The sequence below is a fragment of the Hippoglossus stenolepis genome, chromosome 3, assembly GCF_022539355.2.
Source record: "Hippoglossus stenolepis isolate QCI-W04-F060 chromosome 3, HSTE1.2, whole genome shotgun sequence".
Lineage (NCBI taxonomy): Eukaryota > Metazoa > Chordata > Actinopteri > Pleuronectiformes > Pleuronectidae > Hippoglossus > Hippoglossus stenolepis.
Window position 1 is genome coordinate 28,397,894 of NC_061485.1, and position 430,585 is coordinate 28,828,478.

At 40.7% G+C, this 430,585-nt stretch overlaps 10 protein-coding genes and 1 pseudogene across 15 annotated transcripts; 3 read left to right on the forward strand and 8 right to left on the reverse strand.

Moving 5' to 3' along the window:
* Window positions 1–36,141: 36,141 nt before the first annotated feature.
* Window positions 36,142–42,460, reverse strand: pdrg1 (p53 and DNA-damage regulated 1). Its single transcript, XM_035150965.2, has 5 exons — window positions 42,303–42,460; window positions 41,341–41,416; window positions 40,868–40,942; window positions 39,977–40,057; window positions 36,142–37,522 (listed from the first exon to the last, which is right to left on the reverse strand). The coding sequence occupies exons 1-5, from the start codon at window positions 42,372–42,374 to the stop codon at window positions 37,440–37,442; spliced, it is 387 nt and encodes a 128-aa protein (XP_035006856.1). The 5' UTR covers window positions 42,375–42,460; the 3' UTR covers window positions 36,142–37,439.
* A 1,834-nt stretch (window positions 42,461–44,294) lies between these two features.
* On the reverse strand, window positions 44,295–47,882 carry LOC118103839. 3 transcript variants are annotated; one of them, XM_035150945.2, is made up of 4 exons: window positions 47,680–47,882; window positions 47,324–47,411; window positions 46,172–46,239; window positions 44,295–46,092 (listed from the first exon to the last, which is right to left on the reverse strand). In XM_035150945.2, the coding sequence occupies exons 1-4, from the start codon at window positions 47,802–47,804 to the stop codon at window positions 44,760–44,762; spliced, it is 1,614 nt and encodes a 537-aa protein (XP_035006836.1). In that variant the 5' UTR covers window positions 47,805–47,882; the 3' UTR covers window positions 44,295–44,759. The 3 variants fall into 3 exon arrangements, with proteins under 3 accessions (XP_035006836.1, XP_035006837.1, XP_035006834.1); XM_035150946.2 differs by having other exon boundaries at window positions 46,172–46,267; window positions 47,680–47,701; XM_035150943.2 differs by lacking the exon at window positions 47,680–47,882 and adding an exon at window positions 47,524–47,668.
* A 1,179-nt stretch (window positions 47,883–49,061) lies between these two features.
* Window positions 49,062–77,155, reverse strand: aldh1l1 (aldehyde dehydrogenase 1 family, member L1). The gene is made up of 23 exons (XM_035150937.2): window positions 77,054–77,155; window positions 75,049–75,187; window positions 74,365–74,599; window positions 74,117–74,282; window positions 72,377–72,478; window positions 71,229–71,318; window positions 70,117–70,254; window positions 59,358–59,483; window positions 59,165–59,256; window positions 58,143–58,290; window positions 57,923–58,042; window positions 56,475–56,602; window positions 55,421–55,571; window positions 55,193–55,263; window positions 54,693–54,798; window positions 54,493–54,580; window positions 54,195–54,288; window positions 54,013–54,112; window positions 53,327–53,425; window positions 51,808–51,973; window positions 51,611–51,716; window positions 51,304–51,503; window positions 49,062–50,515 (listed from the first exon to the last, which is right to left on the reverse strand). The coding sequence occupies exons 2-23, from the start codon at window positions 75,173–75,175 to the stop codon at window positions 50,460–50,462; spliced, it is 2,709 nt and encodes a 902-aa protein (XP_035006828.1). The 5' UTR covers window positions 75,176–75,187; window positions 77,054–77,155; the 3' UTR covers window positions 49,062–50,459.
* LOC118103869 (zinc finger protein 675) lies at window positions 62,939–74,459 on the forward strand. 2 transcript variants are annotated; one of them, XM_035150955.2, is made up of 3 exons: window positions 62,939–63,249; window positions 68,016–68,681; window positions 74,204–74,459. In XM_035150955.2, exons 1-3 carry the CDS (start codon window positions 63,051–63,053, stop codon window positions 74,248–74,250), a joined length of 912 nt encoding a protein of 303 aa, XP_035006846.1. In that variant the 5' UTR covers window positions 62,939–63,050; the 3' UTR covers window positions 74,251–74,459. The 2 variants fall into 2 exon arrangements, with proteins under 2 accessions (XP_035006846.1, XP_035006844.1); XM_035150953.2 differs by lacking the exons at window positions 68,016–68,681; window positions 74,204–74,459 and adding an exon at window positions 66,082–67,507 and having other exon boundaries at window positions 62,952–63,249.
* Window positions 77,156–141,605: 64,450 nt separating the features above from the next.
* LOC118104869 (Krueppel-like factor 15) lies at window positions 141,606–152,592 on the reverse strand. The gene is made up of 3 exons (XM_035152137.2): window positions 152,358–152,592; window positions 148,695–150,159; window positions 141,606–143,383 (listed from the first exon to the last, which is right to left on the reverse strand). Exons 2-3 carry the CDS (start codon window positions 149,930–149,932, stop codon window positions 143,215–143,217), a joined length of 1,407 nt encoding a protein of 468 aa, XP_035008028.1. The 5' UTR covers window positions 149,933–150,159; window positions 152,358–152,592; the 3' UTR covers window positions 141,606–143,214.
* Window positions 152,593–163,007: 10,415 nt separating this feature from the next.
* si:dkey-156n14.3 (zinc finger protein ZXDC) lies at window positions 163,008–172,876 on the reverse strand. Of its 2 annotated transcripts, none has more exons than XM_035151824.2 (10): window positions 170,852–172,876; window positions 170,490–170,642; window positions 169,812–169,890; window positions 168,358–168,488; window positions 167,171–167,341; window positions 165,334–166,166; window positions 164,965–165,052; window positions 164,696–164,868; window positions 164,279–164,380; window positions 163,008–163,762 (listed from the first exon to the last, which is right to left on the reverse strand). In XM_035151824.2, exons 1-10 carry the CDS (start codon window positions 172,821–172,823, stop codon window positions 163,676–163,678), a joined length of 3,789 nt encoding a protein of 1,262 aa, XP_035007715.2. In that variant the 5' UTR covers window positions 172,824–172,876; the 3' UTR covers window positions 163,008–163,675. The 2 variants fall into 2 exon arrangements, with proteins under 2 accessions (XP_035007715.2, XP_035007716.2); XM_035151825.2 differs by having other exon boundaries at window positions 165,334–166,118; window positions 170,852–172,875.
* A 1,499-nt stretch (window positions 172,877–174,375) lies between these two features.
* LOC118104734 (copine-9-like) lies at window positions 174,376–350,732 on the reverse strand. The gene is made up of 20 exons (XM_035151826.2): window positions 350,460–350,732; window positions 330,788–330,828; window positions 312,263–312,309; window positions 273,379–273,482; window positions 260,087–260,126; window positions 255,864–255,943; window positions 219,877–219,940; window positions 214,988–215,091; window positions 214,284–214,388; window positions 212,112–212,153; window positions 205,089–205,164; window positions 204,794–204,847; window positions 204,503–204,564; window positions 203,414–203,460; window positions 200,681–200,862; window positions 194,478–194,605; window positions 188,053–188,155; window positions 187,016–187,073; window positions 179,897–179,970; window positions 174,376–177,379 (listed from the first exon to the last, which is right to left on the reverse strand). The coding sequence occupies exons 1-20, from the start codon at window positions 350,534–350,536 to the stop codon at window positions 177,161–177,163; spliced, it is 1,707 nt and encodes a 568-aa protein (XP_035007717.2). The 5' UTR covers window positions 350,537–350,732; the 3' UTR covers window positions 174,376–177,160.
* A 1,940-nt stretch (window positions 350,733–352,672) lies between these two features.
* On the forward strand, window positions 352,673–356,309 carry LOC118105020 (E3 ubiquitin-protein ligase TRIM39-like). Its single transcript, XM_035152389.1, has 2 exons — window positions 352,673–352,898; window positions 354,889–356,309. The coding sequence occupies exons 1-2, from the start codon at window positions 352,673–352,675 to the stop codon at window positions 356,049–356,051; spliced, it is 1,389 nt and encodes a 462-aa protein (XP_035008280.1). The 3' UTR covers window positions 356,052–356,309.
* A 7,422-nt stretch (window positions 356,310–363,731) lies between these two features.
* On the reverse strand, window positions 363,732–388,311 carry mtmr14 (myotubularin related protein 14). 2 transcript variants are annotated; one of them, XM_035150119.2, is made up of 19 exons: window positions 387,483–388,311; window positions 386,064–386,212; window positions 384,390–384,498; window positions 383,420–383,495; window positions 381,963–382,023; window positions 381,554–381,676; window positions 379,634–379,707; window positions 378,830–378,900; window positions 378,103–378,177; window positions 377,574–377,640; window positions 377,073–377,158; window positions 375,990–376,066; window positions 374,749–374,785; window positions 373,681–373,751; window positions 373,414–373,472; window positions 372,157–372,283; window positions 369,975–370,151; window positions 369,116–369,322; window positions 363,732–367,649 (listed from the first exon to the last, which is right to left on the reverse strand). In XM_035150119.2, exons 1-19 carry the CDS (start codon window positions 387,615–387,617, stop codon window positions 367,469–367,471), a joined length of 1,962 nt encoding a protein of 653 aa, XP_035006010.1. In that variant the 5' UTR covers window positions 387,618–388,311; the 3' UTR covers window positions 363,732–367,468. The 2 variants fall into 2 exon arrangements, with proteins under 2 accessions (XP_035006010.1, XP_047194826.1); XM_047338870.1 differs by lacking the exons at window positions 383,420–383,495; window positions 384,390–384,498; window positions 386,064–386,212; window positions 387,483–388,311 and adding an exon at window positions 382,427–382,946.
* Window positions 388,312–394,306: 5,995 nt separating this feature from the next.
* LOC118104683 lies at window positions 394,307–401,897 on the reverse strand (annotated as a pseudogene).
* A 7,228-nt stretch (window positions 401,898–409,125) lies between these two features.
* Window positions 409,126–426,001, forward strand: lhfpl4a (LHFPL tetraspan subfamily member 4a). The gene is made up of 4 exons (XM_035152194.2): window positions 409,126–410,371; window positions 421,337–421,573; window positions 422,442–422,458; window positions 423,417–426,001. Exons 1-4 carry the CDS (start codon window positions 409,966–409,968, stop codon window positions 423,468–423,470), a joined length of 714 nt encoding a protein of 237 aa, XP_035008085.1. The 5' UTR covers window positions 409,126–409,965; the 3' UTR covers window positions 423,471–426,001.
* The last annotated feature ends 4,584 nt before the right edge of the window (window positions 426,002–430,585 follow it).

Genomic DNA, 430,585 nt, shown 5'->3' on the forward strand with positions numbered 1-430,585 from the left:
CTGTACATGATGTTCAAGCAACACCAGCAGTCTCAGGAGCAGTGCTTATAAAACCTATATGAGTCTCAGTCTTTTGAACGGCCTTTAGGAATGATTTCATTGAAAACCTTTTTTTTTTTTTTTTGCATTGTAAGATTCCCTGTGCAATAACACATGAGATTGGCTGTTTTTAACATTACCTGCACTGATCAGTGATTTTTATGTGCTTCATTTAGGGTTTTCCAAAATTAATTCCAAAATTTGTAGCTGTAAATCAACCTTATGATAATATTGTAATGACAATTCATGATTTTCTGTAAAATGATTTGTTCTCCTATAATTTAAATACTTACTGAGATGAACGTACGTGTTTGTATTTTAAAGTGGATTTGTATGTTTTTTCCAGCAGAAGAATTTGTTTCGGCTCACAGGACAGAAGAAAACATGTATGGAAACTGTATGGCATGTTCTGAAGTGAAGATTATTTGTGAAGGATGTGACAGACAGAGATAATGATATACTTGTTAAGTGGAAGTCACTTGTCATATATTTGCATGGAGATCGGACTGATTTATGACTCAGATAAGTGGAACATTTTTGGCTCTTCTGTTTTTCCTGTGGAATGTCCTTGTCTGGGACACCAGGGGGTTTCTCCATGGTTAAAATGCCTTGCGACTTACAGATGAGTTATGATGAGTGCAGTGAACACTTAATTCTCCAGTTTCTTCTGTTATGTTAAAGAGTTTTAGATATGACAGGATGGGTCTGGCAATTCAATCTATGAGCCAAATAATCTTCTTCCTCATCTGATATTTGGTTTAGTATCTGTATGGCGTATTCCTTATCTTCATATATGCTTGTTTTACCATTGTGCTAGTTCCTCAATTGACAAGGCATTACATGACATCAAACACGAGAGAGCAAGAAGAATCTATGGAGAACATCCGCATGTGGCCCACTAATTTATAATTGTGCGCAACTGCATCTGTAGCAAGCAACACTACATTTCAGGGAAGGTGTGCATCAGTGTTGGTAATTGGAGGAAATGGTGAGCCGAAAGCGTTCTCAAGTGTGGTCGCACTTTCCAGAAGGTGACGGAGACTACACTGTCTGCAGTATTTGGAATGTGAAATGAAAACCTGGCCGTGGCAAAACTTGATGAGACCCCCGGTAAAATATAAAATAGAGCTGAAACCTAAACACTGTAGTTTATTTGGAAGCCTGAAAGCCAAGTCCCCCGCAGCAGCTGCAGCTAACATTAGCGGCACACCTGCAGTCAACGTCTCTCGGTTTACTGGCAGATCGCAAACAACTTTAAGGTGCATAGCGCCACCTACTGTACCTGTTTTATCAAATCGCGCTCAACTGCGGGAGGTGAAATTACATTTTCTGATATTAGCGAGAGCACAAGTACTGGAAAAAGTCCAGTTGGGTACCTATACTAAATTCCTGGTCAATTTAATCAAATAATAAATGCTACTCAACCCTTAACATCAACATATTATCTCTCTTTGATGGACTGGGCTGCTCAATTTCTTTTGGTAGAACAGGATATGTATCTAATCTTCCCAATACACACACAACCTATAATATGACATATGCTTCACATGGACCCTTTGACATGGTAAAAGAACTGAACCCTTTTGATCATAAGGTTTTTATTTTTGGATTTTGCTGCAGTCTTTGGTTTTGGATGTAATCATATACTTTTTTCGTTTTTTGCTGCCACTCTTGAGCTTATTTTTTATAATTTTTAAATGATAGTATATAAAAGTTACATCCTTTCTCATCAAACTTTTTTACTAACTTGAGTTATAAAAAACACAATGTCTTTTTGCATTCCGGGCCAACAAAACCCTAACAGGGCCGAACAGGCCGTCAAACCTGTTCTAGTCTATACTAATCTATTTCACCCCAGTTTTGTTCTACTCAGGAAGCACAGTTTGTACAATTTAAGTACATGTTTCTGGTTTGGGTTTCCACTTGCAATCTCTCCCATTCATGTCACAGTTGCATAGCTTTTAAACTCCATGAACTCCATGTTGATGACCATCCTCCCTGCTCTGTTTGCAGACTTTTTCAGGGGGGAAATAATGTAATTGGGTAATGGAAGAGTCCTGCAGTAACTCCTGCTGTTTTACTTTTATATAATACAGGAGTTCAGACTCACAGGTGTGCAAGACAGGAAGCTGTGCTCATACAGGACACACTGTGACAGGGTTGTTGTGATCAGGCAGGGAATTCTGTGACTTTAGGGGCACGAAGGCCACTTGACCTTCGAGTAAGAAACTATCATCAAATATATCCTACACCTAACTTGTGTCTAACATGTTGTTTTCCTTAAAGCCAATGAGATTCTGAATTATTAAATATTAAACTGGTTGTAGTTAGATAATAGTGAAAAAGCTCAAACATTCAACTGTATGTTCCTGAAAAAAAATAGACACATTTTAAGTGGAGGGGGATTGAGATGAGGGAGATGAGTGGAGGATGGCTGTCTGAGTGTGTCTTAGCCGCATGATAAGCAATAACCAGACAAGTGTAACCACACTGTAAATTGCTGTCAAGTCTCAGCATACGTTACGTTAAGTGGTTCTAAAAACAGGAGGGTTTGATTCAACTAAGCTCTGAATAAATCAGCTCTCAATTGACAACAAGCTGCCATTGCTTGCTTACCTGCATATAAGTAGTTCAGTTGTTGGTTCTTTTTCTCAGTTAGCCTCTTTTTTTTTAATTCAGCCTGATGTGTGCTGCTAGGATGCTCCTAATCACAACCAACCCAAGCTGCAGGACTGCTGGCGTTCGACTTATGCTTTTAAAGCGACCTTGAGATTTCAACACATATGAAGACATAAAGGCCATGGAGGCATACAATGATTTTGTGGACGTTACAGCCAGAGGAAGAGGCCATGAAAGTCCTGCCCTTCTTAATATCACTATATACTATTACCGACGTGGTTAACAGCCCACTTCTGTGTTTTTTTAGCCCCGCCAAGGAGGTTATGTTTTGAACCCTGTCCGTTTGTTTCTTGGTTTGTTTGTAAGCAAGATCACGCAAAACAATGAAACTTTTTCTCATGAAAACTTGTTGGAAAGGTGCGGTATTGGTCAGGAAAGAACTCATTACATTTTTGTGCGGATCTGGATCAGAGCAAGATGTCTTTAGTGTCTTGGAGGCTGTCCTTCTCTAGCTGACCAAAAGTTCGACTACAGGAGTAAATCATACAGGCATTTGACATGATGTGAGAAATCTTGCATATAACTACTGTATTAGCTTAGAAAGTTGACGCAGGTGTTTAACGTTGGTAGGGGAGTTTGCTTTTTGCGCCCATACTACAGATATTTCTTTACCCTCAATTGTGTAGCCTTCAGCTGAGAATCCTTTTCAAACATTCCACAGCCCTGCTGATATTTGTGCTTGACCCAAAGCCTCAGCATGCTGTGTGCATGTTCTGCTGTGGACTGAAACATGGGCTATGTGTCGAATGCACGTGTTGTGCATTACACATTCTAGGATGTCTTCTAGGAAAGGTGAGGGTGTTTTTGGGAGAACAAATGAATGTCTGTCCACATTGACTCCTAAAGGCTGCAAACCTTTTGCTTGGTCCACTGTGTTGAGTCATGTGCTTCCACCAAAACCATGAAGTATCTCCTGAATGTGTGGGATTCCTGGACCAAATGCATCTCGCGTGATGCCACTCGGCCAATCACATCTGTGAATTCCAATGAGCCTTTGAATTAAACCATAATGCTAGAAATTATGATGCTCTGGACATTTGCTTAGACCTTTCGGAATTTTAACTGAAAACTGCAGCAAACATTTATCAGCTTTGACTCCCTCTTCCTTTAAAAAGTTCTCCTTAGGTTCAAAAATACATTTTTGTTCTTGCACCTGATATGGCAAAAAATCATTCACATTCTTCTGTCTCTTTTGTACTTACATTACATTATTACATTTCATTTAGCTGACACTTTTATACAAAGCGACTTACAATAAGTGCATTCAACCATGAGGGTACAAACCCAGAACAACAAGAATCGAGAAAGTACAGTTTCTTCAAAAAAGCAAAACTACAAAGTGCTATAAGTAAGTGCCATTTAAGTGCTACTAAATTGTTAGTTTAAAATTTTTTATTCAAGGTATAGTCGGAAGAGGTGTGTTTTTAGTTTGCGGTGGAAGATGTGTAGATTTTCTGATGTCCTGATGTCCATGGGGAGCTCATTCCACCATTTAGGAGCCAGGACAGCAAACAGTCGTGATTTTGATGAGTGTTTAGCTCGCAGTGAGGGAGTACGCAAGTACTAATGTTTTGAAACGGATGCGGGCAGCCACTGGTAACCAGTGAAGGGAGCGGAGGAGCTGAGTCGTGTGAGTGAATTTAGGTTAAAGACCAGTCGAGCTGCTGCATTCTGGATGAGCTGCAGAGGTCGGATGGCACTAGCAGGTAGACCTGCCAGGAGGGAGTTGCAGTAGTCTAAGCGTGAGATGACCAGGGCCTGGACCAGAGCCTGCACCGCCTTCTGAGTGAGAAGGGGACATATTCTCCTGATGTTGTGCAGCATGTATCTACAGGAACGTGTTGTTGCAGTAATGTTGGCAGTAAGGGAGAGTTGACTGTCGAGTGTCACACCCAGGTTCCTAGCAGTCTGGGTGGGGACTAACACAGAGTTGTCAAAGTTAATAGTCAGGTCGTGGGTGGGAGAGCCTTTCCCTGGAAGGAAAAGTAGTTCAGTCTTGTCAAGGTTAATTTCCAGGTGGTGTGCAGACATCCACTGAGAGATGTCAGTCAGACAGGCAGAGATTCGTGCTGCTACCTGTGTTTCAGATTGGGGAAAAGAGAGAATTAGTTGGGTGTCATCAGCATAGCTATGGTAGGAAAAGCCATGTGAGTGAAAGACAGAGCCGAGAGAGTTGGTGTACAGAGAGAAGAGGAGGGGACCCAGGACGGAACCTTGAGGGACCCCAGTAGTGAGAGGACAAGGTTCAGACACAGATCCTCTCCAAGTTACCCGATAAGTGCAGCTGTTGAGGTAGGATGAGAGCAGGGAGAGAGCAGAGCCTGAGACACCCAGGTCCTGAAGGGAGGAAATAAGGATCTGGTGGTTCACTGTGTCAAATGCAGAAGAGAGGTCTAGAAGGATAAGGACAGAGGAGAGAGACTGCTCAAGCAGTGTGAAGTTGCTCAGTGACAGCAAGGAGGGCAGTCTCAGTTGAGTGGCCTGCCTTGAAACCAGACTGGTGAGGGTCAAGAAGGTTATTGTGGTTAAGATAGGAGGAGAGTTGATTAAAGATAGCGCGCTCAAGATTTTTGGAAACAAAGGGAAGAAGAGAGACAGGTCTGTAGTTATTTACATCAGACGGGTCGAGGGTGGGTTTCTTCAGGAGAGGATTTACTCTTGCCTCCTTCAGAGAGTTAGGGAAACAGCCAGTTGACAGGGAAGTGTTGATAAGATGGGTGAGAAAAGGAAGAAGGTCAGGAGCGATAGACTGGAGAATGTGAGATGGGATGGGGTCAAGGGGGCAGGTGGTCGGGCGGGCGGAGGTTACCAAGGTAAGAACTTGATTGGGAGACAGGGGGGTGAAAGAGGAAAGCGAAGGGGATGAAGATGAAGTTGATGGAAATGTAGTTATAGAAGGAGGATTAGAAAATGAGGAGTGTATGTCATCTATCTTTTTTGTAAAGTAGTTGACAAAGTGGCTTGGTAGAAGGGAGGAAGGAGGAGGGGGACTGGGGGGGTCAAGGAGGTTGGAAAAGATGGAGAAGAGTTTTTTGGGGTTAGAAAACGAGGATTGAATTGTAGTTTGGTAAAAAGTGCTTTTGGCTGTGGAAATAGAGGCAGAGAAAGAGGAGAGAAGAGACTGATATGTGAGCAGGTCGTCCGGGTGTTTAGATTTCCGCCATTTTCTTTCTGATGCTCGCATAGTGGCTCTGTCGGCACGCACCGAGTCAGACAACCATGGAGCTGGGGAGGACTTGCGGACCTGTCGTGACGTAAGAGGACAGAGAGAGTCAAGAGAGGAGGACAAAGTAGAAAGGAGAATGTCTGTGGCAGAGTTAGGATGCATGAGTGAGAAAGAGTCAGTGGAAGGGAGGGCTGATAAAACAGAGGAGGCTAGAGAGGCGGGAGAGAGGGAACGAATGTTGCGCCGGACAGGTACAGAGTCTGTTGATGTGGTAGGGTTGTCAGTTTAGCCTTAGTGAGTTTCTGAACAAAGATACATTTTCAGTGGGCTGATGATGGTCCTCATTATCCGTCATTATCTCCCCAGTGGCATTAGATCCAATTATGGGTTGTAGTTGTTGGTCCCTACCCATGATATATCTTATATCTAATCAGATCCTGTGGTTTCAGCTCTTGAATCCTACAGACAGATTATCCTCAAACAAGTTTGGAAGGGGATTTCTGAGACATTGACAGCTCTCAAGTGCAGTAGTTAATCCTCACTCAATATGTTCAACCTTCTTATGCAACCTTCTTGCATTTTGGTTGTAGGTTGTTTAAGATAGTTGGTATTTATCCTCCACATTTGTTTTGATTGTTGACAGTGATGTAATGTTGATGTAAAGAGCCCTCAAAGAACACATCAGACTTACTTGAACAGCTGAAAATGTGTGTGTTTGTTTAGTTGGCTGTACTGTACCTGTATTTATTTGACATTGAACAACACAGTTTCCAAAATATTCAGTATTTTTTAGTAGTGTGAATTTCAACACTGCATTTGGGAAAAAGAAGAAATCATGTTCATATTTTACACTTTTCAATTATTGCAGTTACATAATAGTCCTTAACTGGCCCTCAACCTAACATACCATAGTGTTACATTTATCTCCACAACAAATCTGTCATGTCAGAAGTTTTGACCTGTAACAAATGGCCTGGTATCTAGTATCGCGTATATATTCTCCTATCACATATGTTTTCGGTTGAGTTTTAAAGACAGTCATCTCCTGAGTATCTATAGTGGTGGACCACCAGATGAAATGTTGAGTTAGTCTCTGGTGAACCACAGTTATGTTTTCATGTACCACATCATGAACTAAAAACGTGACCTAGAAAAGAGCAGGGGCGATGTTTTAAAAGATGAGTCTGCCTGGCTGACCTGAGAAATAAACTGCTATATATTGTGTACATTTCATGTTGATATTGGATGTCCGTTGAGAAAGTAGCTCATAAACTGTTGGAATTTGCTTATTTTACGTCGCCCTCTTGTGATTTTTCTCTGAGCAGATCCCATGGCATTTCCTTTCTGACATTTGAGTGTTTATAGGGTACCCGGGATACAGAATGAAATTTGATTTAACCATCTTAGTTATTGTGAAAGGAGGATGACTTGTTGTTTAGGCTGCATATTGATGCTTCAAGATAGTGTCAATATAAATCCTTCAGTCTAATTTGTCCTCAGTGACCTGAAACCTATTTGACTTAAAAGAGATGCTTGTTGGAGACATTTTAAAAAGGGAGCATGGGAGCTTTTCCTCCACTCATATGTTTTTATATGTGTGTACATTGAGAACATTGAGTCTGAAGAAGATTTTTAAGTAGATAATAAACCAAAGACCAAAAACAGGCAAGAGAAATCTCTGTTCCCACAAATATAATGTGTATTATTTCTAGTCATGCCTGGCCGATTGAGTCTGTGGGTTTAACTGTGTTATAAATGTGATATTTATTTTGTGGGTGGCTGACCACATAGCTATGAGATCAAGTGTCCAGAGCGGACTCATCCAAATAACACCACAACTGTGCATGATAAAATCTCCCCACTTTTTCCAATGTGGTAAAGCTGACTCAAGCAACCTTTAAAAAATGCAGTGTTGTGACCTTTTGCCTCGAGGCAGGAAGTGACTGTCAATCCAGTCGACTTCCAAGGGAGATGGACAAATTCCAGCTGAACTTGTCACCCATGTTGAAAAGCAGTTAGCATCCATTGGCTGACACAAGTGTTGAGTTATTATCATGTGTTTTTCCACCAGGTTAGCAGATTGACTCTAAGTACTGCCTTACATAAAGGCCTTATGCGAAGAATAAGCTGGTCAGACGCATTCATCAGAGTTGATTGTTGTTATGCCCAGCTCGTTGGAGACCACAACAAAGAAGGGACGTCATCACATCATCCATTAAATAAACAATGATTTATTGTAATAAACTCAAACTTAAGCAAAGTGAATGTGACCACGGGCCCAGTCAAGGCCTGTATTTCATTAAAGTTTTATCGTGTACTGACCCTCTAATACTGACTCAAACCAACTAAAGGCCCTCAGATCATCTATAATGACACATGCCAGTAAAAGATGGACTGAGACAAGGAATTCCCCCAAGATTACAACCATTTATTCAGCAACTGACAATTTACACATGATATTTAAAGCAGAAAATTGAATCCATACAAGAAACTTAAAATTGTAAAAAATCCATATATATACAGTATATACACCTAAATGTATATATAGAATACTTAACAGGGTACACCAACAATAGGAATGGAGAGTGCTAAAGGGTGATTTGGCTGTGGCCGCTGACAGTGGGAGGACACACACACACACACGCACACACACACACACACACACACACACGCACACGCACGCGCACGCAGCACGCACACACACACACACACACACACACACACTCCAATTATATCCACTCCAGCATATCCAGGTTTCTGAAGGCAGCATTTAGTGCACATACAAACAGTGCAGTAAATTCAATCACTGTCAATGCAGAAAATGGAACTTGAAGCATGAAATCCTGGATGCCCACATTTCATATTCCATCTCTTAACTAATTTTATTGAAACTTGGAGAAAAGATGGGACAGGGGGCAATGGCAAATCAGTTACTTTTTGAATTAGATAGGCAAATTCAGGGTATTTTTTCAAAAAATAACATTTTCACCGATTTAACATGGAATTATTCATAGATCTTGATCAAATCAGGCATATTTAGGGGGCTGGTATCTATGAGTGTGTGAAATTTGTTGCAGCTTAAGGGGACTGTTGGGCTTTGGCAGAGGTATGCGCCCTATTGAGTAGCATTCTAATTTAAGGAATGCATTATGTCAGTAACAGGTCCATACAAAGACAGATTGACAAGAAAGTGTGTATGGTCTACAGAGGGTTCCTTGGACTTTGTCATGTTTTGTGTTGTTATACTGGAGATCAGTAGTTGGTGTTGTAACGATGCAGATGCTGTTCTGTATGAGCTGAGGTTGCACAAGTAAACATTGTTTAATTCAAAAAAGTGTGATAAAGGAGAACTGTTCAACAGCAGAAAAACCTGACAAACAAGAGACTTTTATCTTTTATGCAGATGCAAGGGAATGCAATCTACTGATGTTCACGTTACTGATCTGAAGTTAGTTTGGAGCCTTAACTGAAAGACAGTGATAACAGACAGAGTTGCATATGGTATAGCAAATAATCAAATACTAAGCAGACTGATAAAAAAGTCATGGTACAATAGGTAGTGACCATTTGCTGTGCTAGCAACGAGAGATTCCAAAAGCTACATGAAGAAACCGAAGTGCCAGTTCAGAAACTATACAATCAAAAACCGAATAGAAAGAAAGCCCGGCCTTTAAGCAAACTCACTGAAAGTAAAACCAAAGTCATACAGTGGAAGATGTGGATCTGAACATAGACAGAGAAAGAGTCCTGCACATGGCATGAGAATTCAGCAGAATACCTCGGATCTATAAATTTCTATTAGAAAAACTGTGCATAAATGTTCACAAGTCACGTACATGTGAAAGTGATCAAACATTATATGGTTAGTTTGACAAAATACAAAACTTTCCAAAACAAGGTCTCTTAATCTTGTGCTGTCCTCCACAGCTGGACTGAACACATCAAAGGAATAGAAGACCATATGGTTGATGCTGACTGTTATATCCAAGAAAAAGACACAGTGAATTCAAATCAAAGAACACTTGAAAAATCATGTTTTAAGTTAGTGCAGACGAATTGAATTTTATCAAACCTGGTCCTGGAGCCCACCATATTTAAATAAACTGGAAGTTTCGCCAGTGATTCATCAAGACTCTTAAGTAGGAACTAAAATAGATGTAAAGCATCCCAGCCCTGGAAAGGGTTGTTACAGAGATGCCCTAAGTGCTTTCAGTTGTCGATGTGAGCCAAGGCAACTATCAAATCGAGCTCCAGACTGTGTCTCTTTAACAAGTAAGGGAAATGGTCAGAGACTTTCCTTTAGGATTTCATCAGCGCTGGAGGTGTTTTGGAGGTGCCTGCTCCAGCAACTGGAAGGTCTGGTCAAAGTCGTTAATATGCTAGATGACCTTCTGATGAGTGTGGAGTGTGTGGAGAGGACAGGAGGATGAGTACAGGGACCTGATTGACCACCTTGTGACTTGGTGTGGGGAGAATCACCTGCAACTCTCCAACGTGGAGAAGACAAAAGAGACTATGGTGGATTTCAGGAGAAATAAGCCCCTACCTTCTCCAGTCTGCATTAGTACTGCATCTATCTATTTATCTGTCTGTCTGTCTGTCTGTCTGTCTGTCTGTCTGTCTGTCTGTCTGTCTGTCTGTCTGTCTGCCTGTCTGTCTGTCTGTCTGTCTGTCTGTCTGTCTGTCTGTCTGTCTACACAGAAAGAGAGTCAGGTTGCAAAATGATGCAAAGTCAAACTCAATGCAATCAGCTAATCTGAGTTGGATGTTGAATAGTGTTATTCAAAATCTCACAAAAACTTTTCAAAAGTGGGACAAGTGATGCTTGAGAAAATTCTCATGACACATATATGGGACATGTGTTGAATGTTAGTGCCGCAGCAGACACACTGATGGTGTGGACACACAGGCAAGGGGGCTACACCAGTTCAAAGACAGTGTGTTCCAGATGGTAAAGAAACCATATTTCTAGATTAATAGTTTAAGACCAACTGATTACTACATTGCTTTGTCCCATTTCCATTAAAGTTTTTTATAGTAACCTGGGGCCGAGTAACAGAAGCTTCCTAACTTGCAGATCTTAACTGGTTGATAACCATGGTAATTAGATTTGGTTTCGGAAAAAAGCCACTTTAGATGAATAGTTCTGAGGTCAACCTAACTTAAGTGTATTAGACACGCTTCCTTACTTCCCACAATCTTAAATAAACTCTCCTAAGTTTAGAATAACACTTAAACTATCCTAACCTCAACATTTCCACAATTTAGCCGAGTCATTTAAGCCATATGGCTGCTCCTTTATTGCTTGAAACAACCAATGAAACATCAACAGGCAGGACCTATTGAGAGGCTAATGCAAATCCCAAATGTGTTGCAGGCCCATGTTCATAATATCATAGAGTTCAGTGGGGTAGTTCAGTCCCTCCTTTTTAGACATGGGTGTCAGCAAATTTCCTTTTGTCTCTGTTCTTTGAGTCTAAGAAAATCACTGTTGTATCCATTAACTCGTGCAAAAATACTTAATAAGTTTGCCTTACGGAAAAAAGGAATCAGCAGCTCTTTCCTACCCAGCCTGCACCTCAGAGAGTGAAGTGGTGCGTGATAGGTGAATTCAGCAGAACTCTGGCCTTTATGTGTATTACTTTACAATTTGTTCTGGTTATTATCTGGTTGTTTCGATTACATTTTCCAGAGAACTCTCCAACCAAGGAGGTGTTGCCGTGTGTTCATTAGCACTGTTTGACGGACACTGGTGGTTACATTCCATGACCCTTTGCTTGTTTTACACTCTCACTGAACCACCATGCAATTCCTATTCTGCCAGGAGATACACAACCAATTTATTATGCATTCCATCCGAGGGGTGGGCATTTCTGCGTTGAGTTTAGGTGGCAGAATTTACTGCAGCTGGCGTGAGTTGAAGCAGTTTTTATAATACAAGAAATATTGAGAGCTAAGTCTGTGACACATTCTCCCTCTTTTTGCGCAATTGTTCAGCAGCCTGTGAGGTGAGGACCTCCCTTCAGTCTGCACACAGCTTTCCAATTACTATAAGTTTGACTCGGAAATTTGACCCAGCTGGGGTCTTTACACACAAGCCTCGGACTGGCGGAGAGGTGCACACACTGGAGGGTAGAGAAAGGAAGTCAGAGGCGGCTGACAGATGCCTTAACACTAACTTGATGCATGACACAGCCATTTTGACGTCTTCATTCGGACATTCAGACTCTAAGAATGCCTTAGTTTAAGAAGATTTACAATTGTGTACACTTTGAGATGACATGGACCACCTACCATTACGTACCATCAATCACCTCAGCAGCTGAGCTGACTTGAGCGGCAATGTTGGGAATGTTTCCCTGTCAATCAAAAAGACTTATATGCATCTGGCTTCTCTTGCTCGTGTAGCATTCTTCAGATATCTCTTTATAATCTTAAGCTTGTACAAAATACTGTTGTTAGCATTCCGAATGTGGGTTTTATTCTCCGAAAGTTCAAATTTGTTGAACTTTGACCTGAGGTGAGCCATATCACTGTCAACCCCTGTTTGAACGGAGAGATGGATGAAAATTACACACTAAATTTCCAGAACTATACGATGGCAAATTGGTTTGAAAGTACACGCAGCTGCCACGGTTGTTACGGGAAAACAGCTTGAGGCTCTGGAGCATAATGTTCGCCTGCTGGAAACATTAGCATATTTAGCTAAGGTGGCACATTTAGCACAGCACTGAGGTAAGTCTCAAAGGGGTAAATACTGCACCAAGAAATATGGATTCTTAAGCACATGACCACAGATTTCAGCCAGTTGCCTAAATTTAAACAGGCCACTTCCAGTCACCTTGGACCACTCTCGTTCTCCCTATACATGTTACTCCTGGTACAAGTCATCAACAGGCGTAATGTTAAGTTCCATCCCTACGCAGATGACACTGAATTGTACCTTTCTCTTAAACCCAATGAATTCTGACAACTAAACACTCTCAACAACTGCCTCCATGATCTCAAATGCTGGATGGCCCAGAGCTCTCTGCAACTAAATATGGACAAGACTGAGGTTATGATTATTGGCCCTGACTCGATTAACACTTGTACAGCTAAACATCTGGCCTCTGTGTTCCAAAATATAAATCAAAACTGCAAAAACCTTGAATTGTTTAGCACACAAACATGTTAATGCAGTTGTCCAGTCATGTTTCTGCAACTCAGGCAACTCTCCCAGATCAGCTCCATTTTATCCAGGAGTAATCTTAAATAGTTGTTATTGCAGGATATTGACCCGATTGCATTGATTATAATGCTGCAAGAGCTTGGTTCCTCAAAGTTATTTGATAAGTCTTCAGAAAGGGACAGTCAAGGCAACTAAATTTGTTTTCCATGACATTAAAGTATAGTTCAGGCAGCCAACTTGAGCTGTGCTGCTCTAATCATGTGACGTGCCTCACTCTCTATAATACACACACCTTCCAAATTTGTTGGTCTATTTGAGCTGCAGAGCTTTCCCATCTCCCCCTTTGCTCCTCAATAACTCTGCTGCCCTGTGTCAGTACTGCTGCCTGTTGATTCAGCCTCTTCACCACCCCAGCATCCACCTATAGCTCCGACAGGGTAAAAGATGTTTCCTCATCACTCCCTAGTAATGAAGTTTGACGACAAACTCTAACTATGTTCTGCTGCTGCAATAAACATTTCAAAGAGAGAGTTGTCTGATTGAAATATGAGTAAAAGAATCTAAACAGATGATTGACCATTGTTATATATACACTGTGTGTACATAGTCCAGCAGTAGGTTGATTTGCCCTCTATCCACACAGTTAATCAGGAGTTTTGGGATGTATAACTTCTACTCCGGAGCAGCTGAAATGATAATAGAGCTGGTGGGAGAAACAAGATTTAAATTCTGTCTGGAGTTTCAGACATGTTTTTTGCAGTTTGGAACAGTTCTGCGGCTGCCGTGAATGGTATCATTACACCTCTCATATATGTGTATGTGCCCTCCCAGGTTGTTTAAATGGACACATCCCGTGTTTTATTTGTAATTCAAATGTTTTAATATGTGAAGATGTGTGTCGACCTATTCCTTGCTGTCTTGCATACTCAAAGTCTGGACAAGCCAGTTGTATATTTTTGGAGAACAAACCTTTTTTAAAGAAATTAATACATGTATATTCAATTCGTAGATGGAAGCATTAGGGAGGGGGACTACTACTGTCTTCCCTCATTTATCGGTAAGATAAAATTGGAATTAACAGTGCAACCAAAGCTAATGTTTAGTGTCAAACCTTACTCTGCTTCATGTATACTACTTGATGTGTTGCAAAATACAAGTATTGATAATAATTGGAACAAATAAGGAATGTAGTATTGATATAATGTATATAATAAACATTTTATTAATATTAATATTCTTGTCTAATTAATCCAGTGTCTCCTCAATAATTTCCTTTATTTCCGTCTTGAAGTAACTGTCTGTGCTGAGCGAAACTCCTCTGGCTTTATGAGAGAGAGTGGAGTATTTCATAGAAACAGCTGTTTGTCTCGTGCTCTCTCTTGTTGACTGTACATTCCTTTGAAATTAGGACTGAAGGTTTCTGGGCATCTGCACCCAAACGTGGAGTAAGTGTGCAAACACATGTGTTGTCGTGTTGGTTGTTTACAGAACAAATTTTATTTAATATAAATTTGATATTACTAGTACGCATAATAAAACATTTTAACCATTAATGGGAAAACAAGGAAATATTTGCTATTTATGATTACTCTGACCATCTTCATTCATCAAGATCATCATCTATCTGCACAACTCTTATAGGAATTAGTGTTTTGTGGTAGTGGAGGTCATCACAAAGTCCAAAAACATCATGCCTGGAAGTGTTTTATCCAGACTCAAGTCAGACATGCCTTTTATTTGACACTGGGACTGTACAAGCAGTCAAAGGACAAACCAGCACACGGATATAAGATGGGATTTATTTGTGCCTAGCTGTGACAGATATAATCCATCCCCTACACCAAGAAAGTTTATAAAATACATTTAGGTTGTCTTGCACATCGTTTTGGCTTTTTTTCCAGCCAGCACCGATAATGTACCAATGTTACAAATTAAAAATTGCAGCATTACAATAATATTAGTTTTTCTGGACATATTAGATGTGGTCCATCCATTAGCCATACCGATCATCTTTTGAGGGTCACGGGCGGGCCGGAGTCAATCCCAGCTTTATTAAACCTGATTGAATCAAGTCCAATACCTCAACCTGGGTTTCCATCTGATTTGTTTTTCCAAGAGATAGCACAAAAAAGCTTTCATGAAAATAGATGTACCGACTATTTTGGAATTTGTTTCCACAGCCAAATCATAATATTTACTGAATACAGAGCATGAGTTGCACCTGAACTGGACCTCATAAACAAATCAATTTGTGGATGTGAAAAAGGGTTTTTAACAGCACCAGTCTGTCTGTATGTTTTTTCATCATGCTTACATTCACATGCTTACACCTAACCATAAGAAGAACTTTATGTGAGTTTACATGATCAACATTCAAAAGCATATTATGTTAATTGGCTAAATGACCTGCAGAGGTAAGCATGAGGGTTGTTTGTCTCTATATATCAGCTCTGATGGATGAACCATGAGAATTATGGATGGATCTTAGTTTCTGCTCATCTAGAGTGGTAAGACTGAGACACATCTTTCTACCTGTGTGGAGACACTCCTTCTGAAACCTCTGCTTACCTGAATTTTGTTGTTGCCTTGCTTGTCCACTGGATTTAAACAGTTTTTTGACTTTGCCTGCTCCTAGGATCATTTACCCACCTAAAGAATAACCAGTCAGCTCTCAAAAATGCATTACAACCACTCTAGGATTGTCAATCAATTCACTATACTGTCACTGTACATACATCTGAATCCAATCATTACCAAAGAAAAGCTTGAAATCTGCTCCATAATTCAACTTGACAATCCAGATACCTAGTGTTTCTGAGACTAAATGTTCTTGTGCACCTACACTTTGATTGCATTCAAACCCCAATTTACCAAACTACTGAGAGTAAGTTAATACCACCCAGGTGCCATTTGTTATGCCATTTGATACAAGGGACTGTAGCACAAAATGATTGTATTTGGAAGATGTGCAATGGCTCTACCTAAGGTAAGGATTTGATTTTGGGCAAGTTGTTTGGCTTAAACCAGCTGTGAGTAGCATCACTACAATTGTACATCAGATGCCATCTCATAAGACAATTGTTCAATTTAGTATGGCATGCGATGGATTTTTATAAAAATGGAAATGTCCCTCGACTGGAAGAAGATTCCTCATCCCTGCCATAGACTGTACAGATCAAATGTAGCTGTTATGTTTCAGGTTTACCATCACCACAGGGGGAAGTTGACAGGTGTGTTTACCGCTGTATGTGGTGTACAGGGTGTATTTAGAAAGTAGGTGAAAAGTAACAAGTCCACCTGGGTGTCATCAATACAGACTGGAGGCAGCTCCAATAACTAAACAACTCAATCCTGCAGATCAATCTGACCTGGAAGTGAAGCCAGTTGTACCATAAACCAGATGTTACTGGGTTTTCACTGGAGATTTCAGTTAAAGAAGATGTTTTTTCCTTGATGTGGGGAATTCTCAAAAGGTCAGTTTCACCTGAAGGCTTTGCTATGTTCATAAAAGTGGGGAGGAACAACCTTTTTACAGGGAGGTACTCACATGCACTAACATGCACAGGCACAGTGTATTCTCATGGATTCACTACTGGATTAGCTACCAAATCAAAGAATAGAGATTACAACACACAGAAAGAGACCTAATTTTCTGCTCAGGATGCCATTACTCCACTTCAACACCTTACATAGAAAATACTTTTTGCTGCTCTATTCATGTTTAAACTGACTAAGTTGCAGTTAGAGGAAATTATTTTCAGCTACAGTTGCCAACTCAACTAGCTTCATGTATCCAAGGGTCTTGCGAACATCAGGAGAAATTGCTTGGGAGAATTCCAACCTGCACCATCAGGGGTATAGGGCAGGTGGTGCCACGGTTCTCTGCAAACAAAACAGAACAGTATAAACAGTTCACATAAGGTTTGGTGTTCAGTATGATGTTTGATCCTCCTGGTCTTGTTTTCAGTTTCAGTTCTGCAAAGCATCTTGAATATATTGAGAATTGCCTTTGGTCTGCAGCCTCTTGAATAACCCTTTTCAGTCTTTAGAGTGTTTAAGGAGCAAAACTGCAACAGAATTATCAGACTCTTCTTTGTCATGCTTTTTGGAGTGACAAACAATTTTAGGTTGAGGTTTCTTGGAAACGGTACAGTCATTTTTGTGGGTTTGGCACAATCTCAACTGTACCACATGTAATATCTTGCCAGTGTGTGACAAAAAAACTAAACAAGAAAACAATTTACACTCCCACATGTGAAGGGACATGAGTGACAGCACCACTTTACTCACTATTAATGAAAGACGGACACAACTTTAAGAAAAAATTTACCACAGCAAAGATTCATTTTCATTCAACAATAAATAAGCTCCAATAAGTTTTTCGGGCAGAATTTTTTTCTTCTAGTAATCAACAAAAAATCGAAGGAGTAATGAACCTGTGGAGGGCTTTGTGGGTGAGGAGAAGGACTTTGTATTTTCAATGCGTTGTGGGACAGGGAGCCAGTGGAGATTCTGGAGAACAGGGGTGATGTGGTCACGGGAGCGGGAGTGGGTGAGCAGGCGAGCAGCAGAGTTCTGGATGTGCTGTAGTTTATTAAGTATTTTGGATGATGTGCCATAGAGAATGCTATTGCAAGCGTCAATTCTGGAGGTGATGAAGGCATGGATCAGAGTTTCAGCAGCAGAGGAGGAGAGTGAAGGGCGGAGACAGGCTATGTTTTAAGGTGGAAAAAGGCAGTTCTGGTCATTTGGTTAACGTGATGTTCAAAAGAGAGGTTGCCGTCAAACAAGACTTTGAGGTTGTGTGGAGAGGCCAAACGTTGCCATTTATTCATTCATTTATATTTATCATATTAAAAGTGAAAACCTTTTCACTAAATTAATTCTTCGAAAGGTAAGCCATGCATTTCATTCACTTTATGATGCCAGCCTTAGCTTTCATGATTCTTACGCATAATGTTGAATGATTTTTTGGTCTGTATGAATTTATTCGGCAAGTGTGGAGTATGTAGTCTACATCTGAACCATGTTCTAATGACGCGCACAGTGCATTATCTGTGTGTGTGTGTGTGTGTGTGTGTGAGAGAGAGATAGAGAGGAAGATGTTGCTTGCGGTTACCCTAATGCCCCTCAATTAGATTTGTTCTGACACCATCTCTGCGTATACCTCTGAGATATGCCAAAAACTTTTCTTTGGACTGGAAGCTTCCAAGCTGTCAAACAAAGTCCAGTCATTCAAGAGCAAACTTCTGGCTCGAACTAAGACTGTGGTGTCATTTTTCTAAGTAGGCTCACATTGTCACTGCTGTGAAATGTTCAGCTACTGCAGAACTGCACATTTGAATGTGCAAGGTTGTAAGTAGGAAGCGATTTAGACTCTACTATAACATGGATTTTGGTTTATTCATTTTCTCCAATCACAGGGAAAGTGTGATGATTCTGTGGTTGTTTTGGTTTTGTTGTATGTTTTCCGTGTTCTCTCTCCCCCTCCTCTTTCTGTTCTTTCCCTTGCTGGTCGTGTGTGTGGCAGGGGGTGTGGCTGGCTTCTCCTTCTCTGCAGCAGACAAGGCTCACCTGCTCTCACTCAAAATCATCAACCTCTCCATAAAAGCCTGGTCTTGACTCCACCGCTCTGCCAGATAATTCCGTCTAGTTCGGTAGTTGCTCTGCGTGTTTCTTGTTAATCTTCGATGCTCTTGTTTTTTGGATGTTCCTCACCAGTGTTTTTCTTCTCTGTTTTTACCCAGGTATCCTGTGTGCCTTGCTATTCATCTACGTTAAGTCTTCTGTGCAGTGAGCTCTTTCCATGTGCTCAGCACTCCTGCTGCCTTTTAGGATTCCAGCAGCCAGCCTGCTCTCTGCCTCCACTGCCTGCTCTTTGTTGCTTTCTTTTTTGAGCTATAAACTCCTTTATTTATCCTCACCTGTATTTCAGTCTCTGCTTTGGGGTCCAAGGTAAAACAAGACTTAACAGAAAGACTACTTTCTTCTTTAAAAAAGCTAATGAATACAATAGACAACTTGACAGCATGCCGACGACAGACACATACACCAGTCTATAAACCAATCATTGTCAAGTGTATGTAGATACATTAGACTACAAAGAGCATAAACACATTTCAAAGCTGATAGTTTTTCTCCAAAGTTGATAATGTGTTCACCAGGATACAATCGAGTATTCAAAGCCACAAGTAGTTATTACAGACGATAAACAACAGTAGCTGTATATGCCCATTCATTTAGGTCATTTCCCTGTTTGCATCCATCCTTTGCTGCCTTAATAATGCAGCTCCCCCACTGGTGCAGAATGACGATAAATGAACACCGCAAAGCTGCAGAGGGTGAATAAATGTTTATGTAGCTGGAACCACTTAAATTTCTTTGTACTCTGACCTTCACCTCTTCCCCAACTTATAACATAAGCATCATGAGTATTTGTGCATGCTGAGCACGTCTGTATTACAGTGTGTATTGTAGTGTGTGGGTTAAGGTTGGGTTTGTGTGTGTGTGTGTGCATATACATGAACACACTTCTTTCCCCAGAATGTTTCAGAATTATCATGGCTGATCCCTCTGGCCTCCTACATATGCACGGGATCTGCCGCTCCTGAAGAGCTTTACACTTCACATCCTGACTGTGCTCTGTGATTAACTGTTATCCTCTCCAGATCTTTGCTCTCTCTTCTCTCAAGTTTGACTTGTTTGTCACTCCCACCCCATATTTCACCTTTTACCCTCACCCTCCAAAGTCACATCAGCTTTTCAGCACAATAACTTAACAATTATATACATCATCATAAATGTCCCCCAGAGGATGAAGACACATTTATCATATGGAGACACCAAACAGAGGTTTCAGACCCATAGACAAATCTGAAAGAGACTCAAAGTCAGATCCAATTCAAAAGACCTGCACAGACTCAACAGGGAGTAGAAACGACTTAAGAGTCACTGTCCACACAATATCTGAAGCCGTCTGATGTTTCCTTATGTTAGGGAAACTGTTTACCAATAAATCAGTGGGAATAGTAAGCTACCCAAATGTGGATGCTAACATTGGTCACTTGTCTCATGTGACAGTCCCCTCCCTTTCCACATCTGCCTGTTAGCACTGTCAAAATATCCTACACGGGAAACAACAACAACCTCTGAGTTAGCTGCCTCCACATCAAAGATGACAAGTTTTAAAGAGGCTTTGGATTGTGCAATCACACAGTAAATTAATTTCTTGAGGCTAAAGTTAGTTATCCTGGAAAAGCTAACAAGAAGCAGGATAAACTTGGATAGGCAACCTATACATCTAAGCCCGTCCCTTTCGGCCCTCTCGTCAAAGCTACGCATCCAAAACGCATGACACGACTGCTAGAAGCTGACTGGTCTCTGCTTCAGTGTTTTATTTCTTTGTAGCTTGTGAAGACTCATGACGATCATGCACAGTGAAAGCAGTGGACAGTGGACAGTGGACCAAACTGAGCTGCACGATATTAGGAAAAACATGCGATATCCAATAACGTTTAAAAAGTCTGTTGTTTTTACCCAGACTGAGTTAACACGTGTGTGTGTGTGTGTGTGTGTGTGTGTGTGTGTGTGTGTGTGTGTGTGTGTGTGTGTGTGTGTGTGTGTGTGTGTGTGTGTGTGTGTGTGAGAGAGAGAGGAAAAGAGCGAGCGAGCTGGGCGGCTGATGAACTGATCTGAAGAAAGATTTGACTCATTGAAGAAAAGTATGCGATGATCATTGTTGATAAACTAATGAACTTTTAAACAGTAGCGAGTCAGAGACGTCAGCTGAGAGAGAGACACAGACAGAGAGAGAGCAGCGCAGTCTGTGTGTGTCTGTTGGCTGTTACTTCACTTAGGTTCTGGGATCATCATCTATACAATTCTTTTTTTATAATAAACATAGTGATTAATTTAATTCGGGACAAACACAGTAGAGTTTAGTTGGAAGAGGCGGAGCGAGATTTGACGGAGCAACCTCGCTCAAGTCTCTGTTTCCGAAAATGATTAGTTGACGGAAAAACCTGTCACTGATCTGAATGTCTTTAATTTATCATCTAGGGCAGCAGGGCTCCATCTGATTGGCCAAATATATTGACATGCAGAGCGTGAATGCATGGCGCATGGAACACCATTAATCAGTTTTTGCCATCTTTTGCAATACGTCTATCGCGCACGTTGATATCGCGATGACGATAGATTTTTGATATATCGTGCAGGCCTAGACCAAACCACTGTGGGTCAAATGATAGGGGGGGTACATTTTTTCCCCTGTAGGCCCAGGGAAATCCACTTCTGAATGATTACTACGCTCAACAAGCTGCTTTCAGACATGTACTGCGGAGGATATGTCACTGTTACCAACCTGTCTGAGCAGAGAATCTGCTGCTACATTGTAAAACATGTGAAAGGCAAACTGCAGAGAAACTCCGGACTCAATTCTCCGCAGATCCTCCACAAAGTCATGTAGGAAAACGGCTCAAGAAATGGATTACAAAAAATGCTGGTCAGGCTGAATGAAGCTTGTGAAAAGAAAAGGAAAATTGCATTAGCGGCCTTCAGGCTTTGACAAAAGCACAATGTGTTACCCATTAATAAGCAGCAGTGGTCAAAGAGTTACCACACATGTCACACGTCAGACTTTTACTCTCCATCTGCCTCAAAAGAAAAAACAGAAAAGAGCTAATCAGAGATACTGTAAAATATATTTTGTGTGGGTTTACATGCACTAAAACATGCACAGTTCTCATTTGGAATGCATCCAACCATGTGTGCTTCTTAAATCCTGCAGCAGCCACAGCAGCACAGGTGCTTGACCTTTTGTGGACGGAAAATCTGAGATTCAACGACTTACGTAAACACATGAAAGTACATCTTGAACTGCTCAGGAATATTTTCTTAAAATGAATGTACCTTAAAAAACACATCTTTCGAACATGTCAAAGATAGTGAGACTGTATTTTCTGAAACAGAAGAGTAGATGAAATGTATATCTGACCACATAGGAAAACAAACATTTTGTGTAGTGTAGTAGGAATAGTAGCAGGTTTGTGAAGCAGCAAAAGTTTGGACAGAATCTAATTAACATTCACAATATTAATAAAACTCAACATTAGTAAATTTAGTAGTATTGGGGCGGCAGTGGTACGATCCCAGTCTTCCCCATTCCGCATGCTGAAATGTCCTTGGGCAAGATACTGAACCCAAAATTGCCCCTTCTCATAGAGAAAGTGCTGCACATAGATGCACTTTCTGAATGTGTGTGACAATGGGTGCTATGAAGCGTTTTGAGTGGTTATCAAGACAGAAGTACTATATAAATGCAGACCATTGAAAATACAAATGTAGTGCTAGTTGTAAACCTGTCTGTTTGGAATGGGCTGTTTGCTTGGCCTGTAGTGATGCTGGTGGCAGCTGTCTTTCTGAAACTGTAAAAGTGACCTGCAGTTATGTGCTGTGGAAAATAAAGACCACCTGCTGTCCACAGAACCCTGAGGCTGCACAACTGCTGCTGTACACCTGGTTATACAGAGGTCGGAGAAGCTCAAGTCAGAACACAGAATCCCAAACTGGAGAACAAGTTGTCGTCTATTAATATTGAATTGTGTGTCCAAATCCGAAGATCAAATTTAGGACTCTGGACTATTTGTGGGTCTACACAATAGGGTGGTACATCTGGAGTTTGATAGCAATTAATAGCACCCAGCCAGGTGCTTGAGGAGCCATTCATCATCATGAACAACCTTGCAGAGTTATCGCACCACCTTCTAGTTAGTCTACATGAAGATCCTGTCTGTTTAATCTCTCTGATGATATGGATGGATGTAGTCAATGATTCATTTTCTCCCAGTGTGAAATCGTGCTGAATGAAGTGATGGAAGGCTGTCGGGATCAGAGTCTGAGCTCTGATAACATGGGCTGTGAGGTTCATTCAGTACAGCCACCATTGCTGAACCTGCCATCCTCCATATGCATATGAATTGGCAGGCTAATAGTAAGCAAAACGTCAACGCTCGGTTAACATTAGACATCTGCAGTAATATCTGAATCATGCGATCACAATGTTAAAATCCTGCATCATTGATTGTCCTCAGGCATGCCTCTGTTTCTGGAACCTAATAAAGGCACTAACAGAATGATTTGCATTTTTCCTGTTTGCAGTAAATACTAATTGAACAGGACACAAGTTAATTGTATTACTTTTAAATTACAAGACAAACAAGTCCAAAGTTATAGATTCTTAGAGTGTACCTGCCCTTTGATTGGCAGGTAATTAACATTTTCTCTCTGAAAAATCATGGACAGTTGAGCTAGATGTGGTGACACATCATCGTGCAGATAGACTGCTTTGACAAGGTGGTAGGTAGAACAGCAAAAACCATACAATGTATGCCCTTCATTGTCCGTACATCTGAAAATACACATAAATTACTTCAGTCATTAGCTGTTACCCTCTCAATTGGGTAATACTAGATATGCAGATCAAGCTGCTTTCATCCACCTCTAGCCTGATAGCCACAGAGGTCTGAATGTCTCAGAGGATTAGTTCCTCAACCATTGTGGCCAAAATCTGATGTGTCTTTGTGATGGATAGATTAATTTGGATTTTAGAAAGTCATATCAAGCAGTAGAACATTTTGTGGGCTTGTATTCTGTATTATTCACATTCTGATATTTGAGTATTTTCATGCATTACATGTTACTGTTAAAGGGTTCAGAGTCATTTCTAGCTGATGTAGTATTTTCGTATTGTGTTTTATGTGCAAAAGGTTATCTTAATGGTGCGCTCAAACCGAGCGTGACGCCCTAAATGCACGAATAACACAACCACATGTTGGTTACAATGCACATGGGCAGAGGACGATTGTATCTGGACAACGACTCCCCTTTTCAGGGCTTTTAAATCTTATATTGTGAAAATGTTATCATTTAAATGTTAAGTGTGTGTGTGTGTGTGTGTGTGTGTGTGTGTGTGTGTGTGTGTGTGTGTGTGTGTGTCAGTGATTGATAGTGAAAGGAAGAGAGAAAGGACCACCCAGGCCTTACAGAATCCCATCCTGCGTCAGGGGGGGGCGGGGGGTTGTTGAAGTTTCTAACATGTGACAGATGCAAAGATGAAACAAACAGAAAGAACACAAATATAAAAAAGCAGTGCAATACACGTAGAACACACAGGGTTTGTGGTGATGAGACCTGAAGCCAGTGTCAATGTGCTGTCTCCACAGCAGAATGAATACGTTACACTCTGCCTCCTGCACCACCCCTCACCTGAATCCTGCTGATAATTTGTTGCTGTTGTGAACGCGTCTAAGCGGAGAATCTCCCGCTGCGTTGTGCACAAGTGAAAGGAAAACTCAGGAAAAAGTCCTGACCCAATTCTTTGTGCTTCTTGCCGAGGTCATGTCTGAAAACGGCTTATGTTTCTTTGATTCTTCACTACACTTATGTATCTGTATTTTCCAAACAAAAGCGTCTTGCTGTGATCCAGTCTTCATATGTTGGGATGTAGCCAGCAAGAGTCATCAGCCATAAAGTCTGGGTGTGGCATCAATCTGTCAAGACAGCCATACTAATTACAACTCTAGGACAAGACTGAAGACACCTGCAACATCCTCCCACCAGTCAGATGGGCACACGTGCACACACTCAGGGTTGGGCTACCTTTGACTACCCTTAAAACAACCTTAACTACTGGTGATTAAATATGTGTACTTTGTTTTATGCTAAACGGTTAGTTTTTATGGCTATTATTATTACTATAACTAATAATACAAATCATTATTATCATCCATCCTTTCTCCTTGCCCCATGCAAACAAAAGTCAGGGACTTTGTGTGTGTTAAAGAAATAAGAGCCCCATGGTCCAACCACCCATTCTCACAATAACCCATGAGATTCTGTCCCTTCTCTTTTAACCTGTACCCGTACAGGTTAGGGTTAGCTATACATAATGTTGGATGTACATGTACATGCAAGAGAGGAGATTTTCAGTTTTTCCTTTGTTCTTTGTCTGAAAAAGGACCTGTGCCAGAAACCCTACCTCTCTAAAAAGTAGAATAAATAAGCATTAACGTATGTGATGTGCAGACTTTGTTGTTTTCTAACCAGTGTTTATCAAGTTTTGATGTGTGTGCTTTTGTTTACTCTAGAATATTCTTTTGCATCACCATTATATACAAAGTTTTGGGCCATGGTGATGCCAGATCACTGTAAAAGTCCAACTGACAATAGACTATTGATGTGGAGTCCACATCTGCCCGAGACCAATGTATCTTGTGTTGGGACCTAGTATTTGTGAACTACAGTTCGGCCTACATGTTTAGTCAAATCCTGACCACATGTTTCTTTGTTCTGGAGACAAAGGAGAGCCTCCAGAACTCAGTCTCCCAGGGTGCTTCAACTTCACACCTAGGTGTTAAAACTGCCCCTGGACACAACTTTTAACCACTGTTGGTCACTCTGGGCCCCATGACCCATGAGGTCACCAGGCCAATATAAGCCCAGTTCCCTCTCCCTTCCTTCTCTTTCGACTCAACTCTTTCTACTCGCTTCTCCTGGAGGAGGGGTGTAGATCTCCAGCTCACACAGCCAGGGAAACTTCCTCCCTACCCAAGCTCTACCAACCTTCAAGCAGGCCTGCCTGGAGCAGACTGCTAAAACCTTCCAAAAGGCAGCGACGCGGGAGCCTGCCTAAGAACTTCAGCACAAGAGCTGCATCGCACAGCAGAACCACAAAAACAGGAGCCACAAACCAGCAAGACGACTTCACTGGACAAACAGCACATCAACCTTTTTCCCCTTTCCATGGACGGGTAACACAACTGGGCTTAATACTTATACTAGGCTAAGCAAAGACTGTTTATTCTATTCCGTGTGATGTTTATAAGTTTGATTTGTGTTGCTGTGATATTTTGGTTATAAGTTATTTGAAAGTTAATGTTAGTTATGTTATGCTCTTCAGTGTTTCTTTGCATGCAACTAACTACTTTCTCTAACATGGAACCAACACACACACACACAGACACACACATCTCCCCAAACTTAACACATACATGTGATCTCAGCCACATGGTGTAAACACTCCAGGGGGTCCGTTGTCTTCACAGTGGCCAGCCGCCATTTTGAAAGCACACTCACTCACACATACACACACACACACACATGCATACTCACATACACATCTTTATATATTGAGTACACCTTTAGTAGTTAGTGTTTTTATACTTTTATTATCTTCATAATAAATGTTTTTCTTCAACAAATGTTGTCTTCATTCAAGCTTGCATAAGTGTGCATTTTGCCATCCTCTACACTATCAAGAAGTCTTTATCCTTCAACTTTGCTATCTACCTATATGGTAATTTTGGTTATGACCACTGTGATTGTTGTGATGTGCCTTTTTCTCTTTTAATTTAAATAAGTGCTCTATCCAATCAAAAAGTACTTACAGTATTATCTGATTAATAGCTTCTTTTTTTTTTAAATCATCTAATCATCATAATCTAATTTCCCACTAACTACACTGTTATATTATATTATATATTATTGATACCTGATCAGAAAATAGTGGTCAATTCAAACAGATTGCTGTGACACAGAGAGGAGGATTCATTGCAGGGCTGCTGTGTTATATATACAATACAATATATATATTACACACACAAACATAACTACTGCATAAGGGTGGCTGCGGTTCAGGAGGTAGAGCAGATCGTCCACTAACAAGGTTGGCGGTTCGATCTCAGTCTTCCCCATTCTGCTTGCCTAAGTATCCTTGGACAAGATACTGAACCTGTAGGTGTGAACTGAATTGTCGTGACTGTAGAGTGTGAGAGCTGTGTGATAGAAAGTGTTGCACAATGATGCACTGTATGAATTGTAAAAAAAAAAAGTGTTGTAAAATGTACACTGTAAAATGCTTTGAGTGGTCATCAAGAGTAGTGCTATATAAGTGCAATTAAATTAATTAAGTTGTTTCATCTTGGAGAACCTAAAAAAAAGGCGAGTGAGTGTGGGTGGATTAAATGAGTGTGTTGTAGTAGCCTTTTCCCTGACCGGCAGAATCCGTATATTTCCACTGAAGAACTTGAAGTAACTGTTAAAATGAACATGAACTTATTTCATCACAGGAGTAAAATGTATTTATGAAAACCACTGGGAAATGTATTTTTGCATAGGCACGAAAAATATTAGTAAGGATATTAGTAACTGTAACAACAGACTGAAATGTTATTTTAATATTTCTTCTCCCTCACACATGGCTGTAATTTAAACAGAACATATACAATGGCCGAATAACCATGTTAGATGAGGCAAGGAATAACACCATGTTACAGTAGCAGTGCAGAAATCCATGTCATGCTTGAATGAAGATGAAAAGTAAAGTAAACATTTCTGTCTTCCAGTTCTGCTTCGTAATCTCAGCACTCCAGGAAGCTTTGGCTTCAAGTGACCGGGCAGAGCTGTTGTACTGCTGTAATACGTCTAATTAACACATCAAATTTGAAGATTGGTTGATGATCCTGTGCAAGGATTTGTCCAAGCAGCTTGTTTTCTGAAGAGTCTGTGCTTCTGCCAGGTGCATCACCGTTGTTGAGAATCCAAGAAGAGACAGACAAATAAGAAAAACAGAACTGTTCAATTAGTCACACACGCACACAAACATATCAGAAGAAATGAAAAATAAAGTTTCCTTGCACTTATATCGCACTAACATGTTGTACTTACTCGATTCTTGCTGTTCTGGGTTTGTACCCTCATGGTTGAATGCACTTATTGTAGGTCACTTTGGATAAATGCGTCAGCTAAATGATATATAATGTTAAAATGTCCCTTTGCAAAGTCAGTATATATAGAAAAACAGAACTGTATAGTGACTCACACAAAACAGAAGAAAAGTTACAAAACAGACGGTATATATTGCATTACAGACATTTTCAGCAGTTGTGGAATGTTCTACAGTACAGACGCACACGTTCTCATTTCATTCTAAGGCAGAGACCCAGGGAACCATGCACAGCTCTTAAGGCCCGGTGAGGAGACGCCGCAAGCAGTGTGAGAGAAAGTAGAAATGTAGAACCCCCCCGCCTAACTACCATTCTGGCACCACCACCCCACCATGCCTTCGCCCAAACCTACGTCACCACCCAACCCACCCCCTGCCTCCAAACAACAAGAACTGTTACTGAATCTACCTGAACTTCTTTTCAATGTGCACTTGTCAAATTAAAAGAAAATATAGATGTATAGTGAATTTTATTGTCTTACACTTTACATTCTAATAATCTGCTGCTTCTGAAGCTCTACTTATGGCTGCAGGCACCGGTGATGCCAAGGAGCTTGTATGCTTTGCTTAATGATCTTCCTGCAAAGCCCCTGGCCCCCACTTTAATAAGAATACACCCTGGACACCACCCCTGTCTGCGGCATTCCTCCAGCAGCTCTGCATACTTCTCCCTCTTCCGCTCTCGTTGGCCTCCTCCATCATTTCCTCCCAGGGCACCATGAGCTCCGGCATGGCCATGTATAGCTTGGATGTTTCTGATACCAGCAGAATGTCTGGCCTGACCAGGTGCCGCCTCTCCTTGCCCTTGATTCTGTTGTAGTGGATTGATGGGATGCTGCCTAGACCCGCTTGGCCAACTGCCATTACTCCCACCGGGCGTTATGACGCAGCCTAGATTCTGTCCACTGCCTCCTGGGACGTCCACTTCCTGCCTATTGCAGCACCTCCCTGGTTTGGGTAACCCTGAACACCTCACTGAGGCTCTTTAAGTTTAAGCCTGATACTGTTGCCATATAGGGCAATGCTGCTCAGGCTTCTTGGTAGTCCCAACCACCTGCGAAGGCAACCACTTATCCTCCTTTCTAATCCCTCGACCGTGGTCATTGGAAATTCGTATACCAGCAATGGCCATAAAATCCTTGGCAGGAGGCCATGCTGGTATATCCAGGCTTTAAATTTACCTGGCAGCCCAGATATGTCAACTGCCGTCAGCCATCCTTCCAGGTCTTGGTTTGTCACTCTGATGGAAGCAGCATCCCTTAGGGTGTGGTCAAAGGTTTTGGCAAGGCTCTTTATAGGATTTGAGTACCTCAGAGAGAGAAGTGGAACCGATTTACTACTTTCCCTCTCTTTGAACCAGGGACATGGCCTTTATGGCTTGAAGCACATCTGAGCCCAAGTGAAGAGTCTCTCCGATCCCTGAAGGATCCATCTCTTGTACACTAGGTAGGGTACTCCGCTAGGTCTGGTCCACTGATGCCACTCTCTTCATGGTAGTCATCAAGTCTTTTCCTGGAAGTCACTGGTATAGTGAACATGGCTGTAAAATACATCTTGTGATGCACTTGGACACATCTTCAGTGATAGATCTTATAATTCTTTATAAACCTTGTTATACTGTAAGTTGGCATATTTGGTTCTAAACATTAAAAAGCTTTAAAATTCTACTGATGTCCTGTGAATTTGCTTATTATACATTAAAACGAATAAACAAATGACTTTCATATATTGTTATTCTACACACCAAATAATATATTTTATATAGACATTGTACCTGCCATTTAACATTTACTTGCTTTTAATATTATTAACTAACTATTTTGCCTTGTCTGGAAATGATGTCTATTTGCAGTAATACTTTACTATTGCACAATATACACATTGCCACAAAGAAAACCAAGTTCGTCCAGGTCATGTCAGAGAATCCACTCCTCAAAAGATAAGTGTACTTGAACCCTGGCAACTAGATCAAAAAGCCTGATATTCCAAACTCAGGAATATGTCAGAGAAACAGTTACCAAATACAGACGGGCCACACACCTCATCTATAAAACGTGGAACATGTGTTTATCTAAGAGAAGCGCTCCGTAAGGACATTGTAAACTACCCAAAATGTTGTTTTCACAAGTGTAAAGTGGTTGCAGATGTCCCACCATGTCTGCTGATGAAGGCCAGAGGTGAGAAGCAGAACCAGGGCCGGCTTCTCTCTCCAACATGACTGAAAGCTGAAGGAGCAGCTCTCCCTGTGAAACGCACAGGAGAGGTAGCGGGCCAAGAAGAGATTTTCATAGTGTCTGCAAAATAAATCATTTGTATTTGTTCTGGAGAGGCACTAGAGTAATTTGGCATTGTTTGTGAGCAAAATCCAACTGCAGTTGAATACCTTCATTTCTATGGTGTTCTGACACAATGACGATATGAATTTGTTTCCATCACCTTGTCATCATACCGTAGGTGGTCGATTTTATCACAGTATCACAAAGATATTTACTTTTCTATTGAGTGTTTGGCCAGGCTTGATTTTTTTAGGTTGCTTTTTCTAACACACCATTGGGAGAAGGTAAAACCATACAAATCAATATCATACCACGCAGGGTGTAATATCTGCCTCTCACATTATTTTTTACAAGTTTCATTTTCAGGTTTATTGAAAAATTGGATACCCAAAATTTAAAGAATAAAAACAAGAGCACCTTTTCACAGCCTAGTCTCTTCACATCACCTCCAGTGCTATTTATTATAGTTGGGCAGGTGCACTATATAGATCCCCACACATTACTCACACCAGTTTTGCATTGCACTCCTATAACACTGTCAGACTCACGTCTTCAGACAGTTTACAAATGACAGTCCATGACAGTTTTCAAAATTGATGCGGCAGAACCAGAGATGTCATATTTATTTATTCCATCCATTTTCTTCCCTGTCTAAACCTGGCGCCCCAAGCCTCTAACCTGAAGCAGAGACGAGGGGCGAGCTCCAGATTTCTGCTAAACTCACTTTTCAAATAAGCTCCAGATTAGTTGAAGCTAACTCAAGTTGCAATGTATCTGACTTGGACCCTCAAAAGCCACAGGAGGCTTTAAACAACTTAAATGCAGTACTGCTCCCTAAGACGTGTAAAGAGACTTTGATGTGAAAAATTTGTCGAGTTCCCCTTTATCTGCTGCCATAAATAATTCTACTCCTTTGAAGGCTTTCCACTTATCTTTTGGAACCTCGTCCATCAGACACCCAGATTTAGACAGACAACACGTTTCGACCAGAATCCAGTAGTGATGTGTTGTACTGACAATACTGACAATATGGGTTATCTTGGGTATCTGTGCCACTCCTTGGCATGTATTAAAGATTTGAATTTTCCTAAACACCTGAGACCTGAGTTTGTACATTTATAAAGATAACTTGCAACAGAATTTGATTTCCCTGATCCTAAACATACAAAGTACTCAGTTCCTTTACTTAAGTAACAGGTGTCATCAGGAGATGACATTTCCCCCTGGCACCAAAAAACTTGACAGAGCAGATCACTTGGTGCGATCGTAGTTTTACTGGGGTCAGACGATATTATATCATTCCAAGTATAGCCTGAGCCCGAAGACGTGAAGCTCCAGGTGAATTTGGAAACAATAAAATGGGCATCAGGTGTGATAATCCTTTTATTTAGAGTAGAGTGTCATAAAGGGCGACAACCGACGCAACTTCTGGGGCACCTTGCAATATCCTAACAGAAAGAAGGGCATGTTTGTTTTTTATAACCCTCCATGACGGCTTTTGTTGACCAATAGGAGCACAGCTGACAGTCTGCTTGAAGAGATGAAATGTAAACATGGTGAAACAAAGTGGAATTGTGACACGGAGCAAAGGTTTTTAGGCTTTTCAGAGCACAAGGCCAATATCACAATATCATTCACACTGATTGTTCAAATTCTTGTCCCCGGAAATCAATCATGAGCGCTTACTTTCCACTAATGTCAAGCATTTCGCAAAGGAGGGCAGATGGTGTTCGGTCAGGAAGGAACATACAATAAATGGTAAACGGCCTGTATTTATATAGTGCTCTTTTCTTTTCTTGATGACCACCCAAAGTGTTTTGCATTACAGTTTTGCCATTCACCCATTGACACACACATTCATACGATGCATCTATGTGCAGCACTTTCTCCATCACACATCCATCACACACAGAGGCAATTTTGAGTTGAGTGTCTTGCCGAGGACATTTTGGCAAGAGATTATGATTCTATAATCATCTTATATGACACAGTGACCATCTTGAAAGACAAGATTACTTTGTAGTCTCACCCCAGCAGTACCTGAAGTTCTCAAACCCAAAATATCAAAAGGTACCACTTCAATACCCAAGAAAAATAGTGAAAGTTGATGAACAAATTTTATTACAAGAATAAAAGTATATATTTTTTAAGTACAACTCCTACATTTTAAATTCTAAAAACAAAACAATTGTCCCAATTTACATTTTGAAGCATCAATATCCATTCGAGTCCAGTTGTTCCATTTGTAGGCGTCAGGGTCACTATAAAAATATGAAGGTCACATACTTGATTTTCTATAGCCATAAGCTGCTACCATTCATTTCAAATGGGCGCCAACATGTGGTACGTTTGTGCAGTGTCAGTTTTTGTGTTGATGTTGTAAGATGTCCAACCAGCCTAATACAATGGAGACAATCACAACAATTTAAAAGAATAACAAATCTCAATAGTTAAATGTATAGTAATAGTAATAGTATTACATATTATTGTTATTCTATACCTCCTCTCACCTTAATATGGTTTCATCTCATAGGACATTTCAAGGCTCATTCCTGAAGGGAGGAAATTAAAACAGGGAAGGGGGACTTTAGCTGAATCTCCTTCAGCATAAGACCTGTATTACTGCATCCCAGGAGAAATAATATACTTTCTTTACATGGACTTCAAACATTAACTGTGAGTATTAACTGCCCCTAAATCAGACATTCCTGTAGAGCTGTGGAGCTGAGGGCTCATACCAAACTCAGCTGGGAGGAGAAAAGAATAACAGCATCCGATTACTGTGGGTGTGAATATCTAGTCAACGTTATATATTATAAGAAGATAAGATAAATAAATTATTGATCCCAGTCGGACTGTTTAGTTGTTGAAGTAGCAAAAAAAGATAAGAAAACAAAATAAGAGAAACTTAAAATCTAACATGCAAAACTGCCTCTAAACATTTATCTTAATGTCATTTTTGTGCCATTTGACTGACATCCATTTCCTGGAGGGTTATTTTCTATTAAGCACGGTGTCTTTCATCATCCTTTTTTACCTCGGTATGTGTGGATGTGTTAGCGAGGTCAGAAGGTTAGTCAGAAGTCAAAGGCTTCATGAAAAGGAGCTACGGTAAAAGGGACTTCAAAAAGTAATAAACAGAAGGAGGGAGTGCCTGTTTTTTGATTTACATGCTGTACACCAGCAGTGTTGTTATATCACAGCTGTCAAAAGCCGGTTGAGTTGCCAGAGAATGTGAAGTATCTGTACCACAGACACCGACTAGGCCTTCAGACATGAAGCTCATCAGACATAGGAGGTTTAAATGTTCAGCTTCATAGGTTCTAATGTAGATATCAAACAACAGTGCATCAGGTAACACTGGTCTACAAGACATGCATTATTGTCCACTTGGACAGAAAATAGTTTGTATTAATAGTTGATTGAATTGATAATCAATCCCAGGTAGCATACAGATGTGGGCCACTTCCGGCAATGATGCTACACATCTGGCCTTCTTGTGACCCGCACAAAATGGATGTGAGCCGAAATTGGTCCTCTTGTAAAGTAGAAACCGTGGCCCACATATCCTAAAACAAATGGCAAACATGTGGTGCTCCAGACAAGGTGTAATCTGGATGTGAGCCTTAAGTGGCCCATGTGGTAAATGGGGAACATGGCCAAAATAGCACAAAACAAGTTTGGTCCTCCTTCGGTTGACATTATTGCTATGGCTTAATTGTGGTCCATTTCTGGCAAACAGGAGCAGACCACCCACATGCCATGTGGTTCAGATGTGGGATGAGCCAAATCTGTGCCCAAACTATTTTGCTATACGGGATGGTAGCCATTGATGTCAAGGTCATTTTTATCTGTAGTGACAAGGTGGCTAAAGCAGGCCTATGCCATTTGGTACCAGAGATAATACGATACCATAACAGAAAAAGCCATTAAGCTTAAGTCACATTTTTTCTTTGCACACTCTGGGGCAATACAAAGAAACACACTACATGAGCTCTGTAACCATTCATTTAAAATCCATTATACACTCCTCTTTTAGCTCTGTTTTGGTCTAGTCAGGGAAAAATAATATATCTGGCTTTTTAGCTACTAAATGAAAGTTTATCAGAGTCTCTGCGCAAAAGTGAAAGCTGACGACTTCTGCTGGGAACACAGGATGAGGAGTGGTGAGACTTACGCCTAAAAACAACACAGTGAACTGAGAGAAGCCACATGGCATTTTAAGTCACTGAAACAGATTTTTTTACAAACACCTTCCAAAGTGCAGATTTCCAAAGATTTGTATCCGTGTGAACATGTAAAACAGAGCGTTTAGGAAACAATGACATCACAGCATGACAACTGTTGCTTTGTGTTATGAGCATGCACTAGAAACAACAACAATGGCGGCTACAGACCAGTTTCTCTATGTTAGTTTAGCACTGGGTCTAATTACAAGTGAGCAGCTAAATTTAGCATCACTGCATCACAATGCCGACATTCACCAGCGTCTGCCTCACCCAATATTACGTGGATCACTGCGATCTCTGGTATTTTGTCGGATTGTTGATGTAGAATTTATCGCCACCTTCTGGCCCAGCATACTACTGTTCGCGTAGAAAAGGACAGAGGGAAAACAAATATTATGTAGTGCAGCTGGGAGACGTGTATGAATCGGATCAAGCAGAGATAACACTGTATTTTTGGGGTTATTTGGGTGTAGTGACATTACTGGGTTGGATTGACATTACTGGGAAAAGCAAGCAATGTAAATCAGCACTTACTATGGAGCTAAACTTTGCACTCTCTGACTGACTAATTAGGGAACAACCCTCTGCCAAGTCTGTCAAAATCAGACACTCTACTTATTTCCTCACCATTTGGCTTCACCTACACCTCAGCAACAGAACATACTCTGAGGTTTCTGTGCTCATAAACAGCCAATAACTTTCAGTAAATCACTGCTGCAGCTTTGCAGATTAAAATAACATGGGAATGACAGCTAAATGACATCTTTTTCTAGAAGCCATTAAATAAGTCAGTTTCACATGGAACCATAGCCACACACACACACACACACACACACACACACACACACACACACACACACACACACACACACACACACACACACACACACACACACACACACACACACACACACACACACACACACACACACACACACACACACACACACAGCTAACATGCCAAGCAATACTCAGAGCTTCTCCTCATGTGTAGCATAGAGATTGAAATTCAAGATCTCTTCCAAAGGGTGACAGCCGTTGGATGTGTTGATTATACGGCTTGTTAATCCAACTGTTGCAGCAATATGGCTTTCTGGCACACATCTGACCTTCAAACTGCAATTTGATACGTCAATATAGCTGAGACACAATTCGAGCCGTACATCTGGCCTTTGATACCTTTCCACTTAACACTGTCAAACGCACTATAATTACACATAGTTTATGGATTTACGTTGACTCTTCATGGATGTGATTAATTTTGCTCTTGTAGTCGAGTGGAGGTAAACAATATCACTGTTTGATCAATCATCGCTTCATAATGTCTTGATTTATAGTTTCCCAGGTGGAAGTCAAAGTGCGGAGCGTCAGTATGCAACCCTCTTAGCACCGTAGCGTGTCCCAGTGTTTGTTATAATTATCTAACATTTGAGACGATCAGCAGGTTCCCATCCTTTGAGTCATAAGTCATCACTCAGAGCTGGTTCCAGGTCTGACAGCGCTGGCACGCACCCGCAGTCTGAGAGTGAGCCAGAGCTACTTCTGTATCACCAACGCCTCCGCACACAAAAACAACCTACACATACCTCCTCTGTGACTGTCCCTCCCTTTCTCTCACTGCCTCAAGCTATTCATGTCTTCTCATGCTCGGTGGCATGTCAGACTGGCAAATTATAAAGCAATAACAACTATTTTGCAGTGAGCACAGTTGTTGTTTATCACACAGATTGTGACTGTGATGTCTCCTTTGAAAAAAAGAAAAAAAAAAACGGTCACAAAAAAATGCAAATTAGCCCGAATGGTAAAAATACATTTATTCAAAGACTGGATGGTGAATAAAAAGAGGACAAAACATAAAAGGCAATATAATTCCTAACTTTCAAACAGGATGCAAACAATGACGTTTTACACAATAAAGAATTTTTTCACACACAACCAAATCAAATCTTCATTTCTAAATTCCAGTCAATACCTAGCCACAGGAGTGGTGTGTATTACATAATGTGTCAGGCAGTGCAGTGATACTCCCAGAGAACAAAGACTGGTTGTGAGGCTGTGGAGGCAGAAGGTGATATCAAGGCGCCATGTTTGTGCTGCACACCTTCACTGCACTGCCATCTTGTGACTATGAACCAACTACATGGCCTGTATTGATTTTTCACAGGACCACAAACTGTATATATATTATTCTGCTCAGTCCTGTTGTTGGTTTTAACATTGTACTCACAAAGGTAACCAAACACCATCAGTTTACATACTGATTGGGATCTTTTGTTGTGCACACTGTGAAATGAAGGGTTATTAATGACTGCTAAGGGTGAGCTCACTTTCAGTTTGCAGTGTGGAGCAATTTATCTATGTTGACGTATGTTTGGTTATGTATCCTGTTAGTGTCATTGTTGGCTACAATGACACTAACAGTTGATGGAAGGCTTTTGACAACGCAGTGTTTCCACTGAGTTGGTGCCTCAGCATCAACCAGGCCACATTCCAAAGAAGCATCACCACTGCAGGTTTTTCACACTCCTCAGTTTTTACAGATGCAGGAAATCATTTTCTGCAGTCAGCTAATTTAGCTGGTTGAAAAGTGTTGATGATAATGTATGTAAAGTATGATGACAATAATTCAATATTTATGGATGTGTTACATTATTGTAGCAGTATTATAATTCAGGGATCCAGGCAGTATAAGGCCAACATGAGTTTTTATTTCTTAGCAAAAATGTTGGTTATTTTATCAATTTATAATTTCCCGATTTAACTGCATATCAATATTATATAAAATCACATATCTGGTGATATGGAATTTCATTCACATTGCCCATCCACATTTTGCGTAGAACCTCAAAAAAGAGATAAGAGAGAACATCTAAATGTACTTTCAGTCTTAAAAGATCTTTGTGAAGTTTTATAATGAGAATACGACGTTTGACAGAACCTGAAAAAAGGATGAAAAAAGGATATACCGATGTCAGGATGTTGTGGCTCCATCGGGATTCTGATTTACTGTATCATCACATCATCCACAGGATAAAACATTACAGTTCAGAGGTAGCAGGTGAAGGAAGCTCATTGACTTCATGTCCTCAGAAAATCTTCATATCTTGAAGATGCTGTTCATAGCTTTGATTTCATCAGTGGACAGAGGAGAGAGATTGTAGCCTCTCAGCTCAGGGTTACCTGCAGACAAACACAAAGACAGATATCTCACAGTACTGCTGGGATGATCAGGCATTTTTCCCAAAATAACATGAAGGACCTGAACTTTATCAACTGTTTTACCAGAGGAATAATTATTGAATTGAAACCCCTCCCTGTTTATTCCTCCAAGTCTGCAGCTATCTGACTGAACACAGACCAGACTCAGTTCCCCGCTCACTCTTCCAACAAGTGGACCACTGGGAGACATTTATAGTTTAACGACACATCTGCATCAAACAAACATCTGGAGACTGGACATTCCTCCTATGGAGATTGCAGAAATATTTCAAATGTGATGACAGCATTTCCCTGTTTGCTTTTCCTATCAACTTTGATGGGTCACAAAATTTCAAAGGACAAAAGGTTAAAAGATGAACAGCCCTGTTTACAGAAAATAGATCAGATTGATCCTTTAGTTAGTCTATACAAGCTGAGGTCACAAACACATAACCACACATCATCCCTCTAGAGCTTATCTAAACATCCTCTCTGTGGAGACACTGATTTGAGCTCAGTCAGCTTATGTGCAGAGATCCAATTAGCATGATGCTAATGGTACTTGCATTGAGATAACAGGTCTAAACTGCACCACAGGTATTAAAAGAAGTCTAATCTCTTGTCACACTAATTGAATAACCATGTTAAGGCAGGATAACGTAGCAGCACACCACCGTCTACAGCCTTAAAAAGGACCTTGAAATCACTACATTAGACCTCGGATTTAAATCAAACCAAACAATCTCAAAAGTGAACTGAGCATTGTTGAATTCTGGAAATGAACTTACAACAACATATGCTACCAACACCATTATCAACATCAGGTGGTAAAAGCACCAGTGTCTGTGTCTCTATCTGTTCTCATTCTTGTTTCCATACATTGCATTTGTTTTGGTTGGTAAGCATTGAGAAAGAAACTAAAAATACTGCACATCGTCGAACAATTGTATTCACTTTAGCTGCTTTGGTCCTCAGACTTTTATAAGATCACATTTGTGTATTCCATTTTAGAAAGCAGGGTTTTTTCAGAGTTCATGATCTGAGTCATCTGTCAGACCTTCTGGAGTGAAACAAGTTTCCCTCTAGGAGTTATTCGTTAAAAAGCAGAGTGAGTGTTGACACATAACTCTATTTTAACCAGACTGAATATAAAAAGGAGGAAGACATGAAAGTGCCCCCTTAATGAAGACATGTTGATTGCCTCCTGGTGGCTGGCTGCAGTATAGGCCATAAACACTGCTCCCTCTATGCCTGCAGATGGGATGTTTGCCAGGTGCATGGCTCATGAGGGCTGTACTGAGTCTCTAAATTAATCCTGAGTGTGTTTCAGTCATAACAGGCAATAAACAAATTAGAGTGCCATCTCCCATTCACTGTAAAATAATTGCTATTATTTTCCAGGTAGTAAGGGTGTGTAGTGTACACACGTGCCCGCCTATGTACGTGTATGTTACCTACCGCTTGATGATTTACCTTTAAAATAATGAAATACTGCACCACTCGCATTAGAACGTTTCTGTTTATCAATTGCTCTCCACTGCCTCAAGATATCAATGCACCAACAATGCACCTGACCACACCTCATCTTAGGAGCAACACGCCCATGGGTGCTGAGTAAAGTTAACTTGCTATTTGAACAATGCGATTGCTGGTAAAAAATTGCTGGCCTGAAACTATGCCTTTGCGTCATGCCTGGTGCCGGATGTAAGATGGAGTCCAAAATAGAGATGGACTGTGGCACACTCCATCGCTCTATGGTTCCTAGGAACTTCTAGCATCCCCACCCATCACAACTTTCACCATCACTCCTCTAAACAGTGGCAGAATGTTTCACAGAGGTGTATAGTCAAACCAGTGTGTTGACATATCTGGCTGTAGGGTTGCACTACATTGTGCAGATGTTCACTGTGTGTGTGTCTAAGTTAAAAGAATGTTAAGCTGGCCTAATTGCCCACATAAACTTTTTTTGTTTGTTTTCCTACAGAGTTTATATATTCTCACAGCACCTCAGTGCTGCACCTGAGTTCTCACCACAACCTTCAGCTGATTTCAGACATGCACTGAACTCTCCTGATAATCTCCTGACATTCAGGCTGTACGAGACGGCATATGCTCGAGTGAGAGGGTCCGGAGTTCCTCCTGCCAGTGAGTTGCCTAGTGAAAACTCTGGATAATGTCTGAATGAGCCCATGTGAGAACACAGCAGCACATCCTCCATAGTTCAAGTCTAAAAACGGCTATAAAGGGGAAATTTGGCCGGTCAACAGGAGAGAAATTGAGAAGAATGAGTGAGCTTTAAATTAAATTCCTGTCTTTATACTAAGCTTACTGCCTCCTGTCTTTTTATTCTCAGTCATGAGTGTATTTCTCAAAAAATTATATCTTTTCCTTTATCACTTTGTGTTTCCAGCTGAACAGTGAAGATGCTCTCCATACCTTGCATCTCATTGAGATGGTTGACTTTTGATTTCAGTTCTTTACGAAGGTCGTTGATCTCCTTCTCCAGCTGCTCCTGGTCTATGATGAACAAAGACCAGAACAGGTTTTGGGTGATCACGTTTTGCAATGATACAGCTGCATGTTAAGTTTGGGATGATTTCATATTTAGCTGATATTGAAGTGAAAATAAATAAATACAACCCCTGCAGCAAGTCCGCCTTTCTTCAAATGTTACTTTATATTTGATCAACTACAATAATTAACTAAATAAACAACAAATAAACTAATATTTATTGTGACATGTGTAATGTTTGGGCACACATCCACCGAACCACTAAGAACTTCACTAATAATAAGTTGAACTGATAGGACTTGCCAGTTGATAGTTCAAGAGCCATTTAATTCTGACACTTCACAATTGTAACAACAATCAATGACCACATGCTTCTGTAAGCTAATTACTGCCCACAAAGAAATAGATTAAAAGATACACAGATCCTTTTAAATTTATTTTTTAATGTATTTTAGAAATGCCAAGTTAGGAGAACTCAGATGTCAAGACAAGACATGCTGTGCATGTAAGACAGCAGTAAATACTTTCTTATCTCATGAATAGAAAGACTAAAATAAGCATGTGCAGGACACATCAGAACAGGTAGGGTACTAAGCACTGACTGAGAAGGGTCCGCAAACTTTTACTCATTCCACAATTGTACTTTCTTTTTTTAAGTCTATGAAATAACAAGTAGCAAGGGCTACTTCTGTGTGAAGAAAGGCTCATTGTACCATCTATTGTAGGTTGTTCTACTTCTTTCACTTCAAAAAAGTGTCCAAACTCAACTCATAATATGCTTTGTAGTGGAAATGATATAAACTGGTGGTTTTTACCTTTCTCAATCATCTCTCTTGTCTTTGACTTGGGGAATTTGATGAACATGTTTCCAAAGCAAACCTTCACTTTCTCTGCAAAAGACAACAGTGGTTAATTTAATTGTGCATCTACAACCAATATTACAACTATAACAATATTACAACTAAAGTGTTGTTTCCACGTAGGGCTGTTGCAATATCCCAATAGAAACAATTATCATAATAAAAAAAATGACCAAATTAATTATTGCTGTAATATTGTGTAAATCAATGTAGCGCTGCTTAAATAATTAATGTTTCTTTCTATCATGATGCAATAACTATGTGGTCACATTCCAACATGGCACATATTAGTGATTATTTCTACCCTATGTGCAGAGTAAAACTCATCTCTTTCTGTGAGAGCAGTGGAGACACAGAAACAGCTGATTGAGGCGAAGCTGCAACCTCAACATTACCAAACCTTCTGTTGATGATGAGGCGTCACTCACTTGAATCGGACATTTCAGTTTTCAGTGCGTTCAGTGCCTCTCTGTTCTTGTTTCTCTTTGAGTCCAGGTCCACAATCTGAAACATAGCAGAGCATGGTATTTGTCCACATTACACAGAAGCAAATGCTGAAATGTCTTTGTGCCTTTTCGTTAGGAAATCAAGTTTATGGATTGATGAGTAGAACATAAATTAACAGTCATGTAAGTTGGTAATGCTGTATGAAAGATAAATATGCAACATTGTCAACATCAAACATTATCTCTATAAAACAATGTTTCAGGTCTGACACAGCAGCATGTCTGTGGAATACATGTTTTATCATTTGACGTTTGTGATATTTGTGCTCCTTCATATTGAGGTGGGAAAATTATTAGACACAATTTCAACATAATAAAGTGAAACAAAGTTTAATAAAGTCCAGGTTAGCTAATGAATCCAATTCTGTGGCAATCACGAGGTTGTGCATATGACAGCCCAGCAATTTTTCTTTTTGCTAAGTGGTTTTAATGTACGGAAAATGTATTTTACAAATGTCTACAAATCACTCAGGTGGATCTCTGAACTTCATCAGGAGCGAGATACAATCACAGGCAGGGAGAAGTAATGTGTTCTGTCTGAGGGTTAGGAAAGAAAGACCTTAAGCCTCAAATCAACAAGGAACAGGTGGTGGGATTAAAGTTAGCATTAGTCACCAAGTATTTGGGTCATACTGTGTTGTATTTGTTATGCCATTTCATTTTCATTCATGAATTCTCTTCTCTCAGTTATTTTTCCCCAGCAGACATTTGGACTCGTTACAGTAGTAAAGACTCAGGGGTCTCATAGTTTACACCAGTACTGCAAACCAAGCTAGTTAGCTTAGCTGCTAACACTGTGAGTTGCGGCGCTTCTGGTAGCTGGTGTTTCCTTCCCCCCCCCCGGACACCGTGCTCTGTATACGCAGCTGTACGTGTTGGGCTACCTGTTGTTTCGTGGTGAGGACATCCTCCGCTGCTTCCTCCACTTCTGTCAAGTACTCTTCAACAGCGTCCATGTTGGCTGTGTCGCTACAAAAATACGTCCGGTGTGAAACAACGACGCTTTACTTCGCTCACGCTGTGTAAGTAGACCCGCCCTGCCCTGTCTCTGACTGGCTTAGGTTTGGACATCAAGAGTGATGATTGGTTAGGATTATTGAAGGATATCAGGGTTAGCCAATCATAGACCAGCTGCCAGAGAGCTGCACAGTAATAATTCCCCACACATTAAAACACACAACTCTCTTACGCATGAATCGATGGTTGTAAATGTATCATGGTTGTTAAATAATGTCTAAAGAAGTAACCACTATTCTAAATTAAAGCACACAACAATTTATTTACCAAGATATGTTTGTTTTCTGTGTTGTCAGAGATGGAAGAACCTGCTGTAAGGACAACCATCTCAAGAGCACTCAAGCAATCAGACCATGACGGTGTCTACTGGGCAAGCATCTGACTGACACCACAGACCAGACCGACACCACAGAACCTCTGTGGAGAGACCTGAGGAAGAGTTCTGAAGACACTTTCCATTTCAATCTGACTGAGCCTTAGAGGAACTGACACAAAGAATGGCATAAACTGCCCAGATTCAGGCGAACAATACTTGTAGAAACGTTACCTATACGGTTAATCAAAGCTGTAACTTCTGCCAAAGGGCCTTCTACAAACTAGTGAGTTAGAGGTGTGTGTACTTTTGTAAAATAGGTTTCAGATTTTGATTTTCTACGAACTAGTGTAGTGCCTGTTCTAAACCTTCCTGTTTGGTATAGGCTGTTCTCTCAGTCTGTTCAGAATGATTCCTAGTCATTAGTGAGTCCTCCTTCTACAAAATACTGACACTTTATATTGTTTGTGTGCAGAGCTTTTTAAAAAGCCTATGATGCAGAGTGAAGTTAGAAAACTTTGTGTTTATCCTACCTGGTTTATCTGCAGTGAAGATTTTAGAGTCAATGTTTTTAATAAAATGAGACTGAATTTGTTTCATTACTTTTCACTTGTGTGGCTTATATATACATTTGAATGGTTTAATTCAATTTTAATTGATGCTGTTATTTTTTCATATATTGCATGTCAAAATACAAGCTCTGTAATTCAGCTCAATATAAAGCATTGTAGCAAGAAACAAACATTGTGCTTTAACTTTAAAGACAAATTGCCAAAAAGGAAAGGATTGTGTGAATGCTGTTGCCATGATGGAAATCTGCACCCGTCACAGTTACGTCCGTCACTGTCTCAGTCCGATATGGTGAAATAAAAATAATCAAATCATCAAAATAGTCTGTTGGGACAGATATTATAGGTCACAGGCTGCCATTTGACGACTGCTGCTCTAGTTTATCCAAGTATGTAGAGGAAGACACGTTCATCTCAATCCACAGACTGATGGCCCTGCTCTGCCCCCACTGACTGCAACAGAGCACTGCCATATTACTTCCTGGGCAATTAACAATAGACATGCCAAGTGTTAAGTCGATTAGTCGAACAATTCACAAGAGATATGCATTCCACATGCAGACAGAAAGACCTTTGTGGAATTAGGAGGTACATTTTCAAAAAAGTCACACGTTTTAACTTTTTCATAGAGGATTATTAAGTGTAGAATTATCTAAATATCCGTTAAAACTAAAACTACAACTTCAGTTGTCAACAACTGAAGGGGACTGGGATGAAAATAGAATTTAATTAACTCTTCCCTCCTCTGCACGACAGCGACCGAAGAGATGTTAGTGAGAACATCCAGCAGACACAATCAAAGAGAAGGTGACAGAAATAGAGCGGTACATGTCCTTCCCATCCCTCGACTGATCCACAAATGTCAGAGATAAATCATTTCATAAACCAATCAGAAAGCCTGAGGAAAGGGAAGAACGAGGCCTACATCATTAATTTCCCACATTTTTGTCACTTTAAGAAATTGCACCAGTCAATCATAATTTGTCAGTAACCTTTAATAATGTTTGTGATGCTTTTCTGTTTGTTGAGTGGCAGCTTCTTCATTCACATCACAAGTAAAACTGTAAAAACGTTCATACAAACATACTTAATGTATTGTGCTCAAGAGGGCTTACTGGGTTAAATTAAGAAGAAACTAGAAAAGTATTGATATTAATACCCACATGCACATAAGAGGTATGTAACAACAAATAGTGCCGCACAGCTTTGGATTAAACATAATTATGTATTTATAATAACCTGAGAACAGAGAAATATGGCAAAACATCACATTCTCGAACTAAATCTTCAACGTCATCAGCTTGCTACTCTTTCCATCAATACATTCAAATAATGAAAATTGTAAACATTTGTAGAGTGAAAATACAGACTTACAATCAAATCCTAAAAGTGAGGACTGTAGCTGTAGCATTCTGTTTCAAACTACAGAACTCAGGTTGTTGTTAAGTAACAAATCCAACCTGTTTTGGTCTGTTTGGCCTCGGAACAGGAGGGAATTTGGACCCAGGTAAATTGTCCATTATTGCAGTGACAGCATCTGGTTTTATTTCTTGTTCCTTCAACTCAGCTTCTCCCCTTCGCTCGGTTCCTCCTCTTCTACACTCAGAACCACTCCGTCTTTTCTCCAATCCGTTTTGTCGTCTCTCTACTCCTCCGCCTCTCCTCTGCTCCGAGTCACTCCTTTTCCTAGACCCCCCTGTCCTGTAATCCAACACATCCCCCCGTGCTCCAACACTCGCGTCCCTGTCGTCGGAATGAGGCTTAGTGTTAGCACCTTGAGCCGGGTTGCGGATGTTGCCAGAGGCTTGCATTCTCCTCAGGTGGCTGTTGGCCCTCACAGGGCTGCTTAACCTCTGAGCTTGGGAGACCATGTTCCTGTCTGAGGAGTGCACCCGGCTCTCACTGTAGCTCCTTTTTGGGAGCGATGCAGCCCCTCTGTGCTCCAGCGTGGGGCTCAGTCTAGAGGGACGGGTGCGGCAGCGGGTGGAGCGGCAGCACGACGTGTTACAGGTGGAGAGGCGGATGCGGCACAGAGAGCAGCCACAGCCAGAGAGCAGGGTAGAGTGACCGGCCAGGGTAGAGAGAAAGGTGAGGGGGAAGGCACGCTGACACTGTAGGATACACTTTGGAGAGCTGAGGCGTGACGAGGCAGCAGCGGGTGACCTGTGGCAGCTGGACGTTACATCTGACACAGCAGACCTGCCGCTCTCCTCCTGGACAGTCTGGATCTGACGCCACTCCAGCTGCAGCAGCCTCTCCAGGTACCTTTCCAAACATCCCACTGGCCTGGGCCGAGACGCCCCCAGGCCCTCCATGTTGTAGAAGAGAGCCAGCTGACTGAGGTTCCATGAGTTAAAAGGTGGAGGAAGGAAGTCTGGGAAGTCAAACCCTCTGCTGCCTTGTTGTGTGGGCCTGTGGCTGCGAGCAGAGCAGTCCTCAGCCTCAGGGACATCTGGCCTCAGATCGAGCTGTGGAGGAACCCGACCAGAGAGCAACACAGGAACTCTCTCTGACTCAGACAGGTCGGTGTCACTGTCACTGTCTCCGTGGCTGCTCAGACCCATCTCTGGCTTTGGTGATTGTCTGTCCAGCAGATCGGGGCTGGATTCAGACAGGTGGTGGCAGGGAAAGGCTGGTGTGTGTCTGCCCCCTCTGATTCCTGTGTGCTTCTTCTCCCTGTGGCCGGAGCGCTGAGCAGCTGGCTGCACCTTGGGCTCCATCCCGTCTTCTGCAGAGGTAGGTGGATGGGACTTTGAGTCCAAGGTTCCCTGAGCACTATAAAATAAACATTGTTTTAACCCAACTCTCAGGAAACAAAGAATGACATCATATTTAAAATACACAAACATCTCACCTGTGTTGACAGGTGTTGCATTTAGTCTGCGGGGGGTGGGGCTTGTGCTTTCTTCTTTGCTGCATTCTCTGTGATTACAGAGAGACACTGTTACACCTGCACACATTTGAACAGTTCATTCAACACAAGTTCAAACTAAGGCTGCATGGTAAAATGTTAGATTATTATGTTTCCTCTGCATTTGTTTGTTAGACGCATTACTCAAAAACTACTCAACCTATTTCCATGAAGGTTTGTGGAAGGATTCAGTATGGGTTTGAAAAGAACATTCAATTTGAGTTCAGATCCAGATCAGGGGGCTTTAACATTCAAAATCAACATTTGTGTTGATTTCTCAGATAAATATTCATAGTTCTTGAAGAAAACATAGTTTCATAGTTTCACTCTATGACCTTAGTGGAGGTATGCACCCGGGTGTCATTCTAGTTTTCTTTGTAGATGGATCACATGATTCATTTCTCAGTTAATCTCTTAAGGTGCTTTCAGACATCTCTGGATATTCTCCAGAAGGGCTGTATCTGAGAACTCAATTGTCCCAGTGAGAGCCTCCAGACTTTCTCTGGAGCTTCTCTTCCCAGTAACTGCCAGAATGTCTCAATGAGCCCATCAGAGAAAACAGCAGGAGATCCTCCAGAGGACTCACTGCCAGCGAGTGGGTGTGTCGATTCTAACACATGACAGATGTAAAAAGAAAAATCACAAAAAGAATACAAATTCTCAAGATGAAAAAGAGGTGCCATACATTTGAAGACACCGACAAAGAAAGAGAGCTTTTGGTGATAAGGGCAGACACCGATGTTGATGTGCTGTAAAGAAAAACACATGATCTCTGCAGCAGAATTTAAATATATCACATCCTGCCACTGCCTGCTGCACCTGAACACTCCAGAGATTTCTGTGAGAATCTCCTGCTGCGTTGTTCAAGAGTGAAAAGCAAACTTCGGACAATGTCCGGACCCAATTCTGTTGACATTCTCCAGGGGTCTGAAAATGGCTTATCTATATATCACATTGGAAAAGCTGATATGAGAGAATCTTTTTTCTGCCTTATGATGAATTATCCAGCTACAACCTCTGCTGATTCATTTTTAGTAATTCACTAATGAATAATGAACAATGGAGCCATATGTTTTAGCTCCACTTCACACTCACCTTGTCGTTGTTATTCTCCTGACTTGGGAAAATGTACTGTGGCTGCACTGACTTCCTTTGTGGCTGGTGCCGTCTTCCCATTTTGTTGCTGTGGAAACAAACCCCCCCATGTATTAAATATTAAACACAACCGCTGTTTAATAAAAAAAAAAAAAAAAAAAGGAACGATAGCAATGAAATCCACAAACATGAATGTTTACCAGAGCCGCCGACATGGCGGTGATGTTCTGTAACAACCATAGACTGTATATACATAATAACACTCCGGATGAGGAACAACGAGCGGCTCGACAGGAGCTCCCCGGTCTGTCTCCACCATGGACGATAACAACATGTAGGATGATGTGAGACTCTACCTGGGATCATGAGGCCTGTTGTTGCTCTTCGTCCTCCGGCAGCTCTCCTGCGTCTCCCCGATCCGCACCCTGCTCTCCACCAAGAGCTGGGGCTGCGGGACCCGCTCCTGCAGCACTGAGCCCATCAGCACCAATGACAAGAGCCGCACAACACGTCTGTGCTGATGATGCCAGTGTGTGTGTGTGTGTGTGTGTGTGTGTGTGTGTGTGTGTGTGTGTGTGTGTGTGTGTGTGCGTGCGTGCGTGTGTGTGTGGTGGGGGCTGTGACGAAATTCTGTTTTAATTATTTAATTATTATAAAATTCAGCTGCCGTCCAGCAGAGAGCGCCCTCATCCAAGAGAGAGGTGCAGGGGCGGACATCTCAGCTAATTGTTGGGGGGCAATACACAGAGATATTTCTCAAGTTCCTGAGGTTGGCAGTGTTCCATAAGATGGTAGTTCACATATGCACAATAGCAACATCCATTAAGTGAAATAATGGTAATACTATTAATTAGTTTTAGTTTTATCGAAGCCGCAGATCTCCAGTCTAGAGCATTATGAAGCTTACCAGACACTGAACATGTATAACAGCATTTGCTGTTTGTGTGTAATTTATACATTAATAATTCGCTATGGCAGCCATTTACATGCAGTAAGAAAAAAAATACTTTGGGTCAATCAGTCAAATATAAAAGAAAAATCCTTACTTGATCTGTAAAAGATCAAGTATATTGAAACCTGCAGTTTAAGTGTAACCAAGCAATCTGTATGTGTACTTGTGACAGCAGATTGCCTATAGGACGGGTTAAATAGTATTTAAGGTAATACATAACATATTAAAATGATAAATAAATAGATGAATAAATACATTTAAAAACATTTATTCTTAGACCTAGCTTTCAGTCATCTAGCCTATTGTTACTTTCAGTGATCTATGACTTAGGGGTGTGCGATAAAATATTATCAATTAAAGGGGACATAGCATGCCCATTTTACCACAAGTTGATATGGTTCCTCGGGGTCTTAATGAAATGTCTGTAACATACTTTGGTCAAAATACCACAAGGATCATTTAAAACAGCACCCTTTTTACCCTGTATAAAACAGCCCTCCACAGAGTGACCTGTTTTGAGTGCCTGTTCCTTTAAATGCTAATGAGTCAGCTCCCCCCTCTCCCCCCATGATTTTAAACGATATAAATTACATATTTTATATGATATAAATGATCAAATATGCATCCCATATTGGGGGGGGGTTGAGGTGGGGGGTGGGCCAAGGCCATGTAGGGAGACTTCCAGTGTATTGTGACGACACAATACACAGGAAGCTCATTCCAGTCACTCAAGCATGACGTTTCTGACTTAGAGGAACTATAACAAAACGCGCGAGTGTTTTTTTCCCCAGAGTGTTTGGGTTGGTAGACATGCCAGATACCCACATTAACCTGTAGAGGCACTAACAAAGTGGAATTTGCATGCTATGTCCCCTTTAAATATCGCACTATACTTTTCAACATTAGCCATACAACAAAAGTACAATATACATCGATGTAATGCTTATGCATTACTCAAGCACAGTGTTAACACACAATCAATCTATCTCTATAATCACTGTTTGTGATTCTCAGCTCATATAAAAGATCTTCACTCAGGAGCTAAAATCTGTCTTTAAACTTAAAATAATAATGTGATAATTAACGTCATAATTATTTATATTGCCTGGTAGGAACATTTTCATTTTGATATCAATCAATCAAATTTTATTGTAACCCTTACCCATATTCACAAATCAATCAATTTGCCTCATTGGGCTTAACACAGTACAACATCCTCTGCCCTTAACCCTCAACAAGAGGAAGGAAAAACTGCCCCAAATATAATTTTGTCCATATCGCTGCAGTCGTAGGATGACTATTCAGATCTTGTTCAAAGTATGAACACAATAGTACAGAAATACTCTGTTACAAGTAGAAGTCCTGCATACTAAGAAGGATTAGGATTAAAGAAGGATAAGTACAAGAGCATTAACATCGATCAGTATATATATTATTTTAAGGCAATAGACACTGAGGCAAGGCCGGCTTGATTTGTTGACAACCATGTTGCATTCATCAAAACAAGATGATGAATGGGGAAAATGGGAAATAGTGGCACAAGAATATGAAATCAGATCTTGTACTTGCAGTGGACAACTTACTTACTCATACACATAATGTTACTGTACAACAAGCCTTACACTAACCTCATATGTATATATATATATATATGTGTGTGTGTGTGTATATATAAACCTTTCCTAACTGCACCTTCATATTTCTTAGGAAGAAGTACTACTTTTGAATGCATCATGAGTAAGATGGAACAACAGTAATGAGGAGGTCCACAGCAGCAGTTTGCTCAGCAGTTTTCATTGATAAGCAAACATGATTAGAAATGTTACATTTCTTGAAACTCTTCCGACCTAATGTAAGCCATATTAGAAATGCATACAACCTGTTTTAAATGCCACCTCGTTTCTCAGACACACTGATGATGAAACAGTCTCAGGAGTTACATGATCTAGCTAGAGACATGCTTCATTTGCATATTACACATGGCTCAGTTTAATTAAAAGGTGTTAATGTGAACAGTTAGCATGTTAAGACTTTAACTCAGTCAATAGTCACTAGTGAGGGAACAAGTCTGGAGACATGACTACAGGTCAGTGCTGGTGACAGATCTTCCTTCACATGTCTCTTCTGTCAGTGACCACACACACATCCGTGCACACAGGAAGCTGGTGTCCTCTATAATGTGGTTTAATACTCGATGGTCACTGCCTTTGTCTTCAGGTATTCGTTGAGAGCATCTTGTCCTGTTGGAGAAACAGAGACTGACAGTGAGTATGGATATGAATCAAGAAAGGCCGGTGTTCGCTGTCCTAACGCAACACCCCACAACAGCTTTCAACAAATCAACAATAAGATGCAAAGAAATAAGGGGTTTATTTGTTGGATACTACAAAACCTTAAGGTTCCATGTAAATTCTTGTAAACTGTACACAAAGTTATACATTCCAGAGGCTGAGAAAAGCTGGATCAACACACTTAGCCCCTTCTCCACTATTCTGTTGCAATGTTATGACCCACTTCAACTTTCAGTGTTGGCTCTCAAATCGCTATGAACGTTTTTGCACTTGTTGTTTTTTACATCTTGAGAACAACATGCAACAGTGATTTCTTTCTTTGCATCGTGCAAGATGCAACACTGGCAAGACAGCAAGGTGAGAGAGCTTTTCAGATTCCTGTGTGTTTGTGACATGGAAAAACACAAAGGCAACTCCTCCACTGTCAATGGGAAAGAAGACGATTTTACCCACTTTTAAATAAACCAGTTTACAGTTAGTATAAAAGGGGAATTAGCATTTATCACTTCGGATTTTAACATTGAAAAAAAGATAGAGTGGAAGTTAAAATGAGGCTTCAGGAGTGGATTTAAACAAATTAAGTTAGCATCTTCCAAACCTTTTCAAATTACAATTTCCTCTTTTCCTGGACTATGTTCCCTTGTTGTGGTGCATTGGAGGGAGTGTAAATTCTATACAAATGCTGTACATAAATGAAAGAACTACAGCTACAGAGAAACAGCAGCAGTTTTTCTTACCCAGGTCTTTGCCAAATCCAGACTGTTTAAAGCCTCCGAAAGGCGAGGCCACATCAGTCTTGTTGTAGGTGTTGACAAATACTGTGCCGGCATTGAGCTTGTCACTGACGTACAGAGCTTTGCTGATGTCTCGTGTGAAAACACCTGACGCCAGGCCGTACTCTGTGGCGTTGGCCCTTCTCAGGACATCGTCCACATCACTGAGACAAGGGGACAGAGAGGAGACGTCACAGTGGAAGAATTAGAGCAGAGAAGAAAACACTCAGGTCTAGTCTTAATCATTCGAAGTAACTTGAGTTATCCTTACTCGCCCTTGAACTTGGAAATGATCATGACAGGGCCAAATGACTCCTCTATTGCGATGTACATGTGGTCTTGAACGTCAGTGAACACCGTGGGTTCAAAGAAGAAACCTTTAGGAAGGAAACATATAATAATGACAACCCATCATTCTGACACATGGAGACTGCATCTCACTACACTATCAATCTTCTGTTGTCTCACCTGGTCGCTGTATCTGCTTGCTGCCGCAGATCAGGGTGGCTCCCTCCTTCACACCGGTCTGACAGTACTCCACCAGTTTGTCCAGGTGGGCTTTGTGGTTCTGAGGGCCGTGGTCGGTGGATCGGTCCAGTGGATCACCAATCTTCATCTTATTCACCTCCTCAACCTGAAAGAAAGAACATCCAAACTCTAAAGTCCAACTGACATTAGCTTTAGTCCTCCCTTTTACTTTCAATCATCAGAAAGTAGGTCTCTGGTGGAATGGCTCCTTTTCCTGCAGCTGGTGTGTCAGTGCTTGATTCACAGTAGCAGGGGAATGACAGTGTGTTGTGTGCCACTGGTACTCAGGTCTGTGTGTAAATACATCCAACACCAGAGTACGAATGCAATATGACCCAAGTGTAAGTGGTTCAGGCTCTCTGATCTTGTGGAACATTATCACTGTTGTTGTGAGGCAAGAGGGAGAAAGACAACTGAGGATGTCATCACTTCACAGGTGAACGTCAGAGCTCGTGTCATTATATTCAGACAGTCTTTGCTCAGATTTGTCCTTTGAAGAAGAAAATAAACCAAATGAGAAAAGGAAATCATGTGTCCTGCAGATCTCTTCTGGCAAGGAAACTGAAGCTGAGCTTGTTTTAGGAAAATCTGCAATCTGTAATATTTATGGTGTTAAATGACAGTTTGGGAATTTCATTCAGGAAGTAATGCACTTTTGTCAATCTGTCAGCCCCTTGGCTGCAGAATGGTTTATTGTATTGGTGCAGCCAGGTGGAAATTATTTACAGAGGCTTCAGAAAGTATTCAGGGAGACTTCAGAACTGAGTGCAGCCAAATATTTGGTTCTTGAAGAAAACCAGAGTGCAGACGACTTGGGACACAGCACATACAGCCAAGACAACAGTGGAGTCTCTGACTGTCCTTGTGTGACCCAGTCAAAGCCCACAGGTGAACCCCATAGAACATCTGTGAAGACACCTGAAAAAATCATAGTTCAGCTCGCTGACACTTCCCATAATGTGTTGGAGTTGGAGATAATCACAAAGGAAGAAAGAGATAAAAACTCCAAATCCGGGAGTACAAAGCATTTAGATTTAATCAGGAAGAAACTGGACATTTTAAATGCTGCGAAAGGTATTTCTACAAAATAATATATTAAAAGGTCTCAACACATTTGTAAATGAGAGATTTCAGTTTTTGAATTTAAATAAATATGCTAAAATCTAATGTTTTAACTGTACTATTAATTATCTGGTGAAGCTTGATGGACAAATATTTAAATTTAATTTTAATTTAATTTAATTTATTTATAAAAATCATGTTTCTTACCTCATTGTGTTGTCTCCACACACAAACCCTCAGTTTGCTCTGGTAAACCATGTGTATGTTTGAAGCTTAGTGTGATGTGTGTGTGAGAAATTAATAAGAGACATTGAAGCAGTCGTATGCTTTTCAGACATGAGGGGTTGAAATCTGAAATGAAAAACATCAGCAGTGTGAGATAGATAAAGACACGTACCACTCTTTTTACAAACTGGTCATGAATGGTGTCTTCTACAAACAGTCTGCCGGCTGCGATGCAGTTCTCCCCCTTGTTGAAGAATACGGAACTCATGCCCTGAAACACACATGCACACGCACACACATTAGGATGAGACTTATCACATCTCATCCTCTCTTCCTCTCTTCACCAAGCCCTTCACCTACTTTGTCTCCATAGAGAGGAGAAGTGTGTTCACATTGTGGAGAGGATTGAGGCTCACTCACAATTGTGGAATATATATATATATATATATATGGATATACTGTATATCTACACTGCTCCCTGTCTGCTTAATGAGTCTGGTCCCTGAAAGCACATCTCCATATTACGTTAACAAAATATAAAAATATTAGATAATAGATAAATACTGTGGTTTTAAAAATGAAAAATGAAAAATACAGGTTAAAAAACAATATAATCTTTTTTGTTTGTTTTTACTTCTCGTTCTGAACAAATTTTGTATCTAACAATACTGCTTTATGGAATGTTTTAAACTCCCTTAATGGGACTATAAATCCTACAAGTCAGCAACTGGAGCACATGGACCTACACTGTCTCATCTGTTAAATCTGAATGTGTGTCATTAAGTGACGTGACATGTTGAGCTGCTTGTTACTGTCAACTCTGCCACAAGGGGCGTCACACATTCTGTAAGAACTTACCATGCGCACAGCCTTGTCCATGTCACAGTCACTGAAGATGATGAGTGGGGATTTTCCTCCGAGCTCCAGAGAGACTTTCTTCACGTTACTGACTGCACAACTTTGAATGGATAACAGCACAGGTGAGCAGCAATGATACATTCACTTTGGATCAGGCTTTGCTAATACACTTGACCTCTCACCTCTTCATGATGTGTTTGCCGATCTCAGTGGAACCCGTGAAGCCCAGTTTGCGGACGTCAGGATGGTCAGACAGACGCTGACCCACCAGGGCGCCTTGAAGAAACGCACAAGTTTAATAACAGCTCCCGCAGCCTCAGCAGTCAGCCTGCAGCTCATAGTGATGCTTGGTAGGGAAACAAGTGGCTTTCATGCTTTGCTGAGCTGCTCGTATTTGAGGTTAATTTGAGAAAGACCTTTAGACAGAAAAATCATTAAACACATTTTCTGTTCAGTCAGGCTGAGTGTGTGGGCTCCCACCTGAACCAGGCAGAATGTTAACGACACCCTTGGGCAGTCCTGCCCTTGCTGCCAACTCAGCAAACTTCAGAGCTGTGAGCGGAGTCACCTGCAAACACACATAAATGTTTGCAAATGTGTTTTTTAATCCACTCAACAGTATTTAGTACAGGCTGCGCAGACATTTGCATTTAGGCTTGTACAGACGGAGCCTGACTGACCTGAGCAGGTTTGAGGACGATTGTGTTTCCAGCTGCCAGGCAGGCGGCCGTCTTCCAGGCCAACATCATCAGAGGGTAGTTCCAGGGAATCACGATGGCACACACTCTGACAGGAGACACAGGGAGGACTTCACTGTCTGTCTCTCTTAATTTATTTACATACTAAGGGGAAAAGATGCTGGTATGATTCAAGTTTAGGGTGTTCTATAATATGTCTTGCTTCTGATCAGCATTGATTTAGTCATAGTTATTTATGTACTCACATAAATACTGGTGGAGTGACACAAATTATACTAATCTTTAGTGATCCAGATGGAAGAATGCATCCTGTGCTTAGGAACACCGGAGAGCCACACAACAGCACCCACTCCCAGCATATGGTTAGAATCTACCAGTTTACAGTCAACTAAAAGTTGTGTCTATTTGTGAAATATAAAAAAATGTAAGCTGTAATCTTGAGTAACATATTTAATGTCTAATATTTTGTATGTCATTCTCACCCTATTGGCTCCTTCTTGGTAAAGGTGAGGTTACGATTGGGTCTGGCCTGGTTGATGGGGATGGTGCTGCCCTGTGGAAAGAGGACACAATTTATTTCCATGTATGTCCAACATGCTTTCTGCTGCTTATGGGCTATATAGTACTATTATTCAGTGGCAGCATTTATCAAATGTCCACCTCATATTATGAGTGACACCACTATCAGGCTTTAAAAGCTGATGTCATACTTGGATCTTGTCACACCAGCCAGCAAAGTAGCGGAAGGTCTGGATGGACATGCCCACGTGAGTCTTTAGGGCCAGCGTGTAAACAGCTCCTGAGTCGATGGCTTCAATGGTGGCCAGTTCCTCCTGGTGCTGCTCCATGAGGTCAGCCAGCCTGCAGACAGGGAGGAAGAGTCACTCACACCATGAAACGAATAAAACTGCAATTTCCTTTTCTTCTCAGTGGCACAGAATGACAAAATATGGAGCCGATCACGTTGACAGGGGCAGTGTGTTATAAACACAAAGTGAATACAGTAGATTGAAAAAAACAGCTGTCAGTGACCCCTTTATGATTACCTTCAGTTAATCCAATATGGCCACAGAAAGTAGCGACATGTTTTCCTTATTAGATTGTATAACCTGACACCTTAAAGTATGGACTTGAAGACAATTCATCCACTGATTCTCACACTGTTCATTTCCTCCTTTTTTTCTAACAAACATATCAACTTTATTTTCTTCTGCATATCTCATTCCTTCTACTATTTATTCATCTATTAACCATCCATCCATTATCTATACCACTTATCCTCTTGAGAGTCGCAGGGGCCAATCCCCGCGGACACTGGGTGAAAGGTATGCCCTGGACAACTCACCAGCTCATCGCAACATACAGACCCAATTTACCTAACCACAGTCTGCATGTTTTTGGACTGTGGGCCTGGAGAAAACCCCCCCACACACAGGGAGACCATTCAAAATCCACACAGAAAAACCCAAACCAAACCAGGATTCGAACCCCAAACCTTCTTGCTGCGAGAGTGGTAACCACTGCACCACAGTGACGCCTGTGCCCATGCTCCAACTGTCATCAGCTTCTGGTTCGAATGTCAACAAATCTGATTGCCATGTTTATTTACATGACATTACCATTTCCCTAAACTGAGCCCTGTACAATTCAAACCAATGAGAGGAGCTCAGTGAAATAAAGAACTGTATAAATTATCTATATGAAATAACTAAAAGTGTATCTCTGGCAGAAAACCTTTGTGTTCATGTGGTCCGAGTTACTGACTTGTAGATGAGTCTGCCTCTGTCTCTTGGGTTCATTTTGCCCCACTCTCCCTCCTCAAACGCCTCTTTAGCAGCAGCCACGGACTTGTCCACATCACTTATCTGGGCCAGAGACACTTCACAGATGACCTGTTGGACAGAAACAGGTTGAAGATACATGAGTGATCACTTGCACTCCAAACCTCACCTCCCTGTGGAATCAGTTTGGTAGGATTGAAATACAATACAATATTCTGTGTAATCATTTTCTTTTTTTTTATTTGTATCCTGGTGATGAAGTCTGTCCTACCTGCATTACATCAAAGTTAGACCCTGTGCAGACCTTGTATTAACATGCATCTCGGGTGATCAGATCATAATTGGACAAGTTCAGGTGTGAATGCACCCGAGACAAACATGAGGACACATTTGAAATCCGATCACTCTGACCACATTAGTGGTCCAGGACACATGTGGCAACATTCTCTTAGATGTGTGATCACGCACCATAATGAAGGACTCAGCTGACGTCCTCTGACTTGCATTATGAACCAAGAGTATATTACATGTGGCCACTGCTGCCACAATATTAACACTGATCCCCACATATTGATTGATTTGATCATTTCTGAAGAGAAGAAGAGTAAAATAATGAATCCTTTCACAGTAGAGCTGTGCACAGTGCATTGATTGAGTCAGCTACACCTGATCCTGCTGTCTCTCTGTCATTGATGCACCACAAGGCTGCGTGCTAAGCCCTCTGCTCTACTTTTTTACACATATGTCTGCACTGGCACACACCACTCAGACACAATTCTCTAACTTGCAGAAAACGCAACAGAGGTAGGTCTGATCTTGATGGAGGTGAGAGCCTACAGAGACTGCAAACTGGCAGTGTTGTGTATGTAGATGTACATATGTTTGTATATTTTACCTTTTTTACTGGGCAAAATACTATATATATATATATATATATATATATATATATATATATATACACACACACACAAATGTAAGTAAAAATATATATATATATCCCAATTGCTACATATTATCAGTAGTACTTACATACTTACAGTACTCAATTTGAAACATTTGTTACAAATAGAGCACAGTTGTGGTGGAGGTATTCAGCACTTCTACTACTACCACAGTGTAAAATATATTTTATCCTCTCTATCACATACACACACAACAAGTACATATCTGTACAGTCAAAATGGCTTAAAAAAAACCTCATTTGGTCTTTGTGAACTTTTTCTGGTCTTTGTGAAGATGTAGCTCTATGTGTATTTGCATACAGAGCGGGGAAGAGTGATCCCAGTGGTCAGTGAGAGAGTGAAGACACCTTCTAATGCCTGGTGTGAACTGACAGTTGTCCACTTGTGACTGTATCACAGAGAGACATGTTAATACCAGGTCTGAACAGGAACACCTTTTACATAATGTGACGGTTTGTCTGTCTCTTACTGTGCCGTCAGTCGGGTTGATGGTCTTGTAGGTCTTTCCTCCCTCAGCATCAACAAACTCTCCATTGATGAACAGCTGATGAGGCATTTTTATGGTCATATGGTTTATGTCCTTCTCTACCTGAGGAAGTAAACATTGTACATGATCAACATGTTGTCTTACCTTGGCCAATCAGTGATAAGTATCAGTGCAGTTCTAGGTGATTTTTAATTGCTCTTACATAATCAACGACCAGCTCCTCTTCACCGTCCTCCCCTCTGAGCTTCCTGACGCACATCTGGATGAAATCGTGGTACGTGGTGTTCATGTAGATGTCCTCATTCTGCAGCTGGCAGCTGCTGGTCCGGAGCTTCACCTCTTCTACGAGCCTGAAGAAAACCACAGAAACAAGAGAGAGGAGAAGAGAGGAGAGAGTTGTTATGGTTTGATCTGATTTTAGCCACAGCCTTTTGGAGTCAGCCTCTGGTGGCCTTCAGCAGTATTGCACTTAAAGGAACAACTGCATTTGCTTCACTTTTCAGACCTGGAGTCTATGTCGATTTTGATGTACAGTTTATGGGGTTGATAGTTATTTACTACTGGGAAAACTCAACCACATAGAAACACATAAAAATAATGTGTACGGCTGCAGTTCTTTGTTCACAAAGAAACCATCTTGTTAAAGTATTTTCAGAGACACTGTCTCCTCTCCTAGAGACGTAGTGCAGAGGTCTGTCTTGTTTGGGGAATTCCGTGCAGGAGCCTTGGCCAAGGTCAAAGGACAGGGCTGCTTCACTCCCTACACACCACAGATATGAAACTGTGTAGTCACGTAATACTGTCAGAACTAGAAAATCATTTACTTGTTTAGGAACTAGCAAGCCAATAGACTAAATGACCTGTGGGGCTTTAAAGTGTGACCACAGGAGACTGAGACTATGAGAGGACATCCTGCACATCCTGAACACTTTCTTCACTGATAAGTTGACCATTGATCGGTAGATTTTCCACAACAAACCTCTCCAACTAGCTTTGTTTTTGTCTTGCAGATGTTATTTGTAAAGTTATGTACATAGAACAACCCATAACTTTTTATTTGTAGTTGTTAGCACTAACAATCTAACCTCTGCACCCATTACTTTTGGATGTTTGAATTCTGGTAATCTGGGAATTTGTGTTCATATAACTGCAGTTCAGTTTAACAGATAAATAAACTAAAATAAGAAGGTAACGAGAGCAACACACTATCTGACGTGTCATTACCTGACCACATCCATTGAAGTAGCACCAGACTTGAAGAAATCAGTGGACTCTTCAATATGACTCACATTGCTCAGAATGCTCTGCCACACTGCCTGTGAGGAAACATGGCCAAAAGTCAGTTTAAGTTTTGTTTTTTCTTGTTTTAAAGGACAAATCAACATTTTGTGGCCGTTACTGAGCAAACATGACCCACCCTCATCTGCTCAGCAAAGGTCTTCTCCTCCTCTGTGAGCTCCACAGCAGCGCTGCTCCCTGAGCTGAAGTACTGTGCTGCAGCGATCATCTTCCCATCCTCAAACTGCAGATTCTTCACCAACAGCTGCAGAGACACAGAGAAGGAGGGGATTATTAGATTAACAACTGGATATATGTGACACCAGTTTCCCCCCAAAGCATTGTTAAAAACCATTAGACCAGAAGGGTTATACTGACAGTCTGTGTATTTAGTGTGTCAGCAGGAGAAATCATCTAAAGTCATGTGACACAGTTTTTCACAGTTAAGATATGAGAAGATAAAATAAGATAATCCTTTGTTAGTCCTAAAATGGGGACAGTTGCCATGTTACAGCAGCAATGGGGATAGTGAAAGTAGAATAATCTGTAAAAAAGTTAGAAATGACTCATATTTGTAAAATAAATATATGCAGTTAACAAAATTGGACATATAAGATATAAAAAATGCACAGACAAAAATGAGTATTGCAGTTATGAAGTTACAGTGGATTTGTTCCTCAGTATCAGAATCTGGTACATTTTGCCTACTGAGAGCATAAGAAGTTGTACAGTCTAACAGACACCGAGGGGGGGAATCAGTCTCACTGCATGAAAAGAAGAATTTGTGTCAGTTAGTGTCGCTGCAAATTTCGGTGGAATTTCAGGTTAACGGCTGTTCACAGAAAACTGCCAGGAACTGCCGGGAATTGACACTGGGGGTTCCAGTTTCTGGCAGTTTTACAAGCCTGAGAATGTTGGCAGGTGACCCCCCTGCTCCTAGGCCTAGGGGAGGCTTTCACATGTAAATGATAATGCTGTGAGCTTTACAAATGCAAATCAGGATAGTTTCACTCAGTGGTGCAGAGGTAACACCTTTTTCTAAAAGGTACTAACTAAGATACCAACTAAAATATCTGGCGTAAGTACACCAGGCTTAAAATAAATATAAAATCTGAAATTGTAGCTTATATAGATTTCCCTTATGTAAGTAAGTCTGCTATAATGAATAGAAAAAATATATATAAACAGTGCAATTTATTTCAACATTTTATTATAATCCAAAACAATGAGGCTCAGTAAGTCTGTTTCCCTGGACAGGACTGACAACCCACCTCTTCAATCTTGCCCATGAACACTATCCTAAATCTCAACCACTGTGCAGAGTGGCATGATTACAGTTACCTTTTCACTTGTGTTGGTTAAATGCACAGTAGATGTGTTAACCACACATCTACCAGCAATCCGCTCAACAGGAAGAAATGATGCTGGGTACGATGTGTCTGTGCCCTGCAAGCTCCAAACTTCGACTGGCTTTCCATAAAAAGATCTGTCCGGATGGGGATGAAGCCAGGAAACTTGGGCAATGACATGTTTAAATGCAGTACCTTTTCTCATGACATTAATTTATAATGGCTGGTCGCTGTTCTGTTAAAGGGTCAAGGATGGGCTCCTCAAAACTGTTAGTGTTTGCACACCACTTAGAGTAAACATATGCTGATCTTTCCGATCTAGTTCCATCTATGGAGTATGTTACATTCAGATGTGTTACCCTTTTGCATGTCATGGCAAAACAGTTAACCTCAGTGACACAATTTTCAGGATACATCTGATGATACATTGTTAACATTGCATGCCTGTCAAGCTCATCCAAGATAATATGTTGGAATGGAGAGAGTGGCACCACTGTACAGTTTTCTAAGAGAAGTCTTTCTGCTGACACCAAAACACTGTGCTTCACATAAAGCATATCAGTTGTGTCATCGCGTGTCACCATTTGTCCTCCCAAAATACTGGCAAAGTCAGCACCATGTTCACATGTCCATGGCATACTAAGTTGTTGACTCTGCTGAAATTGCCTCATAATTTGAACTTCAATTGTCCTATTGTTATTAAACTTTCTCAGTATTCCATTAAAACACTCAACACTTTTATCCAAGGTGACTTACAATAAGTGCATTCAACTATGAGTGTACAAACACAGAACAGCAAGAATCATGTAAGTACATTAACTTAACACCAGAAAGAATAAACTGGTCCTCAGTCACCTACTCATCCCATATAAATGTAAAGTACAATTTAAAAACTGTTATAACCGCTGCTTCAAAAGTGAAAAGGTCATTTGTGAAGTTTTACTCTGAAAACGTCACACTCAGCTCGTGAATACGTCCATTCCTGAAGATGCCATGTCAGTCGTTAACGTCAACACGGTAGAGGGCTCGTCCAATCACAGCCTCGTGAATAAAATACATTGTATACGTTTACTTTATCTGATCTATTTCATCATTGTGTTTTCACAGCCTGAGCCCCCCCCGGATTTGCAGTGTGGAAAATGACGCCATGTATGTGTTTAATAATTGTGTTTTATTTTACTGTGGATCTTCCAACGGTGATGTAACGAGGCTACTTCCGTTTATTAATAATATACTCATGTTACTCATGTTGTTTTCCAGCTGCCTGTACTATGACGTACTAAGACGTACTATGAGCCAGCATGAAGGAACTTCCTGTACATCCAACCGGACCTTGCAGCTCTTGCAGCAGCATTGAGAAGTTCAGGAGTCGACAGAGAAGAAAGAGGGTAAGATTAGATTCATTAGATAATTTTTCGGTTACATGTATAGGTGTATGTTGTCATTGAACTGTGCTAATTGTACTGATTGTGTTTACAGCTGATTGAAGCGGGACAGATGACATGGATCCATCCTTCCACAGGAGCTCACCGATCTGTGTGCCACACTTCAAATAAGACTAGAAGCTACACTGAATCTCACAGCTACACACCACAGACGTCTACACACACCCACAAAGAACTTATGACCCAGAGGCGGCAAAGAGACATTTCAAGCTTCACCTGATTAGTTTTTCACTGGTTAGGCCAGTTGTGTTTTTACAATATTTGTGCTATATGTAAATAAAGCTTTGACTCAACATATACCTTGTTAATGTTTTTTTCCCTCTACAATATGTTCAACATATAACATCAAGCATCACATGACTAAATGTATAGTCTTCAGTAACTGCAGTGCTTTTGGTAAAGGCTTACTAATAATTAATATATAAATTATTAGTAATAACTATATATTAATTATTATTATTAATAATATGTGGGAGGGATTTACCTACGTGTGTATTATAATGACCCAGGGTGACCAATAGCAACAGATCTACCAGCCAATCACAAGCGACTTTTCGTTTCAAAGGTCTGTGGTTTCATCCAATGGTGAAGTGAGATAAGTTTTCACAAGCGACTTCGCTTCGATTCATATGCTAATTGGATCACACCTTCGCTCCGCGACTCCCCGGCGGCACTCCCCTCCCCAGCCCCCCCACCCCGCCCCACTGCTCTACCAGGGGTATGTTTCTGCCCGTTTACAGAGAAGAAGGCTGATGCCCCCTGCATGAGCAGATAGAGTCTGCTCTGGGATCATTATTACTCAACTCCTCTCAGTCTGCTTTCATGTCCATCTAATCACCTGCTTTACTGATGAGTGGACAGAAACGTAGAGTCTCCTATAGTTAATTCGGCAGACTGGATTTATTGGTGCTACACACTCCGGGGCAGAAGGTGGCGGTGTAGCACATAAACGTTGTTTGCCAACTGCCAACAGAGAAAGAAGAAGCGGAAGAAGGCATCCTTCAGCTCTCTACCAAGCAGTGGATCGTTAGCAGCAGAATGGCAAACGTGACGCTTCAGTCTTTCAACGTGTTTCTGACGGAGAGGTTATCCTCTGCTGCGCTGGACATCTACGGGTTCGTGGAGAAGACTCTCACGGACTACCAGGAGGAAGTGAACCGGACCAAACAGGAGAACCAGAGGCTGCAGCGGCTGCTGGACCTGATCTACAAGCCGGAGATAAGACTGCACAGGGCGGGTATGTGTCCGACTGTGCACGGCACCTTCAGCAAAGCAGCACTTTGCATGTCACATTACACGTTACAGTACAAGTTACAGTACACAAGTTAAAATGCAGGGTGTTCTAGCTGGTGGCAGTGGGCGTGTCCAGAAGGGCAACGAGCCTGTTCTATTTCCGGTCAATTTTCAAAATAATTTCAAAGCTTTTAAACTCCATTTGAAATGGAAGGGAAGTCATACAGTTCCGCACCAACATTTAATAAATGGTTTATTTCTAAATTCAGCAAATTCTTTATATACCTTCCAAGTATAGTTATGTTAATTAGTAACGTTAGCCACTCATTTACAGCAGAACTACACTTCCGGTCAAATTTCAAAATAGAACGTTGTTTTTAAGAATTTCATGTTTTATTCGGAAAATGTAAGCAAACTAAAAACAAATCAACGTTTTCCTTGCCATCCACCCATTCACACGCACATTCAAACAGTGCATCTACGTGCAGCACTTTGTCTACCACACATTACACATTGTCTTGCCCAAGGCGACCTTGTGGTTAGTGGACGACCCGCTCTACCACCTGAGCCACAGCCGCCTCCTAGTAGTAGAGTACAAGATGTCACTGAGAGGTTAGGTGAGTATGACAATGATGTGAATCATAAGCTGTGGTCCTCATAGTCACCGGGTCTCTACCCCTTTGAACACCTCAGGGGGATTTTGGACCAATGTGTCAGACACGTTTTCAATCAATGTGAGACTGTTGTTCCTTGCTGTGTTTGCCCTGAATGTAAAGGAGTGGTTTCTGAAGCTTTGGTCTTGGTTAAGGAGAAATGTCTAAAACACAAACTCTACTATGACATGATATAAACAAGGTCAATGAAAGAAAAATGTGGCCCACTACAAGCTCCCCTTAATGAAATCAATTCCAAAAATATCTGACAGGTAACCTTTCTTTAAAAAGGAAAATCATGACAGACTGCTGTTTTACATTCAGCCTACTATGTTATTACATCAATTAAAAAAATGTCTAAAAAAGTTTTGTTTAATAGGTTTAGATTCACTATGCATGTACATATTAAGACCAGTAGCTTTTGCTTTAAAAGAATGGAAGCATGATGATGGAGAAACGTGCGTGTGTGTTGTCTCCTGCAGACTAGAGAGCAGGTGTCGTCTTCAGTGTCTGACAAATGTTAGAATTGGAATTTTATTGATTGCAAAGACAGGCGCAACTTCAAGTGGCAGAAACTTGAAAACTACAGTGTAAGCATTAAAATGTCCAATCCAGAATAAATTGTCTATCGCCATTGTAAAACAGGCCTCTATCTGTAAGGAAAATGTTGCACTGCCTCAGCTTCACACCTACAACAATTTTTAGTTTTTTGCCATTTTACTCATTCTACAAACTTGACCTGCATGCAGGTAACTTTAAACTCTGTGGAAGTACTGGCCAGTGTGGCTCAGCTGCCACCGAGGGAGCCATGCACAGCTCCACCAAGTCCACTTACAGTGTTCATTTTGGGTCATTTCATTAGTGTTTGGACCGTAAAAAAGTTATTTTTTAAAAGTTTTTACCGGCTCTATCAGTAAATTACTGCTCCTCTCTGTCTTTCATTTGTGCTGCGCACTGCCAACCTAATCAAGCCAAATCGAGTGCACCGCCATCTCCTCTGGCTCTGCATACATTGTATAAGTTTACAAATTCTGTTGTTTTTACCCATTCTCAGGTTACACATGTGTCCGATTTAGGGCTCTGCGATATGGCCTAAAACAAATATCGCAATATTTTTATAAATTTGGGCTTAAACACGGTGTAAATGACCTAGATTCGCCTTCTGAGAGGCCTGCGTGTGCGTGTCTGTGCTCGGAGCGGGTTGGAGTTTACACACACAAGCCTCCTCTCTCGCTGGACTGAACGCTGTTCACCTTCATCATTTGTAAACTGATTCGCTCGGTTCAGCGTTCACAAAGAATATGAACAAACTGACAATAACCATCTCTGAACTCTCGTCAACAGGATTCTTCACTTTCTTTCTCTCCGTGCTCTCTGAGTCTCTCCCCTCCTGATACAAAAATGCGCAGGAGTTTTCTGGATGGGCGGGGGAGTGAGAAGTCTGCTGTGAGAGGGGCAGGAGAAGAGAGAAGCAAAACTTTCATGCTGACGGCTTAAAACATTCACGTGACAATTTATACTCAATGGTTGCGATATAGTCATTTTATACATCGCAGGTGGAACTTCGAGTATATTCGATATATCGCCCACCCCTAGTCTGATGACACTGTTTGTGTGTGTGTGTAAGTGTGTTTGGATATCTGCGTGTCGTAGAGAGAGAGGAAGAGAGCAAACGGGACGAGCTGATGAATGCACACGCAGCTATTAAGGCAGATTCATCTCATTTAAGAAAAATATTGATCATTATGTGATGATCAGTGTCGGTATTGTGGCGTCATTTCAGACAAATCAACCTTTAAACTAGTCAGCTGAGAGGGGGGGGGGCAGCGGAGTAAGTGTGTGTGCGCACCATTACCTTTCCCTCAAGTTCTGAGACTATCGTACGGAGGCTACGTAAACTGCCATGCTGCGGTAATATGTTGCTTTATTACCACTGTGAGAAAAAATACATAACATCACAGCCCTATGTCTGTTGTGTTTTCTAATGTCTGTTATATGAAAGTCTTTTCTCACTGTTTGTCAAACCACAACTTGTATTTGATTACTCTGCTGCTGTTAGGATGACAGTTCGCAGCTGGGGTTCATTCAAGTATCCCAACACCTAGTTCATGTGTAATCAGAGAAATGCTTTACCCCCAAAAAACAACGCAAAGAAAAAAACGTTTTCCTATCCACTGTTACAGATTCAAGGCAGATCGATTTGTCCACACTGGAGGTTTGTGTTCAGGACAAGCAGATACAGACGGAATGTATTCCCAAGGAGGAGCCGGATGACACAGGCGCTCTGACTCCAGTAGTCACAGTTGGAGAGAATGAGGAAAATCAGATGCCAGAGAGGCTAACTCAGGTTGAGACAGGTGGAGAGCCCGGTGAATATGAAGCGCCACACAACCCGACTCAAGTCATCACAGATGGAGAGCACACAGAACACGAGGAACGGTCACAACACGAGCAGCCACCATCTTCAGGATATACCAAGAAGAAGAAAAAGTTTTATTGTAATATCTGCTTTAAGTCTTTTATGAAAAGGGCAAAAGTAAATTTGCACCTTGCAGTTCATGCAGCAAACGGATTACTGAAGTCCACCAGTGCAGGGCTCGTCTGCACTGATTGTGGCAGGAAATTTAAAAGCAAAAGTCAAATGATCTGTCACATGAGATCACACACCGGCGAGAGATTGTTTGGCTGTTCCATTTGTGGCAAAAGATATAAATACAAAAGTAACATGAAGGTGCACATGCAGACTCACACCGAGGAAAGGCCGTTCAGCTGCGACATCTGTGGGAAATGCTTCAACCGATCTTTCACCCTGAATAGTCATGTGAAGCGCAATCACAGGGAGTACAAGGCATGTGCAAGTGCAAACAGTGCAGCCAATGCTTCGCTCTGGTCGTCGAGTTGAGACAACACATGAGGGAAACCCACAGCATCACCTCTGCGTGGAGCACTGCTAGATTGGCAGCGCTGAGGCCAAAGCGTTAAAACCATCCTTTCTTTTATTGTGGTATAAAAATTTTTTTTTAGGCATTTTGCCTTCATTAATAAGACTAAGCGTAAAATGTAGAGAGAGAGCAGGGAAGACAAGCTGAAGGAGGGCTCAAGCCTCTGTATGGTGCAGAATTGATTGTTTTTAGGATTGTTTAAATATTTGAAGTTGACATGCTTCCACAAGTTAGCTTAAGTTCATAGTTAACACCTGTTAAAAAGTGTGTAAAGCTGCAAATGCAAATAAAAAGCATTCCAAGGGCTTTACCTGTTTACCTGGGCTTTTTACAGTTTTTCAAGACTTTTACTGAGTTGACTTGTCCTTCCTTAAATTCTGACAGTTATCAATGTGCCACTCTGTTCTTATTGGCTAGAAAACGGCAACACCAATAATAAGTAATTACTGGTGTTTTTGTATTTTGTAAAATTTGTATTTTTATATTTTATAAAAATTTGTGTATTTCTGTGTTGCAAGATTTCAAAAAAGAGTTATGTGATATATTCAGATTTGCCAATAATATGCCAATGTGCCAGTTGTGCTTTAAAGTGACCTACAGGGCTAAGTGTACTGATTTGAGCTTGAACTGCACTAACGTGTTTACAAATAAAGTTTGATATATTGAACATGTGTACGTCAATAAATGCAGACATGCTCAGACATGATTTGAAAAGAGGTTGAGGTTGTGCATCCCATCAGCTAACATGAGTTTAATCTGTACATAAAATAAAATAATAAATAAACACTACAAAACCATTCCCGTAGACAAATTTGCTGAAATACAATTTGGTGAAAATCTGCATTCAAGCATATTGCCTCTGAGACGTCTGAACGTCTGATTCATGTTTCTGTACATGATAGGTCATCACAAGAAAACACATTTACATATCCAGTAACAGATAAACCTATCCTTTAAATTCACTCCTTAACACCAGCACATTTTTGTTTCACACAGTCACACAAATGTCATTTGACTGGTTTGTCCCTTATGAAGATGGTGTGACACAGAGGCGCTGATCAAAACAATCTCAAAGGTAAAACTCCTGATGGGTGTGGATTAATGTAGCACTATTTAGCGCTGATGTCTTTGTTGCGTGCCACACGGGTAATGCATTTCTGCTTCCATCCTTGCAGATGCCAAACAGCCAACTACGCCTCCATCCACGGAGGAGATCCACCCTATAGAGAGTCCGAGTGGGCACCAGGACGAGCCAGGACCCTCCCATGTTAAAGAGGAGCATAGGGAGGAATTGTGGATTAATGGGTGCGAGGAGCAGCCTTCAGCTGAGGACAGCGATGATGAGGACGCCTTAACAAAAGAACTCATCAAAACAGTGCAGCAGTTAGAGGACTGCAGAGCTGCAGAGGAGAGCCAAGAGCCAGTGCAAAGGACTGAGGAGGATCCAGAGCCCTCTGAGGAGAAGACCAGCACTACCTTATACCGCTGCCACATATGCAACTACATATTCACCAAAAAGACAGTGCTCACATGGCACCTCAAGACACACGAAAGCAAGTCACATGACGGCAAGGGAAACTTTGACTGTCACATATGCGGCAAGCACATCCCCTGTCAGAGCAATCTGCAGAACCACATGAGGGTACACACAGGGGAGAGACCCTACAGCTGCCACTTCTGTGGCAAGTGTTTCAAACTTAAAGGACACATGACAGAACACATAAGGACTCACACGGGAGAGAAGCCTTTCAGCTGCCACATCTGTGGCAAATCCTTCAACAGAGGCTCCACTCTGAGAAAACACGTTTTAGCCAAACACAAAGAGGAGAGGCCGTACAAATGTGAGTATTGTGATGAGTTATTCACTGAAAGACTGCTGATGAAGACGCACATGCGAAACGTTCATGGTGTCAAATTGTCCGCAAGTCTAAGTACGGCCTAAGACCATCAGACATAATTTATGATGCATACGGTCTAAACTCTGAGTCAAGAATAGGGCTTAGTGCTAGCATCAGTGAGTTTCTGTAACAATAACATTATAGTAAAAATCTTTTATTTCATATGAAGCTAAACTTCTCAAAGAACATAGATTCAGTAAAGTGGTGTTGTAAATACTGTGTATTTATTTGTGAGTTAGACATCCGTGTTTTTGCATTTTGTATGAAACAGGAGGTGATTAGCATAAAGGTTGCAAATAGGGATAACGATTCAGTGTGTATCCCACACACTGAATCGAGTGGTGAGGTTGCAGATTACAATCAGATGAATACCTTTCTTTTCAAGTATGTAGAGGAACCTACAGTGGCCTTCAGGTAGCATACAAATGTTAAAGGTCCTCTCAAGATCCAGTTTGGTTCGTCCATTCAAGGCTACAGTAGGAAGATGGAGGACTTGTGGCCTATGGAGATTTGCAGGGCTCATTCTGAGGTAACAATGATTCTTAGTTTCAGGTGATTATATTGAAGATATTACTATGTATATTCAATTTTTTGCTGATATAAATCCTCCTAAATCCTACACACTGGAGCTTTAAAAGAAAGAGGAAAAAAGAGAAGAATCCACTTATCAACATTTCTAAAAGGTCGATAATAAACTGTTTCCTCGCTCATTTAATTTGTACACTAATAACAAGAAAACCTTCCTGGGGTAACATTAGCGACTGTGACTTCTTGGAGTCTTGTTGTAGAATAATAGCTGTTTGTCAATGTATATAGAATAGAATATATATATATATATATATATATATGACTTAAGGCCACTTGGAAAGAGATTTGGAGAATAAAGATGTAACGTTGGTAGAAAAAAGTTGTAGATTTACGAGAATTAAATTGTAATATGAGAGAAAAGGTGTAAATTTACAAGAATAAAGTTGTAATATTACAATAATAAAATTGTAATTCAACAGTATAAAAGTCATAATATTATGAGAATAAAGGGAAAAAAAAACACCTTGAAAAAACAAAACAAAGCAGCAATGATAACTCGGTCTCAACGTAATTTCAATCCTTCTGGATCCAAAATCTTGAATCAAACCATGTTTCTCAAGAAACTATGAAATCCCTTCTAATAGAACAGATTAATGGATGTAACCAATGAGTCTGTGGTTCTTTCTTCAGAATAGACACTGTTTCTTTCAGTCTTACAAGTCCATACACTGTTGTCAGACTTCGTGCCTGAGCCCTCCAGAGATTCAGGGGACAAACCTAGATTTGGAACAGACTGCTGTTTCACAGAGCTCTCATACATGTGCGAACAAAGTTTAGGAAGGTGACTTACTGCCTTGCCATCGTTGCCAAACAGCACCAGGCCTGCTTTGGTTACGACGCCAGGTCGGCTGGCTCCGGCAATCTCCAGGGACTGACCGTTCATTTTGGTGCCTGTATCCACCAAAGAGGAGCCGTAGAAGGTCACTTTCTGCAACAACAGAGACACAGAACAGAGTTTAGAGGAAACAATCTTTAACAGAACTCAGCAGAGGCTGTTTTCTAAAATGCCACTAAATCCATTTTCAGACATGAACTCCGGAGGATGTCCGCAGAATTGGGCATGTTTGCCTTACACATGAGCAAAGCAGCAGGAGATTCTCCACTCAAACATGTTCACAACAACACAGAAATCTCCACCGTGTTCAGGTGAAGGGTGGTGCAGCAGGCAGAGGAAGGATGTATTGTATAAGTTCTGCTGCAGAGATCACATGTTTTTGTTTACAGCAACGCCGGTGTCGGCCCTTATCAACAATAGATGTTGTCTAGGTGTCTTAACCCCGCTTTTTCTTTCTAAAATATTTGTTATCTTTTTGTTATTTTCAGTTTTGCATCTGTAGCATCACCAACATTATCAATGCCCACTGTGTATCCTGCAGAGAAACTCCTGCTGTTTTCTGATACAAGTTAATTCGGACATGCTCAGGAGTTTTCACTAGGAGGCTGGCAGGAAAAACTCTGGAGCCTCTCTCTTGGACATTTACGATCTCACATACAGCCCCTCCGGAGATTGTCTGGAGATTATCTGGATGCGCATGTGTGAAAGCTCATGTAAATAACAAAAGTGTTTCAGGCAGATTGTTTTCCTCCGGTTGGAAACTAAAGGTGTATTTTTCAAAGTGAAACGGCGTATGGATATGCAGTAGCAGCATGTCACAGATGTTCACTGCACAGTGTCACTGTTGCACTGGCCACTTCACTCCTTGCTTAACTGGCAGCAACACTCACAGTAGTGTGTTAATTGTCATTGTAACATGACAAGCCAATACTCTCATACCTCTAGACTATACTTCAAAATTATATGAACCATATTTTTCATGTCTAAACATTAGTTAATGGTCCAGGATAAGAGAAGAGAAAATATAGTATTACTTGTAGAGTCAGTGTGAGACAGTGTCGTGTTACCTGTCCATCCACCTCTGCCCAGGCACCAGGCACTTTGTCGTTTCCTCTGATCCAGTTGTGGAGAGCCTCAGCCGTCTGGTCCCAGTCAATCTGTCAACATACAGAGACGACTCTTATGATTTCCTCTCGTCAGACGTAAAACACAAACATTTGACTGACCACAGAGATTACTCCTCATGTGTCAATGATACAAAATTCATGCAATCATCGATCACATTTTATTTGTATAGCCCATATTCACAAATCACAATTTGTCTCATAGGGCTTTCCAGAACAGAAAGAGACTCATTCAACATAACCACAACTAACATCACTCTGTCATAAGTAGACTGTTATGACTATTTCAGGTCATTAGGATGCTATGAATGTATCATAAGATGCTTTGTGTCAGAATAAATGTATACCTACCCCTTCCTACCTACCTCTATCATTATTATCAATATTACAAAATGTTCTTGAAAAAAATAGAATTGTATCACCTTACTTGGTACTCATAAATATGAAATTACATATAAAGACCCTCGGCCAATTTACAGTTCTTCAGAAGGACTGTATGGTCAAATGTTACCTTTACAGCTTAATGCTTATAATCAGGTGAGAGTGCATCACTTTCACTTTAAATATCTCTATTCATGGGGCGACCCAATGGTTAGGGCATGTGTGCTTTAAGCAACAGATCCCCTGTTCTACCATTTATGGAGTCTGCCTCCATCTCTCTCATCTCATCTCATGGGCCGCTGTGGCTCAGTAGGTAGAGCGGTTTGTCTACTATCCAGAAGGTCAGCGGTTTGATCCCAGTCTGCCACATTCTGCGTTCTTGGGCAATATACTGAACCCTGGTGACTGCATGAGTGATAATACTGCACATAGAGTAGATGGACTGTATGAATGTGTGTGAATGGGTGAATGGCAAAACTGTACTCTAAAGCGCTATGAGTGGTCATAGAAATAGAGAAAATAGCTATATAAATACACCATCCTCTTAAAATAAAGGCAAAAATGCCCAAAAAGTTTAAATTCATCAGATCTTTTTTGTCCTAAAATCAATGATTGTCTGCTCAAACATCAGCACAGAGGCTTCCACAGCCATTGGTGAATTACACAGACTCTCTGCAAACGGGACTGAGTGACCTGTCCTTGATTATCACCTTAGCATTGTCTTTCTTCTGGATGCACTCGTACGTGGCTCCCTCCTGTGGCTGCGTGATCCTCGGGGCCTGCCCTTCTGCAATCAGCCTCACTGCGTCCACCTAGAACCAGAGCAGGGTGGCAGACACATTAACGCAATCACTGTGGACCTTGTCATCACAGTGTTCGTCATGTTGGGAAACCGTCTGCAGGCATCTGGATATAGATGAGCAGGAGGATCCATCACATGATGTGCATTTAGTTAGCTTTACCTGTAAGTTATCAAACTTTAACCAAAACTTTAAGAATAACAATTAACAAAATGATGAAATGATTGCAGACTTGAGTTCTACCATAATAAATTGCACATTGAAAGTCCATGACTGTTTGAAACAGTGGGATAATAAAATGACAGCAGCATGGGAGGGTGAGGGACTCTGAGAATATACTAGACAGACAAAGTCCACATTTGGGGGGGCTGGTGTGGATGGATGGGTCAACAAAACACAGGACGTTGACACAGACTGAGATTGTGTTTGATTCCTCTTTGATAACAACAGTCAACATTGTTTATTTTATCAATGACTTGCTTCAACCTGAACTACAGTCTTTTCCTAAAGCTGACCAGACAGTGATGGTTGCACAAACTTACCATGTGTTAATTATCGTTACCATGATGAAAAGGGTCTGAATAGCCTGCCGCTCCTACTGTACTCACAGGTAGGAACAAGTGACCTATGTGGTGGTTTATTTTGAAGGACTTGTTTGATAATTTGAAACTGCACTCAATATTTCAATGTCAACAATGAATCAAATGAGCTGTTTTTAGAGATGTCAGATGAAAAATAACATGACTCAGCAGTTCTCCTCAGCTCAGTGTTTTAGTGTCTTTCAGCTCAGTGTTTTTTTTTTTCAAATATCTATTCGGATTGAGTTGAACTGCTTTCACCAATATCATCTCTGACAGCAGGCAGCTGCTCTCAGTGAAAAATCCTCTGACAAAGCCACTCTGCACTTCGCTAAAGAACATAGTGGAGCACATGGCTTCTGAAAAGCAACTTAATCTGATTGGAGACAAAGAAAAAAAGGTGGATTGATATCAGAACTACTTTTGCTGGTTGGCCAGAAACATAATTCAAGATACATGCTAATGTTGCTGCATGCCGGCTGTGTAAATAGGCAACAGTTGGTTAATATGTCAGCTATATCACATCCATATTCATGAGACATCACAATAAGTCACACGTGTGGGATTTTCATGTTGCTGTGCAAAATAGATTAATAAAACTTTTAAAGTACATTAAATAAGTAACAATAAGTAAAGATGTCAATGCTCAGTGACCCAATGCAGACTTAACTGTTAATGACGGCTACGTTTGGACAGAAAATCTCTGGACTACTGACCGACTTTAACCTCGCAAGGTTCAAAAGCTTGTTAAAATGTAACTGTGGCAGGTGAGAGCATGGACACAGGTTTGTGAAAAAAGACTCTTGAAACCTTTGCTGTGTGTTCACATTTGAATTGTGATTTAGTTTGGACTTGGTTTCAATTCTTGTGAATGTGTAATTTCTGATCTAATCAAAAATATTCATGTTGTACATGTATAATGAGTATGTTTCCTATGCACACCCCTGTGTCTCATGTCACTGCTGCCATCTTCTACTTTATTAAAGCAGCTAGCTCGACCTCCACAACCTCAGCACTTAACTTAGCTTGTGCGCTTTTTCCCCACAATGCTTTTCCCCCTCACCACACTTACTGTGCCCTTGATTCCCTCTGGAAAGAGGAACCTCTTGTAGATTGTGTTGACAGTGTCATTGGGTTCAACATCACACTCCCTCTGCAGCAGGATTGGCCCGGTATCCAGTCCGTCATCAGCCCAGAAAACTGTGAACCCGCCCTTTTTGTCCCCGTGGATCAGGGTCCTGTGTGGCCCGAGATGACAGGTAAACAACACGTCAAACCATGACCCCGAGCCCCAACCTGATGGACATGAGCATCACTCACCAGTTGATAGCAGAGGCCCCCCTGTGGAGAGGCAGCAGGGAGGGGTGGTAGATGATGGAGCCGTGTTTGGGGTGGTCGATGACCTCCATGGGGATGAACTGGGAGCAGAAGGGCAGGACGTTTAGCTCAGCACCCGTTGCCTTGTACTGAGCCACCACCTCGGGGATGGCCTGGCCCTTCACGCGCCAGCGGGGGAACTTGAAAACAGCTACACCATCCTTCTCCGCCTCAGTGCCTATGAAGAAATAGTGTGATCAAACTCTTTAACTGGGCCACAAAGAAACACCATGACCTCTAGATTTAAATGTGATATTGTTTTTATAATTTATTTGATCAATTTGTTGGCCAATCACAGTTTTTGCAGTCCCCATGAACCATCTCTGTAGTTGCTGCAGCCCCTACATGCAGTTACATTTATGAGTCATGCAACAGCTGCAGTGTGCGTGGAAATGTCATAACCCCTACAGCAGTTTAAATTAAGCTTTGCAGAATAACAGTTTGATGGATTGGTCTAGCTCTTCTCTATTCTTTGAAAATGTTGAAAATTCAAATAAAGAGTTTTGTTATATAATATACTGCTTATTTTGTACTCAATGTGAGTAAATACTCAGATAAATCTTATCGTCTATGCCATGTTTTTGAGGCAAAGCCAGTTTTGCAGGTCCCAGTCAGTGACGTTCTCACCCAGTGGGTCAGCCTTGCCGTCCTTGTCAGGGATGGTGAACACTCCTACGATGGTGTGGCCCTCCTTCCTCAGCTCCTTGTACACCTCCTGGCCGAACAGGCTCTGACCAATCACTGCAATCTTCATCTTCACTCCTCACTGTGGAGCATTAACACACAACACGGTCACCAGACAATATCTCTTTAATTGTTATAAGAAAACAAAGTATACAGATTAGGTTCACATATGAGAGAAACATTTTAAATGAAAAATGTGAGGGTTTCCATGGATTAACGTTTTCTTATATTTTTAAATGTAGGCATGGTTGTACATCTAAGTGTATAGTTGTATCTGTAAATGTGTATGTATGTGTATAGATACATGTATACTAATATATATTAAATATATTTTATATTTTCATGATGTACAGACATATTTCTATTTGAATGAAAATAAATTCAACTTATATTCAGTTGCTACTATTAACAAACTCAAGCTCATTTGCACATCATTTTTTATCACGAGCTTCATTCAGTTGACAGACTGACTGACTATGGATGGAGACATGTATCCACATGCATCTCGTGCTCCTGTCAGGTTGGTATGTGTGCACACGTGTTTCCCCATAAAGCCCCACGAGTCTGGTTTGTGTGGACAGAAATTCCAAGCAGTTACATGATGACCCTCACTCACACTTTATGCAACCATGTCGAAGTCTTCACTGTGTGGCCAGGTCCAAAGAGCAGCCTGAGCAGCTCTGTGTTGTTTTCACCTCATGGAAGTGTGTGAAGTAAACCTGTCACTTTATTAGGTACACCTGGCTAAAACTAATGCAGTCTAATACAACAGGCCTGTAATGAACCCTCTCTTCATAATGATTATAATCTTCAGTTTCATACTGAGAGTTGTTGATTCAGCTACAACATCCTTTCAGAGGACGGGGTTTGTATTTCAATTAATGAATTACGTTAAAAAATGTTGATACCATTTCTCTTATTTTAGGTATTGTTCACTTAAGTTTACTATTCTGATTATACGTGAAAGTAATAATGACAACGACTTAAGGAATGATCTTTGAATGACGATATCAAAAAAGGAGGATGCAGTTTTTAGTGATGATAAACTATATCACATTATACAGCGCGTTTCTGTCCCATTGATAGAAATGTGGTGTACAAAATAATATAACTGTACAACATGAAATAGTTCAACTGCACAACAAAACTACATTGAATCAACACCTCTCTGAAATGACACAAAAATGGAGTCTACAAACAGTTTTATCCAGGTGTACCTAGTTGTGCATGTTAAGTACTGCAGATCTATTTTCTTAGAGGAGGCTGAAATTTATTTTATTCATTTGTAGCTGATGCAGATGTCCAACAGTCTGAAAGCATTTTAATTAAACATGTTTTAAAACTTTTAGCCTGTGTACGGACATATATGACTTGTTACTGTCATTTCTTCTCTTCTGTAATATGAATACAAACTCACACAATTATACTGATATGCTGACAATCATTCAACCATCATGCAGCGTATAGTTGATCAATCAGAGTGAAGTTAAAGTGCTCAGTAACCATGACTGACAGATTATTGACCCTGGCCAGGCAGGGGGCGGGGCGGCCCTGCTGCCAACCTGCTCTAACCAGTCACATCTCTCGGGGCTGCTCATGCCGCTGGTGTTGACCAATCAGACGCACAGACACGTAGGAAACGCTGGAGAGCCCATTGACAGATCTTAAACTCCTGCTCTGAAGTTAAAGTTAACTCCTGCTCATATTCATTCTTACTCATTATACATGTTAAACAGTCATGGTAATATCACTGCAGCTGTAAACCTGCAATGTGTGTCTGTGTGTGTGCGCGTGTGTGAGGAGCAATGTGCAGACTGCAACCACACGAACAAGCTCCATGCACCTTGCAAACAAACAAATATAATACAGATAATAAAACTACTTATAACAACAACAACAACTATAATGACAGCAACAACAATACTAATACAGTATCATGTGTCCTTACCCTGCTGCTCCTGTGCTCGCTTGAAAAGAGCGAGTGGACGCGCACCGGTGTTTTTTCATTTTCACCCTCAGCTACCCATTCACGCGGCCCAATCACGTAACCTGCAAACACAGGAGACTGATTGGTCAGGGCGGGCCGCGAGGCAGCAGGGGCCGGCCAATCAGCTGCGGCCTCTGTCTCCGAACGAGAGCAATCACTCAGGAAAATGTCAACGATGATAAATCAGTACATCATTACTGTACTGAAAGACACTTGTTCTACCACTTAAAGACTTGATTACTCCACGCTCTTAACTTTGCAATATTAGTTTCTGCCTGTGCAATTCAATGGCTTATGTGCAATCCATTTCACACTATATATATATTTTTTGCACTGTAAATATTAGTTTGAATTCCATTTATATTTCTTCATAATTTTTAGATTTGTATATTTCCATTTATTTATAAGAATTGTATGTAACTTATAATTACTTTACTGATGTCAATTTTGTCTTGGCTGCTGTCACATGACATAACATTTCCCCATTGTGGGGCTTATAAAGGACAATAACTTTTACGACACATAATCCTTAAAGAATAAAGTAGTGTGTGTAGTGAGTGAACTGAGAATAAGAGTGAGATAATTTGACTTACAGTAAACCTGAGTAACTTTATGACTTTATGAATCTGACTCAGTTCAACCTCTGCACACAATTAAATCAAACACAATACAAACAGTGCAGCAGACACACAAACAGGTTGTCGTACCACACACGTTGTCACGCCATACCTGTGTGTGTAGTTAATCTACTGACAGTCATACAGTCACAGGCATCATCATCTCCCCCACCCATACAAACATACAAACTTTTCACACATTAGTTCATTTATGTGTTAAAACATTACTTTTTTTTTTCCAAACTTCCTGGTCCATGACAACTGTTGCACAACCTGTTCTTAGATAAGTTGAAACATCCCAGCAACACACACACACACACAGACCATTTCCTTGTGATATCAGATCTTCAGATTATTTTCAGCACTGTCATGGCACTGATTAGATAAACTGAAGCATTCATCCTTAATGTTGTCTAAGTGCTAGTTGGTAGTTTCATTGTCTTTCAACTTTAATCAGGTCTGCTTGCTTTTGACCAACTGCAATTTGTTTCCATTTCAAATGAATTCAATGGATATCCCAGTCAATATTATGTACAGGATTTATTTATTTGTCTTTATTTAATCGTTCAAATCAGTTTCTCAAAGCAGACCTGGCCAAGAGGGAAGACAATTTTGTCACAACAGCAAATACACACAAATACAACTGTCACCCACCACATGAACATACAGCGGAAAGATGATAAGACTATTCAAATATTTAGTAATGGGGAAATAAATGAGGAAAGACAACACAAATTTCAGATGCAGAAACTGGCACAATTCTAAAAAAACGATCTGAATATCTGATATCATGAGGAGAAGGTCCTGCAACCTCTGACATCTTCTAAGTCAACTACAGGTAGTATGAATAATACATTTAAAAGCTTCAACATTAAACAAGATGACTGTTTCCACATAACAATAGACTGAAATTCACCATCAGCTCTGACATTTTCATATCCTTCTCTCCATTGTTGCGTGAGAAATATTTAAAGGCTTTCAAAAACACAGGTCACAATGCACATTTCGTTACATACACATGTTAGGAGGAAGGAGACTGAGGATAATTTGATTATCATATTCACAAATACACAATGGAAGTACAAATATGGTAAACTTCATACTGTTCCATCAAAATCTTAAATACCAATGAAAAAAAACATATATATGGTTTATTAGTTTTCTTCGCAGTCTCTTAGGTTTTATAAAACAAGACTTCTTTGTTTAAGAAAATGGTTTATTGCCACATTTTGACACTGCACTGTGTTTGTTCCTTAGGAGGGCACGCTTGTAAAATGATCACGCAATGGGGGAATGTCTGCAAACATATAGTGAAGAGGACCAAGCAGTAAAGTACAGCGGTGCACAGGATAACCACGTCCAGTTATGACACATACAGAGTCCAGCATCTCTAAATACAGTGATACTGAATAGATCACAATAATCCAGAGTAAAAAAGGGTAAAAATATTAAAAAAGATACAACATTACTCAAATTAAAGGAAGAGACATTATTGCTCAGTGTGTGATTTAAATAATGACCCGTTTTTAGCAATGATGAGACTTGAGAGATTAAACCTCTTCAGCCTCACGTCCTTGGACAGTTAGAACTTGGCAGACACCTAAACAGGCTGTCACACCAGACAGACAGAGGTTAACACAGCAATACACAGAACCTAAAATGAAGTGGAAACATGTGATTTATAAATTGGAAAAAAAGAGACACTTTTCTAACAATACACCATTCAAACTTTCAACATATTATCTTTTCTCTTTTCAAAATCCATTTTTCATGTTGACAATCGCTTGTAAGGCACTTTGAACTGCAATGAATTTGTTTGAAAGGTGCTGTATAAATAATGTTTGATTGATCGATCACGGTGCACATTCAGTAGGTCGTTAGTGATATACTCTCTGCTCTGTTCTGTCATGGGTTGTGACCAAGTATCAAACATCATCTACTTAGACAAGAAGAGAATATTCAGCTGCTATGTCTTTATCGGCTGTTTCCTTGTGTTTGTTTGTCCTCAGTAATCACACAAGTCAATGATCCACTCACTGACCTCAGTGTCAGACCAGCAATGCTGATAAGGTGATTGGATGTTCTCAGAGTGTGTGTGTGCATGTGTGTGTGTGTGTGTGTGTGTGTGTGTGTGTGATGCATGTAAGCAACATTGACTTCCCTGTGCACGATATAACCAAATCAAAAACCCTAAATCCAGCAAAAAAATTAAATAAAATAATCGTGATTTTTGTTTTAAATGTGTTGAGTATGAGAATAGTTGTTTTTTATTTCACATCACCTACAAACTGACTGTTACGCCAGTATCATGTGGATGGATTCTGTCATATACTGTAGTTGTGCTATTGTAATTCTTGTTTTCATACACAAGAGGTCGCACTTTACCATAAAACAGGCTCCAGACCACGTATCAATGAGATCAGAAGTACATACATTCAGATGTCACAAAATTAAAACTAATGCACAACTTTATAATGTTCTGTTTTTTTAAGTGTTCCTATCGTCATTGATATAAGGGTGAACTAAATAATGGAAACACCTGTCCATATAACACAATACAACAGCATCACACAGTGCAGCCTTTAGATCAGATCAACTGCTGAAACACAGATTCAGCTCCAACTGATGAGTATTCATTAAAGGACTGCTGTGCTTGTGCTAGACTGCACGTAACGTGTTCCTAATAAACTGTTTTACACTGTGTGTTAATGTCCCTGAACTTGATTTATGGATGTGATTTAGGGATATAACTATGCCTAACATTATTAACCAATTAATCAATTATTGACCTCAAGATTGTTTTGTAGTACAGTATCCTCTGAAGAGTCAGCTCTGATGTTCTGATCAGAGTTTACGAGTTTTAGACTGAGAAACAAATTCATAACGGAACGCCTGAGCTTGAAGGGTTTGACTGTCTTAGCCTGGAAGTGTGTAATTAAGGATGCTTTTGCTGCATTGTGGGAAGTATAGACCTGAAGCCCCCTGCTGCTTTGCTTTCTTTTAAAGGGGACATAGCATGCAAATTCCACTTTGTTAGTGCTTCTACAGGTTAATGTGGGTATCTGGCATGTCTACCAACCCAAAAACTCGGGGAAAAAAACACTCGCGCGTTTTGTTATGGTTCCTCTAAGTCAGAAACGTCATGCTTGAGCGACTCGATGGAGCTTTCTGGGTTTTGTGTCGTAACAAGGAACTGGAAGTCTCCCTACATGGCCTTGGCCCCCTGTCCCCCCACACTCATTACGCCGGGTTTACACCGGAGGCAGCGAGGCTGCGAGGCAGCGCAGCGCCGTTCCCAAGCGCGCAGCCGGGCTGTTCACACGGGACGAGCATTTCTCCACTGGTCAGCCCGCGATTCACTCACATGTGGCATTTGTCTGGATCGTTGGGACTGGGAGGCTGCAGCAGCTTCTCGGGCGCGACCGCTCGCTCTCCCGTGCGTGAGCTGGAATTTGTGTCAGCGCCACACAGCCAGCAGTGTGGAAGACTTCCGCAGTGTTCAGCACTACTGTACGCCGGGTTACAGTAGCTACGCCGGGTTACAGTAGTTACGCCGGTTAACACCGGACGCGGAAGTGCCGCTGCGAGGCAGCGCAGCGCCGTTCTCCAGCACGCAGCCGCCTGGCTGTTCACACGGGACGAGCATTTCTCCGCTGGTCAGCCCCATAGACTGTATATATAAGGTCAGCCCGCGATTCTGCTTTCTCCGCTTGTTGTTGTACCCGTTGAATGTCGGGGTTCGGGGTAAATGATGGTCTTCATAGCCCCGCCCCCTCTCTCTTTCTCCTCTGTCTGTCTGCTTGTGTGCTTGTAGTGGATGGGCAGAGGGGGACATTTAATTATGTGATTGGGAAAATTAAAACTCCAGGACAACAAGGGGAATACAAAGTATGGGATGCATATTTGATAATTTATATCATATAAAATATGTAATTTATATCGTTTAAAATCATGGGGGGAGAGGGGGGAGGGGGGAGCTGGCTCATTAGCATTTAAAGGAACAGGCACTCAAAACAGGTCACTCTGTGGAGGGCTGTTTTATACAGGGTAAAAAGGGTGCTGTTTTATATGATCCTTGTGGTATTTTGACCAAAGTATGTTACAGACATTTCATTAAGACCCCAAGGAACCATATCAACTTGTGGTAAAATGGGCATGCTATGTCCCCTTTAAACAAAATCTATCACGTCAAGTCCCCCAAACTTAAGGAATGTGCAGTATTGAAATACGGTAGGTCACCTTTAAGATGGAAACCACAACAGAAATGTCAGGCTGCCAAGCCACTTTACAAGTTTGAAATTAAAAAGTCAACTTATTTGACTAAATACAAAGTGGCCTACTAATCTTCTAAGGATATAGGTGGAAATGTCATTAGGTTTTTACAACTTGAACAAATTTAAAATTGTAAAATCATCTTTTGGGCTGCCAACAATCAGACTATTGCTCACTGTTGGCTTTGTACACCACATGATGGCAATGAAGAAAATGCTTTGTACACTGTAGTGCGGCCAGCAGCTCCACAGATCCATCATACAAATGATAATTATAACTGTGAGCGTGTGTGTGAATGTGTGTGTGTGGGTCCTGATTGGCTCTCTGGTGGAGTCTCTGTTGTGTATCCTGCAGACTGAGTGTATTTTCACACTGAACTCAGGCACCACATTGAGATTCACTGGCTATAAATACACACTGTGAAGAGTGTGTCCTCCTTCAGCTTTCCTGGAATAAAACTTAAAACACCTGCCCCCTCTACACACACACACACACACACACACACACACACACACACACACACACACACACACACACACACACACACACACACACACACACACACACACACACACACACACACTCATTTCAACACCTCTCTCACAGCTAAACTGCAAAATTAGGTAACAGTGGGGACATCATACCGCAGTGAGTTACCGTCCATGAGTAAAAAAAGGCACTATTTTGGTATTTTTCACAATGTGTGTGCACTATACAATGCAGTATGTGTGTTTATGTTGGCATCACATGACCCTCTGTCTAAGGCCTGGTCCAGGCCGGCCATTTTCACCTTGGCTGCTGGACTGGCACGGCTGGCAGTCACTGAAAGCACCACGAGGTATAAAAATAATATACAGCCTAGTTAATAAAAAATCCCAGGACGGTGCCAGGGGTTCAGACCAATCACTTACGTAAGCCCATCCAGTCACAGAGCCAAGGGGAACAGAGGCAGCGTTGCATGCTGAAGGTACAAGGCCTGAAAACTTTTACTGAAATGAGATGAGAAAGTGGGAACTGCTGATTCAATCTGTCTGTGAGTGGCAGCTTAAAGGTGCACGCCATCAATTTTACACATCAAGGTCAGTTTATCAGTCCTACTGAGCCTGAGGGGAAAACAGTTGTATGATGTCTTGTGTGGCTCTCGTGAAACGTTGACCTAGCTGAGAAAATACTGCTGGTGATGTCATTACGGTTTGAGTGGAGTTATTGGAGTATGTAGTGGAAGAAGCTTTTCAGTTGCATTATGGGAAATGCAGTGTGCAGTGTTTTGGGGGCTTGACCAATGTTAGGGACTCAAAGACGACACTTGTTTTTATTCCACACTAAATATCATCCAAATCAGCTGAGGAAGAAAAACTATGCTTAGTTATCAGTAATAGTAGTTTCTAAGAATTTGCAGGTCAAGATATCATGCAAACATTTAGCTTTAACCTCTTCTAAATCTGGTTTAGTTGTATATAAAATAAAATAGGCAATAAATTAGAAAAAATATGTTATTAAAAACAAATAGATGAAAATAAATAAAAATAATAGATTAATAGAATACATAATAATAACAATAAATTTAAATAAAATAGATAGAGGGAATATGTACATATTATATATTGATATTGTCAATTAAAATTAGCTTGACAAAAAGACTAATAAGCATATTGTAACTTTTTAATTACATTTTCATATAATTCATATAATTTACATCATATGTATCTCTTATGAGTAAAAGTATTTAAATATATTAATACACTTTAATACATTTTGCTGCTTCAACTTTATGTGGTCTGACCAGAGCTTAACCTATGTTAGCAGATGTGATAAACAGATATGGCTGTGAAACTGACATCCACTCACATTCTGACTTTGTGACTCTTCTCCACAATTTACTGTCACCATTTATATTATGGTAATTGTCACTTGTGGTTTCAGTTTTTTTCTTTCAGCTATGTTGCAGAGTCTCAGTGTAAGAGTGGAATTCACGTGGCTGACGGCTCTGTCTCGACAATGGAGTCTTCAAGGTTGGAGTTTTCTGTTCCCTTTGATTTTCTTTGGTTTGACTGTAAAACATCACACAAACAAACAACTGAGTGCAGAATACTGATGTGACAACACAGACACTGAGGGTGCGGACCTTGAGTTAAAGTGTGTGCTTTTAAAAAGTCCCTGCTCAGTGTCGGTGACCACTGTCTGCCATTGAAATTTCTCTTGCTGAGCTTCTGCCCTCTTGTGGTGGCTGAGAGAGCTTTGAGCACAGGGGAAAGCAGCGGAGCCAGGAGTGTGCTGATAGAGCTCTGAAAATGTCTCAGTGTGTTGACATTAACGATGTAGATTTGTCCTCAGACTGGTCCCACCCTGTCTGGGTGTTATTCACAGCCGCTGTGTCGACCTACTGTGAATCCCAGTCTGTAAACCCATACAGTGGTGTACTGATGGTGAGGATGGGTTGAGGATTTTTAATTCCATCACAACCACCATCTGCAAACAGCCTGGTCTCTTTGAAGCCCGATTCTGTCTTTAACAAACCACATATGGAATACACGAGTCTGTATGTGAATGCACTCATGTTATATGTGCTGAACCATTTTAATCATATTTTCACAATTATTAAGCTACTTAAAGGGATAGTTCACCCAAAAATGAAAATTCACTCATTATCTACTCACCACTATGCCGATGGAGGGGTGGGTGAAGTGTTTGAGTCCACAAAACACTTTCGAAGTTTCAGGGGTAAACAGTGTTGCAGCCAAATCCAATACAATTGAAGTTACTGGTGATACATTTTTCAAACGTAAAAAAAACACAGAAAAAAAGCACAAAGTTCCTCCATACTGCTCATGTGGTGTCATCCCAGTGTCCGTAAACCCCGACATTCAAATTCGACTCGAAACGAGTCCCCCTCCATCTGCATAGTGGTGAGTAGATTATGAGTGAATTTTCATTTTTGGGTGAACTATCCCTTTAGATTAACCCTTGATTATCAGCATATGCAAGTTAGTTCGATATGGTGAAATAAAAATAATCAAATTATCAAAAATGAGCTAGCAGGCCAGATATTATTGGTGGTGGGACAGTGTAGGCGGGGTTCCACATTTAGACAGACAGACGGTTGTGGATTTAGAAGATAGGCTAGATGAAATAATAACAGTGATGTCAAAACACCAAACTACAGTACTTTTTTTCACGTATTCCCTGCTCACACTGTTTTGTCTTTCACACACACATTACCACATGTAGCTTAAACTTCTTACCGAGGGCGTGGGGCTCAGACACATCAAACGTGTGTCAGCCACCTTTATGGCAGCATGGATTTACACGGCTAATCCACAGTCTCCCCTCCATTACAGAGCAGGTGTTTCCTCTACAGCGCTCCCACTGTGTCCCAGTGAAAGGCCGTCCCAGCTGTTTGCTCCGTGGTCGGTTTCTGTCCGTCTCCTCCACACTCTAAATCTCCTCCGTCATACCATGCAGATGGTTACGACTAAAGAAATGAGTTGTACACGTGTTGTGTTCAGGCGCTCTGATGACCACATATTACCCACACACTTACCCAGTGAAAAGCAGCTGTTACATAATGCGAAGCTATAAGTTTGTTGAAAGGCAGTCAGAGAAAGCAAGGTTACCCAAAGTCTATGAGACATTGTACTTATTTTAGAGTGCAGCATAAATCAGATACATATTGTGTCGGTTGCTCTGACTCTTTTTTTTTTTTGAGGGAAAGGTTAGTCATGCCAGAGACAATTCACTTATTGCTTGAAGACTGAGCCAAGAAAAACCATTAGAGAATGTGATGTGGAAAAATGTATGTGATGAACATCTCCTGAATGCAAATTATCTCTAAGATGTTGAGGGTGGAGCCATTACACCACAGACAGCAGGGGAATGGACTCCCTGTCCAAGTCTTGTGCACATGTTGTTGGTGAGACGGAGGTCTGGAAAGCGTGAACTTTACTATCCATTGTAATATTAAACATTAAACACAAATTGTATGATGTCTGCACAATTGGGTCCGGACTTACCAGGGGTTTTCCTTTCACAACACAGAAATCTCTGGAGCGTTCAGGTGAGGGGTGCTGCAGCAGACAGATCTTTGTCAGCGTCTTCTACATGTATGGCAAAGTTTTTTCATCTTTTATATATTTGTATTCTTTCCTATTTTTCAGTTTTGCGTCTGTCGCCTGTTGGAAACGTCTTCAACGTGCTCACTGTGAGTCCTGCGGAGGACCTCCTGCTGTGTTCTCACATCCGGACATTCTCCAGAGTATTTACTAGGGGGCTGGCCGGAGAAACTCTTGTGTAAGTCTGGAGCACAACATCTTATAAGTAAGGAGGTGGATGTAGGAGTGATTCAATTCAATTTAATTCAATTTTATTTATATAGTGCCGAATCATAACAGAAATAATGAATATTGACCTTAAAAATTATACAGAAACACAACAGTTCCCACAATGAACAAGTACTTTGGCGACTGTGGAGAGAAAAAACTGAAGGAAACCTCTAGAACCAGACTCAAAGTGCGCGGCCATCTGCCTCGACCGAGTGATGTGATGGGGACCATAGCATCAAATACTGGGACTGTTAACACAAGGCAGGTTGGCTCCATGGATTCATGCTGTTGACTCCAGATTGGGATTCTATCATCTGCAGCCTCAGCAGAAATCCACATTAATCAGACCAGGCAACATTTTTCACAGTTGAACTATCCAGTGTTGGTGAGTCTGTGTCACTGCAGCTTCACATTTCTGTTCTTGGCTGACAGGAGTGGAACCTGACGTGGTCTCTGCTGTTGTAGACCATCCACCTCAAGGTTGGATGTGTTGTATAGAGTTATCTGAGTTACTGTAGCCTCAATCTGTCAGCTCCAGCTACTCCGACCATTCTCCCTGCCCGTATAACACCAACATTACGCCTCAGTCAAAGTCACTGATTTTGATTATCTGAAAATTATCAGAAGCTTGTGACCTGCATCTGCACGGTTTTAAAAATTGCACTGATGATGCATGATTGTATGAATAAGCTGGTGCATATGGTTAATGGCGAGCAAATATGCCCTTTTGACACATCCAGCAGTTACAGATAAACGTGTTTACATGTTTGCATCGTTCTAAGGAAGTCCAATATTCCCTCTGTTTCAGTTGTTTTTGGTCTCTACCAACTTCTCAAGGAAATATCTGTCTCTTAAGCTACTAATCGCTCTTCGGTGTTTAAAAGCTGGTCTCTAACTGAGTCTGCCTGCTGTTTTGTGCTGAGCAGATAGTAAACCGTGTGATTTTAGAGCTCAAAATACTTGTTTGATACTGTAAAAGTATAGTGAAGTTGTGAGTGTGACAACCTAACAATGAACTGAAACCGAGGGGAGCTCTAGAATCACTTAATAACTTTAATAGCATAATTATAACAAGTGATTGTGTTTTTATTTTGAAATTTGATGTATTGTTTAAGATTAAAAGGTTAAGATTTCAGGGGCTTTAAAAAATGTGGAACCAACTGAACACGCATTGCTACTCTACTGTAGCTGCCATGAATCCAAACGGACCTCCACATAGGAGCGATCTACAACCTTTTGAGAGCTGCCTTTCCAGAGGGGAATGATTTCGCTGCCTGCTGAGACTGAAAAGGGGACATTGAGCCATTCGTGGTTCACCGGAGGCCTGTTGAAGAAACAGCAGCCAGACATTCCTGGCTTGCATGATAACTCCTGATGAAACACTCGGCCTTTGCGCTGCTTAAGGAGCGTGGTGAAAATGCCGTCCCATCATTTCTCCCTCAAATTCTACTTAGCTACAGACTGAAACTGGAGCCATCACTGAAATGAGCTAGTTCCATCACAGTGGTCCATCAGAGAGCAAGGTTCAAACAGCTAGGTCAGTTCATGGGGCTAAATTTACTGTACAAATAATTTGTTTCTATTTACAACATGAAAAAAGCCACTGTGTGAGTGGGCAAATGCACACGTTCACCAGCATGGGCCATCAAAGCTATAAAAGCTGTAATGGAGGTTTGAAAAAGAGTCAAAAGTATTTTCTTTCTTTTTTATAAAGTATACAAATATGAACCATTCTGCAGCAATTGTGCATATTTTGAATAAACAAGTTTCTAACAATGTAACAATATCCAATCAAAACGTTGTTATACGGTCCATGTCTTCCTGGCTAGATGTGAGTCCATATACATAGTACCTCTGTCTTTATCAATTTTTTCCACCATGTTTCTGTCTCGTTAGTATTTGAACTTGGTTTCTTTGGTGGCCTAAACAAACATTCCAAAGAGGACTAATGGGCCTATTTATACACACACAAGCACACACACACACACACACACACACACACACACACACACACACACACACACACACACACACACACACACACACACACATAGGATTTATGTGCTCGAAGTGTGAGCACATAAATTGTTAGCTTTGGCTTTACACTGCAGATGATTTACTCATCCAGTATGATTTGGAATTTAACAACATTTCTAAAATTGTATATTCCCACCTAAAGATATTTGGATGATTTCTATATTGTCTTATCTTATCAACTGATTTCATTTCATCTTATTCCATCTTCCTTCATCTAATCATAGCGTAGCTTAACTTAGCCAAGCTTAGTTTTTATCTTTATATGTGAAACTCCATGTATGCCCGTCTCTGTATCCCTTTAAATAGGGGCCCTGTATATTCTGACTGGGCTGGTGTGTTTTTTTTATGCGATTTAAATGCTGTGTCATCCATCATGCATCACAAATATCTATCCTGTGTTGGTGTTGACACACAGTGAGAAAACAGCTTAATAAATGATGTAACACATTCCTGGTTGGAAGCTGTGAGTTTACAAAGCCTTAAATAACACCGTTGGACTGCGGTCAGCTGCTGGATGATTTCAGTGCACATATCTGTGGACAGAGGCTTTGCTTAGAGCAGTTTTTGGACTGGAAACTGGTCTTAAAAAAAGCTCTGATTCTAGCCTCGCTGTGATGTGCTCTTTCTGCTTATTTTCTTGGCAGAGCCCATGAAACCAACCTCGATTTCCACGCTCCAGATTTGACCAGATATTTTTTCAACTCACCTGGGGCTTGTTTTCTAAACCAGTACTCCACCACACTCTTAGCACTGTTTATTATTGAGATGGAACATATCACAAGTCCTGTCTGTTTGTGGATCCAAGATGGCTCTCAGATGATGAAGATATGATTTGAAGTGAGAAAGAGCACAGTACCTTGTGCAAGCCGTGGACTACTTGTGTGATTGTTTGAGGAAAGTATGCAGGGCTATGCTGTAAATCAACACCAGAACATTAGTTGCTGGGCAGGGATTCAAACCCTCAACCACCTGCAGAGTCCGGAGTTCATTAACATCTCTGCACATAATATGAGCCCCAGGAACACTTTTGCAGGCTTCCTCTGGAAGCACTTTGTCAGAACCTTGAGGAGGCAGAGGAGAAGAGGGACAACATTTGTTGTCAATTTAGCTCTGGCTCACATGAAAGCAGCCCGGTGGATTTATGGCACCTCAGTACGCGCAGCCATGTGCTGGAGGTATGCTGCATCATGTGGATGTGAATACTGAGCAGGCGTTCACTGCCTTGGCTTCCTATTTTACACAGCTGAGCTGCGCAGGGAGTGACCTGTCCGTCACACAGACTGACCCACCTGCCTCACCCACTCTAATGTGTCATTTGGGAGACTCATTCAATGCCTGCGTCCGTTTCAGTTCAAAGTCTGTGAATCCATTAAAATATGACACCACAGCTGCAAACTATGCAGGTTACATTTATGATTTATTGTATACATTTTTTAAAGAAAATTGTAGGGAGACTCTGATACAGATCTAAGATTTAATCTCCTGTTTTTATAGAGATCAACTTCACTTTTACCAGTAACCTTGAAACAGCATCTGAAGTAAATTCAGTCTGAGCTAAAACGAAATCAGACAAAGTAGTGAAGATAATTTATCCACACAACATACATGCACGTGTCATATATTATTATTCACAGTGTAACCAATATAGTTTGCTTGTTTTCCATTAAAATTTAGTTATCAAAGATGAATGCCAATTATGACTTTAAGACGTCATCGTCAATTAAATTTTATGAAGAAAAGGCTGAACGTATTTTTTGGTATCTGGTATTTTCACACTCTCAAGCAATGCTACGTTTGATTTAGTAGTAAGCCCAGTGCTGAAACTACACTGGCTATATGACGTAGCCGGTTGTCTACCCAAGAGGTGGTGTCACGAATGTAAAAGTAGACCTACCTAACACATGTGTTACCGGAGAATACCTCTAGAGGGCACACAAGAAAGCTCAGACCTTATTGAACTACTGAATTTACATGATGTAAACAGAAAACATTGCAACACACACCTATTGTATTATTTTGAGAAAAAATCTGTCTCATTGGACCAATGATTGAGAAATGACTGATGACTGTTGGACCCAACATGATGTTGACACGTGTCACGTAACCGTTTATTCTTGCTTCCATTTATTTTTGCATGTTTCCACGTCGACTTCTAAAAACATCTGTCAGCAGTTATTTTGACAAGCATGTTTATCAGGTTGTCAGCTGCAATGACACATCATTCAGATGCAGGTATTTAAAGATCCAGTTTTTCTTCTAAACTTTTCAACATACTGCCCCTAGTGTTCATGTCTAAGTTACACCTTTCACACATGTACTTTATTAGGGTGTGTATAACCATCACTCCAAGTGGACACAGGATATACAATACGGCATCATGTACAAGTTTGTCTGCGGCTCAATAAGAGCTGACCATCATTATTATATCTGTAACTTAAAATACTAGCTGCTGCTTATATTATGGTGTCTGTCACACGCTCTCCCCCTGTCTCTCTCTTATATTGAAATGCAGTCCTGAGCCAGTCATCAACATGAAAAGCTTGCTGGCTTATGTTGGGGTAGAGCAAAAGTTAACAAGGTTTTTTGCCCTCATACAGTGAAAATATGTTGCACGTAAATAAAGTTAAGATGCTTAAAATGGTATGAGCGCAGAAGGGAACTGAGAAGTGGAAAGTGACAAACTTGTGATTGGATCACCTGATGGATGTTAAAGCAGGTATGAACAGGTCCTAACTCTAATGCTACATATCCACTGATACGTTTTAGTTTTAAAACAGATTTAAAACCAAAATGATCTCCGTCAAAACAAGCTCTTTAGTTAAACATCAGTGATAATCCCTGTACATACAAACACACCTGAAAACATTTATCACGTGACCATTCACGTACAACAGACGTGTGTGCCAGTGTAAAGAGGAAAGCAGATAGTCTACTCTGCAGTTGGTTGCTTAGTTACATTAAGTACTACAAAGGTGAAATAACGATGGTAAAAATTGAGCAAGGTTTTCTTTTTTTGGACTCCTCTCAACTGGGGTCCTGCAGGGCCCAGTTCTGGGGGCCCTGTTATTCTCACTGTATCTGCTTCCCTTGAGTGAGATCATAAAAAAAAAGGTATATCACTTTTTCACAGATGACATCCAACTATAATTATCATGCAGGCCTAGTGAGACATTTAGGTTATCTAAGCTTCTTGACTGCTACACAGCGGTTGGAACCGTGGCAAACTCTTTAAAACTTGATACGCTGATAGGCAAATGGTCCCCATTGTTGCTACAGATTCAGTCATCCCTCTTGCCTGGCATTCAGGTAATTAATGTGTGCCAGGTATGTTTCTTTATGCACTTTTCGCCCTGTAAAGCACAAGACAAATGTTTCTGTCAAAAGTGCTATATAAATAAACATTTTCAAGTCATGACTTGAATAAATCCAGAAGCGAATGCAGGCATCTCCATTTCTGCTACACAGCAGCTCCAGAGTTTTTTTAACTAAAACCAAGACAACAGCATTTCCAAACTTCTTAATTTTAGGTGCTAAAAAAAATCTATTGTAGCTACAGCAATTAGATTTTAAACTAAAATGTGTTCTACATTTTGTGGAAACACAAGAGGAAGCCAGTGGAGGAGAGAGGTACTGGCTGAAGTAACTACAACTGCTTGGTGTATTTGTTGTTGAAAAGCCGGAGAAGCCAGCGCCGTTGTGTGTGGGTCAACAAGCCCATCCGGAAGCGCACACAGCTTGAGGACTTTCACTGGCTCCTCCCAGAGCTGTGTCTGGATGACTATCATTTACAGGCCGACCAATGACCGCTTTCACCCTCTAGCTCTGAGTCCTGTGGTTTCAGTCTCAGCGTTGATTGGCTTTCGCGACACAAGTTTTAAGTATTTCAACTCCAGCATTAGATCAGAAATTTGCATCTCTTCATATTTTTGCATTGACTTAGTATGTAATCTTGACATACCATAAAACTCTAAAAAAAAAACAAAGCAGTTAATCCAATTATCCATGGTCGGTTTCACTCCCAAAGCATTTTTGTCATTTAAGTGCAAATTGAAGATGAAGAACTGGCTGTGGCACGAACAAGACACTTAAAACTAATATTTGATAATCATAAAACAAAATGTTATGCTTCTATCTCCCTTCACAAACTTTGGTGCTCTCTGAATAAGCATAAATAGAACTTTGGAAAACTCATAGAATTGTGTAATCTGATTATGCAGTGCTGTGTGCAGGCATGCTTATGTGTGGATTTTAGTACCACAGATCTGCTATATCTGTTGACCATCTCCTATGTTAAATGTGTCAGCTGCGTTTAGGTAGTGACTCATGCATTTTCAGTACAGTGGGAGCTTTATGCGAATGTTTAAACCAGCCAGCACTCAGATGTCAGCGGTCCTCGAGCTGAGCTGGAGCAAGCGGCCAATGTTCATTTCAATCAGGCCTGTAATCACTCACAAGCAGCAGCGCAGAACAATGAAATCCAAAGTAACAATCTGGGCTGTGAGTAGTTCACCAAGATACAGAACTATCACTGACGCTGTGTCCTTCCACTTCCCTATTGTACATATGGAGAATATAGGCTCATTCAAGATACACACACACACACACACACACACACACACACACACACACACACACACACACACACACACACACACACACACACACAAACACCTGTGGTGCACTAACATGCATCACATATGTTTGTACCTAAAGCCCCTGTGCTTTCCCTCCTCCTGCCTCTGCCAACTCATGACCATTGTGTCTGCTTCCAGCATTTGTGGAAGTAGAGATACTTCCACCAAGGCCAAATGACCCAACACGTCTGTCTAAAAGAATTTTAAAGAAGGATTACTTCACTGTGAATATGTAAAAAAAAATTCACATCGAGATCCAAACATGAGAAATATCCAAAAATGCTTTTCATCATAATTTTGACAAAAGCGAAACAAAACATTCTTGAATCAGCCACATTAACAAGATTTTCAACAAGAATGTATAAGTTCTTCCCGAGACAATTTCCTTTATGTGCAAATCGGTTTAGTGCTTTTTGTGTTATCCTGCTGACAAACAAACAAACAAACAAACAAAGTAAACATATGGGGGGGGGGGATTATCTTATCTTGTTAGCTTAGCTTTATTTTCTGTTTTTCAAAAAGGCATGAAAGTTTCAACCAGTGGTGGCAGAAGAACAAAGAAAATTGGATATATCTTAAAACAAAAAAAATAACATAGTTCGAATAATTTATGGAGTGATGAAGAAATATTTTGTTCAGGAGTCTATGTTTAGCAGGGATCAATATGTTTTGCGTTTATTTAGCAAAATCTCCTGTTTTGTTTTTGGGAATTTCAAATGTATAGCACATTTACATCATTTTTCTTATTTGTTATGGTTTGCACTGGTGGACCATCTATGACAAAGGGTTAAAGGCATCCAATCAGCCAAATACAAGGTGACTCTTATTGTGAAAAAGTCTCAGAAAATGTGACATAGGCTATTGAATATATCACTAAAGTTGGTGCAGAAAGAGTAAAATGACTAAGTCACTAAAACTACTTATATGAAGCAATGAAGCATCAGAGCTGCCAAAATATCACAAGGCTTTGACAGTACAAAATGGATCAAACGTTAACTCAACTGTACAAGCTCACAGGCTCCTCTCAATTTACACCATCAATAATTACAAGAGAGTTCAAAAAGAAAGAGAAACATTGTGAGTGTAAATGCTCAAAAGCTTTTCAATTACAAGAGTAGATTTACTCTCTTAAGTTGTTATGAACTGGCTGGTCTAGTGAGGGCACCTGGTAAAAAACAAAACAGATAAAGCATTGGATTACTTGTTGATAAGTTATATTTCATAAAAGAGTGAAAGCAAATAGTTTCTGCTGAAGAGTGGAAACCACAATACAACAACAAAGAATGGAAATAGAGGAGTGGAAAGAAATGGCAAGTGAGCAACCCTGGAACTTACTAAACTCAAATAAAAGCTGTTACCCTTAACATTTTGTAAAGTGGAAACTAACACTATGTTCTCACAGTGGGACCAGGTGCCCAGAATCAGATTTTCCCCCCAATGTGACCCAGATCTGATTGTTTAATGACAGTGTGAACAGCACAAATCAAATGGAATCTGTCACTTTCATATGTGGTTCTAAATCAGATTTTTTGAAAAGCGAACATCCATGTGGCCTGTATACTAAATCAATGCAACTATTACGTAAATCTAGATGAACATTTATTATAATTTTGTACAGTCGCCTGGCGAAAACAAACATGGAAGACAGCTGTGATGGAGGAAGTCAGTGGAGGGGCAGTGAGGGGGGGGTGAAACATCTGTACAAGGAGGGGTCGTCACGTAACCGGTCTGTGTTTGAAAGCATATCAAGAGAAAAATTAAACTGAAAACGGTCACATCTGGCCTCCATGTTTATTACCGGCTTCTTCTCCTTGTTTACGTCCGTACACAGCGTGCTGCGTGTTACTACTTGTTGTTCTTCTGCGCATGTGAAACACATCAGGGCCATGACCAGTTCACATTAGAGTCTGATACTGTCCACATTTGAAAAGTAATAATAAAATGAACTCCTACATCACAAAATCAGATCTAGAAAAAAATCTGAATTGAATACTAAGGCTTGCAGTGTGAACGTAGCTCAATCCAAGTCACAAAGGTCTGGTGCCACAACATGACATCACAAGGTTTCCATGGTGAAACACACAAGGTGACGCACTATTCCGTACACGCAGCAGACCATACACACACTGTTTTCTACCAAACAGACTGGTCTGCCCAGTCTCCAGTGCAACGTCACCACAGACCAACATAAACCCAGTTTAGTCGCAGCTTTTAAAGCAGCGATTCATCGTGGCCACGGGTCATGTTGGGTAAGCGGTCCCCAGTTGCAGGTCTGTGAATAAAGGGAAACAGCAGAGGGGTTCTCTGAAGGGAACAGAGAGCCCAGTCAAGTGGAAGACAAACCGCAGGGTTTGATATCAGTGGTAGCGCGGACGAGCCCACCGCTCAGGCTCGGACAAACATCAGGCTGATCTTGGAGTTGCGTAACAAACCTCCATCTGTTTCCTGAAAAGGCATCTGTACATTTAAAACAAATAAGTCAGTGTATAATATGTCTTTGGAAAGACCACAGGTCTGTCTATATGTTTACAGTAGGTATATATATATATGCTGATAACCATTACTGGGAGGACAAATTTGACCTTGCCAACAATGTAAAGAGTAAAACGCAGATTTTCTCTGAAACCCCTCTTCATGTGATTAAGTGAAATGTTTCATCTCTCATCCAGGGGGCATTTTTAGTTCAGTTCGCTGTCACTGTGTTTGCCACTTGGCACAGGCGCAGTCAGGAAAAAAGGCACAGAATTTTAAGGAATCGACTCAGGACTCTGCTTCAACTGTGCGAGAGGATGAAGTTGGCTGACCAAACTTTCTGACATGTTTTAATCGAAACGTCTGACGGCCAGTCGGGACTAATCGCTGCTTCCCCTGTACACTGCACAGCAAACTACACACATCAAAGCTGAAAAACGTAGGAAAAAAGAAATCAGGTGAAAAAACTGGCCTAACTCGTACAATGTATGTTGGCTTGAAGTAAAATTATACTGGGGATTTCATCGGTAAAGCTGTAAAGGACAAAAAACATTCCTCCACTAATTTAGTGGGAACATGAATATGTCACCTTTTTAATTCCATGCATTCTTCTTCCTTGGGTTGTCACCTACATTACCAGCAATGCAACTCTATCAGCAACACTTCTTTTCAGAGGTTTAGGTGTGTTATGCTTGAAATGGTTAATTCAGCCTTGAGCCCCTGTGCTATGAGGAGCAGGCTGCAGAGGTCTGGTACACTCACTTCTTTTTAACTCCACTCCAAGGCATCTGTTTGCTGTTGCCAGGTGACCGCAAAGACCACTGTGGTCACAAAGCTAGCTTAACTAATGACATTAGCTAATGCCACTATCTAATTAAAAGCAGAGAAAACAAAGCAGCAACTTTAAACTTTCCCTGACTTTACAGAGCTGAAGAAGGGCCTGGCTGTTTTCATGTGATGGAGAAAAACCTGCTCAGTATTGTCTATCTTTCAGCTTCGGGCTCTCACTTGGCTTTCCATGAAACACTACACACATCAAGTGAGTAAAAAGCGTGGTGCGCAGGGCATTTAGGCACTTTAAGAAACAGTTAGAAAAAAAACCACTGTATTGTTACGTATTTAAGGATTTCAGGACCCAAAATCTAGACATGCTTCCATGGCAGGTAAGTGCAGTGAAGAAAATGTGATTTAAAAGGCTTAAAGATGCTCAGGTTGGCAGGCAGCAAGACATGAACGCAAATAGAAGATCCAAACGGAAACATAAGAAAAACAGAGCAGAGACAACAAGCAAACTGCAGGGAACAGAACAGCAGAAGACTGGGAGCACAGAGGACCTGTTCCGACCTGCTCTGTCTCTGGTGATCTGATCACAAGTGGACAGCTCTAAGTACAGGTGTGAACTGATACAAATATCTACCTATTCCACAAAGGTCTGTCTGTGTGATGCATATTTCATGAACCGTTCATCTTTTCACAGGAAATAATTCTGAAGTAGCTCTGGATTAGTAAACATACAACAGGAAATAAGAGGTACACATGAAATTCACTGTAGTTTTCTCCTAAAGCTGGTTGCAGAGTAAATGTAATGTATCAAATTAAAGTGTGTAAATGTCATGGGATTCTGATTCTGATGCAGTGTATATAATAGTGTGCACATTGTGTGTATAGTTCCATGTAAAAGGCCTTTTGAGGCATCCTGCTCACAAGGGTTTGATATCAAAATAACAAATCCCCTGTAAAGAGATGTCCCCCTGGTCCATCTCGTCACTTTATGATAGCGAGACACTGTTGTGTCTTGTAGCCCAAAGCCTGAATATATAAGACTGTTAAACACAGACTATTGATGATTCACAGATTATATAGAAGATTTACATGGTTTCCTCACAACGTGCTATAGTTATAATGACAGAACTTCCTGTTTTAGGTAAAATCTCGACTCACTTGTGTATCCTCATGTCACAACCCGGTTCCAGGCTGGACAAAGTAGGGAAGTTTGCTCCCATCAGGCTCCTGCAGGAAGAGGCCCACTTTCACAGGGTCATCACCCTCATCATTAGCAAAACAGTAATAAATAGTAAAAAATCAGCTGAATGATTTTGCTCTTTATCAAGCTGAAACTTAAGATGTGCTTGTGGTTTTTTTCTATATAAAAACACAGGAAAGAAAAACAAGATTTGTGGTTCAATAGCTAATGATGTGCAGCCAAGGCAGCACTGTAATTATCAATGAGGCATAAAATGACTAAGTAGACCAAACCTAAATCAAAGCTCTGGCTTCTCTTGGCTCTCTTGGTTGGCTTCGGTCTATAATCTGTAGTCGACTGAATAACTGGACTGAGGCTGATGTTTTACCTCACACCTAAAGAATGTTTCATCTGTTGTTTTCAGATTAGCCTACATCAACTTATCTTTGAGTACAAGTGAAGAGTTCTGCCAAGTTGGATTAAATACATTGAAGGAAAAATACAACATTTCAAACAAACTGGGTCTTATTTTTGTTGTTTTGTACATTATTCCATATCATTTTAACCTGGAGGCTCAGATTTTTGGAGTAAAGGCTTGAAGGAGACTCAAAACTTATTCCTATATCTCATAATAAATATATTGTTCTCAGTAAATTCATGACAGAAATCCATAAAAGTAGACATTCATATTTACATTGCTTAGGAGTAATTGGAATATAAATTGAAAAAAAGGCTGAAACTGCATTTCCTGCACACTGTACAGGAAATGCGCGCGCACACACACACACACACACACACACACACACACACACACACACACACACACACACACACACACACACACACACACACACACACACACACATACACAAACACTCTGGGGAAATGTACTGGGCCCAACTGCTCATAGAACTTTGCCATTTATATTACTATAATACGTCTGAAAGTCCTTTTGTTGTAGTCTAATGATATTTGTGATGTGTGTGTGTGTGTTTATGTGTGCATGTGTGTGTGTGTTTATGTGTGCAAAGATCATATTTAGACACCAGTGTTCATCCCACTGCTTCTGGATATTCCTGACATTCCATTCCATTACAAAGCTTTCATTTCCAGTTAAGTTGCTAAGATAGAGAGGGAGAACTTTGCATAAAACATGTGGGATATTTGCCTTAGTTCCTCTCCCTCCCTCTACTTTATAGCCTTGAAACCACAGCATGTCTGTATAATGTCTACTCTGGGAGATTCAAAAGGTCTCTGGTCCAGTTTTAATTCCCTGCTACAAATAACGAGCTGAGCAAAAACCTCCCTGTCAGGAAAAAGAGTTCTTCTCTCAGGTTTCTCACTGGCCCCGGGACGTGGAGGAACGCAGCAGAATCGAATGGCTTGCAGCGCTCTCCTCCGTCTGAATTCATTTAAACAGATAACATGTGGTTTGTTAGCTTTAATATCTGGACCAGATTCTGCTCCAATTTTTTCCAGATCCTTTTGTGGCTACATACAAACACAGAGTGGCCATAGTGTAAGAGCAGAAGGTACCCACACAAAGTAATCACTCTCATAAATCAGAGTCACACTCCCAAAACAAGACTTACAAGGCACTGAACCAATGCATTTCAGTTGTATGTGGCATTCCCTTCTTATTTCATCCATCCGTGCACTTTGTCTCAAAGCTGAGTTTGATCCGGAGATTGTCCTTGCACTCGCTTTCACTGGTGCATTTCTCTCTCGCATGACCTGTGGCTTTCTCCAGGGAGTCAGTCTGGGGCCCAGAGAGGAAAACACAAACATCATTACCAATGTGGTCCAAGTCCTGATGTGAACCTTGAGGAAAAAGAGCTCCTTTCTTCTCAGTGACTGATTAATCTGCAGGGACATTTAAAGATGTAGCACCTGGAAACCAGGGGAACACAGACTGTTCACCACAGATCATCCTGAGGGCCTGCTGGGCTGCGTGACTGCTGTAATATGGACTAAATGACGGCTGTGAAAGATGATTGGTTGAATTTCCATTCCCACACATTGTTGTGTTTTTAATGATTAGCAATGTTGCTTAATATGACTGCGAATTAAGGACATTGTACCCTGTGAATGTTGGCTATACAAATTAATTTTTTCAAGATAATCAGATTTTTGGAATAGCCATGATGTAATGTCTAAAAACAACAGCAGTTAAGCAAATAATTCAAACTTATATAAACCACACATGTGAACAGTTATAGAGCTAATTTGGTTTTATGAAAAACAATGACTATAAATCTTCACTGCAGAAAAACCAGGTAGGATGAACAGTTTTCTAACTTCACACTGCACCACAGACTGTTTGTAAAAAGCTGTTCACACAGTGTCCAGCACCCAAACAATAAAAGGTGGCAGTATAGTGTAGAACTGCAAAGAGAACATCCCATTACAAACAGGCAGGTTTAGAACGGGCATTGCTCTAGTACGTATAAACTGTCATTTGTCTTGACTCCAAAATGCAATTGGAACCAAACTTACAATATGAGATGCATGCACATGTTAACTTACAGTGATCAGATGTGACAGTATTTGACCTATAGGTGGAACTACAGCGACTTGGTTGTGTGTCTTTTTTCTTCATTGCTGTAAAAAGCTCAAATACCCAGACGGGAGTGAGGTATTCTCAGAAATCATGATCCAGCCTGAGTGACTGCCAGTCATCATATGTGTTTTGGTGCAGATCCAGATGTAGATGAAATTACTTTATATTTTCTATGAGACGATTGTGTTGCTTTGAATGTGGTGAGCTCTCTCTGACTGCTGTCTAGGTTGATTTAGTAGGTGGGAAGAAAATTAGGATGAATTAACATATTTGGGTTTTGAAGCAGCTTCACAGAATCATGAATCCTAAACTTTACTGTAAATAATGATGTGTTTCTGAAGTGTCTTTAATATATTTTATGAGTCAAAGGTCAATCCTTGTCACCTTTCACATTTCAACAATCAAGAAGCAGGTATCACACACACACACACACACACACACACACACACACACACACACACACACACACACACACACTGTCGCTCACAGATTACTGTGCACACTTACAGGAACTGGGTCTTATGGCACAGGTTTTACATGTCTGTCTATAATTATCAGTTTGTTAATACGTAAAATATTTATACACACACAACCGTTGAGAACAATCTACAATATGTATATAAAGTATTACTGTGATTAAAAAACATTTTCTTTATTTAATAGATTTGATGTGTTGTTAAATATGAAGCCTTCTAAATAAAGTAGGCCAACACTATTTAAAAGCCTTGGAAACCTTTCACAAGGAAAAAAAAAATGTACCCAGATGCTGTGAGAACAAGGATCAAGAAGTACTTCCCTGGTCAGAGTTTTTTAAGATCTTAATTTTGATGTAGTTCTACAAGAATTTAAAACGTTTTGTAACCATTAAAGTATGCTCACTGAAATACATGGCTTTTTTTCTAAATTTCAGTTTGGGCATCATCTGCATCATCAGGGTGACCCTCCTTGAGTAAAGTGGTCATGATCAACACAGCATCTTTTCACATGCATTTTCTAGTGATTTAACCCAGTGATGCTGTTTTAACAGCAGTTCCATCTTTCTAACAGATGGTTGTTATTATACATGTCCAGAATATCCAAAATGTTTTTATCAAGAAAGGGACAAAAACAATTTAACTATTGAAAAAACAATTACTTTTAGGAATATGGTGAGACATTTCTGAAATGATTTGCGTTACTTTGAGTTAGTTGAGCGTGTCCAAATCAAATGTGGATTAAAGGTCCCATACTTTATACAGACAGACTTTATTCTGTATTTGTAGTCTAGACCAAAAACCCTGTCATTCTGGAGTTCTAGCTAGAACAAGGCATTTTTTGTCTCTGGGCCCCTCTTCTGATTGACTGTTTGATGAGTGACACACAGCAAGGCCAAGCACAGGTAATGGGTTGTAGCTGAATACTGTAGCTTTTTAAAAGTGACTGGTACATGGAAATGGTGATGGGCACTGCTGAGGAGCAGTCAACACTGAGCCAAACTATCAGACTAAAATGCTCCAGTATTTCAGAATAAATGAATTGTGGCCATTGAGCTCAAAGCTCTACTTTTACAACTTAGACATATGGCCTAACATTGCTGCACCAGACACACGGTTCAAAAGTCTCTTAATTAATCATGGGTGTTGTGCATCTTCCTATGTAGGGTCATATAACTGTCTTGAATGTGTGCTTCAAACTACAGTAAAATACCGTTCCACTGATTTCAGATCAGATTTTGATTGGTCAAAAGAACGCCTCATTTTCAGACCAACAGACCAACAGACCATGTGGGCACAAGAACATTTGTTATCTACACAATGCGGGTGCTGACAACAGTGTTGGTCTGAAACGAGCAAAGATGCTCTGTTTGGCCTTAGAATACCACTGCATGTCTGAGTTACTTTTTTCCCTTTTAAAAACATTACTGCACTTTATTTAACAGTGTGCTAATAAGACACAACAAGCCGTACTTGATATGAAATTACACCACACTAGAAATAATATGTCCTTAATAAGACAAGAAAAAAAACATTTGTACTCAAATAGATTTATTTGTCCCTTCAGAAATTCATCATGTGCCACACAGCAATCATCAGACCTATACACACCAACAGTGTGAATTCCATACAGTCTGATCAATCAGTGACACACATCTATAGTTTTTCTGATCGCCAAGTCAGAGGCACTTACTCGTCTGGTATTTAATCTTAGTGCAGCGCCTGGTCTAAACCTGCCTGTTTGGATTGGACTGTTCTCTTAGCCTGTTCAGAATGGTTCCTTGACATTAGTCAGTCCTCCTCAAACAGTTCGACAATATACTGTCACTGTTTATTGTTTGTGTGCTGGTCGTTGTGTGGAGAGCTTTTTATAAACAGTCTATGGTGCAGAGTGAAGTTAGAAAACTCTGTTGTCATCCTACCTGCATTTTATAGTCATTAATGTTGCTTGCATGACCCAGATCAGCACCTGTGAATGTCTGTGTCGGTCCAATATGGTGAAATAAAAATAATGAAATCATCCAAATGATCTGGAAGAGGTTTGAACCAGTTGCCATCCTCTAATGTATTTTATCAGAGGATGTAAAAGAAGACATGGTCAACTTTGTCCGTGGACTGAAGACACAGCTCTTGCCCCCACTGACTGGGACAGAGTGCTGGTCGCCTGTTTAATCAATTTCTATCAATAGTGAAAGTATCACGTGTCCAAATCGCACTTTATACAGGCCCCAAAAGTACAATCACAACTGAAGTGTGTATATACATATATAGCTGATAGCAGGTTGTCAATCTGTTTGTGCACTGCATGTTAAAGACAAATATGTGGATAAAAAAGACACTGTGACTGAGGGCTGACAGTTATGTAAAGAATGTTTCCAAATTGCTTTTGAGAACACACATGTACAATTATCCTTAATCATGAATCACTTCAAGTCAGTTGTGTACACTAAAAGTGAATCCAGGCTGAGCCTCAGCAGCCGGTTTCTTGTGTTCATCGGAAACTGAACTTAACCTCCATCTTAACTGGATCTGCACCCAGTGAACTTTTACAGTCTCATGTCTCAAACCACAGTTTGTGTTCAGTGTATGTGGGTGTGTGCTTTCCGCAGCATTTTGACAGATCCAGCCTGACTGTGGATGTATTACCAGCCTCCAGACAGAGAGAGGAGACACATGTTATGGAGCTTCCCTGGAAGCTGACACACTGGAATCATCACAAAGGAAAGGAGAACATTCAGAGGACTTGCTCCATAAGCCTTTGCTTTGCTAATGGGGCTGATATACCCGAATGTTTTTAAGCGTTTCAAAAGATGTTTCCATTGGTTGTAAAAGAAACAGTCTGATCATAAAGGGGTGTGCTCTGTTTGCTATGTGTATTTTTTTCTGAATGAAGGGAAATAGGTTTCCAAAAATAAAGGTAATAAAGGCAGAATAATAAGAAAAAAATGTAACCACTTAATATTCTCAAACCTTTTTCATTAAAATTAAGTTGGTTCACCATAAATAAACTTTCTAAGGAAAAATCTAATCATATTTGTTGCACTGAAGTAATTTTGTTAGTCTAACTATAAAACTATTGTGAGATTTACTCAATAATGGCTTAGTTGGAACTGCTTAAAAAAGATCCAGGCAAAATGTTGTTGTTTTTTTAAGTTGAGCCAGTGTATCTTTTCTTTAGAGTCTACCATTTAAAATCTGGGAATGTGTGTATTAATTACTTCAGTAACTTTACAAATGCTAAATGGTCTTCACCATGGGGGATATTTATAAAATCCAGTCCCCATCTTTATGTGTCATCTTGCATGTTGTTCATGTTTAAGACTAAAAGGTGTTGTGCTGATAAAATTGAAGAAAGGTGAATCAATTTAACAGAATAAGTTGTTTATATTATATGTTTCCAGCTCCTCAAAGCTGCTTCACTACACACAATCAGGCAACAGCAAAGGGGAATATTTGGACCTTTATCACACTGAAAGAGCCACACAGATTGGGTGCATTCACATCTATTTCTACTTTAACACTGATGATGTTACTTTTTAAGGGTCACTAAAAGCCTTTGTACTAATGTTCGTGTTTTACAAAAAAGAAAAATCTACAGTAAAGAAATACATTTTAAAAGCTGTAGTCTAAGCTCTCAGATGGTTTTCATTCTAGTTTCTTTCTGCTTCAGTCTTTGAGAAATAAAGGTTTTATAGAACATAATGTTTTTTCGAAAACTCTCAGGTTTTAGGAGGTTGTTTTTACACAGTGCTTAGGTTTGGAGGATGCCTTTGGTCTTTATGGGTTATTACCAGGTATAAACAGAGCCACCGTTTCCTCTGCAGATGTGAGCAGAAGAGTGAGCACTCAAGGACATAGCACAAGTGTTAGCAATGGAGTGAACTGAGGTTTTTGCATACAGGACCTATGAATATGACAAAAGTCACATTGTAGGTAAGAATTAACATATACAACATAGTTACAGCTCACTGATTTCAGTTTGTAGTACAAAAAACAGGAGCATTTATCCATATAACACAAATTTTTGTACATGGGCTATACAAATAAAATTTGATTGATTGATCTGTTTCCCCCATTCATGTTGTCTCAATTACTATCATCATCTTTTGAGTTAGCCTCTCATTATCTGTGGGCTGTGGTGATCACTGACCGTGTTTTAGTTGCATAAGGTTCTACGTTGACCTTGGAAATGGTTTGATAACTATTCACTCTACTTTACTTTACTTAAATACCTATACATAACTTACTACTACACTTAGTAGTTGTGATGAGACAGTACACTGTCTGACCACAGCTGGTTAGTATTAGGACGGTGGGGGCTCACCTATTCTCTATTCACACACACACACACACACACAATCTTCGTGGCTGAACAAAGCAGTGCTCTAACTTCCACTGACAGATGTTCAGAGTACACCACCCATCATGGAGTCAGCCATAGCATCTGGTTGGCAGGTATACAGTGGCCTTCATCATTGTAGAAAAACACTTAAATCATTATTGTGTATGTGGTAGGTTTTTTTTTTCTATTTAACCATGTGCTACAATAGAAAAACTGCAGGAAGTGTGAGCTGAGTGAACTTTGAACCCAAGCTAAGATAGAGAATGAGAGAGAGAGAGAGAGAGAGAGAGAGAGAGAGAGAGAGAGAGAGAGAGAGAGAGAGATGTCTTCAACAGAACAATCACAATGTGTATTTGTGTGAGTCGACAATGCATGTCCTCTTCCTCTTTCACTTTCCAGAAAGTTAGAATACCCTGGATACAAATGCCGCCACCCTTGTAGCCAAAGTGCAGAGTAGTGATTGGGGGATGAGGCCGGGGTAGTGACACCCCGTCAATACGATGAGCCAGTCTCAGCTGTCAATCATGACATATCCCCCTGTTTTTATAGCATTATATAACTAATTATAATCAAACTTACTGGAAATATTAACACAAACTACCTAAAATGACAGAAACCATATTTGGGAAAATGCACTTAATATGTACTTTGACTTCTTAGTTTGCTCCATCTCCCATCAATTAACATGGAGGAGGCAGGGCTTATGACCATTACTGTCGCCAGCTTTGAGTCAGTCAGTCTTGGACAAATTAAAAAGTACAATGAGCTGTTATTCTGAATGGTTCACCGTAAAGAATAGAGCCTTAAGATCTGGCTGCAAAGACCTATAATTCTCATCTCTTTCTCTAACCTCAACTCCCCAGAGCACTTGAGCTATATGTGATGCAAGAGCTGGATATCGGCAGAAAAGCCCTTTGAGACAGTAAATCTTCACAAGACAATGGAAAACATATGACAGCAGCCTAAGTAATATCATTGTGTCTCTTTAATTACATATGTAGGATATCAGGACATTAGCTTCACAAGTTTGTACTCTAGACAAACTGCTGTTACGGATTATTTTTTATTACATTATTCTACTCTTCACTTTACGCACAAAGTTTGTGTAGACTCTAAACACGAATTCCCTCCCAGTTTATATTTGAAGAGTAGAATATGCAAAAATGAAAAAAATACATATTTAGTAATTACAAATAAACGCTTGTTGTCCTTATTTTGTCCCTCTCAATTTAAAATGTTACAGTCTTAAGATAATGTTTTTGTAATAGCATTTCAAAAACAACTGCAGGAATAAGACACATCACTGAAATTCAATTCAAATATCACAGATACAATTGTAAATGTTTTTCTGCTTTGCTGAAAACAGATTTTCCTTTGAGAAATTGTTTACACCACTGTATTGGTTTTAATGGCACAATGGGATGAACATATCATTTTAAGGCAACAATAATAACTTGACATTTACATTGGAAAGACGTTAGCAGCCATTTAATTTATTTCAGTTAGGTTTCATTTTTCAAATAAGCTGAACTTGGCTCTAATACATCTGATGAAACATTGTATAATTGAGTTGATATGCATCAGATGTGCATAGTGATTGTGTAGGTGCGTAGAAATGGAGAAATCTAGAATAGTAAAGAGGCGCCAAGCCATTTAGGGATTTGTACAAAAGGAGAGCTTAAAAATGAATGTGGTATTTAACTGGTTTCCAGTGCAGCTGTTGAAGGCTATGAACCATGCGTGGCAGAGGACTCATCTTAATTCTGTACATAAAGTCTGTTCAATTCCTGTGAGTACACCAAGGAGAAGAGCTTTGTATATTTGAAGATGTGACATTATAAAGGCGTGAATGAGAGTCTCTGCAACAGCATGGGAGAGAAATGTTCTTTGGATGGAAGAAGGCTGTTTAGTTGATATTTTGATATTTGTCTAGAACAACACTTACATTTTTCACCTCAGCAACGGAAGATGTAATTAACAAAGGGATGGAGAGTGTTTTTTGAAGCATGCTGTGGGAGAAATGAAGTCAGCTTCAGTTTGATTAAAGTTAACTTTGTGGTAATTGCAAGTTATCCATGCATAGATAGCATTAATAGCTACTTTGGCAGAGTATCTGAGGGTGTGAATAGCGGTGAGTGGTGTGAATGTAAAGTTGTGTGTTGTCAGCATAGTAGTGAATATTGAGGCCAAGTCGACAAATTATGTCCAAGAGGTAGAATGTAAATAGTGAACAGTAGCTTAATGGTCCAAGAACTGAGCCCTGGGGGACACCAAGGGTAAAGGGGGGGCATGGGATTAAGTCAGTATGCAATAAGTTTAAAGAAGTATTAAGCTGTGAGGTGTTTTATTGTCTCATTGACCCATTATTCAAACTGGACTTCCTGGACCATGTTCTCACAAATACCTGAAACAACATACCCCCATGGGTTTTATGTATGCAGCACCTAGCCCCCCTGACTGCTCCCAAAGGTTTATGGTACAGCTGGTCACTGCTACATATGTGCTCAGTGCTGCTCGTGTTAAGCATGGTTAAGTAAGGCGTGTGTGTGTGTCTGTGTGTGCAAAATACAGTTGGACAATAAAGGTTTCTTTTTTGGGGGGTGTCAACAAACTGCATGTAGGCTGTTTAGAAATAAATGATGGACGACACTAACAAATAACAGATAACAAACAAATGAATTCCAGCTGATGCTTGTTCAGACCTTATTTAATTAAAAAGGTAGTTTTTGTAAAAATTGTGTTTACATTCACAGTGTCTAAAATGCCTTGTGTTTACCCTTGAGCCCTCACAAACATGTGAACATGTTTCTTCATAAAACATTTGCAAAGCTTGTTTTAAAAACAATTCGAGACCTACATTTTTAACATACATCACAGCAGATATTACAATGCATTTTAGGTGATCAGACTGCAATCGGATAAAGCTTGACCACATCAAATTACAGATGTAAATGCACCTGAGACACATTGAGGACCAGTTTATGTTTTGTTTGGCCGAACCACCTCTGGAGGTGGTCAGGGACACATTGTGTGGATGCATAAATAAAAGAAATAATTAAAGAAAGAACTTATCAAGTGATACTCTGTTTCCTCCCTCTGCAGGGATTTCTATTAATGACTGCAGATTCAGTCGGGGTAGACTTTTGTTGTGCAGTGAAATGAAAAATGTAAATGTAATTAAAAGCCTAGTGTGAAAGATTGACAACATATCAGGGAGTATTTAACAGCTTATTGGGCTGGACTCAAATCTAATGTCTATGGACTTATGGGCATTCCTTCATGCATTGTGGTGAATAAACCCCTGCTTGTTCCCCCTGAGCCCCCATCCAGCCCCCAACACCCCACCACACACACAGACACACACACTGCTTTCCTTTCTGTTACATAACCAGTGCCCCATTATCACACACTTGGTTTTAAAGCCAGGGGGTCCCCTTTCCCAGCAGCACCCTAACTCACATACCTAAGCATGCACCGAACATGTACCATGGAGAAAGAGAGGAGAATGTGTGTATGTGCATGTGTGTGTGTGAAAACTGCTTGTCTTCCTAGAGAGAAGACACTCGATTTTTTTTTTCTTAAACACTCATGAGGTCACACACAGCAAAAACACTACATATTTGTAAAGTAGCATATAGTAAATGTGCTGTACAAGATTCCCCCTGTCTTTTCCTCCTCCCCCGTTCTCTCCTGCTCTCCCCCACTCTTTCCTTCTGTCGTATTTCAATGACCTGGATTTCCTAATGTCACATGTTGAGGTTGTTTTGCACTCTCAATGCCCTTGTGAGCATGAAGTGTAGGGAACGACAACAATGGCGAGTGACTCACACACTCACACACTCACACACACCCACACACACACAAAGCATGACAACGGCTATTTTGGTCATTTATATGAGCTGCAAACATATTTTGAGGCCCAAGAATTTGAAAGTCATGCATCATATGTGGTCACCGAGTGTGTGTGTCACGAACACATGCAAGTAACACAACACCTTATATCTAGAACCTACAAAAGTCAATTCATACCTGTTAAAAAAGAATTACAGTCCTCATACTTAAATAACAATTTACATCTTATCTCATTATTCTCAAAAATGACCCTAAAACTTAAACAGTTCATATGAACATTTTAAATCTGCCAACTTGTTCAAGTCTGACTCAAATTACAGAACACTCTATTTAAAGTCAATAATCATTGTTAAATTATTATTTTCTACAGGTCAAGGCAGATGGCCGTCCACATTGAGTCTGATTTTGCCAGAGGTTTCTTCCATTTAAAAGGGAGTTTATTCTCCCCACCAAGTGTTTGGAACTGATGGGTTTCTATATGATATTGTCTTAACCTTAAAATGCCTTGAAATAATGTATGTTGTGATTTGGCGCTATACAAATACAATTTAATTGGATTCAATTTCTTGTGAAGGTTTACAGTGAATTCAAAGACAGAATGAAAGCACTCATATAGGTATATATAAGGTATATCACATCTACTTATTTAGTGGATGGCCATATGTGCTTGATTAACAACTCAACCTATAGTGTGCAATAATTTAATCACTGTTGCTAACTGTAGCTTACAGGCTACGACAAGATATAGTTAAGATAGACACTGAAAAAGGCTTGGCATATTAAATGACTCATCTTGACATTTGCAGATACATTTATGAGCTGTTCAGTCCAACAGTTGACTAACTAATTGGCTATCTAGCCTGCCAATTAGTTCAAACCCGATTTAAAAGCTGTTTGTCCTGTCAGTCCGTGTGTTACGGCCCCGAATAATATTTTCATACTCAAAGTTTCAAATGAACTGGTTGATTGGCCATAAGCAGAATTACATATGTTGTCATATATGCACAAGACATCAAGAAAATTACATAATGTACAGATTTTCAGTACAGATTGAGTTTGACTGGGATGGTGACAAAGCTAACAAGCTAGCTAACAATGTGGCCAAGGTGCCAAGTAGCTAACAAAGCAATGGTATGGGCGAGACAAGCTGGTGAAGTCATGGCCTTCAGAGTGAGTAGACTGAGTCCTATAAGGCCTAAACTAAGTGTTTAATATGTGATCTGCACTTTGATGGGAATAGCGTCAATAGAAAAGTATCACAATACCCCATATTATAAGTACAATATTTGTGTCAATGTGCAACAGTCGTGTGTGTGTGTGTGTTCAGCACTCTCTGAAATCCCTCAACTCTGCTTCCATTCCCCTTGACAACGACAAAATAAGAGGCATTCCTAGGAATACAAGTGTTCTTGCTTGAGCTCTATCTTTTAAGTTAATTTACTAATCTGGCGTACATCTCTTTATACAAATATTGACTTTTCCACAACTTGAAAACTGTTAAAAAAGTTGATTCTATGTGTGACAGGTGAGCCAGCCATCAGTCATTACACCCCGAGAGAGGAATCTCACCTTGGCCATATTCAGACATCTCACACTTAGTGGCAGCTAAGTCAAATAACACACACACACCAGACACACACACACATATGGGTGTACATATTTTAAATACTCACATACTGGTACATACAGAACATAGCAAACACAAGCACTTAACAAACACATGCTGTGTCTCTCTCTGTGTTCTATTGCTCACTCTCTCGTTCCCCACCCAGAGGAATCCAGAGCTCTGACATACACAACGTGCCACCCCAGCTATCAGGCCTTGGTGTGGACTGACATGGAAAATGTGATGAAGAGGTGACCTCCCCAAACTGCCTCTGTGTTATAGTCGTGACACCTTGTACCTTCACAGGAAGCTGCCATCACATGGGAAGGTGGGGTCCCACATCCCACTGCTCCTCCTGCTTCAGTTGTAAAGAACACAGTGCGGCTCGGGGGGATTTCTTTGTCCAAACCTGTCAGAGATTAAACTAACCCAACTGGCATTCTCTCTTCTTTCTCTGAGCATGATGCAGTAAATAAAGCCTGCTCTGAGTTTGTGTTACTCTGTCTCCTCACAAGCATGGTTATTGCTTAGAGGCTATAGATATTGTAAAAAATCAGGGGGCACCTCACCACTACCTGTAACTTCATTACCTTCACTCTGATTGGCTGGAGTTGGCTAAAGGTGTCACTGACTCCGATTAGATTTCCAGCACATTGGAACTCTGATTGGAGTTGGCGAGCCTCTCTGATTAGGTCGTTGAAAAATTCCCACATAGCAATGGGTGACTGGGGGCTTTTTGGGGCTTTAGTCTATAACTTGCAGAACTCACCAGCTACTAGCAAATCAGGCTGAAAATCTTGAAGTGTGAACTAGGTTTAAGGTCTCATTTATTTAGCTAAATGGCAACACCAGCATGCTATCAATCTGGTAATGGCATCAGCATCGAAAACAATCAGGTAAATGTATCCAATAAACACAGAGACTAGAAGCAGGTGAAAAAACAAAGCGTGTGTAGTAACACACAAATAATCACACCAGGAGTTGCGGGTATAGGTTTACAGGGAACTGATGAGATGAACTGGGGATGAGGGAAGGAAAAGCCTTCAATACACAACTGAACAGACCCAAGTGAAACTAATGTGGGTGGAGCAAACAATCAGTGGGGAGTGGTTAGTAAGACAAAGACTGGAAGTAAAACAATCTAATACATGAGACATGGTTAACAAAATAAAATAGGAAGTAACTGAAAATGTGCAAAACTAACAACAATCAACTGCTTCACTTTACTCAGGTCAGTAGCTGGTCATTAGCATGGCTACAAAAGATCAGTGAAAAAAATGTATAAGAAATTTGCAAACACATATATATATATATATTTATGCTGTATATATATGTTTCTCTCTCTCTCTCAGAGAAAAAATTTGATAAGAAATTTGCAAACATCTATATATTATATATATATATATATATTATATAGTATTTTACACACTATTGCTGATTATTGCCAGATGTAAAGGATTTACAGGAACATCACTTGGCTAACACAAGCAGTCAGGGGGAGGTCACATTTTTAAAGACATTTGAGTAAGTTTTAGACTTATAATAGAGTCTAAAATTCTTAAGTTCAAAGGTTCCCTGTAGAGTTGTTGACCTCTGCATATGTGCACAAAGCCACAGGCTTTGCATTGCCATTTTTTTCACATTATTCTGGGGATAAAAAATTGGGACAGTAGGCAATTCACCAATGTGGTAAGAAAGAAGACTTTCATACAGAAAATACTGATGAGCAGGATTTACTATATTGAAAAAGTTGCTTTGCAGATGTGTTGAGTTATGAGGAAGGAACTGGCTTCAACATGAGCTCATGGACACTGCACTTTAGTGAGGAACACTGCGTCTACACATAACTTTTCTTGGCACCTTCTAATCTTGGAAAAGACCTGCAGTCCAGTCTGTTTCTTCAGAGGAGCTTCCAAAGAAAACAGGTGAAAACAGTGAAGTCTGTAAATCAACCACAGTAACTGGGCTGTGACGGTACATGGTCTCATACAATATATATATATATATAGTGATGAAAAAGTTCCAACTTCTTTCTGTTGTGTCCCAAAGTCAGTATGAGGTGCTATAAAACCAGCACTGCACAAGGCCAGAGATCTGACAGAGCTGCAAACTTACTGACTAGATGCACTCAACAGTGGGAAGTCAGTCACAGAAACAAGACATTAATTCAATTTACAAACCCTCCAGTTACACAGGCAGAGACATTATGCACTGTCAAAATAATCAAATGTGTGTGATGCAGAGGGAGGTTCAGTAAAAGCCAAGCAGAACGAATAACTGATTTCCACTGTCAATCTATTTGCATTTACTGATAATTGTAATTTGTTCATTAGTATTTGACAGTGTAAAGTGCCCAATTCCACACTGACCTGCTTGTATTTTGAAATATGAATGTATTCATTTTTCACACAAGGAGATGTCATGCCCCATTTACCTTCCTGCTCTCTCCTTTTTGTGTAGTTTTTGTCGATGTGTTTGTGTGTGTGTGCACAGTGCAAGAATGCGTACATAAGCATACATAAAATCAGCTTTAGTCAAGGCCTGTGTGTGTGTTTGTGTGTGTGCCTGCGAACGACGATGTGGCACTGTGTTTGAAGATACACTGGTGCACCCATTCAACCCCATGCATATAAATAAAGATCCATACATTAGTGTGTTTGTGTGTGTCTGAGTGTGTGAGTGTGTGTGTGTGTGTGTGTGTATGTGCAGGCATGTGTGTGTTTCCTCCATATTGGAGAGCAACCTGCTGTAGGTACATCAACATTCATGAGGAGAGTCTTTGCTATGCTCCATCAGACATGTGGCAACCATTGTAAACATGTCCTGGATTTCAATGAGTGTGTATGTGTGTCAGTGTCTGGTCTAAATTTGTGGCTCTGTTTTGACCAAACCAAGCATGACTGGGTGTGGATGGTGTGGGTCTGTCAGAGCAGCAGAGGTCAAAGGAGCATTGCAGCCCCATGTAAAACCGTGCTGCCAACAAGGGGCCAACTACTGCTTCGTCATTTGTTTCACTGTGTATTTTTAAGATGTTTTTTTACCACTGCACCATTATCCTGTGGCATTGTGTTCATGTTGACCTTTATAGACATTCTGAGCAAATGCATGAATGTTGACAGCTATGATGTATTATCCAGCATATATATAGTAAGCATTAGGGAGGCAGGTTTACAAAAAATACAGCCAGTACTGAAAATACACAACACCAAGGAAAAGACTTGGTTGAAGATTTATACAAAATAGAGTCTCCTCCAATGAGTCCTGTTTTCATCTCTTTCATTACATGGAAACTTAGCAAATAAATAAGGTAAAGTTATAAGGGAATCTTGATACGATAGAATCTTCTGTTAGACCCACATACTCTATATTCCTCTAAAGGTCAGCACTGACAAAACAGCATTTATTTCTCAAAATAGTACATTTCACTGAAAAAGACTTTATGCTTTAACAATAATAAGAATAATCATGAAAATGTTATATGACTATATCAAATAAAGATTGATCAATGTTGCCAATTTCCATGTCAGAGGTTCTTAAAACAGTCAACACAGAATATTTGCACGGGTTGATGTAGTGGGTATTTCTTTGGAATTCAGTTTTGTTGTGAAATGTTGCCATTTTTAATTTTGAGAAAAACAGGCTTTAAACGAAAAGAGTCATCTACAAAAGGCCAAAGCGTCGCAGAGCAGCATAAATTGGTGAAAATGTTTTTATGGGTCCATCATTACAGAAGTAACGAATCACTTTGCTGATTTTACTTGATTTAGTTCTGTTTTGTCAATGATTTTTTGTTTCTAAGCTCAGCGCTAACATTGCTCATAATGAAGTCATATTCAGTCGTGAGAATGACTGTCTTCAGTTCAAAGTTAAGTCTCCTGTTGGTAGAATATGTTATGTGTGGTTTTAGTAGCCTAAATCAAATTAAACATAATTTAAAAAGTAAGTAGATAAGTAACCTCCTATTTGCTGATTTCAAGTCATTACTGTTTCAGTGACTTTCAATACATTTTTAACCAGGAAGTACAATCACAGCTGATCTGTTTTCATTGAGGGGAGCTTCAGTGCTAAAAGCTAAATTGAAGGTAAAGACTCCTACATATACTGCACAACTCTACATAATTGTGTGATCATAATATTGTGTCCACATTGAGGTCTGACTGAGATCTGATCTCTGTCCAGCTCACATTACATCCTCCAGCTGATACATAACACAAACAGATGAAAAATATAACAAGATATGGTTTGAATCTATTGAGTATTTCCACCCACAAATTGTTGAATGTAGATTGACCATGAGTCTCAATGTGTCACTGACCCGACTTCAGGAGGTGGCTTGCAAACTGATCACCCAAACACAGGTAATGCCCGGTGGAAATGGGGTGGAATTTACATAAATGCAGAGAAATAGTTTGGTTGAGAACTTATGTAGAAGAAAACTGGGCCATGACCTTTGTGTGTCTTTATCAATTTAAGGAAACAAGGTTTTTATTTGCCTGACATTTTAGAATGCAGGAAGCCAGACAGCTGACAGTTCACACAAACAAACAACTTTGATGATCAACATTTCTCTCACTGATGTTGCAATTTGAGCTTTTCATTCTTCACCTTTGTCGTATCATCTGTCCCATCTCCGAAGACCTGAGGACAGGGAAGTACAAGAAAGTAAAACTGAGGATTCAATCATCAGGATTGTGAAAGTTCGTCACAACACCTGAAAGCTGGCCCTCACACAACGTATTCTTTTTTTCTTGTGGGATTCTTGAAGCCAGTCAGATTCCTGTCATATTTCCTCTTTTTCTTTGCTCCTCTGTGAACTCTTTCTCTCCTGCTCCTGCTCCCTTCCTCCCACCAAGCAAAACCACAGTGTGTTTTTATGACCGTAAAATACTGACCTAGGGAAAAGGGGCCCAGCTGTACGACAGCACTGTTTTCTCAGGAGACCTGCAAGACAGAACTGGTCCAAAGGATAATAGCATCAGCACAATATGCCGGCCTATTTGTAAGTACAACTGTCAGGCTCCTTTTCAAAGTAAAAAATGGGGTCACACATGATTACATCCTTACTGACTATGAGGTTTCTGTTATCACACTTCACCTTATATCTTCACTGCTCTGATTGAAGATAATAGTGAGGTATAAAGCCCAATTCATCATTTTGCGTCGAAGCTACTACAGAGCCTATGCAGAGCCATACACCCCCCAAAAATGTATCTATCTATCTAACTTGAGGCGACGCAGACTGCAAGGGCTGGGATTGGTTTGCTTTGTAGCATTGCATTTCGGGCAGACTCTGCCATTTTTGAATTGAGTTGAAGGAACGTACACGGGCGACATCTTTCTTTTCTCCGTTGCAGTTCTTTTAGAAAAGTGTTTGCTCTTCAACATCTATCAGCCCTAACTCCAGCACAATCCGCTTGGTAACAATCGCCATTGTTCTGAAGTTAACAAAGACACCAGAGAATTTGTAAATAAGCGGACCAGAAACCGGAAGACACTCAACAGTAGCATAGAAACTCTACCACCACTATCCTTTTGACGGTGTACTGGCAGCGTGACTCACACACAACTATGTACAACTTTGAATGCTCGGCCCCGCTACACGTGCTCCCACGACGTAGCTTTGACACAGAAACATGAGTTGGGCTTAAGGGAGTTTTAAGAGACATAACACTCCCCTTTGGCCATAAGAATTGTACCAAAATGGGATAATGAGCCACACAAACAGAGGAAATCAAAGCTGATCTTATATTTGCATTTATTTTTAGTAGCTTAAGCTAACATTATAAATTGAGTTATTTGATGCATATCTGAAGGCAAAGGCGTCTTTCAATGAGAGGGATGCAAGCTTTCTGAAAAACAACATGGTGTGATTGTTTGCTCGTCAACCGATCACAATCATGGCCAAAGCAGTCTGCAGAAATGTTAAAAAGATTTAGGAGTATCGATACCAGAAATGTGAGAGTAAAACAATTCAAAGACCTCAGAAATCTACCTTTCTATTGAGTCAAGACTTTGTATCACAAAATCTTCCTAATATAAATGTTTACAATGAGTCCTGCTAGTTGTGATATGTAGCTTATCATGGCTGATGTTAGCAAATATTGTCTTATGAAAACGGCTTTACTTAATCAACTGCTGAATGTGGCACTTATACCTCTTTTACACCAAAGTTAGCAGGTACACGTGTACGCTTTTCAAAATGCCAGTAAACCTGCCAAAAAAGGCAGTTGACTCATTTCCCACTGTCAGTAGAGGAGTTTCCATTTTTGTTTGTTTTCCGTGATGCGTCATGTTCAACGTCACAAATGCACTGACAGCCGAGGCGCTCCTTCAGTTCATGCAGGTTTCACGTTTCCATTGCTGCCAATCGGAGGTGGAACCAATTAAAACCCTTGTCTACTAGAGTCATTTGACCCGGGAGTGAATGCTGATTCAATCCAGTCCCGTTGCAGACAAACGTCTGGTATTAGAAAAGCTGCTGTTATTTTAAAAAACATACATAGATGAGTGTTGACACAAGCATGACACAAACGTTAGTATCTTAGAAACTCAATAAGGCATCTGTGAAAGAGACTGACACTTAGTAGATATTTTTTGATGATCCACTTGCCCACCAAAGTGAAGGCTCTCAAGGATTTGTCTCAGTGTGTCCAACCACTAGATGCATGATCCAACTATGAACACTGAGTATATGCTAAATCCTTGAACTCCCTTCACTCCTTCTATTTGATCTGCAAATGGATGACATGAATGCACACACATGCTAACAGACAGTAAAAGTGCTTCCATCCTTACAAACCCATTTACAGAAATTTCAAACTGGGAAATATATCTTGACTGCCCATTCAGTTTTCTCGAGATCGTATAGCATATCTCTGCAGCCTGACATGCTATCACATTAATACAAAAACATTGCACCTCCCATGAGACCTCATTAAGGCCCTCTCTGCCATACTAACAAGACAGAATGGGGTTCTTGCTTTGTACGCTGAACTACACCACTACCTCAGGCAGACAGAGAAAAAAACTGCCCCAAGAATAAAGGGCCATTGTCCGATTCCTGCTTTGCTCCCACTCACTGTGTCACTCTTCATCCTGCCACAAGCCAAATGCCAAATGTTCCTGGTCCACTGGGCCTGGGAATCTGGCAGCCAGATTACACACTCAAAACTCCACTCCATTTTTCACAGATATAGCAGTGCAATAACTGGCATATAATGGGCCCTCATGAGAGCAGATGTGAAGCATCTGATCCACCAATACAAACATTTCTGATGGATTAAATACAACTTTGTGCCAGTTAAATCTGAAACCAATGCACAGTAGCAGTCCTCTGTGAAAAGTTCAGGAAGGTTACAGTTGACTATTGGGCAGTGAATCATACTTCTAATGCCAAACTATGTTTTCTCAAATTTGAAAGAATTGTTGGACTACTACTACTCAACAAATTATCTTGAACAGTTTGTATGCATTTGTGTCAGTGTGTTACAATACTAGCCCATCCCATGTTAAAATGTAAACCATAGTGTGGCTTTTAATTGCAGGTATTAAACTATGTGGGGGTTCAGATATAGATGAAGGCTGCACAAGTGATTCCTGGTGGGGAAGTTGGGATGTAGGGAAGATGCCATGAGCTTCAGAGCACAATACCTCCATCTGGGGAAGTTCTCCATTGTCTATCCAGTTAACCTCTGGGCAGCCAACACTGATGATTTTCTCAATACTGGCAGTTTGTTTAATGTTGCATTTTGGTCACTCAGGGTGGATGATTTTTTTTTTTCCCCGATGGAACAAATGCTAATGGTACAAATATCAATCCTGCACACCAGTTCCCAAGAGGCCTGCCAGAAAGAACTGGAATGTGGGACAATAGCATCAGCACAATATGCTGGTCTGTTTATAAGTTCAGCTGGCAGGCTCCTCCCAAAGTATAAAATAGGGTCACACATGATTACGTCTGTCCCGACTGTGAGCGCGCTCTGTAACTGCTTCATCATGGAAAACATGCTGTGCCTTACACCTTGACTGCTCTGTAGAAAATAGCTGAGGCCTAGAGGTTTTTCGAGTGAAACAACACATCCTCTGCTGACCATCATAATGGCTGATTTTGAAAAGTCATCTTCATAACTGACATCATTGATCAACATTCAGATTTAGGAGTTATTATTTATATAAATTAAGATACAACAACTTTACATCAATTCCATCCAATCTACAATCTATCAGATCACTCTAACATATAAATGATATAATGTTCCCATTTTTAGTCCCATTTATAGAACCATCTTTTTCCAGCCAGAGAAAAAATACTGATGCTGAGTTTGGGAGCCAAGCTACATGCAATACTCTTTCATAAACATATAGTGTATAAATAAATCCATACCATCAGTGTGGGAGTAACTGGGTTTCCAGCATTGGTTCAGGTTTTGAATTAAATCAAAGCCCTGGTTCCATGACAAGATGCACTGGGTGGATCAGAAATGAAAAGACTTAACATACTCAATAACTGCAGCAGGTCCCTGTGTGCTATGCTATACGACTTTCTCAGCTTGATGATGAACTCGTCTCGTAGAGAGATGCGATTGTTCCCAAAGCAGTCGATGATTTTTCCATTTGTCTCTATTTCCGTGTAGGCACAGTGAATATGATAGCCAGTGTACCTATTCAGTGTCAGAATGTGCTGCAGTGTAACTGTATAGCGCAGTCAACAGCAAGTAAGCGTAGCATGATATGCTGGTACTCAGACACAAGCAGTAATCAGATACAACACCACGCACACTTTAATGCTTTTAACTTCCTCATCGCTGATCAGCCTGGATAAAAAGTCACTGCGCTCATAGCTATACTCAACAGAACTCATTATGCAAATTAAGTACTAATAAAGTATGTCATTAGTATCATGATTTATAAAATGTGTACTCCACATTTCTGTGTTATTATTCACATTAGTATTGTTACCTTTATTATTAGTTGTAGCAGTAGTGGTATTGGTTATGATATATATGTTTATTATGCTGTACTCGACCAGTCCTTAAACTGATCTGCAGTGGTTTGGCATATGTCTTAATGATTTGTGCTGTAACACACACCCCTAGGTATGCAAGGAAAAGACAGGGGGATCATTTCCTGTCTTGTGTGTGTGTGTGTGTGTGTGTGTGTGTGTGTGTGTGTGTGTGTGTGTGTGTGTGTGTGTGTGTGTGTGTGTGTGTGTGTGTGTGTGTAAAGGGAAGAGAGAGAGAGAGAGCGTGTGTGTAAGAGCAGACAAGCTGGTGACTTGGCTCCAAGCTGCGTGAGCTTTAAACAAACCTGGTTCTAGGAATACGCCTGAGGGACTGAAGAGAGCTAGAAGGGAAAATGTATACATGCACACACAAATGCACACACTCTGCCTGAACAGTAAGAGTACACAGTAGTCCTCTCAAAGAGAAGCTACACTTCTTATTGAAGTCCAGCATCCTCCCATGTGGATAAGTAATTTATTTTCAGTGTCTTATTGCTTTATTACATGTGGTAGAAAGTAGAGATTTTTCCAAGGTTTAATTATTGTGTAAATTTTAAGGTGCATAATAGATACAAAATGGGATAATTAGCCACACAAACAGAGGAAATCAAAGCTTATTTTTAGTGGCTTAATCTAACATATATATATATATATTTATTATAGAGTTATTTGATGCATATCTAAAGGCAAAGGCATCTTTCAATGAGAGGGATGAGAGCTTTCTGAAAAACAACATGTTGTGATTGTTTGCTTGTCAACCGATCACAATCATGGCCAAAGCAGTCTGCAGAAATGTTAAAAAGATTTAGGAATAACAATACCAGACATGTGAGGGTAAAACAATTCAAAGACCTCAGAAATCTACCTTCCTTTTGAGTCGAGACTTCCTTATACAAAGTTTTACAAAACTCAAGTCAATATGGTCAAGAATTGTACAGATTAGTTGCGATCAGCATGCATCGATCCGGATAAATAGTTTGAAGAAAACATCCAAAGATGTTGCTATGGTTGTGACAAAACAAGGGGATACTCTGGTTTATCAACAAAATAACAATTGTTTGCTTGGCGACAACTCACAATTGATCAATTGCTTTGGCGAGCTAACTGGCTAGCTGGCCTGGCAGGGCTAGTTTTAGTCAAAGCTGCTCCAGAGATACTTTAAGCGGCTGATAGTTACTTAGTATTGCAAATAGTTGCTCACCTACTTATAGTACATAGACTTGGTATTCCGCAGATGTATGGATTGTTGAGTATGACTACATTTAAACAATTATTAGTTAATTTATCCATTTATCTTACAAAGTATTGACAATTGAAATACATGTTGCGTATTATTTTTGTTTAGCTCTCAAGCATTTAATTTGGAATTGCACTTGTATTTTTCGTCATACTTTTTGCAGATGAACCACAGACAGGTATGATAGTTTTATATTTGAAACACAGATGAGTAAACTCACTCATCAGACTTACCCATCTCCATGAATAATGCGCAACATATTTATTTTCTAATCATGATTGATCGGCAGTTACTGTGCTTCCATAAACCCTGCTGGGCCTAATGTACTGAGATTAATTGACAAACACCTTCTGCACCAGAAAATACGTCTGCTGTGTTGGGACATAAGGCAGACGGCCTTCTGCCGCACTGCTGTCAATGCTTAGTTTATGACCTGTTGACTCATGACTGCTTTTCAAGCTTGTAATGGAAGAGTATTTACACTGAATTGAGACTGTGTTGGTGAAATGTTATGTAGCATGCTTACTAAAATGCTCATTCAGAGTGACTGAAATATACATGTCTCCTGATATTTGTAACATCAACATGTGTGCTATATGGTTTCCCTAGATAGAGCTGGCTCTGTTGTGGATGACAGATGTACATACCCAAGAAGGCGTAGAGTTTCACAGTGAGCGCCACAGTGCTCTAAAGCTCCGGGGTCTTAAAAGCTGGCGATTGTGGGACATCCCCAATTTGAACTTGAATGTGCATTGCAGCAGTAATATAATGCAAAACAAATTCAATTTCATGCCATCTCATTTCAGCAAAGCAGGACAGGCTTTTGCTTCAGTCATTTTGTAATGTGTTCAAACTAGCTGAGAACAGGCCTACCACGAACTCTAATCCAGATTATAGGTTAGGTTTTTATCTTCGGCCTTCCAAACATGAGGTGCTGCTGCTATCAGGTGTCAACATATAAACGTTTGTCTTTTGGGGCTGATTTGTGTATTTGGTTTGGATTAGATTTTCATTCCAAACAAACCCGACACTTGTTCTGAAGGAGAAAAAATGATGTTGAGTTATCGCTCTCATTCGGCCAAATAAACCAAACTGCAAGAGCAAAAAAGAACTTGGATAAACTGCTCTGATCTCGCTGGGTGTGAACATGGCTGTACTACAGAGGTTTCCCACATTTTATTCAGATATTTTCAAAACCTTCACATCAGGTTTTTGAGGGAAAAGCCTCCCAGATTATGATGTCTAACATGAGCCTGACAACTGTTGACCAATCAAATCCAATTTTAGAACGATTTTGTAGAGACACGTATTTGACTTTACCTCCTGTGATTTTGAGTTAAGTATTACATAGACTGTAACTTAAAGTCCCCTTTAGAATGAATTAAGATGAAAAAAGTGATCATCTAGATCAGTGGTCACCAGCCTTTTCGAGCCCAAGATCACTTTTTAATTCCAAATTTAAGCCGAGATCTACCATTACATTACATTTCATTTAGGTGACACTTTTATCCAAAGCAACTTACAATAAGTGCATTCAACCATGAGGGTACAAACCCAGAACAACAAGAATCAAGAAAGTACTATTTCCTCAAGAAAGCCAAACTACAAAGTGCTATAAGTAAGTGCCATTTAAGTGCTACTAAATTGTTAGTTTAAACATTTATTCCAGGTATAGTCGGAAAAGATGTGTCTTTAGTCTGCGGCGGAAGATGTGTAGACTTTCTGCTGTCCTGATGTCATTGGAGAGCTCATTCAACCATTTAGGAGCCAGGACAGCAAACAGTCGTGATTTTGTTGATATCTTCCAAAAAACCCACTTAGGAGGGTCATACGTATTATTTTTTGCAATTTCTGTTAAAGGCTGAATGTACAAGAAATATATATACACAAAGAAGGGCAGTTGTGCAACTTTTTCTATTCAATGCACAATATTCAAATTAATATCAATTCATATTTACAATGCAAAATATGTAGCTTCTCAGTTCCACAACATGTTCTGCAGAGGAGCTGCTACTGCAGCACAATGTTTTTACATATAGGCTTTGATTTGAATATGGCCACAAATATGATTATTGCCTTGTATGAAAGAAGTCCCTTGTACTCCAATAAATACCAGTACTACACAGTTTGAAGCCGTGCATCTTCCGCTCTTGCAAATATTTCACAATAAAAAACCCTTTCTAAACAAGGGAATGGATTCCATCAACAGAAACGCTGGAGTGCTTTTATTTTGAAAAGGCATACAGAAAGTGTTGCAACCATTTGTTTGTGACATAAATTCATCAGATAAACATTAAAAATCAGGTAAGATCATTTTCTCTGTTTATTCTGCTGTGAACCACAATGTTTATCTGTTTATGACACAAACGTATTTACATCACTTCCCGAACATTTTTCAAAGTAAAAGCACTCCAGCGTTTCACCTTCTGAATCCACTCATTTGTTGATTGTTATCGACAGATCGAAAGATGCGCATCTTCATACCGTAGAGTCCTGACATTTAGTTTAGCACATAAACCAACTTGTTTGAAGGAAATGCAGGAGATAAACCTGCAACTCCGCCGCCAGTAGCGGACACACAGCACGTGTGAAGAACAGACAACCGACACACAGCTGATCTGCGGCGCGACTACAGACAGTGAGTCCAGAGAGTTGGGGGATCGACCGGTAGATCGCGATCGACGGGTTGGCGACCACTGATCTAGATGAACCAGCATACGACAGTAGAGTCACTGTTTGTTAGAATTAGGTTTTTGTTCCTTGCAGACTTTGTAAAGACTCACTGCTGCATTTTAGATGTTCGACAGCTTTTAGTACATGTTAAGGTTTTACATTTTTCTTCCATAAAACCAGGTCTCACTCTCCATTGTTTTCATTGTACACTGCATGGTGGTAAGGACATTCAGCTTCTCTGCAACACAAAAGACTACACTTTCTTATAACGTCATAACTCAAACCTGTTTTATTGTAAGATAGCATAGTCATCATCTGTTGCAACAAGTTCATTTTTACTGCAAAGCACACAGTTTTAAAAAGGAAAATTAAGACTTTATCATTCATTTTTACATGTTAGACCTAGCCAGAGATGCACGGGCCGACTCAGATGACGAGCTAGGAAAAACAGTACTTCTCAGGTAGGGAGAAAGCTAGAAAGTCAGCAGATGACAAAGTAAAGTGGCAAACAAACCAAATAGGGTCTTGCCACGGGGCAAAGCAAGTGATTGCTTGGGGCCCCTCAAGGAGGACGGATTATGTTAGTCCACAGCAACACCAATTTTGTTAGAACCTCCATCCATTCTTTGAGTGACTCTCTCTTTTAGAGAATGGAATGACACCATGTTCAGAAAACTCCTAACAAGGTCCCATGCAACTAGCTTTCTGCCAGTAGCTTCAATATTTTAGAGATTTGGCTTAAGAGTAGAACATTAAAATGTGTGTGTATGATGACCCAGGGGTGGTGTTGATGGTTGCACGTAATATTTAGTGTAATTTATATGTATGCACAGTATGCAATTATGTAATATGTTTACAATTTTGATACTAAAAGAATAATTTGAAGATTAGAAGGATGTGGTTTGGTATCATATGTTTCCTTTGAGAGAAGCTAGGGGAGGTAGGGTGTTTGGTTTTATTTGATGCAGGGTGCAGGGCCCCTGAGGTCCCTTTTGACTGGGGCCCCCAAAGTCCCTTAGGAATGTGCAAATGCTAAATTATTGCATATTAATGGGGCGACTGTGGCTCAGGGGTTAGAGCAGCCGTCCTCTAACCAGAAGGTTGGCGGCCCCAGTCCTCATGCTGAAGTGTCCCCCCCACATAGAGAAAGTGCTGCACATAGATGCACTGTATGAATGTGTGTGTGAATAGGTGAATATAAAACTGTACTGTAAAGTGCTTTGAGTGGTCATCAAGACTACAAGAGCACTATATAAATACAATCCATTTACCATAGACCATTTATGTTGGATACTTTGTAGGTTTTAATTGTGAATTTATTTAATGTATTCATCTGGTCTTTAATCTATTCTGCTTGTAAAGTATGTATGTACCACATATACCCACTTAAACATTGGGATGTACTGTTACTACTGAGTAGAAATATTTGCTTAGAGAGCAAATTGTAAATATAAGGCTTCCACCTTGTGCTCATTTCTTGTCCTATTGGTCTCATACCCACCTGCTGCTTCTCTCTCTGTCTCTCTCTCGTGACACACACACACACACACACACACTCACACACACACACACACACACACACACACACACACACACACACACGTAATTGTACTATTCTCCATTCCTCAGAACCCGTCGGCTGTAGTCTGATGACAAATCAGCCTCTGAGAGCAATGGCCAATAATTTGGGTGTTTTGTTTGATATCTAGTCCAAGATTCCATCTTTTGTTTGTTGTACACTGTTAACTCGTTTCTTCTATCACGAGTCAAACATCTTACAAAACACAGTGATCCTTTTTGTATGTGATTTAGGTCCAAACGCCATTTTGGCTAATCTCTTTTAACAATTATGTGCATATGAATGAAGATAAATGAAAAAAGCCAACAGCCAATGCATTTCAGCCTCTTTTGCTCCAGCCACGGACTGTTGAGTCTGCTCAAACATGATTAGATGGAGGCATTTTATGTTTCTTTCTGTAGTTTTTTTTACGTTTTATGAAGTGGTCGCCAGTTACTTTAATTGTATTGGATTTGGCTGCAACGCTGTTTACCCCTGAGACTAAAGTGTTTTGTGGACTAATGCACTTCACCCACCCGGCATAGTGGTGAGGATAGTAGCATAATACTTTAATATGGAACACAAAGAAAAATGGAAGGTTTTTGCCAGGAAGACAGTTGTAAGAGGAGGCATGAATAGAAACTGGTTTGACATTAAAGTAGTTAAAGGAACAATGATAGTTGGGGTTGTATGTACTTCTGGTGTGATGTTCGGTTCCTAACTGATCACATGAGGTGTTCTATCTCATGTAATCTTAACTAAAGTAAAGAAAAAGGTTTATTTACTGTCTAATATGTCTGAGAAAAAAGCACACTATAGCATTTAAGAAACTGATGAAAGTAATGATTTTACTTGGTGCTGTTGTAATCGTTCAGAGTTGGGGTTTCTACTTGTCCATAGCGATTAAACATGTAAATCTAATCTAAATTGAACACCGACAATTTGATGAAATGTTGCATGTTCCACAGAGCAGAGGCCACGTTTTGAAGGATGACTGATTGACAGGCTGGTATAATCGCTGCTGTCGTCATCAGCCGCTCACTTGTGTTTGTTTTGCCTTTGCTTATCAATAAAGAGCAGGTCCTGGGGTCCTGAGGGGACCCTCTGGAACACCATCTGCCTGCACAAATATTGACCAGAGCCACTTTCGTCATCAGCTCAGATCCGATCACTGTCACAGGGTGAATGATGTGTTGCAACGTGTGCATTAACTCACTGATAAGCAGTGGTTAAAAGTAACTGAATACTTTTACTTTTGTACTTCACTGATGTACTTGAACTTGTATTTTAATTTTGTTCTGCTTTATACAGTTCTTCTACTCCACTACTATTCAGAGTCAATCCATTTTATTTATATAAGCCATCACAGGGCGTTCTGTGTCCAATGAAAATGCTTTCTGGAACAACAGCATAAAGTCTCTTTCAGTGTGTCTTGATTTATTAAACTGATTTTATTTTCCATGTGCACATGAAAATGAAGATGGAAATAACAAATAATAAAAAATTTGAACTGCAGCAGTTGTTATATTAATCTGATGTCTGGTCTTGTGTTCCGAGTGTTACATAAGTGTTGCCATTGTGGCTTTTGTATAAGAGTGCTTGTGGCGTTCATTTAGTCATGAAACCAACTTGTTAAATTACAGGCGTGTATATAGGGGTGCAAATTAGTCAGCACTGCTGCTCACCAGAGGTTAATCGGGAACATTTTTGCCATTCCGGCAATCACACGTGTTCCCAATAAGAGGCCAATTGGTGCCGATTTAAATAATCCTTTATTGTAAAGGGTTTACAAAATAATCTTCATTCCCCCGATTTGGTCAGAGCCCCCTTGAATCATAAATATCAAAAATATTTGATATTTACAATACTCGGCTCCTGTAGAAACATGCAATAGCCAATGAGAGGTCACTAACCAGATGTTGCGTACTTGTACAGCTGTGACTAAAAACAACAATAAATTTCCAACTCACCTCTAGCTTGTGCTGCAAAATGCAGTTTTCCACACTCCAGTAAAGACAGGGGTCAGCAACCTTTACTATCAAAAGAGCTATTTAGCCCCCTCTTCCACCAAATATAAAGGGTCTGGAACCACAAAACATATTTGATAACACAGCTTATAAAGTTTTATATATAGTTATACTCAGTGTTGTGCCAGTTCACACTTAAAATGAACTAGTTCAAAGTTCAGTTCATGCAGAAGAAAATTAACTAGTTCACGTTCATAGTTCATTTTTTGAAATTTGGAGCCCCAGGGGCCTGTGTGTGTGCGCGCTGTCTGGGAGCACACACACACATTTTCTCTCGCTCCTGGTATTTCACATGAATGAACGTAAACGTTTATCATATAAAAACTGATTCATTCAGTTCATCGTTCACGAAAAATATGAACGCGCCAATGAACGTTCATATTATTTGTTCATGCACAACACTGTACAGGGAGCCACTGCAGAGGGGCTGAAGCCATGGGTGGCAGACCCCCTGAGTTAAGAGGATGGCGGTAATGCTCCTAAATGTTGTTTGCCAACCACCATAAAAAAAAACATAAGAAGAAGAATCTGTAAGATCCCAAGTCCCTGGAATCGCCACTATGAAATTGTTTTCCTACAAATGGCCTAACTACAGAATTAATGAATGTTGCTATTCTTAATTGCAAATGATGGACAAAATGTAGAACTCTGAATCGAACTCAGTCAGAACAAGCGGTTTAGTTCCTTAAATAGATTTACATGAAGTACTATTTTGTTAATTCAGAACTGCATTACTGCAGAACACTGAAGTCGTGTTTAAATTAGCTGACTGGTGTCTGCTACTTCATTCACGCTTCACCATCAGTCGCTCAACCATCAGCTGCGTAGCTACTTGTTCTGTCCAATCAATTTCTCCAGAGGCGGTGGGGTTACATTGCAGGCGGACAGAGGGCTGGGTGGAGATTGATGAGGTGATGGTTTTACTGGCTGACCATCATGGAGCAGCAGATGGTTGATATGCACTGAATCAAGAGAAGCCAGTTTCATTACAGCTCCAGATATGCAACAGCATGTCCTCTTACCCTAGGGTCTGTATTATATCTTGGAACCTGTCAAATCAGTCCTTTGCAACCGTTGGGTTGAACCCTGCTGCTCTTGATGCTTGATGCTTTCTGCTCTTCTAATCCCCAGATGTAAGTTCCTCCACATGAACCCGTGGAACCTGCCAAAGACATGTCCCTCCCTGTATTGAAGCCCTTTAACACCGTTTTTTGCGCAAACTGAAACACCAGTCTTTGGATGTCTTGCACATGTCAAGGAAATCTTTATCCCCGAAGGACTATTATTATATCTGCAAGCTTTGCATGGTCACTTGAAGAAATTATTGGGTTTGTCCCAGCCGTGTGCTTGTGATGGCCTTTTCCTTTTACCCAGCACTGAAGTGTTGACTCAGGGACTGTCCAGGCCCAGGGTATTCGCCTCAGCTTGGGAACCCCACCAGCCTTCAGCTATTACCCTTCATCCTGTCTTACCTTCCTGTGTCCTTTCTCCTTCCTCTCTCTCTGTTGCTGATCTTCACTCTGCTTTTGTAATAATAGTAATGTTGTAATACACTGAATCAGTTAATAGATGGATATATTTGTTCAATGAACATAATTATCTGATATGTAAATAAATATACTGTGTTATATTTGATGTTAATATGACTAAAGGCTATTTGTTCGATATAGCTACCCTACCGAACCAGTGGGCAATGCATACCCTGCTTGCGCTGGATAAACCCCAACCAGGCAATGGGTTTTTCATATCGTAATGATGTCACCATGAAGTCCTTTATACCTTATGATGACGAATGATTGGTTCTGATCTAAATAATCTGTAGATCATGTCTCTAATGTTATTGGTTGCAAAAGTGAATGTCATTTTCTGACGCATTGTGGCATTATGATGATGTCATTAAAACCATATGATCATGAAGGATTTTTTAGGTCATGTCTAGTCCTATAGAATACAGAGATACAAAAAAAATTCCGGAACCATGAACGACAGATTGTTTCTTTTTAATGTCTTAGTGACGTTTTTTATTATACGGCATCCTATGAGGGGGAATCATTTTCTTATCAATTTAAGTTTTAGATTCTTGCTGTACCCCAAGTATTGAGGAGATATCTTGAAATATGACCATATTCGTTTTTATTTTGTTTCAATTTCAATGATATCTAGGGTAAAACAATAGTCCTTGATGTGGTCAATGGGCACGTAATCAGCGTCAGAAATATAACTATAGAAGAATCTGGCATACCACCTATGAATGGGCAATTGGCTCCTTATGTCTCGATCTTAATATTAGCCAAATGTTGATCTCCCGTCTTTAGTCTGTGGGATGTGCCTTCTACTGGAATCATCCAGTAACAAATGTAATATTAGGCAAGTATGTGAACAATAACATTGACAACGCAGCCAGTTGCCTATGTGTAGCAAGGTTTAAACAGCAAGTATACTGCGGGCCTAATAGGAAAACTAATTAGGCCTGCAAGACAGCAAGAGTCAAGAAGACATCAGCAAGTAATAAGTAATATGCAATACTTAAGTGTAAGGAATACTAAATAATATATAGAAATACGTAAAAATATGAATGTAATTAAACTAGTATATAAAGTGTAAAGACAGGAAGAAATATATGTAGTTTGAGAATATGTACAGTGAATGGATTGCACATGAACTTTTGATACACAGACAGATGAATATAGCACAGGCAATATATTGCACAGTTAAGACTTGAAGTGTTAAAGGGGAGGCCAATGGTGGTGAGTGTAGTTTTCAATCATATTATATAATTCCATGAACATCTTTGAAATTACAGGGTTATGCTTTTATTGATTTCTAAACCTGGAAAAACATGGAAAAACTTCCATTCAACCCAACCAGTCAAACTTATGCAATAACCCAATGAAAGAGTTAAGCAGGCTGCTGTCTGCCGACTTAAAATACCATCATGCTTAACTCTTTCATTGGGTTATTGCATAAGTTTGACTGGTTGGGTTGAATGGAAGTTTTTCCATGACTGTATTCTCCTAAAAACAGACAGCTCCAGTAAAGTACATTCCTCATATGGAAATCTTTATCATCATTTTAGCCTTGTTACATTCTTAAACATGTGATTGAGGACATAAACTGTTCACTGTGTTCTTGTGTGGAGAAGAGGTTCATTTAAAGCAGGGACACCCCTATAAGAAACATATGTTGCTGCTTGGGGGCACTTATAAGCTACTGAAATTGCAGCATTCAACTCCTCTTCCAAATCCCTGTAGTGTTCACAGAATCACAGAGACACAGGTTGACTGAAGACTGAAGGTCTGTACACAAGCAGCAGTGAATGGAGTCCATATGCAGTCCAATCATCCCCCTAAACACACACACACACACACACACACACACACACACACACACACAGGATAAAAATATAACACGTTCACAGAACCAGGAACACATCACACCTTTTTCCTTACACTTACTGTTGGGGCTTGTGTGTGAGATTTGTATAGTAGTTGACAGTGTGAAGGCAGTGATACCACTGAAGGACAACAAGGAAACACAACATACTTTTTTCAAGCAGGGGCCAGTGTCGGTGAAGTCATGTAGAAGCTGTACTCTAGGTGCTATGGGGTTTCTGACCTGAATGTATGGAGCCATTTTTTTGTCCCCATTTTGTTTGTATAATGCACACGCATGAGGGTGGCGTGACTTAAATTCTGTCCAATGGTTTTTAATCATTGCACTCTCCAGCTGGTGTTAGCGACAAACGCAGTAAAGGGAGACTCCTAGCTGGTAAAAATGAATGTGAAATTTAAAATACTTTTAGATTACAGATTTTCTCAAAGGAAATGTTTTAATACATTAGTTAAACCTCAATCCTCACACAGTACTTTTGAGTGAGTAGCTCTGAAAGTCAACATAACATTTGCTTGGAAACTCCAGACGACATCTATAAGCTGTATGCTACGTCTGCTCTACAAGTGACTCATTGCAATATAGGCAATATAACAATACATGCTGTGTGCATCAACAAACACGTGGTAAACACCCTGTATAGTTTAAACTGTAACACATGTGGGCCTGCTACTTAGCATATAATCGCTGTGCCTCATGAGTCAGTGGAAGTGGAAGTGCACAGATTCAGCAGATGACTTTTCAAGACTACATTAAATGTTATTATTTAAATTAGATTTTGCCACTCTGCAACTTCACAGAAAACTTCACGTGATTTAGAAAACAAATTCATGACAAAGTAGTTGTTGTTGAAGTTGAAGTTATGAAAATGATATAATGATATAATATGATTTTATAAACAAAATGACCCACTTGTGAGTTCACATCATGTATATATATCAGTCACCTGGTTTTAAGTTTTTATATTAAATATATAATGGACTTGAGGTGAATGCAATCCAGCCAGACACACACACATACACACTTTTACCCTTGAGAGATCCCTGCTCAGCTGACGCTGCATGTCAAAATCTCCCAGCATGCTGAATTTCATATTGTGCAATTGTCCCTCTGAGCGCCTCCATGTGTTGCTTCATTACATAAGAGTCAGTGTGAGTCTGGTTAACCTGACCTGCCCCCACTGGCAAATGATCATATTTCAAACACTGTCTGACTACGTGACAGTACTGTAATGCAACTTTCACACGGTTACCCATGTCTACAATACAGCAACATAATGCAACAATTTTACCTTACATTTCTTACCTTCAATACCTTCTCTATCATTTTAATGATACACTGACGTGCAGTACGGATAATGGTGCAAATGGTCCAAATATTTCTTCTTGCACAATACAACTTTTGGTTGAGTGATATAAAATCTCCCATGAGAAGTGTGTAATACTTCACACCTAGCTCTTCAGCTAGCTATAAGCTATAAGAAGCTATGGGAACACTTGGATAGGGTTTATTACGTGAACATGAGCTATCAACTGCTTCTCGTAGACAGCTCTCATATTTACGCCTGTGTGAGTGTATGTAAGGCTTGGGTGAAGAATGTAATGTGCCTTTACATGTGCCTAAGCCTTTTAGCTTTTATCCAGACATATCTTACAAATATCATCACGTATAAGAAAATCATTGACTGCTGAAGCAAAATCCTTTGAGATAAAAGGTGTGAATAATGCTGAATGACAGACTGGTTTGAGGGACATTCACATCCTCAGCACTATGCTGAATATTAGAGAGCTGGCTGAGGATGACATGGCACAAATCATTGTTTCTAATGGGGAGAGTGACTAGGCTAAAAACATGAATATAAATGTTGGGACTTCCAGACACTTGGATGACACCGGGCGAGCAGTATGGAGGAATGTTTTTTCTGTTGTTTTATTATGTCTTAAGAAGGACTCACCATTGAATTGGATTCTGCTGCAACAAAGTTTACCCCTGTAACTCCCAATGTGTCTTGTGTACTCAAACACTTCACCCACCCCTCCATCGGCATAGTGGTGAGTAGATAATGATTGATTTTTCATTTTTCAGTGAACTATCCCTTTTATGTTTTCTTACTATTATTTAAATATTTACATACAAATGTATTTAAACAAAAACCAAATTCGTTTTTAATGATTTTAACTGTATTCAGGGATTCATAATTTTTTTTAATGTTACAAAATAGATTTTCCTCTGCACTGCATGAGGAAATAATGTGTCTCTGTGTGAAAACCAGATTCAGGGACCAGCTGTCTCATCATATAGGGACAGTCATGGACTCAGATACTGTCGCAGCCATGTGTTCAAACTCCAACACATGTCCGAGGGGAGCAACTCTCCATACAGTGTAGCACAGTAGTCACCTGTGGTGCCTCTTCAGCTCTCAGATCTGCCTCTTTTACAGTGAAACAAAATGTGTGCAAGGTTTAAAAGAATAACTTTAGTGGATTCATTTCACTAAACCTGTTGCACACACACCTGTAAGGCCTGAGTGCAGCCACATCTTTCCAACCTTGGGCAGATACGGTGTATGGGGCCTGTGTATATTGGAAAGACAAGGTTTAACAAAGGCAGTATTTCAGTTTTCCAGTTTAATTGGACAAAAGATCTTAATCAGTTAAGAAGCAAACTTTAGTCACATAGTCTAATATTTGACGTAGAATCCTCTATTTCATTGACTGTTTGAACTTTTATCCATAGACATCAGAAGATAAGAGACAAAGAAAGATAAAAAAAAAGATAAAATACAACTCCCATGATGCTCTGCCAGGCCTGAACAGAAAACTCTGCTCTTTCCTTCAGTCTGATTTTCAGTGAGGGATTCAGGTGTAATGGAAATCGTTTGTCTTAGATGGTTCCATTATTTCCCTCACTTGCACCTAATCATCATTCTTGCCTCCTGAGATACGAGGAGAGAGGAAACGAGGTAATGCATGGGATGTCCTTCCCTTCCACGCAGTCCTCAAAAGCTAGGACAACACAGCAGACTCGGCTGTTTGGCTGCGGCTGCTAATAGCTTGGACTGCCTTGGAGTTTGCACACATTTGTGATGTACTGCCCAAATAATAATAATTACAGCAATCCCGGCCAGCATAATGCTGTAGTGATTAGGGTCTGGCATAACTTTGTACTTTTAAGGGTACTAACCAAATTTGTTACAGTACAACTGAGCACCAATTCACATTAAAGCAATGGCGAGCCGAAAGCAGCCTCATATCTGGTTACACTTTTGAAAATGTCCATGGACAATGAAACCTTAGGTTACATGAATCATCGACAGCTTCACAGACATCGACTTCGGGTCATTAATTTGCCAGTTGGATAAGTTATGACTGGGGAGAATGTGGATAACAAACAACATTAAGGTGCATACCGCAAAATACTGAGCGTGTTTTTTTTAATGTGTTACTCTGGGAGGCGAAATTTCTTTTTTTGATATTACAGAGAGAGCAAAAAAGGACTGTTGATACCAGTACTGAATATCAGGTACCAAAACTGGTACCAAATCAGTTCAAAACCATAGTGGTGATATCTTCCAACATGACAAACATCAGCTTATCTATGGAGGACCCAGAGCTGTATACCAGTGGCACAGATCACATATTCCACAGCAGATAATAACAAGCAGTGTTAAACAGACAGTTGTTAACAATTAGTTTTCCCTTTCAACCTGCACTGGGCTATGTGCTGTGGTTAGCCACCTCGTAGCTATGCTACCTAAACTACAGGCTGTTAGGGGGGGCAGGCAAACTGTGACCTATGCATTTGCTGTAAAAGACCAGGGGCCTCATTTATAAAACAGTTCGTAGGATTCATTCAAAAAGTGCGCACCAAAGCCGAAAATGGCATAAGCAAAAAAAATCAGATTTATAAAACCGTGCGCAAACACATCTGAACGCAATGTTCAATTTACAAATCACAGTTCACCTAGAAACGTTTGCACGTGGATCTGCCTCATATCCCGCCCTCTACACGCCCACATTCAACCATATATGGTCAATGCAAAGCACCTCATGAATATTACATTATCCTGCTGACCAATGGGTTTCCACGGTGAGTCATGGCATCAAGCAATGAGAAGAGGAAGTGAAACTCTCTGACACTGACATTGTGGTGTTTGTTACTGAGGTGGAGGTGAAGAGCGATTATATGGGACAGCAGTGATGTCATTAATAAAGAAAATACACTGAATTATTTTTACAAGCTTTTGTTTGTCCTGGGATGGTTCGGTTCCGTCGGTCGATCTGTGTGATACTGGACTCAGTTCAGCACAAAGATCACTGATTACAGATCTATAGAATCAGCTGATCAGTCATCGTCATGGGACAAAAACTCTTTGTGATCGCTGAACCCTCGTTTCCTCCTCAACCTTCCATTTACGTCTGTTTGCGGCTGTGGCTGAGGGGTAGAGCGGTCCTCCTCCAACCTGAAGGTCGGCAGTTCGATCCCCAGTCTTCCCCATCTGCATGCCGAAGTGTCCTTGGGCAAGATGCTGAACCCTGAATTGCCCCTCATGGAACAAAAAAGTGCTGCTAATAGATGCACTGTGTGAATGGGTGAATGTAAAAAACTGTACTGTAAAGAGCTTTGAGTGGTCATCAAAACTAGAAAAGCTCTATATAAATACAAAAAAACATTTACGTGCGTCCATCAAACAGCATTATGCACATGTGTCACAGCAGTAGTTATATATTCAGACCAATCGGACCGATTACTTCGCACATCAGTGGATCCTAACCTCCACTCTGGGACATTATTTGGAAATTGTGATTTTACACACACTCGTACTTGATGATTCACGCACAGTGTTAGAAGATATTAAGATTTATTTTTCATAAATCCCAACGTTTGCGTGAGAAGTGGCGTACGCATCTTTCAGGCCCTGTTTTGTGTGTATGCAACGGTTATAAATGAGGCCCCTGGGGAGTTAGTTCTGCCTCTTCAGCTTCCTTTTACACAGTTTCATCACTCAAGTGTGTAAAAGAGAAGTGTCATTCCACAGGTTTCAGTGTTTGGTAGAAAGTAACATGAATCAAGTGTATTTACTGTTTCTGCACATTGCTAGAACTAGCTGTCATCTTTATGCATTTAAATGTTATGGATTTGTATTTTGCTGGTTTGTTCTGATTGCTATATAAGCATACAATAAAACTCACAACTGGTTTAATCACGTAAAATGGGCACATAAAGAAAATAATAAGTTGTCGATTTTTTTATAGCATGAGGTATATTTGTTCGTCCTCTCTTGTATTAACTCAATTTCTCCTATATACTCATTAATGTTAAGTGGCTGAAGAATTCCACAACTCAGCAAGTTATATGCATTTAGCTCACCAGGTATGTGTAGCATCCATAAAATAACCTCCCACCATCAGTGCATTAACTGCCTTCTGGTCCCAGCCAGTCTGAGCATGGCCCCATTTACAGCAGCTCACTGTTGAAATCTTCTCTTCCTGTGTGGTTTCAGGAGGACAGATTATGGCCTCCACTCGCAGCCAGTGTGCATAACAAAGCAGAGAACAAGAGTGGAAATAGACGTTGCAGACGTCCCAGTGGACAGACAATTGCTTAAGAGTAGAGGGTGCATTTCTGTGTGGGAGTAGTCTGGGTAGAGACAGACAAAGGAGGAGAAAGTTAAGGACAAGAGAAGGATGGTAAAAATAAGAACTGACAAAGTGGTTTGTCAGGCACAAACTTAACATACAAACTTTTAGGACTGAACACAATCTTTGTTGTTGAACCACACTGAAGAAGCACATGAAGCTGTAGCACAAATGATGCTTTGTAATACAGTAAAATGACAGTAGCACACTGTGTGGCACAGTTAGTCAAGATTAGTTTACTCTTGTTATTTTGTAACTGCTGCTGCACTCAGAACATATGAAGAGTGGCCCTTACAGGTAAATGACTAATCCAGATGAAATGTTCAAGAATATTATACCAACAAGGCTGTTTTCTGAGCTGTCGTCCCAATTAGCAGGATTTCTCTTGGACATTCACAATCGTCAAAATCTATTACAAAAACCCATTAACATTGTGGAGCCGAACATATAAAGAGGACTGAGACTGAATTCACAAGAGAGGCTGGGATAGTGGGACAGAGGTGAAACACACCAGGACTGGGAAGACAATCACAAGAGTGGGAAAACTAGACAATGACAGGAAGTAAAACAACTGGGAAATAAAATGAAAGTGATACCAACTTAAAATAACAAGAGTCCAAAAAGTCCAAAGAGTTCACACAATTACTGTCTTCATTCATAGATGAAAGTTAGCTTTTTAAAGGATTTGCTGTGAAGGCTACAGCCTCTGATCCACATGTCTTATCCAACTAGTTAATAACTCCTCTTGCTTCAGGAAGTTCATTGAATCTTAGTTTTTTTCTCTTCTGACTATCAGCAATAATTTGCCGATGTTTCAATGCTCTACTTTCATTATAATGGATTTGTTTGATTCAAAAGGTTTGTTGAGATGGGTTGTTTGACTAATTGACAATGAGTAAGCGGGGAAATGGAGAACACAGCTGATACTGTTTGTTTCAAACTGGTACAGACTTAGTGGCAAAAGTCTGGCAATCGACACACACAACCACGTGGTCATTTGTGTAATGGACCACAGATGCGTTCTCGGCCCTTGGCTCTCTGAAGAGTGTGTCGTGATGACTGCTCTTTGGAGCTGCCAGGTCTTCACAGAAACACAACAAAAGACATAATGCAGACACACATGATGAGAACATTAGTAATGTTTAAAATGATTATTATGGATTATTATTATTATAAAAGATATGATGTATATCATGAAAGAGAGCATAACATTTTTTCAGACTGAACTTAGATGCCTGGTTTCTGGTGGAGCCAATGCTCTGTACATCCAGTCACCGTGTTGAGATGGAGCAGACTCTCTCTTCCCTCAGCAGAAGGACATGATGGCCCTCACACAAACAGAAGAACAGGCAGCAGGGTTTCATTACCCGACTTATCTCTATGAAGTCTCTACAAAACATTTTACAAGCCATGGTTAAAAGTGTCCCCGTGAAGAGCAGGTGGAACAATATTTAGTCTGTGTTGGCAAAACATAATGAAGAGCAGCTGTTGATGTTTGAAAAGTGGAATTTTCACTTTACTCAACCACATTAAGGATAGTGATATATATATTGATATTTCATAAAAGAAGCAGGGTGCAGGAAGTTTACAGCCAGGAAGGGAAAGACCACCAACACATTGGATATTATTTATTAAATATGTACAATTTTTTTTTTCAAATGCTAATTTGTATGCACTGTTTTGGAATAAAGAGGTATTTAAAAAACATTTTTTTTGTATTTTTGTGCAGGAACTCTTCCTCAGCTAATAACAGCCAAGTACAGTATGGATCCTTTTTACATTTCTGTGTTTGCACAGATTCAAAAAGCCAGATACATATTGCAAAAAAACTAGATTATTAGGTAAACTATCATATGCCATATTGTTTGAAAATAGGCAGCTGTTTAGCCCTGCTTCCAATCTAAATGCAACGCTACACTAAAAATACTATAAACCATTAATGCCCTACAAACTTCATCCACAGAAATATATAATATTACTCATTAACTTCTTAATTTAGTAAAGCTAAAATGCCTAAAGATTCAATTGTGTAATCAGAATTAATAGGATTTACACTGTAATTTGGATAAATGAACCTCCTAAAGCTCATCTTTTGTATTCACCCCCCAGTCCTGGATACTAGCTTAAATCAGTAACAGTATTTTTTCAGTGTGTGGTGTTTATTGTTGTGTCTTTTATCAGTAATTGAGTTACAGTTTCTCAAAAAAGAAAAACAGAGTGCATTATGCAGATGTGCAGGAGGAGGTGTGTTGTATCAGCCTATTGTTCCACTGTTTCCCTTCTAACAGGAAAGACTTCAAGACTTCGAGACTTTGTCATCTGCACAACAATTACATACAGCAGTCGCTGGCAATGACATTCTCACAGGCTCCCTTCTAGCCATGCTCAAGAATATTTGAAAACCACACAAGCAAAAAATCTAAAAAAATCTAATATACAAAATAAAATGAAATTTGTAAAATAAAATAAAACTAAAGTAATAAAATAATATATACACCTAAAATATAAATGAGTAGAATGAATGAATGAGAATGTAAGTAATACTGATTAGGTAGTGTAAATATTTCAAGGGTTCCCTGTGGAGGACTGTGTCTGTGCTCGGAAAGCGTATTGACACACGTGCAGAACCCGTGGACACTCACACATATGCAGTCGCACCAACACGTCTAAGATAAACAGTCTTCCCTTGGACATACATATTGATGAACACACAGGCATCACCCAATGCTGTATCCACCATCATGTACACAACATTCATGATAGATCACAGTAATTCTCCTGAAAACTGCAGCTTGCTGTGCTCCCCAAAGCCAATTCATCAGCCCAGACAATCTGCTCAATCGTCGCTAACTGAAACTCAATGCAGACATTAAGCACCTCCTGTCAGGCCATCAGCATGTAACCTTGAGCCTGTCTGAACACCATCAAACCAGCAGGAACACTGATAAGATACTGAATGTGTACATAAAATATACAGCTTCCTGTGCATGGCACTAATGGAATGCAGTGATGGTAAATGAGGTGTCTGGATTATTAATGCAGTTTAAATAGGTGTCTGTGGCCTGTGTCAGTGAGAGACAGCCATAGAGCATGATGAATTGAACTGGTCCTGTATGAGCAAACAACACTTTCGGGTTCTCCTCAGAAGAGCACCTGTGTAGACACTGTACAAATTCAGCTTGCAGATAAAGCATACACAGATTTGACTTTCAACTTGTCTCTATTGACTTTGTGAACATCTCTGCAGCAGCTCTCTTGATTTTAGCCCAGGCAACACGTTCCTGCAGCAGCGGCTGTGTGTCACTGAATCAGCTCCCTCAGTGGGCTGTGTCCTTCCTGTGGGATTTCACTAATTATCTTTAGTTTCGGGGGCTTTGAGTTAAATTGAGGAATTGCACTGCAGTGGCAGGACAGTACATTCACGTTGTTACTCGACTTAAGTACATTTTTGATGTGTCTGTATTTTACTTAAGTAGATTTATTATCAGGTACTTTTTACTTTGACTCCTGTACATATATCAGCAGTACATTTTTATAATGAATTGCGTTTCATGTTCACGTTGTCATCAATAACAAGAGGGATAATGGTCGGTTTATCTACTCATTCCAGACATCTGTCTATGTGGAAAGCATATCTCGCACCAGTGAGTCGAGTTTCACAAAACTTTGAATAAACAGGTGAACCGCTCTTTGTGCTTCAGGGTTCTGTCCAGACTTGCTGAGGCTCAATTACGGCCGGCCAATTATATAGTTTTAGAAAGAAAGCTGCAGCCACCAGTACCACAGGCCACGCCAGCAGCCCATTCCAAACAGGCAGGTTTACAGTGGGGACGGCAGTAATTGATCCAGCTGGCGGGTAACATCAGACCCCGCCTCCTTTACCAGCAGCTGTGCTGACTGGTGAAAAAGCACCTGAACTGGATTTGGAATCAGCCATTCATTTCTATGGTAACTGTTCTGTATTTATATATCACTTTTCTAGTCTTGATGACCACTCAAAGCTCTGAACAGTACAGTTTGTATCACCCATTCACACACACACATTCATTCAGTGCATCTATGTGCAGCACTTACTATCATACCTGACTCACACACTGCTGGCACAGCTGTTAAGGGCAGTTTGGGGTTCAATATCTTGCCCAAGGACACTTTGGCACACTGGGGTAGACTGAGATCAAACCGTCAAACCTCTTTACCTTCTGAGCCACAGCCGCATGACTAATATGACCATTAATATAATACGCACATGTCAGAGCATCAAATGTGTATTGCACTGAAAACAGTCCCTAACAATTGCAGTATTCACAATCATTTAATTACATCTACAGTGTCCAGCCGTCCTAAACTGAATGTTTTTTGAAAATTAAACTATAAAATTGATATATTTAAAGAATTTTGTCTTCACTGGTAGTTTTTTGTATTACAGGATCTGTTGACAACAGCTGTAATCCTTTAGGTCTGAACCACTCTTGAAACTTGAGGATGACCTGTGTCTTGGACCAGATCTTCGGCTTGAAATGGTCACACATATTCAAATGTAAAAGTGAATATTGTGGGTCAAAGTTCACCAAAGTGAAGCCACACTGCGGATTTGCTGTGCCACAAGAGACACATTTTTTTATTCACCCCTTATGGACCGGAGCTGAAAGGGAGGCAAAGGTTCGCATTTGTTTGACTGGTGTGTTATTTGTATTTACTCATGATGCTTGTGTGGGAAACGCAAGTAAATACAACCCAAGAATATTTGTCCAGTCTAGTACAGAAAAGAGGAGAGGAGGACTTCTGGCTGAAGTGACTACAAATGCTGCATTGTGCATATTTGTGGAAACCGATCCAAGATCAATACATCTCAAATCTTCAATTATAATAGTATTTACTATCTTTATGTGCCCATATTTTATAAAGTAGCTCATGAGCAAACCAGATGCAGCCTCCTGTGCAGTATGTTTGTGTGTGTGAGCAGTTGTCAAATCAAATGCTTCCACACTGGGTTCGATGAATTATGAATCTGAACCTGATTTCATCATTACCTTCTTAATTGCAATATTTAAATTGGTTATTACAGCTGGTATTTTACTTTGTGTTACTCATTCACATACAAGGATTCAGCATCATGGGCGGTTAGGGGTTCAATGTCTTTGCAGAGGCTAAGTCAGCGACTTTGCAACATTAGATGTGTCAAGACACTCTGGTTCTCACAAGTATTGAGTGTGGGCATGTGTGTGTCAGCAGGGGTTCAAATGGGCTGGAGGTCTCAGTGGAAACAGTGTCCAATAACATGTATCTAAAGTGAAGCCAGTGTAAAAACAGTAATATGATGTGTCGTATACAAACGGACCCTGGTTCAAGGGTGGTGTCAGACAGTGTTGTACAACAGAGCAGCCGGAGCAACCTGAGTAAGGTATGAAGAGTTATCATGATGGAAAACGCCGAACACATTTTTCTGCCAATGGGATTTTGGCCCCTGGGCAAAACTTTAAAATGGACAATTCTTGCAAATTTATAGCTCCAGAGTTCACCTGGTTTTGTTTAATTCTCTTTGAACATCTCTGGTTCCGTGGCAAGAGAGCAAACACTATCTGCTGATGAGGACTGTGTTTTCTGTTTGAAAGCTCCATCAAAGCTCCTACACTGACTTGGAGTTTTACTTTTTTTGTAAAATTCCAATAAGAGTTACATTTACCTTTCAGTCAGCCAGCTCATGTGGACTGGATTAAAATATCAATGTAGAATGTGTACAGAGTTTGAAGTCTAGGCTGTGACCTCATCACTCCCCACAGAGAAACACCGAAAAGCTGACATTAAAACTGTTTAAAGTCAGCATCCATTAAAGTGGTAATTTTAGGCTAAGATGAAATACATAATGTATTGAGTCCAACACAGGCAGAGTAGAGAAAACGGCATTGAGAGCAGTATAATACGACTTCACTCATAATGGTTGGTAAAGATGATGTAGACACGTTTGCTTCTTTTCACTTTTATTTGTAAATGCATCTTGGATAGGACAAAGAAAAAAATATATAATATATTCATATGTACTGAAATGTTAATTTATATACACATTTAGGTTTAAACTACAAATCTTCACAAGCACTCATTTGTTTTAAGATATGGTATCAGAATAGTCTCTGTGCCTTTTTCCCGGATGCAGCGATGGTCACTCCTGCATATTTACATACATTCATAGGATGCGATAAAACACCTGTGTTGGCACAAGCATTGACAATTCAAAAATTGAATGAAAGGAATGATGCACAATGTGCCCCTGCATGTTGTCCCCTTAAATACATGAACTTCGATGGACGGCACCGTCACTCCCCTACATATTCACAGCGGGGTGTGCTACACGTAGAAAACAATATTTGACAGCATTTGGGGCATTTGAAGGTGTGTCATGGCCTCGAGAAGGTTGTTGTGACTACATTTCCCCAGAAGCTTGTCCTCCTGGTAGTTCAGCACCATGGTGTGTAGTGTGTCCTCTGATGTCACCTCAGCTGAGGTGGAAGGCTGTCCAAGTCGCTCCATTAACAGATAAAGCGGAGCTGAGGCAGCTTTTGTGTCAAGTCGATAGAAAAATATCGTTCAAATACTGATGGCAGACTGAAACATTCGGTTCTGTGGCTGTGCACAGAGGGACACGGGCCACTGCATGAGACCATTTCACCAGTCACCTGATTAACATGTGGAAAACACTGAAAAGCCTGATTTTCAAAACCATTTGGCTCTGTGGTACAGTAAGGCCAGAAAATTGATAAAAATACAAGACCAGCATGTAGGTACATATGATAGCTTAATAAAAGGACAACAAAGAACACTTAACACTGATCAGAAGGCTGATTTGACAATCACTGTGCGCTTAGCCTTTGAGCTGTGTTTAACTTTTTGCATTTCTTGTGTTGCTGTGTCATTCTCTCTCTTGAGTCTCAGCAGGTTTACAAAGTTGCCGTAAAAATGTAAGCAGAGTCAAAAGTAGGACAAAGACCCCTCACAGGCCTGTGAAGCCCAGAGAGAGTAATTCTGACTCTGATAGTAACTAATAGGGATCCCAGTGAACTTCAGTCACACTTCCTTTACATTGCATAACACGAGGAATGTGCAAGACGTTGGCAGCTTTCAGGAAGATAAAGGCAGTTGTTTTTATCCAGGTAGAGTGGACAGACAAGGCTACTGCCAAGTCTACCACATACTCCAGACTGAACGTCTTATCTTCTGCTGGGGCAGGAGATAAAGACGGGACAAACATACCAACAGCAATAACATCCAGCTTATTACAGACAGGATGGTCAACTGTGTTGTGGCTTTGATACAATAAATTAGAACAATCACAGACTGCTGAAATAAAAAGCAAGACTCCTTTCCACTCCCACACTGCTCATGTGGCTTATGTCTGTATGAGAGTGATCCCAGCATTCCCAGGGTTCCCAGAGATCCCAGTGACGCGAGCAGGGCCTCAGTTTGCTGCGCGAACTGCCCGACTGCTTCGTGGAAAGCGGTGGACTTTGATGTGTTTTGACAGGTGGTCGCTGCGGGCAAACTTCTTCTCACATACAGGACACTGGTAGGGTTTGACCCCTGAGTGGGACCGCCGGTGTCGGGACAGCTCATCCGACCGTGAAAACCTGGAAGAAAGAAAAGGAGGCGTGGATTCAGAGTCAGACGTCTAGAACAGGAATCATGGATCTGATGATTTTAGATTCAACTTGTGGATACACATTCAAATTAATTCAACAGCAGCCAATCATGTAGCACAGGCAGGAGGGGAAGGTGTGTTTGCAGTTTACACCAACACTTTGATCCTATTTATGATTTGGTCCAGTGCCTCAATGAAAGAAAAGAGAGAAGTAGCACAAAATAAAGCAGCACATTGTGCTCTACAGTGCTCTTATAGAACTGATGTAATGGATATGCATGACAGTTTGAGTTGGTTAACTGTTCATCAGAGATTTACCTCTGCCTTGTTGAATTAAGTTAGAAATGTAGTTGTGACACGATCACCAAACATAGTGCATGAAAGGTTACTCTCGCAGTTTGTTCAGAACAACTAGCGAACACAATATGCTACAGACAGAAGGTTTGTGCTACCTAATGCTAAGACAAGTGTGATGCAGAACGTGTAGAGCCATGGTCAGGTGGACTTCATTTCCAATGCATATTGTTCAGGAGAGCATTAAAGAGCGGTTCATATTTTAGTTTAAACGGCCTCTCCAAATAACTCAGTATAAACAGTATTTGACTTGTGTCTTTGTTCAAACTGGCAAAAGATAATATATGGATTAGGGTGAAAGTAGAAATATAATAACCTTGTTTCCTTGGAATTGAATTTAAGTGGGAATTGTGCATGATGGGTAAAACCAACATTTTTTGTTAAGAATTATTACTTAACTGTGTGAAGGAAAAGGGGAAATTATGCTTATGCTGGTGCTAATGGGGATCCTCATAAAGAAAGATATTCCAATATCCATCCATCCATTATATAGTATGTTCCTACATGATGCAGCACACTTGTTTTCTTCATTCATCAAACAAAGTCTCCGCTGATGGAAGTGTTGTTCTTTTCACATGGAAACTATTCATCTTTACTCAGTTACCCAGAGAACATAATGCAAGAAGTGATGAAAACCTTGATCTTTCCATCGCTCTCACACTATTATTTTGTACTGCGTTCTGGCAACCTCTCTGATTTTCCTTAACACGGACCCCTAATGACTGCAGTGGCCATTTCTCAGGAAGGCGATTCAACAGCATCAATTTCTTTTTCGCGAGCAAGCATCACAGGCTGATGCGACAAGTTGCCTGTAACTCGTGGACAAGTTAAACGTCGCAGCAGCAGGTTTGGCATGTGAGGAAAACACTACCGGGCTGGAGCCACAGGGACAACAGCTCCACGGCTTCTTCCCAGCAACCTAGTTCTCTGACAGTGACTGTCCCCAGCCACACTTTGCATCCCAGATGTTGCTCCACTGACCTGCCAAGATGATGAATTGATATGATTCCACACTGTAATTAAGCAACCTCACTTGGGGAGCTGCAGTAGAAACTTGCTGTACTCTCCGTCATATGCAGATACAACAAGGTTACGGCTCAGAGCTGGAGTAAAGTGGCTGCAGTAATAGACGTGATAAAGATACACGAAGCATCAGACAATAGTTTATACAGGGAGACACAGCCAGTAATAACATTCTTATAGCACCCGAAACACCTACCCCATGCTTGCTAGTTCTTTTACTCAAATAACTAACTGTATGGTTGGATCTCATGGGAAGCAGCACAAATATCACAGGATATATTAACTGTACTGTGGAGCGAGTAGTCAGCGTCATCACCGCAGGATGGATGTGGGATGAAATTTCACACATGAAAATAAAGAGGTTGCTGGCATAACCAAGTGTTTTAAATCATGCACTGCCTTCCAGTAAACCACGTGCATCCCAATCTGATCTACAAACTGGTCTACGTAGTTTGTATGGATGGTCTCATGATGTGGAAGAGTAACACTACCACTGCCACTCTGAAGCCTGACATTCCAACATCTGGTTCAGATCTGTTGCTATGTGAGAGAACAAAACAATGACAGGATTTATAACGCTTCATCCGCTCTCAGTCCCAACGGCATCGATTTGAAGCTGCTCGCTCTCTATTAAAGGGATTTGTTTCCATCTCATGTGAGCTAATGTCTAAAAGGCTGTATATAGATTTCTGCAAATTAAAAAGCATCCATAAAGGCAGACACTGCAGAGTGATCTGGAGAGGCAGGCAGGAGGGAAAAGCAAGTCAACACACACAAAAGCACAAACACACACACATTAGCTCATCCAACCCTACCAACGGAGACCCTGGCTTCATTCCTACAACAGTCAGCCTGAAGCAGTTGAGTAACAACACGTGGGCTTGATGATGTCCTGCTCTGTATCAAACAACCTGGGGACAACTTATCGTTTTTGTGCCTCCTGAAGTTATGTTTTGGGGTTGTCTCTCTCTCCCTCCCTCCATCCCAGTCTCGTGAACGCGATGGCTCAAACATTGTGATGGAATTTTTTCACATTTGGCAGAAACACACTTTCAGATCAAACTCATTCGATTTTGGTGTTCAAATGTCGTTAGACAAGGTCCATGTGACCTCACAACATGCCCAGTGGCAGTTGGATTACGTCCGGCAAAGCACGTTCACTCAAGGATGACCTGATTAGAATTTGTTGGTCAAAAGTCACAATTCGAGGTCACTGTGATCTCACAACACATTGTTGGACATAACTCAAGAATAAATTAACTTATTATGATTAAACAGACCTAATTCATTTCATTAGATTCATTCATGGCTTTGCAAAGTTACTCTAAAACTGTTCCATAGTTCAACTTAGACAGAAAAAAGACAGATCCTCAATGAATCCACTGTAGATCACACATTTTGTCCCAGTGTCATTACAACTGCAACAGGAATAGCGTCATGACAAATCATCTTCTCATTTAGAGGCTGTAGCACAATAAAAATCACTTCACAGAATGAGGGTCAATAACCAAGAACTGTTCAGAATAATAGGGCTCCATAAGCTCAGTAAATAAAGTTAATAATACTTCATTTAAAAACATTATGAATCTTTTAACAGACACCAATATTTACAAAATGTTAGGATCCTGATAAATGATGTCAATGTTCTGACAATATCTAACCAGTAACACCATCTACTAAACTTGGAATAAAGATTTTAGGAAGTGGATCTTCTTGGGATCTTCCGATGTTGTTATAGATTTAATTATACAGTAGCACAATCAGTTCATCTTTCCATCGGACCATTCCCTCCCTGTTCCTCCTCTATGTGTGGAACCCTGACCGATCCCTCTCTTCCCTTTCATGCAGTATGGCAGCCTGGACGTTCCCAGTCCACAGTCATGGTTACTATTCAACACTTTTTGTTTGTTCGCTCCACTTCCTCACTCACCCCTTCAAGTGATTGTGTGCAAAACTGAAAATCTCACTTACTCTCGGCTGCAAACTCTAGTCGCTTGCATCTCGCAGACTTTTCCCAGCCTTTTTTTCCCTTTGGCTGGCCCCCTCATTTAGCCCATCACATACAGTGAGTTATACACACACACACACACACACACACACACACACACACACACACACACACACACACACACACACACACACACACACACACACACACACACACACACACACACACACACACACACACTGGTTCTCACACACACGCTCACTTCCATCCAAACTAGATCCTGCCTTTTGTGTACAGACAAGAGCCCTTTGTTAGTTGGAGCACACAGCCTGGATTACTACCACAGATTTCTCCGCTCATGTATTGGGACACACTTGTGCAGCATGACAAGAACAAGTGGCAGGTTGCCAGTTGGGTTCTATGGACCTACATCAATCTTTTATGGGATATTAATGATCAGCCAGTACCTGCATGCAAACAAAGGTTTATAAATAGCTGCACGCACATGTTTTTTCATTCTGATTGAAATCATTCCTTTTGAAGATTTTGGGATAACTGTTTACTGGTGATTTATTCTGCATTTCATAGGAACAGCTGTGTGACATCATGCAATAATCTTCTTAATCTGCTATCATATCTTTTAGCACGTGTTGATCAGCTTGCTGGAGAGCGGAGAAACAGACGTTAGCCAATATTGGCCTATCGCAGGTATCCTGTTGGCATGTATGTTGTTCGACATGAGGTGAAGAATATAAAAATTTGATTTTTTTCATTTATATGATCTTGTCGGCATTGGCGGCAAAATACAATATCAGAAGAAATCTGAACAAAAGGCTACAAGTAAACGTGCATTCGAGCCAGTCTCACTGACGGACCTGATGTCAACTCAAGACATTTTAATGAGCAAAGAAGTTGTCTCACTGATGAAGATGCCCAAGTTGTCTCTCTGCCTCTTTCCATTGCACACAGCAGGTTCCTAATGAGATCTTGCTGCTTTATACTTAGCAAACAAAAAAATACACATACACGTGCACTCATACTGCCCCAGCAATTGCACAGCTGTCGGGTCTCAACAGGAGGTTCCCATGTTGTGCCCATGTGACTCCAGCCCATATGCTCTGTCCCAGATTTAGTTTACATCCTTAAAAAAATGGCACCCCAGCTATTCTTGCACATTCCAGATATCTTGCCGCCTGAGAAGAAGTGTGACTGCGCACCCAGGTCCACTTCCTCACATTATTGCAAGTAACACTTACAAGGCTGCATGACAGCTGCCAAGAGCTCTTCAGCTCCAGTGCTTAGTAAAAAGAGAGTGAGGGTTTTTCTTGGCTTTTCTATAAAAGACCCTTGAATAACTTTGTGTTTCTTCATCATTGCTGAAACATGAAATAGACACGCCACAGACAGAAGCACAGGAAAGTCTTCCATATTACCACTAATGACATCCATGTTAACTAGCTTTTGTGTGTGTGTGTGTGTGTGTGTGTGTGTGTGTGTGTGTGTGTGTGTGTGTCTTGGGGGGGGGGGGAAATAATGGATGTCCCTCAATGTCACAAGTCAGTTCAAGAGTCAGTTAAAATCTGCACTAGCAACATGACACTTTGTACAACATATACACATGTCCCCCTGACATATAATTACTGCTGCTTCCAGATAGAACACGCCAAGTAATGGGGGTTAAGCCCCTTTTAAACACCCTGCTTACTGATGTTATTGCCAAGTTCTGTGAATAAACAAATCTTTAAACAGGCTTTTTATAACCAGTCATAAATATGAGTCAATCGCGTATTGTAATCTTCACAGATAACAAACACATAAACATTCAAAGCTGCGGTGCGGAAGTAGTTGTGCATGGGCAGAGATCATTCTGTCTGTGAGGTGAATGTTTAATTTTGTCAAACAGTGGCCTGCATGTTAAGACGTATGTAGAAACACATTCAATCACTCAGTTCACACTTCCCTCCGCAGTACCCACCTCCATCCACAGCCCTGCCAGTTGCAGGCGAAAGGCTTTTCCCCCGTGTGCCTCCTCAGGTGGGCCTTGAGGTGGCTACTCTTGGTGTACATCTTGGTGCAGCCAGGAAAGGTGCATTTGTGCATTTTGATCAGATCTGCCACTGGATTCTTCTGGAACTTTTGCCCTCCAACAAGAATCCCTGATCCCTGGCTGGCTGAGCAACCCCCAGGCCCCAGAGGCTTGGCTGCGATGGGGACAGGAGCAATGCGTACAAACTTGGAGGAGATGTGAAAGTTAGGAGATGGCACGATGTGGGGCACCAGCGCAAATGTCTGACCTTGGATGTTGACTAGCAACTGTGCAATTTTGATGTCTGTTGCTGGGGGAGGCTGTGGTGGCTCTGCTACTGGGGCAAGAGGTGCCACTGTGGGCTCCTGCTTGATTTGAAGGGGCTGAATCTGTAGGACGACAGGCATTCCACCACTGTCCACTGATGAAGGTTTCTTGACTGGTGTATTCTTGGTCCCAGTTCTGGATTCATGTGGGGGGTTAACTAATGTAGCTTTGGTCTCACTGGAGGCAGCAGTGGCCAGGTCAGTGTTGCTGGAGGTTGGGACAGTTTGGTCTGAATACTTGGTCTCTGATTCTACCTTATAATCAGAGGATGCCTCCCTGCACCACTCCAGACCAACGTCTAGACCAAGAGCTTCCTCCAGTCCCACTCCCAACTCTGAGCAACCCTCTCGGATCTCCTGCTTCATTGTCACCACATCCATATTCTCCTCCAGGAATTCTTCAATTTCTTCCAGAGTGGGCTGAAAGGACCCTACAAGTCGTTCTTCTGTCTTCACATTGGACCAGTTGAGAAAATCAAAATGTTCCTCCTTTACGGGCTCACATTTGGAGGGCTCATCTCTCCTTGAGTCCCAGAGCAAAGTGGATAAAGGTATAGGTGTCACAGACCCTGCCGGGACACTGTTGGCACCTCCTAAAGAGGCTTGGGACAGCAGGTGGTCCAGGATGCTATCCTGGCTCTCAGCACTGGAGTTGCTGCCATAGCTTGAGCTGAGCACTTGGGAGTCTGGGCTGGAGCAGGAACGAGGGCTGGACGATTCGCTCAGGTCGTCCTCCGAAAGCGGTGACGGCATCACCTGGTAGGACCCCAGGTCTGTCACCATGTCAGACAGCCAGTAGGTCGGTGGAGAGCCACTGTGAGGAAGAAAAACCTCCTTGCTCGCTGGGAAGTTATCTACCATTCCTGGCTAGTGCCAAACCTCAGTCTCTTGTTGGATTCAGAGTCTGTGTTTAGAATGATTTTTTAAGAGAATTATTCCTTCTGCATCTGGGAAAGTCAGGCCAAACACACCCAGGTCACCAAGGTCACTTTTCCCAAACGTGTGGGATAGTGAAACACCTGGCGTTCTCTCTCAGAGTGGAAAAAGTAAACGAAACAATCCAAGGTCTCCAGTCAGGATACACTTCTCTAAATAGAAAAAAAAACAGACAGAAAGAAATCTGTTAATCTCGATCCCACATGTGCCTGCTGCTCAAATTTTAAATATGGCCTGACCTAAAAAAAGAGTATTGGAAAATCTTGAGAAATGCCTGACAAGGTGCCATTTCCTTCAATCCATCTGTCAGGCAGTACACTCTGCAGCCACGCCATAATATCAATGACAAAGCACAGTGTAGGTCGTCTACCCTCGGACATGACCCACAGGAGCATAACAGCAGCAGCGTACCAGACATTCATCACCATGGTAACAACAACAAGCACATGGTTAAGGATGTGGAATGGTCATTGAGTAAAGAAACACTGAAATTGAAATGACCTCCTGAGGGAAAAAGTCTTCTGTTATGATATCTATCCACTTTGTTTCTCTATATATTATGTTCCTTAACTTCCTCCTTTACTTGCATCATAATGACTGTGGCTGCTAGAATAACAATAAACATAACTCTCGGTCAAAGTAAGCAGCGTGCACAGACGACTGTTAAGCATCACTTGAACAGTTAACCCTTGAATTGCTTGACCCCTTATTGAGGACATATGAGCTATGGATAGTCTAACAAAAAGTGATGTTCTCAAAATGACCATATTGAGGTAAAATATAAAAAGTGCATTCATACACATATATTTTGATAATGTTGGCACTATTTCCTCTACATTTTCCCTAGTTTTGTACGTCCACAACTCCACACCAGAAAGGTCTGCATCCAATATCACTCTGCTATGGGGGAAATGCTCTGTCTTGCTTTTATTTATTGAAACAATCACAATTGTTTGGGGTCTTTGGCAGCACTCAGCACGTGATGCAGTGATGTTGCCCACTGCGATCTGAGGTAGGTGTTGTTTAAGTGAAAATGTGCAAATTGCGATGCAAATTCCTTGCAAGAAAAATGTCACAAAAAAGAGAGTAGGTAAAAGACATATATTGTAGGTCTGTAATTGCAGCTTGGAGGTTCCTCTTGTTGATCTCCATAGTGAAGTGGATATTGAAAACTAGTGGTCAGAAGCAGAAGAGGAGGAGAAGGCACCTGAAATTGGCACCATATGACGAGTTTATACCCACAGCCAGACTAAGTCAGACTAATAATACATCACTACAGGCTTTACTTTACTTTCCTATCACATGATTCAAGAGTTTTATTGACTGCATGTTACTTAAAGTCATCTTCTTTTCTAATAGAAGTGATTTAATTTTCTTTTAATATTGTTTAGATTCATACTTTTTAATCTCCTTGTTATTTGTGTCGGGATTGTTTCTTATCTCTTTTATGGTGGCCAGTTTAAGTGACTTAAAGATTAGTAGTTTACAGTTGTCTATAAAAATTACACTATCTTCTTCCACTTTATCGCATTTTGATGATGTCTTACTCTGGAATTCATAGGTTATTTTCCAGAGAGAGTCGGTCATACCCCCCTCCTTTATCCCCCCTCCCGCTTCCACCTCCTCCCCCCTTTCCAGGGGCCCCTACATGGTCTCAGTGACCGAGAGTAAACCCAGGCTGAGGGGGAAGAAAAAAACACTGTCAACATTATTATCAGAAAACACGCATGGGGCAGTAGGCAGCAGTGTGCTGCACAGATCAGCAATTACAGAGCATTAAAGCAGCCACGTCACCAAGAGAGAAATATGTAGGTGCAGAATGCAGGTTGGGCCACATGTGATGGTCATGGACAAGTTATGTTACTATTATTGAAATGTGTATTTACAAAATGTATAATTCATCTAAAGTACAAATTATAAATCATCAATGCCGGTTCATCTCAACAAAATATGATCTGCCTATGTTAGAATAACAACAACAACAATTGCATAACAGTGCTCCGCTCCAGCGGCCACGTTTCTCAGGCAGCGTGGGTCAGCAGCTCCGAGAGCCAAACTCGGTTCATTCATTTACATCGTGTCGTGAATCTTCTGCACAGCCACACGAGAGCCTCCCGTGGAGCCACTGACCCGCAGGCTGCACACTGGCCGAGCCCCGTGTGGTCCTGACCGTGCGCTGGGCTCCGGCCCGCGCGTCTTAACGCACGGCGGGTTGGCGCGCGTCTCCGCTCTCAACGTAAACATGTTTTCGTCCAGGCTGCTGCAGCACGGGCTGTGGCACGGAGAGGAAACACGCGCACGCTGCAGCCCGGAGCCGCCGGGAAAGGGGAGAATAAAGCTCTGCACTCACCTCACAGCAGATACATTCCCAATGCAAAAGGCGCGGGGGGGGCTTGTTTATATCCGCAGTGTGTAACCGGAGCAGGATTTAACCTTGAGACTCGCCATACAGCAGCAGCAGCAGCAGCAGCAGCAGCAGCAGCGTACGTCTGGACTGATCGCTCACCGAGTTGTACTATATGACCGTCACATGACTGCCAGTGTGCTCCTGAGGTGCTGTAGTGAGAAATAAGGGGCTGCTGCTACTGAAGGCTCGTCCCCGCTCCGCAGCCCCATTGGACGGCCGTGCTGGGATGGAGGCGGGTCGTCCGGTCTGTCAGTCAGTCTCACTGACGCTGCGCTGCGTGGAACAACATGTGGGCCGCGCAGTTGTGACCTGTCAACACCACAGACAACACGCGCACAGGACGGGGACAGGGACTTCTGTTGGATCATGTGGATGATCCCAGTCTGAAGCAGATCAGATTCATATTCTGATTTTATCTGAAGGATTCTGTGAATTAAGCAGAGCTGCGTATGAGTCTTAGCTCGAGGTAGTTTTTTTATAGTTGATAAAGTTAAAAAACAAACCACATAGAGATGACATAAAAACAGAAAATAGTACAAGGAGGGAAAAGGGGAAACTGTGGCTTATTTGTTTGTCTCTAATAAAACAATATTGATTGATGTCTGGACTCAAGTCCAACAGGGCAAGTCAGAGTTCCATCACTAAAATCACACACACACAGATCACAGATAAGATAAGATGAGTCCCAAAACGGGGAAATCTGCTGTGTTACAGCAAGAGGACAGTCCAAAAACTGACATCAGTAAACGTTATAATAAGTAAACATGCAATACAACCGCAAGGAAATATAACAATACAGTATAAACACAATATATATATTAAAAACCTGATCATAGGGGCCTTAACTGAGACAACACTGAGTGGCACAAGGTACTCATCTTGTTTAGGAAATTTCTGTGAACTCATAAAGTGTGATGATTATAATCTCCATTCAATTGTCAATTCACTTTCATTTGTATAGTGCCAAATCATAACATACATTATCTCAAGGCACTTAACATATTAAGGTCTAGATCATAAAAATGATAGAGAAACCCCGACAGTTCCCACAATGAGCAAACACTTTGGCAACTGTGAAGAGAAAGAATTCCCTCAATAACTGAGTCTGGTTCTGCTACAGGGTTCTTCCATCTGCCTCGACCGCATGGGGTTTTTCTATATTTTTCTTCTGTATTTTGTAATTTATTTATTTATTTTCATTTTATACTGACATGGACCTAGAAATCTGAAATAAAGCTCCATTAAACAAACTGAATTATGGCATTTCAATATTTTTAATCAATTCTTTTGTTTCATGACAACCGGGCTGAAGGTGATGTGATATGAGTGAAAGCTCCGGATCAACCACTAAAAGGACCTTGTGGTGAGACAAGATCAAGAATGACAGAAATCCTGCCTCAAATTTCTCCACTTTTCTTTCTCACACAGAGACGAACCTACTCTATCAGTGAGGGTGATCAGTGGCGCCTGACAGGAAGTGTTTCAGAGGTGTCAGGTTGTTCTTGAACATGCAGTCGCTCCGACATATTCAGAGACATGTGATGGCCAGGAGAGAGAGAGACAGTGTTATTTTGGGAAGGGCAGCTGCACTTAGTGTAGGTGTATAAACACAGTTGACTCAGCGGTGGCAGACTTTTACTTCTCCACCTTTCCACATGTTATCACCTGTCAGGCCATATTCTAAATGATTCCGTCTCTCCATGCTCATTATGCTAGTGTTTAATGGAAAGTCTATTTCTGTTCTAATGGGGTTTTGTTCTGAGACTGTATTGCTGTTGAGAAAAGAATAGTGCTGACATGGTGACAGGGTTAAATAAACATCACCTTCAGAAACAAACAGCTGTTTTACATGGAACCATTATATCTGATTAAACCACATCAAGTACAGGGCAACATATTCAGCAGGAATAGTATTATGGCAACAATATGTTGTTATAGTAATGTTATAGTAATTTAATCAAGTATGATTCTTCTAGTTTAGAGTATTTTAGAGGGAAACAGATTTACTTTATATGTGACATATTATGCATTCTTATATTAAAATACCTAATACAAAATAAAGGTAGCTCCACTTCTGCCAGTTCGATCATCACAATGCTGCTCTATGTTAATATAGTGACAATAATCTAATATGATGTGTATTAATACAACATTCTGCATGATGAGTACTCTTGCTTGGGACAAAATGATTGGTATTCGAAAAACACTTCTGTATGTTCACTTAAATTAAAATTTAAAAAATGACTATAATTTGTAACAGTTTTTTTTGCTACAAGGAATCATTAATAGACATTTGGCCTCTTGGTGGCGGCAGAACAAACTGTTAACATCAACACCCATGAGTCCTGTCTCAGCCACTGGATTGGAGTTACTCTTCTTTGAGCTCTGCTTTGGTCTCCAACAGGCTTTTGCAGCTGGAAGAAATATTGATGAGAGCGCTGGAGGAGGCTGAAATGCTCTGCAGGGCTGAGGGGAACTCCACAGTCGTAATTACCTGTGCAAACCTGATTCTTTTCTCATTTATTGATTTGATCCATTATTGATATAAAATAGTGATAAATGCAGCTTTAAGAAAAGGATCTGAACCGCTCTCATTGTTCCTCACACAAAACAAAACAGCCTGTAGTTACAGTTATAAATGTATCAAAAGAAGAAATAAGAATGCAGCAAATAGGATGTATTTGCATGGTTTGTGCTGGAATATTATCATGCATGAGGATCAACAAAATGTTTACTCAGTACATCAAAAGATGATGGCAAACTCTTTCCATGTTTGAATGAGATTTTCCTTCCAGATGTTGTTCTTGTTCCTCTCTAATAAGTTGAAAATTGTATCAAACTCATGCATTTTCCTCTTAAATGTCCCTGTTCCTTGACTATACAGATCCTGCGTTACATCAGCTGCAGGTCTCAGCAGCCGGACGTGTCTTGTGTTAAACTCGTTTATTTGTGATATCCTTCAGATCTAGTTTGCTTTGTCTTCTTCAATTTGTCACTGAAATGCCCCAAACATGTGAGGGCACAGACGCACACATCTCGTACAGTGTGTGGCATTCAGCCATAATCACAGTGGTCCCTACTGAGGATATAAAGCTCTGGAATAACCTCACAAATGTGTTTGATTTTCAATAAAATGGTCGAGCGATTTCCCAAAACAGCAGGGCCCTGCCCTTTTCAGCAAACATTACTCAAACAGGAGGAAGCAGTGTATGTTCAACTGCGATTAATACCCAGTTTTTCCAGCAGCAGGACGGAGCATGTGAACCAAGGTAAAATAAACTATAGCATGTGCGTGTGTGTGTTCATGCAGAAATATATAATCAAAACAATGTGCCTCACTTTTTTTTATTATTTTGGCCTTTGTGCCTTCATTAGACAGTGAAAGTAGGAGAAGGGGGGATGGGGGTGACATGCAGTACAACCTGAGCCCTGTTGCTTGGGGCATTGATCTCATACCATGACCCCCTCATACAGTTTCCTCCTGACCCCTCTGACCTCACACTATCTCCAGTGAAGTATAAAGTAAAGGGCTTGACCAGGCTCTGCAAGGGGCCTATACAGAACATGTTGCAGTAACTGGATGTTATTAGACCTACCATGTTGTGCAACAGGCAGAGCAGCATGTCTGGCTGATCCCACTTGACCTCTTAATCCAGCCATCAAATAGCTGGAGCCCCGAGACTGTCCCCGCAGGAGGGGGGGCGGGCTCACAGATTACAGGCTTGGTCCAGGGGGATGGAAATGCCGTTGATTCAAGGATTAGTCACTTTGCCCTACTTCCTCCTCTCCGTCTCTGTCTCACCAGGGATGTGTACAAGCCCTGTATTTCACATGGTTGATGTCACACTTTCTCTCCAGAGATGCCACAAGCCTGAGGAGGCGTCAGCTGTACCAGAGATGAAGAACCTTTCAAAATCTCCCCTCATTGTCGTCTTGCTTTACATAATATTCTATTGGAGAATAAGAGCCCCCCACTGCGTACAATGATTACTACTACTTTGCTTCCATATACAAAATACCTACTCACATATAGTACTATTATTGGCAATATCTGTATTATTACAATTGTCATCACTGCTCCCTTCATCTCTGACAGACGTTTTCAGTTGTGTAAATACTTTAAACATTCGTAAAGCTTCAGATAGTGATCAGTTTCTCAAGTCTTTAATAATTAAGTTGCCTTATCCCTCTGAGTTAGAACTCACCCAAACATGGGATGGTTGATCCAAACCTGAGATAGAGCTTTTCTACAGTAGCACAGAACCTGTCGTAGCTGGTGCCTTAGGACATATATTAACTTTTGTAAGTGTCCCAGAGAGTCAGCATGGACAGCAGAGCCCTGGAACAAGCAGCCATTAACAGTATTAATTAAACCTCTGCTGTGACAAAGGGACTGCAGGAGGCAGTATGCATGAACTGAAATGAACTGGCAGTGATGTGTTCATCAAGCAGCAGTCACATATAAGCTCAGTGCAATAAACTGCTCACACAGTAAAATGAGAAATCTGCTTCCACCATAAACTTTGGACTGTCATTCTCTTCTTTTGCTTCTCTCCTCTTTGTATGTTTCTTTCTTCAATATGCTGTGTAACCACAGTTAAGGTTTACAGATCAGGAAATGCAAAATGAATGGTGGCTGGAATCCAAACAGCTGTTTGGATTTCATGGTGCTGGTAAGATACATGCTGCCTTCACTGGGACACATTAAGAAGGCAGCCATTGTTAATGTTAGACAGTGAGTAACAACTGTGACTTTCCTGCTATGACAAGTCAAAATGTCTGCTGTGAAAAAGGCTTATGGTGGACTGCAGGAATGAGTCCCAACACATGTGTTTGCATTAATACACTCTGTCCGTGTTTCTTTTCAATTGTTTTGCTTTTAATTCTTTGTTTTATTCTATTAAAAAAAAAAGTTTGGTAAATAATATCACCCAGGACTTTTTAAGCTTTCACAAATTTTTTGCAAAACTGTAAACCGATCTCCTCACCAGTCCTCCTTCACAGCCTTGTTGTGATTATACTCATTGTCTTTAAACCTTTTATTAACTTTCTAAGGTGCTTTTGTAGAAGAGGTAACTGAGTTAAATCAAGTTACAGGTTGGACACTAAGTGGTGCTGTTTATTGTTCATAGGCTAACATTGGCTTTTTACTTCTGTTGTTTGTAATGATTATCTTGCTGAAAGAAACGTGACATAAGCATTTATTTGTCACAATTTATTTTCTGTGATCATCCAAACGCCGACGAAAAGGTTTAATTCAATTCTTTTGGAAGAGAAAAAAAACTCCCTTTTAATCTAGAAGAAACCTGCAGAGTATGAAATAAAGACAGGGAAGAGTATTCTCGGTGCATGATGGGAGTTCCCTGAGCAGTATAGGCCTATAGTAACATAACCAAGACAGGGTTCAAGCTCCATCAAATCAGGGTTCAAGCGCCATCAAATCAAACCAAATATGTATAGCCTATATTCTCAAATCACAGTTTGCCTCATATGGCTTAACAATCTGTACAAGATTCAACATCCCCTCCCTTAACCCTCAACTAGAGTCAGGAAAAACTACCAAAAAAAAAAAAACAATCTAGTGGGAATCATAATCCACGAGCAGCTGCCACCACAAACCATGATCCACGATCCACAATGTGGCCACAACCGTGATCCTGGATCTGCAACAATTGAGCACAAGGACTTTGGGGAAGACGTCAAGTCAGTAACATGTATCGATGAGACATTGGTGTGATTATTGTGACATTGTTCTCTTCAAAACTACCTAAATAAACATAGAAGATTTAAAAATGAGTTGAAAGGGGCCATTCTGAAGTTTTTACATTACATTACTTTTATCCAAAGCAACTTACAATAAGTGCATTCAACCATGAGGGTACAAACCCAGAAAAGCAAGAATCATGTAAATACATTAGCTTCAAAAGAGCAAACCCACAAGTGCTACATGTAAGTGCAACATATAAGTGCAACTAACTTTTTTCTAAATTTGAACGCCAGAGTTTGACGATGGTTATTAGACTATCATCTTCTTAATCAAGGTGTAAGAAGAGATGTGTCTTTAGCCTGTGGCGGAAGATGTGTCGTCTTTCTGCTGACCTGATGTCATTGGGGAGCTCGTTCCACCATTTGGGAGCCAGGACAGCAAACAGTCGTGATTTTGTTGAGTGGCTAGCTGTCCCTTGCAGTGAGGGAGCAGCAAGCCGATTGGCCGATGCAGAGCGGAGTGGATGGGCTGGGCTGTAAGGTTTAACCATGTCCTGGATGTAGACTGGGCCCATTCACAGCACAGTATGAAAGTACCAGTGTCTTGAAGCGGCCTCTTCAGTGTCTTTGATGGAGTCAAGCAGAACTGTGTTGAATGCTGCAGGTGTGGAGGGTGAAAACTATTCAACAGTGCTTGTTAAACCTCCAGCGTGTGAAAATGAGTCCTGGTCATCTCTTCACAAATTACAAACCAAAGGACAAGACTGAAATATAACTGTACCTATGAACAATAGAGAAACTGGAGAACTGGAGTCGACTGATGATGAAGAATGACCTTATTTGAACAAAGCTCATGTAAGTATAAAAAACTCTATTACACTGCATACTGTGTAATACTTTCCCACATTTTATCTATCAGCAATGTGTTGATATTATTCTCAGTGTGGTTTTATAAAATGTAATAAAACAAAACAAACTTCTCCCCCGTCTCCTTTCAAATAGGATTATTAATGTGATCCAGTCCCAGCAGTAACCAACTGAAAGAAAACATTTGCAGTCGCTCTCATCGCTCTGTTATGGCCGTCACTGCTGTGTATGAATTACATTTGCTGTCATCTGTACGCTCATAAAACTAGCCTGGAAATCTGTCTTGCAGATGCTCACTGTGAGTGCTTGTAAAGACCACATGGGTGATTGTAGATTTAAATAGGTTCCAGTGCTGCTCAGTATCACTTGTGAATGACCGCTTGTCTTCTTGTAAACGTGCAGTGAGTAAATCACACTGCATGGATATATTGTGATGTTAGATAATTCTTTAACACGCAGCAGTTTATTCTGTGCTGCGTTTGACCTTTGGGTTCAGTTGGTGTTCTGTGCTGATCTGTGATCAGATTTAAGCATCATGTAGGTCAGGAAACAGTTTCTAAACCAGCACCAGTTAATTATAAACCTTGTTAAACTACGTGTGTTGTGAACATTCAAGGTCTTGCACCAACTGCACGCAGTCGGGGCAAAAAGTCAGACGGAGGCGGGTCGAGACTCAACAGGGAAAATAGAAAACGGATTATAGTAACAATATGATCCTCCATATATATTTCAGCTAAACTTCATAAGGGTTTTTATTAGTTATACTATCACCACAATTTCTGTATCTTTGAAGATCTATATGAGTGCAGGTGCAACCATGTTTACATGTTAAACCTGCCATTAGCTCAGTGGTGCCCTCTGTGTGGAAGCCACGAGGGAAGCTCTATATGACTAGGGCGCCATCTCTTGGTTCAGAAGTAGTACTGTGCAAGACCATGGCTTCACTTCTTTTGTCTTTTAGGGTTTTGGATGAACTGACCCTTCATCCCAGGGAGAGAGCACTGTTTCCCCTCTGGAGTCTGAGCAGAACTGCAGAGGAAGACAGGGAGGGCAGAGCGGATGGACCAACTGAGAAACAAGTTGAATAACTTGCAACATGTTTGTCCCAATAACAGAATATGCATAAGTAAAGTATGATGATTTGTGGGAAATATGGCCCAAACTCATGAGAATCATGAGCACTGATAATGCTTTTGTAAATTAACAGTGACCACATCTGTGAGAACTACTCTGTGTCTATAAAGTGGCACAGTCCTGTTACCTTCACTTCACCACCATGTGTTATATGTTATACTGTGTTATTATTTATTGGTGGATCTGTACTCTGCCATCTTGTACATGATCATTATTATGTTGTATATATGTATTTTATAATATGTTTAAAGGGGTCATCTGACCAGGTACAACAGATATGGTTTTATGAAAAAGAAATACTCCAAAATGGAGGGGAGGCATATTAGAAGTTCAGAAGTGAATATTTGAAATAAAAGAGCATCTCCAACTATCAAGTTGATGACAAAATGAGAGAAGAGAATCTTAAGACCTGCTCCATCATCAGCAAAAGTGAGTGAGTAAACTAAGCACAAGGCAAGGAGGTGGAGGAGGTGAAAGCAGACACAAAACTCTGGGTATATGATCAAAGACTAACAAAGTAGAGATGTTCCCATTAGAGACGTCCTAGCCCCTGGTCCTCATCACTGAATGCTGGAAGATGCAGTCGAGGCTCACTGAGTTGCCCTGGGACACGAAAGTAACTCACACAGCAACACAGCCTTGATGATGTTCATCATGGACCAGCGAGCAGATAACCAAGTAAAGCTCCTGCCTCAGCAAAGACACTGGATGTTAACGAAGAGCTGAAATGTTCCCATGAGGAGGCAGATTCTCCTCCTGTGGATACTGTATCTGACAGTTACCACAAGTGAGGATACAGACGTCCTGAAGCTTTGTCTGGGATACTGGAGGAAGATAAACTGGCCACTGTATCAGAAACACACCACTCAGAATCAGACTATAGGTACGTCAGCAACTGTGCTCCTCTCCTTGGAGATGGACTATGTGAAGCTGAGTGTTCATGCATTTACATGCGATAGCGTGAAAGCAACACTATGTGACATTAGCTGAGCAACAGCGCGCTCTGCAGACACAAGTGGTTAAAGGTGGGGTAAGCGATTTTAATCCAATGCACTTTTTGTCAAATTCTACTTGTAGCTCCACTAGCTGCACTGAAAAAAAAAATTGCTTTGTGCCCAAAAAGCACAACAATGTTCCAGCCAATCAGCAACAAGGGAAGTCGTGTTTGTGCACAGGACAGGGGAGCAGTGGGAGCGAGATAAAAGTTTGACATAAACAGTATATGCTTACAATACCCTACTCCTCTTTCTTGGAGCTATTTATAAATAAAACGTGTAAACATCACCTGATATCCAGTGTTGCGCAATGAACGCGTGAATATTGTTTGTGAACGTTGAACTGTTTACGAATGATGAATGTGAGCGGCGTGTACCTTCTCACATTTTACGACACAATTTTACCACACGCCGCATGACATCTCCACAGACACGGCCCAGCATAGGTGGTGTTAGTAGTACAGACGCATCTACTACTGCTGAAGCTAGTTTGTTTGAGACAGAGCGAGTTGGAGTTTACACACTCACTCACGAATCAGCACACATACGTACACCTGACTGGAGTTTTCTGTGTCCTCCCTCCACTCTCCTGCTGACCTGCACTCACTTTAACTAATAAACACTCATCACAAGTTATTAGGACGTGATCAGTGTTAGTTTGATTCACTCCAGAGTTTATGAGGCTGTATTTAAACATTTAGTGCTCAGTACAACACGAGACGTGATGCACACAGTCAGGACTCATTCATGGTCTGACACCATCGATTAATAACTAAACACATGATCGTAAATTTGTCACCTAAATCTTCCTAATAAAAAAACAGAACAAATCAATGTGAACTAGTTCATTCTCCATGAACTGACTTTTGAACTAGTTCCTTTTAAGTGTGAATTGGCACAACACTGCTGCGATCACTGCCCTGCTTTGCACAATCACAGGATGGCAGGACAACTTTAAATAAAGGCCTGATAGCGTACACCGCCAAAACCCTTAAAATGTTACTATTGTTAGCCACTGGAAATGCTAACTCAGCTTTCTCACAGGATGTTATACCCAGTCATTTTCACACCAGCGCTCCAAATGCACAGTGCTGAAGCACCACAGACTACAGTTAACCAAAGAAAAAGGAGTAATGAAAGGGCGAAGACCTGCAAGGACATCGGGGAGGCATTTCATCGACGGAGAGACCAAAGGGAGTTGAAAGGGATGAGGAGGCTTTGTGTATACTTGACAGGCATGGAAGTTCATATTTTGCTCACATTTAGTCCATATTGAGTTGTCCCATTTGCTAATGTTTGTGAGGGCTAATTCCAACAGCATACATGTAAGTGCATGAATGTGGAGGGTGGAGCTTCTGAAGGAGCAGTCGGGGGAGTATGTATTTTTTTCCGTCTAGAGTTAAAATAGCATCAGTCATTCCCCAAAAATGCTTACCCCATCATTAAGTGGTTTTACTGCGAAGGAAATCCCTATGGTAAAGCATTTAGCTAAATACAGACGGGTCCTGGAAGAAAAACTCGACTGAAAGGATCTGACGAGATTCTGACAAACTACAGCTCATAGTCTTCACCCAGGAAGACTCAAAGCTGTAACTCCTGCTAAAGAGAGGCTTCTGTATGCTACTGAAATAAAGGTCTGAATACTAAATGAAATGAGACATTTAAATTACAACAATAAATACAAAAATCCAAACATGTCAATTTTGTTCACTTTGTCATTAGGGTTAAGTGCAAAGTACTTTATCCAAATAAACTTAAAACTACAACACAAAGTGAGCACAGAATGAAGGGGTTTGAATATTTTCTAACACCATTGTATCTTTCATTAGCTCAAGATGAAAACACTGCATCATAAATGAATACAAATGAAGACTTCAACAAACTGCTGTGATTGTGCTTTAATTGTTTAATCCATCTGTGTTTGGCTCAGCCATTCTGTAAACCCACAGCTAAATAATAAATAAACAAACAGATGAGATTATTACAGAAAGGTAGCAACTTATTATATTATGTAAATAGACACATGATCAGGCATGTTTTCAACATGAACCTACTACCAACATAGAAAAATAAATCTAACAAAACTTGAGAGATTGAAATGGCACCAAATAAAGCAGGTAACCTTCCGGTGGAGGTGTGCACGGCGTGAGGCGTCTGTAAGGCAACTGGAGCGTAGACGGCACACTGAGTGTGCATGAGTGGCAATGTGGCACCATGGAATAGACACCGATGCTGCGAACGACCACAGGACAGAGCAGTAGGAGCCACTGACATGTCAGTGCTCTCAGGCCCGATTTTGGTACAAAACTGGACTTATACAAACACTATAATAATAAACTTCTGAACAAAGAGTCCTCAAATTCTCTTCTCAAGGTGCATTATCTGTGACATCATGTCCACCCCCTCCCTCAACCATATCGACCATGTCCAAAAAGGCTTTTAAAGTCCTGGCAAAACTAGGGCCAACTGTTTGATGGAGACAAATATCTCAGGTGTGTTGACGTAAACTGTGGACAGTGATGAGGAGCCAGAGAGAACTCTGACCGGCAGCTCTACTGCTCACTCCAGGTCCTGCAGGTTGATTGTGCTTCCTGTGAACTGGGAGTTGTCGGAGCCGTTGTCATCCTCGGCCATCACTGAAGGTTCCTGTGAACATAAGAGTCACAGAGCTCAGCTGTCTGACACAAGTGCTGTCGTGATATCCTGGTAATAATAAAAAGCTAATTATTGATACTATGTCAATAATTCCCATACATAATATTATTATTATTATCATCATCATGCAAACTTTCTATAGATACTGTAAAAATATCATTATTCAGTAGAAATCTGATATCGTGACAGCTCTAATCATTGCTACTAGTAGTTTGGCCACTGCATTGACACCATGTGGAGAAATCCAACTTGTGCTTCCAAATGAATAAGAATAAAAATAAATATAAATACACTGTTTACATCAGCTGTCAGGTCAATCACGGTTTAGTATTATTTTTACTTGTTTCTGTTCTTTTCTTATCTACATTTATCACTTCATGAAGTGTTTCTGGCATCACAACTTTTTACCATGCTGTGATTTGTGCATTAGTGTTTGATTTGCTGTGAAATATAACCTCACTGTATCACAAAGTGGATTAAAGGCATGAGAGGCTGAAGATGTCTCACCTGTAAAATGTTGACAGGCAGGTCGACAGTGAGCTGAGAGTGGGAGCTGGAGGGCTGAGAGCTTAGCTGAAAGGCCAGATCTCCATCACTGGCTGGGTCATCCTGCATGAACACACACACTTTGTCAGCAGGTCTGTCAACAGTAACTATGCTTCATCCGACTATTCAATACAGTCACCTCTTTTAGAATATGCTGCACAACACAGGTCATCATCATATATTACTTAAAACCTCGGGAGACACATTCAGGTAGAACCCTCTCTTTCAATGGTGCCGAGGTACAGCAATACAACTATACAGGGAATACATTCAATTTTAAGTCAAAAAGCAATTTCAAATAGGTCATAAAGTTTTTTAATATCAGGTGGCTTCATCAGATCTACAAACTGTATTGTAACCAGATATTTGGGACCTCACCTGCAGCAGCTGAATCTGGACATACTGAGCCCCTGTGACCGGGTCTCGCAGAGTCAGGCCCCCATTGGCTGCTGCAGCTCCCTCACCGTAACGAGCACCAGAGGGAGCCAGGGATCCAGGAGCAATAGCTGCCTTTGCTCCTTTGGTTTTTCTTTGACACAATCCTGAAGTGCCTGGATTTGACATCAACAAATTATCCATCACTTACTGTTGTAGATTTTGGTTTTTATCTAGTCTGAATGAGCAGCACTAAATGATGAGTGTGTTACCAGAGGAGGCTGATGGGCCTCTTTGTTTCTTCTTCTTCTTGGCCAGCTGGATGGCTCTGTAGTCAGTCCTGGCTGAACCTCCACTCTCCTAATGCACAAAGTAGACTCATTTTAGAACTGAATCACTTTATGTTCACTATCAATTATTTTGGATTTTTGGTCTAGAAAATGTCTACAAATTGTTAAAGGTGTATAAATAATAATTATGCACAGTTCACGGCTTAGACCTTTGTGCCATTTACAAAAAAGTATCACCCCAAGCAAACGTTTTTCATTCTTTCAAAATTGTACAGAAGAATGAGATTTAAAATATTTAAATTTCCGATTAAATACAATAATGTATCAGTCTAAAAAAATATGGTTACTCACAAGGAAGCTGCTTGGTGACACAGCGTTGAGTTCTGGGTCTTTCTGAGGGCTGAAGTTGCTGCTGTGAGTAGGGAAAACAAACTGGGTGAGGACTTTTCCTCCTTCTGGAGGCCCCAACACCTCCACACAGCCCAGCAGTGGTCCCGCTCCCCCCTGACCACCAACCTCAACCACCGTAGAGGGTGAGGTCAGCAGCTCTGCCACAGGAGCCACGGCCAGGGCAGCTGTGGCCTCCACGCTCAGGGCACTGGAGGAGCTGAGTGGGTGGTGCAGAGTGGGGTCCAAAGAGGATCCAGCACCCTGCATGGTGAGAGCTGTGAGGGTTCCCAGGGCCTCTGGGGTAACCGTCTGCACATCATCTAGGTTTAGGGTGCCCTGTGGGGGCAGGACATCGCAAACTGTTCCCTCCAGACTATGGTGGGGGGCCATGTCAGCACTGGCTGTTAAAATAAGAGGTTCCACAGTCTTGGCCATGGCAGTGCTAGAGCTGGTACAAAGAGTGGCCCCAACTGAGGAGGGGTCAATGGTCAGGATGCCTGAGCTGACCAGCGAGAGGTCCATTGTGAAGGTGCCGTTCGAGCCGCTACTGCCGACAGGAATTCCCAGTCCAATACCAGTGGTGGGTGCAGTGCCTCCGGGCACGGCGGAGAAAAGAGAGCTGAGGTCCAAGTGGGTCAACTGGTCGCCCCCGGCAATACCAGGCCCAGCAACTGTTGTTGAGGTGGAGCTGATGAGCTCGCTACTGGGGGTCAAGGTGGGCGTGGTCTCCATTTGGTTCAAAACATCTGGCATGGAGGAGAGGGGAAAGAGTGTAAGCATTGTTCCCACAGCATCTATTGGAATAAATTGTTTAGTAGAGTTATATATCCACTGTGCATGTCACAAAACCCTTCATAGGACTACTGCTCTCATTCATGTTGTATACCATACCGATATAGTTATAACAGCTTACACACATGCATATATGTACACAGCTATTTCAACCAGATGTAAGTCGAGTTTGCACATGAAAAGGGGGCGTTTTTTGATAAGTGGTGGGAGGCAAGTAAAGTCAAGGACTTGGCTGAGCTGCGAGAGGGGTTACTTTTGGAAGAATTAAAAAATTGTTAGATGGAGCACATTGTTGTTTATTTGAATGAGCAGAACGTTGTGTCTCTCTCTGCGGCGGCTCTCCTTGCAGCCGAGTTTGCCTTAACACGCAATTCCCCGGTAGTGGCTAATGATATGAACACGTGCTAGCCTACAAATACCTGGTTTGTCATATATAATGCAAAAATAAAATCATACATATACACCTCAATCTGTGCCACTGCACTCAAGTACATTTCTATACAAATTATATCTATAGTGAAATATGTATACATGTACATGTTCTTTGTATTTTTTTTATATTTTATTGCCTACTTCATTCTATTTTAATACTTTCTTGTGTTCAACTGTCTACCTCATTTTGACTATCTGCTGCTGTAATTAATTCCCCCCCGAAATGAATTAGAACAATGCCCTCCAAAAATCTGAGAACACTTTGAACTGTGAGATTATTCTGTACTGCTGCTCAATGTTTACAGGTTTCATAATTCATGAATGGGAATTTTCAGAATTACATACACAAATTCTAACTTGCACAGTATAGTAACAAATCTTTTTTTTTTTTTAATATGCACATGTATTTTTCTGCCAAGTCTGTGTCCTGTGGTGCCATATATTACATTTATACAATTTCTTGTAATTTAGTCATAATAAGTGGTATTACCATGACACCTTGCTCCCCTTAAAAAAACAACAACATCAAGTGTATTTCTTTTAAGGTTATGATTAGTCAGTGAGAGTCACTAACCGGGGCTGAGGTGGTGGTGTTTGAGCATGTGGCTCTTAAGACTGCTGCGGGAGGAGAAGTGCTTGGAGCAGTTGGCCACAGGACAGCGGGTCCTCAGGGTGCTGCTGTCTTGCTTATGCTTCTTGGAGTGGATGTACAGGCTGCTGCGTGCTGAGAACTTTGCATTACAGCCTGAGAAATAACACAAAGGACACAAGTGTCAAAACATGATAAACTGAGAAAAAGAGAACAAATTTCTTGTGTATTTAACGGTATTGTAAAACCAAGTGGAAGACAAATTTAAACTTGTCTCTCTTCATTTCCAACTGATCAAACAGGTCCATTTCATTTTAATAAAGCACGTAGAGTATAACTAGGGCTGGGCGATATGGCCTAAAACAAATATCGCTATATTTTTATGACATATCACGATATATATGAAGTGGCTAAGCTGTCAGAAGTAAGGATTTACAGCGGCCCTGAACGCACATCATCGGTAGATATCAGCGAACATTTAATCATAAAACACGTAAATGACCTCGTTTCGAGTCGAATGTAAAAGTCGGGGCCTTCTTATCATTGATCAGCTGTGGATCATAGAGGAAACTCTGGTGGTTTGTTTCCACTGTTTCACTGAGCGGCTGCTTGACGTAAACGCGCCTCGTATCTCACTGTGTAGCGGAGTAAGTGGGGGCGGAGCCCCGGGGCCTGTGTGTGTGTGTGTGTGTGAACTCCAGCTCGCTCTGAGCACAGACACACACACACACACACAAGCCTCCCCTCTCACTGGAGTGAACGCTGCTCACGTTCATCATTTGTAATCTGATTAGTTCGGTTCAGCGTTCACAAGGAATATGAACAAACCGTCAATAACCGTCTCTGAACACGTGAACTCGCTGGGACTCTTCACTTTCTTTCTCTCCGTGCTCTCTGAGTGTCTTCCCTCTTCTCCTGATTCAAAAAAACACATGTGCGCAGGAGAGTTTCCTGAATGGGCAGGGAAGTGAGCAGTCTGCCGTGGAAGGGGCATGAGAAGCAACACTCAGAGAGTTTCATGCTGACGCCTTAAAACATTCACGTTAAACTTTATACTCGATGGTTGCGATAGTCGTTTAATACATCGCACGTGGTACAAGCCGTGATACATCGAGTATATTTGATATACGAGTAACCATTGACTTTCTCCCAGCAGAACATGTGACTCCTACCTTCTGCATGGCAGTGGAAGGGCTTGGTGCCCAGATGTGTGATACTGTGACCCTTGAGGTGCTCCGCCCGGGTAAAGGACTTGCCACAGCCCTCCTCCGTACAGACAAAGCGACGGTCATCATCATGTTTCCTGATTAACATAAAGAACAGGGCTGTGGTCAGTGAAACCTTCTCATACTAAATGGGCGGACCAACAGCAGAGGTGGATATTGACTACATGTTTAATGCAGAAAATGCAGAATCGATTATTTGAAAAGTAACTTCATTTTCTTGCACAATGCTTTATATTTATTACAGATGTCTGCAACTTAATTATGATGATAATTCCAGTTTCAGATACCTACAATTGAATTCTCACTAGTCCTCATCCAAGTTCAAGATGTCTTACATTCACTTAAATTCAAAACACCTTAAATTTAGTTTGAACTAGACAGCATGGCGTTGCAGATATCATGATCTTGAATTAAAGATTATAATATAACAATCAAATATCATAATTCAACTGATGAGAAACCAGACAAAAAAGAATGATAAAAGTAGCTTGAATCTTACTATGTAATTACAGATGTATAAAATTTGAGTTTTGAGTAGTTCGAACTGATTCAAAGATAATGTTTTGAAGTAAAAAAGATGTTTTATATATATATTATACAAAAGTTCTTACTCGTCTCAGTGAAAGCACGACCAGTCAAAATGACATTGTTGATAATGTAATTGTTTATTCTGGATAGTCAAACTTGGTTGAGAAAAGTCAAAAGGTCCTGCTGAATGTGACAGGGAGCCGTCTGTGTGACAGAGGTGTATCTACAGTATCTCTCTCTCACTGCACCGAGTTGAATTCATGTCTGTATTTACACAAAACATCTTCCAGCAGGTTGTTTTTGTGCGTTAGAACATAACCGCTGTGAAACAATCAGAAAATAACGGTTTGTGTTTTTGTTTCCCTGCTTTGTGTTCACCATCAGCGCTCCCTCTCTTCATTCAGCCTGTAGGTCTCTTGACCACTGCAGCCCTCTCCCTCCTCGTTGAGTCGGGGAAGAGACAATCGATAAAAGTGTGACAGTTTTACGTTAAAACCTCAAACAACACTTGTGTGAAGCTGATTTCACATGATGCAGCAATACAACATCACTGCAGTATGAACCTTAAGTTGTTTAAGATCCTCCAGTAAACCGAGAGAAGAAGAAGAGCTCCAAAATGCCAGTGATGTTGGGCTGCTGTTCCATGTGAAATCATTCGCAGTTAACGCTCTTCTTTGCACACTTTAAGTTAAATTGTATCCACACTTGTAATGACTTGTAACTATCCGCTGTGTCTTTAGCAGCGTTTACCTCAGCCATTTTTAAAACGTTGACTCAAAAGAGGAGCCGGTGTCGTCACATGAGCTACACAATGCACGGAAATATTCCCACAATACACATTACTTATTAAAATCACTTATTTGACAACTTACCGTTTGTGTCGCAGCAACTTGGACATGCTGGTGAAAGACCAGGCACAGCCCTCAGAGTCGCAGACAAACGGCCTCTCACCTGCAAACAGGAAACTGAGTGTATTTACAGTGAACATGATCTGAGATCCTAAAACACTAGACTTGAGTCCCCAGTCATTACACATGAAATTCAAAATCCCAGTTTGAGATATAAACCAAGTATGATTACTGTTAAAACAAAGATGTTTTCTGTTATCGTTATGATGATTAATAGGCTTAACAGAAGCACAGGATATAGAAATTAAATCACTTCCTTGACTTATTCAAGCCTACTTGAAAATACATCCATAACTTTTCCTCTCTGAAATTCACAAACTTTCATGAATTTCAAGGACTTGTGGGAGGCATGTATGCAGTCCAGTTGAGACATATTCTTAGTTTTGTAATGTTTTGGAAATGTGCAGCATTAAGAGCTGCTCTCTACTGAAATGAGAGAACAAAGAGCTACACATTCACAGAATCATGTGATTGGAGAATGACTTGTTCTTAAAAAAAACAGCATCCAACGTCTGTTTTGCCTCTTTGACTATTGTAGAAAAAGGAAGTGACCATTCACTGATCCTGTAGGTCCAGACTAAGAGTAATGTGTGGGGGTGGTGGGCAGGGACAATGCTACTGACACTTCTAATGTGTGCTTACCCGTGTGACTCCTCATGTGGATCTTGAGGCGACAGGCCTTGTCGTACGTCTTATCGCAGCCTGGGTAGCTGCAGGTGAAGTGGCCTGTTTCTCTGAAGTGAGTGCGATTATGGGAGAAGAGGGCACTGAAGGTGATGAACGTTTTCTCACAGCCTGTAGAGGAGAGGACATTTTTGCAACAGGAATATATTAACAACTATTGATTTTTACTTGACTGTGAACGGTGGTTTTCTAGCAACACTTTACATAAGACCATACCAGTGCAACGACCATTGTGGGGTTATGCAATATCAGGCCGATATGATCAGCTGATTAGTGTGTGGACACGGGGAGGCTGTAATTGTAAAATGAGCTTGTGTTACCTGGGAATTCACACTTGTGCGGCCTCTGCGGCTCAAAGTGGACCCTCTGGTGATTGGTGAGTCGTGCAGCGCTGCGAAACCTCTCACTGCAGATCTCACAGATGAAGGAATTGTCATGCTCGTGGACTTTGACGTGAGCCTTGAGGTTGTACACGGTGGTGAAACGCCGCCCACAGCCTTCAAACTGGCAGGTATGTGGCCGCTGCTTGTCATGGGACTGGAGATGTCGCTTGAGCTTGTAAGAGGTAGCAAACGCCCAGCCGCAGCCCTCTACAATGCACTGGTGGGGCCGAGGATCCTCTGCGTGGTTCAGGAGGTGAACCTTGAGTTTCTGACGTGTGTCAAGTGTGCTGGAGCATCCCGGCTCTGGGCAGCAGAAAGATGCCACAGTCTCTTTCTTAGACCGGACTGGTGGCACAGACTGGAAGTCCTCGCTGTCACAGCCTGCCACTGTTAATCTGGGGGCTGGGGTGACCAGGTCAGCCTCTGTCACTGCACACAGGACCCCTGGCTCTTGCTTGATGATGGCACAGGAGTCCAGAGAGGTGCCCAGCTCTGATAGTGAGCAGTCATCCGCCAGAGCCAGCTCAGAGTCACTCACCGACAGACCAGCTCGGGGCTCTTCCTGCTGACTGCTGCTGGATACTGCTAATGTGCTGATCTTCCCGATGGATTTAGTGCCACTTTCATAGTTGAGAAGAACAATATCCTCATGGTCTTTCATGCCCAGATGCTCCTTCAAGCTCACCATGTCATCCTCTTTGTGCACATGGCCCTCCGGTGGGGCCGCCAGAGTCAGGATCCCGTTTTCTATGGTCACTACGATGCTTTGGTTGTTTATCATAATAGTTCCGGAAAAGGTTTCGCTGGCAGGCGGACTCGAGGAGGCCGTGACGGGATCGGCATCGCCCTGCAGCCCCGATGAGTCCGAAATAAAGTCCATGGCTTCCGCGATGCCCGAGCTCCCGGAGATCAAGGCACTGCTCTCGTCGACACGGGACTGCGGAGAAAGCGCCAGTTTACCTCCATCGTTTTCTGTGCAAATCTGACCACATAGCTTATCGCCATATTTGTTTGTCAGAACTACGTCCTCGACGGTGCGGTGAAACGCAGTCTGTTTGGCGCACACAGCGGCACAGTTACTGTTCAGCACGTTGAAAACATGCTCCGTCTTGTTGCCGGCCTGTATGTCCACACAGTTCAGGCTGTCGCTGGGCTCACAGACAAGAAGGTTGCTCCCGTTCCCCACCTCCATGAAGGGACGCGCTTTGCACCACTCCTGCTTCTTACCCTTCACTTTACCGCCGTCCATACATGGTACATCCGCCCTGGGTTTGCCCTGCTCGCCGTCCTCTTGAAGCACGTTAACAACCACATATAGCTCCGGGGTGGTTCTGTCCGCCCTGCTCGGCCCGCCGAAGCTCCCCGGCGCCGCGGAGACTCGGCTGCCCAGTGGAGGCTGCTTGAAGGCGCCGTCCTCACGCTGCTGCTGCTGCTGCTGCTGCTGCCGTAAACCTGGAAATGGTAACGCTAGCTGCCGCTGCTGCTCCGGTTCCTCTTCCCCTTCAAACAGAGGCAGCGCCATTTGCATTCCGCAGTCCACACTCTCCACACCGAGTCTCCAGGCACTTCGGACGGACTCGTGGGAGCCGAGTAGGGCGTTGAGCTCGTTTTCTTTCTCCGTGTTCACGTTATGAAGTCCGGTACTTTGTTTGGGACCCGGTACGTGCGCCCTGTTCGCCGGCTGCGGTTTGCTAGCAGGCTCAAACCCCGTCCCGCTGCCATTTTCCGCCAGCAGGCGAAACGCAGACGTCCTCGGCCTGGTGTTGTTGTTGTTGTCTCTGTGTGGTTCACTCTGATCCGGCTGAGCTCTCGGTCCTGCCGCCGAGCGCAGAGGGGACGAAGTGGGTCCATGTAGGGCGCCATGTTGAGAGTGGATGTTTTGGGCATCAGATAGCCCCTGAATTTCCATCTTGGTATCCCTGTAGCAGCGACACACAAAAGGCCCGCCCTAGTACACACACACACTCACACTCACTCACACACTCACACACGTACACGTACACGTTAGTAGGTGACTTGTTGGTGTGGGTCTTTTTCTAAGTGATAACAACAAGATAAATACATATTTTAATATATACCATAACTACCAGACACCAGACAGCTTCTCCCCTCTGGCCGTTACTCTGATGAACACTTATTCAACCATACAGTGTCAGGAGCAATAATCTTGTATCTATATATTCATATATATATATATATATATATATATATATATACATGCATATTCCACCTACCTCATGTACATAAAGTATCCTGTGACAACCTTTCCATTTTTATTCTAGCATCTGCGCTCTGCATCATTGCACTATTTCTCCATGTTATTGTCAGTTCTGTTGTGTCTTATTTTCATATATATATATATATTTCCTACTTGTACATATGTTTGCTGTACATTGAGCAATGAAAAAAACGGAGTCAAATTCCTTGTATGTGGAGACATACATGGCCAATAAAGCTGATTCTGATATATATAATATTTACTTCAACAAATTTCCGCATCACAACACTATGTGGGAGTATATAAGATATGGACTATTAGCTATATTCTACCTTGTATTCTGAGGGGTGAGGTACACAGTGGACTGGTCACCAGTCTATCACTGACATAAAAGACAAACAACCATTCAACGACTCATGTTCAAACCTACAGACAATCCTCAGATAACCTGCACGTCTTTGGGCCGAGTGCCTGCAGAAAAGAGTTGGACCTGTGAGCTTTCTTGCTGTGAGGCGACAGTGTTGCCATGGTGAACATATTTTAATACATGTCGGTTATCTTTATAAACCATTTCTCTTGTGATGTTCTTTCACATAAGTATGTAGAAATGTAAAAAAAAGAAAAGGTACAATTATTCCAAGGGACATATATGGGGGGCCCCCTGAATATTTTCAATCTTGTAGGCGGTCATTAGCGGAGGAAAAATGAGAACTTTTGCCTTACAGCATGTTTTATTGTATCAACTGATACATGTGCATTAATTAACACTATTTAGAATTTAAACCATTCTGTTCTTCTTATTCTTAGCGTGATTAATTATAAAGCAACATATTCAGCCTCAGTCAGTGTTTTTTCTTCCTGTTTCCACTGAGTGGCAGCACAGTACAATAAAACAGAGAAAACACCGTACAGCTCCTCCGCTCCGGTTATTAAACCAACATATAAAGAAAGTGGTTCACGCAGTGTGTTCAAGCCTCATCCCTTATTCCTTAGTAAACTTATTGTTTTGATAGTGGAGAATATGTATCACACTAATAGAATATCAGAAAACATAGGATATGTCACATTTAAAATTAACTTCACCACACCAAACTCACAATTTAACAATTTCTTTCTATCTATCTATCTATCTATCTATCTATCTATCTATCTATCTATCCATCCATCCATCCATCCATCCATCCATCTGTCAGTCTGTCTATCTATCATGTATGTGTAATAATAATGTTCACAATAGCAAATCGATCTTTATGGCCCACTGCCTTAAATAATATCTTTATTTGGTACCAAAGCAAAAGATAGAAAACAGTGACCAAGCTATAAATTACCTGTGACCAACGCAAATGGAGACAAAAATAACAGATACACATTTAGAGTATCAGAGAGGAACAAAATGGAAGGAAGACCTTTCACAAAATATTCTGTACATCACTTTGGACGTATTTACATCTGACCTACATGTAGACTGCATGGGACACATTTAACTGGGGAGCATTGGTGAGCAGTAAATTGTTTGTCAGTGTCATTAACTAATACTGTACACACGGTATAGAAAGCTTCACATGCTTCATACAAAAATATCCAATAGGTTACATGTATGTGACTTTGGGTTGGTGTACTAGTGGATAGTAACACACACATGCATGTATGTTTTAACACTGTGATACAAATCTACCCTACTATTCATGTGTCTCAGTCCTATAAGTTTGGGATTATTATTATTATAATTATTACTATTATTATGTTGGCAGTTCCTTCAAGTATATTGTACACAATAACAGTAGAAATAGAAAGAACGCTCACAAGTCAACACATGTGGGAATACAGTTTGAAGTCATTGTCAGATATGAATAGAGATACAGATTTTCCTAAACAAGTACAATCATTGGCAGCATATCAGCCCAGTAAGCATGCAAAAGAACAGATGTCCTGTGTTGTCATATAAAAATAGAGTCCTCCCTCACACACACACACACACACACAATTTTGACAGAAATAAGGCCACATATCCGTTTCCTTTCTGTTACAATATGACACAAGTTCAATAGTGATGAATCCATTTGTTATTTTTGGCTTGAAGGAAATCCCTCCAACTTACTGTGTTGCTATCAGGTTGAACCATTTCTCTATGTTCCAAAGGTCAGAGACAGAGAATTTCAACCAGACTTCATAGAATCTGTTTTTAGATCCTGTGTTCAAGGGAAGAAAAAAGAGCTCAACCTGTTACAGTAAATCATATCTGGGGTTTATGGTCAAGTACTCACTTTTGCTGGAATTGTTCATGCACACAACAAAGGCATTACAAACAGGGAAAAAACGTCTCAGAAAAGTCTAAATTCGTTGCTAAAAAGCCTGTTTCTACAGCTGCTGGTTGACAGGCCAACACAGGAGAAATGCAGCCATTTATCAAACAGCAGAAGTGACCGGGGAAATGTGTGCATACATTTTAAAAAGCAGTCAACACGGCCTCAGTGTCACTGACACAGCAGTATGTGCACTCAGTTGTCAGTTTATTAGGTACACCTATCTAACACTAATATAGTCACATACAACAGTTCACAAGAGTACTGCATTATGATGAGAGGTGTTTCTATTAATTTGTCCGACGCATTCAAAGCAATGATGGTAGGCTAAATAACAAAAACCCCTGTCTCTATAATGTAGTAGTTATACAGCACCCCTATACTATATAAACTATATCCTTTTATTACAACTCTTCAACACAGTTCAAACACAAACTGAACAGTATAACCATCACAGAGGAATTTTGCAGGACTGCTGTATTAGACTGTATTGGTTTTACCTAATGAACTAATAAAAGAGTGTTTACCAAACCACTGTTTCAATTTTCTGTTTTTCTCCCTCTTTCCACAGAACAACATAAAGGAAAGTAAAGGTGACCCTGACACTTCCACGCATTCTCTGCTACATATGAAATATTCTGGACTGTGAAATGCACACTGATCAGCTCCAGGCAGCTTCAGACAGAGGCGCCCTCAGTCAAGAATGATTCGCCTCAGCTGAGAGAGTTACAATTTAGAGGAAGAGGCTGGACAGCGGAGCACACTGATATGAGGATGTCCTCTGAAACCAGGGCTGAAATAAATTGCACAAACTGATACTGTTAAATGTACGCTCGCTGGAGGAGGTGGAGGTGCTGAAGTGGAGGATATTTCAGTCCTTTCTCCATCTCGAGCCTGTTTCAGGGCCACATAGATATTTCCTGCTTGCAAGCGTCTCCCTTCATGTCCACGTGGGATTAGTTCAGACTTGCCGATGCTCCATCGCTGGATATTGACCTTGAAATGTAGAACATTCATTACCCCTTCAGAGAAAACATTTCAATGTCATCTTCAGCATAGAATAATATACAGCATACACTTTCATGATGCAATAAAAAGAACTGGTGTCCCCTGGTGCTGAGTTGCCACGACCAGGAAAGGATATAATTTCTGTTCCAACAATTTTCAGTTTCCTGTGTTACCGTCAAGCCTTTGAAATGCCCTGAGAATTAATAAACAAGGAAAGGGACCTCTTTCTTCATACGGTCTTTCTTTGCAATTGATAGAAAGCACATTGTCGGCTACTTCAGGATTCATTATTAGAGCAGACAGACCCAGAACTGAATAAAGGAGGATTGGAGAAACAACATCAGCAGAAGTTGGGTTTTCAAAAAAATAAATAGTGAATCAGTGACTGAGGAAAAACAGCCATATGACATTTAAATGCAGCTGTGTGTGACTGCAGAGCTGCGTGTTGCACTTGCAGAGGGAGTATCGTGACAGGAGCTGACAGAAGACAGAACGAGAAACATTAAAAAGATCAAAACTGCACTTTTTTTACACTTGTGATCCAGATCTTGTCAGAAGAATCCTTTACACATACACTTTTATAATGGGGATTTTTCTCTTCTGAAAGTTGTCCCTTTAAGTACACCGTGAAAACAAGCCTGACCCGGTTCCTCTTATCAACCCCTGGAAACCATGCAGAACACACATGCGCACACACACTCACACATGCCCTAATTTTCAGGCATGCACGTTGTGTTCCTTGGTGGTGGTTGCAGTGGGGGTGGACATTGAGGGGGATTCTGAGGTGACAGGCAAGGGGGGGCGGGGTTCAATCCCTCGACTCTTCATGAAGGACAGCAGCTGGTCGGGGATCTCTGCCAAGACGTCCTTGGCCAGACGGGCCATGCTCAAGACCTGGTTGCCTGAGCGGTCGATGTAGTCCCGGAAAGGAACGAACTGGATGGGAAAAGAAGAACGGAAGATGATAGAAAATGCTCCTAAGGTTTGTACTTGATTAATTGTGTTTACCTCTGGTCGAAGCTTGGTCAACACATACACAAATACACACACACACACACACACACACACACACACACTAACACACAAAACATGTGAATTTTCTCCTGGTGGCTGGCTGTATTATAGGTCATAAACCACAGCCCATCCATGTTAGTGAATGGAACACGGACCAAAAAAAGTCAAATCATTTAGATGAAGTTCTTATCACACGGATTTATGTCCAATGGTGTATGTTTCTGATAAGATTGGTTTTAATTACTAATATGATGCTATAAAAACAGGGTGAGACATCATGATTGACGTGTTATTGTTCAGGTGGGTATATAGGTGGGACCACAATATCACAGCTCCATTTCACGATCACTACAGCGCAGACTCTGGCTCCAAATGATGTCACCAGTGAAAGGTGGTCTGGGATATTTTGGCTTCATCTTTGTACAGTGGGAGGAAGTGGTGATTTACAGGCCCCTTACTAGCTATCATATCCAACACTGACTTACTTTGCCTCCACTTCTCACTCTCTTTTCTGCAGCTTTTTCCCAGGACAGCAAAAGCATCACCTGCCTGACTATGCCTCTGATTGGTTAGTTAGGATAACACTATCAGAGTTAACCAATCAGAAGCAGAGTAGGGCATGCCATGTCTGTGTTTGTCTTCCTGGGAACAAATATCACAAGGCCTTTACCTGACCTCCTCACTAACTGAATAATTTTTCAAAACATAACTTGTTAGGCCTCTATTGAAATTCAAACATGAAGTGAACCCCCCCAAAAAACTTCATCAGAAACGACCTTGTGCTGCTTCCTCGGTGCTGCTCGCCAGCAGCTCAGTTAGTGATGGTAGTTCAGCCCCAGAACCAGTACGTGCTCCGTCCCCCCACGTCCCCCACCCCCCTCAGAGAGGATGCTGATGGTGACAGGGATTCTGACTCTAACAACTTCAAGTGGAGTTGTCAACCCCGATGAGCACTTTGTAATGGCAGAACCTTGTACATTATGTGAATAATATGTAGTGGAGTTATTTATATAGTTATATTTGTAATATTTGAAAACTGTAATATGTATACAGTAATATTTGAAAACTGTCCCATGACAAATCTTACAATTTTATAATGGTGGCCCACTCTGCCTACTCTGTCTGTTTCAAATCAGCTGTTCCAAGTGACAGTTTACAAAAGAAAGTCATAGACTATTTAGTTGACTCAAAATGTATCATCCTGTAGTTATTCAGCCATGCAGCCTATAGTCTGTGGGCCAGTATTGATGCAAAATCTGCATCTGCATCGACAACCACAATTGGCCGATTTTTGGGTAAAAAAAATATGCAAGTGTCGTCTTACATGTCACTGTTTATAACACAACCTTTATCCTGCTGGACGGCTGCTTTTCAAATTTAAAAAAGACTAATTTCTCCAGGCACCAGTGCATATATGTGAAAACATTACAGCCTTATTCTATACTCCCTTGAGTGGAGGGACACTAACTGACTTACGTGTTCTCCTTGGGGCTGACCACTACATGATTATTGCTGAAACCATTCACTACTACAACCCTCAAACCAGTGGACTCAACTTGACTCGATTGCTGCTGATACCATTGTACAGTGGTACAGATTAAATGTCCTCCACATTTCCTGTACACCACAAACAGCATTTTTGGGAGCCATTATGTGAACACACCTCCATCTACTACCTCACGTCTCATTGGCCTGTCCTCTTGATTCCCAGAACTTGCTCAGTGTAACTTTAGTCAACCTTCAGTGTTTTAACCAAAGCACTGTGCTGCAGGATCCAATTCTGAGCCACATCTTTTATATTCAGCTCAATGCAGGTGATTGCAGGTCACAGTGATAAATACGGTGGCCCTGAGAGCTCAACGCACTGTAACTTAAGTAAACACATGCAAGTAGACAAAACACAAGCAAAGTAAGAAAACATCTTCATCAATTTGACAACACAACACAACACATTACGCACAATTACAGAAAACGACAACGGAAGTGTTTCCAGGGGACACCTAAAAGTGATGGACAGGTCCGGTTGTTGTTGCTGCTGCAGTTTGGAGTTGTTAAATGGTTTATTTTAACATTGTGATCGCATGATTCAGATATTACTGGCGATGTCTAATGTTAACCGAGCTTTGACGTTTTGCTTACTATTAGCCTGCCAATTAAAAAATAGGTAATACAACGAAATACACACAATTAAACAACCGGACTGGTCCATCACTTTTAGTTGTCCCCTGGAAACACTTCCGTTGTCGTTTTCTGTAATTGTGCGTAATGTGTTGTGTTGTTTTGTCAAATTGATGAAGATGTTTTCTTACTTTGCTTGTGTTTTGTCTACTTGCATGTGTTTTCTTATTTTGCAGAGCGTTGAGCTCTCAGGGCCACCGTAGATAAACTTAAAATCAACATAAAAGGAGAGCAGTAGTGTGTATGTAGAATATACTGCACCTGGACGATGTCTCTCTCAGCTAAGCGCCCCCTGGAGGAAACTCTGACTTCATCCCCATCCAGCTCCTCCATAGCTGCAGACAAAAACAAAATGTAACTGTTAGGTAGAGGCATTATATATTGTACATCCTACATGTATTTTTCAGAAGAAAACTAGATGTGCTGCAAGTCTAGACAAGCCTGTCTCCTTACCATCGAGCTTCTATATAACTAAACGGCAACTGCAACAATACAAAAAAAGTGTGTCAAGTTCCAAAAACATTTACACAGAACATATCTGTAAAATATTCACAGAGTGTTTGTTTTCTGCCAAAATATTCAATATCCACTTAGTGACATACTGAATTTATTTATGGTTGTTTCACGGATTGTAATATTCCAGTCTGATTTACAACAGAAAACATTTTACGGTGACTACAGAGACAACATGTTTATCTACATTTAACCCAAAACACCATCTTCACCAAAGTGCTTCTGTTGCAGAAACCAATCCACTGATGGGACTCGATCGCTGTCCACCTCATCCATCCCATAACACCTCTGCTGCTGTTAATACGTGTTTCATTCATTCAATAAACACATGGCCTCTGAACACTAACCAGCCAGCTTTAGGTTTCCTACTAAATGTCTTTGGTGAAAAGTAATTTCTAGTGAACCGAATTTGAATGGGGGACTGACCTTGCAGACATTGATATAAATATCACATCATAAAAATATCATCAATACCATCAACCCAAGTTTAAACAAGCCAAAGTATTCAGTTTCATCAAAACATTATATGAAGATCAGTAATGGTTTTCCAAAATATGAACTGTGTTTGAAGTATGAGATTGAAAGGAAATTCATATGCTTTAATGTATTAGCCTCCTGATCCCATGTAAGATGAGAGGCATCTTTTTGTTTTAATGTGGTGTCTATGTATGTGAAGTAGTCATGGGGAGATCAGTTTTCTACCAGTCTACGGTGCTTAATTATTCTTTATTTTCACAACTGGTGTTCTTTTTTCCATCACTGGTAGAATTCATTATAAGTCTGCAGTACAAAGTTTGGCTGGCTAACTGAACTCCACTTCCAGAGTAAACAACGTTAATTACCTCTCACAGGAAATAGTTTACCCACAAACTGTACAATATTGTTGAAGAATTTGTTTTTCATTTCGATCCTCTGAAGGAGTTCTTTGTCTACCTGTGCAATGATTCTGTCAGCAAACACAACAAAAAACATAGCACTGGTTTCTGTGCCATTCCCTTTGTTTCTTCTTGGGTAAGGTGACTAAGGGAGAAACCCTCTTGTAGATCCATGTAGCTCAAACAAAATGGTTTATTTTAAACCAAAAATGTAAAAGTTTAGCAGAGATGCCCCTGCTGCTGGCCTGTGGACGAGGTGTCCCACTTCAGACCCTTGGGAGGGGGTCTATTCACTGTAGGTGTCAGTCTCACTCTTTCATGTGATTAGGATTCAATTTGGTTATTTGCAATGTGCATTCACCCTTGTCCACAGGGACCATGTGTCCCTCTGCCTGAGTCTCAGAAGGCAGAGTGAGCCACCAATTATATGGTGGGAAGTGGAAAGAGATGAGGGGAAAAGAACAAACTGAGAGGGAATACGTAAAGTGAAAGCAATTATAAAAAGGTTTGTGTGAAATTGAATGCAAGGGTCAGTGTATCCAAAAATCTTCAAAATAGTGGAATGAAATGCAAGAGTTCTTGACCAATCAGAAAAGTCCCACCCTAAGGCTCATGTGCTTTCAGGAAGAAGTTCCTCCTGAACAAGCACTTTTTTGGGGATAGAACATTTCCCAGAACCTAATTTAGACCCTGCTGGTACCTCAAGCTTTATTCAATTCAATTTTATTTTTATAGCGCCAAATCATAATATACATTATCTCAAGGCACTTTACATAGAAGGTCAAGACCTTAAAAACCATAGAGAAACCCAACAGTTCCCACAATGAGCAGCACTTAGGACTCACTTCTGCTCACCACAGTTGTAAAGAGTGGATACACACACATTAGTTCCCTGTTGATGTTGGTCTTTTTATGGAATTTATTATAAGAATTATATTATTTCACCCCAGATATCCTGTGACATTAAACTGCACATGAACTGATGAAAAAACTAAACAGAAGTAAACGGTAAATCCCTCAAATAAAAGGATAATATTCAGAATATGCCAAATGTGCATGAAATGAAATGTGTGTAATTTATACAAAATACCTTTTTGTTCAGCTACACAGTCAAAAGACGTGTCTTGCTGTGTATTTCTACATTTGATGGTGTGTATTGTAGTTCTCAGTAAAACACGACAGTGTTGTCATTTGATGTTGCCTGATGTTTTATTTTCCTCAGTTCATTACTCAAATTCTCCACAGGGATTAAGAAAAGTTAATCTTTCTTTCTGTTTGTCTTTTTTTAATGAAAGCTACACTTACGCAACAGTTTTGGCCCATTTTCTATCACATTTTCAAACACGTCTCTCAAATGCTTCCACAAAATATGCGTGACATGTATTTTTAGCAGCACAAGGAGGCAGACAGATGAGCCTGAGGGAACAGAGAAGAAAAGATGCAAGAGTGGATGAAACAAGTCAGAACAGAATTGGTAATAATAATAAACTTCTGATTTCAAAAGGCTGATCCTCACACGGTGCTTCCTGAGAGGTTTGATGTGGAGGTTTGATCACCAAGAGAGCAGACCTGGGCAAAACAAACAACTGAATACATTTATTGTATTGCAGTAGGAATGCATCATATATTCTCCTTTGCAAACCTCATTTCTGCTTTTCAAGCTTTTCAAGCATCACAGAGGGTAAATCAGACACACATGGACAAGTTCAGGATGCTGAGTGACAGAAACTGTGAAATGTTCTGCTGAGCCCACACCGACACTGACAGGAGGCCAGTAAAAGGAACAACAAAGATGATTCAGTGAATGCAGCAGTGAAGCTGTGATCTTGTCACTTTAATTCCTGCAAGTCTCTTGTACTTTAGTCTTATCTGATTTAAGTGAAGTGGACCTCTGTCTGTACAGTTCAGTTCAATCAGATTGGTGACTGAGGTAGGTGGATTTACAAATAGCTTCACCACATGTCCACCATTATTCTCTAACACCGCTTGAGTTTCCCTCGCTCTGTCACACACAAGCTTTCACATCTATTTGCTGCCTGCACAGTGACTCACAGGCCCCAATGTCAGACTGTTCCTTTCTGATTTATTTTGCCATTAAACCTTGATTTATTTCCATAGTGCTCAGAAGATGAGCTTCTCTGAATTTTACATTACATTTCAAATATGTAAAAATACCTTACTTCCTACAAAATGATACATTTGCCATCACATGTAGATGCAGCATGGTAGTAAATTGAGATTGGTGGGATATAATCTCTTTGCGGAAATTGAATAGCATTTTGGGATTGGTTGGTAAGGTAAATTAAGTAAAACACAATTAAACATAAATGGCAGCAAAAAGGGTTAAATCAGGTAACATGTAAAATGTAAGAGCTCCCCTGTCAGGCCACTGTTTGGTCGGCCTGTTCTGGGCTACTGTTGATGCATGGAGGTGAAACATGATGGACGCCAAGGAAAAGGATCTGCTCATGATGTAAATGGCATCTGAATACCCCTCACCTCACCCTCCCCTTCCAAACATGAAAGAGAACCTGTGGTAACCTTCAGTTGTCATAAAAACTCAAAAGGTTTTTAGTTTGTCCAGTTTGGTAGCCTCCGTAGAGAGGATCCACTCCTGATGTAAATATATACATATATATATAAGTATTTAAATATAAAGGGCCCATTGTCAGGTAAAGAAAACTACAATCTGTACAATTTGATTACACACTAGTTATCATATTTTATATTCAATTTCTGCCAATAGATCCCTTTCACCTAAATCTTACACACTGGACGTTTAACAGATTTTTTATTTTAACAGATTTTTAATTTTATAATTGTCTGAGCTACCCACTAGACTAGGAAAAAATGTTGCTATGGCGATTGCAGAGACTTGAGATCTCACAGAAACTTGCGTGACCAAACATTATTTCAGAAGAAAAACAACATCGTCAGTTAGCTGCACTTGCGTGTGTTGTTTTGCAGCACAAAATCTATTGTTGTGTTTAGTCGCAGCTGTACAACAATCCAATCCAACAACATCCAATTGGTGACGCTTCCTGGTCAGCTCACTCTCATTGGCTGTTGTGGGTTTATGCTCAGTATTCAGTTGGAGCCGATTTTGATTCGAGATCGGGGAGGCTCGGTAGCGTTAAGAATATTTAATAAACTTTGGGATTATTTGGGTAGATAATCGGTTCTGATTGGCCTCTTATCGAGAAAGCCCCAACGAACATTGGAACAGAAACACACAGATTCTTAGTTTCAGGTGATTATACACTAATGGAAACATGATTTTAAATATTATAATACATTTCTGCAGATAGATCGAGATAGAGAAGTTTAAGAAAAAAACATTTGAATCTTTTATTTTTATAAACAACTGAATAGGACCCAGAGTTAATATTCAGCCTGTGGACAATAGTTGTTAGAACAACACTTAAAACTCAGCTCACCTACTTCAACAGGACTGTGTGGGTCTGGTTTGATTGGATTTGATTGACAGCAGACTGAAAATATAATAAACCAGCTCCATAGACGTCATCAGGTTCTGGTGCATACAAGTATATGATATAACCTTTGTTCTTTAAAACGCAACCGGAAATAAGAATCTCTCATGAAGCGTAAAACTATAATCCTGGTGAAGAAGAATGTTTTCGAAGCCTTTAAGAATTGGATCAAATAAATGAAATGAAAATGAAATTGTTTTTTAACAAAGACTCCTGCCAACAGAGAACCAGGGACCCTGTGCTCAGGGCAGAATTCAGACTACACAATAACATCCTGACAACGGGCCAACCCAACAGATGTTAGGTGCCTGGAACCAAACTGAGCATCAGGCACCAAAAAATGCTTTTTATCCATGTAATAAGTAAAAGTGCAAAACAACCATTGCAGCGTCTTTAAATTATGACATTGCAACAAAAGGTTGGTGGGTCATTAATTTGACGACTTGTACTATATGTTGTTCCACCATAATAACAAATATGGGCACTGAACCATCTTCCATGCATGACTGTAAACATGGAGATGTGAAAGTGATTCTGAACAGGAATGAAATTCTATTCATATGCATCGAATGTGCCACCATTTTCCCCCTGTGTCAAGAAAATGACTACTGGATTACTATTTGGAATACCAAATATGGATGTGACATGAATTCTATATGTGGGCTTATATTTTGGAATCTGTACATTATTCTTCAATGTATATTTATTAAACTATGATATGAATATATTCTGTATTGCTGATATATCACATGATTTGTTCAAAATGGGTTGTGGGTATCTAAGATGGCGATTGTTCTTTATCAGAAGTTTCAGGAACAGCCTCGTGCTCCAGGAGCTTTAGTATGTGTGAATTTATCTTTTTTAAATGTGTTGTGATGTTTTGTTGAGACCAGCACCCATAAAATGTTTCACTGGATTTGTGTGCTATTCCCATTTTTTGATTTCAAGAAAATTACACCGCATGATTCATACCTGTGTCACTGTGTCAATGTCACCTTTTGTGCACATATTTAACCTCCACATCCACACTATATTTTTGGTTTTTCCTGGAGCCAACCTTCACTGCCCAGTGACTCCAACTTCACATTCATTCATAACATTATGATTATGTACATAAACATTTGTCTATGGTGCTGTCACATAAACACTAAAGGTCCCCTGGTACCTCACCCACTTTAGACACAGGCTTGAGGAAAGGTGGATGCAGGAATTTATGATTCTTCTATCTTCTAATCGGACACAGAGAGCATCTCAGAAGAGACTTAAATATCTAATATCTGCAAAGATCTGTTATTACAATATAAAAATACCATGCAAGGATATCTTGCTCTTTGGCAGCGCTGAAAAAAGGGATGAATGGAGCTATAAAAATCAAACCCAAGCTGTAACAAAGTGCAGTTCTCCGATAAAAGCAGGTCATTTAATTAAAGACACACTGTTATTGGCTGGTGGTTAATTACATATCAAGCCTCCGGAAATGTTCTCTGTTGGAAAGGTTGAAATTTCCCATATGTTGGTCTTGAAAATGAAGACATTCAAGCAGATTTCTAATTAGCATCTCAGTTATCACTGACTGTGGAAAGAGAGTGGTGGCGTTCTGTCTGAATGCACGACTCAGAGCCTTATAACTAAATAGAAGCTCTTAACTTTGTACAGCAGCCCATCATGAGCCAGCAGCTCTAGTGTGACACATCTGCTCCACTGCAGGATAGAATGTCATGGGAACCATTAGACATCATCATCATCTGAGAATCAGTGTTCAGAATGTCCCATGGAGCCTCCTCACTCCCACAGACAACGTTCAGTGACAGGCCTCATCCTTGAATCTGGTGAGTTAATGCTCGTCAACATGCAATATTTTATCACTTTAAATGACTGACGTGTGAAAAAGGGAACTCTAAACAATTTGTTCTCAGGAGGAAGCCAAATGTTCTCTTTGAAATGCAAGAATTTTACATCTCCATGGAAACTAATTTAGTAAATAGGTCAAGGCGTCTGAAAGACACAGTGTGTGCACGTCAAGAGTCTTTGTTAAACTGTACTTACATGTACAGTATCATTAAAGCACCATTAACCCCCCCATCGGAGCCTACAGGTGGATGCTGGGGTGGTGGAGGGGCTGAAGCAACTGGCAGCAATACTGCAGCAGCAGTGCGAGTAAAGGGGATGATGGGAAATTTCTCTCTGCTTAAATAGACCAACTGATAAGGTGGGTGTGTATTATAGATGGTTGTGGAGAGTGAGGTATGTCACATGATGTATGTCACATGATTGGAGCAGCGCAGCTCGAGTTGGCTGCCTGAACTAGCTCGCAAGTGTCGCTCCATGAATGATTTTCACAACGCAGCAGTGAAAGTAAAGAAAAGGCTCCTCTATTGCGTTGATTGTAAATGGACTGATGCGCCCCAAACACACACACACACACACACACACACACACACACACACACACACACACACACACACACACACACACACACACACACACACACACACACTTACCATCAAACTCAGCAGGGCCCACTCCTACTATGATGATAGACATGGGCAGGGAGGCTGCCTGTGGAGAGAACACAGGGGGCTTGTAAGCCACACGACAGATCCCTGACTCAAAAATACACACTGTTTATACCAAGTACACACATATGTACGTATGAACACAATCTACTGAGACTATTTGTTCACTGGGTTGTAAACTGTTGATTTATTAAGTCGCCATTGTGACATATAAGGGAAATATGGGAAATCACGAGTGGCTGAGACCAAATGACCATGACTGAATAAAGAGCATCCACCTGTGTGGGGTCTCTATGGGGTTCGTTAGGAAACAATCATGTATCATTGAAGTGGGTTTGAATGTTATTCTTTGTCCATACATACTTATCTTGGAGCCGTGTACATTTTTCAGCTGACAATGCACACATTAAAGCTGTAGTGATATGCCTCTAACTGTAATATTTAAAGTGTAACTTCAACCTCCTCTGAGACTTACTTCACCCACTGATCATTTTGAAAATGCTGTGAGTGGCAGTGTCAATGTCGCAACATTTTCAGCTCATAATAAAATGATCTGGACATTGAGTTGTTAATAGCAGATGTTTGTGGAAAACACATGAAAAAATCTTACAGTACAAAGTAGAGTTCATGTTATGACCCTGTTCAGACCTGGTATTAACATCCATCTCAGGTGATCCAATCAGCTCTAAATTCATGTGTCAACACACCCAAGATTCACTGAGGACACATTTGAGATCTGATCACTTAGACCACATTGGAAAGACGTCTGACACACATGTGCAGTGACCTATTTGAGGCCACCACTAATAATAGCACTGACTCATGTATACATTTTTTCACATGAATAAAATCTTCTCTCATTGTAAAGCTGCATGAAATGATTCATTCAGCCCTGTCTGGCTCTACATAGTTGAACTGGCTAAAAACAACAATCATTCAAACAGAAGTAGTCTATATGTTAAGGTCTGAAAAGGGCCTTACACACAGTGTTGTGTTGTGTTTTGTTTGCAATGTTGACTCACATTCACCACAGCCTCCTTGGTCTGATCCATGTCTGAGATGACACCGTCTGTAATCATCAACAGCACAAAGTACTGGGAGCCGTCGGTCACTTCTCCCGCACATCTAAATACATAATATACACACACACACACACACACACACACACACACAGAGAGAGAGAGAGAGAGAGAGAGAGAGAGAGAGAGAGAGAGAGAGAGAGAGAGATTGGTTAATTAAAATGACATTTGAGATAGTCTAATGTGGTGGTACTGATCACAGACACTTTGGTCACACGGACATGTTAAATTATATGTAAAGACAAACCTCTGCATCACTGCTCACATTTGAAATGTCACTTCATCCTGATAATCAGTCTTCCAGAAAACATTTTCATATGGATGTTTGGTAATGTCTCAAAATTATAGCATTAACTGAAAGCAGCTCATAAAGTCTATCAAAGTGATTTCATGGGACCAGCAGTGTGCAGGGAGGTTATAGGATCACGACATTGTATGAGGGGGATCATTGACACCAGGGCTCACTCTGGCTCGAATCTTGCTGTCAGGAAATGCACAAGTTTGATTGGCCAATAGAATGCGTTTCCAGTTTGTCATTCGCTGCACATCAGCACGGCTGCTGTAAACACGCAGTGTGGTCTCAAAGAAATGGAAAAGAGGCCGACATACAATCATGCCAGTCTAAATACAATATCAGTGTGAATACATATTTAATTGAATTAATTTACCTGATAGTTCTCACATATAATCTGTTAAGAGGACAAAAGAGTGAGTGGAGAGTTCTTCTCTGCCACAGACTTATCATCAAATATTATTCCAAACTGACACTGTGTGTGTGTGTGTGTGTGTGTGTGTGTGTGTGTGTGTGTGGCAGATAATGTGAGGATCCCAGCAGGGAGGAGGTAGACCTGCTGTCTGACTCACTGTTTGATTGGCTTACACTCTGTCTGGCCTGAGGCTAAGAGCAGACAAAATGGCAAACTGTCTTTCTGTCTGCTAGATTTCTCCTGTCTGTCTCTACACCTGTCCCTATTGTTTCCTCCATCTTTCCTCCTCTGTCGTCTTCTTCTTGCAGACCCCTGCTCCCTCACTTGCTTTCTGTGCAGAATAATGGAAAAGTGCATCAACAGGTAAAACAATGGAACTGGGGAACAAATTGTGCTGTTACAGTAGTTTTTCAGTGTCTCAAGCTAAAGTCCGCAGAAAGTCTGTCACTTCCATTATTCACTGTGCAGCTGCAGTTTTTTCTCCTCACGGGGTAAAAGAAATGCAAATACAGGAAGATATGAAAGTTCATAACGTAAATATATGTCACTCGTAGATCTGATGTTTTTTTCAGTTGAACACGCCCCTGGCAGAGGAAGAAATTCATAGGTCATTGTTGAATTTACCCTTTAACCTTAATATAACCACTGTTGATGTGTACACATTAACTACATAGCCACAGTTGTGTATGAGCACTTGAAATGTATATACATGGATTTGCTGGATGAAAAACATTTATCTAGCTGTAAAGGAAGGTTTCAGTGAATTAATTATGAGAGCAGGAACAAGTGAAGGATTGGCTTGTGCTCATCTAAGTTTTACTAATACACAAAGTATAAGCTGGATAGCATCAACAACTCTGTTCACATAACAAACAGATCCATGGAGAGAGTAGCACAAAATGATGTATGATGTAAGCTCTAGTATGCTACTGCTGAAGCAGGTCGTAGGAATGACGTGTAACAGACTCTAGTGATGTTGGTGTGAAAGCTGAGCACTGTCAAGTAATTCTTGACGGCAAAGCTGATGACATATCACTGAAATCTGACTGAAAGAGAAGAGACATTGAAGAGAGCAGGGAGGGAGTGAAGAGTGTAACTGGAAACATGATATTAAATCGGAGGCAATAACACCAACTGTGAAATGACTCATTGGCCCTCGGACTAATATTAATTCCACGCTGTGCCACTGGAGAACACACAAGCTACTCAAGCTTTCTGTACTGGCCCAAAATCTTGTATCAAATACAATAGCAATTTGTGGAAACAGATCCGGAGGTTATTACATTATTATTATTATTATTATATTCAGTAAGAGAAGGTTTTACCCAAAGTTACTTCAAATAAATGCATTCAAATTTCTCTATTAAATAATAACACAACAGTAATTTTGCTGCTGCAATGCTTTATATCGAGCTGAATTACATAGCTTTTATTTTGAAATGTTTAGAACTTGGGTCTAAAGATTGTGTTGATTGCTTAACAGACCTTTGAAATAGTAACACAGCAAATTCAGTGTCATTTTATGAAAAAACATTGACTAACTTTCTAACTTCACTCTGCATATGAAAAGCTCTGCACACAAACAATAGAAAGTTTTTTGTAGAACTGTTGAGGAGAACTCACTTAAGACACCGAATCATTCTGAAATACATTAACACAGGACAAGGGAACAGATCATTCCAAACAGGCAGGTTCAGAACAGGGACTGCACTTGTATCACCGAAATTGGAAACAAACTGTATCAAGCAACATACAAGACAGAAGTTGGGCAAATGACGAAGCAATAAGTGTAAACTCAGTTCTCATTTTCACTGGCTTTCATGACTTTTATGATTGTTCTTACACTAAGCTGTTGTTATGACATGAACAGTTACATGTGGCTGTGTATATTTATGTGCATATGGATTACACCATGCATCTTCCACCTCCACCTCCTCTATCTCTGTTTTCATCACAACTCTTTACCTCCCACATGGATGACAGCAGCAAAGTAGAGGTGGATGAGGAGCAGTGTGGGGAAGAGCTGGACCAAGCAGATGAAGAGGAGAAAAAGGGGGAGTTTATTTAAGAAAACAAAATACGAGGGGAGTAAAAACCAGAGTAGGAGAAGCAGGTGAAAGACAAGAAGAAATGAGAAAGCGAGAAAGACAACAAGGATGTGGGGGAGGAAGAGGGACAGTAAAGAGGGGAAGATAGTCAGCGTATGAAAAAAGGGAATGAGGGGAGAGTAGTGCATCGGATGATCACATCAACAAAAATATCTGGAGATGTGAAGAAAACAAGTTTCAAATAAAAAGAACAAGGACAGAGAAGAAATGACGGTGTATGCTCTCTCTTTCTCTCTGTGGATGTCAATGTATCTTGAAGCTCTTGAACCCACAGATGAACAACCCAGCACTACACTCCATTTGATTATCCAACCACATCCACTCAACTGGAACAGGATATTATTTCTTCATGTGGGAGCTAAAAATACAGTAACAGGTAATAAGCAGCCAGAATCCGTGAAAAAACTGAACACCGGCTCTACTCCAACAGCATTTCATTGGTGAAATTAAAATTGTTTTTAATAAGAGCCTGCAGGATGATATGTGCTGCAGGGTTCAACATGAAGACACACTGTATTAAGCTATTCCTATCTATTTATGTCACCGAAGCACTCCCATTGTGGCTGTCAGAAATTAATAGAGCACTCAATGTGTGACCCACTTGATGCAAATACTTAAAGCCAGGGTTGGTAAGCCAGGAAAATTTTGCCAATTTCATTTGGTCCGAATGTAATGGTTGGACATTTCAGTCCTTGGGGGCCACAGACACCTGCTTTTGTTCTTTTTTTTGTGATGGCTACTGAGACATGAAGATGGGGCCATACCTTTAATGGGGCAACTGCATCAGCTGTTAAAAAGGGACAACTCTTTGAATTAGAGACTGCGGCAACAGGGGAATGTGAAATAACTAAATATGCATAACAACTCATATTTAAAGCCCTGGTTGTGGGCTATAATCGACTTTACTTTATTGATAGTAATATTGTTTAATAATTATGTAATAAATCAATGTCAAATATACAACTTTAAATGTTATATATTTGATTAAGATAATATAATAAGAGCTGCTATTTGTGATCAAAATAACCTGTAATCATGGACATGTTAGAAGACATTTGACTCCTAGAAACCAACATACTGAAGCTCTCCCCTGTTTCCTCTTCCAAGCCACCAACCTGGCAACCATTGTACAAGGTGCAACAAGGGGGACAAGACCATCAGGAGTAACAGGAGGTTTCTTTGTTGGTCGCTATGCGAAACAGGCTGATGATGTTTGATGACCTGGTTCCTGCTACTTTACCACTTCTGCGGTAGTAAGGTTCTTAGGATGGTAACAGTGAGGCAGTGAGCAGCAGACTGTTTTACATGAATATTGTAAGTGAAGGAGTTATTTAATGTTCATACTGAAGTAAAGAAGTTATAAACCTGGAAGACAAAGGCATCCAAAATAACTTCTTAATGCATTGAGGACCAGCAGTGTGAATTCAGAACACCAGTCAAAGTTTAATAGCAAAATCAGCTTCAGGCAACAGGAATAGAATAACTTTAATTTGACTCTGTTTTCTACTCTAAATTCTAAGATGCTGATGATATAAACTTCTATACAAAGATAATAACATTGGCAAAGTATTGTGTCAGTGAAATTATCTCAGACTTGAGGAGGAATTGCCACTAACAGCTTGACACTGGCTGTATGGGTGTTTGTGTATCTCCAGGTCAGGATTGTTGGGTCTGACTCAGATGTCCTGGGTGGATTTTCATCCCCACTCCACCCCTGCTTATGAGTCACTTACTGTAACTGAAGTACATAGAGTTCAAACACACTCCTCTTCTCAACCCGTTGTCTTTGTGTGAAGAGACACTGTGAACATCCCTGTGGTGATACTGATCCTTTAGAGTAAGTGGTTACAGACAAAGATTGTTGAACCTAAATGCAACAGAAACATAACCCTGTCTTCAGTGCTCCTTTAGAAGCTCTGCCCCCCCAAATTAATGGCTATGCATTGCCAAGGCAACGACACAACGGTGCGAAACATGGCATGACGTGAGGTGGATGAGAGAAGAAGACCTGAGAGTGCGGGAGGATGTGTCGATGTGCAGGAGTTTGGAAAGCTATAGGGGAGCGAGATTATGAATGGCCTTAAACATGAGGTGCTGAATCTGAAAAACAATGCGGTATCTGACCGGGAGCCAATGAACCTGCTGCTTAAGGACAGGAGTGATGTGATTAAGGGAGAGGGTTCTGAAAATGATCTGAGACAGAACCCTGGGGAACACCAGTAGTGACTGGAAATGGCTGGGATTTGAAAGATTTGAGTTGGATGAACTGCTTGTGGAAAGAAAGATATGATTTAAACCAGTCCAAGGGTGTGTGATGCCAATGGAGGCTAGTCTGTCAAGGAGAATATTATTATTATTAGACACAAAGCCCTCAGATAGCTTTGTCTTGGTTTGAAATGGTCCTGCACTGGGTCTGGTACCCAAGGGTCACCGGCAAAAAAACGTAAATGAATAAATTTGCATGTACAGGCACATGCAAAACATGGGTCAGACCTAAAGTATGTTTTTTTTTCTGGAGAAATCTGAATTAAAAATGATTGTGCAGTGATTTTAACATTTACATAAGCTGAAGCCTATTGTCAGCCAGAGTCTAAATGAGTGTGTTGGCAGTGGACTGTGTTAAGGCAAGAGACACATCACATACATAGATTAAAGATACATCTCAACTGGCTTACCCTGATATATAATTCATTCCCCTTGATGAACACCAACAAGAACACTGTCTGTATTTTAACTAGCTGCTCCATTAGTCAAACCGATAAGTTCAGTTGTCAGACAGCACATCACACAAACAACTCATTAACAACTGCAACCAATTAGGGTTTTTACTCTAAGAGTCAGAAGTTAATCATTAACGGTGGTGTCAGTTTATTCCAGCCCCACTGTGATCCAATACAATACCCAAGAAATTAATCAAACTAATTTCTCTACAGAGTAGAGGTCGTTCTCTGTGACATGCCTGCATGTCTTCTGCTTTTGCCATCGAGCCGCCTCAGATCTTCTGTTTATATTCATGATATGCATACTGTATATACACAGCTGGCATCCCATGATGGCACAAGTAACACATGCATATGAAACATCCTTACATCTTTAATGAATGAGAAACATAATGTATAAGTGAATATGAAACTATGTGTTAGTGTGTGTATACTGTGTGTGTCTGTGATTTGTGTGTATCTAGTATGCATCTGTGCACAGGTTGTTTGTGATCCTTTCCATGTGTGTGTGTTTACATTACTATGTTTATAAGGACCAATCTCAGTTTCAAGCCCTCATACTGGGAACATTTCTGCATTGTGAGAACTTTTTTGACACTCACAACTTGGTTTTTTATAGCTAAACTGGATCAATCAACACAAGTGGTCAATGTCCTTTTATCTAACATTTAAACTGTGTGGAATTTATAATTTAATAATAATGCATGTAACCACTGTATAGCTGCTTAATGTACAAGTATAAAATCAGATTTTTGATTGTGTGAATGTCAATTTCATGAGACAAAGACAGGGGAGTGTGCGTGTGTGCGTGGGCGTGGGCGTGTGTTTCTCACCGAGCCACCTGGTTGATGACTGGGGAAAAGTTGGTGGGACCATACAGCTGAACTGTTCTCAGACTCTGGAAATATGCCTCTAGCACCCCGTCGATCCCCACACAGTTTGGGTTTTCTGTATTTGAGTTCTGCAAGAGAAAAAGTATGTAAACATGAGGCTAATGACATCAACAAAATAAAGGTAGCTGCAGTAAGGAGTTACCAAGCCTGGAGTCTAATCAATGACAAAAGATTGGAGGTGGGGGTTGAAGCTACTTTTGCTTCATCTAAAATTGGATACTTCAATCAGTACACACACATATGTAGAACACCGTATGAGTCCACCGTAAGAAAATCACTGTGGATGGTTGCATGGTGCCAATGGTAAGAGACAACAGAGGAAACTGCATCAAAAAGTACATCACCTGAGGTCAAGGTCAATATAATATTCCCTATATTGCTGCTGGGAAAAGGTTTTGTGCAATGATGAAACACGCCTCACTACATATGGTGTAAACTGGACACTGCATACCAGTATTATCACTATGGAAATGGGGTATCACTGTTCATAGTCACTTCCCAGTTCTTATGTTTCGTCTAACAACAACTGAAGCTTTTGGCCACGTCTCTGTGCCTTTATGTACTGCGTTGCTGTAACATGATTGGCTGATTAGATATGTGAACAAATAAACAGCGCAGCGGTAACAAATGAAGTGGCCACTGACAGACACACAGTCAGAGTCTATGATTTAGATGAGCATGTTCCAAATCTGTGAGAAGCCCTTTCATCTCCTTCAGTGTAAATAAAGATAAAGTTAACGTGGAAAAACTGAAGAATAATAGACATCTAAGACCTTTTAGTTCAGACAAATCCCCAAACACACAGTCGTGCCCTCACCTTCATTTTTTCTCTTTGAAATCCCTGCATCATTGTTGTAAATGTGTCATTCAGTTCATTCCTGTCAAATAGGCATTTAATCACTCATCCCTACAATATGGCTTCACCCCAGCCACGGTCAGAAACACACTTCAATCTATCTTTCTTAAGAATAAAGAACTCTCCTAAATCAGTATCATAGTAATGTTCTAACATCCTACATACAAGGATTCAACTAGAATAGCACTCCAGGGTGTATAACTCCAAGGCTGAACAATTCTACACATGATTGTCTAGTTCTTATATACGAATTGAAAAGAAAATCCTAGATCCACCCCTCAATCCACAGCCACACCAAAATTTAAAATAATCTTCTGAGGCCCATTCCCTCCATCAAGTTTAGAGGAAATCAGTTGAGTAGCTTTAATGTATTCTTGCAAACAAATAATCCAACAAACAGACAACACAATCTCATTGGTCTATGTAATAAATATAGTGGACCAGTATATTCATTGATGTGCAGAGCTCTCAGTAACTTCAAGACAAAACAGCCAAGCATCTTTCAATTTATTGTGCCACAACTAACATTCCCCTCACTTTTCAGTCCTTCCTGATTACTTGGTGCAATGTCTAAAGTGAGCGAGACACTGGGCTTCATGCAAGACCATTTACATATTCTTATCCTAAATCTTTAGCCCAACATGTGCTCAAAGTTCATACACCAGCTTCTCCACACATGTATTGTAATTCCAGCATTTCAAGTTGATGAATGTCAGAGAATTGCATATTTGATCATTAATCAAAGGCCCAAATTGTAATGAAAAAATAAACTAAGTTTAATGTTTTGTTGTAAAGTAAATTTAGCCCAAAAAGTCAAAATGCCAGTCCAATAAGAATGAACCATACAAATAATTCTTGTATAATGTATATAGTACAAAAATATATGTGCTTGTTGACTATTTTGACAGTGCACAGTGTTTGAAAATATTGTACTAACAGCAAATGATAAATAGGAAAATGAAACTTTGCAATGTTGCTGACTATCGTACGTATTGGGTTTCCTGAAATGACTGTTTTTCCTTGAACAGATACTTCTGTTGTTCACATATTCACAATGTGTGGTGAGCGAGCAGCTCCTCCATTTCTGCTATTCTCTGGATTTCTCTTGCAATTTTAATCCACATGCTGGCATTTTGAAATAGTCCACATGTTGTTATTTTCCCACTGTTTAGACATTTCAAATGCAAAACTTGAATAGAATTTGAGTATAGACAAAGACAGCTTAAGTATTTGTTTACCACAGTGACGGTCCCTGGTGGCTCTGTCTGGATTATCTTTGCATAATATTACTCATATTCAGACTGTGGAGAAACATTGCTATGCTGAATACAGTAGAATTATCCACCATGAATACAATATGCCTCTGTGCACAGTGCATCAAAATAATACAAACCCAACTGCTGCATGTCGACAGATTTCAACGACATTCAGCGTGTGTGCAACCTCAAATGGTGCTGACAGTTTATCAAAACACTGATACAGCCTCTGTTTACCGGGAACCATCCCCCCTGTTTCAAAGGCAGGTTCACACTCTGAGAGTCTTCTCTTCGTTATCTCTCTCCAAGATTACTTCTTAATTATTTCCTATGAGACTGAAGTTTTTCTTTAATGATATGGATTTCTTTAAAGTATCAAAAGTGGACTCAGAAGCCAGTGTTAATTAAGCTCTGAAACAGAGGAGTTCTGCAGCAGAAGCTCCAAGTTAATCAGTGTCAAGTAACTCTCATCAAAGACAAATATTTTATCTCATGCCCTTATGAAGGAGAGGCTGCTTCAAGGTACATTGACTCTTAATTTATTGCAAGTATGAGCGGTTCAAAACTGCATATGTTCTTTATTAGGAGTTAATAAGCTGGTTCATAAATATTCTGACCCTTATATGAACCAGGGATATTAAGTAAAGGGGCTTAGTGTTAAAAACCAGCCTCACTTTCTCCTTTTGTGAACATCAGCACACATCTCACTGTTCCCATGATCTGTCATATGTGATCCATACATTAGAGACAAAGTATGATGACTTTTACATTTACATGATGTTGATGAAGTCAAAGATTGCTCGACATGCTTCAAGCATTTTCCAAACAATAAAGTGCTAATTAGAGTCGCATGACGCAGTGGGGGGATTTGTCACGCCGAGGTGAACCGTAATTGGGAGAGTTAATTGAGAGGCTGCTCATATGGAAATGAGCATCTAGACCAGCCAGATTCTGACGCTCTTGTCCACCTCTGACTTCTGATTGGGAGGGAGCCAGGAGGATCATGGGATTTTATAAACCTGATTAAAAATGACAGTTTCAGGTCAGGGAAACTCAGTCCACAAATGCAAGACCTAAGACATTTCACCCACATTAAAAGCTGAGCCCATATTATCATCTTCTTGATATACAAATCCTACTATTCTTATCTTGAAGCATTGGAACGGCAACAGATTAAATGTTTCTCTTCAACCCACTTATCTCCTCATTTCATTATCTGGTAAGAAAGTTGTTTTAAATCAAAGCATGAGTCATTCTTTCTTTTTTTTTAAAAGCCGTCTTCCTAAATGCTATTGTTGCCTTCCTACTGACAATGCTAAGCTAAGCAGCGTCGCATCAAAATGTCTCCCTGTGCTGTGCTGTGTCAGTCTCATCTGTATTATTTCTCCATCAATGACACACCACCTCACAGACCACCACTTCTTTTCTCTTGATGTGCGGCGTGATTCATATTCTTCCTCCCACCTTTTGTCCCTCTCCTCTGCCTCAATCGTCCCCTTCACAAGAATACTCCGGAGTGCCTGCAGCCTGTGGGATTGTGCAACCTCTCCTTTCATTGACTGAGCAAGTTGTCCTGAGCTGAATAGCCGTGTGTTGTTAAGTGAAGTGCAGGGGGTAATTTGGCTTGTCCAGAGACATTATCCTTCTAATTTGAATGTTAATTAATGTTTGTTTGTGATCACTCACAATGAATGACTAAAAATACATTTGTGAAGAAACATCCTGGTTTCCCTGCAGGGACTGCAGAGTGGGTAAGGACTGTAGAAAACAAAGAAGAACATCTGACAGCTCACAGGCAAACGTTTCAAAGTTCATAGTAGGCCTTCAGCTTTTGCAAAGGCATCACATGGCATATTATGTAATAACTGTATACGTGCATGCATCAAATACGATGAAGGATAATAAGAATATACACAATAGGTGGAGTTCTCTTGTAAACAAACAATCTTCTTGACATGCCAGTGTGTAGCTCACTGGAAAAATACTAACTATTGACTGGAGTGTATATCACTTCAACACGTGTGACGAGAAAAAAACTAAACAGGGGCCGACTCATAAACACACTGTTCCATAGTGGAAATAGTCGTCAATAACTTTCACGTTCTTTAAGCTATTTTGACTCTGTGTGGTTGAGCTTATTTTTTATCATATGCATGACAAAATAAATGGTTAAATGACCTGACAAAGATTTTAAGTAAGCATTAAATACTGCATATATTCGCAGTAATATAAGGAAAACATTGCTAAAATGCCATTGACTGGTCCCAGTTTGCCGTATTTGAGTTGTCAGCCAATTCATGTCCAGCACTAGCAGGACAGCCAGGTCATGAATGAGCTTTGGTCGATCTCCTTGTAGCTCTACTTTGGTCTCCACCAACTCCTGAGAACAATATCTGTGCCAGTGCTCCGCTATGTTCCCCAGGTAGTTGCTTACTGTGTGTTTTTGATGCTGTTTTATCAGAACTCACTATAAAACAATGGCTGATGTAGTTATGGAAAAAGTTTTGATGGGTTTGGAAAAGCAAAGCAAAGATCCAAGGCAAAATAAAATGCCGAGCAGACCTAAGGAAGGTCAATTGTCCACTAAGAGCAATCTATTGGAGCAGTTGAAATAGAAAGCTCTCAGGTTAACCATCAGGCAGTAAACATCCTGGTTAAAAACGCTTACTGAAAAACCACTCAACATCACAAAAAACCAAGGAGGTTTATTATATAATGAAAATAGTGACTCAACAGTAATTGTCAGACCTTAAAGGCTCTCCCACTCTAATGTGTTTTTCTGCTTGATGCTTCTTTTTGCCTTGACTTGAGTGTTTGATTACACTTTTATTTTCAGCCTTGAAGAGAATCCAAAATGGACTCGGGCTCTACATCAGAGAGACCTTATATCTGACAGACACATGTCACATCCTGTGATTTAGTCAGAGCTGACCCGATAAATAAAACCTCCAATTTCAACTTGGCAAACCTGTTTCTATACTAAAAAAAACAGGTCCTTGAAATAAGTACCAGTTAGGATTGAGTCATAAAATAGACTGTAAGTCCCTATTGTCTAAATATCACAAAATGTCATGCACTTGTATTTAAACATTCACTTTCTCATAGGTCCTGTTCAGACCTGGTATTAACATCCATCCGGAGAGATCTGATCATAAGTGGACATCTCTAAACTAATCATGTACATAATTTCTGTACACAAAGACCAAATGATGCTGTATTTACCCAGGCTATACAGGTATGTTGTCAACGTGTTTGTGTTGGTGTGTGTGTGTCTGTGTGTTGGTGCGAGCAAGAGATAGGGAGAGAGCAGAGTCAGTATGGCTGAGAGAATTAAGGTGCTAGTATGTAAATAAGGGGGGCAGGGACGTCCTGGTGTGGGGCACCAGCCAAATGAAAGTGAATTTAAGTTCTTACATTTTTATTGCAGATTTTCCACGGGACGCAGTAGGAAGTGATCGAGGATGACCGTACACCCGGGGCTTCTCCTGCTCTTGTAATGAGAAACAGAGGTGACTAACTGGATGTGGTGGAAGTAATGTATTTTACTGCTTCCCCTGTTTGCTGTTTCAAAGTGTCGGCACGGAGGTATGTGGACAAGGGTGGGGGTGCAAGACCTAAATCACCTCTCTGAAAATGCAATTGGCATGAAAGTTGCCATGGTCTCTTAGAGGCTACATTTTTGCAGCAGGCTTAGCATTGCTCAGCAGCTCTATGCAGGCTACAGGATTGGCATATTGTGTGTTGTGTTGTTTTTGTTGAGTCTGGCCTCAGTTTGTTTGATAGCAGGTCAGAGGACGTCAGCTGAGTAGGCAGTTTTTCAATGTGGCTCAGGACACATTCGTGTTCACACTGCTATACGAATGTGGCCACATGCGTCTCAAACAACCTTTTGAATTTGGTCTGATTGATCTGATCTCAAGACGCATTGAGGACGCATTGGGGTGGGTTTCACGCCTGTCACACTGACCACTTGTGATTGGATGATGTTGCATGTTAATACCAGGTCTGAACGGGGTCTTACTGTCTCTTACCAGGGGGAAGGCGTGAGAGATCTTGCCATCTGGGGGAAGTTTAGCTCCAAAGCCATATGCTGGGAAGAGTTTGTCGCTGTCGTAATCCTGAATGATCTCCCCTACAGCTTTTAGAGCCATGGCATATGCATTCATCTGGTATGGACTCATGTAGTGCAGTGAGGTGGGCTGGGATGGGTTCCCTGGAGAGAGAAAGCGTTCTTGTGATTATGGCACATCAATTAAAGCCACGTTTATTGATGCTACTCATGGCACATGGACAGAATTAGCCTATAGTGTCAATGAAATCAATATATTAATTGCAGAGATGTGACCCTGTCTCCTATATGCAATTCTATACAACTAAAGTGCAACAACAAATGCATTTTTTAGTAACGTAATTGAAAATAAATTACAAACATAACGAGAATATATATTTAAATGTTTAAAGACAACATATTTGTTCAAAATCTGATCTTACAGTACAAACCACTCTTAGTGACTACAGCAATATTAAACAGATCTATTTAGACTATTGCAGAAGCCTACTTGGTGAAGGTTAGTGAATGAGTTTGGTCTGGTTCGATACAGAGAATGTTCACAAAGACACAATATTTCCCTAAATTCAACCAAAAGCACAGAGAGGACTGCACGTGGCTGCAAACCCTCATCTCTGGTGTAGCAGTTTGAATGTCCACTATCCACCCCAACAACCTCCTTGTGACTCAGCTGCCGTCAATAAATGTGGGATGGAGGCTCATTCAAAAACCTCTGAAGATAATCCAGACAGAGATCATTTCATATGAGCTGTTGCAGTTTAGTTGGATAGAAATATTTATTTTTCATAAAGGGGGACATATTATAAAGATATTACTTTTCAGTGCTCTATTTATTATTTCACTGGGGGGGCCACCAATGCAGAAAAATCACAGCAGGTCAGTTTTTTTGTGGGGTTGCCTATGTCTGAAAACATGTGCATCATGAGCCGTTAGATTTGGAGCCTTAATTCAATTAGACCAAACCCGCCGATCTCTGAATTTGCATCAAGTCTCCACCTACAAAGTCAGAGCTACCTTGGCAAATGTTCACCTTTTTCCCCAATGTGCTGGATCTGTGCAAATAGGTGAAGTGAGCCAAGCACACAAAATGCTCTGTTGTTGGCTGCACAGAGGGGGACATTTCTTCACAACAATTCACAGTGGCCTGAATTAATAAGTCAACGTCCCAGCTACAGTCAGGAAAGATCTGATAGCATGTGCAGGGAGTAAGGTGTTGCTTTGTCTGCTCTTCAGGAAGGTGATGAGCCTATTCCAGCTACACAACAGCCTCTCCAACTGGCTGAAGAGCGGACAAAGGCATCCTTAAATTCCCCGCTATCTCTTCCTCAGCCCTACAGCTCACTTGGGCACTGCCTCATGTCATTCACCAAGCTTCGATCCTGAGACACATACGCTTGCATTACTACTCAGTTCTTCTGACACACACCTTCCCACAGGTGCAGTGACTGTCAACTCTCTATACCTATCCTACGAATGTGCATGAATGTCTAAAAAATCTTCAAACCACTGTGTACTCGTAAGACCATGTCCCTGTCATCTGGGCTTTATTTTTTTTGACAGAGAAACACCCAGCGCATAAAGCAATGGTTCATTAGCATGTAAAGGAACACATCCACAAAAAGGCCACTCAGAACAGGACTCTTCACACAGGTTTGAGGGTTGAGGGGTTGTTGCAGTACTTCATCATTTTGGTATTTTGACGAGAGTATATTTTATTAAGACCTTTAAAAATATGTCAAATTGTGGAAAAAATATCTACTTTTACTTTGTTTACTTTGAGCCCCACCTCAAAACACTACCATAGAGCCCTTAGGGGAAATGCCAGAAAATATTACATATGGTAAACATTGACATATTACTTTTTTGGATGCTGTCACTAAAGTTCAGCATTTTCATGTGAAATCATTTGTTTGTGTCCTGCCACCACCACCAGCAACAACAAGAATACATATTTGGATGCATGTCATTCCCCACTTCTCTCCCCACATTTCTTGTGATCTCTCTTCTGCTGAGAGTCACTCCATGGTGGGCTCTCTGCATTAAGGGGATCGGGGCTGTGCTTTCAATTTTATTGATAGATTCATGTCTAGTGGGGGAAAAAAAATCATGTTTCATTACGGTTTCTCTGACGGCCAAGTTATGCAGAGATTTATAGACATTTGAATATGAACTTTAACTTGTGTTGTGAGGCATACTTTTCAAATTCACTGCAGCTGTATGTTACTATCTTTTACTTTGTTAACCCTCACACAGGGAGTGAAGATGGAAATTTCACCATATCTGCTGCATGCGTGTCCAATAATTCTATTTAATTTAATTTGAATTAATTTAATTCAATTTTGATTAGTTATAACATAACATTCCTTATCTCAACAGAGTAAAACATTAGAGAGCAAAACCCAACAGCTTAGGACTTTAATTTAGCAACAATTTAAGAAAACATCTGTCTTACATCAAAACTGTAAAACAGACTAATTGTCTTTTGTTCCTTTCTCGAATCTAAGAGGAGAACACAGTAGCTAATTAGAGTAAAGTAAAGGGTACAGACACTTTGGGTGTCATAAGTGCATGTCCAATTTCATGCACATTCAGGCTAGACACTGTAGGTGTCTTTGATTGTCAGTTTTTTTCATTTTAACTGAACAATACATGTGTGGACACTTCGTGCATGCACAAAGAATAAATGATATCCTACCGTTGGATGCTGTGAAGTCTATGGCCACTGTGAAATTGAGTTGTGTCCTGGTGGGAGAGGGAGCACATCAGCATCAATCAAAACAGAGATATAAGGACTGTGCCTCCAGGTGGGAGCCTATTTACAGCTGCTCAGGCTGGAGTAAGAAACTCATCAACAGTTCACTACCTAAAACACAAGGCAGTTCTGTGATTCATATAATAACAGTTTTATGCCGATATTCAACATCTTTACAGTTGAATATTCAATGTTTAATTGTATATTTCAATAAATTACTTCCCTGTTCAGTTATACTTGCTGTAACATTTATTTCTAATATAAAGATCTAAATACTCTTTTACAGAAGAAAAACAGAAAATTACTTTTACATTTAGAAGCCTGGTAAACCTTTGCCTACTATTAAGTTGTGTTATAGTTTGAATAGAATTGTTTATACCTGTGAAGAGATTTAAATTTTAATGAAAACTAGTAGTACATGTTAAAAACCCTGGAAAGACCAACATTTAATAAACGTTTTCTAATCAAATTCAACTTAGACAAAGTTTGACCTACAAAACAAGGTTGGCATTTTTGACCTCTGAGGGAACTGAGTCCAAAATGGAGGAGGCTGTTGTATTTGACCTTCTGTTAGTGTAAAAACTGAAACATAAAGGATTTGCAACTGTGACAGGAATCCACGGTACCGAATCCACGGTACAAATTTATATTTGAGTTTATTAAACAACATTAGCTAGTTTTTGTTCGGATAGCTTTATTTTCTCTCAACAATAAATTTTTATTGTATAAAACTTGTGCAATGGTGGAAAAAAAAGTACAAGGGGGAGTACAAAGAGGAGTGGAGAAAAAATAGCTACATAACCAAGTCTCTAGGACCAAATATTTTGTGAAGATAAACAGAATAATTTTGGTATGACCAGGCTTTAACACAAGCAAAACCCTGGTCCTTTAGTTACTTGTCATAGACAGTGTGGCAGCAGTGTTTCACCAGGTAGCATTTATTATGTGGGTGTACACGTTATGCAAACATTAACTTTAATGTGATTTCAAGATCCCCCTCAGCACTGATGAAAGATTTAGAGAAGCTCTTACCCTCCTCTGATGAAGTCGACAAATGTGTATTCTGACTCCACTTTGAAAGACAGCAAGGTCACCTTGAGGACAGAGAGAGAGAGAGAGAGAGAGAGAGAGAGAGAGAGAGAGAGAGAGAGAGAAAGGTAAGAGTGAAGAAGAAGAGACAAGCATTAGAGTGGAGAGAGAGCAGAGGCAGAGGTGGCTCATGGCAAACAGCATCTGTTTACTGCTCTGAAAAGGTACTGCTGCTGAGTCATGTCCATGAAAGATGTGACAGCTGCTGATGAAAATCACTCCAACAGGTCTTACCGTCCCTGAATTGATGTATTTCTTCTTCTTGCCTTTCTTTTTAGGATTTAAAACCTTTGGCCACAAGACAAGAAACAAGAAACAAGAAATGAGTTTGAGCAGAATTGTCAAGTCATTCTGTACATTGACTGTTCCTGTGAGGGATGACAATGTTATCACAGTACAAGGTAGTACTGATATTAATGTACACATTCAGGAGGACAGAGTTAAGGAGATAATCTGTGATTCCGTCTCCATTTATTTGCTGAAATAGTTGCTCAGCAAAACAACAACAACAACAACATCTCTATTTTACCTCGTAGACATTGAACTGACTTTGGCCTCTGGACAGTTCTCTGTAGCTGGTAGTGAACTCCCCGATAAAGTCATGACTGGAAGAAAGACAGGGATAGATAAAGTGTCTACATCTGCTTTTACATGATAATTCAATGCTCAGTAGTGTTTTGGTTATTGTCTCAGTAGCATCTCAAATCAACAGCTTTACTTTGAGATTGTACAATAAATATGGTGTGGGAAAATTGTCAGTACACTGTCTTTGTACAACAACATGAACACTTAGTGGATGTTTTGAACACATGGAGAGAGAAACTGTATTGACTAAGGGCGGCTGTGGCTGAGGGGGTTAGGACCTCTAACCAGAGGGTCGGCAGTTCAATCCGAGTCCTCCCCATTTAGCATTGATTGGCCTTTGGCAAGATACTGAACCCCAAATTGCCCCCTCTCATTGAGAAAGTGCTGTGCATTGATGCACTGTATGAATGGGTGAATGGCAAACAACTGTACTATATCATTTACCATAGTATTTGGCCACTTGAGGTCTGACTACTTCCATTTGAACAGTATTCACTTTGTAGAAGCCCACTTGGTAGCAAAGTTGTGGTCAGCTAGATTGGTCAGTTTACCCCATTCTTTCTGGGTCTGCCAGGAGGAATGTCAAGCTTCAGATTAGATGGGAAGTGTCTGTGAGCTGTCGTCTTTAGGTCTCTCCAAAGATGTTCTGTGGGATTCAAGTCTTGGCTTTGTCTGCGTCTGGGTCCCTGAGTCACTCCAGGGTTGACTTTGTTGATTGCTTTTGCTCATTGTAATGCAGAGAGCTCAACTGTCACCTGAGTCCAAAAGTCTCAATGTCTGTCTAATCAAACCAGAGGAATCATTTCCCCATGCTCTGAGAATCCTTAAAATGCTGTTGGGCAAACTCCCAACTTATTCAGTTTGTCTTCTGCAAGAAGTGTGCAGAGATGGATGGCAGATCACTAACTAAAATTCACTTTTTTCCACAGCTGATTGAAGTTATTCTAGATAACACCTCTAGTCACCTTGCAGACAGGAGTGGTCATATCCTATATACTCGTGCTGTGGTTGATGGTTGAACCCAATTACACACCATAGAGGGTATGTCAAATGGTATTCTGTAATAATGTAATGAACAAGGTGTTCCATTGCCTGATTCAGCACCAGCAGAAAACATATTGTCATATTGCTGTGGTGAGACTTTGTTTATTTAAAGCCATTTTCATATTGAACAATCTCAGAAATGGTGTGAAACAATACTGATGCTGCTACAAGGTTGGGACTTTCTTTTCAAGGTCTCTGAAAGCGAGGCACTTTTATGCCTTATATGGTATATGGGGGCGATAATCGTGCTAATTTGCTATCCCTGTACCAATATTCTCAATATGCACAGGAGGAATTCATCATCTTTACACAGGTCAGTTACACACTTTTCAAAAACTAGAAGCTTCTTACATGAGGCCACAGAAAAGGGTCTGAATACTGTTGGAAGTTGGTTTTGTCACTGAGTGAAGACTCTTTTCTGCTCCTTTCATCCTATTAAAATGAAATGAGTTGCATAACAGTGTTGTATCAGTTTTATTCACAAGACGAACATTTGCAGGTGGAACTAAATGGAAATGTGTGACTGTGTTATCTCAACATTCTAAATTGCAACACCAAGCCTAGAAGTGGCCCTTGTTATTCCATATATATTTAAAGCCAGGTCTATCACTTTTATGTAAGATAACAGTGATTCATTCAGTGACCATGTGTGTGGTCATATTAACTCTGTAGTGCAATAAAAATTAGTCTCCATTGCTGAGACAGCTGCGTGACTGCTCATGTGGTTATTGATTTCCTTCTCAGTTCATGCCGTTAATTCTTTTTTGTATCTTGGAACATTTTATCAAATCAGGGTAATTCCTTTAATATCCTTTTTCTTGTGGGTGACTTTCAAACCAATTTATTTGTTCCCTCATGGCCACCAAATCAATCATCTATTAAATATAAAGTATGTACGCTGTATATGCTCATTTCCATTGTTGCCTGTTAAGCCATTTTCAGACATGAACTCTGGAAAATGTCCGCACATTTGGATCTGCAAATTCTTTTTGTGTGAGTTTGCCTTTCACCCATGAATAATGCAGCTGGAGATTCTCCACTGAGACGCTTTCACAACAACACCGAAATCTCAGCGTTCAAATGGGGGCTGGTGCAGCAGACAGAGCCAGGACGTAAGTGGCTCTGATGCTTTAATTCCGCTGCGGAGATCATGTTTTGGTTCACGGCACATTGAGACTGGCGCTGGCCATTGGGCTCTGTGAACATCTCCATTGGTGTCCTCTATGTGTACGGCACCGCTTTTTCACCATTAGATATTCGTATTCTTTTCGTGTTTTTTTCATTTTTGCACGTCACGTGTTAGAAACATCATCAACTCACAGACTCGCTTGCGGTGAATGCTGCAGAATATCTCCTGCTGTTTTCTCACATGTTCTCATTTGGACATTTTCCTGAGCTTTTACAAGGGGGCTGGCAGACGAATCTCCGGACAAAGTCCTGAGCCTCTCACTCAGACATTTGTGTTCTCACATATACCTCCAGAGAATATCAGGAGATTATCCAGAGTTCAGTGCATGTCTGAAAGCAGCTTTATTGATGCTCACCCAAACAATCACACTTTTTCTGCTGCAATTGTGAAACCCTAGGTTGCCAACAGGATGTTGACAAAGTGTCTGATCCAGATCTCACATCCACAAAGTTCTCTGTGCTGACTGTCCTACAGCTCCTATTAGATTCACCCTTAAATTGTATTCATAATATTGCAGGACATTTGCAGGAATCACAGTTGCAACCGGATTACATGATCTAATGAGGATATGTTGTTCATTTACATATTGGGCAAGTCCCAAATGCAGTAATACTGATCAGTAAAATGTTAACAGACATCATATTTGTTTTTCACCAAAATATCTAATCTTGCAGTACAATACAATACATCCATGCATGTCATACACTGTCGACCGCACCCCCCTCAGAAGCGAAGTGCTTGCATTCCATGAATAATCAATCAATCAATAATGAATACAATTTCAAACTAGGGAGTGCCTCGCCTCATTTTATTTTGGCGCCCTTGCTTGGACAAACAAGGCTAAAATTAGCTCACTTGGGAAAGTCTGAAATAAACATTAGCATTTCAGGTGACAGCAACCCAGAACAGCTTGGGTCACAAACATGTGGTCAAGGGTGGTTAGCCCATCCACGTTACTATGAATGTGATTGGCATTATAACATAGAATAACATATGAAGTCACAGGAATGTATGGAGCTCTCATATATATATATATATAAGCTCAGAACTATCTCACTTCTTCTATCACGACTGGAAGTTAAAATTTTATTACTAACTATTTTTCATGCCCACTTACACAAATACTGTATAAATCAAATCACCAATAAAGTACCAGTATTGTCAATTAGCAAGAACAATCCAAGCATCTCCTCTAGATAAAAGCTCCTTTTACCCAAATGATTATATAAAATTAAATATAAATTCAGCTGGGGGACGTTTGTCATCTTGTTTCCAATGATAAACCTGTAGTCGAGGTTGTAGATCTGTACTGATAACTATCACTTTCTCATGGGCAACAAACAGCTGTCTGAAAGTGTGTGTTTTGTTAACCCACTGCAACCTTCTCCACAGGCTTCACTGGTCGTACCTCACACTTAGTACTAGCAAAAAACAAAAGGTGAAAAGGTGGTTTTGAAGTTGTGGCTCAGAGACTGGAGAATTTTCATCTTGCACTTCCTTCTCACCCTGTGTGATCTTGTGTCTGTAATCTTCTGTCTTTTTAATGTCTTTCAGTTACTTATATTATGACATTTGCTTTCTTTAATTACTACTTTTATGGTGGTGCCTTTATGAATAAGCACTTTGTGAAAGGTGCTGCAATAAATAATTAAATGAACTGAAACTAAACCACATCACTTAAATTTTTCCTATGCCTTCGCCACAATTACTAGGGGAGCTTGAGGTTACCTAACAATAAAACGTATCCATGGGTTGTAAAAAGTTGCACACTGCAGAAAAATAAATAAAATTACGTTTCCAGTTGAAGGTCAGTCCACTTGCTCTGTGCTAGAATAAAAATCCATCCCTTAAATCTTCTCCTCCTGACAGGATCCCTCAGAGAAACGTTTTATGAGTTCAACATATTTTTTTTCATCTGCAAAAGAGAAACACCCCTCCAGCATCACCAGCCTGCTAAATATCAACTCCCTCAGATCATCTCTGCATCTCAATATATCACCACCTGAAGCAGTGCATGACACCAACTCTGCCTGTGTAGTGCTGCTATTTATATATTTATATTAGAGGGGAATCCTCAAGGTGCAAACAACGTCCGTCTCCCAGAGGGGGAAGGAGGATAAGATACAACAAGACGAGGAGAGGAAACAGTAAGGAGATATTAAGGTTAAGTAATATACAGGAGAAAGAGAAGTTAGGCATTATTAATAAAGCAGATTGCAACATTTGTCCTTCACCGTGCTGACCGCTTTTCCAAAATGGCAACCTTTATGTGCTCTGTAAATACTCAAACTGCCACCATTGGCGTTAGCAACCATGTGTCGAAGAACTACGCTTCTGCAAACTAATCTGGAACAGCAAATAAGTTGTGAAAGAAACGTCATTTCAATTAGGTTACATTTTAATGTTGACATAAAAAATAAACAGTACTTTTTCTGGCAAAAGGTAAAAACACTCATACAAAATAGCTATTGTACTTCAGGGTCAGATTTTAGCAAAAAAAAAAATGCTCTGTTTTTCTGAGATAATTATCTTGGAAATTCAGAGGTAAGTTTTCATAAAAAAAAAAAAAAGCTCTGTTTTTCTGAGAAAATTATCTCGGATATTCCAACCATAACAATATAATAACGTTTTATAAATACTGTACCACATGATTATGTATAGTACATATTATGAATTTTATGGGGATATGATAGATAAAGGAAATATAGTTTTCATTTTTGTCCATTATTCAAATATTTCGTTTGTTAGTCTTTTTTAGTTCACTGTTATTTATACAGAAGGAGAGTCTGACAGTTTTAAGCGACGCTATACGTCATGGCGCTAATACAAGAAACGTTGCCAAACAAAAGACTGTCTAAGAGTGCAGCAGTTACATGTAGCCCGCTGAACAAGGGCTCTATGTGAATCGTCCATGCAAAATGTAACTTCATCTAAATACTAGACTACAATTATCTCAGAAAAACAGAGCCTTTTTATTTTATTTTTTTAAATGAGAACTTATCCCGGAATTTCCGAGATAATTATCTCAGAAAAAGTGAATGCAATACGCTTCCGTAGGGTTGTTATGACTTGACAAATACAACTGTATGTAAATTAACATTACATTAAAGGAAATGTAATCCAGTCACGATTGTTTTTTTGGACCAATAACAATTTAAACCCATTTGTTATTGCAGATTATTCATTGTATGAATAAATGTATAGGCTTGCACCAACAGTGGAGCAAGCTGGCTTTTTTCTTGTGCTTTGTAAAAGACTTAAGCTTTGTGAAAGATATGACCCTAAAGTGTGGATGTGGGTGTTGCCACTGCTGTAACCTGTCGTGAGAGAAGATTGATAAACGACCTCTTGTGATCTCAAGTGCTCAGAAGCTGCGAAAACAGCCGGAGAAAACAAAAGAAGAGAGTAAAGTGAGAAACAACTGAGACTGAGATTCTGCTCTTACAAATCCACGCGTGTGCTCTGAGACATTAACTTGCAGACGGAGTAGTGCTCAGAGGATTTTCTGTACTCACACTTTTGTCTTCAGTCTGCTTCCACATCCTGTGTTGCACCCAACAGTGTACTACTGTAGGTAATAATACTTTTTGAGCGAATTCTACCATGAGTGTCCCCTTGAAAGATGCTTCATAAGTCCCTCTCTGGTGAAAATAAAGTTTCTAAACATGTTCATATTTCCCCAATATGTCTTTTATATGATAAAAACCTAAATTTGAGTGAAGTTATCCGTCTTCCATTGGCTGAGCATTTTGGCCTTGAAACAAGGGTTGGTAAGCCTGGACAATCTACCAAGAGCAGGCTACACTGAGGTCTGAGTGAACTGATTGGTTGTGTTTATTAGTCCTGCGAGGGCCACAGACATCGTCTTTATTTTCCTTTTTTTTCATAATTTATGGAATGCTAAAGAGGATTTCAATGAATAAGATAAAGGAATTATCATCTCTACCTTCGACACTGCATTAAAGAAATGTCAGTCAAAATGAACAAATTCAAACAGTCAGGGTTTGTGATGTCACAAACCTAAGAAACCAATCCTGTCACTTTAGAAAGAAGAAAGGTAGGGAGACGATGAATGGGCAGGGCTATGTCAGCATATTCATAGATCCCAGTCACGAAATGTGGAGTTCCATTAAAGCCATTTTGAGACCATGACGGAATGTTTTCACGACAAACGATAAACATTTAATTTTGAGGAACAAAAAGCTTTTAGTTGGGGTGTAATAAGATAAAGGAGTGGGAATCCAAGCGTGTAATTTCATGTCAAACAATTCCCTCTTTCTGTCTGTCACAGTACAGTGCTGCTATGATGATAAATAATTGGCACCTCTACTATTTTGCCAGACAGTGTCAGGCTGAAATACTGTGCTGGGACAGACAAACTGCAGATTTGCAGAAATGGGATTTGGCGAGTCCGACCAGGGATCTGTACAAACACAGCAGGAAGTGATACCTAGACTGAACTTCATGAAAAGTCAGACATGGCCAGAAAATCCAATTAAGCCCACAAATCTTTCAGTGAAAAATAGAAGCCTGTGTCAGCACCAAGGTCTGCTCTCATAAATTCTGACCTCCTATCCACTGCAACCTTTCACCTTCAAGTTGTTTGGGATTCATCACTCAGTGAGTGCCAGGTGGGTGGAGCCCTCCTGGGGTCAGACAGAGCAGGACGTGACATTTTGAGGGAAATAAAAACAGAAGAAGAAAACAAGAGAGATAGTGAGCAAGAGAACGTACCTCCCGTCTCGGTCCCAGTCATACACGTCCACCTTCACTGTCCTGATGGAGGTGAGATGGGGGAACCGGGGTGAGACAGACAGGTGGAGTCACAGACAGACATGGAAATGTAAAGGAGAGAGATCAACTCATGGAAAGTTAAGCCAGGAAGTAAATCAAGTATGTATCCAATTTTAAAATCAACATAAAGAATTTAAAATTGACATCCATTTAATAATTACAAAGTTACACCTGTTTTCCTGCATGTCAGCAAGTCGTTTTCAAGGATGGACTCTTTTCTAATTGTCTGGTGATCTCAAAAAAGTCTCTCGTTTTGTTTTTGAATGAACCTGCCTCTCTGAGTTTAGAACCAGTTTGTTATGTTTGGAAATGACTCTTAAGAAATGATATTAAAACACTGTTGGAGATGAATTCAAGATAACCAAACACTATCTAAATGACCTACATATGAGCTATTATTAGGTAAGGATCGGTACACTCGTGGTAAATGTTTAGAATAATGGTCATTCTAAATTATCACTACTGCAGACATCCAAAAGTGATCAATTATTGCCCCAAAAAAATAATTGCTGTAGAGAAAAACTACAATTCAATACATTAGTAATCTATGAACATAATAAGCAAGTGTTTCTGTGTTTAGACTTTTCAGGCCAGGTATCAAAAGTTTATTCTGGATTGATTGGTAATGCCAAAATTCATGAACTACCTTCACCGGCAATAAGGAAATGCTTCCATAAAGAGGGATGATGAGGAAGGGGGGCAGGGATTTATGCTACACAACTTGTCACTTCTGCACATTTGCAAATTGCAGCTTTGTTCACAAAAAAATATTATAGACTACAAGATTACACCAATCTTATAAAATTGACTGAGATAAAGTTTAAAGAAAGACACCGATGTTTTGCCGGATGTATCCAATAATAGAAAAAATCGAATGCCGCTAATTGATATGTGTCCTTGGCTCTGGTGCTCCACAGCAAACACTGTGAGGGCTTCAGGATAACACTTGGCCTTTGTGATAGCAGGTCAATAGCATAATGGAATTTGAAATGAAAGTGGGGTTTACATATCATATCGTTAACCCCTCAACCCTGATTGTTATGCAGCTACTTTGTCTCTGAATACATTAAGCTCCAAACCCTTTCTCAGTATTTTCTGATATTCCTACTCTCTCCATCTCCTTTGGTTCCTGTAAATCTTGGCGCACAAATGTATGGTTATATTTGAAAAAGGAAATTTAACAGTTTCCTACAGCAATGGGACACTGTGGTTTTTAGCCAACATTTATCAAATAGAAGAAAATAGTGCTTTGAGGTACCATTTTTGGTGTCAGGTTATACATTTGGTGCTCTATTGAGTGGCTTAAATATATTCGTGTCACTGTTGCTGCATTGCCTCCATGTTGGTCTCAATAACACCAGCACTGGCCTGAGACTAACAACATGGCCGACTGCTGGCATTATTCTGACAACCACAGAGTTTGTGCGTGTGTGTGTGTGTGTGTGTGTGTGTGTGTGTGTGTGTGTGTGTGTGTGTGTGTGTGTGTGTGTGTGTGTGTGTGTGTGTGTGTGTCTGTGTACACAGAGGAAGATAAATCAAGCTTTGGATATACACACAAATCTCAACATATGATCAAGGAGGAACTATATATATATATATATAGTGTAAGTGCATTAATAAGTCAACATGCGTGGTGACAGTACATTTTCAGAGAGACATAGGTGATTTATTTCATTCTGATAAGATCTTATTGGTTTGGTTGGTTCCATTGATTTACTGGCACTTCTTGACACTTTTGGTTTCACCCAGTTTGTACATGAACCTACTCAGTGCAGTGGTTTGATTTGATGGGGACAGTAACTGTCAAAGCTTAAAAATGGTCTAATATCCTAGTCTGCAGAGAATTCAGCTGCAAATGTCTTCGACTTCACTGCCTCGTTGTTTGTCCTGACTTTTGCTTGAATTGAACAGGTTGATTTCAGTCAGGTAAATTTACAAAACCTTTCTAATGAAACGTTTTCACTTTGACATTAAGTGTTACTGATTGACCCATAACAATAGCAACGCTATATAGTCACATATTTACAACAATATTTGCAACAAGTGAAGGGGTCTGCATACACAGTATTGATTTGACTTGATTAACCTCTGAACCCGGTGCTGTCCCCTCACCTGTCATAGTCTCCATTACAGAGTGCTCGAACAGGGATGGTAAACGACTGCCAAACAGGGTTCAGATTGTTCTTGATCACCTCAGTCTTGTGGCAGATGGTGAACCTGGAAAGACAAACAACCCCAACACGGTGAAGATGAGAAGTCTGATGAAAGGAAGCTGGGATGGATATGAATCTCTTAACTAGTTTCTCACGGGGATTAGATGTCCTCTTCTTGTACCATGTAATGTGTATAAATAGCTTGAGTAAAATATATGTGTGTATGTGTGTGTAACCCTTTGGAGAGAGTAGTTAATATTAGAGTGGGGCACAAAAGCCTTTTACGATTCAGTTGGAAATGGTCTACAGAATAAATTCTTCAGTGTGGTGGAGCAGAAACAGCACAGGGTCACAGATGGCTTTGATCCTGAACTGTATGTCTGATATAGTGAAGGGTGCCATAAGTGCAGATTATAACACTATCGCAGTGTCAAGAAAATCTATTAGCCCACTTTCAAACTACCAGTCTCAACACTTTCACACTTGTCATGGGAGTGGATCCAACAGAGAAATCCTTCGTCAGATTTTCATGTGCTGTCAGTAATAAGGGATGAGCTACGACAGAGGAGCATCACACTCACAGCTTCGAGGAAATAAATGGACCGTACAGCTGAGGATTTACAATGTTTAACAAACACGACCCTTATAAAATCACACACTTACGTCCCATCCTCATTGCTCCGGTAAAAGACAAGGAAAGGGTCAGACTTGCCGAAGAAATCCTTTTTGTCCAGCTTGTTGGCACAGAGCTGCATGGTCGCTATGTCCTGGGAAAACAAACAGTTCATACATCCTTTGATTTCAAGTTTGGTTTAGTTCAGACTTATGGTTGAACATTGAATTTACCATTGTTTTCTCATGAATTCACTTGGCCCTGAACTTTGTCACTTGAAAGATCTTAGACCTTTCTCTAGCCCTGAAAAAACACTTTGTGACCTGGACAGAAAACCCCATTTATCAAGGATCAAAAGGTCAAAACCCACAGGCACTCCTGAACTTAGGATATGTCCGTCTTTATTCAACGCAACATTTTAACCTCACATATGTACCATAAATGTGTCCATTGTGGCTCTATGGGTTGAGCAAATCGTTTGCAATGAAATGCTTGGGTCACAGGCTCTCTTTAACAATGCTCAGAATATAACAAGCAGAAAAAATATCGAGTAAAATAAGATAAAATAGAGTATCAAAATTAAAAATAGAAAATCAAATATACATATCTAAAATATATATATACACCTAAAGAAAAACAAATAAAAGAAAAACAATAGTGCAAGTGTGTGCAATAGTGCAAATATGCAATAGTGCAAATATGCAATAGTGCAAATATGCTAAGGTGCAGAGTAGTGGAATTATGACAGATTGGAGGAGTTTAAAAGTCTTATGGCCTGGGGGATGAAATTGTCTCTGAGCCTGGTGGTGCGGGCCCGGATGCTGCGGTACCGTCGGCCAGACAGCAGCAGGCAGAACAGTTTATGGCTGGGGTGATAGGGATCTTTAATGATCCGGTTGGCCTTCTTCCTACACCGCCGGGTGTAGAGGTCCTCCATGGATGGTAGCTCCGTCCTGGTGATGTGCTCTACAGACTTCACCACCCTCTGTAAAGCCTTACGGTTCAGGGCGGCGCAGCTGCCGTACCAGGCGGTGATGCAGCCAGTCAGGATACTCTCTATGGTGCACCTGTAGAAATTGCAGAGAATCCTGGCATCCATGTTGAGCCTCCGCAGCCTGCTGAGGAAGAAGAGCCGCTGTCTGGCCGTCTTCCTGATGGAGTCTGTGTGATGGGTCCAGGTCAGGTCATCACTGATGTGGACCCCGAGGAACCTGAAGCTGCTGACTCGCTCCACCGTAGTCCCGTTGATGGAGAGGGGGCGTGTTCTACTCCTTTTCTCTTCCTGTAGTCCACGATCAGCTCCTTTGTTTTGCTGACGTTGAGATGGAGGTTGTTGTCCTGGCACCAAGATGTCAGGGCTCTGACCTCCTCTCTGTAGGCCTTCTCATCGTCGCCGGTGATCAGGCCTATGACAGTCGTGTCATCAGCAAACTTAATGATGGTGTTGGAGCTGTGGTGGCCACGCAGTCATGCGTGAACAGGGAGTACAGGAGAGGACTGAGACGCAGCCCTGGGGGAGTGTTTAGAGTCAGGGTGGAGGATGTGGTGCTGCCTATCCGCACTGCCTGTGGTCTGCCCGTCAGGAAGTTCAGGATCCAATCACGGAGGGCGATGTTGAGCCCAAGGTCTCTGAGCTTGGTGACGAGCTTCAGGGGCACGATGGTATTGAATGCTGAACTGTAGTCAATGAACAGCATTCTCACATATGTGTCCCTCTGGTCCAGGTGGGAGAGGGCAGTGTGAAGGGTGAGGGAGATGGCTTCTGCAGTCGACCTATTTGGCCTGTAGGCAAACTGAAGAGGGTCCAGAGAGTCAGGGAGGGAGGAGGTGATGAAGGGTTTGACTAGCCGCTCAATACACTTCATGATGGTGGAAGTGAGTGCTACTGGGCGGTAGTCGTTCAGGCAGAGGATTTTAGTTTTATTGGGAACAGGGACAATGATGGTCTCCTTGAAACATGCGGGGACTACAGACTGGAGCAGTGACAGGTTGAAAATGTCTGTGAACACATCTGCCAGCTGATCTGCACACACCTTGAGAGCTCGGCCAGGAATGCCATCAGGTCCAGGTGCCTTGCGTGTGTTGATCCGGTTCAGTGATCTCCACACATCTGCCCTGGATATTACAGGGGGGCAGCTGTCCTCCTGGGCCTCTTGGATCTCCACAGCCGGGGAGTTGCTCTCAAAGCGTGCATAAAAGGTGTTCAGATCCTCTGGGAGAGATGTAGACACTACATCAGCACTGCTGGTCTTTCCTTTGTAGTCAGAGATGGTTTTGAGTCCAGCCCACATGTTCCTTGTGTTGGAGCCCTTGTAGTGAGACTCCACCTTGTCCCTGTAAAGTCTCTTGGCACTGCTAATAGCACTCCGGAGCGCGTACCTGGACTTCCTGTACACCTGAGATGTAGGCATCAGTCCGTGCTTTGAGTTTTGCATGGACGTCACCATTAATCCAGGGCTTCTGGTTTGGGAAAGTTCGTACAGTAATCCTGGGTACGACGTCATCGATGCATTTGCTGATGTAGCAGATGACTGCGTCCGTGTACGTGTTGATGTTGTCATCCTGGAACACGCACCACTCCGTAATGCTGAAGCAGTCCCGTAGAGCCGAGTCTGATTGGTCGGTCCACCGCTGAATGGTCCGAGTCACCGGTCTGTCACGTTTGAGTTTCTGCCTATAGGAAGGCAGCAGCAGAACTGAGACGTGATCCGATTTGCCGAATGGGGGGCGAGGGAGGGCCTTATACGCATCCCGGAAGGGAGTGTAAACATGGTCGAGTGTGTTCGCTCCACGCGTAGGACAGCTGATGTGTTGATGTGTTAAGTATGAGCCAAAACTGCCAAACTAAGATGTTTTCTAACATTGTGATCCATTTCCTCATCAGTGGTGTTGCCAACAGGGCAACCAAGTCATGCAGTGGTTGACTAAAGCTAAAAATAGACATCCATTACATGATACCTGATTGGAAGCGAAATCTCCCCGATCTAATCTCAAAACAGGGTTCTGTCCCAGAAAGGATCTGATGTTCCTTGTTTGCATTCATTTTGTAATGTACTTCCCTTTTCTGGCAGCAGTAGGCCTTTTGTCTCTAGGAGCTAGCTTGACTTCCAGTCATTTCTGTAACTTTCGTGGGTGTGAGCATGTCAAAGTGTAGGTTTTTTTAAGATGAGGAAAGGGAGCAGCATGTTTTGGACTTTTGCAAATTGAAGATCAAACAAGCGTTTGACTAAAGCTCACTACAGACAAGTGTGCTTGTCAAGCTGACTCAGCTTCCACTGCTCTGAAATAAATTATCTTGCACACATTATTTAACATAAGCACAGTGTTAAACTGAACGTGCACATTAGAATATTACTTCAACAGTCTTTTCTTCTTGGCTTTTAGAGGCAGAGCATCTAAACAAGCAAATGAAACAGATTTATTATATCTGATTAAGATCTGTAGTAAGTTTGAGCCAGAATATAATATAATATAATATATTACATAAGTAGTGCAGATGGTCTGCCTCACTTCTGTGAGATAATTATTTCAGTATCACCGCTCTCGGTTGCACTGGGAACAACAACATAAGCTGCCAGGGAAAAGTTGGTCTCCTCGCCCTGTCAAGTTCGTAGTACTGGTTAGCGTTGTTGGTAGACTGATGATAGCAGTTAGCGGACAGCTAGATTGGAAGAACCATTCAGAGCCCCGCATGAAAACAAACCGATGTGCAAGATGACCCAGATGTAGATCCATACGCACTTAACCATAATGAATGTTTTAGGCAGCTACTTTCCATGTTTACTAATGAATTTGTAAAAGCTGTAAGAAACCAAAATGACAACATTGCTGGGATACAAATTTTCCTTTAAAATCTTATAGATAGAACTGTTGTTTTATTCTTATGCTAAAACCAACCAGGGGAGGGTTTTTTTCTAGAGACACAGGTTTTTGCAATAAATCCAGCAGACATATAAACCATAACTTGGACTTCTCAAGCTCTCAAGGACTCTGCAGTTTACTGTTATCACTGTTTTATGTCCTGCAGTTAGAGTTTAACCTTAATATATATATATATATAAATAAAGGTAGGGAAGGTTAAAGTTAATTTTATGTATACATATTAGCATTCCTCAACATTCACATCATTATTCCAGCATGGATGTAATTGCACTTGTTTACATGTAAATGTGTGTAATATAAAAACATGGTAAGCCTGTTTGTGTGTGCTTGCAAGTGCTTTTTTTCTTTGATTGGAGTGTCCAATTATTTACCCCCTATGGCAAGAAAAGTGCACTGTAGGAATGGATAAATAATTCATGAGTAGCTGTGATCACCACTTTGAAGGAAAAGTACAAATTCCCTTTTCTTCCATTTGATGCAAATGACAAAATTATTCTGAAGTCTGTGCAGCCATTTAAATTCTCCTCAAAGTTTAAAAATGGAAACACAGAACGTGACTGTCATGAATTCAGAATCTAGTGCTTAACTTTCTGACCTCTGTCTCTGACGGTTTATATCAACCAGTGTTTGTGTGTGTGTGTGTGTGTGTGTGTGTGTGTGTGTGTGTGTGTGCGTGCGTACGTGCATGCGTGTAAGCCTGGAGAAACACAAGCCCTGATCAGACTGGAATTAAAGACCATCTCAGATGATCTGACAATTGTAAACACCCAAGATGCACCAACAACGCATTTGAGATCACATTAGGAGATGGTCTGGGACGCATGTGGCCACATTCCTAGGCCACAGGTCCAACCCTGCTGCAGCTGACGTCCTCTCACTTGCTACAGTTTCTCTGATCTACATGCAAATAAACGTGTATAATTCCTGTGAGCTCTGATCACAAAGGAGTCACACTCTAATGTCAGATGTGAACTGATGCAGAGCTGTCCACAAGAGACTGATGTTGATACCAGGTCTAAACAGGTCCACTGTGTCCTGAGTACAATATGAAACTAACCCGGCAGTTACTTAGCTCCTCGGCTGTGAAGATGATGGTTCCACACTTCTTTCCGGGAATCCCACTGAGAGAGAGGGTACCAGAGAAAGAGAGATAGAGAAGGTGGGAGAGTGGGAATGAAGAACAGAACAGAAGAGTTAAGTTAAGACAGTTTTATTTATATAGCATCACCATACGACAGCACTTAGAGAGTGCAGAGGAAAAGCTTCCTTTGGGCGGCCATCTGTCTTGGCCGGTTGGGTTGAGAGAGAAAATGAGAGGGGGAGAAAGAGTGGGAGAGAGGTAGTGAGAGACAGAAAGAATTCACTAAAATGTAAATCATTCAATTAAATAAGACAGTTGTAGGATTTTTTTAGTTTACAGGAAACCAGTTCAGAGAAGCTAATATGAGAGAAATGTAATCTTTTCTAGTTCCTGTCAGTATATATGCAGCAACCTTTGTGTAGATTTGTTCAAACAGTCTAATAAAAAAGAATTGCTATAACCAACTTTTTTATATAATGTAGGTGAAGTAGATCATTTAAATGTTTTCTATTTGTGTAAAGGACACAAATAGAAAATTCTACTCTGCCTAAAAGAAGCCTGTATAAAGTGAACACAATTAGTCCAATCTAAATCCTGACTGAAAATCCTTAAGTATAAACCACAGCTGATTTGCAGGTCTTAGCATGAAGTAAAAGACAGACGGATCGTATCTGGTGAAGAAATGCTAACTAAGGTCAAAACGTCCTTATACAGCCTAGTTAGGATGTGGTCTAAGAGGCAGGTCGATGGTTTAGATGAAATGATTATTAAAGCTACATGGTCAATCGAAGAAAACAGCATTTGTCAGATTTTACAGCTGTTTCTAAGGCTCCTGTGGATGAAGATCAATCGATGCCAGTTAATTGCAGTAGGTGATGAATTTTGTCTCTAATAGTTAGAATTTTTCATTAAAGAAGCTCATGAAGTCATTACAACTGAGAGCCATAGGAAAGCATGGATCAATAGAGCTGTGAGTCGGACTACAGTGCTGAAAAGAAACCTGGGGTTATTTTTATTTCCCTCTATTAAGGATGAGTAATAGGCTGCTACAGAGGCTGATGTTTACAGATGGCTTTCCTATATATTTTAAGACTATACTGCAAGACTAGGCAAGATTCTTCCTCATCGGGGGAACACCATTTCCTCTTCCCTGTCTGCCATGTTGGATTTAATTTGCAAGTTAGTTTTATCTTCTATCTAGAGGATCATTAGAGTCAAGTGTCATTTGCAGGCAGCCATTAGCACAATCAACAACATGATCACTTTTAGCATCAGACTGGACTACACTAAATGCTGGTGGGATCACTTTCTTAACTTTACTAGTCTGGTGCTTAAGCTTATAGATATATTACTCAGCAGTGTTAATCCATCAATCTGTCAAACAATGCTGTGACCAACAACATTCTGAGCTAAACCTGTGTCCAAAGTTCTTAAGGTTAATCCACAACTCCTCCATCTGTGCCCGGCATTGGCTGATTCAATGCAAACTCATACACAGAATTTATTACACTAATCACAGATTGCCTAAATTTTACCCCTATGTCAGTGATGCCTGTAAACAAATGTTGCCAGTCCCCTGCCAACCTGGTACACATGTTTTTTGGGTATTTGATACATTTCAAATGACCTATAATATTGTGGTAGATCCACATCCCCTTTCTGCCCTATTTGGTATCCCACCTAACAAAGAACTCTAAGCTGAAGTGAAACATGCCATGGAACTTTTGCACCCTGCTGGCCAGGCGTCTAATTCTTTTAAACTGAAAGAAGGTTTTGCTTATGATCTTATGATCAGTGGATAAAAGAGGTTCTGCATGATCTAAAGCTGGAGAGGTTAGGGTTTTCTCTGAAGAAATTTGACAAGTTTGGAACCCTTTATTGTCCCTCATAGACTCTCTGGATGTGGTACCTGAGGAGTTGGATGGCTGAGCACTGAGACAGGTTTATTGTTTATTTATTCTTCTCTGTATCCTTGGTGTTTTTTATTGCTCCCTTTTTAATATTATTTATTTAATTTAACTGTTTATTGTTTTTTTAATTTTTATTTCCCTCTGTGTGTTTTTTACCTTTTTTTGTTGCATCATATCACCAAAACAAATAACAAAAACATGATCATTGTTTCATGGTCTTTCTCTTGTATCTTGTTCTGTGGATACCTTGTATCATTGATGCTCAATAAAATGACAAAAAAGAAACTTGCTCAATGTGAATCCTGCAGACGATCTCCTGCTGTGTTCTCACATGGGCTCATTAAGACATTCTCCAGAGTTTTTACTGGCAGGATCATCGCTAGAGAAACTCCACAGCCTCTCGCACAGACATTTGTGTTCTCATATACAGCCCCTTCAGATAATGTTAGGCGATAATCCGGAGTTCAGTGCAGGTCTGAAAGCATCTAATAAGAACAGGGCAGAACACCCACATATAGCAGTGGAGTCAATCATTTGCTGCAAACCACACTGCAGTAACCCCTCATCAGCTGATCCAATTGCAGCTCTGCGCTTGACATCTTGGTGAATAGCTATTATCATATATACTGTAGGGGGTGAAAAGGACTTCTGCTCCGGGGATACATCTCCCAGATTCTGATCATGTCTTAGCTCCCTCCTCCTAATTTTTCTCAGGGGAGATAGGACTTTTCATTTGGTGCTGATTCATGAAACAATCTCAAAATTTTATTGAAATTGGATCTCGATTGTCAAACAAGGCCTGGAATCATTTTTGTGAAGGAGGAATCCCCGGGTGCAGCAGGAGCTCCGTGCTTTTCTCTGCTCTGCCTTTAATCTTCTGAGAGTGATGCCTTGTTGCTGCTGTTGTTCCTGTAGTGCTGCATTAAAATGATAGGATTGTGCTGCCTCTTCTTTTAAGCTCCTTGTATCTTCTCTAAGGTTCACACTAAACACACAACAAATTATAAAAGCGGGTCACTATGCAAGACACATCTTCACTCCAGGTAGTGCGAATTAGGGAAAAAACGCCAAAGAGTTTGTGAATGTTTTTACTTGGGCATGCTCTGCACACACACACACACACACACACACACACACACACACACACACACACACACACACACACACACACACACACACATTGGTTTGATGTTCTGTTTCAATGCACCATAACACGATATTTCCCTTCATGCAAAAGAAACAGATATTTATCTGAAGTGCCACAGTCCCTCATACCCTGTTCATTTTCAACCACATTCTGTATGTTGGAAAGGAAGCAGCAATACCATTTTCCTATGGGTTTTCTTCACTCAGTGAGTATGATATGTGGCATCACATGTTGTCCTTAAGCCAATCATGATCTAACAAGGAAATTAGAGAAGTGCTACGGTGAAACCTGAAGACTCGAGACCACTCACCACCACAAGATTTTCTAACCACGTAATTGAACCTTTTGTTGGAAAAAAACCCATCAGATAATTGTTTTTATGCAAAGCAGAATATTTGACGATGCATGGAAATTCATTTTCAGATTTCCTTTAAAATGTATGATTGTGTTTTGCCTTCATTAGTCAGTTACCATTGAATAAGACGACAGGGGACATGGGATGAGGGGGGTAAAAGTCTCATAGCACAAGTGTGCTGTGACTATTCAACTACTGGAACTACTGGAACTCCTTTTATGCTGCTTTCAAGCTAATTGCTTGTCTTTGTGTGTTTTCTAGCCAAATTAAAACAAATCCAACACTGCAGCTCATCACAAAACTAAACTAGAATGACACTGAGAGAGCACACACCTCCACCGAGGCCAAACAGTCCCCTCATGAAACCACATTTAAATTCACTAGATCTGGATTTTTATTTGGATCTGCACCAAATTACAAACACTTATAGATATCAGCCTCTGTTCTATAATGTCAGATTTGTTTTGTGTAGATCAAATACTTATTTACTTGGAAAGAAAGTGCGGGAAACATTCCCTGTCTCGCGATGTTTAAGAAAGTGAAAGAAAATTCCTGGACCTGCCCCCGATCCCGCCCATAGCAAAATTGAATGTGTTCTTCCCTGGCCCACACCACATGCTTCCACTAAGTTTCATAGTAATGCATAACTAATAACAGACAAACAAACGCAGACAAAAAACATAATCTACTTGACTAAAGTAATAACTAAAGAGTCATAGACTGACAGTACACCATATTACACGCTGACAGAAAACACTGCATAATTAATAGTTTTCAAGTCAAGTAAAACTTAGAGAAAAAAAAGTTGCAGAACCTTTATCATCCACTTGATAACTTCCTGAGGCTGTGAGTCACACTCCACTTCAGATGACAGCGATTCGTTCCATCCACTTAAAGCTGCCGCTGTGAGCAGGCCGCCTGATGCTATGCTGTGATTACAATGCAGGCAGAGACTCAAGGATGTCACTTTAAACATCTGTGACAAACAAACACCTCAGAAACATGTGCACACAATCTATCATGCTGGAGAAACCCCACCGATTACAACAATGAACACACACACAAGCACATACATGTTATATATTCTCCTTCAGAGGCTGGTTCCTGTGCCCTTGAAATTAGATTTTGTCTCACTGTCAGTCTATTGTCTTCTCCACAGCTACTTTTGTGAACCCAGTCACGTAACCTCAGCTGCGTGAGGGCAAGTCAAACTCAAATACCTCCACTTGAAACTAGAATTTAATTCTGCCCTAATACCAGTTTCCTCTCAGTGTGGTTTTCTTTTTAATCAATCTCTGCTGACCGTCTAACGCAAAAAGCTAACAGTGATGTATGAGCAGACAGCGATTGCTCCCATAATGACTTCTGTGTGGTCGCATGGGGCAGTGGGGGATACTTGTAGCTTCACACACACAATCCTGCACACACACACACACACACACAGCCACCACTCATCACAGAGGGTCCTATTCACATTCTTGCTGCAACACTGTCGATGTAAAGCTGCAGCGACGTGACTGGAGCAGATGCACATAAGGGTGGTAGCAATCGATATAGCAAGGATGAAGAAAATAAACTTGAGATTGAAGCCATCAAAGGATGTACGTGTAGATGCATTTGTGTGTGTGTGTGTGTGTGTGTGTGTGTGTGTGTGTCTGTGTGTCTGTGTGTACGTGTGTGCTGCAAGAGAGAGAGTTTCAATTAGCTCAGCAGGAGTTTTCCCACATGTCCTCCTCCCACATTCCACTGGCGGATGTGAGTCCCCACTCCCATATGAAGTACAACCCATACGTGTACAAACATGTTGCTCTATTGGTTTGGGGAGTGGGGACACTCATTGACATAATGCATTCGCTAGCCTCTTACCCTAGGCCTAACCATCACAAATAACTGTCCTCACATCAATGGCTTTGAACAAACACAACCATACCACACACACAAACTCACACCACGCACACACAGTTAACTCGAAACAGACACAGCTTTATACAAGAACTGTTCACAAAACCTGAAAGGGGTTTTTCACACCTTATATGGTCCAGACCTTCAGACTTTTCAGTTTAGTCTGAACCAAATGAACAAGTGTGAAAGGGGTCTCGCACCACGGCCTTGACAAACCGACCAAAATATAAACTGACCAAAAGAGGTGGTTTTGGTCCACATCAAAAATGCCTAGTTGTGTTCGTTCACAGTGTGAAAACACGTTTTGGGATAGTTCGGACTTTCAGACCAATTGTAGGAAGTTGTGACAGCGGACACCAGTTCATTCTTTTCCTCAATTCAAACGGAAAGACCTCTTCTTCTATATGCACTTCATTTTTAAGTCTACAAACCAAATGTCAAGTACAGACAGACACAGACCATGGGCATAATTAGTTCCATGTGATCAGATCGGAACCATGGGTTTATGAAGGTTTTGCAATGAAACTGGAAGAATAAATTTGTACGTGTCACTTTATAATGATTATTAATTTCCAGAAGGGAAAAAGAATAATGGTGTGCAGTCTTTTTTCAATGTCCTGGGTTGTTGCGCAATATTCCTTTAATTCTGTTTTGTCAGAAGTGAAGTTCTGCTCATGTTACAGATAACTACGACCAGAATGAGCACACTCTAGAATCATACAGAGGGTACACAGTTGTTATGCTTATGTGTGAGTGGGCTTCTGTGTGTTTGTTGTTTTTGGAAACATAGAGGTCATTTGGAGAGCAGGGGACACACTTGCCCAACAGCCGGTGGCACTGCTTGTGTGGGAGTTTTGTTCTCTTGTTCTTGTACAGTTTGTCTCCTTCTTTCTTTTCAGCATGGGTTTAGAGTGTTGGGTTTTGTTACTTAAGTTATTTTTTTTATTTTGGGTCTGAGATTAACAGTAGTCCAGTTGCTGGTTTCTTTTTTCAATCAAACTTGCCTTAAGGCAGTTTAGGGGAATGAGCTGAGCTTATCCACCTTTTACAGTTATTATTGTGTTTAAGGTAAACTGACCATGGCCGAGTTCTTAGATCCTTTTTAAATGTTCCAGTCTAATTAAGCCTTTTGTTTTTTTATGGAGGCCTTGTCCACAAACAAGCTTTTATGAGATGGTGGACATGTTTTCTACCGCAGTGATCCTTGATGGTGAATGTGTATATAGCCTGGGAGGGAAACCTTTGTGTGATCATCTGAGACTACTGAGACTATAAACCGGCTCATGGGAAGACTCTGTATTAAAGTAAAAAATTAAAGGCAACCTCTGTGCAGCCACCCTGCTGCTCTGTGTGCAGGAGCAGGACAAATCCAAACTTAAGAAAGCTTCTTCTGACAGTAACTCTTTCTGCTGAGCACTAAATCTCTCAAATCCTAAATGATTTATACAGCGTGATCCTTTAATTCTTCTGTTTTTCAAGATAGGAAGATAGAATGACATTTGTAAAGAATATTAGATTACAGTGTTACTATCCTTGATGGAAACATGGCAGATAATTATTGCTGAAAATTGCAGATTACTACTAGACTGACATGAGTTAATTGACTCATGTGTAAAGAGTATTTTTTTAATGTTGGTACTTTTACAGATTTTCCCCTCAAAAGGCCTTTCTCTAACAGTGTCATTACCTCAGTGCTTGTAACCCCATCAACTGAGAGAGAAAACAGAGAAAACGCTGTCAAGTTTGTTAAAGTCACATGTATATTATATAACCTCCCTGTGGTCCCATATACAACATCAGTGACCTGGGATTTGACCAGTGAATGCAGGCAGCAAGCCATCATGACGACGTGTGCAGTGCAAGGGATCCCTGTCAGAATTATAAATAAATGCATAGAGATAAATGTAAATGCTTTCAGAGTACTGTGACTCAGTGTGGCTCTTTCCATTTCCATTTCCATGTGGACGGTTTCCACTCCTGCCTGTAATACGTGATGGTGTCTTTGATGTTGAGCTGGGCTAACTCCCATGTGACTGGAGAGGGATATTTTCATGCATGTGTAAGTAGAAGAGGAAAGTATCAGGTAAATATACTCAAATACTGTAACAAGTGAGAAAACTACTGATTGTATGCATGAAGATCAGTTGAGTATTATAGGGAGCACTATGCAGCTGATCCATGTTTTCTGTGGCTCTGGGAGAACTTTGTTATACGTCGATAACATGGTGATGTCATCAGGGGTTGTCCCTGGAGAATAAAGAAAAAGAAAAAGCCTTACAGCATTATAAACTGTAGCGTGAAGTTTTAAAGATTTACATGAAAGGCAGGCTGTAACACAAATACACTATTTGAATGCTGGGAAAAAAAGGATTCACTATTTGCAGAGCTTGAAGTCAAGATATCCCAGCTCTTGTTGCATTATCCTTTTTGTGTCTCTCATCTACCCTGACTTCATGAAAGGGCAGCACTGAATGGCTTCACTTCCTAGTTAAGCACAGTTCTAAAAGCAGCATTAAATAACAGCTACAATATCATTTTAATGGTGCATTGACTTGTAATAGAGAAATGGTGCCTCTTTCATTCCCACTCTGTGCCCTGGACACCTGTCCTTCTACTATGTAACTTGTGTGTGATATTCGCAGCTTCATTGCCTGTTGAGCTCGATGCGTTTGTTCCATTGACAACACAATTGGAGCAAAGTGATTGATTGGCTTTGTTTCCTGTCGATGAAAACCACTTATACTCAGAGCCTAACATAATCCATTCCCACTTGTGGCTGCAGGGGCTGATATGGCTCTTCTAGTGTTTTCTTTGAACACTTAATTGAGTATCTTCATGTTGTGAGACATAACATAAGTAGAATCGCACTCAGCAGAGCGCATACCTCCACCAAAGCCCAACAGTCCCCTTAGGAAACCGCATTCAAATTCACTAGATCTGAATTATTATTTGGATCCACACCATAGTACACACACTTATAGGTATCAGTCCCCTAAATATGCATTTTTCCCAATAATATCCATGAATTATTCTCTGGGAATTCTGTGAAAATATCAATAAGCCCAACCTCACAATGATAAAGAAAGTGATGATGAAAAAATGTCTCGATCCCCCCCAGTTTCCAGATAAGCACCAAAATGCAAAGGGTTCTTTTTTTTTTTTCAAGAAAATTGGTTTAGCAGTTTTTTAGTAGTCTTGCTAAAAGACATTCAAACAGCATGGAAAAAAACCTCCTTGGCAGAGGTCATTTTTTTATTTCTGTTGGTTAATATAGCACTGTAATTATGAATAATTGCTAAGGTCTGTGAACAAAGCAAAATCAGAAAGTGCAAAAAGTGCAACTATAGGGTTTCTCGTACGATTTTAATGATGCCAGGCAGAATACAATTTAATAACTCACTGTCAGTTATATTGAAAGGCTTTTATATTTCAAATCATCCTATCAGCAGCCACAAGCTCAATAACCTCCTTTTTTTCCCAAATCTGAAATCTTTGAGTGAAGCTTTTGTTACAGGTGGGGCTTTCATCTTCCAGCGACAGATGTATAAAGCAGAGAAATGGGGACAGTTCCTTCAGATCTGCTTTACCAGCATTACACATCAGACGGCAGATTATTAACATCTAATTAACATCTGGTCTTCCAATTTTCACAAGCTAAGATTAAACAGGACTTCAAATGCCATCAATAAAATATCTCAGCCAATTGCCAAGTAACTTTAGAGTTTCATCTGGCTGAATGAAGTGGGACTTTGAGTTCTACTTCTTTTCTGAAAATGAAAAGGATATAACTTTGGCTTTGACATCATTTGCAGTCCAGCCCTTCTTCCTCTGAAGTCTTCTTTTTCTACAGTTTTATCTCAAATTGTCTACACTAAAGTAATCATATTGCTGATGTTCCCGCTTGAGTTGAACTTTGCTCTATATAAGCTAATATATTCTCAATTCTCTAATTAAATGCAAATCAAATGCATTATGATTGGCTTGGGATTCATTTGAATCTTTTTTTACCTTTATTTAAACAGGTTAAACCCACTGAGATTTAAAAAAGTATTTTCTTTAAAAGGAAACAAGGCCAACACACAAGCATTACAATAAATATGAATTTTGAAGAGCACCAAATGTATCAATGTCAAAAACAGAATGAGGTCAAAGTGACGTGAAAAAGCAGAGTGAAGCCAGAGCCAGAGGAATCACAGGCTCAACCTGTCCATCAGTGTTGTTATTCCCAAGAGACACCAGCCTTTTTGGTCATCATAACTCATTTTAAAATGGAATTCTGAAACAGGTCTACATTGGTGGTTTGTATGATATGACAGACATCCCTAATAGAAAACATTATTGTGGAAAATAAATGCAATGTCATCTATTTATCCATATAAATAAGTCCTGTAGTCGATGAAATGGGTTATTGTTAAGTTCAATTCAAACAAAATATCAAAATTGTTATGGACCAGCTGCACAAAACAATTTTTCTTTTCCTTATTAAAGACTGAATGCTTGACTGCAAAACATTTCTGTTTTGACTATTGATGATGATTTTGACTTCCATTGTCTTACTGGAAGGATAACAATCAATATAAAATAGATTTATTCAGATGTAATGCTTAAAAATGTTATAATCTCCCCTTAAAATCCTGATTTTGGCAACTGGACAGACAACAGGGAAATTAGAAAGAAAAAAGTTTGACATATAAATACATTTAATTGCGAAAAAAATATGGAACTGTTGTCTTATCAACACTTGAAAACATAGGTCTTATGTTGCTTTGATTAAACATTTTTTAAACAAGGATAACAGGGATTAAGATCGTAATCATTCTTGCTCCAGAGCCTGTTTCACCATCAGAGATTACGAATTAACTGCATCAGACTTGGAACACGGTACTGAGATTGTTTTCATCTTCAGTTAGCTAAAGGCATTAGCTAATGTCATTAGCTACAGTACATTAACTGTGTGATACATGCACTTCTCCCACAACAAGTTTTAGTTTTCTGCCCATCTGTTAAAGTCTGCAAAATCTGACCAGTAACTAATTCAGAACACAAACAGAAGTGGGGAATATTTTTCAATTTAGGTGTTTTATATAATTTTATAGCATCCTTTATTGGCCATACTAAATTTTTGATTATACATATATATAACATCCCTAATGTGCCGGCTTGAACTATTTTGTCGGTGTAATATCTTCTCTGTCAGAATGTGGTCTTGTGAAAACTGCTTGTTGGACCCAAACTACTTAAAAGTTTTAACTTGGCCTAAATGTTTTTGTCCTCACAACTCATCCATAGCTGTATATTTTAATGGTGTTAAAAATTGTTGTGTTGAAAGCATCAACTTAATCCAGACTTCAAGAGAACTTTGGGGATTACTTACTTTTGTATTGTTAGGTCTGTAATTTAGAGAGATGAGATGAGACAAACCGTATTGATACCACCCCATGGATATTAACTCATTACAGCAGCAGATAGATAGAATGAGGTAGACAGTACTTTGGTGTACAATCAAATGCCTGAAAAAATAATGACCCATCAGCTCTTGTTCAAACCTTTGTGGTTTGTGCTGATTTTCAGATGTTTGCACAACAGTAAACATGGCTAGCTTTACCTTCTAAATATCAATATTTTAACATTGCTACTGATGCTAGTGTTGGTATTTAACTCAGCACATTGACACAGAGCTTCTGTTATGACTGTAAACTATTTGGGGGTTCTGGTTTAATACAGGTCCTCAGTGAAACTTTGTGTTTTTTCATCCCATAATCTTTCTCTTTCTCTTTTGCTTTCTCTCTCTGTCAGCCTCTTTCTCTCTCTGTCAGCCTCTTTCTCTCTCTGTCAGCCTCTTTCTCTCTCTGTCAGCCTCTTTCTCTCTCTGTCAGCCTCTTTCTCTCTCTGTCAGCGGTCTTGAGATCCTACATTGAGAATCCCAAAAAACATTGTTGTGAGGTCACCATGCCCTTGCCCTTTGACCTTTGAACACCAAATTTAAAAAATATAATTTGTGAGTCCAACTAAACATGTGTACCTAATGACAAATAATTCCCTTGAGGTGTTCCTCAGATATCACATTCAAAAGGCAAAACATTTGTTTTCAGGTCACAGTGACCTTGACCTTTGACCACCAAATTCTAATCAGTTCATGCATTAGTCCGAGTAAATTGTGCCAGGTGTAACTAAATTCCTTAAAGGCAGTCCTGCTATATCACATACAAAGGAAAATTAAGTTATGTGACCGTGACCTTTGACAACCTGAAAAGATAATGCCCCCGACCACTGGCTGTCACCGGCGCAGAGGCATACAAAGTTTGGGGATTCTGGAATCTGCGAATAACATTATTAATATTTAATTTTAACATTTCAAATATGTTTTTTCCACAGCTGTGGCTCAGGATGTAGAGCAAGGTAAATTTCGACCACTAATCAGAAGTTCAGTGGTTCAATCGCAGGCTCCTCCATTCCTGAACCCCAAATTGCTCTTGACGGCTGTGCTGACACTGTGTGATTTATGTGTGATAGAGAAAGTGCTGTGTGTGAATGGGTGAATGGCAAAAACTGAACTCTGAAGCACTTTGAGTTGTTATATAAATACAGACTATATACCATATACAGTTTGGTTAAGGTTGGGCAACTATAACAGTTAAGATTAGGGAATATATGGTAACAATACTTAAATACACAACCATCACTCTATCGTCCTTATATACTGTTTTGACTCATATGCTCAAAGACACACTACTTATGAGAGTAGCACCAGACATGCAAATACCAATATCATTTAGAAATAAAGCTACTTCTCAAGTATTACATTTTATTGGCTACTAAAAGACAGGGATTCCAAACTGGAAACAGGCTCCTGCATTTAAAAAAATAAAATACATTTGCTAAAAGAGTTCCTAGGTCGATGGAAAGCTAATCAGGGATTTTCACATCCTGAATGAAGGAAAAAATCTAGTGACAAGGACTAAATAGGTTTTGCTCTGCTTTGCACATAAATGTGAGATGAGTGATTTCTTTGTGCCAGATGTGCCACTTGTGTTCTTCCAGCCTGAAGAACTACTTGTCATGAAGTCACATGAGGCATGGCAATTATACAGTGGTGTAGTGAATATTTAATAGAAGTGAATATTTGATTAGTTTTGTATAGCTCTTCAACCACTTGGACATTTTCATCAGCATTTCACTTATCAGTTAAGATAAATAAAGAAACAACTGTGGAGGTGGCTCAGTGAGCACCTCCAGGTGAACCAGGGAGAGGGGATTGGCACAGCTCAGACTAGTTGACCAATCAACTCTCCCTGGATTCAAAAGGCAGCAGTGGAGCTGCCAGAGGAGAGACACTCAGAACTGAGACACGGGACAAGAGCGAAGCTCACACAGACACATGTGGGAGAGACTGAGCTGAGAAGCCAAGTGTATGTGTGGTGGTCAATAAAGATGCTGCAAAGCAACAATAGTGTCTCTGGCTGTGTGTGAGGGAGCCCCGTGGCATGGTCTTTTGCCACACCACATTCTTACATTTAAAAAAAAAAAAGTAATTATTTTGTGAACATGCTTCCGCTCTTCAGTGTCTGTCATCAGGGCAAACAAAGTAGGTTTGTAGTTTTCAGATAATTCAACATTAAACGCTAACATTTTCACAGTGACAGAATTCTCTATAGCTACAATGCATACCCAGAGTTTCACTATGAAAACTACTTCTGCAGATAAGAGAAATATATTGCTCTATTATTTCACAGTGTGCACTCCATTATTAAAGCCATTCTAAATAAAGAAAATGGAGCTCTCTCCTCTAAGCCTGTCATTAGGCTGCAGTGATAGCCTCCAGCAGTTTGTCCCATATAGGCTAGTCCTCATCATAGTCACTCAGCAGCGACAGAGATGTCCTCTGATGGCTCAGGGAGCAGTGCCCTATCACGGCTTCACTGAAAATGAATTGTTGCCATGGTGACATGTGATTGGTAATAACAAGAATCTATACCTTTCAATCTGTCTGTCTGTCTGTCTGTCTGTCTGTCTGTCCTTTGATTTTCACAACAACTTCTCATTTGCTTGACTTGAAATTTTGTGTGTGTGTTGCTGAGGCAGCAAGGAAGTCGACTGTGACGGTTTTGGATGAGAGGTTCACAAGAAACATACAAAAACAACTTACTATGTTAGTGCTGAAGCGACTCATACACACTGACACCTATTTTGACCACTGCCCATCACAAAAAAGGACTGTCAGGTCAAAGTATGGATTTCCCCATAAAATAAGCTGTAATATGCAGTATGGAACTCAACAGCTTTCATCTTTGCACTAAAATAAGTCCTTGCTACCTTTTTTTAATTGGTGATGTATCATGCTGTGGCTTTTCATGCTCAAATGATTATAACATGTAATTGTGTAGTGTAGAAGAGGATTGGTTCACTCTGTAGCCTTTTTAATGGGCAAGTCATTAAAAACCAAGTTTTGCAACTCTTCAAATGTTGGACCTGAATACTTCTTAATGCAAGAAACTTCTTGTCTAACTGTTTTACTCTCACTGCATTGGAAACTAGAATCTCTATATTCCTCCACCAACCAGTGCAGTTTCAGCCAACAGACTAATATGAGGCGACCTTAACAATGAAGTCTAATCAATTATTCTTTGAGTCCAAGTGACCACTAGTCACCATTTGTTGGAAGGCAGACAGACAAGCAGACGGATGGACAAACAACCCGAAAACATAATGACTCCAACCATTGGCTGTAGCTCCAGTTAATGTTCTTCAAGGAAAACACCCATTCTGCGAGCTACACTTTGAATGTTTGGGGAAAAAAATACTTATTAAGAACCATATGATCTTTGTCTTTTGAGATCACAAGGCTTACTGACACAAATGTATTAGATAAATACATTGTACTACTGTATGGCTACTAGTGTAACACCTTGAATACAAGTCTAAATTAATAGCCTTGTTGCAGAATCTCTCATCTGATCATTTTTACCTACCAAATAAATACATTTTTAAAGACACACAAGACATTTTACCCTTTCAACAATGTGCCTTCTTCTATTTGTGCGTTATCATCTTTTCACCTGGGAGCGGCTTGTGTGACTCAAAGACCTTGAGCGCTAAGCAGGTGGGAGTTTTAGCTCCTAACAGGTTCAGCTCAGCCAGATTAGGAGCTAGCCAAGGACCTGAATGAAAGACAAAACAAGTCTCCAGCACAATCCATAAAAAAGTTCTGTTACTACTAAAAAAAATAATTGTAGTTAGCGAGGTAACTTTGTGCTTCATGCAAAAAATTTTCACGAAGTTTAGGGAAAATGTAATGATTTACAATGAAAGCCAAAGGTTTAGGCTATTAAATGTTTAATTTATTTCATGTCTCTATCTGATTCAGAGGCTCAAAAATGTATGTTTTTGTTAACGTTGGCAGTTCTGTCAGCTCTTCAGAAGACACCTCGTGTTTAGGGGGTCACTTTCTAACGCTTGGGTTTTAGAGTGCTTTTTTTATTCTGCGCCTTAATGAGTAAAAAGAGGGTTGTGCAGGATGACAATTACTCAGAGGACGGTACCAATTCTTCAACACTAACTACCTCCTCACCCGGCCGTCATGAAGATAGACATGGAAGTCTGGAGACGAGAGTACATCTATGTGCAAGTGTGTGTCTACAAATAAAAAATGCATGTGGGTGTCCAATACTGACAATGTGTGAAGTTGTCCCTCTGTCAAAGTGTCTCTCCCCACGGGGCTTTCTGCATGGAAAAACTGATGTTCATTTTGATTACAAAGGAGGGAGCAGGAGAAGAGGAAGCGGATGGGGTGGGTGAAGCCAGTAACATTGGCCTCTGCCACACTCACACACACACAAAACACATCCTCCACCCCTTTCTCTCCTGTCACATACTGATGGGAAGGACAGGGCGAAGGACGACCGACAGCATGAGCAGCTCATTCAATTACACAGCTCTGATGAAAAGCTTTCATGTTCTCAGAAGAGCGCCGACGACAGAGGGAGGAGAGGAGGGAAGTGGTCTGGGTTTGGGAATACACCGTCTTCAGCAGAGGCAGTGCAAGGCTGACTATAAGTGGGAAGCACAAAAAAGAATTCCAGCAGGAAGGAGATGGCTGGTGTGTGAAGAAAATGTGTACAAACAGACACAAAAATAGGACATATTCATACAGAGAATAAACAGATCCAAATAAATCCATTTGCATTGTGGATTGTTGATGTCTGCTGCTTGATTTGCTTGGAAATGTCAAGGCAATGCCATTAGAGCTTGACTTGATTTGACAACATATCACATTACTCTTAGCTTTTCAAGCTAGTAAAGCAATGTAACTATTCAACAGTTTCTTGGAGCATGCTTACGTACATCATCCCAAAACTGCATTTGCACTTGTACAGTTCATTCAGAAATGTAAAAGCACACTTAACTTTTGGTTAATCGCCCCTTGCCCTTCAAATAGCTAAATCTGCTGTTTGATATTGTTGCAGATTATTTGGAGATGAATATGTATATGTACAGTATATGTATATTTATATGTATATGTATATTCCAGGATCCTACAACATAATTCACAGTATTTATTTTTCATGTTCAATGTATATTTTTGTTTACTGATTTGGTTAAGGTAATATTTACTCAATAAAAATGTTGTTTATAGGTTTGAAATATGGATTTGATATTGTCTTGTCATGTAAAGAAATGCACTGGCAAGTGCACAAGTAAGTGGACACACCTGTTTATTAGTAACATAAATTATGTTATAGATGGCAAATGGCAAAAAATATTACTTATTTGCCTGATTTCCTCTGGATCAAATCACACAGGCCTTGATCTAGGGTCTGTAACCATATTCTGAAGTATGTGTGAGGGACCCTCATTCACACAGCAGGTTTATTTATTCCCCATTTTCACATTATTTTCCTCAAATCATTCAAACACCACCAGGGCATCTGGGGTTTATTCTGTGGAATTAGTTTGACATATATAGATATAACAGACAGAGAAACCAGCAGCACTGCTGCACACAAGACTCGTTTTCTTGCCGTCACAAAAGAGGGTTTTGAGTATTACCATTTCAATCACACCGTACCAGCAGAGTTAATGACTTCCCTTTGTGTAGGTGTACAGGTAGTCAGTAGCCAATGAATAGAAACAAGAAAAGATTAATAACAAAGCAGACAGAAAAGAAGTTCAAGAAAGTTACAAAATCACCTCCTCCACTTCTTTCCTCATTCCAAATAAAGTCTGCACTTGTGCAGAAATCCTCTATCTTCCTTTCTCTTTTGTTCCATTCCTCTGCCTAAAAGTAATTAGATAACGAGCAGCCACCCACTACCAAACTTTTAAAAAGTCTTATCAGCCAATGCATATACCTCTATGTAAGAAGACAAGACTCTCATCTATCCTGTAAATGAAAGCGTAAATAAAGCGATAGTAGAGTCTTGCACTAAAGGATTTCGGATCCAAAATATTTAACCTGATCAAAGACGGATCCATGAAAATCAGAACCTTACATGTTTAAATTAATTTAGTTCAAAAAAAGAGACCAGGGGCAAAATAAAGTAAACTGCAAACATCAAATTCTTCTTTTAATCAAATAGTGTCTGACTGTCAATGCTGAATTCAATTGAACTATTCTCAGATATTTGTTACTCTATGTGCTTACAGAATGGAATTTGCTGAATGATAACCATGTTTACAGGGATGGTGGTCAAATTTGGATCAGGGTTGGTCCTGCCTTGTTATAGACACAGTCTTGGAACTTTTGTATCAAACCTTTTAGCAAGCTCTGGAGAATGTTGCTGGGGAGAAGGACAAGTGGGCTACCTGCCTTTGTCTGCTGCCGTCAAACTGGACCCAGATGAGTCGAAGTTTAAGGAAGGTAGCTTAGATGTCTGTCTCCTCATCCATGTCTTCTTTTAGGAGTTGACAAGATTAAATATAATTCTTTCAACAAATGTTGTTTTGGGTTGGACATGCCTACAGGGATGCATTCTCCATAGGGAGTCATACAGAAAGCAACCTAACCAGAAGACCCATCTACCTCACCTGGCTCCTGCCATTTATTCCAGCTCACTTTTACTACTTGTATTCATGCTCATACTTTTGGTCAACACCCATGAAGATGGCCATTCAGCTTAAACTTCCTTCAGGTATTCTGATAACAGCCATTTTGTCTCGATATAACTGGAGTGAGAGCTGTGCGTCTGTCTTTTTGGTGTCGGACCCTGCTCGGGTTGTGCCTTATCACCAATTTTGTTTCTACATTTTATGGACAGAAACCTAAGGTGCAGCCCAGGTAAAATATCTGGTATAATGGCTTTAGGATTGCATTTCTGCCTGGATTATCTGCCGACCTCATCAAACAAGGCAGTTTGCAGCCTATAGTAGAACAACAGGGATGATTAACACTTGAGATGTTCTGTGGGGAGTGAATCACATGAAGAACTGAAGCTATTTCGTTTTCTCTGGAGCTGCAGCTATAAAGTCATTATTAGGCTGTTTTTACTTTGTTGTAGTTGGACAGCAAACAACAAAACACAAGCCAAAGCAAAATAAATGAACCAACCCAGTCAGGCAATAGCAAGGGGAGCCCCTAAAATAGAAATTGAATCACCAAAAAGGGTGCTGCATGTAAGTAAATGTGTGTTTGGTTTGTTTTTTATTAAGTTTTACAAATTGTTCAAAACATAGTGTGTCAGGCAGACACACTATGTTTTGAACAATTTGTCCATATTCCAATGCCAAAATCGGCATGATGAAGAAAACTCTTTTGAAAATGGAATCTTTCCATCCACAAAGACGTGCGTAATACAGAACAGAAGATGAGAGTACAAGGAAAATGCGTGCCCTTCTCCAGCATCCCCCCCAGAGCCGATAATGAGCATTGGCTTTTTTCAGAAAAAAGAGGTAGATTCATTATGCATGTTTGTGTTATTTTGCTTCACGCTCACCCTCCTGTGAAAAGCGACAAGAAATTTCACGCAAGATGAGGAGAGCTTTTAACTGGCAGTGAGGGGTCATTATGAGTAAATCTCCTTTCACTGGTACTTAAGTGGATTATTGAGAAGATTTAGAGCAGAAAGCAACAGGAAGTGGATGAAAGAAAAAAATGGAATGAGAAAATGAGGTGGTTGACTTTGTTGTCTTTCTGGAAACCTCCCATGTTCATGCTGGTCTGGCCTACATAAGGACTGAAACTGTGGAGTATATTTTATTTCTCTCATGAGGGGCAAAGCCTACGAACACAGTTATAATTTAATTGGAGGGAAATGTATTCACTCGACAAAATGTGTTACCTCAACCGTAAGAAAGAAAAAGGAAGTATGACTGTCACAACTTATGGTGAACTCTGCAAAAGCAGACTTAAATTTCTCCAGTACAGAGGCAATATTCTGGTGCATGGCTGTTCTCAATTTGCCTCTTTTTTAACTGTTGTGAATATAAAGCTTTAAGTATACAGCCATAAGGAACACTATATTTTGTATTTAGTAGATAGAATAGAATCAAGACTTTTGTTGAGTGAAATGTCTTATGTAGTTATGTAGGAGGAAAAGGTTGAAAGATAGTCATATCGTATGTTTTCTAAGGCATTGGGAGTAATGCTTGGATTTCGATACACTTGTCAGTCTACATATTCCGACTGAGGAATGGGAGTACATAATGTATTTTCTACCATCTGGACCTCTCAAGTCAATATTAGGATTCAAATTTAGAAATTATTAGATTTGGTTTTCCTTTTTTTCTGAAAAAGCTAACTTATGTGCCGCTGCAGGCATCTCTTATATCTTCCATTTTTTGTGCCTGTATATTTTATTTGTTTTATAACAGTAGCTAAAGTATCAAAATACATTCGGTTGTGATCAACATTCACACACAAGGGCACAATGTGCAATGTCTTCAGAGTAGTAGAAGAAGATACTGGTGTTGTAAGTCCTTTTTTTTAACAACAGTTGATAGTAAAAACTGACACCACTATTCAAGTGCTTGTTTCCCCACTGACTTTTTGGCACAGTGATCCGTTGAGCCTCTTAATCTGCAATTAAAACAAACAGTGATATATTCTAAGGATTTGGAGTCAGTACAACTGTGCAATGGTTGGCGGTACAACCTCCACATGGCTATTATCTTATATGCATGGTGTCATCTCATATCAAAAGAGAGCAGTCTGGACAGAGCACAACTACAACAGCCTCCTATCTAGGTTAGATGCAAAGCCCGGCAAGAAGCTATTACGTTGTTTTTAATAATAAATGGCGAGTATGACTGAGGTTGAGTGGTGCAATGAGTGGTGAAATCCTTGCTATGCCTATTACCCTCATGATGCTCGAGGGAATAGCTAATGGCAACATACTGCAAATGTCAGGGCTGAGGTGGAATAAAGGAGTGAGCAGCTGTAATTTATATCTTGATCTGGGAAGTTGGTGTTGAGTCTTAGCTCAGACTCAGCTTAGTTCACATTTACTTGGTTAATGTGAAAATAGAGTCAATTAAGAGAATTATGAAGATGGCATCTTATATTATAATATATATATATAGCCTGTTTGAGTGATTAATAAAAGATCTATGGACTGTACAGTGCTCATGCTGACTGAAGGGTTAGAGAGGTGCTGGCCTGGAGCTGCTGGCTGGATGTGAGAAAACAGAAAGAAATCTCCAGAGACTTTCTGACCTCCTTTTTCTGTTCCTGTGAAGTATAGGGGGAGGTGACGGAAAGAGTGATGGAGGGAGATAAAGAACAGGGTTTCCCGCTGCTCACCCAGTATGGAGCCACACTGGATCTCATTCATTTGAAATGACTGTTCTCTTTCTAGGTCACTTTAAGGCTTATCTGCTGTACCACCACTGCTGTGGGAATAAAGGAGCTGTGGGACGCTTGTGAAATTTGCCTTTTTAAAAATGATTTCATAATTAATACTTTTGGATGAAAAGTTAATTTGACAAGTACATTGTATAATTAATTGTCCTGTAGCACTCAATCACCTTGCTGCAGTTGATTTCCTGCATTGGAAATTCTCACTGACTGAAATTTCCATGATAGCCTATTAACCAGGCTTACAAATTTCATTCAAAATGACTTTAAGTGACTGTTAGTTCAAAATAACAGGAATACTTTGCTGGAATACACTTCTGACTGTTGTGTAATTGAGTATTGTGTAATAGTTTGTATATTTGTAATGTCTCAGTTGCCCATTGATGAGCTCCCTTCCAGCTGATTAAACTCTCCACATCCTGCAGTCTGTGATGCTGATCCCTCTCCTGTCTGCGCTACACTGTGAATGTGATGGTTGTTATGTGGTTTGTATGGCAAAGATTCTTTTTCCAGACAGAATGGTTGACTGTGCTGTTACTGTGAAGGGAGATAATATAACACTGACCATAAAGTATATTTTTTATACCATATATTGCCAATGTTGTGTGTGCCCCTGTGTTTCATGGCTGTGTGTATAAAACAAAATGCATCAGTGCACATCCCTTCCTCAGAAAACGTTTAAATGTTGGGTTGGACATGTGGTCCTCACATGGAAGACCCCAGCCAGCACCATAATTAACCTTAGAGTATGAAGTGTTTGCATGAAGCTACTGCATTACAACTGCTGCTGTTTACTACAGAGAAACAGGGGAAGATAAGCTCCTGACCAAACCTGAAAATTGTAACAGTAAGTAAAGCCATGAAGAAAAATAAATTCAGATTTCATCAGTTAGAGTGACGATGGGTCGTTGTGATGGAAGTTTTCTGGAAGCTGGTGAAAGGAGAACACAGAGAATTCTGGAGATGTCCCACACAGCATCCCAAGTTAACTCCTTCCCTCCCCACCTCATATCCCCCCCACAACAATATGTCCATGAAAGGCTAGAATTGCTGTCGCTCTCTATGTTACATCTTATTGGACCTTGGGTAGATACCTACCCAAGGTCAGGTATCTATGACCTGACCCTGGGTATTGCTGGAAGAGACGGGAGTATGTGTGGACTGAGACAGGCTCTCTTCACCTTATGGTGCTGTATGGATGTCATGTGTGAGGATGATCAAATAGTGAAATACTCCAGCTCCAAACTCGTCATCATTTCTCTCCTCACTGACAGGGTCAGGGACGCCCACACTACCGGCTGATGTGTTTGACATGGGGTCACACAAGCAGTCAAGCACAGAGCATCCCTCTGCTTTCAAATAATTTAAAATATACTTGATGTAACAGTAATGAACAAAGACAATTTAACTACCAATAAGAAATACTACTCTTGTTAATATAAAATACATCATTCAAACCTTCACAGTGTAGGTTGCAAAAGTATGTAAACATATTGGCTAATGACTTCAACAAAAGCTAACTGGAGTCCAGTCAGTGAAACCAGAGAGGAGGTGTGAGATACATTAATAAGAAAAAAACATTTTGAGTTTGATGTCCACAAGAAACACCTGCTGGCGTGAAACACGCCTCGCACAAGAGAGTGTCTTAACAAGATGAACATCAGTTGCAGTTCAGTGTTGCATGAGAACATCAGAGGGAATCTATACAGAATGACTTCAAAAGAAGCTCAACAGGGTCCTGACCCTAACTCAACAGAGATCAACATCCTGAGAACATGTTTGAGCTGAGGCAGCTCTGTAGGAGGAGTGGTCTGAATAACCACTTCATCAGAGGGAACTGGGCCTGAAATATAACATGTCGGAGAGCAGGTGTAAAACATTTGTTTACCTGACAGAGAGAGAGAGAGAGAGAGAGAGAGAGAGAGAGAGAGATTAATTAAGTTATTTTTCAATTGTCTTCACCTGTTTTCTGATGGTTCTTCCAATGTACCACTGATGCAGACGCCAGTACTAGATATAATATTTGTTGACAGAAATAAGAAAAAACATTTGGGAGTTTTAAACGTTTGACAAAAATCCTGTACATTGATTTTTCATTGATCATTTCATTGAGGTGACAACATTTCCTCTTGCCAGAGATACTGTGTTTTTTGTATTCTTTGATTAAATACATTAATCACAGTTAAGATCACCACATTTAAACACACACCTATGGGTTGAACATGGCTCATAACACCACCTAGTGTTTCAAACAGTCTTGCGCCAATGTTTACGTAAAGGCAACTATTTAGCTAGTCTCTACTTCATGACATGTATATTTGTAATGGTTAATCAATCAATCAATCAAATTTTATTTGTATAGCCCATATTCACAAATCACAATTTGTCTCATAGGGCTTTAACATGGTGTGACATCCTCTGCCCTTAACCCTCAACAAGAGGAAGGAAAAACTACTTAAAAATCCTTTTAACAGGGTAAAAAGAAGGTAGAAACCTCAGAGAGAGCCACATGTGAGGGATCCCTCTCCCAGGACGGACAGAAGTGCAATGGATGTCAAGTGTAAAGGAGAACATCAAGATAAAGGTTTTAGCAGCATTGATTAGGGTAAACATTTTGAAGTATAACTGAAGGTCAGTGAATTGGTGGATTAATGTCATTAATGGTCAAGTGTCTGAGGAGAAATACTATGTATCGAGCAGTCCTGCTGCAATCATAGTCCATGGTCAGCAGCCAGCAAGATCATGATCCACCATCAAGATCGGATGCCACTATAGTCCACAGTCATTGTCCACTGCCGCCATTAGGATCCATCATCAGCTGCCACCTCGGTCGTGGTCCACTACCAGTATCTGATGCCAACACGATAAAGGATCTGCCTTTATTATAACACTCTCTAATCGAAGGTGGGTGGAACACACCCATTCAGAGACGTCCCCCATCCTGCCCCTTGCCTGTCTCACACACACAAACCATTTGGACCGCTGGATGAGACATCTGACAGCCATATACCAGCGGTTTGAACGGCTCAGTAAGACCGGGGTCTTAGGTGAGAAGCCTTTACTTCATTAAACATTTCTGTCACTGGATAACTTAGTTCTAAGCAAGCTAATTGGTATGTTCTATGTATGTATGTTTACAATGTCTGTGTGTGCGGGGAGAAAGAGATGGGGAAGAGTAGGTAAGTGCATCTTAGCCCCACCTCCCAACACTGCACTCTGAAGGATGTTATTGAATTTCCAGGGAGAGACACTTCTGCAAAAAAGGGTTGAAGTTACACTTTAAGGCAAACTTGTAATTAATAAAGTTTCTTGCCTTCAAAAAACATTAAAAGTTCATCGGGAAGCAGGGGGCAGCATCTGATCTCATTTAGTGGCACTTTATACTCATCAGACTAACTGCAGCCAGACTCATTTACATATGTAGTGTTGTTAAGTTAAAACATTGTGGTGAAGCAAGATTTTGAGTCCCTGACAGGAATTGCAACAGGCTTAATAAAGTTTTAGTCAACTGGATGACAGGAACAAACCTGAAGGCAACATGAATTTATGAAACCCACATTTGATGAGGGTGATGAGATGTTATTCTTTCAGAACAGCAGATGCATACTGCAAACCCTGTAAAACATGTCACAAGTCAGAATAAGGACCTGGACTGATGGGATCATTCTCCTCACATCAAACTGCAAACAGCTCCTTTTTGATCACCACCTGTCTGGAATCACAAGCTATTTCTAGTCTGCACATGGTCTCAGTCAAAAATATGGTTAGGGTTTTGGACAAGAAATTATGTTCTGACTTTTATATCAACCCTCAGTGAGGAATTTATTGGATTTAAGACCAGAGAGAAGAGATGATGCCAGGAACCACATCTGTGTGAGCAGAGAAAGGAAATCTATTCAAAGGCTTTCACTTGATGATCTATTGTTCTGATGTAAGTAAGAGAGAAAGAGAAGAGAGGGAGCCTGTGGGAAAGAGAAACATTACTTCATCTGCAAACTGCCTTTGATCCTTCAGCAAATTGTCTTGAAACAAAGTCAGGATTGTCTTGCCTTCATTACAGAAAACTTTCCTCTCGCTAGTTTGTTCTTCTCTGATGACCCATCTCTCTTTCAGGGGCAAACACACACACACACACACTACATGGAGGCTCAGAGCTCTATTTTAACGATCTAAGCTAATGGAACAAGTGCATGAAAGGTGCAGAAAAAAGGTCACTACATAAGAGGTATGGTGTAAAATGGTTGAACTTGGTCTCTTTTTTAATCATTGGTGTGCCATCTCCCTTCAAAAAACCATATGCACCTTGCACCTTGGTGGATTGATATTATAATGGCAGAAATGGCAGGTAATAAGAGAGGATGCTCTTCTGCAGAGGAATATGGATGAGCTTGTGTGGATAACAGTGAAATTGCACACAGACCATCTTTTTGTGTAACAAGCAGAGTGCACACTGATTGTGGGCCTGCCTATGAATGTGCTTATTACTATAATGTGCTCTTAAAAATACAAGTGAAATACTGCATCTTTGCTACCATTTAAAAAAAGTGTTGGCACTCTACAGGAAAATGACAACTGCATTGGTTTGAAACTACAAAGAATACGAGCATCTCCCTTTGTGCTGGATGCTCTGTGTTCCAGCACCAACTAAACCACACGACCTACAAGCCAAACCCAACAAATCCCATCAGCTTAAAAACAACAAAAAAATGGAGCCAATTAAAAAGTATCCAAAGTCTGATGAATCTTATTCCCCTGTGCCGTAGAACTTTGTTGTCGCAAGCCTTTTAAAACATATCTGTGAGCCACACTGATCAAATACATCTCTTGTAGCTTATAGAACACCTCAGGACACCCCAGGAGGATCTGAAAGACACGGCTGGTCAAAGATGATCTGAGCTATCATCTACTTGGCCCACTACACAGCTCCACCTTGACCCTGATAAGAACTGTGAGGAAGAAATGGTTAATTTAGAATTTGATAAACTTTTACTTTGTCTCCATCAGCACAGATTATACTATATGTTCTTGATCAATGAAAAGTTGAATCTTAATAAAATGTTTCATTTACTTTAAAAAAAGAACAAATATGAGCCACATGGATACAGCAATAATACGAAGGTGTATTCAGTTTAAGTGCCGCCCAGTCAGTCATTTAGTGAGCATTAATGAGAAATGGCAATTACCTGCAGGCTAAAAGGCACTATTAATAGCCTCAGTTAGTAAGACTCCTGACAAAAACTCTCAAGAACCCTTCAAGATCCCTCCCTCCTGCCAGAAAGGAGCCAATAGAAATGGATCAATTTTCTTTGCCAGTGTCTCCTCACAGCGAGGGGGTGACAGGGAGAAGGCGGGTGGCGTGTTTTGGCATCTCTAGCTAATTATCCATTTGGACTAAGTTCAAATACCCCACTGTGGAAATTATGTTCATTGTTTATGCATTCGATGTGCCAAAAAGTTTGCTCACAGAGAGGAGGAAGGCCGAGAGAAGAAGAAATAATCTGAGGCATGGCTCTCAATGATGGACAAGTGCTTAACACAATAAAGTATAATGGTGTCTGTAGACTCTAACGCTCACTCTGTTGTCAACAAATTATACACTTTGATATTTTAGTTTTGTTGTTTTAGGATTTATACAACTGTGCAAAAACAGCGTGCCCTTCTCAAATGAAGAGAGAAGCCCTGTAGACAGACAATAATAATAAAAAATAATAATAATAATAACAATACGGCTCTGTTCAACCAATGAGGAACATTAAAGCTGCTCCGACTGATGGTTTTACAATAACAATGTATGAGTCAAATGTAATGTCAAAACGCTTCCATACATATACAGTGAACTCCAGGTAATCTCCATTTTTCTGGAGGGGTTGTAGGTGAGAACGCAGATGTGAGAGGCATTCTCCAGAGTTTCTCCAGTCAGTACCCTTGTAAAAACTCTGGATAAAATCTGAATGAGCCCATGTGGGAACACAGCAATAGATTCTCTGCAGGATCCACTGTGAGCGAGGGGGTGTGTTGATGATGTTTCTCACGACAGAGCCCAAATTAAAGAAAAAACTGAAAGATTACTAATATCTCAGGAAGAAAAAACAATGCCATAGAGAAAACTGGAAACAGACTTCCAGTTGCCAACTTCATATTGTCACTCTTCTCGTTACTCAAGCGGATAAATGGGGGCTCTGATTGCAAACAACAAAATAAAAGGTTAAATGCAAATTTAATATGCCAAAATTCAATCCCCCTTTCAGTACCATGGATAGTGCCATTTGGCTAAGCGTACCAAAATGCAGTAGCACATTGTGCTCTGCTCTCACACTGCAGCGATTCACTTTGATATACAGCAGATAAAAAATGGGTATTTTATATCTTTAGGTACGTGGGCTATTGGTGAAATATAGGACTTATCACAAGCAAAATTTGTCCCCAATGCGGATAACAATTATTCATCATACGTAGGAATATCAGAGAATGGAAATCACACACCTTCCCTTCTGGCAAATCACACCCAGGATTAGTTTCCTTTTAAGCCATCAGCCTCTCCTCTGTCTACTGACACACAGTGTGATCTACTTGCCAAAATGGACATGGATCACAGGTCCTCGTTTCACATGTGAGATACACATCTCCATGTATTTATGTATTACTGTCATTCTATGCTTTCATGAGGTGAAATTTCATTTAATACATGACCTTTCAGTTTACATTGATGGAAGTGTAGATTTTTTCCATTTCAATGGTGTTTATTATTCATGAAAAGCATCCACAGCTCCAGTCCACAGTTTGAATCTTGTTCAAATAACAACTAACAAGATAATGGATCTCATCCAGTCAGTTCCTTTTCAAGATCACAGGGTAACTACAGACAACAAGATGAGCTCGGTTTAGCTGTCACCTGTGATCGCAGCACCAGAGGTTACACTGAAATTAGCTGTTAATGTCAGTCTCATTAAAAAGACAGATAATACAGATGTGTTTTCTACATATATGATCGTATACAAGATCCACTGAGCTGCAACAGCACATTATCTAATCCTTTATTGGTTCAAAAACTGATCATCTGTGTGTAAGCAGCATGAGTTGGAGTCATCCAAATATTTGTTATTAATATTTAAGTTAGGTTATGGATAACTGCAAGTGCAGAGGCCTTAAGGTAAAAGAGTTTGGCTGCCTGATCACATGTGTTTACAGTCTTGTGTGAGCAATGTGTCTACAGTGAGTAGACATAACCCGGGAATCTGTTGTGCAGTTAAATTCTGTATTTTATAAAGCTACAGCACCGACGTGAAAATGTGTTTTGGTTTGGATGGAGGATATTTCTGATACAGAGATGAAGCACTCGTCTGGACAGGGATCAGTGTGTATCAGTGTCAAGTGAACGTAGCCTTGCTGCCATGGCACCCTCTCATTTTTATTCAAATGAGTAAGTGTCAGACTGTTCTCAAAATAAAATCAGTGTTTGTTCTGCTTCAGAAATGTTGTCCAGGGTTGTTTGAGTTGTTGTTCAGCTGTGATGAGTGGAGAGAGGTGGGGCTGAGGGTCTGTAAGTTTCTCCTACAATACAACACTTTAGTATTCTTTTCTTTTAAGGTTGTCCTCCTCTCACCTCCCAAGTTTTTTAATTCACTTTTCTCTCTCTTGCTTCCTGTGTTTCATTATTCATGTGCAAGTACATCATTAAAAAGTAAAACGAGTCCCAAAACCGCACACCAGAGTTGTGTGTCACTAGTACATTTGTGTTATATTGCATTACGCATTACCACGTCTACTGAAGATTTGTTACAGAGCTGTGGAGAACAGAAAGCACAGAAATTAAGGTTTGACTGATAGTGATATATCCAAGGTCTTGTAATTGCAGGGATAGGGTGCGGTTTAATTAAGAGGGTTAAAGCTAGCGGTCAGTGATGAGATGTAGAAAACACTTGAGGGGACTGGGGGAACCCACCACAACATTTTTCATCTGAATCTTAATTTTCTCAGAGCTAGGAGCCTCATGCTATGTGAAATGTAATTACAGTAATTTAAGAGCAGCGAGCTGCCAGGCTGCTGCTCTGCACATGTGTGAGGCTGCAGGGGGAAAGAACAAGGACAAAGCAGCAAATAAAAATACCTGCCCAGACATTTTGTGTCAGGATATTGTCACAGTTTCTGTCAACAGGGAGTCAGTGAAAGAACTTTGTAATTGGTTTCAGTCCAGTGGTGCGTCATTTAACTTTTATCCACTGTGTAAATGACATGAAAGGATACATTTATTCAGCCGGTCAGGGTCTGCCTGTGCTGAACAATGAGAACGGAAATGGAAAAAGAAGAATTAAAACAACTCCATATTTTATCATTTATTTCTGACATTACAAAGTCCTACAATGACCGTTATGAAGACCGGGCTTACTGTATGTTGGGTGCTGGTTTGTACTGTCCCCTTCTTCCTCCTCCGATTTGCTCGGACCCTCCAGCTCATACATCTCAATAAAACGCTGCGACAGCTTGTTCCTGCTGTAAATTGATGTTTGCTTGGATTTAATTTAGTTCGGGAACGTGACTCTGTCCTCTCGGGAAGATTTAATTATGCATGTATGAAATAAGCAGGTAGGCAGAGTGACCTGTGGATGGGCTCTGATTTATTAAAACATATGTTGAGTCTCAGGATCTCTATGGGGCTGAGGAGGAATGCCTTCACAAACAGTGAGGAAGAAGGCACTAAGATGCGAGTCTGATATATTCTCTTATCTGATGTCAGTGATTGCTGCGCAAGGCATTGTGGGTTATAGTTATGTAGGATATATAGGATAGACGCAAATGATCAAAAGGGAGCGGTTGAACATTACTTTATGCAAATAAGGGTAAGGGTTTTCCTGGAATCTGCAACGTGATTCGTCAAGGTGTGGATCCTTACTGTCGTTTCTGAGGTTTGCTCTTGTCATCCAGATTAGATTCAATACAGCTTCACATTAAAACCACATAGACTGCATGTGTCTTACATGCAAATCAGCGTTGGCCTTGCTCCAGTGCAGAAGGTGGTGGTAATGCACCTGAAGCTGTTTGGCTCGCTAACAGTTCTCCATATCCAGACACAAAAAAACATGACTTGCATGAATGGAAGAGTGAGCCAAACACAGCTCGTTCAGCTTGTTCAGGCATCAGATGCCACAACATGTTGCTCCTTCACACCAAATGTGCTGACTTTTCTCTCTCTTGCTGAGTGAAACTAGATTTCCTAATTTGTATTCTAAAAATGTATTATAATCTACTTCTATATGTCATTTTTTAAATGTTTTAATGATAATAAGATGTAGCCTGTTTAATATTATTTATTTTTAAAACCAACTTGATCACTATAACAATTACTATAGATTTTACTGATTAGATGCTTGTCCTCATGGCTCTAAACTGGGTGATCGCCAGAGTGTAATCATACACATCAAAGGGGTGATGTCATTAGATTCTGCTTCTTTGCTTCAGAGGGATGATTTCTCATGGTCATTATAATTTCTGATCTGAAGGCTGAGGCCGTATGTTATGTGTGAAATTACTATTACGGTAGATCACCCTCAGATAGTTCAAACAATGTCTTATCCTTGTTGTTTATGCAAAAGAAGAGTAAGTGAATGTTGCTGTTATTATAGTTTTTGCCAGAAAGACAGCTGAGGTTTACTTGACTTGAATAGTTTATATATTCGTATTCCCATTCTGCATGCCGAAGTGTCTTTGGGCAAGATATAACCCAAATTACCTCTGATGGCTGTGCCGGCAGTGTATGAATGATGTGTGATAGAGAAAGTGCTGCACATGTATGCACCGTGTGAATGGTGGAATGGCCAAACTGTACTGTTTACTGAGCTTTTAGTGGTCATCAAGGCTAGAATAGTGGAATATAACTACAGACCATTCACATTTACAGGCTGTGGTGTTCCAGTGTACGAATAGCTGCAGAGTGGTTCCTGGACAAAACAGGCTGGGGGAATATGTGTGTCGTGTGGTTTACCAGGGGCCCCCAGCTTGCTTCACACCCGAGGTCTCCTTGCAGGTAATCCGGCCCTGCCTGTCAAGCTATTCTTCAAATCAGTGAAGGAATTTAAACTTGTACTTTTGGAGCAGCAGGAAAAGAAGCTACAAATTGTGATAGAGATATGTGAAACCTGGAAGCAGATGTTCAGGAGATCTGTCAAGGTTCACCGCCACGCTGAGCTGTCCCCAAGGGTTTAATTCACCCATGATGTTGCTCCTTCACAGAGTGCAGATCCGTCAAAGGGCTTATCAGCATCTAGCCTCGGCATCCAGAGCTTCAAAACTCAGAAAACTCCTTCCCATGGCAACAGATCAAAAATAAATGCAACTCAGACAGACAGGGAGGCACAGACGTGAGTTCAGATCAAAACACAAACACAGACGTCCTGCTCTGTTGAAACTCATCACACATCAAAGACAAAGCTACATGCTTGAATGCTGCTCTCATTCTGTAATGACTAACTTTCAGAGAGCTGGGAATCATCAGCCTCATGTCAGATGAACAGAGCTGATGCTAAACACGTTGTGGGCCAAAAGCAGTGGTGGCATGGCGCGAAGTGACAGATCAGTGTGAGGCTCTGTTAACAGTCAGCAGTGATAGGGACTCATCAAAGAGCTGATCTCTAGCCAGTTTGTGGATCAGTGGACCGCTGGATGGGCATGGACATATCAAGCATCCATCTACATACGGCTTTGAAATATTTTATGAGTGGGACAGCCAACAGAACGAGATGTACATCATTAAGCATAAGGTCGATCAAGTGTGCCTCTCACCTGACACACCGCTCAGTATTGATTCTCTGTCTGACCTATGTACAATACTGTGAGAAGTTATTGGTTTAACTTAACTGAGATCAATCAAATTCAATCAAATTGTATTTGTATAGCCCATATTCACAAATCACAATTTGTCTCATACGGCTTTAACAGGGTGCGACATCCTCTTTTCTTAACCCTCAACAAGGTAGAAACCTCAGGGTGAGCCACATGTGAGGGATCCCTCTCTCAGGACAGACAGAAGAGCAGCTGAACACATCAACAAATTAAAATATTGACAACATCGATTAGAAGAAACAGTTTTTATCATAATGGAAAGATGTTTCAAGTATTTATACATAAGAAAATGTCTTATAGAGATAAAGGGAGCAGCAATGACAATTAAAATGGAGCAGTTATTGCCAGTAATGGTAGAATATGTAAGAAGCCATATTGTAATTCAAGCAGTCATAGTCCATGATCAGCCGCCACCACAAGAGATTAGAATTTATAATCCAGTCATTCTTAGCTGATAGTCACCTTTCATTGGTGCCCAACAAAAACCACACAAACACAATTTAATAGGGTCGGTTGCTGTATGGAAATACTAAATATCTTTATATTTCATGATGCCATTCACTCTTGATCATGTGTCAAGTGTCACAGCAGCCATTGTGGGGGCACTTTACCACAGCACAGGAGGTGATATAGCTGAGGTCGGTAGGTGGTTTATTGCTACTCTAAATACAATTTCAGCCCACAAGCACTAAAGCCAACTAAATAAGAGGGTGCGTCGTGACTTGATGCTCAAGGTGGGTTTCCCTTCTAATCCTGTCCTCCACGTGCTAAATGCCACAGGGCTCCTTTCCTCTCCCCACCCAGCGTCTGAAAATAGATCCTCACCATGGCTCTGATGTCATCTTAAGCACAGGAGAATAGTGCAGCTTGTAGGAAAACAGTTCACCTCGCCAAATCTTTGAGCAGTGCAGAGTATGAAGTACCCTTCATGCGTTCAGTTGCCTTGGAAACCTGCCTGTCATCCAAAGAGGATCAATATTTTTCATTTTATTTATTTCTCTGCGTGTGTGTTTGTGTGTGTGTGTGTGTTTATGTGCGTGTGTGCTTTGAACGTAAAACTCATATAGTGTTCTACCAAGGGTATCCTCTTCCTATGTTCCTCAGGTTATCAGTATGTCATATTACCAGTGTTTTAGCTGTAAGACATCGACTCTGTCTCCTAAGAATTACATTTTCTCTGTAATGAAACTACAACAGCAAACACACGTGGGAAACGCAAATTCAACAGGGTTAAATGTTTGATTAACACAGTAATGATACTATATGTTGTTAATTTACATGGTGCAACTGACAAGTATCAAAAGTAAAATGTTCCCAAATACTGTGTTTGCTGCTAAATTACCTGTAGCGGCTAGTGACTGAAGCAAATTGAGTTGTGGTCATGTCAGGATTGTTGGTTGAGGTTAAGGAAAGATCCTGGTTTCATTTAATATAAAATATATCACAGGGACGTTAGACCAAACCTCTTTATTTACATTTACCAGAATCCCCATAATGGTGGGATTACCTTACCACCTGTACAGAAAACACTTTGACGGTCAGTAGATATCAATGTGACACTATAATCCATCATCAAAAGCTTGTGTGCATACAAATGAATGTTCAGCAATTTGTAATCATTCATACTAATGCATCCATGATTAATACCAGTTTCATCTCCGTGGTCTGTCAAGCTGGTTTACAAATTAAGTTTTAAGCTAATTTTAAGCTTCAATGTGTACACGTTGCAATTTTGTAGCCAACTCACTATTAATAAATTCATCTTTGTGTGCTTATTTTTAAAATGTTAAATAGCATTACATGTGGCATGGATGGAGATTTGGGTATAGACGGTACTAATATGTCCCTAGCATTGTCTTTCGAATCGTCCTTACCACGATATTTCCTCATCTCAAATGATCTTGCCATGTTGAATCCCCTGTGTTCAGGGTTTCCTGATTTTTGAGCAAAAATGCATCTCAAAGAGAGATGGATAGTAAGTTCACTACACCCCTGAAATATTCTGTCTGAGGACACATAATGACTCGCTTAGGACAAGAAACAGGGGGTTTAGGACCTAGACCTAACTTGGGACTTGTTAGTCTTGACTTGAGACTTGACTCAGAACTTAACATCAGGGCTTTATCCTTATTGAGAAAGTCGTGACGAGAACTTGTGAGTCTACAATCATTCACAATCAAAATCGATCACCTGATCTCACACATTGTCCATTTTGAATCTTGAAAAATCTTCAAGTGTGATCCTGGTATTAGTCTTTGTTATATTCCAAAGACTCTACCTTAAAGTGCATTTAATCAGGTAGTGCCATCAATGTTCTGTCTTCTCAAATGGCAACAATTGATAACCTTGTTTAGGTTTTTATTATTATTACAAGATATCTGTCTGTATCTAATAACTTTGAGATATATAGATATTCTTTCTCTTTTAACTTTGAGATATTTAAAAGAAGTAGTAGTCCCGGTAACAAAGGCTTTACATTCGTCTCGAATTGTAAACTCAAACTCATGTCATACAGCTCCGACAGAGATGGTATTATTTAAATGTTGGCAAGTGGCTGAGAAGTTCTCACCCTTCGTGTGACAGTGTTCCCTTTAAATTTGGTATTGTACTGGTAAGGTCACTTTTTTTTAAACCAACATTCAACTAATCCAACTAGTGCATGTGTCTGTCCATCAGATGTTCTCTGGGTTTGATGTGATCTCTGTACTTTCACGGTGTATATCTGGCTGTTTACCCAGCGAGTGTGACTTCCATGCAGGTTGGAGTCCTATGTAATGAGACACACTTCGCTTCATGCTAACACCACCCACGCCTCTCACTGACAAGCTGTCTGATTCAGGAAATGTTCCTGCAGGCTTCAACAAAGATAAATGATAATGCAGGAGTAGCATCTCCATCGAAAAGTCTCAGACTGGAAAGATGATTTAGAGGCGGCTGATCATGAAATGCGTGATGACTTTTTCTCTTTCTCTATCTTTCACGTTAAAGGGGGGTTTTCAGCAGTCAACTATTTTAATAGCCTGAACATGTCCAGTACGACAGAGGATTTAATTCCAATTTGGTCTTCATTTACACCCAAATAAATAAAACAAAAACACCCAACAAGAAAGTATCTCTGTTCATTTTCTGCTTGTCTTCGATGAAATAATATCTCCAAAGCTACATCATCACCCTTCAAATACACAAACACAACAAAATTGCCCATGTAGCAGCTCAGCCCATCACTGTGGCTGTCTAATTATAGACAGAACATGTTGAAGCCCTCCAGGCTCTCAAAACACATAAACCAGAGGCTTGGAGAAATAGTGGCTTCATCGTGTTTCACACTGTCTCCCTCTGGCAAACACACCACTCACTCCTCTGGCCTCTCCAAGGGGAAGAGAAGCTGCCATTTTGTCAGTCCAGGTGATGCTGACAGATTGATCAAAGGTCGGTGACACTCAGAATTTCATCAGCATTGGATCATATTTCCTGTATTCTTACTGTTTCACTGTAATGCTGTAAAATGCAATTCCTTAAATGGCAGTAGGTCATTTTTAATGTTTAATATTTTGCAGGATGGAGGAAGGCTATACTTACACTTAGGAGCTTCCCAGTGCAACCACAGCTTCTCACTGCTGGCCAATGAGGAGCTCCCATTGAAGGGTAAAAGCCCTCACCCAAGGACACCTTAATGACATCTACAGGAGCCGGGGGCTGACTGTACATTTCCAAGCACTCTTGTAGGCGAAAGCCTCTGGACCTCCTGATTGTGAGAGGAAGTGATGAGGTCCAGGTCCAGGTTTACTCTATTACTTTCAGCAAGCAGCGTCATCAGTGTCCATAATGACTCCCACAGTGACTCCCAAATAAGCATTTCACAGTAACCACTAACAGACTGACAGGCAGCCATGCACAAGCTAACGAATCAGCCTGAGGAAATGATGAGATACTGAAGAGACTGGTGTGACACCATCCCTCTCACCATCAATGTGATTGACAACACTAACATCTGCAGATGAAATCCTGATTTACAGGTTGGAGAAGCATGACTACACCACCTGCTGTATTATTCAGTGTCCTAAAGAGAAGAAACTACAGTTTACGATACATTTCAGAACTTCAGATCAAACTGGATAAATAACAGTTGTCACTTTCACAGCTTCAGGGTGTTCAAACTGCAGCAGCCAGACTTTTAACCAAATCACAAAAGCATTGTCTTATCTCCCCTATTTTAGCTTCGCTCCACTGGCTGGTTGTGAGGTTTAGAACTGATTTTGAAATGTTGCTCTGAATGAATACTGCATAACCATCTCCTAAATAGGACGTCACCAGCCTGTAGCTTCAGATCTTCTGATAAGGTCCTGTTAGCTGCTGAGGGGTGACAAGACCTCAACCCTCATTATTATTATTATAATTATTTTCATTCTTATCATCATTTATATTACATAATGGGCCCCCACTTTGCAACATAGCATTTGATTTGAGATCAATGGTGCCACTGGCAAATGGCTGACTTGATGTAGAGAGTAGAAGTAGTGCAGGTACAGAAGCAGGGATGTGCACCTCTGAGAGGCGAGTGTGAGAACATTGCTGACATGTGCTGTAAACCTGGGAAACATGGCATGTGCACAGCTTTACAGTTCAAACCCACTGCTGTGTGGGCTAGTATTTACAGCATGGCTACTTTCAAACATACAATGAACTCCGGATATTTTTTCCGGATCACTCTTTCCAAATATCTGGATGAAAAAACGGTGTCACACACGTAGGCAACACAGACGAAGATGTCAAGAGAGCTTTTGGTGATAACGACAATGTAATGATACATCAATGAAGCCTTTGTGTGTTAATTTCAACTATTGGCCACAGTCATTCAACTGTAGATTTAGACTTTAGATTTATTTTTCACTTCATGTTTCACAACCAGAGATTCAACCATGTCAATGTAAGACGTTTAAGATTTTGTGTTGAGATCAGTTTTCCACACAGGCCTCAGAGAGAACCCTGAGAGCTCCTCTGATATCTGGAGTACGCTGTACTTACGAGAGCGTCCTCTCCAGCCTGCTTCCGGTCGAGCCGATGATCTCCCCCAACGTACAGAACATCTGACCCAGAAAGTCCTTCACAGAGGAGAAGAGTGAGTGATTAATACACAGTACAGATGAGTGGCACACATGCATTTCCACATCACTACTATCCACTGCTACATTACATTATTACATTAACAGTACATCATTACTATGACTGGAAAACTCAATGTGATATTTTCATTATTCACATGGTCCTTAAATGAGAAGTCTCGGTCTTCATTTGCATTCTGGTTTTATAGATGTAACTGTCTTGACATGGCTCTTGTCACACTTGTCATACTAAACTATGCACTGCAAAGACACAACCAACGGGGGATTTTGTGATATTTTAATCACTTCTTGTCCTGCATTCACTCTCACTGACTTAAACACTCCCTTTGCTTAGTTACATTTAACTAAAGTACCAGATTATGAGCAGTAGAACATGTGAATCAAGGAACATTTCTAATGGATATAGTTATGTGAACATTAAGATTTATCGTATCGAGATAAAAAGTTGGTTGAGCCACTTGCTTATGTGGGTGCCATTAAACCACTGCAGAAGAAGAGGGTGCAACAACGTGACATAAACAAAGAGCGCCATTCAAACTGCAGACAACAGAAAACCATGTGGGAAACCTTCTTTCATATAGTCTTTTCATTGTTCCACTTACATATGATGCTTTTGACTCTTCACATGTTTCATGGGCCCAATATAATCACACAAGTGCAACAACAAGAGCAAAGTAGTCTTCTAGTGTGTGCACCTGCTATTCTGGTTCACTTCGGTGCAGCAGCACAAAGTGCAAACAGGCTGAGTGAGATGGAACATACAGCAAAGCTCTTCACTCCAAACCACACCACTTTCAGACTGGTATCAACGCTCTGAGCCAGCTGAGCCAATCGCAGGGAGATATTATTATTATTATTATTATTATTAAAGAGCTCAACAAATGGGCATGGCGAGGAAGTTTCTGGATGGTGCCAGAGCATCGCAACATGCTGCTCCATGAATCTGCAGCCAGATGCAGACAGAGTTTTTAACAGTTATTTATTTCAACGATCATAGAGACCCATTTTTTAATCCCATATTCTAAATGGTGACATTATAGATTAAAATGCCATACTGCCATTTTTGCTTAGTGATGCATTTCAAGAATAAATCGTGTTTTTAGCTGTACATGTTTTCAAGAAAATCGGACAGGAAGTCATGACACGCATGCAGTAATAATGAGCCCCAGTAATCTGATCTCTAAACATCCGGTCTCCTGTAAACAGTCAAATATTGAGTAAGTGTCTGATGTGTGCTGTCATTTTGTTACTTGTATGTGTTTGTATGTGATTTAATGAAGGTTAACACAGCATATTTTCTATATTTATATATATATATTCTTTATATTCCTCACACTTAAGTATTGCATGTTACTTATTACTTGCTGATGCCTTTTTGGCTCTTGCTGCTGTAATACTGCAATTTTCCCAAATGCTGGACTAATAAAGGATTATCTTATGTTACTTATCTTAGACAGTGGAGCGTAATAGCTCTGTCCAGTTAAAAAGGGGGTATTTTTCTCTCCAAAGTCACCAAAGTGTTGACTCATTGTAGGTTTCTATATAATTATTGAAGATCTCGACCTTACTATGTTACTATTGAGATAATGCAAGTTATGATTTGGGACTATACAAATAAAATTGAATAGTGGTAAGATTTCAGCACTCATGTCAGAGGCTGTGCATATCAACATATCTGTCATGTTGCCTTTAGATGATGTACTCATTCGAGTTTCCATGGAGAGTCACTGTAAATCAAAAGCACAGGAGGCCTTCACCTGCTGTATATACCGCAATCAAAACTTTTTAATGTAGTATCATTTCATAATCATTTAAAAATGGCATCATCGGGATGTCATTCACACCATGTCATGATGAATGATTGGTTAATCTAAATAAGCAGTAGATCATGTCTCTTATGTTATTGGTTGCAAAATGAATGTAATATGACTCTATATGATCAGATTTTCTGACTTCATAGTGATGTCATGATGGCATTATCCTTATGATGAATAAATTGTGAATTACTTTTTTTTTAAGATTTAGGTCGTGTCTACCGTCCTATTCGATGCAAAGGTATGTAGGAAAATGCAATCTTTGAACTATGTCATTTTCTGAATTTACTGATCAATAATATAATAATAATAATTTCTATTATTTTTGATGATAGCTTAAAAAAGGTTTTTTTCAGACCATATTTTTGTGAAAAAATATGTAATAACTCATTAACCAACGTTCCTGATTGAGACTAAAGTTTATTTTGATACCTTTTTATTTGGATAATGTTTTAATTGAACTATTATTGCCTCATGTCTCCACATTTATGCCAAATATTCACTTAACTGCAGTTGACAAAATCACCCAGGTGGCAGCTGAAAGTGAACTCACTCACTACCTCACTCATTTAATTAATTGAATTGAGGTGAGAGCTCATGACAAACACAATAAAATTTGATTCATGACGTAATAAAAAAACATTTAGCGTTTCCCCAAATTTAATAAAGAACTCAATTTAATTAAATTGCAATGCAGAGAGTAAAGGATGTATCATTGTGTTGTGGGATTTTAAACCTCACAGTCGTACGCTCAGGAATGAGATCTTCTCACAATCCAGCCCAAATTATTTTCTGTGCAACATTGTGACTCCCTTCACTTTCAAATCACTTTCAATGTCAGATCATTTAAGCAGCCACAGAAAGAAACACACTTAAAGGTCACCCAGCCGTTTGTGTCACATGGCGCTAACACCTTAACCAAGACTCGAAAATGTCCGTCAGTAAACGAGACGAATGTAAATAAAGGTATGCAACGTGACGTCAGCCTACCTTCTGCTCATCCAGGCAGGGAGGCAGGAAAGAAAGGCAGACATGTGTTAGAGGAAAAACTGGAAAGACACAATCAAAAAACTTCAAGTTGATATTAAAAGAACACATTAATTATTCTTTCAGTGTAACAAGATAATAAATAATAAAGGCTGCGCAATATTCCACATTTAAAATGGGGATGGAATCACTGTCTTTGCTGCTCAGCACAGTGAGTTGTTCTGAGCTGAGGTAAAATACTTTCATTATGAAATATTACTTTTATCAATGATGTGATAAAAGTAAGTAAGTAAGTATTCTTACTATTTTATAGAATAAAAAATAAATTAAAACCCAAATCCTGTTGATTTGGGTTTTAATTTATACACATCATTATTTTTGTTTACATTATAATTTCTATTTAATTAAATGAAGAGTAAGCCTACTCCAGACTTTATAAAGTCCCAAATTTAACAAAAGGCAGCAAAAGAAATGAATCAAACATTATCAAAATATTACTATACAATATGGGCTTGTTTTTGTCTCCCCATGTAATACCCTGCTTTCATTACCACATTTGCAGTTTTCTGGAAGCATACAGTATATGGCAATAAGATGGGAAATAATGCTCATATTTTTAAAAAAAATCACACAAGCATTATTTAAAGGCAAGCCAAAAAAGGAAAGATTTTAAATATAAAACAAGCAAACTAAATCATGGCAAGGGAGCAGGAATAAAAATACATATATTAAAATATATCTCTGGATGATAATTAAGCAGAAATACTTGCATACGTAGTACCTTATAATATAGTCTATATTATATAGGCTGAGTTAATCACTGTTGGCGCAAAGATTTGTGAGGGCATAAAAGTAATTAACAGGACTCTATATTCAGTCATAAAACTAATTTTTTATTCTGGTGTACTTTGAAAGTAATTTGCAGTTAGGTGACTAGATGAATGGTTGGTGCTCATTGTGTTGAGCTTTCAGTGTTTTGGGTAATAGAGCTACAACCCCACAATCCTCCCCATTTCAGTGTTGATGTCAAACACACACATCCTTAACCAGCCATGAGGAAAAATCTAACTCTGGTGAAAAGAAGACATTTTGACTTATCATAGCAGGACAAGCAGGTAAGACAGTTGTATAATGGTGGCTAATGGCATCATGACCAGGATACACTACAGCAGGAGGCACTGGGACGAGTTTACTTAAACCAAACGCATATGTTTTCACTGTTTTCTGCAATGACAAGCCAAATTATTTAAATTACAGTAAGTTATTTGTATTGCTTCCTGTCTGTTTCAGGGCTCCATGCTGGGTCATTGACAAGACTGCTTACGTGTTTTGAAAGGTTGGAGCTCCTGGTATCCACATTGTACCTGCAATTGAAAAAACACAGAACAATTTTTAATACACACTTTTATCACCTTACATGGGGACACAATGGAACAGACATCCGTAGAGGACAAGCAGAAAGCACAACCTAAAAAAAACACTTTCTTAACTCTCCCTAACAATTAGTAAAATGAAGGTTCAGTGTGTAGGACAGTTTTTCAACCAGCTGAACCCCCTCAGCCTCACCCTTCCCTTCTAAGCATGTGGGAGCATCTGCAATGGTAAATGGTTTTGTATTTATATAGCACTTTTCTAGTCTTGATGACCACTCAAAGCTCTTTACATTCACCCATTCACACACACATTCATACAGTGCATCTATTAGCAGCACTTTTTTTGTTCTATGAGGGGCAATTCGGGGTTCAGCATCTTGCCCAAGGACACTTCGGCAAGCAGATGGGGAAGACTGATCGAACTGCCGACCTTCAGGGTGGAGGACGACCGCTCTACCCCTCAGCCACAGCTGCCCCGGCTAATGGCCTTCAGTGACATAAGACGGAGGGTCTTCTCTAGAGCCAGTGTTTGGTTTGTACCTTCAGGCTAATGTAGAAACATGCATGGTGAGCTCTGTTGGAAGAAAATCCTGGATATAAATGCTTATTCAAACATACACAAAAACATAACGATTCTTATTTTATTTTGCATTAATAAAAACATCATTATGATTATTATATTCAATTCCTGTCAACAAATCCTACACACTAAGCCTTTAATTTATAGTGTTTGCTATAACATAATGATATGTTGTTAACATGTATTTGTTATACATACATTTATTCTATAAAATAGTAAGAATCCTCTGTGTTAATTCTTTTTAACACAGAGGATTTAAAATGACACATTTTCATCTGTTTTACAGTCACATGAAAGCAACTTGACAGTAATGAGCATTTTTGACCTTGCAGGAGTTCCATGCTCAACTAGACAATGCATGAAGGTTCATAAAGGCATTGTACAAGGCTTTCTTTATTATTTCTTATTCTATTTATTTTTAATTGAACTCTTTCAATTTCGTTATGCTTCTTGTTGTATTGTCTTATGCTTTTACAATCTGTCATGATGCCTTATATATTTTATGTAAAGCACTTTGAATTGTCTTGATGTTGAAATAAAAGAAATAAAGTTGCCTTGTCTTGCTAATTAGCATATATTATATTATTATTATTATTATTATTATTATTATATCCAGCTCTATCCATGACACAAACAGCAACATTTTATTTCAACGGTCTTGTTTCTTTTAAAGGAAGCATGTCAAAAACAGGACAGAACATCAGACACTTCAGAAAGTAAGCGCCTGTGGTTTCGCTGCAGGATAAGAGAAGACACAAAATCAATGACACTCCATTGTGATCAGGATGTTAGCAGGGCAGGAGTGGACACACACATTGTGGGAGTGAGTGGTCATAGTGAGACATCCTCATACACAGGCCTCTACTCTTTAGTTCTGCTCGCAAACTGTGAGATTTTGTTGCTGTTGGAAATTCTTGATCTGTCTTTGACTTGGAATTACAACAAGCATGTTCCCATGACCTGCTTTTCACACTGCATGTAACTGTCTGTACAGCACTGGCCGATATGACACAAATGCAACATATCCCCTGGCATTTGTCCATGAATCTTATCCAGGCAACAATTACATGTCTTCCAAAATGTACTCTGCCAAAAATATTGTGTGGCATTTGTAACAGTGTTCCTCTACCAGAATCTCTCTTCTCCACCTGCTCACTCCGTTTTATCTCTCTTCTCCCTTCATTCTTCAGCCCTGAGTCTTGCAGAGCTGTGCTGACAGGTGAGGGTTATGCATGGTCAGAGGAGAGAGTGACACAACACTGAAGCATGAAGGGACTCACCAACACATCCTGCATTAGGAAAAGGTGGGAATGCTATAGTTTCAGAATTAATGCACCCCCCCTTCTATTGTCGTGCAGATTTAAAAAGGCATGGAAGAGTTATTTTGAAAAAACGAGTATAACTACAGTACTCACTAGAATCACTTAAATTTCTTGCTGGTTTCTGGGTATATTTTTTATAGAATCGGTGTTGGGTTATAGGGCCTTGAAGAGGAGGGTAAAAGCTGCAGACTAATGGAATTGAGAGGGAATGTAAGAGAGTCACTATCTAAATATACCACCAACTGTGGCACTGCAGCCTGCCTAAAAGTGCCAAAAGCAGTGCTCTCTGCCATTAAAAAGAGTCACTCCATAACTCCCTACGCACACTTTCGTTATACTGCATCTCTATCCTCTGTCCTTTAGCTCAATCCAACGAATCAGCACTAGTCCACAATCTCTCTGCTCCTCGACTTCAGCTGAAATCTCTCCCACCCCCCACGCTCACTTTCTAAGTCTCCTTCTCGAGCAACATCACATTGAGCCCTATGTGCTGAGTTTGGGTGGGATCAAATGAAATTACCACACAGTAGGATAAGCCTATGAGCAATGACAAAATGAGATTTGAGTGCGGAGGTGCAAACAGAGCTGCGAAAAAAATCTAATGACCTTCATTTACATGGCAGGCGGCAGGGGAGCTCGGCTTTGTATCAGAAATGAGAGTGAACAATGAAAACAGTTTGTGTTTTGTCACCCTCATATTTCTTCATATCACTCCATTCTTTCATCGCTTTGTATTTCTCTGTGCAAGCCACACAGTGGGATTCCAATCAGACAATGTAAAACTACTGGGGTTTTCTGTGGATCAGCATCCAAACACTGCACATAATCAGAATCTGTCCTGAGGGATTCAGGGTGTATCATCCCATATACCAGACACTATGGAGATTCTGGTTTATTAAAAACTTGGGTGTCCTCTTCTTCTTGGATTAATCCTGAGAAATTTATACACAATAAGAGCATTATTCCCTGCAAAATATGCAGTGAGGTAATTTAAGCTGAATCTTATAGTCCCCATGGGGGTGATTAGTGGAATCACATCACTGCTATGCAAAATTACAGGCTCCCTGGGTGCTGGCTCTGCAAATCATCATTCAAAAAACAGCACTTGTTAGTCTCTGGGTACTGTGGGAAGTTTAGTTTAGTTCAATTACTATTTACTACATTTCGAAACTTTTCATGAGTGGAGCTAAAATTTTGTTGAGTGCGACCTTTAGGGCATGAGGAGAAAGGACACTCATTAGCTTTAATGACATTTTAAATATTATGAGATGACGAACAGCATCACAGAATTGAATTACTTCATTTGCCACATTGCGGTGTTCCTCGCTATGTTTTAGTTAACATTATATCTTTTAATTTACATTGTAAGTCTATCCATAACACAAACAGCAGGTTGGCAGGTTGCAGGACTTTAAAAGGCCCATATTTTACACCTTTCTGGGATTTAATTTGAGGTATTGGTACCCCTAAGATGATATATCTTCTTTATGCTTCAAAATGTTTACCCTTATCAATGCTGCTAAAACCTTTATCTTTCTGATGTTCTCCTTTACACTTGACATCTATTGCACTTCTGTCCGTCCTGGGAGAGGGATCCCTCACATGTGGCTCTCTCTGAGGTTTCTACCTTCTTTTTACCCTGTTAAAAGGGTTTTTAGTAGTTTTTCCTTACTCTTGTTGAGGGTTAAGGGCAGAGGATGTCACACGTTGTTAGTTTAAAAAGGCACAGAGGTAATGATGTCTGATCTACTGAGCGGGCTACATGGCTTTCATAGTACTGCCATACAAGCCAGTAGACAGACAGATTTACCTTTGGCCTCAGTGTACCCTCAGGTTCGGCATGTAACGCTATTGCAATTAAAAGCCTGGAACACCTGATGACACAAAGGTACACAAATGAAGATATGTCACTAACATCCACCGGAGTCTGCATGAACGGGACCAAACCTGTTATTGATGTGTAAAGCCCTATGAGACAAATATGGGCTATACAAATCAAATTTGATTGATTGATTGATATCAGTGGTTTAAGGGGGGGGGGTTCGGAGGCTGGACTGGTACCGGCTGGGTGGGGCTGAGTGACGAGTGCGAACCCATATGACTCAAACGGGGGAGGAAGTACGAAACGAGACGTTTTGATAACATTTTTCTTAGAATGGACTGAGTGAAAAAGTCTGCGGAGTGACTCCCTACTGACCCCTTCAAGTCACTACGGAGAGTAAAAGCCCAGGAAATGTATTTTACACAATATGGGCCCTTTAAAGAAAGATGCAAAGGGATTGATTTAACAAAGTGTGAATCAAAATGTGTAGCTGGTCATGATGTGATTTACATATCCAAATGGCTTTGTGGATGAGGCCTTTTTTTATTCATTATTTAAGTCTTTGCATTGCACATGTAAAGCTTAATTACACATCAGCGCTCGCTCTGTTATGCTCTGTTTCGTTCCTTTAGGGTTCAGAAATACAATGGACAGCCTTAATTACATTTTTCAACAATAACCCATGATTGCAACACCTGTGCTGGGGGAATTGGCATTCTCGGCTTTAGGTTCATTCTCTTTTAGAATAGCTGGTATTTGTTCAATTCTCAGGTGGGTCTTTGATAAGCTCACAATACCACAGGTTTAGATGATGCAGCAGCTTCCTTTAGCTGCAATGTTATGTCTTAGTCCAGTAATCTTTTGTCCAAATACTATAAGTCACATGTACTGCCCTCCTGACACACACTTACAGTCCACAGGAGGATTTTATCATTTCTCTGAAGAGATGAGATTTTATATATTCACCTTATTGTAAAAGCAAAACATTGACTCAGTAGTTTCAGTTCAATATGTGTTAATAACCTGAATAACAGATGTTTCACATATAGTTTTTGCCTATTTTAGATTTTTAACATAATAGTCATGCATACTATTTAGTAGTTCTGGTTGTATTTACCAGCAGAGATCAGAACAGGGAAGTGAAATGGTCTCAGAGCAACATCAGTTTTTAAGTTTGATCATCAGGTCTGAGACACTAAACAACATTTATGTTATTATTATTGTATTAGTTTCTATATTAATTACGTTGTTCTATTTTTAGCTACAAACCGTTATTTGTATCCGCATCATTAGATCGACTTGTTGGATGGCAGCAGCCAGTATGGAACATGTTGTTTGGTAACATTAGAAGTAGCTCGGACCTGTGGAAGAAGATTTGATTGATTTATAATAACCAACCACTCGCTCAATAAAAAATATCCAGTGAAAACTGTTACAAACTGTTTAAAAAACTACTCACTGTCTGCATGTGCAACGTATTAAACCCTATGAGACAATTGTGATTTGTGTTTATGGCCTATACAAATCGAATTAGATTGATTGATTGATTGACAAATATCCAGTAAAGCAGTCTCAGACTTTTGGACCACACCGTATATATCACTTTGCTCCACATCTTTCTATTGTGATTCCGTGGGCTAAAAATAACCAAGGTGGAGAGATGGGAGATTAATAATGTATTTCCTGGAAGGCTCCCTTTTATTGGAATCCCCTCTTACAACCTCAAATCAGGGAGACCACAGCATCCTCCAGGGACTGAGTACAATCCATATCTGGGCCACGCGGGAAACAGGCTCAACACCATTTATTCCTGTTTCTAAGGTTGTGTTTCATCACTCCTGATGTGTGGGAATGTGAGGCTGTGTGTGAAACAGAAGAGTGACCAATAAAAACAAGATTTCACTGACATATCATTGACCAAGATGTATATAAGATTGTGAAGTATAACATGTCTTGATGATGAATGAATAAATAGAATCAGTTATTGACTCATATAGCAACTTAATCATTTAAATTATATATGTATTGATATTATTGTATTTACTGACATACCCAGGCATTTCTTGTGTATCACATGTACATCAGCTGTACTCACCTCTGCTGGATATGGGATATCTGAGCTGTGTGTACTGTGAGCAGCTGTCGTAAAGGAATAATAACAGTAAAAGGAATTTTAACTGGATGTTATTTCGGACGCTCCTTGATTAACACATTTATTCCTGCCGCTTTTCATCCAACCACTTCACTGTGGCTGTTTCCTATTCTAAAGTTCCTCCCTGTAACATTATTCCTGCTGTTCTGATCTGCCATGAATCATGGTGAAATGTTGTCCTATGATTATACTGTGGGTGACCTTTACATTGTTTTGTTTTTATAGATGATGTGGAGAGAAATAGTGAATCTAACGTTCAGGCTACCAAACTGAATTTCAGTCTGGAAAACAATCTGACTGCTTCTTGTCCTCATGGCTGCATTACTTTGACTTGCAGCCTGGCAGATGGGTCATTAGGACTGTTTATTTTGCACAGAGTTAGAATCTGTCTCCTGCATACTCCACTGCTTTAACGTGTGAATGAGGTGCCTCTGTGACTCAGATTGAGAAGGTGTTAGAGCTGCACACTGTGATCCTGCTGGTCCTTCAGCACATGTTGGTAACATGCAAAAAACTTGTCTGACATGAAGGCAACAAATACATTTGCAATAACGCTACAATGTCTATTACCAAATAGAAATCTAATCTAAATAACTCCCCTGTGGTTAGGATGAACAGTAATTTACCACACAAGGCAATCAAGGTCCAAAAAGTGAGGTTCAGTTCTGCCTTTATAGAAATATGTTTGAAATTATATTTAACACTGAACATCATCTCCTGCCAAACATCCATCTTCCTTCTATGAATGTATGTAGAATGCATATATAAAGCTTAATTATAAATACATGTAGCTGAATCTCACAAGAGCACTTTTGTAATCATTATGTTTCACTCATTTATAGTCATACTTAAGTACGTAAGTATTTAGTAATATATTGTACAGAATAAATATGGATATATGTTGCTGTGCTTTTTCAGTCAATCCAGGATTAATAGAACATTTGTTTGAGCATGTTAATACCATTTCCAATTAAAGATGCAATTGTTGGTTGTAGCTTGATTGTTTAACACTAAATATTAACATTCCCTGGAGTGATATTTTTCTGGTCTGCATCCAGTGTGATGCAGTACGTTGTATTATGTACAGTTGTGTATTACTGCAAACGGTTGAACTACTGGTTCGTCACAGACCAGAATCACTTATGGTGTATCCTTGAATGGCTGGTTAAAGTAGAATACTTTAGAATATAGAACATATTGAAATGTGTTTATATTGAAAGACACTGTCTGCGCTCTGTCTTTGTCAACCATTAACATACTGTATGTATGAAAGAAATAATAAAAGGTCTAAATTAGATTCATTCTTTACTCAAGACATGAGGACGTTTTTATTGCTCTCCTTGATTCTGGGCATTTAAGTCTGCATTCAGGCTTTGTTTAACCTCATGTTTACTTCTCATCTAATTTAAACATGAAAAATCTGTGATCTGCACACAACTGGTGTGTTTACCATTCAAATTCTGCTCAGTGTTTTTTTATTTTTTCCAAGGCCGAATGTTGAGTGACAGCATTATTAGTTTTTGTTTTATTTAATTTAGGATTCAAACATCTTGTGTTTACTTAAGTTGTTCTGAAAAAGCTGCTCACAAATGTTTGAAAAAAAGCTTCATCATGAAAGCTGATGTTTTATATTTTATATTTTATGTTTTACATTTTTATATTTATTCTCTTGTGATTATTCAGTGCTCTATCCTCAACATTGAATAATAACTTTTGGGCACTTTGTGGAACACCATTAATAATTCAGTTTTGTCACTTTGGTGAAATGTTTCTTAGAAAAATGTGCATAAAGCACAGTTGCATGACTAATTTGATTAATTCAGTCTTTCCTCCTTAGTGAAGTGAAAAGACTGAAAATAAAGTCAAATGGATTTATTGTGAGTTTTGCAACAACAAAAACAATGAGCGTCCTGTTTGAAGGACAGTGATTCATGTAGCATCTGTGGTGTCTAACAAAACCAGTGATACACAACACACAAGACTTTGAAGTGATGGAGTGTGTGTGTGTTGCCAAAGTGTGTGTGCAGGTGTGTGTTATATGTCGCATTACTTAATAATTTAGCATTAATGATTAACTTTGTCAGGAGATTAAGACTCCTCACTAAGCAGGGCGGCTGCTGTCCCAGGGGAGCAGAGCTTCAAACTCAGTGCTCAGCGCCCTGAAACAACTTGGACTCTTATGCAGCGAGAATAACAATGCAGTTGATTTTCTGATATCTGAATTCATTTGCAGCTTATTCTCTTTCCTCATTCAATTTTAAAATGTGAAATGGATTAGGTCTATTCCCCTGGGCTCACACAGTCCTCTAATCTCAGTCATATGAAAAGGCCTTGTGACACAGCAACATTTATTTCACAGCATATGTGATGCTATACGCTGGGGACATGGAGAACAGCTAATCACTGGTCTAGTTGTCAGCAGCATCATGACGGGTTGTTATTGATCAACAGCACAAACTTCACCAAAGATTTATTCTACATGAAAAAAGTTGCGTGGCTTCAATCTTGACCAACATCAGTTTGCATACAGCCCCAATAGATCTCCGGATGCTGCCATCTCCCGAGCACTTCACACTGATCACTCACATGGAAAATCCCAACACCCAAGTCAGGATGCTTTTTGTGACTTCAGTTCAGCATTAAATACCATCAACCTGCACAAATTGGTCAACAAACTGCAGACACTAGGTCTAACCCCCCCCCCGCTGGCTACACAGACAGGCAGTCAACATCAGCAGGGACCCCTCACATCCTGGTCACCATTGGTTCGCCACCCTCTCCTCAGGCAGACTCAGGGTCACACCCCCACCCCCATCCCCTTGGCACAATGTTTTAATGTTTTAACTGCTGCCAACAATGTACTACAAGTGTGCAATATATCATCCATTAATATTATAGTCTCTGTCATATTTCACTATTTTTGAACATCTTATTTCATAAATTTTCTAAATAGATATATTGCTAAGTAGACTGCTGCCAAAGGAAATTTTGTAATGTATTGATGCACAGTGACAATAAAGAATCTATCTATCCATCAAATATATCATAGATTATTGCAGAGATGTGACAATCCAACTACATCAGGGCTGAAATCCAGCCAATCACTACTGACTACTCTTAAGTGTATGAATGTGAAACATTTTCTGGGAGCAGAGGTGCAAGTGACTGTGAATTCTGATGATCCAGGTTGGACAGACAGATTTACAAAGCTGCGACTCTAACTCTCTCATTGGCAAAAAGCAGCACTGTATCAAATATTCTGGCAGCAGCAATCATGTTTTTTCTGTATGCCAGATACACATTTAATCAACACTGCTGCATATCATCTGCTGCTATAATAGTTATTAGTGAACTATTCTCTTCACCTTCTTTTTGATAAGGCTACAACGCTGTTCAATAAATTGCTATATTGCTATTGTTGACATTTTTAGCTTGATAAATAAACTGATATTTAATCAATGTATAAATGATTCTATCAAATCGAATTAGTTCATTTTCAAGAGGAAGTGTTTTTTATATAACTGATTATTTGCTGAGTTACCTGAAAAACACATATTATACACCCCAATTAACAATCTTTTGATTTTAGTCCATCACTTTCTACACACACGTCAAATGTGTAGCCTGCTAATTAACATGTCAGTTCAGACTGCAGCTTCTGTAGGTATTGACTGAGGATTGGGATTGGTTCAATCAATGCCATGGTGTTGTTGAGTTTCACTGTTAACAGCCACACAGTGATAGTCAGGGGCCTCTCTGGCCTCTTCCTCTACCTGACCCCTCACTGAGTTCTTTGAAGCCCCTGTGGGGTCATCGATCCCCAGTGTGGCGAGAAGGAAGGTGAAAGTCGAAGTTTTCACTCTTGTCTGCGTTTGTCTACCTTCACTCTCCTTTGTGACTGACTGCGATTGGGACACAAGAAAAGCTCCCCCATGGCCGACTTCTTTTGTGGAGGAGATGCCTCTGAGTCTGGTCCTGTCTGTGTCGGTTCTGTGGCTTGACCCTGCAAGAAAAATGACTGGATCTATTAAACTAACTTATTCTTTTTTTCATATTTTATAGAGCTATAATTTTGGAAATAATATTTAATAAAAGCAATTATTATTCGGGGTAAATAGTGGATGATTCAAGTGGAAATAGAAAAGATTTAGACTAGACTGCAGAATATTTATTATTTATTATTTAAGTAAATCCCTATTATTCATTTTTTTACCTGTTCAGTGGCAACAATCTCAGTGGTAGAATCACTGTCCTCTGGCGTAGGGCAGGGTCTCGATAAGACAGGGACTTGAACCTTGGATCCAGCACAGTAGATCTATGAAGGTAGTCCTGAAGATTAGGGGGGGTAGTGTGTCCGGGGTTCAATAGGATTATGACGGTTTTGAGGGGTTTGTGCACCTGGAAGACCTCCTCTGCCACTTTCATGTAATCATCAGACAAAGTGACGATGTCTTTGATAATTATTTTTGTATTTGTCTGTTACTGCAGAGTATACAGCTGCCTGCTGCTCAAGATAGCGCTCCGTGGGGTCATGCTGAAAGTGGAGTTCCTTCTTGTCGTGACATTGTGTATAAGCTTGTGGGTCGGTAGCTGTAGCATTTCTTGCTTGTGCTTTGATGAATGATTTTCCTTTGAAATAGGAAACCACTTTCCTGATCCTCCCAAGGAGACGGCCCATTTGGTTCACTGAGATTCCATGGGATGCTAAATTAATTACATGAGCAAAGCAAGCTATCTTTGGCCCCAGTCCAGCTTCTATCACTGCATTCACTTGGTTCTTAGCTTTATCTTTTGTGACTGGGATATTGCTATTGGGTCTCTCCAGCTTCCACTCTGCTACTGCTCCTATCAGTACCTGACCAGATTTGTGCCTCTGTGACTCTCATATAGTGGCCATGTCTGTAGCACAAGACTTCACATCTCCCACTCTGTGAGCAGTCACAGTCAAGTAGCTTTCCGTTGCCCTGGAGGTCCATTCGTCTTTGGTGACGGCAGTAGAAGATCCATTGGATAATTTGTTCACAATTGTTATCTTTTCCTGTTCATCAATATCTGGCACGATCTTTGTAATTAAGTGGGTGCGCAGGGGGATTTCATAGCGTGGCTCCAGTACTTTGTTGTGGAAAACAAAGGTTTTAAATCTGGTGAGAGTATGGCCTCATGTCTGCAGCGATAAACACACCAATAGATTTCATAATAGCTTTAGCCCGGTCTGATCCTACAGCAAAGGGTTTCTCAAATGCTGCGGTAAGAAGTTGTTGTTGTGTCTTGGCGCTCTGTCCCCCTACTGACACACCAGGGTGATGTCACCTCAAATATGTGGCCATGCTGGACATATTGCCCTTGTTTTGTCCACCACTCTTCTTCCATCATCAGTATATTTTACAGGGAAGTCAAAAAGCTGCCGTACATTAGACTTAAATGATGCGGGAGGCTTTTCAAGTTCTTCCACTCCTCCAGTAGCCATGACTATCCACGTCGACTGCTGTTAACATGCCCTGTTCACGAGAACACACAACTGCCTTCAACTGTTTTATCTTTATATTGTCACTGCAAAACTCTGCATCAAGATTTAGGGAATTATAAGGCTACTTTAAAAAGTAACAGCGGCACTAAAAGAAAAGTAAAATGATATTTGACACATGGTTGAACTTTGCAATTAATCTGCCGATCACATGTGTTGTGACTTGTGGTTGGGGATCCGTACAGATCATGTATCAACTATGGTTAAACAACTAGTATGAGCTCTCTTATAGTTGATGCATGGGATTAATGGAATTATTGATGTTGATTCCAGCAGGTTTTGTTGTAAAATGCATGTTGAATTCACCCATTCCCATCAGCATTGCATTGCCATATGCATGAATTGTATATGATCAGTTATATTATGCACAATATCATTTCAGTCAGACAACTCACGTTCAAACGTTTAGAGCAGCAGTAGAACAGGTTTAGTGTTTGGCGTCTAGGCTCCAACTTAATCACTCCCCCATATGATTACACAGGAATTATGGAAGTGATGAGCAAATACTTGTAACCCCCCATCGGAGCCTACAGGTGGATGCTGGGGTGGTGGAGGGGCTGAAGCAACTGGTAGCAATACTGCAGCAGCAGTGAAAGCAAAGGGGATGATGGGAAATGTCTCTCTGCTTAAATAGACCACCTGATAAGGTGGGTGTGTATTATAGATGGTTGTGGAGAGTGAGGTATGTCACATGATGTATGTCACATGATTGGAGCAGCGCAGCTCGAGTTGGCTGCCTGAACTAGCTCGCAGGCGTCGCTCCATTTCATTTACTTTGTGATATATAGTGACAGCGAGAGTGACTTTTATTGGAGCACATTAAATGAAATCCAGATATTGTAGCGATTTAAATGAGATTGTGTTACACTATTAAAAATGTTTTGACCAGTTTGCAGTTTCTCTTTCTGATGATTCTTTGAGAACATTGTCTCTCAGAGCCTGGCTCGGTTCATGGGGCTTGATTTGTGTGCGTGTGTGTGTGCGTGTGTGTGTAGGAGTGTGTCACCCTGATGTCACACCCTGGAGTGGACAAGACACCAGGAAGTCTTCTTTCCGACGTTTAAGCCAATTATCACACTAATGGAGAAAATGAGGACTGCATTTTCTGCCCTGAATACATTTCTACAAAGACACTAAACTACGAAGAATACTTAGTACCAGAAATGATTGTGCTGTAACGTCTGAAATAATCTCTAACAGAGTGTAAAAAAATATACTTCATATTTCATTGAAACAGACAATATGAAAAGGTAACTAAGTGACTTTACAGGTAAATGGGCTTTATTTATAACCCATTTCTAGTCCTATTAACCCCTAAAACGTTGCAAGTACAAGTCACATTCACTCGTTCACACACATTCACACAACGCCTCAACACGCAGCCGTTTTCTTTTACACAACATTCATACACCGACCAGCACAGCCATCAGTGGTTATTGGGGATTTAGTATCTAGCCCAAGGACACTTCAGAAAGCAGATGGGAGGATCCGGGCATCAAACCACCAACCTTTTGTTCTACTTCTTGAGCCACAGTAGCCCCATGATTTTTAGGGACTCAGCACTGACATTATTTTTTGTAGTTTACAAATAATTTCGTTTTTGGGAGTTTTACAGTGCTGCGAAGAGACAAGGAAAAATTTGATAATGCAGATTTACCAGCCAACACTTTGATGAGACTCATCCAGTCAAAATGCTTTCATGATAATCAGTATTGACTGGAGGATTGTAAACCTAGTGGGTATGAGTCTGCAGGCCAGAATAGGTGGAGGCTTGATTGAAGTAATTTCCTAACAATGAGACAGCGGTGCTGTGGAGGGAAAAGGCGGAGATGTTCCCACTTACACATCAAAGCGAAGGTTCTGTTTCTCTTCAAAGAAGAAATCAAGGACAAACTTCCTCACAAAGTCGGGGTTCAGCGTGTTATCGATCACCTCAGTCCGGCCAAACTGGAAAAAAAGACACAGAGGAAGGACAATCAACACCATGCCGAACAATCTGTATATTTTCGGGAAACACAACAAATACTGTAGGAGGATAACGCTTAATGTTGTGTTCTCACCTAGCAAACATGACATACACAGACCCTCTATAAACTTGATGACCTGATTTAGGCAGTGCTCTTTCTAAACAAGAACATAAATCGGCTAAATTAATAATCCAATCATTTCATCTAGGATGAATGGGAGGAAAGTAAATTATGTAGATATCGTCACTTTTGGAAGTTCTCCATCGTAAGCGACAGCCAGGGAGAGTTGCCAGTTTAAAAATCCAGCAACTCACAGAATCTGTTTTATCATTTTGTTTTCCCAACATTAAGTCTCTAATCCTGATCATTTGTTAGAGTGAGGTTTAATTTAAAAAGGAGCAGAGCAAGAATTCTGGCAACACTGTCAGTGACTGCAGTCCAGTGTCCAACATATCTGATTGTTAGCTTTGTATTTTTGCATTGGGTTGGCCAACATCCAGATTGCTCTTGTCTTTGCTGTCAAGCAGCTGTGTGCAACTTCACCACTTTATTTGTTCGAAATAAAATTTGTAAGCTACGGTCAATATTTTTAACAGCATATCAAATGATAGTATGAAAACTGTAAATGAGCCTGTGGTCGTAACAAACCTGTAGAGAATTATCAACTAAATCTGCAACTCCCCTCGACTTGACAAAGCTGCATTGTTTAGATCTGACCTTTCTGTTGTGGTTCATTCTAACCATTCTTGGTTTTCCACCCCAGCCGTGAATGATTTTCAAAGTAAAATCCCTCTGTACATTAGCCTAACAGCAGACAGACAACCCACTACATCTCATACATTTTACTTTTAAAAAACGGCAAGGTAAAATTAAAACGGTCTCCATCTAGAGAGTGTTTTAGCTCTGTATTAGAAATAATCTTTAATAACACAACTGGAAACACATATCATATTCATGTACACTGGGCATGTGCATGCCAGGGTAAACAGGAAGCTGATTGTCTACTTTGTAGTTGGTTGTTTAGTTGCAGAAAATACTACAAAAAAGGAACCGCACAAGAGCAAAGAGCAGGGTCACATGATGATGTATTTTTTTCATCTTTTAGAGACAAACTAAGAAGCCCAGTTGAAAGAAGAGATGTGGGGCTTTAAAATATTTTGTCATATTTGGAAATAAAAATATATATTTTTTAATAAATACATATGTTTCATTATTAACAACGACATGAAAGACAAAAAAATAGATGTGAATGGACTGCATTATGACTTCACATTTTTCTGTCATATTTGTGAATATAAAGTGGGAAACGATTTGAAATAAAAAACACGTTGAGAATGTTTGACATTATCACAGTTTTACAGGCACCAGTCTTCAGATTGTTTGGCTCTGTGGCCGGTTTATACTTGAAGAAACAATGTATGAGTTTATAATGAAATAAATGATAGGATATACATGTTGGACACAGACCGTTTTAAAGGTGCTGAGCATTGAAAAAAATGAATGTATTGCAATGGTCCTGCACTCCAGAGAAGGGAAGATTCAGCTGCCTGTGAAGATGAGCTACTCACAGTCAACTTCAAAAGTATATATACAAAATTAAAAGAGAAAGTGATAAAGTGAACGATAAGTCCAATTGTTATGAGAGACCACTGTTCTTGTAATCCGGATAGCCCACATTTTAATACTGTGCAGATATGACATATACCTGACAGGCTTAGAGAGGATTAAACAGCCAATCTACGAACACACACAGAGAAGCGTACAGACAGAGAGAAAGCCTCCTAGTCTCTAGTTCGGCTGGAGCCAGACGGGCAGGATGCAGTCATGGACAGAAACTTAAACACTTCCTGCTACTGCTGCCAAAACAGCCTCCAGTGATACCTTCAGGCTTACTCCTCCTTACAGCACAGCCCTTTGTTTTACATTCACTACTTAAGTGTTTTTCTCTGAAGTACAGGACGGACAGACTCATCATATTTCCGTTGGATTCAAGATCAGATCACTTAGCTCATTCTTGCATTATCATCTTTTGATCATTGGACACTTTTTGTTTGTTTGTACCCTGATTCTGTATCAAATAAAGTGTCAGTGTTCCTCATTGGGAAAAACTAGTGCAATGCCCGCTCTAAACCTGCCTGTTCTCTTGTCCTGTGTTAATGCTCTGGAGCTACTTCAGAATTATTCCTTAGTCACTAGTAAATCCTCATCAAACAGTTCTACAATATACTGTCACTTTTAATTGTCTTTGTGCTGGAAGTTGTCTGCAAAGCTTTTTATAAACAGTCTATGGGGAAAACTGTAAGTTTGTAAGAGTGATGTTTGCGTTACTCCTACCTGGTTTATCTGCAATGAAGATTTTATAGTCAATGTTCTTCATAAAATTAAAAACATTTTGCAATATAACTGGTTTAATGTGTGGTTTAAGTTTGAATGATTTACTTAACTTCCATTATATGTTAATTTATTGCATGTCGGCTATTTCAAAGACATGCGAAACAATCTTCAGACCCAAATTCAAAACTTTTCTACAATAAAAGCTCTGTAATTCAGTTGCTTTTACTTTGAAGACAAATTGCCAAACAGGAGGAGTGATTCTATGAATGTTGTTGCCGTCACAGAGATCAGCTTCCGAGACACTGTTGTCCAATATCAAATAAAAATAGGAAAATTAGCAAAGTAGTCTATCTGCAATTTTGACCTGCAGTATGACCCAGTTTCCCAATTGGACCCCACTGACTACTACAAAGCGCTGGCAGCCTGCTTATTCACAATTTATTAATATTGAATATATCAAATCTCCCCTAAGCCCTTAAGAATGCACATGCCAAGTGTGAGGCCGATAAGATGAACAGTTGGGGAGATATGTGTTGCACATACAGACAGACAGACATTTATGGAATTAGTAGGTAGATAAGCTTGTATACATAATAGCAGAAGAAAGTGTCTGTATGTTGGTCATTTCCCAAATTTTGCTGTGTGACATTTTCCTTTCTCACAGAAAACGTGTTTAGCACAGGTGGAATTAATGATAAGAATAGCTGCAATCAAAATGTATCTGATGTACTGTGCAGTACAGGGTGTAATTTGTGTAATATGTATATGCCATTAATTGTAATTGGTGTCAAATTGCTATATGACCACATTGTGTAAAGATGGCCATATATAATTACAGATGCGCCCACAGCCTGACCACAGTGAGCTGCTCTGATAGGCAGGAGAAGGTGCTCAAGAGTAGCTTGTGATTCTCAGATGTATGATTTTAAATGAAAAACAGGTATTCTGATTTATAACTGAACCAAATGAATAACTCATATCAACTGCTCAATATGCAAGAAAAATGATTATGCCAGTTGGCTAATTAATGTGTTTAGCCTGTGCAACCCAGTCACCCCTCTAGAAGACTTAAACCACATTAAGGTTTGATTCATTGACCCCTGCTTTCATTTAAACACAGAGCTTCATCCATGTATTTTGATGAGGATCTCAGAGTGTTTTTCTGCATGAATTGCTGGTTTTTGAGATCAGTGTGAAATTTGACTTTAGTCAACGTCACATTCACATTTTGTAAAACTGGCTCCATTAAAGATTTTGGTATTAGCAGCTCCTGTTTGCAGGTTATAACTGGACTATAACTGGATTACTTTGATACAAAAGAAATACTCTTTCTATGATTTCTTGGCATATTTATGAATGTTTATCGACAATGGGCATCAATTTAATACATTGATATCCTCGGGACAGGAGGTATAACTCTCACTGAATGAGCAGTATGTGTTTTATATGTGGGTGTGAAGATTTGACTTAGTTATGACTCCAAGGAGTATAACATTTTTGAGTTGAATTCACCTCATGCACTCTTTGCCTCGCCTTAAATTCTCCCACGCTCTACTAGGAAGGCTTTTGGCTCTGTCCTGTCGAACGTCTACATGTATTGCAGACCTTATACCAGATGGTTAGAATGCTGTCCAACACTATGAGTTACATAGAGTATCTCATCATTCCCTGTGGCATTCCCATCTGGTCAGAAGGAGGCTTCAGTCCATCAAAGTAATCCAATCCATTTGCCAAATTAAAGTCCTCATTTATTGAATGAAAAATATAAGCTTTCAGGTTGTCCGTCTGTCCAACTCTCGTGAACGTGACTTCTCAGGGACACCTAATGTGATCTCTCGATTTTGCCGACAACTTTGACTTGATTCAAAGATAATCTCAGGTCAAAGGTCAATGTCACTGTGACTTTGTAAATTAATTTGCTTATTAAGACAAAATACACAATAGAATTGACAGCTTTGATCTGTTTCCTTCAAAGTCTTCACTCCATATAAATAATATGAGTCTGGTCCAACATGGGTGAAAACTGCAACTTGAACGGTGGGTGGAGGCAAACAACTGTGAAGCAATTATACTAGTTGCAACTTGGCCGACACTCACTTATTGTTCACTTATTGTCTGCATAATAACTTCTGAATTCAAGTTTTGAGCACAGCCCTGTAGCTTTAAGGTTAAGATGCTGACTGTGTGAACCACCATGTCCAGTTCAAATCCAGCCAAAGACCTTATGTATCTGTCTCCCTCGAGTTCTTTCACCCCTCTGCTGTCTATTTCTGAGCTGCTGTTAAACTTGTACGGAGGGTTTATGAATTTTCTTGTGGCATACGTCTCATGGTGTGGCGGTGTGCTCTGATTACTTGATTGGCAGTACATAATTACTGAGGGGTATTTTGAATACTAATGGCATAGTGCTATAAAGGAAGCTTATATAAAATGCAATAAACTGTATCCATGAAAGAAAATGTGTTAAATGTTTATCAACAGACCTTCACCTCTGACAGTTTTCCACTTCAAAAGGAAATCAGAAATGCTAAACTGCAGATGAAAGGGGGATGATCCATTTTTCATGCCTACATATAGTATTCCTACACAGGGTCATGGCTGAAAGAAACATATTGAAGCAATTCAGTTCCCCTCATGTGCATATCTCTGGACCTTAGGATGAAACTGGAAAACCAGGATCAGGATTCACAAGCAGCAAGTTTTTGTTGTGCATCAACACAGCTGAGCTTCTGTGACACCCAACTGTGCACTTTTCTCCCTTCAGGCAGCATTATGTGTGTCCTAAGTGAAGCCATGCTGAAGCTTTCGTGCCACTACGTGTGCATACACTCTTGACCTGGGCAAGGCAAGTTGGACTCTGTTAAAACATTGGAGAGATATACCATCAGCTTAAAATCCCATCAGTAGAGCATAAGGGGTTTAATCAAGGGCAGGCAAGGCACAGGATGACGAGCAGGCCTCTGGACAATGTTGGATTTAGGACCATTCGACTGCAAGTCCCCCAAGGATCATTCGGAAAAGAGGAATATCAGGAGCTGCAGGAGGATTTACTCTGCTGCTAATATCCTTTGTCTCCTTTAAGAGGTGCACTGCACTGTAGAGATTTCAATGGGTTAGAAGAAAATATGGACAGCAACCGGTTGAACAAAATTATAGTAATAAGGGACTACACCGTCTTGTCCAGCTAGGCCAGAGACAGGGAAAGGATTGGTCCAAATCAGGGAAAGTGGCAAACATATAAAGTAATCCTTTTTTTCCACAAGTGAGAGATTGAGTAAAAGAAGCTATAGTAACCGAGTCTAACGCAGGTGTTACATCATGCTGTAGATGGTGACACTGCACAGGAGTAACATGTAGATGGATTAACTACTGTTTGTCCCCCTGTCTGAAATTCGGTCAACAAACATACAGCTACACCTTGAACAACAGCACATAGCAGTTCAAGTCACATTCACACCTTTACACACACATTCATACAGTGCACTGTTCACACACTGATAGAACAGCCGTCAGGGGCATTTAAAGGTTCAGTGTGTAAGATTTAGGTGAAAGGGTTCTATTGGCAGAAATTGAATATAAATTAATCCGAGTGATATTTTCACTAGTGCAGGGGTCTTCAATGTTTTTCAGGCCAAGGACCCCCAAACTGATGGAGAGATGGAGCAGGGACCCCCTACTATATATATTGTATAAAATTGTGTTTTATATTAAACTGGGCCTAGTGCCATGTATAAACATAGCTACCCTGTTATTGTGCATTCAATACTAAGCTATTCAAATAATACACAGGTTCATATATTCATGTGCAAGGTACAGGGTGGCAGTGCCACTGCTATTTATAAACCAACATCTTGCATACAACACTGAGCTATTAAAATAATTCACAAATTCATGTTAATGTGTAATTAAAGACATTTCAATTTGTGGGGAAAAAATTGGTTGAAAAAAAAAAAAAAAAGATTGTCTAATCAACCAAATATTTCGCGACCCCCCTGCCCTACCTCCGCGGACCCCCTGTTGAAGACCTCTGCACTAGTGTGTTTGATCTAATTTGTGCTAATTGTTGTTTTCTTTACCCTTTATATTTAAATACTTTATATTTACATTGGGAGCGGGTCCTCTCTACGGAGGCTGCCATAGTTTTTTACAGTAACCCAGACTGGACAAACTAAACACCTTTGAGATTTTATGACAACTGAAAGTTACCACAGGTTCTCTTTCATGTTTGGAAGGGGAGGGTGAGGTGAGGGGGATTCAGCTGCAACATGAAACTTTACCACTAAATTCTACACTGGAGGAGCTGGGTTTCGCACCAATGCGGACAACCCGCTTTACCTATAGATATCGTACTGATTGTTGAAGGTGGTTCACATATAGGAAATATAAGAACAAAGCAAAGCAACTCTGACCCCAAAGAATATATGATCAACCAGTCGAATCATTTACCCTTTCTTCACAACATATTTACACCTTTCAGTGGAATGTGTGTGTGTTTGTGTGTGTCCTGGAAACAGGAACTATGCCCCAACGCCCTGACCCACATTCACTGATCACTGTTTTCCAGTTTCAGTCAATCCCGTCCACTTGAGATACTTGCTAAAAATAGTAACCATCTTGATCACAGCAGCCACAATGTCTCTCAGTAATGGAGTATGACTACTGAACACATGGGTATCGATAAGTTGATGAGCGTTGTTGTTGGTGTGAAGATACAAGATGGGGTCTAGTTCTCTCTGTGGCTGATGACTGAAGTGAAATTTATAACAAATTACAGCCAAAATACAATTCATTCAATTGTCCAATTGTATGTGTGTGTGTGTTCCTGTACTTATATCTTTGTGAGGACCATTATAAGCAAATACACTACAGAGTGAGGACATTTTGGAAAGTGAGGACATTTTGACTGCTCCTCACTTTTTCAATGGGCTGCATGAGGGTTAAGACTCGGTTTTAGGGTTAGGGTTAGAGTTAGATTTAGTTTAGAGTTATAATTAGGTTTAGGTTAGGGTTAGGCATTGAGTAATTTTGTCCTCACTAAGATAGAAGTACAAACATGTGTGTGTGTGTGTGTGTTTGTCATTATGACATTTTGGGGTCTGCCATCTTTTAGCACAGCATGGGGTCCAAAATCTTAGAGGGGACAAAATACCTGGACCCCACGAAAATTACCTCATTTTCAATGAAAAAAAGGTCAGAATACTGCTCTGTTTCATTTTCAGGGTAAACCCCACGATGAACAAAGAACAACAGGTGTGCTAAGGTGAGGTAACTCAGTACTGGCCCCTAGTGGCAGGGAATGGTACAGCCTCAACAAACACATTCCAATTTGAGAAAACACACTGGGCTAAAATGCGCATGTTCCAAGCGGTTTGTTTTGTGTAACTGTTTGATTAGCTGCTAACATTAAGTCAAGCTAACATTAATTTTGAGGTAATTGAACAAATTAACTGCAAAGACAGGCTAATTAGTATCAAGACTGAATAATGGGTAAATGTAGGATTAATTTGAATGCAGTCACTATATCCATAATATTCACACATAAAATAATTTTGAATGTAATTTGTTGTTAGTATGTATATATATTAATTTTACATATATCACTCCATGTTTGTAAAATGATTATTACATTTCTTTGAATCCATCATATAGATACACTATGATTGTATCGAAGTGAAAACATTTCCTACTCCTATGATGACATGGAGAAGATAACAAAGAGCCTTCACCTAGTTGGCAGGCTTAAAATGTAATTTTCATTATTGCTAGCTGTGTTACTCAAAAAATATCTTATCTTATCTGAAGTTTGCTTTTTAAGGACTAATGGTAAATTGTTGAAAAATTCAATAACATTTTATGAAGCTTAACCAGTGATATATTATCTTTTTGACGTATCGTTGCAGCTCGAGAATATGGTAGTCTAGGAAGACTTGTTAATGATGACCACAACCATCCAAACTGCAAGATGAAGAAGGTCATATCAGAGGCCAAGCCACACCTCTTTCTCTTTGCTCTGAAGGACATTCCTGCTGGAGAAGAAAACGCGTATGACTATGGAGGGACTGATTGTATTTGGAGGAAAGAGGTTGTTCACAATTGAGTTGCTGAATGTCAGTGTGAAAGTGTTATTTGTTTGAAGAAAAAGAATGTGTACTGGCTTAAACCTCAGAAGGCTGCTGAACATTTTTATTTTCTCAGAAATAACTCAATACTGGTGTTTTGCCTCTTATTATTTTTAGTTTTGCCTTGTTTAGGATAGCTTTGCAGTCCGCCATAAACATAGAGCCTTGTACAATTTTTTGCTATACAATTAGATTTTTTCTCTTTTATTTGTTCATACTTTAGTTTTTAACCCTTTCCTGTTTGATTAAGGTTTAATTGTTGAAGTGATTTGAACTTGAAGTCTAGGTACCAATGAATGGTTGATTTTGAGTCAGATACAGGACATGTTTAAGTTATACCTTCACTCTCACTTGATGTTGTATTTTGTTTCTGCTTATGATTATTGTAGTTGAATTGAAATAATGTTACTGCTGACCGTCTACTAAGTCATGATGTTGAACTCATTCTTCAGTTTGATGGACATTCCACTGTTGCTGTCACTAAATCCTTTGAGGTTGAGATATCTATGACTCCAGAGAAGGATCCACAGACATCATCCTTCTTCCTGAACCAGGTAATGATTTGTGTTTGAATCATTTATTTAATTTGTTCATACTTTAGTTTTTAACCCTTTCCTCTTTGATTAATTTGAAGTGATTGAACTTGAATCTACATTTAGTTTTTTGTTAACATCAATGTAACTCTGAAGTGATAAGTATGCTACCAAGCACTTGCTGGTTTAAGTGGTTTAATGGGGACCAGTAACGGTGCTTTTAGAAGACCTGTCTCACACACACCTGTAAGGTCTCTCCAACTTAAACAAACACCATGTATGACATGTGTCATTGAACATGAGCTCAATTTGTTTTCTACCAGTCATACCAGCTGTTGGTCACAGGTCAATTTCCTCCTGCCAGACTTCAACTTTACTTTTTCTCAGGCAATATATTTATGACATAAATCAAAGTCAACTTGAATCTTTGTAAAGACAAATTTAGAGTCAGATACAGGAAATGTTTGACTAATACCTTCACTCTTACTTGTTGTCTTTTTTCGCCTATAGTGAACTGATTAATATAGTACACATTAAATGAAACTTATTTGAACTTTTCTGTCCATAAACTTAAAAAAACACCACGTATGACACGATTCATTGAACTTGGGGGTGATAAAGAATAAAAGATGCTAAAAAGCAACTTGTTTGACTCTGACTGTTTAGGAGAGCCTGGTGGCATCGTCTTTTGCCACAGTCCCCTTGATGAATGGAGGTATACATTTTTATGATAAATATGAACATTTCTATGATTCCAAAGTAACTATATTGTTTCTTAAATATGTCCTTGATTTTCTATAGGGCTCAGATGAACTAGAAATGCATCTGTGGAGGTGAGGGGGCTGGGAGAGCACCCTCACCTGCGCCGCGGAGGATCAATCAGCACAGGTGAGAGCTGTTAGCTGATTGGTCCTCACGCTTAAAAGGCAGCGTCTGAGCTGCCTTGGGAGATCACTCTGGAACTCCGACACCGCCCGAACCAGAGGACTCAAAGACACTAAGCTGCAAAGCTAGTCGCTTTATGTTTGATTTATGTTTGTTTATTAATAAAGTGTCATGCCCTCTGCCTCATCTGCCCCCTAGTCTCTCTCTCTCTCTCTCTCTCTCTCTCGGTGCGTGTGGAGACTAATTGCAGATGAGGACCTGGTGTGCTGGAGTTGGGGCCTTGGCTACACCGCTGCTGTTGATCGGTCAGCTACCTTTATACGCTCCAGCCCTGCTCTCAGTCTTCGCCAGACTATAGACTAAGTTACCGTCAGTACTGCCAGCCATCACCTTTAGTAAACGATACTAGAAGATTCTGAAACTTCCTGTTTTGCTGTGTCCTGACTTTCCCTGTCTCCCTGCCCAGGATCAATAGCTGGACATTAGCCCTGACTCCAGCCTCAGATTTCTGCCTGCCTGCTCCACACAGACATTCATCACCCCTGACTCCAGCCTCGGGTTCCTGCCTGCCTACCTGTTCCACACGGTCATACTATTAAACCCTGTTCGACTTGACTTCTGTCTCAAGCCTCTCTCTGCCTCTGCGTCCAAAGCCTGGTCTTAACAGTATAGTCCGGCCAAGATGGACTTGGCAGAGCAAGCTGTGGAATTTGAAAACAGGAGTTTTCAAGACAGGTGGGAGGCACAGTATATATTCGCGGATGTAAAGGGCAAAGCTGTGTGTCTTCTGTGCGGAGACAGTGTGGCTGTAATGAAAGAATACAACATAAGAAGACACTATGAAACGAAGCACCAAGACAGATACAAGCATCTGGATACGACACAAAGGCTACAGAAGGTAGAGGAGTTAAAAAGAAGTCTGGTGTCACAGCAGGCTATGTTCACTAAAGCCAAATCACAAAGCGAGGCTGCTGTTAAGGCCAGTTTTATTGTGGCAGCAGAGGTTGCAAAATCAGCCCGGCCCTTTACCGAGGGGGAATTTGTCAAAAACTGCATGATTAAAGTTTGCGACGCCATGTGCCCAGAAAAAAGGCAAGCATTTTTAAATGTGAGCCTAAGCCGAAACACCGTTGCTGACCATGTGCGTCACCTTGCTGCCAATCTCCAACAACAGCTTGTGGGAAAGGGAAAAGATTTCATCGCATACTCCCTTGCTGCGGATGAGAGCACCGACACTTCTGATACTGCCCAGCTGTCAATTTTCATCCGTGGAGTGGACTCAAGCCTGTGCGTAACAGAAGAGTTTTTGGTGTCCAGATGTGTAGATAAAATGGGGCTGCCGTGGGATAAACTTGTGGGACTGACAACAGATGGAGCGCCTGCGCTGTGCGGTCAGAAGAGTGGATTGGTGGGGAGGATCCGAGAAAAGATGAAGGAGGAAAACGTCACAAGTGAGTTGACAGCTTATCACTGCATCATACACCAGGAGTCGTTGTATGGCAAAGCCTTGAAAATGGAACATGTGATGAGCATCATAACATTAGCGGTTAACTTTATCAGAGCCAAAGGTTTAAATCACCGCCAGTTCAAGTCTTTTCTGGAGGAGTTAAGTAGGCTACCATGGCTAAGCCAGGGAAAGGTGCTGGAAAGATTTTTCCAGTTGCGTGAGGAGATCTGTGAGTTCATGGAAAGCAAAGGGAAAGGCACAACAGAGCTCCGAAATAAAACGTTTCTGTGTGAAGTGGCGTTTCTGTGTGACATCACGAGCCACCTGAATGCGCTCAACCTGCAGCTTCAGGGGAGGGGCTGTGTCATCACTGACATGTACGCTACAGTGAGGGCTTTTAAAACCAAGCTGCGCCTGTGGGAGACGCAGATGCTGCAGGAAAACTTGAGCCATTTTCCGCACTGCCAAACAATGAAAGAGCAGGTCGCTGCCTTCCCAACTACACAGTTTGCTGAAAAACGCGGCATTCTTGATGCTGACTTCACACGGCGATTTGCCGATTTTGAAGCCCAAAAAAGCAGGTTTGAACTGCTCAGTAATCCATTTGCAGCTGACGTGGAAAACGCACCATCAAACCTCCGAATGGAGCTGATTGAGCTCCAATGTAGTGACACACTGAAGGCAAAATATGAGTCTGTGGGCGCTGCAGAGTTTCCACGTTTTATCCCCGACACAATGCCCCAGCTGCGCTCCCAGGCTGCTCAAACGCTTTCTATGTTTGGCAGCACATACTTGTGTGAACAACTGTTCTCTTTGAAGATAAACAAAACTTCACACAGGACTCGTCTTACTGATGAGCACCTTCACTCAATCCTGAGGATTTCCTCAGCTCAGAGCCTGACCCCAGACATTGATGAACTTGTATCCAAGATGAGACACCAAGTGTCTGACTCAGACCAGTGAGCATCATAGAGCAGCAAACGGTGCTTTGACGCATTTTCAGTTTTTAATGCAGTTTCATTTTTTTTCTCTTGCTACTACAGGACATTTGATTTTTCTTTGAAGTAAATTATTTTTGGCTGTTTGCCTGTAGAAAATGTTTTCACTTGAAATTACTCTGGAAAAACTGCAGATAGAGCCATAAGCAATTAATGAAACTGATTTTATTACTTTTATTTTTATTTATTGATGTATTATTTATTATTTTTATTTCATTTATTTCATAATTAATGTTGTTTTATAGGCAATACTCTATACGCCTTGTTAGTTCCAGGTTCAATATGTGCACTAAGGTTCTTTCAATAAGTTTTCATAAACGTTGAACCTGTCTGGCCCTTGACTTGTAGTAATTTTTTAATTTCGGCCCACTGTGTATTTGAGTTTGACACCCCTGCACTAGAGGGACGTCCGCTCAGCTTTTATAATGCCCTCTTTGAGCAACACTCCCCGCTGGCCGTGTCTGCCGATGCCTTCGCTACAGAGCTCAAGCGGATGTTCGATCACCCGATACGGGGCCAGCAAGCCGGGCAGCGGCTTTCGAGGATCCGTCAAGAACGACTGACAGTCCGGGAGTTTGTGGTTCACTTCCGGGATTTGGTGGAGTCAGGCTGGAACGAGGCCGCACTGGTCACGGCGTTCCAAAATGGCTTAAACCATGACATTGGGAAGGAGATTGCACTCCGGGGAGAGTTTAAGACGTTGGACGAGGCCATTCAACTCGCCATTAAAACCGGCGACCAACTCCTCCTGTGGCATGCTGACTCCGCGAGTTCCCCTGATTACTGTCGCTCTGAACAGCTGACTCCCCTCGGGGCCCGCCGTGAAATGCCGTACATTCCCGAACCAGAGCCCATGCAAATAGACGGCTTCCATCTGTCCCCCGGAGAAAAGAACCGCAGAATGAAGACCCAGTCCTGCCTGTACTGTGGCCGAGCTGGCCATTTTCTTGCTAATTGCCCTGTCCGTCCGGTAAAAGGTCCGGCTCGGCAATAGTGGGAGAAATACTGTCGAGCCGTGTTGTCAGTCCCTCTCCCCCAGACCGTCCGCAGCTCGATGCCGCCCTCATGTGGCGGGAGAGGTCATTCCCATTCACAGCCCTAATTGATTCAGGGGCTGACGAGAGTTTTATTGATAGTAGAGTTTGTCAACAGTTGGGCATCGAGACGGAGCCCCTCGTTGTCCCACTGGGTACCAAGGCCCTAAATGGTATGCTACTGGCCAGGGTTGACCGAAGTACCATCCCCATACCCTTACATATATCTGGAAATCACCAGGAGAAGATCCGTTTTCATGTCATCGACTGTCCGCACGTTCCCCTACTCCTGGGATTTCCCTGGCTGAAACTCCACAACCCACATTTTGATTGGACTACAGGAAAGATCCGTTCCTGGAGCCCATATTGTCACTCCCACTGTCTCCGTTCTGCCCAAACCCCCACATCTGAGCCGCCATCTGTAGCGGAGCCCCCGGACCTGTCCTTGGTTCCCCAAGCTTACCATGACGTCGCCCCAGTCTTCAGCAAGGAGCAGGCTCTCTCTCTTCCTCCCCATCGGCCATATGACTGCGCCATTGAGCTTCTGCCTGGGGCCCCTCATCCCAGCAGCCGTCTGTACAACCTCAATCGCCCAGAGCAGCTGGCCATGGAGAAGTACATTCAGGAGTCCCTGACAGCTGGGATCATCCGTCCACCTTCCTCTCCGATGGGTGCTGGATTTTTCTATGTCAGGAAGAAGGAGGGCACCTTCAGACCTTGTATTGACTATAGAGGGCTCAACAACATCACAGTCAAAAACAAGTATCCTCTGCCTCTCATTGACTCTGCCTTTGTCCCTCTCCAAGGAGCCTCCATCTTCACCACCCTGGACCTGCGCAACGCCTACCATCTGGTGCGCATCAGGAAGGGTGATGAATGGAAGACTGCCTTCAATACCCCGTTAGGTCATTTTGAATACCTGGTAATGCCTTTTGGTCTCTCCAATGCCCCAGCAGTCTTCCAAGCCCTGGTGAATGATGTGCTCCATGACATGCTTGGCCGGTTTGTGTTCGTCTATTTGGATGATATTCTTATCTACTCCCGCTCTCTCCAGGATCATCAGGATCATGACCGCACAGTGCTGCAGCGACTCCTGGAAAACAAGCTGTTCGTCAAAACCAAGAAATGTGAGTTTCATGCCGCCACTACTTCCTTTCTCGGTTTCATCATCTCTCAGGGGGAGCTCCGGATGGATCCCGCCAAAGTCTCTGCTGTCGCGGACTGGCCCACTCCCACCAACCGCAAGCAGCTGCAGCGCTTCAATGGCTTTGCCAACTTCTACAGGAGGTTTGTGAGGAACTACAGCACCATAGCAGCTCCTCTGACAGTGCTCACCTGCCCCTCAGTCCCATTCCGCTGGACTCCTGAGGCCGAGGCGGCCTTCTCCGACCTCAAGTGCCTGTTTGTCTCCTCTCCCATCCTTGTCTACCCTGACCGGTCACTGCAGTTCGTTGTGGAGGTGGATGCGTCTGAAACTGGGGTAGGTGCTATACTCTCCCAACGCTCTCCCGAAGATAACAAGCTGCATCCTTGTGCTTTCGTCTCCCACAAGCTTGATCCCCCGGAGAGGAACTATGATGTTGGCAATCGGGAGCTACTCGCTGTGGTGTTGGCGTTGGAGGAATGGCGACACTGGCTCGAGGGTGCGGAGCACCCCTTCATTGTGTGGACCGACCACAGGAACTTTTCCTACATCCGGACTGCCAAGCGTCTGAACTCTCGTCAGGCAAGGTGGGCCCTGTTCTTGGGAAGATTCAATTTCACCTTGACTTACCGTCCAGGTTCCAGGAATGTGAAGCCGGATGTCCTGTCACGCCAGTTTACGGTGGAGGAGGCCCCCGCTGAACCAGAGACCATCGTACCTCCGTCCTGCATCATTGCTGTCCTCACCTGGGAAGTCGAAACCACGGTCCGTCGGGCTCAGACCACCCAGCCCAACCCAGGTACTGGACCTCCTAACTGCCTCTTCGTCCCAGACTCTGTCCGCTCTCAGGTCCTACAGTGGGCACACTCCTCCCGCCTTACCTGTCATCCGGGGATCCATCGAACCATCTCGTTCCTCAAACGACGCTTCTGGTGGCCGACCATGGACACAGATACTCGGTCATTTGTAGCAGCCTGCACCGTCTGTTCCCGGAATAAGACCTCCACCAAGCCCAGTTCTGGTTTGCTCCGTCCTCTATCGATCCCCGGTCGTCCGTGGTCCCACATTGCCCTGGACTTCGTAACCGGTCTTCCCCCATCTGGAGGTAATACTGTGGTCCTCACTATAATTGACTGTTTCTCCAAGGCTGCTCATTTCATTGCCCTGCCCAAACTACCCTCTGCTCGGGAGACTGCTGACTTATTGGTGCAGAATGTCTTCCGCATCCATGGTCTGCCGTCAGACATCGTCTCCGACAGAGGGCCGCAGTTTATGTCCCAGGTTCGGAAGGCCTTCTGCACGGCCCTGGGGGCGACCGCCAGCCTGTCTTCTGGATATCACCCCCAATCCCACGGCCAGACCGAGCGGGCCAATCAGGAGATGGAGGCAGCACTCCGCTGCGTCTCCGCTGCTGAGCCATCGTCCTGGAGTGCTTGGCTGCCCTGGGTGGAGTACGCCCATAACACGCTCCCTAACGCCTCCTCCGGTATCTCTCCCTCTCCAAGTGGACTCTAGGAAGCTTGCCCCCCGGTACGTTGGTCCGTTTGAGGTAGAGGCTGTTGTAAACCCCTGTGCTGTCCGGCTGAAGCTCCCGGCCTCCTTTCATAGGATTTACCCCACATTTCACGTGTCCCAGTTGAAGCCTGTTCAGTCCAGTCCCCTCTCTCCTCCTGATGCTGCCCCCCCTCCCCCCGGATGGTGGACGGTGGTCCCGTTTACACGGTGCGGTGCATCCTGGACATGCGGCGCCAGGGGCGTGGCTTCCGCTACCTGGTGGACTGGGAGGGTTATGGTCCTGAGGAACGCTGTTGGGTCCCCCGGCGGGACATCTTTGACCCCTCCCTCATCACTGACTTCCGCCGGGGGCGCCCGTAGAGGGGAAGGTACTGTCATGCCCTCTGCCTCATCTGCCCCCTAGTGTCTCAATCTCTCTCTCTCTCGGTGCGTGTGGAGACTAATTGCAGATGAGGACCTGGTGTGCTGGAGTTGGGGTCTTGGCTACACAGCTGCTGTTGATCGGTCAGCTACCTTTATAAGCTCCAGCCCTGCTCTCAGTCTTCGCCGGACTATAGACTAAGTTACCGTCAGTACTGCCAGCCATCACCTTTAGTAAACGATACTAGAAGATTCTGAAACTTCCTGTTTTGCTGTGTCCTGACTTTCCCTGTCTCCCTGCCCAGGATCAACAGCTGGACATTAGCCCTGACTCCAGCCTCAGATTTCTGCCTGCCTGCCTGCCTGCTCCACACGGACATTCATCACCCCTGACTCCAGCCTCGGATTCCTGCCTGCCTACCTGTTCCACATGGTCATACTATTAAACCCTGTTTGACTTGACTTCTGTCTCAAGCCTCTCTCTGCCTCTGCGTCCAAAGCCTGGTCTTAACATAAAGATGCTTAAAGGCAACACTTCTGTCTCTGGCTGTGTGTGGGAGAGCCCCGTGGCAAATTCCACTGCCACACTGGCACCCAACGTGGGGCTCCACACAGCCACAGACATGGACTGGCAGGTCGGAGTGGGAACTGGTTCGGATGATGGAGGACCTGGTGGCCGCGTACTGGGAGGAGAGAGCGAGGACCAGACGGGAGCGGAGGGGCCGACGCCTGCAGCCCCTGCATCCCCGGTTCCCTCGTCGGCGGAGAGGCCGACGCCTGCCGGCCCTACAGGCTCTGGTCCGGTAGCCAGGGTGCCAGGGCAGCGTCGCCCACCTGCCCGTCCTCCAAAGAGACACTGCTCGCGACCACGCCCATCTGCTCGACCTCCGGAGAGCCTCAGTGGGATGGCTGGCTTCCTCTCCTGGTCCATGCGGAGGGGGAGGGGGGGGGAGTAGGTCTCAGGCGGATGAATCCCTGGCCTGAAGATGGTGATGGGGGTATGTGGAGGTGAGGTGGCTGGGAGAGCACCCTCACCTGCACCATGGAGGATCAATCAGCACAGGTGAGAGCTGTTAGCTGATTGGTCCTCACGCTTAAAAGGCAGCGTCTGAGCTGCCTTGGCAGATCACTCTGGAACTCCGACACTGCCCAAACCAGAGGACTCAGAGACACTAAGCTGCAAAGCTAGTCGCTTTATGTTTGATTATTAATAAAGATGCTTAAAGGCAACACTTCTGTCTCTGGCTGTGTGTGGGAGAGCCCCGTGGCAAGGTCCACTGCCACAGCATCCTCCAAAGAAAAAAGTTGGAATGGAACCATCCCTTGTAAACTACACAGATTCTGATGATCTCAGAATCCAGTTTCTTCTCTAAAGATTAAAAAACAAGTTAATTTGTATTTAGACAGTGGAGAGGAATATATTTCTGAGACTAGTGGGGATTATTCTGATTGTACAGTCACACACGAAATTATAGAACCAGGTGACCAGATGGATAGCATGCTCAGATTACCAAACATAAGGATGATGGATGACATCAGAAGCAGATGTCTCTCACCGACAGAACAGAACAATGGCTCTCCAAAGCAGGTGCTTAACAAGGGACGCTCAGCCTCAAGAAAAGGAAGCAGCTCTGGTATGACAAGTAAAAAGCGACCTCTAACCAGTAGTCGTCACTCATCAATAAAGAGCGGAAGGGGAGACACTGGAGCCCTGTTAGAAAAGTCAACTCCGGATCTGGAGCAAAATCCTCCTGACAGATCCTCTTACCCACTTGATGGTGTGACTGAGGATTCACTTTCCATACCTGCTGTCTGTAAAAAGGAGAATGGATCAAGAATGTACAACAAAAATAAATATTGTTTGTACTTTAAGTTGAGTGTTGGAAAAATGGCATTTGAAGTGTGTGCATATCAATAAGCTAGAGGTTGCACAGGCTGTGTCCTTCCCAAAAGGCTCCAAAGTAAGACAAATGCATCTGGAACATTTCAGATATAGGCAACTTCGTGCACAATGTTGACGTATTAAATGCAGGTGTTGTAAATCTTGTTCCTCGCAAGCAACCAAAACAGGATTCTGAAGCACAGAAGGTCCTGCATTGTACATATTGTCACGGCTTTTTCGCAAAGAAACTCTTTTGGCGGCACATGATGATCTGCAAGTTCAAGCTTGGTCTTTCAAAAAAAACTGGCAAAACCTGTGTCCAGGCCCTCTGTGCATTTGCTGCACCTCCACCACTTGGTGTCAAAGTAGAATTGTGGAAGCTGCTAAGCAACATGGTTCAAGATGAAGTTTATTCTGCAGTCAAATCTGATGTCTGTATTATGGAGTATGGTGAGCATCTATATAACCGGCTTGGATATGAAGTTATCAAACATGAATACATTCAGCAGAAACTGAGAGAGCTGGGAAGGCTTCTGGTATGCTCAAGGGAAACCACTCCCTTGAAGACCATTCAAGATCACATCAAACCTGCAAATTTCTTGCATGTTGTTCAAGCAGTAAAACTGTCACAACTTCAGTCAGCTCTTAACATTTTCATTGTCTGTTATTTTTTGCATGTACTAATTCTCATGTCATTTCAGAATTCAGCCACTCCCCCCTGCTCTGTATCACCTCGTCCCACGGATCCCATTACCTGCCCCACCCCCAGACTCACCTGCTTTCCATCAGTCATTAGTCACCCAGTATATATACCGGCTCATTTCCTCTGTTCTCTGCCAGATCGTCTAGTGTGTTTTTCCTAGCTTTCCAGCGTTATCCCTTGATTCATTATTCTGCCTAATCTCCGCTCTGTCCTGCCTTCTGGACCCTGGATTCCCGTTTTGCCTGCTTCCTATCGGATTTGTTTGCTTTCTCTGACTGTCTGCCTGGCTTTTGACCCCTGATTATCCATTAAACAAGAACTCTTGCTATTCCTAAGACTGCTCTAGTGTCGTGCTTTTGGGTTCACGTTTGCCATTTTGCGCACCCTGACAAAAACACGTAGCTGGCCATGACAGTGAAACCAATGCATACAGTGAAGGAAATAAGTATTTGATCCCTTGCCGATTTTGTAAGTTTGTAGGTGCCCACTGACAAAGAAATGAACGGTCTATAATTTTAATGGTAGGTTTATTTTAACAGTGAGAGAATTTCAAATAAAAAATCACAAAATATAAAAGTTATAAATTGATTTGCATTTGATTGAGGGAAATAAGTATTTGATCCCCTACCAACCAGACAGAATTCTGGCTCCTATAGACTGGTTCGATTAGTCCTCTCGCTTTAAGAAAGCACTCAGAATCTCAACTCATTATCTGTATAAAAGACACCTGTCTACAGAATCAATTAATCAGATTCCAACCTCTCCACCATGGGCAAGACCAAAGAGCTGCCTAAGGACATCAGGGACAAGATTGTAGACCTGCACAAGGCTGGAATGGGCTAAAAGACCATCGGCAAGCATCTTGGTGAGAAGTAGACAACTTTTGGTGTGATTATTCGGAAATGGAAGAAACAAAAAATTACCATCAATCGCCCTCGGTCTGGGGCTCCACGCAAGATCTCGCCTCGTGGGGTATCGACGATCATGAGAAAGGTGAGGGAATTAGCCCAGAACTACACGGGAGGAACTTGTTTATGATCACAAGACAGCTGGGACCACAGTCACCAAGAAAACCATTGGTAACACACTACGCCGTAATGGATTAAAATCCTGTAGCGCCCGCAAGGTCCCCCTGCTCAAGAAGGCACATGTACAGGCCCATCTGAAGGTTGCTAATGAACACCTGAATGATTCAGAGAAAGCTTGGGAGAAGGTGATGTGGTCAGATGAGACCAAAATTTAGCTCTTTGGCATCAACTGGACTCGCCGTGTTTGGAGAAAGAGAAATGATGACTACAACCCCAAGAACACCATCCCCACCGTCAAGCATGGAGGTGGAAACATTAGGCTTTGGGGGGTTTTCTCTGCTAAGGGGACAGGACGACTTCACCGCATCGAGAGGAGGATCGACGGGGCCATGTATCGTGAAATCTTGGGCGACAACCTTCTTCCCTCAGCCACGACATTGAAAATGGGTCGTGGATGGGTCTTCCAGCATGACAATTACCCAAAACATATGGCCAAGGGAATAAGGGAGTGGCTCAAGAAGAAGCACATTAAGGTCATGGAGTGGCCTAGCCAGTCTCCGGACCTTAATCCCATAGAAAATCTGTGGAGGGAGCTGAAGCTTCAAATTGCCAAGCGACAGCCTCGAAACCTTAAGGATTTGGAGAGTATCTGCAAAGAGGAGTGGACCAAAATCCCTCCTGAGATGTGCGCAAACCTGGTGACCAACTACAAGAAATGTCTGACCTCTGTGCTTGCCAATAACAGTTTCTCCACCAAGTACTAAGTCATGTTTTGCTAGGGGATCAAATACTTATTTCACACAATCAGATGCAAATCAATTTATAACTTTTATATGATGTGATTTTCTGGATTTTTTTTGGATATTCTGTCTCACTGTTAAAATTAACCTACCATTACAATTATAGACTGTTCATTTCTTTGTCAGTGGGCAAACTTACAAAATCAGCAAGGGATCAAATACTTATTTCCTTCACTGTACAATATTTGTTTGTGTTAATTGTTTTACAGCTCGCCAACCTTTCAAGAGAAAGATGGGGGAGACAGAGGAGATCCTTGCTGTCGAGAAGCACATGATGTCCTTCATCGCTTCATGTCGTGTTCCGGATAAGTGCCTTCAACAGGAAAAAGTTGCACTCAAAGACATAAATTGGTTTTCCATAAAATTCTACATTAAGAATCATATCACAACTCCCAGGAACAAAGTTTAGTGGTCATTTAATGTCTGTTGACATCTGCTTCACTTGTGTCACATGTAAAATCATATCCTTCATAGATTACTTTATAGTGATCTCAGATTTTCTCTCATATTTTCTCATCTCGTCCTTTTATTGGATCTCATCTTATATAAGTCCACCTCATCTCATCTAACCTCACTTTATAATCGACTTCTCTTATCTCCTCTATTCTTTATGTAATCTCCCCTTATCTGTCATCACCTCATCTTCTCTCCTCTCATATTATCATAACTCCTCTCCCCTTCTCTTATCTCCATTAATTTTATGTAATTTCCCCTCATCTCCATTTCTTCTTTCATCTCCTGACACCTTACCTAATCTAACCTCATTTTATGTCACCTCATCTCATCTGATTTTATCTCACTGCCATTTCTCATTTAATTTCATTTAATCTCGATTTATTTCCTCTCCACTCATGTAATAGTTTCTTATTTTGTTCATCTCAGTTTATCTCATCTGATGTCATAATTTTCACCTTTATTCTCATATTTCATTTTTTCAAACTTAAATAATTTAATCTCTTATTTGTTTTAATATTTGCAAAAATATGCTTGCAGTACTGTTAAGCTGTGGAGCAAGCGTTCAACAGTTTAGAGCAGTTACGTTTTTGTACTAATACCAACACGAGGGCTGCAATTAACAATAACTTTTGTTAATGATTAATCTGTCAATGATGTCACTGATTTTAGTTTCCATAGTCCAACGTGACCTCTTTAAATAGCTTTTTTTATTTTCTATTCAGTGATATAAAACAGAGGATCCTCTTATTTTAAGAGATGGTACAGTAAAGTTTTGACCTTAAACGGCGATACATTAATGTGCACTTAATACAAAGTTTCATATGGTAGCAAATTCTAATCATGGATCAAATTTACCATAGAGTAGCCTAAATTTAATGTTGTACCTTAATGTTGACACAGATTTCTGCGTGCGTCATAGTGAAAGCAAGAAAACAGCCTAAAAGCTCTGAGACAATCAGGCAAGCTTTCCTCTCTTTTTGAGTCTGCTGCATCTGTAATGAAGTGTCTACAAGATACGAGACGGAGAGAAAGGAGAACAGAGAGGCAGATAGGGGGAGAGTGAGTCTGTCCCAATGGATCAGAGTTTCACAAATTCATGTCACACCCACAATGTGGACACAAAGCTGAAATAGGGAGAGGATCATTATTATTGTTATTCACCAGAAGTTGTCGAAAAAGTAGGTTAGCATGGCTGTGTGAGCCTCCTGGGGGAACATGTTGTGCTGGTAGACAAGGTTCTGTCAGAAATGAACTAATGAAAAAACTTAAGTCACTTAAATCAGTAACATGTTACAGAACAACAACAAATATTTTTCAGAGCTGGACCAAGACTTTTGGAGGCCCTGAGCAGGATCTGCTAACACTTCCCACTCCAACTATACAAAACAACAACTGACTAAAACATTAACATTTAAAATCACATATAAAAATGTGAGGGTTATGTAGATATGAGGTCAAGACAAAACAATTTTTCATTTCTCGCACCCTGCACATACAAGATCATTGCATGTGCATCTCTGTTTGTGTGTCTGAGGACCACACAGGTTACCCTTAAACATGATAGCGAACATGTGAAGAAGTTTTTTCTGAGTGTAATCAATATAAACAATGAGCTAAAAGAAGCTAAAATGCACCATAGCAACACTCTTTACACATTGCATTCATACTTATTGCTGCATGGGTTCATTTTACATGGTCAAAGTTACATTTTTGTTAGTGGGCCATTTACCCAATATAAAATACGATTATGTGGACTCAGTCTTAGAAACAACAAGCTCAACTTTTAAAACTCAGAGTTTTAAAACAAAGTGTATTTTGCTATGCCCAGTTATTGTGGAATTCAAATTCTCAGAGCAGTGGTTCTCTCTGGGTTCAGCAGGGTCATTTGATCTCCTTACTGATTAGTGGAGCTTTGAATATTTAAATTATGACTAAAATTAACAAACCCAAGGAGAGTATACTTTATTTCCAGTTTATCTGGGGGACCCTGGTGGGTTTGAGGCCCTAAGCAGCTGCATAGTTTGTTTATGCCTCAGGCCACCTCTGTACTTTTCCCATTAACCTGTAGCACAGGAGATTACTATTCATACAACACTTATTATACACACACATTAAAAACAATCTGAGTTTGTATTTTCCAACCACTTATTTCTCTTACGTATAACCTTTTTAGGTTTCAATTTCTCTTTTTTTGCTTTATGTCAAGGGGAAGATGCAAGATTAACACACTCACAAACTTCTTAAGTTTGAAGTTGTCAGTTTTGGAGAAAAGATCCTATGCAAGTGCTGCTCTCACAGATTAATAAGTAAATATATCTAAAATAAGCCAGGTTGTTCAGGTTATTTTTTGACAGATGGAGTAGGAGATTGCTTTATATAACAGAAGTTCTGTTGATGTAGATGTTTTCTCCTTTTGTATATTATGTTTTTCTCTGTCGCTCGTCCAAATTCTAGATATATTTTCTGGCAAAGCTTTAATTATATTTTTCTCTCCCCTTAGTGTGAGAATTTGATTTCCGCTAATTGCATCAAAAAGTGCCTCGAGCCTTCTCTGCCAGTGTGTTCAAACAGCCCACGCACTACAAGATGGTGACAATACACATGTCGCAGGGAGGCTGCTGACAGAAGGGTATATACAGTACTGTTGAAGACACAGTGGGGAGTGGGCAGCTGAGTGGGACCTGGAAGCATATGGAAGATGTCCAACTGTGGCTGCACTCCAACCTGGCAACGCAGGCTCAAAGACGGAGCCCCTGCTATCAAATCAGCTCGGATTTATAAAAATAAAGAGCAGTGGAAAACACATTTACAGCCAAACCATGTGCCTCAGTAAAAGACCCTGGTATTTCACAGCAAGAGAAGAAAAGCTGTGGCTCACTGCTGAGAGAGTCAGTGAGGAAAAATAAGTTAAGGATGCTCCTTATATCTTCTCCCAGAAGTAAAAGGCTTTTTATGATTTTCCAATTGTGGTGTCTTTGCTGTGATGGAGGCTTGAGAGTTTGTCCTGCACAGTTTCTTAATCTTTGTTAGGATAACTGTCCCAGTGCTCCAAGCAACCAAACATTTTCCCAGCATCTGAAGAAAGAATTATATTAATATTATAGTGTAGTTTTTATATAGTGTTCACTCTATGAGTAGAAACCAGATTTATTCAGTCACTGTCAGTCAAGCTGTTAATTATAAAAAATAAAATAATAAAAAACTTGGATGCAGACTGGAAAACTAATAGCTGAAAAAAGAGCAACAAGAATAATGAGAATACTGGAGCAAATATTAATTATTATACTACAGGGCTGCTTATCAAAGACATTAATCGTTTGACTGAAAATTAATAACCTGTACTTTCTGACTCTTGCTTTAAAGCTTTACACATTAAAACTCTCAGTTTTTTTTTTAAAAATAGAAATATGTTGTTGCTACATATTTACTCTCAGTGACTGGCTGGCATAACTCAGCTGGGTTAGGAGGTTAGGTTGACGTCCAATGAGGATTGTGCAGTTATGCAGCACTACTAATTTTGATGTTGACTGATCTGGGATGTAATGTTCATGTAGGTGTCTATTATTAGGATGGGTGCTAAACGATCAGGATTAAATTTTGTAGCATCATTAAGTTCTGAAATTATAAGTTCTGCTCTTGGTGCAGGAACAATTTGGAATTTCCTATTCAGTATTGCTACATAGAGGTTATGTTGCACATTTTAGCTCACCAGGTTTCTGATGTTTCTAGGATGCATTTTGGCTATTGGCAATCTCTCCCTCTCGCGTGTGTATGTGTAGAGTTCGGGACAACTTTCTCGCTTACACACACACGCACACACACTCTTTTCCTTTCAATTAGACTATAACAGTGAGTTTGTTGCAAAAGAATGTCAATGTTTATAATGGACATATAAGAAAATAAAGCCATATTAATTCTGTTCTCAATTGAAAATAATAATAAGATGCTTATAAAATGTATGTATACAATTTACTTATACTTGTAATTTTTTAACAACAAAACAGCTAGAAGCAGAGGGATGGATGGATTTTTAAATTATATTTACACTTAGTCTCATTTTGTGGTGAAAAGAGAATGGGCAAGACAGATAATAAAGATTAGAATAAATGCTCAGAGTAAATTGGTTTTCAAAGTCATTACTCAGATTAATATGAATGGAAACTACTTTTTCTGATGCTCCATCATGAGCACTTTTCTTTCACATATTTTTTTTTCCAGGAACAGAGACAATCAAAAAGAGAAAAAAAAACAGTAAACAAACAAGCGCCCACTGGTGTCCTTGTGTTCACATGGAGTGATTACTGACTGCCACAGAACAAGTAACTGCTCCATCTTTTACAACAATATCAACATTAAGTCAAACTATTGGGGTTGTGAAACAAAAAAGATTCATCGATACTCAGGTTAGGTCAGGTTTCATGGTTTTCTATGTGAAAAACTTTGTCATAGTCCCCTGGGTCTCAGAATATCAGTTCTGAGACCATTCAGTCCATTTGTTTGTGACGCCAGCATTTCACACAGCTTTGATTGCAGTGACACACTGCAGAGCCATTTACCTGCAAACTGATCCATACTGCTCTATGAGTGCATCGACCACCGCTTTCCTGTGTGTGTGTGTGTGTATTCTACTCTCGCTCACTGTGAGACTGATTGAGGCTCACTGTGAATGTGTGTGGATCCCCACTGAGCTGAGATTGATTTTCTTTGATGGCAGAAAGCACAAATTACTGCAAGACAGAATGAGAGACACTGAGAAAGAGAGAGAGACGTATGAGGTTTTCTGTATGTTTACACAGACACTGTTTCAGGGCCGACCTCCCAAAGCGTCTCGGAGGGTTTTCCAATTTATGAATTCCTATATTTGGCTGCTGCGGCTTCAGAGAAGAGCTTCTTTTTTATTATATTCTGTTTGCCTGCAAACACAATGATCTGTCTGATCATTGCTGGATGTATTGCTTCATCCTTAGACCTTAAGCACGGGCCATTTTAAAAGTATTGCTTTGTGCTGAGAACAAACGCATTTTAAAGGTTTTCTGTTATTTTCTTCGGCAGTTTGCTGATTTATTGTGTTTTATCATCTCATTTCTTCAATCAAATCTCCAAGTAAATATAAAAACATACCACAAATGTATAACAAGCCATTATGTTGCCGCAACATACCTCTCACTTTGAAATCCAGGGTTGACTACTGTTAATATAAATGGTAATTGTGATATTTAGTGCCACAGGAGTAGTTGATATGTCTCACTGTTGTGATGGCAGTGACGACATGTTTCAGCCTAAAACCTAATGATTTTGACATGTAAAGGTTCTCTTAGACAACAGTTTTTATGTATACAACATCTGAAATATGCAGCATTTTGTGAATAATAAGCCTTAAAGGGGACATAGCATGCAAATTCCACTTTGTTAGTGCTTCTACACGTTAATGTGGGTATCTGGCATGTCTACCAACCCAAAAACTCTGGGAAAAAAACACTCGCGCGTTTTGTTATAGTTCCTCTAAGTCAGAAACGTCATGCTTGAGTGACTCGATTGAGCTTCCTGGGTTTTGTGTCGTAACAAGGTAGGGCTCTAGTAGGTTGTAAGCCTTAAATTGTTTCAACAGAAGCTCAGCTATATCTAAGGACCAGAGTATGCTAAAATTATCTCTGAAGGGAATCAACAGGTTTAGCATTTCATGGCCTAAAAATTTACATTGTGAACGTCTTAGCAATAAAGACCCCTTCACACAAGAGACCCCCATTTGTTTCCTGTGTGAAACCAATTATTTATAGTTACTATTCAAGGCAGGAATGTTTTACCTTCATTCCGCCTTATTGTTCTGTATAAAAGATATGAATATGGAATAGATGGGGGTATTGTTGAACCCCCATTTAAGATGGCAGCAGAGGTAATCACAGAGCTGAATGGAAGTCTGTTTAAAAGGGGGAGCTGGTATGGCAGACAGACATAGAGAAACACACCTAATTTTGGAAAGCTGACATGTTGAAATCGCTGTTTTTTTAAATGTTTCCCCAAGAATTTATTTCCGGTACGCACCAAAAATAACCCATTTTATGAGGCACAAAGAACGGAAAAATGCAAGGTGCTCAGAAATGCAATTAAGCATGCAAAAAACTTGATTTCATTGAAAACTATTACATTCATATTTTATTGCATAGTAATAACCTGTGTTAACAATGACCTTCTCAAAAATGGCACAACATGAAAGTAAAAGAGACTTTGAATTTTTTGATTTTTAACGGCCCGTTGACATGGAGTGTTGCCAATGAAGTGAGGGAGGAAGAGAGAGAAAGAGGAAGTGAGCGAGAGAGATGCAAAGAGAAGATAAGTTAGGGAAGTTAGAAAGCTCTAATTGTCAGGGTTTTGAACTTATCAATGTTTAGTTTCATAGGTTTCCAAAGTGTTTTCTGTTTATTAGTACATGCCTGTGTTTCATGTTTTCACACTCCGGGTTCTGTTTCCTGTCTTATTTTGTAGTCAGGGTTCTGGTGTCTCATATCTAGTTTTACTTCCTGTCTGTGATTGTCTGCACCAGTCCTCATGTGTTACACCTGTGTCAAATTGCCCCTGCCTTCCCTGCGTGTCTGTATTTAAGCCTCGGTTCTTCCCTTTGTCCTTGTCGGATCGTCTTCGTATGTCTATTGTCGTATGTCGGTTGTGTTCTCTGGTCTGTCGTCTGTGATCTCCTGTCCTGTCCTCCTGTCCGGATCTCCTGCCCTGCTCTCCCTGTATTTCTGTATCCTGTGTCTCCTGAGCCTCTGCACCTCTGCATCCCCCGTGTAAGCTTCCTGTGTTTTCTCCCTTTGTGCTCCCAGTTGTTTTGTCCGTTAAAGACTCGTTTGGATTAAAATTACACCTTTTAAGTTTAAACTCTGCGTCTGGGTCTTACTGCCACAGCAACCCTGACACTAATGTTTAGTGTGTAAAAACAATCTGGTTCATTATGAAACTGTGGCTGGAAAAATTTGAACATGGTGGGCTTCCCCATTAGGTTATTACAGTAAAATTCAAAGGACTCCCATTGTGTCAAAAGTTGCCCATGCAGGCTATGATACAGAGGTAAACTTTTGCAAGAGCGATTTTCAGCACTGCAGAGATGCAATCGATCTCCAAATCAATGAGTATTTAGTATTATTATTTGTTATTTTGTTGGTGTTATTTTTTGGGGCATCGCACAGGTTCTTATTGGCCTGCTGGAAACCCTGTTGTTTCTTTTATCAGTGACAGTTCAACAAACTTTACATAATTTTTATTATTGTACCCATGACAACATATGTTCTGTAATCTTAGGACGGTACTTATTTTAACCTAAATCACAACCTTTTCCTCAACCTAACCAAGGGGTTTTTGTGCCTGAAGGCAACTACAGTTAAAAAAAATGTTTGGAACACCGCCCACTCGGGACACTGGGTGGTATGTCTTTCTCAAGCTCAGGTCCTCTACCAGAGGTCTGGGAGTTTCAGTGTTCTGCTCAGTATTTTAGTTATTCCATGGACTGTGCTTTTCTGGACAGAGGCTTCAGATGTTGTACCAAGGATCTGCTGGAGCCACTCTCCCAGTTTTGGGGTTACATTGGGGGTTACAGCCCCTAATGCTCCTACTATCACAAGGACGACATTGCATTTCACCTTCCACATCTGTTCTAGCTGATCTTTCAGCCGTTGGTACTTCTCAATCTTCTCATGCTCTGTTTTCCTGATGTTACTGTCTGCTGGGATTGCCACATCTATCACTAATGCCACTTTTTCCTTTGTCCACCTACACTATGTCCGGTTGGTTAGCCAGCAGATTGTCAGTCTGGAATCTGAAGTCCCACAGGATGTTAGCTCTGTTGTTGTCAACCACATTCTGTGGTATGTCGCATCGGGACTTGGGCACCTCTAATCCATACTCAGCACTGATGTTCCTGTACACTATCCCAGCCACTTGGTTAGGCGTCTGTGTGCGCTGTCCCAGCCTGCATCTTACACCCTGCTACTATGTGCACTGGACTGGCTCACGGGCATCTTTGCACAGCCTGCACCTCGGGTCTTGCCTGCTGTGGTAGACCCCAGCCTCTATGGATCTTGTGCTTAGGGCCTGTTCTTGGACTGCCATGATTTGAGCCTCTGTGCTGTCTATCCGACCATCCTTTCCAGCCACTGGTAACTCTTGATATCAGCCATTTCCTATATTTCTCAGTGGTATATGCCATTCAGGGACTTTTCCTTCCATGATGGTTCCTCTTCCTCCTCATTATCATCATTGGGTGTCTGCTGTCTGAGGTTAGCAGCCTGGGGCCATCTTCCCTGATGTATTCTTGGATTTTCATTACCTCATCCTGGATAGTGGCTTTGACGCTCACTAGTCCTTGGCCTCCCTCCTTGTCTTGATATTAGTGGCCTCTATCTCCTCCTTTGGCCAGGTTATTACACCAGCTGGGTATCTGATGAATGGCAGGGCATATCTATTGATGGCTCGGACCTTATTCTTTTCATTCAGCTGACATTTCAGGACTTTCCTTACTCTGTGTAGGTATTTGACTGCGGCTGATTTTCTTGCGACATCCTCATGGTTTCCATTTGCCTGTGGGATCCCAAGGTATTTGTAGCTGTCCTAAACATGTTATGTTGCCTTCTGGTAGGTCAAACCCTTTAGTTATGATCATCTTGCCTCTCTTTGATACCATCCGATCACATTTGTCTAGTCCAAATTACATACCGATGTCTTTGCTGTAGGTTCTGGTGTTGTGGATCAGTGAGTCGCCGTCTTTGAAATCTGTATCCGTAGCCACTCTTTGTGATGATCTGGCTCAGGGGGTTCAGGCCTATGCAGCACAGCAGAGGGGACAGAACGTCTCCTTGGTATATGCCACACTTGATGGGCTTTGAGTTGGCCTCTAGAGGTGTTTTCTACAGCCCCATTGAGTTGTGGATGAACGCTCTTAGTGTCCTGTTGATGTTGTACAGTTCCGAGCATTCCAGTATCCATGTGTGCGGCATCGAGTCGTAGGCTTTCTTGTAGTCAATCCAGATGGTGCACAGATTGGTCCGTCTTATTTAGCAGTCTCAAGCAACTGCTCTGTCAACAAGTAACTGGTGCTTGACTCCCCTTGTGTTGCTACCATTTCCTTTCTGGGCCCCTCTCACGTATTGAGCAATGTGCCTTCTCACTTTAGCCGCTATGATGGCCGACAGGAGCTTCCATGTTGTGCAGAGGCAGATCTGAGGAGCTCTCTACAAGGTAAAATATATTGAATCTTACCAAATGTTGGTTAGAGTTAGTGCATTCCACACAAGTTAGTCAGAATCAAAAAGAATTATGTACTTTCAGCTGTCACGTATGTAAACGCAAGAATTTATCTAATGAAAGGGAGTACTTTGTTCATCAACACACATCTGAGGAGAAATGAAAATGTCTCTTGAATGTTTGTTGGCTGTAGTTTTCAAACCAGTATTTATGGAACCTTTAAGTCTCATAAGAGTCGCCGACACACACCTCACAACCTAACAGATTTTTTACCGGGTATTGTGATAACAACTACATTAGCGTCACCATCATCACATGATTCGTTTGCTGATTGCCTGGACGAGGAGTGTGTGGAAGACGAAGTTACTGTTACAGCCCTGGATTCGAAAGGCCAATACAACACACTCCAAGTATTGTATTGTTGAGCAGCAGCTTGGAGCAGCCTTGTTAAAGCTGGAGTATTTAGTGCATGTGTCAGGTACAGCTATAGATACATTTTTACAAGAACTGTACTACTTACTAAACTCTGCATCAGTCCCACTATCCGGAGGTTTTGTAAGGGAGATCCTTGAGTGTCATAAACTCTAAGTTAATGACTCTGTAGTAACTGAAATCACCACAGCGATTTTGCTCATCTAACCAAGTTCGTAGAGCAATTGAAAAAGGTGGCCCTCTTAGCCCTTCGTATGAACGTAAACGATATAACAATGAAAATTGAGTATTGTTGAACCAATTACTTACATACTTGATCATTACATTCATTTAGCTGATGCTTTTGTCCAAAGCGACTTACAGTAAGTGCATTCAACCATGAGGGTACAAACCCAGAACAACAAGAATCAAGAAAGCCAAACTACAAATTGCTATATGTAAGTGCCAAATAAGTGCTACTAAAGTGCTACTCTTATTTTATTTTTTTATTCAAGGCAAACTAAAAAGAGATGTGTTTTTAGTTTGCGGCGGAAGATGTGTAGACTCTCTGCTGTCCTGGCTTCTAAATCCACCATTTAGAAGCCAGGACAGCAAACAATCGTGATAATTAAAAAAACACACCTTTCAGTATGTCCCACTGTTAAAATCCTTGCAGCAAATATTAAATTGCAAAGTCATTCTTGATAAGATTATTCTTTGCATTTTAAAGAAAACAGCTTTTTGAATGCTGAGGAATTACGAATATCTAATATAAGATCTTAAAACTCTGGAGGACCATGGTGTGTATGTCCCTTTGTTAGGCAAGTCGTCTCTAAGAGGTACAGTGCACAGTATTGCAGGATTCACTGAACGTTTTTTCAGGTGATTTCTTCTGTTGGTTTTGCACTGCAAAAAGTTGTGATATTAGGTCTGACTCTGTTGCATCTGGTTCTTTTAGCCTTAGAAGTTTATGCGGGTCATTTGAAAGCAGCTCTTGAGAATAATGCCCATTGCTTAGTAGTTAAAAGAGAGTGTTTTTTAACCAAATATCTGTCTCATTTTCACGTTGTCTCTGGTTTTCATCCTGAAGTTACTCATGATGTATTTCAGGGTATTGTCCCGGTCGAGCTGGCTTACTGATTGAAATCAATGAAATCAAATAAGTTATTTACATTAGATGGGCTGAATAAAGCTATGTTGGTTTTCCCCTATAAATGGTGCGACAAAACAAATAAACCACATGTTGTGCCAGAGTCTCTTGGGTCGGAAACTATTGGAGGCAATGCCCATGAAAATTGGAATCTACTGAGGTTTCTCCCATTTTTGATTGGACCTCTAGTGCCAGAAAATGAGCCAGCATGGCTAGTGTTGATGGATTTAAAAGATATTGTTGAGTTAGTTGTTGGTCCTGTGCATACAGATGAATCCATATCATACCTTGAAAGCTAAATAGTTGGGCACAGACAAAGGTACAAAGAGCTCTTCCCTAGTGTCAGACTTCTACCCAAGCACCACTATCTCGAGCACTATCCTCAGATAAGGTGTGTTGGCCCTCTAGTTGCACTCTGGACAATGCGATTCGAAGCCAAACATAGTTTCTTTAAGTGGATTGTGAAGCATACAAGTTGCTTTAAGAATGTGACTTTGACTTCAAAACATCAATTTATGTTTACTTTCCACATAAACTAACCACCCTATGGTAAATCTAGCCTTGATGTATCAAGAGTGTCCACAGTAGCAGTTGATGTACTGAAAGAGGAAGTTGTTCAGGCTGTACCCCAACACATCTGAAGAGCATCTTGCCTAGTGGCAACAGCAAGGGTATGATAGTCTCCCATGGATCAGCAAGTGGATGGCAGAAATCATTGCTGAAATCATTCAGATGTGTGTTATAAATGAGGAGTTGTTTCTCATTATTAAAGTGCTGTTTGGGTGGTACAGGAACTAAGCTTGTCACCGTCAAGATAAATGGAACTTGTGGCACTCAATGATCTCACTGACACCTATCCATTGGCCGATTATATGGTTGGATCAAGCCGCATGGTCAATTTCAAAAAAGGCATATTCTCATAAAAGGTTAGTTGACCTCCAAAGCATGGTGCATAATATACATGCTGGATTACAATTTTGTATGGCCTGTCACACATACATGTGGGTTATATCCTACCCAGGCTTGTAATTTTTAGCCACAATTCTAGTTTGCAGGTTGAACTTAAAAACATTACTGGTGGATTCTATCACAGGGTGTCTTACAAAGTATTACAAGGTAATAAATACATTTAGCAACAATTTAGGCCCTTGAAAAGCATTAAAAAGTCTTGATCACCTTTTTATGAGGTATTAAAGTAGAAACAGTGTCTTTACATTAGGAAAATTGCATCTTAACATACAATATGCAACAACCTTTTTTAATTTAATGTTTTTCATCCTCTTCACAGACCACAACGTAGAATGATGAATTCCCCGGCCATTCTCAAAGTAATCCTAGGTGACAAAAGCAGCCAAAGGTTGACTTTCCAAAATGGACTTCCTGGATCCGTTAATGAACTTAACGTTACTTACGTTAGTGAAGTACAAAGACAATGTGGTCTTGACTCTAACTTCAGACTTCAATTTATGGATGCACTATTTGGAAATAAGCTTATGAATCTCACTTAAATGGATGAAGTAAAGGATAGAGGGACCATCAGAGTAATCTCCATGACAGAGGCCTCAACTCTCAAGTTTGCCAATAGCCTCTCCACCATGTTTTTGAAGAATCCTCATCCCTGTCTAGGGACTGGTGCAAGAAATAGTCCTGTACAAAGATTATGTCACTGATAAGCAGTTTAACATGGTTGGAGAGGCCCTCATCTCAAAGCATCCCTGCCTGACTGAGAAAGGCTCCCTCACTGGAAAGCTGGCAATCTACCACACTCACTTGAGCAAGCTGGGGTGGTCTGAGGTGATGGTAAACTCTCTCAAGCAGAAACCAGAGGGCAAATCAAGTGCTGTTTTTGGAATCAAATAACCAAGGCAGTCCGAAGTAAACTACTGCCAATCTTAACCTATTGGAGAATCTGACGTGAGCCTTGAGAGTGGAACTTCTTTAAGATGTTAAAAATAGGAGTAACAGGGAGGTGGTGAGGATGAAAATGGAAAAGACATTTGCATATAGGAGACATGAAGTGGTACGTGACACACCTATGATATAAGACTTCCAGGCAAATGGCCAGAACTCTTTGAAGTAAATGAGGTATGTGATTTATGAAATTTGCTTAGAGCATGGTTTTGCAATGCAAGTATATATTGATTTAAATAAGTTAATAGTGCAGTGGAAGCTTTGTGACAACAATTTTGGGGCTCAGAATTATGCATTGTTCACATTTTTCTCCTTGTTTGCAGGCTTTTTATTGCTGTCCTATCACCCAAATTTACCTTGGTCATGTGTTTATGCCTCCGCTGTCGACAGAAGGTCAAAGATCAATGTCACTGGGACCTCAGAAAATATAATATTCGCCTTGCAATATCTCAGGAATGCCTCAAGGAAATCGTACTTGACTCAACATTTGGACTGAAAGACAAGCTGATAAGATTTGGTGGTGAAAGTTTTTGTTTTTGAGTATTTTGGCTTAGTCTAAAAAGGAAATCATGAAAACATTTCACCAATATGGTTCTCAACTGATACTGTTGACCCAGGATTTTAAATCAGTATACACATACATTAACTCAAATCCATCCTATTGTAGCAGAAAAACAAAATATTGAGTGATGTAAATGATATTGTAAATAACTACAATGGTAAGATCATTAGAAAAATTAAGTGACCAAAATGTATTTTTATGTCTGTGATACCTTTTGTTTTCAGATAAATGCAGAATTTTAGCACATTACCACCATGCGCCTGCAATCCGGATTTCTCTCACAGCTAGATGTGCTATCTAACAAACTTCTGAAGCTATTCGAAAAGAGAGGAGGACAGATAGGCAAGTGTCTGCAGAGCATTTTGCAACACATAACTCAAGTAAGAATGAATTTTGGGGAAAGAAAATCCTGAGTTGATGGTGTATACATTTGATTGACAAAAAAAGGATTCTAACCAAATGTCTTTCTCTCCTTATCCCTCTTGACTTAGGAGGATGAAGTTGACATACAACAGGAATGCTTTCTCAAGGGGCTGTGTGTGTACCTCAACGAGGACACAGCAAATCTAGTGAGAGAGTTTGTGGTGAGAATAATAATTATTTTACCTTTTATATTTTTTTGAGCACTAAAACAATATAGAATAGCCAGCCAGTTGGTCAGATATCAATATGGTAGTGATCTTGAATTTAAGAAATTTAATCTCAAAATGGGTCAGTTCTGGCAACATACTTAAAGTAAAGACTTACATTAAGTATTTCATGTTCTAGGTTTTGATTTGAATATCCAGTTTTAGATTTACAAGACCAGTAGGTTACAATTTTTGATATATATGAGATATTGGGTATGAAACAAGGCTATTTTCTTTTGCAAAGTTCATTGTGCTTTAGATCAGTGGTGGCCAACCTGGGATCGCGATTGACTGGTCGATTTCGACAGTCTTCACTGTCGATCCCCGAACACTCTGGACTCAGCTGTGTGTCGGTTGTCTGTACAAGTCAGATTATGTACGAAACTAAACGTCAGGACTCTACGGTATGTGTATAACAATCAAAGCCCCTTTAGAACAAATGAATGGATTCAGAAAGTGAAACGCTGGAGTGCTTTTAGTTTGTGTCGGAAATACGTTTGTGTCAGAAATACATTTGCTATCTAACAAACTTCATAGACACAATCATTGTGTTTCACAGCAGAATAAACAGAGGAAATGATCTTTTACCTGACTTAATGTTTATCTGTTGAATTTACGTCATAAACAAATGGTTTAATATGATAGAAAAATAGACAACCACATACTTTCTAAGAAAGCCCAAGTTCTCAAAAACAGACTGGCAGTTGACCATGCCACGGGGCTCCCCCACACACAGCCAGAGACAGAACTGTTGCATTTCAGCATCTTTATTAACAGGAACACACTGCAAACATAACTTCACCAAACTCAACTTAGGATGCCCGCACTTTCTGCTGGCTTCAAGCTTTTCAGCTCAGTCTTTGAGGAGTCTCTCCCAAGCATGTCTGTCCGTGATTGTCCGTGTCTCTGAGTCTCCTCAGTCGCTGCCTTTTAAACGTGAGGATCAATCAGCTAACAGCTCTCACCTGTGCTGATTGATCCTCTGTGGTGCAGGTGCAGGTGCTCTCCCCTCCCCCTCACCTCCACACAGACTATGAGCGAGCTGTTGCTATGTTATGGCAAGGTGGACACAACACAGTGGCCCATGTTTGCCTTTTGGAATACGAACCACGGTTGCTCTTTCAATGCAAGCCCAAAGACAAGGACAAGCATTTAGCACCTCACTTGCACTGTCTTTATGTATGCTTTTGCAGTGTTTATCTATATCATGTGTATTGTGTTTTCATTAGATTGTTTCATGTGTTCCAAAATGTACTTCTTGCATCAAAGTACCTTGTCAGATTAGCAGACTCCTATTTAATGAATGGATATGCAACAAAAGGTATTTTTCTTTCCTCTGTTAGGAATTGGCAAAATATTTATTGTAATATTTTAGCACTGTGACATATAATGGTGAGGAATCAAGCCATTTTAGAGCCCTTTGGCACAGTCAAACACTGTCTATTCTTGTCAGGAGAGTAGCTGTTTGTTTTCTTTTTAGATTCTACCAGTAGTGGATGTTTATCATGCTCTCCTGATACTGGGTCCAGCTTTACTGCCTACAAATTGCAAGTCAGAATCATTTGCATTTAACCAATGTGGATGATCTATTGATGTTTTTAGTTTTTTTTTTGGAAACTGTTTTAAGGACTGAATGTGTTGCATTCAGTCGCATCAGTCTCCTCAATGTAGAAGGCAAGATCTTCTTTAGCCCAAAGGCTGACAAGCTATCTGGTAAAAAAATAAAAAAACAACAGTCCAAAAAGCTGGAATTCCAGGTTTCTCTGGATGTTTAGAATACACTAGCATCATCTGGCACCAAATCCAATCAGCCAAGAGTGAGAAGAGAGATCTACATGCCATCTTCCTTGATCTCTCTAATGCATTTGGGTCAGTACCACATAGTTTCCTCTGGGCTGCTTTCGACTTCTCCAAAGTACCAGAGCCCATCAAATATTTGATTAAAGCCTACTTCGAAGATCTGCAATTCTGCTTCACAACACCAAATCTTACCAACATATTGCAGCGTCTAGAAGTGGGCATCATGGCTGGCTGCACTATCTCGATGGAGGTGATTATTACACCTTCAAAATGGGTAGTAGGTGGCAAGTGACAAAAGTCGGGGGTCTGATTAACACCAATCAGGTCTTGGATGGACGACATGACAAACCTGACCACAACATCACATGGGCCAGAATGAAGATCAATCCATCAAAATCAAGAAGCATCTCAATAAGCAAAGGTAAGAGATCAGATCATAAGTTCTACATTAATGGAGAACCCATTCCAACAGTGTCTGAGAAACCAATAAGAAGCCTTGGACGATGCTATGATGCAAGCCTCAAAGACTGCGAGCAGGTCCAGCAACTGAAGCAGGATGTCAACAGCGACTTTAAGAACATCAACCAGTCCATGTATCCTGGCAAGCTAAACCTCTGGTGCTTACAGTTTGACCTTTTACCCCGACTGATGTGGCCACTTACAGTAGTTGACGTTCCCATCACAAGAGTTGAGAACATGGAGAGAATGATCAACTCCTATGTGAGAAAATGGTTAGAAGTCACAAGATGTCTGAGCAACATCGGCCTGTATGGACACGGTATCCTCGAGCTGCCTATCTCAAGTCTTGTAAAGGAGTTTAAATGCACCAAAGCGTTGTGGAAAAGCGTTTATTTTAAAAAGGCATAGAGGTAATGATGTCTGATCTACTGATCCAGCCACATCGCTTTCATAGTACTGCCATACAAGCCAGTAGCCAGTCAGATTTAGCCTCAGCGTACCCTCAAGTCCAGCCTGTATCATTGATTACAAGGCCAACAGTTGATGATGCTAAGGTTCACAACTGAAGTTATGCGGCCGCTAACACCTGCTAACACCTACTGGTAGTTTGTAACCTAAATAGTGCAGAAGACCTTCAAACGTACAAGGGATATTTAACATCTCATCCTGTAAATAAAATGTATTTGTTTTGAAAATGTTATGATACATGCTGAGATTAGGATGGATCAGATAGAAAGATGTACAAAATGCCTTTTATTAACATAAAATAAATCAGTGCACAGAAATAATCTTATGTGGAATGGACGCACAAATTTTGCATATGCTTTATAACTTAATAGTGTAAGACTTACTTGATCAGGAAAAAAACTCATATTGCTTTAACAGATACTAATTGAATATACTGAACATGTAAAATGTTTTGAATTAACATAGGGAAATTAAATATACTTGCCATTAAAGAATATCTTTAAATTAACATAAAAAGTCATGTTTGTTTGGCAAAAAAATATTCTGTGTATTTAACATAATTAAATAGTGTTAAGTGAACATGATTTAAATATGTGCAACTGATGCACATATTTTTTTCATGTAAATCCAACAGACCTTCGTACCAAATGTCCTTGTGCTTTCAATAATAAACATGTGGTAGAGCTAACAGAAGGGTCACAGTTTGGTTAGGTCTTAGCAGTAAAACTACCACCATGGAGAAGAGAAGATAGCATTCACTTCTAAACCCTTCTACAGGCGACTGTCAGGACCATTTTTCCACTGATCATTCAATAAACACCAGATTTTCTGATGAGCTCAGTTAACATTTTATTCTCTAAAACAAGAAAGTTTGGTTTGAAAACTGCTTTGGACTCACCTCTCTCCACTCCTTGGTCCCCAGGCCTTGAACGTACAACACCACCACTGCAAAGATAAACACATATCATATCATAGGGTTATTTTTGTAATTTGTGGGGTTAAATAAAAATAAATCTCGAAGTCAGTGGCGCGACAAAATGAAAAGAAAGTTTAATTGTTTGATTGCATTGTTTGAGTGTGATTATTACACCAATAAAAATGTTTACTCTCAGTGCTTTATTCCATATTGAAAATGTCTTTAATTATCCATTACTCCATCAAAGCAACTAATTTTACTGGCAGCATGCAGTACAGAGAAAGAATTGTGTTCCTGCTTCAGAAGGAGAAGAAGCCATGATGACCCACAGATCCAGATTCTCATCTTCAAAGAAAACAAAGATGGAAGGAAGAGGGGAAAAAAACAGGGTCAAACTAAATTAATAAATACCAAAAACAGAGAGGAAGTTATGGATGGTTGGCTAACTGATTCCATTTGGTGGAGAGAAAGGGAAGCATTTATGGGTCAGAGTGATTGTGTGTAAGAGTATGTGAGTGTATGTCGGGGGGGTGTACATCAGCACTTGTGAAATATTTACAATCAACAGTCTGGCACTATGAGAAGACAGAGTTCACGGATGTTGTACAAGATGAAATCATCCTTCTCTGGATCGAGGCTGTTTAGGTTATAAAGCATGAATGGAGGTAGTTTATTACCAGTTAATGGTCTTCAATGATTGATATTGCACAGTTTAAGGATTTATATCCTCTTGTATTGAACTTAAATCAATCTGATTGAGTGATTTTTTTTTTTTAAGAACTGACTCTTTTCGAGGGGCTTCTTTTTGTAGTTTTGTTCGTTCTGTTTCAAGACAATCACATTTATATTTTTATAAGTTTCAGAGGGCTGACAAAAGAGAATGACGGGCTTAAACAGCGTTTGTGGTTTTGTGTCAAATATCTTAATTTTATTCACACATTCATATTCCCCTTTAGGATGAACTCTTACTTTTGTGACATGCTGACTTTTCATAGAGTGCTATCAGGTCAGAATATTTAGTACTTCAAAAGTAATGATATTCCCATTGGCCCTGGCATTCTTTGTGCTTAATGGTAATTAGCAAATGCAATAGCTTATTAACAGTCTTACTCAGAAGATATTAGCATGTCAACATTTGCACTTAGCTCAGAGCATGGCAATGGACTCGTAATGCATAACCAGCTCCATAAATAGTAAAGGGTTCCCTCAATGGTGATGGTAGTGCTGCCAATGAATATTGTCATGGAATTTGAAGTTTTGTGCTCATATTCTGTTATTGTTATTGTGATCAATTTAACAATATGCATTTGTTTGAACTTGTTGGTCACATAAATTGTCAGGGTTTTGTACTTATCAATGTTTAGTTTCATTGGTTTCCAAAGTGTTTTCTGTTTATTAGTACATCCCTGTGTTTCATGTTTTCACACTCCGGGTTCTGTTTCCTGTCTTATTTTGTAGTCTGGGTTCTGGTGTCTCATATCTAGTTTTACTTCCTGTCTGTGATTGTCTGCACCAGTCCTCATGTGTTACACCTGTGTCGAATTGCCCCTGCCTTCCCTGTGTGTCTGTATTTAAGCCTCGGTTCTTCCCTTCGTCGTCGTATGTCTCTTGTCGTATGTGTTCTCGTGTCTACCCGTCTACCCGTCCTAATCTCCTGTCCTGTCCTCCTGCCCGGATCTCCTGCCCTGCTCTCCCTGTATTTCTGTATCCCGTGTCTCCTGAGCCTCTGCACCCCCCACCGTGTAAGCTTCCTGTATTTTCTCCTTTTGTGCTCCCAGTTTTGTTCGTTAAAGACTCTGTCCCTTGGATTAAAATTACACTTTAAGTTTAAACTCTGCGTCTGGGTCCAACTGCCACAGCAACTCTGACATAAATAGGTACACTGTTCTGGCATAAAGTTTACTTGCTATATCGTTTTACTCTGGTGGTGGTGATATGAATTATAAAGACAGGTGTTTCTTCAGACACAACATTAGAACCATCGCTGATGTTCTTTAAAACTTATTTTAGTATATAAGTTCGAGCACTAAGCCACAACTTTAAATTTTTTCAATACTACCATGGTCCGAATTAATGAAAAACATTTAATGATTAATGATCATGATTTAATTGACAGTTCTAAAGCATTGATCAAAACTTTTAAAAGGAGCATTTTAGAAACTGGGTTGTATAGAGAGGTCACAGAGGGCATTTTGAAAAAAATTATATTCTATATTTCTGGACTGAACTTCAAAGAAGCAGTCAATGGACAGAGGTTTAAACTTTTTTGTGTGAAAGCAAAGATCTGTGCAATACATTATTAATGTGGGGAGAATTGTATCACAGAGAGCTGTGCCTGATCAGTGCTGCCTGCCTCAAGGATGTAAGCCGCAATCAAAAATCTAATCTCAGCGGCATTTCTGCAGAGATGAAGGTACAACTGAAGCCGAGTGCACTCAGCCAGCAGAGACTGTGAACAGCCACCCACAGGGATATTTTAGGAATAGTTTAGTTAGGCGGGGACAGTCAACCATCAGGGTGCCCTCTGGGTCATTATCATAAATGTTTGTCCATGTTTGTAAAGCAGGGGAGGTGTTGCACAGTCTACTTGTAGAGGAAGCTGACGAGCAACAGTAATGTTGCCTGTGAACCCCATTCACTGGAATCTTATCGTGGTTATCAGACTACAGCACTGCAGTTTATTGGCATATTGGCCTTTTGCACAGTGTTCTTTGAGCTCATAATTAAGTCCTAGTTGATCCATCAAGTATTCCTGAAACACTACTCTTGGGGAAAAAAACAATTGTTTGTGACCTCTATCAGAGAGTGAACACTGGCCCTTTTGTGGTTGGTGGACGGGTGAATTAGTCAACACAGAGGCCGCAGCAGTGGCTGTTGTAGCAGTTCAATGCTAATAACCAAAAGTTTCATGTTAAAATGGATCCGAATGAATAATGTGAAACTATCCCCCAATGCTGCATCAGAGCTTTCAGTTCAGTGTTTTGGTTTTAGGGATTGCAGATTGCAATAGTTTTCCGGAAAAAAGCAAATGTCGAACAACACAGCAGACCGACAAACTTTGTTTAGACAGGCCTGCCAGGGCACTAAAGGGATAGTTCACAGAAAAATGGAAATTCACACATTATCTACTCAACACTATGCCGATGGAAGGGTGGGTTAATGTCCACAAAACACTTCTGGAGTCTCAGGGGTAAACAGCGTTGCAGCAGAATCCAATACAATTGAACTCAATGGTGACTTACACTTCGGATGTAATGAAACAACAGCAAGTCATCCAAGTGTCCGCAAGCCCCTACATTCATATCCCTATCGAAACAAACTTTTTCACATGCATTATTGCCACCACCACAGTATTAACAGCAACACATATTGAGTGATTTTTTTTACAGCCTCTCCTGACTCTCCCTCCGCTCACTCTTACACACTGACACACACATTGATAACACACATCCAGTCACACTGGTTAAAAACAACATAATTTGGTCTTTGTGAACAGAAATGACATACATGCTTATTTGCATACAGAGCGGGGAAGTGAAGGGGTCACTGAAGACACATATTAAATGCTAGGTGTGAATAGATGTACTTCTGGCTGTCCACTTGTGATCAGATCACTGGAGACAGATGTTAATACCCAGGCTGAACAAGATCTTAGAGAAAATGCAGTAAGAGCACATCACTAACTGCGAGCATTGATGGACATCTACGTGCCAAGGTGCAGTATGAAAACGTCATCATGGAAAGCAGCGGCAAACCGCTCACTGCATTGGGAAGACAGTACCGCGGCATCCTGACCCGAGTCCAGCACAACATCATTCTACAGACCACAAGACTCCTGAACTCTTAAATTGTAAATCCCCCTCCTCTTTCTTAAGACACACACACACACACGGGCACTAACCAACACGTACACCCTGTAGCATTGTAAATATGCAGTCGTTATGAAAAAGGGGCATCACCTCTTATCAGAGCAAATTTATGAAATGTAATAAATGAATCAATCTCGAGCTAGAGGTCATGATTTATAGATTCAATGTATTTTCGTTCTGTACTTCAAAAAAACACAAAGCCAGCAGCCAGGTACAAAAACATGAGATTTATTGACTAATATCTAGTAGGAAGGGAATACTTACAAGGATAACACATGAAATATGCTAAATGAAATAAATGAGCTACATTGATTTAAGGCAATGAAATTGAAAGGTGATAATTTGGGTAATGGAGGCAGATAATATTTTAAAGTTGGATTTTACTGTGATAATGTAAATAGCAATTATTCTATGAGTAATTGAATCTGTGAATGTAAATATTTCTATAGTGCTTTACTGGTCTTGATGACCACTCAAAGCGCTTTACAGCACTGCTTTTTTTTGCCATTTACCCATTCATGCGGATTCATAGAGTACATCTGCGGCACTTATTCTTTTTTTTCACTTTTGCAACAGGATCTCATGTTGTTTTCTCACATCGCCTCCTTTGGACAACAAACAGACTTTCTGCTAGAGGACTGCCAGAGGACAGAAATTGAGGCCCGAGGCTCTCACTCAGACATTTGCTTCAACACATACACCTTTCTCTGGAGGATCTCCGGATATCAGTGCATGTCTGAAACCAGCTTATTGGTATGAAATTGGAAACATGAGTTCATGGTGATCTTGACTTTTGACCATGAAACTTTAATCAGTTCAAGCCCTAATATCATTAAGCATACATAGAATCCTAAAAGTACAACATTTAAAACAAAGCACTTGATGTCTGGAGCAGTAGCATAAACATTCAGAAAGTTTTTTGGGGTACTTTGGGTAGTCCAGGTTTAAGGCATAAAAAGGAGACAGAGGGCCTCCCAAAACAATCCCAAATCTGGATGGGTTGAGTTGAGGATTTTCGCTGCAGTTTGACTGTACAAGTCCTTGTCATTTACATCCTAAAGGAGCAAGAAACAATGAGAGGACATTATTGTGCAAACTAGATTATATGGTGTCAGCCAAAATGTACCATTGACTGTTTATAACAAAAAGTGTGTCACAATATAAATATAGCTACCACGCTATCAAACACAATTCAATGTACAATTTATCAACCAATATTCCAAAGTCCCTTCTCACAATAGCTAAAAAAACACAAGGGGGAAAACCGGAGGACAAATCCAAGAGGTCTATTGCCTGTTGCACACAGGAGGATAGTTCGGCCAAATCAGGGTCCAACTCACCACTTCCAACAATCGCTGGTGTGTTACTAATTCGGGATTTATCTGAACAGGTTATTTGGCCAAATCATCCTGTAGTGCAGAGGTCACTAACAGGCGGACGCGGTCCGGGTCCCAGAAGCTGTCCCGTACGGACCCGGACCTACAGCCAAAACAGAAGGCTATGATTTAAAACCTGACGGGGCACTTCTATTTGTAACCGGCGCAGCTTTTGTAGTCTTTACGGTAGTGGTTTAGCGGATGAGGAAACGCACAGACCAATTGCATGCGAGGTTATCCCACGTGATACTACTCAGCCAATCAAGTCTGTGCATTCCAGGCGGTAAACATTGCAGACAGATGAGAGAGTTAGAGGCAAGTTACACATGAAAAGACGGTAGAAAGAAAAAGACAGATAGAGATACAGGTAGAGAAAACAAAGGGAGAGATACAGAGGAGTGAGCCGGAGAAAGGGGAGAGAAACAGAGGAGTGAGACGGAGAAAGTTGAGAAACAGAGGAGTGAGACGGAGAAAGGGAGAGAAACAGGAGTGAGCGGAGAAAGGGAGAGAAACAGAGGAGTGAGACGGAGAAAGGGAGAGAAACAGGAGTGAGACGGAGAAAGGGAGAGAAACAGGAGTGAGACGGAGAAAGTTGAGAAACAGAGGAGTGAGACGGAGAAAGGGAGAGAAACAGAGGAGTGAGACGGAGAAAGTTGAGAAACAGAGGAGTGAGACGGAGAAAGGGAGAGAAACAGGAGTGAGACGGAGAAAGGGAGAGAAACAGGAGTGAGACGGAGAAAGGGAGAGAAACAGGAGTGAGACGGAGAAAGGGAGAGAAACAGGAGTGAGACGGAGACAGGGAGAGAAACAGGAGTGAGACGGAGAAACAGGAGTGAGACGGAGACAGGGAGAGAAACAGGAGTGAGACGGAGAAACAGGAGTGAGACGGAGAAAGGAGAGAAACAGGAGTGAGACGGAGAAAGGGAGAGAAACAGAGGAGTGAGACGGAGAAAGGGAGAGAAACAGGAGTGAGACGGAGAAAGGGAGAGAAACAGAGGAGTGAGACGGAGAAAGGGAGAGAAACAGGAGTGAGACAGAGAAAGGGAGAGATACAGAGGAGTGAGACGGAGAAAGGGAGAGAAACAGGAGTGAGACGGAGAAAGGGAGAGAAACAGATGAACAAAGTGGGGAGTGGGATATAAGAGGGAAGAAAGTGATTCTAAAACTGTTCAATTGTTAAGATGTGTTGAGATTTATTATCTGTAAAATTGGTTGAGACTTTTGAGTCAAGATGTGAAACAGAAAAAGGGAAATTCAAGCTTTTGCTCCCTTTATTTTATTCTTCTGAAGTTAAGCCCTTTATTTGAACATGCACCATTTTCACATTTTATTTATTTTCTCTTATTTTGAAATGCAGCCCTACTTTTATTTAGTTAATGAGAGAACATTATATATATCTGCAATCATACATATATGTTCAGTTCTTTGTTACGTGACAATAAATATTGTCAAAGTTTTTGAATCGTACTGAATTCATTTGATTTGACAGTCAGGTATTTAGTACATGCAGATGTTGATAGTACTACTACTAGTACTACTACTAGGCTACTTAAATATATATCACACTAAATAGTTAGACATTATGATCTTCCGGACCTTTGCTTCAAGAATTTTTCTCTATCTGGACCTCTTTAAATTTTAGTTGAATACCCCTGCTGTAGTGTGAGAGGTTCCCAGACATAATCTTAATGCCACCAACTGAATCAGAGCCTCCATGATTTCAAATAGTAAACATGAAAGATATTTGATGTTTTACGATTTGAAATCGGACTCTGCTTCAGTGGTTTAGTATGACAGGAACAGCGATTGGGTGAATGAGAAACTCACAACAGCCAATGAGATCTAGCTGAGCGGGAAGCATCACCATCACAATGTTGCGTATTGCATTTACAATGCTACATGGCCTACAGCGTAACTAAGACTTGTGAAAATAGAAAAGGAACTTGTTTTAATGTTCTCTTTATTTGTGCAAAACATGAAACAAACAAATGCAACTAGCTGATGATGCCAGCAGGCGACCCCCTTGTTTGTTTTGATTCGGAAATGACATTTGATGATGCAATTTTCTTCTCAAATCTCTGGAATCGCCAATTCAGAGTTTGTTTAAATAGCAGTGGTCCAGCATCCCAACCGAATAGTCTAGTGTCTAGTGTGCACATTTTCATGATTAAAAGATAAAAAATCTGTTACATCTCTCATATCTGTTAAGATTTTTAAGTCATCTTGTGTGCAGCGGGTATAAGGTTAATTTTAGCCAATTTTACAATAAACTGTTTTCATTTAATGTGTCATAAATCAATAGTGCAGATATAATTTGTCTGAGTCTGAATTATTCTGAATATTAGTAGCAAACATATTACTTAAGCTGCTTCCAGACATGCACTGAAGTCTGCAGTTTCCCAGTATTTCCTTTTCTCCGGGCATGTAAGGGGGGGGGGGGTTACAAGGGCCCAGCACAGACAGGGGCCCTCAGAGAAGACTATTATTGTTATTATTATTAGTTAGTTAATGTAATTAAAATTATACTTTTATCTATTAAGTTATAAAATAAGACCCCATCAAAATGTGGAAACCTTTCCTAGCAGGTTTTACTAACTACCCTTTTTTAATTTGTATGTATCCATCTCAAGGCAGCATGTGATGACTAATGTGTTGATGTAAAATTCACTATTGTGTTGAAAAAATCAGTTTTACATATATTGTCCATCTCTTTTGCACAACAAAGCCCATAAGACACTTTGAAAATGTATATTTATATTTGGAGTGGTTATCTAGTTCCTTTGGGGCTATTGAAGAGTGCTTATGTAGCTCATCTAGGGTTGTACCGTAGCGCTCATTTTCATTTTCTCTATTATTAGACTATAATTCATAAATGGGTTTTCCAGGTTGGTGGGTGGGGGCAAATTTCTAGCGGCGCCCCTGCCAGGGGAGGTGCATGTGTGAATTCTAATGTCTTGAGTGCGACACACCAGTTTCTGCAGACTTCCTCCACCTGGCTTCCTAGTATAAAGTCCGTAGAAATTCAGGAGAATCCGATGTGAGAATACACCAGGTGATCCCCCGCTTGATTCACCACAAGAAAGTGGGGGGATTCTAACACGTGACAGACGCAAACATGTACAAAACAAAAAGAAAATAAATATCTCATACTTTTTTGTTTGTTTTGATTAGAGCTGATGACGGTCCCAGGGTGCTGTAAACATGATCACGTGATCGCTGCATGCGTCACTTCCTGTCTCTGCCTGCTGCACACTGCTGCTCCGCCTCTCCCCTTAATAATGCAGAGGATTTGTTTCTGTTGTCAACGCGTCTGTGCAGAGAACCTCTAGCTTGTGTTGTGTGAAATGAAAACCGGGTAAACTCTGTATCTAATTCTCCGGATTTTACCCGCAGGTCATGTCTGAAAACGGCTTTACAGAGCAGGTCCTGAATGACGCTGAAACACCATGACAAGCAGTCCCCTAAGACTGAGGACATGATCGTGCATTGAGTGATTTAAATGTACATAGAATAAACGGATGTAAACAAGTACCTGCATAGTTTCCATATTTTAACCTAAAGTGTTTAAATAGTTATGCTCTCTTCAAATTCCACTTGGCAACACTTACACTTCCAAAGCATCTCTTTTTGTGACCTGCAACACAGTCACAAAGACAGACAATTATTTAGGTTCAGTGAGTTTATTACAACACTGTATTTGTATTTTGTATTAGTTCTGTATTTTGAGATCATTACTTCCAACTGGGTAACATTAAGGCCATATCAGTGAAAGTTTAGGTCATGTTTCCTTCTGATCGGCCAATTAATGTTACCTTATGGTAATGAATACAAATTTCCCTGGTGGTTTAATGTAACAATGTAGTAAGAGGCAGAAAATTTGCCATTTTCACCAGTTTATATTCAATAGAAAAATTAACAGGTTAACTACTCACCAACAGCTCCTTGAATTCACACATACGCGCGCAACTGCGAACACACCCACACTAGTCACCTGACTCTGAAGTGGTTTGTCAGTGTAGCAGGTTATAGGTAACTTAATGGCGCTCACCAGATTCAATGGACCATGTTACAGCTGTTGTCCCACTGTTCTTCTCTCTCCTCCAATGGAAACTTGGTGCACAACTCGCCTCCCATTCACAGCACCTTGTATGTGCTGCGCTCAGGTTCCTTCAGGCTTCAATGCAGGGCGGTGTCCATGACCGCAACACACATAGCTAGGTTAGCTTACAGGTGGGTAGGCCAACTGCTGTACCGGAATACAGTATGTGAAAAAGAATGTCCTCTGAGGATTGTAAACCATCCGTTCCCATTTGATTGAAGCCCTTTGAACATGTAACTGTTTGTTTGAAAAAGTGAATTTCCCAGAAATGAAATAAAATGACTCAAGAGGTAGCATTCATTACGTAATTACATGGTAACATCTGAAACTCCTGCAATCATGTGGCTGCAAAGTAAAATTCCAAAAGGAGAATAATAGTGGGGCAAATACTTCTGCAACACGCAGCTTCTCCTTTGAGAAAAAGATGTGTGGTCATGATATAATAAACGTAAGTTTATACTACTAAAGCTTAACAATTTTTGTGCATTTCACTTAAGGTTATCCACTCAATGCATAACTACATTTGTAAGAATATTCTACTTCAAATTAGTACAATATACTTACATTTGATAAGTAATTATGAATTAAATCATTTAATTACATTGTAATTGAATCTTTAAGTACATATGTTGTCCAGGCTTACTGTGGTCTTCACTCAATCACTATTTTTAAAGGGCGAGGTCACATATTCTATCCCCACCATGACCCAATAAACATTAGTTGTTGGAGGGATGACTGTCGAGGCAAAATGATGAACTTTGCCTAAAAAACCTCAAGTCCCATAATGCACCACCAGCAGGCCAGTGCAGGCTGCTCATTATGACTTGAGTTGGAACACCTGCGGATGGAAGGACTCTCAGCAAACGTCTCAGCAGAGAGAGAGGCAGGAGAGAGGATTCAGCTCATGGTACAACCAAAGAAGCCACTGGTACTGAAACAAGACTTGGAAGCGCTGCTATCGTCATGAATGTTAGGATGTCTTGTTTGACGAATTGTAAAATAAGAACCAGCAGCACACAGCATACAGGCTGCATGCATATAAGTTTGGCTTTTTGTTTAAGTGTACTTAGTTATTTGTTCAATTTATATAGGTGTATGAATACTGTTTACATTCATTCATTTACGTACACTGTAAAAACATATTTACTTTATTTATTGGATTGAAGTTGTTTGAAATATATTTGTATAACTCCTTGTTCTTTTTGTGTTTTGAGGGTTTTCAACCTGATGAACCAAGTGGAAAGGACCAGTGTGGTACGTAAGCCATCTGGTGGTGCCAAACCCTCATTCAGTGACAACTCCAGTGAGAATTGTATGGAATAGCAGCCAGAAATTCAAAGGTGTAAGCATGAATGATCTTCTAAAGGGACCAGATGTTCTCAACCCTATCAGAGCTGTTCTGCTGAGGTTCAGAGGGGGTGTGCATGCAGCTTTAGGGGACATCAGGAAAATGTACAACTCAATATGGTTAGAGGAGCGTGAGATGCATCTGCACAGATTTCTTTGGAAGGACAGTCCAGATGAAGAGATAATTGAATATGCCATCACAAGAGTCAACATCGGGGACAAGCCAGCCGGCTGCATTGCACAGGTAGCTATGCGGTTAACAGCAAGCCTGCCCATGTTTGCTCACTTCGAGGATGAACGGCGAGTCCTTGAAGAGGACAGTTATGTGGATGACCTCTTAACCTCCCACAATGACCTGCAGAAGCTGGAAAAAATCACAGCAGGAGTTGAGGAGATTTTGAGAGCTGGAGGATTCTTTCTCAAACCTTGGGTCCGGTCAGGGCAAAGTGGGAGGCAAGGCACTGAAGCAGAAGTACTGGAAAAGGAAGTGAAACAAAGTAAAACCTTTATTCTTCCAAATCAAATGAGAGATGAAGACAACAAAGCCCTGGGCATTGGGTACCAAGTGGAGGAAGACAAACTCTACATGATGACATCAATTAACTTTTCCAAAAGGAAAAAGAAGATGAGAGGTGGCAAGGATCTTCTCAAACAGGAGGTGAGACCTGAGACACCTAACCCGCTGACTAGGAGGGAACTCCTAAGCCAAGTAGCTGGACTGTATGACCCAGTTGGCTTAGTTACACCTGCCAAACAGAAAGGGGCGATCCTTGTTAGGAAAGCGTTCCAGGAAGGTGGAGGTGGTAAACTGACCCACGAAACCTGGGATAAACCTCTCTCAGAAGGCCTCAGAGAAGAAGCCATTCAGCTTTTGAAGAGTATGTGCAGCTTGGACAGAATAGATTCCAAAGAAGCCTCACACCAGCTGACTGGGAAGGTAAACCATGGGGGATCACATTCTCAGAAGTGACAAAACCTATGGAGCTGTGATGTATGTGAGGTGGGAGACAAGTCAAGAAACTGAAGTCCGATTTGTTGAATCAAAAGTCAAGCTTACACCGCTGGATCAAAAGGGAGAAGCAGTCAAAGCTGAGATCTGTGGAGCTGTCTTCGCGGCCAGGATAAGGCAGTATTTTGAAAAGCATGGAAGAATGGAGATCGAGAGATGGTTTCATCTAGTTGACAGTCAAACAGTTCTGGGGGCCATTCAAAGAGAAAACTATGGTTACCAGACCTTCTTCGCAAATAGAGTGGGCGAGATCCAGAAGGCTGGACTGGTGCAAGACTGGTGGTGGATACCGGGAGATCTGAACATTGCTGACATCATTACAAGAGGCGGCACTCCTGAAGATCTAAAGGAGAATTCCACATGGCAGAATGGACCGGACTTCCTGAAGTGGCCAATGGAGGAGTGGCCTATAAAGTCTGCTGGAGAGGTTGCAGCTCATGCAAGGGAGAGTGTAAACCAACTCCAGAGGAAGGCATTCGCAGCTGTATTGACAAGAGCTCAAGCTAAAATAGGCCAGAAAAAGGAAAACCTGCAGGCCCCGCAGGAGAGCCAAAAAAGTAAAATTCCAGAGGAAAAAACTGCATCAAACCCAACTCTTCTCCTTCCAAGAAGGAAACCTGCTGGCTGGGTAATCAAAAATCTTGTGGAAGTGAGGAAGTTCAGTAGCTTGTCCAAACTGGTCAAGGTCATCGGCTGGGTGTGCCGAGGTGCACATAAGTGGCTGGAGAAGAAGGGCCAGCCCAGAGGTCAGTCAAAGTGGGAGGCGATGTCACTCAAGGAAAAGACCAAGGGAGCTGTGCTGACCGTGGAAGAACGTGAGGATGCACTCAGAGACCTCTTTCTCGCAGCTCAGGAAGGTGGAACTTTTCCAGACACGACTCTAAGCAGATTGGCAGTGTACAAGGATTTGGACTCTGGACTTCTTGTTTGTGGAGGTAGAATTCAGATGTTTGATGACGACAAGACTGCAGTGCCAATTTTACCATATGAAGCATGGGTGTCTACATTGTTGGCACAAGAAGCCCACAACTCAAACCATGAGGGAGTGGCGGGGACCCTTCTCAGAACGAGGAAAAAAGCCTGGGTGATAAAAGGCAGAAGACATGCCAAGAAAATGGTAGACAGCTGTGTGGTCTGCAGGAGAAACAAGGCAAGGCAGTGTCAACAAATCATGAGTGAACTTCCACCAGAGCGAACAGAGACAGCTGCACCATTTGAATTCACAACCATGGACCTGTTCGGCCCTTATGAAGTGAAGGATGAAGTAAAGAAAAGAGTCAGATGCAAAGTGTGGGGAATTGTGTTCTGTTGCATGGCCTCCAGAGCCATACACGCTGATGTGGTGAGTGACCAGTCATCTGAAGGATTCCTGCTGGCTTACCAGAGGTTCACTTCACTGAGGGGATACCCCAGGAAACTGTGGTCAGACCCTGGCACTAACTTTGTTGGGGCCAAGCCTGCTCTGAAGCAGCTTCACAAATTTCTGGACCAACTGAACAGGTCTGAGCTTGAAGAAAACGCTGCCAAGCATGGAACGGAATGGTCTTGGCGCATCCACCCTGCAGACTCTCCCCATAGGAATGGGGCAGCTGAGGCAGCTGTCAAGATTGTGAAGCGAGCCTTGAGCAATCTTGGTGGAGATGGATGTTTCACCTGGGGAGAATTCCAAACATTTCTCTTCATGGCAGCCAACCTCGCAAATAAGAGACCCATCGATGCCAGAACTCAAAGCAGGGAAGAATGTGTGGAGTATATCACCCCCAATTCTCTGTTGCTAGGACGGGCCAGTCCAAAGGGTGACCCAGGAGACTTCAAGTTTGACGGCTACCCATACAAAAGACTCCAAAGTATTCAAGGAGAGGTCAACAAATTCTGGAAGAAGTGGTGCCAGTTGGCTGGTCCTAATCTGTTTATAAGAAACAAGTGGCACACCAAGGAGCGAAATGTTGCAGTAGGAGATTTGGTATGGCTGACCAAAATGCCCTGAGAGGTCAATACAAGTTGGCTAGAGTGGTCAGTGTCAACGCTGATAGGAAAGGCATCGTAAGGGATGTACATGTGAGAACCTTTCCCAGCTACCCCGTCCCAGTCACGAAGCCAACCAGAGGAGAGATCACAAAGACAAACAGGGAAGCATCCAAGAGGCTCTTAACAAAAATCCCTGCAACAATTCTGCATAGGGATGTCAGACGCCTAGTCATCCTACTACCGATTGAAGAACAACCAGAGGCTTGAAGGACTGGTGTGACCTCCCTGGGTTTAAAAAACCAGGAGCTCAAGTGGGAGGTGTCGAGGCAAAATTATGAACCTTGCCTAAAAAACTTCAAGTCCCATAATGCACCACCAGCAGGCCAGTGCAGGCTGCTCATTATGACTTGAGTTGGAACACCTGCGGATGGAAGGACTCTCAGCAAACGTCTCAGCAGAGAGAGAGAGGCAGGAGAGAGGATTCAGCTCATGGTACAACCAAAGAAGCCACTGGTACTGAAACAAGACTTGGAAGCGCTGCTATCGTCATGAATGTTAGGATGTCTTGTTTGACGAATTGTAAAATAAGAACCAGCAGCACACAGCATACAGGCACAGCATACAGGCTGCATGCATATAAGTTTGGCTTTTTGTTTAAGTGTACTTAGTTATTTGTTCAATTTATATAGGTGTTTGAATACTGTTTACATTCATTCAGTTACGTACACTGTAAAAACATATTTACTTTATTTATTGGATTGAAGTTGTTTGAAATATATTTGTATAACTTCTTGTTCTTTTTGTGTTTTGAAGGTTTTCAACCTGATGAACCAACCAGCAAACAACTAACAAATAAGGAAAAATAAATAGAGCTGTGTTGGAAAGAGTTGTCTCGTGCGTCCTTTGGGGTTCTTGTACCAGGCCATTGCAAGTTGGGCAGGAGTTGAAGGAAAAAAAACTAGGAACTTGACAATGACTATACAACAACATTAGACATTACAATGATAACAGTGTGAAATATGACTGACATTGATACATACACAAAGCTATGATGAGATGAAATATAACATTCCTAGTAATAGTTACGTGGTAAATGTATAGTTGCATGTTAGATGAACATCTCATACTTCTAAATTCTCAATTTACACTTCATTGAGTCTTTAAGGGGTGTTGGAATTTTATCAAATTACCTAAAAGCAATTTGGAAAAAATATTAAAGAAATTACAGAAGGTTTGAACATTATTCTCACTTTGCTACAGACATTCAATGAAATGTGATGGTTATCAGCGCAGAGTGTAATGTGGTTTGATGGCCTCAGTATGTAACGTTAATCAGTTGAGCATGGGTTCAAGGCCAGTTCTACCTGAATAATCTAAACTGTTTGTCTGTTCAGTGCAGGATTTTGTTTCTGCCCAGTTTCAAGCTGGGGACCTTTCGTATATTAAGCAAATGTGATAACCACTACAGTACAATAACTGAACTGCCAATGATTACCAAATTTCTATCAAGTGGATGTGGAGACACGGAAATTATGAATCACAATGACTGTGTGTCAGCAAAATTTGACCTCACTGTTGGACAAAAGCATCAGCGCAGGATGTTGTTTCTGCCCCGGTTCATGCTAAGGACCTATCGCGTTTAAGATATCAGACGAGAGATTCTAAAAAGGATACTGTCGCAGATGAAGTAAAAGGCAACAAAGTTCACTGTGAGCCAGTGCAGGCTTTTCATCCAAGCTGGTCAAGTCTAGTGTAACTTCAAAATCAATTGAGGCCCCCAAATCCAAAAGTGTCTGGGTTTGACCCAATTTCTTAGAAAACAGGCTGATTGTATGTGGGTGTTAGGTGATTGTTTGTAACCAGGAAGCACTGTGATGACATTCATGGCTGACAACTCTGTTGTTTCAGGGGAATGGAGGATTGATTTTGACAGCATGAGCAGCTGGATTATGCAGCATTTGTGCTGTCTGTGAAAAAGACAACACAGATACACTCCTCGTCTGGAAATCGAACACCACTTCTGCGAAGACTGGTAGAGACAGGCAGAGATACTGGCCTCTGGACTGCTGCAATGCCGAACTCGGCCATGTCAATGGCAGGGTGGCACTATTCTGCCTTTTATTGCATTGTTGTCTTTTTGTTGGGGGGATGATGACAAATCAAAAGGTTCAGGCAAAGGCAAAGGGTTCAGATATGCTCAGACACACACTCGGGATGAATGCTGATTCTGACTGGGCTTTCAAAAGCCTCAATGACATGGACTGAGCCATGTAGTCCACTCGTCCTCTTTCCAGGCAATGTCCTCCAGCTCGATCCCTCTTTGGGATCATAATGTATGCCCAGCTTAAATGGGACATCTAATGGGTTTCATGTATTTATAAAATCCTTTCCCTTGTTCTAATGAATGGGACCATTTTTAACATTATAAACTGTCAATTTTGGCCAAGTGACATTTCTGTGAGTTGAGTAGTAAGATATGGATGAGTTGTCTATTTGCAGCCGATCAGAAGGCATTTGACCTCTAACCCCCAGTCACTCACTAATCAATCGATCTGTAGAGAATCAATACAAATTATTACCATTTATTGACTCATGCTCTAAACGGAGACGCTTATTTACAGGCATGGATCTGCCGGGCTAACTGGTTCAGTCATTTATCAGTAGCTTTCTATGCTGTGTGACATTATCAGCAGGTATCGACCCTGTTCCTGTATTGGCCGGATGCTGGGGTCCAGTTGAAGGCTCTAACCGTGGACATGAAAGAGCTGAGGGGGCACTGTAGCCACAGCGAGTCCAGCTTCCCTCTTTTCTACAGTGGGGAGAAAAGCTTTGAAGTTCAAGACCCCTCTGAAACAATCATTACCCTCCACCATGGCTCTCCACCTCCACCCAGCTCAGGAAAAAAGACTAATCTGTGGTGATGTGTCACTGAGGACCCCTGGTCTCCTGACTGACAGTGTGGGCAGAGAGAGAGAGAGTGTGTGTGTGTGTGTGTGTGTGTGTGTGTGTGTCTCTTCCTAACAATAAGTAAACCCAGAAGCTTATTCTGTCCAGAATTTACAATCTATATTTCCATCTTTGTAAAACGAACATTTATGAAATGATTTTCAAAAATAATGGTAATCCTAAAACTGAGTTAAACTGTAATCCTGATTATTGTCAGGATCTTTCTTTTTTTTAATCAGCAAATTATAATGTGTCCTTCCTCCTTACAGATAGTGCCTGCCTGTCACTGGGTTTAAATCTTTACAACTCCAAGAAATGATAAATGAGATAAATATTCAGAACAGCTTATCCCTGTTGACATTTACCTTTTTTCTTGCATGTGAAGTGACATTTAACTAAATCATAAAGTTTACCTGAAGTTTTTGGAGCTTTAAGATTATTAGTGATTGTTAATAAGATCAGGAATTTTGTTTCTAATGTTAAGTCCATGAAACAGATAGAGATTAACGGACTGGTTTTAGATACTTCAGCTTCTATCACGCAGACACACTTGTGAGAATTCATCATGAGGCTGTGAGAGTAATAGGGTCACATTAACACACCGTTTCTCAGCTGTCAGAAATATGAAGGCTTGTCAGATGTGAGGTCAAAGAAAGATCGCTGGTTTAAAGTAAGAAATCATAAGAGCATTGCTGTTTACCATGGTAGTGATGCATCTGCATCAGTTTTCTGTCAGTCAGTATTGGAAGTATAATTTTTGTCTTGTAAATATTCCGTTGCCACATCTGTTGTGTTCCGCTGCCATGGTTACAGGTGTTCTCATCTGGTGTACGGGTTCGACTAGAAAAGGTGCTGTTTACTTATTACTGTCTGGGTTTATCTTGAGAGAAGAGGCTCAAATGTCTGATATGATCAAAGTGAGCAAAAGCAGCAGATGTTGTTTTACTACTCCAAGCTACAACACATGGTCCCACACATTTTGAATAAAAACAGTATTTAGTTCATTTGAATCCTCTGCATTATCATTTAGTTTTCGTATTTTTTTATGTAAAATGTATTTAGTCATAGTTCTCAATTTTTATCATCACCCTCGTCAAACTGAACATCAAATAACAAACTATCTGATGGAAATTTTACATGATTCCATGATTAGTGAGGAGCAGCCAGGTTTTAAGAAAATCTATTAGTCAGGAAAAGTATATTATGCAAATTGATTAAATTAAAATACATTTTACACATATTAAACAGATTGGTGTGCTCCAAAGATATAGCAAACATAAATGCACATTAAGATATTAAGTCACCCACTTGTAATGCATGCAAGATGAGAGGGATGATGATGATAATAAAATGATAACCAGTGTCAATTCTGATTACCCAAAGAACTATTGTATTTATCACAGCAGAGCGAGATGGAAATCTCCACCTCTCCCTTTCTCACCAGTTAAGCTGAAATCTCAATCACACACCCCTCCCCCAGCCAAGAGTGACTCACGGCTTACTGCTGCTGCTAAAGGTTACTGTATTTCACACAAAATGTGCATGTCTGTGCGAGTGTGTCCAATCATCAAGTGATCAATCAGGCTCCAGTGAGAATTTGCCCTAATTAGGAACCAACTTGATTGAAAGTCTTTTCCAGCTTTTCATTCTCTGCTCTGCTGTACTGATTCCATTAACACTCTGAGAGACACTCGCTGTGTTAAACTCACTGGTGCTTGACACGCACTGATAAGCTGCATAAGCCCTGATTTAATTACACATGCATGAAACACATTCAGTCGGAGTGGAGTGTTGTGTGGACTGAAAGGTATCGGGGAGGTGACACTCACAGGCGTGAATGTTGAATTTGATGACAGGATGAAAAAGAAGGAATGTGACGGTGGCAGCAGTTACCTGGGTCTGACTTCGAGAAGGTGTCCATGTCCAACAGGTTTCTGCAACACAAGGAAAGAGAGAGAAACAGATAGTTAGAGCAAGTTGTTTTGTCTCCGAGGCTGAGGCTTGTATGATTTTGAATAGAATATTATTTGATAAACAGTTTCAGTCACTTTAAAGTTATTGCAATAAAGCTGGATTGTCACCAGTCAGCATTTTGTGTGATTGTGTTATCAACTGACTTCAATACTAGAGCTTGTCAGCAGCACTGATGCGATACGAAGTCACTGACATACCCAAAGAAGTATGGATGTGTTTACATTAGAAAAGTATAGTATCTACTCCAGAACAACACATTTTTCAGTGTGCTGTTTATACTATCTACAAAGGACATAGATGAGCTTTCTGCTGTTGGAAAACAACAATACAAACTGCAAATAATGGTGAAGCAGCTCTTTTGAACAGTGTGGCGTCTGACAGTGTGCATATTGTATATCCTGGTAGAATTGCACAGTAAAGTATCTTTGAAGTTACAATCAGGACCAGAGATACGAAGCTCCATATAAGTAAACAAACACTTTCGGGAGGAGCGGGAGGATTGAAGATTTGAATAAAGACATTGGCATGAACACTTGACTTGTGAAACGTGATGACTTGTTTGTCATAGAAGAAAAAAGACCAGATTTATGAGTCTTATTTCAGCTTTGAAAATCAGTAGTGTTTTCAGGTACAGATTTGAAATGGATGAAGCCAGCACTGAGGAGGAAATTTGGAAGAGAGTCATTTGCCCCAACAGTTGGAATTTACCTGGACCTTGCAAATGTATCCGAGCAAAGGCCAAAGAGGGGAAGGTAATGGATTCACCAACCGATCTTAAGAAGGGGATGTTCCCAAAATGATCAATAAAAGACGCGTCTGCCTGGCAAACCCTTGGTATGGCAGCAGATCAAAATGTGCCTTCTGTGTTTGTCACTGTATATCCCACTGGGCTAAGGACTGCCCACACAGAGGTGAGAGTCAATCTGACTAGTTCATAGTGCATTTGTAATTAGTAAGAATTAAGTGAAGCACAGCACATGAGACCTTTGCTTCATGTTGCTTCATGTTGGCATATCTCTGGGGTGACCACATGTCAGATGAACATGACACAGTTCCAATCCATTGTCTTGGTATCATGTGGAACCTCTGCAGTAAATTGACTGTCCACCAATATATATACAGTACACATACACTGAATCACAGTGAACAGCTATAACCTCCACTTTTATCCTTCTGGATTTCATCATTTATATACAATGTATTCCAGAATTACTGAGATTGAAGTGCTGACTTTAAGCTTTGATTTGAGAAGTTGTAAATTACATAAGGAGAATGAATTGCTCCTCCAAGCAAAAGATACATTTGCAATTAGGCAATGGCAACAACAACCAGAGACCCTAAAAGCCCCAGGTCAGACACTTTGTCAGGGAATTATTGCACCACTAATGATAGATCCATGACATCATCCTGATTTGACGTTTTTGTAGTAATTGACACAGGAAACCCAAGACCCTGAAGCAAGGAAGTAACAAGGAACATGCACAGAGCTGACAGTGCAATCAATAGAAAGAATATCAGAACAGATCCTGTAGCTAAAGTCTTCACATCTTACACTCTTTGGTTAATAGATATGCTCTAACATGATACCCTCTGAAGAGTCCCTGTATAGAAATAATTGGCAACATCCATTTTCATCATGGTGTTGACACTTCATACAGACAATCTTCCATCACATTATTATCTGTAAAGGCCTTTACAAACCAGCAGGGTGACAAATGAATGACACGAAGATGTGAATCACTCATCTGCAAATATTTTGCATTAAAATATTCATACCAGCAGGGATGTGAATTAGAAACATGTTCGAAACACTTGTTCAACAAAAAGGCTCAAATAAATTAGCTACCAGCTTCAGAAAGACTGAGGGATTCAACATTATCCTGTGATGAAGATACAGTACTGCCCTCGACGAGGAGGTTCAGGAAGAGATGGAGAGTTTCACAAGATACAGAAGCTCTACCACTGCCCTGGTTCCAGACATGTTTTAGGATGTCACTGGAACAGTCCTGCTGGGGATTGTAGTGTGTCTGCCATCTGTCTGGATAAAGTTGTTCAATAGCCTGAATTACTATAGTGCCCTGATTTGTTAATGTTGTGTGAGAGCCAAGAAAAAATATCCACATAATATTCATCGTCTGTGTGAAAGTACTTGTGACAAAAACAAGGATTCAAGATAATATGTGTAAATTAAACTTGTGGGGGGGAAATTATCATAATGAAAGTATCATTATAACAAAGTGACTTCCAGCTGATGAAGCTGATTCTTATATGGACCGCTTGAAATGGGGATTAGGACCATGTTGAAGAAAACCAAATTCTGTGATTTCGAGGATAAAGTCATAATATTACCAGAATAAAGTAATAATTGTACAATCATAGTCATAGTTTAATGAGAAGGAAGTTGTAACTTTTTCCTTACTCTTGCTGAGTAAGAAGATGTTGCATCTCGTTAAGCCCCATGAGACAAATTGTGATTTGTGAATATGGGCTATACACAACTTGGTTGGTGAGTCGATTCTGAAGAAAGAACCCCACAGACTTGGAAGTTACCACTTGTTGTGGAGGAGGGCATGTTTGGTAGTGGGCAACTGTATATCATTGGTTACATCAGAGTTGTTAGGAGTATCATAGTTTCAAATTGAGATTGGTTTTCTCATAATGTGATAAATTTGTTGTCGTAATCTCTCATTTTTTTCCTTCAACATGGTCCTAATACTCCGTTGTAGAAAAGATCATTAACATCAACAAACAGAACAATATAGCAAAATCCTGGTATGTGACTTTTAAAATTACAACATCTTACAACAAACACTTACATTACCCACTCAGTCAGCCCTGTGATTGATTGGTGTAATATGGGCACCATTTGAATGTGTTGTCTTTATTTGTGGCAAAGGATTTTTTCCAGTCAACTCAGCTGCAAACACAAATGTGAAACTGTAGCGAGGGAAATGAATCACACGCAAACATCAAATCACTGTCAGAATCACGACCCATATTCCCTCCTAACGTCTTGACACATCAGTGACGACTGATAGTGAGTTTCTTTTAAAAACAGCGTTCAGTGAAGAGGATCAGTAAGTGACACATTGAAAGGTTCCTCTCTCGGGGGCTTGTAGCTGTCAGGGTGATGGAGGAGGAGGGAGTCAGGGTGACTGCAGGGAGATGCACAGTGTGTATCTTCACATGTTCATGATGCTCTGACCATGTCCATTTCCAGTATGCTCATGTTCATGCGTGGGCTTCTGTATATTAGGCCTCCCTTGTCAATAGAGTGTGACAGTTTGTATTATACAAACTATTTATCTCCATACACTTATTCTGGCTGTGCAGTTTTCACCTTTCACCACAGAAATAGACCCAAATCGAGTCACAAAGAAACCAGAACCCTCGAAAAGTAGGAAAACCCCATTAAAATCTGAAATGATACTTTTGTTAGTCGAAATCCATATGGCTGTTGAGGGAAATAGCCCAGAACAGTACTATGTCATGTGGGTCACTCCATTTGTCAGCCTCTAATGAACATCATTTCCCATAAGCCCAGGACTCACTGGTTTAATGCTCGTAAGACGAGCCAGATGAGTGAGGAGCTATGAGAATAGACCTGTCCATCTCCATAGAAAAGCACAATCTCTTTCTTCTATTTTAAACATGATCCCAGGAGAACAGAGGGGATAAATGTCAATAGGGAAACAGGTAATGATGACATATAGTGAGTTCAATGGAGAAATATCATGGGAGCTGTGTTTTTCATAGTTAACTTTGTTATATTATGAAAGTTAGAATTTTAATATCTGATAATAACCTAAGAACATGTTTAAGGATCTCAGAAAACACTGATTTATGTCCGTCGGAGACCTCTACTAAACAATTTTTTACGATTTTTTTCAATTAAACTCAATTAAACTTTCAAATAAAATGCCCTAAGTAGCAACGTTAAAGAAAGAGAAAAAATAGTCCTGCATCCCCCCCTGTTCCTGATCCACAACATTTAATGGATTGTTTCCAGACCCACACCACATCTTTCCATCAGGATTTGTGGTAATCCATACAGTAGTCTTTCTGTAATCCTGCTAAATAACGGACAGACAGACAAACAAAAGAATAACCTCTTTGGCATTGGGGGTCATCAACCCGCGGCTCTGGAGCCACATGTGTCTCTTCAGCCCCTCTGCAGTGGCTCTTTGTGGCTTGGACAAAATATAACATGAAAAATAAATTTTCATTTTATTTTATTTTGATTTCATTGACTTCTTATTGCGCAGTGGATCATTTTTCAAAGGGAACACATCTTATCTTGGCACTTAGGGGGATACTGTGACACTGATATAAAAAAAAATATATATATATATATATATATATATTTTGTCAACTAAAATATGCGTCACATCCTATATACGTCTACTGCCCCTCGACGTTCCCTTCAGGCACCTTATTGAGTTTCCGACTCAACCCCTCGGTAAGCTAACCATGGAAAAATCCCCAAAAGTCTTGGAGGATAATAGAGAGTTTAATTCTGCATGGATGGATTCTTTTGCATTCACTGCCAACGATTCTGGCTTACCTGTGTGCTTGATATGTGGAGAGAAATTACAACAATTCCAGAACAAGCACACAGCATTTACTGAATAGTACCAAGATGGAGATGAGCGAAACCTGGAACTGCTGCAGAAAGCTGAGCAGAGCAAATATGCGTTCAAGAAGTGGCTCAAGTCTTAACTACTGCTGCTAGTTTCTTGGCAGCTAATAAGGAAAGGCGTGGAAAGCCGTTCCCAGATGGAGAATACATGACAGAATTGTTCATTAAAATATCAGAGCATCTGTTCTCGGACTTCAAAAACTAACGGGAGATTGTTCAGAAAATGACATATATGTCTCTCTGCCACGACCGCCAAGGACAGGGCCATTACAGTGACAACAAACATTACCAGTCAACAGATTGAGGACATCAATTCAGCTCCAGCATACTGAATTGCCTGTGACGAGTCGAGTGATGCCAACAATATAGAGCAGACAGCCTTGTTATGCAGATATGTGAACTCTGGGGCCACAGGCAGAAATCATTGAGTTGATACCTCTTAAAGGCCAAAAGCTGGGGGAGGACATTTGTGAGGCTGTTTGATTTAGATTGTTTGAAAGCCAAAGAATTAAACACCGTCCACAGGGTGTCGGTGGCTACTGATGGGGCACCTAGTATGAGAGGAGCACAGAATGGATTTGTGACTTTACTTCAGAAGTGGCTGGAGCGAAAGCTGCTCACGTTTCACTGCATCTTGCCCCAAGAAGCACCGCGACTGAACCCCCCCCTGGGTGTATGGAAGTGTTGAACCTTGTTATTCAGATAGTTAACAAAATAATGGAAAAAGAGTTAAAACCCGGAAATTCTGTTCATTGTAAGCTGAAGTTGACAGCGCATATTCAGATCTCTTGCTGCATCACAAAGTCTGGTGGCTGTCCAGGGGAGAGGTGCTGAAACGGTTTGCTGCTTGTCCGGAACATGTGAAAACCTTCCTCTCAAACTGGAAGATACCAATTGGCTGGAAAAGTTGCATTTCATGGTGGATATGACAAATCACCTAAACCCACAGACCAAAAGTCTCTAGGGAAAGGGAAGCACGGCCCTCCAGCCGACAGCTGATAAATACTTACTCATTCTCACTCAAGGGCACAAATGGAGCAATTGAAACATGAATGCTATTCCCAACACTTATATGAACGTGGAATAAGCATTTGGAGTCTTGTCCATCTTTGTATCAACATACTTATGCGAGTAGGTTTTCTCAAGCATGAATTACATAAAATCCAAATATCGCTCCCGCCTCAAATCACAGGCTTTTATTTTGCAAAAAGTCTTTATTTTAGACCCTGGCAATACATTTAATTGTATTTAAATGTGTAACTGGAGGTAATGGTACAGGAGCAAACTGCTGGCCAAGCAGAATCAGGACTTTGATACTGACAGTGATGTCGGCAATGCTTTTTTTTATTCCACAAACCTCAATTTTTATTATTATTATTATTAAAAGAGATATCAAACACCAAAGCCTAGACACATAACCCTATTAGGGTTAGTACCAACAGAGTGGTGACCATTTTGTTAATTGAAACAAATTATATCTTATGAGGAAACACTTTTTTCAATCCCTCTGTCCACTTCACTTGTTACAGGTTGATTTTATTTCTAAATTCACTATGAACAGTATCCCCTTACTGTCCAGTGACCATAATATAACTAAGTGAGGAAAAGAGATAAAAGTGCTGATATACTCATCTATGTAGCCTGGTACAGCATCACCCTGTAAGCTTAAAGCAAGGGTTGGTAGTCCTGGAAAAGTTAGCAAGAGCAGACTACTAAAAACTATACATCCCACCTCCTGTCAGCCAAAGCTACATCCCCAAAACACATGAACGTGCACTGCCTGACACATACAACTGCTTTGGTCTCTGCTTCAGAGACCAAAACAGTTGTATGTGTCTGTGTGTCTGTGGTGTATGTGTCTCCGCCTCTCCGGCTGAAGAATCCTGTCATGCACAGTGAGCGCACGGCAAGGTGCCTGCAGGCTGGCAGGTCAGTTAGTGAGGTACAGGGACACCGACCAATCATTTCATTTGGTCTGAATGAAATGATTGCTCATGTTTATTTCAGTCCTGCACAAGCCACAGACACCAGTTTCTCTTTTTTTTTTTTCAGGTGACTTTATTTATTGATTGTCTGGAAATGAGGATACAGTGTTACAAGTGTTTCAGAAACAAATGACCAAGCCTGCCTTAAAGGAGAGGAAGCTATAAGTGCCGGGAATTTTTGAAAAAATATTGTTTCACCTGGGTGTCATTTCTCAGAAACAATTATTGGAGACATCAAGACATAGTTACTAAGTAATATGTGTATTTACAGTTAATAATGCCCTGCCAGAACTGAACATCAGTCAGTCAAGTATATGTAGTAAGTGTGTACTTTTTCAAAATTTATATCAAAGTGTTTGAACATTATAAGCACACTGACCTGAAAATGAATTGAGATGAATACAGCCAAAGGCTACTGGTTCAAATTATTATTTCTAGATATACACTTTTCAGAAAGTTGCCTTGCATTTCTTCTCTTGCAATGAAGATGTGTATTGAGGGATTGCTTGCTTGTTAGCAAGGATTTCATTCCAATAAGGAGACTACTCCCAAATCTATGAGAAATAAGGGGCAATAAATCACCAGTGAGAAAATGCAGCTTTCTTTCAGAAACACAGAAATCAGATGTTTGATGCACGAATGAGCCGACTGTCTTTCATCTCAAGGGTTTTGTTTGGTGCTGCACTTAGAGGGCAGGGAATCTGCTCCGTCTTTGAAGCCTAACTTCTGTCAGACACTAATCTTATTTAGGACACAAAGGACTTTGGCTTGTAATGTAGCCTCATGCCTCAGACCTTCAGGACATGATATGGGGGAGGCTCCAATCAGAGCCCTCCCCTGCTGGGATTGACATTCTCCCACTGAGATGTCCTGGCTCCCTGTTCTCTCTGACCTACCTGGCATTTCACTTGGAAAGTCACTTTTTAGAATACCAGACCACCTCCCACACTGAGCCATCACAGCCACACTGCAGCTCTCAAATGCCCTCACGGCCACTGACAAACATGAGATTACTCACAGTTAACAGTGTTTGAAGACAAGTATTGCTAATTCTCTGATTAAATATGAAAACAGAAATCCCTTAATTGGACATTAAATAACCATTCATTTTATTGAGTAATCAAATGAGATCTACACTACTAGACTTTGATACAGTGCCTACAGGGAGTACAATTGACAATTAGTGAGTTAGTGAGTAACTGAGTTATTTTCTCAGTATATTGATTCAGTGTTTGGTCTATCGATCTACATCTCGCAAACTGTTCATCTTGCAGTTTTACACTTGGCATGTGTATTGTCAGTGGTCCAAAGAATTGCAGTGTCAAATTTTATGTGATACGTTCAATATTAACTAAATGTGAACAAACAGGCGACCAGCACACTGTAGCAATGTCAAAGGGCATGTCCTCAAAGAAACTACAGCAGGCCGATAACTGGGTCAAACCATATGGGACTGATACAGATATTCAAAGACGTCGCAGGAGCTGATCTCCACCATTGAAACGATAAGTAAGTAAGTAAAGGTATAAGAGGTAAGTAAAGGTAAAAGATTTGTTTCGTCGCTGTAATTCTTTATATCGGGCTGAATTATAGAGCTTTTATTTTGAAATGATGTGGACTTGGGTTTGAAGTCTGAAATAGCTGAGATGTATGAAGAAATAACAGCAGTTCAATCAATCATTTAAACTTGTCTAATAGCCACACAAGTGAGCAGTAATAAAGCCAATTCTGTTTCATTCTATGAAAAACATGAACTCTTCATTGCAGATAAACCAGGTAGGATAAACACAAAGTTTTCTAACTTCACTCTGCACCATAGGCTGTTTATAAAAAGCTCTGCAGACAGCGTCCAGCACCCAAACAATATAAAGTGACAGTATATAAGAGAACTGTTTGAGGAGGACTCACTCATAACAGAATAGTCCTGAAGTAGCTCTAGTGCATTAACACAAGAGAACATATCATTCCTAACAGGCTGGTTTAGAACAGGCACTGCACTAGTTATATAAATGTAATAGTCAAAATCACAAGTATCACAAGTTTCCAGCTCCCATGAAATCTGATCACAGACACTGAGTAGAGTCAGTTAAGACAAAGAAAACAAAAGGTATTTTCAAATTAGACATTGGAGTTTCAAATATGATATTCAATTTAATTTTATTTGTAAAGTGCCAAATCATTATATACATTATCTCAAGGCACTTTACATAGAAGGTCAAGACCTTAAACATGATAGAGAAACCCAACAATTCCCACAATGAGCAGCAGTTTGTCGACTGTGGAGAGAAAAAATCTCTCATTTACTGGAAGAAACCTCTAGAAGCAGACTCAATGTGGACGGCCATCTGTCTCGACAGGTTGGGGTGAGAAGAGAAAAATGGGGAGGAGAGGAGAGGTGGGTGGAAAAGAGGGGAGAAAGAGAGAGAGAGAGGGAGGGGGGAGAGAGAGGAGATAGACCAGGAACACTTGTGCAGCATCAGGTTTCAGCTCTGACAGACTAGTTGTTATAATGAAAACAATAAGACTGATAATTATGGATGTAAAGAGCAACAATTCATATAATAATGATGATCCTAACAATTTCCTCTCTGCAAATTTACTGTGCGACCGTATTGAGCCACTTCAGGTCAGGGTTAAGGGGAGGAGATGGGGCTTGAACCTTCAACCTTGTAATCAGCGGACGACCCATTTCCTCTCCTGAGTCATAGTCACCCCTACATGATATATTACTCTTCAAAACGGTTTCCTATTAAGTCCTATTTCTTTGCTGTTCTCAAACTTCCTCACCCTTGTGGATAAAGTGTGTTAATAAATTAAATGTAGATTAAAGGTAGATTAAAGATCATTTCCCCCTCTGTATTTAAATTGGACTGTCATGGACTGTTGCTGCTGGGTCACTGGACAAGTACTCTGACTGCCAATACAAATGTTAGCTGGAACGCACACTGGGGCTGTCTGAGTGTGGTGACTCTGACTCTGACTCTGTACATTAATGAAGTGAAGTCGTTGAGCTCGAGATGATTATTCTGTTGAAATTTCCCACTCAACTAAACACAAAGTCACCTCCTTTTCCAAATCAAGGGTCTTTTTTTGAGTCTTTTGTAAATGTCGATGACACCTCCAGTTAGCTCGCTCTGAACACACATTCAAGCCTCAGCCTTGCATTTCATGTTTGATTATTCTGTGCCAATACATGATGATAGTAATGTGTCCTTTAAAGTAAGGAGTGGATATTGAGGTAATGGATCTGTGTAATTTGCATCTGATGGTCAAAAGACCAGAATTCATTTCCTTACGATATTATAACCTGCCCTGTGATGTATTGTGCAACCTGAGGTCTAAGTTTTGCTACACTGTGCACTCTAAATATTGCATTCTCACATGCAACAATTCCTTTCTACTTTTTGATTAATTTGTTGTTATGTTTGGTTAATTTGTGCACATAAGGTAGTGTTGTATTTCCCATGGGGAAGACTGGTCTGTTCTCTGCAGAGAGCTTTGTGACTTTATTATTAGGGTTTGTGACTTTATTATTACTCATTAATCTCACTTTGCAAAGGCAAGTGTTGCGGTACGAACATCTTAGAGAGGCTATGAAATCGTAAGTGTAATCAAGCAAACCTTATACAACACAATTTATCATGAGGAGGCGTGTGACTTTCAAAATATGGTCTTAACACAAAGTAGAATGGGAAACTGAGACTTCTGTTGTGTCACTGCACATGATTTGTTTTATGCATGATGGAGTCTACAGATTTCTGGGAAGTAAAGGACCTTGCTTAAACAGCAAGGTGCATGTAAAGCTTTAAAGCTAATGTTGCTCTGAAGGTGTAAACAGGCAGGTGCTAAATTTTAACTAGCAGATGCTAGGGCAGTGATAACATGTCCGCTTTAGCACCCTTTCAGGCGTTAACAAATATGTTTTAATAAATTAATTTTTATGATTAAAAATTAAGTATAAATCATATGTCTCATAATCAGTCAAGTTATATCCTCAAGGGGGCCCTCTACATTAAACAGAAACACTGCTATTAAATACTTGCGTGAAATCTGATTACAATCTCTCAGCAAAAAATATTTCATATTAATGTGATAACAAAACGCGGCAAAATTGTGGTCTAACTCATTTTCAGCAAATTAAAGTGACGACTGCAATCGCACAGTCACTTCTAAAATTATAATTATTATAAACTATCTTGTCTACAACATCCATTTCAGTCAATTCCCCGCATTAGGGAGCCATTTTTATACTTGGCCGCCCACCAGTCAGGGACACATGGTGGGTTAATATTGGGGTTAATAGGTGCTTTGCTCACAAGAAAGGAGAGGTCATTTATTTCCTGCTGCCTCATTTTAACGATCCAGTTGCAGACTGCAGGGTGCAGGCTGCCTAGAACGCTCAGCTTGTCTAATAGGATCCTGAGGAGAAGCGGCAGTTTGGGTGGCAGGCTGGCAGCCACTTACATAAGACAGAATTCAAACACAGGCCACTCTATCTGACTGCCTGTGTAACCAACATACACTGCACGCTGTCATCTGACAAATGCAACATGCTGACACTGCAGCCAAAACCTGAGTCATCTTCCGAACTGTTCTTTTTGTAAGGTGGTGCCTCCATATTGTCACTGAATACTCAAAATATCAGATTAGAGGTATGTGTTTACAGAGCAGAATATTGTTGTTATTTATTTTTCTAGAAAAGTACACATTGTGACAGCTATGGACCCAGAAACTGACCAGTTAAGTACAGAGGAAGCATCGTCACATGGGCTACTTCATCACAGAGCTCAGTCTGTGTTTGCTAATTGTCCAAGTATTGCTGCATGGATACTCGAATATGTTTTGGGAGTTGAACACCGGCAGCAGCACAGACTCCACAACTGCAGACACCGAGACAGGTCAGACAGATCATGGAGACAACAGCAAAGATTTTATAAAGACTACAGCCAAAGTTAGCCTAGCTGTCTCAACAACAGGCTGTAATCTTGACAGAGTCTTACTGAAGAGACGTATGTAGGTTATTAGACAAGCAGCAATGAGGGGTCAGGTCCAAGGAGGTGAGAGGTAGTATCTATCAGCTGGGTCTATCTTTTTTATAAAAACTAAAATAAATGGGTCCGGAATTTACCCAGAGTCTGCCTTTCACACATGCACAACACAGCGGGAGGTTCTCTGCACAGACACATACACAACAGCAACAAATCCTCCACATTATTCAGGCGAGAGGTGGAGCAGCTGTGTGCAGAGGCAGGAAGCAACGTATTCATTCTGCTCTGTAGATCACGTGATTTTCATGACAACACACAGACACCTGTGTCGGCTCTTATCACCACAAACTCTCTTGACATCTTCGTCACTCTCACATTCACACCTATAATCACCAGTTAACCGAACCCCAATCTGCATGTCTTTAGATTGATAATATGCCGGTCACAATGAAATTAGATGTTACAAAAAAAGAAAGTAAGAGGCAACTGTCTGGATCGTAGACTGTATATAAAAGATGGACAACACGACACCTCCCAAATCTGAATCATCTCGATCACCATCATAAACCCTGTCTCTGCCATGTTAGTAAATGGGACATGGACCTAAACATGACACGGGTAAAAAAAAAAAGGTAAATGTTAAATAAATTATTCTCAAATGTGTTCATTTTCCCAGTAAGTTTACTTTCAATTACTTATTTGATCCTGTAAAAAGGATTGTCATGATTGACATCTGAGACTGACTTGTGATTGGTCAAACAAGTAAATTGGCAGGACCTCAATACCACACCCCGATCACTACTGCACCAACTGGCATCAAAGGCGCAAGATGGTGGCAACTGTGTATGGGATATTTGAACTTCACATTTGTATAACAGGAGAAAAACACATGAGATGAGTAAATAACACATTCCTCCTCAGACAGATTTCATTAATTAGCATCAAAACCCTCCCACACTCAGTCCACTTCAGTCTGGTTTGCTGCTTGCCAGTAGTTTATTGTCGCCAACTAATAGTTTTAGTAACTTAATTATTAGAAGATCTTAAATATGAAAATATATGCTTACATCTGTGTTTAAATGCAATATAAGATGTAAAATTATTCAAGAATTTATTTGGCTTAAATTAAAAAATTCAGTTTAGTTAAACATTGTTAGTATTTTTCACAATTTAAAACAAATCATGTTCTTTCTTCAAGATCCAACTTAAAATCTGCCCAACATTGCATGTGCTTGTAACTGTACACATGTACAAACCAAATGTTTGAGTGTGTCCATCATATAAATATAGAGAGAGCACCTGAGTCCTATCATATAAAGTATATTAACAGTAATCCATGCTCTACCATGTTTTATGAAGAGCAAAGTCTTCTCTTTGCTTTATTTTGTTTAATTTACTTTAATAATGTTGTAAAACGTCTCCCTAAGATTTCTCCTCTTGTGCTCTCACTGGCTGCAGCTGTAGTCATTTGGGCCACAACACTTTTTCACTCTGCTGGAGCTAGACTCCCTGACTGATCCAGATATTTAGCCTGTTGGGCGTCTGCAATGCATCAGCGAGTCTCTTGGATCGTGTCTTTGAACTGTTCACAAACAGCGATGGAGCGCTGAGTTTCCCGTGCTGAGTAAACACCGATTTGACTCGAATCTCTGCTGCTTTTCTCGAAGATCTCTCTTAAAATTGTGTAGTGTAAATTGAGCACAGGACGAATAATGAAAGTGACACTTGTTGCAATGACAAACAACAGCATGGTCTCATTTCTCTCCAATTTTAAAGAAGTTTCAAACATATAAGGAGTCTCTACCTTTAGGTAAATGTAGAGACTCTAAAGTAAGACAAGATATAAATCAGTCACTCCATCCATCCATCATCTATACCACGTATACTTTGATGGTCACTGTTGGAGTGTGCTGTTTATTGAGTTTCAAAATTTGTGCACATTAAAAATAAAACTTTTAATCTGAACCTAGCTGACACTGGGTTAGGGGGGGGTACATCACTTCTTTACGTACAGAAGTTTTTTGTCATTTCATTTTGTTGAGTTGGGGCTACAGGAAAATCAGTGAACACAGTCCTGGTATATCATCTTCTATGTTTGAACAGTTTTGTATTTACACATTTATTATTTTTGTTGGTTTTAGTGTCTTGATGTAATCGAAATCTAATTATATACCTTGAATAACATTTTAAACTAACAATTTAGTAGCACTTAAATGGCACTTACTTATAGCACTTTGTAGTTTTGCTTTTTTGAAGAAATTGTACTTTCTTGATTCTTGTTGTTCTGGGTTTGTACCCTCATGGTTGCACTTATTGTAAGTCGCTTTGGATAAAAGCATCAGCTAAATGTAATGTAATTTGATGTAATTACATCTCCTAATGCAAATGAAGCACTCGTCAAAGTGAGACAGTTTCAGATCTTGATATAAATTGGAACAATGTCATTAATCAGCAGAGGCTTTTCCCTTCTTGCCTTGTAGTTTTCTAATTGCACTGCACAATGGGTCTCCCCTTCTATTTCTGTCCCACTGTGACGTCAAGCAGCTGTCACGTACAGTATAAAATATTTAAAGCAGATCTGACTTGATGCTGCTGCCTGTGTGTCTTAACATAATAATTCTGTACACAGACGCCATTCTTCCTCCCTCTCCCCTGACTCGTTTCCCTTTTCCACTCAGGTCTCTGATTTGAAAAGAAACCTCAGTGTCAAGCATCTGAGCCTAAATGGGAAAAAGAAACCACCTCATTAACACCTGCAGTGGTAATGCAGAGGCCTTTAGACATAAAGTCACATAATCACCTTCAGATAGCCTACTCTGACCGTTCATCAGCACTCATGCAGTAATGAGACTTGTGGCTAAATGAAAAAGTTTTAAAGACGCTGAGTAAGCAGTAAAGTGAGGATCAAAGGTTGGCTTGTTTGGGAAACTGCAGCTTTTCCGACGAGAAGGAAAAAGAAGATGAAGTTAATGTCGCAATATCAGAATCACACTTTGGCTTCGAGATTGTTTCTGTCATTTGAAATGTTTGTTTTCGTGGAACAGGCTCGGCTAGTGTGCCATTTTGAAAAATCTTCAATGCCATTAGAGAACTGTGAGTTAAGTTATATCCCATTCTAAGAGCTATTGTTCCCCTGGAAGAAGAGGACCGATGAGCTTGCCTTGTCAGCACTGGGAAAAGAAGGGAAAGCTAAATGGATGGCAGCTGGGTTTAGTTTTACTACCTCTTCCAGCATGGCATCACACTGTATACCTAAACAAATAAAATTTGTAATCCATATCATCATTTTGATACTATTTATGGTCAACATTCCCACATAAATGCAAGTTTCATATCAATTTGCAAGATATTCACAGGAAATGACAGTTATGATGATTTAGAACATGAACAAATGGTGCAGGACAGCACTGTTGACTGTTCTGAACCTGACTGGTAGGAATGTTCTGTTCTCTTGTCCTGTGCTGATGCTCCAGAGCTATTTCAGAATGATTCCTTGTCATTAGTGAGTCCTCCTCAAACAGTTCTACAATATACTGACACTTTTTATTGTTTGTGTGCAGAGTCTATGGTGCAGAGTGAAGTAAGAAAACTTTGCGTTCATCCTACCTGTTTTATCCACAATGAAGTTGTTGTGCACCCATGACAAACCAGATTCTGTTTTATTTTAATACAAACTGGATTTGCTTGATTGCTATTCACATGTATGAATTGTACAAGATTTAATGATTTAACAAGTGTATTTTTTTTTTCATACATTGCATGTTGGCCTATTTTATTATTATTTATGATTGGGGACAGATGTGTGTGTAGGAATGTGTATCTGTATGGATAATTTTTTTAGGTGCTGCACAACTAATTTTGTTATTATTTTGTGCAATGACAATGAAGTATTTTCGGATTTCTGATATATATATTTCAGAGGTCTGTTAAGGTCTGTTAAGCAATCAACACAATCTTTAGACCCAAGTTCACAGCTTATCAAAATGAAAGCTCTGTAATTTAGCTTAATATAAAGCACTACAGCAATGAAATGAATATTGTGCTTTTACTTTATAGACAAGTTGCTAAAGAGGAAGGGATTCTCTGAATGTTGCTGCAATGACAGAGATCAGCACCAGTGCCACCCGTCTATGTTACACCCTTATGGTGTAATAAAAAGAAACAAATCATCAAAATGTTCTAGCAGGGCAGTTTTGGGTCGCTTGCTGGCAGTTGGTTATTCGAGGACGTAGAAGAAGTCATGTTCAACTCGGTCCACAGACTGATATTTAAGGGCCCGCCCCCACTGACTGCATAGCGCTGTTTGCATATTTTTTTTAATTTCTATTAATATTGAACATATCTTGTGTCTTTATTGCACCAAATTCAACACTATACTTCCTCGGACACTTAACAATAGACATGCCAAGTGTGAAGCCGGTAAGATAAACAGTTCTTGAGATATGCGTTCCACAAGAGACAGACAGATATTTCTGGAATTAGTAGATAGATGTATGGAAGATAGAGAGATGGCAAGTATCACTAAATCAGCTCTTAAAGAATATTTGATTTACCCCATAGGGGCAGAATTAAATAAACAAGCTGGAAATCACACTTTAGTCATATTATGGCCTGATTTTGTTTCTAAGTCAAACATTTACATTTACACATAAAGCATTAAATTAGCAGCATGTCTGACGGACGTAAATGTGCAGGGTAGCTGTCACTCAGGATGTACAACAGGTGTTACCAGAACGTCGGTGGTCCAATTCCCGGCTGCTCCGGGCCACATATTCAAGTATCTTTTGGCAAGACCAAACAGCCAAATTGCTGCTGATGGCTGAGCCAGCAGTGTGTGAGAGGGATGTGTGATCGAGAATCTGTGTGTATAGGAGTCCTGTAAGAATGTGTGTGTGAATGGGTAACTGATTAATAAAGCAAAGCACTTTGAGTGGTCGCTAAGGCAATAGAAGCACTATATGAATGAAGTACATGCACCACATTCATATATTTCATAATTATCACTCTTACAGCCATTTATTTTCCAGAAAATAAATTCTTCATGAAAATAAAATACAAATTTCAATTTCTAGGCTCCAATACTGCTTCCCTTTATTAACTGTTGTTCTTTCTTGTTATATACATAGTTTTTATTTTTATTTTAGTAGTTTATTAACAAATGTCTCTCATACATCTTCCTACAAAACACAATATTTATTATGAGTAATACTGAACTCAATATGGAACACATTCATTTATCCCATAGACTGTAAAGATGGATTATGTGTCTCCACTTCCTCCTGTTGTACAAAGATGAAGCTACATTTTTCCAGATTCAAGTGATGCAAACTTGCACTTTTGACGTCATTTGGAGCCAGAATCTGCACAGTAGTGATCGGGGTGTGGAGCTGTGTTAGCAGGACCTCACTACCACAGCTCCACACCACGATCACTACTGTGCAGATTCTGGCTCCACTCCAATTGCTAGACAGTCTCAGCTGTCAATCATTACAACTAACCCCATTTTTACAGCATCAAATAATTAAAACCAAACCAAGTGGAAAAATTGACACTTGAACATACGTCAATGTAGTTTATGTTTTTCCCATCAAATGAGCTTTAGGGCAAGCAGCTAACCTGCGTATTATATAAAACCGCTTGATGCTCTAACTTTCACTTTTGCTGTCTTCAAACTTTTACCTTGTTTCCGAGAAGAGTCCATCAATCCCTGGCATGTGGTATAATGTTTTTGATATTTATTTCGAAAACTACAGAAGCCATGGAAGCTCTTTGTTGAATGATAAGTTAATATATAGTTTTTTTATTCTATAAAGTTTTTCTTTGTAAATTTATAACATCTGAGGTAAATGTTGATATTGCCAACAGTCAGTTATCTTTGCCCTCTGGCATAAGGCCTTTGCCTTTTCTGCATTACTTTAGCCTCTATTGCTCCTAGACAGAAAATGATGTTAGTTTCCAAATCAGTGTTTCGACCACAAATCAGAGTGTTGTTCACCTGCGTCTCCACTGCAGTCTAAAGACCAGGATTAGGCAATTTGGACTGCAACTCAGGAACAACTGATGGCAACAACAAGCTGTACCCCTCCAGTCCACCAGGCAGCGGTAATGCAAAACACTGAATAAAATCAGTCATGCTATGTAAATCCGTAGATTGGAGGAGAGTTACTGCTTTTGAGATGGGATTAATTAGTCAAATGCTAGACTAAAGTAGCATTGCTAACGCAAGGAAACATTTTACAAGGGATAACGGAGATTGACAGTGAGATGACTGAGACACGCTCCCACCATACAGGAGTGCTGGACAAATCGGGCATCTTCAGCGCTGCATGCCAGGTTCCTGATGTGGAAATGCAGCTCATGATGCCCAACAAGTGAACATGGTCATCGAAGACAGTGTTAAACAAATATTTTACATTGACTAGTGCAGCTTTAAGGATTATTTAAATTTTAATTATTTAAATTATTTATTTACCTAATCAGTAAATTACAGGGAAGGTGTTTCAAAACAAAAGCCTCACAGTGAATTCAATTGTACATTCACACCAAACGTGAAGCAAACGCAGCTTAACTTGCCCTCAGTGCAGGGTCACACAAACTCACACATTCACTTCCAGTGGCAAATCCACACTGTGGCTGCACGGAGTTCAACTTGGGTGAACTTTGACCAGAGATATTCACTTCACATTCAGATATGTGAGACATTGAGACATTTTTTAAGTGATGCCCAGTGTACATATAAAAATTTCATTCAATGAACCAGTTTATCCAGTGAGGTGTAATTATCAAGGAATAATAACGTGAATGTCTGTAGAATCTGTGTAACTATTTTCTCTCACCAGCCAGGAGGGTAGTTTGTAATGAAGTCTGAAGTGCTTAGATCAGTCAGTTACCTTTCAGTAAACAAACCAGCTCTATTACAGGCATCTCGGACAACATGATGATGCCTCACTCCACTGAGACGGAGCTGGACCCACCTGAGTGGACTACAGTCACTGTTACAAGGATTAATACACCTGCTTGAGAGAGGCCTGCTGGTTAACTGTGGCCGACCATCATCGCCATGACACTAACACAAACTAGTCAGCAATGAAGCCCTCACAGCAGTGTGACATTTAGCTTCTCATGCTCTTTAACAAAAGAAGAATCACTTCACCAAGTCGTAGTGAGATGATAATGGTGAGTTTCACTGGCTGTCTTTACTGAACCTCTCCTCTTCCTTTTATTGTGGTAATCTCCGTCTCCGGCAATGACTTCAATAATTCACCAAATAAATCTCAGAAACTATGCCATCACCTCAAATTAGACGTTTCCTGTCTGCAGCACTTATTTGATCAGGAATACAGTGTTGAGTCGCAGCTGTTTATCCGGTTCGTAATAAGAAGCATCTTTTTACTGAGGCATCGGCTGCAACAACCAACAGAAAAATAATCAAACTTAAAAACTTCCCCTCAATCAATTTATTAAACCTTTCATCTTTTATTATAGCTTGACTGAAAAAAGATATCCCAACAATCTTTTGTATGTTTACTCGCATTGACTTCTGTGTTCTGCTTTATAACCACTTTGAGTGATAGATATGAGTCCTGTTTGTCTTCCTCTCCTCGTCTGATCAGAGCTGTTCCAAACTGAGTCTACTCAGCGCATCCATGTGATGTGAGAGTTGCGCTCTCCAAAGCACTCAGAATAAATCCTGGTGCTGCTGGTTGCTGCGCCCCCACGCACTTCTACACCCACAACACATGCTAATTCTTCCTTAAGGAAAAAAGAGCTGGTCCGTGCACGGTAAAGACGCACAATGCTGACTGACAGCAGGAGGAAAAGTCTGATAATGAACAGAAACCGGCAGCAAATTACGCGCAGTGATATCAGAGGCTCTTAAACAAACTGACTTTAATATAAAACAGGTATAAATATCTTTATGCAAAAAATAACCTCAGTGCTTCACAAGTGAATGTTGTAAGAAGACGTTTGTTTCCTACCTGCAGGAGACGGTGACTTCAATCTTTGTAGCAGGTACGGTGGAGTTGAGTGGGTCGAAATCTCCTATTGTCGCCATGGCTCAGGCTTTCTATAATCACTCAATCTATCAATTAATCAATCAATCACTCAATCCTCGAAGTTTGCACTTATAGCACAGCTGTAAAAACCACTCTGTGCTGGCTCCACAGCTGGATGAGAGACTGAAGCAGCCGGAGCCGGTTGTAGTAATAGTTGCTGCTGACGGTGGCTGGAGCGCAGCGGAGGGTAAAGAGACATACCTGAGGACGAGAGAGGGGGAGGGACAGAGAGAGAGAGAGAGAGAGAGAGAGAGAGAGAGAGAGAGAGAGAGAGAGAGAGAGAGATTCTCTCACTCCCCTGCCTCTTATTTCTCTCCATCCATCGCCAGGTGGAGGCAGAGACCTCCTCCACTTCTTCTAGCTGCGCCTGGCCGCTACATACGGTCTGTGTATGGCGGGTGATTGGTGCCACAGGCGGAGGAGAGGCAGAAGCAACTGGAAACGGCTTCTACAGAACATGATACACATTAATTTCTGATTTACGTTGTACAAACATGTTTTATCAGCTAAGAAACCGTCAATTAAGAAACTTAACCAGAACACTGTAGTTGTGTAAAACATGGCACCAAAAAAAGCGTGGACTAAGTCTGGTTCACTGTGTCCATCACGATAGGAGCAAGGGAGGACAGACAATCGAAGCAGATCTGGGGCACCTTATTAAATTATGACAGCTCTGCCCCAATTTGACCATTTTGTATATTAAAATGGACAACATCAGAGCTCCAAATAAGTGAAGCCAAAACATCTTGATTGCCCCCTGGTGGCTGGCTGCAGTAGGGGTTATGAACTTTGACCTCTCCATGTTAGCAGATGGGACACTACATAGATTAAATCATTTTTCATAATGATGAGATAGTATTTTTTGTTTTACTTTGTTGCTTGAGGCTATAAAGACAGGGTGAAACACAATGATTGACAGCTGAGATTTGCTCATGATTAGTCAGAGGGGTGCATCAGTGGCTCCACTCCACAATCAATGAACAGGCTCTGGTCACTTTTCACAGTGGGAGGAACTGGAGATGCAACGTCTACCTTAATGTACAGTCATTGGTCAAAGACGTGAACTCTGTGGTTAAACCCTCAGTATAAATAAGGAAATTGCACTACACAAGTGTGGGGATAATACAGTGGACATCATGTCAATCAACAGTGTTAAATGCCTGAGAACACAGGGACACCTTTGACCAAAAGAGACCTTTGACCAAAAGAACCAAATTAAAAAGATATGTATATATCTATATCTAACATATCTATTCTCATTGGGTCTGACCAGTTTTGTTACACTGTTGTTAGTGGGCTTTCCATTTGTTTATAATAGATTCTGCTCTAAAAATGAGTTTTAGTATCAGTGTAACAGTGTATGTTCGGCCCAAATGATGCACAAAACTCAACAGAGTCAGTTGTAAATTACCTTTGATGCCGCTCTCAGAGATGACGGGAAAAGACAGGCAGGTGATCAGAGAGTTCAGGTCAAAATCAGGAGTGTCTGGAGATACAGACTCGACCGGAGGGCTCAGGCTGAATGAGCCAACACAGGGATCAGATGAGTAGATCGTGGAGCCGGAAAACAGCTTGGAATACACAGCAGGATAGAGCAGGCAGAAGAGCAGAGAGACTCTCACAGTGGTGTCAGGGATCTTCACAGAAAGGTACAGTCCAAGGGGGAAGAAACACAGGTTGACAGGTAAGAATGCCAAATAGCGAACCAGAATCACAGAAACAGATCTTATGGTCGGGAACAGAAGGCTGAGGTTTTTTCAGGGAATCAGGCAAGGCAGGTAAGACAGGGACATGCAGAGTCGGCAACGTGGAATCAGTCTGAGGATAAAAACTGGAGAGTCTGACACACCAGAGAAACTAGGAAACATCTGTTCCTCCCGGAAGAGACGCAGGCTGAAAACCAGACGATCACATTCACCTTCCAAACCAAACTAAACCAAACTAAACCAAACTAAACCAAACGTCCTGAGTGAGTCCAGCTACAGGAGAGAAGAGTCAAACTACAACCTGCCGATGCTCCACACACTGACCGTGAGTTTAACAAACACCTCGACTCAGAGGGGAAGTAAACCTCAGTGAAGTTCGTGGAGCTGTGACTGACTGACTGTCTGTTTTCAGCTTCACCTGGAGACTCAATGGCTTCCAGATCAGAAGAGGATCTCTGCTGTGCCGTCTGCCATGATGTCTTCAGAGATCCTGTCATTCTGTCATGTAGCCACAGCTTCTGTAAAGACTGTGTGAAGAGCTGGTGGAAAGACAAAGAAGTAAAAGAGTGTCCACTTTGTAAGAGAAGATCTTCAAAGCATGAACCACCTAACCTGGCGTTAAAGAACCTGTGTGAGACCTTCTTACAGGAGAGAGATCAGAGCTCTTCACATGCTCTCTGCAGTCTGCACTCAGAGAAACTCAGACTCTTCTGTCTGGACCATCAGCAGCCAGTGTGTGTCGTCTGCAACATTTTAATTCCTCCTAAATGCTGAAGGTGCATCAACTCCTGTTTGTGACCAACATAATAAAATATGTTCTGGGTCATGTTCTGCTTCATGTTGAACCATCTCCTGCTGCTGTGACACACACACGTTCAGTAGTAAAGTGTCTGCAGCCATCTTATTTCTGACCGCTCCGTCCTAATGGGGTCGTCCCCAGTGTGTGACTGCACATCAATCTACTGACTGAATGTTTCATCAACATGTTCGAACACAGACGCAGATTCACAGTAGAAATGTTTTGCATCCCAAACGCAGCAGCACGGAATACACACGTGTGAATGATCTGCAAACAAAGATGGAGGAACTCGGAGTTTGGTTTCAAAGGAAACGAGGGAAGCTTCAACGTGACCTTGTGTCTTTCTCCAACATCACAGGTTGATTATCTGCTGGAGGAAGTGATGGCTGCCTCTGTGACACACGAGGAACTGATGTGTCCCGAGCCGAGCCGAACCGAGCCGGGGGGGGTCAGTAGAAATGCTGCTGTCACAAACTCTGGTCTGGAGCTGGAGATCTACATTCAGGGTAAATTCAGTCAAACAATGTGATGACATCATTACTCTGTGGTGGAGTCTTAGTTAACTGTGATTACATTTCACACAGAATCACACTTTACCTCATTGTAATGTTTCTTGTCTCACATCGTTTGGTTAAAGAGCAAACTAAGCATCCGCTTGCTAGTTAGCATTAGCTACGTTAGCATTAGCCTTGTTAGCTAACATTACCCACTAGCCACCATTCTTGAGGCCGTTAAAGTGAAGGTCATGGCCGACACACAATTCAACAAATTATAAAGTACATGCTGAATTAGTGACGTTCTCCATGTTTCATCTACAAACAGGCCAAGTGTTATAGTATGATTAATTAAACACAATCACAAGTATCACTGATATTATTTTCTATATATTTAGTGTTAGATGTTAAACATATTGTGGGAGAACAGCAAATGAATATTCTATTATAATGAGATTATTTATAATGTTATATATTACAAATATATTCATAATAATTATCAGAGTGATGCTGATACAGATTTGTGCGAAATGAACGTGTCCGGAAGTTGAAACTATCACTTCAGATCCTGGACGAGCGTGAAGGTCTGACCTGCAGTCTAACTTATGAATGTAAGTTAACTAATGTATACAGTGTATAGACAGTAAAGATATGTGCAGTGTAAGAATATGTATAGTGAATGTATTTCACATGCACCGTTGATATTGCACAGGCAGATGAATCTGGCACAGTTAAGAGTTAAAGTGTTAGAGTGCAGTCCATAAGGGTGGTGCATAGTTTTTACTGGCAGCAGAGCTGCTTGTACATTTGTTTCAGGTTGTACAGGTTTTGTCATCCAGCATCTCAAGCTCCACCCTCTCCTGACACACCAGAGAAACCAGGAAACATCTGTTCCTCCCGGAAGAGACGCAGGCTGAAAACCAAACGATCACATTCACCTTCCAAACCAAACTAGACCAAACGTCCTGAGTGAGTCCAGCTACAGGAGAGAAGAGTCAAACTACAACCTGCCGATGCTCCACACACTGACCGTGAGTTTAACAAACACCTCGACTCAGAGGGGAAGTAAACCTCAGTGAAGTTCGTGGAGCTGTGACTGACTGACTGTCTGTTTTCAGCTTCACCTGGAGACTCAATGGCTTCCAGATCAGAAGAGGATCTCTGCTGTGCCGTCTGCCGTGATGTCTTCAGAGATCCTGTCGTTCTGTCATGTAGCCACAGCTTCTGTAAAGACTGTGTGAAGAGCTGGTGGAAAGACAAAGAAGTAAAAGTGTGTCCACTTTGTAAGAGAAGATCTTCAAAGTGGGAACCACCTAACCTGGCGTTAAAGAACCTGTGTGAGACCTTCTTACAGGAGAGAGATCAGAGCTCTTCACATGCTCTCTGCAGTCTGCACTCAGAGAAACTCAGACTCTTCTGTCTGGACCATCAGCAGCCAGTGTGTCTCGTCTGCAGAGATTCAGAAAAACACACCGACCACAGATTCAGACCCATCGATGAAGCTGCACAACAACACAAGAAGCAGCTTCAGGAAACTCTGGAGCCCTTGAAGGAGAAGTTACAGTGTTTTGAACGTGTTAAAGTAAAGTTTGAACAAACAGCAGAACACATTAAGGTCCAGGCCGGACTCACAGAGACGCAGATCAAGGAGCAGTTTGAAAAGCTTCATCAGTTACTGGAGGAGGAGGAGGAGGTCAGGATGGCTGCGATGAGGGAGGAAGAGGAGCAGAAGAGTCGGATGATGAAGGAGAAGATTGAGGCTCTGAGCAGAGACATAACGGCTCTTTCAGACACAATCAGAACCACAGAGGACGAGCTGAGAGCTGAAGACGTCGCGTTCCTGCTCAACTACAAGGCTGCAGTGGAACGAGTCCAGCAGCGCTCCCTGCTGGATGATCCACAGCTGGCCTCAGGAGCTCTGATAGACGAGGCCAAACATCTTGGCAACCTGAGCTTCAACATCTGGAACAAGATGAAGGACGTGGTCTCCTACAGTCCTGTGGTTCTGGACCCAAACTCTGCTCATCCAGAACTCGTCCTGTCTGAAGATCTGACCAGTTTGAGAGGAGGAAAGAAACAGAAGCTTCCTGACAATCCAGAGAGGTTTGATCATTACACCTTAGTCCTGGGATCTGAGGGTTTTAACTCAGGGACTCACAGCTGGGACGTCCTGGTTGGAGACAGTACACACTGGTCACTGGGTGTAAGAGCAGAGCCTGTCCAGAGGAAGGGAGACAAACCGTCTGGATACTGGAGAATAGGGTTCTATGAAGGGGAATACTCAGCATGGTCACCATCAGCATTATCTGTTCTCTCTGTGCAGAAGATCCAGAGGATCAGAGTGAAACTGGACTGGAACAGAGGAGAACTGTCGTTCTCTGACCCTGATACTAACACACACATTCACACCTTCACACACACTTTCACTCAGAAGATGTTTCCATTCTTTAACACTGGAGGTCACTTGAAGCTGTTACCTGTGAATGTCTCTGTGACGCTGGATCAGAGCAGTTAGAGATAAAGATTTTATTCATCATGTTTATTTCTTCAAAAGAAATCTGCTGAATTTAAATGTTAAACTCGTTATTCTAAACCTTTGTTTATTTCTCCTTTTACTTCTCAGTCGTTTTTATTTCTACTGTCGTCTTTTCCACGTCTGTAAAAAGATTTCATTATTTTCTGATCTTTATCTTTGGTTTGTTTTTTATTTTCATGGAAAATGTTTTCTATCATTTAGATTTTGTGTGGATCCATGAAGTCTAGCAAACTGATGAAGATCCACATAAAAACACATTTATCAATAACATCTGATCATTGTTCACATTCAACAAACTTTATTAAAACTCACACATGAGACATGATTCATGTTTAATCACATAAAGTCTGTTCACATATGAAATAATCCAACATATATGAACATTTGTCTGTTTGATGTGATGAAGCCAAAATGATTCTGTCTGTAAAAGTGTTTATTCAACAGCAGCCTAGTGATGTGATTTTAATATTGTGATCAAAATAATAAAAACTATGAAACAGAAACAGAGTTCTGACCTTTTTTAAGTTGAAATGTAAATATAACATTGTCTGTCATTAAGTAGGATTCAACACTCAGATAGTTTCAGGTTTTTAAATTGAGTTATATATACGTTTATTCATGAATTATTACTTTTTTAAATGCTGGGACCTAATAGTTGTGAACAATAGTTGGGCCTACATGTGAAGCCAAAGCCTGCAACCACATGTCTTCTTTGTTCTGGGGACAAAGACGAGCTTCCAGAACTCAGTCTCCCAGGGTGCTTCAACTTCACACCTAGGTGTGAACCTGCCCCTGGACACAACTTTCAACCCCTATTGGTCACTGTGCGCCCCACGACCCATGAGGTCACCAGGACAATAAAAGCCCAGTTCCCCCTCTTTTCTACTGACCTCTGCAGGAGGAGTAGGTACCTCTCCCTGCTCCAGCTCTTTTGACCTCCAAGCAGGCCTGCCTGAAGCAGACTGCTAAAACCTTCCAAAAGGCAGGGACACAAGAGCCTGCCTAAGAACTTCAGCACAAGCAATTGTCCACGACACAAAGTCTGACCAGCAGATGCACAACAACAGGAGCCACAACCAGCAAGACCACATCACTGGACTTTAAACAGCACCTCAAAAAGGACCTTTCCCCCTTTTCATGAACTGGTAACATAACTGGGCTAATTACACTAGGCCTATGCACAGGACTGTTCAATTCTATTCATCTGATGTTTTATAAATTGGATTTGTGTTGTTGTGATATTTGGTAATACGTTATTTGAAAGCTAATGTTAGTTCTGTGAAGCTCTTCAGAGAATCAGACTCTTTCTTTACATGTAACTAACTACTTCCTCTGACCCGGCACCAACACCTCACACACTCTTCTCCCCAAACACACACATGTGATCTCAGCCCCATGATCCCAACACTCCAGGGGGTCTTTTGTCTTCATAGTGGCCAGCCGCCATTTTGAAACCACACTTTGTAACTCACTCACTCACACACACACACACACACACACACACACACGTATACTCACATTCACATGTATATAGTAAGTTCACTTAGTTAGTTTGTGTGATTATATTTGTATTATTTTCATAATGTTTTTCTTAAACACAAATGTCATCATTAATATTGCATAAGTGTGAAGTTTTCCAACCTCTGAACTCCATATCCTTCATCTTTACTAACTACTGACGTGGTCATTTTGGTTAAAGTTAATAATTTAATTATTCATCAAAGTTCCAAATTTGTAGTTAGTACTTTAATGAGACTTAATCAATAAATTGGCTCTTTTCCTTCCTTTGAAGGCTGGTGCCCCGAGGTAGCTTTAATGTAAACTAAAGTTATTATTTAATATTAATATTAAATATGTTTCTGACAGCCACATTTATTGAATGCCCAAAGTCACACCATATAATGCTGTCACACTTTAGGTATAATAAGCACAACAAAATGTAAAATCATTTGATGATGTCATATTTTTTACTTCACTCACACACAAATTAAGCAAACTTGAGCTGATTTGAATTTATAAAACCCTATTTTCATTTTCTGACATTGTTTCCATTTGTTTGCATTTGCTTCTTTCTCTTTAATGCGATTTATTTGGAAATAAAAAGGTATAAAAATAACTAAAGACTTATTAAAAAAGAAATAATTATCTCAATTATAAATAAAGATTTGTGCACATAAAAATAATTATCAACTTAAAGTGACCTCTTTTGGGATCATAATAAAGATATGTTCTCAAACTGAACTCATGAACTTAATTATAGATAAACACTTCTTCACAAAAAATAAATCATTAACTTAATTTTAAATAAAAGATTAGCTCAAAATACAATACAACTTAAAATATCTTCTTTAAGGATCGAAAAGAATACTGATCTTAAATTTACAAACTGTCAACACTGAAGATTACATTGTTGCATTGAACTGAGTGAGTGCTTTTGCATTTACATTTTAGTGAGAAACTTGTGCTTGTGCTTCACTGAGGATCTTTGTCAGTCTTGGTGGCAGGGAAGCAACTGCTGTGATCAAGCTCTTCTCCAGGCACAGTCTGTTTCTTTGCTTTGTTTTGATCACAGTCATTGCAGAGAAGGAGGAGCTGCTCCAAAGCTTTCTGTCCCAGGTGAGGGTGCTCCTGCTTCACACACACCCAAAACTGTGTGAGTGTGGATGTGGCAAACTTCATCTGGAGGCCACGGTCAGATGACACTTCCAGGAGTTTTTCCTGATAAGTGACAGGTAGCTTGTTTCCGTTTGCTTTGGGGAGGCTGAAAACATCAGTTAAAGTCTCGACCATCTTTCGGGGGATATGCTACACAAAGCCTTGGGTGGGTGGCAACTTGTGGACGTAAATCCCATTAAAACATATTCTTGTGAATACTGACGGAATTTTGCCGGCTCTGGTTTCGCCTTCTTTGGCACTTGTCCCTCCGTGTTTTCAGCGGCATTGCTGCTACGCTTCAACCACGACTCCATTGTTTGAGTTTTCAAGGCGGCAGTGATGACAGGTGACGACAGGTGGCGTGTGCCAGGTTGGGTCAAACCATCCTGGTATGGGGGAGACTCGGGGGTTTTTAGGATAATGAAATTGAATAGCCTACTGAATATAAAATTCAGTTCATGAACTTACACTTATATTTTATTGAATATTTATTAAATAACAAATTTTAAAGGATTTTTGAATGGATGCTAATTTTAAATATATATTTAAAAAATCTCACGTACCCCCTGGAGTGCCTTCACGTACCCCCAGGGGTACGTGTACCCCCATTTGAGAACCACTGCTCTAAGGATACTTCAGCTAAGAATAAGTTTAATAAAGTAGCACATCTCCGACTTACTTACCAATTTATTTTAATATCCTCACAATCACACAATTGTTAAATACTCAACATTTCACACAGAACAATGGTCTTGTTTAGTATTCACTAGGTTTATCACAAGAGCAGCAACAACAAAGGAAACTATGCCACAATGTGGAGGTTTTTTATGCTACTATAGTTTCTTTAAAAACTATACTATAGTATCGTTGTTCTGCAGCTGCTGTAGCACTTTGGCCCAAGACAAATTTCCCTATGGGACAATAAATATTTTGAATAACGCACACACACAATAACTGATGGTGACAAGGACTTAGTTTCAGTGTACCTACAATTCCCTCCTTTCACATTATAGGGAGGGATGTCTGTATTCTGTACAGATAAAGATCTATCAGCAAACAACAAACTATTAGAATAAGTAGTTATTAGGTGAGGAGCCTACAATCAAAATGATGCAGTTACTGTTTAAGGCAGGACACTATAGGCAAAAACACAGTTTTTTTCATGTACTGGTCAATTTTGAGATTTTGGTCTGTTTTGCTTCCATGTCTTCTTTCCTAATCTGGATATTTAAATATAACATTTTAGGGGAAAACCCTATCTTGGTGTATGTCATTAACTGGGGATGTTACTGTATGTGGTGTTATGTTTTAGTTATTTTTTTTAAATCCTACTGACCTGCAGGGCCAATTGGCAAATGTATGCAAATCAGCACATTTCATATAGGTAACGGGCACCTAATTTGCATAACAAGGTGGCAATTGTGATGACATCATTAGATACAAATGTTACGGTATTCACGTGTAGTGTCTCCCCTTAAGTACAGTACAGTCGTTATGCCCTAACTAATTACATTAGCTAGTAGCTCATGCGTTCACATTAGCATGAAACAAGTTAACTATATTTGTTTTTGTCTTTTGGCTAATTAGCTGTAAACTGGAGGCACTGGCAGCTTAGTCCTTTGTTCATCACCACTCAGCTCCACACCAGAGAAGAAAAACCACTACAGCTGGGACAGGAGCTGGGAGGTGGGAGGGGCTGCCTGTGTGATGTGACTGTGATGACTGTGTGCTCACTAGAGGTGTGCACCTTCACTAGCCTCACGATTCGATTACAATTCAGCAGTCAACTACTCAAATGTACAACAATGTATCTTGATGCATTTCAATGTATCACATCCACAATTCCCTTTATTAGTGCACAGAGCTGCTTTTTCATCAGTTAATATCAGTTAATAAAATCAGTCAGATATGAACCCCCTTTTTATTTAGAAAACGTATTATAGACTGTTACTGTTATTAAAAGTGTGCTGTCATTTACAAAATAAGGTTTTCAATTCAAAAATCAGACTACAACAGTAAGTGAACGATGGTGGTCAGTGATCTCCACGCTGATTTGACATTCATTCAGTTTAGACTTGTGTGCTGCACCTATAGACTTAAAAGGACAAACTCAGATTACAGCCTTTCCTGTATCAAGGTGGCCCCGCCTGGCCCCCCCTTGGCAGCGCCACTGCACTGAGGCGCATTACTCCACTGGTCAACAAGTGACTCTGCTCCTCTGATGTTTTCTTATCATCACACTTAGAACTGATCCTTATAACAACCTGCATTTCATATTCATATTCATGTTCCTGGATAAACGGGACTTCGCTTCTTCTGCAACAATGAAGTTAAAACACTGTGTCATAGTCTGAGGGAAGAACCTCTGTCTGCAGGAGTATGTGTACGTGGTTTCCTGTACTTATTGCTTTGTGAGGACCACTTTAAGCATAGACCCTACAGAATGAGGACATTTTTTAAAAGTGAGGACATATTGGCCGGTCCTCACTTTGAATGAAGAATAATAGAATAAGGTTAGGGTTAGGCATTTCATTTGAATGGTTAAGGTTAGGGTAAGGGGCTAGGGAATATATTATGCAAATGAGTGTCCTCACTAAGAGTGAAGTACAAACGTGTGTGTGTGTGTCTGTGTGTCTGCTCATATCTGTTGCTCTTCACACACAAACTGATAATCACATGTATTTAGTTATTAATCGATGTAGGATCATGACTCCAGAACGTTCTGGTCCCATTAACCCTAATGTCCTGTTATGTTACATCTCATGTTGTGTAGCAGGTTTAAAAATGTGTCTCAGAAACTCTGGAGCGAATCAAACAAACACAAAGTAAATGTCAGTCCTGTAAGTGTCCTAATAACTTGTGATCAGTGCTGGTGTTTATTGGTAAAGTGAGAAGTGAGCAGAGGGTCAGAGGGGGAGTGAGGAGGAAGCAGACTCCGACTGAGACTCTGACACAGGACAACAGGATCTTTAATGTGCGTCTGTCTCTGGAGCAGTGGTGTTATAATTTTTCAGCGGAGTCGACTTCTCCGTCGCAATGCAAGAATCGATGTTTTTTATATATTTCAACAAACTTGTTTGACAGGGAAGCTGTGTGCAAACAGCAATATAATATTCTTTTTTTTTTTTTTTTAAAAGCACCCCAGAAAAATAGAACTTTCTCTCGAGGAAGAAAAAGGGCAGGGGCTCAAGCCCCTTCTGATGTCTATGTATGCACGTGCCAGCCTTACAGTCTTTCAACTGATCGTAAAGTATTATGGCATGATGAAATGTTTGTCATTAATACAATGTAGTAAAAAAAAAGAAAAAGAAGAGTGGGCTGACTGAAAATGCAAGAAACTAAAAGGGGGACAGGAGGAAGGGGGGTGGAGAAAGTTTGATGAGCATAAACGGAAGAGGAAAGAAGTTGGAAGAGGACAGCAGGGAGAGAAGACGACTGTGTGCAAAGAGGAGGACAAAGTGTTCAAATCTAGAAACAAGAGGGAAATAGAGAAGGAAAGCAGGAGGACAACTGGACAGAAAAACTAAATGTAGAGAAGGTGGGAACCCTGACACAACTCCCTCGTGGCATAATCACCTCTCCTACATTTCTAAGCCCATAAGCATTAACAGTAATTCCAGCCCATCATCAGCCATTTGATATTTCAGGAATTGATAATTCATTAACACCAGAAACATTTTAGAGTGAGCCAACAGGAACATGTACTGTTCAGGTTCCAGTGATCATCTGACCTGCTGCAGTGGTGTGATTGGCCGGCCTTGATGTTTGAACTACTTTTCCTTCCAGGGAAAGGCTCTCCCACCCACGACCTGACTATTACCTTTGACAACTCTGTGTTAGTCCCCACCCAGACTGCTAGGAACCTGGGTGTGACAGTCGACAGTCAACTCTCCCTTACTGCCAACATTACTGCAACAACCCGTTCCTGTAGATACATGCTGCACAACATCAGGAGAATACGTCCCCTTCTCACTCAGAAGGCGTCGCAGGTTCTGGTCCAGGTTCTGGTCATCTCACGCTTAGACTATTGCAACTCCCTCCTGGCAGGTCTACCTGCTAGTGCCATCCGACCTCTGCAGCTCATCCAGAATGCAGCAGCTCGACTGGTCTTTAACCTAAATTCACTCACACTACTCCGCTCCTCTGCTCCCTTCACTGGTTACCAGCGGCTGCCCACATCCGTTTCAAAACATTAGTACTTGTGTAACGTGCTGTGAACGGATCGGGTCCAGTCTACATCCAGGACATGGTCAAACGTTACACCCCAGCCCGTTCACTCCGCTCTGGATCTGCCAATCATCTTGCTGCTCCCTCACTGCGAGCTAAACACTCAATAAAATCGTGACTGTTTGCTGTCCTGGCTCCTAAATGGTGGAACGAGCTCCCCAATGACATCAGGACAGCAGAAAGTCTACACATCTTCCGCCGCAAACTAAAAACACACCTCTTCTGACTACACTTTGAATAAAAAATTTTAAAAAAGAAACAAAAAAAAAAAGTTTAAACTAAACATTTTGTAGCACTTAAATGGCTCTTATTTATAGCACTTTGTAGTTTGGCTTTCTTGATTCTTGTTGTTCTGGGTTTGTACCCTCATGGTTGAATGCACTTATTGTAAGTCGCTTTGGATAAAAGCGTCAGCTAAATGTAATGTAATGTTTGACCTCTGATGTTAAAGAGAGTGAATAGAGAATGTATACAACACACCACACCAGATGTGTTAAGACAGTTCAAGTGAAACACAGTTGAATTGGCTTTAAAGTGTGAATTTGAAACATCCAGTTACATAACTGCTTTATGCAATCACATTATATACGACACTGAAATCTCATTTGCCAAACTTTACTCATGTGTTAAGAAAAAACACTTACCGTCAGCTCTGTTGCTGAGGGAAGTAGATTATGTGTAAATAGTTAATGCATCTCACTGTGGATTATAATGAATAAATCAGAAGCACATTTCGGAGATGATCTGCTAAAACAAATTCAATTCAAACAAAAAAAATGTCATTCATTTTTTTCTTTATTCACATCTGCCACCGGCTGCTCAGTTCATCTTTCATCAAAGCCCGTCGCCTGCCAATAATTAATCAAAATTCATGACAAAAAAACAATTAGAAATGCATCAATAGTACAAAGAAAACTCTTTACACAGAAAACATCAGGACGAGTGCAATGCAGCATTTCAATATAGGTTTCTGAAATAAAAAGCACTTTGTAAAACAAATAAAAATCATTATAATTCACAACCGAGATCAACGTTGAGCATGTCATGCAAATCCAGTGAGTGAAAGAGTCCAAACAAAGAGAAAATTATATGATAAGTAATTCAGGATTAAAACATGTTTATCTTTCAAAGAACATTTTCAGCAGTTTGAAAATGAAAAGGTTTTTACGCAGGTGTCCAGTGGCTGGCAGCTACAGGAGCACATGATGATGACGACAAAATGAAAACAACATGATATGAAATACTGACTGAATCTGAAGTGTTCAGGAAAGATGTCTTAAAAAGAAAGTGTAAAACCCGACAGGGAGAAGTGGCTTTAAAGCTGGACAGACTGGTCTTCTGTCAGCTCATCTGGAGTTACTGAAATAAAACCATTATGACAGTCATGACTAGAACTGATAAATGTTGATGAATGTTTTACTGTGTCAGAAAAAAAATAATGGAAACTCACATGATTTTAAAACAGTTCTAACAAATGTGTTGCGTGGTATAAAGAAAGCAGACTTTGGCCTAGTCTAGCAGAACACTGAATTCTACCACAGGAAGTACATTTTGGGAAATATGTTCTCTTTCTGAAAGTGAGATGCAAAGATCGACTCTCATGTCTATGCGTTAAGTACAGTCTGACTAACTAGTATATGGCTGAACTGTATGGGGATGCAAAAATTGATTATTTGACTGTCTATTCCTTTTTGTTTGATATATGGTCATAAAGTCGGCGTTTTGATCATAGCTCAGTAACTAAATCATACTGCACCGCTGAGTGTCTCTCCTGCCGGGCCGCTCAGACCGAGTTTACACGAGTTTCTGTTCTAGCTGTGCGCATTCCTACGACAGGCATGTAGTTCTTGGAGGAACTGACGCCACAGGTGAAAGTATTGGAGCTGCCAAAAGAAAAGAGTCACACTTCATAATCATGTAACAGTGACTGGTACCAATAGGTTGGTTCAAGCTTGTTCAATGATGAAACTAACTCTATCACTCAAGCTGACTCCGCTGTTAAAGACCAGACCAAATACACCCCATCTGAAACGGACTCAACTGGTCGACATCGCATCTCGTTTGTTAAACTCAAAGTGTTGAGTAGTGACACCACTTTACTTCCCTTACACATGTAAATGGCTCTGTCTACATTTCTGTTACTGTACGCGTCAACAAACTAGATACATCATGTTAACCAATGAGCCTCTGAGGTGTTGCTGTGTGTATTTTACAGTTTTAAAATGAGCTACACTAGTGGATTTCACTATTATACCAATGTAAGCTAAACACATCCTGGCTCTCACTCCGTCCCAAACACACATGACAATAGTGTCAATCTTTTTAACTCAGTGTCAGAAAAAAGTTAACAAATATATTTCCCAAAATTCCTGCTCTAATTAAACCATAAAATCAATAAAATCTTCTCGGGCTACAGTCATTTTCAAAGGCAGATAATGAAAACGTATTCGTGTCTCACGCTTCTGGGGGCGAATGATGGATCAGTCCTTTGATTGAAATCACCCCTCATCAACTTCATCAAGACTGTTTATAAGACTCAACAGCTTTGTGTTACTATACGACAACAAAGACTTATCTTGCTACAGAGAGAGTGAACAACACAAAGCTAACGCTGCGATGCTCTACAGTCAAAACAGTCGACGAACAGCAGCAAGCCCCTCAAGTTCGTAAAACCGTTTAAGAAACAGAAAGTAGACCTGAAACTAGACCAGATAAAGCAGAGGTCTGATCCATTGTCACCAAGGTTAACAAAGGCACAACAGTCCTGAGGTACAGCAGCCGTCAAAACCATAGTTTCAAATAAAATCTCTCTCAACAGATTTCTGCCAAGAAAATCACCTAAAAGTGTGGACATACCAAAGAGTAGGGCGCTCAGAAATGTGTGTCCGAGTGTAACCTGGAAGAAGGCGCACATGTTTCTGAACAACATGCGAGGGTGAAAATGGCTGGGCAGAAATCTGGAGTGAACCTCGCTTCACCGGAGTCCAACAAGAGAGAGCGCAAAAAGAGATTTACTAGCACAAGGCTCTGCACATGTCATGCTACCCTGTCAGTGCTACTGAAGAACAGAACAGATTAGTGGACATGGAGATGATAAACTGGCGAGATGAAAAGCTCAGATACGTTCAGCACTTCATCTCCTTGGTTATGGTTTTTGAAATTTGTGCAATGTGAACCCATTTTCCCTGAACATGTTTAATGATCAAATCCAAATGTATAAACACACATAAAACTTAAAAGGAGAGGATCAGATTTTTTTTTTTCCATATATGTACATCTCAACAGTTACTGGTCACTAATCATTCTTCCAGTCGATCCTGGCTATGAAGAGATCTTTCTGTAGCACAACTAAATTGACAACAAATTTTATAACTTTCCAAAACCGACTGTCCAAAATGCGAGATTTTCTCTCAAGCTTTCCTTTTCCATTCTTTACTACTTCCATCACTTTTCTCATGTATGACATAGTGCAACATCCCCGTTTTTACAATTCATTGTTCCTCGCCACTCTGCAACAGCAGGCTGTTCATCCAACCCTCAAGTGTAGCTATTTAGAACGACTCTAAACGTCCATATAAACGTTTGCCTTCAGATGTGATCAGATGACACAAATGACCTACATAGTGAGCCCTTTAAACCATGTACCACGATGACATGATGTAAGATCAGGGCAACACCCCAGCAGTGAACCTATCCACTTGAGCTGAACTTTTAAATGGAGATTTGCAAAGAAAAAGTACCGGGGAATTCAGCCTCCATTTCCTACAGTTTAGTCGCACTGGTAAAAGATCTCTTCATGGACTGAGAGTAATAGTTACAGTGACCAACAACTCTTAGTGTACATATTGTATATAAATATTGCATTATAGAGTAACACTGACTAAAAAAAATTCTGATCCATCCTCTTGACCCAAAGCTGTAAGATCTAAAACTGATTCTTTGTCAAATTATCAGCCAAGAAGCAGCTCGGTGCCATTTCTGTCAGAACAAATCAAGTGCTGTGTTTATCTCACGATGCACATCCACCTGACCTAAAGAACCTTCCTGTGCTTGGATCTGTAAAGAATAGCAGCCCAAAAAAAAGACAAATAAAAACATATTGCTTCCTCTACATGGGACAGCTGCACTGTCAAAGCAAGGACTCCTAAGGGAATTAAAAATAAAGGAAGAACAGAGGAAGGAAGAATCCGTTACCAACCCCACGTTTTCAGCCAGTTACATTTCAACAGCTACAAAGCCCTCCAACTATCCCTTTTTGATACAATGGCTGAAAACATGTCCCTTCCTGAATGTGACAGATTAAGTCAATATGGAAGATTAAAAATCCAGAGAAAAGCTGGAGCAGCACAGACAACAATTAAATCCAGGGCATGGACAATCAAAGAAGATTCAAGAAAAAAAAATTAATGTGTCACCCCTGAATTGAACAGAGATATTTGGCACTTTATTGTACTGAGTCCAGACATGTGGATGGATGGAAGCAGGAGGAGGGTCTGAAGTCACATTGAGAGGGTTCAGACGATGGCGTTGGTGCCTCGGAGGCCGACCCCACGGGCAAACTGCTCCAGCAGGCCGGAGATGGCGCCAGAGGGGCTCGGCGCTGAAGACTTGAGGCCCACGGTGGAGCTGTAGGCTGCCAGGAAGACTTCCCGCACTGCCTCCAGACGGGCCTGGCGCTCCGAGGGGAAGGGAAACCTAGAGAGGAAAGAGGAGGGGGAGGAAACAAGAGTGTGCTAGATGAGAAGACAGAAGGGTAAAGCTCGCAAAAAAGTGTTTTAAATTATAGTAATGATTAGACACAAGAATTCTAGATCAGTGCTCACACACAATCATCATCATCCATTTCCAACTGTCGGGGTCTCTCCCTTGGAGAGATGAATAGATCTTATTTGCCTTCTCTGACTCTGAAGTGATACAGACGGGACACTCAGTTTGGCAGTCAGATCAAGCAGAAATTAAAATGGGTCCCCTGCTGGGAGCAGAGAGGAGAACGACTCGTAAGAAGAACCCAATGGAGAAATTCCGCTCTCTTGATTCTCCTCATCTCCTGCTCGGTTCCACAGAGGAAACTGGAGCAGTGACAAACACTATAGTATTTCCGACTGGAAACCGCTGCTGCTGAGCTATATTTATTTTTTACATGAACACAGAACATAAACAAAGGTTTTCCTTATATTTGTTTTATACTGACCAAGACATGTACTAAGTGGGATGTGCCTTGTTTCTGTAAAACACTATTTTTAAATTACCACAAAATACAGTATAAGAGGGTTTTTTGTGCTGCTGGATTTTGTGATCTATTGGCTAACATATATATATATACACAGGGAATATAACTTTAACATGATGAGATTCAGGCACTTATGGAAAGAGTTCCATCACTCTGGAGAGAAAGGAAACTGTATTCGCTCTAATATGGGACAATATTCTGTCTTATATTTCCGCACTAAACAATCATGTGTTCACTCATTACAACACTCAAGTGTTTTTACGTCTGTCTACAGTGAGTCTTTCAGATTTAATGAGCCGTAAATGTGTTTGGTTAGTTCAGGTGAACCAGCAGGAGTCTCTGAAAGCTGCATTAACATGTTCTCCTGCCACAGTGAAATAAACCCATTTCTCCAGATGTCTTTACTTTAGAATGAACCAGGGAGAAAATCTGAGAACAAAATATAGATAACTAAAGATGAAGCGCTGAGACTGAAGTGTGAAAAATGATTCAGAGGAATGGACTCACTACAGCAAGTCAGTCAACTGACAGTGAATACAGCTCGTCCAGCTCAACAAATATTCTGATAAACAGACAAATGCTGACACACGGTCAGATGGTTTCTGGGAGGATGAGAAGAAATTCACCAATGTCCCTTTGCATGATGCTAAGTGCTAATTCACAAACACGTGAAGGATTACTTCTTCTACAGGACACTGTTTAACTTTTCTTCTTCAAGCTAATGTCTGAGTGGACTGTGAAAACACCAACCTGTGTTGTGCTTTAGCAGAGATTGGAATAATGTCACAGCACGTACGCACCTCAAAATCCCAGGAAAAACCCTTGTACATGCCAATACTGCACACATGCAGCTGCCATTAACACTGCTGGTCATTATGCATCCGATTTCAAAATTCATAACACTTCAATAAAACAAAGCAGCGTTACTTACATTCTCCCACTGGCTCCGTCATCTCTAAAACTGAAGGGCAGAGGGGAGTCATAGGGAGCAGCCACGGCTGACGAGGTGGAGGAGGTGGAGGCCAGTTGTGGAGGGAAGGGCGCGTGGTCATGGATGCTTCCACAACCAGAAACTATCTGCCAACTGCCATACTCTGTAGAGAGCGACGAACCTGACCGAGTGTACTCTGCTGCTAACCTGAGAAACAAAGAGAGACAGAAAAACTGAACATAATCCCACCAAAAAAAGTAAAAAATAAATTTACCATGGTTCATGCTAGTGTTCTGTTAAATTTCAATACATTTTTGGTTTTATTCGCGATTTTTTCACCTTAATTACTGAAGCAAGTATGACTGTTAAGTTTTGTGTTTTGAAAGAAAGCAAAAGAGAGTAAAAAAAGAAAGAAAGAAAGAAAATAAGAAAGAAAGAAAAAAGGAATTCAGCATGTTGGGCACCATCCATGTTTATATCCATCTCTGGTGCACGTTATCTGGATAATTAGCTGGTTTAAGACATTATATTAGCTTGCTGCCTCCATCATCATCATCAGTGAGAGTTTTAGGTTTTTATTGCCTTAACAATCGTCATAAAACCTCAATAATATAATAAAAGAGAGCACCCTTCATAAACCACAAAATGCAGGCAGCACAGTATTATGGAGGTTATGTCTCTGCTATGTTGCTCTGTTGGTTTGTCGACCTGCTTATGACTAAATGAAGATGCTGCAAAGTTGAAGCTCTGTGCCTCCGGTGATCATCCAAAATTTACACTGCTCAAGTGTGTGTATAAAATGAACATGTCACGCAAACTTAAATGCCTGACGAAGTTGCATCGGCTCCGGCTCCCTCACCTTCTCCCTGGGACAGCCAATGGGCTGCTGCCGGTTCGCGTGACAGCATGATCTGATTGGTTGGAGGAGGAGGAGCTGGAAGACCTGGCCTCATTAAGTGGATGAGAGAGGTGCTCCTCCAGAGGGTGCTGCTTATTCCAAACAACCATCTGAGGAGAGGAGGTGGGGCCTTTTCTCCTGAGGAGAGAGGAGAATGCATCATCAACAGAGGAGGAGCATATGCAGTACTAACAGTTTGTGATGTAAATGATTGATCAAGTGCTGATGAAATGAAGGAAAGAAAACAGCAGACTTTAAAGACTGAAGTTATTTTTGACAAACCTGAAGCAGCAATAAAGTAAAGTTGAACGTGACTCAATTCCAATGACCTGTCATCCTGTAATACACTGTTGTACGTGATGTTGATTCAGTGACCACCAGGAGCAGCCCTCACTGTACTGCAACCTTGTCCAACTTTAAAATGTAAGTTTCTCTGCTGCCTTAAAAAGTTCTATGAAGTCATGAATGAAGTTGAAGTTAATATTTATATAGTAGTTAAATAATATATTTTGGCAAGTGTCAGTATTATCGCAAACTAGAGGCAAAGACTGACCTGATGCAAACGTCTTTGCATTTTTTTTCTCAGCCTTTGAAGCTGATAGAAACATTACATGAAAAACAGTTGAGCTAAATCATTTGTTTTTTTATAGTAAATCATTGCCTTTGACCTAATATTCACCATTTAAAATTTAGAATTTTTTTAAATTACAAATAAATAAACTGAGATGAAAATGTTGACAAAAGTGCTTGTTTTCAAGACAAAGATTTACGAAAACATTTTTTTAAATTTCATGTTTCTTTCTGCTTTTGAGCGTGAAAATTTGTTTTTCTCAGGATTTATGAAGTTGTTTCTTAGAGAACGTCTCGGGTCTTAACTGGTTAATATTAACTTTGGCCCAATCCCATTTCACCCCTTGGCCCTACCCCCTAGCCCTCCCCTTCGTTTTGCGCGTTCACGTGTAGTGGCAGGCTGTCCCAATACCTGGGGTACCCAGAATGCCTTGTGAATCACCGGCAAGCTGGGAGAGAGACCCACAAATGTAGTATTTTCTCCATTAATGTTTTTAAAATTACGATAATGATTGTAATATCATTTCAAAGTATTATGGTCACTTTTTCACAAATACCTTAAAACAAAAGATCGCGACCACACTAGCGATCATTTTTTGCATGATAGTCCCGTATTTTCACATAATTTCTTGTCGCACCCCCCTCTTTGAAGAAACACGATGCACTCGATTGAACCCGCGAATAGCAGCGATGTTACTGAACTGAACTGCTCCTTTAATAACAAAGCATCCTGGCAGGATTGCCTACAGACAACTGCTAGCAAACTGAAGCTGTGTGCTTTTGATTCATACGTGAAATAATACAGAACATCCAAGCTTTTCATTTTCAAATGTCATTGATTCACCTGCATTAGCACAGATGTTATTAGGATATTATAGGTTTGTCATTTTAGTAACTGCAAACAATAACATTGGTTTATTTAAGCTCTCAAAAATGTTATTACAATGACATCCCTGACAAAAGTGTCTTGTCTTTTTACATCAACAAATACTGATGAAATGTCGGGTTTTTCGTGACGACTATTGATGATGTAATGGCTTCCTGAAGGGCTTCCCCAATTCGTAGGGGAATATTTCAACCACTATCCCTTGTGACTCCATTTTAAGTGGAAAGATAACCCTCGAAAAAGAGGGGTAGGTGTAGGGCCAAGGGGTGAAATGGGATTGGGCCTCTGTCTTATTTGTACTATTATGAAAAGAAACAACCATTGTTTGGGCAGCTATGACAGGGGCCAGAGCGGATCATCCTCTAACCAGAGGGGTCGGTGGTTCGATCCCAGTCTTGCGCATTCCGCCTACTAAAATGTCCTTGAGCAAGATACTGAACCCCACATTACTCCTGATGGCTGATGGCGGTTGTGACATTCTATTGCCATGTGTGAGCTGACGTATAGAGAGCTGTGGTCACATGTGGTCAGATCACTTCAGACAGATGTTGACTACAGGACCTTAGATGGAGTTATCTAGTATGTTGTTGATGAAAATATAAACAATGTACTAATGATAAAATATTCACAATAAAATTTCCTCAAAGTGGGTGTCTGTGTATGCATGTGCATTTATGTGATACTGACCAGTTGGAGGCCTGGGGCTGGCTGGAGAACAGGTCCACAGCGTCGTTGTTGAGGCTGCCGCTCACCTCCTCAGTAATGAGGGAGAACTCACTGCTGAGACTGGTCACACTGCCACGATCCCTCGTCTCTGTAGCAAACCACACAGCAGAGCTCTGTTAGTTCTGCTTCAACCTTTAAAACCTGAATTCAGAAATGTTTTAGATCTGCTTTAAAGTTAGCACATCTGATGCAGATGTGTGTTTACGTTACAACAATAAAAGATGTTGCCTCATAGAAAATGGTTCTCAACATTTAAACTTCCATCAAATGCTCTTTCTCAGAGTATTCTGGTAATTGTGTGTGAGGGTCATGATCACTGAGTTTTCCTTCATCATTCCAACACAAACTTGGTATATAACAGACTTCATAAGATGCTGTTTACACCTGTGAAACTGATAGTGTTACATAAAGCAGTGAACCAATCACTGTACTGAACTATACAGAAGGTTTGTTGCCCACAGACATAAGGTTGGTGATGCAAGATGTTTTGAATCCAAGCCTCACAATTCTAAAGACATGAAAGGGTTGTGTTATCACCCAGAGTCTCGTTGCTTTGTGTCTACCCCGACACTGTGCGCTCGCAGCACTCACAACCTTTGTTATTCCTCATTGCATCAGACCAGAAGCAAGTGGCAGGGGCTGCTGATACTCTCACAAGTACGTCACCAAAACAAATTATCAAATGTGCTCTATCGAGTTGTAACACATGTAAGTAGGTCATGAGGAAAACGTGGGGAAAATGTTTTCCACTGTAACTATCCTGATGTAATGTTTTCCTGTAAAATCCAAGACATTAGATCCTAAACTCAAGACACATTCTTAAATTATTATCAAACTGTATTTTGTATTAGTTACTGATAATATTATCTTCAACAAGTGAGCTGTAGCCAATCCCAGCTGACATTGGGCGAGGAGCGGGCACACTCTGGACAGGTCGACAGCATATCACAGGGCCAACATACTGAGCCAAACAACCATTTGCACTCGCATTCACAATTTAGAGTCTCCAATTAAACCTAACCGCAATCTGTATAAGTTTAGAGAACCCACAAGGACACAAAGAGAACATGAAAACATACTTGTATACATATATGTATATATAATACATTCGGTAGAGGTGAATCTGAACGCTAAATGAGCTACATCCATTATAGGTCTGTGAGAGGTGCCTGTACAGTCACATAGAGAGGGAGGCTCAGATGAGACACACTGACTTACTTAACTGGCAGAGATCCTCCACAGTGAATTCACTGTCTTTGAAGTGAGAGTTCTTCCTTCTGTCAGAAAAAGAATATGTGATGAAGTAACATCAGATCAAAACAACAGAGAGAATCTGGTTATTCACTTTAAGAGTGAACACATTACACAACTAAAGCAAGGGAAAAAGTGAGAGAGGGAGTGAGAAAGAAAGAGAGAAAGAAAGAAAGAAAGAAAGAAAGAAAGAAAGAAAGAAAGAAAGAAAGAAAGAAAGAAAGCAGTACACACCTCTGTTTCTTAACAGCAGAGAACTTCTCTGAGACAATGTGCTTCAAAAAATTGAAGCAAAAGAAGAAAATCTGAGGGGGAGAGAGAGAGGACACGATTTAAACAGGGCAGTAAACACTTAGTTTATTTACTGGTCACAGTTGTGAAGAGACAAACAGAAGGTTAAACTTGATTTAGCTTCATTCTGCTCTACTGAGACTTCTCTGCATTTACATGTTATTTCTGCTGCTTCTGATAGATTTCTCCCTCTGTAGGAGAGAGATTAGTGATAGTGTTTATCTAAATTAACTTAGTGAAGTGTCACTTTGAGCATGACTGACAACATACTGGGTTTTATTCTTTTATACTGTATAAATGCATGGTACAATAATTTTAAGGATCCCCTAAATGTGCTTGTGACCAAGATATGTGTGAGCAGGACATCTAACAGATGAAAACACCGGTCATTATATTTGTGGTTTCTGAACTTAAATTTCTTGTTACTTAGAGGACAACATGTAAGACCCATACACAGCGTCTGGGATAAACTACAATCAGCAGATGATAATGGCTCTGCTGTTGTGTGCAATTTGGTGCAGATCCAAATAAAAATCCAGATCTAGTGAATTCTGGGGACTGTTGGGCCTTGGCGGAGGTATGCGCTCTCACACCCTGTTCAGACCTGATATTAACATGCGTCTTGAGCGATCCGATGAGTGGCCAGCGCTAAGTGCATGTGTTCAAACCTGGCATAAAAATGTGTCCTGAATGTGTCTCCTGTGAACATCGGATCGGATCTCACTTCCCAGCTCTTCATGCAAATGAACACGTATGTGTTAAGACCAAATTATGTTGTTTTGACCCAGTCTGAATGAGGCTGAATGAAACTGTCGATTTCATTTGCAGATGTCATTGTTAAAGTCTTTCCATCATTACCTTTCAGAACAAATCCATGTTTGTTCTCAAGCATTTCAGCCTCAAAAATATAAAGGAATTGTATTTAGCAGTCGCTTCATCAGTTGGAATCTGAGTCGACACATCACAGAAGCTATATCATCATCATCACCACTACAGTAAAACCAAACTTACCTCCTCCCCTTTGGAGAGTCGATCTGGCAGCATGTGACTGGAAATAGAAAGAGAACATAGGACTTCAATAAATAGCAGCTGACTCTTATTTCTGTCAACAAACTATTCAACAAAGCCCTGTGTTGTGAAAGCTAAGACACATCTTATTAAATCTTTGAAGTTGAATTAAAATCGTACAAGTGGCATTAAAATACATTTTTACCATTAACTTTTGATAAAAGAAGTGTTTAGTATTGTAAAAGTCCAAACAAAATTTTTAAACGCTCACTGAAACCATCCCTCCAGGGTAAACAATCCATTGTTTCTCCTTAAGAAATTTTCAAATGTAATTTTCACTGTATTGACGAGCAATAACAAAATTTGGTTACAGGTGTTTGGGAGGAGGGGACACTCTACATTTACATGGACAACATCTGATATTAAACTGGTTAAGCCAACAGCCTGAATAAGACTCTGTTGACAGCATTTTCTGATAACCTTAACCTGAGAAAGGTCAGACTCGGAATAGGCAAAAATCCAAATATATTAGAATATTCTGACTGTAGTCGCATTATGTAGACATGTACATGTCTTAATCACATTATAACGTGTTATTGGAGTGTTCACTGAATTTTGCAACATTTTGGTGTTTTAAAACTGGCAGATCAACTTTGGATGTACTGACGCAAATAATTATAATATCAGATTATGCTCAGTAACATGTGGAATATTCAACTAGCAACTCATGTAAACACCAGAATTAAAATAATAATGTGTTGTCCCACACACTTGTCTTCTGCTTGGCCAATGTCCTAAGGGTTTGGACAAGCCTGCTGATGTATAATTGCATAGGCTAGCTGACAGTGAACGGACCTGTTCTGCTTCTGATGAGCTCTAATTGGAGATATCGTGCTAGTAATTATGAATGGAGTACCCCAAGAGGGTGTGTGTGTCTGTGTGTGTGTGTGTGTTGTTGCTTGCGTGAGTGTGTGCGTGCGTGCGAGGGAGAAAGAAAGACAAAGAGAGAGGATAGAGAATGTGGTCAAAAGCAAAGTCACATTTGTCTCATCTCATGTTGCTCCCAGTGCTTCATTAACCAGTCACTCTTCAATTATACAAACACAGCGTGTCTAAAACAAGATGGCACCAAGATGTTTGCAAATGCAACTCTAAAGTATTCATGCCAGCTTATGCCCTTTGAGTTACGGCTTGCAGGGAAGTCATGAAATGATGATGGGGATTAGGTAAATTATTGTCTTTACCCGAAGAGGAACCAGTCGTAACTGATGGTCAGATACAGGATCTCAGCTGGCTCCAGGCTGGCATGCGCCGCACCGTCCTGTGACATGACAAAAAGTGAGTCACACAACTGTCAAATATCCCATGGTTAAAAATACTAGAGCAGTGCCCGTTCTAAACTTGACTGTTAGCTTGTCCAGAGCTACTTCAGAATTATTCCTTGTCATTAGTGAGTCCTCCTCAAACAGTTCTACAATATACTGTCACTTTTTATTGTTTGTGTGCTGGAGGTTGCGTACAGAGCTTTTTTATAAACAGTCAATGTTTTTCATAAAATGAAACTGAATTATTTATTTTCACGTGTGTGGCTCATATATAAGTGCGATATCGTGAAATAAAAAAAAAAAAAAATTAAAATTATCTACTGACCACTGCTGTAGTTTAGCACATAGAAGAACTCAGTCCGCCAAGTGACTGTCAGCACACTGCCACCCCCTCATCCACGCACTGACAGCTACAGAGCGCTGGTCACGTGTTTATTCAATTTGTATAAATATTGAATGTATCGCGTGTCCAAATCACACCAAAATCTGCGCTGCACTTCCTCTGGCAATTTAAATTGTAAATGCAAAGCGTAAAGCTGGTTAGATTAACAATTCACAAGATATGCATTCCACATACATTTGTGGAATTAGTATGTAAGATATATAGATGTATATGCCCCAGAGTCTAATTATACATGACATATTATGCAGCTACGGACACCAAAACTGGATTTCTCATTCTGTTTGAAAAGCTCTTGAGAAGTGCAGCCCACAACATTAGAAGCTTCCAGTATTCACCATGTTGGAGAAAAAGGCTGCACATTTATGAAATGTCAGTTTGATTTTTAATAAAAGGTGCTGAATACAGAAGAATGTAATTAAAGTGTGTGTTTGAAATGAAATGAACGAGAAGGGGCGCTGGGGCCAGGGCAGATGGATTCACCACGGGATTACTCAACTCACCAATGAGTGTTGGAGGAGCTAAATGAGCTCTTGAGGAGAGACACCAGGGGAAGATAAAGGAGACTGATAAAGAGCAAAAGGAGGAGAAGGAGGACTTACTGCCCACAGGGAGAGCCTGAGAAGGGACACAAACAGAGGAGTCCTGTCCCAGCCTGATATACAGTGCACCAGGAGGCCGCTCTGATCTGGAACAACATACAAAATCACCTTCAGCCACAGGATCATACAAGGATTGGGAATATGAACCAGTCTGTTTGAAGTGAACATCGCTACTTCCGGTAGCAGACATTTAGGTTAAAAACTGTATAAATGATGCAGTTTTGAGTCGAATTGAAATGTCAGGGCTTACGGACACTTGAATGACACCACAGGAGCAGTATGGAGAATTTTATGATTTTTTTCTGTTGTTTTTCTACGTTTGAAGTTTCAGCATTTCGACAAGGGTGTGATGTCAATTTTAATTAAAAGTTACAAATTACAAGTCTGCAAGCACCCATACAGACACTATGGGGATGCCAGTGTGCAACCCAACATCTGAGTCTGGACTGTCTGCACTGTATACTGAAGGGTCGGGATCCTAGTCCCACAAACGCCACCTACCATCATTGTTGATGAAGTGGAGCAGCAGCTTCAGGTAGTTCTGGGTCTGCTCCACCAGGTCCCACGACTGATCAACAAAAACACACACACACACACACACACAGTTCAGAATAAATATGCTGTTGGTAAAACTGAAGAATGACAGCAGTGAAGAGAGTTTTAACCCTTCATGAGACAATGTTCCCCTGAAAAACACTATCATCTGCACCAGCACGATCCACTTCTTTGTTTAACCTGATGAAATATTCAATATCTGAGCCTTTAATGGTTGCACCAATATTTGAAACACATGTAAAAAATCCAGCCTAACTTTCATTTGTGTTTCTTAAAGTTAAGGTAGAGCGTGTGGGTTTCAACAATGCTTCAGAGTGTGGTTACACTGTAAATATTTCAGAAGGTGTGCAGTGCAAATGCTCATGAATTATGACAAAAGCACTTTGTAGGTTGGACAACAGATGGCACTGACACATTACAAATGAGATGAGAGGAGAGGAGAGGAGAGGAGAGGAGAGGAGAGGAGAAAGGTCACCTGGTATTGAGTCCAGTCAATATTCAAGTTCTGAGTAAAGCACACAGGGATTGTCAAAGGAGCATCCACATAGTCCTGTCAAAAGAGACAAAGTGAAATCAGAATGGTACAACAGAGCCAAGTTGACTTACAGAGCTTTCAATGATTCTTCAATTATCTTTCCACTAATAGTTTAAACGATTGAATACTAATTACCTGACAATGGGGGAAATGAGGACATGTAGTATTTGTTTGTGTAGTTTATTCTAGTAATCGGCTGCACCACTAGGTGTGCTTTCTTTACAGAGCGGCTCAAATCTAAAGCTGTTCTATGCTGTTTGCTGTGGCAGTCGCGTTGATGAACACTGCAGCATGAAGTTGTGAAAACTCTACAGAGGTGGCAGCTGTCCAGTTTAGCGAGCTAACTGAGTCTTGTGATAATACTAAACTGGACTGGATTAAATCTGGTTTTACTGATTAAATTGGTGTGATGATGTTTGTGCTTCCCCAGGACATGTGTCCTAGCTGTTTCCAGCTGCATCATATAAATAAAGTACACAAATGATCTTTTATAAAAACCAGATAAACTAGAGACGAAGGATATGTTCTATGATTGTTTAAATTATTGCATGTTCTCGAGTAAAGCCTAAATAACCACTGCAAGTCACAATTTATTAACAATTAACTGACTATTGATTGGTATGGATTAAGGAAACTCCCACATGGCCACCGAATAAACTGATTGTACCTGATTCCAGTTGAACACCAGACCTTCGGCTGTATAGTCTCTGTCTTTGTAGTCCTTAAAAAACTCACACCCTTAATAAAGACAAGATGAAAAAAGTCAGTTATCATATGGTCACAGATTAAACTCCAAATCATGTCTCAAAATGACAGACGACGATAAGAAACGCATAACAACATGTGCTTTCCCTCACATGTCTGTGTCTAAGACTCAACTTCACTAGTTTTCACACACAGTGGAGAATATGAACACATTTTATGGTGGGGAAACTAATCACAGTGCATTTCAATTTTATGAGGATGACAGTGATGGTTGCATAATATCGACAATTTTCTTTTATGTGTTTTTGTGCAGGTTTTTGCCTTCGCCAATGAGACTCTGTTTTGTATTTTGTTTATCTATCCGCAGGATGACGCAAGAACTGCCAGGCAGATTACCACAAACTATGGTGGAAGAATGTGTTAAATTTGGTGTTAATCCGTATCAGGGGTTGATCAAGGAATATTTTTCACTTTATCCAACATTGCCACATAGGGCATTTTTCAACCTTTTCTCAGAGAATAATTCATGATCTTGAGGGGTAGGATTAGAAGAAAATAAAATTCACAAATATGTAGATATATTTGAGTTTGTTCAATTTGGGGCAGATCCCATCTAGTTAATTTAAATGAGGTTTCATAAGGTGACTGTTGTTCCATGATACTTATCTGCAGATGCATACGCTGATACAAATATAGCTGCAATTTGCTGATGAGCAAATGTATGTATCTGTCTCTAGTGGAGTGACTGAGAAAGTCAGTTATTTACCTGGATAAGGCACAGAGAGCAAGGTGAAGTCTGCATAGCGTTGAGCCTTGTCTGCCTTCTCAGATGAGGTCACACTGCACAGACAGGAAGACAAGCATTTCTCCACATGGTCCAGCATATATTTATGCACACATGTAAATAGACACTGCAGTGCAATAAAGTGCAGAGTAAAAAAAGGAAGGAATTTAATACTTGGTCCTTTCACAGCAAGAACTACAAACAAGCTCTTTCCGCATTCATAGGCACATGGTGTAGAGATAAGCCAAAATGTCGTCTGGACCTGAAATACCTACAAAAAGTATCACTGCTTGTTGTTTGTGTGGACAAATGGTCGACTTGATAAAAGACCTTGGCCCAGATATCGGCCATCTACCTCGGAAGCCCCAAAATATTGATCATCTTCCCCAGGGGCTAATTCGTCATCAGTAGATAGAACTAGTGGATCTGAGATTGCTTCAGCTCAGACGTGTTCTCCAGATGTCTGTTGTTACATCACTGATCATTCTGTATTGAGCATCTTCTGAGACTTTGTTTTGCGAGGCATGTTTCACATCAGCAGATGCTCATTACATTACATTAAATTTAGCTGATGCTTTTATCCAAAGCAACTTAGAGTAAGTGCATCAACCATGAGGGAACAAACCCAGAACAACAAGAATCAAGTAAGTAACCAAACTAAAAGTAGTACATGTAAATGCCCTATAGGTGCAACTAAACAGAATTATTCTTTTTTTTCTTTTTTTATCCCTGTGAATAGTAAACTTGAAAGTTAAAGTATCTCTAACTCACAGCTCCAGTCTGACTAGCCTCCAGGTTTGATTAATTCCTGACTGTTAGCTTTTGTTGACGTCATTAGCCGAAGGTTCACATACATTTTACAACCTACATGTTAATGTTTGAATGATGTATTTAATATGAACAAGAACTGTACAATGATTTGTGTTACTAGTTAAAAGTAGATAGTGTTTGATCATACTTATATATCACATAAGGATATGACCACATCTTAAGGACATGTACATACTACTGCATTTTCTTGTTTTAAGCCTGTTTCCTGCCTCACTGACATACTATTCCATACCTCTTGAATGAAGCTTCTAACACCAACACAAAAATGAAAAAACAAAAAAGAGGAAGTAAATATCTCCCGGTGAAAAAGCGACATACAGCGACATACACGTAGAAGACACCTATGACAATTTCAAGAGAGTTTGTGGTGATAAGTGCTGACACCATTATCTGTGTTTTGTCAAGAAAATCACGTGATCTCCGTAGTTAATTAATACCTTACTTTCTGCCTCTGTCTGCTACAGCCAGCTGAATAATGCGGAGAACCTCTCGCTGCGTTGTGCATGTGTGACAAGCATCAGGTCATGTCTGTATTAAAATACCCATCACACACAGGAGGAGGAAACAACTAAATCCCAAGTCTCTCTAGGGTAGAAATTAAAACCAGCTCATTGCACAAGTGCCCTCTCCCGATTTAGTTAATCTGCTTAATCTAATCCGAGTCAGTAGCAGTGCTGTGTTTTAACCTCATAACTGCAAAAGAAGCAACACCCTGTTTATCCATGAAAGAATTACATAGGTTATTATAAAGATCAGTTCTACGTGTGGATTATTAGAAAAGAGCTGCAGCTGAACCGCGCTGCTCACACAGGCAGTGTAGACACTCTAATCTGTTAACATCATCATTTTTCTTTAAAGTTCAGTGAGTGCGTGTTGTTTTCCCAAAGTCGGTGAGTAATAGTGTTAAATAATCCTGATTACAATTTTGACCAAAATAATCGTAATCATGATTTTTGCCATAATCAAGCAGCCCTAGCCAGTAGTCAGATTCCTTCCCCGTGGTTTCTTGCTACACAGAGCAGTTCAAACAGTGACCTAAATAACAGCCAGAGTGTGAATGCTGTTCCTTACTTTAGGCCAAACTTAACCTTCTTGTTCTCCACCATCAGGTCACAGATGTAACGAATCGAGAGGTAACGGAGCAGCTTAATGTCGTGGCCTCGGACCTTGTCAAAGAGCTGCGAGTCTCCGTTCCTGAGGACAACAACAACAAAAGTGTAGGAAAATTGAGATAAGAAAACTATTGGCAGAAAAAGGTACATTCCTTGGTTGATGTCTTTATTTGAAGAGAATTTTTTAAGTTTACTTTGTGTCATGCATGGATAAAGAATTTGTTCTACATCTCTTTTCATGCACCTTCACTGGGGTCAGTCGTTTGCTTGTTTATTTTACTGCCATCACAAGTAATCAGTGTCACACTCAGAACAAACTAGATTCTGGTGTTCACTGTTTACTAATCTTATTAGAGTAATCAGATTACCTGACGGCACTGTCATCCTCTGGAACCTCTTCTGACTCTGTCCACGTGTCATCAGTGCCCCCTGCAACACACACATGTATACAAGGTGAACAGGAGGTTCACCTCCACATACATACATACATACATATTGTTATATCAAGTTGTGAACATTCTATATACAACACATTAGCAAAAGAGTTCATATGTTAACAAAACCTGTTCATGTATCAATAATTTTTGGAACGAGGAACACCAGAAAGGGTTTCTATCCTTCCGATCATCTCTCTGCTAGATGTGAGCTAATCACTAAATGAGTGACAGGACCCGATTGTCTTTGCGTCGGGGATGTGGAACCTAAGGATAAGGATCTGAGCGTCAGGTTTACAGTGAAAAAGAATCATACTCATACAGAAAGATGAGTTGGCTTTATCCCAGAATCAGAGATTAAAGCTTGAGAAAACCGATGTTAATTGTTGTATGCTTACCTAAACTAACTGTGTCTTGGCCTAAACTGTAGTACTGCATGAAATCCTGTTACAAAATGTCACCATGAGCTTTGAAACCCTGACAAAATCCTGTAGCAATCCGGTGTGGCTGTTTGTCATAGTCAAGGGGTGTGACAAGTTTGACATTATGTCCAGCACCATCTTTTTTTAAACCAGAACCACATTTAGAGGAGCAGGGGGTGGGGCCTGACTGACTGCATGCAGACGCTACACCCCCACATGCCACTGTAATCTGCACCTACTGGATGGTACTAGGTGTCCATCTATCCAAGCCCCTATTCATGCAATGCTTTATCGTCTATTTGACTCTAAACTTAAAATAACTATAAAATAAAACTATAAACGTCTTAGGAAAATGTTAACTGACGTTATAAATCAAGTGAGGAGTAAAGTCGTTCTCTCAGACTTCTATAGAAAAATAATTATTTTTACAACTAGTGGCGTCGCCCTCTGCTGGTCTTTTGAGAGAATACAGGTTTCAGGCACCTCCACATTGGTTTAACTTTCTAGACCCAGAGTCTACATCAATGTTTTGATACAGTCTGTGATTCAGACCCTGATTTATGTTCATGTTAATGTTTTTGAAACTACAGCAAATGAAAGTTAATACATGAGACAAACAAAGAGGTTTGGTGCAGATGGAAAGATCTATAGATAGATTTTCGGGTAAAATTTCAATACGTTTGGATGGACACTTGTGAATATACTTGGTTTCTTTTATTGGTTACAGTATGTGTTTGTAACAAGAGATATTTCGCAATACTAAGAGGAACATTAAGTCCTAATAGGAAACGTTTGACAGGTGTCTGACAATTGCTGTAACTATTCTCAGGTCAGAGAACACACAGGGAACTGAAACATCCATGGAAAAATAAGCCAGCCACAACTTCCCATGTTTTTGCTAAAATTGGGTTTGTGTGCATGTGTGTCTGTGTGTGTCAGTCTGTGTGTGCATCTGTGTATTTATTGTACCCGAGAAGATGTAGTTGTAGCCCGTGCGTCCATACAACTCCCCCCAGCCTGCCAGAGTGGACGACCGGCAAATATGCTGCAATAAGGAAGAGACAATACAAGATCAGAAAGTGTAGTTTTACTGCTCACTCCATCATGCAATAATGTATATCCTGTCACCTGTCCCACCACAAGGTAAAAAGTAGGAAGTGGTGGCCACAGAAAAAAGTTTCACTTTGACTCACTAAGGTATTTCTCAAGAGAACTTAAAAAAACCCCACAAAGAATAAGGCAACTGGTGTGACTGATACGTGTGTAACTTTAAGCCAGAACTGGACAGAAAACCGCTCTGATTCATAGAAGTTTTTGTGTTTGCAATGTTAAATAAGGTCTTACAGCTCTCTGACTCAAATACACACTGCTTTGTGATTCACTGATTTGTTCAGGTCCTTTAACACAGATGATAGCTTTATTCTTCAGGTTCAGTGATACTCCATTAACATTCGGAACAAACACACGTTTCATGTTTAAAAAATGATTTGAATGATCATCCCATCAATCGGTTCATTGGGGAAAAATAAATATTAACCCCAATAAAATGTTGTGATTATGCACTTAATATGTACAGCAGCTCTGAAAGGTGAGTAAAAATGGAAAATGATTTGCTGTCATCTGTGAAAATATGTGAAATATATTTTGGTTATTTTTGTAATACTCCTTTTGACCACAAGAGGCTTAAGTGCCCAGTCATTGATTGGTTTTCTTTCAGGTAATTTCTAATTTCTCTATGTACTCTAAACACAAGGAACATATATTGTGTTTTATCAAAGTTTACAGTCACGTCTTTCTTCTGACTGGAAATGGGTTTTTCTCATGTAGAAACTGAAGAAGCTTGTCATGCAACATGTCAGCTTTTCTAAAGGGGAAATATTAGTATAGGTACTATTAAAGCCCTGAGGAGAGAGTGTAGTTTACTGTTGTGTAGCAGTACCTTGCCGTTGTAGAGGATGACGGGGCAGACAAACCTTCCTCTGCAGCGAGCCAGCTTACTCCGGTTCACTAGGTCTTGCAGCTTACTGATCTGCAATGTGCTCTCAAACCTGGACACACAAAGCACCACGTTATCCATTAGACAGCCTACTCAAATTTGAATTTAGCCTGTTATAGAGACAATGTAATAAAAAAGCACTTGACATCAACAATCGGTGTTCACTACACACTAACTATAGTAACAGCTGACACCACTGTTCTTATCTACAGATGTAGGTTACAGTCAAGTGGGACATGAAGTTGGCCACAAATCAAGATTTAACAACCATTAATAGTTGGACGGAATGAGTGTATTCAGTGGATGTTACTAGATCTAATTTGGCCATGAACATTTGAATGATCATATCATCAATTAAAAAAGTTTCAGTGAACATTTAACAGACAAAAGACGCATTTGTGCCTGATTGACAATGAATGATACACATCAATCAATGATTAGCAGAAGACTGTGCAGGATTTTTACCCCCGTACTTTTCTACCCTCTATAAACAATCATTCATTGCACAATGGACATAAATAATCATTGTATACCTTCTTCTATACCTACTCAATATAGGAGCTTTTAATTATTATTAATTTTCATTATAAAAGATCTAATTTATAATTTCTCCATACATACAATGATGTCTTCATGTTGCTTGTTTTGTCCGACTAACAAACAAAAAACTAAGAAGGTATTTAAATCACTGTGTGACAAAAAAAGAAATTCAAGGCAACCAATCGCCACATTTGGGAGACACCGGAGAATATTATACGTTATTGAATTTAAAATTAAAACAATTATTCAGTCAGTTGCTGGTTATTTTTCAGTCGACCTATTAATCACTCATTAATTGACAATTCAATGCAGCTCTAACTTTTGAATAGTTTTTGCATTCAAGTGATAAAGAACCATCAGTTTTCTACGTCAGTGGATGAGCCAAAAATGTATTCAATAATTGTTTGAAAACATTGCTCTTTAGTGCTTCAACTGGCACCATGTTGTTTGTGTCTTTTGCATGTTGTTTTGAGTGACAGCATTTGTTAAGTCTTGCATCTGTTGCTGTTCTTGTTTTAAGCCTTTTTTTGAAGAATGATTCTGCTGAAGTTTTGAGTGTGTATTTTTATGACTCCAGAAGCTTTTCATTTGATACTTCATGTATTCTGGTCAGTGGCTAATTCGAAATGTTGGAAAATAATTATTTGTCGAGCTGTCTTTAATGGCAACAGATTTTCTGGGATTGTTTTCCTACTACTGTCTTTTGAGCAGCATCCATCATTTTACATCCAAACCACCGCATGTGAGTGACGTTGACCCACATCTAGAAATTAAATATGACTGTGTATTATGAGGCTGGTGGTGGTGTCTATATTTTGCCCCCTTTTTGTTTTTCCTGACTGCAATGTTTTCCTATTTCAGTTGACAACGTGCACTTGTGTGACAGAACTGTCAGTTCAGCTCTCTGCTCTCTTGATGTGATCACAGGGACAGGAGATGGGTGCCCTTTGCTCTCTGCACCACAGTAAGGTGTGCATGATTAGAGCAGAGACACAAACAAAAAAGAGGTAATAGGTAACTGAGTGGACTGGACTTTGTATCGGAAAACAATGAATTGGCAAAATAGTGGAGAGGTACCTGTTGCTCTCGACATCTGTGGATTCATACTCCAGGAAAACTATCTGTCGGGGGTAATGTCCGCACACTTCACCATTGGCGTTATGGATGATACTGTACTTGTAATCTCTGGCAAATAACTCCAGACAACGCCTCTCTATCGCCTCTACCTGAAGAAAGACAACAACAAACATGTCAGTGGTTTGAAAAGAAGCCCCAAATTACAATGAGCAAACAGGAAGTTATCAGTCATCAAAAACATCTAAACAGAATTAACACATGCTGCTACAAGTTCTGTGCCAGATGTTGGCATAGTTACCAGTAAAGTGAACTGATCTAGCTGGCCCATTTAATATCCTAATGTTGAATTGAAGATGTATGAAGTAATTGATTTCTTGTTAATTGAACAACAGCATTTTGATAATACAAAGTACTCTGAGAGGTGCTGTAAAAATACACAAGACTATATATGAAGACTATATATTGTAAAAATGTAACAACACTGACAGAATCTCATTCATTTCAGATATGAACGCACACAGTAAAGGTTCAGGAAGCAGCATCAACTACTCATGGTGAGAAGTTGAAAGCAGTATCTATTCTGTTGGGGGTGTAACAATTCATCAAATCCACGTTTTGGTACAGACTTGGTTGTTGTTTGTTTGTTTGTTTGTTTTGCTGACTAGGTTCTGCCCACAGGTAAATCCTCAGGGTTGTTGAGCTATTTCAACTCCCCAAACTTTATCGTGACACATGCAGTTTGGTTTAATATGAAAAAAATATATATATTTAATTGTGCTTGTCCTGAACTTTAACTAGAATAAGGATGTGTGGTTTGCATGAGTTGTAGTCTGAAATGTAAATAAGTTTTGTTACACTGGTTAAAAACGGACATGCAAACATTCTGAAGGGCCATTGCGCTAATCTGAAAAAAGGGAACACACCCCCATCCCCCTCACGCTAGTGTAAATTGACACATTAGTGCAGATATATTCCTGTAAACTAGTTTAAGCAGTGATTTGATTTTGTGCCTTGAAAAGGAAATTTTGCAAACTCCAAGTCACAATGTAAACGTTACTTTGGACAGTGTCACGTGATGAGAGTCATAGGGATTAACTTTGCATCCGTTTTTAAATCTTTTATTAATGTAGGATATCGGATTTCATTTGGTCAAACTTTAGCAACTACTGGGCTACTCATATTTATGTAGCCACAATAACAATACAACTTGTATTTTCGCAGAGGTGCAGCTCAGTCAAAGAGCTGCACCTTCGAGTTGCAGTTTTGCGGTTCTGTCGCCCTGTACCGTGATATGTGCCTGTGGACGTTTGTATCGCGGTTTCGGTTTGAGAGTTATTACAGTCCTAGTGTCAACACATGGAAACACGGACATCATTGAAATATAGTGCAGCTTGTGTGTACTGATGAGCACAGACTTACCCGAGGAGTGACTTCCTTAGCTCTGTACTGCGTCTTGGAAAACAAATCTATCAAATCCGCTATTTCCTCGCTCTTTCTGACCGACAGCCCGGAGCCCGTGAAGCCGCCGGCCGGGGAGGACGAGGCAGCCATCATAGCGCCTCGACCCGCGGGGGTGGCCTCTAGCCGAACTCGACCTCCTTCAAACACCGCAGAACCTTGTCCTTTGGTTCGGGAAGACCGACCAGGCCATCCCTTCCCAGTCAGCTTCTTCCTGACTGCCCGATTGAGGGGGCCGGAGCCGGGGACTCTTCCTGAATTCAGGGCACCGGCGAGCGGCTACACTCTCCACACAGAAGCCGCTGCCAGCCCGCACAGGCAGCCACTCGCACCGCGGAGTTAGCACTGCTAGCTAACACAATGCTTCAGCTGCCCAGGCTCAGTTAGCTCCGTTTCCACTGACACGAAACCCTCCAAAACTCATTAGACACAATTTCAGACCTTTGTAGTCCTCCACCACATGATCCCTGTTGGTCTGACACAAGGTGAAGTGATGTCCGGCTCCACGCAGCAGCTAACCGGACCGCAGTTCGTCAGCTGCGGTCAGGAAAGCTCCGGGATCCCTCCCGGCCTGCTCACGTTTCCTCAATGTCACGTCTCCATGTCTCCTTGGTAACCACGAGCACAGCAGCGAACAGATTGAAGTTGTGCAGAAGTCAGTCCAGAGGCCGAGAGACCTGCGGCTGGTGTTGGAGTGAAGGACGAGAGCCAGAGAACTGTGTTGCAATCAGTTTACTCCAGCCTGTCGGTGCAGCAGTAAACAGGAAGTGAACACAACCACGTGACAGCCCAGCCGTCTCCCCTTTTAATGACGTGTGTGTTCAGTCAGAGCGAGGACTGCTGCTGCCACACGTTGTTTACTAACCCAGTGCTGCTGCTGCCACACGTTGTTTACTAACCCAGTGCTGCTGCTGCACGTTGTTTACTAACCCAGTGCTGCTGCTGCCACACGTTGTTTACTAACCCAGTGCTGCTGCTGCCACACGTTGTTTACTAACCCAGTGCTGCTGCTGCCACACGTTGTTTACTAACCCAGTGCTGCTGCCACACGTTGTTTACTACACCAGTGCTGCTGCTGCCACACGTTGTTTACTAACCCAGTGCTGCTGCCACACGTTGTTTACTAACCCAGTGCTGCTGCTGCCACACGTTGTTTACTACACCAATACAGCTGCCACACTTTGTTTACTCAGGCGAGGGCTTCGCTAGAGTGTAGTATACTGTCACATTGTCAGTGGTCATAGATCAGAGGAATCTTTGATGTCTTAGACAGTTACAAAGGTCAAGGTTTCACCTTTTTCAAGCATGTAAGACCCGCTCAGTATCTCATTCTCTTTTCTCTCTCTCTCTCTCTCTCTTTCTAGTTTTTCTTTAATTTTTCGGTCTTTTTCTTTAATTTACAATACCCTTCGTTTGTAAAGAGCTCACCTGGCAAAAGGCCTGCAACCTGCAGGAAGTGGTCTTTTAAGCCCCTCCCAGGGAGAAGTGGAGGAGACCTAAGGGGCGGGATTAGATTTAGAATGGGTTGAAAATTCCTTGTTTGACTTTGTTATTATTTGTTTAAGGTTAAGCCTATTTGTTTGCATTTACTTATTGTGATAGGTTGTTAATGTGTGTATGTGGATCGTTTATATGGGTAGTTAATGTTTTTCCTTGTTCAGTGTTTCTCAAGGGTGGGTTGAATAAAGAAAATCTATAAGGACACTTGAAGGAGTGGGTCCCAAGATCGGAGGATAAGTCGACGTTCTTTGGGAAAAAAATGTCTGAAAGTACATGATTTCTGATGACTACTATAGGTTCTACTGATCATCATACGATCATTGTGAACCAACCCATAGTGGAGTGGAAGTAATTGTCCACCATTGTCAATCTATTGATCTAAGATGGCACCACAGACAGCCACCTCGCTGTGTTTGTACTGACTTTTTTGTCTCGTTTTGCGTTTGATGCAGTCAAATGTGAGTACAATAGATGCTGCATGGAACTGAACACATCAATACAATAACAGGATTTACTACATTGATCAGAAGAAAAAGTTTGTAACTTCATGTTTAAAGTATTTATACATAAGGAAATGTCTGATAAAGATGAAGGGAGCAGCAATGACATGAATTGAGGAGTTATTGTTAGTAATGGTAGAAGATGTGAGTACTAAATGCTTACCCTAAAAAAGTCCTTTGAAGAAGTGAGAACCGGCCAAAATGTCCTCACTCTGTAGGGTCTATACTTAAAATGGTCCTCACAAAGATATAAGTACAGGAACACACACACACTCTCACACACACACACACTGCTGTTGAAATGAACACATTTTGAATGAATTACACCAGTATCATTAAAAACTAAAAAATTCCTCCTGCCGAGAAATTTTGAATGTGTGCCTAGTGCTTGCTGCCGGCTCGAGAGAAACATTTATAAAAGCTGCATGTTTATAGCATGGCCCAGGTGGCTACTGGCTTGTATGGCTGTCTACAGACTGCCATGTGGCCCGCTCAGTAGTCATCCTCAATACCTCTTCGCCTTCTAAAAACGTGCTGCTGCTTGAATCGCAACATCTAAAACATCAAAGGAATCTTTGCTGGCTAAACACACTGGAAAAGAGAAAGCTACACTCTAGCAAAGCCCTCGAACAACTGCTTCTTACTCAAAAACTATAAGTCCTATCTGTGAAATAAAGACACCTTGAGAATCCCAAGATTTTGCCAAACACACAGATATATGTGTTTTTCTGGTTAGATTTAAGAGATTGGACAGTGGGAGCAAGTTAGAAAAGTTTGACTGATTTGCTCTTTTCCTCTCAAAATTAACATTAGACCCAATGGAGAGAGGCAACGGAGAACTAAAGTAAAAAAAATGGATACAGCCAAAAGTTTAGCTCTGATATATTTCATAGTGACATTTCTGCGAAACTAACACGTTTTCCTACGTTTTGATCTAAAAATCATGTATGACAACCTCCATTTGTGGCTTTGAGAACAGTTTAGGCACACAAAAAGTAGCTGAAAATCAGTACTGCTCCACTGTCGCTCAAAATGGGAGATGAAAATAAATGAATGGGAGACCTTGACTCCCATTCATTTATTTTGGGCTGTTCTTGGCAGTTTTTGAGCGAACCGTTTGGCGAATGTCTTAGAAAGGTCATAGCACACCATTCCTGACCGAGCCGCACATTTTGATGTATTTTTTGTGCATGTACGACGAAAACTGCGGGAGGAGAAGCGGGACGAAATTCTATACAAAAGAAGTATAAGAAGTAGTCAAACTCGAGAAATTTTGAATGTGTGCCTAATGCTTGCTGCCGAGACATTTATAAAAGCTGCATATTTATAACATGATCTAGGAGAGAGAGATCCAAACCCTTGGGAGCCAATCCAAGCTTGAATCGCAACATCTAAAACATCAAAGGAATCTCTGACGGTGCCAGAGACTGGCGACCCCCACCGACCCTGGATGTGATATATAATGTTGTGCACAGCCACGCACACGCACTGTTAGGCCTATGCAAACACTGGCATTAATACAACACAAAAGAACAACAGACTTAAAGCCATGATATTATTTTATAGTAATTTAAGAAAAATAATATAACCAGAATACAGGGAATCTCCCTGTATAAACAGCAGGGCTGAGTGAGCATATACTGTAAGTATAAAAAAGTGCGCAGGTGATCTCTGTGTTTGTCTGTGCGCGTCTGTATGCAAAACGAGCAGCAGACACCTTATTGCTGCCATGTGCAAAAACTTTAGGGTTATTTATTTTAGCCCACACATTACTTTCATTTCTTAAACTCACTAATGAGATAGGTGGGCAATATGCATGGAGCAGAGCAAGTCCATTCTCGGCTATATTTTGGAGACGGCGACTCGGAGATCATTCTCCACGTTTAGCTGCGCTCTGTATTTATTCTTTAAATATGTCAGGGCTGAGAAAATCTTTTCGCACAAGTACGCCAGCCTTGTTAACCAGGCAGGGTCAGTTAGGTGGTCAGCGAGCTGGGATCCATGCTCGATCAGAAATATGCGCACCTCGTCCCGCAGTTCATACAGGCGGCTCAGCACATTTCCCCGCAAGAGCAAGTCTGATATTGAGTGGATGTGTTTTATGTAGTTGACCATTTTTATCGCAGTGTCAAGAACATGTTTAAGCTCTGGTTCAAGTGTTTTGCTTGCAAGAGATTCTCTGTGAAAAATACAGTGTGTGAAATGTACGTTCCCCCACTTTGGGAACCCCTGCTCTAGTGCAGTCCTCAAACAACTGCTTCTTTCTCAAAAACTGTGAAATAAAGACAGTTAAGAAATGGGGCCGTGGGAGTTATTGTGCTATAATATTATTATTATTATTATTTTTGCCGCACTAACCCTGTGTGCCCAAATGGAACCGTGTTGTGTTTGCAGTGGGTTTGTGGAGGTTGGGACTGTCTGGCCTGGTCTTGTCCGTAGATGAGGTTTTGTCCTTATTTTCTATAAAATGTTAAACTGTAATTCTATGAAAAGAACGCCTCGACCATGATTTTCTCTTAAAGGGGACATAGCATGCCCATTTTACCACAAGTTGATATGGTTCCTTGGGGTCTTAATGAAATGTCTGTAACATACTTTGGTCAAAATACAATAAGGATCATTTAAAACAGCACCCTTTTTACCCTGTCTAAAACAGCCCTCCACAGAGTGACCTGTTTTGAGTGCCTGTTCCTTTAAATGCTAATGAGCCAGCTCCCCCCTCCCCCCTCTCCCCCCATGATTTTAAAGGGGACATAGCATGCAAATTCCACTTTGTTAGTGCTTCTACAGGTTAATGTGGGTATCTGGCATGTCTACCAACCCAAAAACTCTGGGGAAAAAACACTCGCGCGTTTTGTTATGGTTCCTCTAAGTCAGAAACGTCATGCTTGAGCGACTCGATTGAGCTTGCTGGGTTTTGTGTCGTAACAAGGCACTGGAAGTCTCCCTACATGGCCTTGACCCAGGAAGCTCAATCGAGTCACTCAAGCATGACGTTTCTGACTTAGAGGAACTATAACAAAACACGCGAGTGTTTTTTTCCCAGAGTTTTTGGGTTGGTAGACATGCCAGATACCCACATTAACGTGTAGAAGCACTAACAAAGTGGAATTTGCATGCTATGTCCCCTTTAAGCGTTGCAAAGAATGGGCGTGGCTACATGTTTTTAGTCTAAATGTCCTCTGTTATCCTCCTCTGGAGCCACGTTCACGTTCGCACACACACAGCAGAAACACTGCACAAACTGCAAACAAGCTCTCACCCAAGCGTGCACGACAGCATCGCTAGTTCCAGTTGTATCACTGCTTCTGGTAGCATCACTAGTTCTGGTTGTATCACTGCTTTCGGTAGCATCGCTAGTTCTGGTAGCATAGCTGCAGTTATTGCTGAGTATCGCTGATGTCGTCACGTGACCCTGGGACGAGAGCATAGAGGCATGAGGCAAGAGGCTGTTTCACATTGTTGTGTTTGTCTCCATCTTTTCCTCATGTGTTTCACCTGTGGTCTATTATCCCTCCTCTGTGTGTAGAGTCTCCCTTTGTCAGGTTGACTTTTACGTTTGGGTTTTTTCAGTCGTCCTGCTCCTGTGTTTCCTGTTGTCTGTACTTTCAGTTTTGTATCACCTGAGTTATTTTGCCATCCTTCTATGTGTGAGCCAGTTTTTATGCATATATATATTTCCACTACTTGCTGTTGTTGGGACCTAGTATTTGTGAACTACAGTTCGGCCTACATGTTTAGTCAAATTCTGACCACATGTTTCTTTGTTCTGGAGACAAAGGAGAGCCTCCAGAACTCAGTCTCCCAGGGTGCTTCAACTTCACACCCCTGGACACAACTTTTAACCACTGTTGGTCACTCTGGGCCCCATGACCCATGAGGTCAACAGGCCAATATAAGCACAGTTCCCCCTCTCCCTTTTTTCTTTCTGCTGAACTTCTCAGGGAGGAGAGGTGTACCTCTCTAGCTCACCCTCTTTTTCGACTCAACTTTTCCACTCAACCCTCCGGGAGGAGAGGTGTAGCTCTCCAGCTCACCCAGCCAGGGAAACTTCCTCCCTATCCAAGCTCTACAAACCTTCAAGCAGGCCTGCCTGGAGCAGACTGCTAAAACCTTCCAAAAGGCAGCGATGCGAGAGCCTGCCTAAAAACTTCAGCACAAGAGCTGCATCGCACAGCAGAACCACAAAAACAGGAGCCACAAACCAGCAAGACGACTTCACTGGACTTCAAACAGCACATCAACCTTTTTCCCCATTCCATGGACGGGTAACACAACTGGGCTTAATAATTATACTAGGCTAGGCAAAGACTATTTATTCTATTCCGTATGCTGTTTATAAGTTTGATTAGTGTTGCTGTGATATTTTGGTTATAAGTTATTTGAAAGTTAATGTTAGTTATGTTATGCTCTTCACAGTCTTTCTTTGCATGCAACTAACTACTTTCTCTAACCTGGAACCAACACACACACACACACTTTACATCAAAGATAGATACACAACATGTTGAGATCACAATCATTGTAGTTCAGTAAATCTCGCTGTCATTTGTCCCAGTATAAACAAAGAACCCAATAAAGGACTTAAGTTGCAATAAGAACTTATTTTAATGAAAGAAGGTCTAGAGACAAACTGTAGACAAATATGCTCAGTGAATTGTTGCCATCTATGTCCACTTTTCCTAATACCCTTGTGTTTTGGATGCAGAAGTCTCCATGGTGATGTAGAATGTGATAGAACTTCCTGGTCTGTGTTAGAATTCAAACAACAGATATTCAGGGGCTCTAACACTCTGAGGCCTCAGTCTGAGGACATTTTTTATCCAGTGTCTCATTCTCATTGTCTTCTTTGGCCCCTTGTACCAGTGTCAGCTCTTGTGCTGATTGCTGGACTTTCACCTTGAACACATCACACTTCTCAGGAAACAGGCCTTTGTTGAAGAGCACAGATGTCAGATAGGAGAACAGCACTATGGCAGCAATGGCAGACAGCATGGAGATGGTCTTAACTGGAGCGTACTGGACATAAACTCCATCCTCAAGAACACAACCTGGGAAGTGGAGGACAACTGGCAGCCCGAGTGATGGGAGTCCACTGAGAACTCTGAGCACCAATCCCACCACAAAGCCCATAACAGCTCCGTAACCATTGGAGATATTGATGAAGAGGACGCAGACCAGTTGAGGGAAGATTATGATGTAGGCCACTTCAGAACCAAGAAACCAGACCAGCATGATGCTGCTTTTCTCTTTGGTTAGTGATGTACCAACCACACCCACGACCATCACAACAACACGGATCACCCACTGAATCTCTCTGTCTGATGCCTGGAGAAAAAGTAGGGAGGAGGAGGTGAAAATGATTGAGATACTAACTATTATCTTATAATACAATTTTCTCAGGAAGTTTAGTATTTCTCACCTGTGGCCTCAGGATGTTCTTGTATATGTTGGACGTGAAGACAGAAGCAGCAGAAATTAAAACAGAGTCCGCAGATGACATCGCAGCAGCAGCAACACATCCAGTTCCGATTATGGAGATGAAGAACGGGGTGAGGTGCTGTAATATGATGGGCAGGACTTGAGCTGCTTCCCCACGTTCATATGGAAATGGAGAACCATAAGACGTCAGGTTCCAATCTGAGAACAAGATGGAAGAAAGGCTTAAAGGTGGTCACATTAAATAAGTGAGTTAAATAAGAAGGAAAATGGAAGAAAGTAACATTTAATGTTATAAATACAGACAGAGGTTATTTCATTTCATCCCACTTACTGTTTGAAATCAAAGCATCTGCTATTTATATTTTTCTTAAAAAAGGTGCAACCTTTAAATATCTTAAGTGTCATCATATGTCGGGATATTAAAGGTCAAGTGTGTCAGATTTAGGTGAACGGATCTATTGGCAGAAATTATATTTTTTATATTTACATACTTTATATTTACATCGGGAGCAGGTCCTCTCTATGGAAGCAGCCATGTATTTTAACTGTAGCCCAGACTGGACAAACTAAACCTTTTGAGTTTTTATGACAACTGAAGCTGCCACAGATTCTCTTTCATGTTTGGATGAGGAGGGTGAGGTGAGGGGTGTTCAGCTGCAACATGACACTTCACCACTAGATGTCACTAAATTCTACACACTGAAGACTCGAGTGAGTTGCATTTGACATTGTTTCCTCTTTTGCTCCATCTTACAAACAATAAGAAATCATCAATCATGATCCAGGTCTTTTCCAGTCCTGGTCCACCAATCCAGGGAGCGTGTAAGGTGTTGTTCATCAGTGTCTTGCTGATGTCCAAGCAGTTAGGGTTCATCAAGACAAAGGGAACACACAGCCACTGCAGAGACAAATACAAATGTAAGTAATGAACACACAACTCAAAAAACTGTTGCTAACCTGTTATGTAATTATTTGGACAGGAATAGTTTGTTTGAAGGCTTTTTGGCAGAATTTAGAATCCATCACACGCAGAAACACAATGCAAGTTACCAATGGCCTTTTTCGTGGCTTTAGACAATAAATTTGTCTCCACACTTGTCCTCCTGGATCTTAGTGCAGCTTTTGACACCAGTGAACACAAGATTTTGTTACAGAGACTGGAAACAGCAGGAGTAAAGGAACAGCACCAGGTTGAACTTATCAGATAGATTTCAATTTGTTAATGAACATTGACTCTTCCATGTACACTAAAGTTAGTCATGGAGTTCCACAAGGTTCTGTTTTCGAACCAATAATTTTCACTGCTTACTTTGGGCATTGTAATCAGAAAACACCATATTAATTTCTATAGTTACACAAACAACACCCAGCTGTATTTACAGTATCTCTGAAGCCAGATGAAACTAATCTGTATTTAGGAGCACAGTGTGCGAGTAAACATTAAAACTATAACACTGTAGGACATGTTGGACAGCTTTTGATTTGAAATGAGAGACACAGGAAGAGGTGACATTCGGCAAGCCAGTCACTTAGGTAACAGTAAGAGTTGTATTCAAAAACGTTTCTATAACTTAATCTACATCATTGCCAAATAATGCCATGTTCTGCAAATATAGTACAGTTCAGGAACAGGCAGGCAACTTGGTGTCAGGAAACTCGCCTCTGAGAAACAGAAACTGTAGTGAAACATAAAATCTCACGACACTGAGATCTGTATATGTGGAGAGAGGAGAGACCATTGGGTACGTTTCGGCAGTCTTGATCTCAGTACACTTGGCTTAACTGTGGGAAAGACTATGGACACCTACTGTCTCTGCCTTTAGTTTTCGAGATGAATTTGCATTCCAAGGGTTATTCTCTACTCGGCTACACTGATATTCATTCATGTCTGTTGGACTTGACATAGGTCTTAAAATTCATTCCTAAATTGAATGTGTTGACTCACCAAGCTAATGAATATAAGAACAAGCTGAATAATATCAGTGTAGGCCACAGAGTAGAGACCTCCCAGCAGAGTGTAGATGATGACAACTGCAGCAGAGATCCAGATACACACAGTGTAGGACAAATCCAGGACCACACTCATGGTGCCTCCTGTTAAACAAATATTGCATTAATGTAATTTAATATATATCCAGACTTTGTGTGAATATTTAATGTTCATAATTCCTCACAAAATAGAGGAATTGCAAACGCCAAAAAATGTTTGTGCAGCTAAAAAGTCAAAGTGAAAAACATGTTTCTTTGTATACTTTACCTAAACAAATCATCGTTACAGTCACAAACATCACATCAATAGAAATTGAAGCCAGGCTCAGTCCAGCTGTCAGAACTTGTCCATACTTGATGTGGAAAGGGTCCATCATTGTGACACACTTCATTTCTCTTAGTGGTTTAGCAAACACCAGGCCACCTTGATTTAAAAAGAACACATCACAGTCAGAGAGACAAGGAATCAATTCAGGGGGGGAAACAAAACCAATAAAAAAAGAAATGATACAAAGTATTACATTCATGTGACATTTTTAATATTTGCTGTATGAATTCCAATGATAAAGTTAAACTTACATAGAATAAAAGATAAGCTGTATGCAGTTATCGTCGTGGCTACCGAGGTTAGTCCAATTGACGGAGTGTACACCATCTCAGCTATGCCAACAACGAAACCTCCTCCAACCCATGTAGCTGCAGGATGGATCAACACACAGCAGATATAGTTATACCACATATATCCAGAATAAATGGGATGGGAGGCTGAGAATTCCAAAAATAGACAATTTATTCAATTCTGGCACATGATTTATAAATACTGATTAAACAGTAAATAGTTTGGATGGGAGCAACACAGTAACAAGGTTGGACATGTGCAATGTGTGGAGTACTGGCACTCACTTGACATTGATGGAAGATATAAAAAGGGGCAAGAAGTTAAAGGCTCAGGACCCAATTAAAGTTAAAATTTCATGCGTAAAACAATCACTGCACACTTTAAGAATCCTAACAGGTGTAATTGCACCAGTGGATTATCACTGCAAGCAATATTATACCATAAAGTAATAGAGGAGGGTCTCTCATTTACGGAGCCAATAACTCACAAATATTTAGGCCATTACACTAGGATTGCACAGTACCCTTCAACAATATTGCACGTTGCCCATTTAACCAAGAACAAAATTAAATAAAACAAGGAAACCAGAAATCAAACAAATGAAACATAATGAAAACTAATTTTAAACAAGAGGCCACATAATCTAAATGTCACATGTTTGTCTTTGTTGATTCTTAACTGCTGAAGTTTCACCAAATGTAGTGTAAATATTACTGATCCTATTTCATAGTCTCGTCCTATCCTTATGCAACTAAAAGTTTCATAATACTTCTGATTATGAGTTTCCTTATCTCATCCGGTCAATGGACCTTCTCATTTGCACCTTCCTAACTGTTTCTGGAATAAACACATCCTGTATATGGAATGAAGACCTGTAATGCAATCATCAACTTCTACACATACATATCTATACATATTCCTATAAACATATGGGTATCTGTAGGTTATTACATTATTCCACCGCATAAAGTCTTGTTTTATGTACTCAGCTAAATGCCAGGACACAATAGCAGCCCACCACTGCTTCAGCATCAGGGCAGACACGCATTTATAGGTCCGACAACATCGATAAATAACAAAATAAATGTGATCATCAGTTTGTGTGAAGATCAACAGAAACAAGCAAACACACACACACACACACACACACACACACACACACACACACACACACACACACACTCAACATTATTTTCTCCGATTCTAATCTGTTAACATGGGCTCCGAAATGATTTATTTTTAAGTTGAACTAATGCGGGATGTTTCCAAATTCATTGTGTAATTGTGTTACTGTTAGTGCAGTGGACCCTAGGTTCCTCGCAGTGCAGTTGGCCCTGGGTTCCTCCTGGTGCAGTGGACCCTGGGTTACTCCCGATGCAGTGGACCCTGGGTTCCTCCTGGTGCAGGACATGCCTCATGTGGCCAGAGTGTGTTGGCAGACGACTTGCCTCCACTGTATCATTACCAGTGTTTGTCTCCGCAATTTTCTAAATGTTTACTTCAGAGAGGAGATTTATGTGGTCATGTGAGCTACACAAGGCACAAGATTGGCTGGGTCATGTATATAACAGACCCGACTAATATATTACTAAATTAGTTGCCAACTACATTTATCATCAATTAAATCGATTAGTTGTGGCAGCCCTAGTTTGAAAACTTGGGGAAATAGAGGAGCAGAGCTGTCAATTGATGACCACCTGGTGGTGAGTCAGATCAGATGGCTGGGAAGGCTACCAGCAGACCTGGAAAACCAGAGCGAGTTGTAAAAATGAACTGGGAACATCGGGCTGAAGCCCCTGTCAGTGGGTTCTTCAACTCCTAACTCCAGAAGAATTTATTGAACATTGATGTGCATTTTTGTGGATGCCACGGACATGGAATCTGAGTGGACCGTGTTCAGGGCACATTTCAGAAGTGGCAGGTGGGAGCTGTGGCCTGTCAAAGTGGCAACCTAAGAGCCCGAAGCCATCAGGCTGAAGAAGGAGGCTTTCAAGCCTTGTTTGGCTTGAAAGTTTCTGGCTAGAAGGTATTTAGTGGCCAAGAGCAGGTCCTGCGGTCTCAGAAGTAAGAATTTGGTTGTGGAAGGAGTTCAGGAAGGCCATGGAGAAGTACTTTAGATTGTCCTGAAAATAAATTCTGTCTCGGAAAGTTTACTCCAGGGTCCTTGAACGGAGACTCCGGCCGATTCTCAAACCTTGGATACAGGAGGATCAATGTCTTAGCTGTGGAACTGTGGACCAGCTTTTTACCTTAGAAAGTATGACCATCCAGTCTGCATGTGTTTTGTGGATTTGGAATGTATGATGTGTCCCCTGGGGGACGCTATGGTGCTGCTTATATATGAGGTGCAGGGGCCTTTGGTAAGGGTCATCTAGTCCTTGTATAACCTTGCATCCTCTGCGCAAAGTCGACCATGTTCCCAGTGGGTCTGGGACTCTGCCAGGGCTTGTCACCAATGCTGTTTGCGATTTTCATGAACAGGATTTCAAGGTGCTGCCGTGGTGAGGATAATCTTTGGCTTTGTCTTACAAAGACATGTTAAAAAGGGTTAAACTTTACAATTGTGTCAAGTGAAAAGAGACCAATGGCATTCAGGTCCGGATCTAGACTCCTCAGATTGGGGCGGCAATTAGAAATTTGGGGTGGGCACCTTTTCACACATTAGACTTAGAGTTGAGAGTTTTTTTAAAGAACGTGTTACAATAGGAAGTCCAACCAAGCTGTGGTATAATAATAATAATAACAACAATAATAATAATAATATATTTAATAATATTATTATTTAAAAACAAATTTTTTACACGTGCCACACACAGACTAGGGACACCAACATTTTTGTCTGCCTGCGCGGAAGCACACATGCAGGCGATGAGTTCCAGTGAGGAAGCTGTGAACGCACAATGCTGCAACACAACACTGAAGATTATTTTTTAATTATACATTAAAAAATAATGATACATTATACAGGTGTCATTAGTTTAAAATATGTTAAAAAACAAGTTCGACAGCCTGGTTTGCTTGAGTAAATGGACAAACTGTGGAGACACACTTCTAGATCCGGGCCCAATGGCATTTAAAGGGGACATAGCATGCCCATTTTACCACAAGTTGATATGGTTCCTTGGGGTCTTAATGAAATGTCTGTAACATACTTTGGTCAAAATACCACAAGGATCATTTAAAACAGCACCCTTTTTACCCTGTATAAAACAGCCCTCCACAGAGTGACCTGTTTTGACTGCCTGTTCCTTTAAATGCTAATGAGCCAGCTCTCCTCCCTCTCCCCCATTGATTTTAAACAATATAAATTACATATTTTATATGATATAAATTATCAAATATGCATCCCATACTTTGTATTCCCCTTGTTGTCCTGGAGTTTTAATTTTCCCAATCACATAATTAAATGTCCCCCTCTGCCCATCCACTACAAGCACACAAGCAGACAGACAGAGAGAGAAAGAGAGGTGGGGGCGCAGAAGACCATCATTTACCCCCAACCCCGACATTCAACGGGTACAACAACAAGCGGAGAAAGCAGAATCGCGGGCTGACCTTATATATACAGTCTATGGGGCTGACCAGCGGAGAAATGCACGTCCCGTGTGAACAGCCAGGCGGCTGCGTGCTTGAGAATGGCGCCGCGCTGCCTCGCAGCGGCACTTCTGCGTCCGGTGTTAACCCGGCGAGTGGGGGTCTCTGTTTGTGCCAGTGTTACAGTAGTGCTGAACACTGCGGAAGTCTTCCACACTGCTGGCTGTGGGGGCCAAGACCATGTACGGAGACTTCCAGTGCCTTGTTACGACACAAAACCCAGGAAGCTGGGTTCAAGCATGACGTTTCTGACTTAGAGGAACCATAACAAAACGCGCGAGTGTTTTTTTCCCAGAGTTTTTGGGTTGGTAGACATGCCAGATACCCACATTAACCTGTAGAAGCATTTGCATGCTATGTCCCCTTTAAAGTTTTACTTATATGCTTTAACATTTGCACTGCTACCCTAAATGTTTTGCCACTTTACTGCAACCCCTCTAGTTTGTTCCAGCCAGTGATCTGTGCAACCTGCCCCTTTACCTGCATTTACCTAATATTCATGATTTTACTCAGTTCCAACCTGTTGTATTGAGCTGAGCTGTCCTCACCTGTCATGGTAAAGATCCCCACCACCCAGTTGATGCTCCGGTTTCCCAGTAACGTCATCTCCATCTCATTGGCTCCACTTTTCTTCTGTTCCCTCTTGGACTTGAAAGAAGCCCAGATGCCGGTCCCAAGGACCAGCAGGTAGAAAAGCACCATCAATATCACTCCTGGGATGTTCACTGCCATGATGAAGTGGTTGACTGTCTTTCACACCAGCGTGTTTTCAGTTGAGTAGAGAAACCTTAAAAAAATGGCAGACCTTACAAACTTATCTGGGTTTAGAGGAAAGTTGACAAGTTAGACAGGTGTATGCATTCCCACCGACCTTGGGCACTTAAAACACCAAAGTAAAGTAAATCCCTTAGTAAAACCTGTGAGTACCTAATCCACACCTGATTTAAATCTCGTCCTGTCAGGAGGAACCAAAACCATGCACTGTGCAACATTTTAAGTTTTTCAAAAACATCAAAATATTTCCAAATGTTACTCACCCACTTTCTCTGCATACAACTTTTATTTTTTGCTCACCCAGCATCCCTGAAAGGAACTGTTCCACGGGTGCCGCTGTGTTTCCAATGGGTTTGTGGTTTGGGGGGATTGGGTTTTAAGGTGCAGGTGTTTGTTTTGGCTGACGTCTCCCTGGCTTTGCCCTGCAGACGAATCAGGTGGTGCTGCACAGAGTCACATGTGTCCGACCTGCCTCACTGGTTTATGTAATAAGGTCATCATTATCAATATAAGAAAATAAGAACAACTCCAGGTTCCTCTTGAGCTCTGCAGCTGACAGGGAGTAACAGCTTTGCTGATCCATCTATTCCTCTGAGGAGCAATGATTTCATGAACTTCTTCACAAACTAAATTATGACCATCAGGGAAACAATCCAACACCTCCTCTCCATGAACAGAACAGATATATGGTCTAGTACAGAAACCATAGAAACCTCCTGTAGCACCAGATTTATATTTGGAACACTTTTATTCTATTGATCTTCTGAACTGACGTCACTGGTTTCATCATCTTAACCAACAACTTGTCTATTAGACTCTTTTTAAGGAAGTTCTCCCCCTAATTGACAGTTCCATATTAAATCTGATTAATATGTCTTTGTTAACCGGCTACGTACCGGTTTGTATCCTCTGCGCAGAGTCGACCAGAGTCGACCAGACCAGAGGATAATAATAAGAATATTATTACTCTTAGTTCTTCTGACATCAATTTCGTCCTGCTGCTCCTCCCGCAGATTTTGTTGCACATGCACAAAAAATACATCAGAATGTGTAGCTCGGTCGGGAATGGTGTGCTATGACATTTCTAAGACTATCGCCATATGGGAGTCAATGGGAGCCTTCATCAAAGGAACGAGTGGGAAAATGACTGACTTTCAGCCATTTTTTCTGTGCTTAAACTGCTCTCAAAGCCACAAATGGAGGTTCTCATACATGATTTTCACATCAAAAGTAGGAAAACTTGTTAGCTACGCAGACATGTCACTATGATTCACCGGGTGCCCTCTTCATGGAAGGAGCCTTGAAGTCATACTTTTCTAACTCGCTCCCAGGGTCACATTTCTTAACTCTAACCAATAAAAAAGATATCTGTGCGTTTGGCAAAGTCTTGGGATTCTCAAGTGTTTTTATTTCAGTGATAGGGCTTATTGTTTTCGAACAATCGCACATTGTTCGAGTGATTCGCTAGAGTGTAGGTGTCTCTTCAACAGTGGGAGCTCTATAAAATGTCACAGTGTCAGTGGTCATAGATCAAAGGAATCTTTGATGTCTTAGACCAGGGTTTCTCAACCTTTTTTACCTCAAGGCCCACCTTTTCATTCATGTAGTGGTCCAGGTTTCTATTAACATATATATATCCCTAATTGTTTTTGGTTAATTGATTTTAGTCCTTTTTATATCTTTATTTTATTAAATATCTACAACAAAGCCAATCCCTGTTTTACAGAAAAAAGCCATCGAATACAATGTATACATAAAAAACTGGTTCTTTAAAAAGTATATGGGTGTTGGCACTACTGACATCGGTGGACTCATCTAGTTGTAAAGAAAAAAATGGGCTGCCTTTAATTCTTTCCACAGCCTGGCAATGTATGTCCGAGGCCATTTCTAATATTCGCCGACTCACTGTGTCGTTCGATAGCGGGACTGTCTGCAGCTTCTTCGTGGCTGACTCAGCGATCATCTTGCCGCACATATCCACAGCGGCAGGTAGCACCAATTCCTCTGCTATCGTGAAAACGTTCTTTGTTGTCAAAGAGACGATAGACCTTTTGTGTGTGTGTAGTCCATTTTCTTTTCTTTTGAAGTAGTCAACTGGCTTCCCAGCAAGAGTTGGGTGTCTTGCCTCAAGATGTCGCTTTAGGTTGGAAGGCTTCAGCGCCTCATTTGAAAGCGTCAAGCCGCACTCCACACACTGGGCTCTGGGCTCACCCACTCCGTCCCCTCCGTTAACAAAACCATATTTAATGAAATCGGGGTTGTACCTACGTACAAATTTGACGTTTTTTGGTGGATTAGTAGCGTTACTGTCGTTGTTTTTCCACTTAAGGAACTTTTCAATCACTCCAAATACTACAGTCTAGCACTTAGCATTAGCTCACCTGTCACTGGGCATCTCAAACTGATTACAAAACCAATGCTGAATGGCAATAAACTGTACTATAAAGTGCTTTCAGTGGTCATCAAGACTAGAAAAGCTCTATATGAATACAGAACATTTACAATTTAGCCAACCTAAAACTCACACAAACTCTGCTTTCCCCATAAATATAAGCTACAGTGGTTTACATCATCTAAATGTGTACAAATCATTGCTCTGTGTGCATGTTACTGACGCCTTGTTACATGAACTGTGACAGTTGCAAACATTTACTTCTCACTGTCATTTGGGGGTGCTATTGTGCAGATGACCTTACCTGAACTCAAAAATGTGTTTATTGATAACTTGGATGTTTGTGCTTCATTGTTCAGAGTGATGTATGTGGAGAGAATCCTCCAGAGATCAGACAATGAGACAGGACTATCTCTTGGAGACATCTTGCATCCAGCAAGTCAACTTTTTAAACTCATTTGCACCTTTATCAATTCTAGATTTTCCAATGTGAGAGAGGGATAATATGTTCTTTTAAGAACATTTACCAAGGTAATCAGACTTTTATGTGGAAGTAAACATGTTAGATACAAATTAGTAGAGTATTTATATATCTCAAAATAAGTCTGGAGAAGCTCATCTTGAAATTTGAACTGACTGCATGACTTTCATCACTTAAACTTTGGCTATTATTATATTGTTAATGTTGCTAATAACTCAATATGAAACATTATGTTGTGAGCAAATTACCCATAAAAAAAATTAACTCCACAGGTTTAACATTCAAGTTGTTGGACTCGCAGATCAAAATGCATCTGCAAGAGAACCAGAGACATGACTTTCTTTTCTTACATTTATTCCATTTATTCTTCTTCGTTGTCAAAACCTGTTGCCAACATTGTCCACAATACATCCGCTGACTGATATGGGCCTGAAGCCCTATAGCCTGGAGCCGAGATGTGTTGTGTCATAGCATGAAGACTGTCAGCGTTACGTGAACATTAAAGTTCTAGAAATTATATAACACATTTAAAGGGCAATAACGTTTGCAGCAGCCCACCCTCAGTGCAACTGACATAACCTGTTTAGTTTAGATTATGTATGAAGTCACTTGACAGTTATGTTGGAATTATCTAATCTCTCATCATACTCAGGGGATTGCTTTTATTCTAGTTAGGGGGAAATAATCTTGTCGTGACATTAATTTATAGATGAGATGGTGAAAAAACAAGCCAGAAGTCAGTAGTTTGTTTTTGGTCTTCAGCCCCACAGCTAATGAATATCTAATGTGCAGTTACGATGGCCGATATGACCTCTTCATGCTGCTTCCACACCTTGTCCAGTCATGTATAACTACAGTGTGAGACTCAACTACATGAGAAAGATAATGATATCTAAATTAAAAATCTAAGTATTAATAATATTATATTATTATAGAATTATATGTCTATCCATCCATTATATAATAATTATCGTTTGAGGGTCATGGGGGGTCATTGGCCAGTCTATCCCAGGGCAGACAGAAAAACAACCATTCATGCCCACATTCAAATCTATGTTAAATAGTGTCACCAGTACAGCAACAGTACTAACCACTGCACCATAGAGCTGCCCAACAATTATACCATCATATGAAAACTTTTACCACAGATGGATAAATAGTAGCTTCAGAGAGGCTTTTTGTGACTTAATTTTAAAGTGATATTACCTTTCAATTTTCACAAAATGATAAAATTAAAACATGTTTTTAGACTTTTTTTGGGGGGGGTAAGCTGAAATACCTAATTTACAAACCTACTCTGACCTTTAAATCAGTTCTGCCAAAGCTTCTTGTTACAACTTTGATTCTTCTTGGGTAGATCTCTTTCATCCCTGAAACCCTCAATGTATTGTTTGATACCGACTCTAAACTATCTAATAGTTTTTCATTAATTGATAATGCAAATTTAAAAAATGTACAGTGACATACTTTTGACCATAGATTGCAGTGGAGCTGCACATTTCTCTTTCAAGTTGTTGCACAGTCTATGACTTTGTGAGTTAGGGCCGTTTCTTGAAGGTTTGACAGCTGCTTGGCTAAAGTTTTGAAATTGAATCTCACACATGATGATGACTTCAAACAACTGTAAACGGAAACATTGATCGAGTCATTTTAAATTCAGAGGAAAAAACACATTAATTTATATAAACATTTTTGGCGAAGATTTGGCAGTGAGGCAATTGGTTTCAATGGAATGTAATGTTTTTGATTGATGAGAGTTTAAAGGAAATCTAAATGAAAAATGAATCTCTAAGCCTGAATATGACATACACACTACCGTTCAAAAGTTTGGGGTCACCCAGACAATTTCGTGTTTTCCATGAAAACTCACACTTTTATTTATCAAATGAGTTGCAAAATGAATGGAAAATATAGTCAAGACATTGACAAGGTTAGAAATAATGATTTTTATTTGAAATATTAATTTTGTTCTTCAAACTTTGCTTTCGTCAAAGAATGTTCCATTTGCAGCAATTACAGCATTGCAGACCTTTGGCATTCTAGCTGTTAATTTGTTGAGGTAATCTGTAGAAATTTCACCCCCCGCTTCCTGAAGCACCTCCCACAAGTTGGATTGGCTTGATGGGCACTTCTTGCGTACCATACGGTCAAGCTGCTCCCACAACAGCTCAATGGGGTTGAGATCTGGTGACTGCGCTGGCCACTCCATTACAGACAGCGTACCAGCTGCCGGCTTCTTCCTAAATAGTTCTTGCATAATTTGGAGGTGTGCTTTGGCTCATTGTCCTGTTGTAGGAGGAAATTGGCTCCAATAAGCGCTGTCCACAGGGTATGGCATGGCGTTGCAAAATGGAGTGATAGCCTTCCTTATTTAAAATCCCTTTTACCTTGTACAAATCTCCCACTTTACCAGCACCAAAGCAGCCCCAGACCATCACATTACCTCCACCATGCTTGACAGATGGCGTCAGGCACTCTTCCAGCATCTTTTCACCTGTTCTGCGTCTCACAAATGTTCTTCTGTGTGATCCAAACACCTCAAACTTTGATTCGTCTGTCCATAACACTTTTTTCCAATCTTCCTCTGTCCAATGTCTGTGTTCTTTGCCCATATCAATCTTTTTCTTTTATTGGCCGGTCTCAGATATGGCTCTTTTCTTCGCCACTCTGCCTAGAAGGCCAGCATCCCGGAGTCGCCTCTTCACTGTAGACGTTGACACTGGCGTTTTGCGGGTACCATTTAAAGAAGCTGCCAGTTGAGGACCTGTGAGGCGTCTATTAACTAGAGACTCTAATATACTTGTCTTCTTGCTGAGTTGTGCACCGGGGCCTCCCACTTCTCTTTCTACTCTGGTTAGAGCCCGTTTGTGCTGTTCTCTGAAGGGAGTAGTACACACCGTTGTAGGAAATTTTCAGTTTCTTCGCAATTTCTCGCATGGAATAGCCTTCATTTCTAAGAACAAGAATAGACTGGCGAGTTTCACATGAAAGTTCTCTTTTTCTGGCCATTTTGAGAGTATAATCGAACCCACAAATGTGATGCTCCAGATACTCAACTAGCTCAAAGGAAGGCCAGTTTTATAGCTTCTCTCACCAGCAAAACAGTTTTCAGCTGTGCTAACATAATTGCACAAGGGTTTTCAAGGGTTTTCTAATCATCCATTAGTCTTCTAAGGCGATTAGCAAACACAATGTACCATTAGAACACTGGAGTGATAGTTGCTGGAAATGGGCCTCTATACACCTATGTAGATATTTCATTAAAAACCCGACGTTTCCACCTAGAATTTCATGTCATTTACCACATTAACAATGTATAGAGTGTATTTCTGATTAATTTAATGTTATCTTCATTGAAAAAAACAGTGCTTTTCTTTGAAAAATAAGGAAATTTCTAAGTGACCCCAAACTTTTGAACGGTAGTGTATATATGAAAAATAAAATTTGGGATGTAACTCCACACCTGCCCTTCATTTAAATTCACTACTCTATGAATTAGCCCCATTAGCCCACCCGTCCGCCTCTCGCCTGCAGCTCCGACTCTTCTCATCAAACACACAAACGTCTTGTTTTCTGATTTGCTAGCTACTGTACACAACACAATAGCAAGTGGTAATAGGCTGTAGGAGTAATTCAGACATGTTGGAACTGGAAAAGGACTCCAAAGACAAAGAAGAAGAATGAATTGTACAAGATCGCCTTCAAGATCATGTATCAGACTGTGAATGTATTTTATGTATAATTCTTTACAACATTAGAAACAGAACAGTTAGAGAAAACATGAACCATTTTCTTGACCATACACCAGGATTCCGTGCGTGTTCCAGAGCTCGAGAACCCACAGAGAACACAAATCCCCCACATGCCCCAGGCAATAGGGGCCAGCATACCGTGTGAGCTAAATTTAAATTGAATTTATATCTAGGTTGGTGCTAGATTGGACAGACTGGAGGGCAAACTCATCTGGGATTGGTTATTTCTCTGTCAGTCACCTGCTCCAAATAGTGTGGCCTGTCGTGGTGTCTCACAGACATGGTGTCAGATTTGAGTTGGATTGTGCACCTTTATGATTCATGTTCATCTGAGCCTTTTAACTAAATAATCAGCTTTTTGTGTTTTGTCAGTTAAACCTTTTTATCTCTCTCAGCACCATGGGTGTCCATGCACTGTGTGTGTGTTTGTGTGTATGTTTGTGACTGTAGAGGGAAAGGGGGAGTCTATGAGGGGGTGTATTCACATTTCTGCAATATCAAAACTGTGCACTTGCTGTCATTTACAGAGAGAGAGACTGCAGGAGACACACAGCAAGAGAGAGAGAGAGAGAGAGAGAGAGAGAGAGAGAGAGAGAGAGAGAGAGAGAGAGAGAGTTAACATAGAGGGGCGAGAGGGAGAGATACCCAGAGAGTGACTGAAAGAGAGAGCCACAGGATCCAAATCCACAGTCGGGGTTGTCGGTGTGTGCAGTGTTGCACGATGTATACTCAGGCTCTCGTCAGGCAAGAGTTTCTTTCATGTTTTTTCTCTTCTGATTTATTTTTTCTCTTTTAAATTATCAGTGAAGCATGTCACTGGCTCTACTCCTGTCTTTGTTCGTTTATTTTGGATCCGTTCATTCGCAGAGGACTCATCATCATATCAGGGACACTCGATGGGAGGATCGCATCTCTTGTTTTGCGTCAGATTGCACAGCAGAGCAGATAACGTTACAGTATAAAGCGGAGGTGAAGTGCTGACTGAAGACAGCGCTGCTCGTTGTCTATATTTGGCTGCTGTGTTTGGCACTGTGAGCTTGACTGTCGGCTTTGCTGTGCCTTTAAACACTGAGAGGAACGGAAGAGAGGAGAGGCTTTCCCCATCAGGTGAATCACAGTTCGCCACTGAATTCATTTCACTGATCAGAGGGGAGGAAGGAGGGAGGAAGGATGGAGGGGGGCATCCAGATGTGAGAATAATCCAAAAGAGGAGCAGGATCTAGATCTGCTGGTCGATGCATCTTCGTTTTTTGATATAATTCCATTTCATCCATTTTACATCACGGATAGAAGAGGAAAGGAGGGAGATCAAAAGGAGCAGGAACACCAGGGTGACACTGCTGTGTGGGGAGAGGGAGGAGGGGAGTGGGTTGGAGGGGGACCCGTGGTTGGGAGACAAAAATGCTGCCTTCACAGGAAGCCTCCAAAATCTACCATGACAACTACATGCGCAACTCCAGGAGCATCGGTGTCCTGTGGGCCATATTCACCATTTGCTTGGCCATCATCAACGTGGTGGTCTTCATCGAGCCCTACTGGATTGGTGACAGTGTCAGCACCCCCCAGGCTGGCTACTTTGGCTTGTTCAACTATTGCGTGGGCAATGGGAAGGTCAACAGGGAGATCTTGTGCCAGGGCAGCTTCTATGACTTCAGCTCCATCCCGTCGGGAGCCTTCAAGGTGGCCTCCGTCTTTGTGCTGATGTCCATGGTGCTCATCCTCAGCTGCATCGGCTCCTTCACTCTCTTCTTCTTCTGCAACACCGCCCTGGTCTACAAGACGTGTGCCTGGACGCAGCTGCTTTGTGGTAAGGGTGGGAGATTTGTGTTATTTTGGGGGTCAAGGGGTGGGCAATGTAGGGGGTGTGCCAACACTTTTTGACAAAGAGGATCAATAAGCCCACCTCACCTCATTATGTGTTAGGTCACACTTGGAAATATCATCATGGTTATGATCCTCCACAGACTAAGCACGGCAGGAGAGTATTACTCCATCTGTGTACCTTCCCTCTCTCTCTGTTTCTGATGTTAGTGCACGGCTGTTCACCTTAGCTTTGAAGATAGCTGAAACATGAACGTGAAAAGATCTGAGAAAGTTCCCAAAAGGCCTACCCGGAGTCATGTTATGCACTGGACACCGTCTCTTGAGAGCTTGGTGTCCTGCATGTTTTTATCAAACTGAAAAAATAATATCTGCGTCATCAGTCATTACTCCAATGTGTTACTTCACATTTTGCCAACAGTAAGAGGCCTTAAAGCTTTATTTATCATTCTGACACTGCCTCTTCTTTTTCATCCAGCTGCTTGAAATACTGTGTGTAATTGTATGGAATTATGATAATGAAATGCCCTCAGCAGTGATGCATCAACGATCACAGCTTCTATTTTGGTTGCCAGATCTTCCTTCCAGATTAGCCTACATTATGCATGATCTGGTACATGCATTGCAGTAATTTATCCCCATGAAGTGCATCCATTCATCTGTGCGAAACCCGGAACGAACACCATGTAAACGCTTTGAATTATGTAATTATATCAGGAGGTGTGAGGGATACATTGGAGAGAAGACTCAGACTCCACGGCTGCTGACGCTGATGTTAGAAGCCGTGGATTACATTTTTCACATTGAATCAAACGAAAGATTTTGTTGTTCATTTTTGTCTGACTTTTAAAACCCTAAATTAGATACTCTCTGTGTGTGTGTGTGTGTGTGTGTGTGTGTGTGTGTGTGTGTGTGTGTGTGTGTGTGTGTGTGTGTGTGTGTGTGTGTGTGTGTGTGTGTGTGTGTGTGTGTGTGTGTGTGTGTGTGTGTGTTGTTGGTACTCGTCCATTAGTTAGTGTTGAACAGATTGTTGTATTGGTTCAGGTGGAGCCCACAAGTGTCTCAGCTCAGCGGACATCCCAGATTCCCCTGGCACACTCATGATCACACAAACTACTAATGAAAGGTGCTGAGTTATTTGGCAGGTGTAAGATGGGTTTGATTTGGCTTTTGTCGATGTTTATTCTCGCTGTGCTTAGCATGAGTTCACTTCCTCTGTGATGGGATACACTATGATGGTGTATGTGCAGGGAGGGGGTGGAGGGTGGGATGTTAATTGTGCATTGATGTGGAAGATTTGACATTATCTAAGAGGACGTGTTGGAGGCCAGATTATTCTTTCCAACAAGGCAGCTGAATGTGGATGGTGGTGGATTCAGGACCTTTGGAAATCACTGACGTCAGTGTCTCTCACAGAGACATAATGCTAAGAGAGACACGAGCAGACAAAGAAATAAAGAGATGGAGGAGAGAGAGGAGCTGAAAGACAGAACACAAAAAACAGGATAGCAGTCCAACAGACAAGTTGACCATTTACAAACAAGCAAGATGGGTAGAAAATAATTGCCAAAATGCAATGATGGCTTGAATATGGACATTTTATTATTTAGAAATGAAACAACTTACTGGAAACCAGTCAAAATGTTGTTTAAAGGATGCAAAGAATAATGGGAGATAATATAATATTAGGTAGATGGGCTGGGATGACCATGAGTTGCACACTTGGGATCTTCATCAAGAGCTTTATGCTTACCCCCTTCCCCCATTTGGTATCTCCCACTCACAGGGTCCCTCAGTCGTTCCCAGACGAGCATATTTTCCTCAATTCCCGTCTTCCCAGGCTCTCCGTCCGAGCCTGCTGCTGTTTCCTTGACACATCCGAGTAGCAGCCGTTGCTTCAGAGGTGTGAAACTGACAAAACGCTAATTGTGAATTAGTTTAACACTTCTCTGAAAACACAAATTCTAAACAAATGCTGTCTCATCTGATTATGATTTGTAACAGTTTTCCTTTTGCTGTGGGAAAAAAACATAACAGACTGTTTCTGCATAAGACATATGCTCAAATACTCCGGATTAACACAAGCAAAACAACATGATTTTTCTCTTATCTGTTATGTAAACGTAACTCAGGGAAACATGATCTTACTGTATGACAGGATTCTGTGTTCCACAAAGTTTCCCTTCATGCTCTGATGATTCAAAAGTAAGGAAACATGCTGTTACTTACTGTTTTGTGTTTTACCTTCAGCTGACAAGCAAAGGTTTGTGACTATTGTAAATGCTGGCATGAGCTCAGCTCTGAACTCAGTGATCTATAGGGTGGTTTGCTAGGTCAGTGCAAAATAGTGCAGTGCACACAAGTTCTCTGAAAATTCCACTGTCAGCTTTAAAAGGTGCAAGAAAATACACAATGGGGCAGTTTTATGTCCCCCAACAGATTCTTCAGGTGTGAGCAAGGAAAAAACAGGCAGGTTCAGAGGAAAAGAGACGAGCAAAGTCCAGAAACTCATGAAGAGATCAACTGATGGAGCAGCGGTGATGACAGGGAAAATGTGAAAATGTTAAACCCAGTGAATACACCTTTGAGTCCATTTATGTGTTCTCCAAAATAATGAAACCATGTCTGCAAAAAATTCCAGGTGCTGAAAATGTATGACAGAGAGAGTGGATTTATAAGGAAGCTCCAACTGAGGGAAAAAAGATGCGATGTTGGAGATGTGACCTTTTCCCTCCCTCATGCTCTACTTACCACCATTTGGGGGTAAGATAATATGTTAAGCATATTACAGATTACTATCAGGCAATCACAAGTGAAAATGTGGGTAAGACTTGGCCGGCTTGGGGACTGGAGGTGAGAGGAGGGAACCAGCCTCCACCAGTAGGTTGAGGCTTGGGGACTGGAGGTGAGAGGAGGGAACCAGCCTCCACCAGTAGGTTGAGGCTTGGGGACTGGAGGTGAGAGGAGGGAACCAGCCTCCACCAGTAGGTTTGTTACGGTGTGTCATCACAGTAGCTTTCTAAGCACTTACAGACACCGTCTTTCAGGAATCAGATGCTTTACAAACAGCCACTGCTGATCGGTGTTTGTAAAAAACATTATTTTCTATTAAACACAGAAGATGTGATGTACATGTGTGGCAGCGTAAAGGGGCCAAATGACTGGAGGGATATTTGTGTGACTTTCTGAAACTGATGATTCACACGCACCTCTTGCCATGGTTGGTCATCTGTGCAGAATTGAGAAAGTAGTAGTAGCTAAGTTTGACCTTATCTCTCCAGCTCTCTTTTTGCTTCACAGTTATTTCTGACATTTTGCACGTGAACAGCTGAGGGCAACACAATGAATGTGTTCCTACATGTGCAGCCTTATCACCATTTTGAAACACTAATGGAATCATCCCCCTTTCTGATATCTACTTTTCTGGGAGAACTCAGCTCTTGAGTTGTTAGACAGCACAGAGCTGGACTGAGTAACACATCACTGTGTTGTTGTCTGTTCATTTTTATCTATCCAACAACTTTGGTCTCTGCTGTGTGATGAGTATTACATTCTCATAGAGCTGGTAGCATAAGCTGCTTTCAGACATGCACTGGACTCCGGCGCCCCTCCGTATTTTCCCCAGAGGAGGTGCATGTGTGAACGCAGATGTCAGAGTGAGACGCTCCGCAGTCTCTGCTGACTTTCTCCGGCTGGCCTCCTAGTATGAAGTCCATCAAAATATTTACCTGTGCTTCTTGTCATTTGTCAGCATTGAGTTTTAAAGGGAGGGGCGGAGGCTACCTTTTCTACCGTCCCACCAGTGAGGACAACTACTAGTTCTCAGTGAAATGACCAAGCTGCTGCTGTGTTTAACCCTGGACCACCTGTGTGCCCTGGTTTTAGTTCTCTGACACTTTAGGCTAAAGTTAACAATGACAGATGCAGTGTGTGTTTGTGTGTGTTTGTGTGTGTGTGTGCGTGTGTGTGTGTGCGTGTGTGTGTGCGTGTGTGTGCGTGCGTGCGTGCGTGCGTGCGTGCGTGCGTGTCTGTGTGCGTGTGTGTGTGTCTGTCAGTGAGGAAGCAGTCTAATGGGACTGGAGCTGGGCCTAATCTAATGCTCTCGTACCGGATGCAGGTGATAGTTTAATCAGCTCTGTGGTGCAGCTCCACGCTGGGGCTTCTCCCGGTCATTGGACCTTGCGACGGAGCTCTGCTGAGTGCCAGCAGAGTGTAGGTCGGCCCAACAGACGCCTGCCCAGTCAGAAACACCAGAGGGACAGCTGCTCTGCCCCACACCAAATGATCACACAAAAACCTAAACTATAATACTGAGGAATTGATGAAGGTATAAAAAATAAAGCAAATATGTTAAGTATGTTATGTTGCTTTGATGCAAATGATTATACTTTCAAGAAGGTTTTGATTTAGATTTGAAAATTGATGAAGTTGAAGTATCAGGAAATTCCGTTCAGAAATTCCGTTTGGATGTAACTAAGAGAACAGCTGACTGCTTCTTAAAGATCCACAGGGCTTAATGCATTCATATATTTTAAGTATATCATAAATGCATTTTGGCCTGAGGTCATTAAGTGATTTATAAAGTAGCAGCAGCACTTGGAAATCTGCTCTTCCACTAACTGGAAATCAGGGAAAGATTCAGGAACCAGAGTGACGTGCTCAGTTCTCCTGGTTGCTAACACAAGTCCAGAAGCAGGATTCTCAGTGTGTAGTTCGCAGTACCCCACAAGACCTGTAAACTGACTTTGATGTGTAAATGTTGTGGCATTCCCCCATGGACACATCCATTTCTGATTCTGCACTGAAATCTGAAGTGACCCTGTCCCAGCCACTTGTCACTCGACTCTTCACAGATGAGACTTTAGTATTTTAATCTGTATTTTAAAACAGTGTTATGTGACGTGTTTAACATTTTAAAGCTCAGATTAAAATGCAATAAATCTAAAACCTGTTTTGTCTTCTATGCTTTGTTGTAATGCACCTACAAGTGTTTGAACAAGGAACAATTAGCTAAATATATTCAATGATGTGTGTTTTTTCTCTACAGAGCCAACGGCAAACCAGGAATGACTTTGCTGAATAAGGACTTGTGCATGGATGTTGGAAATATACTTGACCCCTCAGTGTGAAATGTGGCCCCTTTATGGCCCCTGATTTAGAAAATCTGAGATCCATCCCGAACCTCCCCTTTACATTTTAGAAGCCCCAGAATTGAACCCTGTAGCCCCCCATTTGGTGAATCTGCTCATATTCACAGTGTCAATGTAGAACAGTTTATGGGATGTAAATGCAGTCTGCATACAAATTTGATGGGTTATTTTGGGACACTGAGAGCATGCTGACCTTCCAGAGTTTTACTGCTCACAGCTGGAGTGATGAAATCTTAATCAGTGTCCCTCTGTGATAGCAGATGGCTGGTTTTACTTTTTGATGGTGTAAAATCCAAGGCCAGTAAATACAAATACATGCAAATTCAAGCTTATTGGATGAGAAGAGGATCAGGGTTAAGGAGAAAGGTTGGCTGTGATGTTTGTGAAGTATGTTTCCCACTCTGCCTGTTGAAATGTAAAGACACGTCCTCTCGTATCAAATCTGAAGATGACTTTTCTTTCAATTATGTCGACTTGTACAGGAGTTTTCTGCTTTTCATAAGTTCAACTGCTAACTTTCATTGATAATTATTGGGGATCTCAATAGGACCAATGTTGTGATGCAGTGGCTACAGTATTCAGAGCTTTAAAATCTATAACCAAAATTAATCTAAAATTTCTTGTTCAGTGGATAAAATAATAATTTATGTCCACCAAGTGACTCACAGTAACTAATAATGACAAAATTAAAAAAATGTTTTAGAAATTATCACAAATTCATTATAAATCATTGAAATCTTTCATTACAGTTTCACTATCTGATCAAACTGCTTAATGTACTGTACATACAGTGGTCACGTCCACCCCTAGAGGAACAAGTTCCCCATTTGTGCAACCAAATATTCTAACCCTATTTATTTTGAGTCAAAATATCTTCCTTCCTTAGTCAGCCGTCACAATTAAGGATTTACTTTGCTGGTCCTGGGAATATCCTCTCTTTCTGATGACGGCAAACCATGTAAACAAAGCACATCTCCCTTAAGAGTCAAGCCCGGGGTCCACAATCTCAGCAACATACCCTCTTTGTGTTTCTCCCCCCAATCCATGGATCAGTGAGCGAGTAATGAGAGAGTGAACGATAGAGAAAGGAAACGAGAGGAACTGGGCTGCTGCAGCGACTGGAGTTGTTTGTATCTAATTAGCCTACATTCAGAAAACAGAGAAAACTATTCCTCAGGATCTCTTCCTCAAGTTCACTCTTCTCTCTGATTGAAACTAAACCCTTGTGCTTCTAACAAAGTCGGGGGATGACCATGTACTAATGCAACAGTGATAGCAAAAACACACTGTCAAGCTAAATAAACCACAAAATTAGAGTTAATGTTTTACATTGAGGATAAAACAAAGGATGACCAACCCAGAGAGAATTCTCGACTCATACCCGACTCTGCAGCTCAACAGGAGCTCAGTTTCTTGGTTTTCTGGCCCCGAAACGTCAGCCATAATGCAGAAAAAGGCACCTGTTTCCTGTGAGAGTAGTGAGGAAAGCATGCTGCCTGTCCAGCACCAGGTGGCAGACAAGCTTAGCCAATAGCTGGTAAGCAGTTAGCAGTAAATGCTGCTGAGCATCCGGCAGCTAAAGAGATATCTGCTTCTCTGGGGTGGGTAGAGAGAATCAGAGCTAAAAGGAGGATACATTTTGAACTTGCATTCATTGTGTTGACAAACACACAACTCCAAAGAAGTGATACTGATGCTTATATCAACTTTTTAAAAAGATAATATGTTAATGTTGTATTTACATCTCATTCTTCTGCTCCCAGTGGCCAAACATCTATTCATACAATTTTGAGTTGTCAGCATATTCAAATAGTTAATTCTCCCATCCACTATACTGCACATGTTCATACACTAAATTAACAACCCCACATTCATATCATTGCATGTCCCCAAAATGTATTGTATCACCTTACTTCTTGTATGGTTTGGGTCTTTCAGTCTTCTTAATAAAAAGAAGAAGTATTTCCTCTTAGTCCAATACATTCTGGGAGGTAATTATATGGAGGACATACAATATCACTCAGCAGCTACTGTACAGATATTCTCATTGTGGCTTGTTAGACATGTACACTACAGAGTGAGGCCTCAGGTACATCTTTTTAAGCTGAATGTTTTGCTTCAGTGGAGACGGATGTTTCTGTTAGAGACTATATGATTTTTTACGAGAGAATTGATCTCCATCAAGGGTTGGCGTATGCTGACATAGAAAAATATTTCTGGTTGAGGGTTTTGTGTACCAAAGATATTGTATAGCTCATAAACATATGGAAGTAGCCTAATCAAAAAGTCTCTAATGAGCCCCCGCTGCTTATTTTTTGGAAATGGCCTGAGACATTTGCGATACTGACAGTCGACCCTGATCTTGTGTTTGCTTCAGGGAAGATGATGATACATGAGCGAGCTGCTCCGTCTGTCTGCAGTCTTACACACAGGTCACTGGACCCACTGAATCCAGACATTACATAAATTCAGAATTTGACAGGTTATTCTGGGACACTCACTGCCCTGAGAGCATTTTGTAGTCTTCTGACATCACTGCATGCTCTGTTCCATCCCCCGCAAGAATAACAAGGTTGAATAATCTCGCTGAAGTCGTGTAAATGTGAAACAAAGGCTGGAAAAACGTTTCTTCCAATGAAAAATATGTAACAGCACTGACCTCATCACTGGAACTATGTTAAAGGCCTCCACTGAATGAGTGTGTGTACATTCATTCATTGACCAAATTTTCAGGAATTGAGTTGCACTCTGGGTAATGTAAGCACCAGGTTTTGGCAATGAAGAATAATACATAGAATAATAGACATTATGTCTGTATGCAGTGATTTTTTTATCAGTTTTTTTTAAATGACCAGCTTGAGTCTGATAGTGGTTGTGTGTATAAATTGCAAACCTACGCCCATCCATTGCTTTGTTTGTATCAATGGTATAATGATGGTGTAAATCTTCACGTCCTTCTTATTAAATGAGACTCTAACAGGACAAAGTTGTGCTTCTGTTGGTGTTGTTTGGTGTTCTAGTGAATAGTTCTATTAGCAAGGACGCACAGGTGGGCTTGAGTCCAAATAAATACAGTGTGAAGTTATATCAGACTTTAGACACTAGACTCTATTAGATACAAATACACACAAGACTTTCCTGATCTAAAATGTCTAAGGCAGAAAAGACAATGATGCAATAATGTCTGCAGTGTGTGAAATATGTCAGGTCAGTTGCTCTTGACACCCCGCTGTGATGTAGCTCTCATTTATAGTATTATGCTAAAACTCACAGGGTCATTACTGAACATGCAACAACGTCTAAAAGATTTCACAAGCAACATTTTCCACCAGGGCTGTCTGCTTGTTGACTGAATGTGCCTCAACATAAGGTGTGTGTGACGTGTGTAACGTGAATCAATCAGCTGTCTGTCTGTTCTACATACTTTTTCTACATATTTTCTATCATCACATAATGAAAATTCTGAACATACATGCTTCAGTGGTTTTCGCTGGGGATGGGATTGCCTCCTGGTTGGTGCTGTCAGGGGAGTTGCAGGAGGTGAAGTGTGACTCAGTGGAGTTTACCGACTGTGAAATGGCCTTCAGCTTAGAGTGCATGCATCTGCAGAGCTGAGGGACTCCACAGAATTAATGCAGATCTTCTCCTCCTCCATATTCAAAGGACAGGCATCTAAAATGAGCCTCACCCTCCTCCCTCTCCACAGGATCCTGGAGTCTGTAGAGAAGCAGGGGGTTGAGGTGAGGGGGTGATTGTGTTGGTGGATGGAGAGCTCCAGTCTCTCCAGTGTTGTTGCGGGGTTGAAGTGCTCAGCCTCTTTACATGTAGGATTAGCACTGGTGTTAGGGGTACCAGGCTCTATCAATGGTTTCAGTATCACTGGATGAACGATCCAGGACAACCTCCCAGCAAACAGTTCCAGGTTCCGGGTTGTGGCACTCATACATAAACAGATTATTATGGATTCTAAAATACAGGAAAGAAGGATGAGACAGGACGATGGGGCTTGTAGTTGATGTACTAATGTAACAATGTAACAATTTATGGAAACTGTATCCATCAGTCATTTTACTTTCCTTCAATAATCAATACTACTGTGTATTATCTGTTATTATACACATATCTCCCCTGTTGATAAAATAAAATACGAAAATAGAAAATGTACATCATAGAACAAACTATTAAAGATTTCCTGTGAATGTGTAAAACTGAAACGCTGCTGTTCCACCGACAGGTCTAAAGACAGATATCTGCTTGATAAATGCAAACCCACATGTTCGATGAAAGTCCACAAATCTTTGAAAATTATCAGAACTTCACACATACACACACACACACACACACACACGTTTGTACATCTATCTTCGTGAGGACATTCATTGGCATAATGCATTCCCTAGCCCCTTACCCTAACCTTAACCATCACGACTAAACGCCTAACCCTAAGCCTCATCCTAACCCTGATCTGAACAATTTTCTAACTAAGTCTTAACCCTGTAACAGCTGATTGAAAAAGTGAGGGCCGGCCATAATGTCCTCACAAAGTACACAGACAAACCCTGAAACCCACGCCTCAGCTGAGTTTTATTTGTGTGTGCATGGCTCTACACAGTAGCAGTGGTCCAGTAAGTGAGGCATTGAGAGACCCATCTGTTAGAGCTAATGTGGCCTCAGCTGCACCCACTTCACACCAAGGGACCACACAGGCCTTATGGGAACGTGCACACATCCACAAGGCCTGATATAATATGTGCATGTATAATATTTAGAATTCTAGATTTTTGTATTTGAGCAACAAAAGTCTCTTGCACTCCTGAATGATCTCAATGACAAACACAGATACAGAAGAAGAAACTACACTTGTTCAATGAAGGACATTGGTCTTTGACCTTCTTAAGAAAGTGTGCAGTTTCTTTTTTGCTGGGGACATTTATCTCAAGGCATTATAGCGTTAACATGGCATCACAGGGAACCAGAGCAGCTGGGACGCTGCCTGTGTGTGACTGAGTGTGAGTGATATATTTCCTCTTTGACATTGAACTGTGACAATTAGCTGGAGGAGCTCAGATGTTTGATTTGCTGCAGAAGTTATTAGTGGCTCATGGTTACATTTTGTATTCACTGATTTCAATGGCAAACAAGTGTGTTGGTGTCGAGACCTGTGTGCAGTGCCAACAGCCGCTGTACCTTCTTGTTTGCCCAACATAAGCATTTTGTCTCCTCAGGTTCTCCTTCTGTGTCTCATCCACAAACTTTAATGTCACTCAGTAGAACACATAGGGAGTCAACAACTGAATCTGCGACTCAGTACAGTGCAGCCCCATGTTTCTGAGGGATGAGGCAGAAGGTGGAAATACCAGTGCAACACACTTACAACCCAGGATGAAATGGATAAATAATATTCTGTCTTTTCTCCTCTGCTTCTCCTCTTTCCTCTCATTTCCATCCTGTTAACTTCATGTCACTCTGCCTGGCCCATGTCTGATTACTCCTCAATCTATTTCCTCTCCTCGCCTTCCTTTCCTTCCTGTTTCCACTGCCCTCACTTTCAATCGTCCTTTGTTCTACGACTCAACCTTTTTCCTGTATTGATTTTCTTTTTTCATTGGAACTCAACCCTGTCACTCCGACCCACTGCTCCACACCTCATTACACACGCTGTCTGACAAAATGCAATATCACAAAACACAAATACCTCTGCACCACATCCATCATGTCACTGTACTCAAACATTCATCATCAATCATTCAAATCCCTGCTGCATCCACTCTGTCTTCTGCTCTCTCCATCCGTCCGTCCAGCTGTTTGTCTGGTGCTCGGCTGTGTGATCTTCCCGAACGGCTGGGACGCAGAAGTGATCCGGGACATGTGCGGAGAGGAAACGGGAAGGTATACTCTGGGCAACTGTTCGGTGCGCTGGGCCTACATCCTCGCCATCATCGGGATCCTGGACGCCCTCGTCCTCTCCTTCCTGGCCTTTGTGCTGGGGAACCGTCAGAGTGAGTTCGTGCAGGAGGAGCTGAAGGCCGACAGCAGAGGTGAGAGGTGACAAATCAAGTCAGAAGTGGTTTTAGTCAAAAACACACAAAGGAAATTTAAATCAATGCAGTCCTAAAAGTGTAATTCAACCCTAAGTTTGGTTGAAGTGTCTGGAAATTCAAAAAATGCCTTTAGAACCACAGACCGTTTATAAAGAGAGAACGCAGAGAACGCTACCTATGAGTGTGGCTTCCCAGACTCCCACTCACAAGTGGTCACTGGTGGCGTAGAGACGTACCGAACAGTTGATACTACAAAACCAATGGGCAAGGTCCAAGACGGTTTGAAACTCTGGGTGGCGTCATCAGCCATGTTTGATTAAATTTGTTAATAAATGTGATATTAAAACCAGCATTGAGGTACTTCATCAAAGAACATAAATATCATAAAGTTTAGAGCTAAAAAAATACGCTCATTATACTGCAAACTAAGTTTGCAGTATCAAGGGCTCACTGGATCAGAGTAAAAAGATGAACTACAGTTGTATTCATTCACATCGCAGCTATTCTCCTCTGATGCTCAGGCTGGGAAGCTCAAATGTTCTTATCATAAGAATAGTGTTGTACAGCTGTAAACCAGGTAGGATGAACATGAGGAATCTGCCTCTTGACTGATGAGCAACTGAAAACACAATAGTTTGTGCAACTTTGTTTGATAAACAGTAAAATTTGTGTAACAGTAAAATTAGTGAAATAACAACTGTAGAGAGAAAGAAATCTATGTTGATATTTAGAAAGAATATTGGTGCTGAATCCCTGTAACTCCTGAACACCTGTAAGACTGTGTTAAATGTATGGGCCCTGTCGCCTTTGTGTAGATTAAAATAAAAGAATATGATTCATTTTTCTCATTTGTTATTTTCCACAGACTATGCTGTATCAAGGGTAAGTACATTTTGTTATTATTGTTACCTTGTGTGTGTGTGTGTGTGTGTGTGTGTGTGTGTGTGTGTGTGTGTGTGTGTGTGTGTGTGTGTGTGTGTGTGTGTGTGTGTGTGTGTGTGTGTGTGTGTGTGTGTGTCATTCAGTGTAGTAATATATTAAATGGAGCGACGCTTGCGAGCTAGTTCAGGCAGCCAACTCGAGCTGTGCTGCTCCAATCATGTGACATACATCATGTGACATACATCATGTGACATACCTCACTCTCCACAATCATCTATAATACACACCCACCTTATTACCATGTCTCCCTTTGCTTGCCCTGCACCTGCCTCAGTATCTCTGCCAGTTGCTTCAGCCCCTCCACCACCCCAGCATCCACCTGTAGGCTCCGATGGGGGGTTATAAGTATTTGCTCATCACTCCCATCATATCTATGTAATCATATCTGGGGGAGTGATTAAGTCGGAGCCTAGACACCAAACACTAACATGTTCTGTTGTTGCAATAAACATTTGAACGTGAGTTGTCTGACTGAACTGGTGCTGCTATCATTAACAACATAATTACATCTATAAATATCATTGTTATTAATGTTATTACAACAACCAGTCTGACAGAGCTTGAATATGGCCACGACACAACTGCTCCTGCGGCGTCGGTTCTGCTGCACGATTTGAGCCAAACCAAGCAGGAGTCAGGAGGTTACCTGTTTATGGTAATGAAGATGCTTTATGAAAACAGAGCCTGGAACACAAGAGGAGTTTCAGTGTGGCACAAACGACTCCCTCACACTGCTGTGGTGTTTGGAACTAAGCATAACTTTTAAAATGTTGCATTAAAAATGTGTCATGGTGACACAAACAAGTTTGAGATCCCTTAATTTTGTGTTTGCAGTCCAAGAAGATGCAGTTTTAGCCAAACTGATGCTGCATCTTTTCTCTATATGTTTCTCCTCCAGATTATAATCCGGGACACCCGGGATGCAAGATATGGAATCCAGCGCTTCCACTGAGTCACATTTCCTCTCCTCCTCTTTCAGCTCCCTCTCTCCTATCCCTCCCTCCATTCCTCCCTCTGTCCTACTCCTCCTCTTTTCTCCTCAGGTTAAAAACCTTTGGGCTTTGAGACCAAAGTCCAGCAGTTTGTCATATTAATCTGAAATGTAATAGTTTAACATCGAGGAAACATGACGAGTATCAGAGTCTGTGATACTGGAGTCAGGAGGTGATCATTTCAAAGATGAGCTGTTACTGGCAATGAAGATTAGGGTGTTGCTAAAAATGATAATAATGCATGCAGGAGGAGTATTTTATTAATTGTATTTTAATGAGAGGAAATAAGCTTTTTCCAGCTTTTCAAAGTAAATATGTTGTGTAACAGACCACAGGTGCTACTTCTCACAGAACCAAGGAAAAGATGATTTTGTAAAGTTACTTTGAGTTTTTCTGCTTCTCTTTGTATTTGACGATGTCTGATCCCAGGAGCAACCAACATTGAACATGTATGTAAATGAGAGGTTTCTATGGAAACAGCACTTTTTGACCCTATACATGAAAAAGCCATGTAAACTGTGAAATTCTGAAACTTGCTTTACTGTCCTGTCGTCTGTCTTTGTGATTGTCAGCTTCCTCTCTTTGCTATTCTTCTGTTTTGCAATGAGGAAATATAATTTGTATTTGTTCAGTCGCTTATTTGGTTGTTATTTTGCATTATATAGTTATTAGTATCATTATTGTTTTCAATAGTGGCTGAGGTGCACATGGATGAAAGGTGATGAACGGGTGGGCAGGGATACGACGGAGAGGCATCTGAAAGGGCTAATGTTTTTTGAGTTTTTTTCTACCAGGGCAAGAGACATACCATTGTTCTTCATTTCATTTGCTTTGCACAATAAACCTCACCAGAACACAAGGCTCACCTGGACATTGGACTCTTGGATTTTGATCTTTTCCTCGCATAAGATTCTTTTCCCAGGAGCCTCATTGGCCTCAGTTTGAATTCGAGTTTTTGGGGTTTAGAGTTCGAGTTGAATTCTTCCTCTTTTGAGGACAAATTAACCTCTTCAGCCCAGACTACACTGACGACCAAACAAGCTGAGAGGCAGAGAGATGTCCTCCATGTCCCAACAGTTCACGTCTCACTGCATTCTGTCTTTCTCTTTGTTGACTGAAGTTTGTCCCCCAGCCGTCCCTTCTCTAGTTGTGTTGAGTTCTTCTCCAGTGGGCTGGGTTTGGTTCAGGACGAGCCCTGCGTGCTGCGTCTCTCTCAGGCTTGTGAAAACGAGGCTTCCTGTTTAAGCTCAGAGGGACTCACAGTCTGTTCAGTTCATCAGTCCACAACTCAGATGTGAGCGACAGAGCCAGCAGAGACTCATTACGACTACACACACCATGCACTGTGCTGCTGCTCTGCAGGGATTCTCACAGGACGCTTCTCTGACAAGAGATGAGTGTTTTCAATTTCTGAACTTGACCGAAATGTGATTGATTCAGAATGAGCTCTGAAAAACTCACTTGGAGAATAAAAAGCAGTTCAAGTCAGAGAGAGGGCTGCAGTATTCACCCCAGTATTCACCCCAGTATTCAAACTCTCAGTACAACTGGACTAACCAGCACCACAGATATCCCTTTTCCACCAAGGCAGTTCCAGGGCCGGTTTTGAAGCAAATACCTCATCTCCAACCAGTTCTTTGTGTTTCGACACCCAAAGAACTGCCTCTCCACCAGAAAAACTGGTTCCAGTGTGGCAGCAGCTCTACAAGAAAGAACCACCTCTGTCAGAGGCTGGGGGCGGGATTAATGTGACCAACAAGACCAACCAAAACTCTGCTGTGACCTCAAATTTAAAAAATCAGTGAGCTCGAACAACCTACTGTCACAACAATGGATGCCCAAAGGAAGCAAATTGTCGGATGTTGGCAGCAGTAACTTGTTGCAACAAACCTGGCAGCTGTGTCTGCATTCTGTTATTTTACCAAGCAATATTTTTTTGTTCAGTCTAGAGAAAAAACTCCAACTTATTATTTTTAGGGCTCAGAGTTTTAGCTCCATTCACAGAATAACGTGTTTTGACATAAAGGATGTAGCTGTGCTTTAATACCAGGTCTGCTTTTTGCTACACGGTCGACTGGAATCTGGAGCAGAATATTTTTTGGGGTAAATTTTCATGAATGTTTTATTGCATATTTTTCATTTGTGTCAGCAGTGTCTCTCCTGGTTGGTGTGATCATGCGTTCAGTGACATTTGATTCATGAATGAATGAATGAATAAATAAAATGAATGAATGAATGAATGGGGCTCACTCACCTCCATATTAACAAATAGTCTCTTCCTTCATTTTTTGTGTCAAATCGAGACGTGGAAACTGTAGTTTTACATATATTTCACCTCCTATCAGTCTCTTCTTCCTTTTCTCGTTCTACATTTTCTTATTATGGGATGCTGTGATGTGAAAAAAGTTATGTTCGTGTAGGGTTGTCATGGCAGCCGGTTCCCTGTTTTATCAATGTTGTTTTAAAGTTAATAAACTCATTGACTATTAAATGTTTCATTTTCAACTTTGAACTTCCTCAGGTCGCCACAAACACCCACCAAGTGTGAAGAAGATCAGATGATAAAGATTTATCATTAGGACATTTAGTGTAAGAGTCAAATGTCCTTTACAAATGTAAAGATATCAACTATTGTATTTGTTAGATAAAAAAAGATTATCAACCAGAATTCAAGTCTCTACAGCTTTCAGTCTCTGTACATTCAGGCAAGGTAACAGAGCAGATACCTGCATCCTGTTGGAATTTAGAGAACATACATGTTTTAATTTGACATCAATGAGGTTCTAAACACACTCTAACCTGTTTCAAGCCTGTGTGTCAGTACTTGATAAAACCATTATACTGCCAGTGTGAGAGGCCTGAGAAATATCAGAGGGAATATTATATATTTTCTGCGTGAACAATATGGGCCAAAGTTGGCTCTCATGTGAAACTCCCTGTAAGATATGTGAAGCTCAGTTATGGAATCTGTTAGCTCACTGGATCAGGAGAAAGGCAGGTCGACAATGTGTGTGTGTGCATGTGATGTGCAGTTTTATGATGATAATACAACACCAGATCTTATCTGGACACAGAGAACTTAGCTTTTTAGACAGATTTAACAAACTGGCCAATACCTTCATTCAGTCTAATGTGCTGAGTAAATGAGTTTTATTTAGTTTTCTTCTGTCACTTTTACTGTGACCTGTATGGTCTTTTTTTTTTCTTGCTACATTTTGTATTTGCATGTGGCAGCTAATATCTGCACGTTTTTTTTAGCTCACAAGGTTTTGACTTAAACCTGACGCCACACCTGACCTTAAGAGGTTCACTCAAGCTGGTGTCTTTGTTGAAGACACCAGCTTGAAATGTGACGGCTCATTTGAAGGCAGACGTATTATCAGGTGTAACCCCTTTATCTCAGCTGTTCTGTGTATGTGTCCTCTGAACTGCACACACACCTCGGCCCCCTCCTCTCCTCTGACTGGCCTCACCAGAGGGGCCCTGCTCCCTGGATCCACTGGAAAGTCGTGGATATTAAATACGGTGAGTGTTTGTTGCTTAAACAACAACAAACAACAACCCAACAGTAACATTTATCTAAACACTGACATTTTTAGATGGGCTGCTGTTGAGAGCAAAAACTCAGTCTCTTCACAATACATATACATCACGGTATTTAGTCAATCTCAGTCAATACTAGGATGCAAACTCATCATTCTCTTACTTATTTTGGTTAATTAGTTAATAATCAAAGATTGCTATCAAAGTTCTATTCACACAAAGGTTTAATTTCACAAGTGGAGCTGTGCTGACTGTAATGTTACCTGTCATTGGAGCAGAACATATTCAGACATCTTCACTTTTACTGTTCTGTAGATTTAACTAAAGTTATAAATGTATCATAAAGTGGTAATTCAGTCTACTCTCAATAATCCATCATGACAAAGTAAAAAAATGTGTTTTCAGACATTTTCCCAAATTTATAAAATATCTAACCCTGAAATCTCTTATTTACAAAAGTAAATATTCTCCACAGATGTTCTCCACAGATGTTCTGTGGGGATAAGTCTGCTCTTCGTTTGGGTCTCTCAGGGACTTGTCCTGATGACATTACAGTGTTGCTGTGGATCTTTGCTTCAGCTCATTGTGCTGCTTAAAGGTGAATCACTGCCTTGCATTCTCTGTGTTTCTGTACGAGTCTGCATTCATCCTTCCCTCAGTTCTGACCAGTCTCTGCTGCTGAGAAAACCCCCATAACTGGATGCTGTGGTCACAATGCCTCAACAAAGGTATCAACCAGGTGATGAGCAGAGTCTGATGAGTCTTATGAAAAACTCTGATCTATGTGTCACCCCAGTTTTATCACAGGTTTACGGAGTGTTCTCTGGACTTCATGGTTTGATTTCTGTCCTGAGATATAGTGGGACCTGCTTGTGTCGGTTCAGTTTGACACACGTGGAATGCAGTCAGGAGACACATCAAGGATAATGAAAGAAAACAGGTCTACAGTTAAAAACTGTCTAAATGCTCTGTACACTTTTGGTGTATTTCAGTCTTGGAGAATAAAAAGGTGCAAAATATGTACCTGAGATAAAAAAAAATATATATCTACTAACAGGTTTTCACTCAAACAAATATGATGAGGTGACACAAAGAGGTTGTCATCAGAAATTCTGTTAATACTTTGCTGGTCATAATATTTTAGCTCTTCATGTATAGTCTAACTTATGGCCATGTCTACTACAGGTATTATCTGAGTACTTTGTCTTTTTGTTTTTAGGATGTATGATTGATTCTACCTTGTATATCTGAGTTTGATTACATGAAGATTGTGGCAGGTTGGGTTTCATTTTGAAAGTATGAGCTCTTAATATAAACATAAAGACTCAGTGGTGACATGAACTCCTTGAGTGATCGCTGCTCTTATCACTGGACTGTGCAGAGTCGTGCTTGGTGGACGGCCTTTAAGGGCTGTCTGGAGCGCTGAGAATAACAGGCCTCACACCAGCAGCCCTCTGTGTGAGACAACGTCCCCCACCAACATGCCTGTGCATGCACTCGCTTCAGGCAGACGTCTCCACCTGCTCTCTGCATGTGAGAGGGAGACCAGGCTCAGATGGTCTCACTCTGACAGAAACTCGGGCTCAGAGTCATGTTTGACCTCAGTGTGGGTGAAACACTTCTTGAGGGTGAGAAGCATCTTGTGTCTGTATGTAGCAGTAAATCAGAGGGGAAATGAACATATGACCTTAGTGATCCTCATGAGGAAAACACCCACAGAAACTCACAGCCTCTTGTTTCCTGGGTGTGATACTGATTTGTATGATTATGAATTTTAAGGCAGCATGAGAATATAAACCAGCAGCAGAACATTCATTAATCTGACAGAGAATATTCTCAGCTACAGTGAATCTGTCTATATGAGGCTGTCACATCTCATCATTCACACAATGCTTCCCCCTTGTGGACAATATTGATGTTTTGTTACTAACACTGAACAAAGTCTTTTAAAAACGGATTACCCATCAAGGAGGTTACGTCTTCATTGCCGTCTGACTGCTCGCAGGATTATGCAAAAAACTACTGAACCAAGTTTACTGACACATAGAAGGGTGGGGTTTGAGCCAAGGAACAACACATTAGGTCTTTGGATTGGATTTGATTCGGGGGCATTTCCAGGAATATCTTTTCTCTTTCTTGAACATTGCGAGATGGGGAGTTAGCCTTGGTGAGGTGATGCCCTTCAAATCTAAATGTCAAGAGACAGAAATGAAGAGCAGTAGTAGCAGCTAGGAATGATCCTGTACAGCATTAGTTAAAATAAATACTGTTATTACTGATTGACAGCATATTAATGATCTCCCTGCGTCTTTGAGACTGACTGTAATCTCACGTATTTTGTCAAATTTCATCATTTAATAAGGAAAACTACAATTTGTGGATCCTGGATGAGGATCCACAACAACATTGCCCTGTTGTTCTGCTGCAACCAGTCACTTGACATGTTGGTTTTTGTATCCTTGGCCTGAGACACACATTTTACTTTGCACCAAATTCCAATGAAATTCCAAAATGAAGTAAAGTTTTTTACATCATGTAATGAGGATGAAAGGAGGAACTGAATGAGCCAGGTCATAAAACATCAGGGGGGGGGGGTTCATGTATCCTCATCTGGTGTTTGCCGTCGTCCCTAAATTAAACCATGTAACATAACTGGATCTACAAGCACACTGAAGTCACACTGCAGCGTTTTCCTGAAACAAAGGAAAACATGAATGACATACTATCATCTTACCACATGATCTGAAGCAACTTGTGCAAATACATGCAAGCAACTGCCTCAAAAGACACATCACAATGGTAGTTTTCAAAATACATTACCATCATGATTATTTTATTATCAAAAAGGCATTACATCTCTTGCTTTTTAAATCTTTTGGAGGGGACAATTGAAATAGTTACTACTATGATCTGTGTAAAAAATAAAACAAAACCAACAGAATGATCTTTACAAAAAACAAAGAGTATGCAGTGTCTGGTTTTTGGAGGAACCCAGGAGAAGACCCCATGATTAGCTTCCAACCATCTGACAAAAGTTGGTCACTCGGACCCTAAAAACAAATATCATGCGATAAATTCAGTGTACTACATTTTCTCCATACAAGTCTATATCACATTTCTTTCTATACAAGTAAACACAATCATACATATTGTCCTATTTTGTCTTAGGGTGGATCGCTTTCATTTTAAGGTGCTGGTTAATTTTGGGTCACAACTTTTTTTTTTGTATCTGTCAAACATTCATGTAACATGAGTACCCTTCTGTGTGATGGTGGAGGAGGGGGCTGCTGTTGGGCAGGTGGGGCCCAGTCACATGACTGGACCCTCGGTCCTTTGTAGTCTTCCACACAAACGCAGTGGTTTTCCACATCCGCACCAAAAACAAAGTCTGGGAGGAAAGAGCGACTCCTGCTGTCAGCCTGCCGTCGCTCCGAGGTTCCCCTGCAGGGACCAGGAGTACCATCGCTTTAATTAAAGTCAGTCTGAGAAATAAAAATACAGCATTCTGTGGAAAGGGAAGCAGCTCTCACAG

Coding starts and splice junctions, on each gene's coding strand:
- LOC118104869 (XM_035152137.2), bottom strand. CDS start 149,932: ATGGTAGATAACTTCCCAGCGAGCAAGGAGGTTTTTCTTCCTCACAGT. Junction 143,384..148,694: donor TGGCAGGGCTGTGGATGGAG/GTGGGTACTGCG, acceptor TCTTTCTTCCAG/GTTTTCACGGTCGGATGAGC.
- LOC118105020 (XM_035152389.1), top strand. CDS start 352,673: ATGGCTTCCAGATCAGAAGAGGATCTCTGCTGTGCCGTCTGCCATGAT. Junction 352,899..354,888: donor GACCTTCTTACAGGAGAGAG/ATCAGAGCTCTT, acceptor AGACCTTCTTAC/AGGAGAGAGATCAGAGCTCT.
- LOC118103839 (XM_035150943.2), bottom strand. CDS start 47,657: ATGTTGTTATCGTCCATGGTGGAGACAGACCGGGGAGCTCCTGTCGAG. Junction 47,412..47,523: donor CCGCCATGTCGGCGGCTCTG/GTAAACATTCAT, acceptor TTGTTTCCACAG/CAACAAAATGGGAAGACGGC. Junction 46,093..46,171: donor TGCAACACCTGTCAACACAG/GTGAGATGTTTG, acceptor TTTATTTTATAG/TGCTCAGGGAACCTTGGACT.
- LOC118104734 (XM_035151826.2), bottom strand. CDS start 350,536: ATGGCGACAATAGGAGATTTCGACCCACTCAACTCCACCGTACCTGCT. Junction 204,848..205,088: donor GTCAGTTCAATGTCTACGAG/GTAAAATAGAGA, acceptor TTGTGGCCAAAG/GTTTTAAATCCTAAAAAGAA. Junction 203,461..204,502: donor GTCGACTTCATCAGAGGAGG/GTAAGAGCTTCT, acceptor CTCTCCCACCAG/GACACAACTCAATTTCACAG.
- mtmr14 (XM_035150119.2), bottom strand. CDS start 387,617: ATGATGGCTGCCTCGTCCTCCCCGGCCGGCGGCTTCACGGGCTCCGGG. Junction 386,213..387,482: donor CTAAGGAAGTCACTCCTCGG/GTAAGTCTGTGC, acceptor GTCTTTCTTCAG/GTAGAGGCGATAGAGAGGCG. Junction 367,650..369,115: donor GACGGAGCCAGTGGGAGAAT/GTAAGTAACGCT, acceptor TTTCCTCTCTAG/GTTTCCCTTCCCCTCGGAGC.
- aldh1l1 (XM_035150937.2), bottom strand. CDS start 75,175: ATGAAGATTGCAGTGATTGGTCAGAGCCTGTTCGGCCAGGAGGTGTAC. Junction 55,264..55,420: donor GCTGGTGTGACAAGATCCAA/GTATGACATCAG, acceptor CTCTTTCCACAG/GGCAGCACCATCCCCATCAA. Junction 51,504..51,610: donor ATTTCCAAGTTCAAGGGCGA/GTAAGGATAACT, acceptor CCCTTGTCTCAG/TGATGTGGACGATGTCCTGA.
- lhfpl4a (XM_035152194.2), top strand. CDS start 409,966: ATGCTGCCTTCACAGGAAGCCTCCAAAATCTACCATGACAACTACATG. Junction 410,372..421,336: donor CTGGACGCAGCTGCTTTGTG/GTAAGGGTGGGA, acceptor CCGTCCGTCCAG/CTGTTTGTCTGGTGCTCGGC.
- si:dkey-156n14.3 (XM_035151824.2), bottom strand. CDS start 172,823: ATGGAAATTCAGGGGCTATCTGATGCCCAAAACATCCACTCTCAACAT. Junction 168,489..169,811: donor AAGTTGCTGCGACACAAACG/GTAAGTTGTCAA, acceptor TATGTTAATCAG/GAAACATGATGATGACCGTC. Junction 164,869..164,964: donor AGGCCCATCAGCCTCCTCTG/GTAACACACTCA, acceptor TGTCAAATCCAG/GCACTTCAGGATTGTGTCAA.
- pdrg1 (XM_035150965.2), bottom strand. CDS start 42,374: ATGGACGCTGTTGAAGAGTACTTGACAGAAGTGGAGGAAGCAGCGGAG. Junction 41,417..42,302: donor TCCTCACCACGAAACAACAG/GTAGCCCAACAC, acceptor GCTATGTTTCAG/ATTGTGGACCTGGACTCAAA. Junction 37,523..39,976: donor CCATCTCAATGAGATGCAAG/GTATGGAGAGCA, acceptor GTTTGTCTGCAG/GTAACCCTGAGCTGAGAGGC.
- LOC118103869 (XM_035150953.2), top strand. CDS start 63,051: ATGGCAAACGTGACGCTTCAGTCTTTCAACGTGTTTCTGACGGAGAGG. Junction 63,250..66,081: donor GATAAGACTGCACAGGGCGG/GTATGTGTCCGA, acceptor CCACTGTTACAG/ATTCAAGGCAGATCGATTTG.